This window comes from Accipiter gentilis, chromosome 29 (genome assembly GCF_929443795.1).
Source record: "Accipiter gentilis chromosome 29, bAccGen1.1, whole genome shotgun sequence".
In the NCBI taxonomy this organism is placed as follows: domain Eukaryota; kingdom Metazoa; phylum Chordata; class Aves; order Accipitriformes; family Accipitridae; genus Astur; species Astur gentilis.
This window is the reverse complement of record NC_064908.1, coordinates 7,636,964-8,198,953: the sequence shown is the minus strand read 5'-3', so window position 1 is coordinate 8,198,953 and position 561,990 is coordinate 7,636,964. Positions and strand designations below refer to the sequence as shown.

The window sequence follows — 561,990 nt, the reverse complement described above, 5'->3', positions numbered from 1 at the left end:
TTGCTGGTCTTCACTATCCCTCTGCAGCCTAATCACAGGCACAACAGGATTGGGGATCTCTGCTTTCCCCGAGACTCAGCATGTCACGGTGCTCGTTCTCGGCAGAAGCTTTTTTCTGAAAAGGCAAACTTACGGCTCCTTCTCCACATGGAAGGTGCCAGCCCTGAAAGATCTTGCTGTTCTTCTCTATCCCTCTGCAGCCTATCCACAGGCACAACAGCACTGGGGATCCCAGCTTTCCCAGAGACTCAGCATGTCACGGTGCTCGTTCTCGGCAGAAGCTTTTTTCTGAAAAGGCAAACTTACGGCTCCTTCTCCCAAAAGGAAGGTGCCAGCCCTGAAAGATCTTGCTGGTCTTCACTATCCCTCTGCAGCCTATCTATAGCCGCAAGAGCATTGGGGATCTCTGCTTTCCCAGAGACTCAGCATGTCACGGTGCTCGTTCTCGGCAGAAGCTTTTTTATGAAAAGGCAAACTTACGGCTCCTTCTCCCACAAGGAAGGTGCCAGCCCTGAAAGATCTTGCTGGTCTTCACTATCCCTCTGCAGCCTTTCCACAGGCACAACAGCACTGGGGATCCCTGCTTTCCCAGAGACTCAGCATGTCACGGTGCTCGTTCTCGGCAGAAGCTTTTTCTGAAAAGGCAAACTTACGGCTGCTTCTCCCACAAGGAAGGTGCCAGCCCTGAAAGATCTTGCTGGTCTTCACTATCCCTCTGCAGCCTACCTTTAGCCGCAAGAGCATTGGGGATCTCTGCTTTCCCAGAGACTCAGCATGTCACGGTGCTCGTTCTCGGCAGAAGCTTTTTTATGAAAAGGCAAACTTACGGCTCCTTCTGCCACAAGGAAGGTGCCAGCCCTGAAAGATCTTGCTGTTCTTCACTATCCCTCTGCAGCCTAATCACAGGCACAACAGGATTGGGGATCTCTGCTTTCCCAGAGACTCAGCATGTCACGGTGCTAGTTCTCGGCAGAAGCTTTTTTCTGAAAAGGCAAACTTACGGCTCCTTCTCCCACAAGGAAGGTGCCAGCCCTGAAATATCTTGCTGTTATTCACTATCCCTCTGCAGCCTATCCACAGGCACAACAGCACTGGGGATCCCAATTTTCCCAGAGACTCAGCATGTCACGGTGCTCGTTCTCGGCAGAAGCTTTTTTCTGAAAAGGCAAACTTACGGCTGCTTCTCCCACAAGGAAGGTGCCAGCCCTGAAAGATCTTGCTCGTCTTCACTATCCCTCTGCAGCCTACCTTTAGCCGCAAGAGCATTGGGGATCTCTGCTTTCCCAGAGACTCAGCATGTCACGGTGCTCGTTCTCGGCAGAAGCTTTTTTCTGAAAAGGCAAACTTACGGCTGCTTCTCCCACAAGGAAGGTGCCAGCCCTGAAAGATCTTGCTGGTCTTCTCTATCCCTCTGCAGCCTAATCACAGGCACAACAGGATTGGGGATCTCTGCTTTCCCAGAGACTCAGCATGTCACGGTGCTCGTTCTCGGCAGAAGCTTTTTCTGAAAAGGCAAACTTACGGCTGCTTCTCCCACAAGGAAGGTGCCAGCCCTGAAAGATCTTGCTGGTCTTCACTATCCCTCTGCAGCCTACCTTTAGCCGCCAGAGCATTGGGGATCTGTGCTTTCCCAGAGACTCAGCATGTCACGGTGCTCGTTCTCGGCAGAAGCTTTTTTCTGAAAAGGCAAACTTACGGCTCCTTCTCCCACAAGGAAGGTGCCAGCCCTGAAAGATCTTGCTGGTCTTCACTATCCCTCTGCAGCCTACCTTTAGCCGCAAGAGCATTGGGGATCTCTGCTTTCCCAGAGACTCAGCATGTCACGGTGCTCGTTCTCGGCAGAAGCTTTTTTCTGAAAAGGCAAACTTACGGCTGCTTCTCCCACAAGGAAGGTGCCAGCCCTGAAAGATCTTGCTGTTCTTCTCTATCCCTCTGCAGCCTATCCACAGGCACAACAGCACTGGGGATCCCTGCTTTCCCAGAGACTCAGCATGTCACGGTGCTCGTTCTCGGCAGAAGCTTTTTTCTGAAAAGGCAAAATTACAGCTCCTTCTCCCAAAAGGAAGGTGCCAGCCCTGAAAGATCTTGCTGGTCTTCACTATCCCTCTGCAGCCTAATCACAGGCACAACAGGATTGGGGATCTCTGCTTTCCCAGAGACTCAGCATGTCACGGTGCTCGTTCTCGGCAGAAGCTTTTTTCTGAAAAGGCAAACTTACGGCTCCTTCTCCCACAAGGAAGGTGCCAGCCCTGAAAGATCTTGCTGTTATTCACTATCCCTCTGCAGCCTATCCACAGGCACAACAGCACTGGGGATCCCTGCTTTCCCAGAGACTCAGCATGTCACGGTGCTCGTTCTCGGCAGAAGCTTTTTCTGAAAAGGCAAACTTATGGCTGCTTCTCCCACAAGGAAGGTGCCAGCCCTGAAAGATCTTGCTGGTCTTCACTATCCCTCTGCAGCCTACCTTTAGCCGCAAGACCATTGGGGATCTCTGCTTTCCCAGAGACTCAGCATGTCACGGTGCTCGTTCTCGGCAGAAGCTTTTTTCTGAAAAGGCAAACTTACAGCTCCTTCTCCCAAAAGGAAGGTGCCAGCTCTGAAAGATCTTGCTGGTCTTCACTATCCCTCTGCAGCCTAATCACAGGCACAACAGGATTGGGGATCTCTGCTTTCCCAGAGACTCAGCATGTCACGGTGCTCGTTCCTGGCAGAAGCTTTTTTCTGAAAAGGCAAACTTACGGCTCCTTCTCCCACAAGGAAGGTGCCAGCCCTGAAAGATCTTGCTGTTCTTCTCTATCCCTCTGCAGCCTATCCACAGGCACAACAGCACTGGGGATCCCTGCTTTCCCAGAGACTCAGCATGTCACGGTGCTCGTTCTCGGCAGAAGCTTTTTCTGAAAAGGCAAACTTACGGCTGCTTCTCCCACAAGGAAGGTGCCAGCCCTGAAAGATCTTGCTGGTCTTCACTATCCCTCTGCAGCCTACCTTTAGCCGCAAGAGCATTGGGGATCTCTGCTTTCCCAGAGACTCAGCATGTCACAGTGCTCGTTCTCGGCAGAAGCTTTTTTCTGAAAAGGCAAACTTACAGCTTCTTCTCCCAAAAGGAAGGTGCCAGCCCTGAAAGATCTTGCTGGTCTTCACTATCCCTCTGCAGCCTAATCACAGGCACAACAGGATTGGGGATCTCTGCTTTCCCAGAGACTCAGCATGTCACGGTGCTCGTTCTCGCAGAAGCTTTTTTCTGAAAAGGCAAACTTACGGCTCCTTCTCCCACAAGGAAGGTGCCAGCCCTGAAAGATCTTGCTGGTCTTCACTATCCCGCTGCAGCCTATCTTTAGCCGCAACAGCATTGGGGATCTCTGCTTTCCCAGAGACTCAGCATGTCATGGTGCTCGTTCTCGGCAGAAGCTTTTTTCTGAAAAGGCAAACTTACGGCTCCTTCTCCCACAAGGAAGGTGCCAGCCCTGAAAGATCTTGCTGTTCTTCTCTATCCCTCTGCAGCCTATCCACAGGCACAACAGCATTGGGGATCCCTGCTTTCCCAGAGACTCAGCATGTCACGGTGCTCGTTCTCGGCAGAAGCTTTTTCTGAAAAGGCAAACTTACGGCTGCTTCTCCCACAAGGAAGGTGCCAGCCCTGAAAGATCTTGCTGGTCTTCACTATCCCTCTGCAGCCTACCTTTAGCCGCAAGAGCATTGGGGATCTCTGCTTTCCCAGAGACTCAGCATGTCACAGTGCTCGTTCTCGGCAGAAGCTTTTTTCTGAAAAGGCAAACTTACAGCTCCTTCTCCCAAAAGGAAGGTGCCAGCCCTGAAAGATCTTGCTGGTCTTCACTATCCCTCTGCAGCCTAATCACAGGCACAACAGGATTGGGGATCTCTGCTTTCCCAGAGACTCAGCATGTCACGGTGCTCGTTCTCGCAGAAGCTTTTTTCTGAAAAGGCAAACTTACGGCTCCTTCTCCCACAAGGAAGGTGCCAGCCCTGAAAGATCTTGCTGGTCTTCACTATCCCGCTGCAGCCTATCTTTAGCCGCAACAGCATTGGGGATCTCTGCTTTCCCAGAGACTCAGCATGTCACGGTGCTCGTTCTCGGCAGAAGCTTTTTTCTGAAAAGGCAAACTTACGGCTCCTTCTCCCACAAGGAAGGTGCCAGCCCTGAAAGATCTTGCTGTTCTTCTCTATCCCTCTGCAGCCTATCCACAGGCACAAACAGCACTGGGGATCCCTGCTTTCCCAGAGACTCAGCATGTCACGGTGCTCGTTCTCGGCAGAAGCTTTTTTCTGAAAAGGCAAACTTACGGCTCCTGCTCCCACAAGGAAGGTGCCAGCCCTGAAAGATCTTGCTGGTCCTCACTATCCCTCTGCAGCCTATCCACAGGCACAACAGCACTGGGGATCTCTGCTTTCCCAGAGACTCAGCATGTCACGGTGCTCGCTCTCGGCAGAAGCTTTTTTCTGAAAAGGCAAACTTACGGCTCCTTCTCCCACAAGCAAGGTGCCAGCCCTGAAAGATCTTGCTTTTCTTCTCTATCCCTCTGCAGCCTATCCACAGGCACAACAGCACTGGGGATCCCTGCTTTCTCAGAGACTCAGCATGTCACGGTGCTCGTTCTCGGCAGAAGCTTTTTTCTGAAAAGGCAAACTTACGGCTCCTTCTCCCACAAGGAAGGTGCCAGCCCTGAAAGATCTTGCTGTTCTTCTCTATCCCTCTGCAGCCTATCCACAGGCACAACAGCACTGGGGATCCCTGCTTTCCCAGAGACTCAGCATGTCACGGTGCTCGTTCTCGTCAGAAGCTTTTTTCTGAAAAGGCAAACTTACGGCTCCTGCTCCCACAAGGAAGGTGCCAGCCCTGAAAGATCTTGCTGGTCCTCACTATCCCTCTGCAGCCTATCCACAGGCACAACAGCACAGGGGATTTCTGCTATCCCGGAGACTCAGCATGTCACGGTGCTCGCTCTCGCAGAAGCTTTTTTCTGAAAAGGCAAACTTACGGCTCCTTCTCCCACAAGCAAGGTGCCAGCCCTGAAAGATCTTGCTTTTCTTCTCTATCCCTCTGCAGCCTATCCACAGGCACAACAGCACTGGGGATCCCTGCTTTCTCAGAGACTCAGCATGTCACGGTGCTCGTTCTCGGCAGAAGCTTTTTTCTGAAAAGGCAAACTTACGGCTCCTTCTCCCACAAGGAAGGTGCCAGCCCTGAAAGATCTTGCTGGTCTTCACTATCCCCATGCAGCCTATCCACAGGCACAACAGCACAGGGCATCTCTGCTATCCCGGAGACTCAGCATGTCACGGTGCTCGTTCTCGGCAGAAGCTTTTTTCTGAAAAGGCAAACTTACGGCTGCTTCTCCCACAAGGAAGGTGCCAGCCCTGAAAGATCTTGCTGTTCTTCTCTATCCCTCTGCAGCCTATCCACAGGCACAACAGCACTGGGGATCTCTGCTTTCCCAGAGACTCAGCATGTCACGGTGCTCTTCTCGGCAGAAGCTTTTTTCTGAAAAGGCAAACTTATGGCTCCTTCTCCCACAAGGAAGGTGCCAGCCCTGAAAGATCTTGCTGGTCTTCACTATCCCTCTGCAGCCTATCTTTAGCCGCAAGAGCATTGGGGATCTCTGCTTTCCCAGAGACTCAGCATGTCACGGTGCTCGTTCTCGGCAGAAGCTTTTTCTGAAAAGGCAAACTTACGGCTCCTTCTCCCACAAGGAAGGTGCCAGCCCTGAAAGATCTTGCTGTTCTTCACTATCCCTCTACAGCCTATCCACAGGCACAACAGCATTGGGGATCTCTGCTTTCCCAGAGACTCAGCATGACACGGTGCTCGTTCTGGGCAGAGACTTTTTCTGAAAAGGCAAAGTTACGGCTGCTTCTCCCACAAGGAAGGTGCCAGCCCTGAAAGATCTTGCTGGTCTTCACTATCCCTCTGCAGCCTACCTTTAGCCGCAAGAGCATTGTGGATCTCTGCTTTCCCAGAGACTCAGCATGTCACGGTGCTCGTTCTCGTCAGAAGCTTTTTTCTGAAAAGGCAAACTTACGTCTCCTTCTCCCACAAGGAAGGTGCCAGCCCTGAAAGATCTTGCTGGTCTTCACTATCCCTCTGCAGCCTATCCACAGGCACAACAGCACTGGGGATCCCTGCTTTACCAGAGACTCAGCATGTCACGGTGCTCGCTCTCGGCAGAAGCTTTGTCTGAAAAGGCAAACGTCTGGCTCCTTCTCCCACAAGGAAGGTGCCAGTCCTGAAAGCTAATGCAGGTCATCACTATCCCCCTGCAGCCTATCCACAGGCACAACAGCACTGTGGATCTCTGTTTTACCAGAGACTCAGCATGTCACGGTGCTCGTTCTCGGCAGAAGCTTTTTCTGAAAAGGCAAACGTCTGGCTCCTTCTCCCACAAGGAAGGTGCCAGTCCTGAAAGCTAATGCAGGTCTTCACTATCCCCCTGCAGCCTATCATTAGCCGCAACAGCACTGGGGATCTCTGCTTTCCCAGAGACTCAGCATGTCACGGTGCTCGTTCTCGGCAGAAGCTTTTTCTGAAAAGGCAAACTTACGGCTCCTTCTCCCACAAGGAAGGTGCCAGCCCTGAAAGATTTTCCTGGTCTTCACTATCCCCCTGCAGCCTTTCATTAGCTGCAACAGCACTGGGGATCTCTGCTTTCCCAGAGACTCAGCATGTCACGGTGCTCGCTCTCGGCAGAGCCTTTTTCTAAAAAGGCAAACGTCTAGCCCCTTCTCCCACAAGGAAGGTGCCAGCCCTGAAAGATCTTGCTGTTCTTCACTATCCCTCTACAGCCTATCCACAGGCACAACAGCATTGGGGATCTCTGCTTTCCCAGAGACTCAGCATGACACGGTGCTAGTTCTGGGCAGAGGCTTTTTCTGAAAAGGCAAAGTTACGGCTGCTTCTCCCACAAGGAAGGTGCCAGCCCTGAAAGATCTTGCTGGTCTTCACTATCCCTCTGCAGCCTACCTTTAGCCGCAAGAGCATTGTGGATCTCTGCTTTCCCAGAGACTCAGCATGTCACGGTGCTCGTTCTCAGCAGAAACTTTTTCTGAAAAGGCAAACGTCTGGCTCCTTCTCCCACAAGGAAGGTGCCAGCCCTGAAAGCTCTGGCTGGTCTTCACCGTCCCCCTGCAGCCTATCCACTAGCACAAACAGCACTGGGGATCTCTGCTTTCCCAGAGATTCAGCGTCTCATGGTACTCTTTCTCGGCAGAGCTTTTCTAAGAAAAGGCAAACATCTTGCTCCTTCTCCCACAAGGAAGGTGACAGCCCTGGAAGCACTTGCAGGTCTTCACCGTCCCTCTGCAGCCTATCCACAGGCAGAAGAGCACTGGGGATATCTGCTTTGCCAGAGACTCAGCATCTCACGGTGCTCGTTCTCGGCAGAGTCTTTCTCAGATAAGGCAAACGTCCGTCTCATTCTCCCAGAAGGAAGTTGCCTGCCCTTTAAAGATTTTGCTGGTCTTCACCGTCCCCCTGCAGCCTATCCACTGGCACAACAGCACTGGGCATCTCTGCTTTCCCAGAGACTCAGCATCTCACGGTGCTCGTTCTCGGCAGAGTCTTTCTCAGATAAGGCAAACGTCCAGCTCCTTCTCCCACAAGGAAGGTGACAGCCCTGGGGGCACTTGCAGGTCTTTTCCGTCCCACCGCAGCCTATCTTTAGCCACAACAGCACTGGGGATGTCTGTTGGAGTGGCGGAGGAATGCACATAAGTCGACCTAATATGAGTGATAGAAGTGATTCAACTTTTTTTGCACGGATAGCTCATATTTATACAGTTTGCGATAATTATGCCTACTCGTCCTAATATGATTGGTACATTGCTAATGTTTATTCATTACTAAAACACACCCACTTGTGGTAGGCAGCTATGCGTGTTCAGTAACTTTCTCATGAGAACTTCTTCAAAAGTTACTTGTGAAGTTATGCCAAGGTCACACCGTCCCTGTCTTTCTCCTGATAACAGCGAGACTAGCTGTTGTTTTTCTCCCGATATCAGTAAAGCCAGCTAATTTCGGCCAAGGCCTAGTCTTGTTGCTCAAACTGACATTCTTTCACACAGAACTCTGCTCGCACAACTTTTCCACAGGCCCATGTCCTTTTTCAGCATGCCACTTCCCAACAATTCCCCCTTTTTCTTTTTGTGCGAGTAGAGCTTGGTGTGTCAGCTTTGAGACTCCTCTCATCATGTACCCATACGCAATTCTAACTATTACACAGATTAATATCAATATACCCAGCCATCGTAAGGCTTCCTTAATCAATGACATTAGCCATGGTGTTATCCCACCGAATATTGACTGTAACACCCCATCAAAGCAATTAGTTTCTTGCTGGATCTTTGTGTATGTTTCTTTAGCCAATTTATCTGTTTGTGAATAGATTGAGGTAAAATTTTAACACCTGCTATATTGCCCTTTGCAAAGATCTGTGAACACAATTAATTAAGCACAGTAAAAACAACATTATACCTAATAAAATACATAAGCACACAAAAAGAGGTTTGATTAATAGCTTTAGCTAGTGACACCCAAACATTCTTACTGTCCCATGGCGTTAACCGATGTGGATCAATCACCGGTGTCACTGTCATGCTGCTTACTACAGTCAGTGTGTTCCATATCAATCTCAGCATAAGGTTTCAAATTTATGGGTAAATCAGGAACGTATCTGCCAGACATGGAGGATGTGATTTTTTGTCCAATTCCTGTCAAGGCTTGCCGTCCCGGTGCACTTAGTTGTCTTGTAGAAGTTAAGCTATCGCTGCCCCTCAATAAATCCAGCAGCGGCTGTAAGTCTGTATTTGTAATACCAAAACAAGGTCGAATCCACTGTAGGTCTCCGTTTAAATCTTTCTCCCTCTTTTTATTTTTGAGCAATCCATGCTTGCTTAATCAATTGGGATGCCATTTTCCTTAATAAGCTGAACAAGGTAAAACTATTTACAATAGCTAAAATCACAGTAACTACAATAATGCCCATAATTCTTTGAAGCAACCTGTTACCCCTAATGACCCAGACCATGAGGACTATGAGGAAAATGAACCATCCATACATTCTTGTGCCATCTTGCTCCACGAACTCAGCCCAGCAATCGGTAGGTGCCAGCTTTCCGTGGGCGTCCCCACAGAGGCAACGATGGCCTCACCGTACACCAGCCCGATGCTCTTCAGAAAATCCTGGTATTTATACATTTGCAGAGGAACGGGTTTTAGCACACGTGGCCAGCGGGTGCCAAAAGTCCGCCTCGGTTGCAATCTATGACGCATGCGCTCGCTGGCCAGGCGCGCTGCACGAATCATAGCCATCTTGTCTATTGGTTCGTGGGCTTTACGATACAGTTGCGATGCACAGAGAATCTTGACCTGTTATGTTAGCCAAGGTGACCTATACATTAGTTTTCGGGTGAGTTAGTATTCATATTGCCACATCATCTATGATGCTCCAGATGATGATGGTCGTGCAAATCGAACAGGAGTCCGTCGTGGGCCTGTATCTGTGGAAACACAATCAACCTCGTTCCCAGGTTATTAATGGAAATAGATCTTACCCCTGATTTTGGCTTTAACTAACTTTTACATTTACCCCACACTGTCTTCCCGTAATCACGCTATGTTTAATCAACTTATGCTTAACGCACTTTTTACCTAAAGCAAGTTCTATATACAATAAGGCACACTGTTCTAAAAACCTCTCTGAAGGACTCAGTGTCCGCTAGTAATACTCTATTAGTTAGAATCTGTCGGATCAGTGGCTTCAGCACCCGCCGGTGCCGTGCCAGTTGCCATTGGGACAATTCCGGGTCCAGCATCAGTGCGAAGCCATGGCTTGACCCACTTAGCTGGGATCTCCCAGTAAGTTTTACTTCTGCTGATCCGCACCATTTCCCGGATTCTGGGTCCTTATACATTACCATGATTCCTGTACTTTGTTGCGTCCTTTCTGCCTGTAAAAGAACATGATGCACTACCATTGGTGGGTCTTTGTGATCACCTGTCAATCTAAGATAATTTAGCACAAATAAGTCTTTGGCCAATCGTTCCTCTGGGAGTAAGCCCTGGGTTCCCCCTTTTTGTTTTTGCAGCATGTTCTTTTAGGGTTTAGTTGGCCCATTCGACAATAGCCTGTCCTGTGGGAAGATGTGGAATACCGGTACCGTGGTGAATTCCCCACAAATTACAAAATTGAGCAAATAGTGTAGAACCATAGGCTGGGCCGTTGTCCGTCTTAATTTCTTTAGGCACACCCAGTACTGCAAAAGAAGCGTGAAGATGTCATTCACTATGTAAGGCCTTTTCTCCAGTTCGTGCCGTGGCCCACATGGCAGCAGAATAGGTATCAATACACACGTGCACAGAACGCTTTGCACCAAACCACGTGACATGGGTGACGTCCATTTGCCACAACTGCAATGGCAAAAGACCTCGTCGGTTAACCCCACGGCCCAAGCCCAGCCCTTCCTTTTGACAATCGGGGCATGCTTTAAAGATACCTTGGGCGTCAGTAAGTGGTAAGTCAAATTGCTTTGTTAACATCCTAGCGGGTTGGTGCAAGAACGCATATGATTGCCGTGCTTTGTTGAAAACAATTCCCTGGAGGAGGCTTCCGTGGCGCTGCAACCAATTGGTCAGCTCTGTCATTTCCCGTTTCTCATCTGCACAGTGTTCTCATACCCAATAGTTCTACCAGAGGGGTCATATCGCCATTAGTGATACCGCAAAGATTCCGCACCCACTGGATATCTCCCACAAGCTTCTGGACATCATGTAACATTGAAATTTCTCATGTTATTTGAACCTTCTGAGGTTTAACATTGCTAGCATCTATGTGCCACCCCAAATACTTCCAAGGTGCTGCCTTTTGCACCTTTTCAGGAGTGATTATTACTCCGCGATGGCTTAAGATGTCCTGCAATTGAGTTAAAATCTCATCCTGTGGCAAGTTACTGAGGAAACTGCTTTCTTACAGGCTCTGATGCCCAGGCCACATACACCTGACACATCGTGGGGGAATTGCGCATTCATTGCGGTAACACGACCCAATGGTATCTCTTATAGGGTTCTGCCTTGTTAATCGATGGTACCGAAAAGGCGAACCATTCAGCGCCATCTGGGTGCAATCTTTTAGATTTATAATTAACAAATCCCATTCTTCTAGAAGCATAACTGGAGACGGCAAACCTGGCTGCAGGGCTCCCATACTGTCCATCACCGCATTCACAGCTCTGAGATCATGTAACAGTCTCCATTTCCCACTTTTCTTGGGAATGGTAAATATTGATGGACTAGTAGAAGGGACAACATGTCCTGCTCTCAATTGGTCTTCAACTAACCCATGTATTTTTAGCAACCTTTCAGAATTTAGCAGCTACTGATCAATCCAAACAGGCTCATCTGTTTTCCAGTTAATTTTCAGAATTGGCTACCCCTCAGTGACCGCTCCTAAAAAGGATGCGTCACTAACATTGCCTTCATTTGGCTCAATAAATCATGGCCTACGAGGCCAAACAATTCAGTTGGGGTAGTCATGACATACGGACACGTCGTAATGTGTTCACCATCGGGGAACACAAATGTAATCTGTAGCTGACTTACTAAGGTGGCTTGTGTGCCCCCTATCCCAGCAATACCAAAATTTGGATTGATCGATGGCCATGATGGAGGCCAAATGCATCGTAAAATAATCGTAACATCAGCTCATGTATTGATTGTCATCGGTTTCTTGACGACAACTCCATTGGGCCCTTCCAATTGCACTACCTTTTCTGGTTTACCTCTTGTTGTGTCCATGGCAAAGTATACCTGCGGTTTCCCTGTGGAGCCGAATCCACCATCTCCACGTTGTACTTCACCCGGGTTCGGAACACACGACCTGAATGGAACTAATTGTGCTATTCTGGTACCTTTAGGAATAGAAACAGGAGGGATTACAACATGAATCATAATTTTCACAGTCCCACGATAATCTGCATCAATAAGCCCTGGGAGCACCAGAATTCCTTCTAGAGCTATTGAAGATCGCCCCATTAAAAATGCACTAAGTCCAAACCCCAATGGTCCCTTTATGTTGACTGCGGTTTCCACATCCACTCCGGAGCTTCCTGCGGTGGCAGATCTGGTGGTTGTGAGGCTGCCTGAGGGCTGGCAGCTCAAGCCCCTTGCATTCGTGTCGTCGCGCGAGGGGCCTTCGCGGTCGGTGTAGTTTCCCTTCTTCCTGTATTCTTGGTGGTATGGTTATCTTTCTTACACTTGTTGCAGCACTTACTGTTAACAGTACCTGTACATTTGCTCCTAATGTGTCCACGTTTGCCACAGTTAGAACACTTGACCAAGGGTGTCTTACTGGCCTTGTGTTTCTTTGTAGCTCCTTGGAGAGCTGTGGCAGCATAGGCTACTTTCTGTGAGTCCACTGATCGATCCGTGTATTCTATCATATCAACGACGTCTGCATTTTTCGGCAAATTACACAATGCTTTGCGTGTCTTTTCAGTAGCATTTTCAAAAGCGAGTATTTTGAACATGTTTTCTTTCATGCCCTCGTTCATGTCAGGATGGTCATAAATTGTATTCTGTTTCACCTGGGTAAAAGCAGGTGTCGTGGTTTCAGCCCGGCCGGTAACAAAGGACCACGCAGCCGCTCGCTCACTCCTCCGCCCCCCTCCGGTGGGATGGGGAGGAGACGGAGGAGAGAAAAGGAAAAGAAACTGGAACCTCGAGGGTTGAGATAAAGGCAGTTTACTGGGACAAACACAAAAGAGATTACAACAACAACGGCACTAATGAAAAAAAGTATACAAAAAGAGTGATGCACAGTGCAACTGCTCACCACCCGGGACCCGACGCTCCGCCACTTCCCCCACCGAAAACAGAGACCACCCCCCGGCCCGCTCCCCATTTATATACTGGGCAGGATGTCACATGGTATGGAATAGCTCCTTGGCTAGTTCAGGTCAGCTGCCCCGGCTATGCCCCCACCTCCCAGGTTCCTGTAAAAATTAACTCTATCCCAGCTGAACCCAGGACATTATCCACCCCTTATTCTATACCATCTACATCATGCCCAGATCTTACATTTTTTTTTTTTTTTTTCCAATCAACCACTACAACTTTCCTTGTCTTATATATAAGTATATGGACTCCACCTCCTGACCTCGCACACACACACACGGTGTTCCTTTAGCCTATGGGTTATCCCTCTAATGTGTCCATCAATTTTGGGGCTCTATCTGTTGTAACAGTTCTTCAGGATAAGAGAGAGATGGTGTGAGATGTTGGGTTGTTGTACGCTGCCTCTGGAACTTGTGGCTAGTACATTTGGTGCAACTCATGCCCCTGGTCTGCAGGTCGAAGATGTTGATCTTGAGGAAATTGGTGGGTGCCAGTTCAAGTTCTATCGCTGTTGTACTTGGCTCAGTTTCAAAAGTCCATCCTGTAGTCATTTGGATAATTCTCATAATAATACCCTTGATATGGCATATAGACACTATAGATACAATGACATGCATTGGCAGGTTATTTAGCAGTTAAATATCATACAGCCCAATTCACTGGCTATTCTCTCCCAAAATCAAATCTCCCTGAGGTACACATCGAACCTCCCCATCCTTCTGCATCACCCACCAGGTGTACCCAGGTCCTTGAGCAAAAACAACCCCTTGAATGGGTTTGCTTCTGCTTGAGGGAGGACTAACCCAGACTGTCTTTCCTAACATACTCCTCATGCGCACTACAGGGACTTTATCCCCTTCTACAGTATGTGGAACTCTTGGTTGGGCGGGGCCAGCCCGATTGGCGGATCCTCTAGTATTAACTAACCAGATGGCTTTTGTTAAATGTGTATCCCAATGCTTGAAAGTTCCACCCCCCATTGCTCTCAATGTAGTTTTCAGCAGTCCATTGTACCGTTCAATTTTTCCAGAGGCTGGTGCGTGATAAGGGATGTGATACACCCACTCAATGCCATGTTCTTTGGCCCAGGTGTCTACGAGGTTGTTTCGGAAGTGAGTCCCGTTGTCCGACTCGATTCTTTCTGGGGTGCCGTGTTGCCATAAAATTTTCTCTTCAAGGCCCAGGATAGTGTTCTGGGCAGTGGCATGGGACACAGGGTATGTTTCCAGCCACCCAGTGGTTGCTTCCACCATTGTAAGCACATGGCACTTGCCTTGGCGTGTTCGTGGGAGTGTGATATAGTCAATCTGCCAGGCCTCCCACTGTTTATATTTCAGCCATCGTCCTCCATGCGACAGGGGTTTTTGCCGCTTGGCTTGCTTAATTGCAGCACATGTTTCACATTCATGGATGACCTGTGCGATAGTGTCCATGGTCAAGTCCACCCCTCGATCTCGAGCCCATCTATATGTTGCATCTCTTCCCTGATGGCCTGAGGTATCGTGGGCCCACTGAGCCATAAATAGCTCACCTCTACGTTGCCAGTCCAGGTCCACCTGAGACACTTCAATCTTGGCGGCCTGATCTGCCTGGTGGTTGTTTTGATGTTCTTCAGTGGCTCGACTCTTGGGTACATGAGCATCTACATGACGTACTTTTACCACTAGCTTCTCTATCCGAACAGCGATATCTTGCCACAGTGCAGCAGCCCAGATGGGTTTACCTCTGCGCTGCCAATTGCCCTTCTTCCATTGCTGTAGCCACCCCCATAGGGCATTTGCCACCATCCACGAGTCAGTATAGAGATAGAGCACTGGCCACTTTTCTCTTTCAGCAATGTCTAATGCTAGCTGGATGGCTTTCACCTCTGCAAACTGACTCGATTCACCGTCTCCTTCAGCAGTTTCTGCGACTAGTTGTGTAGGACTCCATACAGCAGCCTTCCACCTTCGATGTTTTCCCACAATGCGACAGGACCCATCAGTGAACAGGGCATATTGCCTCTCATTTTCTGGCAGTTTATTATACAGCGGGGCTTCTTCGGCCCGTGTCACCTCTTTCTCTGGCGACATTCCAAAATCTTTGCCTTCTGGCCAGTCCGTGATCACTTCTAACATTCCTGGGTGACTGGGGTTTCCTATGCGAGCTCGCTGTGTGATCAGTGCGATCCACTTACTCCACGTGGCGTCAGTTGCGTGATGCGTAGAGGAAACTTTCCCTTTGAACATCCAGCCCAGCACTGGCAGTCGAGGTGCTAAGAAGAGCTGTGTTTCAGTACCAACCACTTCTGAGGCGGCTCGAACTCCTTCATATGCTGCCAAGATCTCTTTTTCAGTTGGAGTATAGCGAGCCTCGGATCCTCGATATCCCCGACTCCAAAACCCCAGAGGTCGGCCACGGGTCTCCCCAGGTGCTTTCTGCCAAAGGCTCCAGGTAGGGCCATTCTCCCCAGCTGCAGTGTAGAGCATATTTTTAATATCTTGTCCTGTCCGGACTGGCCCAAGAGCTACCGCGTGAACAATCTCCTGCTTAATCTGTTCAAAGGCTTGTCGTTGCTCAGGCCCCCATTTAAAATCGTTCTTCTTCCGAGTAACTTGGTAAAGAGGGCTTACAATTTGACTGTAATTTGGAATATGCATTCTCCAAAACCCCACAACACCTAAGAAAGCCTGTGTTTCCTTTTTATTAGTCGGTGAGGACATAGCTGCTATTTTGTTGATGACGTCCACAGGGATCTGACGACGCCCATCTTGCCATTTTACTCCTAAGAACTGGATCTCCTGCACAGGTCCCTTGACCTTACTTTCTTTTATGGCAAAACCAGCCTTCAAAAGGATTTGGATTATTTTCTTCCCTTTCTCAAAAACTTCTTCTGCCGTGTTGCCCCATACGATGATGTCATCAATATATTGCAGGTGCTCTGGAGCTTCACCTTTTTCTAGTGCAGCCTGGATCAGTCCATGACAAATGGTGGGGCTGTGTTTCCACCCCTGGGGCAGTTGATTCCAGGTGTACTGGACGCCCCTCCAAGTGAAAGCAAACTGAGGCCTGCACTCCGCTGCCAAGGAAATGGAGAAAAATGCATTAGCAATGTCAATTGTGGCATACCACTTAGCTGCCTTCGATTCCAGTTCATATTGAAGCTCTAACATATCTGGCACAGGAGCGCTCAGCGGTGGCGTGACTTCATTCAGCCCACGATAATCTACTGTTAGTCGCCATTCCCCATTGGATTTCTGCACGGGCCATATGGGACTATTAAAGGGTGAGTGAGTCTTGCTGATCACTCCTTGGCTCTCCAGTTGGCAAATCAGCTTATGGATTGGGATCAGGGAGTCTCGGTTGGTGCGATATTGTCGCCGGTGCACTGTCGTGGTAGCAATTGGCACCTGTTGTTCTTCAACCTTCAGCAACCCCACAACCGAAGGGTCTTGGGAGAGACCCGGCAGGGTAGACAGCTGTTCAATCTCCTCCGTCTCCAATGCAGCTATACCAAAGGCCCAACGGTACCCTTTTGGGTCCTTGAAATACCCCCTCCTGAGATAATCTATACCAAGGATGCACGGGGCCTCTGGGCCAGTCGCAATGGGGTGTTTATGCCACTCATTCCCGGTTAGACTCATTTCAGCTTCCAATACGGTTAGCTCTTGGGATCCCCCTGTCACACCAGAGATACAGATGGGTTCTGGCCCTTTATAACTAGATGGCATTAGGGTACATTGTGCACCAGTGTCCACTAGAGCCTTATATTCCTGTGGGTCTGATGTGCCAGGCCATCGAATCCACACTGTCCAGTAGACTCGGTTGTCCCTCTCCTCCACCTGGCTGGAGGCAGGGCCCCTCTAATCCTGGTTAGAACATCCGTTACTCACTTTCTGCACACGTAAATCGGAAGTCCCTTCAAGGGGATCAGAAATGAGATCAGCCCATCTACTGCGTCTGGGGGACTGCTCACGGGAAACTGGAGCAGCAGTTTTCCAAGAATTCTCTTTTCTGGTTGCTTTTTCTCGCAACTCCTGTACCCGTGCATCCAAGACTGAAGTGGGTTTTCCATCCCACTTCCTCATGTCCTCTCCATGGTCACGCAGGTAAAACCACAGGTTAGCCCGTCGAGTGTACTTTCTCTCTCCTCTCTCTTGGGCAGAGGAACGCTTACTCCCAACAACTGCGATGCGGGCCTGTACAGGTGAGGAGGAGGACAGATCCACTTTGAATTGCTGGAACTCTCGGGACAACTCCTCTACAGCTGAGACACAGGCCCGTAGGGAGGAAGAGAGACTCCCTTCGTATTGCCGGAGTTGGACAGCCAATTCATCCACCGTTTGTCCATAGCCTTCTCTCCAGGACATTACTGCCAATGAGTTGGCATAGGTTGGTGGTGCACTTCGTAGAAACTTCCGCCACATGGGTTGTGTGCATTGGACTTCATCTGGATCTGTGGGTGACTGCGCATTTTCTGGATCATTGTAAATCACCTCCAGCACGGCTAATTCTCTCAGGTACTGAATACCTCTCTCCATGGTGGTCCACTTGCCTTGGTGACATGTAACTTCATCCCTGAAGGGGTATCTTTCCTTTACACCTAACAGAAGTCGCCTCCAGAGGCTGAGGACTTGTGTTTTTCTCCCAATTGCCTTGTCGATGCCCCCTTCCCTAGACAGAGATCCCAACTGCTTGGCTTCCTTACCCTCTAATTCCACACTACTAGCCCCGCTATCCCAGCATCGGAGCAGCCAGGTAACAATGTGCTCACCTGGGTGGCGGCTAAAATCTTTTCGCATGTCACGCAACTCACTCATGGATAGAGATCGGGTAATTATTTCAGGTTCTGCCTCTACCTCCTGTTCTCGCGATGACCCTGGTTCATCTTCATCTCTCGCTAAGCGAACTGATTTCTTTGTGTGTTTCTTTTTCTGTACAGGGGCTACTGATACTGGCACAGGCTGGTTCTCTGGTTCAGCTGCAGTGTCTGTCACCGGGGTAGGGGTAGTCATGGTACCTGTTGTCGTGGTAGGGGCAGCCACGGTGCTTGTTGTCGGGGTAGGGGCAGCCACGGTGTCTGTTGTCAGGGTTTGGGTAGCCACGGTACATGTTGTCCTGTTTTCCATCTTTTCCCCCTTTTCCCCCCGAGGGTGCTGCATAATATCAAGCAGTGTTTGGTAGATACTGGCCAGGGCCCAGCACAGTGCAGTGAGCTGTATGTCTTTGGAATAGCCACAGCATTTTTCTTTCAAATATTCTGTCACTTCATAAGGGTTCTGTAGTTGTTCGGGAGTGAACTTCCAAGTCACTGGCGGTGAGAAGTTCTCTAGATACTTGCCCATATGCTCCCACATGCCGTGCCACCCATGAGTATCCAGCTTTGGGGGAGATCTCTGAGTGGTACTCTTAAAGAGCCTCTTTGTAGCCCTAAAGAAGACCTGAAACATATTCAGGAGGCATAGCACTAACAGCACACTGGCTTGCGCATCCCAAGGATATTCAAAATTCTCAAAAGCTGTTGTAATTAGTCGGAAGGAGAAGAGGGAGGTGAACGGACGGGGGGAGGTATCCCCCCCTAATTTCCCCATGGATTGGGTGTAATTACCAATAAAATCCGACAGAAGGCGCCCAAAGTATGGAAATGATATCACTGCCTCATACAGATACCAGCTTAACCTCATGACCAGTGATGTAATCATTTCATAAGTCAACATTGCCCAGTACAGCAAAATGATAATCCCAGTCACTCTCCCAGAGATGAGATACGCAACTACAGGCAATACATAGAGCATATAAGAGCTTACAAAACGCCACCATGTAAACAAATGAAACAACATTGTGACTAACATCTATATATCTAAGAAATGCGTTTGGCAAATTTGTTTCAACACGCTCTGGCCAGATCTGTCGTTATCTCAACCCTTCTGCCCCACGTTGGGCGCCAAAAAGGACTGTCGTGGTTTCAGCCCGGCCGGTAACAAAGGACCACGCAGCCGCTCGCTCACTCCTCCGCCCCCCTCCGGTGGGATGGGGAGGAGACGGAGGAGAGAAAAGGAAAAGAAACTGGAACCTCGAGGGTTGAGATAAAGGCAGTTTACTGGGACAAACACAAAAGAGATTACAACAACAACAACGGCACTAATGAAAAAAAGTATACAAAAAGAGTGATGCACAGTGCAACTGCTCACCACCTGGGACCCGACGCTCCGCCACTTCCCCCACCGAAAACAGAGACCACCCCCCGGCCCGCTCCCCATTTATATACTGGGCAGGATGTCACATGGTATGGAATAGCTCCTTGGCTAGTTCAGGTCAGCTGCCCCGGCTATGCCCCCACCTCCCAGGTTCCTGTAAAAATTAACTCTATCCCAGCTGAACCCAGGACAGCATGGCTGCGCATATTGTTTGGTATGGTAAGAAAAGCTTGATACGCCAAGATCTGTGATAGATGATGAACCTCAGTGACACATTGTAACTCAGTGTTCCCTGATGCGAAGGGTCCAGTACCCATCGGCATCTGCGTGGTTACTCCCCATAGGGGATCTGTTTGTTGTTGTGATGTTGCTTGTTCCCCATCACAGAGCTTCTCCCACTGCCAGAAAAACACTAACATTTGGGCGGGTGTCAAAATCAACTGTGCTAGCTGTTTAATATCTTGAGGTATCAGCGTATCAGCAGAAAAAATGAATTGCAGTATTTGGTGAGTTAACGCAGATTTGATTCCATACTGACCCACAGCATTCCTTAATTTCTCAATGACCTTCCAGTCAAACACCTCCCATTTTTTCTGTCCATTTGATGCAATAACTGGGAATGCTTGGAGCATAGTCCCGTCTATAATGGCATCTTTTATTACACCCCTCCAATGTCTCTGCCTTTCTTCTGCAGCGGCTATTACAAGCGGCTATTACAGGCGGCTCCGCGTCTATCACGGGTGCGGTTGGTTTCCCCGTCTCTTTTCTGCATTTCCTTTAACAATTCTAGCATTGTCTCTTTTTGTTCTATTATTAGAGTAGCCAAGTCTTTGTTTGCATTATTCAAATCAGGGTATATGCTAGGTATAATTTGTTCATGTTGAACGGTGGTATCTGGGGGCTGTGTTTTCGTAGGCAGATTTTTACTCACTCCCTGATTCTGTAGGGTTTCCTTTAATCGTACGGTTAGGGAGGCTTAGGAACTGTCGGATGTCTGATTAATATCGGCAGTCCCAGGGAGTGGAGTAGAAGTCAAGGGCACAAGAGCAGGCGAACAAACTCCAAAAAGTCTCTCTCGCTGCATTATGTTTTTCTCCCCGCTTTTCCCTTTCGCTTGCGGTTGGAGAGAGAGAGCAGAAAAAGCAGACGCAGACGCTTTACGATCTGCTTTCATTTCTTACAGAGTTGTCTTAATCAATTTCCATAAAGTTGCAAGATCTTTAACTTCTTTAGACCTGTCACTAATTTCATCCCATAGGGAGGTTCCGATAGCTTTCCAGGTACTAAGCTCAAAAGCTGTACCCACACTAATTGAAAGGTTTCTGTCCTTGCTTCATTAGTTTTTTAGCTGATTTATCATCGTCAATTACCATATCCCATAATACGTCTCCTAATCTATGCCATTCACTCTCCTCAAATAATAAATCCAGATTCTTAAAGCATCCCTTGACGCGACCCAGCGCGACTAACCCCGAAATTTGCTTAACGCAATTTACTCCCCGCTTTTCTAAAAAGCACTGTAATAATTTTAGGGCTACCTCTTGATCCATTGCCGGCCGGCTTCTTGATACTCCTGGGTGCTACCTTGATTAAGGCACCTCGGTTAAAAAGTCTTTGCAGCCTTTTTCCAGTAGCCCTCACTGATGGCGAACCCCTTTTGGACGGTCCAGGCACGAGAGTTAACACACCAACCAAGACGATCAGCGTTCGGTTAATCTTTTGCCCCCCGGTTGCTGCTACCGGTGCTTCTCAGTGTCCGTCGCTCCAATTCCCCTTTCTTCGGTCCCTGTTCGGGCGCCATTTGTTGGAGCGGCGGAGGAATGCACATAAGTTGACCCAATATGAGTGATAGAAGTGATTCAACTTTATTTGCACGGATAGCTCATATTTATACAGTTTGCGATAATTATGCCTACTAGTCCTAATATGATTGGTACATTGCTAATGTTTATTCATTACTAAAACACACCCACTTGTGGTAGGCAGCTACGCGTGTTCAGTAACTTTCTCATGAGAACTTCTTCAAAAGTTACTTGTGAAGTTATGCCAAGGTCACACCGTCCCTGTCTTTCTCCTGATAACAGCGAGACCAGCTGTTTTTCTCCCGATATCAGTAAAGCCAGCTAATTTCGGCCAAGGCCTACTCTTGTTGCTCAAACTGACATTCTTTCACACAGAACTCTGCTCGCACAACTTTTCCACAGGCCCATGTCCTTTTTCAGCAAGCCACTTCCCAACAGATATCTGCATTCCCAGAGACTCAGCATCTCAGAGTGCTTGCTCTCGGCAGACACTTTATCTGAACAGGCAAACGTCCGGCTCCTTCTCGGAGAAGAAAGTTGCCAGCCTTGGTAGATCTTGCTTGGTTTCACCGTCCCCTTGTAGCCTATCTTTAGCCACAACAGCACTGGGGATGTCTGCTTTCCCAGAGACTCAGCATCTAATGGTGCTCGTTCTCAGCAGAGCCTTTTTCTGAAAGGCAAACATCTTGCTCCTTCTCCTACAAGGAAGGTGACAGCCCTGAACGCTCTTGCTGGTCTTCACCGTCCCCCTGCAGCCTATCCACAGGCACAAAAGCACTGGGCATCTCTGCTTTCCCAGAGACTCAGCATCTCACGGTGCTCGTTCTTGGCAGAGTCTTTCTCAGATAAGGCAAACTTACGGCTCCTTCTCCCACAAGGAAGGTGCCAGCCCGGAGAGCTCTTGCTGGTCTTCACTGTCCTCCTGCAGCCTATCTTCAGGCACAACAGCACTGGGGATCTCTGCTTTCCCAGAGACTCAGCATCTCACGGTACTTGCTCTCGGCAGAGCCTTTTTCTGAAAAGGCAAACGTCTGGCTCCTTCTCCCACAAGGACGGTGCCAGCCCATTAAATATTTTGCTGGTCTTCACCGCCCCCTGCAGCCTATCCACAGGCACAACAGCACTGGGAATCTCTGCTTTCCCAGAGACTCAGCATGTCAAGGTGATCGTTATCGACAGAGACTTTCTCAGAAAAGGCAAACGTCTGGCTCCTTCTCCCACAAGGAAGGTGCCAGCCCTGAAAAATCTTGCTGGTCTTCACCGTCCCCCTGCAGCCTATCCACAGGCACAACAACACTGGGCATCTCTGCTTTCCCAGAGACTCAGCATCTCACGGTGCTCTTTCTCGGCAGAGACTTTCTCAGATAGGGCAAACGTCCGGCTCCTTCTCCCACAAGGAAGGTGCCAGCCCTGAAAGATCTTGCTGGTCTTCACTGTCCCCCTGCAGCCTATCTTCAGGCACAACAGCACTGGGGACCTCTGCTTTCCGAGACACTCAGCATCTCACGGTGTTCGCTCTTGGCAGAGCCTTTTTCTGAAAAGGCAATCGTCCCGCTCCTTCTCCCACAAGGAAGCTGCCAGCCTTGGAAGCTCTTGCTGGTCTTCAACATCCCCCTTGAGCCTATCCAAAGGCACAACAGCACTGGTGATCTCTGCTTTCCCAGAGACTCAGCATCTCACGGTGCTCTTTCTCGGCAGAAAATTTTTCTGAAAGGCAAACGTCCGGCTCCTTCTCCCATAAAGAAGGTGCCAGCCCTGAAAGCTCTTGCTGGTCTTCACCGTCCCCCTGCAGCCTATCCACTGGCACAACAGCACTGGGCATCTCTGCTTTCCCAGAGACTCAGCATCTCATGGTGCTCGTTCTTGGCAGAGTCTTTCTCAGATAAGGCAAACGTCTGGCTCCTTCTCCCACAAGGAAGGTGACAGCCCTGGAAGCACTTGCAGGTCTTCACCGTCCCACCGCAGCCTATCCACAGGCAGAATAGTACTGGGGATCTCTGCTTTCCCAGAGACTCAGCATTTCACAATGCTCGTTCTCGACAGAGACATTCTCAGATAAGGCAAACGTCCGGCTCCTTCTCCCACAAGGAAGGTGCCAGCCCTGAAAGCTCTTGCTGGTCTTCACCGTCCCCCTGCAGCCTATCCACAGGCACAAAAGCACTGGGGATCTCTGCTTTCCCAGAGACTCAGCATCTAATGGTGCTTGCTATCGGCAGAGCCTTTTTCTGAAAAGGCAAATGTGCGGCTCCTTCTCACACAAGAAAGGTGACAGCCCTGAAAGCTCTTGCAGGTCTTCACTATCCCTCTGCAACCTATCTTTAGCCACAACAGCACTGGGGATCTCTGCATTCCCAGAGACTCAGCACCTAACGGTGGTCGTTCTCAGCAGAGCCTTTTTCTGAAAGGCAAACATCTTGCTCCTTCTCCTACAAGGAAGGTGCCAGCCATGAAGCTCTTGCAGGTGTTCACCGGTCCCTTGTGGCCTGTCTTCAGGGAAAACAGCACTGGGGATCTCTGCTTTCCCAGAGACTCAGCATCTCACGGTGCTTGTTCTCGGCAGAACCTTTTTCTGAAAAGGCAAACATCCGGCTCCTTCTCGCAGAAGAAAGTTGCCAGCCTTGGTAGATCTTGCTTGGTTTCCACATCCTCCTGTGGCCTATGTTTAGCCACAACAGCACTGGTGATCTCTGCTTTCCCAGAGACTCAGCATCTCACGGTGCTCGTTCTCGGCAGAAACTTTTTCTGAAAAGGCAAACGTCTGGCTCCTTCTCCCACAAGGAAGGTGCCAGCCCTGGAAAATCTTGCTGGTCTTCACCGTCCTCCTGCAGCCTATCCACTGGCAGAACAGCACTGGGGATCTCTGCTTTCCCAGAGACTCAGCATGTCACGGTGCTCGTTCTCGGCAGAGCCTTTTTCTGAAAAGGCAAACGTCCGGAAGGTGCCAGCCCTGAAAGCTCTTGCTGGTCTTCACCGTCCCCATGCAGCCTATCTTTAGCCACAACAGCACTGGGTATCTCTGCTTTCACAGACAGTGAACATCTCACGGTATTTGCTCTCCGCCCAGCCTTTTTCTGAAAAGGCAAACGTCCAGTTCCTTCTGCCAGAAGAGAGGTGCCAGCCCTGGAAGCCGTAGGTGGTCTTCACCTTCCCCCTGCAGCCTTTCCACAGTCACAACAGTACTGAGGATCTCTGCTTACCCTCAGAAGGCACATCTCATGGTTCTCATTCTCCGCAGAGCCTTTTTCTGAAAAGGCAAACGTCCAGCTCCTTCTCCCAAAAGGAAGGTGCCAGCCCTGGATGCCATAGGTGGTCTTCACCGTCCCCCTGCAGCCTATCCACAGGCACAAAAGCACTGGGCATCTGTGCTAAACCACAGATGGCATATTACACGGTGCTGGTTCTCGGCAGAGCTTCATTCCGAAAAGGCAAATGTCCAGATCCTTCACCCACAAGGAAGGAGCCAACCCTGAAAGCCGTAGGTGGTCTTCACCATCCCTTGGAAGCCTATTCAAAGCACAACAGCACTGGGCATCTCTGCTTTGCCAGAGACACAAAATCTCATGTCGCTCGTTCTCGGCAGATCCTTTTTCTGAAATGGAAAACGTCCGGCTGATCTCCCACAAGGAATGAACCAGCCCTGAAAGCTGTTGCTGGTCTTCACCTTCCCTTGGCAGCCTATTCACAGGCACAACAGCACTGGGGATCTCTGCTTTACCAGAGACGCAATATCTCATGGTGCTTTGTCTCGCAGAGCCTCTCTCCAAAATGGAAAACTTCCGCCTGGATCTCCCACAAGGAAGGTGCCAGCCTGAGAGGTGTTGCTGGTCTTCACCCTCCCTTGGCAGCCTATTCAATGGCACAACAGCACTGGAGATGAAAGCTTTCCCTGAGATACAACACCTCACAGCACTCATTCTCGTGGGCAGCCATCGTGCAATGATATCAATTGCCACATCTTCTTATTTTGTTTTATTCCCCACCCCCCCCCCCCGCCCCCGTTTTTCTTCTTTTTTTTGACGTTTGCCCTGCTTTTTCTTCTCGGGCTGCGGCTGGGGCTTTCTAGTTTGCCATCTTCCCGTGAACCTGCACTCGATAAATGCAGGTGTACGCTGGGTTTCCCCAGTTGGTCTTCACGAGAAGTTTGATATCTGAAAAGGCGCTGGGAAGCGGCGCGTCCTGCAAAGAAAAAAGGGAAAAGAAAACGGGGGCGTTAAGAGCCACAATGCAATCAACGTATCTCACCCTGCCAGCCCTGCTCCTGCTCAGGAAGAAGCTCTGGGAAGCGGCTGTGGAAATGCAAGGCTCGCTGCTGGCACCGGGGCTGCTGGGCAGGCTGGGGAGTCGGGGAGGGGGAAGGCACCTGGCTGGCATCCTCTGCATGCCGGCCCGGCTGGGGCTGCGTCTCCCTTCCCTCTGCTGCTTGCTCTGGGCTGACAGAGAGGCCGGGGAGGTGCTCCTATGCGGGGGGCAGCCGGCATGCAAGGCCACCAAGCTCCCGCTGTCTGCTCTGCCTGCCTTCCTCCTGGCAGGCGTGAGAGCACCGGGAGAGAAGGGGAATGCTACGCTGGGAGGAGAGGACGCTGCCCAGCCTGCCGGCAGGCCACAGGATGGAGCGACGGTGCTGCCCGACGGCTTTCGCCGCCGGGCGTCCGTTTCTCCACGGCACAAAGCCGTTGCTTGGGTGGAGCGGCCGCCTGCGCAGCTGGCTCTGCTGAAGGCAGTGCCTGCAGCCAGGGATCTCTCGGGACTCGTGCTCCCACGGGCCTGGCCCTGCCCTTGCTATCCTTTTGCTGCCACCACCGCGTGCTACTCAGCCCTCCCAACCCCGCCAGGTCTCTCTCGGCGGTGGTCCAGGCCCCTCTGCCCAGGGAGAAAGCATTCACTCTCTTCCTGCCATGGACTTGCAGGCAAACCTCTTTTGCTCTTGTCCCCGTGCCTGGACCCTACCTTCAGAGGGAAGGTCTGAATGGCCTCTTTCGCCACGTTGTACGTGAACGTCCCAAGGAGAGTTTCCTCTTCTCCGTCCGCATCCACTCCCTCAGGGGCAAAGCACAAGGAGAGCAGCTCAGACTCGTCCCGACAAAGAGGGAACGTACGCGCCGGATCAGCCCTGTTATCCGCCCAGCCTCTGCTGGGGCTCTAGCAGTAGTCTAGCACTGGTTAGGGCGCAGCTCAGTCTCTGCCTTGAGTTTTGGTCAAGAACCCCCAGGTGCTTGGCCAGAACAAGTCTTAAGAGGGATGAAACCTCTAGAGCCCTTGAAGTATCCCCCTGGGGCACTGCAGTGCTCAGGAGAGAGCAGGACGCAAACCTCAGCGGATGCACACAAGCAAGCAAGACCCGGTCATGGCTTTCCCCCGGGGCCGGATCCCCACCAGAAGCGCCCAGCAGAGACTTACAAAGACAGCGACGTCTCTGGGCGCGCTGGTGACGGTCCCAGAGGGAGAGACGTCTTTGTAGATGTGCTGCATCGTGACAGCAGTCAGGTGGACTCGTGCTGGCAACCTGATGACCACCTGGCCCTGAGGCCCTTGTAAAGGCCAGCAGTCTCCTGGGGAAAGACCCGGCTGCAACCAGAACGCAAGAGCGATGAAGGGTGAGAGAGCGTTGGGGCTAACACAGCTGCCCGGGTAGCCTGAAGCCTAGGCACCGGTGCATCTGTGGGGTCTATTTCAGCTCGAAAGTGAGGCGCCTGTGAGGAAATGGACAAAGGCAGGAGGCCTTCTTCCCTGCCTGACAAAGGGGGCTCTCAGTATTACGGCGCAGAGGAGACTACCGCTTAGGAAGCCATCCTAGTCAGGGCTGAGCAGAAACACGTCCCTGCCCAGTGGCTCTGCAGGGCACCCCCCACCTCCCGCCTCCCACCCCTGAAAAGGCGCTGTTAGGGATGAGCGTGGGTGGAAATGGGGTCACCGGGGAGAAGCTCTTTCACTCAGCTGGGGCAGAGGACTATGGGCGAGATGCAGCAGTTCAGCTCGGTTCAGCTCCATTCCCCTCCTGAGGGGAACCAGGGGTTTCTTTCTAGCAAGCCCAGCCCTGTGTTCGAGCTTTGGTTTCAGGAACCGGATCAACATGGTGGGCTTGAGCAGTACCACTGGACTGAGGGGAAAGCCCCTGCGGTTGGTCCCCAACTTCACAGGAAAGAAGGAAGGAAGGAAGGAAGGAAGGAAGGAAGGAAGGAAGGAAGGAGGGAAGGAGAAGGAAAGAAACCAGCACTGATGATTTCTGCTACGATACCTGCAAGATAGTATCAGGAGGGTTGGCAGGGCGAAAGAACTGTAAAATCCTGCAGCCCCAATTCTCTTTGCAGTTGTAGGTCGCGGAAGTTCTCTGCATGTCGATGGTGGCACCTGTAAGGAAGGGAGAGCAGGTGACTGCAAGAGGCACACACTAGGAAGACTTGGTGCTCAGACACTATTTGTGCCGCCGGCGGCCAGCTCCACGTCTGTCAGTCACCACGCTGGTGGGGGTGCCCAGCTGCGCAGGGGAATGACGGCATCCACGTGCCCGGTGACTTCTTCTCTCACGGCGCCACGAGGAGAAGGTCTGAGGGGCATGGGAGGCAGCAGGTGCCCGTGTGAATGACAGCAGACCAAAGCGGAGGGCTTGCTGCATGGGCAGCAGAGGACGGCCCAGCCATTCCCTTTTCAAATGCAGGGGAGAGGAAGAGAGCCCCTCCATCAGCACAGGAACGCGTGCCAGGGCAGCACCAGAGGCACGCGTGCGGAGGCTGAGGGCGGGACTGGGAGGGAGTCTGAGAGAGCCACTCTGCCACAGCCTTGCTCTTGGACCCCGTGAAGCGTTGAAGCTCCCCCACTTTGGAGAGCAGCGGCTGGAGCACAGGCTCCTCTGGGGAGCGCGACAGGCAAGCGCAGGGCAAGGAGACTGGGCTGCTTGTGTCCATACCAGAGCTTTTCAGGGCCCAGTCAGACATCTCGACATAGACGTTCAAAGCCATCTCGGACGCTGCCTGGTTCACTTCCTGACCTTCCTGGGAACGCTGCCGTAAAGGAACACCGAAAAGGACCGCATCAGCGGGCAGTTCAGCGTGGCTACTAGCGCCCGCGGAAGCAAAGCGTCACCGTCAGAAATCCAAGGCAAGCTTTGTCCACGGAGCTGCAAGACTCTCTGCTGCTGACCTGAGCCGTGAGGCCTGAGGAACAGCATCTGTGGCCGTGGCCCCGAGGTGGGTTGACGAGGGCCCCCACACCCTCGTCCCCACCCTCCACGCTCTCCAGGCCAGCCGGGAGCCGGGCTCAGGCCCTGCAAGCGACGGCTGGCTCCGTGAGCGTGCCTGGGTCTCACCACTGCCTCAGGGGCCCGGCCAGAGCGGCTGGAGGCAATGGTGTGCCAAGGGAAGGCTGTCGGGAGTTTTCCGCTGCCTGAAGCGGCCCGGTTAGACTGGGGCTGGAGAAGGGCCTGTGCAGCGCAGAAGCTCACCCAGCAAAGCCCCTGGGGTAAAGGCTGGGTTGCTGCAGTCAGCAGTCTGACCCCACCAACAACCCCACGGAGTACTTTCTCGGGGGTTCTGCCCAGCCAAGCCTCCTTCCCCAAAACGCAGGCTCACCTTCTTGGCACTGCTGATCTCCGCCCTCAGTTGAGCCACCTCCTCCAGGAGAAGCTGCATCTTCTGGTTTTGCTCCGCCAACAAAGCGCCCAAGTCCCTGCCGGAACAAGAAAGCAGATCTTGTCAGAGAGCGGCCCATCCCCTCTGCGGGGTGTCTGAGCTCAGCAAGGAGGAGAGATGCAGGTGCTTTCCCTGCTTTGCGAGCGCTTCCCTTCTGCCCCAGGTTGAGCAAAAGGCAAAGGCAGGGGGGAAGCACGGGAGCCCTGGCTGTTAGGAAAATGAGTGCCGGTAGGACGAGGTCGGCTGACGCTTCTGCGCAGAGCCAGTTCCAGCTCAGGCAACATCTCTTACCGCTGCATCTTCAGTTCTGCTGCAGACTCACACGTCAGCTCCTGAAAGGGAAGAACGCTCCGTTAGAGCATCCACTACCAGAGCTGCCGGGGCTTCCCAGGAGAGGCTTCCCTAGGAAGACACGGCACAAGCTGCTGCTTCTTTGGGTCACCCTGCATGGAAGCAGAAGAGCCCGTGATTTATCCGGCCACTGTCAGCAACGCTCCCTCGCAGGAGGTGCCTGTCCCGCAAGAGTCACCGACCTCCGTCAGTCCCTTGGCCCACATGGTCCACAGTGGCAGTGAGGTCCTGCAGTAAACGCCAGCTGCAATTCACATCACCAAGAGACAGTTATTTGACCAGGGTTGCCAGCGATCCCTGCAGCCCCCTTGTCTCGTCCCTGTTGCCTTGGGGGTGGGGCAGCAGGTTAGCTGAGGAGGTGGGGAACGCGGGGTGCAGAGAGAGGACGCGTCTCTGACCGGGGGTCATCAGCCCAGGCTTGAGGGGACTGTGCAGGCACGATCTTCAGGTGTGCTCGGTGCCCCAGAGCTATTCCCCATCTCCCCTCACTGCTTCAGCGAGCACCGAGACCAGGCTGCATGGGCTAGGAGAGGTACCCCTCCGTCGGCCCCCCTGCATGGCCCCTCCCTTCTGGGAAGCCCCCGTTCAGGCTTGGAAACCTACGCCCTTCTCTCGCAGACTTGCAGACTAAGCAAGCCATTCGGACCAGCGGCCAGAGCAGCAGCACGGCTGGGAGACTGCCAGTCTTCCTGGTAGTCCGAAAGCCAGTCCCCGTCAAGGACGTACTCACGAAGCACTTGGACCACGGGAGTTTCCGCCCATACTGGCCCAAAAGGAAATCTGGCCAGCTGAAAGCTGGCATCCAGCACAGCCAGGCTGTCGCTCTCGGGTGTTTGTTTGCCCATGGGAACTCACCAAGAACCACTGGGAGCAACAAGATGACAACTTTCAAGAACCTCTTCTGTAGGGCCATCTTTCGCCTGGAAAAGAGGGAGTCCTGTGGCTGTCAATGATCCAAGTCTCGGGCGAGCCCCTCCACAAGTAGATGCCCCTTTTCAGGCCAAAAAGCCACCGTTCTGGAAGCCTGCTGCTGACAGAGAGCTGACAGAGCAGCGCCCAGGAGGAACACGATTTCTACCCACACCGTTCCACACTGCCGGCGGATCTTCCCCAAAGGAAGGGCTCCAGGAGCACCTTCCGAAAGGGAGTGCAAATGATGCCGGGAAGTAACGAGGTCGAGCAAACGAAGGCTTGCTTTTCAGCTCCTCGGCAGTCTTTCTGGTGTGGACCCTGCTCTCTCTTTGGCTGAGAAAGCAGGCCTGTTCTCACTTGCGGTCACACCGATCTCTCCTAGGGCTGTTTTTCCGCACAGCGGGGAAGCACAGGAGCCTTGTCTGGCTTTCCTCCCAGAGCCCTCCCCGACCCGCACGGTCTCTTGCTGGAGCTGGGGAAAACCCTTCCCTGCAGAGGCTTGGCTCTGCACCCGAGCGTCCGGCTACGTGGCAGTTTGTCCTACCGCAGCCAAAGTTTGGGGCTCCAGCAAATGCGTGGGAGTGAGACTGCCGAGGGGCTTTGCTCTTGGCCACAGCACGAGCAGCGCCCGAGCGGGAGCCCCGGCTGCTGGCTGGGCAACAACACCCTCTGCCCTCCCCTTGGCTTGCACTGACCCTCAGACATCCCCTTTCTCCCCCCGTCCACAGCAGAAACATGTAGTACGTACACGGCGAAGACACCTGTGCTCAGCATCTGTCTCCACAGGGAGACAAGGGCACCTGCCAGCTGGCAAGCAAGGCTGAAGGCCGTCCCTGGGCAAAGAAACCAGAGAACAGTTAGGCCTGTCTCTCGAGGTCTCTTTCCTAGGATGCCCAGCCACACGTGTTGCAGCTCCCTGTGGGGAGGTGGGCACCGAGTCCTACCCACTCCCTCCCTGGGGCAAAGAGCAGCAGGGCAGCCCGCACTTCTCCTGCCACTTGTGACCTCTGGCCAGAGCTCTGGCACACTGCAGCTCTCCGAGTTCACCCCAGAGGACGTCGCGGCAAGCAGCAGTGCTGAGCTTACTTGCAACTTCTGTGGCCTTGTTGCGCCACTTGGCAAGCCCTTGAACGGCTGAGCCGGCAGCTGGCATCGAAGGCAGGCTCAGCACCTCCATCTCTAAGCAGAGGTTACTGTGGGAGGAAAAAGACAAATGCCGGTTGCCCACCGTCGCCACGCCACGGGAGCCGAGGTGGGCTCAGGAGTAGCCTGAGCGGAGGCCCTTGCCAGAGGACGGGCCGTCCCGGCAGCAGCGAGAGAGGGCAGCCCAGCTGGGCTGCTTCTAGGGGTCCCCTCCCTCTCCTTTGCCCATCCTTTGCTTTACAGGCCTGCAGCGGGAGAAGAGGAAGCAAGCTGGCAGCGGCAGTCCCCCGCCTCGGGAAGCCGACCCGGCAGCACAGCCCGATTCCCACCCCGTCCCTCCCTGCTCCCTGGGCCCTGGCACTAACCCGCCCCTTGGCAGGCACCTCTCAGTGGCCGTTCGGGGAGGGGGCACAGGCTGCTGTCCCCCACCACGGCCCCCCACTTCTTCCCTGGCCACTGCCGGTCTCCCAGCCCCTCTCCTCTCTGCACAGCTGCCCCCCTCAGCCAGGCAGCACTGTGCCTCAGCGTCCCGAGGGGGCCAGTCTCAGGTCCCAGGGGCTTGGCCCCCCCCGTGCAGCAAAATCTCCCTGTGCTGCTAGCAGGGCTGGGCTCCGACCCCTGCAGCACGAGGCTACCGCCTCCCCAAAAGCCCCTGCTGCACCCTGGCTTTTGGCCGGGAGAGCGAGCCGGGCTTTCAGCCGAGACCCATCCCTACAGAAGGGGGTCTTTGCAAGCCACGGGGCTCTTCAGAAAACCTCTGTCGGCTTCCCCATGCTTCCCCACTGACCGTGCTAGGCCACGTCCGTGCTACCACCCTAACCTGAAGCCCCGGGCAGGAGCAGCCCACTTCGTACCTACTCGTCTGGCAGCGGCTCGGCCCCGCTGCCTCTCCTGCCGGCTGCTGGTCAGCCTCGTTCCCCAAGGAGCCTTTGGAGGCCCCTTGGCGTCTTCTCTGGGGGGCCTTTCTCCTCGCCATCCCTGGGCAAAGGCAGGCTCCCCGCTCAGCTCTTCCTCCTCAGCCCCAGCAGTGCGGCCTGTCCGGGCAAAACCAGCTGCGGTGGCAGCTGCCCCCCAGCAGGAGCGCACCTGCCCAGGGCAACAGCCACACGGCAACTGTGGGAAACTTCCTCGCCCACCAGAGGGCTGTGTGGGCGGCCAGCTCTGACCTCACAGTGGCAATGGCTCTGACGTCACAATGGGGCTCCCCAGGGCTGAGCAGGGCAGGGAGACCCCGTGGTCTCCCCTGGGGCAAGACGGCTGCGGCCCTCCCGGGCAGTGGGAGCCCATGCCTGTGGGCCCCCCCGAACCCTGCCACGCTCCCCTGCCGGGCAGCTGCCTGGCCTGGCCTGGCCTGCCGGGGAGGGTTCCAGCTCTCCCGGGCATCCCCGGGTAACCAGAGAGGGCGCTGGAAAGGGGGCTTTGCTCTCGCCCCATGCTTCCGGCGGCGTTTCTCCCCTTGCAACCGTTTCGTACGCCAAGGAGAAAAACCCGGGAGCCCAGATGCGCTGTCAGGGGCCCAGCGACACGTCTTGGTTAACAAGGACCGTTTTGTTTCTCGCCCTTGCTGATTCTGGCTTGACTTCCCTCGTTTGAAATAGGAGTGGGCTCCTTCCTCGTCTCACAAGGGCCCAGGAGGGTCCCCTGCACAGGGACCACTGGGCAGCACGGCCTGTACCAGGGTCCCAGCATGGCAGCACGGCGACACAGGGCGCATGGAGCACAGCCCCGCCATGTCCCCCCTCACTGGCCGGTGGGAGTCCCACGCCGGTGCAGGCCCAAGCTGCGCTGGGGCGGTGCGGGGCTGCAGCTTACCCAGCCATGCCACCCGCTTTTGCAGGGGGGCACGAGGTGCCCGTTTCCCCATGGGCAGCCCAGGCTTGCCCGGACCCCTGGGCCGCCCCCGTGCAGTGGGCCGTCCAGGCAGCGGAGCTGCCAGTGCCATTGATGGCAGGAGGGCCCTGGCAGCAAAGGGCGCCTGGGGGCCTTGCGGCAGGCTGGGTGGCTCTCGCACTCCAGCAGTTGGGCGGTATTTGGGTGTGATCCTCTGGGTAGGAACGGGCTTCCCTTGTCCAGCTCTGGAAGGGGGTTCCTGTGGGATCGGGCAGCGATGGCAGCATCCTGCCTGGGGCTGGGCCCCTCAGGCTCCACATTGACACGGGGGGACCCCGCCTCCCACAGTGGCCTGTGGGCAACTGCCGAGGGCCACCGTGCCCCCTTCTCCTCAACAAGATGCACAACAGCTCCTCTGGGCTGACCTAGAGACCCCAGTGGCTTCCCTGGGATGACCCAGAAACCCTACTAACCTCACGGGAGAAGCACAACTGTTACCGAAAAAGCCGGTCGAAGAAACTCTCTGAGGCTCAGTTTTGGAGTCTTAGAAAGCAGGCATTCTTTATTGCAGCGCTGGATGCTCGGGGCATAGTTCCTCCTAGCGTGCATACCGTTACCTACAGCAAGCAAAGCTTATATTGTTCTAATATATACATACCCATTACATTTCCCCAAACTGCTGCACATATTCATGTTATTTCCCAGAAATTATTTACCCAGTGTCCGCCCTTCGGGGCATGCGCTATTAAATGGGTCGGTGGTCTTTGAAACCCTCTGGTGGTCATTTTCTTGGTGTCTGCTAATTGAACTCTCTTCTTAAGGCATGCGCAGTGCGGGCCATCTCAGGGGTGGTTCATCTCTTCTTCCTAGTTAGCTGGCCCTGGCAGGTTTTAATCGCAGAGCTCAGCAGAACTTAAGGCTTCTCATCTCTTTGTGCATACTGTTAACAAACCTCAAGGTTTTCTTACATCCCAAAAGGTTCAAAGTCGCTCAAGCAAGCACAAATTAAGCCCTACAAAATACAATGGAGTCTTTCAGCTCCAGCCTTCATTCAAGGCATCACAATAGCACCCTGGGACGCCCACCCACCAGCCCCACCTCTCAGGAACCCCTTGGGATCCTCCGACCACACCCAGGGAATGCTCCCGCTACCCTGATGCCCTCCCAGTACTACGTGCTGTTAGACAGCCGCCAGGAACACAGGCTGCTAACCCTCCCCATCCCTGCCATCCTTTGGACGAGCTTTCCAAGTGGACAGCGAGACTGGCTGCCCGGGATGTCCGTAATGGAGAAGGCGCCACACCCCCGAACACGATGTCCTCAATAGCAACAGCGGGAGGGAAAACCAAAGAAGTGTTGCACGATGCAGCGCCTGGGGGACCAAAGAGCCTAACCCTAGTGCTAGATGGTGGAGCCCACGACGGGAACACCTCAAGGGCTGCAGAACTGGACAGCCTGTCTGGGGAACCCCAGAGACGGTGGTCCGTCAAAAGGAGCGACAGGTCAGGGTCATCCAAATGCCACGGGGAGGTCAGAATAACACGGGGCAAAACGCTCGAAAATTCCCCGTCGACACTTACCAGTGTGACACAAAAAGACCCCCGACAGAGAGCGGCGAGATCTAGAACGGGGACGTTCAGGGGCTGAGGAATGGGCTTTCCCGACAGGCCAGTCAGACAGGCTCCCCACACCCGTTTCACAGAAACGATGGGTTCACCGACAAGCCAACAGCCCGGATGCCGGGAAGGTGCTAGGCCAAACTGTTCCGTCTGCTCCTCTGGCCCCGCTGTCGGGAAAGTGAGGGAGGAGCTCCCAACCCGCAGCCCGGGGAGCCCCCAAGAGCTGTCCCAATGTTATCTAAGCAAGTAGAGGGTTAAAAATTGATGAAGAGTTTAGTGAAGCTAGATGTGGCTCGCACACACTAGGAAAAACGAATGGGTACACAACATCTAGGATCAGGGTGACCGTCCCTGAGGTTGTCAGAAGCCATGAGTTAAGAGAACTTCTAATCAGGAGTTGGCTATCCTTGAAGAAGGAACATCCTGGAAAATATGTCAACTCTACCCATTCTAATTATCAGGTTTATACTTCGTTTTGGATAGTCAGCTAAACTGCGTCCTTAAGCAAACTACCCTCACTGTAATGCTGAAAATGACACCCACTGGGCAGGAGACCCCGGCCCAGGCAGAGACCCTTACTCACAGAGCACGCGTAGTAAGAGTAAAGGTTGTGTAACCATATGCAACTTACTAACCGATGGGCGTTAGAGGGAACTCTGAGGAAACCTACCAGCTGATAAGGAAGTACATAAAAGGAACTCTGGAGAATCCCCAGGCGTGCCAGCTTTGCGGAGTTACCACCTAGCACCCAAACTTGCACAGCTTTGTGATCAACAATACCTCGTCTCTGTGCGTGAGACTGGCTCATCGCACACCGCGGACCAACACCCCCTTTGGGGACGACACCGACGCTCGAGGCTCGCGCTTCGGCCCGCAACCCGCGCCTGCAGGCTGCCCGGTTGCAACGGCAGCGGGGCCGCAGCGGCGCGGGGCGGGGCCAGAGAAGGGCTCTGCAGTGGCTGGCGGGGGGCCCTGCCTGTCACCACCTGGCGGGCGCCATTGGCCGAGAAGCCCGGAAGAGGGTGGGCGGGCTCCTGCAGAGCCGGCTCTGGGGGCGGGTGCCAGTCTCCCTGCTCGTAACGGAAGCGCCGGGTCCTTCTGCCCGCCCGAGGCTGGTGCTCCTTGCGGAGCCTCCTCGCAAGGTTAAATCGTAGGAATGCTTAACGTCGGCCTCTGGTTTAGGAAGCAGTCAAGTTCTGACCTTTTCCACGCACTCCCGCCCCCCCCCCCATGGACCTTCTTGCACACCCCACTTTGGAGACAGGTCTTCTACGCCGATCTCAATTGCCACATCTTCTTATTTTGTTTTATTCCCCCCCCCCCCCCCCCCCCGCCCCCGTTTTTCTTCTTTTTTTTGACGTTTGCCCTGCTTTTTCTTCTCGGGCTGCGGCTGGGGCTTTCTAGTTTGCCATCTTCCCATGAACCTGCACTCGATAAATGCAGGTGTACGCTGGGTTTCCCCAGTTGGTCTTCACGAGAAGTTTGATATCTGAAAAGGCGCTGGGAAGCGGCGCGTCCTGCAAAGAAAAGAGGGAAAAGAAAACGGGGGCGTTAAGAGCCACAATGCAATCAACGTATCTCCCCCTGCCAGCCCTGCTCCTGCTCAGGAAGAAGCTCTGGGAAGCGGCTGTGGAAATGCAAGGCTCGCTGCTGGCACCGGGGCTGCTGGGCAGGCTGGGGAGTCGGGGAGGGGGAAGGCACCTGGCTGGCATCCTCTGCATGCCGGCCCGGCTGGGGCTGCGTCTCCCTTCCCTCTGCTGCTTGCTCTGGGCTGACAGAGAGGCCGGGGAGGTGCTCCTATGCGGGGGGCAGCCGGCGTGCAAGGCCACCAAGCTCCCGCTGTCTGCTCTGCCTGCCTTCCTCCTGGCAGGCGTGAGAGCACCGGGAGAGAAGGGGAATGCTACGCTGGGAGGAGAGGACGCTGCCCAGCCTGCCGGCAGGCCACAGGATGGAGCGACGGTGCTGCCCGACGGCTTTCGGCGCCGGGCGTCCGTTTCTCCACGGCACAAAGCCGTTGCTTGGGTGGAGCGGCCGCCTGCGCAGCTGGCTCTGCTGAAGGCAGTGCCTGCAGCCAGGGATCTCTCGGGACTCGTGCTCCCACGGGCCTGGCCCTGCCCTTGCTATCCTTTTGCTGCCACCACCGCGTGCTACTCAGCCCTCCCAACCCCGCCAGGTCTCTCTCGGCGGTGGTCCAGGCCCCTCTGCCCAGGGAGAAAGCATTCACTCTCTTCCTGCCATGGACTTGCAGGCAAACCTCTTTTGCTCTTGTCCCCGTGCCTGGACCCTACCTTCAGAGGGAAGGTCTGAATGGCCTCTTTCGCCACGTTGTACGTGAACGTCCCAAGGAGAGTTTCCTCTTCTCCGTCCGCATCCACTCCCTCAGGGGCAAAGCACAAGGAGAGCAGCTCAGACTCGTCCCGACAAAGAGGGAACGTACGCGCCGGATCAGCCCTGTTATCCGCCCAGCCTCTGCTGGGGCTCTAGCAGTAGTCTAGCACTGGTTAGGGCGCAGCTCAGTCTCTGCCTTGAGTTTTGGTCAAGAACCCCCAGGTGCTTGGCCAGAACAAGTCTTAAGAGGGATGAAACCTCTAGAGCCCTTGAAGTATCCCCCTGGGGCACTGCAGTGCTCAGGAGAGAGCAGGACGCAAACCTCAGCGGATGCACACAAGCAAGCAAGACCCGGTCATGGCTTTCCCCCGGGGCCGGATCCCCACCAGAAGCGCCCAGCAGAGACTTACAAAGACAGCGACGTCTCTGGGCGCGCTGGTGACGGTCCCAGAGGGAGAGACGTCTTTGTAGATGTGCTGCATCGTGACAGCAGTCAGGTGGACTCGTGCTGGCAACCTGATGACCACCTGGCCCTGAGGCCCTTGTAAAGGCCAGCAGTCTCCTGGGGAAAGACCCGGCTGCAACCAGAACGCAAGAGCGATGAAGGGTGAGAGAGCGTTGGGGCTAACACAGCTGCCCGGGTAGCCTGAAGCCTAGGCACCGGTGCATCTGTGGGGTCTATTTCAGCTCGAAAGTGAGGCGCCTGTGAGGAAATGGACAAAGGCAGGAGGCCTTCTTCCCTGCCTGACAAAGGGGGCTCTCAGTATTACGGCGCAGAGGAGACTACCGCTTAGGAAGCCATCCTAGTCAGGGCTGAGCAGAAACACGTCCCTGCCCAGTGGCTCTGCAGGGCACCCCCCACCTCCCGCCTCCCACCCCTGAAAAGGCGCTGTTAGGGATGAGCGTGGGTGGAAATGGGGTCACCGGGGAGAAGCTCTTTCACTCAGCTGGGGCAGAGGACTATGGGCGAGATGCAGCAGTTCAGCTCGGTTCAGCTCCATTCCCCTCCTGAGGGGAACCAGGGGTTTCTTTCTAGCAAGCCCAGCCCTGTGTTCGAGCTTTGGTTTCAGGAACCGGATCAACATGGTGGGCTTGAGCAGTACCACTGGACTGAGGGGAAAGCCCCTGCGGTTGGTCCCCAACTTCACAGGAAAGAAGGAAGGAAGGAAGGAAGGAAGGAAGGAAGGAAGGAAGGAAGGAGGGAAGGAGAAGGAAAGAAACCAGCACTGATGATTTCTGCTACGATACCTGCAAGATAGTATCAGGAGGGTTGGCAGGGCGAAAGAACTGTAAAATCCTGCAGCCCCAATTCTCTTTGCAGTTGTAGGTCGCGGAAGTTCTCTGCATGTCGATGGTGGCACCTGTAAGGAAGGGAGAGCAGGTGACTGCAAGAGGCACACACTAGGAAGACTTGGTGCTCAGACACTATTTGTGCCGCCGGCGGCCAGCTCCACGTCTGTCAGTCACCACGCTGGTGGGGGTGCCCAGCTGCGCAGGGGAATGACGGCATCCACGTGCCCGGTGACTTCTTCTCTCACGGCGCCACGAGGAGAAGGTCTGAGGGGCATGGGAGGCAGCAGGTGCCCGTGTGAATGACAGCAGACCAAAGCGGAGGGCTTGCTGCATGGGCAGCAGAGGACGGCCCAGCCATTCCCTTTTCAAATGCAGGGGAGAGGAAGAGAGCCCCTCCATCAGCACAGGAACGCGTGCCAGGGCAGCACCAGAGGCACGCGTGCGGAGGCTGAGGGCGGGACTGGGAGGGAGTCTGAGAGAGCCACTCTGCCACAGCCTTGCTCTTGGACCCCGTGAAGCGTTGAAGCTCCCCCACTTTGGAGAGCAGCGGCTGGAGCACAGGCTCCTCTGGGAGGCGCGACAGGCAAGCGCAGGGCAAGGAGACTGGGCTGCTTGTGTCCATACCAGAGCTTTTCAGGGCCCAGTCAGACATCTCGACATAGACGTTCAAAGCCATCTCGGACGCTGCCTGGTTCACTTCCTGACCTTCCTGGGAACGCTGCCGTAAAGGAACACCGAAAAGGACCGCATCAGCGGGCAGTTCAGCGTGGCTACTAGCGCCCGCGGAAGCAAAGCGTCACCGTCAGAAATCCAAGGCAAGCTTTGTCCACGGAGCTGCAAGACTCTCTGCTGCTGACCTGAGCCGTGAGGCCTGAGGAACAGCATCTGTGGCCGTGGCCCCGAGGTGGGTTGACGAGGGCCCCCACACCCTCGTCCCCACCCTCCACGCTCTCCAGGCCAGCCGGGAGCCGGGCTCAGGCCCTGCAAGCGACGGCTGGCTCCGTGAGCGTGCCTGGGTCTCACCACTGCCTCAGGGGCCCGGCCAGAGCGGCTGGAGGCAATGGTGTGCCAAGGGAAGGCTGTCGGGAGTTTTCCGCTGCCTGAAGCGGCCCGGTTAGACTGGGGCTGGAGAAGGGCCTGTGCAGCGCAGAAGCTCACCCAGCAAAGCCCCTGGGGTAAAGGCTGGGTTGCTGCAGTCAGCAGTCTGACCCCACCAACAACCCCACGGAGTACTTTCTCGGGGGTTCTGCCCAGCCAAGCCTCCTTCCCCAAAACGCAGGCTCACCTTCTTGGCACTGCTGATCTCCGCCCTCAGTTGAGCCACCTCCTCCAGGAGAAGCTGCATCTTCTGGTTTTGCTCCGCCAACAAAGCGCCCAAGTCCCTGCCGGAACAAGAAAGCAGATCTTGTCAGAGAGCGGCCCATCCCCTCTGCGGGGTGTCTGAGCTCAGCAAGGAGGAGAGATGCAGGTGCTTTCCCTGCTTTGCGAGCGCTTCCCTTCTGCCCCAGGTTGAGCAAAAGGCAAAGGCAGGGGGGAAGCACGGGAGCCCTGGCTGTTAGGAAAATGAGTGCCGGTAGGACGAGGTCGGCTGACGCTTCTGCGCAGAGCCAGTTCCAGCTCAGGCAACATCTCTTACCGCTGCATCTTCAGTTCTGCTGCAGACTCACACGTCAGCTCCTGAAAGGGAAGAACGCTCCGTTAGAGCATCCACTACCAGAGCTGCCGGGGCTTCCCAGGAGAGGCTTCCCTAGGAAGACACGGCACAAGCTGCTGCTTCTTTGGGTCACCCTGCATGGAAGCAGAAGAGCCCGTGATTTATCCGGCCACTGTCAGCAACGCTCCCTCGCAGGAGGTGCCTGTCCCGCAAGAGTCACCGACCTCCGTCAGTCCCTTGGCCCACATGGTCCACAGTGGCAGTGAGGTCCTGCAGTAAACGCCAGCTGCAATTCACATCACCAAGAGACAGTTATTTGACCAGGGTTGCCAGCGATCCCTGCAGCCCCCTTGTCTCGTCCCTGTTGCCTTGGGGGTGGGGCAGCAGGTTAGCTGAGGAGGTGGGGAACGCGGGGTGCAGAGAGAGGACGCGTCTCTGACCGGGGGTCATCAGCCCAGGCTTGAGGGGACTGTGCAGGCACGATCTTCAGGTGTGCTCGGTGCCCCAGAGCTATTCCCCATCTCCCCTCACTGCTTCAGCGAGCACCGAGACCAGGCTGCATGGGCTAGGAGAGGTACCCCTCCGTCGGCCCCCCTGCATGGCCCCTCCCTTCTGGGAAGCCCCCGTTCAGGCTTGGAAACCTACGCCCTTCTCTCGCAGACTTGCAGACTAAGCAAGCCATTCGGACCAGCGGCCAGAGCAGCAGCACGGCTGGGAGACTGCCAGTCTTCCTGGTAGTCCGAAAGCCAGTCCCCGTCAAGGACGTACTCACGAAGCACTTGGACCACGGGAGTTTCCGCCCATACTGGCCCAAAAGGAAATCTGGCCAGCTGAAAGCTGGCATCCAGCACAGCCAGGCTGTCGCTCTCGGGTGTTTGTTTGCCCATGGGAACTCACCAAGAACCACTGGGAGCAACAAGATGACAACTTTCAAGAACCTCTTCTGTAGGGCCATCTTTCGCCTGGAAAAGAGGGAGTCCTGTGGCTGTCAATGATCCAAGTCTCGGGCGAGCCCCTCCACAAGTAGATGCCCCTTTTCAGGCCAAAAAGCCACCGTTCTGGAAGCCTGCTGCTGACAGAGAGCTGACAGAGCAGCGCCCAGGAGGAACACGATTTCTACCCACACCGTTCCACACTGCCGGCGGATCTTCCCCAAAGGAAGGGCTCCAGGAGCACCTTCCGAAAGGGAGTGCAAATGATGCCGGGAAGTAACGAGGTCGAGCAAACGAAGGCTTGCTTTTCAGCTCCTCGGCAGTCTTTCTGGTGTGGACCCTGCTCTCTCTTTGGCTGAGAAAGCAGGCCTGTTCTCACTTGCGGTCACACCGATCTCTCCTAGGGCTGTTTTTCCGCACAGCGGGGAAGCACAGGAGCCTTGTCTGGCTTTCCTCCCAGAGCCCTCCCCGACCCGCACGGTCTCTTGCTGGAGCTGGGGAAAACCCTTCCCTGCAGAGGCTTGGCTCTGCACCCGAGCGTCCGGCTACGTGGCAGTTTGTCCTACCGCAGCCAAAGTTTGGGGCTCCAGCAAATGCGTGGGAGTGAGACTGCCGAGGGGCTTTGCTCTTGGCCACAGCACGAGCAGCGCCCGAGCGGGAGCCCCGGCTGCTGGCTGGGCAACAACACCCTCTGCCCTCCCCTTGGCTTGCACTGACCCTCAGACATCCCCTTTCTCCCCCCGTCCACAGCAGAAACATGTAGTACGTACACGGCGAAGACACCTGTGCTCAGCATCTGTCTCCACAGGGAGACAAGGGCACCTGCCAGCTGGCAAGCAAGGCTGAAGGCCGTCCCTGGGCAAAGAAACCAGAGAACAGTTAGGCCTGTCTCTCGAGGTCTCTTTCCTAGGATGCCCAGCCACACGTGTTGCAGCTCCCTGTGGGGAGGTGGGCACCGAGTCCTACCCACTCCCTCCCTGGGGCAAAGAGCAGCAGGGCAGCCCGCACTTCTCCTGCCACTTGTGACCTCTGGCCAGAGCTCTGGCACACTGCAGCTCTCCGAGTTCACCCCAGAGGACGTCGCGGCAAGCAGCAGTGCTGAGCTTACTTGCAACTTCTGTGGCCTTGTTGCGCCACTTGGCAAGCCCTTGAACGGCTGAGCCGGCAGCTGGCATCGAAGGCAGGCTCAGCACCTCCATCTCTAAGCAGAGGTTACTGTGGGAGGAAAAAGACAAATGCCGGTTGCCCACCGTCGCCACGCCACGGGAGCCGAGGTGGGCTCAGGAGTAGCCTGAGCGGAGGCCCTTGCCAGAGGACGGGCCGTCCCGGCAGCAGCGAGAGAGGGCAGCCCAGCTGGGCTGCTTCTAGGGGTCCCCTCCCTCTCCTTTGCCCATCCTTTGCTTTACAGGCCTGCAGCGGGAGAAGAGGAAGCAAGCTGGCAGCGGCAGTCCCCCGCCTCGGGAAGCCGACCCGGCAGCACAGCCCGATTCCCACCCCGTCCCTCCCTGCTCCCTGGGCCCTGGCACTAACCCGCCCCTTGGCAGGCACCTCTCAGTGGCCGTTCGGGGAGGGGGCACAGGCTGCTGTCCCCCACCACGGCCCCCCACTTCTTCCCTGGCCACTGCCGGTCTCCCAGCCCCTCTCCTCTCTGCACAGCTGCCCCCCTCAGCCAGGCAGCACTGTGCCTCAGCGTCCCGAGGGGGCCAGTCTCAGGTCCCAGGGGCTTGGCCCCCCCCGTGCAGCAAAATCTCCCTGTGCTGCTAGCAGGGCTGGGCTCCGACCCCTGCAGCACGAGACTACCGCCTCCCCAAAAGCCCCTGCTGCACCCTGGCTTTTGGCCGGGAGAGCGAGCCGGGCTTTCAGCCGAGACCCATCCCTACAGAAGGGGGTCTTTGCAAGCCACGGGGCTCTTCAGAAAACCTCTGTCGGCTTCCCCATGCTTCCCCACTGACCGTGCTAGGCCACGTCCGTGCTACCACCCTAACCTGAAGCCCCGGGCAGGAGCAGCCCACTTCGTACCTACTCGTCTGGCAGCGGCTCGGCCCCGCTGCCTCTCCTGCCGGCTGCTGGTCAGCCTCGTTCCCCAAGGAGCCTTTGGAGGCCCCTTGGCGTCTTCTCTGGGGGGCCTTTCTCCTCGCCATCCCTGGGCAAAGGCAGGCTCCCCGCTCAGCTCTTCCTCCTCAGCCCCAGCAGTGCGGCCTGTCCGGGCAAAACCAGCTGCGGTGGCAGCTGCCCCCCAGCAGGAGCGCACCTGCCCAGGGCAACAGCCACACGGCAACTGTGGGAAACTTCCTCGCCCACCAGAGGGCTGTGTGGGCGGCCAGCTCTGACCTCACAGTGGCAATGGCTCTGACGTCACAATGGGGCTCCCCAGGGCTGAGCAGGGCAGGGAGACCCCGTGGTCTCCCCTGGGGCAAGACGGCTGCGGCCCTCCCGGGCAGTGGGAGCCCATGCCTGTGGGCCCCCCCGAACCCTGCCACGCTCCCCTGCCGGGCAGCTGCCTGGCCTGGCCTGGCCTGCCGGGGAGGGTTCCAGCTCTCCCGGGCATCCCCGGGTAACCAGAGAGGGCGCTGGAAAGGGGGCTTTGCTCTCGCCCCATGCTTCCGGCGGCGTTTCTCCCCTTGCAACCGTTTCGTACGCCAAGGAGAAAAACCCGGGAGCCCAGATGCGCTGTCAGGGGCCCAGCGACACGTCTTGGTTAACAAGGACCGTTTTGTTTCTCGCCCTTGCTGATTCTGGCTTGACTTCCCTCGTTTGAAATAGGAGTGGGCTCCTTCCTCGTCTCACAAGGGCCCAGGAGGGTCCCCTGCACAGGGACCACTGGGCAGCACGGCCTGTACCAGGGTCCCAGCATGGCAGCACGGCGACACAGGGCGCATGGAGCACAGCCCCGCCATGTCCCCCCTCACTGGCCGGTGGGAGTCCCACGCCGGTGCAGGCCCAAGCTGCGCTGGGGCGGTGCGGGGCTGCAGCTTACCCAGCCATGCCACCCGCTTTTGCAGGGGGGCACGAGGTGCCCGTTTCCCCATGGGCAGCCCAGGCTTGCCCGGACCCCTGGGCCGCCCCCGTGCAGTGGGCCGTCCAGGCAGCGGAGCTGCCAGTGCCATTGATGGCAGGAGGGCCCTGGCAGCAAAGGGCGCCTGGGGGCCTTGCGGCAGGCTGGGTGGCTCTCGCACTCCAGCAGTTGGGCGGTATTTGGGTGTGATCCTCTGGGTAGGAACGGGCTTCCCTTGTCCAGCTCTGGAAGGGGGTTCCTGTGGGATCGGGCAGCGATGGCAGCATCCTGCCTGGGGCTGGGCCCCTCAGGCTCCACATTGACACGGGGGGACCCCGCCTCCCACAGTGGCCTGTGGGCAACTGCCGAGGGCCACCGTGCCCCCTTCTCCTCAACAAGATGCACAACAGCTCCTCTGGGCTGACCTAGAGACCCCAGTGGCTTCCCTGGGATGACCCAGAAACCCTACTAACCTCACGGGAGAAGCACAACTGTTACCGAAAAAGCCGGTCGAAGAAACTCTCTGAGGCTCAGTTTTGGAGTCTTAGAAAGCAGGCATTCTTTATTGCAGCGCTGGATGCTCGGGGCATAGTTCCTCCTAGCGTGCATACCGTTACCTACAGCAAGCAAAGCTTATATTGTTCTAATATATACATACCCATTACATTTCCCCAAACTGCTGCACATATTCATGTTATTTCCCAGAAATTATTTACCCAGTGTCCGCCCTTCGGGGCATGCGCTATTAAATGGGTCGGTGGTCTTTGAAACCCTCTGGTGGTCATTTTCTTGGTGTCTGCTAATTGAACTCTCTTCTTAAGGCATGCGCAGTGCGGGCCATCTCAGGGGTGGTTCATCTCTTCTTCCTAGTTAGCTGGCCCTGGCAGGTTTTAATCGCAGAGCTCAGCAGAACTTAAGGCTTCTCATCTCTTTGTGCATACTGTTAACAAACCTCAAGGTTTTCTTACATCCCAAAAGGTTCAAAGTCGCTCAAGCAAGCACAAATTAAGCCCTACAAAATACAATGGAGTCTTTCAGCTCCAGCCTTCATTCAAGGCATCACAATAGCACCCTGGGACGCCCACCCACCAGCCCCACCTCTCAGGAACCCCTTGGGATCCTCCGACCACACCCAGGGAATGCTCCCGCTACCCTGATGCCCTCCCAGTACTACGTGCTGTTAGACAGCCGCCAGGAACACAGGCTGCTAACCCTCCCCATCCCTGCCATCCTTTGGACGAGCTTTCCAAGTGGACAGCGAGACTGGCTGCCCGGGATGTCCGTAATGGAGAAGGCGCCACACCCCCGAACACGATGTCCTCAATAGCAACAGCGGGAGGGAAAACCAAAGAAGTGTTGCACGATGCAGCGCCTGGGGGACCAAAGAGCCTAACCCTAGTGCTAGATGGTGGAGCCCACGACGGGAACACCTCAAGGGCTGCAGAACTGGACAGCCTGTCTGGGGAACCCCAGAGACGGTGGTCCGTCAAAAGGAGCGACAGGTCAGGGTCATCCAAATGCCACGGGGAGGTCAGAATAACACGGGGCAAAACGCTCGAAAATTCCCCGTCGACACTTACCAGTGTGACACAAAAAGACCCCCGACAGAGAGCGGCGAGATCTAGAACGGGGACGTTCAGGGGCTGAGGAATGGGCTTTCCCGACAGGCCAGTCAGACAGGCTCCCCACACCCGTTTCACAGAAACGATGGGTTCACCGACAAGCCAACAGCCCGGATGCCGGGAAGGTGCTAGGCCAAACTGTTCCGTCTGCTCCTCTGGCCCCGCTGTCGGGAAAGTGAGGGAGGAGCTCCCAACCCGCAGCCCGGGGAGCCCCCAAGAGCTGTCCCAATGTTATCTAAGCAAGTAGAGGGTTAAAAATTGATGAAGAGTTTAGTGAAGCTAGATGTGGCTCGCACACACTAGGAAAAACGAATGGGTACACAACATCTAGGATCAGGGTGACCGTCCCTGAGGTTGTCAGAAGCCATGAGTTAAGAGAACTTCTAATCAGGAGTTGGCTATCCTTGAAGAAGGAACATCCTGGAAAATATGTCAACTCTACCCATTCTAATTATCAGGTTTATACTTCGTTTTGGATAGTCAGCTAAACTGCGTCCTTAAGCAAACTACCCTCACTGTAATGCTGAAAATGACACCCACTGGGCAGGAGACCCCGGCCCAGGCAGAGACCCTTACTCACAGAGCACGCGTAGTAAGAGTAAAGGTTGTGTAACCATATGCAACTTACTAACCGATGGGCGTTAGAGGGAACTCTGAGGAAACCTACCAGCTGATAAGGAAGTACATAAAAGGAACTCTGGAGAATCCCCAGGCGTGCCAGCTTTGCGGAGTTACCACCTAGCACCCAAACTTGCACAGCTTTGTGATCAACAATACCTCGTCTCTGTGCGTGAGACTGGCTCATCGCACACCGCGGACCAACACCCCCTTTGGGGACGACACCGACGCTCGAGGCTCGCGCTTCGGCCCGCAACCCGCGCCTGCAGGCTGCCCGGTTGCAACGGCAGCGGGGCCGCAGCGGCGCGGGGCGGGGCCAGAGAAGGGCTCTGCAGTGGCTGGCGGGGGGCCCTGCCTGTCACCACCTGGCGGGCGCCATTGGCCGAGAAGCCCGGAAGAGGGTGGGCGGGCTCCTGCAGAGCCGGCTCTGGGGGCGGGTGCCAGTCTCCCTGCTCGTAACGGAAGCGCCGGGTCCTTCTGCCCGCCCGAGGCTGGTGCTCCTTGCGGAGCCTCCTCGCAAGGTTAAATCGTAGGAATGCTTAACGTCGGCCTCTGGTTTAGGAAGCAGTCAAGTTCTGACCTTTTCCACGCACTCCCGCCCGCCCCCCAATGGACCTTCTTGCACACCCCACTTTGGAGACAGGTCTTCTACGCCGATCTCAATTGCCACATCTTCTTATTTTGTTTTATTCCCCACCCCCCCCCCCCCCCGCCCCCGTTTTTCTTCTTTTTTTTGACGTTTGCCCTGCTTTTTCTTCTCGGGCTGCGGCTGGGGCTTTCTAGTTTGCCATCTTCCCATGAACCTGCACTCGATAAATGCAGGTGTACGCTGGGTTTCCCCAGTTGGTCTTCACGAGAAGTTTGATATCTGAAAAGGCGCTGGGAAGCGGCGCGTCCTGCAAAGAAAAGAGGGAAAAGAAAACGGGGGCGTTAAGAGCCACAATGCAATCAACGTATCTCACCCTGCCAGCCCTGCTCCTGCTCAGGAAGAAGCTCTGGGAAGCGGCTGTGGAAATGCAAGGCTCGCTGCTGGCACCGGGGCTGCTGGGCAGGCTGGGGAGTCGGGGAGGGGGAAGGCACCTGGCTGGCATCCTCTGCATGCCGGCCCGGCTGGGGCTGCGTCTCCCTTCCCTCTGCTGCTTGCTCTGGGCTGACAGAGAGGCCGGGGAGGTGCTCCTATGCGGGGGGCAGCCGGCGTGCAAGGCCACCAAGCTCCCGCTGTCTGCTCTGCCTGCCTTCCTCCTGGCAGGCGTGAGAGCACCGGGAGAGAAGGGGAATGCTACGCTGGGAGGAGAGGACGCTGCCCAGCCTGCCGGCAGGCCACAGGATGGAGCGACGGTGCTGCCCGACGGCTTTCGCCGCCGGGCGTCCGTTTCTCCACGGCACAAAGCCGTTGCTTGGGTGGAGCGGCCGCCTGCGCAGCTGGCTCTGCTGAAGGCAGTGCCTGCAGCCAGGGATCTCTCGGGACTCGTGCTCCCACGGGCCTGGCCCTGCCCTTGCTATCCTTTTGCTGCCACCACCGCGTGCTACTCAGCCCTCCCAACCCCGCCAGGTCTCTCTCGGCGGTGGTCCAGGCCCCTCTGCCCAGGGAGAAAGCATTCACTCTCTTCCTGCCATGGACTTGCAGGCAAACCTCTTTTGCTCTTGTCCCCGTGCCTGGACCCTACCTTCAGAGGGAAGGTCTGAATGGCCTCTTTCGCCACGTTGTACGTGAACGTCCCAAGGAGAGTTTCCTCTTCTCCGTCCGCATCCACTCCCTCAGGGGCAAAGCACAAGGAGAGCAGCTCAGACTCGTCCCGACAAAGAGGGAACGTACGCGCCGGATCAGCCCTGTTATCCGCCCAGCCTCTGCTGGGGCTCTAGCAGTAGTCTAGCACTGGTTAGGGCGCAGCTCAGTCTCTGCCTTGAGTTTTGGTCAAGAACCCCCAGGTGCTTGGCCAGAACAAGTCTTAAGAGGGATGAAACCTCTAGAGCCCTTGAAGTATCCCCCTGGGGCACTGCAGTGCTCAGGAGAGAGCAGGACGCAAACCTCAGCGGATGCACACAAGCAAGCAAGACCCGGTCATGGCTTTCCCCCGGGGCCGGATCCCCACCAGAAGCGCCCAGCAGAGACTTACAAAGACAGCGACGTCTCTGGGCGCGCTGGTGACGGTCCCAGAGGGAGAGACGTCTTTGTAGATGTGCTGCATCGTGACAGCAGTCAGGTGGACTCGTGCTGGCAACCTGATGACCACCTGGCCCTGAGGCCCTTGTAAAGGCCAGCAGTCTCCTGGGGAAAGACCCGGCTGCAACCAGAACGCAAGAGCGATGAAGGGTGAGAGAGCGTTGGGGCTAACACAGCTGCCCGGGTAGCCTGAAGCCTAGGCACCGGTGCATCTGTGGGGTCTATTTCAGCTCGAAAGTGAGGCGCCTGTGAGGAAATGGACAAAGGCAGGAGGCCTTCTTCCCTGCCTGACAAAGGGGGCTCTCAGTATTACGGCGCAGAGGAGACTACCGCTTAGGAAGCCATCCTAGTCAGGGCTGAGCAGAAACACGTCCCTGCCCAGTGGCTCTGCAGGGCACCCCCCACCTCCCGCCTCCCACCCCTGAAAAGGCGCTGTTAGGGATGAGCGTGGGTGGAAATGGGGTCACCGGGGAGAAGCTCTTTCACTCAGCTGGGGCAGAGGACTATGGGCGAGATGCAGCAGTTCAGCTCGGTTCAGCTCCATTCCCCTCCTGAGGGGAACCAGGGGTTTCTTTCTAGCAAGCCCAGCCCTGTGTTCGAGCTTTGGTTTCAGGAACCGGATCAACATGGTGGGCTTGAGCAGTACCACTGGACTGAGGGGAAAGCCCCTGCGGTTGGTCCCCAACTTCACAGGAAAGAAGGAAGGAAGGAAGGAAGGAAGGAAGGAAGGAAGGAAGGAAGGAGGGAAGGAGAAGGAAAGAAACCAGCACTGATGATTTCTGCTACGATACCTGCAAGATAGTATCAGGAGGGTTGGCAGGGCGAAAGAACTGTAAAATCCTGCAGCCCCAATTCTCTTTGCAGTTGTAGGTCGCGGAAGTTCTCTGCATGTCGATGGTGGCACCTGTAAGGAAGGGAGAGCAGGTGACTGCAAGAGGCACACACTAGGAAGACTTGGTGCTCAGACACTATTTGTGCCGCCGGCGGCCAGCTCCACGTCTGTCAGTCACCACGCTGGTGGGGGTGCCCAGCTGCGCAGGGGAATGACGGCATCCACGTGCCCGGTGACTTCTTCTCTCACGGCGCCACGAGGAGAAGGTCTGAGGGGCATGGGAGGCAGCAGGTGCCCGTGTGAATGACAGCAGACCAAAGCGGAGGGCTTGCTGCATGGGCAGCAGAGGACGGCCCAGCCATTCCCTTTTCAAATGCAGGGGAGAGGAAGAGAGCCCCTCCATCAGCACAGGAACGCGTGCCAGGGCAGCACCAGAGGCACGCGTGCGGAGGCTGAGGGCGGGACTGGGAGGGAGTCTGAGAGAGCCACTCTGCCACAGCCTTGCTCTTGGACCCCGTGAAGCGTTGAAGCTCCCCCACTTTGGAGAGCAGCGGCTGGAGCACAGGCTCCTCTGGGAGGCGCGACAGGCAAGCGCAGGGCAAGGAGACTGGGCTGCTTGTGTCCATACCAGAGCTTTTCAGGGCCCAGTCAGACATCTCGACATAGACGTTCAAAGCCATCTCGGACGCTGCCTGGTTCACTTCCTGACCTTCCTGGGAACGCTGCCGTAAAGGAACACCGAAAAGGACCGCATCAGCGGGCAGTTCAGCGTGGCTACTAGCGCCCGCGGAAGCAAAGCGTCACCGTCAGAAATCCAAGGCAAGCTTTGTCCACGGAGCTGCAAGACTCTCTGCTGCTGACCTGAGCCGTGAGGCCTGAGGAACAGCATCTGTGGCCGTGGCCCCGAGGTGGGTTGACGAGGGCCCCCACACCCTCGTCCCCACCCTCCACGCTCTCCAGGCCAGCCGGGAGCCGGGCTCAGGCCCTGCAAGCGACGGCTGGCTCCGTGAGCGTGCCTGGGTCTCACCACTGCCTCAGGGGCCCGGCCAGAGCGGCTGGAGGCAATGGTGTGCCAAGGGAAGGCTGTCGGGAGTTTTCCGCTGCCTGAAGCGGCCCGGTTAGACTGGGGCTGGAGAAGGGCCTGTGCAGCGCAGAAGCTCACCCAGCAAAGCCCCTGGGGTAAAGGCTGGGTTGCTGCAGTCAGCAGTCTGACCCCACCAACAACCCCACGGAGTACTTTCTCGGGGGTTCTGCCCAGCCAAGCCTCCTTCCCCAAAACGCAGGCTCACCTTCTTGGCACTGCTGATCTCCGCCCTCAGTTGAGCCACCTCCTCCAGGAGAAGCTGCATCTTCTGGTTTTGCTCCGCCAACAAAGCGCCCAAGTCCCTGCCGGAACAAGAAAGCAGATCTTGTCAGAGAGCGGCCCATCCCCTCTGCGGGGTGTCTGAGCTCAGCAAGGAGGAGAGATGCAGGTGCTTTCCCTGCTTTGCGAGCGCTTCCCTTCTGCCCCAGGTTGAGCAAAAGGCAAAGGCAGGGGGGAAGCACGGGAGCCCTGGCTGTTAGGAAAATGAGTGCCGGTAGGACGAGGTCGGCTGACGCTTCTGCGCAGAGCCAGTTCCAGCTCAGGCAACATCTCTTACCGCTGCATCTTCAGTTCTGCTGCAGACTCACACGTCAGCTCCTGAAAGGGAAGAACGCTCCGTTAGAGCATCCACTACCAGAGCTGCCGGGGCTTCCCAGGAGAGGCTTCCCTAGGAAGACACGGCACAAGCTGCTGCTTCTTTGGGTCACCCTGCATGGAAGCAGAAGAGCCCGTGATTTATCCGGCCACTGTCAGCAACGCTCCCTCGCAGGAGGTGCCTGTCCCGCAAGAGTCACCGACCTCCGTCAGTCCCTTGGCCCACATGGTCCACAGTGGCAGTGAGGTCCTGCAGTAAACGCCAGCTGCAATTCACATCACCAAGAGACAGTTATTTGACCAGGGTTGCCAGCGATCCCTGCAGCCCCCTTGTCTCGTCCCTGTTGCCTTGGGGGTGGGGCAGCAGGTTAGCTGAGGAGGTGGGGAACGCGGGGTGCAGAGAGAGGACGCGTCTCTGACCGGGGGTCATCAGCCCAGGCTTGAGGGGACTGTGCAGGCACGATCTTCAGGTGTGCTCGGTGCCCCAGAGCTATTCCCCATCTCCCCTCACTGCTTCAGCGAGCACCGAGACCAGGCTGCATGGGCTAGGAGAGGTACCCCTCCGTCGGCCCCCCTGCATGGCCCCTCCCTTCTGGGAAGCCCCCGTTCAGGCTTGGAAACCTACGCCCTTCTCTCGCAGACTTGCAGACTAAGCAAGCCATTCGGACCAGCGGCCAGAGCAGCAGCACGGCTGGGAGACTGCCAGTCTTCCTGGTAGTCCGAAAGCCAGTCCCCGTCAAGGACGTACTCACGAAGCACTTGGACCACGGGAGTTTCCGCCCATACTGGCCCAAAAGGAAATCTGGCCAGCTGAAAGCTGGCATCCAGCACAGCCAGGCTGTCGCTCTCGGGTGTTTGTTTGCCCATGGGAACTCACCAAGAACCACTGGGAGCAACAAGATGACAACTTTCAAGAACCTCTTCTGTAGGGCCATCTTTCGCCTGGAAAAGAGGGAGTCCTGTGGCTGTCAATGATCCAAGTCTCGGGCGAGCCCCTCCACAAGTAGATGCCCCTTTTCAGGCCAAAAAGCCACCGTTCTGGAAGCCTGCTGCTGACAGAGAGCTGACAGAGCAGCGCCCAGGAGGAACACGATTTCTACCCACACCGTTCCACACTGCCGGCGGATCTTCCCCAAAGGAAGGGCTCCAGGAGCACCTTCCGAAAGGGAGTGCAAATGATGCCGGGAAGTAACGAGGTCGAGCAAACGAAGGCTTGCTTTTCAGCTCCTCGGCAGTCTTTCTGGTGTGGACCCTGCTCTCTCTTTGGCTGAGAAAGCAGGCCTGTTCTCACTTGCGGTCACACCGATCTCTCCTAGGGCTGTTTTTCCGCACAGCGGGGAAGCACAGGAGCCTTGTCTGGCTTTCCTCCCAGAGCCCTCCCCGACCCGCACGGTCTCTTGCTGGAGCTGGGGAAAACCCTTCCCTGCAGAGGCTTGGCTCTGCACCCGAGCGTCCGGCTACGTGGCAGTTTGTCCTACCGCAGCCAAAGTTTGGGGCTCCAGCAAATGCGTGGGAGTGAGACTGCCGAGGGGCTTTGCTCTTGGCCACAGCACGAGCAGCGCCCGAGCGGGAGCCCCGGCTGCTGGCTGGGCAACAACACCCTCTGCCCTCCCCTTGGCTTGCACTGACCCTCAGACATCCCCTTTCTCCCCCCGTCCACAGCAGAAACATGTAGTACGTACACGGCGAAGACACCTGTGCTCAGCATCTGTCTCCACAGGGAGACAAGGGCACCTGCCAGCTGGCAAGCAAGGCTGAAGGCCGTCCCTGGGCAAAGAAACCAGAGAACAGTTAGGCCTGTCTCTCGAGGTCTCTTTCCTAGGATGCCCAGCCACACGTGTTGCAGCTCCCTGTGGGGAGGTGGGCACCGAGTCCTACCCACTCCCTCCCTGGGGCAAAGAGCAGCAGGGCAGCCCGCACTTCTCCTGCCACTTGTGACCTCTGGCCAGAGCTCTGGCACACTGCAGCTCTCCGAGTTCACCCCAGAGGACGTCGCGGCAAGCAGCAGTGCTGAGCTTACTTGCAACTTCTGTGGCCTTGTTGCGCCACTTGGCAAGCCCTTGAACGGCTGAGCCGGCAGCTGGCATCGAAGGCAGGCTCAGCACCTCCATCTCTAAGCAGAGGTTACTGTGGGAGGAAAAAGACAAATGCCGGTTGCCCACCGTCGCCACGCCACGGGAGCCGAGGTGGGCTCAGGAGTAGCCTGAGCGGAGGCCCTTGCCAGAGGACGGGCCGTCCCGGCAGCAGCGAGAGAGGGCAGCCCAGCTGGGCTGCTTCTAGGGGTCCCCTCCCTCTCCTTTGCCCATCCTTTGCTTTACAGGCCTGCAGCGGGAGAAGAGGAAGCAAGCTGGCAGCGGCAGTCCCCCGCCTCGGGAAGCCGACCCGGCAGCACAGCCCGATTCCCACCCCGTCCCTCCCTGCTCCCTGGGCCCTGGCACTAACCCGCCCCTTGGCAGGCACCTCTCAGTGGCCGTTCGGGGAGGGGGCACAGGCTGCTGTCCCCCACCACGGCCCCCCACTTCTTCCCTGGCCACTGCCGGTCTCCCAGCCCCTCTCCTCTCTGCACAGCTGCCCCCCTCAGCCAGGCAGCACTGTGCCTCAGCGTCCCGAGGGGGCCAGTCTCAGGTCCCAGGGGCTTGGCCCCCCCCGTGCAGCAAAATCTCCCTGTGCTGCTAGCAGGGCTGGGCTCCGACCCCTGCAGCACGAGGCTACCGCCTCCCCAAAAGCCCCTGCTGCACCCTGGCTTTTGGCCGGGAGAGCGAGCCGGGCTTTCAGCCGAGACCCATCCCTACAGAAGGGGGTCTTTGCAAGCCACGGGGCTCTTCAGAAAACCTCTGTCGGCTTCCCCATGCTTCCCCACTGACCGTGCTAGGCCACGTCCGTGCTACCACCCTAACCTGAAGCCCCGGGCAGGAGCAGCCCACTTCGTACCTACTCGTCTGGCAGCGGCTCGGCCCCGCTGCCTCTCCTGCCGGCTGCTGGTCAGCCTCGTTCCCCAAGGAGCCTTTGGAGGCCCCTTGGCGTCTTCTCTGGGGGGCCTTTCTCCTCGCCATCCCTGGGCAAAGGCAGGCTCCCCGCTCAGCTCTTCCTCCTCAGCCCCAGCAGTGCGGCCTGTCCGGGCAAAACCAGCTGCGGTGGCAGCTGCCCCCCAGCAGGAGCGCACCTGCCCAGGGCAACAGCCACACGGCAACTGTGGGAAACTTCCTCGCCCACCAGAGGGCTGTGTGGGCGGCCAGCTCTGACCTCACAGTGGCAATGGCTCTGACGTCACAATGGGGCTCCCCAGGGCTGAGCAGGGCAGGGAGACCCCGTGGTCTCCCCTGGGGCAAGACGGCTGCGGCCCTCCCGGGCAGTGGGAGCCCATGCCTGTGGGCCCCCCCGAACCCTGCCACGCTCCCCTGCCGGGCAGCTGCCTGGCCTGGCCTGGCCTGCCGGGGAGGGTTCCAGCTCTCCCGGGCATCCCCGGGTAACCAGAGAGGGCGCTGGAAAGGGGGCTTTGCTCTCGCCCCATGCTTCCGGCGGCGTTTCTCCCCTTGCAACCGTTTCGTACGCCAAGGAGAAAAACCCGGGAGCCCAGATGCGCTGTCAGGGGCCCAGCGACACGTCTTGGTTAACAAGGACCGTTTTGTTTCTCGCCCTTGCTGATTCTGGCTTGACTTCCCTCGTTTGAAATAGGAGTGGGCTCCTTCCTCGTCTCACAAGGGCCCAGGAGGGTCCCCTGCACAGGGACCACTGGGCAGCACGGCCTGTACCAGGGTCCCAGCATGGCAGCACGGCGACACAGGGCGCATGGAGCACAGCCCCGCCATGTCCCCCCTCACTGGCCGGTGGGAGTCCCACGCCGGTGCAGGCCCAAGCTGCGCTGGGGCGGTGCGGGGCTGCAGCTTACCCAGCCATGCCACCCGCTTTTGCAGGGGGGCACGAGGTGCCCGTTTCCCCATGGGCAGCCCAGGCTTGCCCGGACCCCTGGGCCGCCCCCGTGCAGTGGGCCGTCCAGGCAGCGGAGCTGCCAGTGCCATTGATGGCAGGAGGGCCCTGGCAGCAAAGGGCGCCTGGGGGCCTTGCGGCAGGCTGGGTGGCTCTCGCACTCCAGCAGTTGGGCGGTATTTGGGTGTGATCCTCTGGGTAGGAACGGGCTTCCCTTGTCCAGCTCTGGAAGGGGGTTCCTGTGGGATCGGGCAGCGATGGCAGCATCCTGCCTGGGGCTGGGCCCCTCAGGCTCCACATTGACACGGGGGGACCCCGCCTCCCACAGTGGCCTGTGGGCAACTGCCGAGGGCCACCGTGCCCCCTTCTCCTCAACAAGATGCACAACAGCTCCTCTGGGCTGACCTAGAGACCCCAGTGGCTTCCCTGGGATGACCCAGAAACCCTACTAACCTCACGGGAGAAGCACAACTGTTACCGAAAAAGCCGGTCGAAGAAACTCTCTGAGGCTCAGTTTTGGAGTCTTAGAAAGCAGGCATTCTTTATTGCAGCGCTGGATGCTCGGGGCATAGTTCCTCCTAGCGTGCATACCGTTACCTACAGCAAGCAAAGCTTATATTGTTCTAATATATACATACCCATTACATTTCCCCAAACTGCTGCACATATTCATGTTATTTCCCAGAAATTATTTACCCAGTGTCCGCCCTTCGGGGCATGCGCTATTAAATGGGTCGGTGGTCTTTGAAACCCTCTGGTGGTCATTTTCTTGGTGTCTGCTAATTGAACTCTCTTCTTAAGGCATGCGCAGTGCGGGCCATCTCAGGGGTGGTTCATCTCTTCTTCCTAGTTAGCTGGCCCTGGCAGGTTTTAATCGCAGAGCTCAGCAGAACTTAAGGCTTCTCATCTCTTTGTGCATACTGTTAACAAACCTCAAGGTTTTCTTACATCCCAAAAGGTTCAAAGTCGCTCAAGCAAGCACAAATTAAGCCCTACAAAATACAATGGAGTCTTTCAGCTCCAGCCTTCATTCAAGGCATCACAATAGCACCCTGGGACGCCCACCCACCAGCCCCACCTCTCAGGAACCCCTTGGGATCCTCCGACCACACCCAGGGAATGCTCCCGCTACCCTGATGCCCTCCCAGTACTACGTGCTGTTAGACAGCCGCCAGGAACACAGGCTGCTAACCCTCCCCATCCCTGCCATCCTTTGGACGAGCTTTCCAAGTGGACAGCGAGACTGGCTGCCCGGGATGTCCGTAATGGAGAAGGCGCCACACCCCCGAACACGATGTCCTCAATAGCAACAGCGGGAGGGAAAACCAAAGAAGTGTTGCACGATGCAGCGCCTGGGGGACCAAAGAGCCTAACCCTAGTGCTAGATGGTGGAGCCCACGACGGGAACACCTCAAGGGCTGCAGAACTGGACAGCCTGTCTGGGGAACCCCAGAGACGGTGGTCCGTCAAAAGGAGCGACAGGTCAGGGTCATCCAAATGCCACGGGGAGGTCAGAATAACACGGGGCAAAACGCTCGAAAATTCCCCGTCGACACTTACCAGTGTGACACAAAAAGACCCCCGACAGAGAGCGGCGAGATCTAGAACGGGGACGTTCAGGGGCTGAGGAATGGGCTTTCCCGACAGGCCAGTCAGACAGGCTCCCCACACCCGTTTCACAGAAACGATGGGTTCACCGACAAGCCAACAGCCCGGATGCCGGGAAGGTGCTAGGCCAAACTGTTCCGTCTGCTCCTCTGGCCCCGCTGTCGGGAAAGTGAGGGAGGAGCTCCCAACCCGCAGCCCGGGGAGCCCCCAAGAGCTGTCCCAATGTTATCTAAGCAAGTAGAGGGTTAAAAATTGATGAAGAGTTTAGTGAAGCTAGATGTGGCTCGCACACACTAGGAAAAACGAATGGGTACACAACATCTAGGATCAGGGTGACCGTCCCTGAGGTTGTCAGAAGCCATGAGTTAAGAGAACTTCTAATCAGGAGTTGGCTATCCTTGAAGAAGGAACATCCTGGAAAATATGTCAACTCTACCCATTCTAATTATCAGGTTTATACTTCGTTTTGGATAGTCAGCTAAACTGCGTCCTTAAGCAAACTACCCTCACTGTAATGCTGAAAATGACACCCACTGGGCAGGAGACCCCGGCCCAGGCAGAGACCCTTACTCACAGAGCACGCGTAGTAAGAGTAAAGGTTGTGTAACCATATGCAACTTACTAACCGATGGGCGTTAGAGGGAACTCTGAGGAAACCTACCAGCTGATAAGGAAGTACATAAAAGGAACTCTGGAGAATCCCCAGGCGTGCCAGCTTTGCGGAGTTACCACCTAGCACCCAAACTTGCACAGCTTTGTGATCAACAATACCTCGTCTCTGTGCGTGAGACTGGCTCATCGCACACCGCGGACCAACACCCCCTTTGGGGACGACACCGACGCTCGAGGCTCGCGCTTCGGCCCGCAACCCGCGCCTGCAGGCTGCCCGGTTGCAACGGCAGCGGGGCCGCAGCGGCGCGGGGCGGGGCCAGAGAAGGGCTCTGCAGTGGCTGGCGGGGGGCCCTGCCTGTCACCACCTGGCGGGCGCCATTGGCCGAGAAGCCCGGAAGAGGGTGGGCGGGCTCCTGCAGAGCCGGCTCTGGGGGCGGGTGCCAGTCTCCCTGCTCGTAACGGAAGCGCCGGGTCCTTCTGCCCGCCCGAGGCTGGTGCTCCTTGCGGAGCCTCCTCGCAAGGTTAAATCGTAGGAATGCTTAACGTCGGCCTCTGGTTTAGGAAGCAGTCAAGTTCTGACCTTTTCCACGCACTCCCGCCCGCCCCCCAATGGACCTTCTTGCACACCCCACTTTGGAGACAGGTCTTCTACGCCGATCTCAATTGCCACATCTTCTTATTTTGTTTTATTCCCCACCCCCCCCCCCCCCCGCCCCCGTTTTTCTTCTTTTTTTTGACGTTTGCCCTGCTTTTTCTTCTCGGGCTGCGGCTGGGGCTTTCTAGTTTGCCATCTTCCCATGAACCTGCACTCGATAAATGCAGGTGTACGCTGGGTTTCCCCAGTTGGTCTTCACGAGAAGTTTGATATCTGAAAAGGCGCTGGGAAGCGGCGCGTCCTGCAAAGAAAAGAGGGAAAAGAAAACGGGGGCGTTAAGAGCCACAATGCAATCAACGTATCTCACCCTGCCAGCCCTGCTCCTGCTCAGGAAGAAGCTCTGGGAAGCGGCTGTGGAAATGCAAGGCTCGCTGCTGGCACCGGGGCTGCTGGGCAGGCTGGGGAGTCGGGGAGGGGGAAGGCACCTGGCTGGCATCCTCTGCATGCCGGCCCGGCTGGGGCTGCGTCTCCCTTCCCTCTGCTGCTTGCTCTGGGCTGACAGAGAGGCCGGGGAGGTGCTCCTATGCGGGGGGCAGCCGGCGTGCAAGGCCACCAAGCTCCCGCTGTCTGCTCTGCCTGCCTTCCTCCTGGCAGGCGTGAGAGCACCGGGAGAGAAGGGGAATGCTACGCTGGGAGGAGAGGACGCTGCCCAGCCTGCCGGCAGGCCACAGGATGGAGCGACGGTGCTGCCCGACGGCTTTCGCCGCCGGGCGTCCGTTTCTCCACGGCACAAAGCCGTTGCTTGGGTGGAGCGGCCGCCTGCGCAGCTGGCTCTGCTGAAGGCAGTGCCTGCAGCCAGGGATCTCTCGGGACTCGTGCTCCCACGGGCCTGGCCCTGCCCTTGCTATCCTTTTGCTGCCACCACCGCGTGCTACTCAGCCCTCCCAACCCCGCCAGGTCTCTCTCGGCGGTGGTCCAGGCCCCTCTGCCCAGGGAGAAAGCATTCACTCTCTTCCTGCCATGGACTTGCAGGCAAACCTCTTTTGCTCTTGTCCCCGTGCCTGGACCCTACCTTCAGAGGGAAGGTCTGAATGGCCTCTTTCGCCACGTTGTACGTGAACGTCCCAAGGAGAGTTTCCTCTTCTCCGTCCGCATCCACTCCCTCAGGGGCAAAGCACAAGGAGAGCAGCTCAGACTCGTCCCGACAAAGAGGGAACGTACGCGCCGGATCAGCCCTGTTATCCGCCCAGCCTCTGCTGGGGCTCTAGCAGTAGTCTAGCACTGGTTAGGGCGCAGCTCAGTCTCTGCCTTGAGTTTTGGTCAAGAACCCCCAGGTGCTTGGCCAGAACAAGTCTTAAGAGGGATGAAACCTCTAGAGCCCTTGAAGTATCCCCCTGGGGCACTGCAGTGCTCAGGAGAGAGCAGGACGCAAACCTCAGCGGATGCACACAAGCAAGCAAGACCCGGTCATGGCTTTCCCCCGGGGCCGGATCCCCACCAGAAGCGCCCAGCAGAGACTTACAAAGACAGCGACGTCTCTGGGCGCGCTGGTGACGGTCCCAGAGGGAGAGACGTCTTTGTAGATGTGCTGCATCGTGACAGCAGTCAGGTGGACTCGTGCTGGCAACCTGATGACCACCTGGCCCTGAGGCCCTTGTAAAGGCCAGCAGTCTCCTGGGGAAAGACCCGGCTGCAACCAGAACGCAAGAGCGATGAAGGGTGAGAGAGCGTTGGGGCTAACACAGCTGCCCGGGTAGCCTGAAGCCTAGGCACCGGTGCATCTGTGGGGTCTATTTCAGCTCGAAAGTGAGGCGCCTGTGAGGAAATGGACAAAGGCAGGAGGCCTTCTTCCCTGCCTGACAAAGGGGGCTCTCAGTATTACGGCGCAGAGGAGACTACCGCTTAGGAAGCCATCCTAGTCAGGGCTGAGCAGAAACACGTCCCTGCCCAGTGGCTCTGCAGGGCACCCCCCACCTCCCGCCTCCCACCCCTGAAAAGGCGCTGTTAGGGATGAGCGTGGGTGGAAATGGGGTCACCGGGGAGAAGCTCTTTCACTCAGCTGGGGCAGAGGACTATGGGCGAGATGCAGCAGTTCAGCTCGGTTCAGCTCCATTCCCCTCCTGAGGGGAACCAGGGGTTTCTTTCTAGCAAGCCCAGCCCTGTGTTCGAGCTTTGGTTTCAGGAACCGGATCAACATGGTGGGCTTGAGCAGTACCACTGGACTGAGGGGAAAGCCCCTGCGGTTGGTCCCCAACTTCACAGGAAAGAAGGAAGGAAGGAAGGAAGGAAGGAAGGAAGGAAGGAAGGAAGGAAGGAAGGAGGGAAGGAGAAGGAAAGAAACCAGCACTGATGATTTCTGCTACGATACCTGCAAGATAGTATCAGGAGGGTTGGCAGGGCGAAAGAACTGTAAAATCCTGCAGCCCCAATTCTCTTTGCAGTTGTAGGTCGCGGAAGTTCTCTGCATGTCGATGGTGGCACCTGTAAGGAAGGGAGAGCAGGTGACTGCAAGAGGCACACACTAGGAAGACTTGGTGCTCAGACACTATTTGTGCCGCCGGCGGCCAGCTCCACGTCTGTCAGTCACCACGCTGGTGGGGGTGCCCAGCTGCGCAGGGGAATGACGGCATCCACGTGCCCGGTGACTTCTTCTCTCACGGCGCCACGAGGAGAAGGTCTGAGGGGCATGGGAGGCAGCAGGTGCCCGTGTGAATGACAGCAGACCAAAGCGGAGGGCTTGCTGCATGGGCAGCAGAGGACGGCCCAGCCATTCCCTTTTCAAATGCAGGGGAGAGGAAGAGAGCCCCTCCATCAGCACAGGAACGCGTGCCAGGGCAGCACCAGAGGCACGCGTGCGGAGGCTGAGGGCGGGACTGGGAGGGAGTCTGAGAGAGCCACTCTGCCACAGCCTTGCTCTTGGACCCCGTGAAGCGTTGAAGCTCCCCCACTTTGGAGAGCAGCGGCTGGAGCACAGGCTCCTCTGGGAGGCGCGACAGGCAAGCGCAGGGCAAGGAGACTGGGCTGCTTGTGTCCATACCAGAGCTTTTCAGGGCCCAGTCAGACATCTCGACATAGACGTTCAAAGCCATCTCGGACGCTGCCTGGTTCACTTCCTGACCTTCCTGGGAACGCTGCCGTAAAGGAACACCGAAAAGGACCGCATCAGCGGGCAGTTCAGCGTGGCTACTAGCGCCCGCGGAAGCAAAGCGTCACCGTCAGAAATCCAAGGCAAGCTTTGTCCACGGAGCTGCAAGACTCTCTGCTGCTGACCTGAGCCGTGAGGCCTGAGGAACAGCATCTGTGGCCGTGGCCCCGAGGTGGGTTGACGAGGGCCCCCACACCCTCGTCCCCACCCTCCACGCTCTCCAGGCCAGCCGGGAGCCGGGCTCAGGCCCTGCAAGCGACGGCTGGCTCCGTGAGCGTGCCTGGGTCTCACCACTGCCTCAGGGGCCCGGCCAGAGCGGCTGGAGGCAATGGTGTGCCAAGGGAAGGCTGTCGGGAGTTTTCCGCTGCCTGAAGCGGCCCGGTTAGACTGGGGCTGGAGAAGGGCCTGTGCAGCGCAGAAGCTCACCCAGCAAAGCCCCTGGGGTAAAGGCTGGGTTGCTGCAGTCAGCAGTCTGACCCCACCAACAACCCCACGGAGTACTTTCTCGGGGGTTCTGCCCAGCCAAGCCTCCTTCCCCAAAACGCAGGCTCACCTTCTTGGCACTGCTGATCTCCGCCCTCAGTTGAGCCACCTCCTCCAGGAGAAGCTGCATCTTCTGGTTTTGCTCCGCCAACAAAGCGCCCAAGTCCCTGCCGGAACAAGAAAGCAGATCTTGTCAGAGAGCGGCCCATCCCCTCTGCGGGGTGTCTGAGCTCAGCAAGGAGGAGAGATGCAGGTGCTTTCCCTGCTTTGCGAGCGCTTCCCTTCTGCCCCAGGTTGAGCAAAAGGCAAAGGCAGGGGGGAAGCACGGGAGCCCTGGCTGTTAGGAAAATGAGTGCCGGTAGGACGAGGTCGGCTGACGCTTCTGCGCAGAGCCAGTTCCAGCTCAGGCAACATCTCTTACCGCTGCATCTTCAGTTCTGCTGCAGACTCACACGTCAGCTCCTGAAAGGGAAGAACGCTCCGTTAGAGCATCCACTACCAGAGCTGCCGGGGCTTCCCAGGAGAGGCTTCCCTAGGAAGACACGGCACAAGCTGCTGCTTCTTTGGGTCACCCTGCATGGAAGCAGAAGAGCCCGTGATTTATCCGGCCACTGTCAGCAACGCTCCCTCGCAGGAGGTGCCTGTCCCGCAAGAGTCACCGACCTCCGTCAGTCCCTTGGCCCACATGGTCCACAGTGGCAGTGAGGTCCTGCAGTAAACGCCAGCTGCAATTCACATCACCAAGAGACAGTTATTTGACCAGGGTTGCCAGCGATCCCTGCAGCCCCCTTGTCTCGTCCCTGTTGCCTTGGGGGTGGGGCAGCAGGTTAGCTGAGGAGGTGGGGAACGCGGGGTGCAGAGAGAGGACGCGTCTCTGACCGGGGGTCATCAGCCCAGGCTTGAGGGGACTGTGCAGGCACGATCTTCAGGTGTGCTCGGTGCCCCAGAGCTATTCCCCATCTCCCCTCACTGCTTCAGCGAGCACCGAGACCAGGCTGCATGGGCTAGGAGAGGTACCCCTCCGTCGGCCCCCCTGCATGGCCCCTCCCTTCTGGGAAGCCCCCGTTCAGGCTTGGAAACCTACGCCCTTCTCTCGCAGACTTGCAGACTAAGCAAGCCATTCGGACCAGCGGCCAGAGCAGCAGCACGGCTGGGAGACTGCCAGTCTTCCTGGTAGTCCGAAAGCCAGTCCCCGTCAAGGACGTACTCACGAAGCACTTGGACCACGGGAGTTTCCGCCCATACTGGCCCAAAAGGAAATCTGGCCAGCTGAAAGCTGGCATCCAGCACAGCCAGGCTGTCGCTCTCGGGTGTTTGTTTGCCCATGGGAACTCACCAAGAACCACTGGGAGCAACAAGATGACAACTTTCAAGAACCTCTTCTGTAGGGCCATCTTTCGCCTGGAAAAGAGGGAGTCCTGTGGCTGTCAATGATCCAAGTCTCGGGCGAGCCCCTCCACAAGTAGATGCCCCTTTTCAGGCCAAAAAGCCACCGTTCTGGAAGCCTGCTGCTGACAGAGAGCTGACAGAGCAGCGCCCAGGAGGAACACGATTTCTACCCACACCGTTCCACACTGCCGGCGGATCTTCCCCAAAGGAAGGGCTCCAGGAGCACCTTCCGAAAGGGAGTGCAAATGATGCCGGGAAGTAACGAGGTCGAGCAAACGAAGGCTTGCTTTTCAGCTCCTCGGCAGTCTTTCTGGTGTGGACCCTGCTCTCTCTTTGGCTGAGAAAGCAGGCCTGTTCTCACTTGCGGTCACACCGATCTCTCCTAGGGCTGTTTTTCCGCACAGCGGGGAAGCACAGGAGCCTTGTCTGGCTTTCCTCCCAGAGCCCTCCCCGACCCGCACGGTCTCTTGCTGGAGCTGGGGAAAACCCTTCCCTGCAGAGGCTTGGCTCTGCACCCGAGCGTCCGGCTACGTGGCAGTTTGTCCTACCGCAGCCAAAGTTTGGGGCTCCAGCAAATGCGTGGGAGTGAGACTGCCGAGGGGCTTTGCTCTTGGCCACAGCACGAGCAGCGCCCGAGCGGGAGCCCCGGCTGCTGGCTGGGCAACAACACCCTCTGCCCTCCCCTTGGCTTGCACTGACCCTCAGACATCCCCTTTCTCCCCCCGTCCACAGCAGAAACATGTAGTACGTACACGGCGAAGACACCTGTGCTCAGCATCTGTCTCCACAGGGAGACAAGGGCACCTGCCAGCTGGCAAGCAAGGCTGAAGGCCGTCCCTGGGCAAAGAAACCAGAGAACAGTTAGGCCTGTCTCTCGAGGTCTCTTTCCTAGGATGCCCAGCCACACGTGTTGCAGCTCCCTGTGGGGAGGTGGGCACCGAGTCCTACCCACTCCCTCCCTGGGGCAAAGAGCAGCAGGGCAGCCCGCACTTCTCCTGCCACTTGTGACCTCTGGCCAGAGCTCTGGCACACTGCAGCTCTCCGAGTTCACCCCAGAGGACGTCGCGGCAAGCAGCAGTGCTGAGCTTACTTGCAACTTCTGTGGCCTTGTTGCGCCACTTGGCAAGCCCTTGAACGGCTGAGCCGGCAGCTGGCATCGAAGGCAGGCTCAGCACCTCCATCTCTAAGCAGAGGTTACTGTGGGAGGAAAAAGACAAATGCCGGTTGCCCACCGTCGCCACGCCACGGGAGCCGAGGTGGGCTCAGGAGTAGCCTGAGCGGAGGCCCTTGCCAGAGGACGGGCCGTCCCGGCAGCAGCGAGAGAGGGCAGCCCAGCTGGGCTGCTTCTAGGGGTCCCCTCCCTCTCCTTTGCCCATCCTTTGCTTTACAGGCCTGCAGCGGGAGAAGAGGAAGCAAGCTGGCAGCGGCAGTCCCCCGCCTCGGGAAGCCGACCCGGCAGCACAGCCCGATTCCCACCCCGTCCCTCCCTGCTCCCTGGGCCCTGGCACTAACCCGCCCCTTGGCAGGCACCTCTCAGTGGCCGTTCGGGGAGGGGGCACAGGCTGCTGTCCCCCACCACGGCCCCCCACTTCTTCCCTGGCCACTGCCGGTCTCCCAGCCCCTCTCCTCTCTGCACAGCTGCCCCCCTCAGCCAGGCAGCACTGTGCCTCAGCGTCCCGAGGGGGCCAGTCTCAGGTCCCAGGGGCTTGGCCCCCCCCGTGCAGCAAAATCTCCCTGTGCTGCTAGCAGGGCTGGGCTCCGACCCCTGCAGCACGAGGCTACCGCCTCCCCAAAAGCCCCTGCTGCACCCTGGCTTTTGGCCGGGAGAGCGAGCCGGGCTTTCAGCCGAGACCCATCCCTACAGAAGGGGGTCTTTGCAAGCCACGGGGCTCTTCAGAAAACCTCTGTCGGCTTCCCCATGCTTCCCCACTGACCGTGCTAGGCCACGTCCGTGCTACCACCCTAACCTGAAGCCCCGGGCAGGAGCAGCCCACTTCGTACCTACTCGTCTGGCAGCGGCTCGGCCCCGCTGCCTCTCCTGCCGGCTGCTGGTCAGCCTCGTTCCCCAAGGAGCCTTTGGAGGCCCCTTGGCGTCTTCTCTGGGGGGCCTTTCTCCTCGCCATCCCTGGGCAAAGGCAGGCTCCCCGCTCAGCTCTTCCTCCTCAGCCCCAGCAGTGCGGCCTGTCCGGGCAAAACCAGCTGCGGTGGCAGCTGCCCCCCAGCAGGAGCGCACCTGCCCAGGGCAACAGCCACACGGCAACTGTGGGAAACTTCCTCGCCCACCAGAGGGCTGTGTGGGCGGCCAGCTCTGACCTCACAGTGGCAATGGCTCTGACGTCACAATGGGGCTCCCCAGGGCTGAGCAGGGCAGGGAGACCCCGTGGTCTCCCCTGGGGCAAGACGGCTGCGGCCCTCCCGGGCAGTGGGAGCCCATGCCTGTGGGCCCCCCCGAACCCTGCCACGCTCCCCTGCCGGGCAGCTGCCTGGCCTGGCCTGGCCTGCCGGGGAGGGTTCCAGCTCTCCCGGGCATCCCCGGGTAACCAGAGAGGGCGCTGGAAAGGGGGCTTTGCTCTCGCCCCATGCTTCCGGCGGCGTTTCTCCCCTTGCAACCGTTTCGTACGCCAAGGAGAAAAACCCGGGAGCCCAGATGCGCTGTCAGGGGCCCAGCGACACGTCTTGGTTAACAAGGACCGTTTTGTTTCTCGCCCTTGCTGATTCTGGCTTGACTTCCCTCGTTTGAAATAGGAGTGGGCTCCTTCCTCGTCTCACAAGGGCCCAGGAGGGTCCCCTGCACAGGGACCACTGGGCAGCACGGCCTGTACCAGGGTCCCAGCATGGCAGCACGGCGACACAGGGCGCATGGAGCACAGCCCCGCCATGTCCCCCCTCACTGGCCGGTGGGAGTCCCACGCCGGTGCAGGCCCAAGCTGCGCTGGGGCGGTGCGGGGCTGCAGCTTACCCAGCCATGCCACCCGCTTTTGCAGGGGGGCACGAGGTGCCCGTTTCCCCATGGGCAGCCCAGGCTTGCCCGGACCCCTGGGCCGCCCCCGTGCAGTGGGCCGTCCAGGCAGCGGAGCTGCCAGTGCCATTGATGGCAGGAGGGCCCTGGCAGCAAAGGGCGCCTGGGGGCCTTGCGGCAGGCTGGGTGGCTCTCGCACTCCAGCAGTTGGGCGGTATTTGGGTGTGATCCTCTGGGTAGGAACGGGCTTCCCTTGTCCAGCTCTGGAAGGGGGTTCCTGTGGGATCGGGCAGCGATGGCAGCATCCTGCCTGGGGCTGGGCCCCTCAGGCTCCACATTGACACGGGGGGACCCCGCCTCCCACAGTGGCCTGTGGGCAACTGCCGAGGGCCACCGTGCCCCCTTCTCCTCAACAAGATGCACAACAGCTCCTCTGGGCTGACCTAGAGACCCCAGTGGCTTCCCTGGGATGACCCAGAAACCCTACTAACCTCACGGGAGAAGCACAACTGTTACCGAAAAAGCCGGTCGAAGAAACTCTCTGAGGCTCAGTTTTGGAGTCTTAGAAAGCAGGCATTCTTTATTGCAGCGCTGGATGCTCGGGGCATAGTTCCTCCTAGCGTGCATACCGTTACCTACAGCAAGCAAAGCTTATATTGTTCTAATATATACATACCCATTACATTTCCCCAAACTGCTGCACATATTCATGTTATTTCCCAGAAATTATTTACCCAGTGTCCGCCCTTCGGGGCATGCGCTATTAAATGGGTCGGTGGTCTTTGAAACCCTCTGGTGGTCATTTTCTTGGTGTCTGCTAATTGAACTCTCTTCTTAAGGCATGCGCAGTGCGGGCCATCTCAGGGGTGGTTCATCTCTTCTTCCTAGTTAGCTGGCCCTGGCAGGTTTTAATCGCAGAGCTCAGCAGAACTTAAGGCTTCTCATCTCTTTGTGCATACTGTTAACAAACCTCAAGGTTTTCTTACATCCCAAAAGGTTCAAAGTCGCTCAAGCAAGCACAAATTAAGCCCTACAAAATACAATGGAGTCTTTCAGCTCCAGCCTTCATTCAAGGCATCACAATAGCACCCTGGGACGCCCACCCACCAGCCCCACCTCTCAGGAACCCCTTGGGATCCTCCGACCACACCCAGGGAATGCTCCCGCTACCCTGATGCCCTCCCAGTACTACGTGCTGTTAGACAGCCGCCAGGAACACAGGCTGCTAACCCTCCCCATCCCTGCCATCCTTTGGACGAGCTTTCCAAGTGGACAGCGAGACTGGCTGCCCGGGATGTCCGTAATGGAGAAGGCGCCACACCCCCGAACACGATGTCCTCAATAGCAACAGCGGGAGGGAAAACCAAAGAAGTGTTGCACGATGCAGCGCCTGGGGGACCAAAGAGCCTAACCCTAGTGCTAGATGGTGGAGCCCACGACGGGAACACCTCAAGGGCTGCAGAACTGGACAGCCTGTCTGGGGAACCCCAGAGACGGTGGTCCGTCAAAAGGAGCGACAGGTCAGGGTCATCCAAATGCCACGGGGAGGTCAGAATAACACGGGGCAAAACGCTCGAAAATTCCCCGTCGACACTTACCAGTGTGACACAAAAAGACCCCCGACAGAGAGCGGCGAGATCTAGAACGGGGACGTTCAGGGGCTGAGGAATGGGCTTTCCCGACAGGCCAGTCAGACAGGCTCCCCACACCCGTTTCACAGAAACGATGGGTTCACCGACAAGCCAACAGCCCGGATGCCGGGAAGGTGCTAGGCCAAACTGTTCCGTCTGCTCCTCTGGCCCCGCTGTCGGGAAAGTGAGGGAGGAGCTCCCAACCCGCAGCCCGGGGAGCCCCCAAGAGCTGTCCCAATGTTATCTAAGCAAGTAGAGGGTTAAAAATTGATGAAGAGTTTAGTGAAGCTAGATGTGGCTCGCACACACTAGGAAAAACGAATGGGTACACAACATCTAGGATCAGGGTGACCGTCCCTGAGGTTGTCAGAAGCCATGAGTTAAGAGAACTTCTAATCAGGAGTTGGCTATCCTTGAAGAAGGAACATCCTGGAAAATATGTCAACTCTACCCATTCTAATTATCAGGTTTATACTTCGTTTTGGATAGTCAGCTAAACTGCGTCCTTAAGCAAACTACCCTCACTGTAATGCTGAAAATGACACCCACTGGGCAGGAGACCCCGGCCCAGGCAGAGACCCTTACTCACAGAGCACGCGTAGTAAGAGTAAAGGTTGTGTAACCATATGCAACTTACTAACCGATGGGCGTTAGAGGGAACTCTGAGGAAACCTACCAGCTGATAAGGAAGTACATAAAAGGAACTCTGGAGAATCCCCAGGCGTGCCAGCTTTGCGGAGTTACCACCTAGCACCCAAACTTGCACAGCTTTGTGATCAACAATACCTCGTCTCTGTGCGTGAGACTGGCTCATCGCACACCGCGGACCAACACCCCCTTTGGGGACGACACCGACGCTCGAGGCTCGCGCTTCGGCCCGCAACCCGCGCCTGCAGGCTGCCCGGTTGCAACGGCAGCGGGGCCGCAGCGGCGCGGGGCGGGGCCAGAGAAGGGCTCTGCAGTGGCTGGCGGGGGGCCCTGCCTGTCACCACCTGGCGGGCGCCATTGGCCGAGAAGCCCGGAAGAGGGTGGGCGGGCTCCTGCAGAGCCGGCTCTGGGGGCGGGTGCCAGTCTCCCTGCTCGTAACGGAAGCGCCGGGTCCTTCTGCCCGCCCGAGGCTGGTGCTCCTTGCGGAGCCTCCTCGCAAGGTTAAATCGTAGGAATGCTTAACGTCGGCCTCTGGTTTAGGAAGCAGTCAAGTTCTGACCTTTTCCACGCACTCCCGCCCGCCCCCCAATGGACCTTCTTGCACACCCCACTTTGGAGACAGGTCTTCTACGCCGATCTCAATTGCCACATCTTCTTATTTTGTTTTATTCCCCACCCCCCCCCCCCCCCGCCCCCGTTTTTCTTCTTTTTTTTGACGTTTGCCCTGCTTTTTCTTCTCGGGCTGCGGCTGGGGCTTTCTAGTTTGCCATCTTCCCATGAACCTGCACTCGATAAATGCAGGTGTACGCTGGGTTTCCCCAGTTGGTCTTCACGAGAAGTTTGATATCTGAAAAGGCGCTGGGAAGCGGCGCGTCCTGCAAAGAAAAGAGGGAAAAGAAAACGGGGGCGTTAAGAGCCACAATGCAATCAACGTATCTCACCCTGCCAGCCCTGCTCCTGCTCAGGAAGAAGCTCTGGGAAGCGGCTGTGGAAATGCAAGGCTCGCTGCTGGCACCGGGGCTGCTGGGCAGGCTGGGGAGTCGGGGAGGGGGAAGGCACCTGGCTGGCATCCTCTGCATGCCGGCCCGGCTGGGGCTGCGTCTCCCTTCCCTCTGCTGCTTGCTCTGGGCTGACAGAGAGGCCGGGGAGGTGCTCCTATGCGGGGGGCAGCCGGCGTGCAAGGCCACCAAGCTCCCGCTGTCTGCTCTGCCTGCCTTCCTCCTGGCAGGCGTGAGAGCACCGGGAGAGAAGGGGAATGCTACGCTGGGAGGAGAGGACGCTGCCCAGCCTGCCGGCAGGCCACAGGATGGAGCGACGGTGCTGCCCGACGGCTTTCGCCGCCGGGCGTCCGTTTCTCCACGGCACAAAGCCGTTGCTTGGGTGGAGCGGCCGCCTGCGCAGCTGGCTCTGCTGAAGGCAGTGCCTGCAGCCAGGGATCTCTCGGGACTCGTGCTCCCACGGGCCTGGCCCTGCCCTTGCTATCCTTTTGCTGCCACCACCGCGTGCTACTCAGCCCTCCCAACCCCGCCAGGTCTCTCTCGGCGGTGGTCCAGGCCCCTCTGCCCAGGGAGAAAGCATTCACTCTCTTCCTGCCATGGACTTGCAGGCAAACCTCTTTTGCTCTTGTCCCCGTGCCTGGACCCTACCTTCAGAGGGAAGGTCTGAATGGCCTCTTTCGCCACGTTGTACGTGAACGTCCCAAGGAGAGTTTCCTCTTCTCCGTCCGCATCCACTCCCTCAGGGGCAAAGCACAAGGAGAGCAGCTCAGACTCGTCCCGACAAAGAGGGAACGTACGCGCCGGATCAGCCCTGTTATCCGCCCAGCCTCTGCTGGGGCTCTAGCAGTAGTCTAGCACTGGTTAGGGCGCAGCTCAGTCTCTGCCTTGAGTTTTGGTCAAGAACCCCCAGGTGCTTGGCCAGAACAAGTCTTAAGAGGGATGAAACCTCTAGAGCCCTTGAAGTATCCCCCTGGGGCACTGCAGTGCTCAGGAGAGAGCAGGACGCAAACCTCAGCGGATGCACACAAGCAAGCAAGACCCGGTCATGGCTTTCCCCCGGGGCCGGATCCCCACCAGAAGCGCCCAGCAGAGACTTACAAAGACAGCGACGTCTCTGGGCGCGCTGGTGACGGTCCCAGAGGGAGAGACGTCTTTGTAGATGTGCTGCATCGTGACAGCAGTCAGGTGGACTCGTGCTGGCAACCTGATGACCACCTGGCCCTGAGGCCCTTGTAAAGGCCAGCAGTCTCCTGGGGAAAGACCCGGCTGCAACCAGAACGCAAGAGCGATGAAGGGTGAGAGAGCGTTGGGGCTAACACAGCTGCCCGGGTAGCCTGAAGCCTAGGCACCGGTGCATCTGTGGGGTCTATTTCAGCTCGAAAGTGAGGCGCCTGTGAGGAAATGGACAAAGGCAGGAGGCCTTCTTCCCTGCCTGACAAAGGGGGCTCTCAGTATTACGGCGCAGAGGAGACTACCGCTTAGGAAGCCATCCTAGTCAGGGCTGAGCAGAAACACGTCCCTGCCCAGTGGCTCTGCAGGGCACCCCCCACCTCCCGCCTCCCACCCCTGAAAAGGCGCTGTTAGGGATGAGCGTGGGTGGAAATGGGGTCACCGGGGAGAAGCTCTTTCACTCAGCTGGGGCAGAGGACTATGGGCGAGATGCAGCAGTTCAGCTCGGTTCAGCTCCATTCCCCTCCTGAGGGGAACCAGGGGTTTCTTTCTAGCAAGCCCAGCCCTGTGTTCGAGCTTTGGTTTCAGGAACCGGATCAACATGGTGGGCTTGAGCAGTACCACTGGACTGAGGGGAAAGCCCCTGCGGTTGGTCCCCAACTTCACAGGAAAGAAGGAAGGAAGGAAGGAAGGAAGGAAGGAAGGAAGGAAGGAAGGAGGGAAGGAGAAGGAAAGAAACCAGCACTGATGATTTCTGCTACGATACCTGCAAGATAGTATCAGGAGGGTTGGCAGGGCGAAAGAACTGTAAAATCCTGCAGCCCCAATTCTCTTTGCAGTTGTAGGTCGCGGAAGTTCTCTGCATGTCGATGGTGGCACCTGTAAGGAAGGGAGAGCAGGTGACTGCAAGAGGCACACACTAGGAAGACTTGGTGCTCAGACACTATTTGTGCCGCCGGCGGCCAGCTCCACGTCTGTCAGTCACCACGCTGGTGGGGGTGCCCAGCTGCGCAGGGGAATGACGGCATCCACGTGCCCGGTGACTTCTTCTCTCACGGCGCCACGAGGAGAAGGTCTGAGGGGCATGGGAGGCAGCAGGTGCCCGTGTGAATGACAGCAGACCAAAGCGGAGGGCTTGCTGCATGGGCAGCAGAGGACGGCCCAGCCATTCCCTTTTCAAATGCAGGGGAGAGGAAGAGAGCCCCTCCATCAGCACAGGAACGCGTGCCAGGGCAGCACCAGAGGCACGCGTGTGGAGGCTGAGGGCGGGACTGGGAGGGAGTCTGAGAGAGCCACTCTGCCACAGCCTTGCTCTTGGACCCCGTGAAGCGTTGAAGCTCCCCCACTTTGGAGAGCAGCGGCTGGAGCACAGGCTCCTCTGGGGAGCGCGACAGGCAAGCGCAGGGCAAGGAGACTGGGCTGCTTGTGTCCATACCAGAGCTTTTCAGGGCCCAGTCAGACATCTCGACATAGACGTTCAAAGCCATCTCGGACGCTGCCTGGTTCACTTCCTGACCTTCCTGGGAACGCTGCCGTAAAGGAACACCGAAAAGGACCGCATCAGCGGGCAGTTCAGCGTGGCTACTAGCGCCCGCGGAAGCAAAGCGTCACCGTCAGAAATCCAAGGCAAGCTTTGTCCACGGAGCTGCAAGACTCTCTGCTGCTGACCTGAGCCGTGAGGCCTGAGGAACAGCATCTGTGGCCATGGCCCCGAGGTGGGTTGACGAGGGCCCCCACACCCTCGTCCCCACCCTCCACGCTCTCCAGGCCAGCCGGGAGCCGGGCTCAGGCCCTGCAAGCGACGGCTGGCTCCGTGAGCGTGCCTGGGTCTCACCACTGCCTCAGGGGCCCGGCCAGAGCGGCTGGAGGCAATGGTGTGCCAAGGGAAGGCTGTCGGGAGTTTTCCGCTGCCTGAAGCGGCCCGGTTAGACTGGGGCTGGAGAAGGGCCTGTGCAGCGCAGAAGCTCACCCAGCAAAGCCCCTGGGGTAAAGGCTGGGTTCTGCAGTCAGCAGTCTGACCCCACCAACAACCCCACGGAGTACTTTCTCGGGGGTTCTGCCCAGCCAAGCCTCCTTCCCCAAAACGCAGGCTCACCTTCTTGGCACTGCTGATCTCCGCCCTCAGTTGAGCCACCTCCTCCAGGAGAAGCTGCATCTTCTGGTTTTGCTCCGCCAACAAAGCGCCCAAGTCCCTGCCGGAACAAGAAAGCAGATCTTGTCAGAGAGCGGCCCATCCCCTCTGCGGGGTGTCTGAGCTCAGCAAGGAGGAGAGATGCAGGTGCTTTCCCTGCTTTGCGAGCGCTTCCCTTCTGCCCCAGGTTGAGCAAAAGGCAAAGGCAGGGGGGAAGCACGGGAGCCCTGGCTGTTAGGAAAATGAGTGCCGGTAGGACGAGGTCGGCTGACGCTTCTGCGCAGAGCCAGTTCCAGCTCAGGCAACATCTCTTACCGCTGCATCTTCAGTTCTGCTGCAGACTCACACGTCAGCTCCTGAAAGGGAAGAACGCTCCGTTAGAGCATCCACTACCAGAGCTGCCGGGGCTTCCCAGGAGAGGCTTCCCTAGGAAGACACGGCACAAGCTGCTGCTTCTTTGGGTCACCCTGCATGGAAGCAGAAGAGCCCGTGATTTATCCGGCCACTGTCAGCAACGCTCCCTCGCAGGAGGTGCCTGTCCCGCAAGAGTCACCGACCTCCGTCAGTCCCTTGGCCCACATGGTCCACAGTGGCAGTGAGGTCCTGCAGTAAACGCCAGCTGCAATTCACATCACCAAGAGACAGTTATTTGACCAGGGTTGCCAGCGATCCCTGCAGCCCCCTTGTCTCGTCCCTGTTGCCTTGGGGGTGGGGCAGCAGGTTAGCTGAGGAGGTGGGGAACGCGGGGTGCAGAGAGAGGACGCGTCTCTGACCGGGGGTCATCAGCCCAGGCTTGAGGGGACTGTGCAGGCACGATCTTCAGGTGTGCTCGGTGCCCCAGAGCTATTCCCCATCTCCCCTCACTGCTTCAGCGAGCACCGAGACCAGGCTGCATGGGCTAGGAGAGGTACCCCTCCGTCGGCCCCCCTGCATGGCCCCTCCCTTCTGGGAAGCCCCCGTTCAGGCTTGGAAACCTACGCCCTTCTCTCGCAGACTTGCAGACTAAGCAAGCCATTCGGACCAGTGGCCAGAGCAGCAGCATGGCTGGGAGACTGCCAGTCTTCCTGGTAGTCCGAAAGCCAGTCCCCGTCAAGGACGTACTCACGAAGCACTTGGACCACGGGAGTTTCCGCCCATACTGGCCCAAAAGGAAATCTGGCCAGCTGAAAGCTGGCATCCAGCACAGCCAGGCTGTCGCTCTCGGGTGTTTGTTTGCCCATGGGAACTCACCAAGAACCACTGGGAGCAACAAGATGACAACTTTCAAGAACCTCTTCTGTAGGGCCATCTTTCGCCTGGAAAAGAGGGAGTCCTGTGGCTGTCAATGATCCAAGTCTCGGGCGAGCCCCTCCACAAGTAGATGCCCCTTTTCAGGCCAAAAAGCCACCGTTCTGGAAGCCTGCTGCTGACAGAGAGCTGACAGAGCAGCGCCCAGGAGGAACACGATTTCTACCCACACCGTTCCACACTGCCGGCGGATCTTCCCCAAAGGAAGGGCTCCAGGAGCACCTTCCGAAAGGGAGTGCAAATGATGCCGGGAAGTAACGAGGTCGAGCAAACGAAGGCTTGCTTTTCAGCTCCTCGGCAGTCTTTCTGGTGTGGACCCTGCTCTCTCTTTGGCTGAGAAAGCAGGCCTGTTCTCACTTGCGGTCACACCGATCTCTCCTAGGGCTGTTTTTCCGCACAGCGGGGAAGCACAGGAGCCTTGTCTGGCTTTCCTCCCAGAGCCCTCCCCGACCCGCACGGTCTCTTGCTGGAGCTGGGGAAAACCCTTCCCTGCAGAGGCTTGGCTCTGCACCCGAGCGTCCGGCTACGTGGCAGTTTGTCCTACCGCAGCCAAAGTTTGGGGCTCCAGCAAATGCGTGGGAGTGAGACTGCCGAGGGGCTTTGCTCTTGGCCACAGCACGAGCAGCGCCCGAGCGGGAGCCCCGGCTGCTGGCTGGGCAACAACACCCTCTGCCCTCCCCTTGGCTTGCACTGACCCTCAGACATCCCCTTTCTCCCCCCGTCCACAGCAGAAACATGTAGTACGTACACGGCGAAGACACCTGTGCTCAGCATCTGTCTCCACAGGGAGACAAGGGCACCTGCCAGCTGGCAAGCAAGGCTGAAGGCCGTCCCTGGGCAAAGAAACCAGAGAACAGTTAGGCCTGTCTCTCGAGGTCTCTTTCCTAGGATGCCCAGCCACACGTGTTGCAGCTCCCTGTGGGGAGGTGGGCACCGAGTCCTACCCACTCCCTCCCTGGGGCAAAGAGCAGCAGGGCAGCCCGCACTTCTCCTGCCACTTGTGACCTCTGGCCAGAGCTCTGGCACACTGCAGCTCTCCGAGTTCACCCCAGAGGACGTCGCGGCAAGCAGCAGTGCTGAGCTTACTTGCAACTTCTGTGGCCTTGTTGCGCCACTTGGCAAGCCCTTGAACGGCTGAGCCGGCAGCTGGCATCGAAGGCAGGCTCAGCACCTCCATCTCTAAGCAGAGGTTACTGTGGGAGGAAAAAGACAAATGCCGGTTGCCCACCGTCGCCACGCCACGGGAGCCGAGGTGGGCTCAGGAGTAGCCTGAGCGGAGGCCCTTGCCAGAGGACGGGCCGTCCCGGCAGCAGCGAGAGAGGGCAGCCCAGCTGGGCTGCTTCTAGGGGTCCCCTCCCTCTCCTTTGCCCATCCTTTGCTTTACAGGCCTGCAGCGGGAGAAGAGGAAGCAAGCTGGCAGCGGCAGTCCCCCGCCTCGGGAAGCCGACCCGGCAGCACAGCCCGATTCCCACCCCGTCCCTCCCTGCTCCCTGGGCCCTGGCACTAACCCGCCCCTTGGCAGGCACCTCTCAGTGGCCGTTCGGGGAGGGGGCACAGGCTGCTGTCCCCCACCACGGCCCCCCACTTCTTCCCTGGCCACTGCCGGTCTCCCAGCCCCTCTCCTCTCTGCACAGCTGCCCCCCTCAGCCAGGCAGCACTGTGCCTCAGCGTCCCGAGGGGGCCAGTCTCAGGTCCCAGGGGCTTGGCCCCCCCCGTGCAGCAAAATCTCCCTGTGCTGCTAGCAGGGCTGGGCTCCGACCCCTGCAGCACGAGGCTACCGCCTCCCCAAAAGCCCCTGCTGCACCCTGGCTTTTGGCCGGGAGAGCGAGCCGGGCTTTCAGCCGAGACCCATCCCTACAGAAGGGGGTCTTTGCAAGCCACGGGGCTCTTCAGAAAACCTCTGTCGGCTTCCCCATGCTTCCCCACTGACCGTGCTAGGCCACGTCCGTGCTACCACCCTAACCTGAAGCCCCGGGCAGGAGCAGCCCACTTCGTACCTACTCGTCTGGCAGCGGCTCGGCCCCGCTGCCTCTCCTGCCGGCTGCTGGTCAGCCTCGTTCCCCAAGGAGCCTTTGGAGGCCCCTTGGCGTCTTCTCTGGGGGGCCTTTCTCCTCGCCATCCCTGGGCAAAGGCAGGCTCCCCGCTCAGCTCTTCCTCCTCAGCCCTAGCAGTGCGGCCTGTCCGGGCAAAACCAGCTGCGGTGGCAGCTGCCCCCCAGCAGGAGTGCACCTGCCCAGGGCAACAGCCACACGGCAACTGTGGGAAACTTCCTCGCCCACCAGAGGGCTGTGTGGGCGGCCAGCTCTGACCTCACAGTGGCAATGGCTCTGACGTCACAATGGGGCTCCCCAGGGCTGAGCAGGGCAGGGAGACCCCGTGGTCTCCCCTGGGGCAAGACGGCTGCGGCCCTCCCGGGCAGTGGGAGCCCATGCCTGTGGGCCCCCCCGAACCCTGCCACGCTCCCCTGCCGGGCAGCTGCCTGGCCTGGCCTGGCCTGCCGGGGAGGGTTCCAGCTCTCCCGGGCATCCCCGGGTAACCAGAGAGGGCGCTGGAAAGGGGGCTTTGCTCTCGCCCCATGCTTCCGGCGGCGTTTCTCCCCTTGCAACCGTTTCGTACGCCAAGGAGAAAAACCCGGGAGCCCAGATGCGCTGTCAGGGGCCCAGCGACACGTCTTGGTTAACAAGGACCGTTTTGTTTCTCGCCCTTGCTGATTCTGGCTTGACTTCCCTCGTTTGAAATAGGAGTGGGCTCCTTCCTCGTCTCACAAGGGCCCAGGAGGGTCCCCTGCACAGGGACCACTGGGCAGCACGGCCTGTACCAGGGTCCCAGCATGGCAGCACGGCGACACAGGGCGCATGGAGCACAGCCCCGCCATGTCCCCCCTCACTGGCCGGTGGGAGTCCCACGCCGGTGCAGGCCCAAGCTGCGCTGGGGCGGTGCGGGGCTGCAGCTTACCCAGCCATGCCACCCGCTTTTGCAGGGGGGCACGAGGTGCCCGTTTCCCCATGGGCAGCCCAGGCTTGCCCGGACCCCTGGGCCGCCCCCGTGCAGTGGGCCGTCCAGGCAGCGGAGCTGCCAGTGCCATTGATGGCAGGAGGGCCCTGGCAGCAAAGGGCGCCTGGGGGCCTTGCGGCAGGCTGGGTGGCTCTCGCACTCCAGCAGTTGGGCGGTATTTGGGTGTGATCCTCTGGGTAGGAACGGGCTTCCCTTGTCCAGCTCTGGAAGGGGGTTCCTGTGGGATCGGGCAGCGATGGCAGCATCCTGCCTGGGGCTGGGCCCCTCAGGCTCCACATTGACACGGGGGGACCCCGCCTCCCACAGTGGCCTGTGGGCAACTGCCGAGGGCCACCGTGCCCCCTTCTCCTCAACAAGATGCACAACAGCTCCTCTGGGCTGACCTAGAGACCCCAGTGGCTTCCCTGGGATGACCCAGAAACCCTACTAACCTCACGGGAGAAGCACAACTGTTACCGAAAAAGCCGGTCGAAGAAACTCTCTGAGGCTCAGTTTTGGAGTCTTAGAAAGCAGGCATTCTTTATTGCAGCGCTGGATGCTCGGGGCATAGTTCCTCCTAGCGTGCATACCGTTACCTACAGCAAGCAAAGCTTATATTGTTCTAATATATACATACCCATTACATTTCCCCAAACTGCTGCACATATTCATGTTATTTCCCAGAAATTATTTACCCAGTGTCCGCCCTTCGGGGCATGCGCTATTAAATGGGTCGGTGGTCTTTGAAACCCTCTGGTGGTCATTTTCTTGGTGTCTGCTAATTGAACTCTCTTCTTAAGGCATGCGCAGTGCGGGCCATCTCAGGGGTGGTTCATCTCTTCTTCCTAGTTAGCTGGCCCTGGCAGGTTTTAATCGCAGAGCTCAGCAGAACTTAAGGCTTCTCATCTCTTTGTGCATACTGTTAACAAACCTCAAGGTTTTCTTACATCCCAAAAGGTTCAAAGTCGCTCAAGCAAGCACAAATTAAGCCCTACAAAATACAATGGAGTCTTTCAGCTCCAGCCTTCATTCAAGGCATCACAATAGCACCCTGGGACGCCCACCCACCAGCCCCACCTCTCAGGAACCCCTTGGGATCCTCCGACCACACCCAGGGAATGCTCCCGCTACCCTGATGCCCTCCCAGTACTACGTGCTGTTAGACAGCCGCCAGGAACACAGGCTGCTAACCCTCCCCATCCCTGCCATCCTTTGGACGAGCTTTCCAAGTGGACAGCGAGACTGGCTGCCCGGGATGTCCGTAATGGAGAAGGCGCCACACCCCCGAACACGATGTCCTCAATAGCAACAGCGGGAGGGAAAACCAAAGAAGTGTTGCACGATGCAGCGCCTGGGGGACCAAAGAGCCTAACCCTAGTGCTAGATGGTGGAGCCCACGACGGGAACACCTCAAGGGCTGCAGAACTGGACAGCCTGTCTGGGGAACCCCAGAGACGGTGGTCCGTCAAAAGGAGCGACAGGTCAGGGTCATCCAAATGCCACGGGGAGGTCAGAATAACACGGGGCAAAACGCTCGAAAATTCCCCGTCGACACTTACCAGTGTGACACAAAAAGACCCCCGACAGAGAGTGGCGAGATCTAGAACGGGGACGTTCAGGGGCTGAGGAATGGGCTTTCCCGACAGGCCAGTCAGACAGGCTCCCCACACCCATTTCACAGAAACGATGGGTTCACCGACAAACCAACAGCCCGGATGCCGGGAAGGTGCTAGGCCAAACTGTTCCGTCTGCTCCTCTGGCCCTGCTGTCGGGAAAGTGAGGGAGGAGAAAAAGGAGAAAAACCCGGTAGCCCTGATGCGCTGTCAGGGGCCCAGCGACACGTCTTGGTTAACAAGGACCGTTTTGTTTCTCGCCCTTGCTGATTCTGGCTTGACTTCCCTCGTTTGAAATAGGAGTGGGCTCCTTCCTTGTCTCTATTTGGAGACAGATCTCTACACCGATGTGAGTTGCCACACACCACTCTACAAACCACTTTCCAAAGTCCATCTCTGTTAAGCGGGTCAACATTTATGGGGTACATGGCCCCAGACTCCTGTGTGCAATGCCTTCCAAAGCCATCAGTTATATGCTGCCTGCTGTTCTTTCCTAGCACCACCATAGCCACTCCAATAGGGTTTTTTGAGGGCAGAATCTATAAGTTTTCCACAAATTCTTCACTTCATCCTCTTTCATTTACCATGATTAGTCACTTGTTGGGCTATGATGCTCACATTCTGACAAATCTGCTTAACTATGTTGGGAGAGCCTGCCTGACTGGTATTAGTTTTCCTTCGTCATTACAGTCCCAAATAGCACCATCCCAGGTTTCAGGATCCCAGTCTGCAGCAGTCGAGATATTTTGTCTTTGCTGATGGCTCTCAGAGTAGCCCAGGTGGCGATCCAATCTCCAAGCCGCAGGATCATAGTACCGTTCCATCTCATCCTGGTCATTTTCTCACCCAGGTGCAATATTCTCTTGTTCTTTCAGTCCTTTCTTTTTCCACCACCATGCCATACTGCTCACACAGTATTCACATTTGCTCCCAAGCACACAGGCAGTGGGGACCCACCACTCTTGGCAGTCCTGGGTCACTAGCAGATCCGCAGGGTACACTTTACAGTGGCAGAAACATAAAGAGAAAGTACTCACACAAACAAATAAAAACCCCATTTCTAAAATAAGAATCAAAGGATCTTTCCAGAAATTCACAAGCCAATTATTCCAATTATAAGGTATAATATTAATGTTTTCCTGCCTTCTCTACCATCTTCTGTCATAGGCAAAACCATCTGATGTGGGGAATTTAATTTAAGAAGGAATTTGCTGATTAGTTGGTGTTGACATATGACCTTTATTTTAGTTATTTATGTAAAAGTGAAAAAGGAATCAATAGAATCACTAACTACTACCTCTCAGCTACCTATTTACATACAAATCACAACTTTCCTCATTTCTTTGTGTGGCACACTCTCACTGCATGCGAACTAACACATGGCAATTCATTAATTCCTTCTACAGTGGCTTAAACATGTATTGATCTGACTGGGAGACTACTGTACATCGAGGAGTCAGTGATCCACGTTGCAGTTAACCTGAGCTGTGCTGTGCTGCGCTGTGCTGCACGTCCCGCGTATCTTTCGGCACAAATCCCTTCGCTGCAGGACAACCTCAGCAGCCCATTGTAACAAAGGAGTCTGTGGACAGCTCCCACACAATGCGGTTATCATGCCACCTGCATGGCCTTGCCTTTATCTAACAGTGCAGCAGGAAGTACTCATGTGAACATCTTTTAGGAATAGAGTTGTTTTCTTGTAAGTAAATTATAGAATAGCTTGAATGACCAAAAAGGAGGAGCACCCCTGCGTGAATGGGATCTCCACAGCACTGTGGGAAAATCCATCTGTGATCCTTCTGATGCTGCACTGCATCAGACATGGGGTATGCAGCAGCTGAAGTGATGAGGTTGCGTTTAGGGGTGATTCTGATTTAGAGACTTTGCCCCACTGGCTCCTTGATCAAGCACATACACCAAGGCTCTGAGCCTGGGATTACTTTTGCTGAACACAATCACCATTGCAACAATACCACATTGGAAGGGTAAAAGTAACTTGTCTAACCATAGTCTAAATGCAGTTCATGTTCCCTGGTAGTGGATGAATTACCCAGCACCTGGTAAAGTCTCCTTCAGTACAAAACGAAGAGCCAACATCTCTGAATAAAAAACCAACCATGCCTAAAACACCTAGCCACTTCAGATCAGTTATCCCTGTGGTAACTATTTTGAGACTTTCTGCTTAAAACCTGAAAAGTCAGAAGGATCATGAGGCCTCTCTTTTCGCTGTCTGTATTTGCACAGAAAATCAAGATCAAACAAGATTTTACTCTTCTGCTCCACAGTTTTCTGAACTCACCTTATCTTGCTGTTGTTACATAAGAAAAAGCTCCAATGCCTTCAATGACTTCAAAGATGTGTGCAATAGAACTTGACCAACAATGACCTCGCCTGTTCAAGAGGGTCTGCTGTTAGAAGAAACCAGACCAAACCAGCTGAAAGCAGCTAAGTTGCAACAAAAATAGTGCAAACTCAGCTAATAAATATGCATTAGGCGTGCTTGCACAGGGAGATCACTCAAAAGAGAACGGTAACAAGTGATGTCATGGCCAAAGCCAATAGGTTATGTAAATTGTAAAAGTGAATATGTGAGTAGTCTTAAAATTGTATATACAGAATCAAGAGTGTAACACAGGGTCCTTCTCAGGCTCCCAGCCAAGAGGGACCTTTATTGCTGGCAATAAAAGGGGGTTTAGCTAGCGTGTACTTCTGCTGCCTTCTTTCCAGTACCCATGCATGAACTAGAAAAAGAAAAATGAGAACAAGTCCTTTTTGCTAACAATTTCCTGACTGAGATGGATAAGTTCAACTCCTAATCAAGTTAGCTGTACTTTGGTTCAGGCTGATAAAGGAACAACAGGCCTCATGATCGAACATGAACCTGGGGGCATAACAGTTGGGAGGGGTTACAGCTGGGACAGCTGACCCATGCTGGCCAAAGGCATATTCCATACCATATGATGTCATGCTCAGCAATAAAACTGGAGGATGGAGGTTGTTGGGGGCTACCCTTGCTTGGGGACTGTCTGGTTGGTGGTGAACAATTATTTTCTTTTGCATTGCTTGTTTTTCTATTTTTTTTTTTACTTTATCTTTGGTTTTGCTTTTTATTCCTTCTTACAATTGTGTTTTAATTTTTTTTTATTATTATTAAACTGCCTTTATCTCAATCCACAAGTTTCTTTCTCACTTTTAGCCTTCAAATTCTTCCCCCTGCTGGGGGGCAGAGAGCAAGTGTTTGGGTGGTGCTTAGTTGCTGGATGGAGTTAAGCCACAACACACCTGCATTACAGTCTGACATGTAATGCCCCCATCAGCCTTCCTGTGATCCTGTCCTTGTGGTTTGTGCCCATCACATGTCCAGTATTTGGCAACACAAGCACCAGAAGCTCACCCCTCCTCCTCACCAGCTATGTGAAAAATATATGAACAGTGCTATTTTGCCAGGCTTCCTCTCGTTCTACATCTCTCATATTTCTTCATAGTGCCAGACTAGAGCCAAGCTCCACTATCTTATCTTCCCCTATAGATCCCACCAAGCCCATTCCCATGGCTGTAGTTTTCCTAAAGAGTGCACAGGTTTTATGCATTCCTTAATCATCAAGGTTTAGATGACGAGATATTTGGCTATTAATGATCCTTTGGGGGCAATTTTTATATGTTGACTGCTCTAAGTCTACATATATGACTCTGTCACGAAAAGAATGAGCGAGTTTGGTTAAGAGTCTGTAGCATTAAATTATTCAAAGTTTGTAGAATTCTCTAAGATGGAGAAGATGAGATCAATGTCCACAGAAAAGAGCATGGTCATCCACTGAAGAGACACGCTAGTGATACTGATGACTGAGAGACCAAGCACTGATCATAATGTGTAGTTGTCAGAGTGCTGTTGCCTGCATCACCAATAGAGAAACACAGGAACTCGGAGCACTTCTATTCATCTGTTCCAAGACATTCCTGTTCTGTAGTTTTTCCAAGGCCATGTCCATGGATGTAGATAGTTTGTCCTAAAAGTGGCCAATTATATTCACAACAGAATTTCCACTTCACTTCTTTCAGATGGGATTCAACAAATTCCTTCCACTCCTCCTTTCTTCTAGTGTTGACCAGAATGCTGCATAAAAAAGACTTGTTTTGTCACTTTATATAAGTGATTTGGGCAGATGGGTGTGTTCTTGGGTGTGTGTACAGCCTCAGCCAAGCAGTGTCTGCAGTTCTTGTTGCTGTTGTTTCTTCTCTCCAGAAATCCTCTAGTAGCATATACATTTGCTGTTAGCTGTTAAGCACTAGCAGCGTTTCTGTGGCAAATGAACTGGGTCATTTTCAAAGAGTTTCACTCCACACATCTGGTTTTGCAAGTGGGTCAGTCTTTCGAAGTCTTCTTTTCTTCATTTGCTAGGGTTTGAAAATGGGATTCTGGTTTTGTGTGTGTGTGTGATTGTTTCCCATTCAGTTATCAGCTTGTTCTCAGCATTACAGATAGCAGTAGTAAGGCTGGGACTTGCTTCCTTGTTATCTCTTACATAAATCGATGGTTTATTGAAAACTTTTTGGACACCAACTTCTAAGGGGCTTTTTTAATGCTGGTACTTTGTAAGTGTTTTAAGTATGTACTTATTAAGCCTGCAGATCTGTAATAAGCTTGGGAGCTGAATGACTGCTAAATGACTGTCCTTTGTGGTGTTGTAAAGTAAGCTGTTGCATGTAGAGGCTGGGAGGTGTAACCATTCTCTAACAGCCTTTCTGATGTTAATGTCCAAGCCTTGGTTGAATGTACCCTTTATGTCTGCATGGTCCACCAGATAGGAGTCTTGCAAGTGTGTAGATGCCAATATTAGAGAGCCAAGACTCAAGTTTTATAGAATCATAGAAAAATCTAGGTTGGAAAGGAACAAAGATCATCTGTTCCAACCTCTTGTTGAAAACAGGGCCTTAGATTAGGCTATCCAGGGCCCTGTGAAGCCAAGCCTTGAGATTTCCAGCAAAGTACACTCCACCACTTCTCTGAATAACACATTCCAATGTTTATTTGTTCTTACAGTGGAGAATTTTTTTCTTATATCCATTGCCTCTTGTCCTATCACCATGCATTCTTGTGAAGTACTGTCATCTTCTCTAGAGATAACCTTGTTGGTATTTGGACTGTAATTAGATTCCCCCTGCACTTTCTTCTCTCTAGGCTGAACAAACCTAATTTCTTCATCCTTTTATCATAAGTCAAGTGCTACAGTGCTCTAATTGTCTTGATGGCCCTTTGCTGGACCTTCCTTTACTATTGGTGGTTTGTTTTTTGCTTTATTGCTGCTTCTTGGCACAGAGACTTGGGCACTGACCTTACCTTGGTGAAGTCCAAGACAAAGAAGGCTTTGAGTACTTCAGCCTTTTCTGTGTGATTTGTAACTAACATCTAAGGTTAAATGTTGCTACTTTTGGTAGCTCTAAGATTACAAAGAGCAACCACTAATTAATCAATCAGTATAACTACAAGGAAAATGACTATGTTGTGATGATTGAAAAGTAGGTTGTGAAGTATTTTATTAATCTGTCCTAATATTATTAAGTCACCTAATATGAGCTGCTGAAAATCCAAATTTAAATTTTATACCTGGTCTGGAACAGAATCAACACATTCAAGGCAGTGCAGGGAGGTATGCAATATTCAAGTGTATGCCTAGCGTTTATTGTGTCCATGTTGATTGCTCATGCTTTCTGCCTACCTGTTAGTCTCTGCCTTGTTGGGGAGATTTGACACACCGATATTTTGATCTTTCAAAAGTGATCTGACTTTGAAAGTGAGAAGAGAGAAAGAGGGAAAGGCAAATCATGCACATTTGGGAGATGCAATGTTGTTAGCAGTTATCCCCAAGAAGACAGGCCGTGTGTTCTAGTAATCCTAATGACAGCTGCCTTGATGATGTTCATACACAGGTGTCCTCCAGAGAGATGATCACCACATCACATCTGTGGAAAGAAATACTTCTGTAAGTCTCCAACCATAATAGATGGCTGCTGTGAAGAAAGTAGTGGTGGTGTTCTGGCTCAGAGGTGTAAAAAGATGTTCACTTTTCTTCCCAGTAAATGGCAATCATTTCTTCTTTTGGGGGGCAGAGACATTATTTACTGCAGACAGAATCCTTATCATGCTGAATATCAATTTGTCATCTTTTATTTCTTTATTTATTGCAGATCAGCATGTTGATGAAGAAATGCCATTTGATGTACTCAACATACTTAAACAGTCTACTTAGACATTGCTGCTTGGGTGAGAACACCTTGGTCAGTGAGCAGGCTGGTAATGGACCTCAGGGTGGGTACGCAAAGAAGGGAGAATCCCTCTCATGGACAGTGAAGATTCACCTTATACAGTCAGTGGAACTGAGAGAACTATTTTCTGACCAAATGTAAGAGTCCTGGTAAGAATGAGAGAAATCAAATCCTGAGCTCCCTTACAGCCCTGATTAGATGTCTGTTGATCACAGTAGGACTTTAAACACTTCAGTACAGGTGCAGACACCCACAAATAAGTGAAATGAAGCTTACCTTCCGCATCTATGCTAATGCACGCAGCACGGGCGATAAACAGGACGAGCTAGAAGCCATCATGCAGCAGGATAGATATGACTTAGTCACCATCACGGAAACATGGTGGGATGACTCCTATGACTGGAGTGCTGCAGTGGACGGCTAAAGCTCTTCAGAAGGGATAGGCAAGGTAGAAGAGGTGGTGGGGTGGCTCTCTACGTTAGGGAATGTTTTGACTGTACAGAGCTACATGATTGTGATGACAAGGTGGAGTGCTTATGGGTGAGGATGAGAGGGAAGGCCGATAAGGCAGATATTGTGCTGGGAGTCTGTTACAGACCACACGACCAGGTTGAAGAGGCAGATGAATCGTTCTACAAGTGGCTGGCAGTAGTCTCAGAATTGTGTGCCCTTGTTCTGGTGGGGGACTTTAACTTTCCAGACATCTCCTGGAAATACAACACAGCAGTGAGTAAACAATCTAGGAGGTTCCTGGAGTGTGTGCAAGATAACTTCCTGACACAGCTGGCAGGTGAGCCAACCAGGGGAGGAGCCTTGCTAGATCTATTGTTTATGAACAGGGAAGGATTGGTGGGAGGTGTGATGGTTGGAGGCCGTCTTGGGCTTAGTGACCATGAAATGATAGAATTCTCAATTCTTGGTGAGGCAAGGAAGGTGGTCAGCAAAACCACTGCTATGGACTTCCGGAGGGCAAACTTTGGCCTCTTTGAGGCACTGGTTGAGAGAGTCCCTTGGGAGACAGTCCTGAAGGGCAAAGGGGTCCAGGAGGGACGGACATTCTTTAAGAAGGAAATCTTAATGGCTCAGGACCAGGCTATTCCCATGTGCTGCAAGTCGAACTGCCGAGGAAAATAACCAGCCTGGCTGAACAGTGAGCTTTTGCTAGGAGTCAAGAAAAAAAGGAGAGTTTATCATCTCTGGAGGAAAGGGTGGGCAACTTGGGAGGAGTACAGGGATCTTGCTAGATCATACAGAGAGAAAATTAGAAAGACAAAAGCTCAGCTAGAACTAAATCTGTCCGCTGTCATACGAGACAATAAAAAATGTTTTTACAAATATGTTAACAGTAAAAAGAATCCCAAGGAGAATATCTATCCTTTAGAGGATACAGAAGGGAACGTAGCCACCAGAGATGAGGAAAAGGCTGGGTCAGACCCTCTTGTCTGCCTGGCAGCTGCCCCTGGATCCCCAGTTGCTGGCACCGGGACACTCAGCCCCCGACGCCGCATCCCACTCCATGCTGGCAGACACCCCCTCACTCACTCACACACACACACGCACGCACACTCACACACACAAGCGCGTGCGTCCGTGAGGGTCTCGGCTGCCCTTCCGCCGCTTCGCGGACTCCCGTCGTCCCTCCGGCAGCCGCCTGGGCCCGTGGTGTCGGGGCGGCCGCTGACTCCCCCCCATCCCAAAGGCGGCCCGGAGCGCTGCTCCCCCTCCCGGGGCGGGCGAGGGGCTCTGCAGGGATGTGCCCCGCGGCGCCGCAGCAGCTCCCGGCAGGGCCCCGATGGCGGGAGCGGGGCGGGGCCGGGGCGGGAGCTGGGGCGGGGCCGTCCCCTGGGCGGGAGCGGGGCTGAGCTCAGGACGGCCGCCCCTTCGCGCTGCTGCCCGGCTGCCGGCAGTGAGGCTCGTCTGGGTTCGGCTGTGCTCGGCTGGGTTCGGCTGTGCTCGGTTCGGTTCGGCTCGGCTCCGCGGGGCTGCTGAGGGGAGAGCTCAGGCCGGGGCGCCACTGGTCCGGCCACCCCGGGGCTCCTCCGGTCGGCGGCTCCAGGCTGCCTCACTCTGCCCCGCGCACCGGCGGCACGGGAGGAGCCGCTGCCGGGACTCCAGCTCCGGCTGAAGGTTCCCGTGGGCAGGTGCGGCCTTTGGCTGGTGCGTGTGGGAGGGGAGAGACTGTGGTGGACCCGGAGCGCGACAGGCTGCCTGCTGCCGTCTGTCTGTCCAGCTCCGGCAGCTCCAAGGGACAGGCAGGGCAAGGTCCCGCGGGAACCGGTCGGCAAAGCAGGGAGGTGCCTGGGCTGGGGAAAGGGGAAGCTTTCAGGAGGCGCGTGAGCACTCGTCTGTGTGGGTCAGGAAGTGCGAGGTGTTTGTTGGCATGGTCACTGCTGGCAGTGCAGACAGCATTTCCATCTCCGCTCTTTACAGCGGCAGGAGAGGCCCCTGTGGTGTGGCAGGCCTTCGTCACTGGCCCACTGCATTTGGGGCCCTTCCTAAGGCCATGTCCTTGTGCAGTGATGGAGCAGGAGATGAACATGCAAGCCCACGAAGTGTGCGAGGAAGACGAGGATGGATGTGAAGAGGTTTCACGAGGAAGGAGTCTATCCCTGCTGGGCAGGTAGGAACTTCTCCGTCAAGCAGAGCTCTGCAGTGTGTTTTGTTAAAGCCATGTCAGGTTGGTGGTTGCCAGCACAGCCCTGTGCAAAATACAGAGCACAGCAAGGTGGCAAGCGATTGCCAGCAGCAGCACACAGGGTGTGTGAACAAAGGGGTGTAGAGGAAATCAGAGAGGCCTTGAGTCTCCTCTCCACAGGCCCCTACCTGTGCCAGGCTGCACAGCCCTAGCTTGCTCACCCTGCCCTTTTCCTCTGAGACTTTTCCACGGTGAGTCAGAGGGCAGATGTTTCTTCTCAGGCTCAACGATAGATGGGCCCCACATCCTTGCTGTCCCTGGGACAGGTTCTCCTGCACAGGCAGCAGCAGAAATATGGCTCCTGGCTTTCGCTAGGGTTTAGGGGGAATAATGAGGACTAAATGAGAAATGGGAACGTGCGCAGACCTGCCTCACATGGAGACAGGGCTGGAGCCCTCAGCAGGAATGATTTTACTCTGATTTCATACAAAATGTGGCAGAGTGGTGTAGGAGGGGGCATTTAACCCCTTTACAATTGAGGGGCCCCTCCTCCAGAGTGCATCAGAACTGGCTGGAGCAGCTGCGGGAGTTGCTCTCCCATGCTATCTCCAGCCGTGGGCAGGGAGTGATCAATTCCCTCAGCACTGTGGTCCTCGGGCCCTTGACACAGCCTGCTGCACAGCTGCAAAGTAATTTCCCTCCACAGTGGAATGACCCTGCAAAGCAAAGGAGAAGAAGCTTTGAGCAAGACAGTGTGGTACAGTGGGTAGAGCAGCTCCCTGGGATGCATGGGGTTGACTGGAGCGCAGCTGATCAGTCTCATTAGACTGTGACATCCCTGTAGGACAAGGGACACCATTTGCCATGGGACATAACTGTAAGTGATAAGATCACTGCAATTATTTTGCTGACTTAGTCCAGGAAACCCCAGGAAAAGCCCAAGAGCAACCCTTCTGGGTGCCTCATTTTCCCCTGCTGTGAAGAGGTGTTGATAACCTTCCTCTCTCCCTGCCTACCTTCCAGCTCAGGAGTTACTATAACTGTTCACACCATTCATCCAGTTGGGCTTTCCCAAGCCCAGCTAGACTTGCCAGGACACAATCCAGCCTAGGCTTTTTGGGTTCCTGCATCCCCAGCCATCCTCCATATCATGAAGACAGGACTGGGAAGGTGAGGTTGAGCAAGGGATTGTTTGAGTGACTGATGCTTGCCAAGGGTTTCCTCTTCCCCTCCAGAAAAGCAAGCCAGAGGACTTTTTGGACTTGCCATGATTCCCTGGAGCTCTGAGGTTGGGGTCAAAGTCCCTGTCAGTGAGATGGACCCAGCCCCAGAGTCCCTACAGCCCCAGGATCACAGGGTCCAGGGCTCAGCTGAGCAGTTTGCACCAAATGAAGGTGAAATGCTGCAGAGAGAGGGGACTGATCACTTTGTGGGTTACCTGCTTTGGGAACCGGCCAGAGTCGGGGTTCTCCGTCTCACGCTGAATAATGTGATTCAGCAAATGGGGCTGCACGCATTGCACCAGGCAGCCTGGCTTCCCACTTCTGGCAGAGTTGGCTGGTGGGGAGCTGGGGAGAGAGCTGACCCCCTGGGACAAAGGTGCTTTTCTTTCAGAGACAATGTGCCCATCACTGGGCAGCCTGTTCCCACCCCCAGCCCGGGTCAGTGGCATGTGAAGCACTCACCCGCCTCCCAGTGCACTGTGTAAAGAAGCAACAGCTGCAGGGGCCCTTCTGCTGCCTCAGGAGCTGTGACAGCACCCGGGAGCCAGGCTGGGATCTAAATATAAACTCATGCTTTGTGTGTTTGTACATGCGAGTGCAGGCTCCAGCCCCCACTCCCCCACTGCCTCCCCTGGTGCGTGGAGGAGACAGACTCTCCAAGAAGGGAGATCCAGAGGAGCTCCAGCTGGCTGGGACCTGGGGAAGGGGGGCTCCACTGTGGGGCAGGAGGGAGAGAAACGGCTAGGGGAGAAACATCATGGAGCCTGCTTCTCCCCAGGATGACATGAAGAAGAGGCAACAGAAGGAGAAATCCAAGAAGCCGGTGCCGCCAGCAGCCCCCCGGCCAGCCAGAGCTCTGTTCTGCTTAACCCTGCAAAACCCGCTGCGGAAGGCATGCATCAGCATTGTGGAGTGGAAGTATCCTTCTGGCTGCATGGGCTTGGGAGCACCCACGTGTGTGCCTGTGAGCAGGTGTGCTGGGGAGGTGTGCTGGGGAGCAGGACCCTGTGGGCTGCAGGCAGGAGCAGTCTGTGCTGGCTGTCTCATACGGTCTGTAAAAGGCAACGAGGCACTTGGAGAGCCCCGGTAGGATGCATTGGCACAGGCAACAGCTGTGCAGACTGGGGGCATGAGTAGGCTTGTGGGGGAAGCTGGGGCTGAGAAGCACGTCAGGCCTGGGGACCTTCAGTAGTGTGGTGCAGGGACAGACAGGAACAGCCTGGGTGGCAAGGGACTTGAGGGAGTGAACTCATTTTGTGCTGACAGGAGCTGTGCTGGGGAGAAACAGGGGAGAGCCCGCTGGGAGGGTACAGGGTTTGGTGTGTGAGGAGGGGGCACAGTGCCCATCCCGGGGTGGGAATGGGACCAGGCAGAGGAGTGGGGCCAGGCTGGGGGAGCGAGAGCTGAGGATGGAGCTGGGGACAAAAGGCTGCTCCGAGGGACAGGTTTGGGGGTGGGTAGGGAGACCATGGTGAGCTGCTTGGGATGGCTCTTTGTGTGTGTCACTGCTTGCCTGATCCTGCAGCTGCTCCCTGCCCTTGTGGTGGGGGCTGGCCAGCATCCCCCAAATCTTTGCTGACACTGTTGTCCTCTCAGCCCCTCTCTCTCATCCCTCCCCGGCACTGCTTTCACAGGTGAAGGCTTTTGTGAGTGATTCTGTTCAGAGGAACAGTCTCTCTCTGTGCCTCTGGCTTAATTTAGGGATGGGTTTTGTTTGGTTGTTCTTTGATTGGCCATCTTTTCACTGGGGTGTTATAGCTCAGAAACACCAAAATGTCATGGTTCTGCCACCAATACAGGAGCTATTTTAGGCCATTAGATAATGCTTTGTTCACCTGTGGTTTACGGAAGGGAAGAGGATGGGAGATGAAACATTTCACTTTGGCTTCAGCAAAACATTTGGGCTTAAGCAAAAATGATGGAATTTGGGGATGTTTCCAGCAAATCCAGTTCTTCCACTCCAACTTTTCTCATTTCAGTTGCTGAACCTAGCTGCATGTTCCTGGCCTTAGCAGGATCATCCCAGCCCTGTCCAGGCTTTGCTCCTCTTGGAGGTGGCTTGGTTGCCTTAGGCTGGCTATGTTGCTGTACACATAGTGCCATGGAGACACCAAAACCATGCCCCCACACTGCCAGAGATGCCATCTTTTTCAAAGCCCAGGATGCCCATTTGCAGGCACTTAGAGCATGCTCACACCTCTAGTGCTACTGTGCTGGCCATCAATTTTGAGCCCTTGTTCCTTCACTGCAAAGGCAGTCTCTGTCCTTCAAGGAGAGGGAGCAGGGCTAAAATTGGGTAACTCTGTTTCTGCTTCTCTGGCATGAACACTGGGCTGTTCTACAAGCACTTGGAAGGGAGCTGTGTCTGTGTCTTAAATAGGCACTGAGTATGGAAGAAACTTGTGCGTACACCCTAGTGGCAGGGGAAGAGCTGGAAATAGGACTTACATCTTCTAACATGCTTAAACACATTCCTCCTGGGCCAACACATGCCAGAGAGAGTGTGTAGCACAGTGGGGGTCTTTCCCACATTGGTGCCCTGGAAGGGGAGTGTGGAGGGGAGAGGTGGGTGTCCCACCAGCAAAGTTGCAGGTACATGTGGTTCTGACCTGTGCAGGACAAATGATCCAGGGCATCAGGTTTCTCCAGCACCTCTCTTGTGTCTGGCTGTATTTATACACAAATGCACTTGGCTGCCCTCATTGAGGGATCAGGGTTTGCAAGGCATGACAGGGCCATTCCAGTTCCTGCAGGTTGTTATCGTCTTCAGGGCCAGGCAAGCTGCCAAGGGAAGATTAGCTGTGACCATTTTCTCTGGGGATACCTGGCATCTGGGTTCAGTATGGCAGTACACATTCCTGTTCCTTGGGCCCATCTCTGCTGTATCGCTTCTGCTGTCAGAGCACAAAGCTGAGCCACAGGAGTGGGACAGGGTCTTTTCCAGGCAGTTGGAGAGCGGGGAGTATCAGTGCACTCAGCTTAGAGTAGGTGAAACTCGGGCTGGATTGAGGCAGAGGGTTTTTTATGCTGAAATTTGCTCACATCTCAAAAAACATATTTGTTAGCACAAGGAAATCTGGGTACTCTGCAAATTGCTGGGTATTGTGTGCTTGACAGCTAGCCCAGCAAGTCGGTGGGACATGTCTAGCTTTGTGGTGTCACCCTGGTACTCCAGGTCGTTTTGCAGCCAGGAGGACTTCAAGGCAGACAGGTGAGGAGTCTGAGGACCCTGGGGGACCACAGAGCTGCAAGGCACTAAGGGCCTAATTCCCGCTGCAAGGCAGATGCTGGGACCCTTGGATGCTGTGTGGCAGGAGGCTGCTGGAGAGGGAGAAGTGAGATTGCAGGACAAGAAGATGAGGAGGATGTTGAGGCTCTGGCTTAGTGGCAAGAGGCAGAGGCACCGTGCCCAGTGACACTACATGCCTCTTTTTTGGTTCAATCTGTTCCACTGCATTTCTACCTAATAACAGTGCCAGACTCACAGACTTGCAAGCAGCAAGCTGATTCCAGCTCCAGTTACAAGATACATCACCCTTCAAGGTGGGCTGCTCATCTTACCCTGTCAGAGCAGGCAGAGAAGCCTCTAACCCCTGGGCTCTGCCCCATTATCTGGAACACAGAGGGGAACAGCTTTTCCAGCTGACTTTAGTTTTTAAAGTATCATCAAGCTGATGGATTGAAAGGTCCAGAAAAGACAAAATAACATGTAGTGAGTGTAAGACACAACTGACAGCACTTGGCCAATTCAGCAGGCCAATACGGAGAGAATGTTCCCTAGGTGCCCCTTGGCCCATGATACTGGATTTGACAGTGGTATGGCCACCACAGCCCAAGGGAGACCTCAGCATAGTTGTCCGGAAAGCTGAGCTAATTAGTTGATTAGCCATGGTGTAGGGAAGCGTCACTATGGCTGCAGATCCTCTCTGCTGGGGTACTGAATTTTGAGGGCTGTGCTGGGCTCTGTAGTGACATCAGTGGCTGAGCTGTAGGTGTTCCCACAGAGCATGTTCCTGGGAGCTGTTCTCCTTTGGAAGATCTACCCAAAGTGAGATGGGGATGCTGGGAAATCCTGTCTTGTACTGGAACCTCTGTACCCGCTGGATGAGATTGATCAGTTTGCCTGTGGTGGCAGGTTAGTACTTACAAGTGGGGATGGGGATGAGAGATCTCAAAACTGTTTATGGGGATAGACACTGGCTGTGGTCATAAGTGTGGATGTTGGCTCGTAGGACTATGGAGAAGAGAAGGGGCTGGAGGGGAGTGTGCTGATTAACATCACTATTTGTTGATTTACACTGTAGGTGGGTCTGGCCCAGTGGGCAGCTGGACAAATATTTTCATTTTCTCCATCTGCTTTTAGTTTCAGTGGTTTCCAGGGGTACAGGCAAGGCAACTGGATCGGAGCAACTGAGATGTACTCACCAAGAAACATTATTGGCCAGGAAACTTTTGAGATTAGCGTTGTGGCCAAAAATGTTTCTTGGAGGTTTTTGCATCATGCTGTACCCAGAGAGCTGGCAGCACAAGACCGCTAGATGAGTGGAAAAGACTCCTTTGCTTTTAGGTACGTGCATAGCTGCGTGGTGGCCTGGCTAGGCACAAGCACTTCAGAGCTGCAGCAGGGCGTGGATGTGACCAGCACAGGGGCAGCAAAAGATGATGCCTGCCTTCTGACCAGATGTCTACTGCACTCCCAGGGTACCATAGGGTGGCAGGTTTGGACCATGCTGGGAGGAACAGAGAGTGGGGTCCCTGGGGTGAGAGCCTGGCTGTGGATGAGGCCCTGAAGCCAGAGTTTGAGCTCTTCTGGGGCTTCAGGAACATGATGGCTGAAGCTTGACCATGAGGTTTCAGTGGCCTAGCAGAGCAGTGACAGCAGGAGGAGTCTGCGAGTGACCAAGTGCCTGTCCTAAGGCCTTCGGGGGAAATAGCAGGTCACCCCATTTGTTCAGAGATGTCATAGGGCCCAAACAGCACAATTCCACCTTCTAGGGAGTGGGACGGACCTCAGGCTGAGGACTCTGGGTACTTTCAGCCTGTGGCACTCCTGGGGACAGTCACAGGAGCACTGCCTACACTGGGGCACTGAGGCTGTAGGGTACCCAGGGGTGTTAGCAGCTGGATGTTCTGCTAGAGGAGACCCTGGCTGAGCTGTCTTGCCCCAGATACCTTCTAGTCAGGGAGACATGACCCACTTGAGATCTGCTGCTCAACAACATCTCCCTTAGATGCTGAGTACAGAGGGAGCCAGGGCCAGTGTACTCTGAAGGGTGATGCTTTGGTTAAGTGCCTATGTTATGCAAGAGGGTCCTGACCCTTCAGGATGATTCACTGAAAGATGAGGGGGAGACTGCCAACTCTCCCATTCCTTCATTATTCCTTCACTGCAGCCTTTTAATTTGTGCCCCCTCCCTATATGTCCTGTGCCAAAGCTGCCCCTCTCCAGCAGCCATGTGCTGAGTGTCCAGGCCCTGCATCTCATCCTGGCCTGTTCCCTCCCTCCCCGGGGACATGAGAAACAGGCAGCAACTGAGGAAGTCTGACTGCTCTCTCTGGTACTCTGCCCTGGTGGGAGGTTGTTTCCCCATAGCCAGTGGGGTTTCCCCACACATACCGGGACAGGACAGGGCAGGGGCAGGGCTGTACTTGCTTTTTTGTTCCTGTCTCCACTCCTTAATTCTTCCTCTCAGACCTTTTGAGATCATCATCCTCCTGACCATCTTTGCCAATTGTGTTGCACTGGCCATCTACCTGCCGATGCCCGAGGATGACACCAACGTTGCCAACTCCAGCCTGGTAAGGCACAGCTCTCCCTGCTGTCCTGCTGGGAGGTGCTTGGCTTCGAGGGTTCTGCAGAGCTGGTTGCTCAGTGTAGCATGGGTGCAAGATCATAATACCTGTAGTGGGGACATCTGCTGCTGCCCTGTGGGGGTGCAGTCAGGTGTTGTTGGACCAGCGAGAGATGCTGCAAAGTCAGAGGGAGGCAGAGTGGTGGAGAAACTGCTGCAAAACAGGTTTTCAGAGGGACTGAAACCACCCCTAGGTTGAGATCAAAGGCAGCGGATTGGTGCGTGAGGTACATGGAAAGGAAGAATTGGTGCCAAAGAAAGAATGAATTCCCTCAATTTTTTATCATGACGCTTCCAAAAGGAAACATCCTGTTCCAGAAAGGCTCAAATGTTTTGTTTCAGCATTTTTGGAATAGAGTTTTCTGACCTTTCATTTCAAAACTATATTTTAATTTTGGCTGTTTTTGTTTAAGGGGGGGGGGGAGGAAATCTCTGTTAAGCAGAGAAGTTGCTCCTTTCCAATCAGTTATTCCATTTTTTATTTTCCCAATCACTCCATTTTGCCTGGAACAAGTTGTTTTGATGTGATCCAGTTTGCACTATTTTTAGTTTGCCACCCCTTTCCCCTCTTCAGATCCATTGACAGTCTGAGTTTGGTGACTGAATCAAAGCATCTAAATACGCCCTGTTTTAATGAAATATTATCTTCTGCCAATTTCAGGACTCAGTGTTGGGGTGGGGTGTGTTGTGTGCAGGTATGGCTGGCAACTTGTGTCTTAAAAAAAGCACTTTTCTGTTTTTTGCCTGTTCCTTAGGGACTCTGCAGGGAAAAATATTAAAGCAGTCAAAGAAACTAAGATACAAAATACAAAGTAAGGTTTTAGTTGTGCAATTTTGAGTTCCTTGAACTGCTTTTGTCTCTTTCCCTCTCAACGGGCTTTTAATGGCAGTGAAGATAGTGTTTACTTGTCATTTCCTTGGAAAAAGAAGAAGAGAGGTCACTATTGGCAATGTGTTATTATGTCTTTTAAAAATAAAACCAAGATAGGCCCACAGAGGAGGGTAATTAAAAATACCCACAGAGACTTAATTCCTGGATTGTTCATTCAGCCTCCTGGTGTGCTGTCTGACCAGCTTCTCTTAACACCTGTGAGCCTGGGGCAGAATTAAGCTCAAGATGCTGGTTTTGGCTTCTTCCCTGGCCAAGGGAGCATAACAGGATTTGAAAGGTGTGGTTATCTTAGCTGGGAGATTAACGAGACTGTTGCCCAGCCAGCAACTAAGCACCATGCAGCTGCTCGCTCACTCCTCCCCCCTCCCAGTGGAATGGTGAGGAGAATCAGGGGAAAAAATTAAAACTCGTGGGTTGAGATAAGAACAGTTTAATAACCAAAATTAAAAAAAAAAGAAAAAAACCAAGCACCCCCCCAAACAATATTAATAATACAAATATAATAATTGTAATGAAAAGGAATATAATAAAAGGAGAGAAATTAGACCCAAGACAAGTGATGCACAATGCAATTGCTCACCACCTGCTGACTGATGCACGAGCAGTGATCCAGTCCTCCTGGACAACTCCTCCCAGTTTATATACTGAGCATGACGTTCTATGGTGTGGAATATCTCTTTGGCTAGTTCAGGTCAGCTGTCCTGGCCATGCTCCCTCCTAGCTTCTTGTGCACCTGCTCGCTGGCAGAGCATGGGAAACTGAAAAATCCTTAACTTAGGATAAGCGCTACTTAGCAACAAGTAAAACATCAGTGTGTTATGAACATTATTCTCGCACTAAATCCAAACCACACTGTGCCAGTTACTAGGAAGAAATTTAACTGTCCCAGCCAAAAAAACAGGACAGAGGCAAAGCAAAACTGGGGCAGGTTGAACATGGAAAGCAGGAGGTGAGTGCAGCAGGGATGGGGGCTTCCCGCTGGGAGGGGTTTTGGGATTTGGCTGGGACCAGGAAGCCTGCAAGGGTAGACCTGGAGAAAGCTCAGCGGCAGTGTGGCATGACAGGGGGACAACCCGGCAGCAGCCTGTCTTGCAGTGCTCCTAGGCAGGGACTGTTGCTGCCCAAGAAGACCAACAGCCTTTCCCATAACTGGGAGGCAGGCAGGGGTGTACTGAGTAATGTCACGTGTAAATGAGATTTCATCTATTTATATTTATTGTATATGAGATTCCTTATGCTATACCCTATTGTCCTATTGGGTTTTTTTTTCAGCCTGTTGCCATGCCAACAGCCCTCTGTATCAGGAGCCTGATACAGCAGAGCTGACCACTTGTCCTGAATGCCAGTAAAAATACAGCAGCTTCCAAACCTGCTCCATCAAGCAGGATGTCCCACAGTCCCCAGCTTCACAGCAAGGCTTCCTCTGAAGGGACCTTGCTGACCATCTGCTCCTAGCCCTGGAGAAGGGCAGATTAGCTGCAGCTCCTCTGGATTTCTCTTCCTCTAGTTGGACTCTCCACACCCTGGGTCTGACAGGCGTCAGCTGAGCCATTGTCTGTACTGTGTCCAGATCATTCTCCTGTCCATGGTTTTGCTGGCAGAGGTAGTAGCACCCAGCAAAGCCTTTTCAAACCAAGCAGACCTAGAGCATCTAGTCTAGGGACAACCCTCAGGAATGCCACCAAGGTGTCCCATAGGCATCTGACCAGACGTAGGACAGCTGGTGTGACAGGGAAGGGACGTGAGGTAATGAGGAGCTGTGGACAGCAAGTGAGGGAGATGCAATGGGGAACAACTTGTTGTAGGGTCTGGGCCCTCCATGCTTGCATAGCTGATGGAGAGGTTTATTGCTTTTTTTGGTTCCTGTCTCTGCAGCCCTGGGGTTTGTCAAACCCAGGTCTGTCACATGGGAAAGAAGGAGCTATGGCTGGGGAATATGGCAGGAAAATCCTAGCATTACAGAACAGCTGAGGGTGGAGGGACCTCTGGAGATCATCTAGTCCAACCACCTGCTCTAAAAAATTTGTGCAAATGATTCAAAAACTCTTCCAAATTCTTTCCTGCATGTGTCCCCCTCCCAAGTGCTCCCCATGCTATGACAGAGGCCACTGTAAGAAGCAGAATTGTTTGTCTCAATGTCTCTTCCTGGACATGGTTTGCAGCAGCCCAGAGGGGCCTGCCTGCCTTCCACTGTGCCCTTCCCATGCTGGATACCAGGGTTTCCCACCACATACTCAAAAAAGCCTTCCTCTGCTCCAGCCTTCATTTTTATCTTGATTTCCAAAGGATGAGGAGCCTATGAGATTGCTGTAACTATGTTCTTTCCCATACATTCATTAGCTGTCCTGTCCCCTTCTCCCTCTTACATCTGCAGGGCTTGTCTCATGTACATTCAGGGGAAGGGGAGAAAGACACAGAGCTACTGTGTTTTTGCAAAGCATGGTTGCTGCAAGCCTCTGGAGAACACCCTTATGGGTGTTTTATGTTTTAAAAGTCCTTATGAAAGACTTCAGCAGCACAGCTACCTGCCCTGCATGTTCTGGTGCAGGCAGTTTATGCTTGCATCCCAGTCAACCCATTGGTGCACATACAAAACCCATTTTTATTGGTGAGTGTGGCCAAACACTGGCACAGGTTGCCCAGGGAGGTTGTAGAATCTGGAGAAATTCAAAACCTGCATGGACAAATTTCTGAGCAACCCACTGTAAGCTGGCCCTGCTTTGAGCAGTGAGGGCTTGGACTAGGTGATCTCCAGAGATCCCTGCCAGCCTCAAACCTCCTGTGATCTGTGACAACTGCCTCAGCCATGGCAAGGGCCACCCCTCAGCCTAGCAGCGAAAGGATGGTGTGAGGTGATGGGGGCTAGAGCTGCAGGGGGAAAGGGAAGCAGGGCCAGACTGAGAGGCTCTAGAGGAGGTGCAGGGACTGATGGTGCAGGAGCAGGAACAGAGGGCATGGAGGAGGGCAGGAGGCTGGGGATAGTTTGGAGGGGTCAGGGAGGAGTGCGAGTGCCATGAGTCCTGCTGCATGTGGCTGTCTTTTGCTGGGAAGCAGGAGTAGCTATCTGTCCGTGTTACGGTCACTGTCCCCTTACCCACTTTGGCCAGCTGGGAGGCTTTATCCAAGCCCTGCTCCCCCTATTCCCTGGGAGGAGATACTAGAGACATGGAGCTGGGGCTTATTTTGGAGAGCCCTGTGTGGCCATAGGGACTGGGAGCTGACATTGCTGAGCAGGCTGGAGCTGTGTCATGTTGCATTGCATTGGCATGGTGCATGCTGTTATTCCTACAGCTCATTCAGCACCCACAGGTCAGGTTACTCTGTGTCCCCTAACATGGCTGAAGCGTGTGTGTGTAGCAGCCCGGTGTGTTATAAAGACCTGCATCTTTTTATAGTGGCTTTTGAAGGCTAGGCTGTTCATACACCCAATCCCAGCTCTCCCAGGCAGCCCTGCCACCCTTCTGTAAGCAGCCTCCCACTGTGGATAGCCAGCTCTGAATTCTGGGGCTGATGAGGGTATGGTGGGTGCTGGTGGCACAGAGTGGGTCCTCAGCTGCTAGAAACTGGCCAGGGCTTCAGTGAGGTCAGTGGAGTTGTGCCTGTAGATGGTGTGTGCCTGGCTTGCAGGGTCTACCATGTCTCCCTCATGGTGTAGGCACAGGGTGGCTGCTTGGGTTGTGAGTGCACAGTGTCCATGCTGACCTGCAACATGGGCAGCACCAGATCTGTGCAAAGTGCATGACTGATTTTTTCTCAGATCAGCCTGAGCACATGAAGGGGGGGTCTGCACCAGGTGCAGGGCATGCGGTGCTTGACCTCGTACAAAGTCTGCCAGGACAAAATACCCTATAGCTTCTTTCTGCTGGTATCCAGAGGCGGCAGTACGTTTGCCCTGGCTCAGGATATTGCTTTATGGCCACATGAGTTACATTGCCAGTATGTGTCCTGCCATACCACTTGGAGAATCCAGAGAGAGTTTGCCCTGACCTGCCCCACTGAAAGGCTACAGCACCTCACCTTGCTGACAAAGATGCTTATGAGATGTCTTCATAGTCAGCAGCCTGGTTTCTCTAGCTCTGCTAACATCAGCATTTGCCCATGGTTTACAGCCAGATAAGCCAGGGAAACTGGACCTACAGCTGTAGGAGGTGGTGGGGGATTCCTCCAGCCAGCACTGATGGATTACTGCATACAACCTCCACGTTGGCCATGCCAAGAATTTTCCTTGTACTAGGGGGGTTACACCAGCAGGACAGATCAGGATGATCCAGCTCTGTGTATGTGGCTGGTTCTTCAAAGCACAACAGTCAGGTGGTACTGTAAGAAAATTTGCAATTATTTCCTCTCCCAGGATGGAAGGAACATAGCCGGGTCCCAGGGGACTGCCTGCTGGCTCTCCCTTGGCCCAGGTTTGAACCTCTCTGCTCACTGGCTGCACATGGTGGGCAAATACCGCTGGAGCTGGCCAAAGCACTGTTCATCTGGTTTGGGCTTCTCAAAGGGACCTTTTGATTCTGGGCAAGGGATTTTTAGAGGGAGATCCCTGCCAGTCAGAGACCCTGGAGCCTGAATCTGTCCTGCTGGATGAAGCAGGGCAAGGAATAGCTTTTGCAGTGCTGGGGCTCCAGGTTGGATCCAGCCTGTGCCTTGGCAGCTGCAGGGCTGCTGTAGCTTGCAGTGGGCTTCCCCCATTTCTCCTCAATTTGCAGCAAGGGAGATAACCCCACCACACCACTAGACGTAGCTCTGCAGTCCCTCCATACCTGAATGATCCTCACGACAGTCGTATTTACATGTCTGGGATTACAAGGACAGGCTTTTGGGGACAGGCTAGGGGGGATGTCACTGATATGGAAGGAGGTGAGTGGTGTTGAGTTGCCTTAGCTAAAACCTTGAAGACAGAGCCTTGATAACACTGATAATTGCAATGCTTAGGTCTCTGCTCTTAGCATTGCTGCCCTCAGATCCAACAAGGAACTGGCACTTGTATGGGTCACAGTCATACAGGGACACTTGGCCGCTGCTTTTGGATGTGGTAATTGAGCAAGCAGTGCCTCTGTCTGAGCCCTGGCCCTGGTTTCTTAAATGGACAGCATTTTCCATTTGACAAACCAGAGGGACCCTGGGAAGAAGGTGTGCTCGTAGCACTGCAGCCTTCCCCAGTGGAGAATTGCTCCCTGTTTGGTCTGAGAGAGACATTTCTGCCTTTCTGGGTGCAATTCCCTGCAGAGCCCAAGCAGGGATGCTCCTTGCCCTTCATGGGGTGCAGATGGAGGAAAGAGGCCATGGAAAAACAGAAATATAAATAGCCCCATCCATCTGGCTGGTTCAGAGGAATTTTAATCCCAGTCTGGAAAGGGCAGCAAGGGCAGTGATCACAGTGACAGACAGAACCAGGTGGGCAGAGGCAGCTCCTGACCACGCTCCAGGGAAAGACGAGCTATTCTGGGCCCTGTGGCTGCAGGGCTGTGCCGAGCCCCTGCAGTGGGGTGCCAGGTCCTGCCTGGGAGTGGGTGCAATGCCTCTGCCCGGCAGAGCCCACAGGCCAGTTTCTAGGAGCTCACTCTGCCAGGCAAATGTCTGGCATTAAGGTAGAAGGTCTTGACCCCAAGGCCTCACTTCCCTGGAAGCCCAGGGCACAAGGAAGCCACAATGCAGCTGGCTTGTCCCATGGTGACTGTGTGGTGTCTCCAGGACAGACCCAGCAAGCCCTCAGCTGGAGAAGATGTGAAGTCGTCAGTGCTCTCTGTGGGAGGAAGGCTATGGGAGAATGGAAGGGTGAGACAGCAGGGAGGAGAACCGGAGATGTGCAGTGCCCTGAGCCAAGCACCTCTGAGTGCTGGGTTTGGAAATGGTGGCTTTGCTGGTGTAGTTTGTAAGAACAGGTACATGGTCCTGGCAGCATGCCATTGAAGGGATGCAGGGGATGATGCTGCAGGCCAGAGAGTGGCACATGGTGGCTCAGCATGCCAGCCCTTCCTGCTCAGGGTAGCCACAGTGCTGCCTGGTGTGTGTGGGAGATCACAGATGGATTGGTAGCAGGGGCTGATCCAGAGACATGCGGGGGGCAGCCGTGCATGGTGGTGATACCAAAGGAGGTGACAGTGTGCTCTAACAGAGCATCCTTTCCTGCTTGCCTTTCCAATCCTCAGGAGAAGATTGAATACGCCTTCCTGATCTTCTTTGCCATTGAGGCGATGCTCAAGATAATTGCCTATGGATTTCTTTTCCATACGGATGCCTATCTCCGAAATGGCTGGAATGTGCTCGACTTTTCCATCGTGTCTCTAGGGTAATGCAAGGAGGGGAAGCTGCTGGTGCTCAGCTTGTGCCAGGCCTGGTCCACAGCCCATCAGCTACATTGATTTTTCTAGTGACTGCAGTGGGTTTGGGGGCAACTTGTAGACTTAGTTCATGGCCTTCTCCCATGGGACCCTTTTTCATGCCCTGACATCCCCTGGGATCCTCTCTAACCCCTGTTTCTTCCTGTCTGACTCCTTAATGCCTCTTGGGTCTCCTTACCTTGGAGAATAGGAGTGGCATGGGATCCTCCAGGGTTTGGCACACAGGGTGAAGGTCCATTGGGCACTAGGGGGGTGGGAGGACCCCTGTGTGCTCAGCAGTGCAGGTGGCACCCAGTGGAGGGTGGACTGAGGAGCTGGACTTAGCCAAGAGCTGTTCCCTGGGTCAGGCTGACTGCAGCTGGTAGAGTCCTGTCCCTCGCTTTCCTGCGTGCAGAGCTCTGATTTCCTGGTCTCCATCCTCATGCCCTTCTCTTTCTCCCTGGCCTTTCTTCTGCTTCTCCCCCTTCCTGCCCTGCTCTGTACCCCGGCTCTTTCAGGCTTATCACCATGACCCTGGAGCAGGTCAACGCGAAGCAGGGAGGAACTTCAGGGGGAAAAGGCGGCTTTGATGTGAAGGCCCTCCGAGCATTTCGTGTGCTGAGACCCCTGCGCCTGGTGTCTGGAGTGCCAAGTGGGTGCTAGGTGTACTGCCAGCATGAAGGGCTGGTGGGTGGATTGAATCCCTGTGCCTGGCCAGGGTGGGGGGCCATGGGGCAGGTTTCTTGTTGCTGCTGGATCAAGCCCAGCAACAAGGTGGGTGCAGAGGAGCCCAAGGTTCTTGCTCATCCCTACAACTTGCAGTTGTTAACACAGGATCTGCAGCTAGGCACACATATAGCTCCCTCCATAGCTCAGTGTCAGCACCTTTTGGTGGCCAGTGTGAAAGGGGCCAGGACCTCACTCTAGTTTCTCAGGGCAGGGTTCTTCTTCCATAATTCATGTGAATACAGTCAGGATGAGAGCAACCGAATAAATGGAGGGGCATGAAGCGACCTCCAGCACTGCCTGGTGCCTTGCTCTGCTGGGGTCTTCTGCATGCTTGCATGGTGGGTAGAGAAAGGGTTTCTTGCTTCAGAGATTTCAGCCCCAACCCACCTATGCCCCTCTTCCCTTGACCCAGGGCATTTCAGAGGCTGCTTGTCAGAGGGGCTGGCAGGAATGCAAGGTGCACCCAAAGCTGTTTAGAAAGTGGTTGACCTCTCCATTCTCCTTGGTGCAGGCCTTCAGGTTGTCCTGAACTCCATCATCAAGGCCATGGTGCCCCTGCTCCACATTGCCCTGCTGGTCCTCTTCATGATCATCATCTACGCCATTGTTGGGCAAGAGCTCTTCAAGGGCAAGATGCACAAGACCTGCTACTACCTTGGGACAGGTGGGGCTGTGTCAGGGGTGTGATTTGGCAGAGATGTCTCTGTGTGGCTGCTGTGGGGACCACAGAGGTTCTGTGGGTAGCAGAAAGACTGGTTGTGCCAGCATCAGGCCTGGGAGTGTGGCTGGACTGAAGGATGTTTGGTACAGCACACAGCATGGTGATGGTATGTGGTGTGAGGAGGTGATGAAAGGGGCACTTTTTGGAAAGCTTCTGCAGGAGGCTGGGAGGTGCTGGGACCTGCTCTACTTGGCCTAACCTTATGCTCACACCATGGCTTTCCCCCTCAGATGTGATTGCCACGGTGGCATCAGAGAAGCCAGCCCCATGTACCAGCTCTGGCCACGGGCGACACTGCACCATCAATGGCACTGAGTGCCGAAGCGGCTGGCCAGGGCCCAACAACGGCATCACTCACTTTGATAACTTTGGCTTTGCCATGCTGACTGTCTATCAGTGCATCACCATGGAGGGCTGGACTGAAGTCCTCTACTGGGTATGCATCAGCAGCTTGGGCTTGGTGCCCAGCTCAGCAGAGGTGACTGGTGGTCCTGCCTCAGAGCAGGGAATTCCCTCCAGGACACAGGACTCCATAGCAGGGCTAGGTCTCTCCACCAGTGAAAGACATCCTGCCCCCACCAAGCTTCATACTGTGATACACTCCCATAATGCACCAGGCATGTCTTCTGCATCTCTGCAAGCACTGCTGAAGCTGTCCTTGCTCTCCAGACAGACAGTACGGTGCTCCAGCTACCACCTTTGTGAAGGGGTACAGGCCAGGCACAGCAATGGCTGGCTGGTGGATGCTTCTCCAGCAAAACCCCATGTTTTGCAGTCTTTGGGAGACTTTCTTGCTGAGCCTTAGGCATGGGACTGATGTTTAAATCTGTTCCCAAAATGCTTGGGTCTGGCTTTACCTCCTCTAAAACCAGAGGCAGAGTCATAAGGAGCCAGGGCTCAGAGTCAGGTTTATCTGTTAGCATCCCAAGCACTCACCTTAGAGGGGACAAAGCTCCCAGAGGCTGTTGAGGGGGCCCTAAGAGGTGACGGACAGCAGACTGTGTTCAGAATGCTTCATCTGCCTCTCTCCTTGCCAGGTGAATGATGCCATTGGGAATGAATGGCCGTGGATCTACTTCGTCAGCCTTATCTTGCTTGGCTCCTTCTTTGTTCTCAACCTGGTGCTGGGGGTGTTGAGTGGGTAAGTGCCACCCTGTCCTTTCTCTTTGCCAGCAGATCAGTGAGCGTGATCAGGGTGTTGACATTGACTGGTTTTTGCTATACAAGAAGAAAGCCTCGAAGGGTTTCTGTTCCTTTTTGCTCTCCCATTCCTCTCTCTTTTTTTTTGCATGCTTAGATACCCCAAGCCTTGAATTACTTTGTGTGTTAGTGTTCATGACTGTCTGAGGTTTAGCTCAAAACCTAACACAGAAATCTTTTCCCGGTAGCACAAGCAGCTGTCAGCGAACACAGCCATGGAGCACATTATTAGGTGTTTGTAGTGTTATAGTGTGTCTTCCAGCACTCACAGCAAAAGAAGCTGAGCAGGGAGCTCAAAGCAGCAGTCCTTACCCCACAGCTGTGGGTCGAGACACTCATTCTCACCGGTACCAACAGCGCTGCCGTCCTGTTGTGAGCACACACGACTTCCTTATGGCCAACCTAAGGAAAACACCTTTGATATGAATGCAAGGGATGCAAGAGAAATACTGTTAGTCTAATTAATGCTTCACAGTCTCATCCAAATACAACAACAAGCTATCATCAATCTGGTTACAATGATCATAACACTTCTATGCCAAATGACTCAAATAGTGGTAATTCCCATAGCAGTACAGTTAAAGCTGCTATGCACAATATATCTCTGGTGCAATGCTCAACCTACTATGCATTGTTGTGGTGAGGTGCCAGCATCCCAGTTTTGTTGCTGGAAACTGTGTTTTGTCCTGGGGAGTGAGGGGGGCTTCTCTCATCAGTTCTGTGTAGGCTCAGGGTCTTTTTTATATGTTTCAATCCTGTGTGTATAAGTAGATCACACTCATCGTCTCTAATTATTAGTTCACAAGGGTTAGTTATACCCTAATTACTTGGATTTCTTAGTCCTTTTCTATGGCAAGAACCATACAACTGCACAAGGTTAAAACAAATTGGGTGTTAATATAGCTAAAACAAGCTCAAAACCACAAGACAGACCACGGGCACCTGACCTTTGCGTGAAGTTGGCTGTAACAGCAGGACGAGCTGGACAGTAGTCATCTGATCCTAGATTAAGTTGCAGACACAGCAAAAGTTTCTGAAGTATTTTTGCAAATACAGCTAAAATATGCTTGAGATCAGGAAGATCCAGACAAGGCCTGACAAGGCCTGAGGCGTAGCATGTCTTATTATTGTTATATTGTCTGAGACCTGTTACTAACACATAGCAACACCTGATTGGCTGGGCAGCAGATCTACAGTCCTGCCAGATACCAGGAGAGAAAATAAATTAATTAACAAAAAATGAGAAGACTGAGACCCCCTGCATTGGCAGACCTGTCTTTCCCATGTTACCATGAAAAGAGTGTCCTGTTTACTTGCCATAGGATGAGCTCACCTTCCCCACATGGAGAGCTTGGGGCAGCTTTTTGCCCCTCAGATGGGTGAAACCCCACTTGCTCTAATCCTTAGCAGGGCTGGAGAACTCCCACAGCCTCCAATGTCTAGTTTTAGTTGCCATGTCCAACCACAGCATCCTGCAACAAGGAGCTCCCAAAGAGCAGCCAGTGGTGGGGAAGAAACCCTGCCTGCCATCAGACATCAGGTGATGATCCCCCACGATCTTGCATCATGGAACAGGGCTAAGAAGGAGGAAAGTCACTAGAGCAATGTAGTGATAACACTAAGTGCTAGGTTATTTCAGGCTTTTACGTTTCTGCAAGGACTGGCCTGGCACAGGGCTGTGGTACCTGACCTCCACACTGTCCCCCTCCTGAGTCTCACTCTGCTGCTTGCCTTGTCCCAGTGAGTTCACCAAAGAGCGTGAGAAGGCCAAGTCACGGGGCACGTTTCAGAAGCTGCGGGAGAAGCAGCAACTGGAAGAGGATCTGAAGGGCTACATGGATTGGATCACCCATGCTGAGGTCATGGACAGTGACCGGGCCAGGGGAGAAGGTAGCAGCTCTGCTTGGTCAAAGACCCTTAGCATGAGGGTTGGGTTCCTAACACTGACCATCCTAGAGAGGCAGGGTAGTGACCTTTGGAGAAGTCACAAAGACTCGTTTTGCTCGAAAACCTATGAAACAAAATGTTTTGACTTCTGCAGAACAGTTTCCTTCCTCTTTTTTTTTTCTTTCCTGAATTATTTTATTGAAACTGACCCAAACTAGCAATAACTTGGCCCTCATGCTAAATCTCCACCTCAACCACTATATTTAATATTTGCAGAGTACTACCAAGCCCTAGGTCTCCTTTGGCAAAGTGCACTTGAAATGACCATGAGAAGCCATGAGGAGCATGTGCACTTTTGTTTTCAGGGTCAGAGTGCAGGGTTACTAGCTTGCACACTAACAGATGCATGAATTTCTTGCCATTGCTTGACAATTTTAAGGGATTAGAAGTGGCTGAGGGAGGGGGGTGAACATACAGACATCTAGCCAATGGCTCAGATGGGAGGAGCTTGGGGAGCTCTGCCACTGACCTGCTGCATCTGCTATGCCACCCTGCCTAGTGAAATAACTTTTGATGCCTCAAGCTGAGCGATACATGTGTGCAAAAAGCCTTCGGAAATACTTGGAAAGACAAAACACCTCTTCCACACCTGTGGTCAGTGCTTTTACAAACTTACTGTTGTTCAGCATTTGCTCAGATCACAACTGACCCCAGTTTTCTCCATGCTGGGAGTGTCTTGCACTGAGGGAACCCTACGTACACACTGCCGTCTCTTCAGGCTGCCTGTCTGGGTTGCTGCTGCTCTTGCTGCAGGGCAGGTGTTCCTGATTTGCACCTGACACTCAAAACCTTCTACCCAAACTCTTGCTGCTGTCTCCTTGGGACAGCATTTCTTGGTTTCACTTCTGATGGGGAAGCTCTTCCTGATGTGCTCCGGGGAGAGATACCCTCCCACATGTTCTTCCCAAGGGGTCCAACGAAAGCCTGGGATGTCGTTCCCTTCTTAGGTATGATGCCATCGGATGAAGGAGGGTCAGAGTCAGAGAGCTTGTATGAAATTGAGGGCATGAACAAGTGGATTCTCTACTTGTAAGTATGCACTGGTTGAACCATCTGCTGCTCTGCATGTGGACTTGCACAGTCTCTTGCTTGCTGTCCTGGCTGGGCCAGGCTTTCTTGTCAGCCACTGGTTTCTGGGGGAGAGTCAGGGGCTGTGTGCTCAGGAGGAGATGCAAACATTGTGGAATTTTGCTCTGGTACTGGCAAAAAGCCACTTCAAGGTGAACAACCTCTTCACTTGGGGACCAGGCTCTGAGCATCCTCTCATGGCCCATGCAGGCTGTCTTGTGGTTTAGGAGCTGGGCCTGTAGCAGCCAACCAGAGGTGACTGTAGGCCAGAAAAGAGCCAGGAGGTGTTTGAATGAACTGCAAAGCCTGAGTGAATGCACCCAAGTGTCAGGGGCAGGGTTATGTTCCTCAGACTTTTCCAGGGAAGGCCCCTGGAGAAGAGAGCAGGGGTGGCTTTGCTCTGCAGTCTGTAGGCACAGCCCTGGGCTGACCCTTTGGCCATCTCTCCAGCCGTCGGTGGAGGCGTTGGAACCGAATGTTTCGTAGGAAGTGCAGGGATGTGGTGAAGTCCAAGTTCTTCTACTGGCTTGTCATCCTGCTGGTGGCACTGAACACCCTCTCCATTGCCTCTGAGCACCACTTCCAGCCAGAATGGCTGACACAGGTGCAAGGTGAGCAAAGAGCCTGAGGGAGAGGGAGGGCCTGGGACACCCCGCTGCCCCGGAGACATGCCTGCACTATTACTGTGCATGCACAGCCACACTGGCATGGCACAGGGGCTGTTAGACACATGTAGACTTGCCCATGCACACAAACACAGCCTGCACATGAGTGTGTGTACACCACCCCCCCTGCACTGTCACACAGCTGCACATTGAATGTATGGTCCATACAGTTATACATGCACAGCATATATATTCTTATGGACATGGGTTTGCATGGTGAATACACATAGAGTGTATACATTTACACCTGTACATGCATAGTACACACAAATACACATTGCATGCACTCATGCAGTGTAGCCACACACATTTATGCATGGAGTCACGCTACCTGCACCCACACACATGCAAACACACACAGACACATGAAGTACAGCTCTGCACACATGTACACAGCTCAGCCACATATACACACACGCACAGCCCAGTACACATGCACGCACTGCATGGACTCACATGCACAGTACAGCCACACTCTTACACATACAAGCACACAGTTACACATCACCCTTCTTCTCATCTTCCTGTGTACTCCTCGAAAAAGACCATTTGCTGCAGCTGCAGCTCCCAGCGGGCAGAGAAGGGAGGTGAGCAGCACTGCCCTCCTTCTCTTACTGCTGTGCCATGGTGAGATTAAGAGGTCCATGCTCTGATGGGCTGGATCTTGCACCCCAGACAATGCCAACCGGGTGCTGCTAGCCCTCTTTGTGGCTGAGATGCTGCTGAAGATGTACGCGCTGGGTCTGCGCCAGTACTTCATGTCACTCTTCAACCGCTTTGACTGCTTCGTGGTGTGTGCGGGGATCTTGGAGACCATCCTGGTGGAACTGGGCACCTTGTCACCCCTGGGCATCTCTGTGCTGCGTTGCATCCGGCTTCTCCGCATCTTCAAGATCACCAGGTTGGGGAGGGAGCTCTGTGGGTGCTGGTGGCTCACAGTCCCCAGGCATCACTGGCCTTGTCCCTGGGGAGGGCTGCAGCATGAGCAGAGCTGGTAGTTCCTGGATGGAGGAACAAGGCGAAGCTGGGGATGACATGGTCTAGTGGCGAGGAGGACAGAGCAGGGCTTGCTGGAAGTCTCCTGGGGTCCCTCTCTCGCTCTGGGTTCTGGGGTGTTGTAAATGGGGGTGCTGTGGACTAGGACTCCTGGCTTCTCTTCCTGGACCAACCCACTGTGTGTTCATCCCCCTTCCCCATCCCACCTGCTGGTGCCCTGTGCAGGCAGCAGGGTGTCTTGCCTGTCACACCAGGCCTGGAGCTTCATTTCCACTTCCTGGGGCCTGGCTAGAGCAGTCCCAGTGCCCAGCCTGTGAGTGGTGCTGGTTCAGAGCTCCCCCTTCCTGGGCTGCCAGCACATCCCCCTGGGCCAGGCAGGCTGTTCCCTGCGCCTACCTGGTCCTGCCCACAGCCTTCGCCACTCCTTCACCTCCCACACACTCCTGTCTCTCCTCTCCCCAGGTACTGGACATCCCTGAGCAACCTAGTGGCCTCCCTGCTCAACTCGGTCCGCTCCATTGCCTCACTGCTCCTCCTCCTCTTCCTCTTCATCATTGTCTTTGCACTGCTGGGCATGCAGCTTTTTGGGGGCAAGTTTGACTTTGAGGACATGGAAGTGCGGCGCAGCACATTCGACAACTTTCCCCAGGCCCTCATCAGTGTCTTCCAGGTACGGTGCTGTGGGAAGTGCAGCAGGGGGCTGGAGGACAGGGTGCTGGGAGTCACCTGGGCTGTGGGTCTCCTGGCAAGAGCTGGGGCTCAGAGAGATGTGGATTTGTGGGAGGCAATGTGGCTTTGAGGCAGGAGCAGGGAAATGTGATTGGGGTCACGAGCAGTAGTGCAGGTTTAGGGCTGAGCAGGGAGGTGGGGTTTGGCTGTGGGGCTGTAGGGCCTGTAAAGGTTTGGGGCTGGAGCCAGGAGGGCAGGATTGAGCTGTGGGGTTCTGCTGTGCTCTGCTCTGAAGGCTGCTGAGTCCCTATTTCTGCTCTGCTCCCAGATCCTGACTGGAGAGGACTGGAATTCAATCATGTATGATGGGATCATGGCCTATGGGGGCCCATCCTTTCCTGGCATGCTGGTCTGCATCTACTTCATCATCCTCTTTGTTTGTGGGAACTGTATCCTCTGCCTGCGAAGCCAGGCCCAGGCTCCCTGTACTGAGCCCCATAGCATCAGCTACACAGGACTATGAAGTGGGGGGGCTTCCTTAAACTTTCAGTGCTTGCCTTAAGCTTTTCAGTTCTGAACAGCAAGGGGACAAACCACAGGCTTCAGGGCTTGCATTGGTGGTGGCTGGGGTCTGGAGTCGAGGAAAGCACACCACGGGGCAAGTTTGGATGACCAGCAGGCATAGATTCAGCCATCAGTCAATGCAGTAACAAGGCTGAGCTGGACGGACTGAGCTAAGGCAGAGAGGGCAGCCAGCCCAAAGCTCAGTACCTACAAGCATGGGTGCAGGGTTAGGGATCACCAGTCAGGGTTATCTCAAGGGCTTAGCTCCAGGAAGGTTTCTCAGGGCACCCTGGAGACCATTGACAGCTCTGGCCACATCCTCCATACAGGAACCAAGTTCACATCCTTAGCGCTGTCCCTCCAGATATCCTCCTCAATGTCTTCCTGGCCATTGCAGTTGATAATCTGGCTGAGGCTGAGAGCCTGACCTTAGCCCAGAAGGCCAAAGCAGAGGAACGCAAGCGGCGGAAGATGTCCAGGTCAGTGCTGCAGTCCCTGGCAGTGGGAGCTCCCAAACCAGGTGCTTTGGTGTGAGGGACAGAACAAAATCGCCCATACCTGTGCCCAGAGTTCAGTTCCTGCTCTCTCTTCCTCTCCACTCAGAGGTTACCCAGAGAAGTCTGAAGATGAGAAGCAGATGCTGGCAAAGAAGCTTGAGCAGAAAGCAAAGGGAGAAGGGATTCCTACAACAGCCAAGGTCAGTGCTGGTGGGGCTGAGCCTTGGGGAGCTCCTGGTGAGGGACCAGGCTCCTCCTCCCACCAGTCAGGACTGACAAAGGCTTGGAGCCAGCCTGGGTCTGGACTCTTCTGGGCCAGAATCACTCCTCGCCTTAGCATCCTCTGGTGATGGGGACTTTCTGGGCACAGACAGGACATGTTGCCTGGTGAAACAGTTCCATTGCTGGGGATCCTTTTCCTCTGATTCATTTCCTTGGCCACAGCCAGTTGTCAGTGGTTGAGATGGGCTGATGCACACCAGTGTGGAGGGGAGCAGAGCAAGTGAACAGCATCCCAGACCTCCTTGATGTCCACACCACACCTGTATGGAAACCCCTCTATTCAGCTGTGCCACCTGTGTGCAGAACTGCCTCTTAACAAATATCTGGCCAGCAGCTGCTTTCCTATCCACTTTCCAGAGATGCCCCATGGGGAATCAGCCAGGAGTTACCCCATGTCTTATTCCACCCATGGTATAGGTGCATGGCCCCAGGCTTTTGCACAGCACACATTCCCCTGTCCCATACTCTTGGTATTGCTCTTTGCTCAGATTGTAGCATCCCTGAGGTATTTCCCCTCACCCTACTCCATCCTGGGCCAGGACTCCATGTGCCTGGTGCTGTACAGGCCAAATGCAGAGACACTGCTTGCCCTACATGACTTCCAAGAGGACAGAGTCTGGCCAACATGCAGCATTTGGCAGCAATACTGGCACACTCAGCTGCACGTCCTCTCTGTCTCTCCCTTGTTTCAGTTAAAAGTGGACGAATTTGAATCCAATGTCAATGAGATCAAAGACCCCTACCCTTCTGCAGACTTCCCAGGTAAGATGTGTCCCTGGCAGCACAGCAGGAAAGCTGGGGAGGAACTGCAGAGGGATGGTGCCAGAATCCTGGCTGTGTGAGGAGCAAAGGATGTGGTGACCCTCTGCCAGCCTTGGAGTACTGAGGTCCTCCTGGCACAGATGCCAAATCAGGATCACAGGATCAGAGGATTGTCCATAAGGTCACATTCCCTCTCCCTCTCTGGGTGATTCTTTCATTTTCCCTCCTCGTGGCCACTGTGCAGGTGATGATGAGGAAGATGAGCCTGAAATCCCCCTGAGTCCTCGGCCACGTCCCCTCGCAGAGCTACAGCTGAAAGAGAAGGCTGTGCCCATGCCTGAAGCCAGCTCCTTCTTCATCTTCAGCCCAACCAACAAGTAGGCGTTGACCCTTCTCGCTGCCTCATGGAGACAGGCCTGGCCTGGGTACCTCTGGCACCGACCCTTCCCAATAGGGTACTACTTGTGCGTAACAGCCAGCTCTGAAGGGAGCCAGCTCACTGGTAAAAGTCTCTGTGGAAGGGGTGCACAGACATCCCTTCATGCCTAGGGCCTTCCTGTCCTCAAGGTTTAGCTATAACCCTCTTCCAGGCTACCATGGCCCTGTCTGATGTCCCTCTGGCCACTCTCAGCATCTCATGTCATTTCTTCCATGGCAGGTTTCGGATGCTGTGCCACAGAATTGTCAATGCCACCTGGTTCACCAACTTCATCCTGCTCTTCATTCTGCTCAGCAGCATCTCATTGGCAGCTGAGGATCCTATCCGGGCTGAGTCCTTCCGCAACCAGGTACCTGTGTAGCTGTGGAGGGTTGGGATGAGTCGGGGAGACCTCATGGAGATCCCCCCAGCTCCCCAGTAAGCAGAGACCTGCTTGCCAGATGTCATGCCTAGGCAGGTAGCTGTGATTTCATCCCTGCCTCTGGGAGGGAAATACACTCTGGAAGGAGAGACTGGCTGTGTTTTCCATTCATGGTACAGCTGGGACAAGTTTTTACTGCTCCATGTCTCAGTTTACTTCTGGGTGAAGCGATCCACCTGACAGGGTGTGTGAGATTACCTTGGTTCAAGGCTGTGGTGGCTTATTGGACATAGGGACATCATGGGTGGAGTGATGCACTTGTAAGAGAGAAGTAGCAATATGTTTACTGATATAAAACAGTGATTTAATGAAGTTTGATAGTAAATGTGACAGTGGTTTGTTTAACAAGATTCAGTGGCAAGGTACGCTTGATTATTTACTGGATGGAGGACAGAGTCAGACAAAACTGTCAGGGAGACCCTCCTGTAGAGTCACAAGGTTCAGAAAGGACCCCCTTGCATTCTGAACTCCTTCTCAGAGAGGAGTTTAGGTGTGGCTGGATCCAGACTTAGTCCCAGACTTGGTCAACGGTTTATGTCTAAAGGATTATATATGCACACTCAATCTTTTATATCACTTAACTTAGCTAAGTTTTCAAAGTTTTGGCATGCTTATTCCCAATTCACTTACCGAGTATCTGATGCAATAAGGATTCTCTCAACCTTGAGGAGTGACCTTGAGAGGTGTCTCTCAAGGGGAGATCCTGACATGCAGCAGGGTTACGGGCAATACAGGTCAGGTTGGGGTGGGGGGAGCACACTGTCACACTCCACCCCGTGACTATCGTCAATTCATCTTACCCTCACAGAGTGGTGGTACGATCACCTCTTGCCTCTGTGCCATAAATAGTATATTGATAATTGGTGCGCTTACAGACTCACACTAAGTAGATAGTGAAGCGCTGCTATTTGTTATGCATGAATTTGTATGCTTTGGGTGGTTGAAGTTGGATTATTTGTTTTGTCATGTACCAAACCTTTATATACAATACAATTATAAGCAATATTAGAGTTCATAAAATCGCAACTGGGTGAAGCATGAAATTAAAAACTCCCATTGCTATCAATGACCATCCAAGAAGAGTTTCCCACCAATGGTGTTCTCCATCCTTCTTCACTCTTTCCAAGACACGATGTATCATGTATCTCTTCTGTATCATGATGAACAGTGGTTAGGGGTTTTTGTCCATTGTTTTGGACGTGTTCTAGCAGTTGACACAGGTCATCGTGTTGTAGTAGTTTCTTCACCAATGTAAGATTCATTCGGATGGGGGTAGGCAATAAATCTTGACTCAATGTATAATCAGACTGTAACAATTGAGAAGACGTAACAGGAGCTGAAAAGTTGCATCCCATAATTTTAGTAAAGTTGCAAACACAAATATTTGAGTGATTACTTATATCTACAGTATTGTTATCTGTGAATATAAAATCACAAAGGGTTCTCATACAAACACATCCTTTTCCAATATATACAAATACAATTTCAAGGGGTTTCATTGGGATGTATTTCAAAATGACAAACATTTTGTTCAGTGTCAAGACAAATGTCCTGGGCTTTGATGGTGTAACACTCACAAATAAATCCTTGTTGTTCCCATATAATGCATGTGTTAATATCAATAGTTTGCCATTTGTTTCTGTTTTGTTGGGCCCATACTCCATGTTCTAAAAGATAAAGTATAGCTACATTGTGATTTAATCCTAGTGCAGTGATTGGGTATATGGTGTATACCAAAGCATTGTGTATTGGTAAGACAAAAGCTATGACTTATTATTGATGGGGTCATAAGTAAAATTGACTATATACCACCAGGACTGGAATTCTTTTTCAAATTTAGTTGCATTATCCCAAATTACCTTTTGAATTTCAGTGGGTAAGGTGCCCTCTTCACCTTCTCTTCTAATTGCTGCTACCATAGATTGCATCCACAGTTGAGCTTGGATACAACTAAGAGCTAGAGAAGCATTATCTTGGGCTACACCAAGTGCATCCACAATCAGTTGGTGGTCCCTTTCATTAATTCTTTGCCATTGAGGCAGTATATCAGATATAAGAACCATTGTTTAGTTTGCAGTGCTGATAGAGAAGACCAATGGGTGTTCTAATTTATTTAAATCACTTGTCCTTGTGCTCAGTTTATAGTAACATGAACACAGCATTTCCATTTACCATCCTGCAGGGTGCTGTAAGAGAAAATAGAGACTTGTTTAGGTGGTGAGAGTCCAAACAGGTTACACCATCAAAAAGAAGGAAAAATCCATCGTGCACTAATTCCATGTTTTGTACCTTGGTACAAAAAAAAAAAAAAAAAAAAAAAAAAAGCTCTTGGTAGCTTCCTAGGCAAGTGGGCTGTGAGGTTTAGTTAAAGTCAAGTCCTGCTAGGTGGATACCATTTTCTGATAGTGGGTTTTTGTGCAACGCCTTCTAGGGGAGCAGTCCCCTTTAGGGTTGCTTCTGGTAAATTAAATGGTCCTCTAGTTTACACAGGTATTCTCTCGGCTTGTTTAACTGCTCAGACTGAAGATAGAAGTCCCTTTTTCCATTCAGACTATCATTGCTTGGTTTCTTTAAATGTGGTTGAGCTAAACAATAAAGGTTGTTTTGGCCCATCAAGGCCAGTTTGGAACAGGTTACAGTAAGTAGCGCATTCCGTGGAAACCCCATGCGGCTGTAATAGCGTCACAGGGGTGTACTGGTCTCAGTGACTGATATGTTTTTAATTCTTCAGTTAGAGTTTTGACCGCCTCTTTATGTTCTAATTCCCACTCCCAGGGTTTGCCTTTCTGTAAGACTGAGTGTAATGGACAGGAAGTGATAGAAAAGCCAGGTACACACTTCCTCCAGTATCCTGAAGTTCCCATTAATTGTTGTAATTCCTTCCTTGATTGGGGCATTTGCAGCTCTTCGAGTTTTCTTAAGGTATCTGGAGGAAGCACTGCACTGCCTGCTATCCACCAAGTACCTAAAAATTTTACTTCTTTACTTGGTCCATGACATTTTTGGGGTGCAATCTTAATATCTGCTTTATTTAGTGTTTGCCATACTGCTGCTGCTGCTGCTTCCCCCACCTTCTCAGGGAAAGTTCTTCCAATGAGAATACCATCTATATATTGGTACAGTGTCTCATCTTGGGGGAGTGAGACTGGAAAAGTTCAGCAAGTGCAGCATGAGCAATTGTGGGTGAATGTTTATACCCCTGTGGGAGTCTGTTAAAGATATATTGTGTTCCCTCCCAAGTGAAAGTAAACTTCTCTTTATCCTCCTCCTTTAAGGGAACCATAAAGACCATATTTTTAACATCTAGCGCTGCCATCCATGGGTGTGCAGCTCTTGCAAAGTAGCTGTTCAGGTTGCAATGTTTGGTACAGCAGCTGTTAGGGGGGCTGTATTAGCATTCAGGTGCCGATAATCAATTGTTAAACACCACCTCTGGTTTCCAAACGGTCCAGACAGGTGAGATCTATGGGGAGTGAGTTCTGGAGATAATTTGTTGTTTCTCCAAATCAGCTATGACTTCACAAGTTCCATTTCGTGCTGCAGCAGAAATTGGATATTGTGGTACTTTAGTGATTTTGTAATCAGGGAGTGCAGAGGCTGTGTGGAGTACCTGCACTGTGGCAACCCAATTTCTGCCGGGGCTGGGATGGATATTTGAGCTGAAAGACCACACACTGCCATTTGGCAGGTGCCAGGTTCATCCCTTTAAAACATTGAAACCTAAAATATTTTCATGATGATCTTTAATTGCAAAGCAAGTAGTCACTATGCCCTTTTCACCTGGGAGCCATAAACTGACCTTGGCAGTTTGACACACAACACTGGCTCAGTTCACACTGGTAATCTTAACTCTTTGCTGTCCTCATCACACGCCCAGCTTCTTGGCATTTGGTTGTGTTAGTATTGAAATTTGTGGTCCCATATCTATTAAAAAATTCACCAGTTGTCCCTGAGGACGAACTAGAATTAAAACATATGGGCCATCATCACTTACCTACTCATAAGCCTCCACTTTCCGGACAGGTGGGCCCAATTGCCTCCTGGATGTCACTCGGTTTTTGACTTCATGTCCTGCAGTTTCTCCCTAGGGACTGTTTCACTGTTATCTCGTTTCTGGAATGCTTCAATCAGTCTTAAGATAATGCCAGTAGGCTGACATAGAATCATGGCTCTGGAAATGCCTAGGGCTAACACATTCCTCCATAATTCATGCTTCTGTTCTTGAGATTCTGTTTTTGGGTATTTAAATTTGTTTACCTTTGATCTGGTTTCTGTTCCCTGTTTCATGGGTCTTACTTTGTGATGTTCTCCCTGGGGCTTCAGGTTTTGTTTTTCAGCTGGTGTATCATCCCAGCCCATTTCTCTGCTGTAGTTAATAATGCCTTGCATTAACCCTGCCCATCTAACGAGTTGTTTAGGAGCATTATTGCCCTGGCTTTTATTATATTCAGTATCTCTTTTAATCTCAACCCGTTTTGCAACTAGACGGGGTTTAAGACCTTGAGAGGTGTCTCTACTCAAGGGGAGATCCTGACATGCAGCCCAGCCTGCTGTCATGCAGGAGAGCTCAACAGGCCCTGGGCTGTCCTCTATTTATGGAGTAAGATAATTGACTTATAGTCATATTTACATACCAACTACAGATGTTAGTTTCTTCCAAATTTGGCTTGAGTCAAACATTGACCAGTACCGTGGTTAGGTAGGCGCATTACTCAAATTAGCCCTTGGCTATTGTGTTGTTATCTTGTCTCCACCAAATCCACACGTGACCAGACACATCCATTGCGACGGCCACTGGTGGTTATCACTTGAGCAGGGCTACGGGCAATACAGGTCAGGTTGGCAGCAGCAGGGAGCACACTGTTACAGGTAGCAAGCTGGACCACTGGTGTGTGTGCAGCACCCTGAAACGCTGCTGACATTGAGCCGTGGTAGCCACAGGTCTAACCACATGAGGCATAAATGGGTCTGTACCAGTGCAGTGTCTGGCAGGGACCGGGAGGTCATGCGTGAGAGCTTCCCAAGGCACTCAGTGCTTTGGGGGATCAGATGCTTTCAGGTGAATCAGGTCAAGCCCCACTCACTTGGAAACTGAGAGCTTGGTCCCAGGCTGCAGGTTGGATCATGCACTGGGGAAAATCAGCAAAGATGAGGGAAGTTCAGGAGTCTTCTTGGCACTGGGTTTGCAGACTCTGTTGAGCTAGGTGGGCTTCCCAGTCCACAGAGTGGATGGCAAAACCACAAGGCCAGGTTGTTTGAACACACTGGAGCATTTCCCATGTCACCCAAATCTCATCCAGTTCTTGTGCTTCTGTCCCCAGATTCTTGGATACTTTGACATTGGTTTCACCTCTGTCTTCACAGTCGAAATCGTGTTGAAGGTGAGTCCCTCTGCCCCGTTGTTCTGGCCACATGCATGACCCAGCGCATGGGTCCAGACTGTTCTGGCCATGGGCACTCATGCTCATTGGGTTTGGGTACAAGCTTGAGGTCCCACTGAGGAGAAGCTGCTGGCCGATCCTCATGTCCCCAGCGTTCATGCAGTCTAGGTGGTGTGTGATCTGCTCCAGAGGCCATGCGTCCCCTCTAGTGAGGTCAGGCAGCTGAGTCAGCTGTGCTGTGGCACAGGGACAGATGGGCCGTGGCACCAGCATTTTCATTCTGACATGCCCTTATGAAAAACTTTGAGAAAGAGAAAGCAGTGGAAATCTGTGGAGTAAAACAGTAATTCAAGCAGCTGCTGCATGTTGCTCCTACTCCAGATCTCTTTACTCTTCTCATCTTTAATTTGCTGAATGACTGGGAAGTGTTTTGTCTCCAGCCAGTACAGTACAGAGGATTTCCAGCTGAAGTCCCCTTCCTGCCTGGCTGCAGAGCTAGAGGTTGAAGCAGGATAGGGTCCCTAGGCCATGGAGCTGTGAGAAGTCGCTCGTGCCTTGTCCACCCCAGGCCTGTGGAGGGATCATCCCCCCAAGCCCTGCCTGGCCCCTTTCCTAACTTTTTCTGCTCTCCAGATGACAGCCTATGGTGCTTTCCTGCACAAAGGCTCCTTCTGCAGGAACTCCTTCAATATCCTCGACTTGCTGGTGGTTGCTGTCTCCCTCATCTCCATGGGAATCGAGTAAGCACCTCCATGCTTTGCGGGGTGGACGCTGGTCTGTTTAGCCTGGCAGGACAGCTGGGGTGCTGCATCTCTCTGTGCTGGATGGAGAAGGAGCAGCAAGCCCAAAGGCTGGGCATTAGCCCATGTGTTAGTGTCCATAAAGTCATGTTTAGGGGGACAGGGCATGGACAACTGGGAGGCAGGGAAGCAAACTCCTTGAGTGTCAAAGGTGAAGATCTGTGTAGGAATTAAATTTGGAGCTGCTTTTCCAGCTGCTGATGTCTCTTGGCCTTATGTGGGGTGGTGGCTTGGTGACATCTGCATGTCTCTGCCAGCCCTTGCCCCTCACCCCTGGTCCCAGCCTGGCCTCCATGGCTGCTTGGGGGGGCAGTGCCAGGCTGACCTGGGCAGGGGAATTGCCCCAGCTCAGCTCTGCCTTCCTTCTCAGGTCCAGTGCCATCTCAGTGGTGAAGATCCTCCGGGTGCTCAGGGTGCTGAGGCCTCTGCGAGCCATTAATAGGGCAAAGGGGCTGAAGGTAAGAGGGAGGCTGGGGCTGGGGGACCTTGGCCCATGAGAGTCCTCACAGGAGGTTATGTGGCAGGCATCATGCCGTGTGGGGTTTGCAAGGCCAGGAACCCAATTCCCTCTCCGCATCAGTGGAAGGGGTCTGCCCCATCCCAATGCTCTCAGCAGGCTCCTGTTCTTCCTGGGGCCCATCCCTGCAGTTGAGAGGGTGTGGGACATGCAGCAGAGGCTTGCCGCAGGCATACTCACTTGTGCACTGTCCTTGATCTCCACAGCACGTGGTCCAGTGTGTGTTTGTGGCCATCAAGACTATCGGTAACATCGTGGTCGTCACGACATTGTTGCAATTCATGTTTGCCTGTATCGGGGTTCAGCTCTTCAAGGTGAGAGGTGTCTCAGATGGGCAGGAGAGACATTCTGCTCAGGCATATCCTAGACAGGCTCTTCTAGTCATAGCCCTTGGGGATGGTGTCTCCCAGTGTTGAGGTCAGCACAGGCTATACTCTCTGTGTTCTGCAAGAAGACCTGCCTGCACCAGACTTCCTGGCAGAAGAGCCTGCTGTGGGAGGAGGGCAGGAAATGCCCAGGATACTGCCAGGTCCAGACAGCACATGTAAAGGGACCAGCTACCTTGGCCCACTTAGTGCCTCGGTTTCCCCTTTCTAAGGTGGCAAGTGCTTCTGACTTCCTCTGCGCTTTGGATGCACAGTGTTTCCTTTTCACAGCACCACTCTTGCTCTCTGGGCCTTGGCTGCTCTAAGGCAGAGCTGGCCCTGGCTGGGCTCAGCCTTGTTCTAATAATTGAGCTTAAATTCCCAGCCAACGTGGGGAGAGCTTTCAGGACTCCCTGCAGACTGAGCAAATCTGTCAGCATAACTTAACTTTTAGTTGATTCTGTGGTTACTGCTTTCTTCCCTATTTTCCGAATAGTTGGCTCCCAGATAGGATGAGCTAGATAGGCATCAGCTTAGGGCCCTGGAAGATTTGTTCCCATCACTAAGCAATGTTTACTTGTCTCAGCCTGGGATTGACCCCAGGGTCTGCCATGGCTCATGAAACACCCTGTGAACTGGGTTGCATTGGCATGTAGAGTGGGGAAGCCGGTGGTGGTGTGAGGCAGGGGCCAGAGTCAGCACAGAGGCAGGGTGGGGACTGACTGTGGGCTGTGAAAAAGTCAAAACTTCCCAGGGCTTCTGAAGTCACAGCAAAATCATAGCCTTTTTTGATCTCTGTTAAATGCAGGGCAAGTTCTACAGATGCACAGATCCATCCAAGATGACGGAGAAGGAGTGCAGGTAAGAGGTTTCTGCAGCCTAGCACCAGCAGGGCAGTGGCCAGGGATGGGAGGGGTGTGTGTGGCGGGCGCCACTTGTGTTTCTCAGGGGGATGTTGCATCCAAAAAGTGGAGCTGAGGTCTCCTGCTGTTCCCCCTCACCCTGGGGTAAATCAGGAAAAAGCACAGGGCTGTCCTCTACTCCCAGGGACCAAAGAGCCCTGGGCCAGCACTGCAGGAGGTGGGCTGAAGGGGGCCCTGCCCAGTAAGCACCACATCCCTTCTGCTGCAGGGGTTATTTCATCAACTATGTGGACGGAGACCCCACGCAGATTGAGCTACAGGAGCGTGTCTGGATGCACAGCAACTTCCACTTCGACAATGTCTTCTCAGCCATGATGTCACTTTTCACTGTCTCCACCTTCGAGGGCTGGCCAGAGTGAGTCTGGCTGTGTGTGGGGCCTGCCAAGGAACAGGTCTGTGCTGGGAGCAGGTCACTGCCACAGACCTTTACCATGGTAAAGGAAGAAGAGCTGCCCAGGCTGGGAAGCAGGACTAGCCATCCTGGCAGTGGCTGTGGAGCTGACAAGGTCATCCCAGCAGCCCTGTCCCGCTGTTGTTGGATTTGGGATGTCCCCAGTGTAACCTTCCAGAGGAGAGATGGTCTTTCCCACCTAATTAGGATCTCTGTTGTCTCGCTTTTCCTCCTGCAGGCTGCTATACATGGCCATTGACACTAATGCTGAGGATACAGGCCCTGTCTACAACTACCGGGTGGAGATTGCAATGTTCTTCATCATCTACATCATCCTCATTGCCTTCTTCATGATGAATATCTTTGTGGGCTTTGTCATTGTCACCTTCCAGGAGCAGGGGGAGAGCGAGTACAAGAACTGTGAGCTGGACAAGAACCAGGTAATGGGACTGCTGGGACGGGGCAAGGTGGACCAGCCCTGGATCTGGCACTGCTGGGGCTGGCTGATTTGGATCAGCCCTTAGTGGTGGCACTACTGGCGCAGATGAGTTGAACCTGCCCCAGGTCTGTTCGCTGCTGGGGCAGGATCAGCTGGACCCGTGCCTGGCACAACGTAAGCCTTCCAGGGAAGGGCAGAGTGGACCAGAACCAGGGAATGGGCCTTCTGGTGCAGGTAGGGTGCCCATACTGAACTGGAGCAGAGGGTTGTGCCCAGTTCTGGGCTCCTCAGTACAAAAGTGACATGGATGTACTGGAGTGAGTCCAGCAAAGGGCCCTGAGACGATTGAGGGTCTGGAGCATCTGTCATACAAGGAGAGGCTGACAGCTGGGTCTAGTGTTGAGAAGGCTCATAGGGATCTTACCTATATGTATAAATACCTAATGGGAGGGTGTAAAGAAGATGGCACAGGCTCTTTTCAGTTGTACCCAGTGACAGGACAAAAGGCAATGGGCACAAACTGAAGAAAACAAGAAATTCCATTTAAACATCAAAAAAATCATTTTTTGTGGTGAGGGTGGTCAAGCACTGGAACAGGTTGCCCAGAGAGGTTGTGAAGTCTCCATCTTTGGAGGTATTCAAAACCCAACGAGACACAGTCCTGGGCAACATGTTCTAGCTGGCCCTGCTTTGGGCAGGGGACTTTGACTAGACCATCTCCAGAGGCACCTTCCACTGTCAGCCCTTCTGTGATGCTGTCATGCTGTGATTCTGGCTGGGGACATCAAGGTTGAAAGCAGGAGAAGGGAGACTGGCATTGGCAGACAATGTGGCACGTGCTGGGGAGGACAGCTAGACAGGGATGTCTGCTGGCCCAGACGAGGTGTTGGCATGCTCAAGCACTGTGCAAGCCTGCAGAGGCAGCGTGGGCACCTTGAGCTGAGGGTGCCGGGGGTGATGTGAGCTGCACGTGAACCCAGCAGAGATGGTCCTGGCCTGCTGGGGAGTGAAGGGCCTGCTCAGCACCTCTCAGGTGCAGAGAGAAAACTCAGTGCCCCTTCACGTCTGGTTCATATGATGTCTTCAGGCTGCTCTTGGCCCTGTCCTGAGAGGTCCTGGGAAAGTGCCGTGATAACCAGGCAGGCTCAGGACTGGAGGGGTAGGTATGAGGGCAGCATGGCAATCTCTGGAGCCAAGTAGTGGCTTTGGAAACTTGGTCCCATGTGGGTGGTCTGGGGGTGTATTTGCAGAAGGCACAGCAGATAACTTGAACCATCACTGTCCCTGGCCCATGTCGCTGGGCTGAGAGAGAAGGGAGGGATCCAACTTGTGTCTGTGGGGATGTGCAGTGTTGCTGGTGGTGCTGACTCTGTGCCTGTGCCCTTGGCGCTGCCCTGTGCCTCACTGTGGGATCACACCTGCCCTCCCCTCCCCTCCCCAGCGCCAGTGTGTGCAGTATGCGCTGAAGGCTCGCCCACTGCGGCGCTACATCCCCAAGAACCCCTACCAGTACCAGATCTGGTATGTGGTCACCTCCTCCTACTTTGAGTACCTCATGTTCTTCCTGATCCTGCTGAACACCATCTGCCTGGGCATGCAGGTAAGGGACACAGTGCCCACCGCGGGTGGTGGAGGGGTGTCCACAGCAGTGGATGGGCTAGCTCAGCCCTACCACCTCCAAAAGAGTTTCTGGGGTGGAGGTCTTTCCTACACAGCAAAGCTCGTGGTGTGTGCTCAGCACCCCTGGGGATAGGGCCAAAGTGGGACTGGTTGGAGGTGGGGAGCCCATAGAAGGGTCTGCAGAGGGGAAATTTCCTTTTTGTTGACCATTGCTGAGCCGTAGGTCTGTGGGAAGGAGATCTGCATCAAGTGAGCTCATAACAGAGGCTGGACGTGGGCTAACGTGGCTCCTTCTGCCTTCTCCTCAGCATTACAATCAGTCTGCAGAAATGAACCACATCTCAGACATCCTCAACGTGGCCTTCACCATCCTCTTCACCCTGGAGATGATCCTCAAGCTCATGGCCTTTAAAGCCAAGGTGAGAGAAGGGCATGATCAGGAGAGCAGGAGAGGGCCTCAGGTCAGGCCATGGGGGTCCATTTACCCTGCATTTGGCATCTCTCAAGTACAAACACCTCCAGGCCTGCAATTCCAGAGAACTTGTCCTTGTGAGACCCTTGGGGACCCCCATGTGCAGGACCTATGAATTTCTGGAAGGACTACTGTTTGTCAGGGCTACCCTTGCTAGCCAAATCCAACCCAATCAAGCTGGCCATTTTTCCTATCTTCAGGGTCATCTGTCACTGGTGGGGTCATAGCTCTAGCCACCTTGATCCACTCTCCTCATTTCACACCATTGCAAGACAGGACCAAACAATTGACCAGAGGGTACAAGATCTGACCACCATCCCTTCTGGCTCTCCCTGAGGTGCCAGAGGTCACTGATGATCCTTCCTCTGGGCTCCAGCATCTCTCTCCTTGACTTAACCCTTGGATGTTCACTCTTCTTCTCTGGCTCTTCCCTGGCAGGGCTACTTTGGGGACCCCTGGAACGTCTTCGACTTCCTCATAGTGATTGGCAGCATCATTGACGTCATCCTCAGCGAGATTGACGTAAGTGTCAGGCTACTTGGGCGCAAGCGTGTCCCTGCAGAACACTGCTGCCGGCACCTGCCTGAGGCTGTGCTGCAGCACCTGCCCTGGGGCAAGACAGGGATGCTGATGTGGCATCCAGCTCTGCAGAGCATTGGTGTCCTCTCCTCTCTCCCTGCTCTGCTTGGTTTTGAGGAGGGACAAGCCAGGATCAGCCAGATGAGTGTGTGGAGATCACAGCCATGGCACTGTGAACCTTAAAGCACTGCTTAAACATAGGGGACCATCCCTGGCTGGCTGACATGTCACACAGCTCCCTCCTCTCCTGTCCCCTGAATCTGTAGGCACTGGGATCCTATGGTAGACAGTGTACTCACTCAGGATTGGACCACGAGCAGCAGGACGTGTGCCAGCCCCTACCCCACTCACCCTGATTGTCTTTCCCATGCACACGCCTGGACAAGCAGTCACCCATGCATCCAGCCTCAGGTCGGTGCAGGTGGGAAGAAAAAGGGTCCCCACAGCTCCCTGTACCCACAGGACACTGCTGTCCCATGCTAGGAGAAGATCAGACACATCAAATATCAAGGCGTTTGCTTTGCGTCTGTCCCTTTATACAGTAATCAACACATATACGCATACTGACTGTATATGTGTGCATGTGTATACTCTATACACTATTTCAGAAGCTCTACACCATATAAACTGCGTGGCTGGGTGGCTGCAGGCAGTGGCTATATGGTAAGCACTCTGCTGGGAGCATTTTCAGAGCAGTGCTAGGAAGCCAGCATGCCACTGCCTTTCATAGCACTGGGACATCCACACCTGGTGTCTAGCACTGAAAATGCCCTTCTGCACCAGGAGATCGTGTGCTGTGTTTAGTAGATCTGATGGTAACTCAGAAGCAGCTGTAGGATCAGGTAGATTATAGATTAACCCTCTCTAGTGACTTTGCATGCCATCTCCTCTCAGGAGCAGGTCTTGCCAACTCTGATGCACTGCAGGGCTGTGTCTGGCAGAGCTGCGTCTGGCAGAGCTGCTGCCACTGCCACTCCTGCACAGGATGACCTTCAGCCATTCTCTGTGCCGGGGAGGAGAGGGTGTTTGGGAGTCCTTGGTGTGAGTCACCTTCTTTTCTGGAGGATGGTCCAGGCCTCACAGAGCTGGGATGAGCAAAACCATCCAGCTTCCTTCCCTGTGACAGCAACAGGCTTCTCCCTACACAGCCCTGCACTTTGATACTACCCTCCTCTAGCCTCTGGGCTTCTCAGCCTTGACAAGCTCCCAGATTTCATGCCAGTGCCAGCAGCTTTCATCTGTCACTGGGTTCTCCAAGACCCCATCCTTGGCCCCCCAGCTCTCTGCACCTGTGAGCTGGTTTCCCATTGCCTGTTTGGTATCATTTCCTAGTGTGCTACCTCCTTCCCCATCCTTTTGTCATGCAGAAATGAAGTTCAAAGAGTGCTCAAGGCCCTGCACTGGGCAGAGATTTTCAGTCCCTGTGGAGCAAAAGACTGGATCAGTTGTCACAGATGCCAAAGTACTGCTGTGTTCGGCCATGGGTCTGTGGGTATGCCCAGAGACACAGGTCACAGGCACCTGGAGGAGTCCAGTGCCCTGGCTGGGCTGGCAGGGACTGACCCAGGTGTTGTGCTCTGTGTGCCATAATGCCATTGGGAGTGGCAGGGCTGTGCAGGAGGCCAGGCAGGATTTCAAGAATGGTCCTATATGGCCTGAGCTTCCCTGGTCCTCTCCCCCAGGTCTGGATGCTGGAGCACTAAGGGTGCTGGTCTCCTGTCCCAGTCCCCCAAGCTCTTCAGGGACCTCTGTCACAGGCAGTCCTGCTCTGGCAAGTTTCATGCCCTAGTGACCATCTATGTCCCCTTCTGAGAGCAGAGCCCCTCATGGCTTCCCCACCCTCCCTCCATGTGCCTTCTTTTCCATCCAGCCCACATCTCTACCAGTGATGTGCAGGGGGATTAGAATTAGGAGGGGCAGGGCAACCTCACCTCCCCTTCCCATAAGTCTCCTCCCTGCTGAGGGAGTGCAAGGTGGGTCTGTTACCTCCAGTCCCCAGGAGCTGTTTGCAGCCACTGCACTCATCATAGATCACCTTGCTGGCGCAGGCAGACATTGAGGGCTACAGTGTTTTCAGGAGGGTGGCCTTCACAAAACAAGCCTGCACCGCAGGGCAGGGGTGGTGGGTGATAGCTTGCAGCAGCCGAGCCATTCCTGGTGGCACCCAGGCGCACAACTCTGGTTTGCAAAGTCTGTCCTCTCCTCCTCTCTCTTTCTATTCTGCATCTTTTCTCCTCCCTTATGTCTCTGTGTGTGGCTGTCAGGGTGAAGTGGTGGGGAGAGTTGTGCTGTCAGGAGCTCTCTGCTAGCCACCACAGCCAGATCCTCACGGCTGTTCAATCATTGAGTTCCCCCAGATCCCAGGGGGTATTGAGGGGTCTGGGGCAAGAGGGAAGTAGGGATCGGGGCCCCTCTGGCAGTGCTACCCCAAGCTCTGAAGTGTAGGGGGCTGGCAGTGTCCATGCTGCTGTGTACACTCCTGCCACTGCCTGCCCTGGAAGGTCAGCCTCTTCGCAAGGGCTGACCCTTCTGGCCTACCCAAAGCCTCTTGCAATCACTGGCTGGACCCCCAGGAGCAAGGCTGGTCTCTGCAGGGGGCACTGGGACTGGGCCACCCCATCAAGGGTCAGGTGTTGGTGTCTGCACTGGGAAGGAGTCCCCCCTGCCCCAGAGTATCCTAGGCTCTCTGCAGAGAGTGTGTCTCCAGCTAGCTTTAGGAGCCTCAAGGGTTTGTGTGCATGTGTGTGTGTGTGCGTGAGCGAGCACTCCTCTGTGTGTGAATGCGTATGCCCTGTGTGTGCCAATGTGCATGCAGACCAGCAGTTCTGTCTCTTGGCTAGTGGGTGAATGGTGCTGGGCAGTGGTTTGCCTCCTACTGACACATGGGACTACCAGTGTCGGTGCTCGCTCCCAGCAAACCTGCACCAGTTTTGTCTTGGTGTCCAAGCAGCCATGCTGAGAGCAGCCCAGCTTCCTGCGGAGGAGCTGTGGGTTGGCTTGAGCTGGTCAGCTTGCCCCCAGGTCCCAACTGCCACAGCCCTGGGGCTGTCCATGGGAGGCAGCAAAATTACACAGTCCTGAGGTTTGGCCCAGATTTCCTGGCCCATACACCCCTGCCGTATATGTCACAGCAGGTGAGACACAGTGGGGCACAGAAGTGGGTAATCCCTCATGATCAGTGTGTTTGCCTGGCCATCCATCTGCTGCCTCTGCCCCTCAAGAGTCATGTCACTTTGTCTGTGAGCCCAAGTGACAGTGGGTCTCTGCCTGTCCTTCCCCTATGCTCCTCCTCTTGTCCCCAATTTCCATCTTACTCTCTTCTGTGTCTGTGTCTTCTTCTTCTGCAACCACCCATCCCTTCCTCCCTCTCATTCCTGCCTCACTTCTGCTGACTCTCTTGTTCTCTTGACAGACTGTTCTTGCATCCAGTGGTGGATTGTACTGCCTCGGCGGAGGCTGTGATAGCATTGTAAATATCAGCTGCATGTGCTTGCAGTGCCCCTCTCCCCTTCACTGCCCATGGCCATGCCAGCGTGCCTGTGGCTGGTGTTTGCATGTGTCCTGCATGTCATTAAGACACACCAGACCCAGCTGCTCTGTCTGGGGTGTAGCTCTCCCCCTTGCTGAGAGGGACCTGGGGCAAGACACCCCACACACAGACACCCCTTCCCACCCTGAGATGTACCAGGCTGTTCCCCAGCCCTCCTGGGTCCATCTGCTGGCCCAGCCCTGCCCTCCACCATCCCACCCCATCGGCACTGTGACATCTGACCTGAAAGGAGCATCTAACAAAGGTGTCCTTGGCTGTTGAGGGCAGGACAATTGGCCTTGGTTCCTCTGACCATCACCCTGTCTGAGTAAGGCCTGAAGGGATTTGCCTGAGCAAATGCAGCCTCTGACACTGTTAGCTGGAGAAATGGTTAGAGGAGCAACTCTTGTGCTGTGCTTTCCCCTAGGGAGCCAGCTGTGTGTGTCCTGTAGCTGCTGGCCTGATGTGCTGGGGAGCTGAGTGGGCCAAGCCCTATGGTGGTGGCTGAGACCACCATGAGGGTGCAGTGGGGTGGGGTTGTCCTGGGTTGGCCCATAGGAGCTCCTGTAGGAGCTCTGAAAATGGGAAGGGGCTGGCTGCAGGGTCCCATGCACTGGAACCTCTTCCCAGGGGTCCCGGGGCCCTAGTACTGGGAACACCAGAGGGCAAGCTGGCCTTTGCTGGGCACTGCCCAGGTCCTGGTGCACATGGTGCACTGGAGCTGGTGAGATGTTCTTGACCACCATGCTCGCTGGGCAGGTGCTAGGCACTAGCAGAGTGAAAGGCAAAAGAAAGGAGTGGGGAGAGGAGACTGTGCTTTCCAGTGAAGCCCTGGAAACTCAGAAATGCCAGAAACTGGAAACTGGAGCTGCTGGGAGGGGACTTCACAGCTGGATTTTGTTGCCCTGTAATAGCTGGGAGTGGGTGGGCTGGATGATGGGAGTGAGGGGCACCCAGCAGCAGCAGTAAAGCTGTGGGAGGCCAAGGAGACAGTGGGAAAGGCATCCCAAGCGATGATGGAGTCGGGCTGGACAGTGCCTGACGGAGGCCAGGATGGTCTGCTCATGGTTCCTGGTGGCATAGGCTGGGGCTGAGGCTGTGCCATGCTGGAGCAACCAAGTAAGCAGGTGACTGAGCCCCCAGCATCTCCAACTGCCAATGTCCCAGGTGCTCCCAGACAGAACCTGTCCCTCTGAGCCAAGGAGCTGTGCCTGCTGGCTCCCTTCCTGCCTAACCGTTCTGCCCTGAACCCAGGAATCCCCAGCCCTGGGACATGGCTGTTCACCGCTGTAAGGGAGGAGGCCTGCAACCACCCCAAGAGAGTAGGCATCACTGCAGGTAGGGGTGACACTGGGCAGCACTGCCCCAGAGCCACCCTGCCTTCAGTCCTTCCTTTGGTCCATGAAAGCCCTGCTGGGACATTCTCAAACCAACCTTTCTGTGCTTAAACAGCCATCATTAACCCTTCATGTGCCTGATGCCTAGCCTACAGCTCACCTTACAAATGGGCCCTGAGGTGGGGGCGTCCCATGTGGTACATACTGGCCAAGAGCCTGGAGGGACCTGAGCCTGTCCTTGAGTGGCCCTGTCTGGTGTGTGGTGAACAGCACAGCTCTCCCAACCTGCATTACAGCATGCCTTTCTCCCTGCAGTGTCCCATCCCCTTAGCTAACAGGATTGCTCTCATACCCATAACCAGGTGTCTCTGCCCTGGGGGTCAGAGATATGAGGCAATGGGGCTGGGGAGATGAACTCATTGGGAAGGCTGGAGGGGAAGTGCCAGCACATCCCCTTTACAGTCTGGTCCTCTGTGCAGGCAGGGGCTCTGAGGACCATGACTGGTGGCTGGAGGGGAGGGGGAAATCTTGTTACCCTTCCCCCCCACCAGGACCTGGACCCCCCCTTGTCTGCCTGGAGGCATCAGCACCCACTGCCCTCCAAGTGTTGTGCTCTGCCTGCAGGACTCTGATGACAACTCCCGCGTCTCCATCACTTTCTTCCGACTGTTCCGGGTGATGCGGCTGGTGAAGCTGCTGAGCCGGGGGGAAGGTGTCAGGACCCTCCTGTGGACGTTTATCAAGTCCTTCCAGGTATGCGAGGAACAGTGCTCCCCTCCCAGACAAGCACATGCCTTGGGCTGGCAGCAAGCTCTGATCCTCAGGCTAACTGGGTGAGCAGTCTGTCCTCACCAGGCAGAGGAGGAAAGCTCCAGTGCCGGCAGGCTGCTGGCCTCAGACTGGACCAGGGGCTTGTGCTGTGTAGGAGAACATTGCCTGTATGGGTGGGAAGATGTGGGGGGTCTCCCTGGCTGACACCACAATGTGTCAAAGCTGGGCTGAGCAAGCAGGCAGGGCCTGCCGGGGCCCATCAGCCCTGGTCCCAGCAAGGCTGCGCTCTGCACCAATTGGGTAGCCCAAGGGCATGCTGCAGCATGTCAGCACACAGCCCCTAAGCCCGGGCAGCTCCCTCAGCCCTGGGCATCCCTGGGTTGTACTCCGCCTTCATCCCAGCTGCAGAGACCCTTGGGGGTTATCATAAGCCTCCCATGCATGAGAACTGGAGAGTGGGGCTAGTGGGAGGGCGCTTAGAGGTGCAAGCAGAAAGTAAGCTGTCCCCTTCCGACATGGAGGCCTGGATGCTGGCCTCACGCAGTAGCTCCAGACCCAATCTCCTGTGCCTGGGACGCCTTGATGCTGGGCTGGTGTCTCACATGAGCCATGGTCCTTTTGTCACAGGCTCTGCCCTACGTAGCCCTGCTGATTGTGATGCTTTTTTTCATCTATGCTGTGATCGGGATGCAGGTGAGAGGCACAGGGATGGGATTTGGTCTTGAATGGATGCCCTGAGCCTGGTAGCATCCAGGGAGATGGGATGGAGAAGGACTAGGTCCTCTGCCAGGCACTCCCTGGGACTTTGCACATGATGGGACAATTTTACCCTGGTCTCCAAGGATGCTTACAGCCCCACCAACCTCCTCCCATCCCTAGGCTGCAGCTAGGGCAACTGAGGCACGCAGCAAATAGCACTTTCAGAGTCAACAGAACAACGTAGACACACAGTCACCAGTGGTTGTGCCTGGTTCGTAAGACCTTGTCATCTTGGCCCAGATGAAGTGCAGCATAGACAGGAGCATTTTCAGCATAGGCAGGAATGTCCAAGGAACTCATGAACCCCAGAGCACTCACACCTCCATCTCAGTCTCTTTTGGGGACACCCAAACCGAGTAAATGAGGAAGAGGAGCTCAGGGACAGGGGTGCTCTGGAGGGTGGTCAGTGCCTGAGAAAGGGTGCTGGGGACCTGACAATGTGTTTTACAGATGTTTGGGAAGATCGCCATGGTGGATGGGACGCAGATCAACCGAAACAACAACTTCCAAACCTTTCCACAAGCTGTGCTGCTGCTCTTCAGGTCAGTCTTGTCTTGGCAAGCGAGCCACTCCAGAAGGGAGCTGGGCTCAGAGTTGGCCTGGGAGCCCACCAGCTTGGAGTGAGGGAGATAAGCATTTTGGTAGCTGATTTCTTTTTTGCCATACAGAAAAATGTCTTGCAGCAGTGGAAGCATTTCAGGAGTGGCTGTTGGTTTGCCTGGTGTGGCTGAGCTGCAGGAAAGAGGGACACTTTGGGGTTCCTATTCTGAATGTTTCCTTCCCAGACTGGATTTTAATTGGTGAATTGTGAGGATACTCCAGGGGAAGCAAAAGCTCAGCCCAAGGCTCTCCTTGACTCCAAACACTTCACTTCAGAGCTTTGAATAGCAGACTCCCCACAGCAAGCTCAGGATCCTGACTGCTCCTTTCCCGGTGTCTCCCCATTCACTTCCCTGCATTCCCAGCTCATGTCCAAGACAGGCAGGGACCAGCTGGCATCCCCTCTCCTCAGGTGTGCAACCGGCGAGGCCTGGCAGGAGATCCTGCTGGACTGCAGCTACGGCAAGCTGTGCGACCCCGAGTCAGACTTTGCCGAGGGCGAGGAGTACACCTGTGGCACGGGCTTCGCCTACTTCTATTTCATCAGCTTCTACATGCTCTGTGCCTTCCTGGTACGCCAGCACCCACAGGGCTCTCTTTGGCACCCCCGTCCTGGCCCTGGGCAGACCCTGGTGTTGAGTTAGCCTTGCATCTTGTGGGCTGAGCCTGCAGCACCCTCTTTCTAGGGGCATCACCCCCACACCCACCTATCCAGCCATGCTGTTTACCTGACACCGCGCTCCTGTGGGGCCCAGGATCCCACATTAATTCCTTCCCACAGCTCCCATGTGCTGCCGTCTAGATGTGTCTGTGTTGGCTCTTGCAAGGGTGGAGAGGGAAGAGATGCCCTGTGCCTGCTGCAGCCTTTCACATGATCTCCTTGGGTGGGAGGCCCAACCCTGCCTGGAGTGGCCCACAGTATCCCCTGGCTTCAGGAGAACCTAAGCCCCTTCTCCCAAACACGTCTGCCTGTTTTCCCATGGCCCTGGCTGGGGCCCGTGGGCAGCACTGCCCGCTCCATGCTGCCAGCCACAAGGGTTGTCACTGTCCCTTTTCCCTGGGGACCTACTGAGTGCTTGGACCTGCCCTAACTTGCATCCTTCACACCTGCTCCTCTGCCTTCAGATCATTAACCTCTTTGTGGCCGTCATCATGGACAACTTTGACTACCTCACACGTGACTGGTCCATCCTTGGGCCCCATCACCTGGACGAGTTCAAACGGATCTGGGCTGAGTATGACCCCGAGGCCAAGTGAGTGACAGGGGGTGAGTGGCAGGGAGGGGATGGTCCGTGGGGAGCCTGGGATGGGCTGCCTGCGTGGCAGTGTGAGCTGTGGCACTCTCTAAGAGTTAGATCGCAGCATCTCAGAGGTGGATGAGGACTTGCCAGCATATTTCAGGGCTGATACAAGCCATTAGGGTGTTTGGGGACATGAGACTTTCAATGTACTCTTCATCCATCCCTGTTAATGCTGCCAACTAGGAGTTGGCATGCCACTGTGCACCTTTATCTGCTGTCTGGTGCCATGGGGAACAGCTGCCTTCCCCAAAAGGAGCATAGGGAAGTGTAGGGATTTGCCCACTGCAGGAGCACAGGACAGGCCACAAGGATGAACCCTCCCAGCCCCTGCCCGAACCACTGTCCCCTATGTCTGCCACCACACTGCTGATGCAGTTTGTTGCTCCACAGGGGCAGAATCAAACACTTGGATGTAGTGACTCTGCTGAGACGTATCCAGCCTCCCCTGGGCTTTGGGAAGTTCTGCCCACACCGTGTAGCTTGTAAGGTAAGAGCCAAGGGGGTGGCAGGGTATGTGGGCATGAGGCATCTTCCCCAAGCTGTCTCTGCATCCTCCCCAGGGAGGCTGAGGGTGACAATCCAGCCAGCTTCCCAGTGTCATGGTTTATACGCATGCTCTGACCTCTCATGTTTAATGGAGGGGAGTATACTGGGGACAGGGAGAGATGCTGTTAACCTGCATGGAGCTGATGTATTTCAGGCTCCTGAAGATAAGGACTTGCCTGTGCTTACCCCCACACTGAGGGGGAAGGCACTGGTGGCCTGGTCTCTGCCCGACCTGGAGCCCTCAGTGCAGAGGAACACCCAAGCCACACTGGGGTGCCCCACATCTGCATCTGGTGCAGGAGGGAAATTCTGGGCCTGAGTACCTGGCCACATCAACTGGACCATAGAAGTTTGTTTCCAAGGGCTGATAGCACTGAGGGAGCTGCAAACACCGGCTCTGTAGGCATGAGTACACGTTTCCTGGCTTAGCTCATTCTGCACAAGTCCAGGGCCTGTGTGAGGCTCACATGTAAACTACATGCGCAGGGACTCAGGCACTGGTGTAAACCCTTGTGGATCTTGGGCAAACTCATTAGGAGGTTTGATGCCCAGATGCCTCACGGCAACCTGGGGCACTTTTTGGAGGGTGGAGCGGAACATGGAATGACTCCTGTCTCCCTGAGACCAATTCTGTGTCAGTTGCTGGCTGGTTGTTTACTCTGGAGAAAAGGATGCTCAAGGGAGACCTTACTGCTCTCTACAGCTACCTGAAAGGAGGTTGTAGTGAGGCGGGTATTGGTCTCTTTTCCCAAGTAGCAAGTGCTAGGACGAGACGAAATGGCCTCAAGTTGCACCAGGGGAGGTTTAGATTGGAGGTTAGGAAATATTTCTTCACTGAAAGGGTTGTCAAGCATTGGAACAGGCTGCCCAGGGAAGTGCTTGAGTCACCATCCCTGGAGGTATATAAAAGACATGTAGATGTGGTGCTTAAGGCCATGGTTTAGTGGTGGACTTGGCAGTGTTAAGTTTACAGTTGGACTCAATGATCTTAAAGGTCTCTTCCAACCTAAATGACTATGATTCTATGATTTTCTCCCATGGCACCAGTGCCCCGTAGGTTGGGTTATTATTTCCACTGATCTGATCTGGCTCTCCCTGCAGCTTGGTCTGGTTTTGCTGGCTGGTTAGGATGAGTGATGTCACTGCCCCTGGCCCATGTGCTGCCAAGCGGTGGTGCAGAGCCCCGTAGGCCTGGGCAGAGTGGGTAGAGCTGGGAGGGCTCCTTGGCTGGCAGCTCAGTGCCAGCCTCTCCCCAGCCAGCATGGCTGCCCTCCAGCCAGGACAGGCTGTGTGTTTGCGGGGAGCTGCCAGCCTGCTCTGCTGCCTGGGGTCACAGTTGTTGGTATGCTGTGCAGCGTCTGGTGTGCATGAACATGCCCCTGAACAGTGATGGCACCGTCACCTTCAATGCAACCCTCTTTGCGCTGGTGAGGACAGCTCTCAAGATCAAGACAGAAGGTAAGAGATGCTCCTGTCTGCCTCTGTGGCCTGATGGGAGGATGCTCTCCTTGTGCGGCAGGGTGCTGGTTATGCACCATTCCCCCATGCTGTCTGGGGACCTCAGGGCACTTGCCTGTGGGGCTAGACCCTCTGGTGCAACCCTTGGCTTCATACTATTAATTATCTCATTGGACCAGAGACCATGGGCACGTGCATGGGACTGCTCAGGCCAAGCCTGGAGGACATTATTAGTTGCAGGCACATGTGATGCAGCCCTGAAGAATGAACCATTGCCACCCCAGCTGCATAGCTTCACCCTGAACAGCTCAGAAGTGGTTCTGACCCAGTTCCCATCCCTGCCACAATGCAGAGCCACCGGCCTCCCTTCCTGCACTGTTGAGTGTAGTCTGATCTCCCCCTGCCCCTGGCATAGCACCACCTGCTCCAGTTTTGTGTTTTGCCATGTATTTATAAGTTCAGACTGGAATGGAAGGGGATGGATCCTCTTTGAATTTAGCTGTGCTGGGGAGGAGTTGCTTTCACCCCCTTCCTTGCCAGCAGTGTGGTTTCCAAAGCCCTGCTTTGTGAAGATGCCACACCAGTTTGTTTCCATGCCTGTGGGTTAGACAGTATCACACAAGCAGCTCTATGGTTGGACTGGGGCAGCCAGCTCTGGCAGGAGGTGAGGCTGGGCAGTGGTGGGCCACAGGGGCTGGTGTCTTCCAGCAGCATGGCACGAGTGCCTTCCCTCCAGCTGGGGTGGGGAACATGGCCTTGAGCACAGTGCAGGCAGCCCTGGGAGGAGCACAGGAGATCTCAGAGCACGCATGGGGACAGACTGGGATTGCAGGTGAGCAGGAATAGTAAAGCCTGTGAGACCACCAAAAGGGAGGTCAAAATCTGTTGTTGATTGCCAGAACAAAGACAGTGGCACTAATGCTCTACCCATTTGCTAGGTCTGACTCACTCTATAGTTAAAGTCTTTTTGCTAAAATCAAAGCCTTATTCTTACAAAGCTCATTTTTGTTGAGTGGGAAGGCTGGAGAGGAGCTGTCACACCCCAGAGGAGTATGGCCAGGCTTTCACATGCTTTGTCTTCACCTGTGTCCACATTCCCCTGAGAATGAACAGCTCTGTCCTGCTTGCTTTTCTTACAGGTAACTTTGAGCAGGCCAATGAGGAGCTCAGAGCCATTATCAAAAAAATCTGGAAGCGAACAAGTATGAAGCTTTTGGACCAGGTCATCCCACCTATTGGAGGTATGTCACCTGGTGGTACTTCCCAGAGGGGCAGAGTGACCCTGGTTGGGGTCTCAGCTGCTCCAGCAACTCGGGGCCTTGTGATAGGCGGTATCATCATGTTGGTTTCCTCCCCTCCAGATGATGAGGTGACAGTGGGAAAATTCTATGCTACTTTCCTCATCCAAGAGCATTTCAGGAAGTTCATGAAGCGCCAGGAGGAGTATTATGGGTACCGGCCCAAGAAGAACCCTGTGGAGATCCAGGTTGGTAGCATGTGGATGGTGTTGTAGGGGTGACCCTTCCAGGGGGTGGTGGGGAGCTCTGCAGATCAGGGAAGATGCTTCCCACAGCTCAGGAAAGTCCACGGTGACTTAGAGAGACAGAGCTGCAATGACATATAGGGATCCCTGTGCCTCAGGCACACTGCTGAGGGTGACCTTAGTCTCCAGGGTGCAGGTGACTCCGGACAAGGAGATTTTTGACTTTCTGCCCCGCTGACTTCAGCTGCAGAGAGCGCTCAGCAGCTGATGCCTCACTAAGCAGTTTTAAGACCTGGAAACCCCCACCACAGACCAATGTCTGAGCTGAATGCTGTTCATCTAGGCCCTTATCCACCTACTCTTCTCCATTCCAGGGCCTTCTCCCTTTCCTCACCTTAGCAGTGTTGTGGATATTTCTGTGTGCGTGATGCTCTCTGTATCACCTCTCATTGCCTAGTGCAACATCAGATGGAGAGGGGTTGCTGTGCTTGAACTTGAGCAGGACCACTGCAGTCAGAGAAGCCTGCAGAGCACCCCTGAAGGATGCTGTCAGGGTGGGATGGGAGAGGATTTATGTGCCTGGCCAGAGCAGCTGGGATGTCCCCAGCTTCTCCTGACCTTACAGGGAGGAAATCGCTTATAGAGATAAAAGACCAGGCCCCAAAGGTGCAAGGCAAGGAAAAGAGCCAGGGTGCAGATCAGATACCTCCAGATCAGGGACAAAGGCACAGCTACCCCTTGGGCATCACCAGCCAGACCCTTTGTCAGGCTGCCCTTAGCATACCTCCTTGTGGGACAACATTAGCCCAGAAGCTGTTTCAAGAAGCACAGAGCCAGCCAGTTGCAGGGCGACCCATGGCCTGTCCCTGGTAGGAGACCTGGCAGGGCAGCATGGCTTACCAGGTGAGCATGCTTCGTCGTGTTTCCCTCTCCAAAGACCAAAATAAGAGGGGTGGTGGGGCCAGGCCACATCCAGCCATGCCTTCTTGTCCCCACCAGGCTGGGCTGAGGAGCATTGAAGAAGAAGCTGCTCCTGAAATTCATCGGGCCATTTCTGGGGACCTGACTGCTGAGGAGGAGCTGGAAAGAGCAATGGTGGAGGCTGCTATGGAGGAAGGGATATACAGGGTGAGTGTGGCCCTCAGGGCACCCCAGGTGGTGGTGGTCCCACCCAGCCACCATTTCGATGTGTCAGTGGTGGGTCAGCAGCTGGAAGACACTCCACAGAGGTGAGCCTGACCATGAAAGACAAGTGTGGACCAGAAGGATGGATCAGCACTTCTTTCCTCTCCACGAGCATCAGGACATCCTGGTTGAGTCATCCTGGGCAACCTGCTCCCTGCCTCAGTTTACCTTCTGTAAAAGGACCCTGCTCTTGTGCCTGGCAGGAGTGTGCTGAATGTTTACTCAGGGGTTTGCAGGGCCCCATTCACACCTTCTGCCAGGCTAAGGCATTACAGCTTGGGTGTCATCATCACCAGAGCAGGAACAGATTCACTTCCCACTCACTGGGTGTCTTTGAGACAGCCTGGGCAGCTGTGGTATTGCAGGGTTGCAACTCCTGCTGTGTCCAGAGGTGCCACTGGCTCAGGCTATCCCACAGAGGTAGCAGGATTTGTCATGCACTGGCCTGGCTCTCATCCCAGTGCTGCTGCATGACCATTGCCCCTCAGTGCCTCAGTTTCCCCACCTGGGCAGTGAGGCTTTTGAAACCGTGCAGTCTGCAAGGCCCAAGCAGAGAGACCGCTGTTCCCATGGGCATTTCCGCATGTCTCCTCCCATGGGAATGGCTCCAGAGCTCCAGGCCTCCCCTGATGCCCTCCCTGTTGGTTGCAGAGGACAGGTGGCTTGTTTGGCCAGGTCGACAGCTTCCTGGAGCCCAGCAGCCCCCTGCAGCCCCACGTGGCCAGCCAGAGGCCCCTGCAGTTCACAGAGGTGGGCAGTGAGGACCTTGATTCCCCCGTCTTCCTTGATGACTTCCCCCAGGAAGGCAACACCAACGTCAACAACGCCAACAGCAAAGACTGGCTGGAGAGGTAAGGGCTGGTGAGCCTCACATGGGCAGGTGAGGAGGGGCAGAGCTGGGCCGTGCCTGGTGGCTCCCAGCGGGGCTGTGCTGGTGGCTGGCTGCACATCGGTCTTGCCCAGGGGCTCTTCGTGGACGGGTAAGGTCTGGAGAAGTGGCTGAGTTGCAGCAGCGAGGTCCCTGCAGACTGGGGGAGGAATCGAGTGCTGGCTGTGGAACTGGCTCCATGGACACAGGAGCTTTGTGCAGAAATTCAGCCCTTGGGGTGTGAGCCAGGGCCCAGGCAAGGGGACAGGGAGGGCAGACACCCCTTGCTGGTCCCCAGACCCCAGCCTGGCACTCCCAGATATGTCCCCAGAACACACAGGGTAGCTCCAGGGCTGGTGTGTAGCTCTGCATATCAGTGTGTGTGACTCCCTACACACCATTCTTGTCCTTCCCATCACTCCTTTATCTCAGTGCCATGAGGGTTGAGGTGGACAGCAAGGCTCCAGGGATTGCAGGAATGACCCTTCCCCCTTCCCCGCCAGTCTCTGAGTGCCAAGGCCCAGGTAGGGTCCACCAGCACCTGCCTGGGCACAGGTACAAAGACAAGGGTTACCAGTGTAAGAGGATGTACTTAATCCTACTTGTTGGGGTCTCCACCCTGTTCGTCCATCCCAGGTGCCCCTCCTGGTCTGCCCCCCGCAGCTGCATTCCCTAGGGTGGAGAAGGTGGGGAGGGCTGCACCCCTGGGTGGAGCTGATCTCAATGTGTGGTCCCTGCTCGGGCTGACCCACCTGCCTGCCCTTGCCAGGATGGAGTACGAGGATGAGATGCTGACGAAGACAGTGCAAGCAGCACCCAGGCATCCAGAGTGGGGTGAGTCTCAGTGTTGTTCCTCTTCTGGGGGATCTTGACCAGCCCAAGGGCCAGGGAGGGGGAAGGGGCTGATGTTGGCAGGCAGGAGGAGGAGACAGACTCCAACAACTTGGGGTTAGCTGAGAGCCCTGAGCGCAGCAGGACCTGTTTGGGCAGCTCCAAGAGACCCTCCTCCCACCTTCCCACCCTCTGGGGTGATGGAGCATGGAGCTAGTGCCTCAGGCTGGGGGAGGACTGGCCACCTCCGGGCAGCAGGGCCACAAGACCATGTTCGTTTCCATAGCCAGGGACTTCTTCCCAGCCATGAGTGAGGAGCCAGCATGGGGCAGTGGGCAGGTGCTGGGACTTGTTGGTCCTGAACTCCTAAGCCCTTTGGTTTCCCCAGTCTAGTTAACCTGTTCCCAGCTCTGGGTGGCAGTGGTGTCCTTGCTCTTGTGCCCATCTGATGTCCCTACCTTTCCCTCTCCCAGAACGCAACCACCCCTTACCTATGGAGAGGCTGCAACGGAGGCCAAGCAGGAGGCAAGGGTCCACCCCTGGGGGTCATGCATCATCAGCGCTGCACCTTCTCCCCCAGGAGGTAAAGTGGGCAATGTATGTCCAGAGGCAGTGATGCGGGGGACATGGATAAACCTCCCTCCCTCCTGGGAAAGGCTGTTGCAGCCATGCTGGGGAGGAGCCGGTCTCTAGGGCTCCCCACCATGAAGCCGGCTTTCCTGAAGCTTTCCTTTCTGATCAGCTCAGGGAAGGAGCCAGGCCCCCATCTCACTGCTGCTGGAGGCACAGGGTGCTCATCCAAGCTGAGATAGCTTGAAGCAGCATCTCTCTGGCTCCCTGGCTGCCTCCAGAGCCAGGGCAGAAAAAAAGGGGGTATCAGTTTGCTCCCACACTCCCCTGGCTGTCCTTGGCTGTCCACGGTGCCTGTGAGTGCCAGGGCAGGAGGTAAGGGCTGGTTCCCAGCTCTCTCTGCCCACATGGCCCTGCTGGTCCCATTGTGGGTGGTGCCCTGGACCCAGGAGCTCCAGCAGGATGGGACTGTGTGTCCAGGCTGGGGATAGTACCTGCAGCCCCCACATTAATGTGGAAGAAATCTTCCATGGGCATTGCCCAAGCCCAGGCTGCAGCTTTTTTTGCTCCTCTCGCCCAGCTGCCCAGAGAGGATGGCACTGTGACAGGAACGGCGTGCGGTTCAGGATACCAGCAGGGTGAAAGCGGTGACCCAAGCACATTCTCCACCCCAGCCATCACCTTCCTCATTCAGGAGGTAAGGCAAGGGCAGAGGGAAAGGCAGGGCTTCCAGGGAGTGAAAGGGGCTGGCAGTGGTGTCATGCTCATGCTAAGTTGGGAGGTTGGAGGGCAAAGCTTAGCTAAGAGGGTGAGCAGCAGGTATGTGCCAGCACAGAGGGCAGCAGGGAAAAGGAGGCAAGGGTGGGCTGCCTGCAGCAAGGGACAGTTCTACAGACTGAGCACACATTGGGCTGTGACCCCATCCTCTGCTGCAGGCTTTGATCTCCGGGGGCCTTTCAGCTCTGGCCCATGACCCATCCTTCGTAGCAGTGACCAGGGATGAGATGGCGGCCAGCAGCCAGCTGGAGATGAATGAAGTGGAAAAAGCAGCTGTGGAGCTGCTAAAGGGAAGAGAAGCACTGCAGGGTACAAAAACTGGCTCTGCCCCCCAGGACACCTCAGCCACATCACCAGCCAGCTCCCCAGGGCTCAGCGCAGCCCCCTCCCAAAAGACCATCACTGCCACTCGCCTGTGAGCTGCCTGCCGATGCAGCCCAGCAGGCACGGTCCCTTCAGGAGCTTGCAGGGGGGTACTGGAGCAGTGCCACACTGCTCCCCCTCTCTGCCTGGGGTCCTGGTGGGCTCTGTCCAGCTGCAGGAGGATTTTTGGGCCAGGTCTCCAGGATGCTGGTGCAGGACAGGACAATGCTGTGGCAGCAGGGTTTTGCAAGAGCTGGACCGGTCATTAAAGTGTTCCTGCTGTGTGACTCCATGGATCCCCCTGTCCCCTCCTTCCTCTGCTACCCTGCCTGCACAGCCTGTGCCCGTGGCTGCTTGCTGCCAAGCCCAGCCTGTGGAGGGGGCTGCGAATGTGAGACCACATTTAACCAAAGCTGGCAGTGATTCATGTGGCAGCTTCCAGTCCCCATGCTGAGGGAGGTCTGTCTCTGCTCCCAAGTGCTCATGCCTCAACCAGCTATTTTGAGGTGCCAAGCTCTGGGAGTCTCCTGGTATCCCAGCAGCTGGACCCAGCGTCCTGATGTCTCTGCTGGAGCCTATCCCTCCTGCTTGCAGCCAAGCCTGTCCTGTGGGGAGGAGGACAAGTGGCTTGGGCAGATTTACCTTGGGCTTGGGCAGCAGGCAGGCACAGGCTTTGTGCCATAGCAAGGCCTGGGGGCTTCTTGGCTCACTCTCCCAGCTAGGTAAGAAACGGGATGGGGCAGAGGCATGAGAGCATGTCCAGGTTGGTGCAGGAGCCCTGGGTCTAACCAAGAGAAGAGTTGGCCACTGCAGTGCGATTCTGTCACTTCACGTATTTCCAAACAACTGCTCTCAGGCGTGGGCACCCACTGCTCAGCCCAGCCTGTGGGAGGGTCTCTTCTAGCCCACAGACATCTCCACTGCTCTGAGGGGGACAGGCCAGAGGCGGCACAGCCAGAAGAGTGCAGGTAGCACAGTGCTTACTGCATGCCTGTGCCAGCGCTGCCCAGTGCTGTCTGCACACTGTTCACTGCTGCCTGGTATCAAGTAGCAGCTGAGGTTACTCCTCTCTGGGAATGGGTCTGCCAAGGGGTTTCACTTTACATACCTCTGTGCCCCAGGCGGGGTGTGGGTGCCAAGCACTGGGGCAGCCCCATCTCCCCAGGTCATCTCTTTGCTGGGATCTTGTTCCAGAGGGCCCCCAGCGCAGTCAAACGGCAATGGAGGGCTCTTCCTTGCCTAATATATATTAAAATGCAGCAAACTGATGGGTCCCAGGGGAGTTGCTGAATCAATACCACTTGCCTGCTCTCCAGCAGGGCATTTATTTGTTAACTTAATAAAAGGGAAATGGCTGTTGCTGAGCTCCAGCTGCAGCCTGAGCATGTCTTGTACAGGGGACGTGGCAGTGTAGACAGCTTCCCCCCAAGGGGATGCAGGCAATGAGCAGGGATGGTGTAGGGGCAGCTGCTGCATCCCTTTCTCTTGCTTTACTGCCCTGGGGCAGGATGTACACCCCCTTACACACATGCACGTATTCACAAATGCATCTACCTGCTCCTGAAGAAGGGGCACAGGGTAGTTGCCAATGAGGTTCTGGGATCTGCTGTGCTGGGGGAGTGTCAAGTATGTGGTTCATTAGTTACAAGATGAATGATGATGGTTTCCTGGTCCCTTTAGTGAGGTGCCAGACTGAATGTGCCACTTTCCAAGGCAGGTAGGTGCTCACCAGGGACTCCAAACATGAAGGGTAACACTATGGTGGGGACATACTGCCGTGATGGGGCAGTGCCTCTGCACCCTGTCCTGAGGTCTGAGGCTGCACAGGGGCTGATTTGCCCCAAACTAGCATCTGGGGGGTCTTTCTTGTGTTGACTTCTAGCTGAATTGGGGGACAGATCTGGCTTGTGACATGGCTGGCACAAGGGTGGGAGTAGGAAGATAGGGCCGGCAACACCACAGCACGGTCACTGTCCCTCTCTGCTTGAAGCTTTGGTGGGCAAGGGTCCAGCCACAGAAAAAAACGGCAGCTCAGGGTGGGAAGTCCCCCTGACCTGGGTGTCCTTGCAAACATGGCACCCAGGGACAAAGGAAGAGAAACACCAGCTCCTCACATCCTTGCAGGACAACAGACAGGCCATATCCTGCTCATCCCCATGATGCTGTACCAGCATGAGGTGACCTGAAACTTGCCCATCCCAGCAGATGACAAGCCAGCTCCCCCAGGGTACAGAGCCCCATGTACATGTCATGTGGCCCTGGTACCTTTGGAGCCTCAGGAGGAGCACGAGCAGTTGGGGTGAAGGGATGGTGCTGTTGAGATGAAGGCATCCAGACCCCAGAGCAGAGGGCAGATGCTGTGCTCTGTGCTGGGCATAGCTCTGTCTTCATTGCCAGTCAGTCACCACTGCTGCCATGTCTTGGCTGTCCCAGAGCAACTCTCCCAGGACACAGCCTGGGCTCCTCAAAGTAAACCTCAGCATGCCTCAGTTTCCCCTCACAATCCATTGCTGTTCACCCTGACAGCAACACCAACCTGCAGAGCTGGGGTTCCCCTGTAGGTCCCACACCTGCTTCAGGCTGGGAGATGCTTTTTCCTGCTGAGCCGGAGGCTCCCTGTGTCCCTGGGCAGCACAGGCTCTGCCCGCACAGGGCAGCATGTCCATCTAGCATCAGCCCCAGCAATGTGAAGGCAACTGATGGGGAAGGCAGGAGAGGAATCCTTCAGCTCCTCGGTGCCTGCCTGTCACCAGTCCTGCTCCCTGATGGGCCCTGGATGTGTCCCCCTTGTTAGCCTCCCAACAGCGGCTCGTAGGATGAAGCCAATCGACCTGTGGGCACTGTCCTCTGCTGTATGGCTGGCTAGCTTGCTGCTTGGCCCCCACAGCCACACAGTACGGACTGGGAGTGCTGGAGAGCTGTGTTGGTACCTGGGCGCTGTCCTGTCATGTCCATGCCATCAGCCTCACCCCCTGTCCTCTTGGGATGGGCTCTTGCCACGGCCCTGGGCAACCCACAGGGTCGCCAGCCCCCAGTCCCAGTGGCTCTGGCAGGAGGACCCAGCTCACCACTGCCCTGCACTGGCTCCTGCTGCTCAATGGTGTCATCCCCTGACACTGCAGAGCTCTAGGGTGGGACCAGGTGAAGCCATGGAGGTGTTTGGGTGATGCCAACCATGTGGGAAGGAAAGTCCTGGAGGTGATTGTTCACCTCCATCCTCCTCCCAGCACTGCCACTCACAGGGGCAGGGACCTGCAGGGTCCCAGTCTCTGTCCCCTGTCCCAAACCAAGTCACTGCACTCCAGAGCAGGCTGGAAATATCATTTATTGGCACTCTGGGGCAGGAGGGTTTGGGCTGGGGACCACACAGGGCTTAACACCTTTGCAGGGACTTGTTTCCCTCCTCTGTGCCAGGCATAACACGGCCTCCTCAGTGGTGGGTGGCAGGGGACGGTATTTGGAGTGACTGCTGTGCTCAGCACCCGTGCCTCCGCCTGTGTGCACACCCAGCAGCATCTGCACCCTCGCCTACAAAGAGTGGTCTCGTGCAGGCTGTACAGCCCGGGACAGCCGGGACAGCCCGGTACACCCGCGTTCAGCCGCGCGCAGGCGGGAGCGGGGCCGCTGGCCCGGCAGGGGGCAGCAGGGACCGACGGGAGAGGGTCGGCGGGGGGAGGGAGAGTGTATGAGAGAGTGTGTGTGTGTAAAAGAGAGTGTGTGCAGGGGGGCTGTATGGGGTTCCCACACCACGGTTCTGTGCCTGTGTCTCTGTGTGTGTATGTATATGTGTGAGCGAGAGCGTGTCTGTGTGAGAGTGTGTGTCTGTGTGTATGATAGCGTGTGTGTATGTAGGGGGTCTGCAGGGCACGCACACAACAGCTCTGTGCGTGTCTCTGTGTGTGTGCGTATGTGTCTCTGTGTGTCTGCGTGTGTGTGCGTATGTGTCTCTGTGTGTCTGTGTGTCTGCGTGTGTGTGCACATTGTGTGTAAGAGTGTCTCTGTGTGTATGTGTGTGTGTGTCTGTGTCTCTGTGTGTCTATGTGTGTGCGTGTGTCTGTGTGTGTATGCGTTTCTGTATGTGTCTGTGTGTGAGTGTGTGTATGAGCGCATGTGTATCTGTGTGTCTGTGTGTGCGAATGTCTTTGTGTCTCTGTCTGTGTGTAGTGTGTCTCTGTGTATGTGTGTGTCTGTGTGCGTGAGAATGTCTCTGTGTGTCTGCGTGCGTGTGTCGGGGACGCGCGGGGCGCGCCCCCGGCCGCTCTCGGTCTCGGTGGTTGCGGGTCCGCGCCCGCCCCTTTCCCGCGGTTCCGCCTGCCGGCACTGCGGCTGCGGGGGCGTGTCTCCGCCGCCCCGCCCGGCACCTGGGGCCGCCCGTCTCCGCCCCCTCCCGCCCCGCCCCCCGCTGCCTCCCGCCGCCTCCCGCCGCCCGCGGATGCTCTCGGCAGCGGCGGCCGCGGTGCCCGGGCGGCGGGGGCATGGCGGCCCCGGACAGTTGTGTCAAGGTGGCCGTAAGGTAAGTTGGCGGGGGGCGCAGGGAGCTCGGTGCGCCCGGGGGCCTGATGCCTACCGGCGGGCTGGGGGCCGCAGCTGCGTGTGCGCGGCGGCGTGGGGGGGGAAAGCTTGCGGGCGCCCGGCTCGGTGCTGCCCATCCCCGGGGCAGAGAGTCCCCCCCGAATCAGGTTTTGCCCCCAGCCCCGCCGCCGCCGCTGGTATCCTCCCCACCCGCCCACTCCGCATCGTTTCGGGGCTGCGCCCCCCCACCCCAGCGGCTTCCCCGCTGCCCAGCCCCGCGATGCCCACCTCCCCTCCCCTGCGGCCGGGGGGGGTGGGGTGTCGCGGGGGCGAGACTGGGAACCCCCGGCCCCTTCACCTGGAGGGCTGGCTGTCGCCCAGCCTTTGCCGCTCGGCAGCTCCTGGCTGACCCCCCGGTGGTGTCAGGCAAGGCAAGATGCCGGGGTGTGGGGAGGGGTCCCTGCCTGCTTCCCCCCCCCACCCCACCCCGCTAGGTGGTAGGGAACGTATGCGGCATCTTGGTGTCCTTTGTGCTGACTCCGGGCTGGGAACAATGCGCCTTCCAGATCGTGCACCTCAATAAAGGAGCTGCCGGCGGCATCTAATTCCTGCGGGGGCTCAGGGGGGGCTGCGGGAGCTCGAGGGGCGCTGGGCTGGGCGGCAGCCGGCGGGGCAGACCCGGCATCGTCCACAGAGCCCCGCGGGGGTGGGCGAAAGCGGGGGGGCTCTTTGTTAGCGCCGTGCCAGCCTGGGTGTATTCTGTGCACAGCCGCTGGGGTCCCGCAGACCGGCCTCGGTTCGCTTCTCTCTGCCCCGAGAGGAAGAAGGAGCCCCCAGAGGGAAGGGGGGGTACGGCCCCCGCCGAAGCCGGCGGGAGAGGCAGGGCGGGACCCTGCCCGGCTGTCGCGGCCGGAGCTGCCGTCCCGCGGGGCAGCGGCGTGGGGAAGGGACCGGGCGTGCGGCTTCCCCCCACTCGCCCCGTGCCTGCGCCGGGTCAGCCCGTCTCTGCCGGAGAGGCGTGAGGCCGGCCCGGCCCTCGGCGCCCCGAGCTCCCGGGCATGGTGTCGGAGTGGACCTGGGCGGGAGGAGGATCGGGTCCCCGTGGGGACACGGCTCGGCAGGCCCAGCCCCACGCGGTTCCACCGACCTCACCGTCTGGCTGCGCCTGCTGTGTCTCCCACCGTGGGGCTGTGGGGTCACCCTGGGGAGGGCAGGGCATGCCGTGTTCCCCTGCCTGCACCCCTGAGGGCACGAGGCGGGTTGGGGTGCTGATGGCAGTCTGGAGGGGGGCTGCGTTAGTCCTCGGAGGAGGATTCGTGGAGGGCACTGCTCTGACCGGTCCCTGCTTGCCTGGGCAGAGAGAGAGCACAAAAGATGCTGGGTGCAGCATCGGTGATAGAGGGAGAGACGATGGGTGTGGGGCTGTATGCGCTGCTGCATGTGTGCCTGTCTGTGTGCGTGTGCATGCGTGTGTGCACCAGGACACCTCCCAGTGCTGTCTGCCCGTCCAGTCTTCCTGTCTTGGAAGCAGGTGGTGGTGATTTTCTGCCTTGCTCCATTCAAGAGGCTGAGAATCGGGGCCAGGCTGTGGTTTTAAAGGATGGGGTTGTTGCAGGGGAGGTGACGTGACGGCATCCTCCTTGTGCGGGTGCTGCTGGGGTGCCTGTGCAGGGGCAGGGCTGAGCTGTGCCAAAGCAGGGGTGGCCGTGCCAGGACACTGACCTGGGAACCGAGTGATGCCGGTGGCTGTGGGTGGAGATTTCCTGCTGGCCGGACTCTTCCCGTCCTCCATCCTGCATTTCTCTTGAGATGAAGCCTTTTAACAAAGGCCCAGCTCAAGGCCGGGGTCCCTTTTACCCAGGAGATGGAGTGGGTGCTGCTGGGGCTGGCAGCTGTGGAGTCATTTCTGTGGGGCTCTTCCTACCTAATCCCTTTGGCCCCTGCCAGCGATGGGGTCGAGGACTGTCCGGTGCACAGGGAGGGGGATCACAACCGGGAGGTGACTTGAAGATGCAGCATTGCAGTGGGGCTGGGATGTCCATGGCGAGGATCCGGGGAGGGGGGTGAGGTCCAGCTCTCTCCCACCCCCTCCTTGAGGGAGCAAGCCAGCATCTCACTTGGTGCAGCCAGTGGGAGCCGGGCAGCTGGGGCAATGCAGTGGCAAAGGTGAACCAGCAGGACAAAGGAGGAGGGCTGGAATCAAGGAGGCTGTGAGACAAAGCATGCAGGTCACAGCGCCTTGTGGGAAGGTGGCTCCTGAGCCTGGGCTGAGTGTGCAAGGGCCGAGCCGCTTCCCCTGCGGACCACCTGGCTTTTCTGCCAAAGCAGCCCCGGGGGACTGGTGATGGGACCCCTCCTGCCGTGGGCTGGGAGGAGAGTGAGGTTTTCATTTGTGAGTACTCGTGACACCCCACTGGTGGAGCAGCCAGGCTGTGGGAGTCTCCAAGACCCCCCACCCTCCAAGCAAACCTGCCCCCAAATCCCACCTCCCTTGGCCATCAGAGCACGGAGGAGGTTGAATCCCTCTAGGGTACAGCAGGACACGGATCAAAGCTCCCCTTTTGTCCCTTTATAATAACATGAATGTGCCAGCTGTGTCACTTCTTCCCGGTCTCTGTGTCTGTGCTGCTGGTGGGAGCAAGGTGGGACCTGGGGAAGGGCTGGGGACACTGGGAAGTGATGGAGGCTTTGGAGGAAGGTGCCATGTGCTGTTGGGGTTGAATGGTGGGGTGATGGGGATGGTCCAGCTGTTGTCAAGAGGTGCTGCAGCCACCGGGACCCATCTCTGGGGCCTCACAGAGCCCTCGGGGTGGGAGGAGTGGGGACAGAGGAGCAGGGGTGGTGGGGCTGTGCTGTCCTTGGGGGGACTCTTGGTTCTTGCTGGTTCTTCTGGCCTGGCGAGAGGAGGCAGGAGGGATGCTGTGGTGTTTCGCTGTCAACTTCACAGGTTCCTATCTTCCCCTTGGGAGACCCCCAGCTGCCCCGTTGGCACTGGGGGTCCAACAGACCTGGGTGCTGAGACCCTGATTGGGGCACAGAGGCATTATTTAGACTTCCTGCATGCCAGGAGTGAAATGGCCCGTACCTGCTGTAGCACTGCTGTCAGCAGAGGGAAATGCAGGCCCAGCAGCTGCTCCTGGCCCAGGGGCTGATTTGTACCTGCGCCTTGTACCTGCAACTCAGACCTGCACCGTCTGCAAGGGCAGGGCTGGATTCTGCCCCAACTCCCGCATTCCTTGCAGGCAGGGTCTGCCTTTACTTGCTCATTAGCGTTAAGCCTGGCATGTCACTTCCTGGGTGCGTCTGAGCTTGCCGGCTCCGGCAGACACTGCTGGGGAGGAAGCGATGGGGCTGAGCCGCCGGCAGTGGTCGGGTTGCGCGCCCTATCGCCAGTGTAACGGTCTCGGCCCGGGAGCTGCTGCCTGCCATGATGGTGCTGAGTGGGGTGGCCCGGGGAGCCCTCGCTCCTTGCTGCTCGGGGGGGGGGGGTTCCTCAGAGGCTGGGGAAGGCAACAAATGCCATCTCCTTCTGTAGGTGACCTTCAAATGGATGGCAGCAACGCAGCCAGCTCAGCAGCTCCCTGCTTGTGCCCTCCATCTGGGAACACAGCCATTGATTTGAGGCTCGTGCCTCCCCTTGAGCCTCAGCAGCATCCCTCCCTGCAGCACCCAAGTTCTCAGTCAGGTGCTGTCGGCTCTTGCAGTCGCAGTGAGCCAGGGGTGCAGCAGGGGAAGCGGGACTTGCCATGCTGGCTGCAGGAGGTGGAGCCCAGCCCCATTGCACACGGGTGGTTTGCTGTGTCAGGAAGGGCTGATGGCGTGTATTAACCCAGAGGTCATTAAACTCCTTGGCTGGGGCAGGGGGAGGTCTGAGAAGCTGGGCTCGCTGTAGAAATCCTCCCTGAGGGCACTTTCAAACTGCCCAGCTCATCAGAGAGAAAGTGGCACCCCCTGTGCCAGAGCTGCCAGCGGCACCCAAGTGCGTCTGGCCAGCTGCGGAGGCTCAGGAAACGGCGCTTGTGAAATTGGGGAAGGAAGTTGTGTCAGATTTCAAGTTTATTTAAACCCTGCAACCTCCAGTGCTCTGCTGCTCTCATGAACACTCCTGCCGCGATGCTCTGCGCTCCACTGGGCAGCCCGGTGCTGGCTGTCTCCTGCCCTGGGGAGCTGCTCCCACCTCCTCCTTGGGAAGAAGGACGGGATGTGCCGCTTGGGATTGGACAGACTCACGTGCCTGTTGCCATGTGCCCTGGAGGGCCTGGGCTCAGGGGGAGCATGCTGGCAAAGGCCAGGTGCCAGGATCAGCTGGGCTCTCAGCCTTGCCAGGGTCCTGGCCTCTTTGCTGCCATGTAGCTGGGGCTCCTCTGCCTGCTGGGATGGTTTCTGTGGACCCGAAGCCTCCAGGACCAGCTGGGGTCAGTCCTTGAGGAGGCAGAGTTATTGTAGCCCACCCAAACCAGCTCCTCCCAGGGCAGTTTTGGGTCCGGATGGAGAGGTGGTGTGAGCCCAGCTCACGCCACGCCGGCATGCATGCTGCCCAAGGGCTTCCAGCATGGAGAGGGGTGGTACTGCCTGGTACCCACTGCCCACCATCACTACAGTGCTGCTGCAGCTCTGAGCCCCTTTGGTGTGGCCCAGGGGGGACACTGAGGAGTGGCTAATGGGACACTGTTTCCTGCCAGGTCTGGCTGGGGCTGTGCCGGTTTTACTCAGGTGTCACAGGGCCATTGAGGGGAGAGATGAGGCGAACCCATGCCACTGCATGGGATGTGCCCGGCTCCTGTTGTGATGCAGGGGACAGCCTGTCCTGGTCAGGGGGGCAGCCCAGCCCTGGGGTGCCCCATCTCCCATCTGCAGGGGCTGGGAGGCTCCCTGGCAAGCAGCCCTGATCCCAGGAAGGAAATATCTCAGGAGGCTGCTATAGCCTGGGGGTGCTGGGCAGGCAGAGCACCAGTGTGGGCACCCCAGCCACTTTCCCCATCCTTTGCCTGCACCGAGGGCAGCTCAGCCCTAGCAGTGGTGACGCCCCATGTCCCATGGCTGTTTTGCTGCTTGCTGAACCCATCCAGGCAAGCTGCTGCTCTTTGGTTTCGCTTTGGCGCTCCCCAGCCCCGGTGCGAGGCAGGGGTGTGTGTGTTCTCGGTGCCAAGAGAGCAGCATTAAATTGGCCTCCTTGGTCTGGAGAGAGATGTTGGGGCCCATGGTGGGTGGGGGCCCCCACGGGGTCTCAGAGGGAAGTGCTGAGCCCAAGTGTGTGGGCGTGAGGGGTTTTTCTGTGCCTGGCTTCAATCAGGTGTGCACTCGCTGTCTTTTACAGCGGAAATGTTAGAAAGGGGATGGAGACGAGTGCTGGTGCGAGGGGGGAGCAGGGCTGCACCCTGTGGTCCCATGCAGGCACGCCATCTCCTGCGGCATTGCTCAGAGCAAAACAGCTTTAAGAGGCTTTTGGTGCCTGCATCTATCACCCATCAGCAAGGGATTTAAATATGTAATACTATGAAGTCTCAGGAACTTGGGAGGCTGGGGCTGTCTCTAAGCCAGAGGACAGAGCCAGCTGCAGCTTTCCTGCACCAGCAGTGAAATTGGGGGCAGGAGAAAACTGCAGGAGATGAAGCCCTAAACAAAGCTGTCGGGAACATGGCTCCTGGCCCCTGGAGAGGGAAGGCGATATCCCCGCTGAGTCTGGTGCTGAGGAGCCAGCCCTGGCCGAGTGGCTGTCATGCTGCTCCTGCTGGGAGGAGGGGCTAGCCCCGGTGGTCCCACGGGGCCGTTTCCTGCTGGTGGCTGTCAAAACAGCCCCTCTCGTTGGTTAAACAGCTGGCAGGTTTGGGATGTGGTGGATTGTGAGGGCAGCTGCTGCCAGGCTCTGCTGCAGATCAGCATGCCGCAGGGTGACTCTGGTCAGATGCCGATGGGTTTCTGCTTTAGCTTGGTGGGAAGGAAGGTGACCTGCCTCCTGCCACCCCTTCCCCTCCGGGCAGACTGTGAGCTGGTCCAGTGCTGCCCTGGCATGTTCCTGTGTCTCCCTACACTGGCCCTGCACAGCTGTGAGGCTGGGGTGGCTGGCAGCCTCATCCCACTTGGCATCTGCCCCTCTGCCCTGCTTCACGTGGACACAACACAGTTGTTGTCCCCATTTCCAGCAGAGGGTTTGGGGCTGAACCCGAGGTCCCAGGGATCCCAGTGAAATCCCTTCCCCTCCTCTGCAGCTCCCTGGGCCAGGACATGGGGGACGGGGGGGGAGTTTTTTTGTCACAGCTTGCTGTAGCTGAGCCTGGCCCAAAGGTCCATGGTCTCCCCACCCCACGTAACCCCACGGGGCTGTGAACACCTCCCTGCCCACCTGCCCATGCACTGGCTGGTGCCCCTGTAGTGTCCGGGGGGATGGCTCAGCAGCCCCCCTCCAAGCTCTGGGTCTGTTCTCCCAGCGTTGCCAGTCTGATGTCTGGGCCAGCATCAAGGACAAAGCTCTGGAGTCTGGCATGGGGGCAGCCCAAGAACCATTTCTGCACCAGTCTGGCCCTCCCCAGGGCCGAAAGATTTAACAAAGGTCCTTCTGCCCCCCTGCGCTTTGCTGCATTTAGGGCTCCACAGGCTCTCAGTCCCCTCCCCGGAGAGTGGTGCAGCCTGACCGTTAGCACCAGGCACAAAACTGCCTCCAACTTCTTTCCCGGGCTATTCCTTCCTCCTGTGCCACAGCCTGGGGCACATCTGAGTGCTGGAGCCCAAGGACCCAGGTATGGGTGCTCAGGGGAGAGGGATGGAGGTGCCAGGGGCAGAAAGGCAGTGGGGCAGGGTAGGATGTGCTGGGTCTGTTCGGCACACTCTTCCACAGAAGTCGCAAGGGTCCCCTGAGCTCATGCGAGCTTCTGCACTGCCAGGTATAATAACCCAAATATCCCATTGGCAGAGCCCTGTGGGTGTGCTGGGGGCATGCTGCTTGGGTGGCAGGAGTGGAATGTCTCCATCCCTGCACTGGTCTGGGAGGAGATGAGCAATGCTGTCAAAGGAGGAAAGGCATTGTGTTGAGGGAGAAAGGCTGGAGCTGGGCTCCTGGTCCTTGCCTACCTCTCTGTCCTCCAAGCACTGAGAAAGGGCACTTCCTTGGCCCAGTGTTGCAGGGCTGGGAGGCACAACCTGGCCCCTGCCTCTTGGGCCACGCCACTGTAGTCTCTGCTCATCTATTATTTCATGCTGCACCTGCCCAAGAAGGATGTTAGGGCAAAAGGTGCCTGTTCCCTTCCCAGCTGTGGGACCAGGTTTACTTTTGGGTGCTTCGTAGCATCCCCCATCCTGCTGGCCAAGGGCTTGGGATTTTTTTTGTGTGTGGGGGGGAGGGGGTGTGGAAAGGCACCTCTTTCTTGCCACCTGCTCTCCTGTCTTGCAGGCAAGTTGTTCCAGATGTCCCTGTGGGCTCTGGGGTTGCAGCATCTTCTGCCAAGATCAGGTTGTTTTCCCAGTGGCAATCAGAGCATGCTGGGGGGCTGCAGGCATGCCTGCTTTCTGGGGGCAGGGAAAGCCTTATCTCCAGTATGGGTGCACCAGTACTGCAGTGGGACTGGGACATGGAGACCTCACAGGGGCACCTGAGAAAGGGAGCAACCCTGTGGGTGTGATACACTGGTATGGGAAGAAATGGGAGCCTCAGTACTGGGGTGCAGAATTGGGAGGGGGAGTGTGTCCATCTGTCTCCGTTGGACCCATGGCATTTCTGTGCCCCCACAGGGTCAGGCTGATGGCCCATTAGGCCCAGAATCTCCTGGCAAACTATGGTTTCCTATTGCTCTCCAGAAATTGCTGATGCTGCTGCTGAGCCAGTGGTTTCGTGGCTGTTCCCTCATGGTTGGAGGGGACCAGGGGCCCTGCCAGGGTGTGCGTTGAGTCGCGTGTGCTGCCACATGTGTGTTTTCTTGCGCTGCCTACCCTGCCTGGGGTTTTGGAGCCCTGCACCCCTTTGTGGATGACTGTCCTGGGTCTGTCATCTGCGAACATCCTCCTGGTGTTTCCTAGCCGCTTCTCTTGGGCAGGTCCAGCACAGAGCTGATGGCATTGGCCAGTCCCTTATGGGGGTGGAGGAGTCCAGGGAGATCCCACACTCGGTCTGCTCCTGCTCCCCTCTAGGCTGGGTAAAGCATGATCCCGTACTTCCCCTGGGCCCTGCTGGTCTCTGCCCACTGCCTTGGGCTGGGTGTCCCTGAGTGCTGGGTCCCCATGCAGGCAGCACATCCCTCGTCCCTGACCCGCGGTGGGTCTCAGTGCAGAGCAGATGGCACGACTCAGCGCTGTGTGCTCCTGCCAGAGCTAATAAGCAGCACGTGGTGGCTGCCAAGGCCTGATTTAAAGGCTTCGCTAAGCCAGGGAAAGCCTGGAGCAGGAGGATTGGGCAGGGCCGGTGCGGTCTGGGGTCCAGGACAGCTGGGTTTGCCCTGCAGGAGAGCAGGCTGGGCAGCTGGGAGCTGGGCACAGCCAGCACATCCATTCAGAGGATCTGTGTTGGGGTCCCTTCCTCGGGGCGATGGATGTGGGGTGGAGGCATGTCCCTCCACTGAGCTATGTCCAGCACACCTCCATGCACACCCCAGCTCTGTGGGGACCTGCCTGTCCCCAGGCTGCCCAGCGCTGTAGGGCAGTGGGGACCCAGCAGCCAGGGAGCTCCATCTGGCCCCTGGTGCTGGTCGAGCTGTGCTGGCCATGGCACCCTCCGCTTTGGTAGCATTTGGCTGGAGCACAGGCAGTGATCCTGTGGTGTGGGTGGCTCCACAGGCAGGCTGAGCCTGGTGCTTTCCTATGTTGTCCTTGCCCCTGCTAGGAGGTGGCTTGCTATATCTATTAATTGGAGCATTTGCTGACCAGACCTGTCAGTCCCCGGGGAGCCTCATTCAATTTTCTCTGATTGCTGAGCTGCATCCCTGCTGTGGTAATTAAATGCTTAAGTTTGTCTTGATTTGGGTCCAAAGCAACCTGTATGCAAACAGCCAGCCCTCTCCTGGGACCCTGTGCTCAAGGGGGGAATGGGGCCAGGGGTATCCCTTCCAGAGCAAGGGGGTAGACTGACCCCCCGGGATCAAGCCACACTGAGCTAAGGCCTGGGGAGCTGCTGTTTGGTGGTGAGGGCAGGCAGCCCCACACTTGCTGTGCTAGCCTGGAGGTATGGGAAAACCTGGAGCACTTTGCTCTGATCTTACCCTGGTAATGCTGGCAGCACCTGCCTGCCTGGGGAGCTGCTTGGCCAGGTTGAGTGCCCTGTACACTGCCACACTGAAACTCATGTGCCATCTTGCTTGTTGGGTTTGCAATGCCTGGGGTGTCCTAGACCCATAGGACATCCTAGGGGAGGACAGGACGATGTTAGAGCTGCTCTCCTGCTGGATGCCCTGTGCTGCTGGGTGGGATCGCAGGGCAGGAGCAAAGCATGGGGGGAGCAGAGGGTGTAGCGAGGCTGGCAGATGGGCTACGTGCGAGTCTGGGCCATCTGGCAGATGCTTCTGCAGCTCTGATGCTGGGGAGGCTGGAGGGAGCGTGAGCAGGGCAAATGCAGGTGATGCAGGGAGCAGGGCTGGGGTAATGGGGGGAGTGGGGATGGGAGCCGTGCAAACGCAGGTGATGTGGGGATGGGAGTGGAGCAAACACAGGCAATGTGGGCATGGGAGTGGGGTGAATGCAAGGTCATGTAGGGAGGGGAAATGGGACAAATGTGGGCAATGTGAGGAGTGGGGTGATGCAGGAATGGGAGCAGAGTGAACAGAGGTGATGCAGGGAGTGGGGATGGGAGAAGGATGAACATGGGCAATGTGGGGAGTGGAGCCAGGTGCTGCCTGGGCTTGCCCAGCCCACTTGTGTTGGCAGGCACATCCACTGCAGCCGGGCTGCACGGCTGGTAGGGGTCTGCCAGCACCAACCTCTGACAGCCCACACTGGCAGAGGTGCCCGCAGGCAGGTGGGAGGCAGTGCCCCAGCCTCTTACGTGGTGCTGGAGCTGCCAGCATTGCAGCAGGCAGCCTTGCCCCTCTGGGGGTGGGACAGGGTGGACAAGAGCAAGTGGCTCTGAGCCTCTAGGGCCTGGCACAGAGAGGGAAAATGCCATGGAGCTCTTCCACCTGCTGCTCCCTGGCTCTCTGGCTCAGCTCCCTGGGAAACCAGCCCTGCCTGGTTGGGCAGCCTCCTCAGCTCCAGCCTTGGGAGGGGAGAGAAATGGCTCCTTGCATAGGGTCTGCAGGCAGCCACCCTCCCTCCCAGAGTGGTCTTGGAGGGACGGGAGCTCCCTGCTGCAGTTGGGGCAGGCTCTGCCCATCTGCAGTTGCAAGGTTATAAAAGGCAGCAAAAGGCTGCTGCAGCTGGGGCATCACCGGCACCCCCAATCTGGAGCAGCTGCCCTGCAACACCCTGCCAGTGCTGAGAAATGTTGGTGAGTGGGTGTGTGCTTGGCCTCCCTGGGGAGCTGGGACAGCCCCCATTTGAGGTGGATGGTGCTGGGTTACAGGCCTGAGGGGGGCCGGAATCCCCTCTGCCCCTATGTCCATCCTCTCCTGCCGGGCTGTTCTGGGTGGGATGGCTGCCCTGCTGCAGGGGTGGCTGTGACTCAGCAGGGTGGTGTGGGCTGAGGGCAGCTTGGCGTGTGCCTGGCTGTGGGTGCAGGCAGTTTGGGGAGGGCGTGTCATGGCTCTCACTGTGGGCGGAAGGGCTATGGGAGTGTGTTGCCACAGATTTGGCAAGGTGCTGTGGACCAAAGGATGCTCTGGAGCCCTTTGAGGTTGCCATAGTGATGGGCTGGGAGGCGGGAAACTGAGGCAGTCGGGTGAGGGGGCAGGGGGACATGAACCTGCAGTTCACATCACCCAAATTGTGCCTTCCTGTGCAAGGAAACAGCCTCCCTTTGGTGCACAGTGGGAGCTGGGTGGTGTCTGCTGGTGGATGCAGCCCTGACATGGGGATACTGGCTGTGCCCAGTGTGTGAACCCCATCCCCTCCACTTGTTGCAGGGCTTGAGATGCTGGGACAGGCAGGTCTCTTCCCAGAGGGGCTGCTCCTGCCAGGGTGGAGGGACCTCCGAGCCAACCCTACGAGGACTGCCTGTGGGAGCTGGCTGCCCCGCAGTGCCCACCCAGTGCTTGGCTCCCAGCCTCGCTTGGCTCCCCCTGCTCCAGCCAAACACTGGCATAGGGCAGCGGCGCTCAACAACTCAGTCTTTGTGCTTGCCACTGAACACACCCGTGTGTGCGCTGAAGCTCCCTGCCCCTCCGGGTGTGGGACCCGCTCCCCCCTTCCTCCCAGATGCTCGGTCACCCTGGCAGCCCAGCCGTGGAGACGGTGCTTTCACAGCCTGCCAGCCTGGCACGGAAGGGAAGGAGAGCAATGGAGAGGCTCCCAGCCGAGGTCCTCTTTGTGTGTCTGTGTGGCTGCAGGCTCTCCCTGGCACACATGCTCGTTGTGCTGCTGGGTTTGGATGCTGAAGCTGGAGCAGGCAGGCTCCTGCTGCGCTGTCCGTCATCGCCCCAGTGAGAGCTGCCGGTTTGGGAAGGAGCCGTCTCCACCTCTGCCTGCGCTTCTGTCTCTGTCTGTGCGTCCATCTGCCTCCCAACCCCATGTGTCGGGTGCCCAGGGCTGGAAAGTGGCCAGGTTTGCTTGGCAGGAGCACTCGGCTGGGACCATGCAGCTCTGTCCTGGGTGCTTGGTCCCCTGTCACCACCCCTTCACAGTGAGCTGAGTGTGGGAGGGCTGGAGGTGGCGGCTGGGCTTGTGGTGCCACTGTGGTCCTCCTGGCCCTCTCCACCCTGGACGTGTTGCCTGTGCCAAGGCTGGTTTATCAGCATGGGCAGGAGGGAGATGGGGCTGGTGCTGGTGCTGATCATCTTGCAGGCCCCAGGACAGCCTGTGTTCTCCCCATGCTGGCTTTAAGCAGGAGAAGCAGTCCCCTGTGCCAGCATGGGGATGGCTGCACACAGGCTGCCTGGTAGAGCTGGGGCTCTGGTCTGCTCCTCCCTGAGCTGGGGGGGTGGTGAGGCAGCACCCCACTGGTTAAGTCCTGGTTTATTTTGGTTGCTGCTTAGCAGATACGTTCCTAATTGCCACATAACCATAGGAGCCTGTGCCATGGGCTCTCAGGGGATCAGCTGGGATCTCTGTGGGTGTCCCAGCCCTTTATGACAGGGCACCCCGGTGTGTTTGGCTCTGCAATGGGTCCTGGTGCTGGGCACCAAGCTGTCCTTCTGGCTGGTGGCCCATGACCAGGTGCAGAGCAGGTTGGCTGACTATGTCCAGGTGCAGGTAAGGGAGCAGCTCCATTGGCCCGCAGGTTGGGCCCTGACAGCATCACACCCAGTTCTTGTGGGCCCATGGACAGACAGGACGTGGCCAGCATCTTTTTTGGTAGAGGTAGCGACAAGGAGTGCCAGAACGCACTCAAATGGTGACTTTATGACCACCAATGTTGCTGATCTCTGTTGCAGAGCAAGGAAACTGAGACAGAGCATGGCAAGCACTGCCAGCTCCCCCAGTGTCACTTGGCAGGGTTGAGGACAGGTCCAAGGAGAGAGCGCATGTTGGCTCTGCAGATGCTTATGTCATGTTTGGAGGAGGTATTGTGGTGCCCAGGCATGACTTGAGCTACACGTGAACATCTGCCTGGCCTGATCAGTGTCTCACGTTGCCCAGTGCCTGGCATGGTGATGTTCCTGCTGGGAGGGCAGAGAAGGGACCCCCTGATGTGGGAGAGCTGGAACAGTTGGACTCTGGGAAGCAGGAAGAGCAGCTGCACTGGCCTAGAGAAACCATCTGTAATGTCTCTTGGTGGCCACATAAATCTCCTGTGATGCTGGGTGGCATCTCTGCACCATCCCATGCGGAGCTGTGGCTGCTGCTGCTTGTCGCTGCCCTCCTGCTTCGCTTGTCCCCTTGTAGTGGGTCTGTTGTATTCGCACACCATCTGGCAGCAGGTCCCAAGGACATCCCCAGGTGATGCTTGGCCAATTGCCTGGAGAGCAGGACCTTCCTGGGGGGTTCTTGCATCTCCAGTCTCCTGGGGAGACAGAACAGGATGGGGGAGCACACTGAGGACTGGCACCTGGGTCCTCTCCAGCCCCCGCAAGTCCCCTGGCTGTGAGAGCCAGGGCAAGTGATGGGGTCCCTCAGGTGCTTGGAGCTGGCTGGGCAGCGAGGTTTGGGGAGCGGGAGTGGGGGAGACATCGGTGTTGGCATGTGGAGAGCTGGAACAGCCCAGCATGGCTAGGCTCAAGGTGGGGCCCCAAATGCCCTATGGAAAATTCATGTGTGCACACTCCTCCAATGCTGCTGCTTATCTTCTATTCCAAATCCATGTGCACATATTTAATCACCAGGGGGGTGGGGGGGTAGGGTGGGGGCAGAAAGAAATCTTTTGCTGAAAACCCTGTTCTCATTTTTCTTGAGAGGGAAAGAATTTTCCAAAAATACCATGGTTCCACTTTGTTCGTCTGCCTGTTCCCCGGGGACACTGTCGCTGTGCATGTCTGGGGTGGGGAGGGGAGGGGGTGGTGCCTCATGTTGGTCAAAAAGTAGTTAAAGCTGGGGTTAATTTTCCTGGAGGGGGGTGGGACCCTGGGAAAGCAAAAGGGAGCGAGTCTAGGGCTGTGCACATCAGAAGCTGCTTTCTATTGTGGCTGCTGAGCTAAATATACCCACGGACGTACATAGCTGTTCCCACATGTCTGCTGCGCAGGCTCCTGGCGGGGTGAGTGGGGTGCTTGTGCTGCCTCCCACCCTGCCAGGGACACCCTGTTCCCCCAAACACAGTGGGTTTTGGCCCTCCCAGGCTTTGCTTGCTGCTGGCCAGGCTGGTGAGGAGCCGTGGCTCATGAGGAGCTCCAGTCTACAAAGTGTCTGCTGCCGTCGCTGTGCCGGCTTGCCAGCGATATGGCTTCAGAGGAATTAATAGCTGTGTTTATGAGGCACCCAGGGAGGGGAGATGTGCAGTCATTAGCTCTAATGAGAGCTGTTTGCCATGGCTCTGCACTCCCTCTTTCTCCAGGAGTCCCCTGGGACCAGCCAGCTTCCCACAGCCGGCACATCCACCAAAACTAGAGCTGCTGCATCCCTAACACACACCAGTGCCTGCACTGATGCAGAGCTGTACTGTGGGTCTGGCCGTTCTGTACCCAAATTTCTTGGGGAGGCGTTGAGTGTGGTGGGTGGGGATGCGGTGGGTTGGTCATGCATGCTGCCAGAGCCAGGAGCCCAGCACAGACTCGCCTGTCCTCTTCCCATCTGCTGAGTCCATGGCTGGGGACAGCCATTGGGCTGGGTGGTGGTTTGGTTTGGATGGTTGTTTTGGTGCTGGGACTGTCTCGTCGTGTTTTTGCATTTTGAATTTTAAGCCTTTGTAACTGTGCTTTGATCTTGCTGCCTCGCAAGCGAGTGCAGCTGGCTGCAGCACATCCCGGCTGCCCGCCCATACCCTGGCAGTCCCTGTCAAGGCTGCTTTGATGTATTGATTGGTGTCTACGTGCAGCCCAGAGCTCGCTGCCTGGCCGGGGGCATCATGGCAAATGAGCCAGCACAGGCGTAGGGAAGCTGGCTGGCCCTGTATGGGCCGTATTCAGCTCTTGGTGCAAGGGCAGTTTTAAGTGCAGGCTGCACGTCAGTACTGCGTCTGCCTGTGCCATGGTACCCAGCCCTGCCTGTCACCTTGGCTGTGGAGGTGGCTGGTGGCATCTCTGGGATGCACCAACCTCTTTTCTCAGCCACAAATGAATCAAGATTGTTGCTGGGTGCAGGAGTTGAAGCATCCCCTGCACTGTTTGCTCCACACTGCAGGCAGAGGTGCTGCTGGACCCCTGCCCCCAGCAGGCACGGCTCCCGTGCTCACATCCTCAGGACCAGGCTCGTGTCCCTCGGGACAGGGGTGAGCCCCGAAGCTGCCCTCAGCCTGCTTCTCTTCCTGCAGGATCCGTCCCCAATTGTCCAAAGAGAAAATAGAGGGATGTCACATCTGCACCTCAGTGACACCTGGCGAGCCCCAAGTCCTGCTGGGGAAGGACAAGGCCTTCACCTACGACTTTGTCTTTGACCTGGACACATGGCAGGATCAGATCTACACAACGTGCGTGGGCAAGCTCATTGAAGGCTGCTTCGAGGGCTACAATGCCACCGTACTGGCGTACGGCCAGGTACATGCTCTGCCTTCTCCTTGGGCTCTGGCATGGGTGTTGGGCTCTCCTGCAGTGCTGGAGATGCTGAGATGGCACCTGCAGAGGTTAGGGAAGGTGGAGGTGGATAAGCTCATGGATGTTGAACGGACAGAGAGTTGTCCCTGGCCTGGGTGAGAGCTGGGGCAGGGGGTGGCCTTGGGTGGGAGGAGAGGGAGGCAGGGCTGGGAACGTGGGAGCTGGTGTGGTGGTAGGGATCAGAGGGGCTCAGCAGAGGCGTTTGGGGAGCCTGGGGTGGCAGGGGGATGTGTAGGGTGCAGTAGGCAGAGCTGAGCCTGGGAAGGCCCAGCCTGCTCCCCCCTTGCTGCCTCTTCACAGACTGGTGCAGGGAAGACGTACACCATGGGCACTGGCTTCGACATGAACATCTCTGAGGAAGAGCAGGGCATCATCCCGCGGGCCATCGGCCACCTCTTCAGCGGCATTGAGGAGCGCAAGCGGGTGGCACAGAGTCAGGGTGTGGCGGCACCCGAGTTCAAAGTCAGCGCCCAGTTCCTGGAGGTGGGTGACACTGTGGCCCTGCTCTGTCCTTTGCTCGGCTCTGTGTCCTGGGCTTCTTGAGTCCTCCATGTCCTGGCTGCTCCCTGGCTGAGCTGGACCCCGCAGCGGGCATGTGGCCGGGGATGTGTGCCAGGGCAGAGGAGACTCAAAGCACCTGAATGTTGTTGACCTCATGATGGCCACAAACTCGGGTGGCACCTTCTTGCCTGCAGGGACACCCCCCCATGGGGAAGAGGCTTATGCTGTGGTCCCTGGAGATTCAGGGGACTCTGAGCTTGCTTACTCCTGTTTGAAGCTGAGGATAGTGGCATACCTGCTACCCTGGGTCTGGACCAGCATTCCCAGTGAAACAAGGAGAGGAAAAAGTGCCATTCTTGTGGGGATTTGAGGAAGAGCTGTGTTTTTTCCCATGTCCTTTGCTGCATCTTTGACCTTGAGAATGCTTCACTGCATCCTCTCCCGCATCTGCTTTGGTCTCTCCATTTCAAAAGTCTCTTCTATGAACTGCTTCTTTCCCTGGAGAAGTTTGTCCCAGAAAGCCTGTGGACCTTGTGTGTCTGCAGTGGTTTCCCTGGAGCTGGTCCTGGGGTGAAAGTGCAAAGAAGTTCAAGATGGGAACTGGTTTAAGGCCCTGGTGAGAAAACATAGGGTGGTGTTGAGCAAAGCTGAGCACCTGAACAAACTTCATCTGGTTGGTGTCCTGATCTGGGGTAAAGCCCAGAGACAGGCAGGCAGAGAGAGAGGCCCTGTGCTGTGGTCTTGCCTCCACATGGCTTTGGTGGCCATCACATCTGGGTTCCTCCACTGTTTGGGAAGCAGTGCCCAAAGTCACCTCCTAGCCTGGAGAGCTGACCTCCTTGCCAGAGAAATCCTTCCCAATCAGCTTTCCATCTGCAGAGCCCTTGTTAGCTCCCATGGTGCTGTTGTGTCTGGCCACATCCTTCCCTCCCCGCAACTCGGCCTGTCTGAACTCTTGGCTGTCTTCCCATGCATCCTCAGCCTTGTGGGGCTCTGCTCTAGGGAACCTGTGGGCTGGGATGGAAATGGGGACAATTTCCTGCCTGTTCTGAAGTCCTTCTGGGAGCTGAACCTTGTCAGGCTTTTCTCCCTGCTGGAGGGTTGTCTAACCCTGTTGGGGCTGGGGCATAGACATGCTTTCCCTAGGCTATCAGATCGGATACTGGCCTTCAGCCCTATGTGTGTCCCCTCACCTTATGTGTCACACTTTCCCTTCCCTCTCAGCCCCCTGTATCTGCCCTCTAGGAGATCCTCTGCTGTCCAGTTTAGTTTCCCTTGCCTCAGTTTTTCCCACTCAGTTTGGGGTGACTCAACACTGCCCTAAGGAGCTGGGTGACCTGTTAGCTGGGGTTGGGACATGTGAAGGATGAACACTGGGGAGAGGATGTCCCAGGCCATCCTAAGAAGCATCTCTGCAGACCAAGAGGTCCAGAACAACCCCAGGGGCACCTGGGGGTGACAGAGCAGTGGCCCTGCATGGGGTCACACCAGCTGCCACTGGGATTTCCTGTAGCCCTTCTCTCTCTTCACCACCTCTGACCTCTGGTGGTTTTGGCTCTCAAAATAGCCTCAGAGATGTTTGTCTGGTGACTGCAGTGGAGGATGGGAGCAAAGCTTCCTCTGCTGTGTTTCAAAGCTGCTCATGGTTGCTCTCCCCAGGCCAGCTGTGCCCAGTGGGACACTGGCAGCCCCACGGTGGGGGGGGCCATCTGCCAGCTAAGGGATCTTGAAGGCTTTCCAAGGGCCTTGTTAGTGTGGGGATAGTAAAACCCCATTGCCTGATGGCCTGGTGACAAAGGCCATTGGAGCCTGTCAAGGGCTTTGCCTACTGGTCCACCATCCAGGCATGGGCATGAAACCCAGAGCTCTTGCACTGAGACCTGTCCTACAGCCACCCTCATCCAGGCAATCCGGGGAGGGTTTTGTGGCAATAATGGGTCTCCTGTGCCAGCGTGGGCACGTGGCTGCATCAGGTGCTGGTTACCACCTTGCTGTCCCAGCATTGGTACGGGATTTGGCCCTGCTGATCCCCATCCTGTGACTCTCCTCCTGGGAGCAGGCTGTCAGAGCACAGTTTAAAACCTCAGGGAGCCTGTTTGCACCTGGGGTGACCAGGGACAGATTAGCCTGATCTGCTCTGCTGGCCAGGAGCCTGCGGTCCTTGGGTGACCCTGTTCACTGCACTGGGACGTGGGTGTGAGAGGGTGATATGTGGCACTGAGTGGTGGTGGCAGGGGGACAGACGGGCAGGGATGTCCCTCCACCCCAGGGTGAGAGAGGATGCTGCAGGGTCAAGATATGAATGGGAGCATCCTCTCTCAGCTCTGGGTCCTCAGGGTTTTCCCTGCTTGTCCAGCCCTCCCTAGTCCCCCTTGTCCCCTTTCAACCCAGCAGAGGTGACCTCAGGGAGCTGTGGTGGGAGAGGGGCTCCGCTGGATCCCATGTGTGAGCAAGGAAGGCTGGGGGGATGCATAGTTCCTGGGTGTCTGCTCAGGCTCTGCGGACAGGGCTCTGAAAATGTCCTGGTTCCCACACAGCTGCTTGTGTGGGCCAGGGACAGGACAGGGTCAGGCAGCTGGAACCAACCCAGACTGCAGCTCAGAGCTTTGTGGGGCAGATGGGTACATGTATGCATGCCTGTGCACACGCATGCACACATGCACCATTCCTTATGGGCATCCTGTCCTAGCTGGGTACCCATGCATGCAGGTCAGAGCTTGGCTGTGCATCGTCTCCTATCTGCATGCACATGTTTGTGCATTCTCTCCTACGCTTGTATGCACACCAGCTCTCCTGGTCAGCCTTGCCTAAGCACACGTGTGCATGTATGTGTGAACACACGCGCACCCCCAGCTGCGTGCCCTGTCCTCCTGGCTCTCAGGACTACAGCAGCAGGATGGCAGAGGGCAGCTCCTCTCAGTCTCACTGTGCTGGGCTCTAGCAGCCTCCTGCTTACTACTACTCACCCCACACCTGCTTCTGCCCTGCTCAGCTCTACAATGAGGAGATCCTGGACCTGTTTGACAGTGCCCGCGACCCCGATGCACGCCACCGCAAATCCAACATCAAAATCCATGAGGATGCCAGCGGGAGCATCTACACCACGGGGGTCACGTCGCGCCTCATCAGCTCGCAGGATGAGGTAGGTGCAGGATGGGGCAGACATGGAGGAGGGATGGCAGCTGGATGCCCACTAGCCAGGGATGTGCTACATGGGGACAGCCAGGCAAAGGGGGTATCTCACCCAGGATGGGACAGAGCAGCCCTGAGGTGAGGCAGGGAGAGGTCAGCATGCTCGCTGGGCTGCAGCAGGGTGCTCCTCTGACTCCCTAGAAGGGCGCTTCAAGGTTTTGTTCTTCCCTGCCCCATGTTGTTACAGCTGATCCAGTGCCTAAAACAGGGGGCTCTTTCCCGCACCACCGCCAGCACCCAGATGAATGTGCAGAGCTCCCGGTCCCATGCCATCTTCACCATTCATCTATGCCAGATGAGAGTGTGCACCCGCCCGGAGCTGGTGAGATGTGCTCCTGCCTCATGGCTGGGCTGTTCCTGGATCTGATACCCAGGCAATGTGTGTGGGTCCTTTGGAGAGGGGAGAGGGTTTGAAGTCTTGCAAAGAGAGGCAGGGCTTTGTCTTTCTTCTTTCCAGTCACAGCCAGGGTTAGCATTTAATGGGAGCTGAGGTCTGCCCTGGAGCAGCCCCATCCAAGGCAGGGATGGTCTGGCCCAAGGGATGGCCCAGAGCAAGCCACTGTTGGGATCCTCTCCCCCATCTTTGAGGGCCTGGATGCAGAGGGTGAATGCTTAGGCTTTTCCTGAAGTCTGAGTGCACCCAAGGGGGCTGCTGCCTGCTCTGGCTCTGTGGTGGTGACCCTCTCCATCTGTGCCTGGCTGCAGGTGAATGGGGAGGTGAACAGCCTCCTGGACGGAGCCCAGCCCACCACCGAGTACGAGACCCTCACGGCCAAGTTTCACTTTGTAGACCTGGCTGGCTCAGAGAGGCTGAAGCGAACAGGTGCTACTGGCGAGAGAGCGAAGGAAGGCATCTCCATCAACTGTGGGCTGGTATGGCCTTGGACACTGGTGTGCAAAGGCAGGGGGGAGGCAGGGCCTGCCTGGGGGAGCCTGGGACACCTTTGGGTCCTGCTTGGAGCTGCTCTGGGCTGTTGAGGTTGCTGCTGTCTCTGGTGGGGTTTATGCTACCTGGCCCTGTAGGCAGGAATATGCACGATCCAAAATACCAGTGGTGAGGGCACAGCTCTGCTGCTGAGGGCAGGACTATGGGGAGGGATACAGCTGGGCACAAGGGTGCAAGTCCCCAAAAGGTTGAGGTCTGCTAACTTAAGCTTAAAAAAACCTCCAGGACTCGATTCTGCTCCTTGGTGCATGTGGGAGAGAGGCACAGCCCAGGGAAGGCGGGGCGAATGCTGAGACTGGCAAGGGAAGCCCCGTGCCTCCACCTCTTGCACTGCAGCACGTGCCCCAGGCCTGATGTCCTGGCTACATGACAGCTGTATTCTCATTAGGAGCTGAATTTGACGGGGGGGGGGGGGGGGGGGGGGCTTTCCTTTGTGTTGGTAGCTGGCCTTGGGGAACGTCATTAGTGCCCTCGGAGACCAGAACAAGAAAGTTGTGCACGTGCCCTACCGCGACTCCAAGCTCACCCGCCTGCTGCAGGATTCCCTTGGGGGCAACAGGTAAGAGGGTCCCAGGCTGGGGCTGAGCCCTGGGAGAGGACTGCAGGGGCTGTCCCCCTGCAAATAGGGCCAAGGGTCTATGGAGCCACATGGGAGCTATTTCAGGACTCAAATGCCTCATGGATTGCCTGGTAGGGAGGGGATGCCTCCTGGCAGGCAGTGCATAACTTTGCAAATATAAAGAACTTGGCTCCTCATGAGTCCCAGGCACAATTAGCCAGCTTTGGCATAATTAGCTGGTGCAAAACACTCTGAAGCTCTTGCAGAACTAGGACTTGGCAGGTGGTGTTGCCCAGCATGGGATGGATTGAATTCCCTCCCTGCTCTGGGGGTACTTCTCTGAAGAGCCCAGCAGTCCTGGCATGTGTGGGCTGGCAGGGGGAGTTGGATTTGCTCAGTGCTGTCTGATGTGTTGCTTGTGGGGTGTTGCCGGTGCTCTGGGTCTAGAGGGACTGAACCCAGTTTATACCTTGGTTATAAAACACAGAAGGGCCTAGTATGGGTGTCTGGGGGCATGTGGCCTGTGCTGGGTCCCAGGTTTCCAGGTGCTGAGTTGGTGCAGGGTGGGGGAAACTGTCCTTTCACCCTGACCTTCACCTCCCCAAGCCAAACCATCATGATCGCCTGTGTGAGCCCATCTGACCGGGACTTCATGGAGACCCTGAACACGCTCAAGTATGCTAACCGGGCTCGCAACATCAAGAACAAGGTGGTGGTGAACCAGGACAAGACAAGTCAACAGATCAGTGCCCTGCGGGCCGAGATCGCCCGCCTGCAGATGGAGCTGATGGAGTACAAGGCGGTGAGTGGCCGAGTGAGCCTGCAAAGGTGGGATGGAGGCAGGAGCAGAAAGCCTCTTCCTCCTGTTTGAATTAGACTGGTTTTAGCAAGAAAGACCCTCCTGCCTACCATGCTCTGCCCCTGTTGATGGGGGTAGTTGCTAGGTGAGATCAGGAGGCTTAAGAGATGGGGGCTTAGCTCCTTCCTGCCCTGCCACAGGTAGGACCTTGGGCAAGTCTCTTGGGGATGCTAAGGCAGGGAGAAGCCTTGAAGCATCTCTCACCCTCCACCTGTTGAGCTCAGGCCTTCCTGGTCCTTAGATTTGTCCCTACCCCTGCTTTGGTGGCTGGGGCTGCCCCCAGGGATGCAGCAGTGGGTCCCCATGTGCTTGCCCTGCACTCAGGGACTCCCCTCCTGTTCTTACAGGGCAAGCGGGTCATTGGGGAGGATGGCTCGGAGGGCTACAGTGACCTTTTCCGCGAGAACGCCATGCTGCAGAAGGAGAACAGCACCTTGCGCATGCGGGTGAAGGCCATGCAGGAGGCCATCGATGCTATCAACAGCAGGGTCACCCACCTCATGAGCCAGGAGGCCAATCTGATGCTGGCCAAGGCAGGTGAGGCTGGGCTAGAGCGTGGCATGGTGGGTCAGCCCAGTGAGCATAGCTGGGATGGGTGCTGCGGCACAGCCCATGTCTTGCCTTGATCCACCTACACCTCTGCTCCTCCAGGTGATGGTAATGAAGCCATTGGCACCCTCATCCAGAACTACATCCGGGAGATTGAAGAGCTGAGGTGAGCTGGGCACTGTGGCTGGTGAGTTACCTGGGTCCCCGGGCTGGTGGGTGCCATGGTGTGGCCTGAGCCTAGGTGTGGCTTACAGCTCCGTGCCTCCAGCATCACCGGGGTGAGTTGTAAGCCCTGATGGAGTAGCAGCTGACTACACTGCTGGTACACTGGGGCTGTACAAGTCCCAGCCTTGGTGCCAGGCAGTGCTTTGGCCGTTGTCATCCTTTGTATGGCTGTTGATGGAGGGGGAGATCCTGCGGGGAGTGCCTGGTGTCTCCCAGGGACTGCTGGCCCCCCTCAAAGCTGGGTCCATCCCAGTGTCTTGCATGGTCCTGGGACCCGGTCTTGCAGCATCCTGACCATCTGACCCAACAAAAATGGGAATGGCTTTGTGGTGACTCTGTCCCTTGCTCACACCATCCTAAAACCAGGCAAGATCCCCTCCTCTGGGGACAGCGGGATGTCCCCTCTTTGACCACATCCCATCTCCAATCCCTAGGACGAAGCTTTTGGAGAGCGAGTCCATGAATGAGTCTCTGCGTCGCAGCCTCTCACGTGTCTCTGCCCGGCCCCCCTACTCCATGGGCTCATCCCCAGCGTCTGGCTTGGCTGGCCTCTGCAGCCCTGCTGCTCCGGTGGAGACAGAGGCCTCTGATGTCCTCCGACGGGCCAAGCAGGACTTGGAGCGCCTGAAAAAGAAAGAGAGGAGGCAGCGGAGGAAAAGGTGAAGGCAGCTGCTGTGCGATGTTGGGAAGGGGGAGGCTGCATGTCAGTTCTTGTCTGTCCTTGTGGGGTCAGGTATCCTGCTTCCTCAATCCATGCTAAAGCCAGAGCACCGAGACAGAACCCAGACACCTGGGTTCCCCTCCCAGTGCTGCCTTGCCCTTTGTCTCCTTTTCATCCACCGCAAGATCCTGGAGGCTGTTTTCCCCAAAGGGTCTAAAAGCAGGAGGTGAGGGGGGCCCTGGCAGGACCCATCCCCAGGCTCCCCCATGCTGGGACTCACAAGCACCCCTCTGCTCTCCCCCAGCCCAGAGAAGGAAGCATTTAAGAAGCGGCAGAAACTGCAGCAGGACAATGGGGAGGAGACGGATGAGAACGAGGTGGAAGAGGTGATGGGCTTTGTCCTTATACCGAGGGGGGTGTTTGGGTGTGGAGCATTGTCATCTCCCCATGTGGGAGTGGGACCAAGCTCAGCCTGGCCCTGCAAGCAGGCTGGAGGGGTCATGGAGCCGAGGACTCCATGCCAGAGTTAGGGGGGAGCCGGATGCTCCCCAGTCAGCCCTGCTGTGGAGTGAGGAGTCCACATCTTTTTGGGCCTGGTTTCAATAAGCGTAGGTGAAGGGGCGTTGGGCACTGCAGTGCTATTCAGCTGAGAGGGGTTGGATGCAAGGATGGATGGGGCACAGAGCTGCTCGACAGTGTATGCTGGGGGTCCAGAAATGGTGCTGCAGCCCCTTGGCATCCTGTGTAGGAGGCTGAGACCTGCTGTGGGGGCTACAGCCCATCACTATGGGGTGAGCTCAAGTTTGCAGGATGGAAGAGCTGCAGAGAGAAGGGCAGGGCCATGTTGCAAGCTGAGGTTAGGCACTTGTCTCTTAGGAGGAGGAGGAACAGGATGAAAGTGGCTGTGAGGAAGAAGATGGACATGAAGATGAGGATGAGGACTCAGCCAGCGAAGAAAGCCTAGTGGACTCAGACTCAGATGCAGAGGAGAAGGGTAAAGTGCGGAGCCATGCATGCAGCCCAGGGTATGGCGGTGCATTTGCTGGTGTCTCCTGGTGCTAAGCTCTGGTCCTGGGAAGGGAAAGTCTGCTGGGGTGCCCTGGCATGGCCCCGGCTGTGTCTCCTCTGGGGGTCTTGGAAGAGCACCGGGGTTGCTGCAGGGAGTCTCCAACGCTCTCTGCAGTGCTGCTGCTCCCCAGCAATGTGGGTTCCTGTCAGCTGCCTCTGTCCTCTCCTTGTGCTGTGGTTCAGTGGGGCTGTGGGAGCCATGCTCCCCCATCCCTCCCAGCCTGACTGCCCCCCACTGGCCTCCAGCCGTGAATTTCCAGGCCGACCTGGCGGATCTGACTTGTGAGATAGAGATCAAGCAGAAGCTGATTGATGAGCTGGAGAACAGCCAGCGGCGCCTGCAGACCCTGAAGCACCAGTACGAGGAGAAGCTGATCCTGCTGCAGAACAAAATTCGGGACACACAGCTGGAGCGGGACCGGGTCCTGCAGAACCTCAGTGAGAACCACCTCACCTGTGGGATCCCATCCCTGTAGCGTCAGGCCCCAGTCCCTGCTCCTGCCCAGCTGACTTGGAGCCAAAGCATCCACTCCCTGCATGCAACACTGGCTCTGGTAGAGCTTTGCTGTCCTCCCGCCTCTGCTTGAGCCCCTGGGACCCCCAAGGCCCTGCTTGTCTTGCCACGGGAGCAGGACTAGTCTGGCTCCTGACCCCAGCTGGTGCTGGAGAGGTGGCTGGAAAGGATGGTGAGGCAAAGCCTCCTCTAGCCTTGCACACTGCTTCATGAGATATGGGAACAGTTGGGGAAAGTGAGGTGCTGAGGGGCACATGAAGAGCCCAAAGACCTAGTGGTATAGCTGATCTCTGGGCTCAGCAGGACAGGATCACCCATGCACATGGCTGCAGGTCTAGGTCTGCAGCTCCTCTCCGCCCAGTAACTGTGCTGTAACCCCCTGTCCCCACCCTGTGCTGAGCCCTAACCCATCTCTTCCAGCGGGTGCCCCCAGACAGACCTGAACCTGTGATGGGGTCAGAGCAGAGGGGTGAGGGAGGGGTCTGGCAGGATGGGGAGGGAGCAGTGCCCAGTGCCCCCAGGCAGTGTGTGTAGGTGCAGGAGGATCCCAGGGTGTGTGGCCATCACAAGCCCTCTCCTCGCTCCCCCAGGCACCATGGAGTGCTACACAGAGGAGAAAGCCAACAAAATCAAAGCAGACTATGAGAAGCGGCTGAAGGAGATGAACCGGGACCTGCAGAAGCTCCAGGCAGCCCAGAAGGAGCATGCTCGCCTGCTCAAGAACCAGTCCCGCTACGAGCGGGAGCTGAGGAAGCTGCAGGCGGAGGTGGCCGAGATGAAGAAGGCAAAGGTATCTGGACATGCCAGGGCAGGGAGCGCATCCCCTGGTCAAGTCTGGCTCTCTGCTCAGAAGCAAAGTTTTCCACTCCTGGTGGCAAGTGCAGGACATCTGTCTGTCTGGTGGGTGGGTGCCCTGGGACAGTCAGGTGCCTGCACCGATACATGGTACCTTCCTGTTCCAGGTTGCGCTGATGAAGCAGATGCGAGAGGAGCAGCAGCGGAGGCGACTGGCAGAGACAAAGAGGAATCGGGAGATCGCGCAGCTCAAGAAGGAGCAGCGCCGGCAGGAAGTGAGAGCTCAGCCCACCTGTGTGCTGCTGGGTGTCCCTGTGGGGGGGGACACTGGGCTGGCCAGGGGTGAATGTTTGTCCTGCTCTGGCACTCTGAGGTGCTCGTAAATACCAGTCGGTGAAGCTTGGGGCTGTGCTGCACCCATGGCCTCGCCAGGGGCTGCGCAGCCACAGCAGAACACATCTGGCTGAGTTGCTCCCAAGGGCCTCCTGGAGCTCCTAGTGTGGTTGTGGGAGGTGCTGTGAGCTCCCCGCCATGCTCAGGGGGCAGTGTGTCATCAGGGTCAGCCTTAAGGCTGGAAACTTGCTCACTGTTAAAATCAGGAGTGAGACTATTCACTCCAAAGTAACTGCTCCAAGCTTTGGTGGTGGAAGCCCCAGGACTGCAACCATCACTGGGCAGGACCCCAGTGGTCTGTTTCTCTCCCATGCAGTTTCAGATCCGGGCTCTGGAGTCTCAGAAGCGGCAGCAGGAAATAGTGCTGCGGAGGAAAACCCAGGAGGTGAGGTGGGGGGGTTCCTTCACATAGCCCCCAGCGCCCATGGATGTCCTGGCCCCAGCGCTTGGCTCAGAGACACCCTGTCTTCCCTGCCAACCCTGGGAGCGGGTTTCCCAAAAGGGTGGGAGGATTTTTATGGGCTCGGTAACCAGGTGGGAGATGGTTACAGAGGCAGAGGAATTACCCATCTCCCAGGGCAGCTGAGCCCGGTGACAGGGGATGGGCTACAAGGGAGAAGGGAGAAACCCATGAAGCACAAAGGGTCCTGGGGCTTTGGATCTCCAGAGCTGCTGCGGGGCCCTGGGGGAGATGGCAACAGGTTTGGGCTGGGGACGCCTGTCTGACACCCTCTCCTGGGCAGGTCTCAGCACTGCGCCGTCTCGCCAAGCCCATGTCAGACCGGGTCGCGGGCAGGACAAGCCAGAAGCCGGCCATGCTGGACTCAGGTGCGGAGGTCTCAGCCAGCACCACCTCTTCCGAGCCCGAGTCTGGCGCTCGCTCCGTCTCCAGCATCGTGCGCCAGTGGAACAGGAAAATCAACAACTTTCTGGGAGACCCTTCATCCTCTGTGAATGGGGCTCGGCCTGCCAGGTCAGGGCAAGGGCTGTGTGGATGTGTGATAAGGCATCCCAGGACTCCCATGTGTGGCTTTTGGCTGGTGGCAGAGGTTGAAGGCCAGCTTCTTACTGTGCATTTGGTTTGTTTTAAACCACTGACCCAGTGACAGGCTGTGCTCGCAGTGCGTGACTGACTGTCACCTGGGCTTAAGCCCAGTGCTGGCCTTCCATGAGCATTAAATGCCATGGCACAGCCCCTGCTGGGCTCATCTCTCTCTTTGCTAAGGGGCGATGGAAAAGTTGGGCAGTCCAGAAATGATGCAGATGACTCCTCTGCTCCTGGCCAGCCAGAGCCTGGGCATCCTTTTGGGGCAAGCACAGCTCTCCAGGCATGGTGCAGCTGGTCGCCCATGTGCCTCTTCTCCCCTCTGGCTGTAGGAAGAAATTCCCCAAGAAGGGGGCGAGCCAGACCTTCAGCAAAGCCGCCCGCCTCAAGTGGCAGTCACTGGAGCGGCGCATCTTCGACATCGTGATGCAGAGGATGACCATTGTCAACCTGGAGGCTGACATGGAGCGGCTCATCAAGGTGACAGTGGTGCTTGGGACAGAGAGGGCTGTGTGGTGGGTGTGGGCCAGGGAGACAGCCATGCTGACAGTACCAATGCCCCTCCCTTTTTCCCCCAGAAACGCGAGGAGCTGGCACTGCTGCAGGAAGCATTGCTGGGCAAGAGGATGAAACTGCAGGCAGAGAGCCCCAAGGAGCAGAAAGGGCTACAGGAGTTGAATGAAGAGATCGAGGTGCTGGGGGCCAACATTGACTACATCAATGACAGCATTTCTGACTGCCAGGCCACCATCATGCAGATCGAGGAGACCAAGGTGGGTGGCTGGACTGGGCCCAGCTGGCAGGGAGAGACTGGGAACAACCCTGGGAGGCGAGGGTGTCCTTGGGCACAGCCAGGCTGAGTATCCCAGAGTCCTCCCCTGAGCTGTGTCACACACTCAGTGGGGCTGCACCCACACAGTCATTTCTCATTAGGTGGCTAATTGTGGAGGGGAATGCTGCCAGGTCCTTGCATGTGCATGGATAGGCTGCTGGTGCTCCACACCCCACCACCCTGGGATTATCAGGAAGCTGCAGCCCCCAGTCCTGCCCGTGGGGCTGGACTTATCCCCATGGGAGTTTTATGGGCTGGAAACATCCCAGGGAGGATTGACTTTTTTCCAGCAGAAACCCTGCAGGTTTTGTGAACAGTTTTGACACTGGGCATGCCGCAGAGACACTGTGCAGCTCCCGGCTCCCCTCTAGTGGCTGCAGCCTGGGCTGGAGGCTGTGTGCTGTCCCTGGCTTGTCCCTGGCTGTCATCTGGATTGGCAGGGAAGAAGGGTCTGTTGTTAATTCACACTAGCCTTTGGATTGGTGACCTGATCTGCTGTGGATTTGGATGAGGTTGGTGTCTGCAGATTAGTGTCTAATTAAGTGTTGGCACCAGGATTTCTGTAGCAACACAGAAGCCCTTCAGGTTGTGTTGGCCATCTCCATGGCTGGATCTCCCCAGTAGCCACTTGGGCAGACTGAGGAGAGCAATTGTTGGACTGGGCAGTGCTGGCAAAGCAGTGGAGGTGCTGTCCTGGCCACAGAGCCCGTTCTGCCCATCCCACGCTGAGTGGCAAGCTCCCCTGCTGCATCCAACACCTGTCCCTCAACTTTTCAGGAGGAACTGGACTCCACAGACACCTCAGTGGTGATCAGCTCCTGCTCCCTGGCTGAAGCCCGGCTCCTGCTGGACAACTTCTTGAAGGCTTCCATCGACAAGGTGTGGGGCCAAGCCAGGACCTGGATGCATGATGGGATTTCTTGCAGCTGGGGAGGGGAGCAGGGTGCCAGGGTGCAGACCTGGTGGGGGGTACTCAAGGCACCCACCTGAGGTCCGGCATGTCTGTCCTTCCCCAGGGGCTGCAGGTGGCTCAGAAGGAGGCCCAGATCCGCCTGCTGGAGGGGCGCCTGCGGCAGACGGACATGACCAGCTCCTCGCAGAACCATGCCATCCTGGATGCCCTGCGAGAGAAGGCTGAGTCGCACCCCGAGCTGCAGGCCCTGATCCACAATGTCCAGCAAGGTGGGACACAGGGCTGGTGCATCCTCAGGCCAGGCACGCTGCCTGTGGGTTGAGGTGCCCACCTGTGCTAGTCCCCCAAGAAGCACCTAGACATGTCATGGCAGGGGCCAGTATGCCCAGGGCTGCCCTGAGGGCGATGCTGGGTGGGGATGTCTGCTCTGTTCACCACACAACAGGGACAAGGACTGGGTCCCCCGCGTCAACTGCCTGGGCTGCCCCCTCAGCTGCACAGTTCAGATGGGGCTCGGCACAATGGGGTCCCCTCTGCACTGCTGATGTGCTGTCTCCCTCCTGCACAGAGAACGGCTACACCAGCACAGATGAGGAGGTCTCAGAGTTCAGCCTGGCTTCAGATGGGAGGTGAGCACCCAGCCCTGGCCCTGCCTGAGCTGGAGGTAGCTGGGGAGGCCAGGGGTAGGGTGGGATAGGAAGTCTGGTGCCACCCATGGGACCTTGCAGATGGACATGGATGAATAAAGCTCCACTTAAGCTTTCCTGTGGTGCCCAGCCCTTGGGGATGGGAGCAGAGATGTCACTTAGACATCAGCAGGGAGTGAAGACTAGGTCATCCCTTGGAGAAGGGGTGCTGGGGACCGGGGGGTGACTCAAGAAGTCTAGTGGGCTGGTGGCAACCGGCTTTCTGAAAGGAGTTTGGCACTGAAGATCTGTCTTCGCTTCCTTCTCCTTGCAGCATCTCCCAGTCTTTCACCATGAAGGGCTCAGCAAGCCAGGATGATTTCAAGTTCAAGGTTAGTTGGCCTTTCTGTCTGGCCCCATCACAGGGAATGGGAGGAGGGATGGAGGGACATGTTCAGCAATGCTTCAGGCCTCTGCTCTGTAGTCTGACCCTTGGAGAGCCAGGCTTGGCATAAGGCAGTATGGCTGGTCTCTGGGTGGGGTCAGCTCTAGGCAAGGGCAAACCAAGACCTTCTGGTACTGTGGTCCTCTTGAAGCACCAGAGGCTTGGGAAACATCCACCACATTGGCCAATACCCTCCAGATCTGAGTGAGCACCAAGGAGGTCCCTGTGCAGTGCTGGTGGAAAAAAAGTAAAGGTGGAAGAAAGCTCCCATTGTTCTGCACAGGCTGTCACATTTGCTTAGAGTATGGAGACCCAGCACTGTGATGAGCATCCCAGCATGACACAGGGGGAACTCAACCTCTGTGGCCAGAGAGCACAGGGTCTTCCACCCCACAGCTCTCTGGCTGCTTCCACTGTCCTCCCCTTGTGCTGCCTGTGCCTGAGCCCTCTGTCCTGCTCTAGGGAGAGCCCAAGCTCTCAGGTCAGATGAAGGCAGTGTCAGCTGAGTGTCTAGGACCCACGCTGGATGTCTCCACCAAGAACATCACCAAGTCCTTGGCATCCCTCATGGAGATCAAAGAGGATGGGATCAGCTTCTCCATCCGAGACCCCTATTACAAGGAGAAGGTGTCACGCACCATCAGCCTGCCCACGCGAGGAAGCACCTTGTGAGCATGGGGTGATGGGTCTTTGGGCATTGGGAGGCTCATGGAGGCATGGGCCAGCAGATGGGGAAACGGTGCCCTGGCTGTGGAGTTGCAGAGCAGTGAGGGTGAGCCCAGTCCTGCATCTATCCAGGCTTGTCTGTAGCAAGCAGTGGTGGCTTTCTCCAGCGGGACTTGGAAAGTATGTTGATACCCTTTGCAGATGGAGAGAAGGGTACTCCAGGAGGAAGGAAAGAAGGGGGGCATGCTCACTGCCCTGGGTTATCAGCCTTCTTGAAGACTTCTTGTGTTGCCAAAAGCCTCCACACTCATGGGATGACTTGAGGCATCCTCTGATCTTGTGACTGACTCCAGCGCAGCCCAACTTCTCTATTTGCTCTGCTGGGGAAGGACAAGACATGGGTGTTCAGCATGGAGGGATCCCAGCAGGGGGACAGGCACCCACTGTGCTCTCTTTCACTTGCTTTAGTCCCAGACAATCTCGTGGCTCGGACACTTCACCTCTGACAAGGAGGAAATCCTATGACCGTGGCCAACCTGCCAGGTGAGCTTGGGAGCTGGAGAAATGGTGACATGGGCAGGGAGAGGCTGGGTGGCCCAGACGAGTGGGGAGAGATGCTGGCTGGACCAGCTCTTGCTGGACCCTAGTGTGCCAGGCAGCTGCCAGGTGAGCAGTTCCCAAGTCATGTGTCCCTCTAATCCTTCCTGGCTCAGGCCTCCAGATGTTGGCTTCACGCCTCCTTCATCCCCACCCACCCGTCCACGCAACGACCGCAATGTCTTCTCTCGTCTCACAAGCAACCAGAGCCAGGGGTCTGCCTTGGATAAGTAAGTCCTGGTGGGGTGGGAGGGTCTGAGTGAGAGGGACCCATACTGTGACAACATATGGGGTCCTGGGGTGGGGTGTAGGAGCACAGGACCTGGGTCGGCTCTAGCCAGCCTCCTGCCACCTTTTTCACTCCCTGCTCCTCTCCATGAGAGAGCAGATGCTCTGCAAGGGCCATGCTGGACCCTTGACCTGTCCTGCCTGCTGTGTGTCCCCTCTGAGCTGGCTTTTTGCAGGAGCTCGCAGTCCTGGCCTATGGCTAAGCCCTGCTTGGAGACACGGTGGTGCCAGACTTGGACCACTGGAAAAGGCTATGGAGCAGGATGGGGTGAGGTGGGATGGCACCTTGCAGGAAGCTGATGGACTGGCACCAGCCTAAAAATGCTGCTGTAGCCTCCCAGCCTCCCCCTGCGGCAGGTCAGGTAGCTGCCCTTGAGTTGGAGCATTGCTAGCAGTGCTGACGTTCCCTGATGGAGACCTGCTGTCTGATCCTCATGTGCCCTCCTGCTCCTCTGCTCTCTCCCCTGGTTTTCCATGTGTGCTTCTCTTTCTCCCTCTCTCCCCTCCTCCTTCTCTGTCCTACACTGGCTTGGATGCAATAACAATCCTCCATCTCTGACTCCTCTGCTGCCTCTTCTAGTCTGGGTTTTCTCTCCCATAATCCTGCTAATTTTCTGCCCCTAGGTCTGATGACAGCGATTCCTCTGTCTCGGAGGTGCTGAGGTATAGACAACTTTCTATTTATTATCCCTTCCTTCTCTCCTCTTCCTCCTCTCTGTCTCACGAGTCTGCTCTCCCTTGTCCCTGCATGCTCCACCTGTACCTTGCTGCTGTCCCCCACCTCCCAGCTCACGTGTGCTGTCCCCTCTTTGCATGCCACCTCTAGTGCCTGATGCTGTCCCCTTGTTTGCGAGTTCGAACTGTTCCTGCTCTGATCAGCCCTTGGAAATGTGGTGCTGGGCTCATCTATGGGCACTGGCTGGTTTGGGGTGGCAGCATGTTCTCATCCACCTCTGATGAGTTCTTATCAGCATGACACCACCATGTCCCATCCCATTCCCGAGCTCTCCAGCAGGATGGTGTGATGCTGGGGAAGGGGGCAAGCAATCCTGGGTGCTCCCAGTGTGTCCTTGCAAGCATCTTCTAAGCAAATATCTTCAGGTGCTCCCCACACCTGGTTGTGCTTCCCTGGTGCTGGGTTGTGTGTAGATAGATCTCTTTCCCAAAGAAACCAAGTCAGATTGTGGTGCAGAGTTCAGTCTTGGGGCTAAGGTGCTCCTGGGCTTGTCCCACTGCACCTTCCTGCCTATGGAGGTTTCCCCACATGAGGGCCACCTTTCCCACATCCTTTAGGAACATCAGCCCTCCAGCACCTGGTTGTCCCTCACATTGCCCATGCTCTGAGTTCACACAGGCACCCAGTCACTGGGGAGGCGGCGCTGTGTCACCTTGGGCAGTTGGCAGTCAGGCAGCAACAAAGTTCATTGATAACATCTCACCCTGGGGAGCAAGGATTTCCATTTAAATTCAGTGTCACCTTGAGACTGGTAGAAACGCTAGGGGTCAGGGGAGGGCTGTTTCATTTGAGTTTGTAAGTGCAGCTGCTCACTGAGAAAGAAAGATCACATGCATGTGATTTCCAAACCCAGATTAATGAGCTTGTGTTTGTCCTCATGACTAATGAAAACCTTACATGACCTCAGGCCTGCCCTTCTCCAGCCCTGTCCCTCAGTTTCCCTACTTATAAGAAAAGACTAGCACAACCCAGGGCCCCATGGCCGCAGGGAGGCCGTGCTTTGGGACACCAGCTGGGAAGAGCCGTTGGTGGCCATGCACACTGGCGTGCTGGCTCTCAGCACCTCAAGCACTGCTAAAGTGGAGGGGATTGGCAGATGCTGTGTCCCAGAGGGGCAGGCAGCAGGTGTCCCTTGGAGGAAGGTTTGCCAGGGATAGGTCTTCTCCTGCCCAGAGCCAGCGGTGGGTGGAGAGCTTCCATAGCAGTTGCAACAGGGACGCTGGGTGCAAATGCCAGTGCTGTCCTTTGTCACCCTTGTGGCCTTATGTAAAGGAGTGGGGCCCTGTCTCCAAATGTCACCAGCCACAGGCTGACAGCCTCCAAAAAACCAGGGTGCTGGATATTGGTACCCTGAAACATTTATCCCAGCAGAGCTTCAGGCTGGAGAAGGTGCAGTTTGTCCCAAAGTGACCTGAGGACCAATGAGCTGGGTCTCCTGGCTCCTTGGGTCTGTGCTGGCCAGGCATGAGAGTTTCACCGGGAAAGCGGAGGCCACTGGGCAGCCCCTGTTTCCTGGTCTGTATTGCTGGGGCAGAGGCAGTAGGCAGGGGCTGCTTCTGGGGAGATTCCTGGGGTTTCCACAAAGACCTTTGCTCAGACATGCCGGGCTCAGATGGAGGGGCCCATCGCGCTGCCAGGTGGTGGAAGATGCTTGGGGTGACGGCAGCTCTTGCTTTTCCATGCCCCTGGAACTGTGTAGCTTGGTGCCTTTCCACACACACCCCACCATGCTTGTTCTTTCTTTCCCATGCAAGGGGCATCATTAACCCAGTGGGTGGCACCAAGAATGCCCGGACAGCCCCGCTGCAGTGCGTCTCCATGGCAGAAGGACATACTAAGCCTGTGCTCTGCCTTGATGCCACTGATGAGCTGCTTTTTACTGGGTCTAAAGGTGCGTGATGGACAGAGAGGACATGGGGGTTGCTGGCCTGCAGATGCTATGGGAGCAGGCTGGCATGGGGGAATACGTGAAGTGCTGGACACCATGGGGATGGTTCCCCCTGGGCCTCTTTCCTGTCCTCAGCATTGAGCCTTGCCCTGCACTGCCTCGCTGCTGGGGCTGGCTGGCTCCTTTCCTCTGGCCCTGCATGTGGGGGAAGGCAATGCTCAGAAGGGGTATTGCCCCCAGGCCACCATGCCCTTGGAGGGAGAGTCCCCCCAGCGTGACACTCTTGGGCATATTTTTCCTTCCACAGACCGGAGCTGCAAAATGTGGAACCTGGTGACGGGCCAAGAAATTGCTTCCCTCAAGGGTCACCCAAACAATGTGGTTTCCATCAAGTACTGCAGCCACACAGGGCTGGTGTTCACTGTGTCCACATCGTACATCAAAGTGTGGGACATCCGGGACTCGGCCCGGTGCATCCGCACCCTCACGTATGTGGCAGGCGGGAGCAGCTGTGGGGGACTCTGGGCGTCTCTGGCTTTGCAGAAGCCAGTCCCGGACCTACTAGGGCTGGGGACAGGGCCGAGTACTAGCTGCTTTAGTGCTAGTTTGCAGTGCTGCATCCTTAGAGAACAGGGAGGCTGGGAGAGAGCTTGGGGTGAGGGGACCAGTGGGGACCTCCTGCAGCAGAAGCTCAGGGTAAAGAACTTTGAAGACATTTGCAGCTACTTCTGGGGGTGTCCAAGAGCGCCAGCAGCTCTGTAGCGGAGGCATGGCCCCTAACAGCATCGTGGCTGAGTAAATCACAGGCCCTCCAGTGCCTCGGATCTTTATGAGGAGTTTGAGGACCTGAGGGAGCATGGGACAGTTTGTAGCTGTGGTCTGCCGCTCTGGAGCAGGGCTCAAATTTTAGAAGAGTATGGCAGGCCAGGGTTACCAGCTCTCTCCAGCATAGAGCTCCTTTCTGCATCCAGCCTCAGCTCATCTACCTTGGCCTGAAGGTGCTTCTCCCTTGGTGCAGAGGCCAAATACCTCTGCCTCCCTGTGCTGACTGCCAGCACTTCCTGCAGGAAGCAAAGAGGAATGGGAGAAGAGCAGCCCCCAAAATGGAAACTGGGGCAGGATGCTCCATGTCATGCACACACCTGACATCCTTAGCTCCCTCTGCAAGCAGGGCACTGGCATAGGGGACAGAGATCTTGTTGATCCCATTGTGGCCAGAGAGACAGTGATATATCTACGGCCTATCCCTAGTGTGGCACCCACCTGTGCCAGCCTGGACCACAGCCCCATGTGGTTCCTCAGTGGGGCCTTGGTGGCTCTGATCTCCACTGATCCTTCCCCATTGACATCTCTCTCCTTTAGATCTTCTGGACAGGTGACCTCTGGGGACGCATGTGCTGGGACCACCACCCGCACTGTCACCAGTGTGCAGGGGGAGCACCAGATCAACCAGATTGCTCTCAACCCCACTGGCACTATGCTCTATGCTGCCACTGGTAACTCTGTCCGCATCTGGGAGCTGAGCAGGTGAGCGGGTAGTGCTGGAGTGGGCAGGACAGCTTACGGATGCCGAGTGGATGCTGTCTGCTCAAAGGGGTCTGAGATGACTCCCAGGGAAAGTGAAAGCCTTTTTAGCAATGGAAGTTGCCTGGAATAAGGACTTTCAGGACCCTTTCCTATGGGACCCAAGGGGTGATGAGCAGCAATGAAGCTACTCGGGATGGGAGGTTTGTCCGTGAGCTGGGCAGAACTTAGGAGAAGGAGAAAGACAGGTGGGATAAGCATCAGTACTCCCCTGGTTTTGCCCTTGCCCCCCTCCCTGCCAGGTGGGCACTGGCTGGTGACCCCTTGCTGCAGCCTAGGCTCTGTAGCCAGATGTTGGCATGCCCTGAGACTGCCTTCCTCCCCCGGGATAACTAGGAAGGGGGGGGGGGTGTCCCTGTTCACCATCCCCCAGAGAGAACAACCCCCACTGGGGGGCTCCAGGGCTGGGGGGGGTCTCTGCCTTGAAGGAGCTCCAGCATCCAGGAAGAAGCTGACTGACCCATGTTCTTGAACTCAGGTTGCAGCCCATCGGGAAGCTGAGTGGCCACATCGGGCCTGTGATGTGTCTCACGGTAAACCAGACGGCAAGCAACCACGACCTGGTGGTCACAGGCTCCAAAGATCACTACGTCAAGGTACTGTCTGCCTTGGAGAGCAGAGCCCTGCGTCCTATAGGGAAGCCCAGATGTTGGCAACCCCTAAGGTCTCTTCTCTCCTCCTGAAATCTGAACCCAGATTCTGGTTTCACCTCTGCATGTGAGGTTTTCGCATATCTGCTTACCCAAAATCTTGCCTTTTGCTTGGTCCACAATACAAATGCACCTTTGGAGAGGGATTTGCATTTTTCTCATCCCTTGGGTTCTGTCGCTGGTACTTGCATGTTACAGCTGACCCAGATTAGCAGCTCACCCTGTTCTGCTTGATTCTCCTCCCCAATGCAGATGTTTTGCGTCTGCTCATTCACAGCTCCAACACAGCAAGAGTTTGCCCCTTCCTTTTAGGTTTTAGCAGGTTGAATTGGAGCTGGCACCAGTGGAGTGAAGAGGGATGGTGAGATGATGTGGGAGGCAGGATCCTACTCTTCTGACAGCTGCAAGCTGTTAGCTTGGCTTGTGGAGGTGTGTGAAAGTTCACCATGAGTAAAATGCAGCAGAATGGGGGGTGTCTCTGGTGGCAAACCTCCCCTGATGGTGGCAGGCCCCCTGGAGAGACCTCAGCCCCTAAAAACCTCCACTGGCCAATGCCCACTCCCCTTTCCAGAATCACTCTGGGTGCCCTGAGCCTAGAAAACAGAGGGTGATGGCCAAACTTTCTAAGAGAGGATCAACTCTGTTTCCAGTGTCATCTGGGGTCTCTCACCCACTGCTTTTCCCCAGGTGTTTGAGATTGCTGAGGGCATGGTGGGCAATATTGGCCCCACTCACAACTTTGAGCCCCCTCACTATGATGGCATCGAGTGCCTGGCCATCCAGGGAGACATCCTTTTCAGCGGTTCCAGGGACAACGGCATAAAGAAGTGGGATCTGGAGCAGCAGGAACTTATCCAGGTTTGGAGGGGAGCATACAGCACAGGTCCTCGGGTAACATGGGGCAAAGGAGCATTGCTGCTGGGGATCTGGGGGGACCTTTGTTCATGGACCTGTTGCTAGTGTCCTGCACTGAGCTAACCAGGGAGGGCAATCCCATTCCTGAGAATCTGGCAGTGCATGTGTGAGGTGGCTCTGTACCCCCATAAGTTTGTGGTGTAGGGCACTCATGATTGCCAGCTCTCCCTGGCACACAGGCCGCAGCATCAATTGCAGTACTGGGTGTCGTGTTCCTTTCTGAAGACAGGATTGTTGTCTCCTGCCCAGGGGAGAAACCAAACCCTGACTTCTGAATCCATCCCCTTAGCCTCCTAACTTTGCATCACTAGCCCCACAATTCAGATCAGGCCAGGGGCGACAGTGAGGATCTGAGCCTCCCAGGTTGGGTGCATGAGGCTGCTGGTGGTGCTGCAGATGAGGTTGGTCACGATCTCTGCTCTGTGCCCGTACCTACAGCAAATCCCCAATGCCCACAAAGACTGGGTCTGTGCCCTTGCCTTCATCCCTGGCCGCCCCATGGTGCTGAGTGCTTGCCGAGGAGGCATGATCAAAGTCTGGAATGTGGACACCTTCGCCCCGGTTGGGGAGATCAAAGGGCATGACAGCCCCATCAATGCCATCTGCACCAACTCAAAGCACATCTTCACTGCTTCCAGGTGAGCCCCAGGCTTCTGCTCCCCAGAGCCCCTGGGAGGTGGGACATCCATGAGTTGAACTGTCATCCCCTGGGTGGGTTTGTGCAGAGTGGACAGGGAGCAGGGAGGGAGGGAAGGAAGGGGGGAGTCTGGCAGCTTTCTAGTCCTTCCACTCCTTCATCTCATCTTGCCCACCTTAGCCTGCCCCATGACATGGCCTGCCCACTGCAGTGCCAAGAGCTCTTCCCCTGGCCATCCCCTGCCTGCACTCCGGTGACACCCTGGGTTATCCCCCATGCAGGGACCCCTCCCTCCCGGGGCTGGGCATCCTCTGCTGCTCTCGGGGAGCTCTTTGGCAGCAAGACTCTGATATCCTCTTTTCGACCATGTCCCTTTTCTCCCTTCCTTTTTCTCTGTCTCTCTCTGTCTCTCCTCCTCCCCACCTCCCATCTGTGCCACAGTGACTGCCGGGTAAAGTTATGGAATTACGTGCCTGGGCTCACCCCTTGCCTTCCACGACGCGTCCTTGCCATAAAAGGCCGTGCTACTAGTCTGCCTTGACCCTCCTGCTCTTTCCGACTCTCTCGCTCATGCACTCTTCTTCTGTCTTTCCTTTCCTTTTCTCTTTCTCTCCATCTCTTTCTCTGTCTGTCTCTCTCTCTGTTGCTTGCTTTTGCTCCTCTCTTTTTCTTTCTCTCTGGTCTGAGCTGCTTCTTCACGGTATGAAACTATTTTGCGTTTTTCCCCACTTGATAAATCTTTGCTAGAAGTGACTTGCCCGTTTGTCCCAGCCATACCCCTGCATTGTTTTGGTTTGCTTTTTTTTTTTCCTTGCCAAGTGCCCACATCTACTGCGGCAGCTCTGTGGAAGCCATGGCCTGCCCACACCCTTGCATGGATGGTGGGGTGGGAGCCAGCAGCTACCCCCAAAGCAGCCCATGCCCTGGGGAGAACAAGCACAGCAGCTCCCTGTGGTGTCACTGCATTGACCTAGTTAGAGCTCATTCAAGGGGTTCAGGAGTCCTGTTGTCGGGGTCAGCCCTGGAGTTCACCATTTCCCTTTGTCCCCAACTGCTGCCAGTGGGGTGAGTTGGAGGCTGAGCCCCACTGGGCCTGCCTGCTCCCCAGAATGGATTGGGCAACCTCCTGCCAAGAGAAAAGGGCCTGGAAGTCTTGTGGGCTGCATGCTGCCATGGGCTGGGGGTGGGGAGCATTTCTGCTCGCAGTGCCTCTCTGCAGCATGTCTGCAGGGCTCCTGTGGGAACCCCTGGGTCACACCATCCCTCTCACCTTTGTTTCTCAGCGACTTGACAGTGAAGCTGTGGAGCGGGAGGAGGTTACCCGCGGGGTCAAACTAAGAACTGCAAAAAGCCTGGAAGACATGACAGGAGGGTGAATGTCAGGGTACCTTTCCCTCGCTATCAAGACCCGGTCACCTACAGGAGCCCATGGATAGGGATTTCTTTGTGCCTGACCCAACAGGGTGGACGACTTTGAGCACTGCCAGCCCCTGTGAGGAGGCAGCTCTGTGGGTCACCATCAGCTCCACCTTTCCTCCTACTGAGGTTTCTTGATGGTTTTCCGGTGACCAGGAAATGTTTCATCTGTCTCCTCACTCACCCTGCTGTAATGCCTGCTGGGACTTCCAGGGGTCAGAGCTCCTTGACTCCTTCTCAAAGACACCCAGTTCCCTCCTGCCACCATGATCTGCTGCTTCTGTTCCTGTTGGCTCCGGGGCTGGTTCCTGTAGGAGTCTTTCTCCACTCCATGGCCACGAGGACATTTGGTGTCTGCTGGCCAGGACCACAGCATAGAGGGGCTGTTTCTTTGAAGATGTTACTTGTGGGACAGCCTCTGTGCTGTTGGGGGTCTGCAGAAGGATTTCCAGGTAGTCCCATTGTTTCCCATCCTCCATCTACCTGTCCCCAGCGGTTGGAGCTGTGCACCTCTGAGCTCCTTTGTCCTGTCCCAGATCTGGAGACATGGCAAGCCTGGGAAGATCTTCATCAGACAACTTCCAGACAAACCCGCTGCAGTTCCCTTCGATGTTCTCCAAACCCCAGTCATAAACTCAACTGACCCATGGCTCTCGGGCACTTCCCCATGTGCCCACGCTGCTCTGCAGTGGGGAAGGGAAGGGCTGGTTAGCCCTGCTCTTGACACCTTGGCCCTCAGCAGGGGTTTTGTGGCGGGTTCCTGCAGCACATTAGCCCCCTTGAGATGGAGAAACGAAGCAAGAACGGAGGTTACAGGGCAAAGAAGCCAAGGCTGGATTTGTCACCCCCACCCCTGTGGGCCCATCTTGTTCTGCCATCACTGGGAGCTGGAGGCTGTAAATCCTTCCCCCAGGCTCTGCTCTCAGCCCTCTACCTGGGAGCGGGGCTAGCTCAGGTTTGGCCTGTTGGCCCCTGTGGATCCGGGAGCCAGAGAGGGCCCAGCAAGGCATGGAGCAGCTGGAGGACAGGCCAGGTTGGAGTCAGCTGTTCTGGGAGCAGGGTGAGGAAGGGGTTGCACACACTGGTCTTGCACAAGTCTCCTGATTCACCCAATGCTTGAAGGACAATCCTGCAGTGGATAATTTTGCACAGTCCAATCTCCATGAAAGTCTGGGAGCTCTCTCCAGGAGTGTTTCCCCAGGCACTCAGCTTCTCCAGGCTCCCTCCTCCCTCTCTCCTGTTCAAGGGGCTGGCAAGGCCCTGGTCTCACACTGGAGCTTTTCTCCATCTCCCCTGTGGCCTGCTGGGCCATCCCCTGCTCTGTCCTGCCCTGAGCCGGGCAGGGCTTCTCACAGGATGGCCAAGGAGACCCCGGGATTGGTGCTCTTGCCTCACATGCTCTTAGTTCCCCTCTGTCACAGAAGCAGCAGCGTTTGAACTCAAATTTAAGGATTTCTCCACAGGATCCTACCAGCACTGAACTGGGATCTCGGAGGTCAGGGGCTCCAGGACCTGGGCCATAAAGCACAGACTGTTTTCCCTCTGCTTTCTCCAACCATAGTGACTCATGGACCAGCCCCAGTTCATTTGCCACCAGCCCTTTTTAAAACCATTCTGGGTGGAGCATGGTAATTCCTCCACATCCTGAAAGACAGGAGCATCTCCATTGACTTGATGGAGGGATTTGCCTTTTGAGGGGGGGGGAAACCCATTCTACTGCCTTGCCTTGGCGGAGGGCATGATGGCGTGCATGGGTGTGACCCTGCCCAGGACTGTGACCAGTCCCTTGTGATTGTGGCCGAGCCCTGCACAGGCCCAGACTGGTGGCTGCATCGAGGCAAGGAGCCCTCCTGCTGTGGCTGGTGGAGAAGTGGTGCCAGTGCTGGCAGCACTGGGCTCTGCACCCTGCGGGACTGGAGGGGGGAAAAAAAAAAAAAAGCATGGGGACACCCTGATGCATAGATGAGGGCTGGAGGAGGTGTTGCCCTCCAAGCCTGTCTTGGAGAGGGTTTCCCTGCTCATTCCTCAGCCAGTTTAGCCTTTGCTTGGCTGTGTGTGGGGTGTGTGTTTGTCTGTAGCCAGATGCACCATGTGCATCGGTGTCTGCACAAGATCTGCCAGTGCCCAACATGAAACCTCTCGCTGCTCCCTCCTGAAGTCAGTGAAGGGACCTGCTCTTGTGGAGCTTGGGGTCAGACTACCTTGCCTTTCACCGCCAGTTTCTTCCTGTGTGTAGGCTGCAAGTGCCTGCTTCATTTCCCAGGGCTGAGTGGCCAATCCTGAATGATGCTGAGCATCCACCTCACTGCTATGTCCAGCAGCATGTTGAGGGGGCTTCAAGGTTTTTGCAGCCTGCAGGTGGAGCGAGCTGGGTACTGCAGCACAGCAGCAAGTGTCTGGAAAAGGGGGGGTCTTTGAAGTGAGTGGTGACTGTGATCCCATAGCATTGTGTGTGTGTGTACGTCTTAGTATCTGTGTGGGTTGGTATTTCCCATGCAGGAAAGAGTTTCTTGGGTGTTGATCTGGTTTAGCTACCTCATGGTACAAGCTGGGTGCTGTCGTCATTGGGTTTCGTTTTGGGGATAGGGTGGGGAGTTTGTGTTTTTAGTCTTTTCTTCTCTTAATTATTGTTATTGTTATGGTTTTGACACTTGAATTTGTCCTGGGGACATGTGGCCTCACCCCCACCTCACTGCATGTCTGAGCCGCCCCTTGTGTTCCCCTTCCTGCCTTTTCCTGTGCAGCACAGCAGGACCAGCATCCTGCTCTCCCCTGTGTTCCCAGCTCCCACCTTTGCAGTGGGATCCCCCAACTGAGTCACAACACTGAGATTTTGCTCCTGCTGCTGGTGGGGTGCTTGGACTGAGGCTTGGTGTTGTTGCTGTCAGTTATTGGGTTGATTTGCAGCCTGGAAGTGGTCCCTCTTGTCCTTTTGAAGGATCAAAGGGACCTCTGAGAGGCTCAGCTCAGCCTGTATTCCTGCCTCTCGTCTCAGATACTCTCTGTGGATGCAATGAAGCCCTTATTGTCTGGGAAATGTCCATGCAAAGCACACTGCTGGAATGGGTTGGTCCTAGTCCCAATCTTCCAGAGCCTGCTGTAATCTGGTGGCAGCCTTGAGCAGCAGGAACTAGTGCGTTAAAAGTCTTTGTCCCGGATGGAGGCAGTGTGTGAGAGAAGCTGATTCTTGTGGGTGATGTTTGATTTTTTTTTCATCCCCAAAATATAGTTGAATCTAGATCCTGTCCCAGGCACTGAACATAAACCAGGGTAGCCCTGGAGGCCCCAGATTACCCCCTACTTGGGGCTGGGGAGCCAACACAGGGTCGTATTCCACTCCCCTGGCAAAATGGGGTTTGGAAAGGGGCTTGCAGCTCTGAGCCACACTGTAGGGTTGGGGGGGCAGGTTCCCCCAAGCACTAAAGCACAAGGTCCTAACATGCAGGTGGGCTACCAAAGGTGGCCCCTTGGATTGTGGTCCTTCAGAGCTCAGAGTGGGGCCATGGGCTTGGACGACCAAGGTGGAGGTGGGTTGAGGGATGATGGTGAGGGCTGTTTGCCTGCCAGGGGAAGCAGGTGAGGTGTTTAATCCTTTTGTACTGTGCTGGGGTGCTCCCCTGGGGCTCAGGACTTGCGCTGCTGCATAGCTTAAGTCCCTTATTGTGGTGCCTGAGCCCCTCTAATAGCCCCTCTATTGCAGGGACATTTTGGAGCTGCCTTCATACCATGCACCTCGTTTTGCTTCACCCTTGGGTGCCTTGGTTTGCACCAAGGGTGTGATGATACCTGCAGTGCAGGGAAGTTCTTCCCTTCCTCAGATCTCTGGGTGATGCTTTTGTCCCAGGCCCTGACTCTTGCTCTGTTGGGTCTCTTCCCTCCAGCACACAGAAGCCAGCTCCAGCCTCTGCTGAGGGTGTAGTGCTGGCCCAGAGCTGAGCTTTGCACACAAGGGGTGGAGATGACTCAGGAGCCCAAAAGCACTGTGAGCCCACCCAGGGAGCCTGGGCACTGCCCCTTCCCTGGCACCTATGCTCTTACGGCACAAAATGCCAGGCTGGTGGTGCATCTCAGTCTGGTCAGCTGTGAGGAGCTGGAGCACCAGGGTCCTGTCCCCTCACGTACATTGGTCCTCCCCAGCACCTCTGAGCACAGCTGCTTTGGGGTCACAGATACTGCCTCCTGCCTTGGTGCTGCAGAACCAGTGCCTGCTCCCCAGGATGCTCTCCTAGTGTCCCTGTCCCAGTTGTTCCCCTGTCCCATGCTGGATGGGGTCCAGGTATAATCCCTGCAGAGCACAGGGCTCCCACTTGCTTTTCAGCAAGCTCACTGGGGCCTTACTCTGTACTGCAGGCTGCATGCCCTTTCTGAGCCTCCTTCACCCTCCTGGGGAGGGAAGGGGACCCCTGGTCCCTCCATGTGCTGCATGATGCTCCAGCTGTAACTGGGAGGGAGCCCAGCACAGCCCTGACCACCCCGGCCTGGCCTCCTGGGCCTCACCCCCAGAAAAGCACAGCCCTGCGCCTTTCTCCTGCCCCCAGGGGCTTGTCCCCTCATCCATAACAGCTCTGCCCCTGGTACCTGCCAGCTGTTCTGCACCCCCATGTTCTGGGACCACCCACTACCTTCCGGTCCAGCCCTGTGACAGGGCTTCGGCAGCTGCAGCGTTGTGGTGCCTGCTCTGTCACCCCTTCCTGCTGCACAAGTATGGCAAATAGCGGGTGCCTTTTCTTGCTTGGAGCTGTTTTCTAGAGGCCAACTCTTGTGAAGGCTTTTTTTCTCTGCTGGGTCATGCAGCCCAGCCCAGCAGTCTGAGTTTGTCAAAGGACAAGGTGTGTACATATATTTTATACCTTGATGTGTTCCTGTAAATAGTGTAAGTTATTTCAGTCTCATGATGTACATGTTTTTTCAATGGCTGTGTTTGTTCCTTGCCTCTTTATCTTCACAAATAAAACAAACTGAGATGAAGTGAGGGAGCAGAGATGGCTTTGAAGAGGGGAAGAGCACAGCCAGGAACTACCCATCCCATCCTGAAGCACCTGGCACAGGGGCTGGGGGAAAGGCTGGGTGACCTGCTGCTGCTGCAGCCCTTCTGGTCCTACCGTGTGTTGTGAGAAGGTGACCTGCACCCTTACAGGCACTGAGTCCTCCAGCAGACGAGGCAGATGTTTTGCACTGGGGGAGACTTAAGGGGCTGAGGTGGAGGAAGCACAGACGCGCCCGGGCTGCTTCTGCCCCTCTCCTGGGGAGGAGGGGGGGGAAGGGGCCCAAGCGGGCAGTCCTAAGCCAGAGTGGCAGCCACCCCCCGCAGAAGTCAGAGCATCCCTAACCCTGCAGCATGGCATCGCCCCCCGGGGTTCCCCCAGCTGGCGGGGCCCAGGGACTGCAGAAAGGTGCTGTGGGGCAGGGGCTGGGTGCCTCCTGCCCGCGGTGGTTGCCCACACCCCTGCCCGGTCGCCCGCCCCTCGAGGCAGGCGGCTCTCCTGGGGCCGGGGTCCTGGGGGATACGGGCTTTCTGGGGACACCGGGCGCCCGCCCATCCCATGCTGGGGAGCGGCCCGGCTGGCCGAGGGGAGCGGTGGCCGTGGGGACAGCCGACAGGTGGCAGCCCCGGCTGCCGGACCGCCGTGCCCAGGGCTCGGCAGAGCGGCTGGAGCTGGGGGGCAGCAGGGTCCCCTCCCGGGCTGCCCAGGTGGGGATGCCGGGGCGGGGGATGCAGGTGGGGCGGAGGTGACCCCGGTGCCAGCGTGTGGTGCCCGCCGAGCGCCCAGAAGTGACCGATGCTGGCACCAGCCTGTGCCCCCCAAGACAGGCTGGGGGGCAGCCCACCTGTCCCAACCCCAGGTGCTGTGGGGCGGGGAGGGCGGGCAGCGAGCTGTACCCCCAACTCCGCGGGGCTGTGCCTCAGCCTCAACAACCTCCACTTTCTCTTTCCCAGCAAGCCAGCACTGGTTAAACTGGTCGGATGGAGCAGCTGAGCGGAGAGTCGCCAGCCACGGGCTGTGCCCGCACCGACCACCCCGGATGCGGTTCCTCCTGGCACACAGCCCACTCCCTGCGTGGGGCACCCCACACCCTGCTGCCACCGCAGGGTGAGAGCTGGCACCCCCTGGCCCTGGGCTCAAAACACACCTTGCAGTGCTCGTCCTGAGACCAGTGCCAGTCTGGCCCTAACAGTGTCTCTGGAGAGCTGGCAGCGCCCAGAGCCATATCAGTCTCCAGCACTGTGTCCTGCGTCACCCACAGCCTGTGTCATGGCTTATTTCGGTGTGAGCCTCTGTACCCACAGCCACACTGCAGTGCTGCTAGGGCAAACAGGATCTGTGGGGCAACAAACATGGGGGTATCATGGGCCAAATTACTCCTGGCAGGGCAGGTGACATCAGTAGCATCCCCCTCCCACCTGGTGTCCCAGCCACTTACTGCACCACAGACACCTTTTCTCGCTGGCCCTTGTGTCACCAACTCACTCCAAACTCATGATCACCCCTTCCTTGCTCCAGTAAAACGCCACGCCTGGGCTGGCAGCACCCAGTGCCATGCTCCCCACGTGCCTGAGAAGGTGCCCTGGGAGCCTGGACCAGCAGCAAGGGGACAGCAGGGACACATCCCCGGGAGCCACCAGTTCTGGTGGTGAGATTGTGGCAGCCCTCTGCCACCCATCCTCAGGCTCAAGGAGGAGTTGCTCTGAGCCCATCAGTGCGGCGGCTGCTCCTTGGCAGTGGAGGGTCCCATGGGCACCATCCAGCAGCTTGCTGCTGCCCTGTGGCTCTGGGGAGGGCATGAGGACACCCCAGGAGAGGCTTATGCTCTCCCATGCTCCCGGCACAGTGTCTCAGCATCTTCAGGGAGTGTCCCCACTGTGATCTTCTCCCCATGGCCCATTATAGGGCCTGGGTTGTGGCACATTTGTTGGGCAGATGGGCAGGAAGGCCATTTCTCCATGTCAGTAAAGCCAGAAGGTGACTGCAGGGTGTTGGGGAGGATTGCTCAGGTCCACTGGCCTCCTGGCTCCCAAACACAAGGGGAAGGAAGGGGGCAGACTGAGCCCCAGGAGGACCCAGAGGGCTCCCAGCATGTCAGGCGCACCTAAGGTGCTTGGGGGGTGTCACCCACTGAGGGCACCTCTCCCATCGGTGGCGTAGGCTGGGTGCACAGACTGACCATGGCACTTCCTCAGGGTCTGCCGTGGGTCTGCAGAGAAGGGAGACATGGGAAAGGGAATGCTCAATGTGGTCTATGCCAGAGAGCCGCATCAGCAATCTGATGAAATCCCCCGGGGTGGGAGAGCCATGGGTAGTCTGGACAGGGCTTGAGCAGGAGACTCCTAAATGCTACATGCCCTCCCCATCATCCCTTGGCCTGTGGCCCAGGGCACAGCTCAGAGCTGTCATGTCCCACTCTGCTCCAGAGACACCTGCATTTCAGCAGTGGGTGGAAAAAGCTTCCCCAGGGGCAGGTTTCTAACCATGAGCACTGGAAGCCCACCTGGGCACAGTGAAGGCCTGGGCTCAGATCCCAGCTGAACACAGGCTTAAGGCTCTGCGTCTGTCCAGCACTGGTGTTTTCTCCGGTGGTCTTGGCTTGCCCCATGGCAGCAATGGCAGGGGCTGCTCCTGTGCATGGGGACATCCCTGTGTGCTATGGGATGCTGTGCCCAGGAAACAAAACGGCCCAGCAGCACCCAGCACTCGTGACTCTGCTGTGGAGGAATGAAGCTGGGGCAGGTGATCAGCTAGCGTGACCCGGTGCCTCCTGGCTGGCATGCTGGCCCTGCCTGCCCCAGGGCTACAGCATGGCATGGCAGGCCATGGTGACGTGACAAGGGGGATGGGGCACACAGCCACCCTGCCCTTGGTGGCCCACGGGCAAAGGTAGGGCATCCACATTTGTGATAGTTTGTCACCACCTTGTCACATGAGATGATTTGCTCCCAGGCATCAGTTTGAAGACACAAGGACCTAGAGGTGGCTGTGTGATGCCAGGGTCTGCCCTCCTCACACAGTGCCCTGGGTTTGTGCCAGGCATGGATGAGGCTGGCTCAGCAAAGTACCAGCACCAGGCAAATGGGTGCCAAGTTGTTGGTTTGGACTGGCCTGGGGCTCCTTCTGCCAGCACAGGGCTAAATCCAGGATGAACACACCCAGACAGGGTCCCAAGTACCCCTGCCCAAGAGCTAGAGGGGCATGAGCCACCAGAAGGTAGTTCCCCAAATGCATCCCACAACCCCACCTTGCCCCTTGCCACCTGTCCCTGGTGAGTGTACGTGTGTGCCTGTGCCAGGCACTTGTGAAATGGCAGGGAATGGGCTATCACAGCTCTTCAGCCTATCCCAGACCTCCCTCAGGCAAGAATCAACCCATCGTAACAGAGAGAGAGAGCAGCAATACTTGGCACTTGCCTTGTCTCTGCTCCATTCCCCACACAGACCACCCATCCCCACCTGAGACCCACTTCCAGCATCTGCCCAGCTTGGTCACTGGGTCCTTCCTCATGCTTTGGGAGAAGCTGTGCCTGTGCCAGACTGGGGAGTGACCAAGCCTGTGCTCCAAACATGGCCAGGGCACCCATGCAAGCACCCACTCGATATGAGGGCTGGGCTGCCCTCCTGAGCAGGGGGATGCCATAAGGCTGGGTGGGTGCCCAGGGCAGCGTTCCCAGCCCCTTTGCCACAGGGAGAGCACCAGGGAGAGATGCACAGCCCTCAGGGCCTGCTCCAGCCCTGCTGGGTGTGTTTGCTTCCCAGCGGGAGCCGAGTGAACCTGCTGCTGCGAGCAAACAAACACAAGCCAAGCAAACAGCAACGAAGAAAACACCCCATGAAGCCGGTGTGGGTGAAACTCTGGGCACCGGCAGGGCAAGGGCTCTGACAATGATTAAACTGGCCAACCCAGATTTCCCGGCAAGGCAGCGCTGGGCTGGGACCCGGTGGTTCATATTATGCAAATCACCTGGATCTGGGAGCATGAACGTTTCGGGCTGGAATTCCCCTCGGGCCGCCAGATCGCGTTACGCCGCCCCTGCTATAAAAGAGGAGACGCGGGCAGGGCTTGCCCATCGGCACCAGCCTCCCCAGGCCCATGAGCAGTGGCTAGCGGCTGGGCAGGGCACACACCGTATCGCCTCACTGCTTTCTGGATTACCTGCTGCTCCTGGGATTGCCATCACAGAAGGTACCAAACCTTTTTCGTCCGGGGCCCTGTTGACATCCTCAGCTCAGGATGGCTGCTTTGCTCCCCTCCTGGTGCATCTTTGCTCTCGCCAGGGTATGCGCTTGGTCTTTTCTCACTGCACGCCTGTTCTACCACCGCAGCTGCCAGCCCTTTTGGGGGCCCAGTGAGATGGCGGTCTGGAGGGGCCCCCATCTAGTCCCCAAGCTTTGTCAAGCAAACAGCAAGATTTGGCTCTTCCACGAGGGCTGGGCAGGGGTTTGGTCCCCTCCTGGCTGGAGAGTTACTGGGATGTGCTTCTTGCGACTGAGAGGACTGGAGCTGCCAGCACTGGAGTCCCTGCAGTGGGCAGTGGGGCAGCAGGCTGTGCCAGCCCCAGCACTGCTATGCCGTGGGGCTGGGGAAGCATTCGATGGCTGAATGCCCTGCAATGCCTGTCCCCACGGAGGGGCTGTGCAATACCATTCTCTGCAAACCACCTGCTTGCTGTCCCTTTGTGCTGGCTGCCAGTGGGGCTGGTGAGACCAGGCTGCTGGGGACAGGAGTCTTCTGCAAGCACGGTGACGCTGTGTCCCCGGTTTGCTCCGGCTCAGCCTCCCTGGCTCCTGGCCCTCGGGGCGGTGGTGAGTCAGGCCCCAGCCCCAGCTGGCGGGTGCTGGGCGGGTATTTCTGCAGAAGTGACCTGAGAGGTGACGATGGGTGGAGGGAGGGAGGGAGAGTCCGGCCTCACCCAGCCTGGTCCCAGGGGTGCTGCAGGTGCTGCAGGCTCTGGTCCCCCTGCCTCCATGGGGCCGGGGCTTACTGTCGTCTCTTAGCACAGAGCTTGATGGCGGGATCTTGTGAGATCAGCAACATCTTCTCTAACTACATCAGCGCTATGTACCAGCCGGATGAAGTGCAGCCAACCCTGGACATGCTGGGACACCTTGGGGACGACAGCACACTGGGGCTGAGCTTCCCCACTAGCCAGCCCCCGGCACAGAGCACAGGTAGGACAAGAGGAGCAGAGGTGGCTGCACAGGGGACCAGGCATGCAAGGCAGAGCAGCTGGCTTGGAAGAGCATTGCAAGGTCCTAGTCCTACTGGGGCAGGTCAACAGCTTGCACCATGCCTCAGTTTCCCGAGGGGTGTGTTGTCTTAAAGGTTGCTGGAGGACACCCTGCGTGGCACAAGGTGGGCATGCTTGGAGCGCATCAGATGCACATGGAGGATGAGGGACTCATTGCCCTCCTCACCCAGCATGTCCCAGGGGATGGGCTGTCAGGGCTCACCAGGAGAACAGTTTGGAAGTACAGTTCTGGTGCCGGGGGTCCCACTCCACCAGTGGGACTGTCATGGGATGGCCCTGGGGGAGGCGTGGGGAGCATACCAGCAGAGCAGGGCAGATCCCAGCACAGATTACTGAAACTGGGGCAGGGGGGGCGGCATCAGGTTATTGCTGTCTCCCAGGACAGGAGCAGGGCAGAGCAAGGCCAGTGGCTTGGGAGCAGGTGCTAAGTGCCTGTTAGTCCCATAACACTCCAAGTGCAGGGCCTGCTGTGCCCTGTGTGATCACCACGGGACTGAACCCTGTGCCCAACTGCAGCTGGCAGCCCGTGTGTGGCGCACAGCTCTGGCATGGCTGCCCTGCCCCTGAGCCCTGCTTTCCATCCCTTGCAGACAAGCCAGAGTGGTTCAGTGAGCTCCCGTACTTCTGGACCAAGGTGCAGGTGCTGGAGTGGATCAGCTACCACGTGGAGAAGAACAAGTACGATGCCAGCTCCATCGACTTCTCCTGCTGCAACATGGATGGGCACGCACTCTGCCACTGCACCAGGGACCAGATGCGCCTCATCTTTGGGCCCCTGGGGGACGAACTCTATGACCGCTTGCATGAAATCAGTGAGTGTCCCAATGTCCCCTTCATCCCCAGGCCTGGCAGCTAGAAGCATGAGGCTGAGACGCCCTCCCCAGCCCAGGACCCCATGCTTCCTGGGCACTGTGGAGGGCTGCCTGGGGGAGGCTGCTCTGGGGACACTGCACAGGGGGACATGGGGGCACAGACCAGAGTCCAGGCAGGGCTGGGCTTAGCTCCCAGTACGCACCATTCCCCTCCATACTGAATAAGCATTGCTAATCCCAGTCCCCCCACCCCTGCAGCATCCGACGAACTGAGCTGGATCATTGACTTGCTGGAAAAAGAGGATGTGACTTCCCAAGAGACCTTCCTGGACTCTAGCCACCTGGGTAAGAGAGGGGCCCCGGCCAAGCCTTTGCCCCAGGGACCATGTGCTGGTGCAGGCAGGGCTAATCCCTTCTCTGTCCCTTCCAGAGCTGGGAAATCCCTGTGCCAATGACTCCCTGGAGGACATGAAGCCCACAAACCCTTTCCTATCCACAGACTTCACGTGCTTGGCTGGTGCCATGTCCCCAGGCAGCTCTGATGTCTCAGGTCAGTGTTTTGCCCTGCAAAAAGGTCCCTTCACTTGCGCTGATCTGGGAGCTCAGTGGGGAACTGCCCCACCGCCAAGGGCAGGTTTGGGTCTTGCACCGGGCTGCCTGCAGGGGCTGGGGGTGGGAATCCAGGGGGAAGCATCTTCAGATGCTGTCAGCTGGTGGCCTGAGCCCTGTCTCTTTGCCTCTCAGGGCCTGTGATGTCTCACAGCCCCAACTCCCAGGACTCCGGTGGAAGTGACCTTGACCTCGACCCTGTGGAAGCAAAGCTCTTCCCTGACAGTGAGTTGTTTGCTTCCTCCCCCAGAGCTGGGAGAGGAGGGCTTGCTCCAGGGCACTTCCAGCAGCTGCAGAGCACATTCCATCTGGCAATGATTTAGGAACAACACCTGAACATCCATCCCCACACTGGGAAAGAGGGAGGGGGCTGGTGCTCTGTGCACCATGGGTCTGTTTCTCTCCATTGAACATGGTGATGGTGCAGGCTCTGGGACAGAGCTGGGGTAGCCAGGGCAACAGCGAGCTTCATGGGAAGGGGTAGGTGGTGGCAGCTGCGTGAGGGCTGCAGCCAGAGATCCTGGACACTGAAAACTGTGTTCATTGTTGATCCCAGCTGGCGATGATACTGGGGACATCGAGGGTGCGAGGTAGCAGCAAGGTTTGGGGAGTGAACAGCATGCTGCCCTAAGCATGGTGGTATGGATGAAGGTGGGCCAAGGCTGGAGGGAATCGGGAGACCTTGCTCTCAGGGGAATGGTTCCCTGGTACCCAGGCCCAAAAAGAGGGTGCAGCCCCCGGTCTCTCCCCCTGCCCCAACCAGCTCTCCCCTGTGCTTCTGTTCCTGAGGAGAACATCTCTGTGGCCAGGGAGGGAGGAGCTGCAACCCAGCAGGCTCTGCACAGTGTAACATGTCCCTTTGTCTGTGTGCACAGATGGCTTTGCAGGGAGCAAGAAAGGGGACAGCAAACATGGCAAGCGGAAACGGGGACGGCCCCGAAAACTCAGCAAGGAGAGCAGAGACTGCTTGGAGAGCCGGAAGAGCAAGCACTGTACGTGGACCCTTCAGCCGGGAGTGGGGACTGCCTCCCCCAGTTTGGCTCCATGCAGGGGAGATGGGAGGAAGGGCCACATCTGCTGGCCATGCCCCTTGACAGGGGGGTTTAGGGAGATCCAAAGTGCAGGGACCCACAGGATCTTCCCTGCTATACAGCTTGCTCTCCTTTTCCAGCCCCAAGAGGTACCCACCTGTGGGAATTCATCCGGGACATCCTGATCCACCCAGAGCTGAATGAGGGGCTGATGAAGTGGGAGGACCGGCGGGAGGGCGTCTTCAAGTTCCTGCGCTCAGAGGCAGTGGCTCAGCTCTGGGGCCAGAAGAAGAAAAACAGCAGCATGACCTATGAGAAGCTGAGCCGAGCCATGCGGTGAGTGCCCTCCCTTGTCCCCAGGGGGGACCTGCCCCACAGAGCTGGGTCAGACCCACCAGGAATCAGCCTTGATCCCCCCCAGCAGCTCCCCAGTACACGGGGCTGCAACCAGAGCCCTGACTCCATCTCCTCCAGGTATTACTACAAACGAGAGATCCTGGAGAGAGTCGATGGGCGACGGCTGGTATACAAGTTCGGGAAGAACTCCAGTGGCTGGAAGGAGGAGGAGGTGCTCAACAGGAACAAGGAGCTGTAGGAGTCCTGGATGAGCCAGGGGTCTGACAAGCCCCTAGGGGCCAGCCCCATGCTGAGCTCCTTGATAGGAAATTTTGCCTGCGGCTGTATCTGGAAGCTGCTGCCCTGTGCAGCGTGTGGAACTCCGACCCTTGCATGGGCACACTTGTGTGTGCTGGTGTTTAAAGCTAATATTTTGGCTCCGGTAGGCTATTGTAAACCGTTACTTCCCTCACTGGATTCGTACCTCCAACTGGAGTCGCAGTGACTTTGGCTGTTTCAAAGCCTGGACAAATGCAAAGGGGAAGAGAAGTTTGAGCACAGTGAGAGCCCAGCAGGTCTCCTGCTGTCACCCACCTCCTGCCCAGGAAAGAGGGACAGCACCCCCATCTCACCTGTGATCGGGCAGCTATGGGGTCCTCCCCTATCACTGCTTGCGCCATGCTGAAGGTGCTCACCGTCCTGTTTGCTCTGCGTGGGATGGGTGAGGCCCCCCCTGTGCAGCAGCTTCTTAGGGTAGCGTCTGCTGAGAGAAGATGGGAACATTGTGGAGCTTCACTCTAGCCCTGGAGAGCCTTCAGGAGGGAGAGGACTGGGGACAGCAGGGCTGCTCTGCATTTCCAGCCCAGCTGCCTGTATCTGGAAACAGGCCTTTTCCCCAAAAGCAGCTTCTAATTTATGTAAGACCCAAAAAAAGCACAAAATGAATGTACAGATATATTTTTTCATGAGTAAGATGTTCCCGTGTGAGAGTGTGCATTGTAGGGCAACGTGTCTTGTGGCAGGTGGTGATGCTCAGCTGGACTGAAGCGATGTCACAGGGGCGCAGACTGGCTCTGTGTCTGCCCCAGCCAGGCACCCAGCAGGTGCATGTGGTTTCCTCCTTTTCAAATGGGAATATAAGAGGAATAAATTGTTTGGTTGGTTTTTTTTGTACCTCCCTGTCATTTCACTTGTTTTTCTTAAAGACGTGGTGGGGACCAGACTCATTACCCGAGATGTCCCATTGTATCAAACCCATCTGCCTCTATCCTGCCTGCCTGCCATGGCCTGGACTTGCCTGGTCATCCTGGCACAGGGTCACAGGGTCTTCCTTAGGATGAGGTGGGCTGGTGGGAGTGAGATCTGGAGGCTTTGTCTCAAAGCCAGCCATGCAGAGGCATCCTAGACCCACTCCCCAAACTTGGCCCTTCTGAGGACCCTCCAGAAATTCAGTACTGGCACTCGCCTTTGCAAGAGGGCTTTCCTGGACCACTAGCTCCAAGCCAGAAGCAAATTCCTGGTCCTAGAGCTCAGTCTGCTGTGATCTGGTGGAGGGGGTCTCTCTCAGCTCCCTCCTCATTAAGGTCCCCAGCCTGGCTGGGGGTCACAGGCTGTGGGAGGACCTCCAGCTCCTCTGGCCAGTGCTTTCTTCTGAGTCATGAAGGGCAGCACAGGCACTGCAATATGTTTAAGGCTTGCTCATCTTCCAGTCTGGCTATCCGGGAGCCTCTCCTAGGAGCTGGGTGCCTCTCAAGGACCATACCTTCAGGAGGGGGGACTGGTAAGACCTACAGTGTGGACAGCCCAAACACAGTCTGCCCCTTCTTGCTCAAAAGCAACACCAGCCTTCCCAAGCTAGCCCAGCTGCGAAGAGGTAGGGAGCATGCCCCAGGGGAGCTGGGAAGATCTCTCTGACCCACAGGATATGTCTGTGGGGCTGCAAGAAGGAATTCATGGGGTTGAAGGCCAAGCAAGCTCTCAGATATGCTCCTACCACAAGCTTGGCAAACAGTGGTCCATGCATTGCTCCCAGCTGGTGTGCATTGCCCGCATTTCATGGCAAGCATTTCTGAATACTGCTAGGCACCAGCGGGTCTTGTTGCCACCCCAACCTCTTGCTGGTGTACAGGACCCTGTTGAATGTGGGCATGCAGTGGATAGCACTGCTCAGCTCCTGTTCACCCTCAAGGGGAAAGGCCCTGGGACCCCTCCTCTGAGCTTGGAGCTTGACCAGGTGTCCTGGTTTCAGCTGGGATAGAGGCAAAAGCAATGCCACATTCTTCTGAATGGTTTCAGCCAGTGCCTGGAGTGACTAAGGAGGTGAGCCAGGCCACCAGCAGGGGGATGAGGGGAATTTTTGGGGTGCCCCTAGGCAGTAAGGGTGCCTTGCAAAGTCTGAGATGCCTTTTTGGCAGGAGGACCCAGCCATTGTTCCTTGACTGCCCTTCATTACTGCGAGAGACGTGGTACAGTTAAAAATCACCCATCCCACACTTGCAAGAGTGTGACCCAATGCAAAAGAGAGAGAAATAAGTCCTTCAAAGCAAGGTTTCACATGACCTTCTGTGCTGTCTCCCCTGGGCTGTCCTGGCTGCTGCAGCTGCAACTGCTCCCAGTCTGCCTGGCCTCAGCTTGAGAGTGAGGCTGGTGGCTTAGAGCATCCCTGCTGCCAAGCCACTGTGCTGCCAGAGGAAGCCCAGGCCCCTGCTTCACCAGGATGTGGATAACAAGAGATGGGTCCAAGGGCTGGGGGAACCACGGACCCTGCTGCAAGTCTCTTGTTTTGCTTTCAAACTCCTGGTGGCCCTGGCCCTGGGCACCCTACTTCTCTGCTGACAACCCCCAGGTTGTCAGTGGCCCAGTAGCAGCTGAAGGACCTCCTGGAGATGCTGCAGTGGCATCAAGGGCACGGCCCACCTGCTTTGCCAGGGGCAGGATGTGCCCATGGGCCAGGTCCAACCTCTTTTGGGAGGCTTCAACTGTTGTTTACATGAGGAGTTGCCTTGCTGGTCCAGTTGGGACACCTGGTCTCCTGTGGCCATGCTATGCCATGCCATGCTATGCCATGCCATCCCATGCCCACCCTTGCAATTCAGCAAGACATAAGAGGGGGTCTGCAATCATGCAAAATCCTGGGGATGACAAAATCATATGGAAGACCTCCATCCCTTGCCTTCTAGTGTGCTGGGCTGAAGTTGTACTGCTCCCAGATCCACACGCTGAGATGAGGCCCATCAGGGTTGCCCTGTGGTGCAAGAAGAGGTCCCAGTCCCTGGGTGTGAACCAGGAGCCAGCCTGTGGTCTGGGCTGCAGCCAGACCTCCGTCACGTTCCTTGCGTAATGTTCCTCAGGAAACAGGTTTTCCTGGCTGGCGTCTGCTGGCTCCAGCAAGTGGAGGGTGCTCCAGTCCCATCCCTGACCTCCTCAAGCTGCCGCAAGGAGCAGGCTGGACTGGGTAGCAGGAGGGACAATGCCAAGATGCTTAGGCTGCCCATGCAAGTCGCATGTGTGGGAAGGGGCCAGGATGGTGGTTGGTGGCAACCAGCATGTCCAGAGAGGGGACACAGTGAGCAGGGCAAGCCCAGCCCCAGGCCAGGTCTCGCAGGAGCAGTCTGCACTCCTGGCTGCTTGTCCCTCTGAGTTTGGGTCTGTGGGCGAGGTGTTTATTCACTGTCAATAGATAACCCTGGCAGGTTGGCAGGTAGAGGGGAGCACTTTGTCACGCAGCCTGCTGCCCTGCCAAGCGCACCTTGTTTGCTCAAGCAGTTTCATTTCTTTCCCGCTGCGGTTTGTGTTACCTAACTGGCCTGGGACAATGTTTAACCAGCTCCGGCAGCAGCAGGGAACCTGTCTGCCTTGCCTCCCATGCCCCCAGTGTCCCCACCACCCACGGGGGGGGGGCATGCCAGCCAGGAGGCTTGGGACAGAGGCTTTGGGTCCATAGACCCCAAAGCTGTATGGGCACCCTGTGCCAGAGGAGGAAAAAGAGGCAGGGGTGTGTGGACACGGGCTGGGGGAACAGATCCTGCAGGCTTCCATGAAGTCTGCATGGGTCTGTGGAGCAAAGAGGGAGGGAAGACTGGAGGAGGGTGAGCAAGGCCAGACACACACATACCCCAACATATGTGCACACACCAACACACACTCAGGGTAACACCTGCAGTGACCTCCAGGCCTGTATTGAGCCAACCCAGCAGAGCCTCCCAGCACACTGGCATGAAAAAGAGATGATTTGGTTTTTTTTAATCTCCCTGGAGGTGCCTGGATTTTATGGCTGTGGCAAGACATGGCAGAAAATGGAGAAAAAGGATTTTCCTCCAAAACAACCTCCCCTCACACACTTACACTGGGGTCTGCAGGGGGACCTTTCCCTAATGGTGGTCCCAGGATGAACATGTTCCCATGGAAATATCTTGGTTGCCTTCAATTTTGAGCATTAAAGGTGGGTTTTCTGTCCCCCAAGATGCCTGACAGGGACTGATTGCTGATCCCTCTTCCCCCAGTTAGGGAAGAGGAGGGCAGTTTGCTCTGGCCAGTGCTTGTCTGGAACCCATGGACCCGAAGCAGGCTGCTGTGGCTGAAATGTGGCTAACATGGGAGCAGAGAAATTGGGTGACGGGAGAGGTTTCAGCTGGGCCAGCAAGGTGTCCTATATCCCACATGCCAGACCATGAACTGCCCCTGAGCACAACAGCATGACCTGATTTTCCAGCTAAGCCGGACTGCGGCCATCCTTGTAGTGGATCAGGGTGGATGGGAACGTGGTGGGGATGGGGGGGCAGCCTGTGGGAGGCAGAGACCATCTCCCCCGGAGCCCCTGCTCTCCTTCCCACTCCCACTGACTTTTTCTCAAGCTCCCTGCAGTCCCTACTGGCTTTCACCCTTTCTTACCCTCCTGCTTCTGGTTCAGCAAGATGGGGGAGGAGGACTCCACCCCATACTGGGAGCAACTGGGGGTGTGGGGTCCCAGCTGCCTTCCCATTGCCATGTGCAGGGGAGCTCCTGGTAGCAAAAGAATGGAGACTGTCCCCAGCTCCACAGAGAGCCCAGGTCTGGGGCCAAGGCAGCACCTGATGCAAAAGGAAGGTTGGCTCAAAATATCCAATGTCTTATTTCCTCAGGCAAAACATTTCTTTGGTGGGGCATTTCTTTGGTGTGTTTCTCCCTGGGGTGCCTCGTCAAGGTGGGAATCAGCCCTTCAGACTCTGGAAACAAGCTTGCAGAAAGAAAGGTAGGTGTGTAATTTGTTGGCTTTGGTCCTCCCAAAAACATCCAGGGGGAAAAAGTCTTGGAAGCCTGTGGGAGAGGTTTATTGCAGCTGGACTGCTGCAGCTGTGGTAAGAAACCCTCTCCCCACTGGATTTCACCTGGCACTGCCCTTGCCAGCCCCTGACCAGTCCCAGGCTTGCTTCATGCCACCCAGGCTGCAATCTCCCAGGTTTCGGGACTGGCTGTACCTGGAGGAGGTGTGCAAGATTCGGCACAGACAGAACCACGCTCCAGAGTACATAGACTCTGCCATGGAAATTGTTAGAGAGCAAAAGTGTCAGGCAGTTTGGGCTGCCCAACTGTTTTCGGTGCTTTTCCAGCAGTGGGCCAGATTAACAATCAGCTGGCATAAATATGCCTGGAGAAGCATCCTCCTGATGGGGCACCCCATCTGCATACGCCTGAGCCGACCTGGGAGCAGCTGAGGTTAGTGCAGTGGGATGGCAGAGCAGGGCAGCCACCATCGCAGAAGGGACTGTGCTCTGGGGACAGATACCCACTGAGCTGGACACTCGGTACACCTTGGGGACCAAGGGCATTGCATGGGAGGGGATCTCCACACTGCACAGGGGGAGTGAAGGGTGTGGGACAGGCTGCATAGCTGCAGGTTGCAGTCCTGGGAGGGGTCTTGTGGATGCAGCTTTAGGGGCTGTGCTGGGGGCAGGAAGGTGAATGCTGCTGGGGGACATGCTGGAAGGCATGGGGGTGTTATATACCTGCAGTTCTGGAAGCTGAATTATATGAGGGGAGGGTTGTTGCTCAGGCGTGATATGGAGGGCAGAATTATTGCCCAGGGGATATATATCACATAGGACCTGTGAAGAACAGTGCTGCTGGGGGTTCATAGCAAGGTGCTGCCGCAGCAGGCTCACACCCAGCCCAGTTTTAGGGCTGGGCTGACATGCCTGCAGCTGGGCAGGACCCCAGGGCTGCATCCTTCTTCCCCAGGGTAACAGCAGTTACCTGGGCTCCAGACAATGCTCCCCTCTGCCTCAAAGCCCAACAGTTTCTTTGATAATTGCTTCCAGCAGTAGCTGCCCCGGAGGTGTCTGGCTCGTCCAGGAGGGCTGCCCACTGACAGTAACTCATCTATTAAAACCCTGGGCTGTTTGGTTGTTAAACAAGAGAGCAGCTGTTCCCACTGTAGGAACGGGGAAGCTGCTGCAGTGGCTGCCTGGAACCAGAGACAGCAGGTGGCCAGTGGGCTGGGCATGCTGGGGAGCACCCCGAGGGCACAGGGGTACCACTGTGGGGTATGCCATATGCCTCTGCCTGCCCATGCCCATCTTCCCCTTTCTCTGTGGTCAGCACTGCATTCAAGCTTCTGCATTCCACCCATCCCTTGCCTCCAGCCAGAGCTCCTAGGGGTCTGTACCAGGAGGTCCTCTGCTTGCCTCCCTGGCATGCTAGCACATCCAGGATGGGACTGGCGGGTTCAGGCTCCCCAAACAGTTGGCTTCTGGTTGCCCCCATGGTGATTCAGCACCAGCCATTTTCCCCTGCAGCCTGGGAGCAATGCAGAAGCTGCCCTGTCACCCATGGGGAGGGATTACACCAGCCCTATCTGTCATGTGCTGTGCTTGCTGCTTCTCTGGGGCCAGAGCTCTGCATGTGGCCTGGCTGTGCTGCACATGTGTGGCTCCTGCTGGCCACACTGGCTGGTCCCTGCTCCTCAGGATGAGACCTGGGGACCTGCTCCCAGCTCAAAGCTTTATTCCCACCCAGGTCTGACAAAGCTGCATCTCTGCATCCTCCCCAGCTCATGTTCCCTGTGCAGATGCTTCCCCTCCTGCAAAAATGCCAGATCCTGGACTGCCCAGGTCAGGATAGATGTTCAGCCCTTGGTCTCTGGCATCCTCAAAAGGGTGGCACTGGTGGGTCTTCTTAGGTGGATGTCTCCCAGCTTCCTCCCTTCCCCTCACTCCACCAGTGCCACCAAAAATCCCAGTCCTGTTTCACAGTGAAACAAAAAGAAATGTTCATCACATTCTTGTTTCCTGGCCAACTCTACCCTTTGTTATCCACCAGACACAGCACGGAGCCTGGCACTGCATCAGCTTGCACGTGGAGTCATTGGGCAGAGAGCACGAGCTGGAAAGTCCAGGAACGAGAGAGCATGAAATGAAGGTCCCAATCGAGCTCATGGCATCACCAGCAGGTTGACAGATGGCAAAGAGGCTGCCCGGGGTTACTGCAGCCCAACTCCCATGACACATACATTTCACTTCAACAGACCAATGCCTCCTGAGATCTCCTACCTTTTCATGGGCAATCACATACCTCTAGATCTTCTCCCTGCTTCCTGCTGAGCAGACCATGTGGAAACAAACCCAGAAGCTCTCTGTTAAACCATCAGGATGTGTTCTTGAAAGCCCTGTGTCCTGGAAAGGCTTCCTCCAGGCTTGGTGATGAGAGCACATGGGGATGGGGACAGTTGCAGACACCGCATATGTGGGATGTGGGGAACACAGCTGTGTTAACTCCTGGCCCGCAGCTCCCAGCTGATATTTTCTTTCCTCCAGTTTGTGCAGATTCATTTCACAGCAAGGTCTCCAGCAGCCCTGATCTCCTCCATTCATTGCTCACCTTCCCACCCAGCTGTGGCCACATGCTCACCTTTAAGTTTTCAGCTGAGAATCCAGGTAGTAAATTAAGGTGTTTGAGCCCACCAAACCATTTTTGGGTACATTCTGGCCCCAGTTCAGGAAGGTACTGGTCATTGAGCTACTCTGAAAGCCACAGTTTTGAAAGCCAGTGTGGCCAGGACACTCCTCCTGGCCTGACCTGCCTTGCTTCAGCATGAAGGTGTATGAGCAAGGCTGTCCCAGCTCCCTGCCTTCCCTTGCTGAAGCACACCAGCAGCCTGTGACAGAGCACATGAACACAGGCAGTCAGAGACGAAGTAAGAGGGAGATGAGGTGGTGGAGAGGGAAGGAAGATGAGGAGCACTGGCATTCAAAATGCCTGAGAGAAGATGCAAGGGAGTGGTGGGAGCTGGATGACAGAAGCTGACCACCCTGCTGCAATGCATGTTCCTGGGTGCCTAAAGAAGCCAGACCCATGGGGAACCATTTGCTGAGCATATTATTGTGTCCATCAGGCCTGGAAGGAGAATGCAAGCTCTCTCTGGGTGTTCCAAGAAGAGCTCTGGGTACTTCCTGGCCTCTAGCACCAGGTATGGCATAAGGGCTGCCAATGGCCAGCAATGTTACAAGAGCACCTTGGGGGTACATGGAAACCATCACACAGTCAGCATGCCACTCTGTGGTGGGCCAGGGAGGTCAGGACTGCCATGGCAATGGACAGGAGTGTCACACCCCTCCTGTGTCTATTTCTGGCAGAGCGCAAGAGGTTGGTGAGCAGAGATGGAAGACGTATAATGAAATGTCCAGCCTGCTGTACCATATGGTATGGTATGGTATTTGCCAGATTTCCCTGCCTGCTGGCCCCTAAAATTGATGGCTGGTCCAGTGGGGACATCCCCCAGCTCAACCTCTTCCAAAGCTCCTAGAAAAGTACAGCACCAGAGAGCACAGCTGTGCCACAGGGCAGGGTAACCCCTGCCAGCCCAAGTGATGTATCCTGTCATTGGTCACAAACATCAGAAATTTCCACCTGCCTGAGACAGGGATGACGGTGCCCTGCTGAACTGTAGGCACACCCGCTGAGCACGAGACATGCTCTTGCATCAGCTGTGCTCTCCTCCAGAGCCCCAGGGCAAAGGTCTGCTTGGGGTGGAGGTGGCAGAGCTCCTTCTGTCTCCAAAGGATGGGGTGAGCCAGGGAGATGAAGATCTTGGCTGAGATCAGCTGAGGATCTAGTCCTGGTCATCCCAACACAAAGCCTTTGAGGATGTCCCTTCACACTGATCTGGCTGGGGGGCAAATCCCCTTGACTAGGCTTTCTTCATTCAGGGACTGACCCCTAGGGCCGTCTTTTGCTGTCACAACACATCCTAGGGCAAAGTGACCCCCCCATCTGCTGGCAAGCTCTGGTGGCCACAGTGTTCAGGCCACAGACACCAGTCTCAGCTGGAGTGCATCCAGCTAGCTGAGGTGTCGTCACCATGGAGTAACATGGTGGCAGCTCCTGTGGGATCTTCAGGCTCTCCAGACAGCTGGAGCTCCTCTAGTTTTTGCCTTCAGGACTGCAGGCAAGCAAGTCCAGGCCTGAGCCTGTTTTCAGGTGAAGGGTGGGTTGTACAAGAGAATCTCATTGCTCCAGGCCTTTCTTAAATGAGCTGAGTTTCAGAGCATGATTTGTGGGAGCCACCTCCATCGCTGCCATTACATAAGACATGTTTTAGGGGATCAGCAGGCTGAACTGATAAGAAGCCCAGTGCCTGAGCCATAGGGAGGTGCTGCCAAGCTTGAGGGGGGGTGGGGACTTTGGGGCCAGGTCCTGCGGGATGAGACCAGAGCATGTTCACCAGCTGCACCGTCCCAATGAGATCTGCATGCCCCAGCACTCTACCCCACCAGGACAATCACTGCACCTGCACTAAGGACAGCCACTGTGTTAGTGGCACCAAGCACTTTCTGGTGCATGAGCAGCATCTGATACAGTGGACACAGCATGGCTAGTGCCTATCAGGTGATCTACACAGGCTTCCAGACATGGAGATGCCAGAGCTGTTGGATGTCCCAGTTTTCTTCCCTGTAAATTTTCAGTATACCCAGCTGAGCACAGCAAGACCTGGCTCTGTCTGGCACCAAGCTCCAGCTGGTGCCTTTCTGGGGTGCTGGCCTTGTCAGGAGCCAGGGTGAGAGTGGGCAGCATGTCCACCAGGATGGACAGAAAGTGTCTGGCCCCAAGTCAGCTTCTGCCAGTGGCCAGGATGGTCTGGATAGGATCTATGGGGGCAGATGGGCACTGACTTCCCTGGGGCGTGCAGGGGAAGCTCTTCACCTTCCCCACCCCAACAGGGTGGTGAGACCCAAGTGCAGGAGTCCCTGCTCCAGTGATGTCACTGGGAGAGAGGGGCTCCTGGGATGAGCCTCAGGGATTCTTTGAACAAAGAAGGAGAGGAGGTGGGCACATGGAGGGGCTGAGTCTCTGTGGGCTGCAGTCCCTTCTCCTTTGGCACGCTCCAGCCCAAGGCTTTCCAGGTCCCTGGTGCTGGGAACCCTTCCCAAGCCATCGCAGGGACCAGGTCCCAAGGGTCACTCTAGCTGCAGGCAGGTCCCCGGCCTTTGTGTGGAGACCCATCCCTCCAGCATCCTCCCTTCCCAGAAGTGATGGCAGGTGGTGGCAGGCGGCCAGCCCCACCTGTCTGACAGGTAGAGCAAGGGTGGGGGCAGCTGCTGCCACCCGCTGCCTGCATGCCTGCCCCAACCTGCCAGGGCCCTGCCGGGGAACACCCTGCTGCAGTAGGCAGGAGGAGCCGTGCCCCTGGCCAGCAGTGCCACCCTGCAGGGACAGCACAGCTCTGCCCCTGGCACAGGGGGAAATCTGGAGGCAGCACACTGCTGGGTGGGGATATCCTGAACCATGGCACGTTCATACGTGTGACTACACAGGCAGTGTATTACACAGCGACAGACACACTTGCAGACATACAGTTATGGATGCATACAGATGCGTGCAGAGTAACAATCACAAATGCAGATACACAACAGATGCATGCACAGTGTGACAGTTATGGATGCAGTTACAGATACACACAGTGCATTGCAATCGCACAGGTACACGCACAGCTTGTGAGTTGCAGGCATACACAGAGTTACATACTGCATTACTCAGATGTGTAAGCAGTTACATACATGATTAACTCACATGCAGTTACTCACACAAGCCCCCATACAACTCCTCACCCATGGGCACACACACCCCCTCAGACAGGTTGCACCTGGCATGGTGGTAGCCCAAGTGACACTCATGTCCCATTCCCACCATGTGCAGAAGATGCACAGGTGCCCCTGGGCCCCACTGTGGCCTGCCGCTCACTCTCCAGCCTGTCTTCTTGCTCCCAGCTCCCTGGCTTGGGAAGGGCTTTGGGATGGGCAGAAATCCCTGCGGGGTGCTGATGCAGGCAAGGGATCATGGTGGTGTTACATGCCCCAGTCCAGCTCTGGGCCAGCTGGAAGCAACAGGCAAGGGCATCTGAGGATACAGGGTGAGTATTCCCTGTTTTGGGGCAGCCGGAAGCCCCAAACAGCCAGGAGCAGACCCCCAGCCCTGCCTGGTGAAGGTGCAAGCAGACCATGGGTGGACTCTCACCCATCTCTGATATTTTGGCAAGAGGTGGCAATTCCAGGCCTGTATCTGTGGGAGTGCTGGCCAGCACCCTGCCTGCTCTGGTACCCATCCACCCAGCGTGTCCCCAGCAGGGACAGTGAGGGCCCATTCGGGGCACGTCTGGGCAGTGTCCAAGTGTGATCACACACTGTTTATTTTCCTAGTTTGAGTCCCCAGGGACCTATCAGTGACCTGAGCTCAGAGCTGCAGGGGCAGACTTGCCTGGGGTCAGAGACCTCCAGCACTCACAGCATCTCAGCAGCTAACTGAGGTTCACAAACAGACTCAAGGATCTAGCTGGGCCACTCCAGCCCCAGGTGACGAGCCCCAGCATCTTGCCCAGCCGCTTGCAAACAAGCCAAACAGCTCAATGTCTCCCAGAATGGCTGCAGATATCTTGACCCCCTTACAAACAAAGCAGAAGTGTGGGCTGTGCCTCTCTCCTCCAGGCAGAAGGAGGGTCTTGTGTCCTCTTGCTGCTCCTGCCTGTGATATGCAACCCAAAGATCCCATGGGGCCCCTGCCTGACACGCCAACACTGCATCTCCCCTGCCCATGGGGTGCTGCCAAAGCCCCTGGGTGCCCCACAGGCTGGGGTGAGAGTGCCATGCAGTTGCCCAGATGGAGAGGTAGGTGGGCACCCCTCTGTCCCAGCAAGCTGACCACGGTGGGTCAATTCACACACCAGACCAAATGAGTGGTATTTATCTCACTTTTCCCAGGCAAAGGCCACCAAGCATCCCTGGGGCTGTGGGGTGAGCAGGACATGTGGGTCCCAGAAAGCAGGGTTGGGGTGATGGAGCTCACTTGGATGAAAACACCAGTCAGGTCTACCATGAGGCAGATGGACTGGCAAGGGTTCAAAGCAAATGACTGCAGCTGGGAGGTGAGGAAGGCTGAGGGTGCAGTATAGCAAGAAGTGACTTGGCACCATGCAGACACCCAGGCTAAACTGCTGGTGCACAGGGCAGTGGGGAGACCAGATGCTCACCCTGGATCTACAACAGCACTTTGGGAATCTAGATGCAGAGCCTACAACAGTCTCTAGCTTGATGTGCCCCATCCCCAAACAGTGAGAGCAAATCCCATTTATCCTAAGGAAACAGGTGCCTAACACAGGGTGTGTCACAGAGAAAGCTGGATGGGGAAGGGGCCCTTGGCTGTAGCTCCCATGACCCCCTAATTGTCCCACACTGTCCCTGGGGTGGCAATGAGCTCATTTCTCTGTAGTTACCCTCCTTGCTGCATGCCAGGTGCTTTGTCATGAGGCAAGAGGAGGAGTGGGAACAGGTTATTCAAGGTCTGTGGGGCCCAGGGCAAGCACAGGTGAGTGCGGGAGCTGGGGGTGTCTGGGTGTGTGAGAGCAGGGCAGTCAGGCAGGGTGAAGCCTCTTCCCACAGGAGCTCTGGGGAGGTGGGGGCTCGGGAGCCCAGCACCAGGCACTGCAGTATAGCTGCGGGGCACAGATGGGGGGAGCAGTCGACTTTGCCCTGCCTACAAGGTGTGGCAGAGAGGCTGAACAGTCTGCAGGGCATAATTATCATCAAGGCCGGAAAAGGCGGGTTGGGGTCAGGACAGGTCACATTTGGGTCAGATCAGGAGACCTGACCTGGATGGCATCAACAGAAACCCCCTGTGATGGGTTTTGCAGCATCCCTCCACTGCTTGGGACGGGGCCTCCTTCCTTGGCAGTTGGTGTGTCTGTCACTGTCATCTTCCCAGCCTGAGAACCAGTGGCTTAAATGTCCCCACATGGACCAGAACATTTTCCACAGCCCCAGGAACCCCCTCCTGCCCTCTCCAGGCTCTCCTTTGCCACCTGATCACCAAACTGGGCAAAGTCCTTCTGGTGGGGCCACGACCCTGCAGGACACAGGGACCAGGCACAGCAGCCCTTCTGGTCTGCCATCCCAAGGCATTGGATTTCCTGGGCACCTTGGAGACCTAGCCATGCTTCACAGGAAGCTGTTGTTCCTCTTCCTCTCCAACAGCTGCTTTTCCTGCTGGGACGTGCCATGACCACAGCCCCTGCAGACCCTGTGCCCACCCCATGTGGCACTGGGGAGGCTGTGGTGCTGCCCCCTCTTCCCCTGCACCATACACCCCCTCTGCCCACACAGACCCCTTGCTCCTCAGCCCTGCACGCATATACTCCCCATCCTTGCACCCATCTTTTCTGTGTGCCTATGTGCACACACACATGTGCGAGCCCCTAGGACTGTCTGGTTCTCCCTTTTTTGGGGGGATCCCATAAACAAAATGAACCTACAAACACCCATCTTCTCCCCCCAGGGTGCAAATCAGTGTGGGTGGTGGGATCCAGCCCTAGGCAGGGCAGCTCGAAGCACACATCTGCAGGTTTCAGAAACCCTGACACTTCTCTGGAAACAAAACCTAATGGAAAGAGAGGGAAGGAGCATCCCAGGTACCACAGTGCCCCCTCATCCATGTCCTTCCCTCCTCTACTCCTTGGGCTGATGGTTCGGGTGTTGGAGGTGGTCTTGGCTGTTGACCCAAAGGGTCCCCTTGGAGGGAGGAGTCAGGGCTAGAAAACTGGTACCACATGTGGTCGGTACAGAGAAGATTTGGCCTCAGCCAAGGCTTTGAGAAAACAGAGGAGGGGGTGGGGAAGCACCATGAGAGCTGAGGATGCTTCCGCAGTCCACCAACCCCGCACTGCCCCAGGCCTGCCCCATGGCTGCAGAACCAGGCCTGCCACCAGCATGCAGCCGGACGTGAAGGGCCGGTCTGGCCACACTGCCCTTGGCTCCATCCCTAGCCCTGGGCAGGAGACCAACAGGGACCTCTGCCCCTGCGGGCTGAGGGAGCCCACAGGTCCCCCTTCTTGTGGACAGGTCAAGCATTGCTTTAACACCATATCTGGTCCTTGCTCCAGCTGCTTAGCTAGAAAATGATTGCAGCTCCTTCCTGCCCTGATGATGGTTAGAAATCTTCTCTTTTCCAGCTGAAATATGGCCACAGACACTGTTGTACATTCCCTTCTCCTTGTGTGACCTTAGTCCATAGCCAAAAGAGCTGTCCCCCACTCCTGTGAGCCTGTGTGAGTCTGTCAGGCGAGGCTGCACCCACACCCCAAGATCTGGGGATGGGGCGAGAGCAGAGCCTGGGGGCACCTGCCCTGGTTGGGGTCTGGGGAGTGCCCTGGGCAGACGTGACCCCATACAGAGAGCTCACAGGGCCCCAACCCAGTGAGATGGGCATGTAAGCAGTGTGAAGGAGAGAGGGTTTGGGAGAGCTGCAAAAATGACGTCCCTGGGCATAGCCAGGCACAGCTGAGCTGCAGGATGCCCCGTGGAGCCAGTGCCAGAGCCAGTCCCTGGGTCCCTCCCTGCCCGACCTGGTGAGTGGAGGGACCCACCTGCAGCCTCACATCACTACCGCTGACCCAGGGCCAGCGTAACCCAAGCGCTGTTTGTGTTGTGGGAGGGTTTTTTTTGTGTGAGTGTGTGTGCGTGCACATGCGTGTACGTGTGGGCAGGGCCCCTGAGCATGGAGCTGAGCGAGGACGTCATGTCAGCCAGGGGTGCGGCACCACCCAGACATTCATTTTGCAAACAGACATGGGGTCATGAACTACATAAAAGGCAGATGTGGGTTCTGCCAGCACCTGGGCTGAACCGCACCTCCCTCATCCAGGTCACCCTGGGAGAGCAGAGTAGCAGTGGGGCACAGGGGGTGGATGGGAGGACACAGTAAAACCCTTTGCCCTGGGACAAATAAAGCACACCACCAACTCATGTGAAACTGCAATGTTTTGGGTCTGAGGATTCCCCCCCTGCCAAGTGCCTGGCGGGTTTGTAACAGCTGGGACTGCATTCCTGCTCACCTCCCCCAGCAATGTGCACGTGGACCTGGGGTTCATTGCCTTCTGGCTGGACTCCCAGTGGAGATGTGGGAAGCCAGGAGGTTCCCAGCACCCATCCAGATCTCCAGGGCAGCTGGAGATCTTGCAGTCTTGCTGGGTCTCCCACGGCTGCTGGCTGAGGGTGGCCAGGCTTTTAGCTCATCTTAGTCACAGTCGTCCCCAGCACCACTTACTTGTTCCTTCGTGCAGCTGCAAATGCCAGGGGCTGGATGTCCTGGCTGAGGTCCCCCTGCCTGCCCCGGCTTTAGGAGCACAGCTCCCTTCCTGCCTTCCCGTCCCAGCCATCTTGCAGCAGGGGACACCAGGGCACAGCATGGGAAGACTGCAGGTCACAGCGCCAGCCTGAGCAGGCAGCTCCCCAGGACAGGAGCAATGCTTGCAGGAGGCCAGGTATGGCCCAGCCTCCCACCCTGCAGGGATGTGTCAGCCCCACTGTGACCCCACTCCTCTGGCAGCTCTGGGAGGTCTCATAGCTGCAGAGGGCATTTAGGGTGCAGAGGTGCTCTGTGCCTGGCTGCAGCTCAGGTCTGCCACAAGGGATGGGACCCTGCAGAGCTGGGGTAGCCCTCTGCCAGCTGCACAGCTGCAGGGCCAGGGCTGCAGGCTCTGGGGAGCTCTGTTTCTTTTCAGACATGTACTGCTCCTTAAACTAATTTGCCTGCAAATCTTGTGGTCACAGAAATAAAAAGCAACATAGAGTGGCAGTGGAGACCCCAAACCAAACCTTGTTTTGAAAGTCCTCCTTTCCCCACCCCAGCCTGGAGCCCTGTGGCCCTGCTCTTGCACCATGCTCACCTGCCTTTTGCCCTCTGCTGTGGCACAGAGCCTGTGCATCCCCTGGATAGCAGATCTAGGGCTTAGCAAGTGTGGCAGAACTGCTTACTCCTTTTAAGCCGGGACTGGATGAGATATCCACTGTGGATGAAGGCAGCACTTTGCACCCATTCCCCAGAAAAAAGATGCGCTTGCAGGGAGAAGAAGGGCTGCAGGACCCTCTGAACTTCACTCCTGTCTTCTTGGGAACAGGGTGCTTCATACGGCACCTTCGAGCAGGAGCCCTGCAGCTTTGCAGGCTTTGCCTGACACAGCTACACGTGCTATGAGTTTGTAGGCTTGTCCCCAGCCCTGCACCTTGCTACCCATGCCGCTGACTCACAGTCTGACCTTGGGTTGGCCACCGCATCTCCCTGTGTCATTGGGCTTCCCAAGGAGCAGGCTCGACTCCGCTGCTGGCTGCCTGGCTGTGGAAATTCCCCACCTCCTTCCCATCCCCAGGACCTGCTCCGCCTCGGCGCCCAGGGACCCCGTGGGCTCTGCTGCCGGCCAGCCCCACATGCTCTCCCTAGCAGATCTCGCGCCCTGGAGAGCAGCCCACGTCCTGACTTTGCAAAACCCTGGCAGCCCCAGGGATGAGCAAGCCCTGACAGCGCCGGAGGAGGAGCCTGGCTGCAAACACTGGACTCTTTGTAATGGCTGGGAGCAGGCGAGTGCCAGGCTCCTGGTATTTATTTATTTATGGAGGTGAATGCTAACAACTTGTTTAAAAGGAAAACGTGCACCTCGGGGCCCTGTGGGCAGATGTTCCTCCCCTGCAGGGGCCAAACCCAGGCACTGCACACCATGACCCCCAGCCAGGGCTGGACACATGCCCTGGAGGGTGGGAAGGGCTCAGAGCACCCAGGTGTCACCCTGTCCCCAGCCCAGAGCTGTTGGCCCACCCCAGTCCCCCTGCAGGCTCTTCGGGAAGGATGAGACTAGAGCAAGGAGGAGTGAAGGGTAGCAAAAGCCCCAAGGCCAGGGTCCATGCAGTGGCGTTACATGGCCAGGAACCAATGCAGACAACACATCCAGTCCTTCAGGGCTTGTCTGGATGTGCCCCAGTCCTGACATGAGTTCATCCCACATCTGGAACAGCCCGTGGAGTGCTGTACCCACAGTGGCAGCTCCTCCCTGCCTTTGGCTGATGGCCATAACAAAGATACCACTGAGCTGCAGCAAAACGGTTTGTGTGACACCTGATGCCATGTCTCCCAGCATCCCTCTGCTCCTGGGACTGGGGGCAGTGGGCAGGGAAGGAGTACAGGACACAAAATAAGCGAGGCCGCAGTTAGGAAAAGGAAGGGTCTTGGTCAGCTTTGGGCTATCCTGTGGCCAGAGGAGCTTTATGTCTACCTAAGGCCCAAACTACAGGTCTTGGCTGCCATGGGACTTCACTCTCACCAGCTTGGCAGCAGCAGAGCTCTTCACAGCATTAGGTTGGCTGGCCAAACCCACTCCCGACCCAAGGTACAGCTTGCTCACCTGTGAAGTCTGCCTGCAAACAGGAGTGTCTGTGTGTTTTGGGGGGCAGGCCAGGTGGAAAGCTGGTAGGTTTGTTTGAGGGAACTGTATCCCTATGTGTAACCTGGGACTGTGGAAGGAAGCTGTTGAGATGTTCATATTTATCCTCCACCAGCAAATGGCACCCCACTAACCACGGTGTCACCCTGACTCCTGCCTTGGTCACCCCATGCCTCGTCCACCACGGCACCCTCTTCCCCAGCAGTGGGGATGGGACTGCAGTCCTGCCTTTCCTCCATCAAGGAGGATCGTCAGATCCTTGTGGGACTTCCTGGCTGAGTCACACCCAGATGGCCCTGTGCTGATCATGGCCGCAGATATGACTCCATCTGGGAAATGCAGTATTTTCAAGTCAGAACCAGAGACCCAGTGCTGCCTCCCCAGCACCACAGGAAGCCCGAGGTGTTTCGACAACGCATGCTTATTCTTCACTGCTAGTGACCTGTGGAGTGGAACACGTGCTTCTGGGGACACTCCAACTCCCCAGCCACTCCGTGTCTTGTGGGAGGATTCAAGGCACGTGCTAAGGAGCAGTAAGATGTGATGGTGTGAGTGCATGTGGTCGTGCCCATCGGTCCTGCTGCAGCTTGGCTGGTCATCTCCCAAAAGCACACCATCATGGCCCTTGTGTCTAGCAATGCTGGGACAGCTTCAGTGGGAACTAATCACCAGGACAAGCTGATTGCCAGCAGTGCTTTAGGACGGAGTCCAGCAAAGCAGGAGAGGGCTGTAGGAGCACCCTGATCTATTGCAGCTGCTTCTCTGAGCGCAGCTCATTCTGGTGATGGGGGTGGCCCAAGCCAGCCTGGACTACCTCCATCCTTGTCCACACACACAGTGCTGGACATGGCTGGCCTGGAAATGGCCACAGGAGAGCAATGACCACACTGGACACCCAGACAGTGCTTGTAACAAGCTATATATGAACTGGGACCCCTCCTGCACGGAGCTGGTGAGCCCACGTAACCCTGTGGGTCATCCTCCAAGCGCAGATCTGGGCTGTTTGTTCTTTTGCTGATATAGCACTGGCTTTCTTCCAGTTTGAAATCATAAGAGTGGTAGAATAGAATCATAGAATAGTTTGGCTTGGAAGGAACCTTTAAAGGTCATCTAGTGTAACCCCCCTGCAATGAGCAGGGACATCTTCAACTAGATCAGGTTCCTCAGAGCCCCATCCAACCTGACCTTGAATGTTTCCAGGGATAGGGCATCGACCACTGCTCTGGGCAATCTGTTCCAACGTTTTCATCACCCTCATTGTAAAAAATTTCTTCCTTCTATCTAGTCTGAACCTACCCTCTTTTAGTTTAACACCATTACCCCTTGTCCTATTGCTACAGGCCCTGCTAAAAAGTCTGTCCCCATCTTTCTCATATGCCCCCTTTAAGTACTGAAAGGCTGCAGTAAGGTCTCCCCGGAGCCTTCTCTTCTCCAGGCTGAACAACCCCAACTCTCTCAGCCTTTCCTCACAGGAGAGGTGTTCCATCCCTCTGATCATTTTTGTGTGTTCCCTCTGGACCTGCTCCAACAGGTCCATGTCTTTCCTGTCCTGAGGACCCCAGAGCTGAGCGCAGTACTCCAGGTGGGGTCTCATCTGATCGGAGCAAAGGGGCAGAATCCCCTCCCTCGACTTGCTGGCCACGCCGCTTTTGATGCAGCCCAGGACATGGTTGGCTTTCTGGGCTGCGAGCACACATTGCCAGCTCATGTCCAGCTTTTCATCCACCTGTACCCCCAAGTCCTTCTCAGCAGGGCTGCTCTCAATCCCTTCATCCCCCAGCTTGTATTGATACTGGGGGTTGCCCCGACCCAGGTGCAGGACCTTGCACTTGGCCTTGTTGAACCTCACGAGTTTCACAAAGGCCCACTTCTCAAGCTTGTCCAGGTCTCTCTGGATGGCATCCTGTCCCTCCTGCAAATTTGCTGAGGGTGCACTCAATCCCACTATGTCATTGATGAAGATATTAAACAGTACTGGTCCCCATACGGACCCCTGAGGGACACCACTTGTCACGAATCTCCATCTGGACATTGAGCCATTGACCACTACACTCTGGATGTGACCATCCAACCAATTCCTCACCCACTAAACAGTCCACCCATCAAATCCACATCTGTCCAATTCAGAGAGAAGGATGTTGTGGTGGATTGTGTCAAAGGCATTACAGAAGTCCAGATAGATGTCATCCATAGCTCTTCCCTTGTCCACTGATGTAGTCATTCCATCATAGAAGGCCACTAGGTTGGTCAGGCAGGACTTGCCCTTGGTAAAGCCATATTGGCTGTCTTAAATCACCTCCCTGTCCTCCATGTGCCTTGACATAGCTTCTAGGAGGATCTGTTTCATGATCTTCCCAGCCACAGAGGTGAGGCTGACAGATTGGTAGTTCCCAGGGTCCTCCTTTCTACCCCTTTTAAAAATGGGCGCAATGTTTCCCTTTTTCCAGTCACCAGGAACTTCACCTGACTGCCATGACTTTTCAAATATCATGGAGAGTGGCTTGGCGACTACATCAGGCAGTTCCCTCAGGACTCTGTGATGCATCTTGTCAGGTCCCATAGACTTATGTTTGGTTTAAACTAGTTCACAAGTGACATAAATGAGCCCATCAACTGTCCCATTTCTGCTGAGAAAAGACACCAGCACCAACCAGTATAACTTTACTGCCTTGAATTCACCCCAGACTGAGACCGGAGTGATTTTGCTCTGTCACCAGCAGACTTTGGTCTGTAGTGTCTTCATGTTATCCTTCTGGGCTTGGAAAATCAGTTAGTACCAGCCCATCTGTTTGATCGGTGCAGTTTGCCAGTGGGGACTTGCCTGGGAGAAGCCTGAGGAGTTTGTTGCTGGCTGAGCCAGCAGTGCCGGGTACATGGGGTTGGGTCCTGGGGTGCTTGTGGGCTGTCCCCAGCTATTAGCCCTAGCTAGCCGTGAGACTGCAGCCACCTAACAGGAGCTAACAAAGCCTAACAGCAAAAAGCAGAGTTCAGAGCCTTGCCACAGCTGAGACCTTGTCCCTGGGACAATGATGGCATGGAGGAGGGATGGTACATGTTGAGGACTCATGGCTAGACTGCTACGAACCCAGGGGGCACCCCCACTCTTGGCACCCACCCTGTCCTGGCAAGTTGCCTTTCCCATGTAGAAATTCTTGTCTCATCACCACCACCATCATATAGGGGTGACAGCATCTGCAGTGTAAAGCAGATCTGTTCGCCCCTGAAAGCAAGGCTGGTGAATCTTTCCCATATCCCACAACAACCCTTCTTGCTCCAGCAGTCGTGGCTCACCAGATCTCTCCACCCTGCAGCCTCCCAGCTCAAACTGGATCCACATTTTTATGGCAAAGCCTGCAATGGGGGGGGGAGCAAGGGGGAGGTAGCAGTGGGGACACGGCCAGCACTGACTCTCCCTGCCAGCTGCTCGTCTCTCCCCACACTCTGCTCAGCGCTGGGTGCCATGTGAAGGCAAACACGGCTGTACTGGAAGGAACAGAAAGGAAGGAAGAGGCTGGCACAGCCCTGCAGCCTCCCACTGTGGTGAGTGCTGTTTGGGGGGTTCCCAGGGCACAGCTGGAGCTGACAGTACCCCAGGGCCCTGACAGCCCCTCACCTCTTCCCTGAGACAGCTCAGAGGACAGCAAACAGGAACCACCGCTTAAGGATCTGTTGTCCCAAAAGGAGAGCTGCATGACCTGTGGTGTGAGAGACTTCAGCCAAGGGGGTCCACCTGTTGCAGACGCAGCAGCATGCCCCTGCTTGGCCCTAAGCTGCATTCACAGCATGCAGATTTAAAGCTGTGCCATGTGAGCCAAGTGGACCAAGCTCCCAGGGCCAGAGAGATTCGTGGCTCCTGAGGACAGAGGGACAATCTGTACTGGGAGGATGGTTGATGCAGTCAGGCTAAATTTGCCATCTTTGTGCACTGTCCTGAGGAGCAGAACCTGGACCGGTCGGTTCTGCTGTGGGGGACGACCCTGTGCTGTACCCTGCATGAAGTGCTCTGCCCTTCTCTCCAAGCCCCAGGCATGTCTTTTGCTGGTGTCACATCTGCAGCCAGAGGGGCTGGGGTGATCCACCCCTGGCCCCCTTTGGTCCCTGCTCCCTTTGGCTGCCCCAGTGGAGGACAGGGAAGGGGAAGGCTGAAACATCTCCCCAGCACTGCCTGGGGAAGGATGAACCAGTTCAAACTAGGGGTGGCAGCGGTGGGGTCTCATCTGAAATTGATGTGTGTTGGTCTGGCCCCGTGGGTGAGCTCTCTAGGGCCCCGCCTGCCAGGGCTGCCTTCACCAAGGCAGCAGCACCTGGAGGAGACAGGGTGCCCATTTGGCCCAAAAAGGGCCATGCTGGGACTGTGCACACTCGGCTCCTCAGGAACCTGCAGCCCATGGTCAGAGCTGACCCCGTGCCACTCCAGGACCTGGCTGACCCTTGGCCCTAGGAGCCTCTGAGCGAATATAAATCACCTCCTCCTCCTCCTATAATTAGCACAACAATTTGCTGGGGAGCTGTGCTAATTTCTCATATGACGTCCCAGGTCAGAGACAGTCCTAGTTTTCCTCCTAACACCTGCTGAACCTGACCTGCTGAGAACACACCCCACTCATCACCCATGTGTCGCGGCAGGCTTTGCTCTCTGCTGGACCTGTGGGCAGGCAGGTGCCTGGCCTTGCACTTTGGAAGCCATTTACACCTCTTGAAAGGGAGCCTGAAATATCTTCTCACCCCTCCTGGATCTACCTCGTAGGTGCAGCCCAAGGGACTCAGTGTCCCTGCCGTGCCAGGAGCCACGATGACCCAGACCAGAGGGATGTGGCCCTGGGGAGCATGACCTGGTTGCATAAGAGCACTGGCATTTCCAGGGCTACCTCTGCCAATTAGAAGCAGACAGAGAAATACAGTGTTCACAGGCTGATAGCTGCATGCATTAGGTGTGTCTGCAGATAAGGACAGTGGGGTCTGAAGTCCAGGAGATAAGAGGCTGGGGAAAGCAGTCTGGGGACTTGCCACCAAGGAGAGATTTCAGGGTCCTGTAGAGGGAGCAGAGCAGGTTCCCAGAGCACACCACTGGGGCGGACAGGTCATGCCGGGAGAATCAGGTCTCCACTGGCCACCGGTCCAGAGGATCTCTGGCTGCCTCCACCCTGCTCAGCTGTGCAGCCCCACAGCACAGCCCTGGCAGAGGGGCAGGGGGCCATCGCTGTGGATGTGCTGGGAGCGGTGGTGGCTGCCTGGGTGAGGATGGTGGGAGGCAGGAGAGGGTGAGGGGCACGGCTGGGGCTCATGGCAGGCAGGGGAGGAGCGAACACTGCTTCGCCAAAGCTCCCTGCGCCCGCCCTTCCTCGCACAACAGCCCTTTGTCCGTGCTCATCACAGTGGGGACTATGTCTCTGCTGCTGCTGCCGCTGCTCCCTGAGCAAATGCTGAGCCCCACAGCCCCAGTGGCTGTCGTAGACAAAATGAGAATAATTAGAAGGAGGTGTCTTTTATTACAGGTGTCTCTGAAGGCCTGGCAGAGTCCAACCCTGGGGGGCCCTTTGATCTCAGCCTTTGAAACCCTATAGCTTTGCTGACAGAGCTGCTCTCTGTTTCCAGGTCACCGGGATGATCATTTCCATCTGGGAACAATGAGCTCTTTATGCCGCCGTGTGTGCCGGATACTCCCTGTGCCGAGCACACCAGAGCGCAGGGAGGATGCGAAGATGCACCGCCATACAAGCCCTCATCTGGGTTGGCTCCTTCTCTGGGTGGGTGACACAGCAAGGGACAACAGTGGGAGGAGTCCACCCAGCTCAACATCCTCATGCCCTGTGGGAAATGAGAGGCTTTTAGTGCCAGCAGGTTAAATTCCCCCAGTGCATAGCCTGGGGAGAGAGCCTTTCGTCCCCATGACATACCACTAAACCTTCCTGCTCCCCTGGGGGAAAACCCTGCCCAGCCCCAGCCCCAGCCCCAGCAGCTAACCCAAAATCCAGCCAAGTAGGATGGGCCAAGTAGGCACCCGGGGGGAGGGGGGAGTGGGGGGGGGGTGTAGGGGGTGGTTCTGCACATGGGGGGTTTCTGTGACTCCTAGTGCATCACACCCAACACCTCACCATGGGGAGCCAGGCACGTCAGGGCTCCTGGAGCAGGCCCCTGAGCCGGAGCACTGCAGGGTGGGCACCTCTGCTGCATGCTGCTGTCAGAGGGGAAGGCTCCTGGCATTGCCACTGCAACAGCAGCTCCCCAGGCATTGTCCTGGGACCTCTCGCTGCTCCAGACTGTGCACGCTCATCCACCTGTGCTCTGCCAGTGCCTGGGCAGCAGGAGAAAGCCCTAAGCCTGTATTTCTCAGGGCAATATGGACTTTGCTGGTTGGACAGCCCTGCTACAAAGCCTGGGAACTGGTCATCTGGGGACAAGCCCGAGAACAGAGACAGACTTGGGGAGGAGGAGCCCCTCAACACCCTGTTGGCCCTTGTCCCCCTTTGGGACTTTGCCTGAACTGGAAAAACAGCATCTGAAAAAACCAGTGTCTTCATGGTCTACATGGAGTGTCTCTGTGCCTTTTCCAGCTCTGCAGCCTTCCCCAGCCTGGGAATCTGCAGGGGCACCTTCATCTCCCCTTCCTCTCCCTGCTGCAGCCTGCTCAGCTCGCTTGCCTACCCTGGGGGTCTGTACCTCCACCCTTCTATGGGTCCCAGCTTGGCATGGGGCTGCTGAAGGTTGTGGTTTGCATTTGTCTTTGTCAAAACAACACATTGTTCTCCAGCAGCAGTCACCGGGACCAGTCGTGCAAGTTCCCTTGGTTGTGACACTCGATTTTTCCTGGGGTACGAGGCAAGGTCCCTGGGGGACAGGGTATCCCCACAAGTGCTCTGGGGACATGGACTGGGCATATGTCTGGGTCCAGTCTGACTCCTTTGGGCTGTGCTTGGGTGATGCTTATCATCTCCATACGCCATGATGAAGCCAAGTATCTCGTGGCTGTTCTCAGTCTGAGGAACAAAACAAGTTGTCCCTGGGGAAGCCAGTGGTGTTAGCCACTATATTCCACATTCCAGGCTCCACTGTCATACACCAGCCCACCTCTCACCTGTACCCATGGAGGTTTGGCAGACCCTGTGGGATGGGGCATGCCGAAGCCAGAGCACAGATCCTACGGCAGCAGCTGCTGTGGAGACTGGTCGTGGTGACTGACTGACTGATCAATTAATCAATAATACAAACAGAGCCAGCAGTGTCCTTGTGTGTGGTTTCTGGGTGCATTTGTTGTCCTTTTCTTGTGCTGGAAGTCACCTTCAGGTTTTGCAAAGCAAATCTTGGCTGTGCAGAGGCAGTGGAGCCAGGACACCTGCTCATTTGCCAGGTAAATTCCCCAAGGAGCAGAGCACGAGCTAACACCAGCGGCCACCCTCTCGGCCTGGCCCCACAAAGCTGTTGTCATCAGTGGAGTGCGGGATTTGGGGGCACATCTCCACTTCCACCCCTCCCCTCCCTCCCCCACTCCCTTTCCCCACCTTTGCTCCAGCAGAACTATCTCCAGGCAACCCAGCCAGAGCCAAGGAACGTCTCTCCCCTGCCAAGCCTGGTGGGCTTGTGCCGGCACATACCTTGCATACCTGGATGTAGACATCACCAGGAATGCTAACCCTTTCCTACTCTCCAGACAGCAACACCTGCCTGGGTGCTGGCTTTCCATGGGTGCCACTGGCCTCCTGACCCAGTCCCAGCACCGTGAGGATCCAGCACTGCGTTGGTACCACTGGCACCCAGCCTGGGCAAGGAGCCAATAGCCTCCATGGTGCCCAAACTCTGCTTCCCTGCCTCTGCCTGTGTCCTTGCTGCCTGAGAGCTGCTTTACTCCATAAGCAAGCAGGAGGGCAACTCTCCCTGTTTAAACCCTGCTGCCTATACACTGCTACAACCCCTCTTGCATTTTGACTGCACTTCCCTCTGGCAGCCCCTGAGGCAAGGATGCTCCCAGCTGCCCCAGTGAAACAGAAGTTATGGTGTATAAAGTGTCCACTGCAGGTTGGGGGCTTCACAGCAGCTGTTTGCCTCCCCTGAGCAGTGCTGAGGTGGATCAGACTGGATCCCCGCATATCTCCAGGATGGTAAAAGTCCACCACGGTCCCTGCAACCTCTTCCACTCACACCTGCAGCCTAGCCAGATATACACTGGCTCCTGGTGGCCTCTCCCAGCCAGTACCCACCCTGTGCTCAGGCCATGGTGGTCTGACAGATGTCCAGCACCCAAACCTGGTACATGCAGGGGTGTTATGAAGGGACCCTGGGGACAAATTAACCCATGCCACATGTGGCAGTTTGTGCCTGTTAATTGCTCTTCTGGTTCAGTACAGACATCCCAGCCCACACTTCACATGAAACATCCCTGGAGGAGGGTTTCACTTCCACTGGAGGCTGAGATCCAGCTGAGACCGTGTCACAGCAGATATGAAGCTGTCCATGCATGTCTGGCACTGCAGGTGCTTTGTGTCCATTTGGCATGCATGTGGATGTATGTGTCTCTGTGTACATGCCTTCATGGGTGCACTACCCTGGTAGTGCATCAGTTCCCTGATATGGGGGACAGCATGGTACATTGGCCACAATAACCATTTGAAAAGGGAGCTAGGTCCCCAAGTTGCTTGCAGGTGTTTGCATGTTCTCCTGGCTCTGTGTGCTCTCTGCAGGGATTGATGCATGGAGAATGGGATTAGTTTATGCCTGCCCAGGAGCTGCAAGTCCTACTCTTTCTCCATAGGGTCTTATTGAAAGGACTGCACAAGATCTCCTCACTCTCTTCTCTCTGCCAGGTCTTGCTTAACCTACCCTTAATTGCTCCTCCTGCATCCTCCAGACATGACTGTCTGGCTTCAGGCAGCCACTCTGCAGGGTCTGAGACCTGGATGTAGCAGACAGCCTGGAACTGGCTGAAGTAAATCTCTCCCCTGAGCCAGCCTGCCTATCCTGACCATGTCCAGAGACTCATGTAATCCATGTCCAAGCTCCCAAGAGCCCTCTATGCAAGGGCCAAACTTCCCAGGGGTGTGTGGGTGGTCTGGACACCCTCAGCCGTGCAGGCTGCCCAGCCTTTCTGCTGCAGCCCCAACTCCCCACAGACCTGCACAGCCCATAGTGGAGCAGGAGGCCTACAGAATGGAGCAAAACCATGAGTGGGATTTTGTTGTGCCTGAGACCAGGGGAGCTTGTGCCTCCATGGTCCCAAGGCTTGAGCAATGTATTAGAATTAGATGAGGCATGGAAGAGCAGACACAGCAAGAGCAGCAGCATCAGGACAGGCATGGCTGTTAGGGATGCTGGGGTTGCACTCATAGTGTGAGCAGTGCCATTTTGAAGCCCCAGCAAGTGGTCCAAAGAAGAAAAGGGGCAAACCAACCTTGAAGCACAGCATGAGATCATGCAGGTGTCTCTGGAGGACACTAAGGGTGAGCTATAGGTACAGGCAGTACCTGGTGCACTCTGTACTCCAGGCCCTTTGCTAGGTAGAAGGGTAAGATGGAGTCTAAGCTTCCCAGGGGCAACAGGAGATTTTTGGCTGTTTCCTGGAGAGATGGATCCCAGGAGACTTGAGGGACTGCTAGCCCAGGCTCTCCTTGGCTGTGGGTCCTGTCCACTGGCCCTGTAGTCCAAGAGGCTGTGCCAGGTGGTGGCTGGTCCAGGCTGTGCCAGCCTGAGCACAGCTCTTCACCACTGGCACCCTCTAGCATAACCCTGGTTATTTTGCAGGTGACTAATGGTAAGTGCCGAGGTGACAGGGCTGGTGCTGGTCCCTGAGGGCAAGCTAAGTTGGCTTGAGCTGGGGATGCAGCTCTGAGTGACAGAGCTCTGCTACATGTCTGGTGCTGAGTCCTGGGGGCACGGCACAGATGCAAGCAGGGAAAGCCAGACAGGGAGCTCAGAGCCACCTGGAGCAGAGCTGGGTCTGGCACCTTTGCTGTGTTTCCATCTCCCCAGATGTTATTAGCATTCCAGTATTCCCAGCTCCTGAATGAGAGGAGTTTAAGGAAACCCAAACTTAGTGTTGAGACCAGATTTACATCTTGTGGCTGCTGAAGGAAGCCTGCTCCAGGGCATCTTTCAGCACCCAGCACCCAGTCTGGAGCAGGTTTCCAAGCTGGCAGGCATCTTGTTCAGTCCCAGGCAGCAGGGCTTGTGCTCAGGAAGGCTGCTCACAGCCACAGGGCAGCCCCACACTGGGAAAAGTGGTAGATGAAGTGCCCAGGGTGATACATAGCACTGTGTGCAGAGCATGCCTGCATACCACAGATGGCCTGCAGCACACTAGCCAAGGGATGTGGAGATCCCTGTGGTAAGCAAACTAGTAAAGCAGAGGAGGACATGGCTGTGGGCTTTACCTGCCTGAGACTTGACCGCCCGGCAGCCCCAGGAGCTGAGCCTACCCATCGCCTCCACCTCTCCAAGCTCGTGGGCTGTGCCTGGACCAGCTCTGGGTGCACAGGAGTGAGCCGGTGGCTCTCCCCAGCCCCACTCCCCTAAGACAGCACAAGCCTCCTCAGGCCCCACCGGGAGGTCAGCCTGGACCCTCACCAGCCCCTGCCTCTCCTCCTGCCCAGGGGTGCGGAGGAGCAGAGTCACAGCTGTGGTCTTGGAGCAGCCCGGGCTGGGACAGCTTTGGGGACCTCTGCAGGTTCTTGCAGCTAGCCCAGTGCCCTGTGCCACAGGTGCTGGTGTCACACTGCACCAGACGAGTGGCAGCACCATCCTGGCACACTGCTGTGGTGGCTTGTTTCCATGCCCAGGAACTGCATTGCTTCAGAGCAAGTAGAGAGGAGCAAAGTCCTCCCTCGCATGACCTTGGCACAGGTGGTGCTTCTCAGAGGTAGTGAAAGGTGTAGAGATGGCCTTGGGGGTCTTCCAGCACCAGTCCTGGCCTGGCCCCCAGTGATGAAGGAGAGGTGGGGCCAGCTGAGCACTGCTGCCAGGGAGACGGTGCCTGCTGGCTCAGAGAGGCAGAGCCAAACTCTCCAGGCAGAGCAGGCAGCATGCCTGCATTGTTTTTCCTCTGTGCCTTGCTTTGTGAGCTGCATTTGCTCTGTGATTTGGTAAGAGGCATTTCAATTTCCCAGCAGCTTTGGCTGGTCCTGGATGCACATCCTGAGGGTACCTGGGAGGAGTGTACTGCCAAACCTCCACAGGGTGGAGAAACTGTCCCCAGCTCCGAGACCCCTCTGGGAAGCTGTCCTGCCAACATGGGTGTAGTGCGTGATGTGCTTGGCCCTGCACAGGATGTGTCTGACATGTCTGCCCTCTTGCAGGCTGCTGGTAAAATGAGTCAGCTGCCTCCTACCCGGGAGAGCTTCTACCGTGGATGGGGAAACTGAGGCAGGGTAGAAGTTGTGACTCACTCCCATCTTCAGGCAGTGCTGTGGAGGAGCCAGGAACCTGCAGCTTGCTGCTTTGCCTGCAGGAGGAGGGACCCCCCGATGGTGCCACCTTGCAGTGGAGAGAGCAGCCTGGCCAAGCAGGGACAGGGAAAGGAGCAGCCTGGAGCATGGGGTGACTCAACTGCAATGTGGGGGGGGTGAGGCTCAGGCTCTGCCAAACCCAGCATTTCGCAATGTGTTTACCAGGACCCGGGCAACCGGTGCCTTCCAGGATGGGCAGCCCATCCTCCTCAGCCACGAACCTGCTCACCGGGCTCAGCTGGGCAGAGGAGGGACCGCGTCCCCACCCCGGCCTTGCTGCCTCATGGCGCAGAGCTGGGCAAAGAGCCTCTGGCCAGCTCTTTGCTCCAGCGCTGCTGCTGGCGCTCTGCCCCTACCCAAGGGGAAAATGATGCACCACGCCAAGGTCAGGGAGAGTGCTCCCAGGGCTGCCAAAAACTGCTGGGTGCACTGAAACACAGCCCCAATCCATGGGAAGGTGGTGGCACATCAGATCATTTATATCCACATGATGTCATCCCAGGGAGAGAGACAGAAATTCCCTGGCTTTCCTTACACCATTTGCTAACTGCTGTCCCAACCACCCGTCCACCTTCTGCTAGCTACCAGGTTATGTGTCCCAGGTGGGCAGGACACAGAGACTGAGGGGCAAGTCCCTTTTTATGGATAGCTTTAGAATAAAATATGCTGTTTTGAAAAATTTCCCAGAGGAAAGCCAATGACAACAGAGCCAAATGACGTTTTATTTCGTTTCAGCTTCTTGTGGAGTTTGAGACAGAAAATGCTGGTCAGAGGCAGAAACACCAACATTTCTTTCCACAATGAGCTGGAAAGGAGGGTGTCAGGTGGTGGCCCATCTCCCTGCTTTCTTCTGTAGGTGAACTTGGGTTTGCTGCTGCAGCACTGCTGGGTATGAACACCCAACAGCAAGGGTCACCAGTGCTCCTGCAACCCACTGCAACTGGGAACACCTGCTGTACCACGGGCAGGAGCACCTGGCACATGAGGTCCCCCAGAAAAGAGGCCCTGCAGCCATCAGTGGAGATCTCAGTGCTTTCAACAGGTCCATGTTGATCCCTGTCACACTGGATGGGGCAGTGCAGAGCGATGCCATCATCTGCTGAATTCTGCTTGTGTCTGTCCAGCCAGGATCCTTTGTCATGCCAAGCAAATGAACTGTTTTCAGCAGTTAACCTCAAAACGCAATTCCCAGTTAACCCAGTTTAGCTCTGGGCAAGGCTGGGCCCTCCAGAGATAACCACACATAGGCTCATCTCCCGCTGGCTGGTTTCCATCATGTGATTCATGTCAGTTCCCAGCGCCAACGGATGGGAAGGGACCTGTGTCATTGCATTGTGCCTGGGATATTTATTGCTTGGTTACCGAACCAGGTTCAGGCTGGCAGGAGCTCGCATTACAGGCAGCACACAGAAACTGGTGTCCCCAGCCTGGCAGGAGCAGTGGCGGGGGGCAAGGCGGGCAGCTGGGCAAGACTCGCTGCTGCTGGAGATTCGGCTCCTCCAGCATCGTGGGCCCATGGGGATAGGTGGTGAGAGGCAGCTGTGCAGTGCCCTGCCTGGGCATCGCTATCAATACCTGCTCTGGCTGCCTGGGGAGGGCTCAGCGACCCTCAACCTCACCACCCTCTGGGCTCCTGCTGGGCACTTGCTCCGCCCTGACAGTGCCCGAGCGTTCACCCTGGCTGCTCCATTGCTCCAGCTCTGCAGCAGGAACATCAGAGAGGGCAGGGCCCACACATGAAAGAGAAATATCTTCACCCACCCCATGCCAGGAATATCTGCCTGCAAGGTGTGCGTGCCCATGGGCATGGCAGGTTTTTGCATCAGCTGCTTCTCAGGGATGGGTCCCCAAATGTGCATCCAGCCCAGCCTGCTACCCCTTCCTCTCCCACTGACAGCCTACAGCGGCTCTCCCTCAGCTCCAGCTGACCTGCAGCCTCTCTGGTGCAGCAGGACCTGACAGGTTTCTGGTTCCTGCAAGACATAAAATTCTTGCCCCCATGCCTGTGGTCAGAGGGGGTCGAGGGAGGTGGGAAAGGCGCCACACAGCACCGCCAGGAGCCACCCATGCCTGTAAATCAGTAACAAAGCCAGCAGGTCCTTTGCGGCTCCTGTTTTCCTACTCATGTGACTCTCCCGTCTGCGGCCTCTCCCCTCAGATGGCAGGCAGGAATGGGTGATGATGTGACTATCAACTGCCACATGCACCTGAGCTGCCACCACCCTGCAGCACGGTGGCACTGGGACATGCACCAATGCGAGTACAGGGAGCAGGGCATGGGATGGGGTGGGCTCCTTTCCTGCAGGGGACTGTGCTTACCCCATGCTCTCAGTGCTCAGTAGCAGATGGCCATGGCAGGGCATGCTGGGGCTGGTGGCTCAGCCCTGGGACACAGACCTGAGCCTCTTCTCCTTCCTGCAGTCTTCATTTAGTGATGCCCCTCACTTTGGTACCTGATCTTCTCTGACCACTTCTCATCACCCTGTGAATATGTTGCATGAACTTACCTGGCTGGCAGCACCTTGGTGATGTCTGGTGGATGGCACCCCCTGGGATATACCCATCCCTCCAGCAAGCTCCAGGGACTGAAATAAAGTTTTATTTCAGTTATTGTATCCATAACAGTGAGGGACAGAGCAGGCACAAAAACACCTCCAACCCAGTTTCCACAGCAACCAGTAATAATCTCCTTGGAGATAGTGCCATCTCTGTCAATCTCCAGTCCACACCCTGGTAGTGCATCAGTTCCCTGATATGGGGGACAGCATGGTACATTGGCCACAATAACCATTCGAAAAGCCCCATGAGATCTGAAGCAGAGGTTGCAAACAGCAGGGTCCCTCAGATGCAGAGACCTCCCATACCCGAAACACCTTTCCTCCTCTGTACCAGCTCCCTTTGCTCGCTATCCTGTCATGCTCTGCAAAATCAGAGCCAGGAGGAATTTCAGCAGTTTCACAGCTGGGGGAGCAGGACAGGGACCTGCCCTCTCTCAGCCAGTGAGTCAACACCTAAGCCTGCACCACCACCAGCTCTTTGCTGCAGATGAGTGCCCCCCGCCTGCAATCTCACCCTGGCTCAGGAGAGCCTCTGCCCTGTCCTGTGCCTCTCCAAGCTCCAATGGTGGGTGATGGAGCACTGTTCACCCTGTTGCACAGTGGCAGGGGTGTTCCCACATGGAGATCTTGCTGGGACATCACAGCAGCCCATGACTTCTGGGAGAAGGCAGCGTGTGCGGCATCATCTCGTACTTACATGGGGCAACTCAACATGGGGGTGTGCACAGGAGTCCACCACCCATTCCTGGAACAGCCAGAGACTTATCTGCTCCAAGGTAGCTCATGGCACAAAGGCCTCCATGCCCATAACTGGAGAAAACCCTGGAAGGGGTTACCCAGTGAAGTTGTGGAGACATCATCTGGCCATGGTCCTGGGCAACCTCCTCTAGCTGACCCTGCTCTGATCAGGTGTGTTGGACTAGGTGATCTCCAGAGGTGCCTCCACTCAACCTTCCTCTGGTCTCCACTTTGGGAACCTTACAGCTGTCTGGAGGGGGGGTGTCTCCATGCCTTCGCATGTCCAGGGCCACAGAATCCCATCAGAGCCATGTTTGGGCTGGAGGAGGAGAGGATATCCAGACCCACTCCAGGCTCCAGGTACATCACAGGCCAATCATTTCAGTTTCAGCTATTCTGACTTCATTTTTTTTCCAGCAACAGGGAATTCTGAGCCCCAAGTAACTCTTTATTAGCAGTCACTTCTGATTGGCTCCAGTGCAGAACAAGGTCGTTCCCAGGGCTAATCAGAATACACAGCTGCCACTCCCACAGATGTGGCAGCAACAGGCAGTCTCTGATTGGCCATTTGGGTCTCTCCTGAGGGTTTATTGGCGAGACCTCGGCTCTGATTGGCTGCTTGGGTCTCTCCTGGAGGCTTATTGGTTTTCATGACTGGACTGGTGTCTTGCTGGCTGCTGCACCACAGCCTGGGACAATGCTGGGTGTCACGGCCATGCCCACTGCCCCAGCTCCTGGTCCTGGTTCAAAGGGACCCCTAGTCCATGGGAAGCTGGAAGACTCCTGTCCCCACTCTTTGCATGGCCCCAGCCCCTGCCCATGAGGTGGAGACAGCACCATGGGGTCTGCCCCAGACCCCTGTGCTTGGCCAGTAGTGCATGTGGCAGGCTGCCCATGGGGCAGCAGGTCTCCTGTGGGGCCAGTTCCTGGGGAGAGGGCAGAGCTTTCCCTTTGCTCGCCCCATGGGTGCATGTTCCGTTGTACATAAGCCCAGGCACGTGCATCTCCGATGCGGGAGCTAGTGTCACACCTTTAGGATGCTGAGGATGTCCCTGCTTCCTTCCTGGGGATCACCATCTGCTGGGAATGACCATCAAGAGTGTGGGCCAGGTTTTAATCATCAGTTCCCTGTCTCTCGTGCTCCACTCTGTGATCTCAGAGCAAGCCCCAGAGCCTGAGAAAACAAAACAGTACAGGTGGAAAATTATTCCTGGCTGCAGTCCTGAGAGCTTTAAACAATATCTCTAGTGGGAGGGAGTGGCACCATCTGTGCAGCAAAGTGTGGAGCAGGTCATAAAGCACGTGGGTAGGCAGAGGCACTGGACAAAGTCAGGGGAAATGGGTATGAGGCATCACTTGTGTTGCTTCCCTCCTTGTTGTTGAATCTCCCTTTGTGGCACTAGGTCAATTAGCATAGCGCATGAAAACAGAAAGGTCCTTTCCTACTCCATCATACCCGCACAGGGGGTTTCCTCAGAAGCTCTGTCTTTGGCATTATGAGACATGTACTGACTTAACTGGCAATGATTTGTCATGGTAAGGTCTTTCTGTAGCGTTTAATGCCATCAGCAGCACCAGCTCCAGAAAGGATCGCCATGAGACTCAGCTGGTGACCTCAACCTTTAGCGAGCATTTCACTGCCAAAATTACTCTGACTCTTCCCCATAACATAATGCTGAACCACATGCTGTGGATCCCCTGCTAGTCAGCAGCACCACCAGTGAGTTCCCCAAACCTCTGTGTGAAGACATTTCTCTGGGTGAAGGTCCTGGCATTTTTTCTCTCCATTCACGTAAACTAACATGTTCTGAAATTTTCTTCTACTGGCATACTCATTTGAGGGACCTCATCTAACTTCTTCACTGTGAAGAAAGAGTCCAGCCCGGGAAGCCCCTGGGTGCCTCTGCAGGGAACAACAATGCAAGGGATTCATCTCACTTCTCTTTATAGCTTATCTTCTGTGAGTGCTCCTGTGGTACTCCATCGTTTGTTGACTCCAGCCTGTTCGGCAAGCAACCATCTTTTGTGTACTTAAAAAAAAGTTTGAAAGTGTTGTTATGCCTTTAGCAAGTTGTTCCTCAAAAAAAATGTTGGCTCACCTTACTGTGGCTTTACATTTCACTTGCCCAGTTTTACAATCTGCTGTTTGCCTTGTTTGGACATGGCTATGGCTTATTCAAAGATATCACTTTACTTCCAACAGGCTCCCATACTTGCTTTTTAAAAACTTTTGCTATAATACTGCTAGAATCTCTTTGGACAGACAGTGTACATTTACTCTGTTCCTCCAGTATCATATTTACATAACATCCAACATATCACTCTTTTGGTTGCTACTTTTACTTTTTTAATTTCTTCATTTTCTTAGTTTCTTAATTTTAATAGTGTCCCTCTTTTTGCACATAGCTATTGCTGCAGGTTTTATGCTGCTGGTTTTCCTGACCAAGACATTGTTATGGTCATCAGAATAACATTTTGGACTAGGTTTGTTGCCCTGCTTGCAGAGCTATGTAACAGATATACTAAGACTGGGATGGAGAAAGCATGTATGGGAACGGCTGGGTGTGGAAACACCAGAAGAAACCCTAAGAGGAAGTTATGAGAATGGCCTGCACTGATAACCAGGGGCACAATCAACATCAGGCAGATGCTGAGGAATCTGGTGTTTGCATCAGTCCAGATGGCTCTGCTTTGGTAAGGCCTGGGTGTAGATGACTCCCCAGCAGAAGACTTGGGCTTTGATAGCAGGATGATGGCAACAAGACGCAAGCACATCCCTTACGTCTTCCTCCTCCACCAACACCATGATGGCACCTGTAAAGACACCCATGACAAATAAGCCCAGACAAAGGGCAACAATTGTGCCTGAGGCTCTTGGAGGGTGACCTGAGCAAGGATCAGAAGCTAAAGATGCAGCTGTGAAAATGGTTGATTCCTAAAGGGTATAAAAGACCTGTCATCACCAGTTTGCTGTAGCCAATAAAGAGGAGCCCATGAGATACAGTGAAGACACATCTGCTAGCATCCCTCACACCTGGTGCTGCACACTGGTAACCTGGTCAGACCTCTTGTGTGCGTGAGTGTGGGGATGAGTGAAATTGGGAGAGAGGCAATATGAGAGACTGAGTCAGTCTGGTTTAAAATAAAACTCCCCTCCCCCAAGGAATTTTATTACATCAACACCATATGGTGTCCCTGGCCCAGGGGCCAGGTACTGCTGAAGTGGATGCACGAGCCCCAGCCTGCATCCCTTTGGCATGGCCTTGGAGGGCTCTCCTAGGGCTGGTCCACAACCAGGTTTTGGGGGGGAGCTGAGATGCCAGTGGTATCTGTGTGTATTCCTTCAGTCTCTGCAACACCGCCTGGTGACTTGGCTAGGTGTATTCCTGGAACTGAGATGCATTTGCCCAGCACAGTTGCTTGGGGGCTGAGGAGTTGAAGATGTGCTCGACAGGCTGATGATCCTACTTCCAGCAGCTGCTAGGGACACACTCTTGGAGGGTAGGGTTGGGTCCCATAAAGGCAGGGCCCTTGTGAAGTCCTGGAGAGCTGCAAAGAGTGGCTGCTAGCTGGAAATTGTGCTGCAGAAGGCGATGGCTGGTGCTGTGCAGTGCTCAAACCTGCCTGGACACATGGAGGTCCACAGAGGGGATGTCTCCTGAGGGCAGCGCAGCCACCTCTGCCATGGTTCCTCCCTGACTGGCAGGATTGCTTCTGCATCCTAGACCCCAGGAGTGTTCTCCTTGTCCTGTCTCCAACACTGCAAGAAGAGAATAATGCTTAAGAGAGGATCCGTGCTGCCAAACACCCTAACCCTTCTGAAACCCAGCACATCTGTGGCTGGACAGGTTCACCCAGGAGAATATCCCTGCTGTATCACCCCCAGTGCAGGGAACTGTGGTTGGTAGGGAAAGGGGTTGCACAAAGGGTACCACTGCCCCAAGAAGAGGTGGTGACTGTGTTCACAGCAAGGTGTGGGTGTGGGCATGAGGGCTTGTGACCATGTCACCCTGCAGGGAAAGAGATCACCCACAGACTCAGGGATCCCCCGGCACTGTGGTTCAGGCTGTTGTCCTTCCCCTGCCACCCCATCCCAACTGCATTCCTGCAAGCTGACTCACAGGTTTGCAGATACCACCTACGCCTGCCCAGCAATCTGGGAGGGTTCAGTTCCTCCTCCTGGCACAGCAGGTTGGCAGGACTCTTCCACCCAAGGTCAGAAAGGTGTTTGGGATTGGGGAAAGGGGGAGAAGAGTGGATACCATCATGAGCTCAGGCTTGGAGCTACAGTAGATGCATCTTGCAGGGCTCCTTGCTCCTCTGGGAGGAGAAGGTTGCCCCTCTGTATCTGGGCACTGCTGTTCCCACTCACAGCTCCCCCAGAGTTTATCTACCACCAGGCTGCTGCCCTGTGGACCCTCAGAGTGTTGTGCCACTGTGCTGACCTTGGGCTGGCTGGGCACATGGCTACTGAGACCTCGTCCCCCTGCAGTGGCTGGTCGGCATGATCCTACCTAGATGTCTCAGGCTCAGCATCCCTCCAAAGCAGACTCCAAGGAAACCACAGAAACACTGAGTGGCTGGCATCCAGAAGTTAATGCTTCTTGTCACTTTTCAGTCATGGAGTGGGTATAGAAGGGTCTATCCATCCTCCAGGCTGAGGTCAGAAAACTTCAGCATCCTCAAATAAAGGACAGGAAGAGAAGTGAGAAAATGGTGATAAGGAAAAGAGAAAAGCCATTTCAGTAAAGAGAGCCACTTAAACAAAACTCATAGAAAGAGATGCCCAAATTTATGTTTGGGTTAGGGACCAGAGGTATCTTTTCCAGTGGCAAAGGAGATGAGATGGGCAGAGAAAGCCAACATAGAAAAACCATGTTGGACAGTGGAAATAGCAGACCTGTCCCCAAGTGCCAGGAACCATTTGGGACTGAAACTCTACCTCAAAGCAGGAATTGTCTCCAATGACCTACTGACCTAACCAGGGCTGTGGCACTGATCAAACTGGGCTGGTGGAGATCAGAGCAGAAATGCAGGAGAAGCGATCACTTACTTCCAGGCATGTAACAAAACTCCGTGCCAGACCTTGGTGACAGGGGATTTCTATTTGAAACAAAACTGATTCAGTCTCTCACACTTCTTGCTGGTCTCACTCTCACAGCCACCCGCACCCTGATGTGTTTGCACAAGGGGTATGACAGGTCTTCAGGCTGAGACACAGAGGACAGGAGTGCCAAGTCAAGTCCTCTCTGCATGGGATCCTCTCAACTGGCAATGATGAGCTATTTTGGGGGCAGGTTTTGGACAGGCATCAACAGTAATTGCAGGATCTTTCACCTCCAAACCTTGCTCACTTCAACCTCCTTGTGACTCAGGCAGAGCTGCCACTTTTTGTCCATTTGTCCTCATTTTGGGTGTCTTTTTTGGCTGCTATCTGTCAAAATGTTGGGATAGGAGGAAGACACAGGGTATCTGCTGGCATCATCCTCCTTTTACAAGAGTGCTGGCCTCCTGGGGTCGGTATGAACACTGCATTTCTCAGTGTTTATCAGTTTGCCTGTGGTCACTTCCACCACTGGTTATTGATACAGGCCATTCGCATAATCCCTGGTGGTTTTTTGGATTCTTTCACATTGGGATGTTTCCATCCATACTTCAGCCAATTTTATCATTTTGGTTACACTCTACACTATGATCCAGCCAAGATCCTTGCTTTGTGCCCACCAGTTTTTGGTTCAAGCTGGGATCTACTGAAACCCATCTGAGTAGTCTTGCTATTTGATAAAGGAGCACCTGCGTTACTGCAAGGCTAAAGAAAGCCACCCTGCACAAAAAGCAGCACATTTAAGAGGGCTAGATCTGGTCCAAGGGTTTGTTGACTGCGCAGCAAAGTAGCAAAAAAAAATCTTCAAGTTAGATTTGGTTTGACCGGGTGGGGGTTTAAGACCTTTTTAAGGGCAATTCTAGGTTAAAAGGTAATTTGAACAATGTCCCTCTTTGCTTCTTTTGGAAAAATGTCCTATTCAAGTCTTCCAACTGCTTTCCTCAACATGTTATTTCTAAATCCAGCACACTTGGCACAATCGGCTGCTGCTCTGTCCCACTGAAGACAGAGCCCTATGTGCCCCCTGTAAAGGGAAAGGACATCCTCACTTGCAGCTTTCCCACAAGTGTCTGACCAGTTGAAGCCACTCTCCACTGACAGGAATGTCCTTGCACCATCTGGCAGCGTTACCACCTGCCTGGCAGCCTGCCCCTCCACCGGCCCCAGAGCCTGACACGGCGCTAGCTCAAATACCTCCCTGCAGCAGCTTATCTGCCAGTCTGCAGCGAGTGCTGGGAGTGGGCAGACGGCCCCAGATATTCCCACATTTTGTGGGTTTTCTATGCCCACAACCATGAGCTTGCAGGACCCCAGGCATGCAGGGCAGGAACAGGCTATGCCCCGCCAGGTCTGCTCAGTGCTGGCTCTCCGCTTCCCTCTCCCTTCTTTGGGTGCTCACTCAGCACCCCACAGATAAAAGGAAGTCAGGTGCTGGAAATCCTCCAGTGCTTTGCCACATATGATGCTCATGGGGTACTGCCATTTGTATCCCACTCTCTCTCACCCCCTCTGCCTTTGCTATCTGCTGGCAGCCTCAGGGTTGCTCCCATACAGTGAGATCAGAGAAAATGTTTTATTTTCTGAGTGTCCCAGCAAGGAGGGAGAGACCTGCCAGGCTGGGCAGGACAAGGTCCTGCTCCACTGACCATACCTGCATGGCCATGATTAGGACAACAGACTTAAGACACACTTGTAGGGCCAAGGGACCATCTGCCCCAAGTATGAAGAGTCCCCAGGAGCGTGCTGGGATTGTGGCCAGTCCTGGACCTCTGCTCTCCATCATGTAGTCCAGCTTTTCACCTCTCCTGTGCTGCGATAATTGCAGCCCAGGTGACTGGTGACACAAAACACCAATGTCTTCCTCCTGTGGACCATGGTGTGTAATTCCTCTGAAGTTTAGAGATGGAGATGTCAGGGGTTTAGGGAAGAGAAACAGCACATCTACTTTAGGCCAATGGGCCTAAAGCTGCCCAGAACCAGGGGCTGGGATCCCCATGGGCAACATGCCTGTGGCACACTGCCCTTCAGCCTGAATGTGCCCTCTCTGCCTGTACAGCACCTAGCAAGGAACCACCTGGTCTGTAAATGCTCCCCAGCAACAACAGAAGTCAAAGCATGTCCCAGGGACTCTTTCTCCCCCTATCCTGGATGTGCTTGCAGCATCCCACTGCTGCATTTTGTGTATCACAAGTCGGAGGGCTCCACCAGGATCCCATGGCCTGGTGCTGTGGCCTTAAGGAGTCCAGCTCTCTGCTGCTCACAGGGCTGCAGGGTCCAGGGCTAGCTCTTCTCCCAGGTGGTGCATCTGACTCAGTGGAGCAGGCGGGGAAGTTCCCAGTGTGATGATCAGGATGTGACAGGCAGCAGACCATGCCTGCGGCCATGCTGTCAGGGACAGAGGGGTGAGGAGTCTGCCTCAGCCACGAGCCCCAGAGAGCCCCAAAAGGGTGGGGAAAGCTTCTCCCAGGAGACAATGGCCCAAATCCTGGCAGACTTATGACATCTGCCAGCCAAGCAGTCTGTCTTACCAGCTCCTCAGCAATTGCCCAAAGCTGTGAGTGGCAGAAAGATACCCCCACCTACAGTCATGAGTGCCATCAGCACCAGGCTGCAATTACTGCTGCATCACCACCTCCTTGGTGCTCATGAGCCAGCTGGCCGCACGTCACCCGTTGAGCTGCCACACCTGGGAGATACCAGCAAGATATGGCTGTGTCACCTGGTGACTCAGGGCCCCTGGCTTCAGTGTGAAGCTGGAGCTACTGACCTGAATCTAGGGGAGAACCTCTTGCAAAGCTTCTGTCTTATTGCAGTGTTAAGAAGCTCCAACCCTTTGCGGGCTGCTGGCTGGCAGCCGTGTGGGTCAGTATCTCAGTGCTGAGCAACATACCGCGTGGGACTGAGTCACAAGGAGAGTGGGGAAAACTGCACAGGGAGCCTGGAGTTTTCTTCATCACTGGGGAGAGGACAACTTCTCCCTGTTGCTGGCCAGCTACCACAGCCACGGCTGAGACTTCTGACCTGCAGGTGGCAGGGCTTGGAGCCTGGGATGGACGGTGCCAGCAGCCTCAGAAATCCCGCCTACACCTCTGTGCTTGTGGCTGGCCTTGCTGATGCTGTGGGTATTGGGGTAGACCAGCTCTGACCTTGATGGAGCCCATCTAACCCACCCATAGCTGTGTCCTTGTGTCTGTAACATGGGCATCCCAAGATGCAGGGAGTCTGCAGGATAACAAGCTTGGTAGGAGGTTTTTCTCTCCCTGCATCATCCATCATCCTCCAAGCATTGCAGGCAGTACCACAGCCCTGGCAAATAGGACTTCTAAGGCAAAGGCTTAGGAAATTCCTTCCGGTACTCTGCCCTCTCCTGAGCCTGGTCTGTAGATACCTTCAGAGAATGTGGTACTGATCATCTGCATCTCTGGGACTGCAGAGGGGTCCTGCCCACCCAGTTGTCAGGCCAGACCTGGCCACACAGCATCAGCACAATTCCAGCAAGACAGTGCCCAGCAAGACAGTGCCCAGTGCTCTGCAGTGGGCACAGGTACCAATTCTGCATGGCGGAGCACAGACAGATGCCGGTCTTCTCCCACAAGCTCCTACCTCCGAGGATGCTGGCACAATCTTCTCCCCAACTTCCTTGGCCACAGCAATGAGGACGTGACCAGCTCCATGGGACATACCTGGTCCCTGGGGTCTCGGTGTGGCCCTGCCTGTATGTGGCTCCAGCAAAGGCTCTTCTGGCCCCAGAGAGTGGGTCCATCAGGATGTGGCGTCTGTCTGGCAGGGCATTGGCACAGCCCACCGAGATGTATGGACAGGCTGTGGGCAGTGAGAGCTGCCCTAGGGACACAGCTGTGCCCTGTGACCAGGACATCTCAGGGTGGAGGACAGGCAGGTTTCAGGAGGGCTCATCTGCCGTGATGGCCTGGGTGGGGGCAGCACGGAGAGCCCCCAGCCCTGCCAGGGCTTGAAGAAGGGAGGGCAGTTGGAGGGGGCTTGAGCACAGGGTCCCCAGCCCCAGCCCTCATTTGCATGTACACAGAGCAGGGAATTTCCCCTTCTCTTCCGTCAGCAAGGAGCCGAACTTTCTGCACAGTGACCTTCGTCCCCACCCAGGGTGGGGCACCCACGGCAGATGCCAAATGTCACTGCTATGTCCTGCTCTTTACCAGTGGGCTGAAGACCAATACCTCTCTGTGGGGTGACAGCAGCGCTGCCTGGGCTGTGGGCAGCCAGAGGGGGCAAAGACAAAGGGTCTGGACCCTGCCCCAGCACCCACGCACTGCGGGCTCAGTGCACAACAAGCAGGCAAACTGCTCCTGCCAGCCCCCTCAGCATGTCCCCCAGAGAGGGCAGGGTGCCGCAGTTCCCAGCCATCCCCAGGCAGGTTCCCAGACATCCCTGTCCATTGGTGGGGTCGGTGCCCAGGCAGTCCTTGCTCTCCACCCTGGTGCCAGCCCCAGGCACTGATACCTCACCCTGCAGGAAGGGGCGAGCAGTGGCACCGGTTCTGCAATGTCTGATGGCAGATGCTGGCATGGATGGATGTTTCTGGGGGTCCTCAGCACCTCATAGCATCAGGCCCTGGCCACTGTGGCCAGTTGCTGCCCATGGATGCAGAAAGGGCAGTATCAGGTCAGTGTGGTGAGGATAAGCTGGCTGGCTGGTTTGAAGGCAAGTTGTGGGGGGACCAGGAGAGGCCACTCAGGAGACAATCTGGATATGGTGTGCGGTAGAGGTCTCTGAATGGCACACCTGCAGCTTGCAAACCTGTGGCCATCCCCCTCCCCCCCAAAGGTTTTCACAGCCCTACCAGGCTGCCTAGAGGAGGCAGCCCTTGCGGACAGGGCTGCCTGAGCATGAGGTCCCCCTGGATGCACCACAGCCTCTCACAAAGCTCCTGGCCCTTCTGTGCCCAGTGCTGGGCACAGACCCCCTCCCACAGGGGCTCTGATGCTGGACCACCCTGCTGCCAGCCTTGAAGCCCAGCAGCCCTTGGGGGTGGGGGTCCATTGCCCCTGCACAGGGGGGCCCATTGCCCCAAGCAGCACACCCAAACACACTGCCCACATGCCAGCTCCCTCTGCATAGCTTTCCAAGGAGAGACAAACCATGATATTCCTGGTAAGCACAAAATCACCTTGACTTTTGCTCTAAGCCCTTGAATGTTCAGGCAGAGCATGGATAGAGGCCAGCGCTGTGCCTCGCTCAGGAATACTTGGCATCTGTCTTTCTGCAGGCAGGTTATTTTCCACCCATGTTTCCCCAGCACCCATGTTTTGGCAGGCAGGTGGGTTGCAGTCACAGGTCACCCAAGCTGCCTCTCCCTCTGCCGACACATGTGGGGATGGCAGCCCTGACACAAGTCACCCAGAATAGGCTCTCGGCCCTCAAAGCTCCCCCAGACCTTTCTCCTTCTCATCTGGACCCCCAGCTGTGTTCTACAGCCAGCTGGCTTTTAACCTCCACAGCTGCACGAGGAGTTGGGATTCACCGAGAGCAGCCAGGGATGTGAAGCACCCTGAAAGTGGTACTAGGAAACAGGGGCTGACAAGCCCACAACCTTGCAGCACGGTGGTTTTCACCTGTGCTCCGGCTGACGTCCCCCAGGACTTAGAGGGGATGCTGCAATAGTCCTCCTGCAGCTGTGACCCCAAACCCAAGCTCCGTACAGCTCTGAAGCTCCCAGTTGCAGCATGTGATACCCATTGCGGGGGGACACAGCGGCAAGGAAGCACGAGGTTTACCCCAAAGCAGTAAGAAATGGAGAAGTTTATTACTAGAGCCAGAGGGACTGAAATGAAGCAAATAGAGAAACCAGATGCCTCACCCCTCCCCCCCCCCAAAAAAGGTGACAGACTTGAAGATGGTTTATTTTCTACATTAAACTTACGAGTGGTTTTGCTCCAAGCTGCATTTTTACATTTTGAGTCTCCATGCATTTACAGGGAACTTGGGGGTGTATCACCAAGTGGGCTCCAATGACGGGGCCAAGCACAGGGCCTCTCCAAATGGCCTCTCACTGCTTCCAGACCATCGCTCTTTTTATTCCATGGGAAAATACTGCTTTTGCCCTAAGCAGAACTTGCCTTGGGTTCCCAGTTCCTCCCCTGAACACATTGTGACCACCCCATTGCAAACAGGAATGCAGCTCCTGCTCACATGAGCTGATAACGCTTCCCTGCAGACAAGGCTGCATCCGGCACTGCGGCAGTGACCCACGGAGAGCCCAGACGTCCCTGTGGTGGCCCCTGCGAGGAAGCCCTGGGAACTTGCCTCCTGCTGTGGCTCAAGGAAAATCCCACTGTCATTTTGGTTTCCCCACTGCAAAATGGGGTTGAGTGTTCATGTCATGCTTTAAACCAGTGACTACTGGGAAACCTGGTCACGGGGAGCAGAGCCAGCATCCCGCAGGAGACTGGGAAGGCCACAGGGTGTGGGTTTGCTCCAGCAGTGCCATCTGCGGCAAGCTCAGTGCAACGTGGCTGTGGTCAGATGGGAGAGGCTTTTCACGAGCTCCAGGGAGGAGGCGCAGGAGCAGGGGAAGGGGAACCGCAGGCTCCAAAGTCTTTCATGGCTCCTGTGTACAGCTGGCTGGCACTGTGGTGTGCTGGAAACAGCTGGTCGAACATCACATGCTTCTTCACCCCCAAAACCCCCAATTTCTGGGCTGAACCATTGCATACCATCCCTGCAGGAGACAGTAGCTTGCAGGATTGGTGCCATCGAGACACTAACTCCAAACTCCACCATGAAGTGCTGAGTGAGGCAGACTCAGCCCAGCACACCGGGAGTTAATTTTGAGACACAGATGCCGGGGTGGGCACAGATGCTGGGCTGGTCTCAGCCACCAGTGGGAGGGCATGATGAAAATCCCATGGGAGCATCTTCATTAAGGAGGAGGGGTCATAGCAGTGGTGGTGGGTCATAGCAGTGGTGGGGAGCTCCTCGCCAGTGCCCACTTCACACAGCTCTGCCTTTAGAGCAGCAGCTGGCTGAGCACTGGGTTTGCCAGCACCAGCTGTCTACTGTTTACTGTGTCCCCTCCCTGCTCTCTTCCCCCCTTTCCAAGGAACCACACAGATCACTCTAACAGCACAGGGCAAACAGGTGTGTACCAGCCCTGTTATTGCTTTGCTCCTGCACAGCCCAGACTGTTTGGTGGAAACAAAAGGGAGTTGTTTTCCTCCTCTCATTGGGTATTTGGGCCCCGAGTCTTTCAAGCAACAAGGGACATGCAAGGTGCTGCAGGGTGAGGGGGACCTGCAGTGGCAGGGGGCGGCGGGGGTCTGGAGCAGCTCACCCCACCATGTCTGCAAGGTAGCCAGGACAGATCCACTTCTGCTATGCGCTGTCAGAGGTAGCTTCTGGTAGCCCTGAGGAGCTGATGAAAGCTCTCCAGAAGGCAGGCTGAAGCCTTGGCAGGGGCGTTCTGACATTCATACTGATTTAAGAATAAGCCTGTTTTCAGCAACAGAGAAAAATCAGGGGTGAAATTGAGTCTGAGCATGCGCACTCTTCAGTCACTTCAGGCTGTTTGTAGTCATACAGGGCTCTCGCACACTTGCAGGGCTCTGGAATTGCTGAGCTATGCTGGGTTTAAACTCACTGTTGGGGTCTAATGAGGAACACACTTCTGCCAAGAGGAGGGGATGAGATGGATGGCTCTGGCATCTCCCAGAGCCCTTGGTGAGGATGCTCTGTAACATGATGGCTCAGCAGAGCACAGACCTGCCGAGCTGGAGATGCAGAGCAGCAGGAGTGGGGCTATGCGGAGAGGAGCAGGGCTGCCAGAGGTCATGGGAGACAGCCTCAGTGTCAAGGTCTTGGGGTGGTGCACGCCATGGGGAACAGGGCAGCTCGTCCCTGCCACCCTGCTGCTCTCCCAGCCTGCCTGCAAACTCAGCTCAGCAGCACTGGTGCTGTCACCTCCTAGCAAAAATGCTCCTCATCCCACACACAGACAGTCCCATGTCCCCTCAGATGACTACCCATCCAACTGTCTATCTCAGCACATGGCATTATGCATGCAGGCACAGCTACCTTACTGCTGCCCAGACTTTCAAGCTTCCTCCATCTCAGCTATACCCCTGTGCTTGGATTAGAGCAAATTGCATGGGGCAATTATTATTCTCCCCAGAAATCACAAGGCCATTGCACAATGTCATATAGACTGGGACTGGACACAGCTCACTCCTTCACGAGGATGGTGCTGGAGCATGAGTAGGAGAACACTGGGGCATCCTGCGGGGCAAGAAGGATGTCAGAGAAATTCATCAACTGACATGGGGGGTCCCAGCTGTCACAGACACTGCCCACTCACACACCCTGAGGTCTTGGTGCTGGTACCCCCACTACCCTCTCTGGCCAGGGAGAAACAGTCCAGCAATGGGATCAGACACAGCATCTCCCACATATCCCCCTGTGTCCCTGCTGAACCATCCCCAGCATCTGGAGAGGCATGGTGGGTACATGGACACAGTGGATGGGAAGTGAAGCAGTTGCTGGGTGGCTTTGTAACAGCCCTAGGCTGCAACAGAGCTGTCTTGCTCCAAAGAACAGCTTAAAAAAACCCCCACCAGAATGGGGAAGACATTTGGTGTGGTGCAATGCAGGCTCAGAAACACTGACTTTTGCCCCTTTTCTCGGATTTTGAATGTGTTACTGAGGGGGCTCTCCCTGTGGGCCCCAGGGTGGGGAGATGCAGGTCTTAGGTGGGATGTCATTTTTATGCAGACTTGGAGGGTTGAATGAAATACCTGAAAGAGGGAATTTAGGAAGAAACCTCTCTGTGTCACAGTGGAAGCCTCAGACTCTGATAAAGTACCTTCAAGGAGACATCTGCAAAACCCAGACACACATTCATCTCCCGAGAAACAGTCTCAATCTGTCTGTGAATTTGGGCTGGAGAAGATAAATGTGCAGTTCCCAAATACCCTCCGGGGCTGTTGTCTGTCCCCACAGTTTGGGGACAGCCAGGGACCCACGCTGGCTGGGAGCTCCTGGACAGACAGAGGGAAGGAAGAGGAGCATCTCGCAGAGGCTGTTTGGACGGCGATTCCCTGGGTGAGAGAGCCCGCCCGAGGTCGCTCCTGTGCCACTGAAGTGTCACCTTGCTCCAGTGAACTCTGCTGTTGTCTTCAGGCAGCTCCATGACACACCCGGCCGTTGTGCAACGGCCATGAAAGCAAACTAAAAATAGCTCTCTCTCCTTGCAGGAAAACACCTGGCTGCCTTGCACCGGGGCCGGGGCCGGGAGGATGCTGGATGCCAGCACCCTGCCAGGAGCCGTGTCCCTCCTGGCAGGCAAGGGGAGCACCAAGGGCTCCCTCCTCCGAGCTCATGTGGACACTGAGGAAAGACCTCATCTTCCTTCTCTGTGCTCCCACCCCAAGCCCTGCCTTGCCTCTGTTCCTTCCTTGCTCAGCTCTGTCACCAGGCAGTGTGGTTTTCCTCCAAGCCTTGCCAAGGTGCAATGGCATCACTCACTGAGCCTTGTGTGGGGACTGATGCCACCATCTCTCCTACCTGGTCTTTGCAGACGGAGCTGGGATCAGCTCTGGGGGTTCACTGAGGAGTAAGTTCATGTTATCCATCCTTCAGTTAACCATACTTAATTAAAATGCTGGTAGTGCTTGGCTGGCCAGGTTGCCCATGCCCTGGCTCTGCTGGCATCCTCGCATCTGGGCACAGCACTATGCCCCTGTGCAAACCGGACACAGTTCAACTCTTTCCGGGGTTTGTTCTCCACTGAGGAGAACACTTGGCTCATTTTAGGTATGGGGTGGTGGGCCAAGGCCAGAGCAGTCATGAAACCTGGGATTGGTCCCCCAATCTTTCATAGATTCCCTCCTGTCCTTGCAGACAGAGCACCTGAAGCAATTGGCAGCCCACAGCAGTCTGGTGTGATCCTCGGACTATCACTGAGCTCAGGCTGAGCCATTCTTCCTCTGTAGTAGGCAGGCTCTACTAGCATCAGGCCAGCGATCACTTCGAGGTGCTGGTCCCTCTGCACCCAGGACACACTTCAGACATCCACTGTCTGCTCCTGTAGAACCCAGCAAGAGCTGAAATCCTCCTTCCCCTGTTAGAAATATCCAATTGAAGCTCAAAAATCATAGCATTATCGAGAGTCAAAGACCAGCTCCTGCCTGCAGGGCCCTGGCCAAAGCGCTGCCAGCAGGAGGTTGGGACTTCAAGCAAAAGCACCAGTCTACAGATGTGCCTCCGATTTCTGTGGCCTTTGCTGATCAGCATTGTCACACACAATGGAGGAATGGCTCTAGTGCAGGAGGGATGAAAGCCTTGCACTTGGCTGAGCCAAATGGTTTGGGAGCAGAGACTCCTCCTGCCCTGCCCTGGAGAGACATGGGGCAACAGGAGTCTCCACCAGCCCAGCTGCAGTGGCTGACAATGACTAGCAGCACAATGTGATTTTGAGTAGAACAGGAGAATCCTACTGCTGACATCCATGCCAGCACATGTCCTGCTAGCTGTGGTCACATGCTCACCTGGAAGGGGCAACCTCTGAGCTCTGGGACTCAGTTTCCCTGCGCTGGCTCCAGTGGCATTGACTCTCCCACATCCCAGTGATGCAGCAAGAGGCCCACGTCCCCCTCAGTGCTCTGGGATGTCAGCCCAGAGGCTGTTCTGGCTCAGGGAAGAGCAGGCACAGTGCCAGATGGAGACAGCAGTGGGGTCCCAGCTAGGGGGAAGCTGGTGTTTGCTGACTGCAGTGGGGTGAGACATCCCAGCCCCTGCCACTGCTCCATGCAGAGGAGGGACACACTCCTTGAGCTCCCCAGGTCTGGGGTAGCCCTGCTGCTTCAAGCCTGGCATGCATCCCCATGAGCTGCCTACATGCCACAGGGCATGTGCCCAGAGGGGACCCTGGTCCCTCTGGTCCCACAGTCATGGGGACGAGTTGACAGTGCAAGGAGAGATAACAGGTAGGGGAGCAGGAGTCTAGGACAGAGGAGAGGTTGTGGGTATGGGGAGAGGCGATGGAAGTGGGGAAAGATGATGAGTGCGGGGGGAGAGATGATGGGTATGGGGAGAAGTCATAAGTACAGGGGATCAGGGACCTCAGTTCTGTTCAAACCCCTGTCCCACAGTAGCAAAAGCAGCAACAAACCTTGGGAGAACTGGGCCAGCAGATCTGACACCCCAATGTGGCAAGGAGCATCACCTGAGGCCAGCCAGTCTTTCCTCTTGCTCTCCTGCCAAGGGCGGCCCTATCACCCCTCCAGCCCTGGGGAGGTGGTCTGGCTGTTCGAAGGTGTCCTGAGTCCAGGCTGAGTGTGCAGGGGACATGCCACATTGTGCCCAGTGTCAGACCTTGGGCATCCTTAGTGCTGCCTGCTTGGGGACAGGGGGTGGGAGATCTTGAGTGGGAAGAGCTGAGCTGAGCAACCCATCCCCAGTGCCAAGCTGTGGGCATCCTTCGTCTGGCTTATTTTGGGGGGATACTGGCGAGATGTTGGGGGATGCTAAGGAGATGTTGGATGTTGGGGGATGCTGGAGGGATGTTGGGGGATGCCGAGCTGCCCAGCTTGGGCACTGGCGCATCTCCGCAGAGCTTGGCAGCCTCCCCGGGTGCGGGTGGGTGACCAGCAGAGGGCCTGGCTCTGCCGCTCCCCACCGCGGCTTTTATTCTGCCCAGAGCTCTCCGGAGAGCCCAGAGCAGCGGCCAGAGCCGGATAGACCGGCTGCTCCTCCAGACGGCTCCCTCGCTGCCCGCAGCCCCGGGGTCCCTGTGCTCGGGGCTGCTCTGTCTCCAGCCACACACTTGCTCCGGAGGGTGCGGAGGGGACCATGCCTTCACCGCCACCACTTGTTCTCCTGCTGCTGATGCTGCTGGCTCCAGGGGCTGCAGAAATACAAGGCAGGGCTGGGCAGCCTGGGGAAGGCAGCACCCACCATGGCCAGGGTCTGGATGAAGGTAAGATTCTGCCAATGATTTCCCAGGACGATCTAGAGGTCCAGGTGATGAAGGAGAGACTGCGCCGGGGGACAGAGGAGGATTCCAAGTTGGTGCAGCAGTACGTGCCGGGGGTGCGTGTGGAGTTCCCGCGGCCCCTCAACTCTGCCAGCCTGCACCCAACTAAGGCCCTGCTGCCATCCAGCACGGACCCATCTGGGCAGCAACAAGGGGTCCCAACAGACAGAGAGGGGGCAGAGCCCCGAGCCAACCTCACTACCGTGTCCGACAAGCGGTTGCAAATCCAGAACCCCTTGTACCCAGTGACGGAGAACTCCTACAGCGCCTATGCCGTGATGTTCCTGTCCCTCATCGTCTTCGCAGTGGGCATCATTGGAAACCTCTCCGTGATGTGCATCGTATGGCACAACTACTACATGAAGAGTGCCTGGAACTCCATCCTGGCCAGCCTGTCTTTCTGGGACTTCCTCATCCTCTTCTTCTGCCTGCCTGTGGTCATCTTCAACGAGATCACCAAGAAGAGGCTGCTGGGGGATGTGTCCTGTCGCATCGTGCCCTTCATGGAGGTAAGGGGCTGCACAGGGCCCTGGAGGGCTCAAGGACTCGGCTCTTCTCTGCCTCTTGCTTTGGGGGTAGTCCATGCTGCTCATGGCCTGGCGCAAGGGCTGTGTGCCCCAGAGATCCCCATCATGGGGGACAGCAAGGAACCGAGGGACTGTCCCAATATTGACCTTCCCTTTGCCTCTTCCCCAGGCCATTTCTCAGGCTCTGCAGCCAGCACAAATGCTTCCAAGGCTGGGAAGAGCCCGTGAAACCCTCCTTTGTCCAGCCAGCACAGGGACTTCTGTCAGTGGGGTCCCTCTGTCTGTCTGTCCCTGTCCCAGCCTGACATCCCCCACAGTGTGCTGGCCCAGCAATGGCCATGGTGGGCTGCTGCTGATGGCCCCAGGGCAGGGGGCTGCAGGTGGGGCAGTGCTGAGCACCACTGGGGTAGGAGAGCCCGGGAATTAGGTTTGGGAACCTGAGATCTTTGCTTGTCAAGTCTCACATGTGATGGGTTGGCCACATTCAGGGTGAGCTGGGGACCCACTGAGAAGGCTACAGGGACTGTGGTGACAGGGGAAGGCAGAATGAGAAAAAATGCCCCAGATGGCACGATTTTGCATGGTCCTGCTCTTGCACTGAAAGCAAACCCTTGCTGTGGGGCATCTCCCATCCTGCAGGGATGTCTGGAATCAGTATGCTCCCCTCCATGCCCATGTACAACAGACAGACCCAGCCTGCCTGTGCATGTTTTCTGGGGCTCCAAAGCCCTGTTTATTGAAGAAGGGTGCAAACACAAGGTTGAAACAGATCAGAGACAGTGTCAGGTCCCTGGAGACCCTCTCAGGTTTGGTCAGGCCAGATGGGGTTCAAAATCTGCCTGTCCCACCTAGCGTGGTCACAACATATGGAAACCTGCTGCAAGCTGAGGCCATGGCTTGTGCTGGAGGGCCCAGGGACTGCTGCCCTCCCTCTGCCCAAACCTGATCAGGTTGTATGGGAGCACTGACACCCCTTGGCATCCATGTCCAGGGCAGCCCTGCCCCCCCAGGGCTGTCACCATGCCGAGTTGAGACCTAGCCTTCTGTCATCACCAGACCTGTCTGTGCCCATCACTAGGACTCAAGCCTGCTCAGAGAAATAACAGCTGGAGGGGGCAGAGAGCAGGCCTTGGCACTCAGACAGGGAAAGCTCATGGCTACAGGGAGCTTGGTTATTACAGGCAAAGAAATGGCCCCAAGGCATTGATGTGTCCCATCACAATCCCCTCCCCAACATCACCCTCCCTGGTCCAGCTTCTGCTGGAGAGTGGGACCCGCAGTGCTCTCAGGTACAGGACCTGGCTTCATCCTGCTCCCTGGGTGGCTGGATTATCCTCTCCTGCTTTACACAACAGCAGCTACAGGTTAGGGTGACTCCAGCATGGGCTAGGGGAGTAGACATCGGCCTGCATGGGCTGGCACAACACCCACTGCCAGGGCTGCGAGGTGAGCAGGTCTGAGGCCAGTGCTGCCACCAGTGGTCCTGCTCTGTCCTGCTGATCCATGCCCTGCTGGCACAGTGACAGTCAGCTCCCCAGTGTCAGTGCCTTTGCAGAGGGTCTGCAGGGGCACAGGGGTCCCTGGACATTCACATATGGCTTGGCTGTGCACAGTCCTAGCAGGGGACCCTGGCAATGCCACTGGGTCTTTTGGGCGCAGGCCTGGGGTGATGGACCCATACCCTGGGTATCCTGCCAGGCACAGCCCTAAACCTGCAAGTTACAGCCCAGCATGACAATGTGGTGTTTGCTAGAGGAGGTGTGCAGCCCCCACCTCTCCACACTGTCTCCTCTGCTCAGGAAGCAGGAGCTGCTCATTTCTGCAGGTTTCCCACCCCAGCCTCTTACTAAATGAAATGTTTGCCCCATCCCTATCCTCCGCCTCAGGCCCCTGATGTTGCAGCCAGGTGGAAGGAGGACTCAGAGAGGGGCAGGAATATTGGACCCACATTTGCCCAGGCAGGCAGGCTCAGCACCCCAGGTAAGGATGGGAAGAAAAGGGTGGTGTCCCCAAACCAGACCCCTACCTGAGGAGTTGCTGCCACAGCCTGTCTCTGAGTTGCTCATGGGCTCCCTGGCCATGTCCCTGTGGGAGATCCCCGTGGGTAGCACTTCCAGGTACAGTGATTTGGCAGCACCAGGGTGACCGTGGGACAGCTCGGTCCCCGAAGGAGACAGGAAGGGTGGTGGGATGTTGCGGCTGCTGAAGGATGGGCATAGCACAGCCCTGGGAAGGCAGGATGGTCCACCCAGGAGGTTACTGCCACTCTGCCACCCCAGCTGCTAATCCTGCCTTGCCCTCCTGCCTCTGGGCCCCAAAGCAAAGGCAGAAAGGAGCTTCAGGGCTTCTCTGTTCACCTGGGACCCAGCACCAGGCACCCTTCAGGCTGGGTGGGAGGACGTGGCCAGGCCCGAGCTAAATCCCCAGCAAAGAGTCAGCCACAAGAGGGGAATCAGTCTGCAGTCCAGTCTTTCTGTATGGGACTGTGCAAGTGTTTCAGACTGCTGGATGGAGCAAATCTGTCCTCCTCTTTGTGGCTACTCAAGTGCCTTGTGGGGGGGCACAAAGCCAGGTTTTTGGAGCAGAGCTGGCTACATGGAATCCTGGTAACAGGCAATGTGCCTGGGGTGACCAGTGGCACCAGCTGCATGCCTGCTAGGGCACTGGGGAAGGATGCTCTGCCATGCCTGAATTACATGCCAGGACTAAGGGGAACGAGGAGAGACAGAAGACCCTGTGGCAGGGTGTAGGGAAGGAGGAGAGGCAGCAGCACAGCAGTGCTGGAAGTGCTGCAGGTACCAGCCAGAGAGCTGGGCAAGTGTGCTGGGTGCTGGTTGTGGGGCAGAGCAAGGGTGCTGGATGCTCAGGGTGGCTCTGGGCATTGGGCAGAGGAGCTGGAACTTGAGCAGCGTTGTTGGGCAGTGGGGCTATGTGCAGAATGGTGATGCTGGGCTAGTGCCCTGATGCTGTGTGTGTGGGGGTGCTGTTGCAAATAACTGAATGGTGGTGCTGGATGCTTGGCATCAGTGCTGGTCATGAGCTGCTGAAGGGGCCAACCTGGGACCACTGGAAGAGGCTGGGGGGGTGGGGAAGGGGCAGTGCCAGACCTGTTTTGGGCTGCTACCCAGGCATCATGCAGAGCCCTGGGAGGTTTTCTGAGTGCTGGGAAGGTCCTTCAGCACAGGGTGACATTTGATGGCTTCGTGAGGCCAGGAATGGCCACAGGGCTGGGGGGAACCAGCATGTGACTTTGCCTTTCTCCTGGGCAAGGGCTGTGGGACTTGGCTCTGAGCAAAGCTGCAGCTCTGGGGCTGGGACCTTGAATGCTGATTGTGACCCTCAGTGCCTTGCCAGCCCTCCCAGAGCCACCATGATTCCTCTGCCTCCTTTGGCCTCTTCCCTTTGGCAAATGGGATGTTTTTCCTGCCATTCTCAATGCAGCGGAAATTGCCCCAAGCTGATTTGTGACAATGGCACCTTCAACTCATTTGGCCTGTCCGGGGAAGCAGGCAGCAGCTCTGCAGAACAGGACAGGGACGAGCCAGCCTGGGGCAGCTTGGGGGGGCCTTGGGGACCCTGGGAAGTTGCTAGTGGGTGTGACAGTCCCTGCTTTTCCTCCCCAAGAGCCATCCAGAATAGAGGAAGAGCCTGAGGGACAATCCTGCTATTCCTACCCTGGCTGGATAGACAGACAGATATCCTGCAAAGCTTCTCCCTTCTGCAGAAAAGGGAGCTGGGCAGGGACAAACGGGTCAAGGGACATTTTTATCCACTGCCCTTTCAGGAGTCACAGAAAAGTGGCTCTAACCCTGGGATGCATCCATAGGCTGTGACCTCTACAACCTTGGAGGAAGGGGCTCCAGCTGTGGTCTTGGGTACCCAGGGGTTTGCCACCAGCCTGGTAAAGTCAAGGCCTCTATGATGTCCCTCCAGCAAGGCCCACTTGTTCTGCCTCCCTTCTCGCCAGGTATCATCGCTGGGAGTCACCACCTTCAGCCTCTGTGCCCTGGGCATCGACAGGTTCCACGCAGCCACCAGCCCCCAGGCCAGTGCCCGGCCCATCGAGCAGTGCCAGTCCATCATTGCCAAGCTGGCTGTCATCTGGGTGGGCTCCATGACACTGTCAGTGCCGGAGATCCTGCTCTGGCAGCTGGCACAGGACACGTCACCTGTGTCCGGCGTCATGACGGAGTATTGCACCATGAAGCCCTCGTCCAACCTGCCCGAGTCTGTCTACTCGCTGGTGCTCACCTACCAAAATGCTCGGATGTGGTGGTACTTTGGTTGCTACTTCTGCTTGCCCATCCTCTTCACCGTGAGCTGCCAGCTGGTGACCCGGAGGATCAGTGGCACGGAGAAGAAGACCGAATGCCGAGGAACCAAGCACACCCAGTGTGAGAGTCACTTGAACTGCACCATCATCGGGCTCACCATCATCTACGGGCTCTGTACCACCCCCGAGAATGTCTGCAACATTGTGGTGGCCTACATGTCCCCTGATATGTCCAAGCAGACCTTGGACCTGCTCAACCTCATCAACCAGTTCTTCCTGTTCTTCAAGTGCTCCGTAACGCCCGTCCTGCTCCTGTGCCTCTGCAGACCCCTGGGCCAGGCCTTCATGGACTGCTGCTGCTGCTGCTGTGAGGGCTGCAGCCCTGACACTGCCTCCAGCGAGGGCAGCGCCGACAGCAAGCTCAAAACAGAGATGTCCTCCTCCATCTTCTTCGACAAGCCTCGGGAGTCCCCTCCACCCCTCCTGGCCCTTGGCACACCTTGCTAAGTGCACTGGGGAGCTGTAGAGATCATTCCACCACCTTCTCCCAAGACCAAACGTTGTTTTGCCATTAGTGCCTGTGTCTGGATGTAGAGCAAGCAGAAGAGACAGCTCAGGGGGCTGTGCCATGGGCTTCAAACCCCACGTTGGGCAAGTGGGGCTTGAAACCCCAGGCCCCGTGACTACATTGGCAGCCTTCTTGCCTCTGCCCAAAGGCCAACAAGGACATCAGCACCCTCCCGTCCTGGCTTCCTGGCCAGGCGCAGAGGGGTTGCTGCCCTGGAGATGGAGTTGTGCCAGAAAGGTCCCATCTGAAACTATGGAGGGTTTCCATGGTGGCTTGCAGAGGACATAGCAAACACAAACTGCCCTCGTCCTGTCCCGTCCCCTCCTGCCAGCCCCCTCCACAGTAGGAAAAGGTCCCAGAGACTATATCCCACTGGATCCAAGCCACTGCCTTGTAAGAGCTCAATAAACCAGTAACCTAGAGCATGTTGCACATGCAGCCATCCAGCACCACCAAGCAGAGCCCTGGGGAGCCAGCACTTGGGGCTTGGATGGCTCTTCCCTGAAACCTAGGGGCTCTTGGGTGGGCATGGGCAGCTGGGGGGGCATGAGGGCACAGAAGCAGCTGTGCCAGGTCAGGCAGCACCTAAGGGAGATGGGGAAAGGCCCCCAGCCCCTTTGCCCCCCTCCTTCTGGGGTAATGCAGAGCGAGCTGGTGCCAAGTCAGCCCCTGGGAGGGTCCCCTCCAAAGCACTGGGCTTGGGGTGGTTTGTAGGATTCAAACTGGCCCCAGTCAAGCCCAGCCAGCTCAGCCCTGGGGCTGAGGTGCTCTGCAGCCTACAAGGCAGCCAGTTGCCCACCTGTACCATGCAGGACCAAACTGCTGCTGCTGCTGTGCAGTGCTGGGGGGGCCATGTGGGACCACCACCCCAGCACCCCCTGGGGAGCTGATGGAGTGAGTGCATCTCATCCAGCCAGCCCGGTGCAGGCCTCCTGGTCTTTATCCACCTGCCCATTGCGGGGACAAAATCGTCCCGGCGTGATGGTTTCAGGGCATCAGGGTTTCCAAGCCCCATATCCACACCCCAACCAAGGCTCCTGCAACCAGGGGGGCTTCGGGGAGCAGCCGTGGCGGTGGGATCGGGCTGAGGACAGGCTGGCCATGCCGGCCCTGTCCACTGGAGCTGTTAAAGCTCCTTGTCCTGCTGCTGGCACTCACCCCAGCCCATGAAATGCTGGGGCGAGGGAGACGGTTGCTACGGCCGGGTGAATGCAAGGGGCTCACTGTGGGCTTTGTGCGGCATCAACACCCACTGGGCTTTGCTTTCACAGCCCCGTTTCCAGGGAAACAAAAGCCCCAGTTTTCTTCCAAGAGCACAAAACTGGGTTTTCCCTTTCCTCCCCCCCCACCAGTGCTGGGCCCCACAGTTGGGGAGCAGCTGGGGAAAAAAGGGGTCTCATCCTGGCACAGGGATGGAAGCGGGGGAGCAGAGCTCAGGCTGCCCGCCATGACCTCAGCCCCTTGCATCCCCACAGGGCGAGCGAGGTCCCTGTGGGGGTATGGTGGCAGTGGGAGGAAGGGAGCAAGGGACAGCTCTCATGCGCTTGGTCCATGCTGCTCCGTCCTGAGCCCCAGCCAAGGGCGAACAAAGCCGGGCTTGTTGCTGTGGCCCCGCGGGGCTGGATGCGTAGGGAGGAGGAGAGCCAGGTGGGGGGCAGGGAGGGCACAGGCAGCACCATTGCAGGCAGCACCATCAGCATGCGCTGTGGGCAACACATGGCCCCATAGCAGTCAGAGCACCCTATGCCAGCCCAAACCCCAGCCCTGGTGCCAGCCCCTGTGCCCAGGTACCCAGGCAGGCTGCCATAAGGCACAAAGCACAGCCCTGGGGAGGGTGAGTGCAGGGGGCCAGCCCCCAGAGGACACGGGGCAGGGGTGCCCCTGCCAGCAATGGCCACAGGCCCCAGGAGGGGGCTGGTGTGGGCAAGGGGGCCAGGAGAGGAGCAGGAGCCCTGCAGCAACCCCGCTCCAAACCCAGTATCGACAGAACCCTGTGGCAGTTGTGGGGCTCGATGTGGGGGCAGAGGAAGGTCCCGCAGCAGTGATGGCCACAGCCAGAGGTCTCTGAGCTCATCTTTGCACCCAGGCCAAGGAAACAAGGCATTCAGAGCCATCAGAGTTGGCTTTGGCACCCCTTGGGTGAGCATGACCATGTGGGTGTCCAGTGCTGCCTGGGGGACAGGGACCCCCGCCTTATGCTCTAAGGCATGGGCACAGCACCAAGGAGGGACGGGTGGCAGTGACGGTGAGGAAGTAATGTGACTGCAACCACACCCCCAACGCAAAATTGTTAATTTATTATTATTAGGAGGCAAAAAAATTGTACAGTTACAAGAATCATTTCCCAACAGAGGTCAAATCTGAGCCAAAATATCTCTTAAAAAAAAAAAGGGGGGCAGGATAGGGGGGTGACAACACTTTACAATTCATTAAATTAAAAAAAAAAAGAAAAAAAAAGAAAAAGAAAACCTCTCTTTGTGCAATTCTGCAAAAACAACAACAGAAGAGAAACCCCTGGCCTCACTGCCCTGGAGCCGAGCAGGGGAAGGGGCTGGGAGAGGGGCCCTGCAGCCCCCAGCCCTGAGCTGGGGACAGGCAGCTGCCTCCCTGCTGTGCTGCTGACCTGACTCCACTACACACCCACCCTCCCGATGCTAGCACGTCCCCCCCCAGCCCAGCTAAGTCCCTGCTAGACTGGCCCCAAGCAACCTGGCCAGGCCCCCAGGCTGTGCCTGCAGAGACCCAACAACTCATTACATGGCATAAATGCGCACAGCCTTCCTGACTCCCCCAAAATTTCCTCTCACCATCTCCCTACCTGCAGACAAGGACCCAGCCATGCCCCACACCTGCCCCACTGTGCCTGCGTCCCCCCCAGCCAGTGCAGCAGAGCTGGGGGATGGCATGGGGAGGAGGGCACGGGGAGCAGGGCACCTGAAGCACTCCCCTGGCTCCAGCAGGCAGTGCTGTGGGCACACAGGGACCCTCACAGTCCCCTACATGTCTCTAGGTGTCTTCATGTGTGTCCCCCTCCCTGGTGTCTCCATGTAATGTTCTCAGCCAGAGCAGAGCCAGCAGCCCCCAGCCGGGTGCAGGCAATGCCCTTTTGGCACGTGGGGAGCTGCCCTGAGAGGCTGCGTGGTGCTGAGCCACCTCTGGGGGCAGCTGGGGCAGGGAGGAGGCAGGAGCCAGCCCCCCTACTCCCCGTGGGGTCTGCTGGCATCGCACTGGCACCAGCCCCTCGGATCGCCCACCACCCCAGCACAGCAGAGCAGCAGGACTGGGCAGCGGGGCAGGATTTAGCCCAGGCATGGGCTGGGGCAGGGGGGATGTGGGGCAGGGGGATGAGTGGCCCAGGGCAGCGAGGAGGGGTTGGGGCAGTGGCACAGCAGCCGGAGGCAATGTAGCAGGGATGGATCATGGTGGATTGTGACTAATCCCTGTCACCTTGAGGGGCGAGGAGCCCAGGGGATGGCATCCCTTCCCCCCCAAACCCTGCCCATGGGGCCAAAGCCTAAGGAAGGGCAAGGTGGGCATGCTCCTGACACCCCCAGGATGCTCTCTGCCTGGGGGTACAAGCAGGACACCTGGCGAAGGGACAAGGGAGCCCCAGGGGACCTGTCCACAGCCTGGCACAGCCCCATCCCCAAGGGGCTGCCTTCTGCTACCACCCTCATCTTCCTCCCAGCGCTGACCCTTGGCCAGCCTCGGGGAGCCCACAGCCTTCCTACCACTCACAGGGCCCAGTTTAGTAACAGCGCCATCGCTTAAATTAAAAAATTAAAATATATATACATATATATATATATACTGTATACACAGACAACAACAGAACAGTGCCAAAATGGGAGGAAGAGACAGAGAGAGGAGAGAAGAGGAGAGGAGGGCAGTTGGACATTTTCTTTACAATAAAAACAAGGGCTCCACCTCAATGCGAGCGGAGTCTGGGGTCCCCTAAAAATACCCATCTAGAGAGAGAGCTGGAGGGACAGAGCAGGAGAGAGAAGGGGCATAGGCTTGTACAATGGCATCTTCCCGATTTGAGCTGCAGTCCGCAGGATCTCAGCTTCTCCTAGACTTTGAGTGCTGGATAAGCCACTGTAGGGTGATGTCTGTGAAGGCAAGGGGAGACTTACAGGCTCTTCCTTCAGCTGTCACCCCCTCTTGTTCTTGGGCAAACAGCCTGGGCATGCTGCTCCCGTGGGCGCAGGCTGCCCCACCACTGCTGCGCCCCGAGCCCTGCACTGGAGCTGCCAGTACTCACCGATGTTGTCCTTTTCTTTGCAGGAGATGGAGTAGCAACAAATCTCTCGGTCCTGGATGGCAGAGAGGTTCCTGTGGGAGAGAAGCAAGTTCTGGCTGCAGACCCCGTGGCTGCGCATCGGTGGTGATGGGAGACACCTCCAGGCAGCCTTTTGAAGGGTCTCTTTGGACCTCGGCTCAGAGATGGGATACTTTGCAGGGGCAATGTCTCCCCAGGCCCCCAGGGACCTGCACGTGGGTTGGGCAAGGACAGCAGCACACCATGCCCATGACTGATGGCCAGGTGCAGTCTGTGGGGGATATGTGACGGGGTAGGAGGGACCCCACAGAAAGCCTGGCTACAAAATCACACAACTTCCCTCTCTAAACCTTAGCTGCACCGTCCTGTGGCAAGATGGGGCAGGGAGGGTTTGCGAGCAGCACAGGCTGGCAGCACAGGAGCTGCATAGGTGCCCATGGGACAGGGGAGATCTCCAAGGGGTGGACGGGGAGAAGCAGAGATGCTGTGAATCAGCACAGTGTCCCAGTCCCCCAGCTGCAGGGGAGGGGATCTGCAGGCAGCGTGGAGGTGGGCAGGAGGCAACATTGGCTGCAAGGCCATGTTGCTGGCACGGCAAAGGGTGGCAAAATAAGGGAGAGGTACATGGATGGTGTCATACACCAGAGCAGGATCTGACCTCCAAGCACCGAGGGCTGCTGAAGGCGCAGAGCCCACATCAGGCAGCAGGGCAGAGCCGTGAGAGGTTGACGGGAACAGCACCCACGCGGGAGCCCAGCTCCACCGCCGAGCATGGTGCCGGGCCGGGCCCCAACGCCACCGTGTGGCACACAGGACCAGCTCTGGCACAGTCAGCCGCGGCTCCCAACTCCTCCCCATCCCCACAAGCGCTGAGATGTGACCTCCGTCGGCTGCTGCCTCGGAATGTCCCCAGCCACCCGTCTCTGCCAGCCCACCCCAGGCACCGCAGTGCCACCCCGGCTGGGGAAGGAGTACCGTCAGAGCATGGCGGGGTGACCATGCTGGTGGGGACACAGCAGAAACAGGGGGGGTCCCACTGTGTCACAGCCCCACCACGGCTGCCTGGGCCACTGGCACACTTACATCTTCTCAATGAGCTCCTTCTCATCCAAGGCACCGGGCAGGTCTCGCTTGTTCCCCAGGACTAGGACCTGCAGGGCAGGAAAGGGGACACTTGAAGCTCCTGGCCACCAGACCAGGCAGCAACCTGCTTCTGCCACCCAGAAGTGGACTCTGCTTGAGATGCAAGACAGCCTTGGCCACTTTACTGTGGTGTGCCTGGACAGAGAAAACCCCTTCAGCGGGCAATCAGAAGGCAGAGCACTTCAATTAACAGTCTTAATTAGCCCATACACAGCATCTCCTGTGTACTCTCTAGTCCCAGTGAGAAGCTGGCCCCACAGCACATCCTCCCTGAAGGGCACCAGCACCTTTCATGCCATCTAGGACATTCTCCCAGGAGCCTCTTTCTGTCTTTGAGCAAAAAATCAAGTGAAATGGCTAAAACCGACATTATCAGGAAGGAGCGAGATGCAGATGCTGTGTAGAACCTGCTCTCTGCAGGCAGCCAGCCCAAAAAAGCAATGGCTGTTTGCACCATCCACTGATCTCTCCTTACTTCAAGGCTTTTCACATCCACAAAGGCATCCTCAGACTATGCAGGGAAAATAATCACCCAGCAGGACTTGTTCATTCGTCTGGAGCACACCATGCACCTGTCATCTGACAAGAACATCACTGAGGCTGCAGTCGCCTTCCCAGGGTGAGCCAGGGCCTCTGCAGCAGCACAGTAATACAGCATCCCCAAATTTAAATTTGGACACTTGGTCTCAAAAAAGAGCACTCAGAAGGGCTGCAAATGCAGTGTGTTATGTCGGGAGCTTAATTTAGTTGGCAGTGAACATTTGGTATCTGTGGCAAGATACTCAATTAGCTCCTTTCAAGGGATGCTGATGTTGGATGCTCCATAAGCATCCCGTCCCGGCACGTGCAGTGTGCCCCACTCTGCTGCCACAGCCCACCTCCTGCAAATGTCACAGCCCAGTAGACACTCTGCTAGGAGATGAGACTTAATGTCCTACCATAAATAAGGTGCAAATTCATGCAAAAAGACAGATCTCACACATTGGCAGGGGTACAGTTCTGGTCTCTTCTAAAGCTCGCTTCCCTGTTGCTTGGCCTACCCCTGGGCTAGAAAGCATCATTGCCCCAGGGCCTGCAGGAGTGCAGCAGGGAAGTGGACCCCACCAAGGAGAGGAATCCCTCCCTGAATCTGCTCGACAAAATGCAAGCCCCTCGCTGCAAACCCTGGCAGCCACCAGCCTGGGGACCGTGAGTAACTGGTGGGGGACCTATCCAGGCAACAGCTCACCGGGATGCCCTGGAGCTGCGGCTTGTCGAGCAGGTTGTGCAGTTCATTCTTCGAAGCCTCTATCTTCTCCTGGTCGGCAGCATCCACCATGTACCTGCAAGGTAAGGGACACCCCTGAGTGCAGGCGCCAAGGTCCCCACACCCCAGTGCTGTGCTGAGGTCCATGCCACCACCAAACCTTGCTCACATGGCAGCTATACCACTTCCACTGGCTCCTGGGCCACTGCGTGGAGGCGATGGATAACAAGATCCTTCCCCCAGGACCCCTCTTTCCAAGGAAGGCTGTGGGGCTGAGAGCCCCTCATGTCTCTTGGGGGAGTGGGGAACCTCCCTGTCCCTGTCCCTGCAGGGGTCCACCCTGTTGACAGCAGGGACACGGTGGGCAAGGGAAGCCCAGGTGCTGCCTGGGCAGAAGAACCTGCAAGATGCACGTTGTCCCCAAAGCTCAAGCAAGGTTCATCTGCACATGGCAGCTCCTTACGGAGACCCAGAATACAGGACAACAAGTGGGGAAAACAAGAGGAGCTGCTGATGGAGAAGAGAAGACATCAACCCGAGATCCTGGCAGGGGGAAGGACCTGCTTGTCCTCTTGATGGGAGCAATCTTGAGCATGGGGCATGGAGCAAAGTGCACGTGAAACCAGCAGTCAGCAATGCTTGCTCTGAGTAGACAGGGGAGATTTAGGGAAGGATTTAGCTCTTACAGGCTGACACCTATCCTGCAAGGGACATAAGTGAAGCCAAAACTGGGGAGAGGAACTGATCAAAGCAGCCTTTATTTTGAACATCAAGAAGCTGGGAGAGAAGTGAGAAACACCATCAAGCTTCATCAGGTCTTGTGGGGTTTATTAAAAATAGGAAGAGCCTTTAGCTACTGAAGCGCTGAACACAGGAAAATGTGTATGGCTGTACTGAGAGGGAAAATCACCACCCAGGCACTGCCACAAGCGTTTGGCACGCTGGACAGGGTGGGAGGGCTGAAGGCAAGAGAGAAGGGACACAACACAGCTCAAGGGGAGGAAGGCAGACTGAAGCGTGACCTGGATGGCCACAAGTCCTTTTGTTTCCTCTCAACTAGATGGGCCACTTTGGAAAAATTATGAAATTATGGAAGAAGGCGGTAAAAGGGAGTGAAAAAAATGTGATTTTGTCATTTCCAGCAAAGCTCACTGTTATAAAAAGCCTCAAGGACATGTCCCAACATGGTGAAAATCAGCAAGGACAGGACCAGACACTGCTGTCCCAACAAGCAGGACAGGTGGTCCCTCACTCCTCCTCACCTGCCAGACCTACAGTTGGGAAGGGTGGTACAGAAACCCAGCCCTCCAAAATCCCAGAGCATGGTCAATTGGTGAAGATCACATAAATCTGATTTTCTGACTGGGTTTAAGTAACCCTGATGTGGTCTCCTGGGGTAAATATTTGTCCTTAGGAGCAGGGAGCCTGCTTCCCAGGAGCATCGTGCCAGGCTCAACCCCAGCCTGAACTCCCTGGGACTGCACTTACTGCAACATTTGCAAGCAGGGGACATGCAGGGACTCTCAGCAGCAGGTATTGCACAGAGACTCTTTCTCTCAGTACAAGATTCATCCAGCAGCACATAAACACCATGACCTGGAAACATGCTGCTGGTGGCCACCCTTAAAACCATCCTCTTGGAAAGGGCTGAGCCACACCGATGGCCTTTGCTCAGCCCCTGCAATGAACAGGCAGTGCAGGGAAAGCACGGAAACCAGGAAGGGCAAGATCCAAGGAACAGAGCCAGGCCAAGTGATGCTGGAAGGGAAGGATCTGCCACGGCTGGGGGGGACTTGGCAGCCCTGTGCTTAAAGCCCGTGGGGGCACCAGTCCCAGGAGGAAGCATCTCAAGTCCTGACACAGGTGTCTGGCTCTGGCAGTGAAGGCACTGCAGCTCCCCCGGCTCAGCCCTGCCCAGCACCCTTGGGTGGGGTGATGGGACCATGCCTCCACCCACTGGACAGGCTCAGCATTGGTGCGTGGGTGACACAGCTCTCGGATCCCAGGGATACTCACACGATGGCACTCACTCCGCGGCAGTACCGCTCCCACATGCTGCGAAACCGTGGCTGGCCACCGATGTCCCAGAGCTGTGACAGGGAGAAGGCAGCGTTACCCCACCATCCTGCCCATTATCCCAGCATCGGGCCTGTGACTCTTCCCCATGTGGCCACCCAGCCAGAGCACCAGGCATGCACAAAACCCACATCCATCCCCTCGCCTCTGGCTCAAACCTAATGAGGAGGCTCCTGATTCGATAAAGGAAGGAGACATCTCAGGAAGGGCAGCTGGAGGGTGTTGAACACCTCCTGTGATGTGCGTCTGCTGGCATGGAGGGACTCCCTGGCCCAAGCTGAGGCACTCCTCCCCATGCCCACCTCACCTCCTGGCCTTTCACTGATGCATTTGCCATTTCAAAACACTCAGCACGTTCTTGGAAAGATTTCTGCAGCAGGCAGAGATCCCCGATCAGCTTTTCAAGCCCTTCCCACTGTTATTTCCCAGCCCAACCCAGGGCCCTTGAAAGATCCAGAAGGGGTAGAAAACTCCTTCCTTTGCTCTTGAGGCAGAGACCACTACTGCAAGCCATGACCTGGTGCTCCCACCCTCAGTAAGGTGACTACTTCCATAAGTCCCCACCAGCAAGCCAGAGGTATGAGAAAACATCCAGCTTTGCAGCCCAGACTGGCTCTTAACTGCAGAGGTCTGGATCTCCTACATCCCTTCCCACCATCTCCTCTGGTGGGTACTGGCAGGAGCTTAACAGGGCAGATCTTCCCAAATGTAGCTGGGGTTGCTGGCAGCCTTCAACCTCCAGCAGAAGACCCACCAATCTCCCTTCACTCCATCTTTCATCCCAAGAGCCCCCCCCACTAGTGATAACATCTGTACCTTACCTTTATGGTAACATTCCCCTTGGTGATCTTCCTCATGTTAAAGCCCACCGTCGGGATCATGTCTTCGTTGAACTGTCCTGACTGTAAGGAACAAGGTGAAACAGAGTTAGGAGGCATGGAAATCCCGCCAGTCTGCCCTGAGCAGGGCAGCGAGGCTGACAGCCTGCCTAGAAATAACCCCAAACGCTCTGCCAGCCCTGCAGCAGGCATGGTACAACCTTCCTCCTGGTGCACACCAGAAGCAAAATTAGAGCCAAGGAGACAAAATGCCTCCAAGACAGAAATAAAGCTGCTGCTGCTGCTGCATGGGATGCAGGGCACCCTGGGTGCCCCGGTGAAGCCCCCAGCCCCGCAGCAAGCTGCCACCCCCAGCCTCAGACACGCTGCCGCCTTGGTGGGGTGGTGGAGGCTTGCCCAGCCCATCCCTTTCCAGGCAGGATTCCCAAGCCCTTTGTGGGAGAAAGCTGAGCCCTTTGCCCACTGCAGTGACCTCAGGTCAGCTGTGCCAGGCCCAAACATCTCCTGCAGATCCCATTGGCAGCCCCGCAAGGACTCCCACGGGGTGCAACCAGGCTTCCCGCCCAGGGGAGCCACCTCCTGCATCGGCTCCTTTTCGGCCACGAGTCCTGGGGTTTCCAGCACGTTTCCTGCTTTGGATCTTTTATGGCCCAGCCCAAACCAGACTGACTTCTGCTTTCCTGCAAGCCTGCTGCCTGCCTGCAGCCTGTCTGCACGGGTCCTCCAGCCCCCGCACCCTGCCCGTGCATGAGAGCCAGGTGCTCACGCTGGGTGACATGGGGGGATGCAAAGGGTCCCTTCTCCCCTTCCCCAGGAGCTGCTGACACATTTTCTCCAGTAGCACAGCTCCAAGCTGCATCAGGAAGGAGAAGCATGAAATCACCGCGGATTTGCAGCATCCCAGTGCCGCTGCAAAACTAGGTTTGTCTTGTTGGAGCAGTAAGCAGAAACTGTCCCTCTGCTGCCACAGCGAGATGTCGGCTCGCCAGCCCACATGCCTGGCACCGCACTGGAGGGACAGGATGGCACTAGTCTGTTAAAGCCCACCCCACCTTCCAGTTTGCTGCTCAAATCCCAACACTGCAAGGCAGTCCCAGGCTGAGCAGCACAGGGGGATGTTCCGGGCAGCCCCAGCAGTGATGTGACATCCCTGGGGCAGGAGCTGCCACAACCCTTTGCCCTCTCCCTTCAGCAGCCTCCCGCCTGGCAGGCAGCCTCACTAGGACTCAAAACAGGTTTATCTTCTTTGCTTTTTAAATGCATCCTTGTGGAAGGCCCTGCTGTGGGATGCCGGGGAAGCAGACAGGGAAGAGGGTTTGATAACCAGGATAACATGGTGCTGGGGCTTTTGGCCATCAGTGCCAGAAACCTGCAGGAACCACCAACCATGGCTGAACTTATCCCAGCAGCTCTTTACTGGCTTAAAATCTCAGTTTCTTTGGGACTTTTCTGGGTTTTCATTCAGTTAACACAAACCTCAAAAAAGGAAGGCAATTTATGCCATTTTCTGATAAGCAGAATTTTGTGTCTGATTGAGCCAACAGCTCCTCCAGACCCACCATGTCAGTGAGTCCCCAGGGTTTTCCTGACCTCTTCCAACGGTTCTGCAATATGTGCCACTTCCCTTTTTCATTTCCCTTTTGCATTCATCAGCAAAGCCCAGCAGCCAAGGGGTCTCCAAGCCACAGTGCACCCAGAAACCATGCCAGCGACTGGTAGGGAAGATCATGGGGGAGAAGAAGGGAAGCAGGCTCTTCCCTCTACCACCGGCTGACACGGGAGATGTCTCCTGTGGACTGAGGTTCAACACACAATTTGGCTTTGTGGACCAGGTTTTAAGGAATTGTCAGGCTTTGATCGGAAGACGTGGAAAGCAATTGCTGAAGAGCTCTTGGCAGCTGCAGGCACCTCCATTGGGGATCCCGGACCACACCACGGGAACTGCTGCCTGTGCAAAAGCCACCTCAGACATGTTTCACATGTGATGGTAGTTCTTCCAGGAAGGGAGGAGCTGCAGGAGCCAGGAGTCACCTCTGCTTTCCCCCACAAGAGATGGGAGGGAGCACAACTCCATGAGCAAAGCACAGCCTTGTTCCCTGCCCCAAATCCTTCCCCCACCACAGCGCCTGCCTCCAGGCTGCCCACGGCCAAGGGCAAAACACAAAACCACTCATGCTGCCCAAAAAAGGCTGGGGTGAGAATGCGACACATTGTGGTCCAGGATTGCTTGCATGTGGGTCCCTGCTGTCCTGACATCAGCAGAGGTGTCTTCAGTGTACTGCAATGCACTCAGCTCCTCCTGCATCGGCTGCTCTCTGAACGCAAATTTGAACAGCAGAAACATGATGTCCCCTCTTCTCACTCCAACTGCCCTAGATGCTGATGCCTCCAGCACATCTTCAGCTACCTGCAGGGTCCAGCCATACACAGTTCCACTGCCAAGGAGAGTGGAGACCAGCCCAGCTACAGACATGCGAAAGCTTCACTGGACACATCTTTCCCCCAAATTTTCGTTATGCAATGGACATAGGACCTGCACTGACCCCAGAGATCATGCCTAGCCGCACTGATCTCCTGGGAATGGGATTCCTCCAGGAGGCACAAAAATCCTTGTAGGCAAGATGGATTTTGTGGCTACAACAGGTGGATCAGTTCTTTGCAGGCTCTAGTTCATCGCTGGTTTTGCCAGGGTCCCCTCAGCACCCTGGCCAAACCACCCGGCCTTGGTGCCCTGGCTGGAAGACAAATGACCTTTCTGCCCAGCCCCACCACTTTCCAGCTGGGTTACTGGGAGAGGTGGCCAGGATCCAGTTTTTGAGGGGTCAAGTGGTGCCTCCAGCTCACTCTGAGGCCCATCCTCTGCCACATGCATGTGGACACCACATCACCTGCAACTTCAGCCATTGTCCCCTGCTTGGCCAGCACCCAGGACCTCAGCTTGCTGGCACATGCAAAGAAACAACCTCAGCCTTCACGCCGCACCCACCAGCTCTGGTGAAATGTGCAGAGCCAACGTGACCAGGCCCTGCTCCTCACCATCAGCCAGGCGGCTGTCACCCTATCTTAGCGCAGGATGTCACTGCTTTGATGCAACCTACTCTCAATAAATGGCTGCTGGCTGTTTTGCAGCCCCATATCCCCAGGTGCTCTCAAACAAGCCATTTCCTGGGGACCAGAGATGGCAGTGCTGAAAGCCTGGCCCCTGGTCATATAAAGTCATGCCTCCACCAGAACATGGTCCTCCACAGGGCAGCGGCAGGTGCCCAACATACCCCAGGCTGGATGGCTCCCACCTGCGCTTAGACCATCCCCAAAACCATCCAGCCTCACGCTCCTGCAGGCGTCTCCTGCCCTGTGGCACAGCACCGAGCCCCTGCTGAACCCTGTCCAACTCCAATCTGGAGAGAAACGCAGGGGGTCTAATTTCTCACCTGTAACCTCCCCGTCCAGCCTCCCCAAATGGCTTTGTGCACAGTGCAGGGTGGGAGCGCCTGGCAGCCGGGAGCTTGACTTGCAAAGCCACTGCTCTTCCAGGAGCTCTTCTCTGAGACAGTTCAAAAAGACCAGCCCTGCTGCACAGGCTAACTCCAGCCCCCCGGCATGTCTTGCATCTCCAAGCTGAGCCATGACAGCCCCAGAGATGAATGCATGGCTCTGACTACACTATTCAGACAGGAAAAAGCCAAACTCAAGCCAAGCCTTTAAAACATTTCCCTTCGACAGCGGGGTCTTACAGCTCTTTCAGCCTCTGAGCATCACAGGCCACCTATGGCATGGACCTCTGTGTCCCCCTGCAGAAGGCACTGGAGGGGACAGGGCTGTCCCCGAGTGCAGCACAGCCCTCTCAGGGAACCCAGAGACCTGGGAAGGGGGCCTGCCACCCAGAGCCAGGTGGGATGGAGTTACCCCAGGGCTGGCAGCAAGAAGAGCCACACGGGTCCGAGAATGAGACAATCCTGACTTTTGCCCCAAATCCTCAGCATGCTTTGGTTTCAAAACCTCTGTGCAGAGGGATTGCACTGAAGGGACCCATGTCAGCCAGACCCCACTGTGGCAGGCAGGCCAGCAGCCCAAGCTGGTCAAGCACGGTGCTCCGGGACAGAGATGGGCACCTCAGTCCCCCTCCACCCCAAAGCAGATGGTCTCACCACCAACTCCTGCAATTAACATACACGGTCAGGCTCTGCAGCACCCCTCAGCTTGGAAATTCAAAATCGCAGGCTTTCAGCGTGGTGGAAAACCCACAGACCCCTCCTGGCCCTGTTCCCAGTGATGCTACCAGAGCTGAAGCAGGCTGTGCTGGCTTCTCTGACCCCATGGGCCCTATCTCCAGGGCACTCGCTATCTTGGAAGCAAAAACGGGATCAGGGGACAAGCCTGCAGACAGCAGCCAGGCTATACAGCAGCTCACCCTGAAGCCCAGGTGATGCCGGCATGACTGATGCTGCCAGTAAGCCTACAGGAGCCAGGCAAGATGATGCTCTCCGGGACAGATTCATCCCACTCCCTGCAACGCAGCTAATGGCAAAAGCCTCTGGATCCAAGCAAGGCACCAAGAAGGTCCCTCCTGCAAACTCGGGGAACAACATGAGACAGGACTGAAGCAGAGCTGCTCTGCATGGCACATCCCAAGCCAACCCTGTAATGCAGGGGCAGCAGGCAATGCCTTTGGAGGACTCCAGATCCTTTGGGACAAGGCGAAGGTCGCAGCTGAGCAGCTCTGCCCTTAGCATCGCCCTCTCAAAGGAAACAGAAGCGGCCCATCTGCTATTCAGTGCATGTCTCCAAACATGATGGACCCATGCAGGCTACATGGTACCTGCACCCTTGGTTCTGGCTACCCAGCCTGATAGATGGCCCCAGCAATGGAACCTTGAAGACATGGTGTTTAATCCATTCCCAACCTGTAATGTCTCCATGCCCCTGCTCTGTCACTGCCAGCATCCATCTGCCTCCTCCCCACTGTCCAACCCAGCTCACACAAAGTCAGCGCTGGAGCAGCTTGGCCCAACTCTTGTTTCTGAGGTTGCACGGTCTCCCCTGGTCTTCTACTGAACTACAACACTCAGGTTGTCCCCACTTCAATCATTGCTCTGGCTTCTCAGAGACCTCCAGCTATTGCCCTGCTCTCAGCTGGATCTTCTCCCTTCCCATCCCTTCCTCCTCCAAGCACTGTGTCCCAAAAACAGCTGTGACACCCCAGCCAAGGCAGAGGCAGCCAGCAGCAGGACTGGGGGTGCTTACACCTTTCAGGACACTTGCAGTCCCTGAGGGCACAGCACTACTGGTAGCTGTGCCACAGGTCTGCAGCCTGGCCAGGACACACGTGGCACCTCGTGAAGACAAAACCTTGTGCTCTGCTTCCTAGGCTGGGTTTAATCAAGGGGAAGCTGCAGAGAATCTCCTAGATGAGCCTGGCAGAGGTAATTATTAAGTTCTGTGACAAAAAACTCATCTGCATACACATAAAAGAGCACAGACAGGCAAGAACAGGTGGATGAAACCCAAAGACCCCTGGTCCCGCTACTCCCAGGGCAGGAGAGCCAGAGCAGGGTTCCTCTACCCACAGACACAATGGCAAGTGGGGAACCCAAAGTATGGCAGGGGAGAAGCACCCTGGCATCGCACAAGACTTCTTCTGGGATGTCTGTTGGAAGAAACGTGGGAAAACAGAGGGATAAGGGGATAAAAAGGGTTAACAAGTTGCTGGTCAGTATTTTTGTCTGGCCGTGCTTTGTGCTCAACCAACACAGTCTGTCCTGTCTTCTTACCAAATTGCGATTCTATTTGCCCGGGTAAGGGTCTCTATCTTCTGCATGCATATGTGTGTTTGGGGGTCTGAGCACCAGCAACTGGTCTCCAAACCAGGGTCAGAGGCCACTTGTCCCCAGTGCAGCAACCAGAGCGAGTGCAGGTGAGCGTGCAGCCACCACTGAGCAGGTGGAGTGGCCATGTAGCCAGAGGGTGGGTGTCCCCAGGGGCGAGACCATGGGAGAAGGTGGCTGCTGAAGGGACCAGGAAGTCCAGGACAACTGCCAGAGCAACCGTGGGGTCTGAGGGTCAGCTGAGAGATCTGTCTGTGGGTGTGTTATGGCTGGGAAACGCCATGGCCACAGCCAGCAAAACCACTGGCGGCCACTGGTAAAACAGAATTTAAGTGAAACCTTTACCTTCTCCCAGGCTGTAAAGATGAGACCAAAGTAAATATTTAAGCAGTGCCCATAGAAACCAACTCTTCGCCTGCTGAAGCTGCTGCTCCTGAGAAGTAGACTTAACTAGGAGAAAATCTGCATAATGGCAATAATTAAAAAGCAGGTGTAACAAAGCCCGGAGTTAGACCAATGTTGATACATTTTCCACTTTTAGAGGAAATGAGGACTGCATTTGTTTTTTCCATTGAAAAAAAAACCAGAACAAGAAAAACGAGAAGCAGTGGGCGCAAGCCGTGGAAACAGGAGAAAGCTGGGGACAAGGACAAACCTCTGATGAGGCTGTAAATGGTGGACTTTTGCTATCAGGCCAGAGAAAATACAGGAGGTTGCTTCTTGCCCATCTGTCCATGGCTCCAAGCCTGCACAGCCATTGACTTCCAATGCATGTGCTGTTCATCCCTCTAAGGCACCGAACACCCACCACCAGATCCATCAGCACAGGCGCCAAGTTTTGAGCTTGTACCTGTTCTGACTCTGCCCATTCCCACCAGGCCCTCGGGCACTGGCTCCTCCCTCAGACCTCTGCAAAGTGCACAAGGACACGGAGTCCCACCACATCTTCTCAAGCAGCACCTGGCTTCGCCGCAGGGGTAAAGGCTGATCGCTGAAGAGTTAGCAAAATGGTGATACATCCATACAGGACCTCTCAGGCGAGGAGCACCAGAGCAGAGACCAGCAGTTGGTACAAGGACCAGCAGAGAAATAAAGCCCCTGCTGAGCTCACAACAGCCTGGTAGTCCTTGGCTCTTCAAAGCTGGATCAATCTTCAAGGCTGCCCTGCTTTGAAAGACCAGATATCTCCAACTCAGGCTTCTTGAGGCTCATGCTACCCTTTAACTTTGCAACCTTACTGATGTTTACATTCTTCTGGGTCTGCCTTTTAACTTTGCACTCTTTAATTAAAAAAAAAAAAAAAAAAAATTTACAACAGTCCTTAATTAGCAGGTCTCTGCTACGTCCAGACCTCGGGTTATGCTGAGGGGGGATTCAAGGACTACGCTTGTGTTTTTCAGGATGCGCCAGTGTTCTTACCCAGTGGATGGCACCCATGCCACAGGACATGCGTGGCCAGGCAGATGCTTCCACACCCGGCTCAACCCCAGCACCTGCACACAACATGCACCCAGGAAAGCCCTGCCAGGGGCACAGCAGTCCCAAAACCCAACACCTGGGTGCAGCTTGATGCCACCACACATCACCCCTGGGATGGGGCAGTCGCTCTTCCCAGCCATGCCAGCAGCAGCCCTGGCACGGACACTCCAATGAGCCATAAACATGGGTGTCCCCTGCACCAGGGACAAGTGGCCTCTGACCCCTGGTTTGGAGACCAGTTGCTGGTGCTCAGACCCCCAAACACACACATGCACACAGAAGATAGAGACCCTTACCCGGAGAAATAGTTAGAATCGCAGTTTAATAAGACAGGACAGACTGTGTTGGTTGAGCACAGGGCACAGCCAGTCAAATGTACTGACCAGCAACTCGTTGACACGCGATGGACCCTTTTTATCCCCTTATCCCTCCATTTTCCCATGTTTGTTCCTGTAAATGCCCCAGAAGTCTTGTGCAATGCCAAGGTTTCTGCCCTGCTGTACTTTGGGTTCCCCACCATGCCTCCAAGCTGAAGCAGAAATGGCTCATGATGGTAGGGAGGATTTTTTAAGGCAGCCTGAGCACAGCACGGAGTATCCCATCAGGCCCAGTCCCTCTCCCACCATCCTCAGAGACCCTCACAGTGCACAGCAGGTCCTGCAAACTCTCGTCCCAAGCTGGGCAGTAACACAGCCACAACAATTCTGGCAAAGCCCAGAGCGCAGGCAAGACCCTGCTACCCCAATACACAGGGACGATGCTTGGAGCAAGCCAAGTGGCTTTACCCATGAGGGCTGCACAGAGCATCTCTGGATTGAACGGCACCACAGCAAGCCAGAGGCTGGTGCCGAGGATGCTGGGCTGGGTACAATCACCTCTGGTGCATACATCTAGTGTGGGCCAGATCCTGGAGCACCCAAGGGGGCCAGCTCTGCAACATGCTGCTCTTCAGGGTAAGCAGATGGGCTTGTTTGAGGTTTCTTGCCAAGCAGGAGGGAGATGGTGCCGCTGACCACCTGGATGACCCTAGTCAAGCCCTTCAGCCCTGCTTACGTTTCTGCTTTAGACAAAGCGACTCACACTCAGGTATCACTTGTCTGTATCGGGACCAGTGTCCATATGGGGACCAGTACTGTTTAATATCTTCATCAATGACATAGTGGGATTGAGCGCACCCTCAGCAAATTTGCAGAAGACACCAAGCTGAGTGGTGCAGTTGACATACCTGAGGGACAGGATGCCATCCAGAGGGACCTGGACAAGCTTGAGAAGTGGGTCTTTGTGAAACTCGTGAGGTTCAACAAGGCCAAGTGCAAGGTCCTGCACCTGGGTCGGGGCAACCCCCAGTATCAATACAAGCTGGGGGATGAAGGGATTGAGAGCAGCCCTGCCGAGAAGGACTTGGGGGTACAGGTGGATGAAAAGCTGGACATGAGCTGGCAATGTGTGCTCGCAGCCCAGAAAGCCAACCGTGTCATGGGCTGCATCAAAAGCGGCGTGGCCAGCAAGTCAAGGGAGGGGATTCTGCCCCTTTGCTCTGATCAGGTGAGACCCCACCTGGAGTACTGCGCTCAGCTCTGGGGTCCTCAGGACAGGAAAGACATGGACCTGTTGGAGCAGGTCCAGAGGGAACACACAAAAATGATCAGAGGGATGGAACACCTCTCCTGTGAGGAAAGGCTGAGAGAGTTGGGGTTGTTCAGCCTGGAGAAGAGAAGGCTCCGGGGAGACCTTACTGCAGCCTTTCAGTACTTAAAGGGGGCATATAAGAAAGATGGGGACAGACTTTTTAGCAGGGCCTGTAGCAATAGGACAAGGGGTAATGGTGTTAAACTAAAAGAGGGTAGGTTCAGACTAGATAGAAGGAAGAAATTTTTTACAATGAGGGTGATGAAACGTTGGAACAGATTGCCCAGAGCAGTGGTCGATGCCCTATCCCTGGAAACATTCAAGGTCAGGTTGGATGGGGCTCTGAGGAACCTGATCTAGTTGAAGATGTCCCTGCTCATTGCCGGGGGGTTACACTAGATGACCTTTAAAAGTCCCTTCCAGCCCAATCCACTCTAGGATTCTATGATCCTGGAAAAAACCCACTGTCCATTTTTTCTTGGCTCATGCTGACAGAGCTTGCAGCAGCAAAGCAAGACCGTGCCTGAGCCAGCTCCTTCTCCTCTTCCAGAAACATGAAGAAACCCCGCCAAAAAACCTACTGCCTTCTGCATCATGAAACTCAGGAGGCAGCTGTCGAGAGCCCAGACTCTGCATCTGGAGGCAGAATGACCAGTCAGCACAAGAACCCACGTCCACCTCCCATCCCATCCTAGCCCTGCCAGACCCCACACAAGGGGCATGTCTAGAGTTACTTGGGAGAGGCAGGTGCCAGACAGACCGGTGAAAATGCATCAGAACAACATCTTCTTGCTTCTTCCTCAGCATCTCTCTTCTCTACCTCCCCAGCAACCCTTGGAGATCTCACAGGACCTGGAAATGCCACCTCCCCTCCCAGGCTCAAGCACCCAAGCGCATCCTGCCAAGATGGGTCAGCTGGCCAGCAGAGGGGACAGTGGCTCCCCAGGGACAGGTGGGAGCAGGTGCTTAGCTCTGCGGTCCTCCGAGCTGCTGTCGGGATGTGCCTCCACCGGCAGCACTGTTGGAGAGCTGGCCACCTGCCACGGCATCCATCATCCTACCTGATGCCACATACGAGGTTGATATGGTTTCCTCTTGCAGCATTGATTCAAACCACATTCTGAGCAGGGCTTAAGTGCAGGATGCTGCCCCAGGCCCCCGCACCATGTAGGTCCGACACCCCAGCACCCAGTCTCTGCAGCTCCACTCCCTTGGAAGGCTCTCTAATGCAGGTGAAAGATGTGCGATGTTAAATCAAGCAGCAAATGCTCTCTTTTTCTAAACACATCCTGCACTGATGGGTTTTGAGCCCCAGCACCTGTTGAGGGGCTCTTGATGCCCTCAAGTCTCACCCTCATTACCCCCAGACTGGGGAAATGGCAGCTAAAAGCCCACCAGGTTCAGGTTAAAACCAAGACTAGATGTGTTTTACAGCCTTTCACCCCTCCTTGCACACAGGACTTCAAGCTTCAGCTCCCAACAGCCAGGGAAAGAAAAAATGAGCCCTAAAAAATAAAAACCCCAGCCAGGTCACCAAGGAGAAGTCATCCCCTGAGTCGTTGCTGCCTTCAGCACAGCCCTTGCCCAGTACGGCCACAGCTCTGGGCTGCTGTAGAAAACCGCCCAACCTTCCAGATAACTGGATTCCATTTTTCAGCCAGGCACAGCTAAAGATCTTGGAAGACGAGGATGGTGCCAAGCCCCCCAAAGCAGCTCCAGCCCCAGTGTCAGCATTGCTCTGCAGACTGGGGAGCATCACCTGTACCCACAGAGATTTCCTGGGAGATCTTTCCAACAACACCAAAATCTGATACTTTCCAGTTCAGGTTTTTCCCCTCCCCAAAGCCCAAATCACAGCTATTTCCCCTTCTAATGCTCCCATTACATCACCTTAAAGCCAGACAGCTCAAAGACTTCTCAGAGTTCCTGTTGAGTTGGGATTTTCTGTGTGTCATGTTATTTAGCTGTCCCCGAAGTGTCCTTATTTACAGGACGTCTTCTCGAAGATCAGTGCCTCTTTTTTGTGTGCATCTGCCACAAAACCTGAACTTCCTCAATAACTTCACAGACAGAGGCAAAACTGCAGCAGAGACTGAGCTCCGTGCTCAGCACCCTGAGCCTGACTGCCCTGCAACAGTGTTAAACACCCCACCGCAAACCTGATGCACCAGCAGACCATGAAGCCAGCTTCAGCCCCCGCACAGAGAGCTTCCCTTGAGAGCTGCTGTAATTCCTAGATGCCACTTTTGCCTACACCAGCAATACTGGCTAAGCAGAAAGTCTTGGTGCACAGGTCTTGCAGGTGGGGTCTTGCACACAGCAAAATTGCCAGGTATGAAGCGTTTACTTGCAGAAGCAGGAACCCCACTGAAGCCCATGCTGAGCCCCGACTGCTGCAGACATGACTGGGAGAGGAGGAAGCACGTGTGGGAAGGGGAGCTGGGCTGGCAAAAGAGCTGTTGCAAGAGGATGAGGACCATCCCCAGTGATTTCCAGCCCTGTGCAGGTGAAACAGCCCAGCAGGTTTGGGATAAAGCTCCATCACCCTTTAAAGCTTATTTGGTTATTTTAAAAGATGCTAAATTACTTTTCCATTTTGAATGCAGCCTGTGTTGCTATTGACAGGCTAGCAGCGCATGGCAGGCCCAGAGCAGGACTAGCCTACCTGTGGCACCGCCACCTCCCACCCCGACATGGGACTGCCAAAAAGGGCCATTAAACATGCAAACTGTGGGGATGAAGTATCCCCATAAAAGGATTGGTGCTCGGGGTCGCTGTCCCAGAGCCACAGAGCTCCCCATCCCCCAAGGCTGGCATGGGTCTGCTGGGTGAACCAGCACAAGACCTGAGCACTGAGTGGTGACTGCCAGCAAAATAGCTCAAAAGAAGGAGCGTCATCATCTCCTGGGTGAAAAGCATTTTCAGGTGTCCTCCCTCTGCCCCTGAGGCACTTCAGGAAGGATGTTTTTGTCCCTGCAACACTTGGCACCAAGGGAAACCCTCCCAGGGAGCACAGCTGCAGCACAACGAAGCCTCCAAATTAGCTGCAAAATCACCTTTGACAGCCAAGCAGCTTCCAGTGCCCCGAGTGAACAGAAGTAACTCGCTTTGCTTTGGAGCCAAGGCACCGACCGAAGCAACATGCACAGACAAGGGGGGCCACAGGGGAACCAGGAGAGCCAGAGGATCTGCATCCAACTCCCTCCATGAAACCCCCTGGAGCGTCAGCTCAAACCTGCCCCTTTGAGATCTGCCTGCCAGTGGCTCCCACCTTGCAGCATCGCACCTGGAAAGGGTGAGAACAGCCCAAAAACCAAGAAGGGAGACTCTGCCGAGCACCCCTATGGGTGAAACCACACCCTGGGTTTTGGGATCCAGGGCCCCCAGCTCCTGCTCTGGTGTCTGATCCAGGGACCCCGTGGACACGGTGGCACAGCTGGGGGGACAGGCTGGGGTTGGAGGGTCTCCAAGGTGGGTGTTGCTGCCCCGTTCGGATGCGCAGCTCGTGCCGCCGCAGCGGCACCCCAGCACCCACGAAACGCTGCTGCCGGTGGGTGCTGGCCGAGGAAGGAACGGAGGTTGCAAGGCAAATAACCGCCTACACTGGCCACCGAGCAAAAAACCCTCGCGGCACGGCGTCTGGCCGCGTCCTCCCGAGGCCCCACCTGCACATCCCTCAGCGGCGGCAGGGCCCGGCGATGACAAAGCGCCTGCTGCGACGAGGACGGGGGCAGGAGTTTTCCCCAGTTCCCGGGGCCCAAGCACCCGCAACCCTGTGCAGCGGCAGCCACCCACGGGGACAGGCCGCTGCCCCGAAACCGGCAGCTCCCCAGCAGCACAGCCCCGGCCGGGAGGGGCAAGGCGGGTGCCGGATCCTGCCCGGGGCCTGCTCCGGCTGCGGCCCCCCGAGCCGCCACGCTCGGCACCGGGGATGTGGGGAGCAAACGCCGGGGTTTGCCCGGGCCCTCCCGGTGCTGCCGGGCCTGCAACCCTGCACCGCGCCCCACAGCCTGCCCCCCCCTCCGACCCCCAAATGCATTTCCGGGCTGGCGTGCAATAGGGCGGAGCAATTCCGGGAAGCAACCGGGGGTGTGCAGGACTGGGGTGCAACGAGGAGGAAGGCAACACGGGGGTGCAAGATGGGTGCAACGGGGGGGGTGTCAGACTTGGCAGCAACGAGGCGGGGTGCAATGCGGGTGCAACGGGGGGCGCAGGGAGCAGGGGTGCAACCCAGGGGGTGGGTGCACAGCCGAGCCCCGGGGCCACGCTGGGGCCGTGCCGGGGCGCTGCCGGGGTGGGGGGGGCCGGGGTGGGGAAGGGCAGCCGGCGCTCACCGCGATCACGTTGACGAAGGTGGTCTTGCCCGAGTACTGCAGCCCCACCAGGGTCAGCTCCATCTCCTCCTTCCAGAACAGCGCCCGGAACCAGTCCAGCAGCTTGTTGAAGAGCGCCAGCATGGTGCCGGGCCGAGCCGAGCCGAGCGGGGCCGAGCCGAGCCTCGCGGGGCCGAGCGGGGCGGGGCCGAGCCGAGCCGAGCGGGTCGGGGCCGGGCCGAGCCGATCGAGGCCGAACCGGGCCGAGCCGCCGCCACCGCCCCGGTATTGTCCGCGCGCCGCGCGCCCTCCTGCCGCACCGCCGCGCGCCGCCCCGCGCGCGCCGGGTGGGGCCCGCGCGCCGCCCGCCGCCACTGCCGCCCCCTGCCGGCTGGGAGGACCTGCCGGGCCAGGCACGGTACCTCCGGTACGGCCCGGCCCGGCCTGACGCCCTCCACCCCGGGCACCCTGCACCCAGCACCCCCAGCACCCCCTGCACCCTGCACCCCCTGCACCCCCAGCACCCTGCACCCAGCACCCCCAGCACCCCCTGCACCCTGCACCCCCAGCACCCACTGCACCCAGCACCCCTGCACCCCCCCATCCTGCATGCTGACGCCCAGCACCTCTATACACCCTGCACCCAGCACCCCTCCACCCCCAGCACCCCTGCACCTTGCACCCCCAGCTCCCCTGCACTGATCACCCCCTACACCCTGCACCCCTGCACCCTCAGTACCCCAGGACTTTTGCAGCTCCAGCACCATTGCACCCTGGACCCCTGCACCATGCACACCCAGACCCCTGTGCCCTGCAGCCCCCCCACCCAGCAGCTCCAACACCCCGTGCACCCCTGGCACACCTGCACACCCTGCACCCCCAGTACCCCTGCAGCCTGCACCCAAACCATCCCTGCTCCCAGCATCTCTGCACCCAGCACCCACTGCACCCGGCACCCCCAGTACCCTTGCACCCTGCATCTCTGCACCCTGCACTGGCCCCGCACCCGGCAGCCCTTGACCTTCCTGAGTCCTGCACCTTCCACACCCAGCCCCCCCCACCCCCCCATTAGCCCCTCTGCCCTTTTGCACCCAGTAACCCCTGCACCAGGCAGCATGTGTCTGGCACCCTGCACGGGCTGCCGTGTATCCTGCACTCTGGGACAGAGCCTCTGCAGCAGCTGGCACCTGCCCCCTCCAACTATGCCAGCTGCACCCGTGCAATCCTGCACCCTAACATGTCTTTTCCCCTGGACCCCAGCTCCCCCATGTGCCTGGGGGTCCCACAGGGCTCACCGGTGCACGCAGCAGGGCTCGGCCAGCCCATAGGGCTGCTCCCCCACCCTCCAGGCCCGCTGCAGGCCACGACATGGTCCCCCTGCTATCACCTGCCTGAGATATGGCCACAGCAGGAAAAAAAGTGCCCGGCCAGGGGCCAAGGCAGTTTGGGTGGCGCAGCAGGAACCACCCCTCTGCCATGGGTGCCCCTTCCTCAGGGCTGGTGAAAGTGGCCATGCGGAAGTGCTAGGTGCTCCTGAAGGACCATGTGGCAGTGTGACACTGGTGGTGGCGAGGGTGAGGTCCCAGGAGCGACCCCAGGTCCCGAGGCTCAGGGGACACTAATGCGTGGGATGAGGGTGACTTGGAGGTCCAGCCCCGTGAGAGGTGCACCGTGGTGTGAGGGGACCTCATGGGCACAAAGGGGACCTTGTCCACCTGCTGTTTCTTTTCAGTGATGGGACAGTCACTGGTTTTGTGGATTTGGAGGCTGGGCTTTGACCTGGCACTTTGCCCTCGGGCCTCAGTTTCCCCAGGTAATGGGCTGCATGTGCTTTCATATTTTTACCCTTTGATTTCTCAAGACAAGACCTCTGCAGAGCCAGGAGCCCAGAGAGATGTCACAAGAGCTGATGAGCAATTTTCCATATGTAGAACGAGACAAAATTCAAAGGCACAACTTTCTCAAGGGATGTTTCTGTAAGATGTTTATACAACCTGCTGCAACACCAGCCTTTAGAGATCAGGTTGGGCTCTGCAGCCTCAAAACCCCATCATTCTCTTGCTTAGCCAGTTGCAAGGGGATGCCAAGCTGCTCCTGTACTCTAGGTATTTGTGCTGGCTGTGCTTTCACTCTGCCTTGCCCTGCCACATTGATGCTGAGCGCTCAGGACAGTCCGCTGCTGGCTGCCCTGGCCAGCTGTACAATGCCAACCAGGCTTGTTTACATCCAGGCTGGATTTGAGCCAGTCCTAAAGTGAGGGCTGATACACAGGGGCATTCGCAATTCCCTTACACTGGGGTGAAGAGGCAGGACCTTTATTCCAGCAGTTGTTGGGGAAAGCCCACATGCAGAGGAGGTTGCTCACGCTCCCATGAGACATGAGGATGCTGAATTCACTGGTGGGGCTGCCTGGCTGCCTGAGACAAAAGTGTGCACACAGAAAATAGAGAAACTGAGCTGTGGTTGGCTCTGCCTCACAGTGTGTGCCTCAGAGCCTATAACAATTAATGGTGGGAAAGAGTTTCCATCATGTACTGTAAGTCACTGGGAAGCTGCCTTTGTTTTCAGAGACAAAAAACATTTTGCTTTCAGAGACGCTGCAGACTGCTAAAGATCCTCATGCTCTCAAAGGGAGGCCTAAGGAAACAGGAATATCACTGCTTTCTGTAATTACTCCATTGTAGCTCCTCCTCATACCAGTGAAAAATTCATCGTCCCTCAATTCTTGTGTGTAATTTCTGCCTGAAGATGGATTATTTTTTTTTAACAGATTCCAGCCCAGGGAATGTCTCCCTGCACCAGTTTGGGGCTTCTCACCCAAAATGCCTGTGGCACTCAAGTTGTTAGCAGAGATTGCCTCCTGATAGCACGTGTGTTACTGCAGTCCCTGCCAGACAAACTGTCCATGCAATGCTCAAACAAAACATACCCCTCACAGCAGAGATGGGAGCTGGGCGAGTCCATCCCCATGCAGGGAGAGACATGAGCAAATGAGCAAAAAAGACCCTTTTCATGTACTGGCCTCCCCTCTGCACATCACCATTTCCCTTATCCCCAGCAAGGGAAGGGACTCACACCAGCCCTGGCAGGTTTGGAAACATCTGATTGTTTTCTGCTGCTTTGAACCAGAGGAGCCCAAGCTCTGCTCCCTGCAGAGGAGCCGTAACGATACATGCAGGGATGCACAAGCTGGATCTGGTCCCCACGGCTGCATCTCTACAGTGCTGTTGCCCATTCTGTCACCCTGTGCTCTCCATGCCAGGAGTGTGAGACTGGGCAGAGCATCTTGTGCAAGAGCCAGCACCACTCCAGGACCTCTCCAGACAAGAGCATATTTGAAATTCCCTGAAGGTTTTGATGTGGTTGTTCAATCAAGTTCCTTAAAGAAACTGAATTGTCAGGGCTGTGCCCGTCCTAATGTGGGTAACAGATGGCTTATTCTCCATGTTCCCCTGTCTCATGGTTTAACCACTGGGTTACCAAAGACCAGCACGAACAGATGCCAATCCCATACCCCAGTGTCACTGGTGCTCCCAGCCACCAGGTCAGCCTGTCCCTCTGGTGCTGGGTAAGGTGCTGCTGGGTGGAACTCATCCTCTGCGGGGTCCCACCTGCTCCTGGTGCTCTCACGGGGCCTCTGTGAGCTCCTGGAACCCCAGTGCTGTCCCTGAAATGTCAAAGCATGCCTTGAAATTTCTCCTTTTTGGGTGATGGCTTGGTCATTGATTACTTGGAGTCCGTGAGGATGCTGTTGGAGACTCGTCTGTGGTTACATTGCTCATCTGAGTGGAGAGCTGTTATTGCATACCCAAACCCCTAGATTTTGGCACATCCTACCCCAATGCCCTGCTCTTCCAAGAAGCTGGCCGCAGCGGTGCCCTGCTGCAGCCTGTTGTGGTGTGCTATGTTCGATGGGGACACCATGCAACCCACTGGCACTCTCCATCAGCTGCAGGGAATTTGAAGCACCTTGGGTCTCCTTCCCACCAGCAATGCCTGTGTGTGCCACTACGGTGATGTGGCCACCATGTTTTTTTCTCTCATCCTAGGCAACCTCCAGCATGGTGAGTTGTCGCAAGGGTAGGGAAACGGATTACCAGCCTGGGAAATCCCAGGCCGAAATTAGAGTCACGTGGAGAATGGACTTTTCCTGAACCCTGGGCAGGACCTGGCCTCCTGGGGACATGGTTTGCAGGAGTCTGCAGCCCAGGGCCTCCAGTACCAGAGCTCCCTGCCTGGTTGTCTCGGCTGCACCACCAGCAAAGCACAGAAACACCATGAGAAGGAAAAAGACAGTGGTGTCCATACCAGGTTTTTAAGGGTGGGGAATGAGGAACAGGAGCAATCTTGGCCCTGCTGAAACCCCTGGTCAAGCTCAGGGGCTTAATCTCAGCCCGGGGCATGGGGAGACATGAGATTTTGGAGCAATTATTTTCCTTTGACTACTAGGCATCCCATGCTCTTTATGGACAGGGTAAAGCAGTTTCTCAGGACATAGGGATAAGCCTGACACAACCAGACCAGATCAAACACCCTGCTTCACCCCTGACATCAGGTAAGCCACAGGATGGGGTTTTGCAATAACACAGGCAATAGTCCAGCATAGCCCTGAGGAGTGCTTGGGAAATAAATAGAGACATGGAGAGATACTCAGATAGTGCAGTCATAATGGCCTGAGAAGTGTCTTGAACAGATAGAGCTGGTATTGAGATTGAAAGACAGGAAAACTGCTTAACTGATCATAATCTGCATCAGACAGCTGAACTGGCAAAACTCCCAGCACCCAGTGGGGAATCTGAGAGGGCTGACAACACCCCCTGCCCAGCAGCTGGTCCCAGTGCTGCTTCTGCATGCCTTGAGAGACCCTCAATGCAGCTCTTGCTGCAAGCCTGCTCTAACAACTCTCATGTTGATAATAAACCAAAAGCATGAGAAAAATGGTGCATGTCCTGCTGTCCAGGGAGCACAGGAAAATACTGTGCCTTGGTACAGCCTGCAGGCTCTTGAAGTTCCCCTGCCTGATGGCAATGTGGGGAGGAAAGACTTGGGGGGGAGGATGCTGTGGGCCAGCTGAATTAAAACCTGTCATAGATGAACTCAAAACTTCTAGCAGTGGCTTTAGAGACACCATCAAAGGCAACAACGTGACATAAAATTAACTGAGCAGCCAAAGTCCTGAGCCATGTTTTGAACTTCAGGGGACTCATGGAGGCTTTGCAGTCTCTCCAAGAGCCCAGGCACCAGGCAGGAGCCCTGCAGAGACCAAGGTTCCCCCTGCAGCAGTTGGCTGGGCAGGCTCAGTGGCATGAGGAAGGATTGACCTGGTGGCAGATATGGGGACATCACTCCACTGAGGAGATCCAGACACTGTAGATTGAAGGATGTTACTTCAGATCTGTTTTTTTTCCTGCTGTGGGGTCAGGGAGTGGGTGTATTCCTGGTGCCATCAGAGGGGGCTGTGCTAGCAGAGAGTCTCTCACTGTCTGTTACTCTTCCATCCACTCTCTGAGACGTTTCTCCAAAAGGATTTGCTCCTTGCAGCGAGCAGATGCTTAACATGGCTTTATTGTGCTATAGCAAGTGCCCTGGCAAGTACTTTATCCGGAGAGTCTGCAAACACGTGAGAATGACTAATAAGGACTACCAGGGCTCAGCAATACATGATAATTTCTGTAATATTGGGTATTTTTGCACAGTGGGACATGCCTGGTCTGCCACTGGGCTTGCTACTTATGCCCAGCGAGATTAAGCAGAAGCAGCTGACTTTGGCTCATTACCCATCCCTGGACAAGGCTGATTCACTTGCTTACTTGCTGCTTTTAGGAGCAAGGAGACGAGCAGTGAGGATGGGATACTGGGGAGGGGGATGACACAGGCCTGAGGAAATCCCCTCTGGACTGATGACAAGTCAGGAGAACTGCAGAGTTAAGGATAAAACTTCTCTTTTCATTCAATCATTTCTCGTCCCAAGAGAGCCACAGAGCCTGAACAACAGGCACTAGGGCAAAACCATTGGGCAGCAATTCAACTACATTTTGGGAGTGGTGGAGGGGGATCCATGGACACAGCCCTGATTTGGGGATGCTCTGGGAGCCGAGGCAAGCTCAGAATCTCTCAGCAGGAGGATTGACCCTTTTTTCCCTGGATCTCACCCACCAAGCAGGCCACATCAGGGCTTGTGGGCACAGGCAGGCACGGGCTAGGCAGCTCCTTATCAGTCCTCGCTGCCCAAGAGTGTGTGCAACACCTGTCAGCTGAAGGCCAGTTTTGAACAGCTTTCAAATATTTTACAGAATATTTCCATCTCCATGCTTTGTGCCACAATGTTTCTCCCTCTTCTCCCCCCTTGCCCCGAATTTATCAGTGAATAAACAACCCAGCAAAACCCAAATATTATTTTGTTCTGATTTCAGCAAAAAACCAAGAATGCAAAACCCCCACCCTCATGTAACAAAAGGCCATTGGGAACACATTGCTTGCAAAACTGCAAACGGACTTAGGAACCTGCCTTACTTTAAGGCTGTTGAGAAGGTGTTGGCTGAAGATAGAGAGGAAAGCAAGCCACGTAATGAAGGCAACCAACTGTGCCCTTTTGTACTAAATCATCAAGGTGTATCTTTAGGAAGAAGAGCATTATGGCACAAGTTCAGAGCAAGCCCAGCCCTGCACGCAGCACAGCCTCTGCCCACAGATGATACGCAGTCAGGAGAGAGGCTCTGTTTATTTGCAGGGTAATTCTACCAGCTCTGTGTCTAACAGGGTAAACATTTCTGTGCAGCTAAAAGGTAAACCATGCTCCTGGTGCTCACCCAGCTTCAGTTCCTCTGCACAGCTTGCTCTTCTGGTTAGGGATAAAAAGTTGCATGTTTCAAAAGCCAAAGCTTCTTTCTGTGGGTGAAATCTGCCTCGAGCCAGCAGCAATGGCCACCTCGAGCACCCACTGAATCCCTCATGTGAACCTGCCAAATCTTGCTCATCCCCAGGGTCATAAGGCCACAATCCCCGTGGGTTTGCTTGGCTGTGCTCATCCTGATGGATGCTCATGCTGCTGCTCTGTGGCCCGGCAGCAGCAGGAGGGGTTTTGGTGGAGGTGTCCCCGAGGCCGGTGCAGGAGAGGTCGGGGTGAGGAGCTGGCAGCCCAGTGGGAGCCCTGCACTAGTGGCTTCCCGCCTCTGGCAGCTGGGAAGCGTAGAGAGCTAGTGTGTGATGGAGGAACTGGTACTGCTCGCTTGTCTGGATCATCCCACCTCTGCAAGGGAAAGGCAGGTCCCACTGACAACCTCACCAAAGCCCACAACCCCATACCCAGCTCCCTGCTCCTGGGGCACAAATATTCCTGCTTCACCCACCATGTCCAGGTACCTCTGAAACAGGCGCCAGAGCTGCCCAAAGAGTATTTGGGCTCAGAAGCACTGCTGGGCTGTTCAAAATGCAGATTAGCAACTGATTTGGCTCTAGTTTTTACTGGTTCTTCTTGAAAAGTGGCAAAATGGAGCATTTCTGGATTTAGTGGCTGAGCTGGAAGGAGCAGACTGGCTGTCAGGTTCAGAGCTGCTCTCCTCTCACTCGCGTCCTCAGGTCCCCAGAGCTACAACAGCCCTGACACCAAAACCAGCCTGGCACTGGGGAATCATTTGCTGTTGACAAATCTGCATCTTTCAGCAACTCTTCTGGTTTCTATCAAAAACTGTCCCCATGCCCCTTCATGATGCCCATCCCCACATGCCTCCCACATCCCTCCTCCCAGGCCTGGCACCCAGCAGGACCCTCCAAGGAGCCGCCTGCTCTGAGCACCCACCTGTCTATGCGGAGACGGCACACAATTCCCAGGATATCAACCTCCCCCTTGTCCTTCAGCTGCTGGCACCCAATCCTGGTAGCGATAAAGCAGCCCGTCCGGCCAATGCCTGCGCTGAGGGACAGAGATGGCTGTGCTGAGCACTGACAGTATCCACTGCCTGGACCTTAATCTGTCCAAGCTGGACATACTCCTGGATTGGTTTGCTGCCATGATTTCTTCCTAGATGGATGCTGGGGTCCTGGTACTAGCTGCCAGACCAACTTTCTTAGCCAGGCACCAAAAGACATGGGCTGGTGTCATTCTGCCATGGCAAAGAGGTCTTGCTATGTTGCACGGCCCAGCTGAGGCTGCGCTGGAAGCACAAAACCAGTCTGTTCCCCCCGTCCCTGCACAATGCAGGGGTGTCTTCAGCCCCTTCACCTCCCCTCCCAGCTGTGTTCTCACCCCAGGCACTGAGCGGTTTGCACGGGGGCAGGCCAGCCTGCGGCATTGTGCACCAAGTGTGTTGCATAGAGATGACTGGGTGCTCTGCTCCACTGTCCCCAAATTCACTCAGCAGTGAGAGAAAATATGCAGAGGCCACCTCTTCCAGGAGGCCTGCCCTGGAAAACAGCTTCACAAGCCAAGCCACAGGCCGTGCTCAGTGGCAGAGGAAGCAGGAGCCTGAGCTGTGGATCTGCCACAGGTCTGGTGGCTGAGTCCTGAATTTGCAGAACTCTCCTGCTCCCACCTTGCTGTTCGCAGACTGAGGTGCAAACCAGATTTCTTTACAGAGCAGTATGCACCGTGGTAATGCCACCATCCTGATGCCACAATAGGAGTTGCTGGTTAACAACTCTGCTATGGAGATGCCGTGCCCTGGGATTTCTGCACCACAGCAGGACCAGCTCATGAGCATTCACATGTGGGATTTTCCTCTCCAGCATTTGCAGATTGACCCCAAGGTGAAGAACACACATGGGCTTAGGTGAGGGGAAAGCTCTTACCTGCAGTGCACAACGATGGGCCCTGGGATGGCTGCAGCCTGCAGAGTGTCCTCCACCTTGGACACCAAGTGCAGCAGGGGCTTGGCTGACTCGGGTGTCTGCTGGTCCGGCCAGGAAGGGAAGAGGATGTGTTTGACCTGGCGGCATTCACCTTCAAGCTTTTCCAGCACAGAAGAAAGAGAAATCAGGATGTGGGAGCGCAGACTCACTGGGCTGGGCCAAATGAAGGCATGGAGCCCAGTTCAAGCAGAGGCTGGGCAGCCTGTGCCCATCTCATCTGCTCTCCTCCCAAATCCCTCTCTGAGCCTCTGACAGATGCCCAGGAGAGATGCCTGGGCCAGGGGGACCGGGGGGTGTCCCATCCAAGAAGATGGGAACAGATGCAGAGTGTCCCAACACTGTCCACACAGTCCAGGCAAAGCCAGCAAGATCCTTTTGGCCAGTGTCAGCCCAGGGTGACTACAGAGAGCCTGTGGAGCAGAGCTCAATAGCACAGTGCAAACAACAACGGGCTAGTAGAGAAGGTCTCCCCAGCTGATCCCCTCTCCTCTGCACCTCAGGGCTGGGTCCTGCTCCCTCTCAGCCTCCTCGGGCAGGCAGGAGCTCTGCAGACCCTCATCTGGCAGGTGGCTCATAAGACCCAGCTCTCCAAGACATGAACCCCCTGCTCTCCTGTCATGCAGCATCTGCCATCACACTAGAGAGCCTGGGGGTGTCGGGGGCACTGCTGGGCCCTGCTGGTCTCCCCCTCTGACCCCAGGATGGAGCTCGAACCCACCTGGATGGAGAGATCCCGGACCACGTACTCCACACACTCGCTCACCCCCTGCACACGGATGGTGAAGGGGCCGTAGGTGCCCTCCTTCTCGGGCCAGTAGTGGACACATTTCTGAAAGAACAAGGCAGGGTTTGTGGCTGTGGAGATGCCTCAAGGCACCCACTGGATGTTTGAGCTATGCTTTGCTCAGTGCTCTGGGGAAAAGGCATCACTCGAGGAGGTGTGGGGGAACAGGGAAGGGGGATGTGTAGTTATACAGGGGGAAGCTAAGGAAGGGAGAGATCCCCCTTCCCACATCTGCTCCCCCTGCACCCTCTCCCATGCCCTGCCATACGGCTTTCAGACCCCAGGGCTGCATGGCTCTCCCCAGCCCCAGGGGAGCTGTGTCTGGGCCAGTTCACATCCTGCCAGACCCAGGAGGACCCAGCCTGCCAGTGGAGGCAGGCACAGCGATGCTGCACCAGCTGGGGAGAGAAGGGAGAAAGGACATGGCCAGGAAAGAGAGGGTGAGTTCCCCCAGGCAGGTGCTGCTTGGACGGGGAGCCAGGGATCCCAGCCAAGGCAGAGGGTGGCTGCCACGCAGGGCACAGTGCTGCCAGCTCTCATCCCAGCCTGGATCCACTGCTGAGAGCTCCCAGCCCAGGAGGAGAGCTGCTTGCAGCCAGAGGGACACTGCTGACCATTGCTTCTGCTCCCTCTCCCAGGGGTTGCTTTAAACTCTTTATCCTATTATCCAGCTGGCAAAGTATTCCCAGAGTACAAGAGGCCATGTGAGGAGGAGAGGCTTTGCTGGATGAGGCCAAGGCTACAGCCCTGGGGCTCTCCTCCTCCATGTGTCATTTATTGATAGATTGGGGGACCCTCTGAGAGCAAAGCAGAGAAAGCAAGCAGGTGCTCAGACCACATATTTGGTCTCACATAACCCTTTACTGTTGTTATTACCCCACCCCACCCTTTGCTCCTGGCTGGGGTGCTGTGCCTGGGGAGGGACAATGGTACCTCTTTGCGCTCCTGGAGCTTGGTTATCATGACGATGAGGGGTGCCTCCTCCTGCCACACCATCTCCCAGAAGTCAGTCACAGTGTTCAGCATGGGTCCCTGGGTGGCAATGTACTCCCGGGGCCGCCCTGCATAGCCCTGCCGAGCACATGGTACATCAGTGACACTGGGGGGACACCCTGATGTGTGAGGGAAGCCTGTCTCCAGGCAACTGCAGCCCTCGTGGTGCTTTTCTTCCTTTACAGGTGAGAGGCCGGGCCACACAGGCTGTTTCCTACTAAACCTGTCCTTGAAATGCTTTTATAGACCTGATCAGGAACTACCAGACATCTCCACCCTCCTGGTCCCACAATCCAGGAGCAAGCCCATGAAGCAAGCCATGTGCACCCAAGCTCCTTGCAAGCATCCCCAGGTTATCGGTGTGACAACAGCCAGCGTGATGGATGCCTTGGTGAGGCAGAGCTCACGCAGGGAGCAGCACTCCTCACCGCAGGCATTTCCCCAAGGACAAGCAGAAGTCATCAAACCTTGCTCTGGCTGGGACCTGGAATAGTCCCAGCTAGGTCCCACCAGTCCTGCCTCCCCACCAGGATCAGGAGGGGATGTGGCAGTGTCCAGCAGCAGGCAGGCTGGTTCTGGGGACACCTGGAGGGGTGGTTGGCCCAGCCCCCTGCCGTGCCTCTGCCCCAGGCTCAGTTTCACAGCTCCAGCCATCCTCTGCCTCCATAGTCACTTTCTCCCCCAGTAGAAAATTGCCAAAGAAATAGAAAAGCTGGGAGGTGCTCTGAGTCCCGCTCAGCTCCTGCTTCACACCATGGCCTCATGGGCAGGCTGCTGGCCCAGCAGAGAGGAGAGCGTGCAGCAGCAGCAGGCAGGAGCTGAAGGGCAGGCACAGGCAGAGGTGTGCAAGAGCCTTCTCCCAGGGTCAGTAATGTGTTACTCCAGCTCCCAGCTGTAGATGCCATTTGGCAATACAGCAAGGAGTCAGGGACCAAGCTGAGGATGCCTTGGGGATGCTGGAGGAGGCACCCACAGTGCCCGCAGTTTTTGGAAAAGCGAGTACACAGCACTCCAGGCAGAGCTTTATGGCTTTATCTAAAGGGATCTCAGTCAAAAACACACCCAAACCCCTGTGATTTAATCCAGGTCTTTCCAGCAATCATGTTAACAGTTTGGTTCTACAAGAAGTTGCACTGGCCCAGTCAAGGGACGGGAACATTTTCTGGAACATTCTGTAGAGCCCTTTTCTCATGCCTCAAGATTATTTCTTTTACCTAGGAAACATGATTTTCCATTCAGAAGCAGACTTACAGTAAGACCTGGAGGTGTCAACACTGGGAATTTTCCCCTACCTGCTCCTCATGCTCAAAAACATTTCATGGGATACCATCAGCAGGAAAAAACATTCAATCCCAGATAGGGGCTGATGTGATCAAATGCCTGCAGAGCTCTTCCAGACTCCCTGTGCCTCCCAAGCATGCCAGAAGCAGGCTGGGTTGCTAATTTGTTGATGTTCCCACAAATTCCTGCACCATGACACCCTTGGAGAGGTAAGTGGAAGGAAGGGGTCAGGAAATACCAGCTCCACACAGGGATGTGTGGGCACACGTGTGCTCGGGTGTGTGCACATATATGTGCACATGTGTGTGAGATAGGGATGGGCAGTGTTCGTGCATTTTTGTTAGCACTTGTGTGAGACAAAGAGGATGCTACATGCTCACATACACCCTGATACATGTGGACAGGGTGATGGTGTCACCCAATGTGAAACTGCATGCTGCCAGGCTGCTTCAGGAAGACTACTCTAAAAGTAGGCTTCTGCTGCCCATGTTCAAACCCTCATTTGGGCCAGCAAGCCTCCCAACAGTTTTAGGCATGGAGCTCCTGTGTCCTAAGTCAGACTTTGACCCTCACCACAGGATACTGCCAGCTCACACTGCTGCTGCCTTGTTGGATCCCACCCATAAGGACCATCAAAAAAGAAATGCTACTAAATGCCCTCCAGCTCCATCCTGCACCCTCAGACCACCTTCCGGGGGTCTGTCTGTCATACTAGATGGCACTTTTGTGGGCTTCTTTTCTGAGCCCCATATTCCCACACTGTCCTCACTGCCATGCACCCAGAGCAGCTGCTGACCCACCTCTATTTCCCAGCACCCCGGCCTGTCCCAAGGGGAGGGATGCTGAAATGAGATGAATTGCTCAGAAAGAAGCCTACCAACCAGGCAAAGCTGGCACCTGGCTGACACAAAAGCCTGTTTTAGAGTGATGTATGGTTCAGCACAAGTGAGACTGCAGCCTGGAAGGGGTCATTTGCACAGGAGATGACTATCATAAATCAGGCTGCCTGAAGTAACACCCTTGGGTCTAGCGACTTCTCAGTCTCTGGAAGGGGACCCCATCGGGTGTCAAATATAAGCCATGCTCTCCCCTTTGTTAGCTTTCTTCTTGGGAAATTGCAACAACCCCCCTGAGCTGACAGGAAATTCCTGGATGTGTAAGGGTTGAACAGCACCAGGCTGGGATGCTCTGTTGGCAGCTTGCCTCCTGTGACCTTGCCAGACAATGGACTAGTGCATGAGGAAGAGATGGGAAAGCCACTGCAAGGGAGCCCATACAGGCACCCAAGCAGCAGGAGCCAAGCGCAGTCACCTCATGAGACTTTCCCAACAAAAGAGACAGTGTGTCTGCCCTGCACGGATGGAGCCGCATCTCTCCAGCTCAGAAAGGGGTGACAAGTTCATACTGTTACCCCAGGGCAGCCACAGGACAGTAGGTGACAGTCAGTGCCCCAGCATGAGGGTCCCAGTGTGGCACCTGCAGCACCGAGTTTGCAGCCCGATGCCTTGTGAGCCATGGGCTGCAGGATACCTCCAACCAAGGAGGACACTCACCGTGATGTAGTTGGCATTTATGTAACCGTCTTCCTCCTGGTTTCTTGCCCTCCTGAGACAGACTCGGCTCTCAGGATCTGAAAGACATGGCAGGCATTACCCCAGGGACAGTTTTTCAGAGCCTGACCCTGACCATCCTCTCTGCCTCAGCTCCAGAGCCTGGAGGCTGAGTCCTCCAGCTCGATGCCATGCTCAGAGCTGTCTGCAGCCTCCTTCAGGCCCTTTCTTGCCCCACTTCACCCTCACTACCATGGCAGGGTACAGCCAGTCATGCCCAAGCCTGCCTGTACCACAGTGAGTATGGGGGGTAACTCACCCGCCAGGCAATAACCTCCCAAGGCCTTCACGCAGTGCCTGCCTAGAGCCCAGACAAGTCCTCCTATAATGTTCTCAGCCTTTACACCCCTAGTGACATGCCATTGGGACATGTAAGGCCCCATGGTGATAGGGAGCAACCCAGGCTGGGCTGTCATGTGCTGCAAGCCTGGGAATACACTCCAAGGAGTAGCTCTCCACACCACCCCATAACACAGTGTACACCCCCTGCAACACAGCACCCAGGTCCTGCAACATGGGGAGCGAGAACAAGGGCGGCAGGAGCACTAAGAGCACCCAGGAGTGCCCACCCCAGTGCCAGGGCTGCTCCGAGTCACCTCTCTCCCAGGTACAAACACCCATGCACACACACCCCTCCACACACGCACCCTCCCCCCCCTTTCCCTGCACATGGCACCTGGGCAAATGTGAGGCAAAGGGAATGCAGTGGCACATACTGGGAAGGATGGTTTTGTATCTGTCCTTGGAGGCATGTCCAGGGATCTCCAGCTCCTCCGGACTAACAAAGTTGGGTGGGATTTTCTGCAGGGGGAAAGAACAACTATGAGGAAAACCCCATCGCTGCTGCTTGCGTCCCCTCGTCATGGCAGAGCTGGTCCCCCAGGTAATGAGAGGCTGGCCCAGAGACCTAGCAGCTTCACCACAGATGTCAGCTCCTGGGATGAGCCCTGTCCTTACCCCAGATGTGGTGGGACACCTTCCAGAGAGGCCACCTTGGGAGAAGAGCTTGGCATGGGAGGGCAGGACAGGCTTTCCAAGGACACAGATGGGACTTGTGTGCACCAGGGAGCAGGCAGCCAGGGGATACCCAGGGCTCCCCTCATCTCTGTTTGCCCACATCAACTTCCCTGCCACGGGTGCTGTGGGGCACAGCTGGCCTCACTGCCTCCCTCAGAGATGTCCACCCCTGCCAGTCCCCACCACCATCAGCCCCTGCCATCCCTCATGTGAGAGGTAAGAGGGGAAGGGAGCATCGCACCGAAAACTCCTCCTGGAGCTGTGTCAGGCTCTGGGCATGTTGCTGGAGCTCCTCTCTCCTCAGCACGTGGCTGGATGTCCTCAGGAACTTCAGTGTGATGTCCCGTGGCGTGCAGACAGGCTGGATGGGCTCCACACTCCCCAGCGAGCTCATGTCCAGCATCAGCGACACGTTGGACCCCCTTCTGTGAGGCAAAAGGGTCCCTGGCTGACCCTCTGCCACCTCGGGACAGGGGGACAGCCCAACCCACCATATCATCAGTTAAAACCACCCCACACCAAGAAAAAGCCAGGCAGAGAATAGCAGAGGATGAAGAAAGGGGGCAGGTAGAGACCCCAGAAGATGGGGGGTTGAGGAACAAGGAATTAGCTGGTCATTTGCCAGAAAGCCCCCAAAGGATGGTGTCTAGATTTGGCCCGGGCTGGGCTGGAGGGCGGTCAGGGCTGCTTCCACACTCAGATCTGGCATCTGCACAAGTCATCAGGCAGAGGGCTGGCAGGGCTGGGCTGGGAGAAGGAAGTTTGGGGTAGCCCAAGCCCTGGGGCTGAGCAGTGCCATGGGCAGTCGCCATCTGGGCTGAGGTGGGCAGCCCAGCCCATCAGCCACGCTCACCTCTCCTGAAGACGCACATGCTTCTTGGCAGAGGGACTGGGCTTGTCCGTCTTGTCCATGTCTGCCCCGGCTGCCTGGGCTGGCAGGCTGCCGTTATGAACTCTGGAGCACACCAAGCAGGCTTGTACCATGCTGCGGCAGCCACAAAGCCCTCGTCCTGAAGCACAGGGAGTGGACACAGGGGGCCCTCAGCTCCTGGGGAATCAAGGAGCCATTGGAGGAGAAGCAACTGGAAAAGAAAAGGCAGATCAGAGACATGCCATGAGGCTGGGTGGACACTCCTGCACACCCCCCCAATGGATGGTCCCTAAGCAAGGGACAGGTTTTAAGTCTTCAGCTGCCCTGGAACTAGGGCCCCCAGCCCCTGCATCCAGGCAAGTGGCACTGGGAGAGCTCCCAGCATGTTCAACCTCCAGGATGCCCGCAGCACTGCAGCCCACACAGGCACCCACTGCTGACCCTGGGCATGGCACCAATGGCCACATGCTTGCACCGAGCAGAGGACACCCATGCCCTGTGTTGGCGGAGCATGGTCTGGTTTTGGGGAAGCCAAAAATGCTCTCCACCTCCATGGGAAGCACACGCTGCCATGTGTTTCCAGCCCTTCCCCTGCATGCCTGCTTCAGCCTGGGGACATGGTGGGGAAGAAGGAGAGCTGGGACCCGCATGAGCACAGCAGCATTTGGCAGGTGAGATGAGGTGGGTTGTAGGCACCACAGGGAGCCTGGCCAGTTCCTGATGTTGGGACATACGGAGCCAGGCACCCTCAACAGCCTCATGGCTCTGGTAAGGGAGGGATGACCCTGGGACAGCCTCCTCCATCCCACAGGTCTCAGCAACTGTCAATAGGAAACTGCTTTATCTGCATGGTTGAGCAAGAGGCGATGAGGTAGCCTAGATGGAGGAGGATGCCAGGGCTCCACCACCACCACCAGCCCCGGGACAGCCCCTGGCAGGGACAGGGAGATGCTGATGCTGGTTCACCTCTGGGCAGAGCTCCTCATGGTGCAGGCAGCACCCTGGGATGATGAGGCTCCTTCTCATCCCCAGCTCCCTCCATGAGAAGACAGACCCAAAGGGACAGGGCAGGCTGCGGAGTCAGAGCTCCTGGTGGGCAAAGAGTGGGATTCCAGGTACACCGTCTGCTCAGGGAGGTCCTGCAGAGTACCAGGTCCATGCGGTGGCTGTGCTGTTTGGGAATGTGGCTAGGGCAGGAGCTGTTCCTCATGACTCCCCGCTACCGAGCTGCATTGCTGGGGTGGCAATGCCACCGCTGCCATGCACACTATCTCCATGGCTCATGCAGGGCAGCCTGGGGGGTCTGTACTGCCAGGGTGTCCCCCAGCCAGGCAGGGCAAGAGCATCTTCTCCCCGGGAGCCGCAGCACCAGGACAGATCCTGACCAGAGACAGCAGCAGGCTCCAACCCCACCAGACGTCCCTCGCACACCAACCAGGAAACACCTGGGAGATGCCACAACCAAGTGCCTGGCAGGCAGGAGGGCCCTGGGAAGAGCCCCAACTGCCGGCACCTGCAGGGAGAATGTCCCCATCACTCTGCCCAGCATCCCAGCCCAGCCCAGGCCTGCCCGGCAGCGAGCACATGCCCACCGCCTGTGGGTGCCAAGGCCCAGCACTGCCTGGTGGGGGTCCCCTCTCCAGTGGGTGGCATGGGTGGGCTGGGGAGCTGCCTACCTGCTGCCCCGTGGCGTCGGCTCAGTCAGTCCTGGCACAGGCCCGCAGGCGCCGCGCGTGTCGGTCTAACACCACGGTTTGAAAGTGTTCAGGAAGCTGCTTATCAAAGGAGCTGCTGCCTCTGCCGCTTCCTCTCCCTCCTTCTCCCCCACCCTGCCTGCCGCCCACACACATACCGGCCACATCGCCGCAGCTCGGCTCCTCCGCCGGGCCGCCTGCAGCCCCAGCCCTGCTCCCCACCAGTAAACCCCTGTCCTGCGCCTGCAGGCACAGCCCTGCCTCCCCCAAAATCCTGGGGTGTCTCCGTGGGCACCTCTGGCAGGGCTGGTGGCATGTTCTTGGTGCTCTCTGTGACGGGCCGTGGCCAGTGCAGTGCCAGCCCATGGGGCATGGAGGGACAGGATAGACTTGACCATGGGGCCAGGGCTACTGGCAGGAGGGTTGAGGTGGGATGCTTCACGTGGTGCAGTGATGCTGCTCTGGAAACACCAGACCCCACCTGCCCCACAGGGAGCCAGGATGAGTCCTCCTGTCCCTGCCACCCTAGCTGTATCCCCTTGCCCAGGCTGTGCACCAGCCATTCCCCATCCCACTGCGGGGTGAGCCAGGGCTCGGCACCTCCCACCCTCAACGCCCGGCCATGCACAGTGTGCTCCTCGTGCCACCCCACCGTCTCCCTAGCCTATGTCCCTGTGTGTGCCACCCGCCACCCCTCTGCACCCGGGATCATCACTTGGCACCTTGGGGGAAGACGTGTGGTTCCCCCTCCCCAGCAGGGCAGGAAAGGGGGCTTATTTAGGGAGGAAGGTCCCTGGATGGTCTGGCTCAGGTAGGACAGGTCTGCCCCTGGGGCACTGCACATCCTTCCTGCCGATGGCCGCTGCCGCCCGCCACAGCCCTGCCACTCTTCCTGTTTGTTATTGCCCAGGCTCTGTGCAGAGTCACTGCATGCTTCCTTCCTTTTCTGCCCCCACCCCACTGCAGTGCAGCAGCTCCTGCTATGTCCCCACCAGCCACCATGGACCCTGCATCCCAAACACCTTCTCCCCCTGGCTGCTCCACTGGCTCTTCTCTGCTGCCCTGGGGAGTCCCCCATCCTGGGCCACCTCCAGTCCAGCTCACTGAGGTGACCAGGGCTGTCCCTGGGATGTGCGGCGCCAGCACTGCTGGTCACCAAACTGGAGAGGTCCATGTCTGTGCATGCCTGTGTGTTTGCAGGAACATGTGTGCAAGGGTGTGCCAGGGTGCCAGAACAACATCTTCACTGGTGGCCTATGGGAGATCCTGACAGTGCCACCTTCTACCCAAGAGCTGGAAGATCAGAGGGCCCAAGCTCCAGAGCAAAGTGCTGGGCTTGGCCAACAGCAGAGCAACCTTATCCTGGAGACAACAGCCACCAGCATCTGTGTCTCGTGAGCAGATCCTGGGGTGCCACAGACTCTGCAGACCTAGACTGGACTCTGTATCAGGCCTGAGAATAAACTGAAGAATTGTTCCCTGTCCTGTGCAGGATGAAAGAATTTGGCTGTAAGGGCCTAGACACAGCCCTACCATGGACAAACAATCCCCAGCACTGCCCTTCCCTCCCACCCTTCATCTTCTGACTGAGGAGAGTTCCTAAGATGACTGGCAGTGCAGTACTTAAAGTGGCCGCAAAACTTGCCCTCATTAGGGACCAGAGTTAACAAAGAGGATTCTTTCCTGAAGTATCAGCCTGTCAGACAATGCAGAAGCTTCCTTCCTCAGCAAGGCTGAAGCTGGGACTGTATCTGCCCTCTTAGTGTAGTGGGCACCCCTCCCATCTGGGTGGCTTTGAGCTCAAGGGGTCCCTGAGGATGCAGCCAAGATGCAAACGCCTGGGGCCGCCCTTCCTGCCTTTTGCTGGCCTGACCCTGCACAGACCTGCTGCCTCCTCACCACCCTGTTCCTCTGGCATTGGGACAAGCAAGGGACAAGTTCAGCATGGCATTGAGGCAGATACCACTGAGCCTCCAGCACACGCAAGTCATTGGGCATGTGTTGGTGATATCCGTGCACCCACACTCACTCCCAACCTGCCCAGCTGCTGGGCACCTGTGATAGGGAGGATGGAGACAGCTGGACCTCCACAGACCTTGTAGGGCCCAGTGAACATCCACAAAACCTAGCAGCACCCAAAGGTGCAGAGAAAACAGGGCTCTGATCCCCAGAGCTGAGCTGTCCAGAGGCCTTCGCTGTACCTGAGAGGCACCACAGGCACATCCTGCTCCTCTGCACGGAGCACGGTGAGCAAGAGACCAGAGGGCAGCACTGGCCATTGGGAGCTGGATTTTGGCCCTTTTTCCCCAAAGGGAATGGAAATCTTTCACCAAAATATGATTTTGTCCAAGAAACAAGCTCAAGCTGCAAAAGTGGTGTGGAAAAAAAGCTTTTATTGAGGCCAAGAGCTCCCAGTGTGCTGTCCATTTCAGTGATCTGTGGCCCAGTGTGATTTAAGAGATTTGATGGTCATTTCAAAAGATTTGGGATCCTCTCAGCAGTAAGTCCCTTCCTCCTTCTGCCAGGGTCTGCCTTGGTCATGAAACCCCCCTGAAAGCTGCAGAGAAGGATGCAGATGCATTCCCTTTGCAAAATGACCTTGTTTGGTTGCCCTGGGACCTGGTGAGTCCTGTCCCTCAGTAAGACCATGAACGGGGGTAAAAGGAGGAAACTGAGATATTGAGACGCACCGTATCCTCTGCCTCTGAAGCAACACCACAAGGTACTCATGCTCAGAGAAGTACCCCAGGAAACCCTCCAACACTTTCCCTCTGCCACTCATGGACCTCCCCATGCCACTGGCTTGGCTCTACCGGCCATATGTGTGTCTGTGCTGGCTGGGACCAAGAAAGACACCCAGGACAGAACCCCTGGGAATCTCACCTGACCCCCTTTGGCTTTTCCTTATTCAGAAAGCCGAGGGAGACTGAAAGGACTGTCCTGGCTCTGGGGACTCATCCAGGATGGAGGGAACACAGGAGGGAAGCAAAGATGTGGTACAGGGATGTGCCATAGCCCAGGCTCCCAGGGGCAGAAAAATCTGGACTTGCTGAGACCTCCTGACCCCTAAATGCATCTGATGGTGCACAAATGGACCCCAGCATACTCCCATCCGGCCAGCATGGCTCCTGTTCCTCCCCTCTGCTGAAGCACCAGCAGGCTGAGACATGACAACAGAGGTGCATTTGGGAGGAGACAGAGCGTGGGAGGCCACAGCCCAGTGGAGACCCAGAGCACGAAAGACAAAGTGGTGGTGGAAAATGAGGCATGAGCCAGTGGAGGTATAGTAGACATGAGGGAGACCAGGAGCAGACAAAGCAGGAACACACTCTTTGACCCAGGGCACTTCTCAGCTCTCAGTGCCACTCCTGCAGCAACCTTCCCCCCATGCCTCGTTGCACCAACCCACGTGGCTGCTGCCTGCCTGGGCATGGCACGTGCACCTTTGCCTGCCCACCCGCAGGAGCACACAGGCAGGATGTGCACCCACACGTGCAGAGTGAACATCCCTGTTTACGCATCGGTGCCCACCCATGCAGTTAAAGGGCATGCAAATACCTCGCTGGCCTCTGCAGAGCAGTGAGGTCCCAGAGGTGCACACACATGTGCTTTTGTGCATGCTACTTCTGGCCATCCCTGCGCCCCAGCTTGGAAAATGATGTTGCCACCCTGTTCCTCCTGAGGGACACAGGTTGGGTCCACAGAGGGGTGCAGCAGTGAGCAAAAAGCCAGGAGCTGCTCTGGCCAGCAGTGCAAGGCAAGGGGCCCTGCATTGCTCTTCAGCCATGCTCATCCCATGTTGCACCACTAGCTCTGCACTTGATGCATCAGGCTGGCCTGGGATGCAGAGCATGGGGGAGCCGTGGGATCCTACAAGAAGGAACTGCTGGGGCCGTGGAGGACTTGCGGCAGGGCCTGGCTTTGAGCGAAGAGGGTGTCCAGGCTGGGGGCAGACCCCCTCCCAGGGATGGTTTGGTGTCAAAGCAGGACCAGGACTCCAGGGCAGCCACCTCCATCGCTATCTGCCATAGGCAAAGAGGAACCTGGCAGTCCCTGGAGGGCAAAGCCCAGAAGGGAATGGGGGGAAGCAGCACTGAAGGAAATGGCTCTGAGGTGGGTCCCATAGGGCCACAGCTGTGTCCCTCACCATCTTCCCTCCCTCCCCTGGTGGGGCAGGAGGGGTCAGGGCCCAGAACAGCAATGTCCCTTGTCCCCAGCACTCCTCTCTGCCCCCAGCACACCTCTCTGCTCTGACCTGGGAGGCAGTGGGGTGTCAGTGCCTGGATCCCTCAAGGGTGGCCTCCACCCTTGTGCTCTTACAGGTCATGTGGAGAGCAGGACTGCTGCAGGGAAAATATGGTCCCTGCTGCTGGATCCCTCCCCTGCCTCACTGCAGAAGCCCCAGCGTTCTCCTGTCCCTGGAGGCATCCCACCCGCACAGCATCCCCAATGCCCAACAAGATGAGCAGGGTGCGTGAGTGTGGTGTTTGTGTTTCAGGAGGTGATGATGATGCCCAGAGCGGTGCTGGGACAGCAGAGGATTGGTGATGGAGGGGCAGACATGGAGGGAAGGGTCTCAGCTGTCACCACATCTGCCATTCACCCTGGCCCAACCTGAGGTGCCAGAGATGTGCCATGCATGGAATCCCATGTGTCCTCTGTCTGTCGACACCTGTACATTAGGGTCATGAGTAGGGACTGGAGAGATCTGTGGCAAAGCCTCAGGGGTCTTGAAGGGTCTGTATGGCTGTGGTTTTATTTTCAGCAAGCCCAGCAGGACATGGGGACCCTACAGAGCTGGTGCTTTGGGGAAGCAGATCTGGATTTATCCCATTTATCCTGACTGGTACTTGCTGGTTGTTCACTTGCATTTTACAACTCCACTTCCATGGGGTCATCTTGCACCCGGAGCATCCTCTGGCCATACCCTCATAGTCAGTTCCCCTTGTGCAAAGAGCAGCTCCCAGCTTCAGACTGGGACTTGTTCTTCCCACTAAAGCCCAGCCAGTCCTCACGCCCATTTCTGCCCTCCAGCCTCCTGAGCACAAGCCTCCTCTCCCAGCCACCGTGCCCTGATCCACATGCCCCAGTATCTCTCCTCACCCTCTCCAAACAGCAGTGTAGCCCCCAAATCACCTGAGCCCAGGCACGCACTGAACTAGCACCCAAAACGCAGATGCTGCCCCCGCGGTCTCACTCCCCCAGGATTGCCTACCGCACCGCGGCCTCGTCTTGCTGGGCCTCTGTCACCTTTGGGTCCAGCGCTCAGAAAGGGCTGGTCTTGCTCCCGCTGAGACGACTGGGAGCTCAGGACGTCCTGCAGGGTTTTGGAAATTAGCCCATCTCCTTCGCTGCCTAAACATCGCTCATGGGCTTGAAGGTGAAGCAGCTGCCTCGGGATTCAGCAGACTGTTAAAATCGGCTGATCAGCTCCCGGCAGGTGTGAGAGAGACTATGCAATTAGCCTGAGCATCCCGCAGAGCGGGCTGCGGGGGGTGCGAACAGCCCAGTTACGGCACGGTATCGGGGCGGCGGGGAGGGGGGGGCCTCCGCGTCACGTGCCCACTGGCCTGGGGACAGCCAGGACCCGGGAGCTGAGCGAAGCACCTCTGCGGATTGCTTTTTCCGAAGAACAACCTCTCGCTACTCCGGCTTCCTCCGTGCGAGCGCATTCCCAAGGACAGCCCCGTCGCTCTGTGCCGTGGTGTGCAAACGTCTGCTGCACGCAGCCCGTGCTGGAGGGGCTGCGGGGAGGTCAGAGCCCGCAGAGCAGCGCTGCATGCAAGCCCGGACCCTCGGGCATCCCGCTGGGATGGAGCTGATCCTGGGGAGGGAGACTCAGAGGAAGCAGACGTGTGACCTTCCTCCCCGTTGCCAGTGACGGTCTGCAGAGCTTGCTCCTGCTGCTGCCTGGCTCTGGCTGGCAGCAGTTAAGCAATTGCTGTTTCATTTTTTCAATGCATCCACCGCTGACCTTGCCAGTCCCTGCACTCCTGCCCTCTATTCAAGGAGAACCAAAAGGATGGTTTATTACCTGGATTTCTTGCTTAACTGTTGTTTTTTTTTCTTCTTTGAATGACTGCTGACTAGAACCACTTTTGGTTTCTGGAATTAGATATTCTCCCACATGTCCTGCAAACAAGCTGAGCTTTCCTCCAACTTTGAAAACAGAAAGACAGAGGCATGAACCATTGGTGTGGGGCTAGAAACGATACAGTTAGTTGGTGCTGCTGTGGACTACAGAGGGGTGCGATGGCAGAGGAACAGCTCTCCTGGGAATGGAGTTCTCCTAGCGTGAAGGTGCTTTACATCAGCATGGTTTATTCCTCTCCTCATGTGGGAACAAGCTCTCCGCATTCATTTTAGCTTCATGCATGGAGGATTGCTCCTAAGTCAAGTGGTGAGAGTAGAGGGGATCTAAGCCAGCAAGTGGGGCCAAGGTGCTGAGACTTTGACTCTCTGTCCAAAAAATGCCAGAGGAGAAGTCACGGAGGCACAGCAAGAGCCATGGGCTACTTGGTCACCCAGGACACACTGCTGCACCTCAAGGGGACACAGCCCCAGCACCAGCGGCAGGATCTTGCACATCCACATGTCACTTGGGCTTGTCCTGCACTTCTCCGGCTGCCTCAAGAGAGCTGTGCTTTTAGAAAGGCTGCCTGGAAACCATTGCATGCCTCAGTTTACCCAGGGAGTTAGTTGTCTGCCTTGCACAGAAATTCTGGCAGGGTGGCAGCAAACAGTGGCTTGCCCCAGGCCAAGAGACACACACACGTCTTCTCAGGAGGCTCTAGACCACAGCACCTGCTTGCAAAACACTGCGAGGTGTGTGGGCTAGAAGACAGCTACCAGGAACAAGAAACCCCCCAGCTACTCTCCATCCCCAGAGCACACAGGATAAAGCAGCTCCCTATGAAAAAGGCACAAAAAGGCCTGAAAATCCTGAAGACTTATCATGTTGTTCATATCCTGGGTCCCTTTGGCATGCTGCATCCTGTAGCAGCAGGGACCTCCACACTCAGTTGCATGGACTGAGCCTTGCTGCCTGCCCCAGCAAAGCTCAGTTGGGTTTGCTTTACACAGTCCTGCTGTCTCCAGCCCCCAGGCTGTTTTCTCGTGGGGACACCAAGCGCGGTGACCTCTCGCTGGGTGCAGGGGCTGTTATCAATAACAGGAAATGAACTTGTCAGGAGGGGCAGGAGGGAGAGAGACCCAGAAAGAAAGGAAGCGGTTAGAAAGTAGTCACTTCCATTTTTGCTGCGAGAGAGCCTGCGCCCACGCGCTGCTGGGCTCCAGGGTAGCAGTGCTGGCTTTCCGCAGGTTTATCTGGTCTGGGATCGGCACCGAGTTTTTTGTGAAGAGCACACAGATCCTCTCCTAGCCCATGATAACAGCAAGAAAGAAGATAGTAAACCAGGGATGGTTAAAAATAGCCTGCTCTCAGCCAACGTCCGGTGTAGAAATAGGTGCAGCAATTCACACAGATGCTGAGTTTGTCACTCCACGGGGGCTAAGTTTCTTAACCTCACTAAAAACAGCCCATGCATGTGATGTTGACTGTACCATCTGGCCCCAGCCCAGGCTGGACCTGTGGATGTAGCTACCTGGGGCCAAAGGGTCTTGCTGCTGCATGGCACAGGCCAGGGAGGATGTGCCAGCAGCTTCTACGTGGAGTCTTGGAGGTGGGGATGAGCTAGGGTTGTCTGAAAGACCAGTGGTACAGGGTGAAGCCAACCCAAGAACTTGGCTTCTCCAGTTCTCAGCTGCTGGCATGTCGGCTGCTGCTGCTGGACAGGAGGCATCTTCTCCACACAGATACTTGCATAACTCACCCCAGTGGCCTCTTCCTCTTTTCTTGGGCAAACTGTAGAGCTGAGACCTGTCAGTTCTTTTACCGAGAGCTGTGTTTTCCAGAGCTTTCCATGCTGTTTTCCTGCATTCTATTGCAGTATCTTTTTAAGGTGGGAGAGCCCACAGAAAAGCCTTGCTACCCCCAGCAAATGCAAATCCACTGCTATTATACAGCACCCTGTAAGATCCCCCTTGAGCACAGAGAGAGATTCAGCTTCCTCACCCTGAATCCCACTGAGACAATCCTGTCTTAGCACAGGAGGGCATGTCCTACAGACAGGACATGCACCCAGGCAGCCAGGATCATGTGAGATACATTGCATGTGCAAATGAGACAAATTCTCTAAATTCAAGTCCTCTATCCTGTAGTTTGGCACTAGGCTAGCCAAGCCTGGCTGATGCTGCACTAAAACACATTGATCTGCTCCCAAAGGGAGGTTCTTGAGTTGCGGTGCACCTTGCAAGAGCCAGAGCCCTGTGGCAACGGCGGTAGGTCCCATCTCTCCAGCCACAGATGGGCCAAGGCAGCCAGAGGGCAGCAATGCAGAGACGACGGGGAACTGCACAGTGTGGCTCCTCCAGCATGCAGCCAGCCGCCCACCAGGCAGGGCCATGTGTGCGTGCGAGTATGTGGGCCTGTCTGCTCTTGAAAGCTGTTTTGGATGTGCTTTCTGGCCTCAGAAAATCAGGAAGCTGCCACGTTGGGCCGTGTACTGCTCCTGCTGAGCAAGGCCTCCTGAGTCCCTTTAGTCTTGCTGCAGCTTGTGCAACTGTAGGTCTGAGCTGCAGGAGCTCACAGCACACGGGGTCTGTTTTATCCCAGCTCCAGGATTAGAAATATTCCTGTCCACTCACTGTAGGGAAGCCATGGTGCTGGAAGCCACAACATGTCCCATATCTGGAGGAAAAGCTAAGAAGCTGCAGGCTTGTTAGGTTTTTTTCTTCTGCTGTTGGGGCCAAGGGGTGTCCCCAGCTGCTCTGGGCAGGGGACACCTTTCCTGCCAGCAAGTGCAGGTAGCAGAGGATAGAGCCAAGGGGCTTTCAGCACTGGAGGATAAATCAAGGCAGCAGCTGGTGGCACCAGAGCTCCTGATACAGCACAGGCATTGGGCTTTTTGCCTGTGAAAGCCGCACCTTACCAGCGCCTGGATCAGCTGCAGCAGCAGACAGCAGACCTCTCCATCACCCAGGGCTGCCAAACACCCTTCCCCTGCTCCTGCCTGGCTTGGGCACAGGGGTCAAGCCATGGAGCTGGCATCAGGGCAGTGTTTGCAGTAACCCTGAATAAGTCACTGGGTCTGCCACCCTGTGGGAGAGCAGTATGTCACGGCTGTGGTGCCTGGTGGGCAGGTCACTGAGCAGTGGTCCAGCTTCTCCCCCATACCTCACCTCTGGTTTATGGGGGACATTGTGCCCTATTTATGAGGACTGCTGGACTGTGTGTGCGTTTTGGGAAAGGGTGGTTGTAGTGCTGGGTCCCAGGTCTGTTATACCAGGATAGGGCAGCAGGGACCCGTGCTGCTGGAGAGTGGGGGAGAGGATGGGGAAGCATGGGCTGAGCACCCATGGGGCTGTGGAGAGGGGTGCAAAGCCAGTGAGCTCTGCTCTCAGCTGGGGCAGGTCACCCCTGCCCTGCCATACCACCAGCCAGCCTGGCACCATGACACCACAGCAGATGATGTCCCGCTTTGTGAGCATCACCCCTGCTAGGGGGGATCTGCACCTCTTCTCACAGCCCCCCAAGCAGCTCTGCCTGTCCCTCTTCTGTGGATCTCCTGAGCTTCTCCCCAGATGTGAGAGTCATCAGCAAGGCCACCTCAGCTGGGCTTTGGGGTCGCTCTACTTTGGGGAGCTGGAGTCCAGCCAGGGGGAGCCTACAGAGCTCAGATGCAGCAGCCTGCAGGCATGTGCTGGGCAGGGGCCCTGTTGCCTGCTCCTGCCAGGGAGGAGATGCTATGTGTTGGGCTGCATCCTGCAGCGCTGGCTGGGTCTGGGCCCACGGGTGCTGACAGGAGCCCCCTGTGTCTGCCTGTTTCTCCATTCCTGCAAGGGCCTGGTTTATGTTTCTGTCACGGTCAGGGATGGCTGAGTGCATAAGGATCCAGGATGGACCCTGCGGAGGTCCAGATGGATCCTGTCTTCCATGAGGAGCCAGCACTGATTCAGGCAGTGACAGCCACCCTGTGTGTCAGCATCCTCTCTGCCTGCCTCTTCAGCATGGGTCAGACAGTCCCCAGGGGCTGACACTTACAGGCTGGCTTTCAGGGCAGACTCTCTGCCAACAGCCTCTTTTTAGTAATGTTCAGCAAAGGAGGGGAAAGATGATGTTTGTCAACTGAGAAAATATCTGTGTGTTTCCCTGGAGACCTGGTGGGATGGTCCCACCACCCCTGCTTCTGGGACTGTCCAAGACAGAGAGGAGGTCAATGACAGGCAGAGGTAGAAGCTGGGCAGGGGGCTCTGGGCTGGAGCAGAGGAGCAGCAATGGGTGGGCAGCACTGCCAGGCAGGGTGACTTTACCTGTGTGTGCAGCTGCAGACAGGATTTGGGGAAGAAAGGATGGACCCAAGGCTGGAACAGCACCAAAATTGTACAGAGCTCTGCTCAGGACCCCAATGCACAGTTTGGGTGCAGGGCCTGGCCTGGGAGGAGCAGGGGTGATGGAAATGGAGACATTTGCTCCACACTCCTGGGAAATATAGCAGTGGTGTGCTACAAGGCGTCCTGCCCTTGGCCCCTGCCTTCACCAGCATCCCACATGAACCACACCACCAAGCCATTACTGCTCACAGCACAGCCAGTCAGAGCACCACTGAGCCCAGGAGCTCTTGAGCGGGTGGCCATGCATGTGATGAGTTTGTCAGGTCATGGAAAGCTGACCATAAGAAATACCAGCAAGTCTGTGTAAACAAGCGGTGTCCAGCCTGTTTTGACCTAGGTAAGACCACGCATTCATGGATGCTTTCAGCCCAGAGGGGAAGAGAATAATGCTGCCTCCTGCTGCAGGTCTCCAGTAAAGGTCGCAGCTGATCCTAGAGCCAATATTTCACGACCTCTTTCTCTGCCAGATGTCAAGCAGCAGGAACTTGCCTCCCCGGTGAGGGTCTGCTCTGGGACCAGGCTCTGTACAGGCAAGTCCTCTGCCCCAGTGGTGCTGGAAGAGCTGCTTAGAAAACAGGAAACCACTTGACCAGGAAAGAGCAGTGAAATGTTCCCTTATTCTGCAATGTTTGTTGTTTTAGGCTCTCCCAGCCAAGCGGCTTAAGCTGAATGGCAGCCCAGCTGATCCCCCCGAGCCTTGGGGCAGTCCCTCCTGGACCCTGCAGCCAGCCCAACCCAGCTGCACCACCCATGGGAGAAGCAGGACAGCGTGGCTTCACAGCCCAAATGCCAAACTCACTGCTAATGACAGCCCAGGGAGGGATGAGGAGGGCCAGAAAAGCTTGATGCTGTTACCAGCCTGCTCCCTGCTCTCCCTCCCTTCCCTCCAGCAGCAGAGCACCTCTGCTTCCCAGTGCATGGATGGTAAACTGAGGCAGGGCAGGTGTGTCCCAGCACAGAGGTGAAAATAGCTTCTGCCAGTGCTTTGGGTAGGGACCAGCTCTCCAAGTCTGGCATCTGGGAAGGTCTCCAAGCCCCACAGACCCTCCATGTTCCTAAAACCTCAAGCCAGGATGTTCAACTCCATGGACACATCATCGCAGACCACCAGACAGGCAAGGCTGCTCTGTGTCACTCTACCAATGAATGGTCACCCCATCCTACGTCAAGAAGCAGAGTCTGTGGCTGAAGGGAAAGATGCTTCATGGGAATCTGGAGCAAAACTGTCAGCAAGCAATGGTGGAGGGTGCTGATCCTGCATCCCTATTCAACAGCCTCACCTCTGCTCCAGAATTGCAGCACCCGCCTGGTGAGGCCAAGCTTGTGCCAGCAAAGCCTTTAGCAACCACCAGCCGTGAGACCCGCACCCATGGCCAAGATGTGTCCCAAGAAGCAGCTTCCGCTGCGATGGGTGAATGCCACCTACGGCAGCACCCCAGAGAGCAGCCAGGCTGCAGCTTTGCCAGCCCCAAACATGCATCAGCCTGGGGAGGGTGGTCTTGGGGTGGGCCTGCAGTTGTTCCGGCGGAATAGAGCTGGGGTGGGGGTCCCTCAGTGGCTCCTGTGAAGAAGCAGAGCTGCCTTCTTTTGGGGGCTGGACCCAGAAAGCAGCAGGCACTGCTGACAGCCAAAGAGATGGGCTTGTGTTGTGTTTGGCTCTGGGTGCTGCAGGAGATGCCAGGGAGAAGCCGAGGAGCTGCAGAAGCAGGCACTGCCAAAGTTCAGCCTTGCTGCGGGGAGGGGAGCACCCTTGGGTGCCATGCTGCAGCTCCCCAGCACCGCCACTCTGCAAGGAGAGCCACAGGCAGACGTTGATCCCTCTGCTGAAGGACTAGCTCTGTCCTTGCACAGCCCCATCCTGCACCTGTCCCGACACCCGGGGACCCTCCATATCACAGCTACAGGGACACATGCAAAAAGCCTCAGCTGGCACAGCCTCCAGGGTCCCGTGCTTGCAGGGCAAGCTGGTTGGCAGCTCTGTACAGGGACGTTGGCGTAGCTGCAGGCAGTGGTCTGCTCGCAGGGGATGTGTGAGAGGGAAAGCAGCCAGGCAGCAAGATGGGACAATGCCCTGCCTTAGCCCTGAGCTGCCAGGCAGGCCTCCCACCCAGGGGCATGGAGGATGGGCAGGCCTTGTGTTTACTCCTCCAAAAAAAGAGGTCTTCCTCCCAAAACCAAAACCTTTTGTGTGCAAATGCAGTCGTCTGGCAGGTTTGTTTTTATACAGGAAACTTTGAACCAGGGGCTGGGGCTGGTTTCATTTTGAGGTGAGTTTTTCAGTTCATGGCGGTATTTGGAAACTGAGCCACTTTCCAGATTTGGAGGCTGTGTTTTCACATAGCTGCTGAGCATGGCAGCAGTGCCCAGGGCTTTCTCCTCTCCCTGCCACGCAGGCAGACTGGTTTGGACTGAGCCAGCACCTCCTTCCCTCTCCCTTTTCTCTGCAGAGTGCTTTGCCCAGCCAAGCTCGGGGGGCAGGCAGAGGGGAGCTGCCAGCAGGAATGGGTGCCTGTGCTGGGAAGCCTGAACTCCCTGAGTGGCAGCTGAAATGTGTGTGACCCTTCTGGGATTGGAAGGGGTCCGATATAGAAGTCCCCCTTCCATGCACCGCACAGCAGATGCAGGAACCCGCTGCTCCCACATGGGGCTAAGCCGGGCTAATCCTGCCAGCCTTTTGCAAGGGGACCAGAAACATGAGCTCCAGGCCTTGTTTTCAGCTAGGACTGCAGAAGACAGGAGTCCTCACACTCACTTGCCCTTGCTCTTGCACCTCCTCTTGCCGCATCCATCAAGAAGGGAGAGTGGGTGCCCTGGGACGTTGCTCCCATGGTCCCAGCTTTCCTCTGAACCCACTGGCAAGACCCTTCTCCTTGCCCCCAGGGGCCAGCTGGCCACCTGCTCACCAGGGTGAGAAGTGCCATCCTGGACAAGCTCTTGGGATGTTCTGCACCTTCTGAGCCAACCCAATGGCTCCTCTCCATCTCCCCCTTGATGTGGGGCTGAGAGGGACCAGGATGCTCTCACTCCGGGATGGTGGCTGGTCTGATGGGGCTCAGAGCAGCAAAGCCTTTAGCAATCACAGCCCACAGACACCTTCAGGGCTGGAGCGTGGGTCTGGGTGTCTGCGCTGGCTCCATCACAGCCTTGGGGCTCTCCCATCTCCTTTGCAACAGCAGCATGAAGGGATGTTCACCATCTCCATGGATCCCATCACAGGGTGCCCCCAGCACCCAGGCTGGCCCCGCAGCACATGGTGCAAACCCAGGTGAGGTGCAGGGGGACGTGAGCTGTGCCCAGCCTGCGGCACAGCACGCATCTCCTGCCCTCCCTGGTGTGCAGACCCCTGCTGTCACAGGGCTGCGGGAGACATGTCTATCCAGTTGATCCCTCCTCCCTGGCATCCTGCAGCTGAGACGCTGGGCGAGCCCAGGCGGGCCTTCCCACGGGACCAGCCCAGACTTGAGCGTCAGGGCTGTGCACAAGCAGGAGTAAACGGCAAGCAAGCGTGAGTGCGCCAAGTTGACACTGCATGCACCAGGCTCACGGGGACAGGCTGTGGACCACGCTGGGAATATCCACCAGGAGAGGTACTGGTCCCACTCCTTGCCCTACTTTCTCTTCCCACTGGTGCGGTCAAAGCTGGGGTGCATGTGGTGGGGAAAGAAGCGCAGACCCTCCTGTGCTCTGGCATGGTGTGGGCAAACTCCATCCCATGGCCCCCGGGCAGGCAGCAGGGGATGGGCAGCCTCCATGCCTAGCTGTGACAGAAGTGGAGCTTGGCATTACGCAGCTGTGCCTGTGCAGGGGGGATCTTGTGCACAGGCTCCGCAGCATGGTGAGGCATGGGTGGGCACCAGGAGATGCTTCATGGCTACTTCTTGGCTCCATGAACGTGGCATCCTGGCAGCACAGGGAATCTTTGCTCAGGGCGGGAGCAGAGCCCCGCAGGGCTCCGCAGGCTGTTGGCAATGGGGTGGGTGGTTTGGGGGCCATCTGGGTGCTGCCCTAGCGCTGCTTGCAGTAGCTGTGGGGCAGGCACTCTCCAGGCTGCCATCAGCCCTCCTTACCTGGTGCCTCTTGCCCCAGCCAGAGGAAGGGGACTCCTGAGCCTGCTCAGCCCCAAGGGCGGCACCCACATCCCAGAGGGGGGCAGAGCAGGTCTGCCCGGCTCTACCGGCTGTGGGCGTGCTCTGAGTCACCCACAACCCTGCACTTCCCAGGTCTGCAGGTGCCTGGTTTGCACCCGCAGGCACCCTAGGCTTTGCTGCCAGGTTTCCAGTAGCAAGCGGGGGGAGCACAGAGCATCACCCAAGCACTGGCGTCACTCCTGCAACTCCTGGCCATCCCACACATTGGCCAGCATGGCTGTGCCTGCCATGGGCACAGCTCTGCCCTGCAGAAGGGGTGAGGTCCCTCACTGCCTGCCTGCCCTCCCCTCTGTGCAAAATGGGAAGAGCTCCAAGGTTTGAAAACGCAGAGCAGGAGGCAGGCAGCAGTGCTGGCAGGGCTCCATGTGGAAATGACTAAACACTTGCAAGGGGTTGAAGGAAGAGCATCCCAGTGCTCTAGGGTTTAGGGTTGGAGAACGGTGGCATGTGAACCTTGTAAAGAGAGAGGTCCCAGAGGCACCTGCATCCTCTGCAGGCTCTGCCCCAGGAACAGCCTGTTCCCCTTGTTCCTCCCTCACAGCCCCAGGCAGCACTCAGCACCTCAGAGGTGGTAGAGGGGAGAAACCATGGCCTGGAGCAGTTCACAGTACTGGTGGGCACAAGGAGAGACAGGACTGGGGGGACAGGGACCAGAGGGATGTTGCTGCTGGGACAAGGCAGGACAGGAGCCCCAGAGCTGCTCCCAGCCCAATCCCAGTGGCACCAGTGCCCCATATCATGGAGCCCCTGGACAACACATTGTCGCAGGATGTCAGGTTGGATGCAAGGGGTCCTGCCCAGAGAGAGGTGGCAGAGCTCCCAGGGACACAGCAGGGCTGCATGTCCCGACATGGGTACAGGCTCCTCCGTGCAGTGACAGCATTGCTCATGGCATAGTGCAGGGCCATGGCTGTGCCCTCTCTGGGTGGCAGTCTGAGTATCTCGGAGAGAGGCAGTGTCCTTACCAACATGCTGTCCCCTTGCAGCAGTGTGCAGGGACCCTGCCGGGCTCTGCCTGTGCCCAGCCTTGGGAACATTGCCCACTGGCTGTCACCACGCACAGACCCTGTGACACTGGGGATGCTTGGGTGCTGCAGGCATGCACTCTGCTGCCCACTCTGCTCATCCTCACCCCAGCTGGTGCTTCCAGGGAGGTCCCCTACTTCCCCCCAGTGTGGAGGACCATGCTCAGGTCTGCGATATACCTCAGTGGGGACAAACCCTGTGCCACCAGCTCCGTGCCCAGGGTACCTGGTGTAAGGGCCAGTGCATGTTGTACAAAGGCAAACTAGGGGTAGACTCTGTTCTGGTCTGAGGTTGGCACTGCCTAGGACGACTGCCTGAAGCCTTTGCCAGACAGGGCCTTTGCCACTGCACTGTGGCTACTGTCCCTCAGCATAAGCAAGACCTGACACCGCAATGATGGGCATGCTGTCAGAGGTCCCCTTTCCCATCTCTGCTCTAGACTGGATGATCCCACTGGGGCCTGGGGCAAGAGCAATCTCCCAGCCTAAGGCTCTCCCCTTGCAGGAGGGAGTGGCTCGGCTTTACAGACCCTTTGGTCCCACCCCAGCTCTGGCCAGCATAACTTTCGAGCATTCATGGTCGGCAGGGCATCCCCCATCCCCCTGCTCCTTGTGGTAGCCTTTGCTGCTTCACGGAAAATGTGATGACTCGGCAGCCCCTGAGTTTCCAGGCCTGGTTCCAGCTGCTGGGTGGAGAAACCTTCTGCAGTTGTTTTTGGGTCTGGCACAACCAAAGGCTTCACTGTCGGGGGGACCAGAGGGGAGATCTGGCATCCCCAGCTGAAGGCAGGCTCTGTCTCTGTCCTTGCCTGTGGTGGCACAGTGTCAGTGGGGTGGCTGCAGGGAGGGCAGTGCTGGGATGTAATGAGCAGCTTCTTCTGTCCAGTATGGGAGGCTGCTGAGTCCTGCGGCGCCAGGGACAGGGCCTGGGTTTGGCTCCCACCAGCGCTTTGGGCTGTTTCCACTGCAGGCACAGCCCAAACTCCCTGTGCTGAAGCAGCACAACTGCTGGGTCCCCAGGTTTAAATCAGTGGGGCTGGTATGGACGTGTCCTCATGGCCAGTGGGGTGCCAGATCTGCATGCCCTGTGACAGGCCACCAGCAGCATGCAGAGGCTGGGAAAGCTGCTGGGACACCTCCGGGTGCATGCCCAGGGTCAGTCCCATCCCGGTGGGCAGCAAGGCCTGGTGCTGAGGCTTCCCCCACAGCCCGTCCTCGTGCTGGGTGGGGGGTCACCTCTCCTCCTGGATGGGGAGGTGAGGGGCAGTGGCACAGCATGGCAGGGAGCTCTGGGGGGTCAGAGGCACTGTGCTCCAGGAGTCCCTGCTAGGCTTCCCATCCCAGAGACCAAGGAGAGACAGACAGACCCTTTGGTCCCGGGGCAAGGCAATGCCTGGAGAAACTTCCTTGGTGGTGGATTTGTATCCCCACGCAGGGCTGTGGCAGCAGAATTTGTTTTCCAAGAAGCTCTTGAGATGCCACATCCCACCTGCCTCCCTTGCAACTCCATCCCACTGAGTCGGGGTAACTGGAGATGGAGATGACCAGCTTTGCAGAGAGGCTGGTGGCAGGAGTGTTGAGGATGCAGGCAGGCAGGTGTAGCAAGTACGTGCGGGCTCAGCTGTTCCCCAGCTGGGTAGGGCAGACTCAGCCCAGCTGGAGTTTCCCAGGACTCCAGTGGGTGGGTTCATCCTCTTGCTGGCCTGGAGCTGCTCTTTGGTGTGCTTTGAAGCTGCAGGAGCCCCACCTTGACTCTGTAGCCTGGGAAAATCTCCTGTCTATCCCACTGCAGAGGACACTGCCTCCTGTCACCTGCCTCAGACACTGGGGGATGCAAAATCTCTTCCCAGGTATTTTCTTGATAATCAAGGGTCCCTCCTGCCCCACCCCCCAGATCACAATTCCCAGTCCACCAAGGCCCTCCATCCTAACCTCCTACCCCTGCTTCACCAGCCAGGGTCTCTTCCAGTTCAGCTCTGCCATCGTCTGCCATGCTCCAGGGATCCCACGTGGTCCCATCTGCCCTAGCCTCCCCTGCCTGCTCTGTCTCTGTCCCAGCCATCCTGACTGTCCAGGCTGCTCATGGCAGTGAACAGCCCCATACTCCCCATCCAATGTGGGGTCACCTCTCCCTGCGCTGCCATGGCAGGCCGCATTGCCTGACAGCCTGCACCCTGCCACGGACCCACATGGAGACATCCACCGAAAACCTCTTCGCAAACGCATTTGTGGACTAGCCAGCTGTAACCCCCCAGATCCCACCCTGGGCCCTGGGTAAACCTGGCAAGCCCTCACTGCAGCAGGGAGCTCCAGCTTTCTCCCAGCTGGCTGCAGCCGCCCAGGTCTGGAAAGGGGTCTTTTAAAACAGTCCCCAGCCCACTGGAGACAGCAGCAGCCAGCCCCAAACCTTCCTCAGCCTCAGCTCGGGGAGGGCGACTCCCTCCCCAATCATCTGTGTCTGGAGGACGTTACCTCCAGTATCCATGAGCACCCACCTTTCACTCAGCTCCTGGGGGGATGGCGAGCCCCTGGTCATGCTGACATCTGGCAGGAGGGATGGGTGTCCTCAGCTGTCTGTGGCACTGGTTGAAGGGCCATCCCCATCATCCCAGGTGCTGGTGGACCTCAGTCGCAAGTGCTTATTAGGGGATCCCTAAAAGCCAGAGCTTTTACCCTGGGTCTCCATCACTTAGGCAGATACACCACTTGCATTTCTGACATGCAGGCCTCCCCAGAGCTGCCAGTATTAAGGATTAAAAAGCTTGCCTGCACTGGAGCCAAGGTATTGCCTTCTGCTTCCACCCTGATCTCCATGTCCAGGGTGCAGGGGAAGGGCAGGTCTGGGGACAGAGTGACTCAAAGGGCCTCTGGTTGTTGAGCTCTGTGTTGGGGCCATGTCTAAGTCCGTAACAGAGGAGACAAAGGTGACAAATAAGCCCTCACTGCTGGGCTGAGCAGCAGAGCCAGGGCTCCTTTACCCTCAGCTCACTCCAGGCAGGGGACTAGACCTCTGCAGAGACGTGACTGTGACCACGGACCAGGACTCCTGACACCAGTCCCATTTGGCCAGGACCCGGGGAATTAACTGTCTCCCGTGCAAAGGGAAGGGGACTTATGTGCTCCATCCCCTTTCCCAGCTGGCCCCATCAGCCTGGGTGCTGTCAGGAGGTTTGGGGGATGGACCTGGAGTTGGAGATGGGTCCTAGACTAGGGCTCTTGTGTCCTCCTCTCTTCTCAACTATGTGCAGGGGTTAGGGTTTTCCCATGTCTTTGCCCAGGCACTGGGGGCTGATCTGTCTGTCACAGGTCCCACCGGAAAAACCTGTGAGTTTTTGGCGGAGGGAATCTGCTGTCCTGGGGCCAGCTGGGAGATGTGTCCCACTCTGACAGCTCGGTAGCTCACAGCAATAAGCAGAGCTCAAATAGCCCCCCTTGGTGGCCATGCTGGCTACTGGGACGGACTCCCACAGCCACACAGGCTGTGCTGGCTTCCGGGATAGATGCATCACTGAACCTTTTCCAGCACTGTCCCAGATCTCCAGCGCTGATGTGAAGCTAATGGCATCTCCGCTCTGAATCAGAGCTGGCATCCTGCCACGCATTGCACAGACACAGCACAGCACCACACAACGCATGGCCCTGCACACAGCTCAGGGGGCACAGTGTGCTCCCCATGGCAGCACCATAGAGTACAACTCCTACAACCCATAAGCAGACAGGGCACAGCTCAGACCCAGCCAACCCCTCAAATGGGCAAAGGACGGTCCAGGCATCTTTGCACCTGTAGGATGCAGTGCACAGGAACCTCTCACAATACGTGCACACACCCCCAGCTCCGATCTGCCTGCCCCTGTGCCGTGGGCATCACACAGAGGCACACGTCTCCCTCCTTGCCCAGCGTGATCAAACTTCCCACTCCCCATCAGCACCCCGTGCAGAAATGCATTCATACAGAGCTAAAGGGTGCACAAACATGCCACGCACAAAGACAGCCGCAAGGTGCACAGCACCCCGGATCACACGCGTGCCAAGTCTTCCTCCCGCATCCAAGCCCAGCTGCCAGAGCCTGCGGTCCGCCCTTCCTCCCCTTGCTGGGGGCTGGTTTCGGCACTCCCTTCCAGCTCAGAGCCGCCATCTGTCCTGTCCTGTCTCCTCCCCTCTCCTCCCCTCTCGGCACCAACTCCCACAACTCTGCAGAACTCCTTCTGATGGCCAGACCGGGCTCCAGCCGTGCAGAGACCCAGCCACAGCGAGAGCCCCCCCTCCAAGCCCCCCGGCAAGCAGCTCTCTGGCCGCAGCACGCACACACAAGGACAGCTGCAGAGTCACCGCAGAGGGACACAGGTCCGCGGGAACAATAGCAAATGCACACAGCGAGAGGCACACAAACACACTGGACTTCTCCCAGCCCGGAGGCGCGCTCTGCTCCTGCCCAAGTACAGCTGGCAGGGCTGATGTGCAACGCACTGGCATACAACTCCGGACCCCACTGATGTCATCCTGTCACCAGCGCTTGGAAAGCATGTGGGGACACAGCCCTTTGCTGCCATGGGAGAAGGGGCTGGCTGGGGACAGCCACTGCTAAGGAGCTACCCCCCACCCCCAACTTGTCATCCCTCTAATCTGCAGCCACCCTGGTCCCAATGAGACCACCGCTGCTGCTGCTGCTGCTGCTGCTGCTGCTGCTGCTGCTTGTCCTGTGGGTGCCGCAGCTCCTGGGAACCCTGGCAGAGGTAAGCCCTTGTCTCTTCAACCCCCCCGTTTGTCGATGCAGGATCTTGGCTGCAGGCTCACTGGCAGCAAGGGGCTTTGCATAGTCCTACCCCGCTGAGGAATGACGGCATATTTCTGGGCTGCCTCTCCAGCCATGCAGCTGCACCAAATTAGCAACGTTTGCAATTCCAAGCTGGCTCTTTCCTCCTCTACCCACCCCCACCCCCCCATGCCCTCCCACCCCAGCAACTGAGATCGGAGCGTGTTACTGCTGTCATGGCTGCACAGCTCCTCGCCCCAGGAATCAGCTGGCTGCTACTCCCAGGGGTCCGGAGCCCCTTTGCTCCCCTCCACACATGCACTCCCTAAAGCACCGCAGTTGGTGGGGGAGCCAGCAATGAGTCAGCCAGCAGAGCCGAGGGGGAAATAACTAAAGAAAGATGATTGCTCCTCTGAGGCTTGTTGCGGGACAGGGAGTGGGCAGAGATATTTCCTTTAATGTGGAGGGAACTAGCCTCAACCTAAAGCAGGGCACACCCTGCTCGCGAGCAGACTGTGGGGAGACGGGTGTCCCACGAGCGTGCTCAGCACTCGCTGTGGTGTGGAGGGTGCTGGATGCTCTGGAGCTCTCAGGCCAAGCCTTCTCTTTGCAGCCTGTGGGGGATGGCAGCTGGACTGAGGTCTGGGGTCCCTCCATCGTCCCCCCATCATCGCGGGAAAGGCAGTGCCTGTAGAGGGAATGAGATTGCTAGGGCCTGTCCAGAGCTCCCTCCCTCCCCAAATCTTCCCCTTGTGCCCTGGCTGTTTTGGTAGGATGTCTTCCCCTGTGGGCATGGCCCCATGTTGGTTTGCAGTCCCAGCAGCCATGCGAAAGGCCAGGGCAGTCCACAAGCTACGTCTGCTGAGTCTGTCTCCCTGCCTCGGCTAGGGAAGGGCGACATAAGGAGTGACGTGGGCTCTCCTGGGAAAAGGGGTCACAGTCCCCAGAGGGTCGCAGACCCCAGATGCCATGGGGGGCTGGGACCTGTGCCTGGCCAGCCTGACCCCTGGCCTGGCACAGGACACCTCTCCCAGGTGTTGGTCTCAGCTCAGACCACTTCACCTTGTCCCTCTCTTACTTGACACCTTCAATCCCCCAGGGCGAGGGGTGCAACCAGACAGCACGGGCAGGGTTGGAGGGACAGGATGCACGCAGTGATAGAGGTAAGTCAAAACAAAGAGTTTCTCAGGCTGCAGAGAGTGGTCTTGATGCCCAGGAGCAGAGAGATGAGTGGATGTGCTGGGCCAGAACTCTTGGGGTTAAGAGTAGCTTTGTAAATACTCCACTTTAGACTTACAGCAGGCCGCAGATCATGGCCAGGGAAGGGGAGGGAGTCAGCCCCATCTCGTCCAGCAACCAGCCTTATGGGGGCTGTGTGAGAGACAGACAAGGATCCAAGCTCTCTCCTTCCCACGAAGCATCAAGTGGGCTCAGCAGCAGCACAGCCATAGGTGCCCTGCACAGAGCCCCTGCACGTGGCTGGGCAGGATCGTACTCCATGGGGCAGCCCCATGGCTGTGCTGAGCTGACTGGGAAGCAGCACAGCTGCATTCACACTGCAGCTAGCAAGTGCTACTGTGTGCTTGGAGCCAGTGCAATGCCCGCACGGCTCTGGCCCATGCCAGTGAAAACTCTCCTAGATGATCTGCAGGCACCAGTTGGGACATGGGGTGTACCTGGATGTGGCTAGCTGTGATGTGGTTTGTGGAGCTTATCTATGGGTATGTCCGCAGTGTTGTGATCATGGGCCTCAGGGCTGGAGGATGCCTCTGGCCCATTTTAGATATTAGTACATTTGTACTGCAGAGATGAAGATGATGATCATCAAGTGACAGATGGAGGCAAGTGATGCAGTCTGTTGGAAACCTGAGAGAGGCAGACAAACATGGGTGGAGAACTTGTACCTTCATGAGATAAGAAAGAGCCCGCGGTGAAAAAAACATCCCTGTTTGAACTCCATGCAGGGCACAAGCCCGCTGGCTGTCTTCAGGAGGGGATTAGCCATACCCTGTGCTCCATGAGCTGCTGCCACTGGGTCTTTGCTGACAGCAAGGGGAGCCCAGGACAGCTGGCCCAGGTGTAGACACCTGACCCATGGGCATCCAACTACATTCATATAACCTTTCCTGAGCAGTCTGTTCCTAAATCTGCTCTTGATGGCACTGAGAAGGCCTTTCCCAGATGTACTGACTACCTGCTCCTCTTTTGTGTCCATTTAACTTCCTCAATTCCCTTTGCACTCATCTGCTGAGTGAAGCTCTCAGCATGGCAGCAGGCTTCAAACAACAGCATTGCATGAAACAGAAGTTGCATGTAGTTCTGAAACTGTCCGGCTTTGTGGGAAGGCCGCACACAACACTTGAGCAGTCCAAAAGCTGCCCCTGCCCCTGGGGCTCACCTCACACTGCTTCCCTTTTGCTGTATATAGGCAGCCCCTGGGCAGACCTCTGGGGCAATAGCTGTGCTTGTTTAAAGCTTTCTTGCCATGCCAGATCACATGTAAGCCTGTTACAACATGTTGCACATCATAAATTTTAAGTGCTAATTACTACACAAATGTCTTATTAGCACTAGAGCTGTTCTGTTGTTTCCCAAAGGCTGAAAGCAATAGAGAGCTCATGGTTCACAGCAAGGCTGGGGATGGTGAGTGCGTGACAATCTGCTAGTGGAGGCATGGGGAGGCAGAGAGAGAGCCTGCAAGGGTCATGTTGCCAGCTTGGTCCCAACAGACAGGCCCTGTCTGGCTCCTGTTTGTGTAGGTGGTTCCTGAGCAGCTCTAAGGGCAGGGATTCAATAGCAGTTTTGGCCACTGACCCACCAATTAGGCCAAGCCCCGTATGCCACTTCCTTGTCCCCAGACGCTCTTTGTCTGGATGCCACAGCACCGGCCCTGCAGCCACAGTGTGCTGACCTGGCTGCTGCAGCAAGGCCAAGGCAGAGACACACCTCAGCAGGGGGTTGTGCAAATCTGGCCCCACGTTTTCTCCATGTACGCAGTGTCCTGCTCTTCCCATGTCATCTCTGCACTGGGCAGGACAGTGGGGAATCAGTGCCTGGATCCCTCCAAAGCAGCCTTTACCCTCTCCTCTGTCAGAGCCCACACAGAGACAGAGACTATTGCAGGGAGCATAATGGCCCCACTGCCATATCCATCCTGCTCCCTCACTAGCCAGTGTCTTCATCCTGCAAGGTGGACACAGAGCCCTTCAACATCTTATTGGGGGCTCAAACCAACCAAGGTGGTGAGCAATGGATTATACCCAGCCAGGGCAACTTTTCTGCCATAAACCAAGGCTGGCTGGACAAAGCATGTGATGGCCTGAAGCCTCTGGTCTTTTGCCAGTGGAGGAGATGCTGCATGCTTAGGAGCATCTCTTTCATGTGGTGTCTTTGACCCCAGTCCATGGATGTTTCTGAAACTTCTTGTGTTATCCAAAGGCTGTTCAGAGCCCTTGGGGTTGTGGGGGTGACCAAAGTGGGGCAGTGCCCATGGTGGTGGCCTGTGCCAAGGTGTGCAGCGAGGGTGGGTGGGCTGGGGAGCCTGGCCCTGCAGACTGGCCACCCAGCAGCACCACAGCTGTCTGTTAAGGGTTTTGGCTTTGCCTCTGCAGGGACCCTCCTGAACCTCAGCGTGAGTGACCATGGCCGGTCGGACTCCCTCCTTCTGTCCTGGGATGAGCCAGAGGGGGGTGCTGAGGGATATTCGCTCGCCCTCTCCTCCCTGGTGTCAGGCACACCACTGCAGAATGGATCTGCTGGACCCAACATCACCAGCTTCTGGTTCCATGGGCTGACCCCTGGCACGCACTATCAGATTGAGGTGACAGCCATGCTTGCCTGCACGGAGACCACCAGCCAGACAGTCACAGCACAGACAAGTAAGGGGTTCCCCAGGGACTGCAGAGTCAAAGAGTCCCAGTGCTCCTACCAGTGGTCATCACACTGCTTTGGAGGGTGCGAAGTACTGGTCTGTGTGGAGTCCCATGAGTTCATGGGGAGGTCAGGCCTTTCCTCACTTCCACAGGTATCAGGGTCCTTCCCTGGTCCCCAGACCCCCAGGGGTCATTTCCTCATCCATGTGGAGGGAGGGTCCTGTCCCTGCACCTTACATGGGCAGGGTTCACACTGTACCTTCTCCTGCAATAATATAGCTAATGATGGTCCAACCTATGATGAGGACTGCAGAGAGGCAAGGAGTGGAAAATGCCATGCCTGGAGGTCTAGAAAGAGCTACAAGGAAGTAGCATTTACTCCAAGGTTTTGGTGCATCTCTCAATCACTGGTTCACCCACCAAGCCTTGCTCTATGCCATCCCCAATGCCTAGGATGGGGGGAAGGGCTGGTGAGCCCACAGCTCAGGTGAGGATGGAAGCCCTTGCCTGCATGTCTCCAGAAGATCCTTGAGTAAATCAGTGCAGATGAAGGTGGAAAACCTAGAAAAGGAGAGTAGAGATGGAGGGAGGGGCTTGGCCAGCAGAAGGGATGGTGTCAGACAATAGCGGTGGCTGCAGGGAGCAGGGGCTGGCGCTCACAGAAAGGCAGGTGTCAGGACCCAGAGTCAGCAAGAACAGAGGACCTGGCAGCAGCTAAGCTCACAGGTAAGTGCTGATGGATTCACCTTTCTCAGCATGCACATGGTGTGTTGTCCCTGACTGAACCTCCCTGCCCAGTTCAGAGTGACTGTGCAGAGACGGATCCAAAGTGGATGGTGCAGCCCACACAACCTGTGGGAGACTGGTGAGCTGGCAGGGAGGTGATGGGGCTGTGCTTGGGGGATTGGGTCCTGTGAGCTGGCTAGCAGAACCTCACCAGGTGATGGCACTGTCCCACCAGCCCTTGAACAACCTGGCAGGTCGGGCATCCCCAGGCAACCAGCCAACACCATCTGTGCTATGTCCAATGCAGGTCCTTCACCTGTCAGCAACCTGAGCCTGAGCAGCAGCGGGAGCTCTGCCATGCTGCATGCCTCCTGGGCGCACGCCCACGGCCAGCGAGAGGGCTACCGCCTTGCCCTCTACCACAGCGACTCCCAGACGCTTGTGAGAAATGTGTCCATCCTGCCAAACGCCTCCACGTTCCTGTTTGACGGGTTGCTGGCTGGCAGCGAGTATGCCTTGAAGGTCAGCACGCTGGCTGGATCCAGCCTGGCAAGCACAAGTATCCACCAGTGGACAGGTAGGGAGTGATGGGTGTGCCTGGCCAAGAGGGAAGGGGTGGGAGAAAGAGTTTGGCAGGAGGGGTGCAGCACATGTGCCGGCTGGGCTAGCAGAGGCAGGGAGGAGGTCTCCAGGCTCAGGATGGGGACTTTGTGTAGGATGGGGAACAGCTGGGAGTTTTTCACATCCCTGCTGTGACCCCAATGTGCTGGGCCAAGGGGGTTAAACCTTGCACCTCAGACCTGCTTTGCAGGACCCACAGCTTGGGTTTGTACACTCCGTGTGCCCATGGGAGAAGGGCAAGCTGAGGATCCTGGCAAAAGATCTTGGCTGGTGGGAGCTGCAGAAATGTTGCATTACCCAGGCTGCCACCCCCTCTGCCCTGGAGCCTGAAAGAGCATGACAGTATGGAGGGACCTCAAGAGCCTCTCAGCCTGCCTGGGAAGGGACATGGGAGAGATATCCCTCAGCAGACCCCTGCCAGACATTCACCCCCCCATGCCAGCACAGAGAGGAGCCGTGGGCATAGGAGACCCTGGGGAGAGAGGAGGCTCCAGGGAGCCCCAGCCCCAGTGCTGAACCTTGCTGCCTCCTGCTTTTTCCCTCAGCTCCCACCATCCCCACCGAGCTGAGGCTCAGCCCAGGCTCCAGCACCAGCCTCATCGCCTCCTGGATGGGTGCTGTGGGGGCTGCCTGGCTGCACCTTGCACTCCACAACCTCCTCACCCAGACGGTGACCACGACCCTGTCAGCCAGGAGGGGCCTCACCAGCTACACCTTCCAGCATCTCCACCCTGGCACCCAGTACTGGCTGGGGCTCAGCGCCACAGCTGGGCCCTACACCATAGCGGGGCCCAATGCCACTGCTTGGACATGTGAGTATGATTGCCAGGGATGGGGGAGGACCTCGGTGGCCTTGGCTTTATCCCTGCCTCTGGTTCAGCCTCTGAATCCAAAGGTCTCCTGCCAGACCCCCGGGTGCAGAGGGCAATTATTCTGCTTGGACCTGGCTGAAAGCTGCTCTAGGACCCAGCTCTGGGGCACTGCAATAGCGGGGCCAGTAAGTCCCCTGAGCAGGTGAATTCCCAGTGCTGGCCTCCTTCTCCCCAGATTGCACTGGGATCAGCCAGTGGCCTCTCCCTGAGGAGGAGATGGAAGGGTGGCAGTTCCCACTGGTGTTTGTGCAGCTGGGGCTGGGCTCTCATGTGCCTCAGGGCTGTCCAAGGGCAGCAGAGAAAACAGGGGGCAAGGCAATACCAGTTTAGCTGATTTGAACTGGAGGTTTCTGTAGGGAAATGGATCTTTGGTGCTCTTTGATTGCTGTCAAGGCTATATTTTCATAGCTCCTGATAACCTCATCCTGGTCCCTAATATGCCAGGTGCTGTGCAAACACAGCCAAGGAAACCAGTCTCTGGCAGGTCAAGAAATTGAGGATAGGCCTTCCAGACCCCAGCTAGTTGCACCATTCAACTCAACTGCCTCCACCTTCTGGCCTCAGGTTGACAAGGGCCATGAGAGAGGGTGACTTCTACCACTAGAGTCGGGGGTTTGCTGCCGACACTGCAAACAGTTCTGGCCCCAGACTTGCTCTCCCAGATGTTCCCAGGAAAACCAGGGGGAAATGGAGAGGGCAAGCCTAGCCTGGACAGAGCGAGACTCATGCCGAATGACAAGAAAGTGTTGGCCCTCTCTAGTGAGGAGGAACAAATTATGGAGGTGCCAAGCTGCAAAATCAGAGCTATTGTGGCCAGTGACTCATCCTGGCCTTGGGCAGAGACACTGGTCAGGCCTATGCTGCAAGGACCTGGGTGCCACCAGGTGACAAGTCTCCAGCTCTTTCCTGCTCTGCCTGCCAGTCTGGGAAGCCTGCTCACTGCCGACTCTGCAGCTGGGATTTTGGAAGACTTCCACACCCCCAGCTGGTTTGTTTCTGCTATGAAGTGAGTCTGACTCAATCTCTGCTGTCGCTGTCTGCGGCTCTGACCTACCCGACTGAACAGAAGAAGTCCCCAGTGCCAGATGCACAAGCCAGGAGCGTCCAGCCAGGAGTTCGGTCCAGGCCAGTTCCTGGGAATATCAGCAAGCTCATGACAGCTCCTGAATGGAGAGGAGGGGGACTTTTAGGAATTTCCCAGCAGGGCTGCCAGCTTTGTCTGGGCTCTGCTAGACCACGAATGGTTGTGCTAGGGAGTGGAGACAGCATGCTCCAAAAGGATGTCTAAGGCTGGATGTAACCCTGCAGATAAGGAAGCAGGGAATGAGGCTCAGGAGTGTATGGAGTACAGAACACCCCATAATCCTGACACACACAATCCCATTCCCTTCCCTTCCAGACCCCCTGAGCCCTGGCAATGTGACCCTGAGCAGTGCAGAGGAGCAGAGTTCCTTGCAGGCTTGCTGGAGCGCCCCAGCGGGAGAGAGAGACTTCTACCTGGTGACACTGCAGGAGGGAGAGGATGGTGCTCCAACAAGGAACATTTCCGTTGGCGGAGACAACAGTCATGTCACCTTCCATGGGCTGAGCCCTGGGAAGCAATACTCTGTCCAGGTGACGGCAGTGGCTGGGCCTTACCAGGCATCAGCCCGCAGCGCAGCAGCCTGGACACGTAAGCAGAAAGCCCGAGCGTGTCCTTTTGAGGCCATTTCTGCTGCCTGATGGAGGGGCTGATGCCCAGAAGGAAGCTGGTGGGATGGTGAGGGGGATTGCAGCAGGGGCAGAGATGGGTTTGTGCAGTGCAGTGGCAGCTGGTCTCAAGAGCAGGCTGTGGGTCAGAGCAGCAAAATCTGCTGCCCCACAGTTCCTCCTGAGGTTGAACTTGGAGGTCCTTGGCAGACTTGTGTCAGGTAGTGTCAGGCACAAATCAAGACCAGATCCTACTCAGTAACCTTCAGACTCAGTGTTCGGCAGACTTCAGGACAGCTTCCCCTCCCTCTGCTCACAGCAGCTGGTTTGGTGGGTAGTGAAGTACCACCAGTCCCCCTCAGCACAGCATCTCCCTGTGCCCAGTCCCTTCTGAGTGACTTGCAGAGCCACAGTTGGTGCATTCCCAGAGCTGCCACCCTGGGAAGGAAGGAGAGGAGCCTTAAACAGTGGGCAGGCACTCACCCAGCCCATGGGTCCCCAGCAGTAAAAGGCTCTCCCTGCAGCCCTGACTGCCCATGTTTCGGGGGGGGACCACTGCACAGTGTTGTGGGAGCAATCCGGCTGACTGATGCACTGCCTTCCACAGTAACGTGTACAATTCCATCCTTGTCCCTTGCAGAGCCGCTAGCACCACCTGGTGTGAGTCTGTCCAGCCAGGGGAGCCCCTACAGCCTACTAGCCAGCTGGGAGGAGGCAATGGGAGAGGGCTATGTGCTGGCCCTCAGCCCCATGGAGCACCCTGTGAAGAACAGCTCGTTGCTCAAAGGTGTCACCAACTTCACCTACAAGGGCCTCTGCCCTGGGACCCTTTACACATTTGAGGTCAGCACTGTGGCTGGCCCCTACACATCCTCACCCCGGCGCATCACCAACTGGACATGTGAGTGCCACAGCCCTCACCGCAGCCAGCCGTGGGGTTCCCACTGGATCTCGCCCTTCCCCAAGATGTCATGCCTCAGAGCATGTGATAACATGGGTCTTCTGCAGCTTCATGCAATAAAAGGGCAAAAGGCTCGGGAGGAAAGCAGAGGCACTGCTGGATGTGTCTGACCCTGGTCTGTATCCCAATCACCCGGCACAAGGGTCAGCAGAGCGCAGTGCCGTCCTCTTCCTCCCTCAGACCACCCTCCTGTGGCACTGCTCAGGCTGCATCTGCCTTGAACCACCTCTCCACTGCTCTGGTCCAGACCGTCCCACCCACCACATCCTCCAGCACCAGAGCAGTCCTCTTACCATGTCAGTTTGAACACTGGCTGGCCCAGTCCCTGCCAAACTGGTGTGTGGTTTTCAGCAGGGGTGACGGTGGCCTGCACAGACCCTGTGGGTGGCCAGAGCACCTGGATGTGGGTTTTCCCAGGGAAGGGCCTCCAGCCCCAGCACATTTGGCATTGCACTTCTCCCAGTGACCCCAGTCCAGGTGCAGCTGTGAATCTAGACCTTTCCTTTCCTAGATCCTTTGCCCCCAGAGCAGCTGACCCTCAGCAATCAGGGCCACAGCACCTCTCTGCAAGCCTCCTGGAGAGCAGCTCCCGCTGGTAATACTGGCTACACAGGCACCCTCTGGGAAACCAAGTCCCAGGAGCGGGTCAGGAACATGACTCTGGGGACCAACTGGATGAATGTCACCTTTGAGGACCTGGTCCCTGGGCGACAGTATACACTGGAGATGGCTGCTATGGCTGGACCTTACAGATCCCCTGTGCGATCAGCCACAGACTGGACGTGTGAGTGTGATACCCCTACCTCAACTCAATTGCAGATTGCAACCGTGGCCTGCCAACAAGAGCAAAAAGCTCACGGCATGGAAACACGGCAGAGTGTGGACCATGTATGGAGAGGTGGAGGAACTAGGGGCAGGGATGCATAGACAGACAAAGAGTGGAAGGCCAACCAGAGCCACATTCAGCCAGGTTGGAAGTAAAAGGGTCTTCAGTGCAGGAGAAACCCATCACTGAACAGAAAACATTTCCAAATGTCACCCAGCAGGAAAGGTGGGGACCCGCACTCATGTTTGTTGCAGAGCAGAAGCTCAGGCTGTTCTGGGGTTTGATATGCCAGGGCTCATTTCTCACCTGAGCCCACCAGAGACAGGCAGTGGAAGGTCCCCAGGACAAGTGCGTGCAGGCACACACTCCACACTGTGGGAGGTCCACCACAACTGCCTCTTACTGCCTGGATGTCTCTTCTCTCTCAGACCCTCTGGCTCCAGCTGGCGTGACCCTGACCAACACCCGACGCCCGCTGGGACTCTCTGCCTTCTGGGACAAGGCTGTTGGCGATGTGGACCAGTTCCACCTCCAGCTCTACAGCAAGAGCCATCCAGTGCAGAGGAACATCTCAGTGGGGCCAAACACCCACAATTTTACGTTCCTGGGGCTGTCCCCTGGCATTCAGTACTTCCTGAAGGTGACCGTCCTTGCTGGCCCATACAGATCCTCATCACACTTTGCCACCGAGTGGACATGTGAGTGAGAAGTGTCCCCAGTCTCCTGCAGGGTTGGGGCATCCTGGCACTGCCTGCAAGACTGGCAGTGAAGCGGACATATCTGGGCAGAGGGAGGGCTCTGGTGAGACCTGCACGCTTCTTGCCTCTGGGAATTGGAGCACGTGTCATGGTTTAGGTGCTGTGTGGTGGCTTCTGGGCCCCAGAAGACCCTTTTCCCCAGCTCAGGCTTTCCACAGTCAATCTGAACCTTCCACCTAGACCACTCGTGATCTCAAGGCCAGCCTGGGACTGGTGGGAGAGGGATGCGCAAGAGGAAGCACAGAGCCCATATGGGCTTGCTGCTTCCTGTCCATGGAGCAGAGCAGCCCACTGGGGAGCTGAGTGCTCTCTTCTCAGTACAGCACCTGCCTGCTAGCAGTGTCCTGGGGACACACACAGGCAACTTGCATGTCCCCCAGGACGACAGGAGAGCTAGCAGTCAGCTGACACCACTTCTTTAGCCCTGTGCAGAGGTGCAGGCTGTGTCCTGGCTTCTGCATTTGCTTTCCTCCACCATCTCATGAATCTCCATGCTGTGTTTTCCCCTAGATCCACTGTCTCTGGCTAATGTGAGTGTACAGCCTGGCCAGAGACCCCAGGAGCTACATGTGAGCTGGGTGGAGTCAGGCGGTGGCAGAGACCACTTGGTACAGCTCTCAGTGGCTGAGTCCCTATCCATCATCAGGAATGTGTCCGTCCCCCGTGGAGTCACCCAGCTTGACCTGGAGGGCCTGGTGCCAGGGTCCCGATACCGTGTGGAGATAATTTCTCAGGCTGGGCCTCATCGCACCTCCTCTCAGACTGCCATTGGCTACACTGGTAGGAATGCAGCCTCTCTGCACCCATCCCCATCCCTGGTACCCAGCCTGGCTTTGACCTGGCGAGGGGCTGGAGACCAAGACGGAGGGGTCCTAGGGCTGTTCTGCAAGAGAGCTCTGATACCATGTCCCTGCAACCCCACTGGTGCCTGTCTCCTACTCAAGATGCTGGCTTTCTTTTGGGGACCCTCACTCATCCTGAGCCCAGCAGCTCTATGGGGCATGCTGTGAGCCTGCCCCAGCACTTTGGGACAAGGGTGTCTCAGGTCATGGTGATGATGCACCGTTATGACCTGGGACACAGAGAGCAACTTTGATCTGGGAGCAACCCGCTGCTCTCAGCAGTCTTTAGACAGCATAATAGATGCTCACAGTCCTACAGCTCCCAGCTTCATTCCCAAACTAGAGTCAGTCCTGAGCATCCCAGGTTTGTCCCCTGTAACGCTGTTTCTCTCCTGCAGTCCCGCTACCTCCTCTTTCCCTGTCGGCAAGCCCTGTCAGAACTGCCTGGGCTCTGACTGTGCACTGGGAGACTCCTCCTGGGCAGAGGGATAGGTATCTGCTCAGTGTGAACGAGGAGGGCTCTTCTGCACCAAAAAGGAACCTGGAAGCAGCGAAGGACAGCACCAATGTCACCCTGGCACAGCTGGAACCAGGAACTTGCTACCTTGTTGGGATCTGGGCAGTAGCCGGACCCTATCACTCCCTCCCCAAGAACATCACTGGCTGCACAGGTGAGCATCCATACCACCCACGGGTGATTTGGGTGGGAGCACTGCAAGGAGATCCAGAATGGGATGGGGATCAATGTTGGCACCCAGGGAGAGGAGGGCACCCTGGCCTGGTTTCCAGTGATGCTAGCCTGCAGTCATCTCTGGCCTCTTGCGGTCTTGTATCACAAGGGCACAGAGTGCCTAACAGACATGGCTGCATGTTCAGAACTGGATCTTTTTCTCTCTGACTCGTGTGTCTCTTTCCTCACAGTTCCTGCTGCACCGACAAACCTGATCCTTACTAACCCAGGCAGCTCCTCAGAGCTTTACATGTGCTGGAACAAGCCCCCTGGCAGAAGGGACCACTACCGTGTTATTTTGTATAGCCTCAGCAACCAGGGCAGGGATCGGGTCCAGACCTTGAGTCCAGATGCCCAGAACATCACCTGGACTCACTTGGAGGCAGGCAGCAGGTTTGCTGTGCAGGTCACTGCTGTGAAAGGTTCATTTGAAGCCTCTTCCACCAATGTCACCCAATGGACATGTGAGTCTGATGGGTTGGGTTGGACATAGCACTGCACTGTGCCCCAGAGTCTCCATCTGAGCCTTGCAGAGCACCCACCACTACCTTCCCTTTCCCAAACCATCCCCACTGTGCTCCTAGCTTCTACATAGTTGTACCACCTTTCTGTTCACTGTCCTCATTCCTTCCCTGACACAGATCCAATCCCCCCTACCCACCTCAAAGGCTCTGGGTATCATCCCTGCCATGTCCAGCTGCAAGCCCTTGTGATATTGTGCTCAGAGCCACGTGCACTGTCTGCCCATTTGTCCCCATGCTTCTCTCTGGGAGGATCTCTGGTGGCCAGCCTGCCCACCTCCCAGCGGGAGCTGGGGGCTGGAGTCCAGCACTGCCAGTGCACGAGGGACCACTGGGCAGAGCAGCCACCTCATAGCATTGAGCAGCAAGCAGTGGCACACAGGGGCTGACTGTCTCCCTGTTGCTTTCCAGATCCCTTTGCCCCTGCCAACCTCACCCTGGGCAGCCCCTCTGCATCCACGCTGCAGGCCTCCTGGGCAGCAATGGGGCAAGGAGCAGAAGGCTACGTAGTGGATGTCTATGACACAGCCTCCAGCAGTCATGTTGGACACATGGTACTGGGTGGGGATGCCAGGAGTCACATCTTCAGGAACCTGAGCCCTGGCAGCCACTACAGTGTGGCAGTGAGGGCCACAGCTGGGCCCTTCCACACCAGCACCCCCAACGTCACCCACTGCACACGTGAGTATGATGCTCTCCTTGCAGCCCTGTGTCCTCCACCAGATCTCCCCCTTCTGGGTTCAAATCAGAGGCTATACAGGTGCAGCCAGATCCTGTCTTCCTCTCCCACCCGTGCAAGCACCCAGTGCTCATGCCCTGCTGGATGCAACATGGGGAGTCTGTGCATGGCCCTGTGGCCTGGACACCCATGTCCCCGGTAGCCATCCACAGGCATCCACAGGCTCAGGCAGCACCAGGGAGGAGGCAGCTGCCAAAGAATCAAGGGCAAAGCCAGCCCTCAGGACCTTGCAGGGCTGACCCACCTCCTGCAGCACAGGCTTGATACAGATATGGAGCATCTCCTTTCCTTCAGCCCAGGTGTGGTTCCTGGCAGTGACTTGTGTTTCCTCCCCAGGCCCGCTGCCCCCAGCTGCTGTGCACTGGCTGAGCATGGGGCATCCTGACAGGCTGAGCACATCCTGGGGAGCCACAGCTGGGCGGCGGGATGGCTACACACTGACGCTGTACCATGCACAGCTGGGCACCATAGCAGCTACAGCCTCACTCAGGAGAGACACCCACAACTTTACTTTCATGGGCCTGACCCCAGGATATGAGTACTCCCTGGAGGCCAGTGCCACAGCTGGACCATACCAGGCAGCGGCACCCAACATCAGTGGCTGGACATGTGAGTGCCTGGAGGAGTGTCCCCTGCAGAGGGGTGGGAGATGTTGCCCCACTGGGCAGTCCTGAGGAGGGCTGGGAGATTTACAGGGGATCTGGTGCCTTTGGAGATGTGCACACACATGTTCACAGGTGCAACACGCAGCAGTTAGTGCAGGGGCACACTGTCACCCTCATGCACATGGATGTTCAATTGTAGACTTGCACAAGTACATGTTGATGATATGCAGGGTTTCCCAGCTGTGCCCATGTGGGAACATCCCCCTGCCCCTTCAGCTTGTGTACAGAAGCACTCACGCCCTCACTGAGTCTCCAGCAGTTAGAAAACACATTACCATAAAACTTCATGAAATGAATCAGTATAGTACAAAAGGCTAATCCATAGTCCTCCCGGGAGAAGAGGTCTTTGCTCTGGAGATAGACTAGTCCAGCACTTCTCCCCACCCAGAAGGGTTTTAGGGCTGGACACAGTATTGATGCTGTGCCAGCTCTGCCCAAGCAGCTGCAGGCCAGCTGGGTGCTGGAGGACATGTGTTCATGCAGCAGTGGCAAAGGCACTCCAGCTGGGATATGGGATGAGGGTGACCTAGATGAAGAAGGGTTGTCATGTGAGGGACCACAAAGGGTGAGCAGTATTAAAGATGAGGTGGGATGGGGACAGAAAAGAGAAAAGTGAGCAGGAGGAGTATGCCAGAGGGGGTCTATGAGTCCCAGCCCTTAGGGAGCATCTGTCCTGCTGTACAATGTCCCATCAAGTGTCTGTTTCCTTCTGCATGGTCTCCAGTCCCTAACATTAGGTCTGGTAACTCCCCAGGCCCACTGCCCCCAGCTGCCGTGCGATTGCTGAGCATGGGGCACCCCGACAGGCTGAGCGCATCCTGGGGAGCAGCGGCCGGGGGCCGAGACGGCTATGCACTGACCCTGTACCACGCACAGCTGGGCACTGTGGCAGCTATGACCTCGCTTGGGAGAGACACCCACAACTTCACCTTTATGGGACTGGCCCCAGGAAGCAAGTATGTGCTAGAGGTGGTGTCCACGGCTGGGCCCTACCGGACACCTGCAGGGAATGTCAGCAACTGGACATGTGAGTACCCTGTTTTGAAGGTGATGCATGCCTTGCTGGGCAGTCACGAAAGCTCATGGCAAAGGACATGGCCCCAAGGACCTTCGTGGCAGACCCTGAGCCCTGCCTGAACCAAAGGACTTGTCAGTGCCATGGCACTGAGCAGAGCTCTGCCCATCCTCACCATCAGCTCCACTAGCCTGGATTAGTTCAGCTGAAGCTCTGGGGGCTGTGCTTCTGAGGAGAAGCATGGAGGAGGAAGCAGGGGACAGGGGCATTCACTCCCGCCCCACCCCACCTCTAGCTGGCTGGGTGGTCCCTCCTCACCCATCTCGGTGTCTTGCTCCAGCTGGGACAGGGCTGTCTGCTCAGACAGGCACCACTTGAAGCTTGCAGAAGCCGCTTTTACCTGCCTCCAGGCTGGTGGATGCAGCCATCCAGCCAAGACAAAGTGCTCTGTCCTGTATGGTGCATCCCTTCTGATGACACTGCCAAGATACTCAGGCAATGTCCTCAGACCCTTCACTGACATGTCTCCCATCCTGTCTCTCCAGACCCCCTGGCACCCCGTAATGTGTACATGACAAACCAGGGGTATCCCAACAGGCTGAGCACATCCTGGCGAGCTGAACCCCAAGGACAAGACAGTTACAGGCTCCTCCTGTATCACTGGGGATCAGGTATTGTGGCAGCCAATGTATCTGTTGGGAAAGGCACCAGCAAATTCACCTTTTCTGGCCTGGCTCCAGGACACAAATACCTGCTGGAAGTGGTGTCCATGGCAGGGCCCTACGCAGCCTCTGCGGGGAACATCAGCGACTGGACAAGTAAGTGGCAAGAGCTAGAGGTCCTTGCAACATGCATGAGGCTCAGCCTCACCCAGATGGGTAGTTTCAGCACCTCCAGTGATAAGGGACAGGGACATGGCTAGAACTGCTGCCTGGAAGCTGTAGGTACCATCATAGCAATGAGAATACGGGCTGTGCAACCCCCCCTGTGGAGGGGAGAACAGGGCAAAACTGCTGTCCATTGGACAGTCTGGCAGCCATGGTTGCTGTTTCAGAAGGCAGACCTCCAGCTCATGGCCCTGCTGTTCACACAGGCTGGCTCCTCCAGGCATGGGTGACTGCACAAGAGTAAGGGATCCCATGGCAGTAGTGCTGCTCTGGTAGAGGACACCTGGGAGACCACAAGGTCTTAGAGCCAGGGGGGGACACCCCACCATCCCTGCTGCCTTTCTCCCAGGCACTCAGAAAATTCCTGGCATGGGGGATAAGGGGAGGCTGGGCTTTTTTTTTTTTTTTTTTTTTTTGAAAAGGAATGTGGAAATTGCAGATAAGCACAATAAGCCTTTTCATGTGCTTGTCCCCACAGTCCCTGCACTTTACTTGGGGAATCCAGAGGTCTCTGCTCCCACACTCATCCAGCCCCTGGCAGGGTGCTGGGAGTCATGTGCAGAGCCCTTCAGGCAGGTCTCTAATGAAACTTGCTAATTAGCAGATGGAAGAACCCATCTCCTCATGCTCCTCACTCTGCATGTCCTCCAATTGCCATTTAAAGGTCATTTCTGGTAGTGGCAGTGAGCAGCTGCAGAAATGTTATCACTGAACATATGAAGCTTGTTTCTTGTATGGAAGAGAGTACATGCATGCCAGTAACTCTCCCCTGGTGTGGTTTTCATTGTAGCCCCCTCAGTTCCCAAAAATCTCTCTGCGGTGGCTGAAGGGAACAACACGATGCTCATCTCCTGGGGCAGCGTCTCTGGAGAGCAGGACGAATGCCAGCTGTGGCTGCGGGATCCCAGGAACAGCACGCTGCCCTGGCGGCAGGCCCTCGACAGAGGGCAAGTCCAGCACCTCCTGCAGGGGTTGATCCCAGGGAGGAACTACTCTGTCTCCTTGAGCTGTGTGGCTGGGCCCTACTGGAGCAGCACCAAACCCTTGGCAGTGCCAATGGGTGGGTACACACTGCCGTAGGGATGGGGGGAGTGCAGGCTGGAAGGGGGAGAAACACCTGGGTGGCCTCAAGACTGGATCAGCCCTTGGGTGTCAACAGAAGCATGGGAAGTCTTCATGGTGGGAGATAAGGAAAGCTAACAAGGTGACCCTCTGGTAGGCATCAGCTTTCTAAGCTAGCCCCATCACAGAGATTTCCCATTACCTTGTGGCCTGGTTACCTGTGAAGCAAAGTGGACTCTGCAGAGATCTCCATTGGTCTGCTTCTCCTGTAAGACATCTGCTCAGGCCCTGACCCATTAGCCTTGTCCTGTGGCCCTTCGCACAGAAGGCTCCCAGATCACAGATGCCCAGCTCTGCTCCTCTCTCATTGACCTAGGGGCAGGCAGTAGAGGACTACAGTGGCTCTGGGCTGACGCATGGGCTGAGGCTGGGATTTCTCTGATCCAGTAAGTTCAGAGCCTACCATATCGCCTTTGCAGAGCCAAACCCCGTGGAGGATGTGCAATGCCTACCAGAGTCAAGAAGCCTTTACTTGAACTGGACCAGCTCTCCTGGAGATGTGGAGGCTTATGAGGTGGTGGCAGAGAGACTCTCTGATGGACCTTCCACCTCCAAGTATGTTGTGAGCATCCCTACAAGCGAGGCCAGTCTGGAGGGGCTGGGGCCAAACTCATCCTACCGAATCTTTGTGAGCACAGTGGGCATGAACACAATGAGGAGCCAGGCTGTGACTCTGCTCTGCAACACAACAGTGGAGGGTGAGTCCCTTTCTTTCCCACAACCTTGCCACAGACCCCAGGAGAAGACACCCAGTGTTGCTAATTACACCTGGGGACTCTTTCAGCTGCCTGTGAGCCCCATGTGGTCCTGCACTGAACTGCAATGGGCCGTGATGCTGGGACCAGTCACAGGCTGAGCAATATATAGTGGGTCTGTGGGAGCAGGGACACACTAACAGGCTGTGCTTGCTGGTTCCTCTTCCAGCCCTGCCTCCACCCCTGCGAGCAGACATCTTCCAGGTGGAGGCCAGCTCCACAGTTATCATTTCATCTGACCTGTTCAGTGAGGAGAACGGCCAGATCGAGTATTACGGTGTCATTGCTACCACTAATGATTCATGTAAGTGCCCCTGCATATCCAATCTGCAGTGGCTGCCTGGAGGGCAGCAGGCACCCTGGATGTCACTTTGGGACTACCACTGTCACCTTGTACATTCCCCTTCAGTGCTGAGGCCCACCCAGGAAATCATGTCCAGCACATGGTATGACCACTATTATGGGACAGAGGACTCCTACCTGGCTGTGCTAATCCCCAATCCCTTCCATCCGAGCCCCAGGAGCTCCCCTGAAACCTGGCGAGTGTCAGTGGGAACAGAGGAGTGCGGCCAGTCCAGAGCAACATGCAATGGGAAGCTGAAAGCCAACAAACAGTACAGGTGAGAGATGTCCACAATCCTCCTGAGAGGAAGGCGCTGGAGGAAAAAAGGGACTGCACATGTCCCTGCAAGGTGCCAGCAGCTACCTGGATGTCGCCTCACCCCCAGCAGTGGACCCAATGGGTTGCTCCACCAAGCAGCGTTTGAGGGGTGCAAGAGCTGGCATACCAGAGAATATTAGACAGTGTAGGTGGGCAGGGAGAGCAGAGGTGAAAGCTGAGACTGACAAGGGCTGTATGTGTTGCCTTGGGAGCTGGGTAGTTGTCCGCCTCCAGGGTAAGAACTAAAATGGATGCTGTTAATTGTAGGACTTTTGCATGTGACTCAGAGCCACATGCAGACTTAGAGAGTGCAAAAATTAAACTGATTTGGAAACTAGTTCAAGTGGTGCCTACACAAATGGGGGCTTAAAGGTTGAGGGTAGCAAATGCACAGGCTGAGGTCCAAGTTCCCCATGAGACACACACACAGATCACTATATTCATAGATTTAGAGTCTTATTTGACAGTAGGTAGAATCCAGGAACATGAATGTACAAGCATATATATTTTGTTATAGGTTACCTTTAAAATAGTTGATGGTAAAACAGGTTTTCTACTGCAAACAAAGAATCATATCTTTAGTCAGTCCTCTGTTAATTTAGCAGCTCACAATTTCATCAAACAGGGACTGTATCCCCAGGCATTTCTCTGACAAAGGGATCCCCCAGAATCTGGAAGGTTGTCCCATTTCAGTTTAAAGGAACTTACAGCAAGGGTGGCTGACTAGTGATAGAAGTTGCTGAGAGTGTTGGGAAAAGAGAAAGACCGTGAGAGTGCGTGCATGAGAGAACTTCATTTTTCCCTAGGAGTAAAGTGAGAATTATGTCTGCCCTTAAGTCTTGTGGTGAGTGAAGTCAAGGTCCTTGATGTTGGGTTTGGACCTGCTGGCTCTCCTTCCTTTCTTCTTTACTGCTTCGCTCACTCTATTTTTGCTATGTGCAGACTCCATGCTTACATGAAGAACTTGTAGAAGATTCTTGTAAAGTTGTTTTAGATTTACATGTTGCCAAACAGGGGCTCTTAAGCCACACTTTGGGGCAGCACTGGCAGAGAAGAGAGATTGGTGTTAATGCTGGGCTGCATCAGGGGAGTGGGAAATGGCTGCTTGTCTTGGGGAAAAAAAGGGAATTGCTAGAAAGCCATTCCCTTGGAAATCCCACCCAGAGTACGATCATCAGAGGAAACAGCTCTTTGGGCTTTCCCTAGGTACTGTATTATCATGCCTGTCAGAAGAACTGCATTATGATCTGGCACAGGAGAGCCTCCAATTGATTCAGAAGGTTTGAGACTGCCCATCAAGCCCATATATTCTTTATTGCTAACGTCTCCTGCCTGACTCGCTCTCAGGCATGGCAGGGCAAGCCTTACTGCTTAACCCTAGCAGCCTCAGATCTGGCCTTCTGCTCCAGCCAGGTCAGGCTGGGCACAAGCTGGGTCTGCATTAGCATTGGCTCAGCCCAAGGTCTGCCAACAGTCTTGAGTGGAGTTTAACAACAGCAGAAACACACCAGGATACCCCTCCACCCCCCAAATACTGTCTGCCCAGTCTGAGGGTGTATATGTGCCCACCCTGCTTCCCAGCTGCCATTTTCATTCCAACATTGACCTCCCGCAGGGTAGCAGCTAATCCAGAGCCATCAGGCTGTCATTAGTCTACCTACCATGGTTCAATAACATGTACTTAACTGTCCAGTTACTCAGGACTAGAAAATCCTTTTGCACCTCTTCACAGCTTGGTTTAATTTTGGTTGCCCTAAACAACCTGTATCCTCAGTGCACTGTGCTGCTTTCCTAGTTAATCATTAGTAGTGTGGTGAAATGCAGATACTGCTGACAGCCCATGTCCACTCTGAAAGCCAGTCCTTGTTTCCTATCTTTCAGTGAGTTATTTATCCACAAGCCCTTATCTCTCATGCCATGGCATCTGCAGGCTCAGTTTACAAACAGGTTTTTGCTCTGGCAGCCAGGTCCAGGGTGCTGCCAGAGGGGACTCACACAAGGCTCCACAAACTTTGGCTGCTAAAATCCAAAGCTACGTTTGAAAGCCTTAGCTTGTATTTAGGGCAGAAGAATACCTACCTTTCCAAGTTACCTGCTTAGAAGGAAGTCAGCTCTGCAGGGAGCTGTGAGGCTTGGTGTGCACACTGCTAGGAGGAGGATGTAGGGCAGATCTCCACAGGGAGGAGGATGCACCAGCCACTTCTGTGTGCCTAAGGAGGGGTCTGGGTCGTGGCTCAGCCCTTCCAGCTCAGGTGCTACTGTTTCAAAAGTTACCTGGGCTCAGGTCTTTCAAGTCAACCCAATTAATGGATTGACATGAACTAAGAGAGTGACTCAACCCAACTTGATTTTCCCTACTTACTGCTCTTTCCCTATTTGTGTCCTATAAGAGCAGAAACTTAACTTGTCTCTGCAAGTAACTCTTCAGAGGACAGCTGTTTCCCATTTGTGCTTTCTGAACATTTTCTCATGTTCTCCCAAGTGCAACAAACTTGTGCAAGAGGCAGAAAAGGGAGGAAAGACCATTTTCACACGTTCCCTAAACCCCTACCAGAAAACCAACTTCTTCCAACACAGCATTTCAAAACAGAGGCAGCTGTCCTGTTCCCTTGGGTCTTCCTGCTGCTGGCTGCATGGTTGCTGTGCTCAGTTCAGACTGCCCCTGACGGCAGGACTCTGCTTTGCCCTAGGTTCAGCATTGCTGCCTTCACCAAATATGACCCAGTAGCCCCTGCAGTGACATTCACCATGTTCTCAGGTAAGATAGAGAATGCCATCTTCCCTACCTGGCTGCGTAGGTTAGAGATAATTAACAGCCTGACAATGGCAAGCCAGAGGGAGATCATAAGCTGTAGCAAATATAATAAATACAGTAAATGCAGCAATTTACTGACTTTTCTGTCCGTTCTATCTCTTTTTTATTCAAGCTGCTGGATCCGGTGCAGACACAACTCCACTATCAATGCCAATAATCACTGGAATCATTGTGGGATTTCTCTTGACACTTGCAGCTATTTTTGCTTTGGTCTACTGGAAACAACTTAGAGCAAAGAGGTGAGGATGAGCTATCTTTTACCCAGGGGGTGCAGGCTGAGAAGCCGAACCTTCAGTGCCAAGCCAGGAGAAAGAGCAGTGAGAGGGTATAAAAAGAGATTTAGGCAAACTAGGACACCCACTAGTGGAGTTGTGCCTGGCAAGCACAGAAGCAAAAGGCAGAGGGGAGCTGCTCATGAGCAATTAATTCACAGAACCCTACACATGTGCAAGACAGTGTGCCTGATGTGAGCTGTCTGCTCACAAGTGCTCCATGAGCCAGCAGTACACAATATGCTCACAGCATCTGTCCCTGCACTGCAGTGAAGAGTAACATCTCCCATGCTTTGATTCTAGAACCAAGAAGAGCAGCCTGCCCCAGGAAATGGTGACCTACAGCTTGAGGTGAGTGCTGGATTCTTCCCTCTCTGCATGTCCCCACTGTAGGTCCCAGAGTCCTTCACCTACTTCCTTTCTCATGCTTTGACTCAGGGAAAATCCAACTCTGTCTCCTCTCCTTCAGTTATTTTTTAAATCTTAGGCTTTCCCATGTTCTGTATTTATTGCCCAGCTCCATTCCAAGTTAATGCATTGTCCACACCTCCTCTGTCCTCCTCCTGACTAGCCTGATAGACCTCCCAGTAACTAAGGCAAGTTTTCCTCTGGACTTCTATTTCATGCAGGAACGTATGTCGGCCAATTCCCATACAGAACTTCAAGCAGTACTATGAGATGAAGACAGCAAGTGGTAACCATGCTTTTTTCCAGGAGTTTGAGGTGAGATGAGACTCCTGCTAGAGATGAGACTTAATTTCCCCTCTATGTAGCTCATGCCCCAGCTGTTGGGTAGCCGGTATAGACTCCTCATCTCCAGGGACAGTAACCCATGTCTCTAGGAATCCAACTACCCTACTAAGCAATCTTGGAGGCCAAACATTGGATGGACTAAGTGATCAGGCAATTCCTTTGCTCAAAACCTGTTTTGTTCAAGTTCTGGTAGAAACACATGTTGTCTGTGCTGTGAGGTGAACTAGCACTGTCCATAGCTGCTGGTGGACAAAGCTAAGGGCCCCAGGCCTGGACTGGAGGCGAAGATACTGAGTGGTGTTGCAATGAGATCCACCTTGACAGTGTTAGAAAAGAGCCTGCAGCCCAAAGGAAGGTCAAGGAATACTCTCAGAGCTATAAGGCCAGGCTGTGAAATTCACCTCAGGCTACCTTCACTGGCTCTCACTGCCAACATCTGCAGGCTCTGAATTGTTCTGCTGCCAGCACCTTTGAAAGTCCTATAAGCGATTTCAAACCCTCCTCGGATCACCCTTCTCTGGCCCTCTGAGTGAGGACAGAGGCAGAAGCAGTGCAAGATATTTCTGTTTTCTCAGCACAAAATGCTCTGAGCTTCTTGGTAGATTTCTGATTTCTGAGAAGGTTTTGTTCCCCAATACTTGTTCTTGGGCTTGTTTTCTTTTAAATACAAACAGTGCTGTTGGAAAAGGCACTGCAAAAAGACACCTACGGCTCAGAGTTCACAGGCCATGCTGAGGGAGGAGTAGAGCAGTTCCCCGTGCATGGGTGACCCTCTTGGACCACCAGACAGAGCTGTTGGCCATGAGCAGGGAGCTGGGTTGGCCAGGAGCTCTCCAGAGTGCTTATCTTCTCCCCTGTCCTACAGGAGCTGAAGGAAGTTGGGAAGGAGCAGCCAAAGGTGGAGGGTGAGCTACTGGCAAATGTCTCCAAGAACAGATATCCCCATGTGCTGCCCTGTAAGTACTGTCTCCTCCCTCCTCCTTCCAGCGTCCAGGGTGGGAATTCACACTGCAGTGCACAGGGACAGGCTCACCTTGCATCGCTGCAGGGTTCACAGTGCCTGGCTGCTCTCCTGGGAGAAGAAGGAGTCTTGAAATAGGCCTCAGTTTCCATTTTCCTGCTGGACACTCAAGGCTTATTAGTTGAGCCAGGGCTGAGCCACCATCCTCCTCAGCTCCTCCAGGAGACTACTGGGCAGGTGCTGGGTCAGCACAGCTCAGGGGTGGGTCCCAGCTGGAGACCAAAGGGTGTCCCATGGCTTCTTTGAAAAGCCTCATGATACCAGCTCTGCTTTCTGACCCCTCTGCTAACCCAGCTGGCAGGCAATGCTCACCTTTCCAGGGAGAAGGTGCCTGGCCAAGCACAGGGCCTCACTGCTAGCTGCATACATGGAGCTGCTGGGGCTTCTCCCAGTGAAGAGGACATGACTGTCTTGGTGAAGGGCTGCCTTGGGGGGTCATGTGTGTATGCTTGTCTTTCAGATGATCACTCTCGGGTCAAGCTGAGCCAACTGGGGGAGGATCCACACTCAGACTACATCAATGCCAACTTCATGCCTGTGAGTGCCCACTTGCCTTCCCCACAGAGACATGGCCATGGGGCACCATCAGAGAAACTCTGCCTGGATTGAGATTTTGAGGGCTGGTGCCACTGCCACTGAAGCCACAGCTGGCACAGACTGGCAAGCAGTGGGGGGTCAGGCAGAGATGCATAGTTACCTCTAGCAGGGGTTGATGGAGATCGTCAGATGGCAAGTGCTGTGAATGCAGGGGTGTGAATGTGGGGAGACTGGCAAGGCTTTCTGCTTTCTTCTTGAGGACTATCCTCTTCCCATCATCTACCAGCTTACTGCCCTGTCTGTCTGCCTGTTCTTTCTCCTTCTGGTCTGTGCAGCTGCATTTGAACAACCCTGGAGCTGTGCCCACATACCCCATCCGGGAGATTTTCCCAGGTAACAGGCAGGGCACACAGCATGCACGCACGGGTGTGTGGATCCGCGGGGCATGTATGTGTCAAAGGGGCAAAGGCAAAGAAGCAGCCGGAGACCTTGCATGATCACCCTACCTTCAGCAATGACTGGGGAGCACAAGAAAGACCCAGATCTGTCTTCCCCTGCTTAAGCTGAATGAGGAACTGCTTGAAGGGAAATGGGGGGTGACATCTTTATTCCAAATATGTAGAGAGCACATACTGGGCAGCACATGCTTCCTGTGAAATCAGCTGCTTCTGAGATCAGCTGCCTCGGAACTGTGCCTGCATGGCCTGAGGGCAACGGGCATTTCTACTTCTACCAAAAAGCAGACCAGTCACTGAATCTGTCTCAGGGCAGGATCCACCTGCCTCGGCAACATGCCAACTCTTCCTGTCTGCCTCTTCCTCAGGGCTATACATCCCAGCAGGAGTTCATTGCCACCCAGGGGCCCCTGAAGAAAACAATAGAGGACTTCTGGAGGCTGGTGTGGGAGCAGAACGTCTGCAACATCATCATGCTGACAGTGTGCATGGAGAATGGGCGGGTAGGTTGGCACCACCAGGCTTCCATGTGCCAGGCTCAGCCAAGACTAGATCTGGTCGTGTGAGCTGAGCCTAGGGCTGGGTTTGTGCCCTCCATCAACCCCTGCTTGGATGTGGCTCCAGGGTGAGCACAGGCCGCACAGCTTCCCCAACAGGCAGTTTGGGGGGAACAGAGGCTGATGTGTACAGCTCAGCATAAGCTTGGGGTAGGAAGGGACAGAAGTGGAGCTTAGCTGGAACCATGCCCATCACACTCAGATATTTCTGCAGCATCTGAAATTACACTTGCCTCTGGATGAGGCACCTCACATGGACTGTTTCTCCAGTCTCCAGGGATGATGAGACCCACACAGGTCCTTTTCTCTGGAGGAGCCTGAGATCCAAACGAAGGGGAGGTGGAGGAGAGCCATGCAGAGCTCCCAGTGGGAAGGGGAAGCACCCCTGCCTGCTCCCCAAGACCTGCCCTGGCTCCCCGCACAGCTGCTGCTCTCCAGATGCTCCCAGGGAGCCAGGAGGTCACCCAGTAGGACCTGGGCCCTCAGAGCCCTCACTGGGACCCTGTCCTGCCTGTGCTCTAGGTCCTCTGTGATCATTACTGGCCGTCTGAATCTGCCCCAGTCTCCTACGGGCAGGTCCGGGTCCACCTGCTAACACAGAGCAGCTCCGAGGAGTGGACTATGCGCGAGTTCAAACTGTGGCACGTGAGTAAGGACCCAAGAGGACTCAGGGACTTGTCAAGGGCTGGGGGTTTGCGTGGGATTCAGTGGCTTTTCTCCTTGGTGGTGGTGGCATAATTTCCTTTCCCTGCCATTAGTGGGGTTTAAAAAAGGCGCAGTCCCCTGAGGAGCAGTCTGTCACTTCAGACTTGATAACACAGAAGTGTCCAACATGTATCCCCCCTGATGTCCACCCTTGCTCTCTCCTGTCCATGTCCCTGCACTGGGACACAGACTGCAGCTTCAAAAGCATGTTCCCCAGCAGTCAAAGGCAGTTCTCCTCCCTACCACCTCCACGTGCCTCACAGTGGCAGGGGACTGTGGGGGAGAACAGAGGAGCAGGAGCCACCAAGCAGTGCAGCAGACCTGGCATTGGCTGTTCCTTGGAGATGAGCTGGGTGTCCCCAAGTCCCCACGTGCTCCCAGGGCTGCGGGGTGAAAGCATGCCCCTGTCCTAGTGGGCTGCACACCAACCACCAACATTCCCCGGCAGGAGGGTCTCCGGGCAGAGCGGCATGTGTCCCACCTGCACTACACAGCGTGGCCTGACCACGGGATCCCTGAGTCCACTACTTCCATTATGACCTTCAGAGAGCTGGTCCGGGAGCACACCCAGAGCACCAAGGATGCAGGGCCGACCCTTGTGCACTGCAGGCAAGGCTCTGCTCTGGGGGATGGGAGGAGGGGATGATGGCAGAGGGTATGGGGGACAAGGGTCCTAGTCGTACACAGACTGGGAGGGGAAGCAGTGCCTGGGAAACACAGCTGGTCTGTAGAGAGTCTCCTGCTTGGGCATTGGGGATTACAGGTCTGCTTGTAGCCTGCCCCCCGGTCCCTGGGGATGGGGCAGCTGGAGATGGTCAGCACCAATCCAGGGCAATCTGAATGGCTCCTCAGCCCCATGCTGTGCTGGGACCAGTGCCCCAGGGTTCTGCATCTGGGAGCTATGTCTAGCAGCAGGATGGGAGCCCATGGCTGTGGGATCAGGCAATGCTTAACCCTTGCTCTCTGTGCTCTCAGCACCGGGGTAGGTCGCACCGGCACCTTCATTGCCCTGGACCGGCTGCTGCAGCAGATGAAGCAGGAGAAAGTGGTAGACACATTTGGTGTTGTTTATGCCTTGCGGATGAACCGTTACCAGATGATTCAGACACTGGTAAGACCTCTGCTCCCTCTTCCCCCAGGCCCCTTGCTCCATGGTGTAAAAGCTAGCAGGGCTGGGAGACAGATGAGCGGACTGGCCAGCCCCAGTACCCCCAGGCTGGTCCCCAGCCTGACACTGTGTCATGGTGCCTCTCAAAGCAGCAACTCAACTAGAGTGGAAATTGCTTGGCTGTGGGTGTCTCCAGCAGCTTCATGCCCTGCTAGACCCACAGCAGCAACACACAGTCTCAGAGCCCTCCCAGGAGGCTCCGAAACAGCCCAGAGCACCTAGGAACAGCATCAGGCCCTTTTCAGGCAATTCTTAACCCACACCATGTCATTGGCCTGTGATGCTCCACAGCCTATCTAATATTTCCAGTACTCAGGGTTTGGGCAAGGTGTCAGGACTACCCTTCAGGACAGACAGGCAGACCCAGTGCAGGGATCCAGGGGCTCTGAGATTGAAGTAGCCAGGGCCTTTTTTTGGGCATGAATGTAGGACACCCTCTGCCCACCAGGCAGTGTCATACCCACCCTTCCGTGCTGTCTGTCTTTGCCTTCCAGTCCCAGTATGTTTTCCTGCACAGCTGTATACTGGACAAGATCTTGGAGGAACCACTCCTGGGTTTATCAAGGACAGAGAGGTAAGGGCCTGCTATGTTTTGCCTGCCACTCTACCCACCCTGATCCACAGCACCTTCAGGCGGCAAGCTGGGATCCTGACCCCAGCTTGAGCCTTGGCTCCAGGACAGAAGGACAGGGAAGCCCATCCAGCTGTCCCACCCAGTGTTTTGAGGGGGGCAGCTGAGGGCTGGTTGTTCCCTGCAGCATGGGGAGCCCAGCCCAGAACTAGGTGTGAGTCACTGGGCACACTAGGAGGGCTTGGGGGACCATATCCTACTTTCCTCCAGTGCCAGTTTCCTGGGCTACGCCAATGCCAAAGAGCTGCAGACCTGTCCTGGGGAAGGCATTTCACTCAGCCCCTGGCTTTCCAACCCACAGCGATGCCCTAGAGATCGGTTCAAACTGAAGGGGCTCATGGCAGCTGGGTGGCCTTGGGATGTCCCTTCCAACGGAGGCCAAGGAGAGGAAGCAGGGTCAGGCTGGGCATGGCTTTGCCCATCTACCTGCTTGTCTCTGAGGCTACATCTGGAGGTCATATATCTATCTTTATGGTCAAATTGCCTCCTCCTTCATGCAGAACAGGATGCCTTTGTCCATGCTGTATCTTGGCAAAGGGCCCTGGACTGTACCACACCTGAGACCTGCCTTTGTCTAGGAGAGAGCAGGTTGACACAGGCCAGAGCTGGGCTGGGGACCTGCAAGGGCCCCAGAATTTGAAGGGTGAAGGTCTGCTCACAACCCTGTCTACCTGCTGCAGACACAGCCTGGATGCTTCTGAGTTTGCTCAACCTCATCCTTATCCCCGGCTTCTCTCCCCAGGTCCTGTCCCATCCCGCTGAAAAGCTTTGCTCAGCACTATGCCCAGAAGGCGGCCAAGTCTCATGTGGGCTTCCTGAGAGAGTACGAGGTGAGAGCTGTCCTGGGCAGGGCGCAGGGAGTGCTGCCATGGTCATATGTGCTGGGGGGACCTGGGGAGTGATCGCACCTGGTCAGGCTGGGGGACACCCAATAAGCGCCTCCTGAGTGGGTCCCATGCCCCAGTTTCCATGTGCCTGGCTGTCCTGGCAGTGTCCACTCTCCATGGCATTGCTTCCCCAGGCACATAGCTCCCTCATGCATCCTGCACTGATCAGGGTCTGTCCACGACCCACTCCTTCCCAGACCCCATGCAGGGTAGGGACCCACGTGAATACCATTCTCCTACAGAGAGATGCAGCCAACTCCTGACAGCACGGAGCAGACCTGCCAGCCCACTCTCAGAGGTGGTCCCATAGAACCCCTGCTAAGTCTTTTGCATGTGCAGCTATAACCTCCCCACTGCTGAGGCCAGGTGTCCCCAGGAGTCACCAGTTCCTCCTGCTCCTCCTGACCCTTCCCCACTCACTGGTTCCTCCACTCTTTCACTCTGGCAGACCCTCCTAGAGGTTGTCAAGGAGGAAGCCAGCTCTGCAACACCATCTTCAGGCAATCAGCAGACACGGCCCTCTTCTGGCATCCTCCCGTGTAAGTGCTGTGATGCCTTGCATCCTTTTCCTTCCTGTACCTGCGTGGAGCTAGGCTGGACGAGGGCTGGTGCTCCACAGTACAAAAATATATTTTGACGCACTGCAGTGAGTCCACCAGAAGGCGACCAAGGTGTTTCGGGGGTGGAGCACATGATGTATGGGACTGAGATAGGTGGGTTTGTTCAGCCTGGAAGAGAGAAGGTGAAGGGGAGATCTTACTGCTGTCTTCAACTACCTGCTGGGATGGCACAGAGAAAATGTAGAGTCTTCTCAGAGGTGCACCATGGAAGGGCAAGAGACAATGGGTATGATTTGGAAGGGTAGTCCAACTCAGTGTAAGGAAAAATGCATTCCCATGAAGGTGGCCCAACACTGGAACAGGGCATCTGCAGGCTCTCCACCCTGGGAGATATGCAGTTCTCCATTGGCTAAGACACTGAGCAACCTGCACTACACGTATCTGCTTTGAGCAGGAGGTTGGGATAGAGACCTGTCTTCTGGGGACCAACATCCATGGGCTGCAGAAGAGCGCTGCAGAGGGGAGCACCTTTGCAGAGAAATGGTGAATGGGGGGTTGGATTTGTGTGGCTGTGCGGAGTCTGGCAGGTGGTCTGCAGGAGCTGTCCCACATATTTTGCAGATGATCGCTCCAGAGTGAAATTTTCCCTGCTGGAACAGGGCCCTTTCTCAGGTCTCCTGCAGGTGTGGCATGTCCCGGTGAGTCATAACCCCAGAAGTAATGCCCACCCCTGTGCCAAGGTCCCACAGGCAGCAGGTGATGCTCCCCCTTCCTCACTGTTCCCCTGCTCCCTGCTGCCTGGTTCCTGCACTGCTCCACTGGTCACTGCTGCTGTGATCCTGTGTGGACAAGAGGGGACTGTGAAGACTGAGGATGTGTCTTCCCTCACCTTCTCAGTTCGGGCTGTCCTCACTTCCCTTCTGCCGTGCTTTCTCTTCTCTCATTACCCCCTGACCTGCTGAGCTTCCCTTCTTTTCCTGGCTTTTCCCGCAGCCACCTGGGCTGATGGGGTACCAGTGCCACCCTCTGCAGCAGGAGAGTGACACTCTCATTCCCCACACAGGGCTGCAGCTCCAGCAGGGAGTATCTGGCTGTCCAGGGGCCTGACAAGTTGACCACGGAGGACTTCTGGACCCTGGTGTGGGAACAGGACATTCACACCATCCTAACACTTCTCCCATGGCAGGAGAAGGGGGAGGTGAGGTGCCGTGCCTGCCTGTGCCATGGCAAAGCAGGGATCTGTTTAATGGAGTTGGAAGCTAGCATAGCTCTGAAACTTGAACTCCTTTCACTGCGTCCTGAAGCCTGGGTGCAGATCCAGCTTAGCTAAAGCTGAACCTTCCCTCTGTCAAAGTGCTCCCACAGCTTGTCGCAGGAGACCGGTTCTGTCTGCCCGCCATGCAGTCCATGGCTCTGGACTCAGCTGGTACTCTTCAAGCCACATCTCCATAGCACCCAAGGACAACAGTTCCTGCCTCTGACCAGCTGAGGTGGAGGGCATTTGCTGAGCAGATTCCCACTGCCAAGCAGCTGTGTTAACAGGGAAGGTGGCTGCAATCTGCTGTTGTTTCCAAAACTCCCCCAGGGTTTAGCTAGTGGAGGAACTGACATGGAGTGATGTTGGGGGTGCTCTTGGTCCAACCCCACCACAGATCCCTAAGATGGCGACTGATCTGAAAGATGGCAACCATCAACATGAAGCCAAACTTGCTGTTGTGCACAGGTCCCAAGTGAGGCGTGCTGGCCCCTGGAAGGAGACTCTCTCTGCACAAAGATGCTGACTATCCAGTGTGGCACAGAGAAGCTTGTCTCTGGATGGAGGTGTATCCAGCTCAAAATTAAACACGTATGTGTTGATGGGGCTGGCCTGTCTCCCACTGCCTGGGATGTTCTTCACTGCTAGCAAACAGGTCTGTAGGGGCAAGGGCTGAAAGGTCCATGGAGTTTTGTCTGAGCTGCAAAAGCAGAGTGTCAGCAGTCCACAAATGCAGGAGGGAATCTAGATTGCAACATCCAGAACATCTGCTGAGTGGACATAGGAGAGGCACAGGAGAGGCCTTGGAGGCTTCCCCCACCACTTGCTGATAGGTCTTTCTGACCTTTGAGAAAACCCACACAGTTCTCAGTCTCCCTCTCAAGGGGCTGGTTGGGGTGCTGTGGGGAAGAAGAGCAGGCTGCCAGAGGCACCATACCCAACTGTGTGGGTGATGGGCAATGCCCCAGCAGAGACTGCCTGGACAGCTTTACGGAAGCTAGCAGTTAGCTCAGGAAAGCACCTGACAGCCTAAGGATTGGAGAGCTGGGACCTCTGCATCCAAACTCACCCATCCCTCCCCAACATCCATGTCAACTCTTTGTGTCTCACCAGGAGAAGAAAACAAAGGAGAGGCAGGTACAACGGTTCCTATACACGCTCTGGAGCAGCAAGAAGCAGCCAGATGTCCAGAGCCTGGTGGAGCTCCTCACTGCTGTCAGACGGTGCATGCCCCACCGGAAGAGAGCCAGTCCTCTCCTGCTGCACTGCAGGTACATCACATTACTGCTCCATACATGGGCAGCCTCCCAGAGCTAGCACCCACCAGGCTGCACAGTGCCTTGGCATGGCCACCAGCCCTGTGCCCTCCACCAAGGACCCCAAGGTTTTGGGGCATGTTGAGAGTAGGTCCATGAGAGCCAGAGAGACTCTGAGCTTGGGAGTCAGATGAAGCAGTGCTCTGCCAAGCATATGGGAGAAGGGAAGGCAAACAGGGCTGGGCCAGGGGCAAACATGGATGGAGCAGGCATTCCTGGGCTGAAGTGCCCAGGCTATCTTTGGGCTGACTGCTAGGATCCTGGGAGCAGCCCTAACGTCCTCATCTGCTTGCAGCCAGGGAGAGCTCACAGTCCCACAGGACACAACACAGCCGGAACATCAGCAGAGCTGGCCTGGGGGAGGGATGCACAGCTCAGCAGGGCAGAGTAGGCTGGATCTCCAGGCTCCTTCAATGCGTATTTTGGGGTCCCATCCTCCCAGTCAGCACAGGCCTCCTTGTCACCTAGACCAGTGCTCACAGTCCTCTATCCCCACTGTACTCAGTTGCTGCATGTTTTCTCATGGTGCTTCTGACTTCTTGGGCTGATGCCCACTTCCAAAGAGGTTCAGCTCAGCCTGGCCTGGCATCAATGACCCTCCCTTGTCCCTTGCAGTGGTGGTGTGAGCCAAATGGGGATGCTGATCTCCCTGGATTGCCTGTTGCACCAGATGAAAGCTGAGAGAATTGTGGATGTCTACGGGGTGACCCTCCAGATGACAAGAAGCTGCTGTCTCATGACCCCGACTCTGGTAGGTGGGAAGGAGGAAGGGTGGTGTGGGCCAGGTAGAACAGAACATTCATGTTGTGCTGCCTGGAGCTGGCATCATGCTGCCCACTCCCCAGGTGCTATGTGCCACCTGGGAGCCTGTGCAGCCTATGGAGGGATTAATTCCGTGCTTCCTCCCCACCCTGCAGCTCTGCCAGCCACTGAGAGCTAAGGGCATTATCTTTTCCCAAGGAAGAGCTTTCTGTCTCCTCAGTTCTGGAGTTCAAATAGGTTAAATTGCATGTGAGCTTATGATAAATGCAAGGCACTCTTCCTATTCTGCCCTTGAAAGCATGAAGCACTGATTTCATCCTACATGAGAAACTTGCCTGCTCACCAGCCTCTGGACATGCCTGTCAGCCTAGGTACTCAGAATCTGCTGGATTTCCCCTTGCCTAGTGCCTTTCCCTGCCACATCACCCACACCCAGAGCCTGTTCCCAGCCCCTGCCTGCTGCCAGAGCTGGGGCCGCCTGCAAGGGGGTCTGTGGGACACTCTGCCATGTTTGCAGCTGCCATGCAGCTGTGTGGGCAGTGGCACTGTCTGATGATGCCACAGCCGTGCCCTGCTATGCTGTGCCAGCCCAGCTCACAGGCCTCCAGCGTGCCACTTCTGATGGGCACTGGTGGCACAGATGCCCTCTAGACAGCACTTTCATTTGCTACAACCACTGAACGAGCTGATGCGGCATCCCCGGAAACCCTCCCCACAGGGGACAGCAAATTGGGGCAGATCTCTCCAGGGCTTCCCAGCTGCAGAGCCGCCTGCAAGCAGCTAATCGCATTCTTAATTAATGTGAACCATACACATGGTGGGAGCCGGAGGAGGGCAAGGCATCCGCTGCCCCTGCTTCAGAGCTTCTTTGTATTTCAGAAGCGTTCTTGCGGAGCAGAGACACAATGTGCCCACAAAGGCACAGCAAGCACCGATCAAAAGCTGCTGCTGCGCAGGGGGGGAGCAGAGGCAGCTGCCTCCCCACCTTGCCGTGAGCAGTGGTTGCTGTGATCCCAGCACAGCCAGTGAAGGACAGGCAGAGCTGCCCTCCAGCCCCACACCACTGCCATGTGGCTGCCAGCCTCCTCCATCACTGGCTTGCCAAGGACCCCTCTATCTCTGGCAGGACCATGCTGCTGTCATGCTGGGGGCATCAGCTGATTTGGGGGGGGGGGGGGGGGGGGGGGTGGTAGCCAAACAAGGGGGAAGATGAACCTTTGAGGGATTGTCCATGGATAACCACAGGGTATTTAAGCACCTCCAGCTCCAGCGCAGCGCTTGTCTCTGGGGACATGCTCTTGCATTTGGCCAGGCATTGAGTGTGCCTGGTCTGAAGTCAGTCCTGGGCTGTCACTCCAGATTTCACAATCAGGCCAGGCTCATTGAAAACATGCTCTGGTGACCTGAAACTTCAGCCGTTGTGTGATCTGTGGCTTTCCCAGCCCTTCAGTGGGGCTAAACCCACCGCCGGCAGGGGAGGAGGCTCCTCGTGACTTGCAGCTTAGCCAGCGCATTAGTGAGCTGTTAGGAGGCCCCTCTGTCAAGTCCCTAATCCCCCCTTCCCGGCTACCATGGGATTTTGACCCACATCATTTGCAGGCTGGCCCTGCCCTCCAGTCTTGTGCATTGAGTACAACCTAATTTACCTTTCCAACATCTTGCCTTTCCTGGAGCCCTACCGTGGCGGTGGTCAGTCCTGGGTATTTTGTAGTCTAGCATCATTTTGGAGGAGCCTGGCATTTGAGCAGAACCTCATATCAAATTCACAGTGGACTTGAGACCTATGGACCCACATTTGGTACTGATGGATCATTTTGGTGATCTTAGAGAAATGACGCAACTGGACTAAAACCACCCAGATCTTTTTGTCTACCTCTTAGAGCTTACAGAGATCTACCCCAATCCACTGTCAGCACTTGACTCAGGTACACTGAGACTACCACCAAGGGAAACTCCTGTTCCAGAAGTCTTCCCTCCTGGCCTCAGGTCACTACCAGATCCTTTGCACTCCAGCAGGGCAGAGCTCTCCCAGCTCGTTGCCCTGCAGCATCACTGGAGTTGCTCTTCGGTCTTGTTTTGAATGCAAACATCATGGCATGTCCTAAAGCCACTGGGGGACTTTGAGGAAGTTAGATGACATCTCAGATGGGGTTGTTCCTCTCATCCCCATCATGGGGATGGTGAAGCAGGAGGAAACAAATGTGGTGTAAGTACAGCTCCAGGCCTGATTCTTCCTTTCTGGGCAACTCTGGTGACACAGGACAAACATGGACCACTTGGGACAGCAAATACTGCTCTGCCAGCCGACACAGTTGATTAGGACTTTTAAAAGCAAATTGCAGGGTTAGTCCTGCATCCAGGAGGTGTCTGTCAGAAACCTGACTCCAGACCCCCCTTGCTCTCTTGCAGGACCAGTACATGTTCCTCTACACCTGTATCCGGGACATCATCGCGCAGAAACAGCCCTAACACCGCTCGGCACTTTCTGGCACTATCCTGACCTCCACCTCTGCAGGGCCCTGTCCGGAGCCAGGAGCTGGGGTGAGAGCACCATGGGGCTTCTGGCACAGAGTGAGCCCTGCAGTGAGAGGGAACTTACCCTGGCACTGTCACCAACGCGTCCCACACGGTGTTAGCAGTGACATGGGTCTCCTGAACAGGTGGGCAGTGCTGTCTTGCCATGCACTGCTGTAGCCCCTGGGTGCAGACATGGCAAGGGGCTGGGCAGGATGCTCCCCTGCTGTGGCCATCTCCTGGGATTCCTGGTGCCTGGAAGGCTTGTTAACCCCATGGTGGTATGCAGTTCCAGCTGTGGAGACTCTGCGGTGCCCTTGCCCCTCAGCACAGAAGGGAGAGCCCTGGGCTTGCTCCCGGACAGTCCTGGTGCCTGCAGGCTGCTGAGGTCTGACATGAGCACTAGGCACTGTGGTCTCCATGTGCCCATGGGCAGTGGGCATGTTGAGGTCTCAGTCAACACTCTGGGCAGAGCATGGTGGGAGATTGCTTGTCTTGGCTGGTGGATCAGTCTTAGGTACAAACAATAAAGAGCCCTAGGAAAGAGTGCTTGTAGGGGTGGGTTGGCTTTTGTGGGGTCTCAGCAGTGCTGAGGCCTCCCCCTGCTGCAGCACAGCAGCTGTTCCTGAAAGGGCAATTGTGTCCCTAGCCATGGGCAGTGGATGGGGTGCCCTTGGGCACTGCAGATACTGCAGCCCATGGCACAGAGCAGATTCTGCTCACTCTTATCTGCTTCTATTACTAAGGCAACACTTCTGCAGTAAGCTTCCAACCCACCAGCGGCTTACAAGGAAAAGACACATTTTTTGATGAAGTCTGGGCTTGAAGTTACGAACCTGCTGGCTCCCAAGAGCCAAGGACCAGGGCAAAGCCACATGGTCCAGTTGACATGCTGGCTAGCAGCTGGCAGCCCTGTGGCTCACTGCAGAGCACTGGCTGCTGCTCTGGGAACTGGGTTGTCCATGCAGCCACATGTGGAGACACCTCTTCTCTGCAAGCAGGAATGGCCATGCCCAAGCTGAAATTGCAAGTAGCAACTTGGTTCATTAAGCTCCAAGTGCAGGTCAGAAGGAAGAATTTAAAAAAAGCAAATGATTTAATGAACATATTCCTGGAGCAGAAAAAACTGTATCTGGGAACCCGCTTACCCTCCTTCACCCCTTTAGGCAGCATGGGGTTATGGTACAGTCTCAAAGCAGCACCCCTGTCCCACTCTGGGCCCACACTCCTACCCACAATACCGTGTCCTACAGGACCTGCCTTGGAGGTGGGTGAGGAGACACAACAGCTATGATGAGGTGGTTCCAAAACCTACTGCAAGGAGTAGACAGCCCCAGGTGGGGGACTGAGTTGGTCACTCATCCTACTGCCCCTGTGTTTCCACAAACAGCTTCTCCCTCTTTCAAAACAAGGATCCTGCTGTCTGCACCCCAGAGTGGGACACCCAGGGCACCTAAGCATGGGCAACCATCAGCCATCCCAGTACTGGGATGATGCCTTAGTTGTAAGCAGGTTTGATGCCCAGCATCTTTTCCCCCTCTCCCCAGATAATGTTTTCCTCTTTGGCAGTTTCTGTGCCCACCCACTGCCATCCTCACCACCCACCAGTGCAGTGCAGCTGCCAGCAATGTGTTCAAGCAGGGGTGGGAACCTGCTTGTTGTCCTTTGCCCTCACTGCCCCTGCATAGACACAGATAGTGGGCAGCTAGGTAGGAGCAGTCTCTCCGTGCATACAATGTATCTTCCATACTGCAGGCAGGGCTTCTCTTCTGCTCCTTCCCCTCTGCCATCTTCTCCTTCCCTGCATTCCCTGCTCTGCTCCCAGCTCCAAGCTGCAGCACTCATGGGCTAAAGGAGACCAGGATGGTGCAGAGCTTTAGCCCCATACAGGGGTGGGTTTCCCCCCACTGTTTCCCCCCACCCTGGGCACCCCGTGTGTGCAGTGCTGTCTTCACCACAGGTCAGAGTATCCTGAGTTGCCCATGACCGCCCTCATCCACCCTGACCTGGATTGTCATGGATCTAGTTGCTGTTTGAAAATGTTTCCATGTGACTACATCTTTGTCCCAGGGTCACCCACCAGCACGATGTGACAGGTCATTCACTGCTCAGCCTGCACAAGTGACCACTGCAGTGACTTGTAGTGTTTCTGCTTCTGGTTGGATGACAACATACCAAGAGCTCTCCAGGAGGATGTGTGAATACTCTCAACATGGAAAAGGCCTGCAAAACTCAGTGGATATTCTTATGTGCACAAAAGGATTTATGATGTTGTCTTGGGAGGAGTCTGACGCTTGCCCATATGGTCACAGGAAGCCTGGTGACTTTATGACTTTCATGTAACCAGTAACTCCTAAACTATGCTTGTGCTGCAGGATAAGTGTCACAGCAAGGAAATGTTTGCTCCCAGTGACCCCCAGCCCAGTAGGCAGGATTGGTGGGGTCAAGCTGTTTGCTGCTTATGAAGTGTGTGCAGTTTGTAGCAGCAGCCACCTGCCATGTTCTTCTGGGGAACCACAGGAGAACACACCAGTGCATGCTGGAAGCCTGACAAGCAAGCTGCAAAATCAAATCTGGTCCAAAGAATGACATGCCCATTGTCTGTCCAGAGTTTTGAGTTGATAGGCTGGTGAGGTTTAGACCTGCCCAGCAGCACAGAATCTCACCAGTGTTGTGGGATTTATCCCAAGAGCCCCCAAGAAGGAGCAATCTCAAAGACCATGTGGCCTGCTGCCACATGCACACAGGCCCATCCTTCTTAGATCTCCACCAAAACCAACCCTGATGTCCAGCTTTCACCCTCCAGGTCCAGTCAGCTTTAAAAAGAGTTCCTGGGCTACAAGACAGTAGCCTTTCTGCCAGGACCTGCAAGTCCACTCTAACAAAGCCCTACAAGGACAGTGAAAGTGCTGATACTTCCACACTAGAGGCTGAATCCCATCCCCTTGTCAGGTCCACAGCTGACCTGCAAAGCACATGAAGGCAGAGGTTCCTGCGCAGGAATGAGAGGGAGCTGCTGATGTAGGAAAAAGACTGGTGCTCATTCCCTCAAACAGGGGGGAGGTGAACCAGACCTGGATCCAACTCCAGCATCTCCCTGCTGGTGCTGTGGACACAGCCTGCAGCTCTCATTTGCTATGCATGGCCCTGAAACTCCAGATGCTGAGCACGGTTACAACTCTAAGGTGTGCGTAGATGTGAGCTTTAGCCTGGTGCCCAACAGGCTCTTGTTCGAAGTGTGCAGTCTCCACTGAACACTGACAAGTGTTTGTACCTGTATGTCCCAGCATGGTTTATAATGTGTAAAACACCTAATGCTTTTAGTCTCAGAGGATTTCAAGAACATCTGTGGAGCACCCTGACCTGCAAAGTGGGGCCAATCACAGCAACAGTGAAGATGTGAAGGAGGAGCCACTGCCATGAGGTAGCAGGAGCCTTGTGAGGGGCACAGAAGCAGGATTACCAGAGGTTTTGCTTTCTAGACCCTGGCAGCCAGTGTGTGGGGCTTCTACTTCTGGCTCCCTACCCTGGATGGGTGGTCACTGCCCCTTTGGCTGTGCATCACCCCACAGTAGCCTCGGGTTCTGCAGAGACAAGCCCTCCCTTGCTCTGCCAAGTGCAGCTACCAGGGTCTCCCAACAGCCTGGCCAGGACTGCATCCTCAGAAAGGGGCAGCTGTCAAAGATAAGGAGGGGAAGGAACCCCCAATCCTCTCTTTTCTATTTTTCTGCAATCAGAGCTAGGCTGTGGTTTTCAGAGTCATTATGCTTGGGGCTTTGCTCAAAGCCGTATTCCCAATGGAGAGGGTCTGGGTCTGGCTGTACAGCTTATGGCACAGGAAAGAGGCCTCAGAATGGGACAGCATTCCCAGGAACTGCTTGTGGGCGCTTGCCCTTCATGGAGAAGAGCAGGACAACATCCACATGAGACAATTTGGCCACCCCCCATTTCAACCTTAGCTGATGGCAGTGACTGAGCAAGATGGGGAGTGAGTTCTGCTGGTATCTGCCCCACGCCACCTCTTGTCCCAACTGGGCTCATCACTGTTCAGCACATCGCTGTCCATCTGCCTTGCCAGGTGGGCTGCTGCACCAGATCTTTCTACAGCCTCTTGGGAATGTGCTTATGGGTCTCCTATGTGTGCATGCACAGAGATGGCAGTCCCAGCATGGGGCACAGCTACACACAGCCAGAGAGGACTGATGCATGGACCCAGGGCTCGTGGCACAGAGTTGCAAGGGGTGCTGGCTCCGAGTGATAAGGAAGCAAGTGAAAGCCATGGTGGGGGAGGCATGTTGCTGTCTACAGAGCTTTCAGAAGTCCAGGAGCAAGTGATCCCACAGCCCTCGCATCTGGCTAGCACAACACAACATTGTTTCCAGCAGAGCCAGCAGGCAAGGTGAACCTGCAGACATCTGCTAAAGCACAGCTGCTCTGGCAGGTGTGACAGAACCTTCTCACCAATTGGACAGGCATGGGACAGGGATATGTCACACAAACTGGCTGATGGGTTTCACCCAGTGAGTTCAGTATGGCTGCGTCTGTGGCACAGCCCGCTGCTCCACATTTCACGTCCTGTCTAACAGGAGGGTGACTTGGTGACAATGATGAATTTACAACCTCCCACCCACTGCTGCAGCGGAGTCTGGAGCCACAGATGCTTACAGAGGGTGTCGTGGGAGCTGCGGTTTGGATGAATAAATTTCCAGCCCTGCAGCTCAGAGCCACGAAACCCAGAGGGGGAGAGAGAGACAACAAAACAGTAAAACAAAACAAGCCTCCAGCTTGGGCCGCCCAGTGAGTTCTAGACTTGTTGCCATGTTGTTCTTCATATTTAGCCTGCTCCAGTCTGGCAGCATCCAGCCACCACCCTCCTCCATGAGTCCCCATGCAGAGGTCAAGACCCTGGAGATAAGCAGGACCATGTCCATTTGGACCCCATTTCCCACCCCTCTACCCCCGCTTCTGTGGCTGCCAGAGCAGGGGCAGACTGGGTTAGCATTGCCAAGTGACAGGAGAGCAGGTATACCCAACCGTCAGATCTTCTGGGGATGCACAGCCACAGGAGCCTGCTGGTGACTGCCGGATCAGTACAGCTCCTTGATTCCACAGCTTCTCCATTCACCGGTGCTGAACCTCTGCCCTAGGCTCTCCCCTCTCCCCTGCTCCCTCCAGGGCACAGAGAGTCTAGCAGCTGCCACATCTTTGCACAACACAGTAACAGGGCATTGCTCCCACCACAGGGAGCCCATGGCACCCTGCCACATCCCAAGCTGGACACCTCTGTGATATTAGGTGCCTGGCACCAGGTTGTGGCTGCCCCAGCTGTAGCCATTGTGTGTGGATGCCCACTGCTCACTGCCTCTTCCACCTGAGCTGTACCAGCACCGCGAGCAGCAGGATTGCAGCCTATTTGTCCCCAGGATCTCCAGCATTGTGTCTCATCAGCTACTGCTGTCAGCCACCTCCTGGTGAGCAGAAGTGCTGGGGCCAGACAGACTCAAGGTAGGTCTGAACTAGAAAGGGAATTCCTCCTGGGACAGCCAAGCAGAAGTCCCTCTTCAACACCCTGCTTTTGCATGTGCTAGGCTTGCCATGGCTTTGGGTCCCTGACCCATTTGATGCAGGCACTCCAGAAAGGAAGGCCTTCAAGTATGTAGGACACTGAACCAGGGTTCTGGTCCACCTAACAGGTCTTCTACCTAGCTCTGCACATCTGTCCCTCCTCTGCAGGGCATGGAGCCACCAGGCTGCCCCATGGCTTTTTGCAAGCAGCACCTCCCAGAGCAAGGAGTTGAAGTGTATCTGAGGCTTGTGCTGTTCTGTGCCCTGGGCATCAGGGAGGAACCATCCTTCTCTGTGTGACTTCATTGGCACCAGCCCTTCCTGCTCTTAGGGAGCATGGACAACTCCAGTCCCCATCCTTCCCCTGCCCCAGTCAGGCAGCTGGATCAGCATGCTGGGCACTGGGACTTTCTGCTTGTTTGCAAGTGTTTGTACTTACATTTTGGAAAGCCTCTGGGAGCCCTTGCTGGGCCCAGACTCACCCACAGCCTGACTGGTATTTCAGTCTTTGGATGGCCCCGATGGGAGCAGGGGCACCGGGAACATTCCTCTGGCCTTTGCCCCTGCACCTGACCTCAAATGGCTCCCTGGGGTATGCCTCGGGCTTACAGACACATGTGAAGCACCAGACTCTTGGCTCCTGCTGCGTTCAGCCCACCCCTATTGGTTTGGGCTGCATCCTGCTCTCCCTAGAACCTGAAGGACTAGCTTCAGGAGAAGCCAGGGATGGTAAGAAAGTCTGGAGGGCTTATCTTATGGAGAGATCATGTCCCAGGAGTGAGTGTCACCTCCACAGAGGTGTCATAGATGAGGTGAATGAGTGCAACACAGGCCAGTCCTAGTGTTGCCTATTTTTCTCTGGTGTCCCTGTGTTTTGTGAGACTGCCTGGGGGTCTCTGCATCTCCTCCTTCCCCTGCAAGCCCTTCTGGAGGGATTGCCTCTCTGTTGTCCTCTCCAGCATGCAGCACAGTGGGGTCTCAGTTCCTGCCATGACCTTGGCAGTGAAAAACAGAGTACTCCTGGTCTGCAGTAGTGGCTGGTTGTCCTTGGAGATCAACAGCCAAACTGGGATTCTACTGCGGTGATCCTGAACCGTCTAAATTCTGGAAAGGAATAAAAAGAGGGCACAAAGTTGCCCCGTGGGAGCAGGGCAGAAGACACACTCGTGGGTTTGTTGCAGGGCCCCAGGTCTGGCACATGCTGAGGACAGAAATAAACAGCCTCCAGCCCTTTGACGCAGCTAGCACAACCTGTCTTCCAGCTTGGGATGGTCCCTGGCTGGATGTCCAGGTCATTGGCAGCACCCTGGGAGGAAAGCCAGCACCACACTGCCCATCACCTCCCTCCACTCTTCAGGAAGAGCATTGCTGAGTGACAAGGTCAAAGCCCAGCAAGTTGTCCTGTCCGGGCCCACAGAGTCATTTTGGCTCAGTGAGAGAGGACATCAGTACCTGTCATAAGTGTTTAGCTGCAACTCTGCCCCAGATATACCTCCACAACAACTTTGTTAGCTTTTAAACTCCAACAGCCCTAAAAAGCCTTGCCAGCCACAGTCCACAGCCCAAAGCTTGTTTGGCATTTAATTTCTGGTCCACAGAGAGGATCTGGCCAGCACTGGTACCTGGAGTCCCAGCTTTCCTCAGGTCCAAGGCTGAGATCCAGAGCCAGACCACCTCAAGCATGTTGTGCTGGCGTGAGTAATGCAGCCCTTTCCCACCACCCCTGCCTCTTCTGTGCCCCTGATGAGCAGAGGCAATAACTGTGCTTGCACGAGCTGGACCTTGTTCCCCACTTACTTAGACTGTACTCTAAATTTTCCCAAGTTTTTTTTCCCTGCTTTTAGCAAGCTGTAGGAAGAACTGTTAGCTATGCAGTGTGGAGGCAGCAGGAGAAATAGCACCTAGGATGTCACCTGCCACCCAGATGTACCACATGCTAAGGCATCACGCTCAGCCACAACCCCCCCTGTTTGATCCCAGAGTCTCAGCTCCATCCTTTAAAAGCAGGTCTCTGTGAACAGGGGATGCAGCAGAGCATGTTGAGGGGCCTGGCTGGTGCAGCTGCAGCAGGTGAGCAGCTCAGGTGAGCAGCTCAGGTGAGCAGGTAGTGCTGCTCAGCTTGCTGTGGAGCAGCGCTCTTATCACCCCAAACCGCAGCCTGCCACTAGAGGACAACACACAAACACGTGTAAGCCTTGCAGGAAAACATCCCCTGGCCTTAATACGAATAAGCTGGATCTGGAGCTCCCAGTGCCTTTAATAAGGGCAGTGTAGCCCACACTACTCACAGCAAACTGCAATTTCAGTGAGAGCTGGTTGAAAAGTGACACTTCCACCCCAGAGGGACTTATGCAGAAATTCCAGGTTTACCACAGAAACATCAAAGCTCTCTGGTCCAAACGACTTGATGTCCAGACTCTTGGTTTTGCCAGGAGCTGGCGACATCCTGGAATGACTGAACACTCTGAATATTAATGTTTATTATCAGGTCTCAAAGAAATGCAACATGGAAATAAAACACCACAGCCAAGCTGGAATAAAAAGCAAACAGAAAAGTCAAAGCAAAGTGAGGCATGCAGAGCACAGCCCTCCAAATTCAGGCTGTGTTGCTCCAAAAACAATGTGAAAAATATCATTGCAGTCAATGCCTTCCTGAGGAAATGGCTCTTTCAGCAGAATAGCAGTTTTCAATAGGAATCTCTTCAGTGTGATTTTTTTAAGAGCTCTATTAATAGTGTGCTCAGCCAGAGCCCTGGATCCTCAAGGAGAATTCACTGAGCAAGAAATTGTCAGGATCTTACAATGCAGTTGGTGTCTGGTTGCTTAGGCTGGAGAGAGAGGGACAAGGAAATTGTAGATAAAAGCTGCTGTTGCAGCCAGGAGCAGAGTGATAGGCCTGACACTTTCTCCAGATTCACACCAAATTCCTGGCTGCTGTTGGAGCAAATCCAGCCATTTCAGGACATGCTAAAGCCCCATGTCAGAGCTGGAGGTGAAGCTTGTCAAGGAGCAACCCTCTCTCCAAGGAGGGCTTCCTGTGTCCCCACCAAGCAGTGTTTTACATTTGGAGCTGTCAAAACACATTGCAAACATTTAAATAATGACATCATTTAAATAATGACATCTCCAGAATTGTTCATGATGGAAGGAGCTTAATTCCAGTTAAATCAGTTTCTGCTCCTAGACCAAAATCCTTGCTCCTCTGCACTCAGTGACAAAGTTTCCAGACTTCAGGGTTTCAGTCCTGAAACTGCAGGATCTGAACGGACTTTGCAAATGAAATAGTTTCAGATCCTGCATCACCCAGGCCAGGAGCCCTCAGCCATAGTCTGTGCATCAGTCCCGAACTCTTGAGCTCAATCTTGAGACTTTTTTGGGAGGAGATAGGAGAGGTTTTTTTGCTCTCACTCAAAGGCCTCAAGGCACCCCAGCCTGGGGTTAGCTGGAGCTTTTTAAGTCTCCCACTTTGCAGGCTCACCTTCCTGACTCCAGATAACTCTCCTACCTCTTTTATCCTGAGATAACGGGGGTATCAATTAGGAAACTCTTTTGCCAGAAGGAAAAGCACATTCAGAGGAAATGGGACTGTGAAAATCATCTCCCAGTCTGTGCTTCAGCCATGCAGCATCTTACAATGGTATGGCCACAGACAGAAGGGTGACCTCGTGGGTGCATTTTGCAGCCACCCAAACCTGGACCCTTCTTTCTCTGCCCCATTCATTTCCTCCAGCCACGGCTTAAGGGGAGGCAGAGGGAGGAACACAGTGGCTCTGATGGGAGTCCAGATCCAGCTAAAGCCCAGTGATCAGCTGTCATTCTTCAGTGTGAGAGACCTGTGTTCAGCTGCCGTCCCCATTACAGACAAGGTGCGTTGCCCTGTAGAGAGGGAAGCAGCATGGTTCAAGCTGTGGGGCCAGAATCAGCCCCTATCACTGAACCCATTGTCATGGGAGGACAGCCGTCACTCCAGCCAGGGGCATCACAGTGATCCTGAACAGCCAGTGGCTGCAATCAGGAGGAAGGAGCAGAGAGGCCACACAGAGCTGTCCTTTGCAGCCTCCTCCCACTGCAGATCCAGCACGCTTTTTGAAGCAGGTGCATCTGCTGCCCCAGAACGCAGTAGCTCCTTGACACCCAAGCAGCAAGAAATCCTGTTCTGATGTACATCCCACATGTTTCAGGACACCCCGAGGCCCTCAGCTGGGCTGGCACAGGCAGTACCCCCCTGCTAAGCCAGACCTGCTCCCTTCTGCATGATGGAGCTCCAGGTGACGTGGCTTCAAACCCCCACTCAGCAGACTATTCCTCTACTTTGACCTCTGACCACTTTACCCAAGGTTAGAAAGAGCTCTTGGAGCAAACCAGCCACCTGCTCCTGGCATCAATGCTGTGCAGATCCTGCAAATGCAGCTCAGACATGCACCCAACCTTGATCTGGGCAAAACTACAGCAAGCAGCGCAACTGCAAGAGCACCATGTCCCACTGTCTTGGAGAGCTCTCTGAGAGGTCCCCCACCCAGCTCAGCACCATGACACTGCTGTTCCACGCCCCTGCATCTCCCACCCAGCCCCTACCCCATGCATGGGGATAGTAACAGGGCTGCTCATGAGTGGGGTCGGACCACAGGACAGACAGACCTACAGCCCTGGGCATGGTCGCTCCCAGCAAACAGCTCATTGTGAGTTCCTCATTCCCTTCTCCCCAGCTGCACCCTGACTTTCCAGTTGCAGCTGAGTTTAGCAGCCAGCACAGACACACAGAGTCCTTTATCTGGGGTTATATTTCAGTGTCCCAAAGTCTGGAGCCCTTGAAGTGCTGGTTGGGTACTCCTGCCTCCCTACTTATACTCCTCTGCCCTGCCAGAGCCAGCTTTGCCTTCCCCTGCCCTGCTACCTCACAAAAACATTGTTACAAAACAAGCACAGGTCCCGGAGCTATGAACAGGTCTTTATTTGTTGAGGTTTCTTTTTTTTTTTTTTCCCCTTTCTTCCCTTTGAATGAAATTCCTGCCAGCTCTAAGAGAGAGAGGGAGAGAGAGAGAAAGAGTAGAAAGTTTAACTCCTCCCATTGGAGTGTCTCACGGCCCTGCCCAGCCCTTGAAACCCAATAACCAAGATCATTCAACAATGCCTTCCCTTCCCTGGCTGCATCCTTACGACACTCCGACCTGCAGGAGATACCCTGCTCGCTGTGTGCAAGGCGGCGGGATCGCTCCCCTCCATCCAGCTGAGCCCTGGGGTCAGAGCAAGCCGGCGGCACTTCCCACAGTCCCTGCGGCTGCAGCCACTGTGAGGATGGACAAGCTCTTCTTCTGGGGCATTCTTCTGGCCTCCTCTGCCCGCTTCCAGGTGGTGCCTGCGGAGCAAGGTGCTGCGCCCTCGTGCCCTCCCCAGTGCCACTGCGAAGAGGATGGCATCATGCTCTCAGTGGATTGCTCTGAGCTGGGGCTTTCGGAGGTCCCTGCCAACCTGAGCCCTCTAACAGCTTACCTGTAAGTACAGCCCTTGTGGTTTCCTTTGTAACACTTTCTCATCAGCTTCAGCTTTCCTCCAGCTTGGAAGTTTGTGCCACATTTTCCTGAAATTAAATTTCATCTGGAAATTAGAAACAAACCAAAACAACAACAGAAAAGGCAGCTATTACTCCAGGACCTACCAAGCTAAGCCAGCTCCCCCTCCTCCCTGCGCCCCTCCGTAAACGCTGTTTATATTGCAATGTTATGCATGCTTTGCTTCTTGATTACAGTGGATCAGAGGAGCTGATTTGCTGGGTAGATTCTGATTGTCTGAGAACATAATGGAGTATTTATACTGAGCAATTAGTGCAAACTGCTCTGGGATCCTTCTGTCAAACATTTCAATAGCTATGATAAGTCATGGCTTTTGGGGGTTTGGGTTGAACTGGCCACCAGCAGTGTCCAAGCAGTCTCTTTAAAATGAATATTTAAGTCTTTTAAGAGGTGGTGGTGGGGTTAGTAGGTTGTTTTTTTCTATTTTATTTTATTTTATTTTATTTTATTTTAAAATTCTTAATTACCTGAATGTTTCCCATCATTTCTGGTATTAATACCCCAAAGGGTTAAGCTACCACAGGGACTGGTGGGTTCATTTCTAGCCCAAGATGGTCTCAGTGGTGCCATCTGACTAGTGATGACTGAGGAGGCCCCCAGGGTGAGCAAGGGACTCTATGGAAGGATCTCAGGATTTGACCAGGAGAGGAAACACCTCTCTCGGGGAGACAAGCTGGCCCTGGCATGCTCTGGGGAAGATGCTTGGTCGGTATATTTGCAGAAAGTGCTGCAGCCACCAACTTCAGCTGTGCAGCAGAGGCTGGTTAAGGACTTTAGCTTTCCCAACTAGGGATGCAGCTAAGGTGCTGCCTAGGGAAGCCATGTGTACCACAATTGCTGAGGACAACTGGTAGCCCCCAGGCAGTGCTGGGCATGTTCTTTCTGTGCTCATCGTGCTGAGAGGAGGCTTGTGTCTGGGGGTGGCATACAGACTGTGTTGCTGGTTTTCTGGTGTTCCCGGATTGTCCTGAGATGCAGTTACTCAACTGTTAAAGCTAAGCACCCTAACCCATTCAGGAAGGACTTTGCAAAGCCAGGTTGAAGCTGCCACAGCTGGATAAGAGCTTCTCTTGCTCATCCTGCTTGCCTGAGGAGCACATTGCTTTGGCTTGTGCCAACCACTGGATGGCCAGAGCTGTATTGGGTCAGCTGAGAAAGAATTATGACAGGAAAGGACAATTTTCACTGGAGGGTGTGAAAGATGAGAGAAATGTGTAACACACGCTGTACTTCCCTGGAGAAGGAACCACAGAGCACTTGTATGAGGTATGTCCTGTATAGAGCTATCCCCTCTGTACACACCCTGGCATTCAGTTTGGAGCCAGCTGCCTATGAGTGAAGAGTCACTACAACCCTTGAACATGTCTTGATGGAGGTGATTAAAAACACATGGGCTGCAAGCATGGGAGGCTGTAGAGCTTTGCAGCACTGATGCTATTGCAAGCACTTGTGGCAGCCCTGTCAGGCACCCACTCCACCGTTGCAGTCATCACAAGACGGGGGGGGGGCACCTGTGGCTCCAGATCTGCAGAGAACATGCTGCCCGTTGTCGCTACAGAGATGTCCCTGGGCTGGGAGCTGCAGAAAGCTCCACTGCGTGAACCAAGGGACACCTCGATATTAAACAGTTCTCATTGCCACTTTTATCCTGTCCATGATGGTCGGAGCAGGGACACAGAGCCTTGGGCTACAGATCCCTTGTGCATGGACCCCAGTGTGCGGGTGCTTAAGGATGCTGTCAGCCTGCTGCAGCAGGTGACTCTGCAGCTGCTTCTGGCAGAGGTCTGGCTTTCGCTGGCACTAGGTCTTTGGGACAGCCCTGCAGTAGCCACCGCTTTGGGAGAGTGTCCAGTCCTTTGGCCACGGCTCCGTTCTCTCCCGTGGGCCGCTACACCGGCCGGCTTCACTCACACGGTGGCGCCAATGGCAGCCCTTTGCCGGAGAGGCACCGGCAGTGCCACCTCCCCAGCCCATCACCGTGCGGGAAAAGCCAGGCTGGAGGGACCCTTCGGGTGGAAAATCCGCGGGGTCGAGCCAGCGGGGTGTTGGAGGGTCCAGAGTTTTCCTCTTCCCCTTAGGGCTGGACCTGTTTGGGGAAAGACAGCACATTTGCTGCCTATCCGTTAAACAGTACTGGTGAATTAACAAATAAGATGTAACAGAGGCAGGATGAACCGGGAATTATTGGAGGAGGACTGGAGAGCTGGGTTTTCTCCCTCTTTCTGTCACTACCTTCTTGGGCTACCTTCAGCAAGTCAAGTAAGGTTAGTTTCTCAGTTATATAGTTATACATGCAGTCACGGCTGTTGTTTCAAAGCAAATCAGCACAAATTTTGTAGAAAGTATGGACATTCGAGAGAGATCTAAGCTCTTCATGTAAATTCAGGCTTTAAATCCACATTGAGGTATGTAAAGAAATGCCTAGTTTGTTTGGGGTTTTTTGAGCTGAAAGTACTGAGAAGCAAGCCCTGTAATGGCAATGAGGAGCATGGAGCTGAAGGGCAGCTGCTCCCAAAATTTTCCAGCTCCTTTGCTCCATGCCCTGTCTTCTAGGCAAATTACAGGTATCCATTCTGTAAAGAGCAGGACTCCCTCAGGTGCAAAATAAAGGATCCTCATAATAACCTCTGATTAGACACTGCCTCACCACTAATGAGCTCGCATTCATGCCCCATCCTGACAACGCTGTGCCTCTGCCATGCCTGTCTCTCTCCAAGAACCCTGTCCTTGCTCACTCTTGCACCTCCATTAACTTGAACCTGACCCCACCCATCCAAAACCTAGCTTTTCCAATGGAGGCATCACTGGTGAGCTTGCAGCTGTGGTCAGGGAGATGGAAGAGAAGCAAGTCACCTCTTCCCAGGGGCACCTCTCTAGTAGGCACTTAGACACGCTGGTGTCTCATTGGCAGCCCTGCAGAGAAGCCAAACAGCTAGCTCAGCTGGGGGTTGTGCATGTTAGGTGACAGGTCCCTGCTGTCTGCATTGCTCCTGCAGGCAGCCAGAAGTTAATCAGGGCTCATGCTGGCTCTAACAGCCCATTTCTCTGGAGCAGCACAGACCATCCTGCCTGGCTCGTCACACGGTGGCTGGCAAAGAACTTCTTAGTGCGTGACACATTTGGGGGGGGGGGGGAACTGTCTGTTAGCCTGGCCTTAGAATCCAGCCGTGAAACACTAAAGGTCAGCACACCCTCTCCTATTCAGCTACATCCAGAGACCCTAGGGCCTGTATCAACCTGAAAGAGTTGAGCTGTTCAGAGAGCAGATCCAACCTCTGGCTGATATGCCAGTAAGTCCTGACAGCAGTGTGTCAAATGTCATGTCTCTGTCTTCCATGGCCAGCATCATAGGTACGTGAGTTGCTTTTGGGGCTGGCAACAGAGATGGGCTGGAGCTGATGGGGGCTCTCTAGAGAAGGCAGCAGCAAGCTGAGAGTGCAAAAGGAGACTGGAGCTGCAAAGGGGAAGGTTCCCGTGCAGCAGAGAGGAGACTGCACAAAGGGGCATGGAGAAGAACGGGAAAATGGGAAGAGCTGCTTGGTACTCAGAGTATTAGCTTAGCTTCGAACCCTGGCACCACTGCAAATCCTGCGTGTGACCTGGTTGAGCAACCCCAGCTCAGATTTCCTGGCCTATGGAAGTGCCGCATTACATGGGCTGGGGGAGTTCAGTCCCTGGCTGTCCCCATGCTTGTCACCCACTGCCTGAGCACTGGGAACAGGGCTGTGGTTGGGTGCAGGTGCTCAGTGCAGCCCTCTGACCCAGGATGGCATCCTGACCCCCGTCTGCACCCCTGCATCTGGCTACCAGCCCCTGGCAAGGGGGACTGGGGGGTGAAGGGATACTCTCAATTGGCTGAGGCTGCTCCTGTTTCACCAAAAAAAATGACACCGTGTTGCTGGTGCCTGCCAGGTCCCTCCTAGCGACATGCTGGCCTGTCCAACCACAGCTAGCAGGAAATAGGGATCAAAGAAGACTCAGCATAGGACACCCTCAGTAGTACCCACAGATGGAAAGGTAACAGCAGTAACATCATGGTTATGCCTTCAGGTCAGCTGTGCAGACAGCACACACACACACACCCTGGCCAACCTGCACACGTATAGGTTGGAAATTATACAACCTGCAGTGCCTTATCCCCAGTCTGGACTTAGGGGACATGGGGAGGATATGGAAGGATTGCCCAGAATCATAAAATATCTTAGGCAGGAAGACACGTCTGGAGGTCTCTGATCTACACCCCTGCTCAAAACAGGTCCAGCTTGTGAAGTTGGTCAGGACCTTGTCCAGTAGGGTTTTGAGTATCTCTAAGATTCCCTCACCCTTTTCCCATTTTTTACCATCCTCATGGGAATTGTTTTTCTTAATATCTAATTGCAATTTCGCCTATTCCAGTTTGTGCCCATTACCTCTCATCCTTCCCCTGCATAACTCCAAGAAGAGTTTGGCTCTGTCTTCTCGACACCCTCCCAGTCAGTAGTTAAAGACAGCAATAACATTCCTCCATTTCTCCTTCTCTTGTGAAGACTGATCAAACCTACTTGTATGAGCAGTGCATAGGGCACGGGTGGAGTGGGAGTTATTGCGATGTGAGAGAAGGGAGCACGCAGGGTAATGGGAATACTGCAGTGGAAGCCCCATGCACACCTTGCAGTGAAGCCAGGCAGCCACTGCACAGCTCACTGCATGCATTGCTGTTGCTCTGGCCTGGAAAGCCAGAAAAGACCTGGGGCACAAGACAGGTTGTGAGGTTGTCAGGCTGTTGCTGTGACAGCAGGATTGGGGGGGAAAAAAGCAGCAGAGAGTCTGGCTGCTCCCAGATATCACCAGGCATCTCAGGAGGCTGCCCAGACAGAAAGCTTCTCATTTCCCACACTGTTTCCATTGAGGTGAACGGGATCAGGAGCTCTCAGGGCTGTTCTCACCTTGCAGAGATATTTTGAGCCATTGCCTGGAATTTAGCATCCCACTGGGAGTCTGGGGGCCCCACATCACCCATGTGATGAGCTACCTTCTGGGTTCAGGTGCCACACGGACCTGTGACAGGGATCTGCAGAAGGTGGGAATACTCTGACATGAAGTTGGGCAGACACTTCCCTGGTCACACAATGCTGCATCCAGTGCAGGGAAAGAGGGAGTGGCAGATGCCTCTTTCTTGATATTTGCATTTTCTAAGCACTCACAAGACTCTGGGTAGGTGAGGCAGCAGGGTTTGAAGGCTGATTACAGAGCCGCAGCTGACACCTGAAGCAAGACAAGCAGCAAATACTGAAGGCAGGTCCCCTCAGCCCAAACGCCTTCCTAATTGTCTCCCCCCCAAGGCTTGCCCCTCTGCAGCCCCCACCTTGGGAAAAAGGAGGACAGGCCCCACCACAGCCCCCCTAAGAAGGGAAGCACCCCAAGAGCTGCCAGAGGAGATGGGACACTAGTAGAGGGACAGTACTGGTGGCTGACCTGTAGGAGCCTAGGCAGACATTGCAGCTGTGGGGAGGGCTGTTGGGGTTGAAGGGATGGCTGGGATTGCAGGCGGCTGACAAGGAGACGGGATGTCCTGCAGGGATGACAGGGACCTCTGTGTCCCTTTGGGTATTAGGTGACAGTCACACAACCTGGGGCGACAGAGGGAGCAGCAAAAAATGCAGAGAGCACCAAATCCCAATGCAAGATGTAAATTAAGTCCTTCTTGGGGGGCATCCCTGCTTTCCTGCCCCAGGTAATTTTGCAAAGATTAGTGAGTCACCATCCTGTGGCTGATACTTGCCCAGTGCCAGGGCCCATCCACAGACCCTTCCTCATGCCATGGTCACCACAGGAGCCCCAACATTGCACCAGGATCTATCCAAACATACCACCAAAGTGCAGACTCACCCCAAAGAATTCCCAGACCCTTCCACTTCTCAAGTCATGATAGAGCACAGGATTTCCAAAGCCACCCCCAGGTTCTGGTGGCCAGACTAATGCACTAAGGGATGGCTCTGTGCTTGATCTTCTTCCCTGCTGGAAGACTAATGGGAAATGCCACTCCTGCCCTGTACAGTCAGAAGTCAACTGTCTCCCCCTTGGAAATGCCCAGCATGCCTGGGAGAATGGCAGCCATAGCAGGACCAAGGGGAAATGTTTATGAGCTTGGGGTCCCAGATGTGGGAGATAAGGCTGGTGAGAGGCATTAGAAGAGCTGGACTCTGACACACACTCTGCAGTGGGTTCATGGGTTTATGTTCACCATTTAACAGCTTTGAGGCACTTTTTTTTCACCCCTAAAACATCAGAGATAACAAGAGTTTCCCACCTTCAGGGATTTGGTTTCCTCTAAAGGGGTCCTCTACAGAAATCATCTGCAGGGCCTGCTGACTCTGTACAGGCACTCCTTGAGGACACAGGCATGTTCTGCATCCTTATTGCATCCTTGCCAGCAGGACTTCAAGGGGACTTTAAGGTCAGGCTGCCTGGGTTCAACTCCAATTACCCAGCAGCCCAGTTACCACCTCAGGGTCTCCTGTGGCTGACAGTGGCTTTTTGCTGGCATGTTGCAATGAAGATCCCATGGGGGAGTGTCTCCAAGGATTAATGAACGCTGACACTTTGGGATACCCAAGTAGGCTGGGCCAAACCAAGATCTGCCAGAGTTCCAGGTATCAGGGAGAGCTGCTGGTAATGAGTCTGACACTGACTCTGGCTGGTGTTTTCTTTCTGGAGAAGGCAAATGAAAGGTAATCAGAAGCAGTGTAATTCCTTTCCCTGTGCTCCCCAGCCTATAAAGAGGAGAAAACCAAACTGAGCAGATTTGGGATCAGGCAGAGCTTGGGAGTGGATTGTGAGAGAAACTGAAAAGCAACCTGGAAAAGCCACAGCTACTGAGCACATGCTTACAAATGGCCTTTTGTATCTCTTAGGCATTGTGTAACTCTCAACCCGGCCAACAGCTGAAATTTCCCAGTCCCTTGGCCCACAGCACTGCTCAGAGTGCTGCTGGTTTAGCAGTCAGAGAGCAGAGGGCCTTCATCCCTGCATTACTGTCATGAGCCTGATGCTGCAGATGCTGCATGATGGTGTGCCTGGGCTTGAGGCTCAGGGCAGAGCAGTGGGAACACACTGAATCCCCCAGGTAGCAGACAAAGTAGCAGTGAGGGAGCCAGTGTCCTGGGCAGATTGATGGTGCTCAGAGCAAAGCCAGAATTGCAGGACTATTAATAGTGAGGTCAGTCCTAGAGCCACCTGAAGAGCTCATTTGGTGGGATGATTTTCCAAGCAATACCTCATTTCATTGAACAGGAAAAGCTTAATGAAAATGGTTCAGTGTTCATGGGACTGTGAATGGGAGAAATGTAGTAACAAGTTGAATCAAGAGAGATTATTTCAATGTTTTCACTTCATGGTGGCTTTTTAAAAAAAGTTTTCATTTACATATTTTCACCTGCTGGTGTTACATTTACCTGTAGGTAATTTAATATTCACATTGCAGGACTCCTAAACTATCAAAGCAAAGCATCTTGATATTTCTAAAGCAAAATATATTGGGTTTTTTTATTCTAAACTAAATATTGACATGTTGGCTCTTTGTTCTGTGTTCAAGGGAAAGGAAACGTTGAAGTTGCTGAATTTCCAATGAGGTGAAACTTTCAGGTTCACGACAGCTCTTCCTATCTCCTCCAGCCTCATCATCTCCCAGCCCCTTCTCTGCCATAAGGTCTGCTCCCTTTTACCTCTGTATATCATGAGCTAGAAACACTTTGGGTCCAGCAGTGTTTTGCTTTACTTGGCTGCTGCTATCCCAGTGTGAGTACTGTTGGGATTCACAGGATGCTGTGCTCTCTGGAGAGCGGCTTGTCCACAAAAAAGGGTTGCAGCCCCCAAGTGTTTCCAGCTATGACAGGCAGTGCTGCGGGTGATGAGGCAGAGGGCTGTGGCTTTAGTACCACACGTCATGGCTGAGACCTTCCCAAGATTTCCATTCACAAGGGAAGAGGCAACCTTTGCAGGGCTGTTCAGAAGTGGGAGCAGGGTGTTTGGGGCACTGGATGTGAGCAGATGTCCACTTCTTGGTGGGGCACTGTCTGAGTTGGGCTGCAGGATCTGCCCCATCCCAAAGCCAGCAACTGGTGCCCAGGTCTTTCTGCAGGAGAGGGAGCAGCCAGAGCTTTACTGCACTTGCTTCACAGCTGGCAGCGAGCGCTGTGTTCCCTGGCAAGAAGGGAGCAGGTGTACAGACAAGGAGTATGGTGGGGAAGGCAGTGCAGCAGAGTGGTTAGAGCAAATGTGCACGGGATGGGCTGTGCTCCGGGGTGGATAGCTACATGTGACTGCCAGCAAGCCTCCTCCCTCCTTCAGTCTGCAAACTGCAACCAGGGCAGCTTGGTTGGGACTGGAGGAGATCAGTCCTTCCCGCTCATGCTTTGAGGGATGCCCCACTCCTCGTCCCATCTGTTGGAGTGAGCAAGGCTGGGTGGCAACAGGCACACTGTGTCCGCATGCTCCCTTCCAGCTGGCACCACCATGCAGGGAGCCTTGGTGGGGTGGAGGTGCTGCTCACCCACCACATGCTCTGGACTTCAGCCACAGCAGGCTGGTCCTCACTCACATCCAGTCTTGCCGTGCCTCTCCACCATGCCTGAGAGCACCGTCTGCAGCACAGCCTGGCTTTCTGCAACATTGTGCACTTCCACTGCAAACACCTTCCTCCATCCTCCCCCCTCTCCTCCCTGCCCACCCCCCAGGCTAAGTAATATGCCACAGCCTCCCCTCTCTCCCTCCCTTCCGTGAAAAATAAGCTCATAAATCTGCCTAGGGCAATGAAAACACTTGAGCTCATGGCCCTTAGATCTGTGCGGGAAGAGCTCTAGCTGGCGATTAAAGGAGTTTAAGGTTTTCTTTGAAAAGCTCTTTGATTCTGGCAGAGGGTCTGGTGCCAAAAGGCAGCAATGGAGCTGCAAATGCCTCTCCCGCTCTGCACCTGCCTGGGTCAGGGAGCAGCAAGATGGTGGAGGAGGGAAAGGGAAGCGCTGTGCTTCCCAGCTCTCTGCAATGGTGTCTGAGGGACGCCCATCACCCCCTTTCAGGGGTGGGGAGCACCCTCCGCCAACAGCAGGGCAGTGGGTGCTGCTGCCATTGAGCCCAGACACTTCAGCTGGGGTGCCAAAATGCCTCCACTGCTGCTCCCCCAGGTCCTTCTTTGGAGGAGCTGGGCTGGGTCTCAGCGAGCCAGCCACCCATGGGACAGATGGACACTCCTTCTCTTGGCTGCTCTGAGACAGCTCAGAAGACATCCAACATGAGCCAGGCTCCTTGGGGACCCTGAAATGGGAACCTGAGCCACCTCCATGCACCACAGGGAAATAGCTCTGAGTAGGGAAAGGGATGCCAAGGGCAGCCCAATGCTGAGCTCCCTGCAGGCAGCACAGGGTCCTGCCTGGGTGCCAGGGAGCCAGGGGAGGCTGTGGGGAGCCAGAGAGGAGCTGGGGCCAGCACAGGAATCACCACAGCAGTGCTCTGAAAAGCAGTGGGAAGGGATAGGGGAGGACTCTCAGGGCTGGGAGGAGCCTGAGGTCTTGGAGAAGGACTTGAGTTTGATAGGAGCCGAAAAGATGTCAGAAATAGTCTTTACAAAGAAGAGCAGGACCAAGCACAAACATCTCGTGTTGCAGCCAAGACAAAACAGAGCCAGGCTCCAACCCAAGTGGAGGCAGGAGCTGTGCCAATGGTGGGGAGCAAGGGGAGGACACAGTGAAGTTCAGGTGGTGCTTCTAGTCTTGCAGAGATATGTCAAGGATTGAAGAAGGGGTAATGGAAGACCACACCCAGATCCACTGGCACAGGCTTTGCTGACAGTGATGGAGGGCAGCTCTCCAGTCTCCTCCCCTCCATGGGATGACAGAGTCTCCCAAGGTATCAGCAGCCCTCCATCTCCATTTGCTTTGTTTGCAGTCCTTCCTGTAGCTGTTTAAATCTCTTCGAAGGATTTGGAAATGAAAAGCAGTCCCCATGGGAGTGGAGCAAGTCAGACACACCTGTAAGGGTAGGACCTACTCAAGGGACCTGCTGTCTCTTCTTGTGAGCAGCCACAGGTCCCACTACAAAGCGACCCCAGGGAGACAGGATAGTTTCCAGCACTGAACATCCCCATGGGGCACCAATTAGTAACATTCCCCTTCATTCAAAGAGAATGTGAAGCCTGAGCACCTTGCGTCATCCCATCAGGGCTGTGTGTGCTATGGTGGGAACTGCAGGGGTGGAAGGGGAGCAGAAACATGGTCTCCTCTGCAGGTAGGGGGTGGGATGGCAGGAGGTGCATGCATGGAGGGCTGTTGGGAGGATGCCCCACACACATGTTGAAAGTTTTTGTGACATGACACTGAGCCCTGCAGACCACCAGCCTTTGGGACATTCCCCATGCCCAGTGCCACCTACTAGAACCGGCAATGCCTTGTGCATGGAGCAGTGAGTTGAGCCAAGTCCACAGCAGCTGCTGACAGTGTGGCCAAGCACCAGGGATCTCAGGGACTTGGAGGATTTGAAGGCACAAGTCGCCTTCCCAAGAAGGTTATCTGGTGTAGGGATGACTCTGGGTGTAATTGCATCCTGCAATGTCAAGAGAATACCTAATTCTGGGCATTTCTTAACCTTAGTAAAGCAAATTTTCATCTTGCTATGCATGAAATGGGCAGGAAAGGCATTTGCACTTTTAAACAGAAATTCATCTTCTATCTTTCCCAGAGAACACAGGAAGAAATTCTGGTTGCAGGGAATAATATCTGCAGTTTTGCTTCTCCCCTGTTTCTGCAGCTGCACACCTGGCAGTGTCCCCAGCGGTTTCCCAGTACCTGGGAGCTGAGAAAGGCAATAGCTGTGTGAGCATTTTGTTGACTTCCCAGGCAGCACTCTGAGTCAGTCTGACTACGGACATGAAAACAGTGCTTCTGCTGCTGCTCAGTCAGCATGTCCCAAGGGAAGAATGAGGTGCTGTGGTGGGTTGACCCTGGCTGGATGCCAGGTGCTCCCCCTCCTCAGCTGGACAGGAGAGAGAAAATATTACAAAAGGCTTGTGGGTCAAGATAAGGACAGGGAGAGATCATTCAACAATTACCATCACAGGCAAAACAGACTCAACTTGGGGAAATTAGTTTAATTTATTACCAATCAAATCAGAGTAGGATAATGAGAAATAAAACCTAAACCTTAAAACACCTTCCCTGCACCCTTCCCTTCTTCCTGGGCTTAACTTTACTCCTGATTTCTCTACCTTCCATGCAGTGGCACAGGGCGACGGAGAATGGGGGTTGTGGTCAGTTCATCACATGTTGTCTCTGCCGCTCCTTCCTCTTCAGGGGCAGGGCTCCTCACACTCTTCCCCTGCTCCCCTGTGTGGTCCCTCCCATGGGAGACAGTTCTCCACAAGCTGCTCCAGTGTTGGTCCCCCATGGGGTCACAAGTCCTGCCAGAAAACCTGCTCCAGCACGGGCTCCTCTCTCCACAGAGCCACAGGTCCTGTCAGGAGCTTGCTCCAGCATGGGCTTCCCACGGAGTCACAGCTTCCTTTGGGCATCTACCTGCTCCAGCGTGGGGTCCTCCATGGGCGGCTGCAGGTGGATATCTGCTCCACTGTGGACCTCCCTGGGCTGCAGGGACACAGCTTGCCCCACCATAGTCTTCCCCACAGGCTGCAGGGGAATCTCTGCTCTGGCGCCTGGAGCACCTCCTGCCCTCCTGCTGCACTGACCTCAGTGTCTGTGGAGTTGTTTCTCTCACATATTCTCACTCCTTTCTTCGGCTGCAACTGTGTAGGATTCCCCTCCCCACCACCAAAACCTTGCCACACAAACCCAATACAGGTGCAGAGTCATGTAGCTGCACTGTAAGGCTTTCTTCTCCCTGTACATAGGGGCATGGGAGTTGTCATATTATCCCAAGTTGTTGTCTCAAGCTCTTGTCCCAGATATTGTCCCGAGGCTCTGTCCCAAGACTGGGATGTTGCCTGCCTGAGCAGCGTGTGCCCCAGGTACGAAAGGACAGAGACATACCTTTAGGGTCAGGTGTGTTCTATTTGCAGAACCAAAGGTATCACAACCAAGACAGGATCTTGATTATAGGTGCAGGTAAGACTTCTATTGTTGCACTAATTTTCTGTGGCAATGAGTTCCACAGATTAACAAGGTACCTGTTGCACAGAGCAGTTTTACATGTGCTCTGGCAATAACATGTGGGGCCTTACTCAACACAGGGGCAGCCTTGCTATGTATGCTGTCCTTAATGTCTCTTCAGCTCAGGGCCAAAACAGCAGGTTCTTGTGCTGCAGGTTGTGTTTGCAGCTGCAGCCCTGCACAGGGAAGTGCCTGTTGGTTAAGGTATTGTTGCGCTTTCATGTGGTGTAAGACAGCGCAAGATTTATTAGTGACAAAAGCACAAATGCTGGAAGCCTTGATTTATTGCAGAAAGGGGAAAGGAAACATGTTGCAGCCCATGCTGGTTAGCGTGGTGTGTCTGAGATGAGGTAGCACATGCTGTGAAAACTGCCCTGCTCCTCCATGAGGTGCTCTGGCTCATCTTGGTGATATCATGAGGTAGATCCACTCCTTTTCCAGAGGATGTCTTTCCACTGACCATCTCGCAGATGCTTTGAGGAAAGGGCTTCTCCTAGATGGAGGGACACAAAGACTCAGACTTTTGGGAACAGACAGGTGCCCCATGAGCTTTTGGCTCCCTTGTATTGTGGAGGTGGGAGATAGAGAAAACTGGAGTGTAGCACAAGAAACCTAGACTGTTTTCTAGGTACCCCAAGCAAGTGGTCTCCTCTTCCTGTGCCTCAGTCTCCCCACCTTTAAAGCACTACTAAAAACCCCTTCTCTAATGCGCTCTGAGATCAGCTGATTAAAACAGTGCTATAGAAGTGTTGTCGGGCACTGTCAGCACTTTTCAGTCACATGCCTGGACCTCTTGAGCTAAAATACCTTTTAAAAGTTTATTAAAAAATTCTTGAGCTTTACATTTGTTCAGCCACAACATGAAAAAAAGCAATACTAAACTCTCAGATTTGTAGCCTGCCTTTCATGTCCACTGACCTCATCACTCCTTGCTTATGGATGCAGCCACAAGTCAGTGCAGCTACTGAAATACTCCCCTGAAGTCACATTCAGCAGCTGTTTAAAAGCTCGTGGGCAGCACTGGTGAACTTCATAGAGGAAGTGAACCCATCTGGTAAACTGCAGCTTGGCCAGAGCTGCTGTAAACCCCAATTCTCTAATTTAATCTGTTTTCTATAGGAAGCTACCTTGCTTTTAGCATATTTCTTCCTCAGCGTGTGGGGGTAAATAACAGCTATTTCAGCTCTTTGGCTAAACCAAAAAAAAGGAGGGGAAAGATTGGCTTGGGTTAAACAAATAGATTTTTTTTTCAGGATTCCCATGCAATTAAAACTAAACCAAACCAAAACAAAACATGTTTGCTCTGGGTATCCCTGAAACATTTTGCTTTGACCCAAAAAAGAATATTCTGTTTCATTTTTTAGTTATATGAAAATCTTTAAACCCTTTAAAAAAAGATCTTACAATGAAATGTTCCACCATCTCCCCCCTTCTTTTTTCAGTGGAGCATAATTTTCCTGTGAATTTACTTTTGACCTAAATGCTGTGGGTTTTGCCTGACCTGGAAAGTCACCCAGCTGAGCTTGTGCCATCACTTGTTTTTCCTTTCAACATCATTTCCATCTTTTCACCTCCCACTGTACAGACTCAGGGTCTCATGGGAACATCATCCTCATCCCAGGGCTGCGCTGACTCTCCAGGGAGACTAGAAAGTGGCTGGGAAGGGGAGGAAAGAATCCACAAAGGTTCCTTTTGGCTTCAGCGAGCTCCTCTGGCTCTTCTAAGGATCTCTGGCTACTGCCAAGACACCTTCGAAACATCTTTGAAACATCTCCATCATGTTGGGCACTGTGACTGGGCTGGAGGGGAAATCCACATTCCCTTTGAAGTCTGGATACTTGAGCAGTCTTAGAATTATAGGGCTGTAATATACAGGAATGTGTGGGGCTGTAATTGTGACTTAGATCCTTGGATGAAAGGTGCTATATACATACAAAAGGTATTATTATTATTATTGCTATTATTATTGCTATTATTATTACTATTATTATTATTATAGGGCTGCAATATGTGGATTGGAGATGAAAGTAGCACCAAAAGATCCTGAAATATGCGATGTGTCTTAAGGAAATTCCAGCTTGGAATTAGGTTTTGTCTAGATGGGGAAGCAGAGCTGGCTGGCTCCCCTGTGCTGACAGCTCTGGGGCTTTTATGGAAGAAGTCCTGTATACAGGCATGAATCCCAAATACAAATTGCTCTGACTCTCAGAAGGGTGTCTCCAGGAGGAGATATTCCAGAGCAGTTTTTGCAGAAAAAATGACATCAGACATTTTCACCATTCTTTCTGAGACATTCTGATTGCTGCTAGGCAGACTGTAGCCATCACAAAATAAGTCCCTGCCACTTGAGCCATCCAGTATGAGAAGTACAAGAACTGGTGACTCTTAGCAGGGCTTAGAGGCTGGGGTGGAAACTGGAGCAAACTCCTAGTGTCGCTGAGCAGCAGAGAGAGCTCATGTGCACATTGATCCTCCTGCACTCCAGCAGAGACGGGGCCAGATCCAGCATCCTGAGCTCATCGTCCTCTTTCCAACCATCAATCACATCTCTCCCCGAGCAGCCTGGAAGCAGAGCACAAAGGAAGACAGGGATCAGCTTTGATCCTTCATAGAGTCTGTGGCTCTGCACAGCCTTTGCCATCAGCCTCAAGTTGTTTCTCCTGCCCTGTTCTGCACTCACAACAGGGAATTTAAGTGAAGCCAGGCACTGAAGTGGGGCTCCCCACAACAGCATCCATGGTGATTTTCTCCTGTGTCACAGGCTCTGCAAAGCATCAGGATTCACCCTAGCATGCAGCTCCAGCTGCCTCTCCTGAGGAAGGTGGGGGACGGATTTAATCTACTCTGATTTCCATCAGCTTTGAAAGCCCAAGCAAAATCAGCTTGAGTTTTTCCACTGACTTCAAGGACTTGGGGAAAAGGCCTTGGCTCTCACGCTTCAGGGGCTATCACCTATAAGAGTGCAGAGGCAGGTCTACACTCAGCTTGTCTTGCTGAAGAGCTGAACCAGAGGCACAGGAGGCAGGTGGGAATGGGAAGAACTGTTTCACTAGAACTGGACCCCCTCCCTGAAGGAGGCTTCCTCCCTTCCAGGGTAGAAATTCTGGCTCTGGCTGGGACAGGCTAGATCTGATGTGGCACTGGGCTCTAGCTGATGAGCTCCAGCAAGAACCAAACCTTCCCTGTTGGACTTGGTCCCTGGAGCACCGATGCACCCAGAGACTCCTTTCAAGCATCCAGGCCTCCATTCTCCTGCCGTGTTGCATGAACCACTAGACAGCCTCATGCTCTAGCATGGAAGAACTTTCATTTCAACTGTGGCTGTGAGATGGGATGGTGAATAATTCTATCTGCAAGTCTAGTGTACATACAGGCTCTTTCACAGCCTCTTTCTTGCTGTTTCTGTGGCAGCACTTCAATGCCCAGCACAATGTGCAGCAGGGCAGCTTCTTCCTGACAGACTTTTCCCATAAGGGTGTGGAACAACTGCCAGAACTGTTTCATTGCCAGAGATAGATGTGCAGGAAATAGCTGCTTGGTCGTAGCCAGTTACAGCACTTCTGCAAAGGAGCTTCCTTCTCACCTGATGCTGTTTCTGACAGGTACCTTTTTGTACCCCCACAAGGAATGGTTCATAAACGCTTAGTTTTAAAACCCCCACAAGGAACAGTTCATAAAGCCTTAGTGTTATAACTATGCCTGGTTGTCTTGGAAGGAGCAGAGGAGGATATGGAGTGCCAGCCAGAGCCACTTTGACTCCAGAATCATCTCAAGAGCATTAGAAAAAAACATCTTTCTCAAGAGATGTCTAGAAGCTTATGCTAGATGCTACATTCACATCAGACCAGACCTCATCTGCAGAGCAGATGCTGCTTGGAGAGCAGAGCCTTGACACTGGGACTTGGCACAGACATGTAGCTGAGCATTGTTAAGCAAAACTCTCCACTGAGTAAAGACAGGCCGATTTTCAACAGCCCTGAACTACCAGAGGTGTCCCTGGAGCAAGGGATCATCCGAGGCATCCGAATATCCAGACATAAAAATATTTCCCCTGATAAGATGCGTGCCAAAAATCTTTGAAAGGGCTGTAAACCACAGATGTGTGTCTAGTGAGTGGCCTGAGCCAGTTGCTGTGTCCCAGTCTGGCAAACAGGAGGAGCCCTGGGGACCGCTCTGTGCATCCCTGGGCAGGTCTCGGCTCAGCTCTGTAAATGCCTGGCTCTGGGACTCAGGTTTCCCTGTGTCATAGGCTGTTGTGCTCCTTCTTCCTCCACTCCTTTTCCTGTCAGTTTGCCCAGTGGCCAAAGCTTTCTGACCAAGACATCCCACGCATGCTGGGTTCCTGGGAATTTTTGTATTCTGCTGGTCAATTATTGCCTCTGCCTTGTTACTCCCTGTGCCTTGTGAAATCAGGCATGCAGAAGCAGGAGCAGGGCATCTACCTGAACCACAGGGGCCACAGAGCAAAGGCTGGCTTACATCGGGTGTGATGAGTCAGGTCCATCCACAGCAGTTTGTCCATTGCTAAACTCCCACAAGTGAGGTCTGACTCCTTGGCAGGAGAGTTCAGCTCCCCAGCCCTGCCCTGCTCTTTCCCAATTGTACTGATAAGTGGAGATTTTCCCCCAGCAGAGTCAGGAGCAATGGTGACTCACCACCACTTCAGTGTGAACCATGCAGACAGGCGCTCCAGCAGCAATGTGTGCTGGAGACAGGAAGACTCTTGTTACCCACTTGACAGCAGAAGAAAGGCTTTTCTTGGTGCGCGGGGACCACCCACCGGAGAGTGAGACAAGGCAAGAGCTGTCACGCTCATGCTCTAATGTCTTGTGGCTTCCTAGTGACACCATAGAGTCTGCTGCAATTAATGGAAACCCGCTAGTTACTCAGGGTAGCAGAGATCACTCTGAGACAAGCCAACTCTTGGCATCTTTGAAATGCAGCCTGTCCCACCAGAGGAGCTCCCAAGCCCCTGCCAGGCCATTGCTGGGCTTGGCTGGAGAGCACCTCAGCCCAAATCCCTGCAGGCATCTTGTTGCCCTTAGAAGGCGGCAAGCATGGTGAGGAATGCAGCTGGTATTCATCTCTTACCTTGGGCTGTGAGTTTCAGCCAAGAAGCCAAGCTGCTACAAACAGCATGCAGAAAGCTCTCCTCCTCTGGTGTCGTAAATGCTCGGACACTCTTCGTCCATAAATCACACACTGTCTTGGGACGCAGGGCTTGGATGCTTTCTAGCCACAGACACCCAGGCTTTTCTGGTTTACGGTCGGGAAGATGCTGGCAGGATCAGTAGTTCCCCAGGAAAGGGTTCAGAAATGAACAGATCGTATCACTTGCTCCAGCACTGGTACCACAAGGGAAGTCTGCCTGCATGGTCTGTGTCAGTAGAAGGAAAGACCAACAGAATCCTGTCCGCCTTGTGTCCCCATAACCAAGATGGATCCCTTGGATTGGATCCTCTGCTTCTGCTGGTTGAGATTTCATGGCTGCTGCCTTCGAAATTTCCTCATGAAAAGGCCAGCAGTCTAAAAGGCATTTTTCAAAAGCTTTCAGCCATAATGCTTCGTTTTGGGAAGTCTTTGGTCTGAACACAGATAATTTTCAGCCAAAAATGGCTGAAAACCACCAGCAATTTTCAATTCCGATAAAAATGCTATGCTCCATTTGACAGTGTCAACAACTGTCGGATTTTTGCTCCTTCCTCATTACAGTTTCCTGCAAGAGGAAACAAATGTCTCCAGGCAGCAATCCCTTGGGATCCCAACAGTTTATCCATCTCTCTCACCCAACACAGTGCCTTCTCCAGGGACCATTTCTGTTACCTCCAAAGAGATGCAGAATGCTGCCTCTGGCCCAGGGGCCTGGGTTGTGTGTGGACGGGAACATTATTTATTGAAGCTCGCTGACTGATGGCTTGCTCCACAATAAGATTCAGCTCAAAAAGGAAGGATAAGCCACAACTCAGAATGATGCCATAAAATAATATAATAAAGCCATGGCTGGGAGAGAGTAACAAGTTAGGTGGGCAACTCAAGTGTTTTGGGGCAGTAATAGAGCCCACATCTATCTGTGAGACTGTAGGACCAGAAAATATTGCCTGATGAAGCAGATGGGGAGCAGAGTCTCTCCCTCTGACTATGTTCTGCATTCTTTCTTAGCAGGCAGCCCAGGATTAGGGACTTAAGAGCAGGCTGATGAGGTTCTCCCAAAAGGAAGGCAGACCAGGTTGATTGAGTGACTGCTCAAGGGTCATTTTGCTACAGTCCAAGAAAAAGAAGAGATGGTATGGTCTAGGACTTCTCAGAAGAGGCGATCAGAAAACAGTATAACACAGTTGTCATTCTGGCTGCAGTGTTGCCATCCACAGAAAAGTGCAAGAGACTGGATGAGTTGCAATAAACATAGGGACTGACTGTGCATTGCCCCAGAGAGCTTCCCTGCATGACAGTTTATGGGGGTTGATCCCAACCAGCAGCTCAGTACCCACCCAGCCGCTTGCTCACTTCCCCCAGTGGAATGGGGGAGAGAATCAGAAGAACAAAAGTGAGAAACATCATGGGTCAAAATAAAGACAGTTTAATAGGTAAAGCAAAACTGGATGTGCAAGCAAAGCAAAACATGGAAATCACTCACTATTTCCCATCGGCAGACAGGTGGTGAGCCATTCCCAGGAAAGCAGGGCTTCACCACATGTAATGGTTACTTGGGAAGACAAATGTCATAATGACGAATGTCACCCATTCCTCTGCCTTTCCCTGTAGCTTTTATTGCTGAGCATGATATCATATAGTATAGCTTATCCTTTTGATCAGATCAGCTGTCCTGGCTGTGTTCCCTCCCAACTTCTTGCATGCCCCCAGCCTACTCCTAGGGGTGAGCAGAGTGGGGAAAAGATGCTGTGCAAGCACTCTTCAGCAACAGCCAGAACACTGGTGTGTTATCAACATAGTCACAGATCCAAAACACAGCACCCTACGGCCTGCTATGAAGAAACTTAAGTCCATCCCAGCCAGAATCAGTTCACACCTCCAGTGATTTGCCAGAATCCAGCATCTACCTGCTTGTACTTCTCTCTGGCAAGTTTTAGCAGGCTGGTGTGGAGGTCAAGGCTCTGTTCCCAGATCCTGTTATCACTGCATGAATTCATGGCCACAGTCAGATTAAAATAATCCTTTATTTAATCCCATTGCTGGTCTTGATCCTCTAGATAATAGCGTAGACCATTGTCACTGTTGTGGGCAGGATTGTGCTAAATCTTGATAAATCAAACCAATTCTTATAAATCAATCCAATTTATTCACTTCATATCCAGTTATTTCTGTAATGTTGTTCATCAGTTGTGTGACCTCCTCCTTGACCATATTACTCACAACTTTTTGGAGGCAGGAAGGTAATATTTATATCCTGTAGCTCCAGTCCCACAGTCTTTCCCACAGTCCCACACAACTGGTTACAGCACAAGCCTTCTAGGGCAGGACCCATCTGTACCATGATTTTTCTAAAGGCCCAGATAATAATTAATGGCTAGTTATCTCATTCTTCTGCCTGGCAGATGTGAGGGAATGACTGGGAAGTTTCGTGTCTGAGATCAGAGTTGGTGACATCAGGAGGTTTCAAAGGTGCGTTGGGCTGTCCTAGCTGCTCCTGTTCTCTGCCACAGTTTGAACTTTCACCAAACTCACTGGGTTCATGATTAGACCTAGAAGGGCTTTTTGTTATCCTATGACTTCAAGTTATCTTGGCAGGGGTGTGATCTGTCCTAGCTGCAGGACTGCAATTCTGCTTAGCATATGAGGGAGTCCTATGGCTGTACTGGAGGAGCTTTGCTATCCTGTTACCCATTATTTCTCTCACAATCCTGCTTGTTTCAAAGTTGACAATTCCTTCTTGGCTAGTTCAGGTCTTGGATAAGCCACAGACCTCCAGGGCTGTGACCACTGGTCTCCGTAGCCTGAAGCAGAGCTCCACGTTGCTTTGTTGTGAGATTAAGACCTTCAGGAGAGAGAGCACTGGCAGATATGTTGCTATACACCCAAGCCATGCATCATCAAGCAGGCCTGAGAGGAGACCTGTCTTTGCCCTGGAGTAGCACTGACATTCCTATTTTAGGCACTGGAGGTGCCCCAAAGCTCAAGAAGATACAGACTGCAAATTTTCAGAGCAGCTACGGTCAGCCTTGTCATAGCTGGGTCTGATGGAGGATCAGACCATGACAGCCATATGTGGCAGGTCACCTCAAGAGCCACAAGCTGTCTGTCAGAAGCCCATCCCCAGAGGAGAATCAGAGCTTGGCAAAGGTCCTGCACTGTAGAGCTGTTAGACATGCCAGGCACATTCACAGCCTGCTCAGCATCCTCTTCAAATGCAGATCCCAATCTGTTGGGAAAGGAGCCTCCATGGAGGTCAGGGCTGAGTGACAGCCACAGGAGTCTTTACCTTGGGAGGCAACTGTGTCCAATGTAGCAGGAGCTCATGGAAAGAGAAGGTACAGGGAACAGCCAGGGTGCCCTCTCTCCTTGTCTCAGACAGCTGGGTGGTACCTGTAGTAATGGAGGTGCTGCATGCCTGACATTTAACCTTCCCTTGGCCAGGTGCTACCTGGGACTTCCCCACTTCACATCCAGCAGGTGTGAACAGAGCTCTGTTTGCCCTGTGGGCTTCGGACTGGTGGGGCTGGAGAAGGTGTAGCGCTCATCAACCTGGAGCCTACCATGGTCCTCACCTCCCCTTTGCTGGCCTTTCACTATGCACATTGAATTCCTTAAACGGTGCCCACCACACATTACCTGGGAAAGGGCTGTTTCCTGCAGATGGATCCTGGCAGCACTGGGCTCTCAGATATTGTCATCTTCGGATACTGCCGGCTTTTAGCTGTTGCTCATGCTGGTGCAACTTGTCTGGACAGGGCAGATGATAACTTTGGTGCATGAGCAGAGGGAGTGCCACTGAATCACTCGCAGGGCATCTGGTTTCCAGACATGGCCCACGCACTTCACTACCTTTCTTCCAGGATACAGGGCCACAGGTTCTGGGGTCATCCCTTCATCGATCCATATCTAAAAAGGGAGGGAGCAGGGCTGGCACTCAGGGCTTTCCACTGGAGCAGCATACACTGCCAGCAGGCAAAGCTTCCCACATCCTGCAGCTGTCAGGGAGCTGGGAGCAAAAGTGGCTGGTGGGGGGGTCCTCTCTCCTTTATGGGGAGCAACACCTGGGTCAGTTGCCTACCTGCAGCTGTGGGGAGGAGAGAGTGAACAGCAGGAGCAGCCTGATCCAGCAGTTAGGGAGGGCCCTTGGCAGGCCTCTCCAGCTCAGAACCCCTGGAGGTCCCCTCTTGCTGGCTGTACTTGGTGCCAGTGTCCCTCAAGCACTGGGCAGAGGACGGCTAGGACTCTGGAGACCCAGACCAGATGCATGTGGCATTATGCATATGAGGACACACTGCCACAGCCCCAGGAAGGAGGTCTCAGTCCCTTCTCTGGGTCAGGGTATGGATTAGGCACAGACTACCTCGCACTGGGGTCTTGCCTCCCGCCCCTGTTCTGCCCCCCTTGCTGAACCACACTTGCCCTCTAGCAGGACCAAGGAAGGGGAAGAGTGGGAGCCTCATCTGCTGCTCAAGCCACCAGCACAGAGAAGGGCTGAGTAAAAACAGCACTGAACACTTGGACATTGGTCCTGCATATGGCAGCCAGAGGTGGGAGGTTTGCACAAGCTCTGCTTATGATTTCCCAATCTGGGAGAGCATCCGGGAACATTGGGCTTGCCCATAGAACTTGGCCATTGCCAGGGTAAACCCCCACAGTTTAAAAACTCCTTGTAATTAATGAACCTTCCCATTAAGTGTCACAATGGAACAATTCATTATTACTGATGTGTGCAGGCTCTACATTCCTCTGGCTCCCCTGCCTCCTACAAGAGACTGATCTAAATAGATGAACCTGTCTCATCTGCATTGTCTTTGGTGATTTACTAATTCCAGGTACTGTTCTCCAACTCTTTGGCATTTACATGCATTCTTAATCCTTCACATCCACCAGCTTCCAGGTGCTGCAGCCAAGTGGATTTGCACTGGATCACATCTGTCAAAAAAAAAAAAAAGCAAATTAGAAACACTCTGCTTGAGGGCCACTTCACTGTTCACACCACAGCAACCAGCAGGGATGTCAAAACAAGAGCTTTCAAACTTCCACCAAGTGTGAGCAGTAAAACTGATTTCTGCTGTCAAAAGCTTCTGTTTCCCCCCCCAAATTTGCAGTGACTTAATGCTCTCTGTGAGTTTCCTCAGTATAAATCATCTCTCTTGCATCCATCTGGGAGCAAGTTCCCAGAGTGGCACCATTGTGAATCTGGTGGGATGGAGGTAAGCGCTGTCCCAGTGTCAGTGCTTGCAGACAGAGATGGACAGACCTGGGTAAGCTGGTGGATTCGACAGGCCCACGGGTCTGGAGCAGGGTTTACCAGAGAGAAGGCAGAACAACAACCTGTGACCATAGCAGAGAGCTGTGTCCCAGGAATAGCTTTCTTTCCTCTACCTGGAGGGCACCATGCCCGGGACAGAGCAAGGTCACCTATTGACAGTGTGCATCCAGTGGAAAGGGAATTCTGCTCTCATGCCATTCTGCACCCATCCCACATGGAGCTGGGACTTGGCTGTCTGGCTTGCTCTCTGGTAAGAGAGATGCAATCCCTGGAAACCACAGATGTAGTGGGCTAGTCTAGCATGGAGACTAGAGACCTGTCAACTACAGGGACCACGGTACTTTGGCAGCCTCAAGACTGGGTGGATCTCCTTTAGCACTGTGTTCCCATCTCATTCCCTGTCTCATCCAGATTTATCTTGGAGACAACAGAATGAGTCATCGCTGTGATTTCCTCAGTGGACTGTGATTGTGTCAGGGCTACTCCCCAGGTGTGATTTTAGCTGTGGGACTTATCTTTTTCACCTATGTTGCACTCATTCTGACTATAGAACATGGCTCCCTGGTTAACACACTTGCTCAGGGCAGATGACCACTCTGTGATTTTATTAAGTCTATCTATGTGCAGGAGCTCATGGCCCCCACAGAGGAGGTCTGATGCCTGTCCTCTGAAAGGCATGGCTAAGCACCAGCTTTGCTAGCAGAGACTGGCAGTTCACCTTCCTCATTTCCAACTGTTTTAAATGTCTCTGGTCTGTTCATCTTTACAAGCTGGAAAAGGAAAAAAATGTACAAGAACCCATCTGACACTCTCAGACTGTGTTGAGTCTCCACTGTCAGGGCTCAGTAAGGTTCAAGACTCTCCACCGAAGCAACCACTGAAACCAGAACAAAATGGAAACAGTACTTTTTCCAGAAAGAAATAAGGTCTATGGGATAGGAAAAGGCTGGATTAATGCTCAAAGCAGGAAGCATTAAAGGATGCATAGGCAGAGTTTTGAGGAGCTGTTCAGAGCTGAGTATAGGAAGCTTTCAGGATGGTTATACAAGCATCTTATTATTTATCACATATGTATAACATTATTGGAGAGGTGTTCCCCAGGACATGGAGCCTCCGTAGAAACACCATACCTATCTGCATGGCGTGGCCTAGATTTCTCAGTGTCTGCTGGATGAAGGACTTCCATGAGAATTTGAGTGGCTCTCCAGGAGTTCTCCTATGTGGATAACTGCCAAACCAAAGAAATGCTCTCTATGCATTTCCTCAGAATCCAGTATTTCTTGGATTTGACACTTCAGAGGGTCACCAACCTGGATTAGAGGGAAGGGAATGCTTTTTCAAGTGTCTTTTCATGGGGATTCATGAAACAGTGGAATAACTCAAAGCAGCAAAGTTGTAATTTATTGGGTTGATCTGAGCAGAAATTGTGAAAGGCTCCCCACAAAAACAACAGTTGAATTTTTAGATGGGAGTGAAGTTTGTAGGTGTTTTGTCTAGACTGTGTCTCCTTTTGATGGAGTTGGAGACTCCCAACAATGAAAATCTGGCTGAGCTTTAAAGACTTCCTTTGATTTTTCCAGAAGGGACTGTAATCCCAGTGCACAGTCTGGCCTAGCTGAGAAATCTGGTCCCTTGTAATTTAGTGCAACTGGGAGTGAAATTATTGATAGACCTCAACCTGTCAGTCCAGATAGATGTACAGATAAATGAATGGAGGAAAGCTATGGAAATTGTGCAAGCAGGATAAAATATACCCAGTCATCCAGACATTACAAGCCTAACCATCATCCCAGAGTTTAGTTTATTTTCTTTATTTACCCATTACCTTAAAGTGAATATGCAACAGTGAATAACTCTTTTGTTCCCAATAGGATAAGAAGTTCTTACCAAACATGGATGAAATCTGAGGTTTTCAGTCAGAAATCACAGTAAGCAGCAAGTCTACAAGTTAAGAAAAGCTGAGCTGCTTCCTTAATAGTAGGAGGGTAGGTGCAGGGTAGAAGGTGTCTTGTCTTAATTAAGCTCCTTAATAAAGCAAAAAAAAGCTGTTCTGATTCCCTGGAGGTAGGAAATATAAGCTTACATCAAAAATGTAAGCTAAAGAAAGAGCTTGTGCAATTAAAGTTGCAGGGGCATCACTGTTTTTACAGCCTTGATGTATTTGCAGGATTCAGCATATATAATACACTCCCGGGTGTCCCCAGGCATGGTAGGCCAGTCAAAAAGAACACAGTGAGAAGCTTATAATCCCTGAACGACCTACAGTGTCAGAAACATGGCTTGCTCAATTCTTGCACCAAACAGCTTCTCATGGGCTTACAACTGTCTCCTAGTCAGAGTAAGAAATCGCACGTTTGCATGTTGCGTGCGTACCTTGCTTTGGTTGAAAACTATCAGCCATGAATAGGCAAAATCATCTTTAGGGTGGCTGAGGGACCTAAACAGGTTACACTGGCAAACTCCAGGTGGTTTTAAAACTGATCTCCAGGACTGCAGACCAGAGCTGGTTAGCTTGTGCTTTTAATACAAAGCCTTCTTTCCCCATCTTCCCATCAGGCCAAAATGCAAGATAGTGAAATGAAAGATGATAATCAGGAAACAAAGTGGGTTAGCAGTGGTTGAGTCTTGCACTCACAGTTCTTTAGCCTCCTCAGTGTTCCCATTCCAGCTGGGCAGGAGTGGCTCTGCTGCAGGTAGCTCATCAATAGCAGCTAATTCTCTTGAATTCAACTAATGTCAGTCACTAAAAATAGCTTTTGTAGGGAGGAAGCTGTGGTTGAAAGGTCTTTAACTGAGCTACCAATACTCCTTCAGCACAATGAAAAACATCTGCTTTAACAATGAACTGATGGGAAGGGTCTGTGTGTATCATGAATGGGACAATTATAAAAACCTGTTTAAAACTATCACATATTTCCTCAACAGCCAGGGTGTGATTTATCTCCACCTAAAATGCATATCTAAAACAGGCCGTATGAATCACACAGTAAAAGGACTTGTTTCTCTTCATGGGACTATGAAGGGAATCCAAAGTCTAGCTCAGACATAGACCTGTGCATTGCAGGCATCTGAACTGAGGTGGTGAGATTCAAACATCCCCTTGTTTAATAAGTCCAGGAATGGGAAGATCATTTGGTGAAGTCTTTAATTAATTGGTGATAAAAGCTAATGAAGCTAAGAAAGCACTGAAACCTAGTAACTGTCTTTGGCGTGGCCAAGTCTATGATTTCTCAGAGTTCATTTCCATTGCCTCTGGGAAGGTGAAACAGCCCAGGAATTCAATGGAAGACCTTTCAGAATTTCACCTCTCTAATTTGGCATATGAGTTTGTGACAACTCAAATACTCTGGGACTGATTTTACAAGCTGCTCAGGTTGGTTCATGCCCTGTGAAAAATATAATGCTGTTGTCCAAGAGTATTATTATAAAGGAATCCAGTAAATCTCTAAAAACATAATTAAAAACTTTGCAAGGTAACTGCAGCATTAGATAGGCCAAAGGGCATGACCAAATACTCAGATTGTCTGTCTCTGGTCCAAAAGACCATTTTCGTTTTAGGTTCTGAGGATTCTCTTGCCGAACTTCAGATGTCTCTGAGTTGTAGTTTTGTAAAGACATTCTCTGCAATCTAATTGTTAAGATCAAGAGTAATGGATGTCTTTTCTCAGAACTGTCTTACCCGATTTCCAAAACCTTGATGTACGATGGAAATAAACCATCCTACTCGCAAACAAAAAGAATGTGAGGACACCTGTGACAAAGCTGAGGGATGTACAAACCCTCTGGGTGGCTTTCAGAAGTGTTCTCCAAGTGCTTCCTTGCTGGCTCTGAGAATGGATAAATGAACTCAAATCTGGCTCCCAGGGCCAGTGTGGTCATCTGCCCAAAGGGAGAGTGGAGGGGAGCAGCTTTGTGTGTCCATAGCCAAGTATTGTATTTGCATAACAAGTCCTTGTTTTCTAACTCAGCAAGGCTAGTGTAGTGCCAATGACCTTTCCCCCTGAGATCATGGCTGGGATGCCACTACTTCTGATGACACATTGATGGAGACAAAAATCAGCAATGAATAACGTTATCCCTTCATTCAAAAGGGCTGCAGATTGTGCAAAGAGAGCCAGTCCTTCGTCCCCCCTCACATAACTGGAAAAAGGGATGAGTGAGCCAAACAAAATTTAATAACTAATTCCTTTTGCAGTGTAACAGCAGCCACTAATAATAATATGAACTATTTCCAACACACAAGAAGCAGGCAATCTGACAGGCCAAAAGGTGGCAGAGATGGGAAGAGCTGCTCAAACGCAGGCTGATCACCATAAAATTAAATAATTATCTTTTGTTCCCTGAGAACAGGATGTGGGTGCTTCTCTCAAAGCCATTTTTCATGTGGACAAATTTGAGAACAAATGGATAAGATGAACAACAAAAATTGTCAGAACCAGCTGATACTCTCACAGCTTCTAAAGGCATCCAAATTTGAGATTACTGACCTACTGACCATCCTGCTTAGCCCATTGTTTAAACCAGTTCTGCTGCCCGAAAAATGCAAGAGGACAAATGCAACACCAACTTTTGAAAAGTCTTCAGGGACAATCCAGGGAATCACAGACCTTTAAGCCCATCAGATGGAGTGAAGCTAGAAGTAAGGAACAGAATTAGTAGATAAAATGATAAAGGGTAGATAGAGTAGGAGATAAAAGAGGAGGGTCTGAGAAGAGGAAACCATTCATTGAAGTTGCCAACAGTCATCTGGTCCAAGAGAAATTAGTTCTTGAGTTTCCAGAAAGTCTCCAAGATAAGCCCCCATCAAACTCTCTTAAAGAAATTCAGTTGATATAGACTGATGACTGGTTAGGAGAAAGGAAATGAAAGAAGGCTCAGTAGGCATTTTCAGAGCAGAAGCTGGGGGGAACCAAGGACTGGGAGAGTATCACAGGAACCTGTGCCTCTGCCAGATGAGAGAGCTTTACCAGGAGAACAAAACAGGCAAAATTTGGTTTTGAGAAAGCCAGGGACAAACTAATACTTGTGTGCACAGACCAGTGGGCTGTATGGATGTTATGACCATATGAGAAAGAGTTCATGGAGTGAACAGTGCATGCAGATTGATGAAGGTGTCAGCTTGGTCCTCAAGGCGATCAAAAAGGCAATTGTTTTTTAGGCAGTATTCAGGAATGGGAGGGAAGCTGCACCAGATCTAGCCTCTAAAACTACCTGGTAGGTCCACTGAAGTCAAAAGAGACAACCAGAGGTTGGGACTACCTTCCTTCCAAACTGCAACGAAATACATAGTCTCACAGGTTCAGGATCCAAATCTTAGAAAAGAGACAGCAAAAGAAAGAGAAAGCAGATCTATAAAACCCATGAATCAGTTCTTTGCACTGGTCTTGAATCCCTGCTTCTCTTGGTTACTCCAGCAGGTCCTGCTTTACTGCCCCAGCCAGTTTCACGTGCTTGGGAAGGCAAGCATGACTTGGGAGCTTAGGAAAATGTTCATTTTGCAAGGCTTTTCCTCCTGCCTCTGCTCAGAGCAGTTCCCACACTGTGAGGCACTTTTGTGGAAAAATTCAACTTCAGAAGGGGTTTTCAAGCCTGTTGTGGGTGCAATGTGCTCTCACTGTGTGGGAACTGCTAGTGAAATGATTATAAAACCATGGTCACTGACCCCATCATGAAAATGACAGAGAAGATATGTCAAATTCTACTACTACTTCCCTGACTCTTCTTGTCTTGCCAAAATAACAATAACTTCACAGGAACCATGTCTCCTGCTTCCTTCTTCCCCTTCCATCTAGGGCCAGAGAGACCCAGGTGCCTCTTGAAGGATCTCCATCTAGGTCAGTTTTGAAGTGCTCAGTATATTTGGTGCTGGGTGCTCAAAAACTGAGCCATTGTGTTGACAGGTACTGCTGTTGCTGCTTTCTTATGAAACCCAGACTGTGCTGAGGTGCCTACAAGGAAGCTAAACTCTTCTGAAAATCTGGCTCGAAAACAAGCAGCTCCTGGCATGGTTTTCCTAGGCGAGTGCCGCACACTGAGCAGAAGCTGCTCAATGGGAGAGGGAATTTTCTTGTTTAGGGGTTTTTTTTAATGGAAAAATGTGTTTTGTCCTCAAATTGAATATTTCCTTCAGAACATAGTGATGTTTGCCAGAACGTCTCAAGTTTCCACTGGGAAAGTTGAATCATGATGAATTGACTGGCATCCTCCAATGCTCAGTCAAAGCACTTGGCTGGGTCAAACAAAACCATATTTGACTTCACAGTGACATTGAACTGTATAATGGGAGGCACCTGCTTGGACCTGTAGCTCAGATAATCCTGCTAACAGTTTTCCTAATTGGACCCCCAGGGTGACTGTGATGTGATAAAGACATTGATGCTGGAAATTAGTTTTCCATGTGGAAAACAGGTATTTAAGGAAAGCAAATCTTGTATCTCAAGCTTTGCTTTTGTTCTGAAAAATATATTGCGAATATTTCAGGCAGCCTTTATCAGATTAGCTGGCCTTTCACCAGGTCCTTTCTGATTCCTGGCTGGTGGTCTTTGTAGGTAGAGATGGACAAACTCTAGGAAACAAGAAAAAAAATCCTAGAAGAAAATACTCCAACTGTTCTCATAAGTTGAAAAACAGGAGCATTTGTTCTCAGTCGAAGACAATGTTTTGTCTAAACCAATTTCAAGCAATTCAATCTATTTAACTGTGTCAGTTTAGATGAAGAACAATGTATTCCAAGGGACTTTGTGAAAACAGAGCATTTTAATATTCTCAGAGTTTTGAGCCTTTGCTTCCACAAATAATTGGAAAACCTGATGCCAATTTGCCAAGTCTTGCATTGTCATTCCATGAGCGTATTTGGCAAAGCAGATGTTAGTCAAAAACCTATTCGCCATCCCTGCAGTAAGTTCATTGCTTTGTTCCATTTTCTGCTGCCTGAGTACCCCAGCACAGCAAAAAGTGAGCAGAGCAGGAGGCATTGACTGCCTAGCACAGCCAACAGGCTGAACCCTTTTCGCTGCTGCAGGATAGAGACAGTCTGGGTAACTTGCCACAGATTTGCCATGTCTTAGGATATCTGTTCAGATTTTAACACAGAGTAACTCCTCAGCAGCAAACCAAGGGTGACATTTTCATTTTGTTCCTCCTTAGACTTTTTTTGTCTATATCAAAAGCTGTCTGTGCAACCCAACATCAATAAGAGTTGCCTCTGGTGACAAGTGGTGGATACCAAGATGTGCTCTGGTCAGGACAATGGTGCTTTTGCAGGGCCCTGCATGGGTGGGCATGGACAGAGCTTGAAGCTCAACAGCGAACAGGGGAAAAGCTGCAGCATTTTTTCCTAGTGAGTGTAAGTAGAAAAAAAAAGTCCTGGTTTCGTGTGGGGAAATGCAGTCTGTAAGCTGTCCGGCAGATGCTCCTCTCCAACCATGGAGAGAAGGGCAGCCAGCTGTGCAGATTGCAGATGGGGGGAGCGTGAAAATGGGGACAAGTTTGGAGAGGGAGATAAGAAGATAGTACACACATGAGCTGGCATTAGAGCAGAAATGGGGAATAGGATGGTGTGGGCTGAGAGCAGAAGCAGCCGTGGGCTAAGCTGTGGTGCCAGCTGCAGGCATGCGAGGCCATCCTGCAAGCACCAGCAGGAAGGGGAGCTACTTTCTGCTTCTGCCTGCTGAAGCCTCTCTCTTCAGAGCGGCTGCAGGGAGCATCTCTCCATGTATAACAGATCTTGGCTTGGTGCTTTCTTCTCCTCTGCTGTCAAGAGGATTTACAGCTTGTGGTAGGGAAGGCAGCAATATTAATAGTGCAGGGCAGGAGCGGAGTCCTTTGAAGACATGAACTGAATGGAAGGATAGTCTGGCATGGCTGGGACCTGCACCCTGCAGCCAAGCCCTTACAGCCTTCTTCAGCCCCAGCCGGGACACCAGCCTAAAACCCTGCAGCACCAGGGGCTTCTGCTTTCAGAAGAAAGGTAGTTTCTGCTGCACAGGCTGCCCTGGCCAAGGGCGGGAAAACTTGTGGTCAGAGTCAAGGAGGCTTCCCAGCTGATGTACACTTGCTGGAGGTGATTGAGCAGCGTACAGTGACGTGCTCTCACCATAGCATTTTGCTAATTGGTTGGGTTTGTGATTCAGCTCCCAGGTCTTTGCACATGGTAAAGCTTAGTTTTCCTTGTTTTCCAGGGGTCTCAAGGGCGTAGTGAAGGGAAGAGACCACCTGAGTGTCCCATGGAGAGCCAGTGGCACAACTGGAATCCAAACCTCCCTCCCCAGCGCCAGGTCTTCCCAGCCCACCTGCTTGTGCAGTATATGTAGACACATATATCGCAGCTGATGTAGGCACACCCTCCATGTGGTAGGACATGGCCATTGGGCTGCACATGGGCATCTCTAAGAGCTGCCTGACCCTTGCCTGTGGTGGCAGGGAAGGAAGTGGTGCTTTTCTTAGGGCTCTTCATTTAACAGGGAAAAAGCAAACAGTGCAAATTCTGAGCACCAAGCACAGGGACTGTTTGCATTCATGTTGGTCTCAGGAAGCTCCCTGGCTTTCAGAAATATTACTCGCAGCATGGCTGAAGGACAGCAGGCTGGTGAGGGGGCAAGGGGGAGATATGTCAGATATCAAAGACTGGCTGGGTGACCTCTCTTGAGGCCTAGGTGTTGAAGTCCCACATCCCATCCTCACCAGGCATTAGGAATTGCAAGCAATTGTCTCCATGAAGCCAAATACCAGTGTCCCAGGTCACTTTATGGAAGGTAGGTTGGCAAGGAACTGGACAGGTGTTGATTATGGCAGCAGAGAAGGCAGCACATGTGTGACTAATGGTGATGTCAAACCTTTACACTTCTTAGAGCTTGTAGCTCCTGGAATCACACAAAGTGAGAGTCTTTCTTTTGAAAAAGACATTTCCAAGGCCCCTAAAGGTTCAAAATTCAGAAGGCAAATAAAAGAAACCCAATATTTTTCATTGTTAACCCTTTTGCCCAAGCAAGTTGACAATATCCAGAGTCATGAAGGGCTGGTTTTGTTAGGATGAAAAGTAAATTATAGGAGTTGGGTGTATTCTTGATGTAATCTCATTTATTTACCAAGAACACACGCTGGGGCCTGTTCCCCTGTGCACTGCAGAACAAACACGACCAGCCTTGCTCAGAAATCCCACACCTGCCCCTCCATGCCCAGGAAGCCCTGTCTCCTATCACTGAGCAGCTTCTCCCAGACCAAGCTCCATCACTTGCAGCCTGACTCCAGGACCTGATGATACTGCAAATCCTGCACCCACACAGCTTTCGGTCTAAGGTTCCTCTGTGGGAGTGGGTAGCAACTATAAGGATGATGTTTTTTATATCTGGTTGTTAAAATCAGGTTGATTTTTGGAGACTGGATGGATGTGTTTGGAACCTACATTACAGCCATGCTGGAAGGGAACTGGAGTGCCCTGAGGTAGTTGCCTTGAAAATCTCATGTCTCCTTAAGATAAATTAATATTTGCATCATTCTGCAAGCATATGGGGCATTTGAAGGCAGGAGATGGACATCTCTGGTGTCGAAAGCAAGACTGGAATTGCTTGCATTATTGTGACAGGAAAGCACTGATGCAGGTAGATATAACAAGGACGTAGAAATACACTATCTGATGGAGCAGGGAAACCCAGAACTGCCAGGCATCCAAGTATTATTGGGATATTAAGTTAGTAGAGCTATTCCAGATTTTTTCAGAGATTGAACAGGCAGATTGGCACCAGAAATCTCAGTATTGTAGTCTCAGGGTGATTCAGGGCTCATCGTGCCTAGTGCCTTGTGGCTTTCCTTTGCATTTCCAAGCAGAAGTCCCCTTAAAAATGGTGCCCGGCCACCAGGACCCCTGACAGCTGTAAGCAAAGGTGGTCACTCCCTGCAGCATGCCCTGCTCCAGGACAATGTATGAAGACATTACCCTGTGATCACTCACAGCCCCCAAGCATGTCACACTGCGATTCCTCCCATGTGCCTTCTGCACAGTGGGCACCATTCTGCGTGCTGTTTTTGGAGTTAGGAGCTATCTGTAGCAGCCAGTGCTGAGTAACTGTGTTCAGGATGTTCTTTCCTTCTTCCATGCTGTGCTGCTTCTGTTTGAGACATATAAACCTGCTAAATAATGGGATTAACCCTGTAAAAGAGCTTTGCAACAACATTCATACATGGCTGGGACTGCACCTCCCACCAGACTGTGCAGTAGTTTGTGCCCTTTCCCTGTCCTGCCACCACCTCGGCTCTAGGACAGCTGTGAGGCATGTCCCATGATGGCAGAGCTCAGTTTCCCACAGCAGGGATTGTGTCGGCAAGCAGGGACCAGAGCAGGCACAAGGCTGCAGTTCTCCAACAGAGCCAAGATTTCAAAAATTTCTGCTGACAGCTGACAGCCCATGTCTCTGCTGTCCTCTGGGCATGACACTGGTTTCCATGCGAGAAGCTCAGTCGTCACGATGCTTGGATTGCCTAATACTGCTGCCAGATCCCCATCTCCAGCCCAGGCTGCACTTTGCATTTCAAGCATTGAGAAGCGTAGAGAAGTTCCTGCTGCAAGCGATGCCAGATGGGGATACCCACCTCTGTGGCCCTCTTCTGCTGGGGCACTGACAAATGGAGAGGTTGTTGGCACAATCCCAGCCCCACTTCATAAAAAACATCCACCAAAGGCAGCTTGACCCAGCCCTGCCAACTGCCAGAAGCAGTGTGGGGACCAATCAGAGGATGCTGCAGGATGGGTGACCTTTCGTTTGTGTCAATGAGGAACAGCTCAAGATAATGAATGGGGACAGCTGGCTCAGAAGAGGACATCTGCACAGCACCTGTGGAGTCCGCTAACAAGAGTGAAGTCTCCCTTCCTCTGTCAGCCATCATCCATCATTCCCCACAATAGTCTGGGTTAGCACATCACTTTGTGGCTGTGATGGTGGTTTCAGATTCCCCCCCACAATGTTCAACAGATCAGTGGGTCGTGGGAGGTTTGCCAGCTCTAAGGCATAGCATAGAGGAAGACTTTGTCCCTTTGTGCCTCAGTCTATTGGAGCAATGAAAGGCTACTGATCCCAAAGCTGAGTCCAAAATGCAGGGGACAAATGACATAGTCACTGATTTTCTGCAGAAGCATTTTGCACAATTGAACTGCACAGGATAAAAGCAAGATCAAACTGGAGGTAAACAGGACTGCTGGACCAGCATGAGCTATGGGGGGATGCTGCTTGTCTCACTGTCATCCAGAGATGCCTCCTGCCCTACAGGCAAACCAAGAACCACAGGGACCTGGAGCAAGGCAGGCCATGGCTCTGAAGATGGTTTATGCAGGATCAGGCTGCCAGCAACCATTCCAACCATGATAAGGTGTCTGCCCATACCCCAAGGAGCATGGCCACATCCTGAGTGGGAAGGCAGTGAAACCCAAAGTATTCCCTAGATTACCCACACAAATGCCTCAATCTCTGTGTCCAAGGTCAGCTCCACTCAAACAGCGCAGAGGAGTCATCTGAGGCTGAACATGCAGCCAGAGCCTTTCCATGTCTCCACAGAGCAGCATTCAGCTCCTCTCTGCTCTTTTCTCTGCTGCCCTGCTGGGCTACAGGTGAAAACCCCTCTAGCCCAGGCTGTACAAAAAGTGCCTGCTAACATCACTTGGTAAGTTACTTACCTGGCCCAGAGGAAACAGAAAAAAAGGTGTCATAATACTGCAGCGGGGCTGCAAAGGACAAGAGGTGCCTGCTGCAGCCAACAGGCTGTCAAAAGCATGGAGCAGAGAAGAGAATGCAGCAAAGCTGGGAGACAAATCAGAGAAGCATACTGTGCTGTCCTGGCATCAGTGGATTGCTTTGCAACTGCTTCACAGTCCTGTGTCCAGCCTCCACCTCTTGCACACAGAGAGGCTCTTCAGGGCATGCTGCAGGGGATATGCTGTATCACATCACCTGTCCAGAGCTCTGCAGCAGCTGCTTTCCTCCTCCCCTGCACTCAGCCCTCAAACCACTTGATATGCATCTGGTGGTCATCAGAGCAGATCTGGTAGAATAGCAGCTGCACGAAGAGGTGGTGGTCAGGTATCAGCCAGATGGGATGCCATCCAGCACCAGGACTGCCAACAAGCCTGATGTCTGCTTCTTGCTTGCTTATCCTCAGTCTTCTCATGATCTGCACAACTCTGGGCTCTCTCTCTTGTCTCATCAGAGCTTGCATTTTACTTTAAGGAGATCCTTCTTTTTCATTGTCTTCTTTCTCCTACTTTCAGTAATTTTGTCTAGCAAGATGGGGATTGGGAGTCTGGCTATAACTTGGCTTGAGAGAGAGAGGACTGCAGATGGAGAGACTAAAACTGTAAAGCAGTTCAGTTTCATCAGTTCACAGGTGCAGATCCTAGTTCTTCCAGACTACTGAAAAAGCCTCAGAAAGCAGACATTACTGCAGCTGCTTCTCATTTCTTGCACAGATATTGTGCAGGATACAGCAGGCAAACAGTGTACTGTCAATTAACCGTAGACTGGATTCATATTTGATCCCCCAGGACCTTGGTCTTTCCTGGGAAGAGCAGTGCCTTGGGCTGTCTAAAGGAAGGGTGAGGCTGCTCATATCTGGGTCCAGCAATTCAGATGAAGGCATCTGCCGTGGTTTAACCCCAGTTGGCAACTAAGCACCACACAGCCGCTCACTCACTTCCTCCCCACCACCCAGTGGGATGGGGGAGAAAATTGGGAAAAGAAGTAAAACTTCTGGGTTGAGATAAGAACAGTTTAATAGAACAGAAAAGAAGAAACTAATAATGATAATGATAACACTAATAAAATGACAATATTAATAATAAGAGGATTACAATATACAAGTGATGCACAATGCAATTGCTCACCACCCACCAATCGATGCCCAGTCAGTCTGTGAGCGGTGATCCCCCTGCCCCCACTCCCCCCAGTTTATATACTAGATGTGACATCACATGGTATGAAATACCCTTTTGGCCAGTTTGGGTCAGCTGCCCTGGCTGTGTCCAGTGCCAATTTCTTGTGCCCCTCCAGCTTTCTTGCTGGCTAGGCATGAGAAGCTGAAAAATCCTTGACTTTAGACTAAACATTACTTAGCAACAACTGAAAACATCAGTGTTATCAACATTCTTCTCATACCTAACACAAAAACATAGCACTGTACCAGCCACTAGGAAGAGAATTAACTCTATCCCAGCTGAAACCAGGACAGCACCAAGCAGCAAGGCTGAGAGGGCACCTCCTTTGACATCCATTGAACCCTAATCAACCAGGAAATATGCAGGCTTCATGCCCTACTCAGGATGATCAGGACTGATGGCAATAACTCAGAGACATTGTTCTCCAACAAACAGCCTGGATCTTGGTAGCACAGGATATTTTCCTTCTGATGAAGAGCAGTGCCTGGCAGTGCAAAGGGGCAGCAGAAGGAACCAGGAGATGCTCACCATGCTGATCTACCAGCACTCAGTGGCTGTTTGCCACTCTGCTCCCAGAACACTAGGGGAAGAAAGCTTTAGGGTGCGTGGACAGGATTTGGGCAATGCTATAGGCAGCAATCCTCTTGAGGCCAGCAGCACCCCTCTCTGAAAACCTCCGCAGAGAGGGGCCCCAGTCTCCCCAGCAAGACCCTGACCAGCATCCAGCCTGAATACACCTGCACCAGGCAGGCAAGGCTGGATGCCTCTGCAAGCCAGACACCCACAAGTTGGAGCAGCCTCTTGGAGTTGTCCCCACCCTGCTCTCCCTGGCCCTTTCCCTGCTTTATTCTTCCATCTTTTAATACATCAGATGTTACTGAAGCCCACTGATTGTTCTTCCTTTTGTGCTGGGGCAGACAGACAGGCTCCCCAGACAATAGACAGGCTTCACCAATGACTGGGAAAGAGAGGTGGAAGATTTACTGCCATGAGGTAATTGGCTGGAGGAATTTGAACTTTCTTTGCTTCAGGAACTGCCTCCATTGTCCTGCCTTGTCAGCAAAGCAGAGATAGGGAGGGTCCCAAGCATGGTGTGCTTGTGACAGGAAAGATTTGCCTTCTGAGCGCCAGCTCCATTCATAGACCCAAGCCAGAACCTGAATCCTTGGGCTGTGACTGTTTTCTGCCTCTGGGTGCAGCTTACCCCACCTGCTTTGACACATCTTTTGCCAGATTTCTCAACCATGTCTCGTTGGTGACCACCCCCCGTCCCCCCCTTGTTCAGGGCATAAAAATGTCCCAACCCTTTTTCATTTACCCCAACAGTAAGAATAAAAACTTCTCCCTGATGCCTTTGATAGTGCATTAGAACATGGACAGGCAGCATCACACACCAGATCATACAAGCGCATGGGTGCATGGCAAGGCCAGCAGAAAGTCAGTGCAAAAGGTGAGGTCTTGTGGGCTGTGTGGGGGTGAGAAGGTATCCATTTTCTGCTGGAAAAAACACTTTTGCAACTTGCAACTGCCCGCATGGCATTTTTGCAATCCCTTCTTGATGTGGGTATAGCAGGCACGGATCAGTAAATGCTGCACTAGCTATGCTGACACTTTATCATCCTTTTTGCTGTGAAAGGTGATTTTGTTGGGATCCACAATAACTTCAGGCTGCCACGTCGCTTAGAGTCTTGACTGCTCCATGCAGGTGCTACGTCTTTAGTAAATGGTTGGTTTAACCCAATATGGGTCCACTGGTTGCAGCTGCACAACTTTGTCACATCCTCTCTTGATGGCTCTGGGTTGCCGGTTCCAGCTATCTGAGATTATGTCCTTGGACATGCTTAGGTCATTGTGTAAGTGAGCTGGTTAGAAAACTAACAAGAAGCTTCAAGATTACCTGTTTTGGGGGGGTCTTTTAGCACACTCCGTGCACAGACATTGCCAACAGGCTATCAGGTGGAGACAACCAGGTAGACTATCTGGGCAGCAGCCCACTCCCTATGCCTCATGGACATTGCTTCTCCTACCCCAGCCCAGAGACAGGGTGGGAGCATCAGGGTAGGGAACATGCTGGGGACATGCATAACCCCAACCTTAGTCTATGCACCCCAAAATCTCTGGTGCCTGGGTGATGGGGGAAGGCCAACAGACAGAGTTCATGTCCCAGAGTCATGCCATGGCCTCCCATACCCCTTGGAGATAACAGTGGGAGTTGTCCAGGAATAACCTACCTCTGCACTTAACATCAGTCTTGTGGTTTTCTGCCCTAGTACCAGCAAGAAGACCAGTGCTTCTCAGTTTTTGTAAAGTCCTAGATACAGAGGGCTTAAATTATACCCCCAAAAAGCTATTTTAAGTTTTATTTATGCTTCCGAATTATTTCAAATTTGGGGCGGGAGTGTGTCACTTTTCCTGACTCCCTCTCCATATGGGAGGTCAGCCATTGGTACTCAGACAGGGCAATAGCTGGGGTGGCCTGTGAATCCCACCCCAGAGCCCGTTCTGCTTCCTTGAGTAAGGTGATATTTCCCTTCTCACTCTGTCCAAATCCATCCGCCTACACAGAAAAAAAGGAAGGCAGGAACATTTGCAGGAGCAATTTATTATTTTTTTTGAGATTTCCTTTACTCAAAGGCTTATGAGGAAGGCAAAACATTTAACACTGGCCTGGCCACCAGCAGACACTCATCCATTCCCATAGCTCTGGCATCAAAGCCTTGTCTAACAGGGCCCAAGGTAGGGATTCAACTTCTGGAGCCAAGTGGTCAAGTCAGCTGCCTCCACACTGTGAGGACAGGGCTGGGGGTGCACCAGCCCACTTCGTGCCCTTCCCTGCCTTGCATGCTGGGTGGCCAGCAGCAGGCTACAGAGTGTTAGCATTGGCCATCACCTTGCATAAGAACCAACAGTGCAGGCTTGATGCAGACAGCATATTGCAGCCCATCACAGCCAGTTCTCCAAAACCCATCACGGACACCCATGCCAGGACAGCCCCACTGCAAGGACATGTTTTCTACCCTCCCACCACAGCACTGGGAGCATGTGGTTTCAGCTGGTCTTTTAATTCTCAGTCCAACACACTGGCATTGCAGCACAGGGAGCTGGGGAGCATGGGAGAGGGCTGGGGCAAGAGAGGAGCAAAATCGCCTCTCAGGCCCCAGTGTTTCTGCCAATCCACCCAGATATTTGGCCATCTCTGATCAACACCAGTATAACATTTCCCGAGAAACAGAAGAGGGCAATTTTGTGCACTTCTTTCCCAGCTGAGATAGTTAATAGTTGGCCATGCCACAAAGCAGAATAGTTTAAACTATTTTTGGGACAGGTTGAATACAATAGAAAACCAAACTTCTGTTCCATAAAAGCACCTGCCAAGCCCAACTCTAAATATAAATCATCTGCAGTGCCAGACCATCCCAAGCTAGTCCTGCTCTGGAGTGAATTATTGCCTTCCGTTCCTGCTTGAGTGCATTAAATATATTCAGCCTTGTCATGACGTGATTGTTCCTTCTCTGACTTGTTTTGGCACAATGCACACCGTCTCCAAGATGAGTGAGCTGAAAAGCAAAGCCTGGACACTGTCTCATTACTAAGCAGGTGCTAGGTTATGACATGATTTTCTCATCTCGAGGCAGCCGCTCTGCAGATGTTCTGTTGTTGGTGTTTGCAATTTTCAGGGCCTTACTTAAGTTTCTTTGAAATTCCCAGCACAGGTAGTCCTCTATCTCAACAACAGCTTCTCACAGTCAGTCATGACTGAAGTAGTGCCACAAACCAGATTTAAAAAGCAAATTGCAAACCTTAAGGGAGGTTCTGCTGCCCCATCATTGCAATAGGCTGCTTCCCTCTGGGCAGGGCAGGCAATTAGGAGCATCCTGTATCCTTGCAATACACCTCTCTGCTGGTGAACAAGCCTTCACAATGTAACAGGGCACCTGCATCCGTGATAAAATGCACAGGCACAGTGTTGTTATTCCCCTACAACTCTTTTCCGCCTTCTCTCATGTCTCTCAGTCATTCTGCTCAGAGGAGGACCTGCTGACCTGTCTGCTGGGGTCCAAAGCATATGAAAGACAAGAGAGACAACTCAGAGGTCTCTCTGCCAGCTCTGGGCTGAACACAACCATCGCTGTTTGTTTGGCCAAAGATTTGCCAAAGTCATTTGGGGCTGGATGCAGTTCCCCACTCAGGGGCTTTAAGTGCAATCTAAGATAGCCTGTGGTATCTCAGATGTCCCTGTGGAGGGCAGATACAACACAAGACACATGGGAGATCCCTAGCATGGTGGCTGGAAGCTAAGGTGAATGCCAGGGTGCCACAGGGTCCCTGTTTAGATGGCTGTGGGTCAGTGCAGACAAGGTCCTCGTTGGCTGGATGAAGCAGCTGCTGTTTGGATCCTGCCCTGGTGGGGGGCTGAGTCTGGACAGACAGACCCCACATAATTCTTTACAGTACAGCAGTACTGGCAGCTGCACCCCAGCTTTGAAGGCACAGGTGAAAATCTGGGGATAACACACAGCTAAAACAGTGGTTTTCTCTGGCAGTTGTCAAATTACAGAATTCAACACTTCTGCCCGCTGCCAGCACCCCAGCTCCAACATCCCTCAGCTTTTTAGGGTTCTCTGCTCCAGAGCAGAGGGGACAGGCACACAATTCCTAATGCTAGCATGACCTGACAGCAGCAAATGCTGGGCAGCCACGGCCTCAGCTGGGGCAAAGCCTGAGGATGCAAAGCACACTCCCTTCCCCAACACTGCTGGTGCCTGTGCAGGGTAAGCACTTGCTGTACTGGGCAAGTGAAGTGTTGTGCTCACTGTACCCAGGTGATTAGTGCCTATGAAAAAAACCTACAGTGAGAGCCAGCCCAATGCCTCACATCTAGATTAGTAGCTGGATTAAGAGATTTTTAACCCATTTGAAATACAACCCAGGCAGCATGGGAGTTGTGTCCTTGTTGGGGGAGCTGATGCCCAAATAATATGAGTCACATGGGCCAAAAAGAAAAGCTGTAGCTTGTTCTGCTTGAAAATAGCAATAGCCAAGGAAAGGTAGAGTGCTGACACTAAATCAGCACTCTGGTGTCAGGGCTTGGTTTCTCAGCTGATCCCAGCTCCCCTCATGTTGCTGCTCTCCAGGGGCAAGCCCAAGCTCAAGTTCACAGGGTGGCTCTGAAAGCAGCACTTGTAAGAGCAGGGCAGTGATGCTTGAGGAGAAACTTTGCCTCACAGCACACCACAAGCCAAATGGGAACATTCAGAGCAGCCCACCTTCTCACATCTATCCGCCAGCATTGCAACACAGCTGGCACCAGAGCTGGCTAGAGCAGTGTCGCCAGAGACACCAGAACTGAGCCTTCCACCCATTTCAGGCATGAGAACACAGCCTTGGCTCTTTCGGTTGTTTATGACACTGAATTGTCTTTGCTGGTTGGTCGTGGTGGCTGGGAGTGTTTAGAAAGTGCCATTTAAACACAGGCTTCCACATTACAGTCTTTCCAAACCACACATGGGAAGGGCCAGCACTTGAGTGTTTCTGGGGACTGTTTCTCAAGACAAAGCACTGCCTCCCTTGGTCCCTCCTGCCAGCTCCCAGGTTGACACGGCTCCTGGCCTTTGAGCAGCAGTTCAGAGTCAAGGAGGCTATGTTCATCACTGCTGCGTCTGCTTGCAGGTTGAGACTGGTGTTTCTCACATTCTCCACAGCTTGTCACAAGATCGTGCATATGCCTCACATGCACTCCATGCTTACAGCCCTACCAAGTTCTTTGTAGCGGTCCAGACCTTGCAGGGACCTGAGCTGCAATCCTGACCACCCCACAGCAAAGCACTTACAAGGGTAGTGGGAATCTACACAGGTGCAAGCAGTGCTTAAAGCAAAACAAGGTACAAGGGCTCTTTCAGGAGAGCTGAGTCTGGAAAGCAGCTTGGCTGGCTTCAACAGACCATGGAAGCCATTGAGGTAAACATGATCTTGGGCACAGGGGGAGTTCAGGGTTGGCTGCAGCATGACGGTGCGAGGATGCTGGTGTAGGGCAAGGTGCTACATGCAATCAAGATGGAGATGGGGCTTCTCACCTCTTGGCCAGGCTGTGCTAACAGGAGAGCCTCTGCCCCCAACACAACCTTCCCTGGATAAATCCCACTTGGGACCTTGACTTTTGGAGATCTGCATGCTTTGTCTTCACAGAGGTTTCTAACAAGTATTAGAGAAGCACTCCCTCTCCTTGAGGTCAAGGATTTGGGCATAAAGCCATCAGCTTGCATCTGGCACTTTAAGTGCTCATTTTCCTCTGACCTAAGATCTTTTTTCACCTTCTGTATAGAAGAAACCTGTTATCACTGGAGCTAACAGTCTGCTCTGAGGAATCACAGGCAGGAAAGCACAGGCTTCTCATCGAAGTTTTTCCTATTATTTCTGGCCAGCAAACCTCTTGTGCTTTTCCACGAACTTTAGAGGATTGGTCAGAAGTGCCAAATCAGGTACAAGCCTCCATACCTGAGTAACTGGATTCCTGTTCTTTGCGAGAATGATGCAGACACAGCTGCAGCACTAACATTTGGCAAGTCCAAGAGGTCACATGCAAGGGGAGGAAGCCCATGTAAAAGTCTCTGAATGCCAAGCCTTACTCCCTCTGCCAGCTCTTTGTTTGTACATTGGTCTCTCCCTGACACTTGAACCACCTCTCTGTCCTAGCACATGGGTTTTCAGATCGGGGCCCTGGAGATAACACAGATGGCTTCAAAGCAGTGTGCCAGTGAAATACAGAAACTCATCATATTTCCATCGGGGGGAGATGGGGAACAGCTGTTCAGGCAATGTCTTCTGTGTCTAAACACAGTGCAGCACCAAGACCAGGTTTCCCACAGTGGTAGTGCCTGGCACCCTGCAGGGTCCCATGCTAGTAGCTTGCTCATGAGCTGCAAAAGGATCTGCTTATGATCTGCAGGAAAGCCAGGTTTTTCTCTGAGAAACAGTTTCCTAGAGCAAAAACTGCTCTTCATCAAATGCAAAAGTTTCCAGGCAACACACAGATGTCATCAAAATTTTTGAATGAAAACATATTGGAGACATTTGAATCTGAAGTGAAGGATTTTGTTTCAATTGGGGTTTCATTCTACCTCTGTTTTTTTTCAAATTCAGCCTCAGGTTAATACGTGCAGGTGTTGTCTGTCATTAAATATTGCATTGTCATGGCTTGGCTTTTAGTGAATGAAATGTTTTGATGTCAGCATAAAGCATTTCAATCAGCCATTCTGACATTTTCAACTAAAAAATATATCAGAATTTGTCTCCTGTAAAATATTTCCAAAGTTTGCCTGCTTCTTCCAGTTAGTAACAGACACAAACTCCACAGAGATTCAGTAGTGCATTTCCTCCAACATGCTAGTTCACGTGTACTGCTTTATTTGCTAGTCTATGGACTTTGGGATCAGATTCTGCCCCATACATGAGCTGGTGTAACCCCCTCAACATATGAGTTGCAGGGGAAGAGGCAGCCTGGCCCAGTGCTCTTCCAGTAGTGCCTTGCCCCAGTTTTTCCCCATCTCAGCAGCTTTTGCCCCCTGCTCAGGTAGAACTCACACACCGTCTGTGACCATACAGTCTGCCAGATCCTTTCTATAATTTCTTGCCAGCCAGAGAGCTAACAGAAATAACCACGTGTTGCCAGATCCCCTCAAAGTGAAAGAAACCAGCAGGTTCACGTACACTTCTGGTCAATTACAGGCTATCAGTTTCCTGCCCGCCAGGATGGGTTCTGCCATCTCCTTTCAGTGGGTGTGAAAGTAAATGGAGTGGGGCTGGAGATGATTGGCATCAGCGGTCAGGGATTCCTGAACAACCCTGGGGGGTGGGGGGAGTGGGGCAGAAGTTGGCAGTAAAGGGAGGATGAGTGCAATGAAGAGAAACAGGACAGAGGTGGCTGCTCTGGCCCAGATGTGCAGGGGTATCTCATGTGCAGAAATTAACTGTGGGCACCTTAGAAAGAGTCCAGCAGGGCTTTCAAGTCTCAAGCAGAGGTGGAATTCAGTATTCAGAGACCTTTTTTTCCCTAATTCAAATACTGCCTCTGCTTAGACTTCCAGCTGATATCTGGGGCCAAATGCACTTTGTGCAGACCTTGTGCAATCAACGGAAGGATGTGAATAACAGTGTTTGTTTGTGCCCCTGATATGCAGTTGGAAGCATGTCTATGGCATGTGTGTGCAGAACACGCTAGCTTCACCTCAGCCTGCTCCTAAAAGGAGAACCAGAGCTTGCAGCAAGTGCTCTGAATCAGGCCGCGGTACCAAGCTGGTAGTCTGAAAGCCAGTCCCAGTCAAGGACATACTCACGAAGCACTTGGGCCACGGGAGTTTCCACCCATACTGGCCCAAAATGAAAGCTGGCCAGCTGAAAGCTGGCATCCAGCACAGCCAGGCTGTCGCTGTTGGGTGTTTGCTCATGTGAATTCACGAAGAGCCACTGGGAGCAACAAGACAACTTGCAAGAACCTCTTCTTCTGCATTGCCTTCAACCTGGTTTGTCCCCCATGCCCCAGGTCCTAGGCATGGTTTAGGCACTCGTGAGCCTGTTGTAGCATTAGAAAAATCATGCTGAATAGTCACAGGTAGATTTATCCTCCATTAATTTGTCTTGTATCTTTGTCTTTTGCCTTTATAGGGGGACTCTACAAAATTCTTTACCAGCAATTTGTAGCTAAAAACTACATCCTCCTAGTGCATCAAACCAGTGTCATCTTCTTTGTCACACGTCTCCTCACATATCACTTTGCCAAACAGAGGATTTCTGGTATCTTCACCTGTACACCAACTCAGTTCCTTAGACCCTGTTCCCTCTATGATCCATCTGCTCCTTCAGTGTCTGCTTTTTTGGTACAGTCCATCAAGCCATGCTTTCTAGGTGGATTATTTTCTCTTCCAGGAATATCTCCAAAGCAATTCACTTCTGTTCCCAGCATGTGAGCTCCAACAGGGGTTCAACCGTTGTGCTCCCACCACTTCCTCCCATGTTAGTGCAAGTGGCACAGGAGGGCTGCAAAGCCCTTTACTGTGCTGAAATAAAAACAGTCTTGTGCACACTACACAAACTGCCCACAGAGGTCTTCTTGGAGGTGCTGGGCAGGAGCCTGGAGCAGGCAGAGCAGACCATAATAAACAAGCTTCCTTCTCAGGCACTGCAGTTTGCAGAACAGCTCCAGTCTGCTGGCAAGTGTCTCTACTATGGAGTTTCTGGCTCCCTAGAACAGCCTTGTGGCTTACAACTAACCTTGGCTTGCCTTGACCTGCTTTCTACCCTTCTGCATTGCTCTTTCTGGGACACAGCACCATGCCCCCCAGCCAGGCCTCGGGCGAGTGTGGCTAGTGTCCCAGAGCAGAGCTGGGTAAGAGTTTCTCAACACATTTGTTTTCATAAATATCCTGCCTTAATCAAAGCAGAAGATGCCAACTTGAAAACACAATATTTCTATGACTCAGTTGATTTCAAGGACATTTGTGTGGGGAATGTGACGGATGCACCAATTGTATTTGTTTGCTGTTTACTGCTCATTATCTCATTCAAAAGGCTTTGGCTGGGCAGCAAAGAGGAAGATGCTCCTGTGTTTACCTTTCCCTGGTAGCTGTTCTGGGTGTTAAGAGGACACCTACTCCAGCAGAGTGAGAGGTTTCATTTGCCATGAGAATGTCTAGGTCTGTTCCCAAAGAGCCCAGTGTGTGGGGAGCCAGAACCCAGCAGAGACCTGGATAAGGGTGGGGAACAAACCCACACTCAGGACATAAGGGAATGTGAGGCTCTTTCCAGGATCTAGTGGAGACCATTTAGTTGCTAAAAGTCAGGACATTACTGAGCTGGGGCTGCTCCAAAGGACACAGTGGGTAGAAAGGACATTTGCTTGCAATCTCATTTTTCTTGCTTTAAAAAAAATGTTCCTTGCTCTCATTCATGCCCCAATATTTCTTTTTAGTTTAGAGGTTCTTTAGGTTTTGATGTGCTCACACTAAGGAAAAAGTTCATGTTGACCCAGTTCCAACACTAGCCAGCTCTAAATCCCATTATGTGAGGCAATAAAAAACCATAAAAAGAGTTTTAAAGAGGCTGAGTAGTCTTGCTTGGACACTTCCAGGGTAGAAAGTAATTTCTTTTCAAATTATTTTTGCTTTAGAATGTCCTTTCTGAGATGATTACTTTTAATGTCAAAGATGGAGAGGAAAACAAAAAAAACCAAACCACAACACAACAACCAAAAAAAAACAAAAACAAAAAAAAAAAAAAAAAAACAAAACAAAAAACAAACAAACAAACAAAAAACCCCACATTTCTTATTATTTTGATCAACCCAAACCAATTATTTTTGGACTTCTGTTTCATGGGAGTCACCAAAAGCATGAGCTTGCAGAATGGTATCAGAAATGAGAAATATGGTCCTTGCCCAACATCCCATCCAAAGCAGCCTTCTGCACTGACTGGTCTGTCTGGAAGGTGAAAGCAGAGGAGCTGGGAGGAGGCTCCATGAGCCTCCCCCTCAGTTTGGTATATGAGACTCCCCTGCTCCAGTTGAAGCAGCTCTGTGCTAATGGGCACTGGAAGCACAAGGGTACTTGTACACCTGTAGGCCAGAAGATGTTAATGTCCATCATACACATAAGAGCTATATCCAGGAAGACAAGCCATCTTCTCCTTGCCCTGTCACAGCACAAGTGCTTTCCCCTTTTATCACCATGCAGACTTTCCGCTGGCAACTAGGACAGTTGCAGCCAGGAGACGGACCCCATGAGAAAAACCTCTAGGACCACACTCAGCAAGATTCACATTTTGCCTTTTGGGAAAAAGTGTCCTCATGTTCTGATCCAAGTTTCATCTCTGCCCCACAGCACGGTGGCTTCTGGAGGCAGCTCCTTGCTGCTTCTCAGACATGTGTCCTCCATGTGGCTGCAGCCTCTTCTGCCAAGTAATCTACCCTTGGCTGTGTACCCCACACCTTCCTTTCTCGTCTGCTGTCAAGGGAGAGCCCTTCCCCTGGCAGACCCTGTGGGCCCTGGGATGAGGTGATATTAATTGACAGCCTTGTCCTGGCAGAGGGTTTCTAAAAGTTATTTCTTGTTCTCACATTGACCATTCCCAGGAGCAGTAATGCATTACTGCTCTGCTCAGCCCCTTTCTGCTCTCCTGCATGGAGGGCACGTAACATGGTGCAGAGACAGGGCAGCTACAGGAGGAGCTGAAAGTGGAGTAGCCAGAGCGGCATGAGAGTTGTGCTTGCTGTAGGTCACTGCTACTCACTGCACAGACCAGACTTCTGAAGACCTGCTGATGCAGGGATGGGCTTAATCTCACCCTGGCAAAACTGGCCTTGGCTGAGTCTTTATTATTGAAACATTGTGGAGATCTCGGATAGGGCCTACACATGGGGGATGATCTAAGATGACTGATATATTTTCAAACATGGAGAGGTGGGAGTAGAAACACGTTCTGCTCTTGCCTATTGCAGTGATATGGAATTGAAGCAGGGCTGGTGCCTCCAGATATGGTGTAATGCAAATGAGCTCTTACTGCTTTGATCTCTTTATCTTCCCTTTCTCCTTTCTTTATGGAGACTAACTTTAGTGTAGTTTTCAACCTGCAGGCTTTTAGGAAAAATTTCAGCTGGTTCTATGGCTTCAAGTACTATTCTATCTTCAGCCCCAGCTTTACCCCAAGCAATTCAGGCGTTTTGTGGTGACCTCGGAGATTTCAAGATAAAGAGGAAAGGAGATAACAGGAACCTTTATGAATCACTCCAGTATAATCTGAAGAATTTCTAAAACCATCATTTATTGCCTTTGGGCTTCTTTTCTAAAGGTGGTGTAATTGTACGTTTTTTACTGGATGCTAATGAGAGTGGCCAGAAGATAGGTAGAGACATTGCTCATCTCTTAGTGATTTCAGAGAGACAAGAGTGTTTCATGCCTTGCAAGAACAGATCTAGTGTTGGACCTTTCCAGGATAAGGATGGGAATTTTGGTCTAGTTTGTAGAGTTTCCACAGAAATCAGAGTGCTGGACTGGGAGACCTTAATGCTATAATTGTGCAATTATTTAATCAAGAGGATACCAGGTCATTAGCTTCTCCCCACAATCATAAAAATTTCTGCTTAACTGCCTGAGTGTAAGGAAGGTCTTTTTTATGGTCCAGGAATCCATGTGTTCAGCATCAATGCTGAGAAGAGCTAGCTTGAGCCTGTGCTGGGAAGAGAGCATATTAATATCCTGAACATCTTGAAAAACGCGAAGATATTCATGTAGTGGAGCAATTTAGGGCTTGAGAAGACAGCCACCATTTGGGATTCTTGTTAGCTTCCTGTAGGCTCAAAACCTGAGGACAGCAGTCAGATATGTTCTTTGGGGTGACCCTGTCTCCTTACAAAAGAGGAGCACAAGGTCCATTTCCCTAAATACTGAAAAACCTGTCCAGTGGCTTGGGCAATGTCTGTCATCACTTCCAGCTGTTGCCACATGCATGGGATTTCACTGAGGTATGAAAGAAGCCAGAAGACCATAGAGTACCCTGCTGCTGACTCCCTGAAGGTCTGCCCCTTGAAGCACACACTGTGAGCAAACAGAAACCTTGTAGATCAAAGATCTGCTTGAAGGCAGCTACTTCCCCCAGCTCTCATGGCAGGAGGACACAGTGTTCTCATCATGCTGAGTAACAGAGGGACCCATGGAGAGCACCTCAGGAGACTGAAGTTAGTGACCAGACTTTCTGCCCCTCCGGAGTACAGAGAGAGATGGCTGGGCAATGTCCTCTCTCATGCACAGTTAGGAGCTGCTCTGTCTTTAGGAAATCTAGTCCTGTGATGGCTTCCAGGAGAGCAATACCTCTCTACTGGTCATGTGCACTTTGCAGATCTTGAGCCAGATGCACATCTGGCTCTGAAGGCTATGTGCGTGTCCTCAGCCAAAACTGTATCACTGCAGATTTCACCTTCAGACCCTCCTGACTGAGCAGACATAATCTCATTGTGCTACTCTAGCGTGGCTTTAGGTCTGTTGACTTCTGCTTGTGTTAATTCACATTAGAGTGCATCTCTGGGGAAACACTTTGCTTATGGTCTGGGAAGAGGTATAACAGGAGCTTCAGGGGTGACGGGCAGGGTTCATCTCACCCCAGTTTTGTGGGCAACTTTTAGACACTTTGAGTTTGTGTGAGACACTTCAATCTGCTGTCCCTAGAGGTAAGTCCTGGGGGTATTGCTCAGGCCTATCTTGGGCAAGTATCTCAGGGTGCCCTTCATGCAGACCCACATATTGTAGCATAAAAAAACCTTCCCTTTTGGCCTAAGAGCACACACTTCTACAAGGTCCCACAGGTGCCTTCACCAGAGCTGAGTTGCTGGGACTGTGCTGCTCTGCAGGGACATTCATAGCTCCATGTTTCAGAGCACCAGCACCACAGCCTGCATCACACCTGCCTGAGCAATTATGCCAAAGATAAATTCTTTTGATCTTTAAAGCTCATATCATCCCTGAACTAAAACACTGTGGTAACTGTCTCATAGCACTGGTAGAGAGCATGGCAGACAGTCCTACTGGGATACCCAAAGCATGCTGTGTGTCACATCATTTTTTGGTAAGGAAGATCAGCTAATCAGTGAATAATCAAAGGTTGTTCATGAAAGAAGGCGACATCAAAGCAAATAATTTAAGGAACCCCTCGAGGGCCAGAGGAGTTGTAAGGTCTGAGGCTGAATCACATGAGCTCAGTTTCCATGAACTGTGTCTCAGTTTTCCTGCAGGTACAAGTTAGAAATGCTTACGATAAATGTTTAGAATTAGTTGGGGAAGGGGGGGATGTTAAATCACACTAATTATAGCCATGATGGCTTTGGTGGAGTGCCATTTGAAAGCATAGGTAATTCCAACACCTAATGCAAGAGGCCTTAAAAGACATTGCTTCATGGGTAAATGGGGTGATACCAGAACAGAGTTTCAGTTCTGGGAGTAATAGAGTAGTTCACTTTACTGTTAGCATTTCAGACCACAGCCATGCAAAATGATTTGACAGCGAAAGGTTTCCTGCTTTTATTTGGTAGCTTGCAGAGAGGACGGACAGGCTAGTCACTGGGAAAAGAGGAACACAGGAGCTCTGGGACAGGAGACGGATGGCTTGTCCCAGTACACCAGTGCAGTGTCATGAACTCAAAGGCAAGAATCTGGACAGTTCCTCTGCTGGTCCTATACTGCAAGCCTGGGTGAAGCTGTAGCACCCCATTTCCTCTCCTACCTTTCTAATTTCTTTTACAGTTTAAGAGACTTTTGAATTTGAATTATGTTCTTTGTGCATTTTTATAATGTCTGCTATAGTACGATCCCCATCTTTGTAGTGGTTTCCCAGTGCAAATTACAATAGCCGTGCTTAGATATGAGTGACCCAACACTTGTTTGACTCCACTGGATGCTAACCAATCAAAAGAGAGAGCTATTTTGGAAAGTCAAAGTCAGTAACAGCACTGAGAAAGGTCAGAGGAGTCCCTAATCCATTTAGTCCATGAATTCCTAATCCTTCTGCCAGATGTTGCTGAAAAAAAAAAAATCCAACAAGGTTCAAATACCATGGGTTCCTTTCAAAATTAAATGTGGCTGGCTGAAGTAACCACCCCCAAACACTTGAAGAGATAAATAGCTTCTCTGATTACTCTGACAGGAAGCATTTCCACTCTTGCATGCAGTTGGAACATACATAACACAAGGAACCTTACTAAAAGGAAAAGCATGAGGCTTAGGAAAACACAGCAACAAGTCAACAACATCTTTATGTGAGTAATAAGTCAAATATTTACCCCCACAACACTTCAGGCAAGAATCCTGTGCCTCAGCTTTCACACAAGCATGGACAGTCTGTGGAGAAACATCTCGTACTTTTGTGGCTAGCAAAATCACTGGGTCCAGGACTGTGCTCAGGAAGTTCATTTCCAGACCTTGGAGGAACTCGTTCTTCCTTCACACCATCTGTCCTTGCACCATCCCCTCCATGCTGTCCTTATACCATGGCTAGTCCAGGAACTCCACCACACCAAGCCAGGTGCTCTAGGGGAGCTGGTGTGGGGCCCCTATGGGATATCACGCTGCAGAGTTGATGGTAGAGCTGAGTCATTGGCACCATACTTGCCCCACTGTTCATTAGCTAGCACACCACTACCAGGGTTTGTACTATGGGCCTTCCCTTTTCAGTATTGTGAGTGTAGCTGTGTTGCACTCGAGTCCTGCAGGACTGCAAACCACCACAGCATCCAAACACCCAAAACATCAGTGAGTTTTAAATAAAATGACCTTAAATGTTCCCCATGCAATAGCCTTGGAAATCAGGCCTGGATTTTTCTTTACTGCCTCAAGAGATGGTGGGAGAGAGCCCCTTTCCTCAGACCCGTCCATGGCCAGGAGCCCCAGGGGTGCAAGAGGGCAAGAGGGAGGGGAGTGGGGCATTTAAAGAAAAGCCACATGAGGTGGAGCTGTAAGGATGTCAGAGTGATAGGGTAATGGTATTTCTTCTCTGGCTTTTGGAAGATTCCTTCAGAAGCCAGTGTATATTGTTCCTCTTCAGGATATGGATCAAGGGGGAGGAAAGAAGGGGTCAAAACACCTTTGACCTCCCCATTGCCACCAGCCACATACTGCCGTGATGCTGAGGGTCTGCATATCCCTACAATGCTGGTTCACCCAAGGCTACGGGACAGGTGGCTGTCCCCATCATGCCCAGGAAAGGACTGGGCACCCAAAATGCAGTTCAATGAGGTTTGAGAAGTGTGTCCCGCAGTGAGCAAGGAGTATTCCCTACACTGCCAGCAGAAGGCAACTTAAAGAATATACCTCAGAGTTTCAAGGAGATCTTGGGTGTTTCAGATCTGCGTTTTGTTTCATAGCCTTTCATTTTACGTTATTTTTCGTTATTTTTACATTGTTTCACAACATGTCAAAACATCAGACTGATTCATTACAACATAAACAGGAGACACTTTGATGTAGGAAAAAAAGATGGTTTGATGGGTGCTAAGTAGCAACTGCCCTTAGGGATTTAAAAATAAAAATAGAAGCGGCACAAAATAATATTTTAACCCTTCTATTGTATCCTGGGATCATCCAAATATAGAATGCAGCGTTGCACACAGAACAATGCAGATTATAACTTTATTTTTTTATTCATTCTGAAAACAGAATTTTGAATTCTCATAAGTCTTTTGGGGATTTTTCCACCACTTTTTTGGAGAGGAGAAAGTTATATATTAAACAAACAAACAAACAAACAAAAACCCAACAAACTTTGCCAGGAGTATCTTCAAATAGGGCTCATGAAACTGCACAGTTTTGTCCCAGGACATATCTCCAGAGAAACTGTAAAGGCAGGCTTTAGACACTGTCTAGGTGTAACCTACCTCCACTGATGCCAAATAGATCTGGTCAGAAAGCGGTGAAGTTTTTTGTGGAAAATGGTACAAAACGAAGAAGACTACACCCCCAAACTTTTTAAGCCTTTTTACTAGCAGAACTTGGGAATTTTCTCACTGAAGAATACAAAGGAATTTCAGTAATTTTTTCAACAAACCTATTTTCCACTGAAGCAATTTCCTACCCAGAGCCCAAAGCCAGCCTGTGATGCTCCAGGGCATTTGATACGTGACCTGCAGTCTCACATCTTGAGTCTGCTCCCATCTGCACAGCACAGCATCATTTTAACTGAGATCCTGCATACAAGGTGCCTTTTGTATGGCTGGGTTGTGCTGCAGGAATTTTCTCCTTCATGCTTCAGTCCTCATCCTTGGCACAAGCCTCCTTGCTCCATTCATTTGTCCAACGCGAGTTCCCACTGACATTGGCAGGGGGGGAGCACATCCTTCCTTATGCTCACAAGTTTGTGAGTTTCACAGGAGGAAAGAGTAAAGTAAAATGCATTCATTTTTATGTTGTGCCTCCCTATTTTCACATTACAAGAGAAACACCTGTCTGCCTCTGCCACTTAGTCTAAGTAGTCTGAAGGAGCCAAGCGGTGTCCTGTCTATACACAATGACCAAAAATAGTCCCTTCTGCCTCACATGAGTCTACCCAGTGCCTCAGATGACATTTGACTAAGATTGCTTTGTGCAGTAGGGTATATGTCCTGTCCATTCCCATTGGTTTTAACCACACCAGCTTTTAATTCAGCCTCATCTTTCCTCATAGTTGTAAAAATCAATGCTCACTTGCAGTCACCCGGACACAGCTTGCTCTAGACTTGCATCACAAGCACAGTTTTCCTCACATGCAGCTACTCATGAGGGCAGGGTGGCAGCTCTCGAGTATCAGACCTCCTGAAGAGCCTCAGAGCCCAGAAGCATCCTTGTTTTTTCCAGCTACCATCTTGTCTAATGCACCATTTGCTGCAGACTTTGCTACTCTTATATCCTAAGATGATCACAAATCTGCAGTGGGCAGCTCACAGTGACTCAGTAATGTGCCAAAGGCTTAAGACTCAGCACACCCCCTGAACCCCTTGGGTCATGACACAGTCTCCTCTGGGAGGGTCTGTCAGACCCTAAGCAGACAGGACGTGAGCCTCTAGCTGGAGATGGCAAAGGCTGATCCAAGCACAATCAGACACATTCCTCCTACCCCCTAAACTCAGAGTTTGTCACCCACAGAGCCAACCTCCGTCCCTCATTCCTGGCATGTTGTTTATGTTTTCCTGCTTAGAGCAGGCCTGCCCAATAGGACGTACACCTTCTTCCATGGCTCGCTCTCTCCTCAAAAGCAGCTGTCTATCCACATACTGGAAAAGCTCCCTGTGGTGGCTGGCACGACCAGTGGTCACAGAAAGATACTTCTGGGCCCAAGGACATACTGTCCTACTCCAGCATCACTGGGCTTCCTGTTCACTCTCCAAAAATTGTGAGACACTAATACTGCTTATGCTGCTAGGAAATGTCCTAACTTGCTCCATAACCTGGAGAAGCTCAGGCAGACCACCCTGAAGGAGCAAGTGTCTCTCTGGTTACTCCTCTCCATCCATTTGCAGGTGGAGTTTGGGCTGTGTTAAGATGCTAATGCTGAAATGCCATTTGCAGGGACTTCTCATATTCCCTCTTAGCAGAGAGGGGACACAGAGCCTGGGGTTTATTCTGTGCAAACCACAGTGTGACTGATTAGAAACTTCTGTCTTTCTCCCCCACTAGAGATCTGAGCATGAACAACATTAGCCAGCTGCAGCCCAGCACTCTCCGTCACCTGCGCTTCCTGGAGGAGCTGTAAGTATGGAGTGGCCACAACGGGCAGAGCATGGTCGCAGGAGGGGATGGGACACGACACCGGACAGGGTGCCTGTGGCTCTGGTAGCAATCCCCACTGCAGCTACAGACTGAGATGGAAGGAGGCTGCATGCTGGGAGAGGGTTTGTTTGCTACTCTAGCTTAGGGGCTTGACTGAGGTCATTACCTTTAGGCTGAGATGGTGCATGTGTCAAAAGCCAAAATAAAAGAGTACCCAACCCATTATGCAAAAATCAACACTGTACCCTGGAGCAGAGCCAGCAGACAGGGAGCTTCATTCACCCTTCTGTATACAGGGTCCCCCTCACAGCCTCCTGCAGTCCAGAGACACATTGCCGTTCAGGTGGCAATGAGCCTGGGCAATTGAAGTCTGAAAAATTTGCCCCAGAGGCTGAGGTGTCCCATCATGCACCAATGTGTCTGAGCAGGCACACTCAGACACAGCAGCAATCACAATCCCCAGGGACTGGCATGTGGCTGTGTGTCAGTGAAGGAGTGGCCCCACTTCTGAAAGTGTGAAAGTTAACCACCAGCATTATAAACCACTGGAATCCCTTGGGAGCCCCAAAAATGGGAGCGGGGGGGGGGGGGGGGGCGGAGCAGAATATTGAGGTTGGCCATTTCTACATGGTAAATTGTACCTGTATGGTCTTATTCCACTTGACCATGAGAAATACCTCCAGGTGTTATTTTTATGCTGTTGCTCCTTTCAACACAATAGCTTCTGTTGGAAAACACAGTTTCTTCAAAACACTATTATTACGTTGCATGAAATACTAATATTAATGCTACATTTGATGTATGTGTTGTACTTACTGTATATATAACACTTGCTACAGCTTAATCTGTCTAAATGAAAAATTTTGACTTCACTGTATCAATTCTTGCAGCCACCACCATACATGATATTGACATTTCAAAAATGGTATTTTCCAAAATGTGAGAATTTCTTACAGTATAGGTGTTTGCACTACCCTGAAAGGACACATTTTCATCTCCCAGATGTACTAGCCCACATGTTCTGCAGTGGAGCAACCCTGAATCATCAGCATCCAATACTACAGTGTAATTCCAGTGATGTGCACAGGTTGTGGTGCTGACCAGCCTAACACCTTACTGACGTGAGCCTCTGCACTGTGTGACAGTGTGCTGTGCTCAGGCGCCACTGTCATGAGCAGAGTCCTGTCTGTGCATTCAGAAAAGAGTTTGCAGATGAGTGTACATACTGATGTGGACACACATATGCAAAGACAAACTTACTTCTCTGAACATTCAGTCTTGACTAGAGACCAGACAAGATACCAATGTTCATTATTCCCATAACAGGTCAAATCTCACAATTATGAAATCATACTATAGGTTTTTAACTTCAAATGGTCTTCCAACTTGTCTTCATCTGTCTGTAGTTTCTATTCATTAGACTTGCAAGGACCCCAGCTACCCAAACTGCCCTCCCCATTAGGCATTTACAGACTGAGCTGGAGTAAGTTTTTATCCTTTAGCTTTGGAGCTTGAGCTACCCAAGACCTTGCATCCATCTTGCAGCCTTTCTCTTTCCATTTTGTCAACATCCGCATTGAAGTGTGGACACCCAAAGCATTCAGTGGGGGTAGTACAGCTTTTCACACACAGAGGCCATACTCTGTTGTATACAGTTAACAGTTGTCTTGCTGCAAGCAATTGTGTCCAGATTACATGCCATGTACAAACAGAACAGTCTCAACCAGCAATGAATAAATATTCATAGGCTCCAAAAGACCCAGCTTCCCACAGCCAAAAATAATCATGAATGAAACAGATGAAGAGGAAAAATTTAAACAGGAAAATTTGAAAAATAATTGGAAGTTGTTAGAGAACATTTACTAGAGGTTCAAAATGCCACAAGTCCTCATTCGGAAAGCAAAGGTATTTTGACTAGGAAAAACCATCACAGTTAGGAGAAGAAATGGAAACTGCAGCATTATATAGCTATGCATACCCAAGTTCCTGCCTGAATTTGATAGCAGTAAGACAGTAATCTTATTTATGGAAATCAAGTAGTTTATATGAAATCCAGCAAGGAAGGATTTTTATATATTATCAGGAATTAAAAGTGATTCTTTCAACAACAACATCTAGACAGAGACAGTGTGTGCATTATTCATAGGGCTGTCATTGACCAGTAATGCAATTTGCCTGGCATTTCCCCTGCTCTTTTCACTTATATCTTTACCAAACTTTCATCCCAAAACATTACATCAGGACCACGACATTCAGAATGGGATCACCCTCTGTGCCAGGACGTGCACAAGAATCAAGCAAACAAATCCTACCTGTTTACACATCCTCAATAGAAGTTCAGGTTTCACAGCTCAAATCTCTGCAGATTTCATCTACCCAGAACATAGTCCCTTGGGTCTACTGGGGTGACATGTAGCACAGGAGACCAAGCCTTCTGTCTACTTCTCCATGGAAGAACTGCCCATGCTGGGGCATGCTAAGTGTGTGAAGACGTGCTGAGCAATGAGGGGCAATCCAGGTATCTCAGTGTTAGTGCCTCCTGAGAAGGAGGAAGACCTGACCGTGCACCTGACTGACCTCCAGGCAGAGAAGGGCTGACAAGGAAGAGGACTCTGCTACAGCCCATCCTTGCTGCAAGTGCCTGTCTTCAGTTAGATGGAAACCTTTCAGCAGGTTTCTCATCTCCAGGGATTTTGGGTGATCTTACAGCCCCAGCCTGCCTCATATGTTATGTTCCCTGTTACATCCTTGATAAACTGGGCGAGTAACAGGCTAGAGCAACTGAAGACAAAACTTGCAAAATTTAATTCAAGGTGAACCAAAAGTGGGCTTTGGTCAACCCCAAAAAGTTCTTTTAACCTGGAAAAGAAAAGTACATTTCATTTTCAGTTTAATTCCTAACCTTTACTCTTTTACTTTGGGTGAAACTTGAAAAGAAAATGGTATTTCAAATAGTATTTGCTATATTGCAAAGATGCCTTAAAAAAGATGCTTGAATGTTCTGAAAAAAATCACAGGTTCCTCAGCCAAAAATATTTGCCAAATTCAACACGGATTTTCAAATCTCCTTTTGAGATCCCCTGGAAACTCTTATATTTTAGGGACATTTTTACCCTGGTCTAATGTTCAGAAACATCCCAGGAACTCCTGACACCCCTGGCCCTTCAACGCATGTGTCTGTGATCTCTAACCCTCATCTTCTTTGACAGTCAGAGAAAGTCCATGTTCCTCTGACTCCTCCATGAGCTCCTCATAGTTCCCCTCTCCTGCTCTGCTGCTGCCAATCTTTTCTCTTGTTAGATCTAGTCCCAGTAGTCCAGAGTCTCAGCAGCTTGGAGGAAAGCTGGTGTTCCACACCTTTTACAAGTCCTTCTCTTTCTGTGACTCTATTTTATCACCATCTTAGGCTCCTCATGAAGGTGAAGTTTCATGAAAGTCAGAGATCATGACTCAAGGCTCAGCTTGTGCATGGTGCTGGGGTTCAACCAAGGAGCAGGAATAATAGAAAGGGGAAAGAAAGCTGAAAAAATGGGTAGATTAAGCACACATGTCCCATGGACACTGAGGACAAATGTGCCTTGTTGCACATCCTTCAGGCTACTGTGGACCACTGTAAATCTGGGTTGCTGGACCCACCTGAGCCCTGAGTATGTTAGTCCTCTGCACACAGCCATGCCAGGTGGGGGGCATGTGAAGAACAAGTGAGAGCAGGATGGCATGTGAGGGTCTTGAGGACAGCAAAGCAATCACCCAAGCCACACCATGATGTCCAGCCCGGCTATGTCCCACAGGACATTTCTGCGTTAGCTCATCTCCCCTCTGGAGACCAAACGGCTGTGTCCCACAAGGGATCAGAGGCAATGCTGTGGTTAGGGCACAGATGAGGGCACCAGGACTGCTCCAGCTCAAACTGCTCACTCACTGTGTGGTCTTGGTAGAGTGATTTTCCCTGCCAGTGCCTCTGTTTACCCATCCATTCAGTGACGAGAATGGGCCTCTCAGGTATGCCGGGACCTGTTAGTCATTAGTTTTTACTGTGAGCTTCTCAGGAAGGTGTTGCGGATGCAATTAGCACTCAATGCTTGGAGGCTGCCAAGAGGCCAGATTCTCCAGTCTCAGCTGACTTTGAAGAGGCAACACCACCGAGGTCTCCTCCGTGACAGCTCTCCATCAGTCTGCACTCTCCTCTGTCTGCACTTAGCGGTCCTTTCCTCCAAAGAAAACCTCCAGTGATAGAGGTGTTCAGACCTGGGCCTCACACAGGCAGGGAGCAGCCTGCAGTTTAGTGTGTCTCCTCTTTGTTTCTTTCTTTTTTTTCTTCTTTTCTTTCTTTCTTTCCCTCTTTTTGGCAGCACGAAGATTGTTTAAAGTTGCTAATAAATTCCAGTTAATGAAGCCTGAAAAGCCAGAGCTGGGAGCCAAGAGAAACAAGAGCAATCAGTACAGAAGGAATAGAAAGAGGATCTTGAAAGCCAGCCTGGGAATAATAACATGTTGAAATGTGTTCGCCGGCAAGGGCTTTGTTACCGCACTTTGAATCCAAACACGAGCACTTGGTGCCAAGAAGAGAAACTGCAGCCAAAGGCAGGTGTTCATTGCCATTCACCTCTTGCTTCAGGGCACAGCGGCAAGATCAGACCCCTTCCCAGCCACTGGCTCTTTCACCTGCCTCTTCTCAGGCCCTGAGGGCAGAAGGACTCACCATCACGGGGAGTGCCGTGCCTCTGCATCGATGCAGGCATAGCAGGCTCAGGACCCACACCGTGGCGTCCCCTTGCAGGCTGTTCCCTTTCCCAGGCAGCTCTTGCAACTCAAGGGACTGGAGGACAAGAAACAGCATAAAAGCAAAACAAAATAAAACACTAGCGTGTATGCTGGGAATGTGAACACAGCAGCCGCCTTTTCCTTCCCTGCACCAGGGAAGAAACCCCCTTCTCACTCTTCTTCCTATGTGGACACAAGGACTGGTGAAGCCATCATGGGTTATGGAGCACCAGCGCTGCTGGAGTGTGCCCCTGCCTGGTGTTGGAGCACCCACAACCACCCACTTCAGCTCCCAGACATTTGAAACCTCCATCTTTGGGTGTATTGTCCAGCACAGAGTCTCACTCCAAGGCAGCCTTATTCTTATAAGAGGCAGCACTGTAGTAATGCTGGCTTTGGGGCATGACTCCTTCTGGAGTGACAGCTCTGCTGTGTAAAGGGCTGCTGACATTTCTGGGCAATGTTCAAGTGTACTGGTACCATGGTGAAAAGCCTTTCCAGGAGCAGTGCAGTAACATGTCTGGAGTAGGGTACTCCTAGGAGAGCAGCTTTGGTGGGTTTTCATGTCATAGCAGACTGCAGAGGTCTCTGGTAGAGAGACAAACGCTTGTAGGGCCATGACTTTGCTTTGCCATGCTGAGATTTGGAGGCAGCATAACTGCTCCCTTAGTAGCCACCTTGCTTGACACAGCTCTCCATTTCCAGATGGCTGTAGGTGAGGACCTGCAGCTCCTCTGAATGCTTAGACACCGTGGTCCCCCCAGGATGCTGCCTACCTCCTGTGTCTGAGAAGGCACCAGGTTGCAACTTGTTAACAACAAGTGGACTAGCCCTGGTTCATCCAGGGCTTTCTGTCCTCCTAGTTGACATTGGTCCTTGGCAGAGGACAGCACTGGTTGTCAATTCAGTGGGTGGGCAAAAGCACAGAGAGAGTTAAAGGATAATTCCTCTGATGAAGTTTTCCAAAGGCCATTCCTTTGCTAACTGGCATGGCATAGAGGCAGACGTTGGCTAAGGTGCAGGTGGGAACAGAAGAGAAGGGCTTCTAAGGGGTTCTCCATCATGCACATTGAAAAATGAAGCCAAGTTATTGCGGGGGACCAAGTCAAATTCAAAATATTGTGAAAATTTAGAGATTTCAGTTCTTTTTCTGAAGAAGAAAAATCCATTTAGGCTAGAGATAGTGTTCAGCAATTGAAAAATCCTTGCAAGTGAGGATAGCTGGCCCCAATTTTCCTGAAAACTGCCTTCCAAATGACTAACTTTGTTCTGGGGTACCCCAAGTGGGGCACCCAGAGTAGAGTCAAAAATCAAAACTGCTCTGAAGGTTTGGAGGAAGCAGATCTCCCCTGAAAACCTTGACAGTTTATAATATAAGGGGACGGAGTGAAGGCATTCAGTGTCCTGTATTGGGTTGTTCATTAAGGAGTTGTGTCTTATTAAATCTTACCTGGCAAATGAATCCAAACTAGCTTGCATATGAACATTCGTGTGGGTTGAAAACTGGCTTGAGGACCACAAACAAAAGAAATGAATGCCATCAATCTATCGAGTTGGAACAGGCATTCGGTGGGGGTACGGAGAGCAGAGTTAGAAACAGACCTGCACAGTCTCCTCCTCAGGGATGGAATAAGTCAGTAAAGACCACGTTAGAGACACCTCCAGGTGATACCAGACTAGGACCAGCTGTAGATTCCTGTGTGGGAAGGAAGAGTCCAAGCCTGGCTCTTTCCTAAAATGTACCATGTTTTCACTTGCATGACTTAATTGGCTTCATTCCTGTTTTGCACCAGCACAAGAACAAGCTCAAGCATTACATGGGGCTCTTGGTCCCCTGTGCGCCCAGGGGATGGCACAGTCTTGGCATGATGACACTGTTCAGACAGGAGCACAGGCAGCTTATCTGGGCACAGATTCTGCCTTGACAGTGTTAGTGCTTGAGAAATGAACCAGAGCAGGAGATCAAAGGGGGAGGCTGACATGCTCAATAAAGATCTGGCAAGGGGAAAATTCCACTGGGATATGGACACACATGTTTGTCCTGTCCTGCCAATGGGCAATGTTCCTGCTTCCTAATGTGAATGATAAGAGCATCATTGTGTTGCCTGAGCACATGACATGAGCGATCATGCCCAACAAACAGCCTTTGGGCGTGCCATGGAAGTTGTAGCATGACCAAGAAGCCCAAGATACAGAAGGGGGTGGGATCCTGTGGTAACTGAACTGCAGCAACCATGAGGTGGTAAACCATGAGTTTGTTCCAACTTGGAGTGTATTGGGAATGTAGATCAAAGCCTGGAGGAAAGTTCCCAGAAATCACGGGAGTGGGGAAGGGCCGGGGGGAACAGAATCTAAAATCCACTGAACACGCAAGCCTTCCAAAGCAAGCCAGACAACTCCAGCTTCCACCCTCCCCTTCCACCTGCCTCTTCTCTCCCTCTTCCATTGGTGACTTTGAATCCAGAGCTTTCCCTTTCTCCCAACCCTATCTCAAGGTGTAAGCTCCAGGACGGCAGGGCATACAGCTGAATCAAGTCTGCCTATCCTAAAAAGAGACCTGAGCAGGTCTGAAGCAGAGCTTGTGTGCTGTGGACCAGACTTTCACCCCTGCAAGAGCAGCTCTACTTCCCGCTGTGTGCTTAGGGCGCAAGGGAATGCCACCTCTCAGTCCTTATTGGTGGGGTTATTTGCTTCACTCTTCTCCACAGAAGGAGTACATTAAGAGCTGTCTCAAGGGAAGTCACACTGGCAGCATCACTTCAATGTTATTGTTGCCTTTTAAAGAGAAAGGAAGGGATCATTTCAGTGGATTTCCTGTGGGATCTGGCTTCTGGAGATCTATTCCATGGGTGCCTGTCTGCCACGCTGGGAGATTTCTGGAGAGTTTGAGTAAGAGGGACAAAGGGAACCAAGCACTAGGGAGATTGCCAAGTGACCATGGACAGAGGAAGGGTCACACAGAGGGAGGCTTTCATGTCTTGGGTCTCCTACATGAACTGGCACAGGAGCTAACAACATGGAAGCAGGCATCTCTTCCCAGTGGCCACTCCTCCTGCTGGACAGGACACCCCAAAAGACCTACCCATTCCTGACCAACTCTCAGAGAGATGGGACAGCCATGCTTCCTTGCCTGGACACCTGCCTACCACTCACAGCATCATGCAGCTCCTGTTCTGGGAGGTATAGCAAACTTCCAAAGCCCATGCCTCCAGACCCTGTGTGCACGTCACAGCCATGTACCTCTAGGAAAGCAAAACCTCAGCCTGTGTGCACAAACACAGACATCTCCCACTTCCCAGTCTCTGCATGCATACAAGTAAGCAGAGCCCATCTTGGACCCAAAAGGCACTGGCAATTGCCTTGGGAGGTGGACTGAGTGAAGTGGTTGTGGCTGGTGCCTCTGCTTGTGCCCGCTCCTTGGCTCAGCATGGAGCTCTATACCTTGGGGAGAGCAACTGGGCTGCCCTGGCAGTGAGGAGGAGGTAAAGATAGAGAGAGAAAAGCCAGAGGCCAGAAGTGAGCCAGGGACACAGAAGAGCCTCAGTATAGCAGGGCTAAGGACAGAAGCAGCAGCAACAGGGAGGCATGGCTGCCTTTCCTGGGCTGGGGGATGCTTTGTGCCTCTAAATTCACCCAGAGATAGTGCCCAGTGAAACCAGGGCATCTCCTGCAGAGTTGTTTTTCCCCTTATGTTCTGTTTTGCCCATGGTGCTGAGATGCCACGAGCTGGATCAGCACATGTCCCACCAGCACACAGGGCTCCCTACCACCCTGTTCTGAGGCCAGGAGCGCCATCCTGGGCTCCATCCAAGCTCCACACTCCTCTCCTGCTAATCCTGGAGGTCCCAGATCCATTTAGGGACCTGGCAAACACTCAAACACACCCAGGAAAGCGAACATAAAGGTGCAGAGCTGCCAGGAAACAAGGAGAGGCACATTTAACCGTGAATAGATGTAGACTGCTGCCAGCGAAGGCATGGGGGCAGACAGGAGTTCCAGGGAGGTGAGGCCAGACAGCCCCCCACAGAGCAAATGCAGCCTGGTAGGACGGAAGCTGGGAGCAGCCTGAAGATGCAGTGCAGGAACACCTCCCCTCCAGGCGAGCACTCTAGTCTCCTGGACAACACTCCCTCCCATGTGGAAATCAGCAATCAAAAGGAGCAATTACTCCAAATCACAGCCCCCAAGTGACAAATAGCCCAGCCTGCCAGGCAGCTTGCATACTGCAGAGAGGCAGGTTACAACCTGCTCACACACATTAAAGAGACGACCCTATACTGTTTGTGCTGTCAGAGGCCCTAATTATGGGAGCAATTTTCTCTAGATTCCAGAGAGGAGACACAGGGAGGAAGAGAGCTCAGGCACCCACACGTCTGCTCTGCCACTGGTGAGTGTGGCTCCCTAAAACAGCTCAGATCCTCTCCATGACCTTTGCAGAGTCCTCACTGCAAGGCACTCTGCTTCCAGCCTGGATTACACTGCTCATCCTTGACACCTATCTCCTTCACTGACAAAATGTTTAAAAAGAAATGAGCTTTTTCACTGCTAAAAGAATACAACAAGCTTGCCAGCATCCGTGCCCAACCTCTTGGGCCTGGTTTGGACTTTCTGAGAGAGTGAAGATGAGCCTGGTCACAAATGATGTTTGCTCTCTTCTTTTCGGAGATGCAATATTCCACTCCAAGTAAGCGAACAACAAGTTTCTTGCCCTGTGACTGTGGAGAAGTCCAGCCTTGTGCAGTAGTAACTTAGGGTCTTAATCAGGTTGTTGAACCTGCCTCATGATTTCTGGCTGACGGGCACTGGGACTTGGTCCATGTTTGTCCTCATGGGAGAAACAGGAGAAGAAGATTCTCCTTAGGTCAAGCCTAGACTCAAGAGTCCTGGATTTTACTCCTGGGTCCACCACAGGCTCCCACCATGGTCTCTCAGGACCACTGTCCTCATCAGTGAAAGTCATGGTAACAGTGATGTAGTTTCCAATGTCAGTGAAAAATCCAAATACCTGTTAATGCCCCAGCCTGCTCTGGGCCTTGCTAAAATTTGAGTGCTCTGATCAGATGGTGCTGCACAATGTTAAGTCCCACAGGTTTCCTTGGATAAATTCTTTCAGCCAGTTCTGAATATTGTCCCATGTTCTTTGCTCTGTGTCCCCAAATGGTTCCACTTTCCTTTGTGACGCTGCTCTTCACTTTGTATTCCTCTGCCACCCGTTCACAATCATCTTCATTCATCAGCTTTCCCAGGCTGCTTTATGCCTATCCTCATCTTCCCTCTTATGATTTTCTCCATCCACAACTTGACCAAGAACCACTTTTGACTTTTCTGTCCTGGTTTTGGAAACCATACTTAGATGAGCTGGCTCTACTGTGGCACCTACATCATACTCCCCATCTTCAGCCCCTTCCCCAGCCTCCCCTCACAGCAGTGATACCAAACTCTTGTGTGTTGAAGGAGCTGGGCCTTAGCTGTGATCACACAGGTCAAAGCAGGGCTGGGAAAAAGAGAGTGGAAGCAAATAAAGTGCCATCAAGCTTTGATGGATAGGACAAAGGAGAACCTGCTGCATGCAGAAACAGGCCACATGCAGACAAAGGGGACAGATAAGGGTCCATGATTTAGGGATAGTCCTCCCAGGACCATGCATGAGCAGAAAGTAGCTCTGTCCCTGCTCCACCCTCACTGCCAGGCATCTGGTGTACAGCAGGGTCTGTAGGTTGGTCAGTGCCCTGGAGCAGAGGTCCCTCTCACAGGCAGCCTGTGCTATAATTTCTGTGCGGTGGGGTCCTCTGTGGGTATCCAGGGAATGACTTGAGCCATGAGCTGTCACTGGATGCTGAAAACACGGGATTCAGGTCTGGCAGGAGTAATAAGTTATTCTTTTCTTTGCCTGTTCCCGAAGCTGTAAGAGGGGATGATATGCAAAGGTTGCCCAAGCACACAACCATGGCTCAGTTTGCAGGTGTTGCAGCCTTCTCCCCAAGGGGACTGTGGCAAGATGCATGAATTGTTAAGCCTCTGCAGACAAGGGACTGTCATTAGAAGGATGTTGACACATTACTGGCTTTTCTTTTCGCTGCAGACGCCTCTCCGGAAACCAGATCTCCAGGATCCCAGGGGAAGCTTTCTCTGGCCTCTACAGCCTGAAGATTCTGTAAGTAGCTCTCTCCCCTCTGCAGAGACACCAAAATGCCCACCTCCACCAGCCCCTTGGCACTGGCCATGCACGGGGACTTGCAGCCATCCAGAGGGGGGTGCAAAGTTACAAGGCGGTGTGGTGTCAGTTGTTAAACCCACACTGGTTAACATGCCCCTTGGTGAATGGGGAGCTGCGTCCCACCCCAAGGACCACCGTCCACACTGCACTGCTTCCGCGCTTCTGCTACAGCAAGCCCTGAGCAGGTCACCTCCAGAGCACAGCCCTCCATGCTGTGTGAAAACACACCACAGGAGAATCTGCAGAGGTTCACGTTTTGCATACAACTCAGCAAATGTGCCCCAGATGTGGTGTCCAGCCCCAAGCTGGCTCCCATCTGCTCTGTTGCAGTCTTGGGGCTGGGTTATAGCAACCCAAAGGTCCAGATATCTGCACTCTGGCAGGTGCTGTGGAAAGCTCCTGTGCTCTGCCCAGCTCAGCTGCCTCTTTGCAACCAGCCTCCTCCTGCTGCAAACTTCTGCATGGCCCAGGAGGCTTCTGCAAGGCTCTGGAATGATCTGCCTTTAGGAAGCGTGTGATTCTTGGAGGGTCTGACTTCAGCCTGAGCTCAGCCTGCCTACAGGGGTGATGGGGACATGTGCAGATGGATACAGGAGCATTGCAGCCATCAGGCCATGCCTGGGAGCTGGCAGCCCTGGTAAATGAAGGTCTCCTTGTCATTGTGGGCAGGGCAGGCCACGCACCTCTGCCTGCCCAGTGGGGAAGGTCTAAGTGACAAAGGTTACCAGCAAGTTCCTCCCCAGAGTATTTTCCTATGGGCCAGGGTGTCTCACTGCCCGTGCAGTCACACCACTTTTTGCACCCATGTGACAGTCCTGCAAGGTCTGTGCAGGATATTGAGGTGGGAGTCCCTTTTTCCCTTTCTTTTTCCCTTTCAGGAACCATCTTAAAAATATCCTGCAATAAACATTTCATCCCCAAGGGGATGTTTTGAACTCAGCCACAATGTGAAATTGTTGTAGCTGGTCCAGTTTATACAGAGCAAGCAGGTACAAACCTGCTCCCAGGATTAGAGAGTATAGGGCTGTTTACTACGTCTTCTGAAGATGTAAAGTATGAATCCTGCCCTAAATCTCAGGGCTTAAAGATTTATCCATCCCCTGCATTAGGCAACAAATCAAAGGAACTGAGGAAAAACCACAGCTCTCCCACCTAATTTCAACACGAGGAACTTTCTACTCTGGGAACGCAGGAGCTTTTAAAGCTGCTTTTGATCAATTTCTATTTGTGTCAGGCCCAGGTAACTACTGATGCAGAGTACAACAGCAATGCCTCCCTTCCAGAGCCAGCACAACTCCCCATGGGTCGCAGTAAGGAAAGGAGTATGCTCTCTCTGCCCCGCTACCTGCATGCAGACTGGCTTATGGACACCCGGCATGCTCCACCATGGGGCAGTACCAGGAGGGACACATTCATGAGTGACCCCATTGTAAGGAGAGGCTTGAAGGATCAGAGCATTTCCAGCTGGGAAATGGTTGCATGGAGAAACTTGCTCCAGGCTGTCTTGTGAGAGCTGAAGTTGGTGTCCTTGTGCTTCAGGACAACCTGCCTTGCTCTCAGCCAGCCTTTGTCCAGTGACACAGGGTGGCACTTGGGCTGTCATACCAACCCCTATGGCTACAGGCTTGCCTTAAATTTACTCTAATCCCCCAACCTATCCCATGGAGGTATGCAGAGGACTAGCTCAGCTCCAAGACCAGGGAAGGAAGGGTTGATGCTCACAGTGGCTAGCCCATCCAGGCCCTGCCATGGGCCTCTTATTTAAAGAAGTTCCTACTTCTAAAAGCAGTGGCACTGCCAGCCCTTTTGTTACTGTGAGCATTTCACTTTCCAAAGACTCTGATGCTTTCTTGGCTTTCTTGCAGGGGTATATTCGGCTGCCATATGCTCTTGCTATAGGAGATGCTCTGATTGCTTTCTATAATGATACTGTGGGCTCCATGGGAGTGAGGTCATTGGTGGATGCAGTTACAGGTCCCTGCACCCTCCAGGAGCAGCAATCATTCACCCTCATCTATTTCTCTGTCACCATGAGAGTGAGGCCAGCAGTGGGGGACATGGAAAAGATAGGCTGGTCCCTGGGAATTTGCTGGAATAGGACTAGAATATTTGCCAGGACAGACCTTAGGAGCATCAAGCTTAATCACATTGGAAGGGCCCTTGGTGAGGATGGGGACTCTCACTGATTTCTTCTACTGAAAAAAGACTGAGGAAAAGCACAAGGTTCTAAAGAACGCAGGTGAAGGCCATGATGTGTTTCCTTCAGGCTGTGATTCAGGTCCTTCAGGTCACTGCAGCAGGGTGTCCCTTCCCAGCCCATTGCAGAGCACCTTGCACATTCCCTCAGAGTCTGGTTGTGGTCAGAGGTGGAGAGCAGAGCCTGGGAAGAGACCGTGGGGCTGGCTTACCAAGCTCCTTTTGCCCTGGGAGTGACCAAAAATCCTTGCCCTTCCGCCAAACATGTTACGGTTGCCTCTTCCCTCACTGTGTTTCTCCACGCCCATCCAAGCCTGCTGAGGGCAAGATCTCACTGGCTGCTCCAAGATCTCCATGCGACCTGGAACCTACTTTGAAACTGAGAAAAGCAACTTCAACCCAAAAGACTGTAGGAGGCTTAATGGGGAACTGCAGTGATTTACAGGATACTGTCATTATGGATACTATGGATACTACACAAATATGGGGGATGGTAACCAGCTGTAAATTGGTGTAAACTGGTGTGCCTCATGTAGCATATGGAAGTGTGCTGGGTAACTGGGGAGCATCAGTTTGGCCCAGTTACATCCATGTCCTATGGGGCTGCCATGAAGCTACACTGTGCAGAGCACTGCATTTCATGGTGACACAAGCTGCTCGCCACACTGCTCCCCATCCAGATCAGATCCTTGCTCCCTTTGGATCAGTAACCACTCCTGCATTCATGTGCTTTCCTCTGTACTTTAATCTCCACCAAAAAAACACAGATCTTGAAGGACGTATCTGCAGAGGGAATCTGAAGAGCCCATGAGGCAGAAAAGATCAGAGAAATGCTGGGATGTCAGGTATTAAAAGACAGGATCAGGGAGGAAAGTCCTGTCTCCTCACTTTAGACAGAGGCAAAGCATTGAGTTTATATTTAACCATTCTGACTCTGTTGAAAATCAAGACAAAAGAGGACCCAGGGAGGGCAAGTCAGCCTTCAGGCTATACAATGAGCTTCCCTTGGGGTGCTGGGCTCTGACATCCAGCAAAGGCTACAAGACAGGCTGCTGGGCTGGATACCAAACTGCATCCAGACACAGGTTGTGATGCTTCTGCACCTCTTGATGCTGGGCAGGTTTTGGCCAGGCCATGCTGTCCCATCTGGGCCCTGCCCTGCAGGACGTGGGGCAGCAGGAGAGCAGCCAGAGGACAATGGGCAGAAGGATGAGGAAATGCCAGATCCTCACCTGTGGGGAAACTAGAAATTACAGGGGTGGCAGAGGAATGTAATTGGGATAATTCGGTCTAGAAGAAAAAAGGCTCAGGAGGCAGTGTGGGAATGTCAGGCACGGAGATGTGCAGGGCCCTCACACACCACTCCTCACCGGTGGGGCAGGGCAGGGCTGGGCGTGTTTGAAGTGGCTCCCTCTGCCCATGCCCTCCTCTTGCATCTCCTGCACAAAACTGGTCCATGGGCAGCACAAATGGTCTCAGGTCTCCTGGTACACGCAAGGGGCAATCCAAGCCTCAGACACTCCGGCAGTCTCAGATCCTTGCTCCACTGACTCCTAATTTTCCTCTAATCAGTCTGTTGTGCCCCACTCCCTCCATCCTGCCATTCTCAAAATGCTTCCCCCTCTTCACCGTCCCAGGTGATCTTCTCACCACGTGCTCTGTGTGGACATGGGCCAAGTACAGGGACCACAGAGCACCATGAGCTTCCTTGCTGATGCACCCAGACCCCATTCTCTCAAGGTGCATGGTGCAAGGCTGGTGGGACCCCTCTGAGAGGGGCATGGCCCACGGAGGGTCGTGTGGCTGGTATGAACTGTGCTCTGACAAGTCCGTGATCCTTGTCCCTGGTTCTCCTTCCATGCTTGTGAAAGGGGAATGTAAGCCCCAGTGATCAATCTCATGGGTGCTCTCTGCAGCCCACTGGGATGGGGAAGCTCATCCAGGCAGACAGCTGTCATGCAAGGACCAACCCAACTTCTGGGGCTCCTGGTCCTGCATATGGGTTTGTTTCCATAGCCGAGGTGTGCTGGAGGGTTAGGACACTGCGTCCCGCAGCCCAGTGAACTAGAAAAACAAATTGCTTTATTTAAAAACAGTGAGAAGGATCAGTGGCCTGGTGATGAACTAAAGGAACTATGAGTCAACTGAGGTTATCTGGAGAGGTGAATGAGGATGGACATAAATGTTTAAGGACAAGCAGCTGCTGCAATAAGGAAGGAAATACATATTCTTCATATCTGAAGACAGGACTAGCAGGTTTTGGAGCAGATAGCACCAGGGATATTTCAGGACAGATTGCATCTACAGATGTGTATGCTCTGTCACAGGTTGGCTGAGGTTTGACAGGTGACATGCATGGCTGGTGTTGGGAATGGCTGCCCCAAATATAACCAGCTGAAGCCCATATGTATTCAGGAGCTGACTCACAGCAGAATCAGAGATCTTACCTCTGATGACAGGGGTGTCTCGCAAGGACACAGGCTGGTAGCTGGGGATGGTAATAATTTTCATAATTTAATTTTAATATGCTAGGACCTTAGAGATAATTGCAGTCATGTGCATGTCCACAAGTGAAGTCTCACATGCATCTTGGGCTGTCAAGGGGCCTGGTGCTTTCCTGGTCTTTCCAGAGAATTAGTTTATGTTTAAAAAAGGATGGGAAACACCCTGGGAATTCCTCCACAAACCTGCCTGTGCAGATGGTCCTCTCCCTGCCCTCGGAGTGAATCCCAGAGCTACTGGAAGCAGGACCAGATTCTTGGCTCTGCCTCCTCTGGCTGCTTCACTGTACAAAAACCACCTGGAAAGTGGCCATGAAGATAGGCCTGTGCAGAAACTATGCAGGGGTACACCCAGGGAAGCAGGTGTGGGGAGACTTGGAAGAGAGCAACTGAAGAGCAAAACTGTCCCACTACCAACAAAACATCATGACACAGGGGAATATGCTGAGATCTTCATGCATCAAGCCTTGAGCCAGCCCCCAAACAAAAGCAAGGCAAGGCAAGATGTGGCCTCCTTGGCTCCCCTCAGATGAGTGCAGGCTGACCCTGATGGATGCTCAGCAGTGGTAGCTGGTGCTCTGAGATCTTTCCAACTGATGGGTACATCCCTTTGCAAAAAGATTTGCAAGTGCACCTCTCCCAGGGGCTCTGCTCTGCAGCATGGCCAACCCACACCCTCCCCACAGAGGCTGATGCTCCATGCTTCAGTGCCAAGATCATTAGAAACCAGCTCCATAGGCTGGTTTGTCTCCTCTGCCAAGGGCCTTTCCTTGCAAAATTAACTATTTAGTCCATGATGTCCCAGCCTTGGAGCTTTCCAGGGTGGCAGAATATGCTGTTTAATCACAGTCTCTGGAAAACTGGAAACTTCCCCAACCTTCCAGACCTCCTCATGAGCTGCCTGGATGCCCCTCACCTCCAAGTGCCCTGGCTGGAGCTTCATCAGCCAGGAACCATCCATCCCAGCTGGTCATGTGGCTGAGCTTGTGCTGCCATGGCCTCACACCACATCCCACCCTCCCACATGTATCCCTGATCAAATTCTCTGCCGCACAAGCAGGATTGCCAGGCCTCTTACTTCCCTGGCTGAACATGCTGCAGCAGCAGCGCTTAGTAGACAAGAAGGAATCCCACACCAAACTCTGCAGGGAAAGACTCCAAGTACAACCACAACCTGAGCCTGCCTCACCCCAAAAATGTGGAGGGCAAAATGCCTGGGTGCATCCTCTTGGCTGCGGACCCTACACTCACAGCAGCCAGCTGGGGTGGCCCACCCCTCTGCTCCGTTCCTCAACAAGCTTCAACCAGTCTGCCTGAGTGTGCAGACCCAGTGTTGCCCACATTCTGCCTGCACAGATAGTGGCGTGAGTGCTGCCCAGCACCTGCCTGCACAAGCATGTTGACCCAGCGCTGCCTGCAACCACTCCCACCTACATACTGCCCCAGTGCTGCCCATGGCTGGTCTCCATCAACAGGTAGGCTGGATTGAGCCTGGCAAGAGTGGCCTTGCTCTGCACATGCCACATGTCCTGGCCAGACGGACCCTACCCAATGGCCACCCCCACTGGTCCCTCCTTCTCTTCTCCCCCTGAGCTGCAATCACAGCATCTCATGTGGTCCAGGACAGGCACTGACTAGCCTGGCTTGTGAACACACATCAAAAAACATCACCAAAAAAGCCATGTTGCCCCAGGGTGGCAGGCTTGCAGGTGGCTTGGGACACTTCAGGAATCCTCAGACAGACCCTACCTCTTTGACAGCCCCCAGCCTGTGCAGAACAGAAATGGCTTTGAGACAAAGGGAATGGTGTGGCACATCCACAAGACGCTCCCATGGGGAGGGAAGAGGAACGTGCAGAGGTTGGAATGTCTTTAATCCCCATGCACAGGCTCCAGGCACAGTTGCCTCAAGCAATAACAGCCCTTTGACTGTGCTGGCTGAGTCACTTCAGCCTCCCAAGATGGGGACATTTTAACATGCACAGGCCTGTACCTCTGAGGGCTGTAAGTCTGCTGAGACTGTCTTGTGCAAGGATCCTGGTGTGATGGGACCTGATTCCAGCATTTTTCTGGTCCTTCAGGCGTGGTCTCTACCAACAAACAATCCTCCTACTTTTGAAAATAAAACATGACCTCTGAAGTGTTGTGACTTATGTGGGTTCCAGTCAGGCTGCTGTGGATAGCAGGTTGTGTGTCCATGTCTGCCAGTGTCCGCAAGATCCAGTATGGTCACCTGAACAGTGCCAACCCAATGTGACAGTGCACTATCCAGACCTGGTTTTGAGCACTTGCTGGCGTGAATCTTCTTTGCTTGTCATGTTCACCAATGTCCTCAGCTTGTCCAGAAGGCCTGGTGCTGCATTTGATAGTGGCTCATCAACCAGTGCAGACCTGTAGGACTTTACTCTTTGATACAGCTGCTAGAAGAGAGAAAATTGCTCTCAGCAGTTGAGAAAATGCACCAGTCAGAGTGGGCATAGGGCTGGATAGGTGGTGAGATTGCTCCATGGGCAGAAGAAGTCAAATGCTCACTAAGGTTGTCTCCAGGCTGCTGTGAAGCAGCAGCTTGCAATAGGAAAGCTAATGAAGTCCAGGAATGTTGTTTGAATTGGAGCCAGGACCTGATGGAGAGGCAGGAGCAAAGACAGATGCCCGTGGAGAAAGGCTGAAGCCAGTGTGATCCGGGATCTCAGGGTATCTGTGATCTTGTGGACTGAGGTCCCAGTTCACAGACCATGTCTGTGCTCAGTTGGTCATCCTGTGGTGTACCTAGAATCCTGATGCAGATCCCTGCACCATCCTCCATGCACAGCCCCTGCAATGCAGCTTCCATTCCTGGGCGAGCATGAATGCAGGGAGGGGACAGGGCATGCCCAAAGCTTTCAGGGACATGAAGTGAAGAAATGACTGGTTTTCAGAGTTGTTCCCTCTTTGCAATGCTGTTTATGTAAGTCATACAGTGACCCCTTAATGCAGAACGTATCGGCCATCCTTGGAAATGGCCTGGAGCCCAGAACTCCCACTGTGGGTGCTCTCCTCAGTGAACTACAGCATTGGCCTTTTGCATCTCATAGAAGACCAGCATCCCAAAAGGGGAAATGCCACCACTTAGAGAGGGACCCTCTGACCCTGTCACAGCTCTCCAGGTGCCCTGCTGTCCTCTGAACCCTTTTGCCATCCTCCTTTTGTAGTGGCACCTGGGGACCCCAGTACAGAGCAGCCCCAGGACCCAGATGCCACAGTGAGGAAATGCACTCCTGCTAGTGTGTAGAGACTTCCTTGACATCATCCCCCAGGTTTTGGTACAATTATTTGAGCTCTTGCCAAAAATCATGCTATATGTTGTTGTTGCAAGAGCCTTTTGTGAAAAAAAAAAAATATATATGCAGGAATGGTTTAACATGCCATGTAGGGATTGACTGCAGGGACCAGGGGCCTGACTGGGGTTGTCCTTAAAACCATACTGTAAGAAAAGCCATCCTGGGACACCCAGTGGTAGATGCAGCATATCTTTTCCTGCTCAACCTGGGCTCCCAGTGAGAAGAGCTGGGACTTTCCTGAGCTTGAGGCTGAATGAATAACTTCTTGTTTAGTACCAGGGTGGCCCTGTCCCTATAAAATTATCTAACCCTGTCTTGGAACTATTTTTTGGCCTCTCTGTATCATGCTCTGATGATGACTTATTGGAGTAATTACGTGCCATGTGAAGAAGCATTGCTTCTTGTCCCAGTCTCAGCATCTGAAAACTTCTCTAGCTGCCCTGCTGTTGTGAAAACCAGCACTGTCCAGCACTCCAGTGGTTTCAGAGGTCTCTGAAGCATCTTTCTTAAATATCATTTGTCTGTGCCAAAATGGCTTCATTTTGGAATCAGCCCATGCTGATGGTGGTCTGGAAAGTTTCTCAGTCTGTGTCACTGGTTGGAGGAGGGACTTGTAATAGATGGGAGGCAGCAGGATCCAGCAGTAGTATGACAATGGGGTTTGCTTTAATATTGACTCCAGATATTTCCACTGATCAACTCTGAACACTGAGCTCAGATTTCATAGAGCCACTGAGATCTAATTGGTGTCCCAGAAAAACCCCAACAGTGCTTCCTAAAGCCCCACTCTGTATCACTCCTTATTCAGCTCTGCATCTTCTTGATTTTCAACTGACCTGAAATGTTTTACTTCTTCAGTAGGCTGTGGGACGCAGTGTCCTAACCCTCCAGCACACCTCGGCTATGGAAACAAACCCATATGCAGGACCAGGAGCCCCAGAAGTTGGGTTGGTCCTTGCATGACAGCTGTCTGCCTGGATGAGCTTCCCCATCCCAGTGGGCTGCAGAGAGCACCCATGAGATTGATCACTGGGGCTTACATTCCCCTTTCACAAGCATGGAAGGAGAACCAGGGACAAGGATCACGGACTTGTCAGAGCACAGTTCATACCAGCCACACGACCCTCCGTGGGCCATGCCCCTCTCAGAGGGGTCCCACCAGCCTTGCACCATGCACCTTGAGAGAATGGGGTCTGGGTGCATCAGCAAGGAAGCTCATGGTGCTCTGTGGTCCCTGTACTTGGCCCATGTCCACACAGAGCACGTGGTGAGAAGATCACCTGGGACGGTGAAGAGGGGGAAGCATTTTGAGAATGGCAGGATGGAGGGAGTGGGGCACAACAGACTGATTAGAGGAAAATTAGGAGTCAGTGGAGCAAGGATCTGAGACTGCCGGAGTGTCTGAGGCTTGGATTGCCCCTTGCGTGTACCAGGAGACCTGAGACCATTTGTGCTGCCCATGGACCAGTTTTGTGCAGGAGATGCAAGAGGAGGGCATGGGCAGAGGGAGCCACTTCAAACACGCCCAGCCCTGCCCTGCCCCACCGGTGAGGAGTGGTGTGTGAGGGCCCTGCACATCTCCGTGCCTGACATTCCCACACTGCCTCCTGAGCCTTTTTTCTTCTAGACCGAATTATCCCAATTACATTCCTCTGCCACCCCTGTAATTTCTAGTTTCCCCACAGGTGAGGATCTGGCATTTCCTCATCCTTCTGCCCATTGTCCTCTGGCTGCTCTCCTGCTGCCCCACGTCCTGCAGGGCAGGGCCCAGATGGGACAGCATGGCCTGGCCAAAACCTGCCCAGCATCAAGAGGAGCAAAGGGATCACAGCTGGTGTCCTTGCTCCTCACACCCCTATGTAGCCACCCCCAAAGCATCTCTGCACCTTCCCAAGAGCAAGTCTGTCTTGTCTTGGGTCTCCAGGTATACCCACCAGCCCCAGGCAGTTTTGGCAGGGCTGCAAGCCTATGCCCAGTTGTATTTACACAGCTTCTTATCCCTGTCCATCCACAGAGCCTTTCTCTTGGTCTCCCTGCAGCAACCTGCATTTCCCATCTGCTCTCCCACACTAGTTGATCTCTGCATCCCTCTTCGTATGTGCATGGTGCCTTGTGCAGCCCTGTGTTGTTAGCAGAGGTAACAACCTTCCCCTCCCAGCTATCATCTGGGTCCTTAGCAATAATGCTAAGTGTCATCTCCAGGAGAGAGACCCTTAAGCATGTTCTTCATTTGAGAGGGAACCATTTATTAATTTGAGATGGCCCCTCTGCTGCCTTTTTGTACCAAATCAAACGTGTCTTCTGTCCTACATTGCATGCTAGCATTTAACATCTTACTAAAGTAAAGCTAAAGTCATGGTAGATGATGTCTATGTTTTCTTCTCCATTCTCATGGGCTTTTACCCTGTATAGAAAAAAACTAGATTGCTTTGACACAACCCATTTTTCACTAGACACTACTGACAGTTGCTTGTTTCCCTACTTTTTCTTCTGTGTACATCCAAATAATTTAATGGTAAGTCCCCATTTTCTTCCAGAAATTAAAGAGGTTGGTGGCCTATAGCTTCCCTTTTTTAAAGATTGTCTCTACAATTGTCTTTTTCAACTTTCCTTTCATGACGGACTTCTGAATCCTCTGCAGTAAAGCTAGCAGTCACAGTAATGGCAAAGTTTCTTACTTGCATCAGTACTCTTTGGGCTGCCCCTCACTGCTAAGGCTGTGCTCTGTCCCTTTGACGCAGTCCACAGGCTAGTTTCCATAGACTCTGCAGAGGTAACCACCACTGGCACACACTGGGAGAAGGATGTCTTATACAAGTATAAATACAGGACAACTCAGCTGAAAGCACTGGTATTATCCTGGACTAACAGACACAAGTGTGCAGTGGAGAGACCCCTTTATGGTCACATCCTCCCAGTGGATTCCCCATTGCAGCACCAAAGTCACCCCTGGGACCCTCTGCTGCAGGATCCTGGGCCAGCCTGGACTGCAGCTCACTGGTCAGCTGCCTGCAAGCTTGCTTAAGAGCCCTGGGTGACCAACATGGTGCTTTCCAACCCCTCTAGCTTTCCAACATGAGTCCAGGACAGCTTCAGAAACAAGCAGCAACAAACTCCATTTTATGTCAGGCTTTTTTTTTTTTTTTAACAAAGTTTTCTTTTTTCTAATTATAGGATGTTGCAGAACAATCAGCTGAGTCGCATCCCTGCAGAGGCACTGAGAGATCTTCCAAACCTCCAGTCTCTGTAAGTCATTAAAAGTCAATGCTTCGAGCTGCACAGTCCCCTGGGGGCCCCAGGCTTCCCAGCATTTGAGTCATTAGTTCCTTTGTCAAGGATGTTCTGTCCCTTCTTCCTTTTCTTTTCCAATTAAAGCAAAGATTACTGTCACTTAGCATAGAAGGGAGGGGAGGGCAGTTTTCAAGGAAGGAACACTGTCTTGGTAAAGGATGTTGAAATTACAGCTCCCCGTGTGTTTGTTGTGATGAAAAGGCCACCAGTGCCAATGCATATTTCAAGGAACACTGAAAAATATCCACACAGAAGGGGCTCCGTCCTCTCCACTGCCAACCACAGTGAGGAAGGGACCTGCCAGGGAGCACAGAGGACACTCTGGTCTGTCAACATGTGAGTTGGGCTGTTTTACCCAGATAGAGGATAGTTATGTCAGGAAAGAAATGCTTTACAACACTTCTATTGATTCAGCCATGAGAAGAAGCTGAGGCTGTGATTGTGCTTTTCCTTTAAAGTAACTATATCCGCAGTAGATTTGTGCTACTGTATCCACTAAAAATCACACGTCACTGAAATATTTGCAGTTTTCCTGAGTGTGGACACACTTGCAATCAGACCCTGGTAGTGCCACTGAATTTAGGGAAGCTCTGTTTGGTAATTGCCCAGCTGGTGTAAGCAGCACTGCCGAAGCTTGTAAGAGCATTCTGAACTGGGCTGAACCACTCAAAAACTAACTTTAACCCTAACCCTTAACTTCAGTCCTAGTCTTACTGTGTGTTTTATCATAGAAATGCTGGCTGGAAGCAGTTCCTGGAGGCTTCCAGGCCGGCCTTCTGCTTGGAGCAGGACTGTCACCAATACTAGGTGGAGCAGTTGCAGCTTTGTCTCTCCAAGCCTTGAAACCCTCCTATCATGGAGATTCCCCCCTCACTGTTGACCTGGTCTGGGGCTGTTCTTCTTGGGGAAGAAGCTTTTCCTCAAGTCCAACCTAAAATTCCTGGAGCACAGTTTGTGGTCATTACTCTTTGTTTGATCCCTTGGAACTACCCAGGAGAGCTTGGCTCCACCATCTTTAGTTGTGGGTCACTAGCAGATCTCCTCTTAGCCTCTTCTCTGCTAGGTGAAACCAACCCAGCTCCTTCCACCTCTGCTCATTGGGGCAAGTTCTCTGGGACCCTGACTCAGTTGCTGGCCCTCCACTGGACCCATCTGGTTCCTCTTCATCCTTCTTACACTGGGCAGCTCAAAACTGGGCACAGTTCTCCCTGTGTGGCCCTCCCAGCACCAAGTAGGAGTTTCTGTAATTATTAATTTAAATATTAATTTACAATAGGGGTGTTGGCTGCGCAGGATATGAACACTCTTTCTGCCAGGAGAGATTTGAAACATTTGTTGCTGAAACACCATTGGCACATGGTTGTGGCTGTTATTAAAATGTGTTGACATCACCACCAGTGCCAGAGTCAAGACCTCCCAGTCCAGGGATTTGGAGATTAGATTGTTTTCCAGGTGAATTCCCTTTCAAGGGAAATTTGACATGGAAGGTCACTGCAGTGGGGTTGCCCCAGGAATGCCCCTTTCCCCCCTCAGCCTGTCTCTCCTATGCCCCTGAAAGTGTGTGACAACCAGTGCCACCAGAGCCCGTGGTTGGATAGACCCAACCTTTGCTTCTGAAGGTTCAACTGCCTGCACACACCATGGCTGCTTGGGCCACCTGGCCTGGGGCACACACCACTGACGGGTGGCCACCTCAGCTAGTGCTGAGGTGTCCACACACTCCATCCCCTCAGCCAACAGTGTCGTCCCGTCCCCCCCCCCCGGAAATACCACATAGCACATGAGAAATGCAAAACCCTCCAAGCAGCTGCTCACAGCACTTTTGGGCTTTATCGAAGGCTCAGGGTGGGAGGATGGTTTATCTTGAACCAACACATAGGTACCTGCTCTTAGTGCACTTCGAGGCCACCTCATCCAGTGTGGGCCCCAGAAGTGTCTCCAAAGTTGGGTGAGGAGGGAGAACTTGGGCCAGCTGGGATCTTGTGTTCTTCCTGCAGAAACTGAATAGTAAGAGAAAATGTTAGGAAGAAACAAGCTTCTTCAGACAACCAGAGGGAGACTAGGCTTGGAATAAAATCAGAGGGCTGAGTATCAGGGCATGGCTGGTTAGGATATGCCTAGTGCCTGTCATATTAGGACTGGTTTCAAGAGCCACAGCAGCAGTGGCAAGATATTTCTGTTGCCAGTTGTGTCCCATTTGCCCCCAAAGCATGCTACCCCAGCCAGCAGGATCCCACCCAGGGTCTGAGGTGACTGAGCAGGAACCTCCTGCCTTTCCCCAGCAGCCTTGGCCCTTTGGACCAACCTGTCTGGGCTGTTACTCCCCTCAAAGCTGCCCTCAGCCCCTCACCCCTGGTAGTTCAGGCAGGTCTTTCTTCCTAGCAGTGCACAAGCACCCATGCCCAGTCTTTCTGGGCTCCTTCATGCCTCCTCTCCTCACCATTCATTTTTAGGATACTTGTCCTTAACCCCCCTGACCAGGGCCACCTCTTCTGAGCCTTCCCCAGCTCCACCTCTGTGGCTCAGGTTCCCTTCCCAGCCTCTCACTGGACCCAAATTCCTGTCCCAGACACAAACTGTGCACAGGAGTGGCCTCCCACTCCTGTCTCTTTCTTAAAAAAAGAAAAAACCTGTTAGACATGACAAGACCTGGGTTCAGGGTGGGAGAGGGGGCAACAACTTCTGACCTGCAGGATGGCTCTATCCAATGCTCTCGACTACACCAGCCAGACCCACAGCTTATCCACCAGTCACCAGGCACAGTGAGAGTAAATAAGTTCAAAGGAAGGCTCCTGCTAAGAAAAAAAATAATTTAATGGGATGGACCTTAAAGTGCCCCTCCAGCCAAGGGAGCCTGGATACCTGTTCTTATGGTCACAGACTGCCCAGGGCTTCTGGACCATCTTTACACAGATGACTATTTAAACAAACACCCTTTTTGGGAGGCCCAGCTTTGAGAACCAGCAAAGTATCAGAAAATAAGAGACATGCATTGGGAAAACAGCACAATCCCTTGTGGCAGACCTGCTGTTGGCAACACCTATCCCCCTGAGTCAGACAGGTATCCTGCTCGCCAAGTCAGAAAGGTGGGACCTGCTGTGGTTGGGCTGGATCTTCTTCATCACATCTCACCTGATCAGAGAAACTGGAAAGGGATTAGCTAAGCCACAGGCAGTAAATTAGTGGGAATTAGTAGACACAGCAAAACTGTGAGGCAAGATGCTATGGATCTTTCCCCATTAGGATAATAACACCTGCATATAGCCATCTCTAGCTGCACACTCAGAAGTGATTTCTGGAGACTTCACTCACTGTCAGTGTTTGCACTGCTTTGGCAAGAATGACATGAGCATGGGCAGGCAAAGTGATCTTCCCTAGGGCAACAGCAAAGTCAGGAGTAAGACCTAGGTGTCCTGGCTCCACTTGCCACATTAAGGTGTTTCCATGCCTCATTCAAGACTCTGCAATGGCACGCTCAGTATGTATAGCCAGCAGTCATCAGGAGAGGAAGTATTTAGGATAGACTGTGTGAAAGATGAAAAGCTCCCAGGAGAGAGGTTTCTGTAATGAAAAGCAAGCGGCAAAACAGTAGTATCTTCTGTGTGAACCCACCTCACCCATCCTGTTCTTTCTGTGCTTACGAGAATTCAGGGTAAAGCCATAAAAGATCAGTCAGGTCCCCTACAGTCATTTTTCCATGCTGTGCCCGTAAGGCTAGGTCCAACTCTTCAAACTAGGGGGGCGGGGGGGGACAGTCCCTGGAAGCAAAAGTTTCAGAAGTGTCCCACGCGATGGAGACCTCTTCCCTGTCTGAGCTACCTGGTTAAAGGATTGGCAGAAGGTACCTCTCAGAAAGACCCTGATTGCAGAACACCAACAGGCTGCAGTAAAACCTGCCCTCAGTGTGGAGAGTACAGGAGGTAGTTATTCTCCAAGATAGTTATTCTCCAAGATAGTTATTCTCCACAGACAGTTATTCTCCAAGGACAGGCACAAGCCAGCTGCACCTCACATTAGCACTGCATCAACCCCTGTCTGTGCTTCTAGCTTGGCCACTTGAAAGTGTAGAGGGCACATGCAGAAAAAGACGATGATTTGCACTTTCTCCTCTTTATACAGAAACTGTACAACAAAGAATCCTTAGGCACGGTGAAGGCCCAAGAACCATGTCTGGTAACTAAGCCAAGCATGTCTATGAGGCACAGCCCTGCTCTGGGTGGATAGGGACATTTCTGAAGACACACAGTGTGTGTTACGAGATTGTACCACTGCTGTGTCTTATGCTGGTGAAAGCATGACCTGCTTTCATCCTGGGTCTCCATCCTGTGCTGCTCCCCCAAGGGAGAAGCCAGTGCTTGCAGAGTCTTGCAATTCTCTTTCTAGCTCATGTTTAGAAATGCTCTTTTGTAGCCACCTTTTACTCCTTTCTCCTATCAAACAGGAAAATGATCCATAAAAATAAGAGACCTGATTTGAAAAACAGGAGTGGCACAGTGTGGACAGTCACTATGTCTTAAGGCAGATACAGAGCTAAGATGCTCTACTTGGTTTTCACTGGTGCCATGACTTCTCCAAATGTAGTTACTAACCTCAGGCCAAGAGCCTTCAGTACAGGTCCTCATTAGAAAGTTTCTTTTTTTCCCCTCTTTTTCAAATATCTGAGTCATTTTCCACAAGTTTATGAGACTCTTGTGTATTCATTGCCAAAAAATTAGCCAGCCTGGAACACCCATAGGTCACCCAGAGTATGGTTTCCAAGCATTATTGGTCAGGCTAGCTGAGACCCAGTGTACTCGTGTTGCCCAGAGACTATTTTTTTTCCATTCAGAAGAGGAATTGGCTTTATGGCACATCATGACAGTTCATGAGTTACCAGACTTGTATGGCACTTCATGGAATATTAACTATCTGCTTTGCAGGTTGGCAACACATGCTGTGCAGGCAGGATGGCTGAAAAGGGGGATGAAAATGGGAGCCAACAGGAGTCGGGTGGAACAGACAGCTGTACTAGACAGAAAGGAATTGTGTGCTGGTTATTTTCTTGCTCTTTCAGATATGTGCATTTGATGTCCACTTTCGTAATTCTGGGATTCAGGCAGGATTTGAAGGGAATGTATCTATCTCTTATGGACAAGCTGACACAGGAGAGGAAAAACAGACTTTTTGATACACAAGGCTTTTCTCAGGTTTACAACAGAAGCAGCCAAACTAAGTGGAAGCTGAGAACGATTGTTTTGAGCATAGCTCTACCAATAGGACTTACTAGGCAATTCAAGGGATGAGGTGGCCAAACAAGTAAAACAGAAAGGCATGCTTCTAGCCACTGTGGGACAGAGAGAGGTTGGTATTTACTGCCTGCACAGCACTAAGTTAGAGCTGAAATGTAGCAAAAACCTGATGTGTCAGTGGAGTCTCTGAAATAAGAGAGAAAAATAATGTTTAATAAACTCCAGCTGTCTCCAAAGGTAGCAGCTGTTTTGCCTTGTGAGCATTCAGAGAGGATGCCCACTGAGATAGGACACATGCACCCAAGCCTTGGTAGCACTTGGAATTGAACTGCTGGGTCCCTTTGCTGCACTGCTGGGGTCCAAGCTGGGGTCCCAGGCATGAGGCATGTTCAGACCTGTATTGAAGTCCCTCTGCTTGCTAGCTGAGAGTGCCAGACAGTGCAGGCAGCCAGATGCTCCTCAGACTCCACAAGATGCATGCTGTGAGGTCATGGTACAAGCTAGGAAGTTTGCAGCAAGTTTAGGAGTCTCTAACAGCAGGACATCAGCTCGTACATACATGGTCAAGGAGAGGAAGGTCCAGGCAGAAAGAAACTCCAATAAACTTTGTCAGTCAGAGAGCAGAAGGAAAGTTATTCTTCCTTTTTATTGGGGGATGCTGCACAGAGAAGTAGGGTACTCCTGTCCAGAATGATCAGAGTGATCATTGTCCAGATCAATGTCCAGAATGATCATGGCACAGTCAGGGCATGAACTCTACCCCCCAGAGTACCTTGTCTCTGGGAAACCTTGTTCCACGTTGGAGCTCTCTTGCATTACACATGCACCCTGCATGCCTTCCCACACAGGGGTTTTTTGTGGCAGCCTGAACAAAAGACTCCACCTCCAGGGAGAGGAAGCAGCAGCTCTCTGTTAACATGGCCTGGGTCCTGCTCTCACATCTGTCTCTAGAAGACCAGAAACAAGGCAGGAGAAACACTGGCCAGTTGTCACAAAGACCATGCTTGCACTGCTCTCCTGGGGGCCTTTCTCTGCTCTTCCCTTCTGACCTGGCTAGGATGAGGATCTGTCTTCAGGCAAGGAGCTTTCTCAAAGCTGCCAGCCCAGGAGCTTCAGGTGTGCAGGATTTTCCATGGGAGGTGTGGTGTCACCTGCAAAAGATGTGTTGTAGTGCAGGAACCAGCAATGGGAGGACACTAATTTAAACTAACCTAGATGAGGCATACTGGCTTTTAGGAAACCTAAGTTACTGAAGTTCCAGTCCTTCACAGGAGAGACAGCATGCCAAAAAACTGACTTTGGATTCAGGCAAGTTTGGGTGAGGTGAGAGGGTCAAGGCGTTACCCTGTGGATGCTCTCCAAGAGGCTGTTCCTATTGCCCTGTGTGATCCCTCCATACCTTTTCTAACCAAGGAAGATGCAGTCCTGAGTTTTGGCAAATGATATTTCAAACACACTAACAGGGCTTCCTCCTGCAAACTCGTAACACAGGTGCTGGGAAGACTGGCAAACCAGATGGACGTTTCCAGTCATTTAACATAACTCTGTGCCAAGGGCATTTGTAGGTCTAGGACAACCATTCCTGATCACCTCATGTGCTGATCCAAAGCTTGGCTGCTCCAGGTTGGCTGACTGCGTATCACCGAGTATCACTGATCAGGGACTTCATGTGGTCTGGGCCACTCCTCCTCCAGAGGGAGATATCCACTATGGGGGGTCAGCATTTCCCGACCAGAGGTGTTCATGATTCACTCTGCCCCATGGATGTCAGCCAGCCTGAGGAGGCAAGTGTCAAATCTACCCAAATACCGCCATCCACATCAGACACACCTGTCCTTACAAACACCCCTCATCACAGGTCTTCTGAAGCTGCAGCCATGCCTGTGGGGCCAGAATCAGACCTGCCCTCCTCCCTGTCAGCTACAGGATGTGGAGGCATCATTGCCTGGAGCCCAAGCTGTCAGGAAGGAGACCTTGGCGGGGATCACTAAATGAATACAAAGAGGAATTTGGATTTCAAAAGAAGAGAATACAAAGCTCTGGAGACTGAGCCTCCTACCAAGTGTGAGGGAGCTGCTTCCCAGCAGGCTTGCTTTAACTGGGAAGCATGTTGGGAAGCCCAGTGGGGAGGATTAGAAAGAACACGCACACCTGATGGCAATGCTCTGAGCCCTGCAAGGAGTGCCAAGGCTTTGCGTAATGCTCTGATCCAGTTGTGATCCCCTGGCAGAGTATCTGGTTACCAGTGGTTTATAGGTGCAGTAACAACATACGATGTGTATTCTGGAAGAGTCGTGTGTCAGTCTAATTAACGACTTTGTGGTTTGTGAGCACTTAACTAAAGCAGATGGGCACTGTGTCTGTTCCTCTGCCAGGCAGAAGGAGTCCAAGGTATTTCAAAGTGAGCAGGTGCTATAAATTATAATTACCAGGCTTGCAGAGGTAGAGAAAGCAAAGAGAAAAGAAACCTGATGGATTAAGAGATCAAGATAAACTCTTGGGTTTTCTTTTTCAAGTACTTATGGAAAGTGAGGAGAATGGCTGGCTCTTTCTGGAGTTTCTCGCAGATCAGCACTTTGGGAAAGTGCTTAGCGTGTGTCTGGCTCCTCTGGGCGGGTGTTGCCTACAGCAGTTTGGAGGGGGAAGGACAGATTAGTGCCAGCCAGAAGAGTATCACAGTTTTTCCAGTATGGGTGGATATATGGTGTACTCAGGACAGTCATCACAGCTTCTCCCACCTGGCTTTGAGGCCAGGGGCTCCAGGAGGATAAGATTTCTAAGTGGCCCAGTGCAGCTTTCCCAAAGTTACCACTGTAGTTCAGGTCCACAGTACCAGCCTGTGCTTTCAGCATGGTGATCTGATTTCTAGCCTATGGCCATGAATCCAAGAGTTCTGCATTTCATTGGGGTTCCCTCCTCCAGACTGGGGAGGAACTGCACTAATAGCTAATTGCTGGGATTTGGGGAGATTTTGGGCATCCCTAGGACAGTAGCAGGTTTTCTGAATCAGTAAGACACAGCAGCATAGGCACAAAGCTTCTGGAGTCACATTTCTCCCTGCTGGATAAAGGCATCCATTCATTTATCTCCTGCCCCATGGTAGCTCATTTCTCCTCCCACAGAGACTTTTGGCTGCATGTCACTTCATGTGGACCCCAGACCCCAAGCGTGTGGACATAGGTGGCACAGAGATGTTGACACACATAAAGTCATCTAACCCCCACTGGGCCATCAGCAGCGTGGAAGGCTCCAGCTGAGCTCATCTCCATGTGTCTGAGCAGCACCCTTTAGTCAAGAAAGAGAACTAGATGCACTGGGGGAGAAACTCATCTCCTGGGAAGCAGTCACCTGCCTTCCGTAGATGGATCACTCAGAGAAGTGCCTGGTCCTCTCCATTCACAGGTGGAGAGGGACACACAGTTCAAAAGGAGACATCTAAGTACAGTTGAGATGACTTCTAGCTGTGATACCAACCTGTGCATCAAACTTGATGTCCTCAGTAAGTCCTTGGTACCTGGATGTGGATCAGGGAGTTAACCACAGCTCTAGCCCATCCCCTGGCCTGCATGTGAAGGGGGTTGTGCAGAAACATCTAAACATCTGGTAACCCTGTTCGAGAGGAAAGAGAGCATGTAAATCATAGTCCATCAATACTAAAATTTGGGATAAGAGGGAACTAGAGGTCTGGTGTCTTGGCTAAAGGTCTGCAAAGCCCATTCAGCCCAATAAAGTAATTTTCAGATATTTCTGCATCATCCAAGTGATCAGCGACAGTCAAGACCTTGGACTAGCCTTGACCGTGGGATTTCCCCACAGCTGTTGCTGCTCCAGCAGCCTCCAGCACACTAAGCCCATACCTCACTTCATCATTGCATTTGCAAGCACAGAAACCCATTGTGGCACATGAGACTTGGAGAATGGTTCCCAGCCACTTTTCAACAAATCTCCCCATTGCATTCACCTCCTCCTCTGCCATCAGTCTCTCCTATCTCTCAGTCATGCCCCACACCCTGCTCTGCGATATTCCCTTTCCCCAATAGCAGCTGCAGCACTTCCCTTCATGAGGAGTGAAGCCTCAAGATTCTGCACTGTGAGGTCAGGGTCTTCTTGCCTCCTTTCCACAATGCACTTTAAGTCTTCTCTTGTCTCTCTGGCAAGATGCACCATAATGCTAGCAAATACTGGCTTCAGTCCTTGTGGGCAGTTTGTTAGCCCTGTATCCCAAAAGGATTGACTCTTTTGCTGTTGGGCTTGATGGTGTGTTTGCTAAAGCAAAGGGGCCCAGGAGAAAAACCTGTGGCCTTGTCTGCATCTGTCTTCCGTCTCTTGGCAACTCATCCTGCATGCAGCATGTCAGGGAAGCAACTGCAGATAAGCAAGAGACCTTCCCTCCATGTCAGCATGTGTTAGTCACCTAGAGCAAACTGTTTCCTGCTACCTGCTGACTAATGCACCCAGTACACAGTTAGCCATTACCACTGCAACAATACACAGGTGGTGGGCAACAACCCAATAGGTCCCATTCCCTGGGATCCTGTCCTTGCTCTCATTTTAGTTCTTCTTTCTCCCTCACAGTCTTTGTTCAATGCATCCCCCTGAAATATTTGCAGGACTCACTTGGCACTCTGCCACAAATCTGTTGTTCCCACAGTCTCCCTAAGGAGGACTCCAGTCCCATCAGCACTGGTTCTGCTAATGTCACCTTCCCATTTCAGACGCTTATATGACAGCAGTGTCTGTCCTCTTTACATCTGTCCTGCAGAAGGATTCAATGCCTTCATGATCTAACAGGATGCAACCTGGAGGACAAACAGTGTCATATACACTGTTCTTAAAAATATTGCAAGCATTTTCATGTTTTCTACAAATATAATTTCCCATTATGTTCTGCTTTCACTCCAGCTTTATTGACTCATAATCTCTTAGTGCTAAATCAGCCTGACATATACACTCCTTGCATACAGGTTAATTTTACCTCCAACTAAAATAATCCAGTTTCTCCAACCCATTGGTTTGCCACTTCTCTGACATCTTTAGCAAGAACCTTTTGGAATCTTATGGAAATGCAATAAAGACTACTTCATCCCCTGTCCCTCAAGGCAGGTAATTATTTTTATACATATGGCCAGAGATTAAAATGCGAAGAATGACTTATAGCAATCTGAGAACATGTGGACTTTGATGTAGACAAAGGAGGAAAGCTCTTCCCACCTGATCAGATTCTCACCAGCATATAAATTCTTATGACAGAAGGAAGAAAAAAAATTACTTTGGAATCAGCATGGCCTGAAGAGCTCGGTCAATTCATTCCTCATTTCACTTCTTTGATCTATTTGAGATTTGACAGTTTGCTGTTAACAGCAATATTCTTCTCTATAAATCACATGTGATGCAGTAAGTTTTAAGAAAGGTGTTGTTTCCATTGGGTGTTTAGAGGATAAAAGCTATGGGAAAAACAGAAATCTATAAAGTCAGCATAACATAGCAGTGACTTACAATCTGTTGGCGTAGAAGTTGTCTTGTGACAAGACCACCTCAGTCCTGCCTGTAACATGACTTATTGGCTACAGGGTCTTTCTGGAGCACAATGAAAAAAAAGGTCAGGGAAGAGCAGTGAGGTAGTTCTTAATGGTGAATCTGAAGATGGACTGAAACAAAGGAACCACAAGTACTTTTGATACTCAGTGGTTGCTGCTACTGAGAGCACAGGACCTTGAATTTCACCTGTTATAGACCACTTTGCAGCAGAAAGCATGCCTGTGACAGGAAAAAGAGCCCAGAAAAAGTGTCACAGTGCAGGCAGCATGCTAAAGAAGTTCATTCCACTCTAGAGGACACTTGCTGCTCAAAACCTGCCTGCCGCATCTCTGAAATCCCCTCTTTTCCCTGAGACACCTCTTCTTAGCAGACAGCTCTGGAGAGGAGCATAGCTAAGACACTGGAGTTTTGTCCCCATTCTTGTTTTCAGAAGTCTGGTCTGCATTTTGGCATTGCAAGTGTTTAATGGTATTTCTACAAAGAAGAAATCTAGGAGGGGCAAAGAGCAGATATCTACCACATCCAAGTGAACACTACAGTCAGGCATGCCACACATCTGGATGTACTGCAGGTAACTTTCATGCAGTGATGTAGCCATGATGTGGTGACTCCTTGCTGAATTTTGACTGCTGTTAGTATTCCTCACTGGCTGTAGGGAGGCAGGAGCCTCTCTGGCTCCACATGCCATGATCCCTCCTCCCAGGTGTAGTGTGCACAACCTGAGATTCACCTGAAAACAAGGTGGCCCCTGTAGCTTGTGTAGATGAGCCAGTGCACAGGCAGTGAGGAAATGTTACAGTTGTGTTTTCTTTCTTTGGATTCAGGTGGGCTGATGTCCCTGGAAGGGACTGAGGCTCTCCTCTATGGCCACATCTCATAATTTGGTTCAGGGATGATAAGCCAAATTCTGCTTTTTGGCATAGATTTTGAGCAGACAAGATTTTTCTAATTCTGTGTACCACAGGCTGTCATCCAACCTGCCGCTTGCTAGCTCTTTTTTCCACTTCACCCAATCTGACCTGTCACTGAAGACCTGTGCTTGTGATCGGGATCAGCAGCAATAGCTTGGCAATATCAGACCAGGTTTGAGGAGAAAAAGGTGCATTAAAATACAAATCCAGTTCAACATTCAGATTTTGGAGTTGTTCCTCTGCTTACACTGGCCTGATCCAAATCCCTGGTCTGGGTTCAAGAGTATCCCAGACTAGGAAACGAAGTGTGTCACTGGACCTTATTTCTTATTCCAGCAGCTTTCTCTGCCATTCACCTTGTCTCCCCATATTGTTTATGGAATGTTCCCCAGTACCTTTGAAGAGCACTAGCATTTTTACTGCAATGATGAACAATAATACATTTTCAAAAGCCATTGGCAAATCCACTTGGAAGAAAATGCATCACCCTCTTTTATAGGGGCAAAAACTGCGGCTTGGTCACTGTGCCCTTGGTAGGACCCAACAAGCAGCTTCACTGCCTTCCCTTTGCAGCCCTCAAAGAACAGCAGTGGGATCAGCCACACTGGCATTTGGCATTACAATAGAGTAGCCTGGGCCAGGTATGTAGTTGGGAAGTTGAGTGGCTGGGACCAGGAGGCTGGTGTCTTCATGCCTCTGCTATGACTGGAGTACTAGATCCTTCCCTCATGATGGGAGATCCTAAGATACCACCAGGAAGGAAGTCAAATTCTTCTGAGTCATCCTCCATGGCCTCGCTACACGACCTTCCTTCCCTTCAGGTAAGCTTCTGATGTGCCCACGTCTCCCTCAGGCAGACCAGGTGGATTGGTCTCCTCTGACCGTAGCCATCTAGATATTACTCATCTCAGCTAGTCAGCAGTGGAAAACGATCAGCACCTCCAGAGGGTGAATCATCCCTGTTATCTCAGAGCCCTGTCTAGGGGGGGATGAATCACTCTTTGGAGGACTCTCATTTTCTCTTCTGGCTATGGAAAGACCCTATAACTGGTTTCAAGTTCTGTGTGAATAAGGCTGGGTGAGATGTGTTTTTACTAACCCTGGAGAGCAAAAAAATGCCCCTCTCCCCAACCCCACTTTTAGCTGACAAAATCAGATCACCAAGCTAACACACATCATCAGAGCATGCGTACCAAAGCAGAGCTGAGCATCTCTCCTTCTCCATGGCCCCGTGCACATGACCCAGCACTCACTTGAGTAGCCCTCAGAGAAACCTATCAGAGGAGATTGTCTTGCCCAAAATGCAAGTGCAAGGAGCAGCTTACCCATTAACCAGAGAGGAATTTTTCTGCACTCCAGAGCTGGAGGGATTTGAATTTGTAACCACTGTTCTGGAGGCAAGTCAGAAATGAGAAAGGCTTCTGACGTGAGTACTGGGTACATCACAGAAGTGGTTTTTTTCCTGTCAGTTGGAGGAACTTAACTGGTCAGATTAGAGCTTTCTCTGCTTAAGAGTAAAAGAGCATGAAATGCAACGTGGTTATCCCACTACAATGACCTCAAAAGCTTTTTTGAGAGGAAGATTTGGAGACAACACACAAGCTGTTGACTGTATCATCCTCAAGGAACAGTTCTCTTTAGCAGTGGCCCAATAAATCCCTGCCTCCATTTATCCTTCATCCATTACTCCCTGGCTTTGAGTAATGAGACATTGTGAAGTTTATGTAAAGGAAATGTCCATATGTCTCATGCTTGTGAGTGTCCATACTGTGAAGGATTCCTGCATTCATGTCCCAGGAAGATGAGAGTGTTGTGTTGTTTATCAGACTAACAGCTAAAAGTTTAGTGAACTTCAGTCACTGTAACATTTTATTGTGTGGCAAAACTGGCAAATAATACAGAAAAATAGGTGTCTGCATAAATTGCTATCTCCTCCCAAGAATGGTGTCAGCAGATATAAACACTCTACCCCTGACTGCATCAGATGCCTTACCTGTGTACACAGTGTGTAAAAAGCAGCAGTTTCATCTCTTTACAGCTTTTGAAATTCTTTCCTGGAATGTGTAGAGAGTAGGCTCTTCAGCTCCCTGTGATCTTGAGTTGGGCCATCATGTTCATGATAATCACCCTAGTCAATTCCCCTCTTGAGACTTCACTTTCTAATTTTTCCATTCATTGAGCTTGTGGCTGGCAACACTTGGAAGGGGGTGATGATGAGTGACACCCTTGCCATGCCCCAGGACATCCAGGATCACTGGTTGTGCTTCCAAGTGAAGAGGTCACAGCACAGGTTGGGTGGCTTGAACTGTATTTTTCTAGCAGCTTGGCAGAGGTTATACCTACATAGCTATGCCCATCAGGTACTGTAGTCACCTCCAAACTTTTCTGTATTGACTGCTAGCAATCCAGCATGGCAACTAGGAACTCCATTTGGATAAACATTCAAGAGGTCATTCACCAAGCTGAAACTGGTGGTCACTTGTCTATCTATATTTTTCCTACTTTTCTCTGCCCACACTGCAGAGTTTCAATAAGTAAATCTCCCTCAGAAGATACTCTGAAAAACACAGAAATTTAACTTCACCTTCATATGCACTGTCAGTTCCCATCTTAGGCTGTAATAGCTTTCAGGAAGAGGCATATGGTATCTTGACTGCCCTGCCAGTGCCTAGAACATTGTAGACACTAAAGAAATAATAATCACAGCTCACATCCACAATCCACACACACACTCTTGCATATGAGTCATATAGTAAGTTTCAATGTGTTTCCCATTGACCTTTATTATGGGGACTCATGAACCTTAACTCACTCGCTTATACACATAAGTATCCAGGGCATGCTGCATTTCCCTAGTGATGACTCAATAGAGAAGATGGACAATGGGTCCCAGATGTTACATACAGTAGAAACAACCACATACCAGGGAAGATGCATCCCAGATGTTACATACAGTAGATGTGTCAGTGCAAGAGGAAGATGGGTCCCAGATGTTACATGCATTGAATGTGTGAGCACTCCAGGTAAACTGGAGGTAGGAAGGCAAGCAAGAAATGAACGTGTTTAAACTGGCACCCATCTATGCAGCATTTAGTCCTCTATGCAAGACATATTAGTCTGCTCTCATCTTTAACTCTCTGCCTCTTTCATAACCCTGTGGACTTCAAGAAGTTCCTCCCATAGCAAGGTAGAGGGGAGCACAGTCAATCTAGTGAGCCTCAAGGATGAAAAGTACAGAACTGTCTCACCTTATGAGGTAAGGCATAGGAATCACTAGCTGTGTCGGTAGGATAAACACCAAGTTAATTCTTAGCCAAGTGATGTGATGCACATAAACAAAATTTTAGGAGCAGCAGGAGCCAGCCCTGTACATGACAGGTCCTATAAGACATGGTATCTTTGGCAGTAGGAGCGCAGTGTCATGATCTGTGAGGTCCCTGCTAGCCCAGGCTGTAGATGGTCCAAGCAATCTGTCTCCTAACGTCCATCTGCAGTGCTAACCACTCTTGAAGGGAAGCAGCTCCCTTCACAGCCCCTTGCAGTGCAGGGCAAAGCTACTGTTCCCTTTGTACAGAGGAAGGAGGAGGCAAAGAAAAGCCAAGCAGCTTGCCCAGGGTCACACTGAGCCCATGGCAGAGCAGGGGCACTGGACAGCTAGCTCCAAATCCCAGCCAAGCAGACTATGCCCTGTTTTCATGACTCAGTGTTACACCTTAAAAGCAGCCCCAGCTGCCAGAAAGAGCAGAAGAGCTTTCCAGTACCCTGCAGCTCTGGTGCAGCTCAAAAACTACAGTGTCTAGCCCATGGAGGATCCCCTCAGCCAGAGAGGGGCCAGGGGACAGTCCCATAGACCCCTCTGTTGGCTCTGGAGGGCTGCCATGCCATTTAAAACAGCCTGGTAACTTGTGGAGGAGCCAAGCCCAGAGGGCCTGAGGCCCTGGTGAGATGGAGAGCTGTTGTGCACTCCTCTCCAGGACATCTGGCCAGCTGTAGGTCACACACGTTCAATGAGAAGTGACACACCACATGCATGACCATCAAGGCCCAAGGTTCTCAGCAAAGGCCAGTGCTTCTCCCCAGTATAGTCTATGAGCTACAAGGATGAGGGTTATTTAATTTCTGAAACAAAGGTGGCTGCATTGTAAGGTCAAGGGGGATCCTGTGCATGCTCACCCAACACAAGGAGGCACTCAAACACACCACGGTACAGTCCAGCACCTCAACAGGAGGAAGCCCCCATCCAAGTGTCTATCAAAACAAAATAGCAATGATTGCCTGAGTCAACCACCACAGACTAGACATCTGGAGCCCTATCTCCATATCAGCTCATGAGTGGAGAGTGGATGGAGCAAGGCAGACATGAACCCAGCTGTGACACCCCTGCAGGTCCCCACTGCCAGACAGGGAAGTTGTGATGCATCTGGTCTGCCCCTGGTCCCAATGCATTCAAGGTGTGAGCTGGCTCTTATGTCCCAGTACATGCTTGGCCCTGGGGATGTCTCAGGGTGTCATGAACTGTTCAGACCCTCTCTCCCCAAAGAGCAGTGTGTCCTGTTCCTTTTGTCCCCAAAAGCTGTTCTCCCTTCCTTTTTCCAGCTAGCTTGTGTGCTTGAGAAACACTGTGTTTCCCAGCAAATATGCAGGACCCACCCTGTTTGGTGGGCCTTTTAGCCACTCTGCTTAGCCTCTGGCTGCTTTCTATACCTTCATTTTCCTGTGCCTGGCACCATGGGCAAGGGGGGCAATGCCAGGCACCTAGGGAGAGGGTTGGTCAGGGAGTTGGTGCAGTGGTGGAGTGCAGCTGCCCAACTGCCAGCAGTTTCTATAGCTGCACAGAGATTTTGGCAATCCTTCTTGCACGGTTCTGACCTGAGGGGTTTTGGAGGTGTCTGCAACTGGGGATAACAAAGTCCTCTTGTCTGTACCAAAGGCACTTTGTGTGGAGTCTATGTATTGCTCTGATTTCATTTCCTGAGCATCCCTCATGGAGGGCGTCCCAGAGGTACATGTCCCATTAAGTCAGGAGTGAAGACTCATTGCAGTCCAAATAGAGCCCTGCAAATTTTTCCACTAGGTCCTGTTCCACAGCCAACTGGGAACATGTTTGCATCTTGAACCTTCATTCACTGCCTGGGATGGTTTTCACAAGAGTTTTTAGCCTGGAAATGGAGCTAGGGAACTCCTGCAAGTCTTGCTTGAGGGCTGTGAGCTCTTCTGTGGCAGGGCAGAGAGCCCAGGTGTTGGAGCAGGCCTACAAGGCAATGTTTCACATATTCAATAATGTGTCATTCATAGAATCATAAAATAGTTTGGGTTGGAAGGGACCTTTAAAGGTCATCTAGTCCAACTCCCCTGCAATGAGAAGGGACATCTTCAGCTAGATCAGGTTGCTCAGAGCCCCATCCAACCTGACCTTGAATGTTTCCAGGGATGGAGCATCTGCCACTGCTCTGGGCAACCTGTTCCAGTGTTTCACCACCCTCATAAAAAAATTTCTTCCTTCTATCTGGTCTGAATCTACCCTCTTCTAGTTTAAAACCATTACCCCTTGTCCCATTGCTACAGACCCTACTAAAACTTCTGTCCCCATCTATCTTATAAGCTCCCTTTAAGTACTGAAAGGCTGCAGTAAGGCGTCCCCAGAGCCTTCTGTTCTCCAGGCTGAACAACACCAACTCTCTCAGCCTTTCCTCACAGGAGAGGTGTTCCAGCCCTCTGATTGTTTTTTGTGGCCTCCTCTGGACCCACTCCAACAGCTCCGTTCTCCCACTGTAACTGCAGTGTGTTATGACCAGAAGGACATGATAGGCAGAGCAGAAATTGAACCCAGTTTCCCACCTTCCAGGTTAGCACTGCAGTCACTGGCTGCCTTTCTCCTATTTGGCATCAGTTGATGAAAGAAGCCCTTGCTTCTCCCCTGGTTTTTTTGGGCAGGCTCAGGGACTCAGAACGTCCTGCTTCTGTGTGTTGGGGCCCCACCAGGTGCTGTGCCTGGCAGAAAGAGCAGCACACACGGAGCTGGCTTGCAGGCGAGTGTGGCAGAGTGGAACAGAGTGCCTTCAAGTAGGGTGTTTTGCAGAGCTCCAGAGCCGTCCTCCCTTGCTGCTCTCTCAGCTCCTTGCACAGTGAGTTCCCCAGGAGCTCACAAGCCAGGTACTGACTCAGTGTGTCTGGGAGTCTTGCCTGAGAAAGGAGCTGAGGTGTTGGCCACAGTCATTAGTAAGTTATCAGAGAAGTTTAGCTGCAGTGACATCATCTCCTTCTTATGTTACTACAAGGAACTTAGATCCTATTATGGGATAGGAGGTAACTCAATCGAGCCTTTCAAGATAAACTCAGACAGGAAGAGAGACATGATTGCCTGAAGGCACCAATTAGACATTTCTGGTGAGATCAGCTCTGTTCAGCCAACACACATGCACGCTGGGGCCAGGGAAGACAGCAAGCACCTCACTCCCCGAGAAAGGGGTGGTCTCAGAGAGGGGTGAGCAACCAGGTCAGTCCTCACTCCTTTGAGGTTTGCAGGTCTCTCTCCAGACTGTCCTTTCTTTATGCCTATATTCTGCTGTTGAGAGGTAAGATGCAGAAGAGCTCCCCAGTTTGGAGAGAGAACAGCCCAGCCCAGTACCACCCCATGCTGCATATGATCTTTCATGGCAAGTTTTCTCCAACTTTACCAAGGGAAATAATAGCCCAATATATTGCAAAAAATACTGGGAGGATGGATTTGAGTTTGAGGTCCTGCTGTCCTGTTGTGACTGGGCTGTGGGCAGTTGAGGAACATCACAGAGTCTATACTGCAGACTGGTTACTGCACATAGTTTGTCTAAGGCATCCAGACAGACAGCTATTATTGGCTCTACTGTGTGCAAGGAAGGAAGAACATCAGCAAAAGTCAGGATATTTCCTGACAGCATGGCATTGTGCATTTTTATTGGTTTCCAGGCTGCAGCTCCTCCTGTAAATGCTCCACAGCCAGAAGGAACTGGAAAGATATGGGAAAAGTTGCTTCTGCCAGCCATAGCCTCAGATTTGCACCACATCTGTTAGGAAACAGAGAGACTGTTTCTGGTTATCCACTTCTGCACACTTCTGCCAGTCATGTTACAGACAGCAGGATGCATGTGCTTACAGATGTCTAGGAAATGCACTTGTACATCCCTTGAAATGTTCTGGAAGCAGTTCTTGGAACAAGACAGTTCTTAGAAACTGCTGGGTCTGTAGCACAGGAAACCAAAGATCTCAGATTATAGCTTGGCCTGTCAGAATTAATACAAAACCTATGACATGCTCGCTGCACTGGCAACTGCACATAACCACCACCACCTGGACCTGCTGAATGGCTGCACTGGTTGCACTGGGTTATCTTCTGCACACTGGGAAAGAGGAATCTCCCACTCATTAGAAAAGGACTTCCCTACCTTCTTGGTTCCTTCTAGGAAAGTTTTTGATCCTAGCATCATCTCTGGACTGTTCCTGGCAAGAAGGCAGGCAATTCCTCCTCAAGCCTTTATCAAATATAGACAATGCTCAAAGCAATGAAGTGGTTCTTCAAAGGCATGCTGGGCTCTTAACCCTGCACCCACACGAAGCCTACCTCACACTGCCCTGCCCAAGGAAAGACTTTCCCTTCCCACCCCACACAGGTCCCTTTGGCTCCCCAGAGCTGCCACTGGCTACAAAAGCAGCAAAGGCACCAGCTGGTGGGGCTCAGACATACTTGCATTTGGTGCTGACCTGCTCCTCTCACCATGGCTCAACACAGATGTGAACATCCGCTCAGGTAACAAAGATGACATAGGCAATGCCTCAGACCAAAAGCCAAGGGACTTTTGATGTTCTTCCCAAGCAGCTCCCTCTCTCCCCATCCCTGTAGTCCCCAAAACAGAAAATGGAGTAAAATCTGAGGTGATTCCAGGCACTTTTAGGACTTTTGACTAAGTGTCATGCTGAGGTCATATAAATGCCCCATAACTATCAGCAGTAGGTGCAGATCTACAGCCAGAAGCTGAGACTTTCAGGCAGCTGGTGATTTTCATATGCTGTTGTTCTTGAATGCCCCACTTAAAATCAGCTCCTTTTGCCTGCAACAGACAGGACAATGCTTTGCAGTGCCTTGTTTGAGCCTGTGAAGTCACTTGGAAATCTTGTCTGTACAGAGATCTGGCAACCACTGTGTGTCATCCACTCTCCAGACCTACAGCACTCCTTGACAGCAGGCATGAGATGAAGTCCCACTTCTAAGCCATGCAGCAGCTCCATGAAAAAAGGCATCTTCCTCTGTAAGCAACAAATGGGTTAATGCTTGCAAGGAAAACCAACTGAGTGATTTGGTGAAATAAAGATTAAAACATCTCCATGGAAGGTGAGGAGCCAGCCCCAGCCTGCACTGTCCCATTTACCCACTAATCGGCCCAATTATCTTACGTATAAATCATAACACAAAACACTTACAGAGCCAGAGTCACACACTGAAGAAAGGAGAGAACTGTTGGGTTGGTTTTTGTTTAGTATAATTGATATAATTACTAACAACTCTGTGCCAAGAACTTCAGCTTTTCTCCTTCCAGAAGAGAGCGGAGAGCTGTCTGAAAGCCATAACAATTAGTAATCCCCACATGCACAGCTTTTATTAGAAAGAATGCACCTCTATTCCAGAAAGAGCCAGCAGTTCCCTGAGGAGCAATTAAACAACCCGAAGATCTTTTGGTACCAGGAACACAGCCATCACTTAGTCCATGTTCCCTGTTCCCTTGTCAATGCTGCAAAGGCAAATAAGGAATCCTGCCCATCATGCTGTGTGTGAAATGCCTTCACCTGGACACTTCCTTGTTCCTAATTTTAACTTCACTAGCTCCAAGTAGGTGCATCTTGCTGTGCTGTGGTCCAAGCAGGTTGCTATTTCTGCAGTTGCTCAGCCCCTTATCCAGCTCATTGCAACCAGCACAAAGTCCCCCTTTCACTCTATGGATGAATCTGGCTAGGGTCTGATTTTCACACTCTGGAGCAGATTAAGGCATCTGTTACGTGGCTGGAGCTCACCAACACTCCCCAAGCATGCTGCTCTCCAGACAGTGTCTCATGGACAGTGGCCACACTTGTCACAACACACCACATTGCCACCAGGCAACCCCTGCAGAGGTGAGGAAACAGAAGACTTGGGCGTCATTTGAGTCTTGCAGAGGTGACCTCTCATTGACAGCAGTGTATGGAGACATGGAGCAGAGCCTGGCTTGGAGCTGCAGCATGTCCAAAGCTAATGGCCATCCAGGGGTGTTAACAAACTCCCTAGATGAATCTCAGGTTATTGCCCCTGTACTAACCGTAGGGATCCACAAAGACAAGAAGTTGTCCGAGTACCTCAAAAAATCCACCAAGGACCCATGCTACCTCACTGGCACTTCTCTCACACCCATGGACCATGGATGTAAAAAAGTGCCTTTCCTGAGCACATGTTAAATAGCCATGGACCTCCATCAACATTAATGGTTTTGCCACACCTGGGGCACCATCACACTGAAGCCAAACTCCCTTGTGGCTCACGTCTGTGGCTTCACCCAGGAGTTCATGACCAAAGTGTGACATAAAGCTAGACCACCTTGCTCCCTTGCCAGGAACCATCCCTGTCTGGACAGCTCAGCCTAGTGTACCAGCCCTTGGCTCTATTTTAGTGTCTCCATTTCTGAAAGCTTAATTTGGTTTTGAAAAATGATAACTATTCTCAGTAGATATTTCCATTGTCTGTTCTTTAATTAATTAAACTTCAAACAGAGCATTCACTTTAAAACAATTTTCAGAAAACATATAGGGATTTGGATGAAAGAATGTCTCTGAGAAAAGTAAAGAGTGCTTCTTTTTTTAAAAAAAAACCAAAACACAATTATGATGCCAAAAACTAACAGAATTCTTATGCTGAAGAAGGAACAGAAAAATTAAGCAAAGATCAACATTTCCCACACAAGTTTAAATTTTGGTCAGAAAATTCTTGTTTGTCCCAAATCTTTTTGATGAAAATTTTCAAATAGAGTCTTTAATTGTACCCTGAGCTGCTGCAGGGTTTGCTTTTCTGCTCTTTATTCTTTGGATTTGTATTCTCAGGAAGATGAATGATGCTATGCTCTGATTTATTTGTAGTCTTGGCGACAGGAGGTAAATTGAGGCAGAACTTGCAACATGTCTATCCTCTTCAAGAGGAAAATATACACTGTCTTGTGCCAGCTCTCTGAGCAAAGATACAAATCCTATGGCAACCGAGCTGAGCTTTGGGTGTAATGTGCTTTTGTCATCAATCAATAAACAGAGCTAGCTGAAAAACTCTCAGCTGAATAGCCTTGCATCAGAAAATGCCACTTTGCAGCAATGCAAATGTATTGCAATTTAGAAAAATATATTGATATGGCAAAATGGTAGTAATGAAATAGTTATTTAATCCACCTTGGGGTATCATTTGAGCTGATGTTTTGTCAAGACTTATACACTGCATTTAAAGGACAGTTGTCTGAGAGAGATCTCAGGAAGGTTTGGCTGCACTTCTTGACCAGGTACAAATCTCTAGCTTTGTCCATCCAGGTCAGATCAGCCAGTGCAGGAAATGCTTCTCTCTGTGGCATAGGAAAAGATCTGTTTCCCAGGATTATCTGAGAATTTCACCCAGGAAATACCACCCTTACCCCACTGCACCACCAGCTTCCACCTGGTGTTTTCCCTGCTCTGTGCACATGATTGGGCATCGGGTCTCCTCCTGCAGACTAGAAGTTTATTGCTGGGTGCTGGGAAGTGTTTTGTGAACTAGGAAATGTTGTCTGTGCTCTTTGGACAAGGGTCTAGTGCTGAGTGGGGAACAGTGTCTGGTGGTTTGCTCTGGTATCCAACTTTCATCAAAAATATTACCTTATGCAGTCAAAAATACTAATATCTATACCACATTCCTTATGGACGATTGTTGATTTGAGGGCTGGGCTGCGACAGTTCTGTTAACTTCCTTGTCTCATGCTTTGATAAGAGACAAAGTGCTTTCTCTTTGCAATTCAAATTCAGAGATCTTTCATTTAGATAGCTTGGAAAAACAAAATAAGCTCTGTTGGCTGTGGATGGAAATCAGAATTTACTTTCTCCTTGGTATAATTGGTTCCTGGTGTTTCATCCAAATTTGAAGTGTTTTCCTCTTATATTTTGATTTTTAAATCTACAGATAACATATTGTATCCTGCTCACCACTGTTGAAATAAAAGGTCTTTAAGAGAGATGATTCCCAAACCTAGTTTTTTAATATTTTTTTTCATAATAAGCTTAATATTTTTTGGCTTCTCATTCTATTTTGGAACCAAAACAAGTCTTAAAAATTAAAGTTTCTCACCAAATTATACCTCAAATTCAACCACCTTAAGGTTCCCATGATGATCTAAAAAAAAAGCATTTGGCAAATCAAGGAGGAAGAAAGGCCTGAACATGTGTGATACAGAGAGCATAGGATTAATTCCTGCACCATGACATATGGTCTGACTAGTTTGTGGTGCTTTTGCAGGTAGCTCTGGCTGTTCAGATCAAACGCAGGACCCCAAGCAGGGCTGCCACATATTTCGCATTTCCAGACAAATCCTTTTCTTCTGGAATGGGGCTTTGGCCACACAGTTTGGCTGTTCTGCACATCCTGCAGCAGTGGGTCTAAGCGGGCTGTGGAGTAACCCAAATAGGGCTGTGCCTCTGCAGATCGGCTCAGGCAGATCCACGGCAAGCCCGGCCCCAGGGGATGCAGCTTTGAAGCTCATTTTTAAGGGGGATGCCTGCAAGCCACAGTTGGCCATCTGGTGGGTCCATGTGAAAGGACTCTGCCCAATCACTTTGTTTAAGAAGCTGCCATCAGTTGGCAGCACTAAATGGCCATCAAGAAGGGATCATCCTTGGCCGCAGTCAAACATCTCCAAGCACAGGCAGGAGGAGCCTTGCACCAAGACCTCCTTATGCTAATCACTATTTACAGCCTAATCCAATCTCCCTGGCCATCGATCCATCCCGCCTCGGCATCAAAACTCCCTTTGCATAACACTGCAGCACATAAAGCAATGCTAGATCTGTCTCTCACTTATCCCCACCTTATTTCTTTCCCACTCAGACGCCTGGATGCAAACCTTATCTCTGTGGTGCCAGAGAAGAGCTTTGAGGGGCTGCTCTCCTTGCGTCACCTGTGGCTGGATGATAACGCTCTGACGGAGATCCCTGTCCAAGCTCTGAACCACCTGCCAGCGCTGCAAGCCATGACCCTGGCTCTCAACCAGATTTGGCACATCCCCGATTATGCCTTCCAGAACCTCAGCAGCCTCGTGGTGCTGTAAGCCTTCTCCGCTTGTTATTGCCTTGCAGCCATGGCATCCTCCGGCTGGGACAAGGTGCTGACCGTGTCTAGCAAACGAGGTCCACCTCCCATGGGAAGACCTGGTGGCCACTCCCCAGGAGCAGCTTTTTGCTGCAGGGGTGGCAGGCAGAGGTTTTGTTCACAAGAGTCAAGGAATCCCCACTGTTTGATATAAAATGCTAAAATTGCCTCCTTTGATTTTTTTTTGCATATTTTCCCCACTTTTCACTGAAGAGCCAGAAAGCTCCCTGATATCATTCAAAAAATGCCCTGCATTAAAAAAAAAAAAATAATAAAAAAAAAATCAGTATCTGGAAACAAAAAGCAGATTTTTTTTCCTGAAGATTAAAGCAATAAAAAGCTTCTCATTTCTATTTCCCCCTCCATCCCTGTGTTAAAACTACAAGAATTTCTATCAACATGAAAAAAAAAAAAATTGCAACAACTTGCAGTCAGGAAAAAAAGCAATATTTTTTTTTCTTGGAAAACATGCCAAGAAAACTTTTTGACCAAATATGATTTTGAACAAAAGGTCTAACCTCAACACCTTGTCCAAGCCTGTGAGTGCTTATTTGCATGACTGTGTTATATATGCAGATCAAATATTCTTTGCAGCAATCACAACCCCAGGGTGCATGTTGTTGTCCCGTTCACATCATAAATATTTTACTGACAATGTAGAGAACAGTGCTGCTCTCAGAAGATACCTGGGTCAGGAGGGAAACATTTAGTCCATGAGCAGTGAGACACACTAAAACACTCTGCAGCCTGTAATCAGAAAGCAAATGTCTTTGGCAGTTACATCAGAAGGTGCATCCTTTCTATCAACAGAGGCTTGTATATTATGTAGCTTTTAAATGGAAGTTTACATGTGCAAATTAGCTAGTCGTTACATTTTTGGTGTTGATTAGCAAGTTCAGGTGTGATTGCCAACTACTTTAGAGCTCCTGTATCTGCATGAAATGCTACCTTTTAGTTTGGTAATATGTATTGATACCAGGTTATTAAGTAACCTCAACATGTGGTGCCTTAGTGAAAGTTTAGCAATTATTTTGCTTTCAAAATTTAAAGTGTTTACTGAAGCCATCTAGCACAGAAAGTGTTTGGACATAGCAGAGTCCAGAGTTTTATTAAGCACCAACTTCAGCTGTTTAGACAAAGCATAAAGGCTTATTTAGGAGAAATGCTAAAAGCAACTTGAGAAATATCAAATAAGTAGTTTTCACCCACAATAGTGCTCATTCTGCAAGGCATCCCATGACCATCATAATGCAACCACTTCATTCAGCTTTAATAGCTAGAACGGCGGGTGAGCTGACATTTGGGGTTTTATTTCAGTCTCAAAAGCACGCTGCTTTCATTCTGGCTTATCCCATACTTTGGGTGAGAAGCAACTTCTTAATTAAACAGGCAAGCTCAAGAAATAAAAGTCATTGACCATTAGGTCACAAGGGAGAGAATAACATCCCACCACAGACAACTGGAAGGGAACATATGTGTGATCCTGCCAGGCACTGTGGGACACGATGCTAAATTTTTGTGGGATCACAAGTGTTTGGCAGAACTGGCCCCATAAATCTCTCCCATGCTTCCATGCATACCCTTGTCAGCACACAGCCAGTGGAAAGTCACCCAGCGTCCTTCCTGCACCCCTACCAAGGATGTTTCCCTGCTTCAGACTCACCCACCAAGCTGAGAAGCAAACAATCCCAAAAGCCAGCTGAGCTAGGCAGTAAAGTTTTGGAGGAGACTTTCCCTACCAGGATGCAGATGACACATATGTGCATTCCTCTGCAAGTTGTCTGAATTTGCACATAGAGGGAGAAGAGCTGGCTGCTACCATAAACATCAGGAAACTTCTAGCCTAAGAGGAATTAAAATGAGAACCTGGGGGAGGAGAGCCAAGGGCAAATGTGGAGGAGCACAGGGGAATCTCTTGTATACAGCCTGATTAATACTCATGGACACAGCTGACCACAGCTGAAGGCACGACCTTCCCGGGTGCAGAGATGTGCTTTTCCTCCTCCACACACCTTGGGCCTTTGGGAGAGATGTAGGTGATCATCCTGCACTGACACAAAGACACTGACACCAACATCAGAATATACAAGCCTCAATCTGGAATAAGTTAAGGGATTCAGTCTTTGCTAATAAATTACACCTCTGTTGAGGAATTCCCTGATCTTATTCCCATCTATTGCTGCTGCAGGTTTCTAACTAGGGCTGCAGGGTGTTCAATAAACAGAGCCTCATGTAAATCACTCATCGTGAAATCTATGAGTCTTGGTAATTGGCACCATCCTTTCCCCAGCTTTGATAACAAAGACTTCATGTTGGCACTGTGCTGCTGATGGCAGAAGGGACATGGTTTATTTGATCAGGGTGGCTCATGGGAATAGGATACTGAAGATGTTACCTCCAAGTCTGATCTATTCAGGAATGTGTCTTAGCATCTACAAGCAGAAATAGTCCTGACTATTTTTCAGTTAATGATTTAGATGAAGCAAAGGTTTTTTTACAAAAAGCATCTTCTTTCTTGGGCATAAAGATTTTTCATTTAGAAGCAAGCATCTGAAACCCCCATGCTGCTGTGCTGACAGTCTGATAAAGTGCATGACAGCAGATCTTATTAGTGTCCCTCTTCTCTGTTGGCTGAAATCAGCAGAAAGCCAACTCTTGAACCAGGAGTCGCAGCACCTCTTCCAGCCCCCGTCCCCAGAGGGGTCCACTAGTCCTGCAGTAAAATCTCACATGGACTAATTTGGGACCACAGCCAGGAATTCCCCCAGTGCTGCAGATGTGCCCTTGCTGCCACATCTCTGCAATGGGCTACAGTTCCCCTCTTTCCTGGTGTCACCAAAGGAGCTGTGAGCACTCTTAGCAGAGATGCTAGGATATGGTTGGGACACAGAGTCAGAGTGACTTCTCCTAAACAGGCCAAGCAGTAGAGAGGTTCGTTCTGCAGCCCTGTAATGATGGACCTGGCTAGAGAAAGTCTTTGGGTAGTTGTACTTCCATCACATGGCAGGGAATCCTTTAAGTTAGAGCAAATTAAGTCAAAACCCAGATCGTTCTCTGTTCGGGTCCACAGGGAGCCTTAGCTGCTGGAAACCCCACTGACTCAAACATTCCTGCAATGCTGAACATCCCACTGTCAAAAGGACTCAGCATATGCTGCCTCACATGCAGTGATGTTGGAGCTAGAGAGTTAACTTGGCCCCATAATGCAAAAAAAAATGGTCCATTCTTCTTATCTGGCCCTGCCCCTTGTCTACCTGCACACAAGTCCTTCTAAAACAAGGATTCTGGGAAAGTTGTTTTCATGTTGCTACCAATTAGTTCTGCTTAATGCCCTCTAATTCTTGCACTCTATCTCTGCCTCCTCTGTGCTATCTCTGTATTCGTTACTCTCTGTCATACCCTTCCCTCATTGTGGGGTTTCCAGTCCCCATCCAGTTAACTGTTTTGCAATCAGAATTTAGTCTACATATCACACTTGTTTGTTCCTCCACACCTTTGAGATGGAGAGACCTGAACCGCATGCTGTAGCAAAGACAAAAATTAATGCCAGTTTATACAATGGCATAATGCCGTTCTGTAGCCCATTTTCTCTTTTCTAGTCATCTCTATCATTTAATTTGCTTTTTTTGACAGCTACTAAACTCGAAGACCTCCTTCCTGTAGATATTTAAAAACCTGTTACTGCATATGCTCATGTACTACTAGCTTCCCCCCACCTCTGCAGCATTCATGCAATCTGAATTTCAGCTGATGTTTTAGTCGAGGACAAGCCTCTTACCTGCAAGTGCTTCCCTCTTAGATCACCCAGCAAGACCTTCCAGCTGAATGTGTTGAGATCTGAAGACTGTAAATGAAGGATATTTAGTGGGATTTATCTTTTCACAATTTTTATCATGTAAGGACATGATGCAGCTCTCTCTCTAACAGCATGGCTTAGTGACTAGGGGAGAAAACTAGTTTCCAAGGCTCCCCGGTTCCCATCCCCATTTTGGTCCTTGTTCTGATGTTACTCTGGCCAAAACTTTCAAAAGGGCCCACTGATTTTCAGTGACGTCCCTGCCTGGGAGCAAACGTCACACACCTCATCCCTGCTTTCCAGGGGAGCTGAGCACCAGTAGTTTCAGCTAACATCTGTGGGACTTGGAGCTCCCCAGCATGCCAAACACCAGTCTGTTAGATCAGTGTCAGGATGAACCTGTGCATGTCTACCTTCACCTGTACAAGGGAGTTAAGAAGTCCCTCTCTGAGAAGTTCTTGGGAACCTCAGTGTTGGTGGGGAGTGCCAGGCATGTGCAATTCATTATTACTAAGAACAATATTGCCTGGAACATCTGGGTCCCATTCATTGGCCTTTTAATTTGCAGAAGTGCCTTGTGCCTTTTGCCTCTGAGGACTGAGCATGCTGCATTGGCAAAAGTGAGTTTCCCTCTTCGGCACTTGAGGAAGAAGCAAAATAGCACTCCAACGCACCCCTGAAAATGTCACTCCTGATCAAGCTTTATTCTTCACCAGACGTGTCTCATGCCGGTCCTTCACTGCCAGAAATAATCCATGGGAATTTGTACCATTTATGATTTAGGTTTCTCTACTTATCCATGGCCAAATTGAGGAAAAGGACAATTTTGCCACAATAGAGCTAGAAATTCATCATGGCAATGGCTGGTCCAGTGGGACAATTCATATCATGTCAGATTTGAACTTAGTTCAAATCATCTAATGCAAATAACTGATGGAAAATGTTTGCATTTGTCCTTTTTGAGAAGAAAAAGTGAAGTCATTAGAAATGAAAGCGATGGAGAATCCACCACTTCTCTTTGTAGTTTGTTCCAGTGGTTAATCATCCTTAGTGTTAACAAAAAAAAAAAAGCTCATATTTCCCATTTGAATTTTCTTTGGCTTTGACTTCAGACATTTGTTCTTATTATTCTTTTCCCCATTAAATCACAGAACCATTTTAGTACCTATTTTCTAACCAGGAAGAATCCTATACATTACGCTGCACTCATCCCCTTGATCTTATTTTTAATAAGCTAAATGGATTGAGTTCTCTAAGTCTCCATCCTAGTTTTTTCCAGCCCTTGGATCATTTTTATTGCTCTTCTCTGCACCCGTTCCAAATTGTCAATATCCAGATAACAATATGGGCACAAGAAATATATTTAGTCTTCCAGAGCCAGTTTCACCAGTGCATGATGCAGATGTAATATAATTTCCCTTTCCTTAGAGTCTACTCACTTGTTCATCTGGACAAGCACCTTTATTGAACCAGCATTTAGCACATTAGCTCAACCTGCTTTCCCTTGTGTGTAAGACAAATGATGGAGGTGCCCTGTCCCCTTGGAGGCAGCATTTCCAGACTTGGACCTCGCAGTGCTTGGACTGTCTGTCATTCCAGTACAAGACTGTTCTCCAGGACCTTTTAATCCACTGGAAAAACATACAGAAAAGGAAGTGAAATGAAAATTAAACAAATTCTACTAGGAGTGCTGTAGGGATAATTTGGAAAAATCTCATTTATGCCCAATTTGTGATAAGAAATTGTTGGCAAGGACAGAAAATCTTCCTTCTAGAAATTGTTGTGCTTTTTTTTTTTTTTTTTTTTTTTTGTGAGGTACAAACAAATCTTGTAGGATTGGGTTTTTTTCTGGTGTGCTTCTAAAGTCTCATCACCTGAGACACCAGCCAAGATGAAGTGTCTCTCCCTAGCCTGTCTCGGGGATTGTGGCCATTTGGTACTCTGCAGCCACTGGAATTTATGCTGCCTTTCAGCAAGTAGCTAGCCTGTCTCATGATATGTGGTAGCACTTGCACTGCTGCAGGAGCACATGGGGCAAATTGTCTGCCATCCTGCCAGAGGTCAGTTGTGAAAATTGCTTTTGCAAAGAGACCACTGTTTTCTAATGGAGGTGCATAACTGAAAAACAGTCTACATGCCAACCCACAAAAAAAGTGATAACTGTCCTGCTCCTTCCTGGGCAAAGCTACTCTCATGGATGATTGCCCAAAATCAGCCTCATTCCATGGTACTGACCTGCAAAGGGGGATACACAGATCTCAAATCTCATTGATCTTACTGAGGACAGTGGTGGATACTAGCTCCAATAGCAAGGGCTTAAAGAATTCTCATGGTTTTGCATCACAAGAGGATTGTTTATAGCCTGAACCAAGTATCTTGAGCCGCTATCAAACCAGCTGTAATTTACAGGGCAGAATATAACATCGTGTGGGCTGAGCTCAAATTGACAAACACTGGAGGTGTTGCAATTCCACTTGTTAAAATTTGTTTACCTGGGGAGAAAAAAAAAGGCAAGATAGAAGAAAGGAATGCCTTTTCAAGTGTTTACCTTTCTAGCTCTCTTGTTTCTATTATTGCTGTGTGGTTGGGTAACAACTCTAGAGTTCAGCTTGGACAGCAAATTTTTTTATACCTCTCTTTTTTGGTTGCTCATAATTTTGTCACCAAGAACATCCTTCTGATGATTTTCATTACTCTGCCTGCAAACAAAGCACTTTAGAGCCAAATATAAACAGAGCAGGTGATTGCTTTTTTGTTCCGTCTCCGTGCTTGAGTGATAGTAGTCAGCTGCTCAGCATGTCTGAGCTTAAACAAGGAGTCCTGTTTTACCACCCCAACAAATCTCCAAGGAGCTCACATCTTCCCCAGCACTCAGTGGTTCCTTTCTCTCCATACTGTCCCCTTGCAGGAGACAGAGCTTTGGGGCAAGGGGTTCCTGTGGTACCTTTTGCTGCAATTGCAGAGCAACTCCAGAACCAAACCCTCGATTTGCCAAATGCAGTATCCAGTGCTCAAAGGGACCCAAAGTTGTTGACACCATCTTGCACTGGAAGTGCCAAGTGAAGTAAGAGCAATATGATCTGAAGCTACCCCATAACATTTGATAGAGGAAACCACCTGGACTTGATCTTCTTTTCTTGTGATGAAGAGAATTTCTCCTGTGAGATTCTGGTCTTGATCTCAGCTTCTTTTCTCCCCTAAGAGTCACAATCAAACCAAGTTTTCTTGCAGCCAGCGTCCTTTTCTTTTTTCCCATTTGCTCAAAGGAGCAAACATATTTTATCACACATCTTTCCCCTCCCTCTGGAATGTTTGTATGTTGTCATCCCAATGACAAACATCCATCTTGGGCTGGTTTCTGTTTTGCAAGCCCCTACCAAACTGCCCTAGAGCCTGGCTGTTCCTCCACTCCCAGCTCCCTCCTGTTTTACCCTAGAATATTTGGCAGTGGGAGCTGCCTGTGCTCAGCCAAACAGCTCACACTTGAATCCAGGTGGAGTGGGAGATTTTTCAAGCCAAGACAGATTTAGGTCAAGCAGCAAATAATGCAAAAGTCATTGATCCACTTGCCAATGTGGAGTCTCCCCCAGGCTCTTGGAAGGAGGCAGCAGTGTTGGACAAAGGCTGATGCGTCCCTGAGCATGGGCACGGGAGAAAAGGACCCCAAAGGCAAGTGGTGTGGCAGGAGATTAACCACATGGCACTCTATGTTAAAGGAGAACCTGGACTGTAAAATGAACTGATGAGGAAACCTACCCTGACAGAGAGCAAAGAGGGTATCCTGCCACAGAGGACTTTACCTCCTTGGTGGGCATTTCTCCGCACAGACCATTCCAGTGCAAGCATGGACATCACTAACATGCTTAACCATGGGCTGGTAGAAGTGCAGGCTGGGCAGCAGTGGGTTGTCTTCTCCTGTTTTCCAGCAGACTTTCCTCAGGCTGCTCCAAGGTGTCTCTATATAGACTTCAAGGTGCACTTGAGTGGGATTTCAGAGGGAGAAGCACAATGAACCATGTGGCTCCCACCAGCTCTAAAGGAAGCCAGATGGCAAAAACACTCAGGTGTGCACACACACACAGAGTCTCTGGCTATCGGAGAAGAATCCAGGAATTAACGTCTTGGGTTTGCTAAAAAACTGAGACATGGGAGTAAGGGGCCCATGGAAACAGAGAACCCAGCAGACGGACTCCAGAGGAACTCAACATCTATGGAGCTTCCAAGGCAAAAATACCCCAGGTGGCTTTGCAAGCCAGGTGGCCCCCAACACATGGCTCTCCAGCACCAGCATTAAGGCTGGGAGATCCAGAGCCCTTAAGCACTAGATGTTCGTGGCATGTAGCACCAGGATGAAGGGTCATGGGGAAAAAAATGCTGCCTTAGTGTAGAGAATGTGCATCAGCCTGTCGCATGGCCCCTACACTTCAGCCAGACACTCTGAAGCATTAAACTGAAGACAACTTTCATTGCAATCAAACTGGAGCTAATCCAGGAACTGGCAGCACTTTCATTTTTTTGCAAGCAAAGATAATAAACTGTGACTAACAGGATGATTTTGAACTCAAAGCCTTCTTGCTGCTACTAAGGGTCTGAGGAGTCCAAATATGACTGTGCTTTTAGTACCTAGTACCCATGAATGACTGTTGAAGCCACATGGCACTTTATCAGGTTGGGCCCAATGTAAGGTGAGATCTAGGTTGTTTCTTGAAGTTTCTTGCTTAAGCGTGTTCATCCAAAGTCACGCAGCAACCATGAAAGTGGAGGTCTCAGGGAAACTCCTACATCAGCCTGGATTTCCTGGGAGAAATGGGAGCTGTGTAGCTGCTCTGCAAGCACTATTGCACCTACCATATGTCTCATGTGGCAAGAGAGGACCTTATAACACCCCTCATCATCCCAGCCCAGGCTGTGCTCAGCCTGCAGGATGCCCCTTGGGCCATCACTCAGACTGGCAGGAAAAGGTCAGCTTGCACCTCCACTGACAATCTCTGTTTTGTCCACAGGCACCTGCACAACAACAGGATCCAAAGCCTGGGAGCCAATGGCTTTGATGGACTGCACAGCTTGGAAACCCTGTAAGTCACCTGTTTTCTTCTGTGTCCTAAAGAGCTCATGTGTGTGTTCATCCCCTCCAGCACAGCGTGCAGGAAAGGGCTGGTGTCTCTGGGTCAGCCCCACTGCACATTCACTCATCACCATGCTCTGAGGGCAGCAGCAGGGCTGGCTCCAGGCACAAGCCCAGCAAGTAGATGCCCAGGGCATGATGCTTCCTGGGGTGGTGGCAGACTGGACTTTCTTTCTGAGTCTGTGCAAGCTGGTCTGGCTGTGCTGCTGCTGCAGAGGGGTCTGTGCATGTGGGTAGAGTGGCTGGGAGGGAGCTCTGAGGCCCTGGACACAAGTCTAGTTCTGGTGCAATCCAGAGAGCTTGCATGCATGCTCTGCTCGGAGAGTATCCCCACCTCCTCACCACATGCATGTGGTCCCAAAGCCTCCTAGCCACCTGACTCCACCAAAGTGAAGGTCTGCCTTGAGTTCAAGGCTGGTAAAATCCTCCAGGATCTGTGGAATATCTCTCTTCAAGGTGGTCTCATATCACCTGGCATCACTCATAGCCAGGTGACTTAATCTTGTACCATGTCCTTGGCATGGCTGGGTAGGCAATCTGACAGGAGACCTCAGGGAAAGATGGGAAGCAGGATTTAACTCTCCTCCAGGACACACATTCATTAGCAGCAGATGGGTCACCCTGAACTCAGAGAGACTTAAATTTGACAGCTTTGCCTTGCACACACCGCACCTTTGACGACAGTGTGAAATTGCTTGGGTCTCATGCCGTGCATTGGCCTAGGAGGAAACATAAACAAGCAAGCAAATGAATAAAATATCTGAAAGAGTGGAAGAGGTGCCTGTTGCCTTCAGTTGTGCAGAAACAAGTCCCTCCATGCAGGCCTTGAGGTCAGAGTCAGGCCCTCACTCCTTGCCAGGGAGAAATAGGGGGTCTGGGTCATGGCAAAAAGAGGTGACACTTCCCACCATTCAAGTGCCACTCAAGGAGACAAGGCCCTTCTGTGCCCAGCATGGTGCCAGCAGCAGCGACTGGGCGAGAGTGGAAGCAGCAGGCAAGTCCTTAGTCCCTAGACACACTCCTCACAGGCAGGACGATGACACACATTGTCTCTTACTTTCAGACTGGCACATCCTGGGGCCACCCAGAAGGGCTCAGCTGGGGAGAGGTTGAACCATGCCAGGGATGATGCAGGAAGGGAAGCTGCTGGATGGTCTCCTCTGGTGACCCATGGGTCTCCCCCATCATTGTGCCAGCTTGACTTTCTCCCCAGTCATTTCTGGTGGGTGCAGGCAAATACGTGAGGGCAGAGTTGTGGCATCCAGGCAGCACAAAGACAGGCAAGTTGCAGGAAGGAGTGGAGGACTTGCTGATGGAAGAAAACCCTGTTCGGTCTATAACCCAGGCAGACCATGCAGCAACATCACAGCCTACATCAGGGCAACCTTATTCTGTAGCCAAGGTGGTTAAAGTCACCCTGCTGCCCTTCCCAAGCAGGATGGAGCTGCAGAGAAGAAGCTGACCCCTTATTTACTGTGGGAAAGACTAAAGGGCTTCTATTGCCCTGGGAGATAGATAATTTAGTTTCCACGGTCACTTGTGCTGAAAGCTCATTTTCCCTCTCTTCCCCTCTGCTCCTGCTCTAGCCCTTTCTTTGTCTTTTGTTACCCATCTGAAATGCCACGCAGCATTCGGGGAGCTCGGCGTCTCCCTCTCTTGCTCTCAAACCCGGCAGGGACAGGACTGCATAGCACCGCAGGGATGGGGCTCTCTGCAGGGCTATAGCAGTGGAAGTCCTGTCCCTGCTGACCAGGCAGCCCTGGGAGTACTTGACCTCCAGGGATTGTCCCCTTGGAGCCTGACTACTGCCTATGTCCAGGCTCTGATGGCCCGGACTTGTGTATGTGAGTATCCCCCATCCTCCACAAGCTGCCTGCAGCTGCAAGGACAGTGCTGTGGGTGAGATCTCCAGACTATCCTCCACATCTGATCACACTGAAGGAGTGTCCTCAAGAGACAGTGAGCTGGTTTTTGCTCCTCTTGTCCTGAGCATCGAATTCTCACCTCCAGGCCAGCAAGTATTTCAAGTCACTGATCTTTGAGGAATGCATTGTTCCTCAAGTGGAGCCATCCCTCTCATGTTAATCTCCAGCACTCATCTGCCCTGCTGACCAAAGCTGGCCAAGCTTTGTGGCAAAAAGCAGCCAAGCATTTGGCTGCAACAGCCCAGCCAAACTGCTAGACCTGCATCTACCTACCACTTCTCAGCTCCTGTGCATGTGGAGACTATTACAGTCTCCGCACATACCCTTTAACTCAAATTATGATTACATTCTGTTGACAGCACTTAACACATTTTCTTGGCTTGTGAAGACCAAACTGTGCTCTCAGTTACCCTGTGGGCGTTACCTCCTGGAAGGCAGCAGGATGGTAAGAGTTCGTGAAGACAGAAACTTCTCCAGGGTTCCTAAAATAAGGATTTGTGGCCAGATGCTGGTTATAAGCCAGGCACAATAGCTGAAGAACTGTAGAAGTTGAGTGAAAAAAATTGTTTCGGGTTTTCAGAAAAGCCTAGGAAGTTTTAGGTGCAGAAACCTCTGTTCCCCTAAGGGAAATGTTTCTTCTCATGTTCAGCTAGACAGGGAAACTTCTATTTTTATCCAATGCAGCCAAAACTTTAAGAGAACAGCACCCACTGCTCCATGCAGGTCTCAGCTGTGCAAGCTGCCTATGCACAACCACACCAGACACATACCCCAGGTCCTATCATTTCTGCCAAAACAGATCACAGTGGAGCATCTCTGTTCTTGGTGAGGGCTTGGCCGTGATATTTTGGGAGGGCAGAAAATCTAGAAAGAGGTGAAGTGAAGCCAGATGAATGACTTCATGTTTCCCCTGCATTGACCTGCAGCTACTGTGCAGAAGTCAGCTCTGCCAGGTACAGAGCAAGAGTACCTCTGTGTTTTCCATGCTGATTAGGGGGCAGGTAGATGTACAACACCTGCCAGGTCTCAACCACTCAAACACCAGCATGTAGCTGGAGAAAGCAGCTCCAAGAGAATTTTCTCTGTCAGGGCAAGATCTGGCTGTTCACTAGCCCTCACAGCCTCCTCTTCCTGGGAAGGAAGCCTGGGCAGGCAAGCTGGAAGCAAGTCAGAGCCTCTCTGGCCAGATTCCCAATAGGGTTTTGAAATAGTCTTGAAACCTAGTGAGATTCCTTCACCGGTTCCCATAAGCCTGAGAGATGACACAGAGCAACCCTGCAGGGCTGTGGGAAGAAACCCCAAGCATGGCTGAGCCATGAAACCGGGTATTAGATGGTCAAAGTGGGTGATACTTGGCATTTTTTAGCCCTCTCCCAAAGACACGGAGTAAATAAGAACACAAATGTCCTTATGTGACACATCCTTCCTGTAGCCCCTTTGGGTAATGGACTGGATTCTTTAAATACGTTGTAAGCTCAGGGAGTGCCTGTAGGACATGCAGAGCAGAGCCACCTGGGCACAGAGACTTTAAATACCAAGGAAAGGGCAACCATAACCCATAGGCATCCCCAGACGGGAAGACCTGTGGCCAAAGGGAGCGTTTGGACCACAGCAAATGGCCTGGTGCAGTGAGGCGGGGGAATCTGGAGAGGGCTTTGGGTAAGGAGTGGGGCAGTGAAACAAAGGAAAAAAGAAAAGTTGAGGGGAAGCACCATCTCTTGCAAGAAGTAGGAGCAAGGCATGCCAAAAGCTGAGACACCAGCCACACTGCTCTTCACATCCCTTTGCTGTTCCTGCTTTGCCTTGTAAAAACTGCCCTGTAGTATATTGCTCTTTAGGCCATTTAATGTGTGCTGTAAGACATTGGGCAGCATAACCAGCCTCCTGCCATTTGGATGGAAGGATATTAACTTTTACATTTCCTGATTATGTTGTACTTAATTTCTCAATCTTTAACAATGCAGGGAGAAGGAGGGGGATTAGGTTATACCTGTTCTGTAGCATAAGCCTGGTAGTAGGGATGCTTATGGAAAAGTTATGTAAAGAGAAGTCAACTGCAGCCAGGAGCATTGCTGCAATGACAGAGATTGATTCTTAGAAACATTCAGACCTTGTACTTGGGGCTGCGGGCACGGCGCTAGGGGAGACAGAGCTGTGTTTTCAGAGGAGCAACAAGGAAAAAATGCCATCCAAAGGCTTGCATGGTGCTAATATAGGAGTCAAGTTCCCCACTACTGTATGAGGACAGTATTTCTCATAGGGGGATCCCTGTGACATGAATTTCCACAGTGACACTGGTCTTGTGTCCAGGTTTCCTCTTTACCTCCTTTGCTGGAAAGCTGACCAGTATCCTAAGGTCCTTGAGCTTCGCAGTCAGTCTGAATGCAATCTAAAGGCTGATGAATAATTGCCTAATGCCTTGTAGTGCTTGACTTTGATCTCATTAAGTAGGCTGAACTTAGCCCTCTGATTCCCTGGAATATAAATGTTTCCTGGATCAGACTTGAAGGGAAAGGTAAATGCATGAAGTCTCTCCACATGGCCAAGCCCCAGGTCACTGCTCTCTGCAGGGTGAAGGGATGGAAGGGGTAGGTGACCTGAAACTATGCAGGCAAATATATGCACACTCACAGTGTGTGAGTGTGGGTGCATGTATAGCACTTCACAGATAGCCATGGGAAGGGCATCTAACCATGGAAGCTGAATTTCAGAGCTGGCCCCCAAGTTCTAGCTCTAAACATTAGCACATAAACCATCATCTAGCATTTCCCAGCTTGACTGCTGTTAGGGAACCATCAGCCTTGCCAGTGTCCCCATGGCAAAGCAGGGCAGACCCCAGACAGCAAGCGGAGAGTGCAGCTGAAGGGGTGGAGAAGTTCCTGCAGGGATCTTCCCATGTTTTCCACCAAAACAGTAAGAACTCACTGAAAACATCCTTAGGCTGGGAGCTCCACTTTGAAGAAAAGGAGAAAGTGTTTTTTCTCCCATCAGGACTGTTTTGCCCAAGCAGGGAGAGGAGGTATTGTGGCCCTGAGTGCCGGCTGCCACACACATGGTGAGGAAACCCACCAAGGAAGTCCTTGGGGCTTCTGATAGGGGTTATGAAGGTGACAGCAGCGGCTCCAGCAGGTCTGCACTCTCAAGGGGCTCTTCGGTGTGGATGGGCTGGCAGTGCCAAGCAGCACCCTGGTGTGGGTACATGCAGGGTCCCCCATGTATCCATGGTACAAAAGCTACCACGTATCCCCCAACATGTGCTCAGGGCTCGATTTTGAGCTGCTGAAGCAAAGGGAGAGATGCAAAAGTAAGAGTTATGGCTCTCCCAGTGGTCCTGTCCATAGACATGGCTGAGTCCCATACATACATGGAACATGGTTTGAACTGAAAACAGGGGCCAGGGTGCCTCCCTACCCTGGCACATGCAACCAGACAGAACCTTGATGTTTGCAGAGAGCAAAAACATGTCTCCCCACACCAGAGCAGGGCTAATGTGGCTCCCAGGGCAGAGGCAGGGATGGGAAATGAACGACTGCTCCCCAGGACCAGCCCCCAGTGCTGAAGGACTCCAGGCTACAGCCAAAATAACAATGATCTGCCCAAAAAGTGCTGCTCCTCTGATTGTTCAGGCATCTCCGGCACATCTCTGACACAGACGCAGACGTGATGGGGAAGCAGTTCAGAGAGGCCCCGCAGCCCTCGCCCATCCCCTCCGCCTGAGATGACCCCTGCTGCTTCCTATCTTTCTGACTTCTCCCTCCCCATCCACATCCCTGCCAGCTCCTCTGCTCATCAAAGGAGATAAATCACTTGGAAAGAGAAAATCTCCATTCATTTAAAAACCTTTTAATTTATTTTAAAAAAATAGCACTAATAAATTAAAAATGTCTCCCAGAAGGGCTGAATCCAAAACCCTCTGGCTCCAGGCATTTTATCTGCCTAACCTTGCCTCACAGGAAATGCCCTTACCACAGGCTTTTGCAGCACGCTGCCCTATTATCCGGGTAATTAGTTGAGTCTGTAAATGCAGAGCAGAGCTGGAACCTACCAACTCCTCCAGAGAGTTGGATTTTCTATGGAAAAAGAAAAAAAGAAAATTAATATAAAGTGCACCTCGGGCAATGAAGGCAGGAAGAAGGAAATGGGAAATATCTCCACCACAGCTCATACAAGGGTTGTTTAACCCTTTTAGGGCCAGGCAGGCTTTGCTGTTCTGGAAAACTGTCTGCCAAGTGCTGCCTTGCTCCTCAAGTGGCATTTGTCTCCATCAGCATGTTTAATTTGAAACCTTTTGTGCAGTCTCTTGATGCTAATCCCAGGCTGTGCAATTCCCAAAGCAGCTGATGGGTTTGACTCCTCCAAGGATGTCCTGTTTGCTTCGCTGAGCTGCTCTGTTACTTTCTCAGCATCCTGATGCTCCAGCCCTGCTGTGTGTCAGCATGGGTCTCCAGGCAGCTCATCAGAGGCAGCTTGGCTCTACTAGAGGAGGGAGGGGACTTCAGCAGAGGCTTGGGTACCCAGATTGATGGGATGAAGAAAGGAAAGGGGCAGGTGGCTTTTTGGAAGGAAGGACCACAGCTCAGGGTCTGGTTACATGGGTCCCTGTGCCTGGTCCAAGAACAGAGCTATGAAGTTCATTGCCTGCTCTGATTGTCATGTAAATGGAAGGTGACTTTTCCAAATGGAGAAAGCCACCTGTAAAACTGAATTGGCAAATGCACAAAGCACTGTCTGGGAGCATGGGGACCAGACACTTCCCTCCTGTGGTCTCCTTGGGCCAACTGGTCCCACTTTGCTGCATCTTCTCTCCCAAAAGCAGAAGCCTGGACTGCCACAAATGTGTCCTCACTGATGCAGCTTAGACTCTGAACCAGTTGGGTACCTTCCAACTGGGCTCTGAGCTTTGGTTGAACAGGAGCCCATGCAGACATGATATTTTGCAAGATTATAAAGAAAAAAAGAAAGAAAGTGAAGACAGTTCAGGTGAAAAGGTAGTTCTGGAGCCACTGCATTTTACTATTGGTTATGGCTCCGTCATAAGGTTCATCTCCTTCACAGGACTCTACCTATTCTCCCTTTGCCCACCAAACCCTCACACCACCCCTCTTGTGCACTGCCAGCTCTCCAAGCTGGCTCCCTCCTCCCTGGAGCCACTGATCTTGGAGTGACAGACAGCAGTGAGTCTCCCCAGATGTCCAACCCCTGGGTCTCCAGACATGCTTGCTGTGACCTCTCAGGGGTCCCCAACTCCTCTGGCTCCTTGGGCTTAATTTTGCTCAAAGCCTTCCCCTGGGACACGGACCCTTTCACTGAGCAGCTGAGCAAGAGCAGTTGCCCGAGCCAGAGGAGAGAAGCCTCTGCCTCCAGAAATGTGTGAGAGTGAACTGATTGCCTGTGAAAAGGAGGAACAGACACTGCAGGCAGCAGAAATGGCAGTAAAGGCAAGCTGTGGGCATGTTTTCACTGTGGATATGCTGATGCACAGAAGCTCTGCCCCCACCCCATGCACCTTCCTTCCAGCAGCAGCATGCTGCAGCGGTCAGGGCTGATCACCAGCAACTTGTGCACATTGCGGAGTAGGTAGTGGTCCCCAGCTTCCTTCCCACAGTTTGGAAACTCTCTGCTGTAGATCAGACTTCCTTGAGCCTGCCTTCTTCCCCTGCCTGGCAAAGTGCAGCAGCCTTCTCCGTGCCTCCCCTGCCTGAGTCATCAGCTCCATGGTTATTGTCTGTGCATCCCAGCGACCGAGGTCCCCGCTGCTCTGCTTTGCGGTCAGCTCCTTTTGTGTCTTGTAAATGATATGTGCATGGCAGCGCCTGTGCTCCCAGGACCCCCCACGAGATCCCGGTCTCAAAGGCTTATTTCAACCTTGTTAAATAAATCAAATGGAATTGAAAACATATTTAATCTGGTACCTTCGTCAGTTAGAGAACAGACAGAAATACTGGTTGGAACAGACACATTCTGGGCACTGCTGCTTTTTTTAAATAGAGAACAGAGCTGTGCGAAGAAGGATTGGTGGCTGCAGGCATACAAGGCATGACCTACAGACAGGTCCCCCCAGCCCAGCAATAGACCTTTCAGTGCCACATAAACCCTGTAAAATGGTGCAGCATGGTGTAAGTGAGAGGCTGGGATGTTTCCAGGCCAGGCTGTCAGAATGAATCCTTGTAGAGGTTCCTGCTTGTTCCTGGCAGAAATCAGGTACCATTAGTACCTGACAACCTTCCCACAGTGTGGGGGCCCATCTCTGCTCCTTTGGGACACCCATGAACTCTGTCACACTACATCACAGCCTGGCTTCTCCTTATAATTTGCCAAAAATGGGCCTTTATAGGACATTATTAGTTTCCCAAGTAAAACCACTGACCCTAGCAGGTGAGTCCCATGATAGGTCATTTCTCTCTCCTGTGCATACTTGAGCATCCCCCTCTTGCATGTCTCTGTTTAGGGGATGGGTGCACGGCTTCAGGCTGGCTGCAGTCAGACATGTGCTCTGGGTCCTTTTGCATCCCCCTTTCCTCCTTTCACTTATTACAGGCACTTGCTGCATCTCATCATCCATATCATGCTGGAGAAGGGCACACACTCACCACACATGGTAGTTGCTAACAGGAGAGCAGGGTTTATGCAGATGCTACACAACAGAAATATGGCACCTAATGGTACAGCTACTTTTCATACTCCAGACTAATCAGACAGCTCTTCCCAGCTCAAGCTCAACCACAAGCCACAACCTTGATATAAGGCATCTGGGTAAAGCTGTCTGGCCGGGGCCGGGCAAGAGGTCAAACTACATGGTCACAATGGCCCCCTTGGGCTTTCAGACTACCAATTAAATCCTTTCCAGTGTTTGATTTGGCCACAGTAACCAGCATGACTAGCAGCAGCAGTAATTACATTTACTGGCAGCTGGATTAGATGCCAGCACATGACAGGTGGAAATGCAAGCCCTTATCAGAGGCTGCACAAAGTCTCCCTCCGGGATAACATCTTGAACTACACTGGGACTAAAATAGTCAGCAAATGTCCCATCTCCAGCTTCTAATCTTACTGCATCTTCAGGTTTATTAGCTGCAAATTTGTGGTGTTTTGTGGCTTATGGAAGAATTTATAGTACTATATAATTTTTTTTGGCTTCCTGTGTGGAACCACTAATAGTCCCTAACAGGCAGAAAATTGACCTGGGACTCTTTCCCCTCCTTCTCTCCTTTTGGCCCAACTGAAGATATTAATAGTTCCAGGCTGCATGTTGTCAGCTTCAAATCACCCTGGCAGTTAAAGCCCAAAATAACTGTGCCTTTGATGTCAATTTACTTTTATTTCTAAATAAACAACATGGTTGGTTAAGATCTTCCAAATATGAAGCTATAGGCTCACTCTAGAAATAACAACAATGGAAAGCCAGCCAGTTCATTGTGTCTTAGGCAGACTGGGTGACCTTTAAGAGGTTTTCATTTTAACTAGAAGAACAGACAAGGCTCCTTTCAACATCCCACTGTGATGCCTGGAGCTGGTAACTTGGAGCCCAACTAAGGAAAGTGATTTTTTATAGTCATTTCTCTCACACATCATATCTGAACCCCTCGGCTGGGTGATTTTGCTTCCAAAAGCCCTTGATAATGGGCAAAATTCTCTTCCTTATGCCATGCCCATTTTTTTTTTTTTTTTTGTTATGAAGCTTCCCTATTGTTTTGGCATAACGTGGCCATGATGTGTTGGCATCCTTCCACCAGGTAATGCTGGCATTGGGTCCACTTTCCCAGGTGTGCCAAAAAGGGCACCACCCCACAGCTGGAAGACTCCAGAGGTAGCATGTAAAGCCTTAGGGCAGACCCCAGAGCTGGAGCAGCTGAGACCGCAGCAGTGCCAGGTCCAGTTCCCTTGGACCAAGAGGCCTCCCTGGCCATTCCCACAGCCACCCCATCCCATGAGCCAGAGTAGTGCAGTGGGGATAGTGTCACCTGGCGGCAAGTTTGGCTTTTTGCAGCTTTCCCCACATCATCCCAAAGCTGGAAGCATTGGGAAAGTGTCAGAGTGTGGAGTTGGGACCAGCAAAGCATTGCCCAAGCATCTCAGATAAGGCAGGGAAAGAAAGGGGACACTTGGAGGAGTTTTCTATGGCACGTCTATTTTCTATACCCACCCAGCCCGTGGAAAGGCTTTGTACATGGTGTACATTTCACTGCCATGCTTGGTGGAGGAAATTTTGTCGCCACTGAAGTCAAAACACAAAATCCTCCCTGACCCACGGAGCCCAGACTCCATCCCGTCTGCCTCGACCTTATGCCAGGAAGGAAACTCTGGTGACCCACAAATGGGCACACAGGCTGGGCCAAATTCATCATGGGAGAGCAGGTGGAGACAAGCGATGTCTGGGATGGATGTAGCCCTGCTGATATCAGACATCTGTGGAAAGACCCGAGGACTGAATTTCACTAAATGAGCAGAAACTTCCCCACTGCCACGAACATCCACAGCCTCCCCTGCAGTGAAGGTTGGAGGCTGTTTCTGGGTCATTGCTTGAACCAGAACCCAACTCAAGTTCTGGGAAGGAAGAACAGAGAGAGAAGCACCCTTGTGTCCTGGTTTGGGTCTGGGCTTTGGGGAGAGCTGCTCCACTGCAGGGAAGAGATGACACCTGGGGACCATCTCAGGTACTGGCTTCTTCCAGTCTCCTCCAACTAGATGAATCCCCACCCCACCCACCCCCAAAAATCGGCAGGGCTTGGCACAGGGCAGCGCTGGAGGCAAGTCTGGGTGGTGTGAGCAGCACACAGATCAAGAGCAGTTGGCTGCAAGCATCACTCAGGGGAGCTGTTAACGAGCACAATTGGGTTTGTTTTCCGGGAGGGAGGCTCACCTCACTGAAAACCAGGAAGCGAGCACGGGCACATTGTCTCTCCTGAACAGACTGGGGTTGCTGGCAGCCAGGCTGGAGCAGCATGACTACACCTGGTTGCATTTCCACTTTCCAACAAGCCCAGTATATGCCAGCATTCAGAGATGGCTTTTTTACCCAGAGGGAGCTGCTGAACACAATGCTCTTTGTATCTGTCAAGTGCAGGGGGGAGGGAGGCACTGAGATGCTGCCAGGGCTGGGAAAGGTGTGTGTTCACTCAGGAAGAACTGGTCCTGTACATACTTGCACACACACGGAGGTACAAACAAAATGTTCATCTGCTGATGAAAGACCAGCCTGCCTGGAAGAGACATGGGCTGGAACGGAAACACATTTTTAGAGAAAGACAGGAGCAAATGTTACAGCACACTGAATTATTCCTTGTAAATAATATTGGTTACAGATCTAAGATCCCTTTTTCTGTTAGTGAATCACAGTTGAGCCAAGCCTCCTCTCTGTTGGGCAATATTTTCTGTCTGTCGGTTGCTCACAGGCACGTCGGGTATCGCTGGGGAGAAACTCAACTCCACGTCATAGGACAAAGCTTCCCCCAGCATTGGTGACATGATGGCAGTGAGCTGAGTGTCATCTGGGGACAGGGCTCACAATGCCTGTCCTACAGGGTCAGACCCTGGGCATCACACAGGCTCATCTCAGCCCCTCAGTTTGTGGCACAAGGGAGGGAAGCAGTGCAGGCAGACACCCAGCCTTGAGTGACCTCTGCAGCTTCCTGCACTGCTGTGAAACCTCATTATAACCTTGGAAAGTCACTGCAGGGTGAGACTTTTAAAGGTATTAAGTACGTTATGTGCAGATAGAGATTTGGGACTGTCAGTCAACTTAGGCTGCTAATGCCCTCTGATTTCATTCAATGCAGTGATCTAAAGCTTAAATGGATTTGACTGATGCTTTCAAAATGCCCAGCAGTGTCCTGTCTGCACTTCTAATCACTCACTCTCTTTGGAAATCCACTCCTGTGCCTCCCTGAGCTTTGGTGAAGGGATGTGCATTGTAAAACTCCTGCCCTGTCTCCCCCCACCCCATATAATGTGAGGCACTCAGCCGTGTCAGTGATGGAGGCCTGACAGGTACCATTGACAGAAACTGGCTAAGAACATCCAAGCAGCTGATAATGAGCTACATGTGCCTTGCAAAGAGTGAGGTTTATGAGCAGTCATGTGTTGGACTATTCATTCTTAAACAGATCATTTTGGGCTCAAGCAGAGAAGACTTGGAAAAATCACTGATCTGCTTGGACCCAGATGAGAACTGCATGTGTCAGAGCAAGCTCTTTTGGAGATGCAGACCTCTCATATCTAACAGATGTGAGCTGGTGTGAGGAGAGGATGCGTTGCTCCTGTTTCACTCCTGAGCCCTGGGGATGCGCACAGCAGCTTCACGTGTGCTGGGACTCTGCTGCTGCATTGCAGGTCGGACATGGGGGGGAGGCAGAGCTTGTGATCTTGTTACCAACCCTGTGCGCCTCTCCTGCTGATTGCCAGCACTGGCAATTATTAGACTATGTGAACCCTTTCCAGACCTTGAAAGGTACGTCCTGCAGGAGCAGGATTCATTTTCTCAAAGCCATACGCGTAGTGCAGGCAGCCAGACTCCCTCTGTAAGTGGAGGAGAGAAAACAGCCCTCAGGGTGAGGAGATAAACCCTGCCATAGCAGGACCTGCCACATCCCCTGGGCTGCAAAGGGAATCTAGTAACAAGGTTTGTTATGGAACTTGTCATGGCTACACAAGACAAAATCCACCCAAGACAACCTCATTCAGTATTTTTCTTCTGGTTTTGTTGCCTACCTTGTAATTGCCTGGCAAGTATTCCCTAGGACAAGTCATATAAGCCTGGAGTCCTGGAAGGCACAAGGGAAGCCCAATTTGGAGAGACTCTCTGGATTGATTTACTGTGTAAATACCTACAGGGCAAAGCTGAGACGGTGCTGTAGAGTAATTCCCAAGCAGGGACACTGGTAAAGGAGAAGGCTATGTAAGAGAGAGAGGGACCAAGCGAGATCATAACATAATTACCATGCCTGGGCCCAGAGGATGAGAATTACAAGGTAATTGGGCAGCAACTCATTGCTGTGTAAATGCATGGTTATTTCTGTTCCATAAACCACAATCCAGGTTACATGGTAATTACTTTAAGGTCCATTAAGTGTAATTATACAGTAATCTCCAGGAGCCAGTAATTACCCTCATGTTCTAAAGTATCTACCACTTAAAACTCAGTGAGTTTCATGCAGGTAGGAAGCAGTCACATGGTTTTCAGACTTCGGTGTCTTGGTCTGTGGAATGGCCAAGATGGGGTCAAATCTTACCATTTCAGCTGGAACTGCCTTTCAAAGGAAACTGTTGAGCATGCTAGAGGAGGAGTGCTACATATCTAAAGCCCAGCCAATCTCCATGGGTCCCCTCCAATCAACAGCAGGATCAGTACCTTCAGTGGGCTGCTCCTCCCAGGCTGCCAGCAGTGCCCCATAGCTCAAATAAATCCTTTTCCAGAGGCACCAGCCCATCCTTGGAAGAACAAATACAGCCCACAAGGTTTCATTCAGGCTCAGATGTCTCTCTCAGTTGCCAAGTCAGGGCAGGTAAACTCTACACTTGTCATTATGACCAACATATTATATTTTACTTAATTCATTATACTGCAAATTAAACTTAATGCTCAGCAGTGTCAATACTTCTTTGCACATCACTTCCACCTTTGGCTCACAGTTTCCAGTGTGGGGTTCTCCCCAACCATCAGAAAAAGTCCTAGGCCTTCCCATAGCCCGCTCTTCCCACTGGTCCCAGTCACAGCATGTCCCAGCAGCAGGGACATCCAGCGTCCCCAGGAGAAGCACCAAGGGAATGGTGCCCTGATCTCCTCTGCACCACAGGGTGAGGGGGCACATAGAAGCCCTTTCGTGGGGCCCACACAACTGAAGGTGCTCTTGTGTTTCTTGTCCTTCATAAAATCCCATTTTGACCTGGAAAGGCAGTAAAAATTACGCTCAGCCAAAGCCCCTGGGGGTGAGTTCCTGGGAGAGGGGGATGGAGCACTCTAGAAATGTGAAGCAGCAGCACAGTCCAGCGCCAGGCATGGAGGGACTTAGGGGGGAAGCAGTCCAGACAGCAGCAGCCATGGCTTGGACTGGCTCTCGCCTGACAGTGCTCCTAGCAGGGAATATTCCTGCTGCAGGAACATGTCAGATTTTGTTTCCAGGCAGTGGCTGGATCAGCATGGTAGGTAAAACCTGTCTCCCATGCTTAACAACTAAGTTTCCATGCCTTCAAAGCACAGATACACTTGGTTGAGTTCCTACAGCAACGTTAATGATTGTTTTTCCCTTCTCTGTCTTTCAGAGATCTGAACTACAATGAGCTGTTGGAATTCCCTGGGGCTATCAGGACGCTGGGCCGACTGCAGGAGCTGTGAGATTTTCTATTTATTCCTTTTCAAAAGCATTCCCCGACAGAGAGTGACCAATAAAGCATTGTGTGTGCTCTGACTTGAGGACAGCACTCAATCCAAGCCTCTCTTTTGTCTTTCCCTCTCCGCTATGCACATACAAGCAGTTTATCCCCTCAGTTTCCATCAGCTCTAATCACGTCACCATCAGCCTCTGCACTCCACAGCTGGGGAGTGGGAGATCCCCCATCAGCCTTGGAGGAGTTTCCTCCTGCAGCTCTTCATTCTCCTGTGGCATATGAGGGACTCAAACTCCATCTGATCTCCAGCTACTTCTAATGTCCATTCCCCAGCTTGGGACCACAACCATGGAGTTACCTGTGTTACTGTGAGGCCATGGCTTCTGCAGGCCCTGTGCCACCTCCTCTGATGTGCAGAAACTGTTTGATCTCCCTTAGGACAAATTTATTTTACAAAAAATAAAAAGAAATTTTTACAAAAAACAATTACAAAATTACAAAAGTTTATGACCATTTTAGTGGCTAGCTCTCTGTCCTCTAACTGGTCAGCCTGGGAGACACTAAAAATGGGAAACCATCCCACTTAACATCCATGAAGCTAGAAGCCCCAAGATGAGGTTAAGTCAAGTTGATGTGGATCCATGGTTCCTGTGGATCCTAAGACTGTGTCACACTGGTGACAGGCTGGGGTGGGACAAAAGCAGATGCTTTGGTGCTTCTGGAAGTCTTGGAGTAAAAATCTGACACTATTTTCTTTTACTAGAAGAATTCTCAGGAGATTTCTCTGATTAGACCAAATATCAACATTACTCTGACATTCAAAATAAGATCCTTAATCCACTTTGAGATGGCTTTTGAAATGCCCCTCACTAAATAAAAGGCAAATTTCAAACAGCCATCCAACTAATCACTCATGGACTCCTCTAGGATTAAACAACCTGGGCATCACCCAGAGCCTAGTCTTGGTCCTGGGCACAGGATACGGTGGATGCCTTTGATGTACAGGAGATCAGACTGTGGCCACAGAGCTCTATTCTGCTGCAAAATTTTGCTGATAGCAATCTTCAAGCTTAACCAAAAATATCACAGCTAGCTCTAAAAGTACTTTAAAGTCACATGGGCCAATAATTCACGATAGGCTGCACTCTGGTTAACAGGTCTGGAGATATAATGGAGAACATCCATAAAAATTGTAATTCCTGGAGGGTATAAAATAAGTGTATTTTGTTTGCTTCTGTTTCCTGACCTGTAAATTGTTAACCCTTAAGTTCTTGTGTTCTTGGTGGGTTCAGTGGAGTGACATATGGAGCACCAAATTATACACAGAGTAAATACAGCAGAATGAGGGCTTTGTCCTGCCAAAGGACAGACCTTGTTCACTTGTTGGGATGATGTTACAGCTGGAACAGAGTGCACATCTATTTTATGTGTGTTTTGAAAGTGCTCTGCCTTTAAAAGTGTTGAGGAAAGGAGGTGTCTCCAAGCCTTCCTCATCCATTAATATCAAGATATTTGTTTCTCCCAACAGCGGTTTTCATAACAACAACATCAAAGCTATTCCAGAGAATGCATTTGTTGGGAATCCCCTTCTCCAAACAATGTAAGAAAATTAAACAATATTTCCTAAATCCTTATATCCCCCAGAAACGGGCATTTCCTGATGTCTTTGGTTGGGATTTCTGACAGTTGTCAGCATGACTGCAATTTGACATTTGTTGTATATGGCCCGACGCAAGCTGAAATTAGGTCCTTCTCAGCTATGCCTCAGGTTTTTTGCCATGGGTTCTCCTTTCCCCACAGCTGAACTTTGCTGCGGTACAGGGTGATAACAATGAAGGAACAATATATGGGTGGTCTGCATGGAAATCTTGCTGTGCATAACAGGATTTTCTAAGCCCTGGTTGACATCTTGCCTGTTTATTCCTTGTCCTTAGAAAAGCTGCTAGGCAGCTACAGCAGTAGCTATATGTGTGGTAGAGCTGGCACACCAGGTCATTATGTGTCTACTCAGACCCATGGATACAAAGTTCTGCAGATAAATACACTCAGTTGCCAGCTCATTTCCCCTCTGACCCAGACACAGGTAGACATTTTTGGACCGTTCTTCCCTGAACCACACTGATATTGGAAACCATGGCAAGTAACAAAAGCTCTGCTTGGCCAGTCTGGGACTTAAGTTACAGAAATACCAACATCTGGAAAGCCATGGTGACAGTGGGTGAAAACAGTCACTGCTCCAGTCAAAACAAACTAGCCTCATCCCCATCTTCCTTGGGCACCATCCTTGGAGTGACATGGGGGTGGGACACATCCAGAATACTCATGTCTCCATTGGATCTGCCCATCTAAAGTCTTTCACAGTCTGTGGAGGGAAGTCCTTCTTGTAGAAAGTGATTCAACTCCTAAAGCTGGTTGGATCCAAGAAGAGTTCACTTCTCTCCACTGACTGTGACAAGTAGGAAAGATGCTGGTGGAGTGGATATGTAAGATCAGAGGAGGTGTCATCAAGTGCAAGGTGTTTCCCAGCAGGGCTACAGCACTATAGCAGGGTTGAAGGAGGGCTTTGCATCTTTCTAGCCTGCCTGGTTCATCAGGACCCTAAAGGGCCCTTTCAGAGCAGCAGGAGACCTCAGTTGTACCAATGTTCAGCCAAAACAGGCTAGTGGGAGAGCCTGGGCTTATCTGGAAAACAAGGATTTCTCACAGGGTAGCCAGCACCTCCTACATAGCTTACTACTAGTTGCTCCCATGCTCTTAACCTGTAATAGCATCTTCTTTTCATGCACAGCAGAATCTGACCAGTTACTCATTTCCTTTGCAGCCATTTTTATGACAATCCCATCCAGTTTGTTGGACAGTCTGCTTTCCAGTACTTGCCAAAGCTCCACACTCTGTAAGTTCACCAAGCACATTCTCAGAGAGGTAACATCCAAGGTCCAAACCCTGTGAGCTAGACACCTTAGTGGCCTTCTCCCTTCCTCTTTTCTAGAGCCCTTGTACAAGAGATGATCATGGTGCCACTCTTCTAGCCAGCCCCAATGGCAATGAGCCAAGGAGTAGACAATGCAGATGTTTTCTGCTGAGGAAGAATAATTTTGAGAAGGGAATTTTGGAGGGAGCAATTTATTCCTCCTGCCTACCCAGCTGACAGGCACTGGAGTCTTCTAGGGTATCCAGAGCTGCATCAGCACCAGCAAAGACCACATTCACAAGTGCCACAACTTTTGCTGCATGCTGCTCAAGCAAACCCTGTGCTGTTGTGTAGTTGCCCAAACACAAGGACACTGAAGACATCTGCCTTCCTCCACAAGGTGGAGAAGCAGAGGAACACATGCCCCATAACACAGACACCATGGCACAAATAATCTTACTGGGCAGCCATCAGTGACAAGCTTCCTTCACATGTTGGCCCTAAGCCTGCTCCAGAGCCACCACCATGTGGTGGGCACCATCTGGACCACAACTGTTGTTCCACATTGGCTGGCCTGGCCTGGCTGTTTTTTCAGCTAACCTGTTGTGGCACAGCACTAAATACTGAGGCAGAGGCAACCTCAAAATCTCTGTTTATAAGCCTCACCCAGCCTTTCACTGCAGGAACACGTACTCAGGCAAATAAAATAAATCCTTCAAATACTCATGCATTCTTCAGCTCCAGATGCATAGACTCTGTGAGGCTTGGGTGGGATGCCTGCTTACATTCCCCATGGTAATTGTTTGGGGTTTTTTTATTTAATTTGGGTAGAGATCATGCCAAGAATGTCAGTGGTTGGGGGACAGTCAGAGCTTGCCAAGCCTCCTTGCATAGAAATGCCCAACTCTGGCTCACTGTGTCTGCGCTGCTTGAGATGTCTGCTCCACCACCCAGCTGGCAGTGGCACGCTGATGACAGGGGCACCTTTGGATCTGGGCCTCTGATCACCCCATTTACATGTGAGGAAGCAGATTTGCCACCATGGCTGATGGGTCTGGGACCTTGGGCAGCTGTACTTGCTTCTGTGTTCTCTGTCCATCTCACTTCACCCTTATTTCTCTGCAGGTCGCTCAATGGTGCAACGGACATCAGAGAATTCCCAGACCTTAAAGGCACCACCAGCCTAGAAGTTTTGTGAGTGGCAACTCTCTCCCTTTTACCCTGCTATTTGTGCTCTTCCTCCTTCAAGGCGGTCCAGGCTGTTTCAGCGAGGACAACTTTCACAGTGCTGTGCAGTTGGTTGTCTTCAGCCCTGCCTCTCCCTGGTCACTCACCTCTCTGCTTCGTTTCACCCCTGTGGCTCCTGAAAGCAGCTTTCCTCTCCGTGAGTTGCTCTCTCGGTACTGTTGAGTGTACTCCAATCTTTTTTTGATTTTTGTTTTTCTTCCTTTTCTTCTGCATCTGTGAAGGAATGCAACTTTGGGTGCAGTGCTTCAGTGTGGTCTGCTGAGACCCAGTGTCTTTCCCCATCCTGGGACTAGCACTGGTAGTGGAGTGCAGGAAACATCTGCTGTATTTGCCACATATCTGCCACCCAGGCTGGGGGCTCCTGGAACTTGTCTGGTCCCATCCTCACACCACCAGACCCAGGAGAGCAGGAGCCTGGAGGACATGCTGTCTCTGGCCACCCACTGTTCTCCTTTCTAGGGTACTGGTCCACACACTGTGCCCAAACCGGGAGCACAGCTGAGCACTCCAGCCCAGTAGTGTGACATGCCCTGTCTCAAGGACCCAGGGACACACCATCCATCCTCCATACATGGGTTTCTGAGGCAGTCATGGCTCCAGGCAGATCACCAGTCTGGACAATGGGGAACTGACAGAGCATGCCACAGATGGCACTGCCACCTGCCCTCGATGTGGCCAAGGACAGCAGTGAATTCAGTACTCAGCAACATCCCAGAATTTCTTATAGGCACATTCGTCTTTACCAGGTCCAGAAGCAGTGCCCATTTCAAAGTCAGTTTTTGTTTCTTTCCCGGTATTTCATTATCCCATTGATATTGTCTCTCCTGCCACCATCTGGGACCAGTAGCTGGGCTTGCAGGTCACAGTCTGGGTGCTGGCTCTCAGTAACACGGTTTCTTCTCTCTCCGCCACTCCTCTAGGACCTTGACCCGGGCAGGCATCCGTTTACTCCCCAGAGGGATGTGCCAGCAGCTGCCCAGCCTCCGAGTCCTGTGAGTGACACATTTCTTTGTCCTGTCTGGTCTTTAAAAAAGTGCCATCAGAAAGTGGGGTTTCTTCTTGTCTAGCTCAGGGAGGGGACCAGCTATGGAAGACCATCCTGTGGTTCTTGTTCCCCTTATCTTTTCCATGCAGAAAACACTGCCTTCTTAGGCACTACCTTGAGCTCTGCATGTTCTTGAACTTGCTTGCTTCATCCCAGTGTGATGCTCTGGACTCAGGGCTGCAAGCAATAAGGCATATCCACATTTGCCTCCTCCTTGCTCTGGACCAGTGGGAACTGTCTTCCCCATGCAAGGGAGGTAGAGAGGGTGCAAAGTGTGGTGGGTAGGAACAGCAACAGCATTTCAGAGCTCCTACATATACAAAGCACAAAAGCCAGGGGTAAATCACATTTCACACAATGCTCTGCCCCAGTGTTGGCTTACTGCAGTTGGAGCTCCAGCAAGTGCCATCATCTGGAGGAACAATCCTGTTCACACTCCAGGAGGGGACAGGCCTGAGCTGATGGGGACCTGCAAGGCCACATGGCCATGGCCCCTCACATGGTGCAGCAGTGGCAGGTCAAGGTTTTTCTCAGAGTTTCTAAGTTGCTTTGGCTCTACCTGCTTGACAAGGCACTGAATGATGCTGACTGGGGGGGAGGGAGGGGGGGTGTTTTTTTCTTTAACTTGGTACCTGATGAAATCAGCATCTTGGAAAGACTCTTGCATCTCCTCAGGAATCACACCCCTCATTCCTGAGATCCCCAACCTTGTCTGCAGTCAAAGACATCCTCAGGAAATGAGTCACGAGCCAGATTTATACAAGTTTGCAGCCTTAGGGCAAGCAAGAGGCTTGCCTCTCATCAGTCTTTATACAAGCAAGCTGAAAATGAAAACAAGTTTGTTCCAGGAAAGCAACAGGAGTGAGTTCTTGATCACAGAAATTGGAAACAAAAGAACGTAAAAATAAAAGGACACAATTTGTAACTTAGCAGATCACAGCATTTTGGCTCCAGCTGTCCCTGTAGGGAAGATGTCTCATCTTTAGACATCTGGACCAATTCAATGGACATCTTGCCACCAAAGTGTAGCCTTTGGAATGGCCCAGGCTGTAGGGTCCCAAGTGCTCTGTACATGTTTGCAAGTTATCAGACTGTAAAACTTCACAGCAGAGCCTGTTCTTCATGCCTGCTCCCTCCTTGTGAAAGAGTTTTATTGGGACACCCCACCTTGTTCCTTGTTCCTCTTTCCCGGTTAATTTTACTGACATTAATTGCACTGCTTTCAGAGTTTGAAGAGAGGGTATGTGGGCCAATATTTGTGCATGTTTACATGTCTCTTGCCTTTGAAATGCATTGGCCTTCTGTCCCCACAGATATAGTGATTGTTCTCACTTCTTTCCCCCATTTTGCCAGCCCCTCGGCAGTTCGTCAGGTTGCCATTATGACTGTGACATGTCTGAACACAGATGATACAGTTAATGCCACATTTCTGACCTCCAGCTACTCACATCATGCTGCAGATTTTCTGCAGAGATCTTGCATGGGGGCTGTAAGAGCCACCACAGGGACATGAGGCTTGTGGCCATGCTGCGATGCTGGTCTGTGCGTGGGCATTGACCCCAGAACACTCAGGCAGAGCAGCGTTGCCAAGCTTGAGCTTGGCATCAACCTGACATCATCCTGCTGCATTTTTCCAGAGCTTCTGTGGCTCAGGAGACAGATTTGTCTTTCCTGTCAAGCAGAAATAGCTGAAACTTCCCTGAGCAGAGCTAAAGTCCCTTGATGCTCCCAGTACCTGCATCCTGATGTGTCCTCAACACAGTTTCAGTGACTGACGCTGCTCTGCTAGTACATATTGGGCTACATCTGGTTACCCTCTCTCTGGAGGAACGAGAAATAAATCCTGGGGCTGCATTCTCCTTCCATCACCATCTAGCTAAGGCACCACCCTGTCAAGCCCAGTGGATTGACACAGAGTCCAGGGAAAAGTGACTGACACCATAGCTCTTTCTCCATACTAGGTGATAGTCTCCAGAGCCAAGCCCAAAACTTTTGTGTTCTTTTTCCTCCCTTCTCCTCCCCACCATGGAAAACTGGTGGAGAGGGGGTTGGCAAAAAACATAAATAATTGAAATGTTTTAGCAGCAACTTATTGGCAGAAAGATGGAAACTGTGTTTGGAAAGTTGGCGGAGAGGCCACATACACAACTTTTTACCCTGGGGCAAATTCCCTCAAACAGCCACAAATCCAGCCTTTGCTGGTAAGGGAAAAAGCTGATTTTAAGCATTACTCCTTACCCAGCCTATTTCAGTTTTAATAAATTCACATTAATCTGTGCCAGGATAGGTTTTCCTCTGACTACCAAGTCACTCTACCTTGGATGCTGACATGCCACTGGGCTATGAAGCAGTGGGAACAGGAGTTTCCTGGGAATTGCTTTCAAGTGGCAGCACTTGAAAGAATGGGGAACAAAGATTTTCACAGTCTGTAATGTCCTGTACCAAATCCCTGCCTGTGCCACAATCCCTTCCCTAACCCTGGGGAGGAGCCAGGAAAGGCTGAATGGAGAGCAGGTGATGGGCAGTTGGGTTTGCTGTGCCAGAAAGGAGGCAAGGCAGCTGGCTGGCTGCTCTGCTGGCCAAAACCTCCCCAGGCTCTGAAAGCACATCTGCAGCTTTTGTGAGCTCCCCCATCCACAATAGCAGGATGGGAGCTCTGGCACAAATACCTCTCTGCTTTGCCCACAGAAAAGCAAGGCTGTGCATGGCAGAATTTGGCATGGATGCATTTCACAGCTGACTTGGGGCTGGGGAGAAAAAGCCCACCCCAGTTGTAGAAGCAGCTCCATCAGTCTGCAGCTTGTGCTGGAGGAAGCTGGGCTGGGGCTGGATAAGTAGGTAAACCACCAAGCAATCCTTGCCTTGCCTTGCACAAAGATGCTCAGAGCAAGGGTCAGGTGTGTGCAGCGTGGAGATCCCCCTCACCTGGAGTTACTGCTCTCTGCAGCTGTGCAAAACGGAAGTCACATCATCCCCCTCTCTAGCAATATCTGCTTTCCAAGGGAAGGGTCAGGGGCACTCACTTTTGATCTCATAACATTTCTGTGCTGGTCCTTCCCCTGCAGAGAACTGTCATACAACCAAATTGAAGATCTGCCCAGTTTCCACCGGTGTCAGCGACTGGAGGAGCTGTGAGTAAAGAGATGCCCTTACTTGCGCCATGCTCTGGGGAAAAGGCCCTGATTTGGGGATAGAGGCAGCTCCCAAACACAAAAGTCAACCTTCACCAAGCACTGGGAAAGCTGAGCTTTATAACTCACTATTTGGACTGTAAGTGGACCAGAGCGCCGTGCTTTGCCCCTGTGCAAATACAGAATAAAAATACATCCCCTGTGCATAGGAGCTTAATTCTTTTCGGAGGTCCCAGCCACAGCAAACACAAGTAGGATGTGACAGCACTGAATTTTACGTCACTAATTCAAGTCCCAATATGACCTAATCTAGAATGGGATTTATCTCTACTATAAATACCTTCTGCTTCAAGGAGTGGTCTCATCCCCTGAGCACAAAGCAGCTCTTATCCACAGTACTCAGGGCTAGCCACTCTGTGGAGAAGATTGATGCTTTCCTCATTTAGTACTTGTATTGGGTCTTCTCTGGACCCTGGGAGGCACCTCTGTTGCTCTGAAACAGTTATTCACATTTAGTTCAAGGTGTCTGGATATCTGGCCCTACATTTCAAATCTAACAGAAGTTCTTGGCCTTTTTGAGAAAAAAAAAATAGACTACATGATTTTTTATAGAATTCTGAAACCTGGAAGAGTAGATGTGTGGGAGCACCATCCCCACAAAAATACACTGGAAAGGTTGTCCCTGCTCTCTGCAGCACCCCAGCCTGGATAGCCAGACCATTTCATTGATCCTTAGCAAAACCACACATCGGGACACTGAAATCACATGAAAATGAGAGTTACATAGCCTGTGCTGCCTCTTCAGGAGCTCTGAGGACAAAGTTAGAGCTGGATGTATTTTAGCTAAAGTACCACCAGGAAAATGTTTAAAAAAATAGAAAAGACATCAAAAACTGGACAAACTTTCAGAACTCCAAAACTGTAGTTTCACTCATTGTGCCTAAATTGCTTCTTACAATATTTTATAATATGCCAGATTCAGACTTATGATTAACATAAAAGTGCAGTAAATCCCTCTTTCAGACTACTTAAGTCAGACAGACTGTGTCTTACATTAACATTTTCTTACAAAATGAGTATTTGGTCCCTTAAGCCCAAAGTTATCATCCTGTAAGCCCCACCCCCACCAGTCATCAGCATTCCTGCTGGGAAATATGTTGGAAACAAGTCTGGTGGTGCATGGTGGTGCAGCCTGGCATGCAAACAACTTATGTGTGCCAGTTGCTCTGCTATAATTGCCAATGTGCAGGTTTTTACCTGCAACACACAGGTGGTCCTCACAGCTAAACATCCTTGACTTATATTTCACTAGCTTGCTCCAATATCCCTTCTTCCCAACCTCCAACTTTCCCACTCAGTGCTCTTCTACCTGAGACCCCCAAATTTGTGCACAGAGCTTCCCATGGCCCTCCCTTGAAATCTTAACTAGATGTACAAGGAATGCCTTCTTGGCTACATGGAGTGTTGAGAAACCAGTAGTAGAGCAGATATGAGAGCCTCAAGCCCCTGCCTCTGAAACATGAATGTGGGGCCAAATACCAGCGGAGATATTACAGCCATCAGGTGCAGGTCCTTGTGTGAGATGAGTCAAGATCATTTCTGAGTCTGAAAGCAGGTTAGCTACACAACAAACACCCAAGGGAGCTGTTGTAAGTAGAGCACTAGTCTGTGGCTGTCTCCCCTTGCAGAAGGTCACACATGGGGAGACCACGTCTGCAGGTCTGGGAATTCATGATGGGCATTTTGCAGAAATTTAAAAAAATATTCACTGTTGTTCCACACTGGGGAAAAGAAAACTGAAAAACTTAATGTTTCCCACAAAGTGGATGCTTGGATCAAAATGTCTCTCAAGAGATGTAGGGATTGTATAGGTCAGTCAGCAAACACCATGTGAGCCCTTACCCTGTCCCCTCCTTTGCTCTGGGGAGTGCAGGAGGCTGCTGGAAGGGAGATGTGCAGGTGCTGAGGCACTTCATGAAATTACATGTGCAGGATGTGGACGGTGGGTTCAGCAAGACATCAGGATTTTTCTTCATAAAAAGCTGAGATGCCTTCAGCCCTCAAACCCCCTTCATCATCACCAAGGCAAAAGGGAGCACCATGTAGTCCTTCCCAAAGGGTCACTCAGAGCTGTTTGCTGACTCACTGGCTCCAAGATCTCCTCTTTTGCTCTGGACAAAGCAGTCTGAAGGCTTAGGGTGGAGCAGAGTGGGAAACCAGCATGGCTTTGGAGATAATGACGCACCTTTAACCACTGCACATCAATGGATGGCATCAAAAGGAGAGGCTGGCTGAGAGCTGGAGCTGCCCATAGGAGAGAATGGCTTTGAGCTGTTCTGTTGCTCATCCTGTTTACCCCTTGAAGTTAGAGTAGGCCTCCCAAGCGCAAATGACAACTTCCACTGTGACAGTTTGCATCTGCCGCCATGGGACAAAGATCCCTACAAAGTACGAATGCTGCCTTCAGGTATTTTCTCAAACCAGTTTCTGTTTTGTCAGTGGTCTCCAGCACAACAGGATCCATGAAATCAGGGCAGACACCTTTATGCAGCTGATGGCCCTGCGCTCCATGTAAGTATTGTCTGGCAGGGGGAACGACTGGGCTTTTTGCTGGGGGAAGGGGAACTGTGAGCACCCAGCCAGGCCAGTGTGGAGTTTCCCAACCCCACCCCCTCTGCCTCTGCTGGGAGGCTTTACCATCTAGTCCCTCTTCCACTTCCCCTTACAAAAGAACAGGGCACAAACCTTCCCTCTGGCTTCCTTTCTGCATGTAGACAACCGCTGTAAATAAACTCATTACCTGCCAGCCTTCCTGCCCACATATGCGGACACTCCACACCACACTCTCTAACCACATGCTGCAACTTGTACGTTGCACAGCACACATCACTGAGACCTACCTCCTAAATGCCCATGCAGACACAGACTCACGGCAGGGATTTACCATGGTGTGCATGAGCTCTAGCACCCCTTTCCATACACATGCCAGTCCTTGGCCATGCACTCCTGGAACACCCAGCAGAACATCCCATTTGATTTGGGACTGTCTCCCCACAACTCAAAAGCATATGTTGGATGTATTAAGTGCACACAAGCATGCACATATCATACATGCATAGTGACCGTGCAGTAAACAGCCCACTTAAGTGCTTGGCACCTTTGAGAAGCTAGTAAGGGTCCGCAGGGCATGATTCTCCCTGTGACACTTAGGAAGAGCCCTCTAAGTGCTGATGGTCTTTATTTGAGGTTGTTTTAGGAAGTGAACTGAATTGCATAAAAGCTTTTTCCTATGGTGCAGCAATTTGAGTGTCATTTAATAGGCCAGCATTCCTAGAGATCCCATGAGCGTCACGTACACGATGTTTATAACTGCACAGGAACACTCATGTATTACATGTAACACTACAGACAAGCATGCAAATATGAGCATGCTGCTGCCACACTATAGTCACACAAACGAACAGCTGAGCATGCAAACTCTATCATTTGCCTTTGGGTATGTTCTGGGTCCCTGTGGGAAGGATTCATCTCACACAACTTCAGCCTTTTGCAGTGTGACGCGCATAACTGGGCACTTGGCTCCCTTCAGAGCTGGAGAGATGAAGATATATGTAGGAGATTGCTTGTGTAGTCAGCCTTAGGAGAAGAAAAGCTTCCTGATATGCTGGTTCCTCTCTGCTAACAGAAAGAGTTGAGCCCTTTAGCTCAGATGGAAGCAGAGCTTATGGAGGAACCTCAATGAATCCAAGCCAACTGTACATGACAGGAGACACTCTAAGATGACCTTTGTTCACTTTCCACACAGCCCCTGACGCTATCTGCCCTTGCCTGGGCACCCAGCACTGTGACCATATCAGGGATGCTCTGGCACTAAGGCATAACCTGTCTACTGCTCTGAGGTTTAGCATGTTAGCATAAAATCCCCAAATTTACAGAAATGAACCCAGAAAGGATCCTTTCCCATTGGTCTCAGTGGAGGAGCTCCTGCAAGGCAAACTCTTGTGCTCTCTATTAGAAATCACCCATATATAGACCCAAACATATTTATCTCCAGGGAGCTGCAATGAGACAGAATTTGCTGCTGACCAAGGGGCTACATATCCCACAATTTCTTGCATCCAACCCCTTGACCAGGCCGGTGTCAGAAGCTTCACTGCCCTGCTCTGCACCCCTCTTACTGGCATGTCCTTGCCTTGCAGAGACCTGAGCTGGAATTACATCCAGTTTATTCACCCTGAAGCCTTTGTGACCCTGCACTCTCTCACCAAGCTGTAAGTTGCAGTGATATTTCTTTCAGAGTGGGCCATGGAGACCAGGTATCTGAGGACCTCAGACTGACTCACCAAGCTACCAGGACACCTGGCATTTAGATATCAGAAGGCTGCAGTGCTGAGGTGCATGTCTCAGCACTAACACGGGCAGACCAAATCCAAAGGCTTCCTATCAATATTAAAGGGATGATGAAAGCACAGAAGAGGCCATTTTCAAGATGCTCTCACCCTGAACACTTAAACCTCTACTTTCTGATGCTTTCATACATGCCTTAGTTGCCTTTATGAAAGCATGAAAGATGCTTTCTGCAAGATCAGCATGATAGACCATTTCAGCAAGAGTCATTGCAGATCATCTTTGCTGGTTCTGGAGGGGCCCCAGTCCTCATCCCCCTCACTAAGACTCTTGGGCATTTTATGGGCTGGGAGTTGCAGTCATACCTGACCTATTATGGGGTAAGTGGTGGGGGAAGAGATGCATGGGGCAGATATGTGCACAGAGAGGTAGATACTACCCAGAGATTTCAGCGTGGGCATTAACACTTGCCCCTGATTTTCCCCAGGGATTGCAGTATCAATCCATTTATCTCCAGAGGATCTTGGTCCCCATGCAGCACCCAGCCCCATTTCAGCATCACGTTTGAGGGAGCAATCAAGGCAGGCAGCCTCTGCTTGGCTGAGATAGCACTAGCAGCAAAACACTGACTGCAGTCTCCCTCTCTGCTTTCCCTTCATCAGGGACTTGACTGATAACCAGCTGGTCACGCTGCCTCTGGATGGTTTGGGTGGACTGACGCATCTGAAGCTCCAAGGCAACCTGGCTCTCTCTGAGCCCTTCACCAAGGAGAGCTTCCCCAAAATGAGGTACTGGTGGTGGTGGCTCTTTCACTTCTGGCACTCAGCACAGCCTGTATTTTCTTACAGCAATCAGCCTTCTGCTTTCCTTGTTTATCTCACACTTTCCTCCATCCTTTTAGGCCAATAGGTTTGAGGAAGCTTCATCTGCTACTAATGTGCCTCGTTTTTTAAAGTCTTCCACAGGAGAGTGGTGATGCACTCCCGGGCCTGCCACCCCCACCCCAAACACACACACAAGTGGAAAGCACTGAGTGGGCCCAGCTCAGGGCTCCTCTCAATGGAAAACATTCCCAGAAGCCAGTCCTAGCTAATGACATCCAGCTTTCCTTCAGTAAACTCTGTTTGTGTGGCCGTGTCTTGTCTGCTATGGATTAATGAGGAGCCTGAAGGGGTCAAACTGAGCAAGATGAGGCTGCAAAAGGCTTGGAGCACAGTATCACACTGCAGGCTCTGGCTCTTCTGGCCCTCCCTTAGTGGTGGGTCTCCAGCATGGCACCTGCCCTCAGGCTGAGGGGCCTACAGCCCAGATGACTCAAATTCCCCTGAGGTGAAGCCATCTTTTGCTTGGGTTTCCCAGCTAGTTCCCTTGGAGCCAAGGATGCACGAGCTGATGCTCCCACTCATCCAGTACAGGTTCCCAAATGCTGGAGCTTCTCAAATTTAGACACCTGCAACTGTGCTGGAGTCACAGGCCACTGCACCACCATTGGGCTTAATAGCTCAGGTCTGATGAAAAGTGCGGAGCTCTTACTTCAATCTGTCTCAGCAATGGTGCCTGCAGGGCTTTCTCTTCTGACTTTTTTCACTCATCATGGCTGGGATCTGTTGCATGACTGGTTTCCAAATGGTACGGGATCCCAGAAGCTTCTGGAGGGCTTTCCACACCCAAGATGGCAGTCCCTTGTGCAGAGTGGGTCAAGTTCAGCACTTCCAGGGGTGTGTCTCCTCTAAACTAATTCCATTGACATCTGTGGAGCTGGTTTGGATTTGTACCAGAGAGACTGAGTCTGCAGGAGTGGTTCATTGAACCACGCCAGGCAATGGTCCCATTAACATTTCCTAAATTTGGGGGTACTGCCACTAAGTAGTCTTATTTTTGGGGCGTATTTCTGGAGGCATCATCTAAGAACAGTTCTTAGCCATCCTAGGAGGACCTGTACCTCCCTACCACCTTTCAATAAGAGGATTTAATTTGGAGCTTTTAACAGGAAGCAAGCTTGTATACAGAGTTTCCATAGCCTCCCGGGGCTCAGCCAGAAATGTTTGGGAACTTAAAACAAAAGCATATTTTTAGAATATAGAGTTTCATTGTATTTACTGATCTTGTCAGAAGACCTTAATTGTCTGGAAAACCTGAGGTTTCTTTGCCCTCATCAGCAGTCTTCCTGACTTCAAGCAAAGAAACAGGAGTTTGCTGTCTTTGAAAAAAATGCAGCTGCTGACTGATAGCCTGGTATTTCATCCAGATGATGTTCAGCTGCTGTTTAATTAACCTCGTAATATATGCTATAATTAACAACTAACAATTCTACTTTCAAGTAGAAATCAGACATACTAAAATAACTTGCTACACTTGAGAGACCTGAGATTTTCCTGCCTGAGCTGGCAGGGGTGAGCCACACTCATGGAACTGAAGTTTGGAGGTGCCTCTCTGACCTTCAGAAACTAGCAAGGGGGACCTTGCACTTCCTCAAGCTCTCAGGAAGTTACTCACCTTGAACAAAAGAATGGAAGCCCAGCAAAAAATGTCCTTGGGGTAAAAAACATGAAGACTCCACATGCACATGGCATATTGCTAGAGGGCATGGGAAAGAGAAGCTAATTCAGTCTAGAGAGAACTGCAGAAAGTTTTTAGGAATTATCCAGGAACTTTGGTGCAGTTTCCAAACCTGCTGTTTGACAACATTCTATTGACAGACAATGTCTTAAGTGCCAGAAGTGGGGCAGTGCAGAGACATCGTGGGGTGATTTGGGTCCACACTCTGTCCTACGTGGAGTCCTTCACCAGAGCAAAGTCCTGCTCTAACATAACCATCACCTGACAGACTGGCTTTTGTTACATATCAAAATTAAGCAAAAAGTGCAAAGCAATGGAGAGTCAGGTCATAGAAGCAATGCACCTCAAAGTTCTGCTTTCCCCCTTTGCAGAGTCCTCGAGGTACCTTATGCCTACCAGTGCTGTGCCTATGGAAGCTGCAGCAGCTTCTTCAAGATGTCCAACCAATGGCAGGCAGAAGACATGAGCCCTGAGGAGGAGGATCCCCACAAGAGGACCATGGAATTGTTTCCAGGTCATGCTGATAATCACTGTAAGTAAACTGGGCTGGATGGTGATCAATCCATGGGCAGGGCCATGCTGCGAGCTAGGATGCAATCGTGCATTTGCAGGAGTGGTCCTACTGCTAGCCATGGAGTTACCCCTGCCTCAGGGAAGGCAGACTGATCCTTCTCCAGCTCTAGTGCCCAGTTGTCATGAATGGGCTTCAGTTAGTGTCACTGCATTGGAGAGAGCTGATGTGGCACATCCAAACCTTCACAATCTAACAGAAAGACCTGGCAGTCCTCAACAGCACGGACATGTTTGCTAATTTGGCCTTGCTGACTATAGAGGGAGGCTACCCAAGCTACTGAAAGGTGGCTGAGGTTACATGGGACAGCTTCTGAGCTTGGTCATTAGACTTCTAGGCAGTACGGAGCCTTTGGCAGGACCCTAGGATTAATCTGAATAAGAGAAGGAACTCAAAGAACTGGAATGTGCAGCTGGCTGGAGACAGACACCTATGTCTGTGCTACTTTTGTACACATACCCTGATGCTACAGCAAAGGTCAGGGTTAGGTATGAACAAAAGGACACGTTTGGGAAATATGATGAGCTCAGCACAGGGGCTAGCCTATGCAGGGCAGAAATGGCTCCACAGTTAAAGATGCTTTCTGTTCAAGAGTCAATTTATTCTGTGCTCTAAGTCACTTCTGCAAAGACCTCCATGAAATCTATTGCACGAGGCCAGCAGAGGAGTGTGCAAAGCACACCACCTGCACCCACAGACTCAGAGCACAACAGCAGCTCCAAGCGGAAAGCTGGTGTGATCCCTTTGCAAGAGAATCTCAGAATAATGTGAAGAAAAGCATGAGCCCCTTTGCTTCCTCTGTAACTGCTGGAGAGTGGAAATAGCATTTCAGGACACAGCTTGGATGCTGCCTTTGTTTATATGTTTGCCCTGTAGGCAAAACCACATCATGCTGTGTGCCTGTAGGAGATGGGGAGAGGGCTTGAATCCCTGGGGAGTGTTTGACTCACCTGCTCCCAGGAGGACTGTGCACCCAGCCATAACCAGGGGCTCTGCAGGATCTCCTCCTGCATCCTAAGCAGGCAGGACTAGATCTGGAGACAGATATTGACCCAGAGCAGTTGGGTTCTCTGTGTTACAGCAGTGATGGGAGGCAGGATGACCCAGACACTTTATGACAGAGCCAGCAAGTGAGTCACAAGCCCTGCATCCCTGCTCCAGCCATCTGCCCTGCCCTGATCCTTCACAGACTAAGAATAAGCTTTAGCAATGTATAAAGTCCAGCCAGAGGCTAACAAGTGTGATTCCTACCAGCATGATGTGGCTCCTGGAAGCATGGTAGACTTGGTGGTTATACTGGGCAGACAGTACAAAGGAGCCATATGTTACGGTCATTGCTGCAGGAATTTCTTCTTGGTTGGGTCAGTTTTTCCATCATTAATGTAGCCCATACTTTAACGGTCCTTGTGCTTATAGTTGGGGTGTTTGCCCAGCAAATTACAGCATCTGTGAAAAGACCTGGTTTGCGGCCAGGGCCCATAGTACTGCTTACAGACCTGCTTTTGCTGGGCACCAAAGCGTTTGATGTCTCAGACAATATTCTCTCCTGGCCCTGCCAGCAGACCACTACCTACTAAAGACTCCCAGGCCTCCAAGACAATCTCAGCCTCATGAATTATATATGTATTGATGACATATTGGGACCAAAGGGGAATACTGACTGATTCTAAGATGTGCCAGATGAGACTATTAGCAGCTCATAAAGGCTCACATTCTCAGATCTTAAGCACTGGGTTTGTCTTGAAAAATCAAATCACGGAGGTGCAAATGTGAAACGCACAAGAACATACTTCCTTACTGTGTGTGGCTTTTGCAGATGACTCTTCTTATAATTCAGCAATGCATGGTCTAGTCTTGACAATGAGGTTTTATGATATTGCTATTTTAATTAATTGTTGCTTTATTTCTGTCCCCAGTGCTTCCTTTCTGATGGCCACCAGTGGTATTTAGCTGTGTTATATGAATCTTGTAACACTTCCTCATTAAAAAGGAAAAGAGCTCCTAAACATTCCTTCCATGCAAGAGATAAAGTGGCTTCATTAAAAGAAAATAATTCAGGGCTCTGTCCCTGCAGTGTACAGCCAGGCTCATCAGGGTGCTTGCATGCTGTGGAAGAACTTGTGAGAGGGATGGGGCATGCTTCCAGATAGCCATGTCCTCTCAGCCTTGCATAGTGCTTCCAACAAGGCACTGAGGAGCCCTTTACAAACAAGTCTGCAGAACCTCACAGCCAGGTGGTGAAAGGCGACTTGTCCCAGGCAGCCATGTAGGGGTGAGAAATGGGTCCCTGGTGGCACAGCCCTGCTCCAGCAGCCAGGCAATGCTGTCTCCCACAGAGTGTTCCACTCCTGCATCCAGCATCCATCCCTCAGCCAAGCCCAGCACCCAAGATACGGTCTGACTCCAGCCACAGAGTGTACATGGTGCCATGCTCCCCAGGGCCAGCTCAGCTCTTTCCCATCCTCCCAGGGCTTCCAATGACCAGGAACCCCCCAGACATCACCCAAGTGTGTCCATTCACATCTGAGTAACAGCCACCCAAAGCCCAAAGGAGTGTAGTTAGTGCATGTCTCATCACTCTGTCACCTTGTCACTACAGATATTTAAGGTCCTCTGGCCAAATTTTTTGGTGCTTGGGATATGCCTCTTTGGATTATAGTTGATGGCATTTAGCAGATAACCCCTGCTCCAAGCCTGTCCCATGTGGCTGGGCAGCACCTCAAAGGTGGCTCAGGGGCTTGTCATACAGGACATCCACCCAACACTCTCCGGCAGCTCGCTCCTTCCACCTTCCTGAAACTGGCTGCAGAGGGAGAACAGGCAAAGTGCAAGTACTACCATTGCCGTGGGGCACTTCCATCACAGTGCCAGCACTCCCCTTCAGGCCCACTGGTTTGAGGATAGAAAGGGATGTATTTACTTACAAACATATGTTGGCAATAATGGAACAAAGCTATAGAAAGCAAGTAAAGAACACGCTTGGATGGTTATCCTTGACAATAGGACACTGCTTTACCCAGTCCAGCATCTCCATTAGCTTGTAAAGCTGACTAATTAACTTTTGCAACCATCCAGCAAACCCTGGAGGGTCCTTAGAGCTACACTTTTCCCGCTTCTGTCATTCAAAAAGGCTACTCGAGTCCTGCAAAAAGCACCTGCCCAGGCCCCTTGCAGCCACCCATGCCCTAACTCTGAGGGAGAGAGCAATTATCTGCAAACCCCACATGGGGACTGCTCTGGCTAAGGCAGACAGTACTAAAAGGGAACAATAATCCAGCCCACTGTTTTTTTGTTCTACCCTTTCTCCAGTATTTCTTCTCCTCTTCTTCTGACTTCGGTGTTGGTACAGCTATCTGGGAACAATTTTTCACGGAAAGGGCAATACTAGCAAAGTGGGGGTTTTCCATAAGGCCTCAGAAAGTGGAGGCACCTTAGCAAAATTCAAATAAATAACAGCTACTTCAAAAAACAATGTAGTCTGCCTTGCTAGAACACAACAGCCATTTTCTTTTCTCTACAGTTCGCACGCTGGGAGAAGTACTGATTTCCAGCAGAGAGGTATATTTTTTGCTTTGAATCCCACTGTGCTGCCAAGGATTGCTTTGCAATTCACAGCTAGCTCAGTAGTCCAGGCAAAACAAAATATCTCTCCTTCACTTCATGCAAATGTTTAACCTATGCTTAAAAACAGCCTTTGTGCATTCTGGCCCTTTGAAGAGAAAAGTGGGGAGGGGGGGCAGATTACACTTTAACATTACCGTGGGTTGAGTGGCAGGGGGGCACAGAAAGTGCAAGTCTCCTCATTGATTTGAGTGTCGTGACTGCACATCACAGCCTCCACACTGTGGATGGAAAAGACACTGGAGATTTATAAGACTATAAAATACAAGGAGGACATATTTTTCCATCCCACTGTGAGTGTTTTCTTGCCAGACTCCAAAGCAGCAGTAATATTTCAACTTTTATACAGACAGATTTAAAAAATGGCATTTTTTTCCAAAGCTCACTGAAGCCGAGAAAGCCACAATGCTTGTCAGGAGGCACTAAAGATAGCACGTTATTTGTCATCATTCTTTAATCAATTAATCCCAGTCATATTTTCAAACACAGGCAAGGAGCAGACCTCATGAGAGGCACCATTTCTAAACAGATTAGGCAACTCAATGCCACTTAGGTTAGCCATATCTTCAGCACTGTGGAAACTTGCCTTCCTGGCCAGTGTCTGAGCTGCCAGGTGCACACCTGGGCACCAGCATCAGTCCATATCATCCACGGGAGAGTTCATCCCACAGCCACAGATCCAGATCCCTAGCTATTGGGCTGCAGCAAGAAAAAAACACGTCCTTTGCCCTTCCTCCCGCCCACAGAAAACCCTCCAAAGATCTCCACTGGGAGCACAAGGCTGTGTTGGTGCCATGGGTGGGGATGGTGCAGTGGGATAGCAGCTGTCCTCACTGTGTCCCAGTGCTGTGAATCAGAGGTAGTTTGAGAAGAGGAATAAGGAACAGAGCAGAAAAGCATGTCTTGGATTAGATTAACAGGATGCCATTCTCCTTGGTGATGAACTACACCTACAGGCCATTGAAAACACAGCTGAGCTCTCAGCCCCATTCTCTTCCAGCAGCTTCTCCTTCAGCCAGGGAGTGTCTGCCTGACCCTCAGAGAGCCCAAGCCTGGCTCAGGGTGCAGCTGCCTGCATGATGAGGATGATGGCCCTGCAGGCTGGGCTCTGAGGGCAGTGCAGTCTGGTTGCATAAACCCCACAGATCCAAAGCCTGCAGGCATGGGCAATCAGTCTGTCTTTAAGCAAATTCAGGAATGGGAATGTCCAGGGTTAAAAATGGGTCACCACAGTCCCAAGAAATGATAGGACATAAAATAAAGCAATAAATGTTGAGTTCTCGTGGTTTTGCTTCTGAGCCTTTTGCTGGTGGTGGTTGCTGACGAATAAGTGGTGCTGCAAGTAGAGGCTAATGGCTCCCTCTGAACAAAGCTCCAAAGTCCTTGTTGATGAACTAAAGTTGGACAAAGCCTGCCCAGAAAGCTTAGAAGATGCATTTGAAGGCTTTGTTTTCTATAACCACATAGGCTAGAGTATTTCTTTATTTTTAATAAAGCATGCTAGGGAGGAGGGATCTGCAGTCACACAACTCTGGGATCTGGGGCTCTTACACTTCAAATGTTGGGAGTAACCTAAAAACATGGGGGTTGGCCACATTGCAACCTACCAATGTTTACAAGGCCTTCTCCCTCTACAGCAGTGACTGCAGGGGACAAACTGGACACCAGCAGCTACTTTGAACTTGTAGGCTTGGAACTGGCTGGGGAGGTCTGGGTTGAGGACAAGCAGTGGGAAAAGCTTCTGGCCCAGTTAGCCCTGATGGCCCTGCTTGTTCTTCTCTGAGCACCGTTTCTCATTGTTTTCTCCCCAGATGACTTAGATGCAGATGACCTCCAGCTGGACCTTGAGGAATCAAAGTTGCACCCCACTATTCAGTGCACGCCAAGCCCCGGTGAGCAGCCAGGGAAACCCTTTGAACACAGCTGGGATCCTTTGAGCTCCTCTAAATCCCCAGGATCCCACAACCCTTCCTGCAGTCTCATAGATGTGCACATCAGAAGCCTAAATGGTTGGGCTTTGGCCAAACTGGGGACAAGTGAGGAGTTCCTTCTTCCACTCGGAGGTAGCTGCCCTCCTATAAGGAGAGGACAAGGTCATGGTATCCCTGACCAGGAATCCCAGGTATCACCAGCTTCTCCATCCACCAACCTGCCCACAGTCAGACTCTGTCTTTTAAGAAGTTCCTGTTTCCTTGCAAGACTTAGACTTTGCTTTGTCCCAGCCAGCCCAGAATATTGCACAACAAGACCTTGTCCTTGATCTCCTGATCATACTTGCGGCACTGCAGACTGCAGGGGTACTTTACCCTGTCTCCTGAGAAAGGGAGAGAAGTGAGGTGCTGGACTGCACCCAGCCACTTTCTCCTTACTTCCATCAACAACATGCCAGCAGGCACAGGCTGGCTGGGACATGAGGAAGCTGCCTTCTGATTTTGTCCCCATTCACAGCTCAGTGGTATGTTACACAAGCACAACTGGAGGCTGGAGAGGCCTGGCTCCATCCAGGCTCCTGTGGGACACTGGCAAGGATGGAGTTTTCACCAGCTGTCCCACTGAGTTTGCTGCAAAAGAGACAAGAAGGAACAAGATTTTAGCAGAGGGCATGCCCTGCTGCCTGGGTAGAGAGGTGCTGGCTCTCTGAGGGAAGCCAGCCAAAGACCTCCACGCTTTTTGAGCTGAACAAGATTTCCCAATGTCCTTTAACATCTTTTGTTCTCAACTGCCTAAAACTTGGCCTGTCCTGTTTCTGGTTTTGCTGAGCTCCCACCCTGAGCCCCTCACTGTAACATCCATATCCCTCCCACATGCAACTCTGCCTCATTGCACTGTCTCTGCTCCGTCTCTTCTTTTCCCTTTGGCAAACAGCATCCACCAGCAGTCCCCTTTTTACCCTTCCATGACCTTCCCTTATTCACTCCTCCTTCTCCCCATATCCATCCTCCACCATTCTTTCTCCTGACATCCTCCTACATTCTTCTTGCTCAGGCCCCTCTATCCCTTCCCAGCTCCCTCAAGCTATTCCTTGACCCTGTTATCTCTCCCTCCTGCTCTAACACTTCATCTCATCTTGCCCATCCCCTCTGTGCAGAGGCCATTCATACAGAAACAGTAACACACCACTTAGCCAAGGTCTTGAGTAGAAGGGCAGAGGTTGGCAATGTCAGAGCAGGATGCAGCATCCTGACAACTCTCACATGTCTCCACATCAACTCCAAGATCCTAGGGCGTATGTGAGAAAGACCAGCTAACGGCAGAGTGGCCCAAATGCCAAGCTGACACCAGGAGCGTTAGTGGGTCTGGAGTCCCACAGAAATGTGGTTCATTGTGGTCATGAGCTCTTTTAGGCAAATGCCTACCTGGAGCTCAGACTCTGCCCCATTGAACAGTGTAGGGCAGGTGGGACATGAGAGCAAAAAGGCTTTGCCATACATACAGTCATGGGGTGGCAATGCCAGCCCCCAACCTGTTTACATTTTAGGAGCTCTGATAAGTTTGCCATTTCTCACATTTCCCATATGACCTCTCCCTGTACCTCATTTCTGCCCTATACAAGACCTGAGGAGATGCCCGAGGCACCCCAGTGTGGGCACAGGAGTGTAGGGACAGAGCCAAGAGGCAGCTGCAGAACAGGGCAGACAAAGTTGTACGCTCCTTTCCAGCCCTCAGCATTCAAGGGGCTGGTGGGGTCAGGAGAGGGCTAGGACCTGGCCACTGCTCTGAGCAGCACCACTAGAGTGAAACGGTATATTCTGGGTATAACTTTGGGGTTTGTTTTCTTCCAGGTCCCTTCAAGCCTTGCGATCATTTGTTTGAAAGCTGGATCATCCGTCTGGGAGTCTGGGTCATCGTTCTGGTCTCGGTGCTCTGCAATGGGCTGGTCATTCTGGCTGTCTTTGCCTCTCCCAGCTACCTCTCTCCGGTTAAGTTCATCATTGGCTCCATAGCAGGAGCCAACATGCTGACTGGTATTTCCTGCAGTATGCTGGCTCTCGTTGACGCCCTGACTTACAGCCAGTTTGCCAAATATGGCGCCCGGTGGGAGACCGGAGCAGGCTGCAGGGTGACAGGATTCCTGTCAGTGTTTGCCTCTGAGGCTGCCATCTTTCTGCTGACATTGGCTGCCGTGCAGTGCAGCATTTCAGTCTCCTGTGTGCGGGGCTATGGAAAGTCACCCTTCTTAGGCAAGGTCAAGGCTGCTGCCTTTTGCTGCCTGTTGCTGTCTTCTGTGGCTGCCATTCTGCCCCTCTTCTCCATCGGGGAATATGGAGCATCCCCTCTCTGCCTCCCGTATCCCATCCCAGATGGGAAACCCACCACCCTGGGCTTCACTGTGGCCTTGGTGATGACAAACATGCTCTGCTTCCTGACTATCACAGGCACCTACATCCGACTCTACTGCAACCTGCTGAAGCGAGAGTTCAGCGCTGTCTGGGACTGTGCCATGGTCAAGCATGTGGCCTGGCTGATCTTCACCAACTGCCTCCTCTACTGCCCAGTGGCCTTCCTCACTTTCTCCTCCATGCTCAACCTCTTCCTCATCACCCCAGAGGTCATCAAATCCATCCTCCTTGTGGTCCTGCCCCTGCCCGCCTGCCTAAACCCCTTGCTCTACCTGCTCTTCAACCCCCACTTCAGAGATGACCTCCGCCTGCTGAGGCAGAAGGGCCAGGACAAGGGGAGCTACCCCCAGTCCTGCGGGGTTGATGACATGGAGAAAAGCTCCTATGACTCCACCCAGGCTCTGGTGAGCTTCTCCGACATTGACCACATATTTGAGACACCTGATTCCCGGGGAGTGCACCCCATTCTCGACAGCTACAGCTTCCCCTCCATGACACTCATCCCCTGCCAGCAAAGGGTGGGCACCAGGGGGAAGGAGAGGGGCTTCTCTGAGCATTGTCCCTGCCTCAATGACAGTGAGGTGCTGATCACTTCAGAGAGCCGAGATCCAGCCAGCAGCAGCCTCCGGATAACCTTCTTTCCCTCCCCACCCACGCAACCCTACACGTCTCACTTATAAACCTCCTCTGAGTAGCCGTGCCAAACAGCCCCACCCCACACACTGAGGGCCAGCCCCAGCGCTGGGTGGCCAGCAAGGTGACAGCAGGCTGCTCCATGTAAAGTACCAGTACAACCCATCTACCCCTAACCCCCATCATATCTGCCTGGGCAACAGGCACCGCTCTGCCAGCTGCCACATGCCTGGAAGGGCTCTGACTGACCTCCAGATACTCAGGGCTGGACATGGGAGGAGATAAACCCCTTGCGCAAGTGTTTCTCCTACTAGGGACTGCCTTGGAGAAAGCCCCACTAGCTCAGGAGATGGGCCAGGGAGACCCTCATCATCATCATCCTGCAGCGTCGCAAGCCAGGAGGAGCCTGCAGCAAAGCCAAGCATGTCTTCTCAAGGCAGAGACATCTTAGCAAGCCAAAGCCATTGCTCTGTGGCAGGAACACATGGAAATGGCCAACTGCAATGACATGGCCACCTATAGGGACCTCAAGCCTTGTCCTCGAGGGTCCTCCACAGGTCCTACAGACCCCTGGAAACGGTCTTGTGTCTGCCCCATGACATTGACTGGAAGAGCAGAAGAAGTGGGTTAAAAGCAGTGTATCCATGTGTGCACCTGAGGTTTGGACCACCTCTGTTTTGGGAGGCTCTGCTTCATCCACTGGGAGCCTCATGGGTTGGGCAGGACCCCCCACTTTCAGCAGATACCAGGAGCTGGGAATGCTTAGGCCCTCTTTCAATCTGACCCACAGTGTCCAACAAGGAGTCTCTGAACCCCAAGGCAGCCAAATCCAAACACCTCCCTGGAGATACCTATGTGCTTTACCTGAGGTCACTCAGCAGCACCTGGCCAAGGCACCCAAGGGAACACTGGGCTGCCTCCACCCTCATTGCTCTCTCCACCTTCACACGCTGTAGCACGCCTGGGGCACTCCTGTCTGTAGTCACCTGGCTCCTGGTCAGGCGCAGTGAAAATGGGGTCTGGCTCCCTCACTGCCCCCAAACCTCACTCCTGGAAGAGGCTGTTGGTTCTTGGGTACACGTCCCCCCATACAGAATAGCCATACTGGGGGCTGCATTTGCTCTCCCCTATTTTAAGGGCAACTTGTATAGAAGGAGGGAACAGAAATCAGCCTTGTGGGATGATGGTATCAGGAGGACACAGGCCACTTGGAACAGTCTCAGATTTGCCCCCTGCAGCTCAGGGATCTCCCAAATCCATCCTCTCCATCACAAACCCTCCCACTGCCACCCAACACAGCAGGGAGCCCCGCAGTCAGAGCTCAGGCCCTGGGCAAAGCTTTGGTTCTGCTGACATTACTGCAGCTGTATATCATTGATTCTTGTGAGATAATAAATGAGCCCCGTTGCTGATCAGTGGCTGGCTTCTGTCCTCTTGCACGTGAAAAGCACCTTGTTGGTTCATTCAGTAGATGACTGCCTGCCTCTCCCAGCCAAGCTGGGCTGCTGTAGCTTCGATATTGTCTGTATTGCCTGAGTGAGGACTGGGAAATTGTGTTGTGTCCACATGAGCAGGCACCATCCTCCCCACCCCTATTCTTCAGAGGGAAGAGCCAAATCACCTGCCTTTATGCAGCAGAATTACACCATCAGTGTCCCTCAGCAGACCCCATGGATAAGACCTACCTGGTTGCATCCTGTGATCTGCTGCTCAGCTGTCTGGGTTCATGAGCAGGAAAGAGTCTGCTGCATAAATGTTTAAGGACATCATATAACAGAGCCTCTCATGCAAAGACAGACTCCCCAGCCAGAGCCTAGCTCTGCTTCCCTTCTCTGCACATGAGCCCTGTAGTCTTATCTCAAGAAGAAAAACTTGAGATATCAGCAGGAAATCAGAGGAATGAGATCCAAAGATTAGAGAAGAGGATGGGAACCCCAAATTTAGTGACAAATTCCAAAGCTCTGCTATGCAGTTCAGGTGGGAACTATAAAAAACGTACCCTGTTGTGATACTTGAATCCTGATCCAGACTTCTGATATCCTACAGATGCTCAAAGTCAGTTCTCATGCTTGGCTTATTAAAAAGACTGAGCCATTTTCTTCCATTTCTTTAGGGCTGCTCATGTGCACATGACTGGGAAAGACTCATACCTAGTTTGATTTGCAGAAATAAAACGCTCCTTCAGAAGTGGGATTATACAGCCCCAGCATAAATCCAAATTCCCCAGCATGTATCCTAACTCCATAAGGAAATCCCTAATTATAAGACACCCCAAAATAAACCGCACTGACATTGACACAATGAGCATCACTACAAGTCACAGATTAACTGCAATGCTCTCTTGCCTGAAATCCCCCACGCTGCACTGCTGCCAGGAGTATTCGTGCCACACTAGCATGCACTAAGTTAACCAAATGAACAGTTGACAGACAGCTATCCCCAACGGATGGAGCACATGAGCTCTCTGCAGGCACTGGGCCATCAGGGAACAGTCACACAACATCATAGTAGCAGAAGCTAAGTAGTACTTGGGACAACAAAAGCAGGATGTTGCATGGTCAGTGTAGCAGAAACCGAGTCCCTGGCTGTCCCAGCTGGTAGATAGGGTTCCCAAAATGCATGGATGTTATGCACACTTCCTACACATGTCAGTGTGCATGGACAGGTTGCCATGGCTGGAGAGACTGTGGTGTAGAGCCAACAGCTTCCAACCTGCCTGCCCCTTATACAGTCTCAGACTAGCTGGGCACATCCCACTGTGATGTTGTCATAGGTGCCTCATGTGGTGACCACCATGGGGTGGACCAACTAGTAAAGAGCATTACAGACATCCCTCATAGTACTGAACACAGAGGAACAGGGGAGTCTGAGTTCAAGACTGGTAGGAGTCTGGCACAGCCAGCTTTCCAGGGCTCATGCTTATCACCTCTGGAGCTGACTGAAGAGGAGGAAGAGCATCTGAGAGTGCCCAACCCAGGAAAAGCCTGCAATAATGACAGGATTGATGCAGGCACAGGCAATGTCCTTCCCAAGACCAATAACATTTCCCCAGGAAGCTGTGGAAAAGTCCACTGCGGGGCTGGGTAAAAGCCCTCTGGAGTGTGTGGGCCCCTAGTAGTCAATGTGGGACTTCCCACCCCCTCTTCTTATAGATGAAGCAATGGCCAGCAGCCCTGCTGGTCTTGTCTGTGCCCCAGCACAGCACAGCCCAACACAGCCAAACTGAGCCCTACAGCACCTCACTCCATCTCTCAGGGCCTCCACAGTAGATGCTGCCTATGTATATCCTGACCATTATGCCCTGCTCACCCACAATCCCTACTCCACCCTGTCTTCTACCTCACTTGTATCTTCAGGCACACACCTGGAGCGTGTCTCCTGGGACACATTGCCTATGCCAAGGACAGGCTGCAGGGCACGTCTGGGGAAGGAGGGACTGAGAGAGCACCAGGCCACCCCAAAGGGCTTTGAGCCCAGAAAGCAGACACACTGTAAAGCACAGAAGCACTCCATTGCTGTTCACCATGGAACCTTTTCCCATCAAGGGCTTGTAAGCTGCCTCCAGGGAAGCTCTGGTGAAACAGTTGCCCCTTAAAGCCAGTACCCATCTCATGGCTACACAGGAACTGTCTACCCCAAAGAGAACAAAGCTACTGGATACAGATCCTGTGTGATGCGCCAGCCAGCACCCTCTTTTCTACCCTACAGAGCCAGCTCTCATCAGGCTCAGAGCCTTTCCTCACAGTACTTCTGCACAGGCCAGTCTCCTTGCTTAACTGGGTACAAGCTTGTCATGAGGCAGGGATGACACCTGTTCCCTCTGCTTCCTCGGGGCCACAAGGGGACCCTCAGAGCCGGTTCAGAGTAAATACACCCTGAAGCCCTCTCTGAGCTGTGGTCTTTGCAAGATTAAAGAGGAAAGGAGGAAGTATAAACACAGAGCATGTTCTGTCCTGACACACAGAGGTGCCTGAGAAACAGTGAGAGCTTATGGATCTGCAGAGGTGCAGGAATCAGAAACCAGCATCCTCCCCTCTGCTATTGCAGGCCATAAATCCAGAGTAGGAACTCTCTAGCAAATGCTCATTAAAGTGCCTTTCATCACATCTCTAACAGGGTACATACGACTTGCCACCCTACCAAACACTAAATTCAATAATTATTAAAAGCAAAAGTAAAAGCAATCCTACACCACACCATCTCCCTTCTTAGCAGCTGGTTTGGCCCTTACTGATGCCAGGCTGACCGCTTTCAGGTAGCTCAGCCCTCTGCCAGTCTTTAGGTAATGGAGGGTAAACCCTGCTGCTCCACAGACAGCACAACCAGCCTCGATTACCCAGTCCCACAGACAATCAGGAGTTAGCTTGGTCTATGTAAACCACTGCTTGTCAACCAACAGAGGTGTGAAATTACTTCAGCAAGCCCAGAACAGAGGGAAGTTCTTGCTCCCCATTCTCCACCAGCAAGAACTCATGAGGCTGCTCTTCTGCCTCCTGGACTAAGCTTTGGCAGTGAGATACTACGCTGTCTGATACTTCCCTTCCGGATGATCCTCTTCAAGGCCACCAAATGTTCGCATAGGCCTCACAACAGCAACCAGAGGTCCTTGAGGCATCATGAGCTCTCTTCATTGGAGTCAGGGCTCCCCTGGATTCCAGCCTTTGGAAGGAGATGTACGCAACTAAAGGATTGAGAGAGAACTTTAAGTCTGTGCCCCCTCCCTGTAGCACAATTGCTCCTGGTTGGACGAGGTGTGGCTGCGAAAGAGCCCCAGACAGAAGCCAGTTAGTTGTGCCTCATGGTTGGACGAGTGGAGCTGGACTGTGAGTCCCAACGCAATAAGGCTAGAGTTCTATCAGTGTGGTAGAGTGGGTTGGCAATCCTCCCCACTCAGCTGGTGGTCCTGGGTCCCCTCTGACACACCAGAGTTTTCCAGGAGCTGATGGTGGCACACTCTGCAGGCACTGCCTGCAACAGCCTGAGTAAGAAAGAGGGCACAGAAGTGGTGGGACACGTTGAAGGGAGGAGGACAAGGCCACACTGCCTTGTGGGTTACATTTTGGCTGATGTGGCGTATTCCAGGCAGAGGCCCTCTGGGTAGCTGGATGACATGCAGAGCTGCTCTGGAAGCCATTGTCAGGGCTGGGCACCTCTGAGGTTTCCCCTGCACGTCAGCAAGGCACTGTCAGGACACCCTGAAGGGGAGACACAGCATGTTTCAGGGAGGATTTTGGCCCTGAGGGACCCGGAAGCATTGTCTAACAGGACAATGTAGAGACAGTTTGTAGGCACCCTCAGATGTCAATTTTTCACTTGTCCAGCCCTCATGGCTGTAGATGTGCAACTCCTCTGAAACAAAGCCAGTGAAGCAAGCACCCTATGGTATTATTTTTATAATCTCATTGTTTTTTCCACCAGCGTTGTAATTTCTGGAAGTCTGGGCCATGATTCAGGACACTTGGGATGGCAGCACTGCCACGGTCACAGGAATGCAATCGGTGAGAAGCAAGCTCTGCATGGGATTGCAATATCTGGTACTAGCCTCCTTGGAGGCCAAAGGAAAACAGACACATTTTGGAGAATGCAAGCCCATCTTCGAGACTGAGATAGACGACACATCCAGTCTGGCAGCTGACCTCAGCAGTTTCTGGTTATACCCTGAGCTACCAAAGGGTTAATACCTTTTCCCTACTCTCCAGTGACACAAAACCATATTCACATTTTCAGACAATGTCTTCCAAACACACCCTGAGAACCATTACTGTTCAAGACCTGATTGGGAACTTCCAGGCTATCTCATTTACACAGTTTGCTAGTTTGAGCACCTGGAAGCAAACCTGAGGCATTTCGTCTCAACTTTTTGTCTGTGAATATTTTGTTGGCTGTAATTCCTGCTGGGATCTTTCCCCTGCCATCCAGACCCAACATTTCTCCACATGGACACAGTGCTCCCAGCCCTGAATCCCCACACACCTCTTCCTTCCATCACAGACCCCAGGAAGGGGATGCTGGCTGGTATAGGCACAGACAGTCCAGAGCAGGAGCATCAAGAGGACCAAACATATTGGCTTTTGTTCTCAAAGTGAAAGACATTGTGATCTTCAATCTCCACTGGCCATGGTGTAGGTTTTCCTTGTATCTGCTGCATTCTATGGTCTCTGTCAGAGTTTCAGGATGGAACAGCCAAAGATGGGCAGACTGGCACAGAAGAAGGTGAGATGTGATGGATGACCTCACGGAGGACTCTCAGCTACAAAAGACCTACAAAAGGTTTCCACCTTCAGATCAGAAGCTACGAAAGGTTTGACCCCAAACAGAGCAGGGAGCCAGGGAAGAGCATGGAGCAACCACCTCGTGGCTTCCTGTCCTGCCAAGGAAATGGTATAGCACACGTCACTCCTTCTCTGCTGGGTAAAGACCACACTGCTTTCATGCAGCAGAGAGTTGGCTGTCCTATGCGCATAGAGCCTTCAGACATGAGTCTGGTAACTGTGTTCCCAGGAATGCAGTCAAAGCCACAGATCTGTCTGAAATCTACCTTGCTTCCAGCTGTATGCTTCCCATAGCCAGAGGAGGGAGAGGCACCACTTCAAAAGGTGATAGGCAGGAACATGGTGCAGAGGAGACAGGCTTGCAAGGGATTGAAGATTTAACAGCTTGTTCCGATTCCTCTGGCTAGCACACTCTCCCACTGCTATGCTGGGAAGTATTCTGTTGGGATGTATCACACATACTTCTGAAGGGAAGAGCAAAGCACTGATCTCTTGACTGGCCCAGCAAGAGCCAAGACTATATGCTGTGCTGAACTGCAAGCTAGGGCAGCATTTTTATTATCCTTTCTCAACTTCCAGTGCCATAAACTATTTGTGATAGTAAATCTATCTGAGTGATACTAATTATCATGTGTTACACTTCTCCATTGCATCCCATCACAAGAGGGTATATGTATTCAAATCCACCCAGAAGTTTTTGTATGAATTTGTCTTTCTTTGCCAAGTACTTCCAAATCATCTTCTCTACTCCCCCTCTAAACTCCAGATAAGCTTATTCTGCCAGCTCAAAGGCTACCTGCCATTTGTCTTCTCCTAAGTTTTAATAATATCACAATTAAATATCATGCTTTTTTTACATTAGTTGTTCTAGAGGTGGGTAAGAACCTATCAGACATAGTCTGCTTTTAAAGATAAAGTATTTATATCATTCTTATCACTTATTCTTAAGAATAATTCCACACTATTCCAAATCTACACCAAGAATAATCACAAAATCACAGAATCGTAATCATTGAAGTTGGAAGGGACGTCTCAAGATCACCTAGTCCAACCTGCCTAGTCAAGCAGGGTCAGTTACAGGAGGCTGCTCAGGACTGCATCTGGTCAGGTTTTGAATAACTCCATGGATGGGGAGACTCCACAATCCCTTTGGACAATCTATTTCAGTGTTTGACCAGCCTCATGGGTGGATTTTTATGTTCAGATGGAATTTTCTGTGCTTCAAATTGTGCCCATCATCTCTTGTCCTGTCACTGGGCACCAGTGAGAAGAGTCTGATTCTTCTTCATTCCCTCGCTTCTGGTATTTATACACATTGACAAGATCCCCCTTAGCCTTCTGTTCTCCAAGCTAAACATCCCAGCTTTCTGAGCTTCTTTTCATATGAGAAATGCTCCAGGCCTTTAATGACCTTTGTGGCCCTTCACCAGACTCTCTCCAGTAAGTTCATGCCTTTCTTGTACTGGACAATCCAGAAATGGACACAATACACCAGATGTGCCCTCACCAGTGCTGAGTAGAGGGGAAGGATCACCTCCCTGCATTTGCTGGCAAGGCTTTTCCAAATGCAGCCAAGGATGCTAGTGGCCTTCCTTCTCGCAAGGGTGCATTGCTGGTTCATGGTCAGCTTGTTGTCTGCCCAGAAGCCCAGGCCCTTCTCTGCAGAGCTGCTTCCCAGCCAGTCAGCCTCCAGCTTGTACTGATTCATGGCATTATTTCTCTTCCTACATATGCCTATGCATGGTCAAGAAAAGACTCTACATGGGTGGTCTGTCTTTCTATACTCTGTAAATGCTATTGTATGTATATTTGATTTCAGACATGCACACACACAAATATTCAATAACATGAATATGTGCACTTTACTCACTTATTTCTATATAAAAACACTTTGCCTCACCCCAAAGTCCTGCAACTACCATCCTAAACTGTCTTGTGCATCATCCTGAGATAGGAAGAAAATTATTCTCTGCTGCAGTGTATAGAACTGGGCTTATTCACAGAGCAGTAACCAAGCCTTCTCAGCACAGAACAAAGGGGATTAGGGATTTCTATACAGCATCCAACACTGTCTGTTAGAGAGAGGACACAAAACTGCATTAGCACGGCAATCTTATCTCTCGTCTATCCAGAGCTGTGGTTCTCGCCTCCCAAGTAAACCCATGGCATGTGTTTTTCTTTTGCCAAAATGTTGGACTTTTTCTGGCATCCACAGCAGCTCAACAAGCACAGTTCCACTTGCCATGGCTGGTATCTCAGCACTGTGAAGTATCAAAATCCAGTGATGGCAATCTCATTTACAAGTATGCATTAATATGTAACAGGAGCTATACTGGCGGAACTTCAATGTTAGGAAACAGTAAGAAACAGGAATAGAATGGCTTACTTTAAATTTAAATCCTGTCCTGATTCACTTGATATCATTTTGCCCATAGGCCGCATCCCTTTTTTTTTCTTTGAGACATAAGAAAGTCATAGATACTCTTGCATTCAGTGTCCAAAGTCAGTGATATTTATGGAGGAGCATGTGACAAGCTGAGGAACATGTAAAGCTTCAGTTAACAGGTGAAAGATGCCATTTCTGCTGTGAGAACACTAAAAAGAACCAAGTCTATGGCAAGAAGTCTCCTTGTAGGCTCTTCTGGAACTTAATAGCAAGCAATTAAGACATTTGCTCAACGTGCCGAAATAATCTTCTTTGGATTTACAACTTCATTATTGATTGCACGGTGTGGCAATGGCTGCGTAAAGGCTGGGACGCAGCACTGTTCTTCATGTATATCTTGCGGTGAATGTTACCTATGTTGAACTACTGCTAATATCATATAATGTCATAACTCCAAGAAGGGAAACAAGGCATGCTCTAGACAGGCATATTGGTATCCAAAACATGGACAGTAATGGGACATCTTTTCCCCATAAAAAGTCAAACATGCTCTTTCATTATTGCAGTTTCTATCCCCCAAAAATAAAAGGGCAGAAATGCCAGGCTGCCAAAGTACTTCCTTTGACAGTATTAAGCAACTGCTCATTTATTTATGACTATCATCACAAATGGACTGCGACAATCAGGACTTTTCAAAGTGTTCTGAAATAAAATAAAATATAAAATAAAAAGCAAGACCCACCAGGGGACATGGGAGACACATTCTTCACAAGGAATAAAGCACTGTGTTTGAAGGTAATGACTAACATCACATCAAAGACAACAACCTAAAACCAGAGGGGATTGGCCAACCAGTCAGCATCACACATAAATATTATAAGATCTATTTCTTTAAACCGATTAGCTGATTTTCCTGAAGTGTAAATCAAGCTGACAGCAAAGCCATCTACAAACTTAACACACATTTTCCCCTCTTCCTGATGACAGCATTTTCTTTGCTTGGGGAGAGATTGGATTCTTTGAGGTATTGTCTCCCTTCCTTATCCAGCAGCCTGGGATAGCCTTAGAGACAAAGAAAACTTCTAGCCTGTAGGACATGACCCATGGTCCTGATTCTCCCATTTTCCAGCTCAGGGACATCCTTACACACCACGGCATGCTCCCAGTGTGCATGTCCAGGTTTTCCTATCACATTGCAGAGGGACAGGAGGGAAGCAGGGGGAGATGCACAGTCGGTCTCATCCTAATATAACAGTTGACCAGAAATATCAGGGGGGCTTGTTGTTTGCATATAACTGAGCATACTTTTTAAAACTTATTACTATAACTTTCCCAGCCAAGATGTAGGAGTGAGGGAAGGGCCAGGAACTTGTGAGCAGAGGCAAAAACTAGCTCCTCCTCTCAAAAACATCATCCTACATCCATGTTTACACTGCGGTGTCTGGAAAAAACTGATCCTGAATTGCTGCCAGTCTAGGGTTAAAACTCAGCAGTTGCTCTACAAGACCTAGAGGTTAATTCTGAACAACAACAACAACAACAAAGAAGGCTAGTTTCATTATGGATGATTTCCTCAACCAGGGCAAGAAAGGAGGATGGAGCCAGATGAGTTGTTTTGGTGGCAATGTTAATTTTTCCTAACATCAGCTGTTCAGGAAACTACAGGCTTCAGCAACACAGCTAAAGTTACCCTAATCCTCAAGGAAAAAGCAGATGTGAAGTTGGGTCCAAATTTGCCACTGAGGTTAAAGGGGTGCAAAAAAGGAGTCCTTGCTTCTACACAGTGCTTCACAGCCAGGCTCTTCCTCTCCTTTGCTTTGCTAACCCACAATAACGGAGCCAGTTAAAAAGCAGAAAAACATTTGCACCAAAAATTCTGCAGTTGTTTTACTCCAAGCCCTCAGGAAAAAAAGCCTTTTATGCTTTTAATTTTTTGATTTTCTCCTGCATTTTTGCCAATTGAATCAATCATTTAAAATAACTGGATTGCTTCCCTCTCCCATCTCCTCCAACCCACCTCTCCTCTTCCTTCTTCTCCCACTCTCACATTTAGATTTTTATTTTTCCTCTCTATTTTTTTTTTTAAAACTTCTGGTTTGGAAAAGTTACATGGCTGGAGTTTTACATTTCCTTTTGCCACCACATTGAAGACATTTGAGGAACATAGTGAAGTGAATTTCACCCGGGACACACACATGTTCAGTTACGTTAGGGGCAAAAGGAAAAAAGCCAAGAAGGCAAAGCTGTTTCCAGTCCAGTTTCTACAGCTTGGCTGGCCTTTCTCTGCCTTGCTGTGACTGGCTGGTTGTTCAAATCCTTTACTCACTCCCATCTACCTTCACTTCGCTGTACCACTTCTTCTGTTCCTGTTTCATCTCAATCTTGTTTCTGTTAACCAATTCCTGCTACATACGCTTCTTCATCACCCCATACAAAAAAAAAATAAAAATTACAAGAAAACAGAAATAAAACTGTGCTGCAGATCTGAAGCTACCAGGTGAAAGTAAAGTGAGCAAAGCTCTGAAGAGTCCAATATTCTCTTTTGACAAATGCTTGTAAATAAGGAACATCCCAGAGCCCCTGAGGCTTGCGGTGGACAAGGGTCTGATGTGACTGTGAAGTCTGTCCTGCCAGAGCCTATCTGAGACAGAAGCATTAACGGAATAGGCTGAGGAGATCCAAGCCGTAAGGGCAGACAGGCTGAGGCTCTGCATGCTTTGCAGAGAGCATGAGCAATGATGGGGAATGCTGACAAGGCTGCATCTTGGCCAATGTGAAGAGAACCTCCAGTTCCCAGGGGACATGCCTGTCAAACAGAGGCTGAGATGGTCCTGTCACTTGCAGTGCTGACTGTTCCTGTGGCTGAAGTAGAGCAATGTCCTTTGGCTTTTACTCCCATCACATAATGGACAGCAGGAGCCCTCATCTGTCCTCCAGACCTCCACTGAACCAGTGCATTGAGGCTGGGATTTTTGGAGAGCCCCTTCTCCCTTAGGTTTATCTGAAAATCCCAGTCTTCAAAGAACAGTGAAACACAAAGGCGAGAAGCCACACTCAGACATCAGAACATGCTGCACCACTGCTTTCTTCATGCTCCCACATGAACAAGAAAGAGCAGAAAGTTTTTGCATCAGAGAAGGTGTACTGCACAGACAGTTGGCAATCATCTCCTAATCTCCCTTATATGCAGACAGCCCACAAATATGTTTAGCAGTCACTATTGGGAGAGGGGGGCAGAAAGCAAAGCCACAGAAGTCTGAAGAGGTACCTCGTAGGAAGATGTGTTTGAGAAGCAGACCTCGTGAAGTCTGTGTTCCAGATCACAAGTAACAGATGCTAAATCCTGCCCCCAGGTCACCAACAGAATCTTACCTCCCTCTACACAGCAGCTCTAGCAGGAGGTATTTCCATCTCTAACTTAACTAAAAGCCTCTGACTTACCTCCCCCAAATGCCTGCAGTTGGCTTTCGAGATTTCACATCATGAGACATCTTTTTGCCAGTACTTAGCAGCAGCTTCCTCTGCCTGAAATATCTGGTGTGCCATTGTCTCAGCTGTGATCAGGAGTAAAGATACATCCTCAAAGCCCCTTTTCCTCCTTTATAGCTCCTTAATGACTGCTGTTAACAAAGCCTTGGGGAGTTTATAGTGAAGTGAATTGTATCAACCAAGTGAAAGAGAAGAAAAAATCAGCATAGAAAGATCTTCATCCCAAACTGATGGGTTGTGTTCCAAACACTGTGTCCAGGGAACCAACCCTCACCTCTTAATGCCTCCCACATGCTTAAAAGTAAGGCAGAAATTACAGCTGATTCACCATGTGCGTACCATAGGGTGAGATGCAATTCACCTTCCAGAAGCAAATCCTCCCAAGCTGAAAATGCCCTTTTTCACATGACATTTTTGCTTCAGTGAAAACTCCTAAAGGGGAAAAAAAATAATAGATTCTACTAGAGGTTAGAGCTCAGTTAGAAACAGGGAAAGAAGAGATTAAATTATGGCTGCTGAGCTGGATGAGATTCATTTTACCAGACTTAGTGAGTCTGGGCCATTTCAGTGTGGGCTGGAGAGTTTCCAGATTTGAAAGGAAAAGAGAAAAAAAAAAAAATTGGACCTCAGCTAACTCAAGGTACCCAGGTAGCTCCTGCTGGGTGCACACACTCTTCCCAGCAAGCTTGGTGCAACTACACTCTGCCCTCTCCAGTGTGCTTCTGCCTCTCCCCAACCAGAAAACCCTCAAACTGCACCACAGGTCCACTGCTAGTCAAGTCCTGTGCCCCAGATTGTCCATCCCATCAGCAGAAATATTTCTTGCATCCACCACAGTTGATGAGACTGCAAAGCATATTGCATGACCCTTTCCAGATTATACTGCCATCTTTTATGGATCACTTCAAAGTTTAGGGCCACAGTGATACCCATGAGTGCAGGTAACTTTCAAGGTGACAGTAACCTTTCTGGATGGAGACTGAGCCTCCTACAGCTTTTCTTACTACCTTGCATCAAGCAGGAGAGGTTCAGACCTGCAGGCCAACCCCACGAGCAAGACAGCCATTAAGGACAGGCATGTTCAACCTGTCTGGCAAAGCTTTGTGGGGCCTCGGGTACACATATACATGTGATGGACCTTGAGGACTTAAAAAAAAAGAAAATAAATTCCATTACATTTCTGGCAGTCCATAATATTGGGGAACTTTCATTCTATGGTGAGTTCATTTTTCCTCTTCAGCATGATCTCTTATTTACCAGAACTTCAGGAACACAAATTATGACTTATAGAAACATAGCTCCATAAAACTTTGAAGAGCATTATGGCAGCAATCTTTCCTGCATAAAAGGCCTCCTATCCATTTCCCACCCCAACAACCACATCACTCAAAGCACATCAACAGCCCCATTGCATTATTACAGTAAAAAGAAAAAGACTTATGGCTCTCATATTTAAACCTATACTAGAGATAGGTGGGTATTACGTTTTTATTCTAGTGGAAACAGGTGTCCAAAATGCAATATCAACAGAGAAGTCTTTACAGAAAAACTCTGCAGGTATCTAGGCAAGATTCTCAAAGCATCAGCTTTTTCACTAGTGCATAGGCATGGAGACATCTGCCTTTTCAGTTTTCCTTCACTGCCATCTAGGCTTTTTGGTTAATGAACAAATAAAATGTGAAATGACATAGTTCCATATGCCCTGGACCTTGTTATCTAACATCAAAACACAGAGTGGGTTAGAAATAACATTGTAAAGCATTCTGAGTTGCAAAACACAGCTAAAGGAAGTTTCACCTTGGTCTGGTGAACTACATAAAGATTCTGGAGCACTAGCCCTACACAAAAAAGCCTGTAAGCAAAACATGAAGACATGTTAGTAAACACAACACCACCAAACTGAAAATCCCTTAATGTCAATTTATGATTTTGAAATAATTTATACTATGCCAGACATGTTATAACAGCAACCAACCTGTCCACAAGATCTTGGAGAGTTTCTGGACAAAGAAAGCTTAAATATAAAAACCTCCTATAATATAACATAGAAAAATTAAAAATAAATGCTGGAGCTTTTATGGTCTTCAATAGGATGTTTAGATTAAACTAGAATTCAGCCCTGTATGCAGACAGATGAAAGAAACCTAAAATAATTTTAGTCAGACCAGCCCTCTGGAAGGCTCCAGTCTAACTCCATACACAAAGCAGGACTAACCCCAAACCAAGATTAGGTTGCTCAGCATCTTATCTCATTTAAGTTCTGAGACCCACCAAGGATGAGGATTGTACCAGCTACCTGGTACCTGTCCCAGGGCTGCACCACTCAAATGGGGAAAAACTTTGCAGCAGAATTTCCCTTGCTGAAATTTGTGTCCACAACATCTTGCCTTTTCAATGTGCACCTCTGACATGGCCACACATTAGGTAGTTGCAGACAGCAAGATCTCCCCTTCGCCTTCCCTCCTCCAAGCTGAAACCCAGCTCTATCAGCCTCTCCTCATGTGTCCTGTGCTTCAGCCCCTGACCACCTCATCTGGACTCTCCAATAGGTCTATGTCTTTCTTATGCTGGGGGACCTCAAAATGGACACAGTACTTCAGATGTGACCTCCTAAGTACCAAACAGAGATGTACAAACACTTCCCTCCACATGCACTTTTACGAATGCAGCCCATTATGTCGTTGACCTTCATTGCAGCAGCATTGCTACAAGTATGCATGGGAACCTGCGTCAGAAACCTTGCAAAAGCCCGGAGATATAGCAACCACTGATCCTCCATCCACACAGCCAGTCATCTCACTGTGGAAGGTAATTGGGAAGATTTACCTTTAGTAAAGCCACACTGACTGTTACCTTGTTGTCCTTTTTGTGCCTTCATGTCCTTGGACATTGTTTCAAGGAGGATCTGCTCCAAAAGTTTCCCAGGGACTGTGGTGAGGCTGACTGGTCTGTCATTTCCCGGATCTTCCTTCTTGCCCTTTTTGAAGATGGGTGTGACATGTGCCTTTTCCATGGCAGTCATCAGGACCCTTCCCCAGCTGCCAAGAGTTTTGAAAAATGATGTAGAATGGCCTTGCAATGACATCACCCAGCTCCCTCAGTGCCCTCAGGTACAGCCAGTCTGGTCTCACAGGGTCAGGTAGGTGCAGATTCCTTAAATGACCTATAATTTTATCTTCTTCTAATGTACCTCTCTCTCCTGAACTCTGCCACTAGGCATGGAGACCAGGGAGGCCATGCTAGTGAAGTCTGGGGCCTTTTCTATGCCCATTGTCAATAAGACATCCAACCCATTCAGCAGTGGGCCAACGTTTCCTAACTCCACCCCTGAACATTAAAGCAAAATTTCTATGTTCCTTCTGGGCAGCCCAACCCTGCTTTCACTTTCTGTGCGCTGCTTTTTTTTTTTTTTCATTTGAGCTTAGTCATGAGTTCCCTGTTCATCCGTGCTGGCCTCCTGCCATGCTTGCTTGACTCCCTGCAGATCATGCTGGGCCTTTCTTCTGTTTGGGGAGGTTATCCCTGAAAATTTAGCAGCTTACCTGGGTGGCTTTGCGCTCTGAGGACAGCCTCCATTGCAATCTCACCTAAGCCCTGAATGTGCCAAAGTCCAGTTTCCTGGTGTCAGAGTTGTTACTCTGCTGCTTGCCTTCCTCACTTCTCTCAAATCCACCACGTTGTGATTCCAGCAGCCAAAGCTGCCATCAACCATCATATCCCAAAACAGTTCTTCCTTATGCATAACTAGCAGATCTACCACCTCCCCTAGCTGGCCTGCCCACCACTTTCATCAAAAATGAAATGACCATTAGGCCTCACGGTGATGCTCTTTCTGCTTTTTTCCCCTCATCTGCTGGCCTATGAAATCCCTGTCTGAAGCCTCACAAAATCATGGCACCTCTGCATCAACTGCACTGGGGGCCCCATCATACTGGCTAAACCTAATACCAGAAGAATGAAACTCAGCTGTAGGGGAAGAGGGCCAAAAAGCTAATTCTTTTCTGTGTGTCCTCCCATCTGGGGACAGAGACCTCCTAGGCAGCATGCACCAGACCCCTGCAAGGAGTGCTGGCCAAGCTGGGGATGTTCTGTGCACTACCCCTACTCTGGTCCTCTTGTTTTAGCCTTTTAGATACACCGTCGTCCTTCTCTTCATTACTTGTCCCATGTAATCACTTGGACTCCTGAGCCTGGTACTCCAGCCCTGCCCACCAGCAAGGGACATGCAAGGAAAAGAGTACAGATTACATACGTGTGATGGCATTCTAGAGAAGAGATAAAGACTGACGGTTCTGTGTGAAAGTGAAGGTCTTGATTTGAGTGAAAACCCACTCTATAAAGACAAAGGCAAGAGAGAGGCAGAAACACATTGGGTCCCACAGTCACTTCCTCAAAAGCCATTAAGGGCACGCTCTCCACTCAGTGCCCAGCCACCAGTAGTGCAGATGTGAGTAGATGTCCCCTAAGGTACAATTGCGTGGTCATTGGGAGCAAAGTCAGGTAAAATGCGTTACAAAACAGGAACAGGGGTTAAATGTATGGCAGAAAGTGAAAAGATACTGGTTCCAGTGGCAGCAGCTCCAGTGCATGCTATGACAGCCAGCACATGGGCTCCTCAGTGAGCACCAAGAGCAGTGTGTCAAGCCCTAGGCACAGGAACAGTTTCCAGATCCTGTGCTCACAAGTACTGCTTGGTGCTGTTGGGGGACCTCTCCCTCATGGCGTGCAGATTTTCTACAGCTGGTGGCTGGGAATTCAACCTTGGGGAACAGGTCAGGGATGCAGGACTCTCCCAGCACACCCTGCTATACAGCAGAAAGGACATGCTTCCACAGCCATCCCACTTAGTGGATGGAATAGCTTGTGTGCCATACATGTTCCCATGTACAGATGTCAAAAAAAGTGATGCTGCCTTTGACATTTCAGATCCAGACTGGATAAAGTGCTGAGTAACATTGTATTGGACACGATATGACAATACTCAAATATTGCCCTGCCTGGATGACTGGTAAGCTAAGAGGGACCATTAGCTCCTGCTTGGGTGCTTCAGAAGAAATACCAGGGGTATTTCCAGCCATTGCCACATACATGCACACATATGCACGGAATTACATAGTTCTTACAACGCTGATGCTGGGAAGATCCTTTCTTTGTAGAGCTGCTAGTGCAGACTTGGAGCTACTCTGCCCTCACGTGGTGTTTGGACATTTCTGCAGTAATGCATCTTGCTGCATCTTTATGGCTATCTGGATCATGACATCCTTATAACTTACCACTATATCACCCTTATCAACGTCTGTAGAGGATGCTGTACTCATTTGCACATGGGCTCACGGACCATTCTGACAGATCACATCCAACAAACATCTAAATCACACCCCAGAGACACATGCCGTTTTGAAGATGAACATAAGATGTCATAGGATGCTTTTTAAGGTACTTCTCAGAACACACGTGTGAGACATTTCTTACAGTATTCCTGAAGACACTCCCCAGTGCTGGAACCTTGATATCCAAAAGTCATTTTAAATTGTCTCAAAGACCTCACCTAAGGGACAGAGCCAAAAAGAATTTGAAAAATCATCCAAAGCCCTAGCCCAGGAACCATTCTGTGACTCCTCTGAAAGCTGGAAAAAATTCTAAACTACAGGTCCAGCACACCAGAACCACAGCCAAAGGCAATTTTGAAAATGTATAGATCTAAGGCCCCACCAAAGCAATTTATCAAATGTCTCAGTGATCCCGTCGAACAGAACAGACATTTAGAAAATGCCCATAAGGCATTACTGATGAAACAATTGTGAAAATCATCAAGGCAGTTGTGAAGCTGCCCTAGAGTCAAACCATATGGATTTACTGTGAACATCTTGGTGATTCTAAAATTGCCCCAAATAACACCACATAGAAGCCATTTTGGAAGTGATCTGTAATGTCAAAGCACAGCCATAAACACCCCATTAAAAGGACCATTAAAAAAAACAACCAAAAAATCCCACAAAGCATCCAGTATTAAAAATCTTTTGTGTGATTTTTGGAAGCATTCTCATGGGGGCCTTTTGAAGGGATTTATACAATGATCCCTCAATTTTTTATGGTCCTATTTACAATGGCTCCTTTGTGGGGATTTGGGCTTACTCTTGATAGCTCCTTGGCAATATTTTTGGTCTTTTCAGTGTGTTTTCACAATAGCTCCATGATGGAGGTGGGGTATTTTTACAAGAGGCATTTCATAGATCTTTTGAGACAGTTTACATAATGGTTATGTAATGGTGTGTTGGGGGAGGATCAGAGATTTGATTTAAACTGCCTGAGTGATGTTGGATTTGCAACTATTTTCCCTATTAAGTCTATATTCATTGGACCACAGCCCCCATTTTATGCCATGAAGAGCAAAGAGAAGACAATCATAATCACAGGATTTCCACTGCTGACTCCAGTTGCAGGGGAAGGGCTAGAACCGCCATATTGCAGACAGCTGAAGGTAACACCACCCTGCAGTTCACAGAGGAAAAAAAATTAATCTGCTGTGAATCTTTCCATGCTCATAGACTGCAGCAATCCCAAACTGATCATCTGTCATGGTCCATCAGTGAGCCAGGCCAACACTGACTCCCTGCCACCTATCAGTCCCCTACAGAAAAAAATGTCAGCAAAGGAAGATGAGTGGGGTAGCCCTAAAAGAAAGGCAGCCATGATGGGTCAGGTGCAACTTCTCTTGGAGATGCACCTGATCATGACCCAGCCAAGGCCCTCCATGTGATCCATCTTGTTGCTGAACTGAAACTCTAGCCAGTCTTGCACAATTGCTCCTTCTAAAAGGAGAAGTGTCCCTGACATGAGCCTTGCCCAGAATTGTTGGTTCTCTGACTATAGAAGGCAAAGCTCTGAGATGACAGTGTGGGGATCTCTGCTCAGTCAGGGGACATGCATCCTTCTGTCTCCTTCTCTGGGCTGCACACAGTGACCATCACCTCCAACAGCACATCTGCCCTAGACTGAGCCATGTTTCCTTGCCCTCTACCCTCCCTGTTCATGCTAGCAGTGCCGGCACACACACGACGATTCCTCCCAGACCTGAGCATGTCCTTATGGATGTTTGAAAAGCTCAGGTCATGGAAATCATCCCAGCCTTGACAAAGGCCTTATGTCTGGCTAGGAGGAGAGCTTCTGTTTGACTTCCAAGTCTAAAGCACCAATGACTTTTAAGGCCATGCTTGAGGTACTTCCTTACCCCCCTCTAAGGCTATCCTGGCTCTACATTTATGAAATATCACCAGAGGCTCATTGGAAGTCTCCCTTCCACAGATTTCACATAGCAGTCATGAAAAGACATGCTGCCCCAGGAGGACAGCGGCAGTCTTGTTACTAACCTACCTGAGTTGGTTTGTTATCATTATTATTATTATTATTATATTTGCATTGCCCTGAGGTGTATCCAGCCTGGCCAATATCCAGGGAAGTGACCTTGTGCTGCTGTACCATATGGCTCCCAGCTCTCTTCACAGCCTCAGCAAGACTATTCCAGACATGAGAAACAGTGACGAAATTGCAGAGTGGGGTTGTCATGTTTTCTTCACAGACTTTTGTAGAGGCATATTGAAACAGAGAAAGCATAAAAGGAAGAGTGGAAGGTATTGTGGAATATTTTGGGAGAGCTACAGGTGAACATGGACCATAACAGTGACAGTCACAACCCTGCTACCTCTTGAGGACAGAGCACAGCCTGGTTCCCTTTTCCACCACTGCCCTGACAGCGAGCCTGAGTTTCTCACCCAGGGATGCAGTTGGCTTGCTCCACAGTAAAGCTAGATTGTAAATCAACATGTAAAAACTGGAAGATCAAAGAGTCTGGGTTCTTCCATGATCACAGCCACAATAATCTTACCCATCCCAAACTGGTAAACCACTGTTGAGGAAGAATCTGGAGCGGCCTGCTTCTTCTCCAGGCTTGAAGGAGGGTTTGAGTGCCCAAACACTAGCCTGTTTTTCCAGGAATGTCAGTTGCTCTGATATAAGAAATCACCTCTTCCTGCAAACCTTGCCTTGTTTTCAACTGAGGAACATCCATCAGGCTGCTGGGCTGGAGAAGAATAAAGATATTTCTTAACCTAGGGCTTGTAACAAGAGCTGAAATGCAGTAATTGACTTTTTCTCCTAGAAACAGCAGCACAAGGGTTGAAAACAGACTTGCAGGTCTTCAGATGAGCAGCTCAATGCAATGCCTAGCTGAAGCCAGTAGGCACTTTGAGTGCTGCAGTCTTTGAGTGCCTCTAGCTGGTAGAGGATTACCCTCTCTAGGACAAACATCTTCTAGAGGATGTTCCCAAATCTGGTGGTGGCTTTTGTTAGTCTTGACCTAAGTGACTCACTGTCAACCCAGTTCCAACCTTTCTTCCTCTGCCTTCCCCAAACCATTCCTCCTCCCATAACAGCAAAACTGTTCTGTGTGGCCAGCAAGCATGACAAATTTGTCCAATGTGGGACCAAATGTATGAGAGTCCAGAAAAAAAATGGAAGCTCTTAAGAACAAAAATGCTGCATTTTGGTTGTTTTTGTTGGGGTGTTTTTGAAGATATGGTATGCAAAACTGGAGAGGGTGTGGGGAATCAAAAGACTGTTTAACATAAAATATTTTCTCTGAGAATAAATAATGAAAGACATCAGCCTAATGTTTAACAGTACATCAGCTCTGTTGTGTTTAAGCCTCAAAAAGACTTTTTATAACTTAAGAAGTATTTCAAATAAGATCAGTTTGTTCATAAATCAAAACTGGTTTGTAATCATTTTGCCTGTACTTAGGCTAAAGCTCCTACTGATCTGTCCTGGGCACATCTATTTTGTCTCTCTGGAGTTCTTGCACATCTTTACTCCTCTGAGACTACAGACTAGTGCCTGCAACTCATGCTGACACTGCGAGCTCTTGGGGTATATGAAGGCAGACAACTCTGGCATGGCTCTGTCCTATCTGTGTTTGATGCACTCTCAGCTCTTCCAAAATCCATTGATCTGTTCCCTGAAATCCTTGTGCCTCCCTATGATACAGTTATGCTCGTCTCAGCCACATCAGTCTTTTTGCCAAAATATACAGCCAATTGTGGAAGTGTTGCATTTCTCAGATTACTATGATGGACAATGACAGCTCTGAAAACTTTTATCACTGTGATGTACATGACAGTAAGAAAGGGACAGGAGAGATTTCAACCGTGATCCACAAAAAAGAGTAAATGCAAAGTGTCTCAGGCTGGGAATTTGGACTCTGCAATGTTGATCCCAAGTGAAATGGCCTGACTTGCCTTTCTAAGGAGAAAGACTGAGTACATTTGAGAGAAGAAGGGCTGGAGTACAGCCTGAGATGCTGGGCTTCATGGAGATCTCGTCTCAGTGTACTTAGCCTACATGACCTGGAGACACAGTCTCTGTATACTAATTCTGGGGCAAACTACATTTGATTTGCAGCATGAGTGGCAGCGTAAGAGCAGCTTTCCAAGCATGGCTTGTGCAGGAGAGACTGAGCTAGGAAATATTGCAGCTGTGGTGAGCCAAGCCAGTGCATCTGCTGGGTAACTGCTTCCTTGATATCCTAGCACAGGGATGGGAGAACACCTCAGTCACTGTGAGGGCTGTGTTTCGGTCAGGCCATTCTGCAGGGTAGTCCTGGGGGCAGGAGGAGCCAGGCCCTGGCTGGCCTGAACAGGTCTGCCGCACTTGACATTCACTGCCATCTACCCCAAAAGTCATGCCACGCAGACCACCAACACAACTTCAGTGTCAAGCCCTATTCCACCACATCCCAACTGCCTCTTCAAATATACCATAACATAGGCATCTCCTCCCACTTACTGGGCTGGCACTGTCCCGGCAGCAAGAGGTCTCCAAGTTTGAGCCGGCCTGAGGGAGCAACCCAAAAGGAAGCCTATGGATAAGGTTCTCCCAAGTTTCTTCCTCATACTGTACTAGCTGGGACTTTTTATGCAATCCCAGAGGACACCCCAAGGATAGGACAACAAGTCCTATCAAGTCAAGTCAAGGAGTTTAGCTCTGTGGACATTAACATAGATTCAAAGCACAGTTTAGATCTGGAGGTCTCTGATCCCACCCCACTCAAAGCAGAGGCAACACCAAAATTACATTAGGTTGCTCAGGGCTTTATCCAGGTACATTGTGGGTATCTTTGAGAGCACGGTGCGTTCTTACAGTGTGTTCTAGATAGCATCACCATTGTATGGTTGAACCACATTCTCACACACAGGGATGACATGTTCATTTTCCAAGCCTCTGCTCTACAAATATTAGCTTATTCTGAAACAGTGTTACTGTAGTAAGTTTATTTGTCCGTTATTTCTGAGCCCTATGATGTACCTTGCTCTTGTTTATAAATCTACAAAGTTGACGGGTTTTATTTTTTCTGTTTTAATTCCTTTTTCCTATTTTAAAATACTTATTTAAAAGGAAAATACATATGAAGAACATTAATGTGGAGAGCAACTCAATATATCTGTCAACATTCAAAAACTAGGAATGTGTACCTATTTCATAAACATACAGTGTAACAGTACTTTCTGTGTGATGGTTTTCATCCTTTGTGATATAAAGTTTAATTTCAATACGCAATTTTTACTGTGGCTACCTTAGTTTTCCCTGGATGTAAAAGAACATCTTGAAAAAAAATAAAGGGAGTCATGGATTTTTTTAAACAGATCTTCAATACTGCCAGAGATTTCATATATATCCCTGGAAAATCAGCGCAATGTGGATGCAGAGACTGATTTGATGTGTCTGTTGGGAAATGAGGAGCACATAGCGTGAAGGTACGCACTGTGCAGGCATATGCTGTCTTTTTTCCTCCATTACTTCAGGCTGCATCTCTCATGGACTGGTGGTCTGTTCTGACACTCTGGTCAAACATCCTTCTTGATTTTAAGCTGCTCCAAGAGGACCGCATGATGATGTAGTCTGACACAGTTTCACTTACCGGTACCTGCCTCCAGCACATTAATTTCTGCTTGAACTGGATGTAGAGAAAGAGACACTGCATGCTGATTTAAAGATCCTACACGGCAGAGCACCTGCCAGTTCTGAAGGTAGTAGTTAACTGCCCTCCTGGCTAAACACTGATTTGTCATCTCCAGCTGCCAGATCTTGCCAATCCTTTGCTTGCTAGATTAGTACAACTAAGGTCTAACAATCCTCCAAACTCTTGTTCCACACGCAGCCTCAAAACAGACTGATCTTACCTCTCTGAGGAGGAAGTTTCGGATTAACGATCAGCCTCCAGGCCAGGATAGCATCTTAACCTCCGTGTACAGATTTCTTAACTCAGAATTTGTTCTACGTGTAGCTGAGAATTTATCTCAAGTCACTAACAATGACTCTATGCCGACTACCTAACTACACACATAGCTTCAGGTTTTAAATTCATCCCCAGCCACCTGGCAGGATGGAAACGAGCTTGAGGGCCCGGGGGAGCGGAGGCGGCAACCACCAAGAGCTCAGGGTTGTCAGCTGGAGGCAATCTGCCGGAGATGTTCAGTTTTGTGTGTGGGAAGAGCTCAAAAATAGCACTCGTTTAAAAAAAACTGGGATTTTGAGGCATCCTTCTAGGGCCTCACTCCTGGTTTGGCTCTGGCCGAGCCAATTCCAGGGTGTTCACCCTCGAGGGGTGACAAAACGGGACGGCAGAGCGTGACCCGCGTCCGGCACTCTGTGAGGGATCTGCCCATGCCTCCAGGCCCCCCCCCCCGCCAAGACAAGGGTCAAATAAATTGTAATATTTCACTCCAACCTCCCCAGAGCTGAGCGAGCCCAAGCCGCTCCCGCCGCTGCGGGCCCGGGCACCCGCCCCGCCGGGGTCCCGCTCGGCACCGCTTCCTCCCGCTTCTGTGCGGGACCGCTCAGCCGACCCCGGGTCCCGGGCCCCGGGCCCCGGGCCCCGGGTCGCGAAGGCGGCGGCCGGCGCCGCCGGACGGACGCGGGGCCGGGGCGGCGGCGGGAGCGCGTTGCCCGGCAACCGCGAGGCACCCAGGGGCGGGGTCGCGCGGCGCCGCGGCGCAATGACGCCATCGGAGCTGCGCCGCGCGGGGAGAGGGGGGGGAGGGAGGCGAGGTGTGCGGGCCGGGACCTCTCCCCGCGGCGGTGAGTGCGGCCGGGCCGCCGCGGGCGGGCGGCGACGCGTTTCAGCGGGGAGGCCGCGCCGCGGGGGGGTCGCGGGGCGGCCTGCAGCGAGCCGGGCGGGGCAGGGAGGGAGGAAGGGAGGGAGGGAGGGAGGGAGGGGAGGGGAGGGGAGGGGAGGGGAGGGGCGGCGCGGCGCGGCGCGGCGCGGCGCGGCGCGAGGGCGCCCCCTGGCGGCGCGGCGGGCGGGCCGTGACATGTGGCCGTGCTGGCTGTGCCCGCAGGTGCCGGGCGCCATGGCCCCCCCCAAGGACATCATGACCAACTCGCACGCCAAGTCCATCCTCAACGCCATGAACGCCCTGCGGAAGAGCAACACGCTCTGCGACGTCACCCTCCGCGTGGAGCACAAGGACTTCCCGGCCCACCGCATCGTCCTGGCCGCCTGCAGCGACTACTTCTGCGCCATGTTCACCAGCGAGGTCGGTGCGCCCCGAGACCGCGGGCTGCCGCCGGCCCTGGGTGCTCCGCGGGTGGAGGAGGAAGGGCCGCCCAGTGCTCGGGCTGCTCTCTGTCAAGCTGCTCGGCAGCCGGGCCTGGATCCCCTCGTGGGGGCCCGGGATCCCCCCGTGGGGGCCCTGGGTCTCTCCGCATCCCCTCGTGGTGGCCCGGGATCCTCTCCTGGGGGCCCCGGAGCCCTCTGGGTCCTCTCCTGGGGGCCCTGGAGCCCCTCGTGGTGATTCTAGGTCTCCTCATGGTGGCCCCAGAGCCCTTTATCATGGCGTGGTGGGAGTTACCAGCTGCAGTTGGGACCGTGGTCCTGAATCATTGTCTGCTGCGTGACCGACCCGTGCACCAGAGAGCTGCCGCGCTGAGCCGGCAAACTGGAAGGCTCTGATACATTTACTGATTTGTCTAGTGGTGGTTTATGGTCTTCGTTGCTTCCAGGCATCTCTCTTGCAGAGGGTACCAGCCCCACCTAGGGCAAAGCTGAGTGAGCCGTGGTGTGCGCCTTAGAGCGGGTATGGAATTAAGGCAGCCCTTTAAAACTGAAATGGAGGTATTTAACTCATGTTCTGGTCTCCTTTTCGCACTGGCTGATCAGCTGGTACATGTGGGGTTGTGCTGTTGCTCTTGCGGAGAGGATGTAACCTCTAGCACTGGGCTTGGGGGTGAGACTATAAGCTCCAGTTGCTGCACACAGCAAATCTCGCTTGTGAGGACCTTTGCTCTCACAGTACTTACTGTATTGACTCGTACTACCTGCATGCTATTTTTCTGAATCACTGAGAGGTAATATTTGAGCTAAAGCTAGCACTCATTCGTATTGCTAAATATGAGATACTTTTCCTGGCTTTGTCTTTTAGAAGTTTGAATCAATCTTTGTGTCTTTTTCTTACAGAAGATGCTTTCCTTATTCTAGCAGCTTCCCCATCAGCAGGGAGAAAAATTGCTAAATAGCTCAAAGGTCCTAAAGACCTCCCTGCTAGCCCAGCAGTCCTTGCAGGAGAGAATAATTTTCTTCATTGTTTTATCCGGCAATGAACACTGTTGGCAGACCTGTCTATGTGCCTACGTCTTTCAGTGTTTGTGTTGAGTGAGCAGGTGTCTTAGTTTTCATAGTCCTGTGCAAAACCACCAAAAAAGAGACATATGTAGACTGACCACATACCGATATATTTTCTGTCCATGTCTTCATGAAATTTGTAAATTTGTCAGGTTTATGCTCTTTCTCTGCATAAAGGAAATTTAATTTTTAAAAAAAATACGCAAAGCAAATTTAGTCCCTGGAGGCTGAAGTTCTCTGTTTATCAATAGCTTCAAGGTGCACAGCAGTGTAGCAGACTGTCTCTGCTTCTTTGTGTTTGCCTCTATGTTCCTGTCAATGCTTTTGACTTCCTGGACTTTATCTAGGCAGTCTACAGAGATCTGATCACTCTGTGTGCTACAGAACGTTCTTTGTGGCTGCTAACAAAGGCTGAGGATTGGTATACTTTGGATCTAAGCTGAGACCGTCTCTCCTTCCTTCTTTATACTCTCATTTTAACTGTAACATTGTAGTGACCTTAATTCATAGATGTAATTCTTCCTAGAAAAATAAGTGTGCCCAGTGGGCATGATTGCTCGATCTCTCACGCTCCCAAATTGCCGCTGCTTTAAGGGTTTTACTTCTTTTGCTTAGTTTGTATTTCTTCCAAATTTGCTTTTTCATATGGAAACCCCAAAATGACAAACCTGCCAAGTGGCACACACAATTACCGAGTGTTTGTGAGAGCGTTCTTTCCAGGAAATGACAGCTTGGTAAGCCTCAAAGTGGACCTGCTTCCTATGTGTGTCAATGGCAAGTATGTTGGTGAGTGTAGTGGGACAGCATTTGGTCACTCTCCAAACACTTGTGGGTACAGAGTGTTTTGGCCATGGCTGTAACTTGAGGGAACTCAAAATGCCATATTGCATAATGGACCAGCAGTCTCTGCGAGGGCTTCCTTTGCATTTCCTCGCTCGCCTCCTGTGAATCTGGGGATTACTTGGCTAGCTGTAATGCGTGGCTTTTGTCAGACGTGGGCCGCACAAGGCTTTGTTCAGAACTGATCCCTGGCTTATGTCCACTGTCACTCATGATGATACATCTGTGCATGGCCAGTGTAGCACTGAAACTGTCATCAGAGATTATCATCATCAGGAATTGTGTTTGCCAATCCATGCATCTCTGGTTTCCTTCTTTCTCTCACTTCTGACTTTAACATTTACTTTAAAAAGTTCTCAATCTTACTTAGTCTTAATTTCTTCCCATTTTCTGTTCCCATTTTCCAGAATGAGAGAAGCCACTGATCACCTGTTGAACCCCTGGCTTTTGACATCGCTTTTCTCTACCCCTGTGCTGAGTAGTGTGGGAAAACTGAAAAGCCCATCAGTTTTGCCTACAGGGTTCTTCCTTGTAGTGAAAATTGAAGAGCAGTTTTAGTAAATGCTCCCCTGGATCCTAGTTCTGAATTGGCATTTCTGTCTTTGTTTGGACAAGTTAGCATAATTCGGGATGTGTAAGAGCTGATTGTTGGCTCCACCTCAGAAAGAAACTAGTCTGCCTTCTCTTGGAGGGTATGTTCTAGAAATTGAAGGTGGTTTTTTCCCCTAGAACTTGGAGAAATATTCTTATTCTGAAAATAAACAACTTCTGTTTCCAAGTTCTTACAAGGTCATCTTCACTGTACTGTAAACGCCTTCCAGGATGCAGCGAGCCACGTATTAGCACTGTCATGCCAGCATTTCTTTTCCCCTATAGGTGAGAAGAAATTGAAGGGGTTTATTGCAATATATTTTTGTGTATCTGCATTAGTGAAGGCAAAACCAAGAAGTGGCCTTAAATAAGAAAGTGGATCCAAAATTTTAGGCCTATTCTCCTGCAGAGTGAGTTGCATGATTTATGGATGGAATGGGAGACATCAACATTATGTTTCACAACAGAGCCATGAACTGCAGCCCTTGCCTTAAGGTTTTCAGCAACGTAGGCATCCTGCTGTCTCCAGGTGACTCACCTTAATTATGGGAAAGTGTTTTCCTGGATGCTGCAGTTGATTTCTGGATCTGTACTGCTGCATGCTTTTTATGATGTGTTAAGAAATATGCTTGTATTAGGGAGTATCAATCCCTTATGGCTTTACTTCCTGCTGGTTAGCAGAACTCTGATATTAAACAGCAAAGGGAGAAACTAATCTGAAATTCTAACAGTAGAGGTGTAGAGAGATGTCTCATACCACTAAACACCTACAAAAGGAAAGCTGCTTATACTGTTTTGATTAGCATTGTATGACCATAATTTTGCATTGCTTCTGAGTCCAAATATGTAGATGTATTGTTAAAAGAGGGACTCTCTGTCCCAACAGCTCAGCGCTAAGCACTCTATACAGTCCTCTAACACTGCATATGCAGTATGGAGCTACAGCTCAGAGTCTTCATGGGATGTTCAGAATCAAGTTGTCTCCTCTCTGATACCCTTCTTTAAGGTATGATGCTAGGATCCCAAGTTATTCTGCATCACGTACATTGTGTACCTGAAATATTTTCTTCCTTCCAAGCAATCTTAGCACGTGAGCGAACTGTGAGACAAATAACAACCAAGTAGTGGAATGTAGCAGAAGTACAAGGAGAGCAGGAGGTGATCGTCTCTATAGTATTAGTGTTGTCCCCATGGTTTGTGTTTTGATCAGCAGTATAAAGAGAGTATGTGCATGGCTGATTAGTGAATATTGGTTGTGGGGACAGGAGCTTCTTTACCAGCTCCAGGCTGATTTGTGAAGAACAGAGGTCTACAGCTTCTACCTGATGCAGTGTAATACATTACCAGGAGGTCTGGTGCCCTTGTAATCTGTCAATAGATGTTTGTAACTCCCTATCCTCTTTCTTCTAAGTATGCATGGTCTACATCTCCATTTGCTTGTTGGAATCATATGAGCATCTTGTCTGATCAGTTCTGACCTTTGGTGACATCTGTGTCCTTTATCTGTTGTACCAAACAGCTTAGTCTTGTTTTGGAAATGTTTTGTCTAGCCCAAGTTAGGAGCTCATTTTGGCTTCTAAATGCAATGCATGGCCTGTCATACAGCAGGTCAGACACAGTAATATGCTGTTCCTTTCTGACTCTGGATGCCATAAAGTTCGTTCACTGTGTCAACAGACTTGAATGGCCTCTTACCTCAAATTACTTTGAGTATCACCATTACCTCCTGTGTTTCTCTTCTCTACAGTGAAGCATATCTCTTTGCATCATAGAAATGGCTCAGTCTTAGCAGAGACATTTCTTTTGCCTTCTGCTGCTGTGTCATCAAATGCCTCTGCAGGAATATCCTTGACTGCTCTTATTTTCTCTACTGCTGTATTACCTCCTTTTTTCCTCAACTGTGGCAGATTCTAAGCCAAGTGATCATGCTTCCTGTTCATTGAGTCTCTGCTCAATCTGTCTGTAACCAACTTCAGGCTCATTCTTGGCAAGAAAAGTCAATGGCTTTCATCTGAATCGTGCTTGCACTTCTTCAAAAGTCATGGGGAAAAAAGGTTGGTTTTGCTGCGTGCTGCATGGAGACAGCCTTCTGAGGTCCATTCATACTGACGAGCGTGCAGCTATGTGCAGGGTGTGATTAGTGAGTCCACCTGCTAGCCCATTGTTCATGAATCATCAGATGCTGTGCCAGCAGCTTCGTAATGGATGCACTGAACCACAAAGCTGATGCTTTGTGAAATATAATCTCAGTTTTGTACCTATAGAGGTGCAAATTTGGTGGATTTGCAGAATTTACTGTTCCCAAAGATTGACTGTTGAGAGGGTAACATTCCTTGGAAAAAAAATTACTCCAAGATTGGAGGTGATAAAATGGTCAGGGAACAAAGTCAGGATTGTATAAGTACCATTACTGTATGTACTATCGTTTTCTTTTCAAATGTTTAAGCTAAACCTACATTTAACCTTTAACTCTGAACTTCCTGGCCTATAGATAGTTATCCTTTTTAGGAACCTTTACCATAAGCTTGCAGAATGGATCAGGAATTGACCAGTTAGGAAAGAGTTTGATTTGGTTTGATTTTAGAGCAGAGTGGTGAGGTGGGGACTCTTATGTACACTGCAGCATGTTGTACACATCCAGCCCAGGGAGGAATCCCCCTGGACTGTTCCTTGTAGTAAAGATTGGAGTTACTGCATGGAGGAGGGAGTTTAGTTGCCTTGCACAAATGACACATGTAATTTCTGCTATCTCTAATCTCAGCTTGCTTGTTTTACAATGCAGTTTGACTGTTCTCCTGATCCCTAATGAACTTTGGCTCTTTTACTCACCCTGTAAGTGAATTCTGTAGGGCAATTCCCTCCTTCCCTTATTCTTTCAGTGAGCACAAGAAGAGAAGGGACAAATCTCTGTTGAAACCTCTCGTGACAGATAACATTTTAAAAAACTGCTGACTGTTGTTGGCCATTACTGAAAAGTAAACCTTTGTCTCCCTTCTAATTTACAGCTCTCAGAGAAAGATAAACCCTATGTAGATATCCAAGGACTGACAGCCTCCACCATGGAAATCCTGCTAGACTTTGTATATACAGAAACTGTTCATGTGACAGTAGAAAATGTCCAAGAATTGCTCCCAGCGGCATGTCTGCTTCAGTTGAAAGGTAATTGCCAAGTATCAGCACAAATTGCACAATTGGTGCTGTTTAGAGATTTGGTTTGTCTGACCTTCTGTAAATGGAAGACAGATTGTGGAAGGCATGATATTTATAAGTACTTATGTCAAACTTCTTCTGTTGTCTTGTGCGCTCTGGTCTTATTGGTAGAGGAACTGACTTGGGTGGAAAAAAGATGATAAAACAGGTTATTGTTCCATGTTATGGGCTACTGTATTTCTGCATGAGAATTCCCAAGAGGAATTGTGGGCTGTATAGCACATAAAGGTTACAGCTCAGTCAGCTTATAATAATAAGCAAATCCTACGTGTCATTTGACCTGCCATCATAGCATGTCTGGGTCGTTAACAAACTGGTTGATGTCATTGCACATGCACCTGTGGAGCTATCCCAGGCAATTATCCCAAATCCCAGGCAACTATCAAAAAGACATTGGAGAAAACCTAGAAATCTGGTATGTCCACTAGCATATACATTTTTTGTTTATAATCCATGAAGCTGCGTACAACTCACATTTGAGTCTTTTCCTAGTATATCAGACTTATTTAGTTTTTGCGTTTAAATAGAATAGCCAGAGATCAAAACAGCCCAAACACGTTGTCTACTGCTTAGTGTTTTCACGTCCCTCCAAAGAAATACTTGCATGTGTGTGTTTCTGTAGTATTTTTAAGCTTATTATTTGAGTTGGATTTTCATTATTGTTTAGAACTTTGTTTTCTGAAGCCCTTTCCGAAGAATTGGATTGATAGTAAGCATGCAGTGCTCATTCACCCCTCCAATTTTCCGTAGGTGTGAAACAAGCTTGCTGTGAGTTTCTAGAAAGCCAGCTGGATCCATCAAATTGTTTGGGCATTCGGGATTTTGCTGAGACACACAATTGTGTTGATCTAATGCAAGCTGCAGAGGTCTTCAGCCAGAAACATTTTCCAGAGGTGGTTCAGCATGAAGAGTTTATCCTCTTAAATCAAGAAGAGGTTGAAAAGCTCATCAAGTGTGATGAAATTCAGGTAAAACCTGAAAAGTACCGTTACTGTGCAAAGCATTGAAGTAAAACATTGAAACCAGTCAGAAATCAGTCCATACCTCTAGGGTGGACTTCTCACACAGTTCCTGAATTTGAAATTTAATTTCCAGGAAACTGCTTCTAATTTTTTAGCCATGTAATCTGAAATTGATCAGTAACATGTAGCTTCTATGTAAGAATTTGTTGTCACACAAGTGTTTCTTGCAAGTAAGACAATCACAGTTAGTTACCTCTGCAGAGTTCTTGTTCCCTTGTCTCCTCCTTTCCCTGGAGGAGATTTCAGAGGTTACAAAGACAAGTTGTCTCAATGCGTACATTTCAGAAATACACCCAAGACTTTAACTTATATTTGTAGACCTTTGCATGCTACTCAGCAGCACAAAGAATGCATATGTCATCCCAGGCATTTGGGTATCCTCTACTTCTACAAGCAACAGAATGCATGATGGTTCAGGGTAGTCTGACTCTTCAGGGAGTTATATGCAGATTTAGTTCCCTTAAGGTTGGTTTCTGGAGGATTTACTATTTGGCTGGAACCTGTCAAATACTTTTTTCCATGACTTTCTATGAATAAGTTGAATGTTCCTTGGTAATGGGGAGGCGACTTGATTATTTTTTTTATTGAGATGGACTTTGTTGAGAGTTTGTCATTGATATTTGCTTCAGTTCCAAAAGAAGGGGTTGAAACATTCTTAGAATGCACTCTTAGAAGCAAACCAATGTGAGTAATATCTTTGGTGGAATTCCTGAAAAGCCAATACAGGGGTAGCCAGGGGAGAATTCTTGATGTATGCCTTAAAAGTGGCCTTCATCCAAGCTGACATCCTGTTGTTAATAAGCCTGCTTGAGAAAGAGTATGCAAGATAGCAGTGAAAGACCTGAGTGTATTTGGTGTTTTAACAAGCCGCAGCTTTAATGCTGTGAGGGTTTGAGCTCATGTGGGTTGTGGTGAGTACTGTCATAATGCTTCTGGACAGTGGAGAGGAAATAATGAGGAACTTGAGAGTGACCCAGCCAAACTAATCAGATGACCCACAGGCAAAGTAAAATGCATTGTGGATTTGAAGGACTGATTCAGGCCTTGCAGACACACAGCAAGGTGTGTATTCATTGTAATACCTTAAGAAGGTGAAGGGAGTAAATCTAGGTGTTGCTGTGCCAGTGCAGAGGTGGTGTGCTGTATTAGAGGGTACTGAGGGAGCACCCTCGGAAAATCCCCTGGCTGTTAGAGAAGTATAATGGCAGGTCCTCGCTGTGATGCTGTGTTTAGTGTTACTCATCGTTTATCAGAAAACAGAAATGATTTCATGAACAACAAAAATGTTAAATATATCAGAGGACAGTCAGTTCAGGAGGGAATAAAACGATGTGGGACTATTGCATTTAAGGAGGAGGTGGGGAAAATTGGAAACAATAAAGTACTCTGTTCTCCTTTTGTGAGCTCGGCTTGTCCTTTCCTTGTAATTCAAATAAAAAGAGGCCATTTCAAATTATACTGTAACAAATATAAATCAATGGCTTGGAAGAATTGCCTTACATAATTAACCTCTGTGGCTCCCTGCTTCAGAACTTTCTGCAACAGACAGCTTCAAACTGAACTTCAAAGTTCAGTCATATAGTTCAAAGACCAGTCATATATCGGTGGGAAGGCTCAACCCTCGTATTATAGTATCTACTTTTATCTTCACATTTAATAACAGTTGACAGACCTCATGATAATAAATTCATGTCTGATTTGCTTTTATATTGGATGATCTGAAGATGTGCAAAAAGAAAACCGAGCCTAAATAATATATTACAGAGCTTTTTACAGTTCTTTCGCTTTTGGTAATCACAGGTGTCCAAACCAGAGGAACATGAGGTTCTCTAGAGGTATCAGGCATAAATGGTTTAATCAGTGTGATCTCTGGAAGTGGTATAAGTATCAGCATGTGCTGGTCCTAAATGGAGAGAGAAATAAACAAGACAACAAATAAATTAAACAGTAGAAATAAACAGTAATATTCACGCCCTGAGGTTCTCCACTCTGAAATCCAGTTGTTTATGGTTTCTTAAATGTGGATTGAAATAAAAAAAAACTTAAACATACCTGCTATGGCTCAGGTGTTAAAGGGGCAGTGCGTGGGCAGGGGGCTGCAGGGGGTTAAGCGAGACACTGCTCCGTAAAAAGGAAACGCAGTTCTGATCATCTTTATGATGGTACTTTGCATTTTGCAGGTCTGCTGAGAAGTTGGGGGAGCTGCCTTGCTAGTTACTGCCTGTCACTGTGCTCTCTCACCAGTGGTGGCTCCCAGCTTCTGGCTCTGCTGTGTACCATAAAGCTCACTTTTCTGGCACTCGTACTGCCAGTTGTTGATCTCAGCTGTAAGGCAAAAACAAATGCAGTTTTAAGGGGAAAAAAAAAAAAGAGGGGATTTCATAGTGCTTGTAAATACTGCTCCTGGGAATTTCCGTAACAGACTCTTACTTGAAATGTCCTGCTCTCTTGCTAGCTGCGAAGCAGTGTCAACAGCCTGGAAGTTGTCTGTTCCATGGCAGTAGCTGAAATATTATCCTGTAGTCTGATTAGTGTGTGCTTCCTCTTTCCAGGTGGACTCCGAAGAGCCAGTTTTTGAGGCAGTTATAAACTGGGTGAAGCACTCAAAAAAAGAAAGGGAAGCATCACTGCCAGAACTGCTGCAGTACGTGCGCATGCCGCTTCTCACCCCCCGCTACATCACAGACGTCATCGACACCGAGGTATAGGCAGCCTGGGCCCATGGACACAGAACAGCTGGGAGCCAGTATCTGTGATTGCCATGTTCCCTAGTTAAACTCCTACTGTTCTAACAGAACATGTTAAAAACTGCTTTCTCTGCTGATGCTTTTTGTTGCTGACACTATGGAGTTGTCCCTGTTCAGCAGGAGTGCCCACTGTTTTATTCAGAAGTAGTTTGCTGTGCCAGCATTACAGCATGCTACTTTTCAGCTGGAAGGGTGCCCCATCCAGAGCAATTAGTCAGTTGTCTCCTCTGATATATGTAGCAGCTTTCTGTTGTCATCCATTATAGTTTCTAACAAGTGCTTTCTGCCTTTCATTCATAAGTGCCAGCAGGTCTCCTTCACTAGGCTGAAGGCTGATGGCATGCCGTCCTAGGGAGGTTTAGGTGCAGATGGCAAGCATGTACCTTTGAATGAGAAGGACAGCAGCTGTGTAGGTGCTGGGCCAACACAGGGCTAAGAGCCATATCTAATACTGCTTCTTTGTGTGGCTGGGGTGTTGCAGAGGCAAACCAAAATGTGGATGATGATAAGTGATAATTAAGCTTTTGCAATAGAAGTTTAATTCCAAACAAGAAGTGATGCTGCCCCCATGAAAGGTTTGACAGGAAGGCACAGAGAAATTCAAACCAGCGTTCTGGTTTGATGGCGATGTGAGATAATCGTTGGTTACTAACCCTTGTCACCTGACAGGTGCTGAATAACGTTCTTCCCTACATAGAGAAATGGCTGATTTAGTAACATTCATCTCTAATGTGATACAACTGCTTTTTAGGGATGTTCTTAAATAAGGGCAGCTAACAGGCAGTTAAGTTGTGCCAGAACTAAAATATGTTTAGTCAGATTGTTATGGTCCACTTTAAACTGAAATTGAAACTAATGTGAAAGGGACTGGTACCAAAACAATTAGATCTGTTCCAAAACCAGCCTAACATGGTGTGTACACAGGGCCTCAGCTTTCTTACTGCACAGAATGGCCTCTCCAGTCTGGGAGTGACACACACTGGTGGGACATCATCATCTCGGCATGGAGAGTAGAGTGTTGGCCCTGCATGGCATCATCTCTGAACACCCTGGCCTTCTTGCACAAGCACCAAAAACTTGTAAAAATAAATCTTAACTTATTGCAGCAGCATATAGCACCAAATGCCCAAAAGGGAACTGAACGCGAACATTCAGGGGAGGTTGGCCCAGGCCCTCAGCCAGGGAGGGGATTTACACAGCATTATGCAAAGAGAGGATGAGACTATCCTTGGGCTGCAGGACCCCCCCCACTTACTTTAAAGAAGACCTTACTACTTCAAGCTAATAGATCCAGCTAAACTGCTTCATTGTGCTGTGCTCCTTGTTTCTTCTTTGATGGCAGGTGCATGCTGAGAGTTGATTATGTGGGGCAGATCCAGCCAAACTGATCTCAAGTGTAGTTTCACTGCCAGTCCCCCTTCTCAGCCATACTTCTTCTGGCTTAAATGTAGCAGAAGTGGCTTTTCCTTAGTTTTCCAATATAGTTACTTTCATTGTGGAACCTGCAGTGCCAGACTTTGTGTGAGAATTGAGCCATATCTTTTCAGCTGCAGTCCAGTCTTAAGTTGTCTTTGCATTTCTTTGCGTGCAGTATTTGCACCATGACACTACTAGCCACAGCCTGCACACAAGGCATTTTTATGCTGTCTGAACTGACAAGAGTTGGCTTTAGGACAGTTCTTATGAGGGATCTTAAAAGACATTGCATGCACCAGTGACTCATGTTTTTCCTCAGCCTTTTATACGATGCAGTCTGCAGTGCAGAGACCTCGTAGATGAAGCTAAGAAATTTCATCTTCGGCCTGAGCTTCGGAGTCAGATGCAAGGACCCAGGACAAGAGCACGTCTAGGTGAGCAGCAGAGGAAGGGACACTGAGAAGGTCTGGGGCGTTGGCAGGTATTGTATTAAACACCATGTCTAGTGCCTTGTAGTTGCGCTGAAGTGCTTCACAGCAGTAACTTGTCAATCCACAGTCCCCAGTGGTACAAGAAAGGGACTAGAGCAAAGGACAGAGGTGTGTTTTTTTCAGAGCACAATTGCTTAGTGGCAATGTGGAGACTAGTTGGTTGCCTTTAATCCCAGGCCTCTGCTGTAACCATAAAACCAGTTTTCTGAGTTGTTGGTGCCTCCAGATATGTTTGTCTCAGCATGCAGCTGCCCACGAAGTGTGGGAAGAGTTTCTTCCTGTCTAAAAAGGCAGGTATCAGTGTCAGAAACAAAAAGCCATGAGGTGAGAGGCAGCTGTGTTGCAGTGAAGGCAAGTTTTCAGCAGGGAATCTCAGAGGGGAAGGCACAAGGAGGGAGATGGAGAGGTCCCTCTTTCTTTTCAGATGTACTTTTTTTTTTATTTTTTCCCTAGTCTTATTAAGGGAAATAAATGATGATTTCTTCCTCTATTTCAGTAACTCCTACCAAGCACAGTCACTGAATGGTTAGGAAAATCCTTGGTTTAGGGGTGTAAGCACTTGAGAGCAATATGAACAGTAGGAATGACCTACAGAAGAAGGAAAACTATTTTAATGGCTTCTTTATGACTATGGCTGTTCCTCACATGATGCCCCCTCTCTTATCTTCAGACTCACTCTCTCAGGACTGTCTCTGCCATGCCTTTATCCCGGGCACACTCACAGGGCACTGCCATCAGTGCCAGCATTGGCTCGTTTTTCTGCAAGCAAACCTACCTGCATGTTCTCTGGTGCTGCTGCTTTTGTAGTGGAGAGGGACCCTGAAAAAACTCTTCGTGGCCATTTCCTGTAATTGACAGTGTTTTAGGGGACAGAAATAAGTTCAACCACTAGAGGAGGAGGGCAAATTAGGTTTGTCAGAGACACATTGATTAAACTTTTTTGGCCTGAAGGGAATGTTATTATGATGTGGTTTGACCTCCAGCATAGTCCAGGCCACAGCATGTCTCCTGGTTTTGTGGGAATATCCTACATTGGTTTCAATGACATGCAGTTCAGCTCAACCTGTCATTTTAGAAAGACATGCTTCACTTTGTTCTTAGTTGAAATGCTTCACCTGATAAAGGAGACATCATAAAACTGTTTTATTGTTTAACTGTACAGGTTAAAACTGTGCACCTTATTGCTAAGGTCCATTTTCTGGATTCAGCCCTACCTTTTTTAATTGATTCAATACCATCTGCTGTCAGCAATGCTCCTATCATGTGTCACTTAAACTGTGATCAAGTTGTGTATTAACTTTCTATGGGATAAACTGAAATGATTGCACTTTTAGCTATTAGACTGGACAGGAAGCTTTGCAAGTTGTTGTTGTTGGAGCTCTTTTGTGAATCCTTCCCAGGTTTTTTTTTTTCATTATTATTCTTCATCTGAGGTGGCAGATGTTTTGCTTTGTGACAGACAGGGTCTTATTAAATCTTTGTTGTTTGGTGTTCAGTCCTCTGCAATGAAAAGCTGGACAGTTCTCAACTCTAGTAAAACTTCCTGTTACAGAAAGGGCCCAAGGGATCCAGAGGATGCTCATCTATTTTTAAAACCATGATAGAAGCCTACCTTCAAGGTAATCATTACAAGGGAAGTTAAAACTCTCCAGGTCACAAGTCTTATTTAGCTGTCAGGGAGAAAATAAGAAAAGTTCAGGGACCATCTCAGAGAAAAGAAAGTAGAGGAAAGGCAACTTTGAAATAAAATACATATAAATGTGTTTTATCATTTATGAAATAAATTAAATAAAATACATATAAATGTACATATAAAATACATACTGGGAAAATATTTCATTAATTTTTCAGGCTTCAGTCAGCCTGACTTGTTTCTCGGTGAAGTGGTGAACAAAGGTGCCATCTGGTCTGGATGTCACTTGCAAATGAGGGGAGAAGGCCTTGTTTTGTGAGGAGGCTGCAAGAAAGCAGCCATCCTCCTTCAGCTTTCATGGGGTGGTAAGAGGTTTGGGAAAAAATCATGGAAAGAATACAAAAGAAGATACAAACGAGCCAACTTCAGCACCTAACTTAGCCAGCTTGTCTTCTCAAATGCCTCTATTAGGAGGAATAGCTGTCCAGCAGACAGCTCCTAACACCTGAGTTGGTCTTACTGCTGCGCACCCTGGAAGGGTTTCTCTCTCTTTTTCCCCACTGTGGATAGAGGGAGTCCAAATGCCTGTAGCCAGGTTAGGTGCCTGCTTCACAGTAGTGATGAAGACAGGGATTTAGAGGCAGCTTGTTGCACCAAGGAAGGCTCTGTGTTTCTTCGAGTGTTTCCCTTGAGGTGACCCTTTGGTTGTGAAGGGATTGACTTGACTTTGCTCTCCCTTTTTTCTCTAGGAGCTAATGAAGTCCTGCTTGTGATTGGCGGCTTTGGCAGCCAGCAGTCACCTATTGATGTTGTGGAGAAATATGACCCAAAGACTCAGGAGTGGAGTTTCTTGCCAGTAAGGAACCATTTTTGACCACCACTGGGTTGAACAAGCTGTGATCAAACACTGATCCTGTAGCATCAACTATATAACATTCCTCTTTGGGTTATCCTTTGTGTTCTGCTTAGAATTTCTGACAGAAATTCTTTAGAGTTGCTAAGATTTACATAGTGAATGCTGAAACTGCTTCACATTTGCAGATTTGCTAAGTAAGCTTTGTATAAGAGGTGGTTGTCATATTTCTAATCAGATGAGCCTACAGAGACCCACATCTTTTTTGTGGGAGTGAGAGCTATCATGTTTCTTATTGAAGAGGTGTTAAGCTTTAAGGTTAGTGATGATAATTGAAATGTCAATAGGAATAGTATAATCAGTCCTGCTTTCAGGCAGACTGCATGATGTCTCTGGTTTCATTGTTTCTGAGCATAATGGGAGATAGTAAGGAAGAGAGAATTCCTGCACTGAGGACTATTTCTACCCAAATTTAAAATCACCTTTATCTGTGTGAAATGCTGGAGAACTGCGTCCTCTTTAATATCGCTAATCACAGAAGACCCAGTATCACCTGGTGTCCCAAAATTCTGTTCTTTTTTGGATGCTAAAAGCTTCGGGTATTTTCATCAAATATTCTGAGTCTCCACATTTTCCCATTAACAATCTCTGCAGAGAGCCAGTGGGAGGCACGCAAACGTCTGAGATGCATCAGAGATTCAGTAGCAGCATAAGATAAATGACATTTAGTGCAAAATGTTTTAGTGCAAAGAGACCTGGCCATGAGAAGAGAGCATGGCAGAGACAGAGTACAGGCAGAGGAAGGCAGACACAGTCATTAAGGTTGTATCTTTTAAATCCATAGTGCTGCTTGCCTCTGTGGTAGTGGGGCACTTTCCAAAAGAGCAGCAAAAGAGGATGGAAGAACAGCAGTTGGTCTCCATGCATCATTGTTATTTCCTCTCCTTGACCTTTTTGGTTTTCTGACTGTTTTAGAGCATTACCCGTAAGAGGCGTTACGTTGCTACAGTGTCCCTGCATGATCGGATCTATGTGATTGGGGGGTATGATGGTCGCTCTCGTCTCAGCTCAGTGGAGTGCTTGGATTATACATCAGATGAGGATGGTATCTGGTACTCCGTGGCTCCAATGAACGTACGGCGAGGCCTGGCAGGAGCCACGACCCTTGGAGGTATGTACTGGTCACTGTACTGGCAGGGTAGTACAGCCTGTTCAGTTCTCATCCTGAAATGCCCTGAGCTGGTATGTGCCAAGTGGGATGGCTTCGAGGGAGGAGGCGAGTCTGAAATTCTGCCTTCTTGTCATTTGGATGTATAAGTGGAAAACATGTGGAGCTCTGCCTCCACTTCATTTTTATGGCATGTGTCTGTGCATCAACGGGAAGGAACACTATGACGGATTATGGAGTGGGAGGCTCTCGGGGTGGTGACAGTGTCACATATTACTGAGCACAGGACACCAAGTACAGCAGTAACCATCCAGCACTGGAGAGAGGCTGAAACTGGAGCGTGTGCAGAGAAGGATTATTAGGACAGGCTTGGAAGAAGAAAACTACTTTACTGAGCAAACCAGAACACTTCAGCTTGCTTATGTTGGCAAAGCAAAGGCCAAGAGGAGATATGATTGTTCTCTATGAGTATAAGTTGGCATGAGAAGGAAATGGGCAATATAAGAATTGAATACCAACATATGATTATAAACAGGTCAGGGAAAAGTTGGTGTGGAAAGGAGAGGAAGTTTTCTAGCCACTAAAATAGCAGTTGCTCTAATGAATATTCTGTGCTTTAATGCGTATATTAGAATATCTTCTTAATAATTAATATTGGTTAAGTCTTATTAAGTGTTATTTAGATTGTTAATAATCTATTATAATGAAAATTCTGTTAAAAATGCATCTGCTTTGAAGATGACAAATTTGTGAAAACATTGCATGAATTAGGTTCTCCAGTATAAGGGACTGATCTTGATGATCCAGACAAGTCTTTTGGATCTTCTTTCCTTTTGCTACCTGTCTGTTTACTACCTTGTAAGCATTTACTTGTGGGAGGTGCTGACATGATGCTAGTGATAGGCAGGGTTTGGCAGTGTTTCAGTAGGTTCTGCAGCATGGAAAAAATAACTGGGGCGTGTGTGTTCCCTTTCATCTATCAGCAAGAAGCAGATGTAAGGGTCAGATGGGTTTTGTATGTTTTGTTTGTTGGCTCTGTGTGCAGGCTAATGCAGTGAGCTCAGGTGAGGAGGCTGGGTTTGTCTCAGCTCCGAATGTGCCAAGATCCATAGTTTTTCCTGTATTTTGCAGTCCATGTTGTAGTTTTGCTCCATCTGTGAGGGCCTTCTTGCTCCATGTGCATGCTTGATACATGACTCGCTGAGTCCACCCTCTGTCTAACATTGCAGACATGATCTATGTTTCCGGTGGGTTTGATGGAAGCCGACGTCACACCAGTATGGAACGATACGACCCTAACATTGATCAGTGGAGTATGCTGGGAGACATGCAGACAGCACGGGAAGGAGCGGGGCTTGTTGTAGCTAATGGAGTTATCTACTGCCTCGGTGGGTATCTTTAGGACGTCTAGGCATTCTGCAAATACTTGCTTTTTACAGAAATGACAGCACAGATGCTGTCTGTGGGAAGCACCAATTATGTCACGTCCAGGTAGAAGAGAAGGTTTAACTTCACTGCACTGGGCACTGCACTGCTCTGTTGGCAAATGCAGCCTGTTCTCACTGTTACCATTGCAATGGCTTAGACTGGACCTGCCATATAACTACAGTAAATGCTGTCAGAAGCAAATTGGACACAATCAGCCAACATTTGAGGGATGGCTGAAGTGCGTGGGATAAGCAGTGCCAGCTGAGGTTTGCATGGACTGGGCAGTGGCTAAAGTGCCCTACAGATGAAAGAGATAGCCACAGAACAGAGGGTCCATCTGCTCCACACAAAGCAATGTTGGTTGTAGTGCTCCAGAACTGTATGCTGAGCCGTATGTTTTCCAGCTCCTCTCTGTAGCACTCGTTTAATTTTCAGAGACCCACACCAACTGTGAATATGGTGAGAGTGCTAGAGGGCAAATCACTCTGAAGACTTCAGTAAGCTTGTTCTGTAGGTACACCTTCTGGGCCTTGGAAAAGGCAGGCCCAGTGCTGTAACCACATTTGTTGCAGTCCTGTTCAGTGGAGTCACAGATACTGGACACTGGTTTATGGGTTTCACTTTCCTCTCCCAAATTCCTCTTCCTCACACTGTCCCCCGAGGCAGATGCTCCTTTGCTGAAGCTGCATAATGAGATTTCTTGGTATCCTCTTGTGAAACAGCTCCACGTAGCCTCCTAGCTTCAGCTGGCAGCTGTGGGCTGCAGCATGCAGACCCTGAGCCAGTGCCAGGTCTGGAAGCTATACATCTGCTTTAGTGGGATGGCATCAGCATGCTCAGAGGCAGCTTTGGACAGTGTGGTGCTAACCTGGTTGTACTGGTTTGGAGAGGTGATGCTCTCTCCCAGCACGGCCCGGTGCAGTGCAGGGGCAGAGCTCGCTCTGACCTGGCTCCGGCCTGGCCTTGCAAGCTGCAGGCATCCTCTTTGTTCTGCCAGCCCCAGCACGCTGTGAGTTGTGCTGATTGCAGTGCAACACTGTGCTAAGGATGAACCAGGCGTGTTATTGCTCTCTATGCAGAAAACATTTTCCAGAAGTCAGATCCATTGTTTGCTCCTGTATTTTGTTTCAGGTGGCTATGATGGGCTGAACATACTGAATTCTGTAGAGAGGTATGATCCCCACACTGGACACTGGACAAATGTCACCCCAATGGCCACTAAGCGCTCAGGTAAGAGCCCACAGTGCCTTGAGGTCAAAATGTTTTGTGCTGCACTGAGGAAGCAGTCACTGCTGGTTTGTTCTGCTGCCCTGGAGGACATTGACTCACCCCAGTGGGTGGTTTGACTTTGAGAAGGGATGATTTTAGGATATGCTGACTTAACTCCACAAGAGAAAGATTAATTTTCACATGCCTGATGTCTCTATCCCATGCTAAGATGTGTATAGAGGAATATGGGGGGGGTTATAGGTTACAGGAGGGGAGAGGAAGCCTTGTGTGACTTCCATAACTAGGAACAGCACATGGCTTGGAGAAAAGCTAGCAAGGAACGAACTACAGACCATAGTGCAAGACAGTGGGACAGTTTGCTAAGTTGGTGCTCGTCAGCTGCACAGGACATGGCAAAGGCAGGAGTGCTCTGGCAGGCTGGTCCTTCACCTCCTCTCTGCTTTGTGAAATGCTGAGCCGCAGCTCCTGGAGCAGCAGTAACACAGAGAGCAGCACTGCCAGGGCAGTGTCACTCTGCAACAGTCTTATGCTAATTACTTGAAACATGGTGCAGTCACACATGAATTACCTGCGACTAACTCTTATTTTGTCTTTCCTGCTTGGCATTCTATCTGAGCTTTAAGTTTGGCAGCTGTATCTAGGAGAAAAATATAGTTTAAATCCTACTTTTGGAATAACTTTCTGTCTCGGCTGTCCTTCATTTCTCAAAGGAGTTCTTGTGGGGCTCGTGCAGCTCCTGTGTGCTCAAGTGTTGGCCCTCTGCTACCGCATTGTGCCTCAGGCCACCTGCCCCAGACCTTTACGGCCATGCTAGCAAGTAGCCATGGCCTTGATCAGCCACGTGTGGATGGGCAGGATGCTCAGTGCCACAGCTTTGTGTTTCTCAATGGTGTAGTTCTGCTGTGCTTACAGGCTCTCTTCCAAAACTGTTTTGAAGTTGCTTTTTTTCCAGTTCTTTCAATAAATGCCCTATACAATTAGCCTAGGCAGCATTGTTTCTGTTTGTTGCCTGCTGCAGTGTTCTGGTTTAGGGACAAGTGCTGGTTACTCAATTAAAACTGGTCTCTGTTCTAAACATATTTAAGCTTTCTTGTTCCTGTAGTGGCATTCACCAAAACCCCAAGCTATAAATACTTACTCCTGTGACAGCGCTATTCCTGTTAAGTGTGGGTTGGAAAGTATTTCCCATATGCCAAGAATGGATTTGATTTAGAAGTTGGTTACTTTCCACATCCGAGAAGACCCCCCATTCAAGCACGAGAGAAAATCTGTGGGTTTTCCTATGTCAGAGGCAACATGCAAGACCTATCCACGGATCTCTAGAAAGCTTAAGGATGAGACAGCTTTCCCCAAGGGGTCTGTTGTGTGCACCAGAAAAGATGGCTTTGGGTAAGACCAAAAGCAAAGAGTTCAAGGGGAAAACCTTTTATAAGAAGGGTTTCCCAGGTCCTTGCTAGTTTCCCACAAGACTTGAAGGCTTTTGGTAGCAGTGCCTCGGCCCGCAGAGCAGGTTCCTCAGTACCAGAAGTGAGCAGGAACGTTGTGGGGCTCTTGACCCTGGCACTGGCTCAGCGAGGTTCCTTCCTTAGTGCTGTGACCTGGAGCACCAAGATCTGAAACAGGGCTGTGCCCAAGAACTTTTTTTGACCCACGTTTTTGTGCTGCTGCTCTGTGGTACTAACACCCCTAACTACTAGTAGCTTAGATACCAGTTGCACTTGCAACCTCCATCCTGGTGTCAGTTCCAGTCCATCCATCCTGGTGACCTTGAACCCTCTAGGATTTATTTTGCCCCAAGGCTTTGACGCTCTTTCTAGAGTTGTCTGCATGCAGGTCTTTGAATTCCAAGAAAGACCAGGACTAAAAGTAATCTTGCCTTTACTCACAGAGTTTGTCTCCTCCTTGTTTCTCTTCATCTCTTAGGACAAATTCTGGAGGTAGGCCACCCCTCAGAAACCACGGCCATATTGCATTGCTAGACCCGACTTTCCTGATTAGGCCTTGGTCTGGTCTCTCTTCTCAGCCAAAGTCTTCGTCACTGAAGCCATCAGAGAGCCCACTGGGGCAGCCTGGCCACTCCCAGCTGTTTTGGTGCTCTCAGCAAGGACAGACAGTGAAAGTGAGATTGCATTTAGTGGAACAGAAAGTCTCTTATACCCTGTTTGTAGAAGAAACAGATTGGTGCCCAAGAGCTGCAGGGTAGCTGGCTTGTTTCCTTTGGGATATTCATCAGTGCAATGTGTTGATGGTAACAGCCTGGCAGGGTTTACTCTGCTCTTGAGATGCAGCTCGAAACAGCAACGGCTGTCGGCAAGAGCACCTAAGGCCAGTAAGTGCATTGTTATCTTACTGCCTTCTTTGGTGCTTTACCTGAAGGAGGCTGCAGATGAGGAACAGAGGCTGGCAGGGGTTTCTTTTCTGCTGTTGTCATAAATTCCCAGTTGGACCAACTGCATTATTGACTGCTTTTACTGCGTCAGGTGAACAGATGCTTCAGCCACTTACGCCTCTGTCACTGTGCAATGGACACCAGTTTTCATTTCCCTGTCTCCCAGAGGAGCAACGTCAAAGAAATCCCTTCTCCAGCTTCACATAGAGCAGCGTCATTCTGCTTGCTACAGCCAGGGGCTGGGTGACACCAGGGAGCCAGAAACACCAGAGAAACCTGTCTCCGTGTTGACAGAGTCCCAGACAGCAACCTGCCAGCAGAGCAAGCCTTGTGCTGGTCTGTTCAGGGAGTCGGGGTGTCTTTCAGCCAAGGTTAACATCTCATGTTGCTAGTGCTGCCCTGGCTGCAGTGTTGCTCAGTCCCCCTTATGCCAGAGATTCAGCAGCATTTGGTACAGTTACAGCTTTTCATGTATTGTATTGGAGACAACAACAACAGAAGGCACTGGGTTATGACAGCTCTTTTGTGGGAGATGTAAGAAAACATCCTCTGAAGAGAGAGGAACTGACCTAGTTCAGGCTTGTAACAGCGAGCCCCAGGCATGGTGCTGACAGTGTCACTCGTGGGTGTAACTGTGCCACCTTCTCTCTCTCTCCAGGGGCTGGAGTGGCTCTGCTGAATGACCATATTTATGTAGTTGGTGGGTTCGATGGGACAGCACATCTCTCCTCCGTGGAAGCCTATAATATTCGCACTGATTCCTGGACAACTGTAACAAGCATGACAACTCCCCGCTGCTATGTGGGGGCCACCGTGCTGCGGGGAAGGCTGTATGCAATCGCTGGGTAAGTGGCTGCCCTGGGCTGCAGAGGGAGATGCCCTGCATGTCTGTTTGCTGGAAGAAGCGAGTTGAGGTGATGCAGCCTACTGCCCTGTCTCAGGTGGCCTCTCCTCACATTTACATTTCAAGCTTTATGAGAGGAGAGAGCCCACAGAGTCACTGTGCCCAAGCTAAATAGGCAGCATGATGGTCCAGGGCCAAGACAGGCAGGAGTGTGGCAGCAGACAGCAAAAGGGAACCTAATGCAGTGGTTTCATTTCAGTCCATTCCTGCTGTATGCAGCTGTCCATCCTCCCAGGAAGGGCTCTGAACGCCTCAACCTCTTCAGTGGCATCCCTCACCTGTAACTTTCTCTCCTTCCAGATATGATGGCAACTCACTGCTGAGCAGCATTGAGTGCTATGATCCCATCATTGACAACTGGGAAGTGGTAACCTCCCTGGGGATGCAGCGCTGTGACGCTGGAGTCTGCGTCCTTCGGGAGAAGTGATCTGGAGGGAACTTACAAAGGACATCCTAAAAAGTCTCGGCTGGAGGAAGAGTCCCAAGTGATTTACAGTGACTGTTCTTGAGAGTTGTGGATGCTGTGGAAATAGGCACCAGAACAGCAGCTTTCTGTGCTGCTTTTGACTTGAGCATGTGCATAAACGTGTTATCTCAGCAGTCATTTGAAATCGGGAGCTCTGTGTGAAGCTGGAGAAAGGTGGTGAAGTAGGTCAGGAGAAGCTGCATTCTCTGCTGTTTCTGTGGCTAAGTCTATCGGCAGAGCAGAGATGGCCCCAGCCTTGGTGACAGCCAGTGTGGTGAACGCTTCTAAGGACATGTACATACACAACTGGGTGGTCTCTTCAGCCACTGCAGGACCGCACGGGTCCTCTGGTTGCTCTCAGCCACGTGGATGTGTGAGGGTGAATCCAGCTGCTCTTATGTTCCAGCTTCAAATCATCTTGTACATACTGAATGTTGAAACATGTTCCTCAAGCGCACATCAGTGCAGAGCCAAATTGAGTGAGCGTGTATAAGAGGGTCCTGCACTGTAGCTGTGTCTGCAGGTTCCTCACAGGTCTGCACACAAAAGGAGTCGCAGATTAAAGCTGTCAACTACTGAGACCCAAAAGCCTGAGGCTGCAGGGGGCAGAGTGCAGGAGGAAAAGCTCATTGCCTGGTGTAGAAGCAGGTCTGCAGCAGTTGTGCTCAGCAAGGTTCATCACATCATATTTCCCTCAAAAAGCTTGACAGATCCAGCTACAAAGCACTGTTTTCTGGCAGCGGGAGCCTTGCTATGATGCAGCAGTGCCTTTGCTCCTACCCCTGTGGGGAGGTCAACCTTGTAAAGGCTGAGGCCCTGAAAGTAGGGACACAATTCCTACTATCCCTGTAGATCTTGCTGGTGAGCGACTGGGGTTTGTCCCTGGACAAACCTCTGTCCAGTGCACCCACATCAGCCTTTCAGTCAAGTTCATTGTGTTGATTTTCCTTTTAGCTAGGATTTTTCTGCTTCCAGGGCTGATTTGGAGTGACACCCATGATTCTGTTTTGCCCTTAGTTCTCAGCTGTTTATTGTCCTGCCTCGTAACTCCACACCTTCTTACACTAGCTATCCTTCGCCTGCCCCACAAACCCCAAGTGAGAGCTTCATCACTGGGTCACTAGAGCACTCTCTCCTCAGCATGTCTCCTGCCTTGCTCTGTTTCTGGGAGCATGGGCTCTCCTCTGCCATCAGCTTGGCCCCTGCAGTGCCTGGGCTCTGTGTAGTGCTGCTCGTTGAGCTTACTGCTGACTCCTTGCTTGGGGGACAGGGTGGGATCAGGGATGTGGTAGCATGACTTAATTATGCACTTTCAGCCAATGCTCTGACTTTCTGCGTTTGTTTCTATCACACAAGTGTTCTGTGGTTTTGTTTCCTATGTTTATTTTTTAATGAAAATATAAAGAATAAAATATTTCCTGAGCCAGTGGGAATTTAGCTTCTGTTCTCTACCTTCAAGACATCTGTCTAACTACTGTGTGGAGGATATGTACAAACACCGTGTTAAACCAGGCAGCCACCATCAGCTGTGCCTCTGCCCTGCAGCTTCAGTGTGGTAGTAAAAACCAACTGCTCCGTCTGTTGAGATCCACGGCACAAAAACCTATTGGGCCTGGAGGACTTGCTAACTGGGGGTGAATTTCTTGCAAGATCTGCTTGAGAAGACTGTGGCAGCAGAGATGAGGAAAAGGCTGTGATAATACTGTTATAATAGAGCCCACAGTTGCAAAAAATAACAGCTCCTTTGTCCACCATGGAAGTGTGGGATGAATGGAGCCCAGTATTAATTCATCTGTCAATGGCGAAGCTACAAAATACACCTTCTGCTGATTTCAAGGCAAACTGCAGCATCCTGCCCCAGCAGCCTTTGATGACTGAATGCCCTCCCCACTGCCTGATCCCCTAGTAAACACCTGACCCATTATTCTAGATTTTAAATAGCCTCTCCTGACACATCTCCCTCAGGATGAATTTCTCTGTCACTCTTTAGCCAGCGAGAAGTAAGTAAGGAACCAAACAGGTAAAAGGCCCCATTTGGGAGAGTGCAATATTCACAAGCACTCACTGATTTCACATGTGGATCTGTCATACCCTGTGTGCCTCTGACACCTGCAGGGAGACAAACACATGGAGGGGGAGTTTCCAGGCTCCAGTACTGAACCTGGAGCTGTCAGTAGCTCCTCTCCTTTCCCTGACCAGCCCTGCTCTCCTGCAAAGGCCTCAGGTGGGATTCAGCTACAGAAGTGTCTAGTGCTGAAAAAAAACATGTTGGGTGTGTGGTTCTGCTGAAGCTCAGCAGACTGAAGTGCCAGCATTGGAAATGGGTCACAGCAGGACATGAGACGCCATTACCGCCTCTCTGGGACAAGATGTACTGAAGGGTTTGAAGGGGAACCGGCATTTCCAGCTAGATAATGAACAATATAAATCGTCCAAATGGTCTGCATCTGTGCATAGCTGGAGATGAGAAAACTTACAGGCTACTGTTGAAGGTAAAATAAAGGGTCAAAATGTTCTGCTTGGAAGGAAGCTGGTATTGATTCTCACAGACCAGTAAGAGTGAAGCTCTGCTTCATTAATAATCTAGGAGAAAATGCTAAAATGCAGAATTTTTCACACCAGACAGCTCACACCCAAGAATGTTATGAATTGGCTAAAGATCCCTTTGTGTTGGTAGGTTTTTCTTTTTTTCTTGAGAAGTTCCAGAGGACCATAACAAAGACAAGCATCACACTAGCAACCAGCCCTGAACAACCAGCCCAGCTCAGCACGGCCTTGCCCAGCAGCAGTTGTGGACCGACCACTGGCTGGGAGGTGGCAGTGTAGTGTTGTGCCACTCAACAGGGTTTTTATGGACAATGGATCTTGCCAGGAAAGCTTCATCACAAGTTAATTTGACTAGCAGGTGGTATCGAGGTAAATGTTGATGCAACACTTAGCTTTTGACTTGCAACCTGCAAGGACTTCACCCAGGCCAGGCAGAGGGCTTACTTTCCTCTACTCACCCCATCTGACCAGGATCTTGCTCCTTACTGATTGTGTTACCATCTAAATTAGTATGTGCACACTTAATACAATCAAGCTGAAGCCCTACAAACATGTTACTTTGTGGCATGCTACAATCAGATCAGGGAGGCAAGGGCCTCCTCCACTGGAACCTCCTGCACGCAGCAAATGTGTGGGCAGGAGCAGTGCTTCCCTTGGCTGGTCACAGGAGGCAGGAGAAGTGGCCCCTTGAGAGGCTCTGAAGTTCTGGAGGGGGATAAGTGAAACCAAACTCTCACTGCTCTCAGGCCTGCCTGGCTCTCAGGACGCAGTGCCATGCCTGAGCGGGGAGGAGCCAGGGCTCCTGAGCACATCACTCTGGGTCGTTTTTGTACAAGTGATGTTTGCACTTACACAAGAAGAAAAGAAACCACAGAATCGAAGAATAATTGTGGTTGGGAGAGGCAATCTGGTGGTCTGTAGTCCTGCTCAGAATAGATCCAGTTTGGATCACATTTCTCAGGACCTTGTTCCATTGAGTAGAGAGTCTCTCCAAGCACAGGGATCGGGTGATTTCTCTGAGCCCGAGTTTCTCTGGCTGCAGAGATCTGAATGCCTGTCACCAGTTGCTGTTGGGCACCGTCTGTTTCTGCAGGAAACTCCTGCACTGTGGTAGTAGGGAACTACTGAACTGCAGGAAACCCCCTCTCTGGTGCCACAGGCACCAAACCCCACGGAAAGAGGAGACATCTCGGGTGAGGGAGGATGCAGAAACTTGACAGTAGAAGTTCTACAGATAAACCTGCTGCCTGTGCCTGGTGTTTCACAGTAGCAGAGGAAAGATGAACAAAGTTGCTCAGGGTTGGAATTGGAGACAGCAGAACTGAGGACATGTAGAAAAGTCCTCTTTGCTCCCTGCAGCGTTGCAGCACAGCACAGCCAACCCCCTCTGTCACCCCTCTTTAAGGGAAGTCACTGTACCATAGCGAGGACAGGACCAAGTCTCAGCCCTTTCAGCTCACCTGAGCTGTGGCCGAGTCACACAGCTGTGCCACTTACTGCTGAACTGCTGCGGGTGCAGAGTCCCCACCTCAGCGCGGTTCCTCAGTGAACAGAACTATGCTGGCTCCTGCTCAGCCACCAGCCAATTTTTTTGCCTCTTTTGGGCAAATCAAGACCTTTCTGCAGTTGGTTTGTGTGACTGGCTTTTGAGCAGCAGGTGCCCCAGGGTTGTTTGCGGTGGGTGTTGCTGAGCTTCACACACCCCTTCACACGCCCCTTATTGCATCTGCTCCCCTCTCAGCTCTGCGAGCCCCGCTCTGGCTCCCTTGCATGCACCCAGAGATGGCTCAGGAGCTCCGATGCCCCATGCCCTGTTTCTGCCTTACAAACACCGACCTGATTCACAGGACTGTGGGGTTTTTGTCTACCAGCCACACTCACCTTCCAGCTCGTGGCAGGGAGCAGAGCTGGATGACAATGTGGCATCCAAGACTACAATGGCTCAGGCTGGAGCCTGAAACGAGCAGCTGGATTGCTGATTAAATCCACTATGTTTATTTAGTACCTCGAACATCAGTTCCCATTTCTGGCAGCTCCTGAGAATTTTTGGGAACAGCCAGTTGGGAGACAGTGAGGTAGCAGGAGGATGGTGCATATTTACAGTAAACAGTCAGGAAAAAGCAAGAATCGGTGCTCTTCTGGGATGTTTTACCCCCTAGAGAAGCACTGGCGACAATCAACAGGCCTGTTTCAATCTTGCCAACAGTGGGCCGCTAGCTGCAGGTCCCAAGATCAGCACAAAGCCACAGTGCCTCAAAGATGCTCGGTGAAGAGCAAGCCCAACAGAGTCACTTGGGCCCCAGGACCTCATCTACAGCACTGCTGCCTGTAAGCACCAACACAGCCTCCTGCTTTTCCCAGGCTCTTCAGAGTCAGGCTGAATTCTGCTTTCCTCTCTGGAAAACATTTTGCTCCACATGTCAGCACCTTGCCCCTTTCAGTGCACTCTTCCCCCATCCTTCCCCGTTTTTGAGGGGGCTCTCTCTGTGCCAAGCAGCTAAGTGACCTGCCGTGTGCGCAGCCCAGGCTCTCAGAAATGCTGACGCAATTGCTACGTGCAAAATACGTGCAGCAGCTTTGCAGGGAGACTATTTCCCTTTGTCCAGCATCAGCTGAGCTCTGCTTTCTCCGGAACAGAAGTCCAGCGCCTCCAGACTCCCATGCCCGGGAAGCGACTGTCCCCGAGGGACCCGGCAGGCAGGCAGGCTGTGGCTGCCAGCTGTTCACGACCAGCTTGTGACACAGCCCCCTGTCACGCAGGGCTCCTCACGCCGCACTGGCGCTCGCCTTGTGCTGCCCTCCCATCCGCAGAGCGGGGACGGGAGGTTCTGTCAGGCCCCCGCCCCGGCCTCCGCAGCGGCTCACGGCGGGGCCGAGCCGCGGGGCACCCCCACAGCCACCGCAGTCACCTCCGACGCCGCAGGCCCGGCGGGAGCTCAGGGGCCAGCGAGACCTCGCCGCTTCACAGCGCGGCGGCTGCTCGCGGAGCTGCCTGCGCCCAGGGCTCCCCGCCCGCCGGCACTGGCGGAGCGCCGGCCACAGGACGCGGGCGGCCGCCGCGCCCGCCCGGACTCGGCTCCCCCACCGGCGCCCCGCCTCCTCAGCCTCGCGCGCGCCCGCGGCGGCGCCTATCGTCACAGCCCTGACCCCGCCCCTCGGGCGGTGGCGGCGGCAGCCAGCGCGCCTGCGCGGCCATGGCGGCGGCCTGCGCCGAGATGGAGCCGGCGGCGGCGCCCCCTCCCTCTCCCCCTCCCGCCGCCGCCGCCGTCGTGTCGGGCTCGGCCGAGCTGGTGTGCGCGCAGGGCCGGAACCTGAAGGCGGTGCTGTGCCAGCGCTGCGGGTCCCGGGTGCTGCTGCCCGGCGCCGCCACCTTCGCCCGCCGTGAGGTACCGGGACGCGGGGGGGAAGGGAGGGAGCCGAGGGAGGCGGCGGGAAGGCGGGGGGGAGAGGTGCCCCCCGCGGGCGGGGCGGGGCGCGGCGCGGGCGCCCCCTGCGGGTGGGGCTGTGACGCTGTGTCTCCCGCAGCTCCTCCTGCCCGCCATGAGGAAGAAGGCGGCGGCGGCGGCGGGCGGCGGCGGGGACCTGCTGCGGGAGCACTGGCTGGTGCGCGACATGTTCTCCTTCGAGAACGTGGGCTTCACCCGCGACGTGGGCAACGTCAAGTTCCTGGTGTGCGCCGACTGCGAGGCGGGGCCCATCGGCTGGCACTGCCTCGACGACAAGGACAGCTTCTACGTGGCGCTGGAGCGCGTGGCCCACGAGTGACACCGGCGCTGCCGCCGGGGACGGGGGCCGTGGCCCTGGGCACCTGCCTGGGGAGCCGGGCTCAGCCACCGGGCACCCTGCCTGCCCTGCCACCGGGCTGCCCCGCGGCCTGACGGCGACAGACTGAGCCGAGGCCCAGCGGTGTGGCGGCGGCTCGGCCACCCCACAGCCTCGCCGGCTGGCAGCCCGCGGCCCGGCTGCCCCGCACCTGACTGACTACGGCCTGCCTACCCCACGGCTTGACTGACCTACAGCCCGGCTGGTTGCCCCACAGCCCGGATCCACTGACTGAGCAGCACCAAGGAGCGCAGCGCTGGCACAGCCAGCTCCTCACCTGAGCCCGCGTGGGAAGGATATCGTTGGTGGGAGGGTTCCCTGTGACCTGCAGGGACAGCTCACTGTGACAATTTCGCCAAATAGCTTGATCTGCCACTGTCTGGCTGCTCTCTGTCACTTCTTCTGTCTGTGGCAGCTGGTTTTCAAACATGCTGAGATGTCTTTCAGGCTGATCAGTTTGTGATACAGCCATGTAAATGTGGGTGCTGGCACAAGGGCAAGGGGAGGACAGGACTGCTGCACTGAAACGTCGTGGCAGCTTAAATTGTCTGAACTACAGCCAGAGCAGTTACAGGGTTTAAGGCTGTATCTTCTGTTGATTTTCAGAGGAAACATTCCCTGCCCCAAACCCTAACATTTAGGTTCTCTAAAACCTCATCCTACCTGACAACTGTACCCCATTAAGAGCATATGGCACCCAACGTGTGTGTAAGGCATTTTAGCTAACATTGTATGTAGTTGTATTAACAGAGTACTTGGAAATAAAATAACATACAGGTAGAGTCTGCAGACAGCATAGGCTGATGGAGTGGCAAATAAAGAAAATGTGCAAGATCACAGTATTTCCAGGCAGTAAGAATGAAGAGTCCAACCAGAAAAGGATTTGAATCATTGGACAAGCAGTATACAGTGACTGCCTGTCTCAATGCTGAAGAATGTCAAAACAGCCATGTGTGTATTAAACAGAGAAGTCAGGAAGGAATTTCTCATCTGTAAAAGCAGCTGGTAAGGAGCACTGCTGGGATATTGTGTCCAGTTTTGGTCTCTGCCTTTTAAAAGACGGGAACAAAGATGATCGAAAATTGAAGGAGGCTGCAGCAGCCATGGTTCTCACTGTATTTATCTTTTGGTAATTGTGGTCCAGTTTGCATTCTCCATTTGCAAACCCCTGTATGAATAATACAGCAGCTTTACAGTGATCGTCTTGGGTTAGAGAGGACATGCCTTACTGCAGGAGGTGTATCAGTATACTATGCTCATAAACACTTTTGGTACCAATGCAGCTGTAAAGGCAGAACTGTCATTGCACTGGGATGAAGAAGTTGTATTTGCCACCAAAATCAAGACTGGCTGTATTTAAAGATTAGCAATGTTGCTGCCATAAGGCTGTCGTTCCTCAACTAAAACATTTTTGCTGGCAGGAGTCTGTAAGGCAGGCACAGCCACAAGTAGATTTCCAGAAAGGCATCCTGACAGCTGGTGAGGGGGAAACGAGTCCTTTCTTTTTCCAGTGCTTGAGCACCTGCACTTTTAAGATTTGGACTCTGCCTTAATGTAGAACATGGGGCTGCTCTATCAGAAACCTCTGCTGTGGGCAGTCAAGATCTATTAATGGGAGAGGGAGAGGCGTAACTGTAGTCTGGTGATTAAGGCTCTTGCTTTGGTAGGAAGTGAGTCTTGTGCTGTGTCCTTGCTAAACGTTTCAGGTGCACACTTGACATGAAAACTGTGCTTCTTTCCTCCTGCCCTTCTTGTCTTTTAGCCCTAAGACCAGTAACTGAACAGGTTCATCAGGGAATGTACCTAGCAGCACAGGAGAGCTTCATTTGGGTTCTGCACAGGCACAATGAAATAGTGGGATCATGTTACTCTAATTTCACGCTTTCACTTAGATTGCTGTCTATTAGGGAATGTGTTTTGACCTGTAATACCTAGATTATAATCCATGTTACTAAAATATGTGCTGCGCAATAGTTTCATTTTGAAGACACCACTGTGCAGAACAGGCTTGTGGATATCAGCTTGATTAATGCTGAGTAAATGACACTTCTTAAAAATTGGTACATGTGGATTCTTGATATTGGGGAGTAGTCGGTGGGTAGCACTGGGGCGGAGCTGAGGTGGTGGTGGCAGCTTTTCCCAATCAGTAGAACGCTTCCTGGTGAGATGTGAGGCCTCAGGTCAAAGGCCTTCTTCACATCAGTATGGCAGCAGTTTGAATGCCCTGCAGTGTTGCTCATGGTGGTGAATAATGAAAGCTCCTCCTGCTCTTCAGTGTGAGAGGAGAGATGTGCTGAACGGATATATCCTCCACAGGATCCAGGTTTGGTTCCTGCTGACTCTTAAATGTAAAGCAGGATCACACAGACTGTGGAAGTGCCAAGAAGAAATGTACAGTCTGTTGGGAATTCGCGGGCGGAAACTTATGAGATCTTGGGATCTTTCGGCCTCAGGTAGGATCTTGGCTTCCTGCAGCTTGGAGAAGCCATGAGAGACACCCTTGAAGTCCCAAGTAGCACAGACAGGGACCTGGTGCCGGTGAAGGGGCAGCCATGCAGTAGAACTCTTCGGTTTGACTGCTGGTGCTCAGGAGCCCATCACCTGGGCTAATTCATATCCCGAGAGGTGATGTGAGAATTAAGGGGGGGGGAATTGGTGAAGAGGGAAAATGGCATCAGTCCGTGGAATAGGAGCCCAGGCAGTTCCACTGTGATGTTAATTGAGCATTGGAGAAAGAATGTCTACAGTCAGCAAACCTCATCTTAAGGGGAAGGTCTCCTGTGTTTATGCAACAGACAGCAACATCAGATTTGGGAGCATCTAATGAAGTATTGAACAGTTTTTGTGTTAATGAGAGCAAATAAAAATTTGGATAGTCTCACAAATAAACATCATCTTTTCACTGCTTTTTATCTAGCATGTTGAAAAAAACACTTTTCCAGTTGCCTGCAGGAACTTCTAGAAAAAGAAGGATAGACAAGAGCCAGCCTTCAGGTATGGAAAATGCTTACGTAAGACCTGTTAACGCTCATCTTGCAGCCCATCTTTCTTTATCATCAACAAGACAGGGCAGAAACCCTTATTTCTATGTGCAGGTCGCTTTAAAATTAATTTGAAAATGGATTCTTCTATGTAAGTAGCTGCATAGACTTTACTCGGAAAACCATTCCATGTTAAGCTGTAGCACTGCCAAGAGAGGGAATAGTAACAAATATGCACCCCTTGGGCCGGCCCATCCCACCAGTGAGGTGGGTGAGGATTGAGCACAGCAGAACACAAAACCTCCAGCCCTTTGGGACTTGCCTTTGTGCTGCTTTTGGGTGGGGACAAATGATAACAATTTTGTCCAATTGCTTCCCAATCTGGATTTAAGGCATGCCTCTTTGTATTGGTTAGGTTTTTATATACCAAAAATATAAATGTATTTAGGATGGTTAAAAACAGATCTTGCTCTACCTTGACTTGGATAATTGAGGCTGGTTCACAGCCCCAAAACCATGGTCTGGGCTTAGGCAGACATTGACACTTTGTATAACTTCACCTCTCTGCTCCCTTCCCCATGCAAACCTCTCCCTCAAGCCAGATGCTGAACCCTTTGCTGAGATTGTTCAATTTGCTTCCTTAGTCTAAAGCTTCTTTTCTTGGGTTGCTGGATTGAAATATGGGAGTTTGAGCTCTGCAGCCTGCATGAGATAATTGGGAGGCAATGGCAGGATGAAGGTCTTCCCATTTTTGGCAGCAGGACTCTGTGAGATCAGCTGAGCTGTCCTGGGTAACTGCTGCAAGTCATCCCTTGCCAAGAGGTCACATTCACACTCTTCCTTCCCTAAATTAAGTGCATTTCACTTAAATAAGTAAGTGATGCTCAGAGCAGGGACTGGAATTCAAGGCTCCCTCTCTTCCCAGCACTGCAAATCAGCAAAAAGGTCTTGGTTTCTGGGCCTGACACCATCCAAGGTCTCTCCATGATTGCTCATGTCTTAACAGAAGAAATCTTTGGCAGAGCAGTTATGACAGTATGGACTTTGAAGTAATAGCTTGGAGGAGGACTTTGCTGTTTGCCTCCCTGCTGTGTTCTAGAGCTCTGCCTTTCAGCTAGTCCTCACATAGGCAGCCAGGAGGGCTTAAGGTATGATCTTTGCAATGCCTGCAGCTCAGTGTGTCTGCAGAACCCACTGCCATCATGTATGGAGACGAGGAGCTCAGCAGAGTTCAGAAAAGAGCTGTGGATTGTTAAAAACAAGGCCAGTTTTGCTAGGAGAGGTATTTTTGGCATTATATCTCCTACATATCTTGCCTTGCTTATTTACCTAAACCACCAGCACTACAGAGCAGAACTATTACACTGTGTGAACAGATACTGCTGTATCAGCACAGGCAGTTTCTACAATGTGTGGGTGTTTGGGAGAAGAGGGGTATCTAAAATCTATTATGAATATTCTCTGAAGGTCTTTTTACATGCCTGACATTACACTACCTGGCAGGAACAAGAAAAGTAGAAGGAAAGGAAACAATAGAGAGGAAATAGCTTCAGGGTCCTTTAACAAATAGTGCAGGGAATGCTTCCCTGTCTCCCGCAAAGCCAGGTTAATAAAGGCCAAACTCTAGAATCAAAGAAACATTAAACCACCAAGTATGCTGGGGGACACAGAAGGAAACCACAGCAGATGAGTGGAACTTGCCATAAATGAGGGCTTTGATAAAAGCCAGCTTTATGCTCCTTTTAACCAATAATTTGTTACCCATTTTAGCATAAATACTTTTGCGCTGACCTGTGAGTCAGCCAGGTTCTTAAAGTGCAGCTTTCTTACAAGTGCAGCTGGACCTTTTTGTGTTGGTGACGGTAGAGAAGAGGGAGATGGTAGCCTAGCAATCCAGATGAGAGTTACTGAACTGTGGGGTTGCACCCCCAGGTGAGTGAGAGAAGCCAAGGCTATCTTGACAGGAGTGTGCTTCGGAGGAAGTGCAGTGGCATGTGAAAATTATC

General features: G+C 53.0%; 10 protein-coding genes and 2 long non-coding RNA genes across 62 annotated transcripts; 8 read left to right on the top strand and 4 right to left on the bottom strand.

Moving 5' to 3' along the window:
- Positions 1 to 24,873: 24,873 nt before the first annotated feature.
- Positions 24,874 to 73,368, bottom strand: LOC126052126 (SUN domain-containing protein 5-like). Of its 24 annotated transcripts, none has more exons than XM_049832339.1 (8): positions 73,002 to 73,368; positions 61,267 to 61,570; positions 50,087 to 50,183; positions 49,426 to 49,519; positions 48,757 to 48,869; positions 37,098 to 37,265; positions 36,648 to 36,737; positions 24,874 to 25,055 (listed from the first exon to the last, which is right to left on the bottom strand). In XM_049832339.1, exons 2-8 carry the CDS (start codon positions 61,272 to 61,274, stop codon positions 24,939 to 24,941), a joined length of 687 nt encoding a protein of 228 aa, XP_049688296.1. In that variant the 5' UTR covers positions 61,275 to 61,570; positions 73,002 to 73,368; the 3' UTR covers positions 24,874 to 24,938. The 24 variants fall into 24 exon arrangements, with proteins under 24 accessions (XP_049688296.1, XP_049688293.1, XP_049688284.1 ...); XM_049832336.1 differs by lacking the exons at positions 37,098 to 37,265; positions 48,757 to 48,869; positions 49,426 to 49,519; positions 50,087 to 50,183; positions 73,002 to 73,368 and adding exons at positions 47,919 to 48,086; positions 59,586 to 59,698; positions 60,255 to 60,348; positions 60,916 to 61,012; positions 62,182 to 62,548; XM_049832327.1 differs by lacking the exons at positions 49,426 to 49,519; positions 50,087 to 50,183; positions 73,002 to 73,368 and adding exons at positions 60,255 to 60,348; positions 60,916 to 61,012; positions 62,182 to 62,548.
- On the bottom strand, positions 41,341 to 46,093 carry LOC126052128 (uncharacterized). Its single transcript, XR_007509958.1, has 3 exons — positions 45,961 to 46,093; positions 41,675 to 41,781; positions 41,341 to 41,421 (listed from the first exon to the last, which is right to left on the bottom strand). It is a non-coding gene; the product is annotated as an uncharacterized LOC126052128 (long non-coding RNA).
- Positions 73,369 to 85,862: 12,494 nt separating the features above from the next.
- On the top strand, positions 85,863 to 139,989 carry CACNA1S (calcium voltage-gated channel subunit alpha1 S). Of its 6 annotated transcripts, XM_049833003.1 has the most exons (46): positions 85,863 to 86,086; positions 86,360 to 86,549; positions 88,566 to 88,705; positions 93,481 to 93,586; positions 100,684 to 100,823; positions 101,373 to 101,506; positions 102,095 to 102,247; positions 102,535 to 102,740; positions 103,342 to 103,445; positions 105,246 to 105,394; positions 106,399 to 106,480; positions 106,970 to 107,130; positions 107,860 to 108,085; positions 108,643 to 108,850; positions 109,178 to 109,298; positions 109,778 to 109,892; positions 110,017 to 110,110; positions 110,885 to 110,954; positions 111,199 to 111,331; positions 111,613 to 111,742; positions 117,136 to 117,195; positions 117,829 to 117,935; positions 118,366 to 118,453; positions 118,719 to 118,826; positions 119,686 to 119,738; positions 120,009 to 120,155; positions 120,430 to 120,631; positions 122,072 to 122,230; positions 122,559 to 122,669; positions 123,161 to 123,244; positions 126,714 to 126,770; positions 128,792 to 128,920; positions 129,566 to 129,631; positions 130,148 to 130,239; positions 130,710 to 130,869; positions 131,423 to 131,550; positions 131,989 to 132,085; positions 133,500 to 133,602; positions 134,742 to 134,843; positions 134,964 to 135,088; positions 136,085 to 136,213; positions 136,922 to 137,121; positions 137,908 to 137,972; positions 138,443 to 138,552; positions 139,120 to 139,236; positions 139,475 to 139,989. In XM_049833003.1, the coding sequence occupies exons 3-46, from the start codon at positions 88,572 to 88,574 to the stop codon at positions 139,733 to 139,735; spliced, it is 5,526 nt and encodes a 1,841-aa protein (XP_049688960.1). In that variant the 5' UTR covers positions 85,863 to 86,086; positions 86,360 to 86,549; positions 88,566 to 88,571; the 3' UTR covers positions 139,736 to 139,989. The 6 variants fall into 6 exon arrangements, with proteins under 6 accessions (XP_049688960.1, XP_049688962.1, XP_049688961.1 ...); XM_049833005.1 differs by lacking the exon at positions 86,360 to 86,549; XM_049833004.1 differs by lacking the exon at positions 85,863 to 86,086 and having other exon boundaries at positions 86,238 to 86,549.
- A 4,115-nt stretch (positions 139,990 to 144,104) lies between these two features.
- On the top strand, positions 144,105 to 187,896 carry KIF21B (kinesin family member 21B). 5 transcript variants are annotated; one of them, XM_049833010.1, is made up of 35 exons: positions 144,105 to 144,192; positions 159,109 to 159,331; positions 159,689 to 159,871; positions 162,882 to 163,031; positions 163,269 to 163,403; positions 163,787 to 163,954; positions 164,471 to 164,586; positions 165,193 to 165,388; positions 165,793 to 165,982; positions 166,097 to 166,160; positions 166,654 to 166,878; positions 167,185 to 167,266; positions 167,757 to 167,874; positions 168,195 to 168,386; positions 169,053 to 169,252; positions 169,425 to 169,532; positions 169,967 to 170,035; positions 170,394 to 170,623; positions 171,028 to 171,175; positions 171,274 to 171,468; positions 172,305 to 172,406; positions 172,544 to 172,709; positions 173,009 to 173,069; positions 173,401 to 173,458; positions 173,974 to 174,179; positions 174,646 to 174,720; positions 174,891 to 175,004; positions 175,687 to 175,725; positions 177,553 to 177,689; positions 177,994 to 178,174; positions 179,049 to 179,213; positions 179,749 to 179,866; positions 180,608 to 180,778; positions 181,274 to 181,473; positions 182,756 to 187,896. In XM_049833010.1, exons 1-35 carry the CDS (start codon positions 144,155 to 144,157, stop codon positions 182,808 to 182,810), a joined length of 4,878 nt encoding a protein of 1,625 aa, XP_049688967.1. In that variant the 5' UTR covers positions 144,105 to 144,154; the 3' UTR covers positions 182,811 to 187,896. The 5 variants fall into 5 exon arrangements, with proteins under 5 accessions (XP_049688967.1, XP_049688965.1, XP_049688968.1 ...); XM_049833008.1 differs by lacking the exon at positions 182,756 to 187,896 and adding an exon at positions 181,914 to 182,166; XM_049833011.1 differs by lacking the exon at positions 175,687 to 175,725.
- Positions 187,897 to 191,826: 3,930 nt separating this feature from the next.
- Positions 191,827 to 197,083, top strand: ELF3 (E74 like ETS transcription factor 3). Its single transcript, XM_049833023.1, has 9 exons — positions 191,827 to 192,061; positions 192,879 to 193,047; positions 193,718 to 193,939; positions 194,198 to 194,284; positions 194,370 to 194,489; positions 194,684 to 194,773; positions 195,424 to 195,540; positions 195,720 to 195,915; positions 196,054 to 197,083. The coding sequence occupies exons 2-9, from the start codon at positions 192,885 to 192,887 to the stop codon at positions 196,172 to 196,174; spliced, it is 1,116 nt and encodes a 371-aa protein (XP_049688980.1). The 5' UTR covers positions 191,827 to 192,061; positions 192,879 to 192,884; the 3' UTR covers positions 196,175 to 197,083.
- Positions 197,084 to 244,974: 47,891 nt separating this feature from the next.
- Positions 244,975 to 253,023, top strand: GPR37L1 (G protein-coupled receptor 37 like 1). Its single transcript, XM_049833021.1, has 2 exons — positions 244,975 to 245,988; positions 249,974 to 253,023. Exons 1-2 carry the CDS (start codon positions 245,296 to 245,298, stop codon positions 250,784 to 250,786), a joined length of 1,506 nt encoding a protein of 501 aa, XP_049688978.1. The 5' UTR covers positions 244,975 to 245,295; the 3' UTR covers positions 250,787 to 253,023.
- A 101-nt stretch (positions 253,024 to 253,124) lies between these two features.
- Positions 253,125 to 290,843, bottom strand: LOC126052408 (ADP-ribosylation factor-like protein 8A). Of its 4 annotated transcripts, XM_049833017.1 has the most exons (16): positions 290,759 to 290,843; positions 289,065 to 289,293; positions 288,453 to 288,636; positions 287,911 to 287,995; positions 287,138 to 287,214; positions 284,244 to 284,381; positions 283,245 to 283,355; positions 282,467 to 282,624; positions 281,478 to 281,591; positions 273,701 to 273,863; positions 260,416 to 260,496; positions 259,535 to 259,608; positions 257,501 to 257,594; positions 256,213 to 256,280; positions 255,112 to 255,182; positions 253,125 to 254,959 (listed from the first exon to the last, which is right to left on the bottom strand). In XM_049833017.1, the coding sequence occupies exons 2-16, from the start codon at positions 289,193 to 289,195 to the stop codon at positions 254,910 to 254,912; spliced, it is 1,599 nt and encodes a 532-aa protein (XP_049688974.1). In that variant the 5' UTR covers positions 289,196 to 289,293; positions 290,759 to 290,843; the 3' UTR covers positions 253,125 to 254,909. The 4 variants fall into 4 exon arrangements, with proteins under 4 accessions (XP_049688974.1, XP_049688975.1, XP_049688977.1 ...); XM_049833018.1 differs by lacking the exon at positions 284,244 to 284,381; XM_049833020.1 differs by lacking the exons at positions 287,911 to 287,995; positions 289,065 to 289,293; positions 290,759 to 290,843 and having other exon boundaries at positions 288,453 to 288,532.
- Positions 290,844 to 304,757: 13,914 nt separating this feature from the next.
- LOC126052404 (receptor-type tyrosine-protein phosphatase V-like) lies at positions 304,758 to 346,173 on the top strand. 5 transcript variants are annotated; one of them, XM_049832995.1, is made up of 40 exons: positions 304,758 to 304,815; positions 311,031 to 311,134; positions 312,254 to 312,317; positions 314,766 to 315,032; positions 316,060 to 316,329; positions 316,919 to 317,185; positions 318,645 to 318,917; positions 319,575 to 319,835; positions 320,407 to 320,679; positions 321,150 to 321,419; positions 321,990 to 322,259; positions 322,720 to 322,992; positions 323,243 to 323,515; positions 323,984 to 324,253; positions 324,648 to 324,920; positions 325,731 to 326,003; positions 326,537 to 326,809; positions 327,669 to 327,938; positions 328,420 to 328,698; positions 328,925 to 329,059; positions 329,165 to 329,375; positions 332,107 to 332,174; positions 332,344 to 332,470; positions 332,807 to 332,854; positions 333,133 to 333,226; positions 334,122 to 334,212; positions 334,738 to 334,814; positions 335,638 to 335,772; positions 336,349 to 336,471; positions 336,980 to 337,140; positions 337,507 to 337,642; positions 338,194 to 338,273; positions 339,073 to 339,160; positions 339,666 to 339,756; positions 340,399 to 340,475; positions 340,841 to 340,975; positions 341,501 to 341,623; positions 342,146 to 342,303; positions 342,964 to 343,099; positions 345,520 to 346,173. In XM_049832995.1, the coding sequence occupies exons 1-40, from the start codon at positions 304,758 to 304,760 to the stop codon at positions 345,577 to 345,579; spliced, it is 6,915 nt and encodes a 2,304-aa protein (XP_049688952.1). In that variant the 3' UTR covers positions 345,580 to 346,173. The 5 variants fall into 5 exon arrangements, with proteins under 5 accessions (XP_049688952.1, XP_049688954.1, XP_049688955.1 ...); XM_049832997.1 differs by lacking the exons at positions 304,758 to 304,815; positions 342,964 to 343,099; positions 345,520 to 346,173 and having other exon boundaries at positions 310,572 to 311,134; positions 341,501 to 341,687; positions 342,146 to 342,250; XM_049832999.1 differs by lacking the exons at positions 304,758 to 304,815; positions 311,031 to 311,134; positions 312,254 to 312,317; positions 314,766 to 315,032 and having other exon boundaries at positions 316,190 to 316,274.
- Positions 346,174 to 348,775: 2,602 nt separating this feature from the next.
- Positions 348,776 to 505,802, top strand: LGR6 (leucine rich repeat containing G protein-coupled receptor 6). Of its 3 annotated transcripts, none has more exons than XM_049833015.1 (19): positions 348,776 to 351,129; positions 356,364 to 356,681; positions 410,418 to 410,489; positions 421,357 to 421,428; positions 432,682 to 432,753; positions 456,588 to 456,803; positions 465,648 to 465,719; positions 479,953 to 480,021; positions 481,547 to 481,618; positions 482,840 to 482,911; positions 484,055 to 484,123; positions 485,098 to 485,169; positions 488,288 to 488,353; positions 490,853 to 490,924; positions 492,553 to 492,624; positions 493,363 to 493,488; positions 495,631 to 495,791; positions 501,263 to 501,343; positions 503,234 to 505,802. In XM_049833015.1, exons 1-19 carry the CDS (start codon positions 350,969 to 350,971, stop codon positions 504,469 to 504,471), a joined length of 3,153 nt encoding a protein of 1,050 aa, XP_049688972.1. In that variant the 5' UTR covers positions 348,776 to 350,968; the 3' UTR covers positions 504,472 to 505,802. The 3 variants fall into 3 exon arrangements, with proteins under 3 accessions (XP_049688972.1, XP_049688973.1, XP_049688971.1); XM_049833016.1 differs by having other exon boundaries at positions 351,046 to 351,129; positions 356,204 to 356,681; XM_049833014.1 differs by lacking the exon at positions 348,776 to 351,129 and having other exon boundaries at positions 356,105 to 356,681.
- On the bottom strand, positions 367,931 to 519,881 carry LOC126052411 (uncharacterized). Of its 9 annotated transcripts, none has more exons than XR_007510026.1 (9): positions 519,425 to 519,881; positions 441,501 to 441,635; positions 435,486 to 435,590; positions 434,682 to 434,798; positions 415,213 to 415,329; positions 377,681 to 378,976; positions 373,985 to 376,886; positions 370,395 to 371,455; positions 367,931 to 369,386 (listed from the first exon to the last, which is right to left on the bottom strand). It is a non-coding gene; the product is annotated as an uncharacterized LOC126052411 (long non-coding RNA). The 9 variants fall into 9 exon arrangements; XR_007510025.1 differs by having other exon boundaries at positions 373,985 to 377,950; positions 378,836 to 378,976; XR_007510023.1 differs by having other exon boundaries at positions 373,985 to 378,976; positions 435,486 to 435,593.
- Positions 519,882 to 528,646: 8,765 nt separating this feature from the next.
- Positions 528,647 to 552,051, top strand: KLHL12 (kelch like family member 12). 2 transcript variants are annotated; one of them, XM_049832929.1, is made up of 12 exons: positions 528,647 to 528,703; positions 528,964 to 529,161; positions 534,683 to 534,836; positions 535,638 to 535,855; positions 538,462 to 538,611; positions 540,392 to 540,506; positions 542,946 to 543,052; positions 544,025 to 544,220; positions 545,447 to 545,605; positions 546,777 to 546,875; positions 549,923 to 550,109; positions 550,469 to 552,051. In XM_049832929.1, the coding sequence occupies exons 2-12, from the start codon at positions 528,976 to 528,978 to the stop codon at positions 550,593 to 550,595; spliced, it is 1,698 nt and encodes a 565-aa protein (XP_049688886.1). In that variant the 5' UTR covers positions 528,647 to 528,703; positions 528,964 to 528,975; the 3' UTR covers positions 550,596 to 552,051. The 2 variants fall into 2 exon arrangements, with proteins under 2 accessions (XP_049688886.1, XP_049688885.1); XM_049832928.1 differs by lacking the exon at positions 528,647 to 528,703 and having other exon boundaries at positions 528,895 to 529,161.
- A 4,274-nt stretch (positions 552,052 to 556,325) lies between these two features.
- On the top strand, positions 556,326 to 559,980 carry RABIF (RAB interacting factor). Its single transcript, XM_049832918.1, has 2 exons — positions 556,326 to 556,567; positions 556,707 to 559,980. The coding sequence occupies exons 1-2, from the start codon at positions 556,376 to 556,378 to the stop codon at positions 556,944 to 556,946; spliced, it is 432 nt and encodes a 143-aa protein (XP_049688875.1). The 5' UTR covers positions 556,326 to 556,375; the 3' UTR covers positions 556,947 to 559,980.
- Positions 559,981 to 561,990: the final 2,010 nt, after the last annotated feature.

What these genes read in the sequence shown, in the direction of transcription:
- LOC126052126 (XM_049832339.1), bottom strand. An exon ending in CTGGGCCCTGAAAAGCTCTG is followed by an intron (nt 48,870 to 49,425) that starts GTATGGACACAA and finishes CCTTCCTTACAG; the next exon opens with GTGCCACCATCGACATGCAG. An exon ending in CTCCTGATACTATCTTGCAG is followed by an intron (nt 37,266 to 48,756) that starts GTATCGTAGCAG and finishes TTCTGGTTGCAG; the next exon opens with CCGGGTCTTTCCCCAGGAGA.
- CACNA1S (XM_049833001.1), top strand. Translation starts at nt 88,545, where the DNA reads ATGGAGCCTGCTTCTCCCCAGGATGACATGAAGAAGAGGCAACAGAAG. An exon ending in CCTCTTTGTTTGTGGGAACT is followed by an intron (nt 109,299 to 109,777) that starts GTATCCTCTGCC and finishes CTGTCCCTCCAG; the next exon opens with ATATCCTCCTCAATGTCTTC. An exon ending in ATCTTCAGCCCAACCAACAA is followed by an intron (nt 111,332 to 111,612) that starts GTAGGCGTTGAC and finishes CTTCCATGGCAG; the next exon opens with GTTTCGGATGCTGTGCCACA.
- KIF21B (XM_049833008.1), top strand. Translation starts at nt 144,155, where the DNA reads ATGGCGGCCCCGGACAGTTGTGTCAAGGTGGCCGTAAG. An exon ending in CCCACGCGAGGAAGCACCTT is followed by an intron (nt 174,180 to 174,645) that starts GTGAGCATGGGG and finishes CACTTGCTTTAG; the next exon opens with TCCCAGACAATCTCGTGGCT. An exon ending in GCTTTTTACTGGGTCTAAAG is followed by an intron (nt 177,690 to 177,993) that starts GTGCGTGATGGA and finishes TTCCTTCCACAG; the next exon opens with ACCGGAGCTGCAAAATGTGG.
- ELF3 (XM_049833023.1), top strand. Translation starts at nt 192,885, where the DNA reads ATGGCGGGATCTTGTGAGATCAGCAACATCTTCTCTAACTACATCAGC. An exon ending in CCTGGACTCTAGCCACCTGG is followed by an intron (nt 194,285 to 194,369) that starts GTAAGAGAGGGG and finishes TGTCCCTTCCAG; the next exon opens with AGCTGGGAAATCCCTGTGCC. An exon ending in AGCAAAGCTCTTCCCTGACA is followed by an intron (nt 194,774 to 195,423) that starts GTGAGTTGTTTG and finishes CTGTGTGCACAG; the next exon opens with ATGGCTTTGCAGGGAGCAAG.
- GPR37L1 (XM_049833021.1), top strand. Translation starts at nt 245,296, where the DNA reads ATGCCTTCACCGCCACCACTTGTTCTCCTGCTGCTGATGCTGCTGGCT. An exon ending in GCATCGTGCCCTTCATGGAG is followed by an intron (nt 245,989 to 249,973) that starts GTAAGGGGCTGC and finishes CCTTCTCGCCAG; the next exon opens with GTATCATCGCTGGGAGTCAC.
- LOC126052408 (XM_049833017.1), bottom strand. Translation starts at nt 289,195, where the DNA reads ATGGTACAAGCCTGCTTGGTGTGCTCCAGAGTTCATAACGGCAGCCTG. An exon ending in TAAATGCCAACTACATCACG is followed by an intron (nt 284,382 to 287,137) that starts GTGAGTGTCCTC and finishes TGTGCTCGGCAG; the next exon opens with GGCTATGCAGGGCGGCCCCG. An exon ending in CGCAGCTCCAGGGCATCCCG is followed by an intron (nt 256,281 to 257,500) that starts GTGAGCTGTTGC and finishes CCTGCCCTGCAG; the next exon opens with GTCCTAGTCCTGGGGAACAA.
- LOC126052404 (XM_049832995.1), top strand. Translation starts at nt 304,758, where the DNA reads ATGCACCAGGCTCACGGGGACAGGCTGTGGACCACGCTGGGAATATCC. An exon ending in AAGTATCCACCAGTGGACAG is followed by an intron (nt 316,330 to 316,918) that starts GTAGGGAGTGAT and finishes TTTTTCCCTCAG; the next exon opens with CTCCCACCATCCCCACCGAG. An exon ending in CAATGTCACCCAATGGACAT is followed by an intron (nt 323,516 to 323,983) that starts GTGAGTCTGATG and finishes GTTGCTTTCCAG; the next exon opens with ATCCCTTTGCCCCTGCCAAC.
- LGR6 (XM_049833014.1), top strand. Translation starts at nt 356,188, where the DNA reads ATGAAATTCCTGCCAGCTCTAAGAGAGAGAGGGAGAGAGAGAGAAAGA. An exon ending in TTGCCAAAGCTCCACACTCT is followed by an intron (nt 482,912 to 484,054) that starts GTAAGTTCACCA and finishes ATTTCTCTGCAG; the next exon opens with GTCGCTCAATGGTGCAACGG. An exon ending in ACCACCAGCCTAGAAGTTTT is followed by an intron (nt 484,124 to 485,097) that starts GTGAGTGGCAAC and finishes CCACTCCTCTAG; the next exon opens with GACCTTGACCCGGGCAGGCA.
- KLHL12 (XM_049832928.1), top strand. Translation starts at nt 528,937, where the DNA reads ATGTGGCCGTGCTGGCTGTGCCCGCAGGTGCCGGGCGCCATGGCCCCC. An exon ending in TCAAGTGTGATGAAATTCAG is followed by an intron (nt 535,856 to 538,461) that starts GTAAAACCTGAA and finishes TCCTCTTTCCAG; the next exon opens with GTGGACTCCGAAGAGCCAGT. An exon ending in CAGGACAAGAGCACGTCTAG is followed by an intron (nt 540,507 to 542,945) that starts GTGAGCAGCAGA and finishes TTTTTTCTCTAG; the next exon opens with GAGCTAATGAAGTCCTGCTT.
- RABIF (XM_049832918.1), top strand. Translation starts at nt 556,376, where the DNA reads ATGGCGGCGGCCTGCGCCGAGATGGAGCCGGCGGCGGCGCCCCCTCCC. An exon ending in CCACCTTCGCCCGCCGTGAG is followed by an intron (nt 556,568 to 556,706) that starts GTACCGGGACGC and finishes TGTCTCCCGCAG; the next exon opens with CTCCTCCTGCCCGCCATGAG.